This window comes from Meles meles, chromosome 20, assembly GCF_922984935.1.
Source record: "Meles meles chromosome 20, mMelMel3.1 paternal haplotype, whole genome shotgun sequence".
Lineage (NCBI taxonomy): Eukaryota > Metazoa > Chordata > Mammalia > Carnivora > Mustelidae > Meles > Meles meles.
In genome coordinates, this window is record NC_060085.1 from 6,478,765 (window position 1) to 7,055,480 (window position 576,716).

The 576,716-nt window shown below is 41.1% G+C and overlaps 28 protein-coding genes, 1 long non-coding RNA gene and 7 pseudogenes across 44 annotated transcripts in view; 9 read left to right on the forward strand and 27 right to left on the reverse strand.

The window, feature by feature from the left end:
* Positions 1-830: 830 nt before the first annotated feature.
* LOC123932915 (olfactory receptor 7G1-like) lies at positions 831-1,802 on the reverse strand. Its single transcript, XM_045991644.1, has one exon. It carries the CDS (start codon positions 1,782-1,784, stop codon positions 831-833), a length of 954 nt encoding a protein of 317 aa, XP_045847600.1. The 5' UTR covers positions 1,785-1,802.
* Positions 1,803-20,878: 19,076 nt separating this feature from the next.
* LOC123932976 (olfactory receptor 7G2-like) lies at positions 20,879-21,838 on the reverse strand. The gene has a single exon (XM_045991787.1). It carries the CDS (start codon positions 21,815-21,817, stop codon positions 20,879-20,881), a length of 939 nt encoding a protein of 312 aa, XP_045847743.1. The 5' UTR covers positions 21,818-21,838.
* A 9,427-nt stretch (positions 21,839-31,265) lies between these two features.
* On the reverse strand, positions 31,266-32,225 carry LOC123933013 (olfactory receptor 7G1-like). Its single transcript, XM_045991859.1, has one exon. It carries the CDS (start codon positions 32,202-32,204, stop codon positions 31,266-31,268), a length of 939 nt encoding a protein of 312 aa, XP_045847815.1. The 5' UTR covers positions 32,205-32,225.
* A 3,546-nt stretch (positions 32,226-35,771) lies between these two features.
* Positions 35,772-36,698, reverse strand: LOC123932910 (olfactory receptor 7G3). Its single transcript, XM_045991640.1, has one exon. It carries the CDS (start codon positions 36,696-36,698, stop codon positions 35,772-35,774), a length of 927 nt encoding a protein of 308 aa, XP_045847596.1.
* A 16,321-nt stretch (positions 36,699-53,019) lies between these two features.
* On the reverse strand, positions 53,020-468,585 carry ZNF699 (zinc finger protein 699). Its single transcript, XM_045991478.1, has 9 exons — positions 468,065-468,585; positions 463,828-463,880; positions 462,632-462,758; positions 458,742-458,840; positions 457,846-458,029; positions 456,084-457,489; positions 159,897-159,924; positions 53,371-54,049; positions 53,020-53,199 (listed from the first exon to the last, which is right to left on the reverse strand). The coding sequence occupies exons 2-9, from the start codon at positions 463,873-463,875 to the stop codon at positions 53,020-53,022; spliced, it is 2,751 nt and encodes a 916-aa protein (XP_045847434.1). The 5' UTR covers positions 463,876-463,880; positions 468,065-468,585.
* On the forward strand, positions 83,280-83,422 carry LOC123933316 (annotated as a pseudogene).
* LOC123932404 lies at positions 84,771-85,461 on the reverse strand (annotated as a pseudogene).
* LOC123932416 (olfactory receptor 7G3-like) lies at positions 87,900-88,847 on the forward strand. The gene has a single exon (XM_045990548.1). The coding sequence runs from the start codon at positions 87,909-87,911 to the stop codon at positions 88,845-88,847; it is 939 nt and encodes a 312-aa protein (XP_045846504.1). The 5' UTR covers positions 87,900-87,908.
* Positions 96,831-119,024, forward strand: ZNF317 (zinc finger protein 317). 3 transcript variants are annotated; one of them, XM_045990529.1, is made up of 7 exons: positions 96,831-97,018; positions 107,774-107,896; positions 108,586-108,725; positions 109,393-109,519; positions 109,965-110,060; positions 111,354-111,436; positions 112,330-119,024. In XM_045990529.1, the coding sequence occupies exons 2-7, from the start codon at positions 107,866-107,868 to the stop codon at positions 113,647-113,649; spliced, it is 1,797 nt and encodes a 598-aa protein (XP_045846485.1). In that variant the 5' UTR covers positions 96,831-97,018; positions 107,774-107,865; the 3' UTR covers positions 113,650-119,024. The 3 variants fall into 3 exon arrangements, with proteins under 3 accessions (XP_045846485.1, XP_045846487.1, XP_045846488.1); XM_045990531.1 differs by having other exon boundaries at positions 112,333-119,024; XM_045990532.1 differs by lacking the exons at positions 96,831-97,018; positions 109,393-109,519.
* LOC123932399 (olfactory receptor 7G3-like) lies at positions 134,552-135,490 on the reverse strand. Its single transcript, XM_045990534.1, has one exon. It carries the CDS (start codon positions 135,488-135,490, stop codon positions 134,552-134,554), a length of 939 nt encoding a protein of 312 aa, XP_045846490.1.
* On the forward strand, positions 153,093-154,031 carry LOC123932400 (olfactory receptor 7D2). Its single transcript, XM_045990535.1, has one exon. It carries the CDS (start codon positions 153,093-153,095, stop codon positions 154,029-154,031), a length of 939 nt encoding a protein of 312 aa, XP_045846491.1.
* LOC123932414 (olfactory receptor 7D4-like) lies at positions 163,888-168,276 on the forward strand. Of its 2 annotated transcripts, none has more exons than XM_045990546.1 (2): positions 163,888-163,900; positions 167,303-168,276. In XM_045990546.1, exon 2 carries the CDS (start codon positions 167,341-167,343, stop codon positions 168,274-168,276), a length of 936 nt encoding a protein of 311 aa, XP_045846502.1. In that variant the 5' UTR covers positions 163,888-163,900; positions 167,303-167,340. The 2 variants fall into 2 exon arrangements, with proteins under 2 accessions (XP_045846502.1, XP_045846501.1); XM_045990545.1 differs by lacking the exon at positions 163,888-163,900 and adding an exon at positions 164,083-164,134 and having other exon boundaries at positions 167,333-168,276.
* On the reverse strand, positions 180,953-181,939 carry LOC123932408 (olfactory receptor 7E24-like). The gene has a single exon (XM_045990541.1). The coding sequence runs from the start codon at positions 181,880-181,882 to the stop codon at positions 180,953-180,955; it is 930 nt and encodes a 309-aa protein (XP_045846497.1). The 5' UTR covers positions 181,883-181,939.
* Positions 191,001-191,987, reverse strand: LOC123932407 (olfactory receptor 7E24-like). The gene has a single exon (XM_045990540.1). It carries the CDS (start codon positions 191,928-191,930, stop codon positions 191,001-191,003), a length of 930 nt encoding a protein of 309 aa, XP_045846496.1. The 5' UTR covers positions 191,931-191,987.
* On the reverse strand, positions 203,185-204,114 carry LOC123932402 (olfactory receptor 18-like). Its single transcript, XM_045990536.1, has one exon. The coding sequence runs from the start codon at positions 204,112-204,114 to the stop codon at positions 203,185-203,187; it is 930 nt and encodes a 309-aa protein (XP_045846492.1).
* On the forward strand, positions 243,554-244,489 carry LOC123932417 (olfactory receptor 7D4-like). The gene has a single exon (XM_045990549.1). It carries the CDS (start codon positions 243,557-243,559, stop codon positions 244,487-244,489), a length of 933 nt encoding a protein of 310 aa, XP_045846505.1. The 5' UTR covers positions 243,554-243,556.
* Positions 247,919-248,905, reverse strand: LOC123932413 (annotated as a pseudogene).
* LOC123932409 (olfactory receptor 18-like) lies at positions 274,994-275,980 on the reverse strand. Its single transcript, XM_045990542.1, has one exon. The coding sequence runs from the start codon at positions 275,921-275,923 to the stop codon at positions 274,994-274,996; it is 930 nt and encodes a 309-aa protein (XP_045846498.1). The 5' UTR covers positions 275,924-275,980.
* Positions 290,856-291,842, reverse strand: LOC123932412 (olfactory receptor 7E24-like). Its single transcript, XM_045990543.1, has one exon. It carries the CDS (start codon positions 291,783-291,785, stop codon positions 290,856-290,858), a length of 930 nt encoding a protein of 309 aa, XP_045846499.1. The 5' UTR covers positions 291,786-291,842.
* LOC123932411 lies at positions 306,215-307,201 on the reverse strand (annotated as a pseudogene).
* On the reverse strand, positions 323,561-326,300 carry LOC123932406 (olfactory receptor 18-like). Its single transcript, XM_045990539.1, has 2 exons — positions 326,266-326,300; positions 323,561-324,503 (listed from the first exon to the last, which is right to left on the reverse strand). Exon 2 carries the CDS (start codon positions 324,389-324,391, stop codon positions 323,561-323,563), a length of 831 nt encoding a protein of 276 aa, XP_045846495.1. The 5' UTR covers positions 324,392-324,503; positions 326,266-326,300.
* LOC123932415 (olfactory receptor 18-like) lies at positions 340,343-341,317 on the reverse strand. The gene has a single exon (XM_045990547.1). The coding sequence runs from the start codon at positions 341,270-341,272 to the stop codon at positions 340,343-340,345; it is 930 nt and encodes a 309-aa protein (XP_045846503.1). The 5' UTR covers positions 341,273-341,317.
* On the reverse strand, positions 355,267-356,096 carry LOC123932403 (annotated as a pseudogene).
* LOC123932401 lies at positions 368,962-369,895 on the reverse strand (annotated as a pseudogene).
* On the reverse strand, positions 372,232-372,372 carry LOC123932422 (protein PIGBOS1-like). The gene has a single exon (XM_045990552.1). It carries the CDS (start codon positions 372,370-372,372, stop codon positions 372,232-372,234), a length of 141 nt encoding a protein of 46 aa, XP_045846508.1.
* On the reverse strand, positions 383,990-391,430 carry LOC123932418 (olfactory receptor 18-like). Its single transcript, XM_045990550.1, has 2 exons — positions 391,422-391,430; positions 383,990-384,934 (listed from the first exon to the last, which is right to left on the reverse strand). The coding sequence occupies exon 2, from the start codon at positions 384,818-384,820 to the stop codon at positions 383,990-383,992; it is 831 nt and encodes a 276-aa protein (XP_045846506.1). The 5' UTR covers positions 384,821-384,934; positions 391,422-391,430.
* On the reverse strand, positions 403,164-404,150 carry LOC123932405 (olfactory receptor 18-like). The gene has a single exon (XM_045990538.1). It carries the CDS (start codon positions 403,992-403,994, stop codon positions 403,164-403,166), a length of 831 nt encoding a protein of 276 aa, XP_045846494.1. The 5' UTR covers positions 403,995-404,150.
* On the reverse strand, positions 413,327-414,253 carry LOC123932419 (olfactory receptor 18-like). Its single transcript, XM_045990551.1, has one exon. The coding sequence runs from the start codon at positions 414,155-414,157 to the stop codon at positions 413,327-413,329; it is 831 nt and encodes a 276-aa protein (XP_045846507.1). The 5' UTR covers positions 414,158-414,253.
* On the reverse strand, positions 427,948-428,934 carry LOC123932352 (olfactory receptor 18-like). The gene has a single exon (XM_045990374.1). The coding sequence runs from the start codon at positions 428,833-428,835 to the stop codon at positions 427,948-427,950; it is 888 nt and encodes a 295-aa protein (XP_045846330.1). The 5' UTR covers positions 428,836-428,934.
* Positions 435,332-436,434, reverse strand: LOC123932398 (putative gustatory receptor clone PTE01). Its single transcript, XM_045990533.1, has 2 exons — positions 436,403-436,434; positions 435,332-436,292 (listed from the first exon to the last, which is right to left on the reverse strand). The coding sequence occupies exons 1-2, from the start codon at positions 436,432-436,434 to the stop codon at positions 435,332-435,334; spliced, it is 993 nt and encodes a 330-aa protein (XP_045846489.1).
* An 8,793-nt stretch (positions 468,586-477,378) lies between the features above and the next one.
* On the forward strand, positions 477,379-508,716 carry ZNF177 (zinc finger protein 177). Its single transcript, XM_045992162.1, has 9 exons — positions 477,379-478,064; positions 482,347-482,510; positions 482,976-483,064; positions 483,672-483,798; positions 503,993-504,077; positions 504,703-504,829; positions 505,279-505,371; positions 505,869-505,951; positions 506,498-508,716. The coding sequence occupies exons 3-9, from the start codon at positions 483,043-483,045 to the stop codon at positions 507,602-507,604; spliced, it is 1,644 nt and encodes a 547-aa protein (XP_045848118.1). The 5' UTR covers positions 477,379-478,064; positions 482,347-482,510; positions 482,976-483,042; the 3' UTR covers positions 507,605-508,716.
* Positions 508,717-522,070: 13,354 nt separating this feature from the next.
* Positions 522,071-536,218, reverse strand: LOC123933164 (zinc finger protein 501-like). 6 transcript variants are annotated; one of them, XM_045992158.1, is made up of 7 exons: positions 536,172-536,218; positions 529,422-529,469; positions 528,857-528,942; positions 528,133-528,259; positions 527,494-527,574; positions 526,491-526,558; positions 522,071-526,025 (listed from the first exon to the last, which is right to left on the reverse strand). In XM_045992158.1, exons 2-7 carry the CDS (start codon positions 529,444-529,446, stop codon positions 524,757-524,759), a joined length of 1,656 nt encoding a protein of 551 aa, XP_045848114.1. In that variant the 5' UTR covers positions 529,447-529,469; positions 536,172-536,218; the 3' UTR covers positions 522,071-524,756. The 6 variants fall into 6 exon arrangements, with proteins under 6 accessions (XP_045848114.1, XP_045848113.1, XP_045848115.1 ...); XM_045992157.1 differs by lacking the exon at positions 536,172-536,218 and adding an exon at positions 535,878-536,120; XM_045992159.1 differs by lacking the exon at positions 536,172-536,218 and adding an exon at positions 535,878-536,120 and having other exon boundaries at positions 529,422-529,516.
* Positions 536,219-543,158: 6,940 nt separating this feature from the next.
* On the reverse strand, positions 543,159-544,094 carry LOC123932990 (olfactory receptor 7D4-like). Its single transcript, XM_045991811.1, has one exon. The coding sequence runs from the start codon at positions 544,092-544,094 to the stop codon at positions 543,159-543,161; it is 936 nt and encodes a 311-aa protein (XP_045847767.1).
* Positions 544,095-552,402: 8,308 nt separating this feature from the next.
* LOC123933277 lies at positions 552,403-553,487 on the forward strand. Its single transcript, XR_006816535.1, has 3 exons — positions 552,403-552,514; positions 552,698-552,766; positions 552,918-553,487. It is a non-coding gene; the product is annotated as an uncharacterized LOC123933277 (long non-coding RNA).
* A 6,173-nt stretch (positions 553,488-559,660) lies between these two features.
* LOC123932837 lies at positions 559,661-567,036 on the forward strand (annotated as a pseudogene).
* Positions 567,037-571,132: 4,096 nt separating this feature from the next.
* LOC123933071 (zinc finger protein 846-like) overlaps positions 571,133-576,716 on the reverse strand; it is an 11,226-nt gene continuing 5,642 nt past the window's right edge. For 7 of the 8 annotated variants that reach the window (XM_045991981.1, XM_045991979.1, XM_045991983.1 and 4 more), the window contains 2 exons: positions 572,942-573,024; positions 571,133-572,461 (listed from right to left, as the gene is read on the reverse strand). In XM_045991981.1, coding sequence (XP_045847937.1) covers positions 571,343-572,461; positions 572,942-573,024 — 1,202 coding nt within the window. In that variant the 3' untranslated portion in view covers positions 571,133-571,342. Of the gene's footprint in view, positions 572,462-572,941; positions 573,025-573,709; positions 573,784-576,716 lie in introns of those variants that run through there. The other variant, XM_045991986.1, reaches the window with a different exon arrangement.

A 576,716-nucleotide genomic window follows, 5' to 3' on the forward strand; every position in this document is an offset into this window, starting at 1 on the left:
CTGGAAGGGATTATGCTGAGTGAAATAAGTCAAGCAGAGAGAGTCAATTATCATATGGTTTCACTTACTTGTGGAGCATAAGGAATAACACGGAGGACACTGGGAGAAGGAGAGGAGAAGGGAGTTGGGGGAAATCAGAGGGGGAGATGAACCACGAGAGACTGTGGACTCTGAGAAACAAACTGAGGGTTCTGGAGGGGAGGAGGCTGGGGGGATGGGTGAACCTGGTAGTGGGTATTAAGGGCATGTATTGCATGGAGCACTGGGTGTGGTGCATAAACAATGAATTCTGGAACACTGAAAAGAAATTTTTAAAAAATCACTGTGTGAGGTTGAGGAACCAGGTGGTGGGTAATAGGGAGGGAACGTACTGCCTGGAGCGCTGGGTGTGATGCCAAAACAATGAACACTGTTATGCTGTAAATAAACAAATAAAAAAATAAATAAAGTAGAAAAAAATAGTTAAAAAAAAAAGAACACACACACAAAATCACTGTGTTGTATACCTGAAACTAATGTAACATTGTGTGTCAACTACAGCTCAATAAAAAAAACAATCCTGCCAAAAAAATAATGAACTTTAAAAACAGTATAAACAAACAAAACTTAACAGATACATGTGAACACTCCATCCAACAACAGTAGAAAATGCACTCTTCTCCGGAACACATGGCACATTCCCCAGGATAGATTGTATGTTAGGCCACAGAGCAGGCTTCAGTAAATTTAAAAATATTGAAATCATTCCAAGCGTCTTTTCTGATCACCATGGTGTGAAGCTAGAAATCAGTAACTGAAGGACAAATGGAAAATATACAAATATGCGGAAATTAAACAACACACTCCTGAAAAAACAGTGGTATCTTGCCCATGACTTTCCTCAAGGCTCCCTTCATATTCCTGTTCCTCAAGCTGTAGATGAAGGGGTTCATCATTTGAGGGACAACAGTGTACATCACTGAGGCCACCGCAGTGTTTCTGGAAGAGTTAGTGAAAGCAGAACTAATGTATACCCCCAAACCTGTCCCATAAAACAAAGACACAATTGACAGGTGAGACCCACAGGTCGAAAAAGCTTTATACTTTCCACCAGCTGATGGCATTCTCAAAACAGAGGACACTATCTGAGTGTAAGAGAAAATGATTCCACACAGAGGAATACCACCAAATATGCTAGTTGCAAAATATATCAGGATGTTATTGATGAGGGTGTCAGAACATGCAAGCTGGATGACCTGAACAACTTCACAGAAGAAGAGAGGGATTTTGAGGTCTGTGCAGAAGGTCAGTTGCAACACCATCAGACTGTGCACCAGGGCATCCACAATGTTAACGCATAGGGAGAGTAGAACCAGCAGGCCACAGAGGCGGGAGTTCATAATGACTGCATACCTCAGTGGATGACAAATGGCCACATAGCGGTCATAGGCCATTACTGCAAGGAGAAAACTTTCTAAACTAGCAAAAACCAGGACAAAGTAGATCTGTGTGAGGCAGCCAGCATAACTGATGCTCTGATTCTGTGCTTGGATGTTCACCAGCATCTTTGGGACAGTGGTTGTGCTTAAGCAGATGTCAGTAAAGGACAGGTTTGAGAGGAAGAAGTACATGGGGGTGTGGAGGTGGGAGTCAGAGATGACTGCCAGGATGATGAGCAGGTTTCCCAGGATGGTGACCAGGTATATGGACAGAAACAGAATGAAGAGAAAGGGCTTCAGTTCTGGGTCCTCTGTCACTTCCATAAGAAGGAATTCTGAAATCCCTGTTTTGTTTCTGAGTCCCATGTTGTTGATGAACCTGACAGAGAAGGTGGAATGACAGCACAATCAAATGTGTGTTTTCTAGACCAGCAGGAGAAGCATCACCAGAGACAAACACTGTCTTGGGATGGGATGGAGACTAGTCGAGAGGGATAGGAAACAGGTGCCTTTTATATGCATCTTATTCTTTTCCTTTAACAAAAACCTAAAGCTGATACAGCAAAGTGCCATCCATTAATTCCCACAGGGTTAACAGCTGGGCATTTTAAAAATACTGACTATATCATTTTGATTACTTGAAACATTCGGTAATTTTGTAAAGAGAAACAGACTGGGGAGGCAGCTGAAGATTCTTTCTGGATCCCCAGAGACCTCAGAGGCAAGCAACTGAGATAATATGTAAGTAGGTCAAGAACCAAGAATGGGAAGATAAAGTGAACTTTACCAAACATTTCCTGCCCTCTCACCTTCACAAAATTGTAAGTAAACATCAGAGACTTGTCTAATAGTCATCTTATTTTTTAAAAAGGCGGATTTCCACTCATTAAGAAATGGCCCTGGCCATACTAGAGAGTGAGTACATTAGTAAATGGAGGTACTTGAGATTGGTGCAAAGTAGAAGATGTGAAGAGGATGACAGACAGGCAGGTGGACCCTGGACGACTTGATTCTAATCATCTGGTGCATGCACTCTCATCATGACTTCCCCTGGATGAACCTGTAATAAAACACCTGTGCTCATTTCCAAAAATCCATGTAGGTTAGCCAGCTGGCATCACAGTGGAATGATGATTGACATTTCCCCTGAATGTGCCATCTGGGAGATTTGTACTCAGAAAGGGCAGAGGGACTGAATGAGACCTAGGCTCCTGAACAAAAAGGATCTTCTATGGGAGGAGGTCCAATTATGCTACTACTTTTCATGGGAAGGATTACTGAAATAAGTGGTCACAGGCAGACTGCTGTCTCGGTGTCCCTAGAGATTCAATTTCCAAAGCTCCTCATTAGTCAAACAATTTCATTGTCACTGAGATCCCAGGCAAGTGCAAATCCTTCAAGACCAAGAATCTGTGAGGCTCGGAGTATACACCATGTACTTTTCTCCACCTGTGTCTACTCATCTCCATTTCAAATTCTTGGTAAATGTGGACATACCATCCTTCTCTAATTAGATAAGAGTCTTCTCTCCTTAGTTATGGACAAAGATATTGCTATCTTATCAATGACATCAGGAATTCTGATACCTATTTGGGGTGTGAGAGTACAGTGTGCATGTTTATATATATTATGTCTATTTTAATATATCTTATATATATTGTTAGATTATACATATCATATAAATATTTAAAAACATAACTACAAAAATAGCAACATAGCTACATTGTTATAAAAATGCAAACACTCTAAGGTTTATCTCTCTGAGTCTTTAAATGTTTTCTGAACATGAATCTTCACTGTGTATACACAGAGCATATACAGTACACTGTATACAATAGATTCTAATCTATTCTCTCTGACAGTTCTCTGATTAACTCAAACAGACCTGCTACTCCCATTTTAGGTTTTCATAGTCACATATTTTTTTCTTCTTCATGTTTTTATTTAAATTCCAGTCAGTTGGGACACCTGGGTGGCTCAGTAGATTTAATTATCTGGCCTTGGCTCAGGTAATGATCTCAAGGTCCTGGGATCTGGCCCTCCATAGGCTCCCTGTTCAGTGTGGAGTCTGCATCTCCCTCCCCCTCCCCCTGCTCTCGCTCTCTCTTTCTCCTGCTCTCTCTCAAATATATAAATAAATAAAATCTTCTTTAAAAAAATTAATTCCACTCAGTTAACACACAGTGCAATATTGGTTTCAGTAGTAGAATTCAGTGATTCATCACTTACGAAGAACACCCAGTGCTCATCACAAGCGCCCTCCTTAATTCCTATCACCCATCTAGCCCATCTTCTACCCACCTCCCTCCATCAACCCTGGTTTGTTCTCTGTAGTTAAGAGTCACTTACAGTTTGTTTCCTGATCTCTCTCTTTCCCCCCTCCCATATGTTCATCTGCTTTGTTTCTTAAATTCCACATGAGTGAAATCATATGGTATTTGCTAGCTCCATCCACACTGTTGTAAATGGCAAAATGTCATTCTTTTTGGTGGCTGAGTTCACACACACACACACACACACACACACATAGCATATTCTTTATCCACTCATCAGTAGATGGACACGAGCTCTTTCCATAGTTTGTCTATTTTGATAATGCTGCTATAGACATCAGGGTGCATGTGTCCCTTCAAATCAGTATTTTTGTATTCTTTGGGTAAATACCTAGTAGTGAAATTGCTGGATTATAATGTAGTTCTATTTTTAACTTTTTGAGGAACCTCCATACTTTTTCCAGAGTAGCTGTACCTGTTTGCATTCCCCCCAACAGTGTAAGAGGGTTCCCCTTTCTCTGCATCCTCACCTATGTTGTTGATTTTAGCCATTCTGATTGATGTGCACAGTCATCTTTTCTAATTTTGTCACAAGTCTCAAGGTACAGTATTCCTTACTTTAGGGGACTGAGGATTGAAACATTAACATAAAGATGAACATAAAATTTGCCATCTTAACCATTTTTTAAAAAGATTTTATTTATTTATTTGACAGAGAGAGATCACAAGTAGGCAGAGAGGCAAGCAGAGAGAGAGGAAGGGAAGCAGGCTCCATGCTGAGCAAAGAACCCGATGTGGGACTTGATCCCAGGACTCTGGGATCATGACCTGAGCCGAAGGCAGAGGCTTTAACCCACTGAGCCACCCAGGCGCCCCATCTTAACCATTTTTAAGTGTGTGGTTCACTGCGGTGCAACCAATCTCCAGAAGTCTTTATCTGGTACAAATAAAATTCTATGTCATTTCTTCGTGTGTGTGTGTGTGTGTGTGTATGTAGCATGGAATTTCCTTTTTCCCCCCTATTGTTTTATGTTAGTCAGCATGGAATACATCACTGCATCTATGTCATTTCAGTAAGACCAAATCCCCCTGTCTCCTCCAGACCCTAGTAACTACCATTCCATTTTTGGCTTTGTAATTCTGACTCCTCTAGGGACCTCATGTAGAACCATACAGTTTCCTTTTGTGACTGGCTCATTTTACTCATTTTATGCCTGTAACATTCACCCATGTAGTTTCATGGGTCAGGATTTCCTCCCTTTATAAAGAATCATATTCCATTGTGTATATATACCATATTTTATCAAGTGTTCACCACTGCAGACCCCAGTAGTCTGCTCCACAGATGACCCCAAAAGCTTTCTTCACTGAGGAAATGTAAGAGCCAGCTCAGCTGCTACAGACGCCCTGAGTTTTCATCTCCAAGAGTTCTGCAGGGTTTCACATTCAAAGACCAACAGCTTGAGTCCCATTCCATTCCCACTACACAGATGCCTTGGTCCTGAAAGTCAGCGTAGCCACCAAGTACACACTCACAGCTGGTCCTGGCCCCCACAGTTACACATATGCCTGCTGCCAGCCCCATTTCCTGTCCCTGGTCTCCACCTCCATGCAAACCCAGGGCTATCTCTGTCGTGATGCAAATGCATACCATCAGCCCCAGCAACCACAGCTGCGCATACACAGGCAGAAAACCTCAACTCTTATCACTGGCCTCTACCACCATGCACACACATCCATAGCTGACCCCTGCCACTCCCCTGACCCTCACTACCATTCAAGTATTTACAGTTGGCTGTGCCACCACGTAGGAAACTACAGCTAGCACCCACAGCAGGGTGTTTGCACACTGCTAATCCTGACCATCACAACTGCCTGTCCTGGACCCTGATCACTGATTCTGGAGGTGCTGCAAGAGAAAAGAGGCTCATCAAACATGAGGGAAATCCCATAAGGTAATCAGCAGATTTCTCAACAAAAACCCTGAAGGCCAGGAGAGAATGAGATTTTATACGCAATATATTGAAAGAAAACCCTGCTAACAAAGAATGCATTACAAAAAAAAAATACATTACCCAGCAAAGCTGTGACAGAGATATTCACAGAAAAACAAAAGCTGAAGTTCATCACCACTACATCAGCCTTAAAGGAGATTCTAAGTGAATTTTTCAAGTTGAAATAAATGATGTGGGGGCACCTGGGTGGCTAAGTCCATGAAGTTTCTGCCTTCGGTTCAGGTCATGATCCCAGGATCCTAGGATCAAGCCCCACATCCAGCTGCCTGCTCAGTGGGAAGCTGCTTCTCCCTCTCCCTCTGCCGTTACCCCCACTTGTGCTCTCTGTCTCTCTCTATCTCTCTGTCAAATAAATAAAATATTTTTAAAAAATAAAATAAAATAGAGCAAAAAAAATTATATCAATTAGTAACATGAAAACATACTAAAGTATAAAACTCAGTGGTAAAGGCAGTCAAATGCAGAAAAGTCCAATATTTTAATGGTTATAACTCTAGGGTAATGTCTAAAAGAAAAAAATTATTAAATATAACTATACTGCATTCATTTAAGAAATATACAATACAAAAAGATGTAAACTGACACACCAGAAATATAAAATGGGGAAATAAAAGGGTAGAGTTTTCTACATAATCCAAATTAAGTTATTGGCTTAACATAGACTGTTTTATTTTATTTTATTTTATTTTATTTATTAGAGAGAGAGTGCATGCCTAAGCAGGTGAAGCAGCAGGCAGAGGGAGAAGCTGGCTCCCTGCTGAGCAAGGAGCCCAATGTGGGACTCAATCCCAGGGCCATGGAATCAGGACCTGAGCCAAAGACTAACTTAACCAACTGAACCACCCAGGCGCCCCTTAACACAGACTGTTAAAACTGTAAGATGTGTTATGTAAGCCTCATGTTAACCAGAAATCAAAATCCTATAGTAGGGGCGCCTAGGTGGCTCAGTGGATTAAGCCACTGCCTTCGGCTCAGGTCATGATCTCAGGGTCCTGGGATCGAGCCCCACGTCAGGCTCTCTGCTCCGCAGGGAGCCTGCTTCCTCCTCTCTCTCTGCCTGCCTCTCTGCCTAGTTGTGATTTCTCTCTGTTAAATAAATAAAATATTAAAAAAAAAAAAAAGAAAAAAAAATCCTATAGTAGATACCAAAACAAAACAACATCAAAAACAAACAGAAAGGGGTGCCTGGGTGGCTCAGTGGGTTAAAGCCTCTGCCTTCAGCTCAGGTCATGACCCCAGGGTTGTGGGATCAAGCCCTGCATCCGGCTTTCTGCTCAGCGGGGAGCCTGCTTCCCTTCCTCTCTCTCTGCCTGCCTCTCTGCCTACTTGTGATCTCTGTCAAATAAATAAATAAAATCTTAAAAAAAAAAAAAACAGAAAGGGATCAACAAATCACAGAAAAACAATAAATCACAAAAGAAGACAGCAATAGAGAAGAAAGGAGCAAAGGATCTACAAAATACCAAGAAAACAATTAACAAAATGACAATAATAAGAATTTACCTATAAACAATTACTTAAAAGTAAAAGGCACTAAATTCTCTAATCAAAACACATAAAATGACAGTTGTTTTGTTTTGTTCTATTTTTTTTTTTTTTTTTTTTTTTTATTTATTTGTTTGACAGAGAGAGATCACAAGTAGATAGAGAGGCAGGCAGAGAGAGAGAGAGGGAAGCAGGCTCCCCGCCGAGCAGAGAGCCCGACGCGGGACTCGATCCCAGGACCCTGAGATCATGACCCGAGCCGAAGGCAGCGGCTCAACCCACTGAGCCACCTATATGATGCTTACAAGGAATGCACTTCAGCAAGTAAGGACACACATAAATCAAAAGTGGAAATGTAGAAAAAGATACTCCATGCAAATGGAAACCAAAAGAGGGCAGGGGTATCTATACTTATATCATATAAAATAGACTTTAAGTCAAAAACTGTAACAAGGAACAGGGGAACCTAGGAGGCTCAGGCAGCTAAGCATCTGACTCTTGATTTCGACACAGGTCATGATCTCAGGGTCCTGGAGTCCAGCCCCATGTTGGGCTCCCTGCTCAGCAGAGAGTCTGTCTCCCTCCCTCTCCCTCCACCCCACCCCTTGCTTGCACTCTCTTAAATGAGTGAATGAATGAATGAATAAATAAATAAATAAAATCTTTTAAAAATTATAACAAGAGACAAAGACTGATGTATAATACAGGTCATTAGGATATAACAATTATAAATGTATATCTATCCAATATCAGAGTAAATAAACACATTAAACAAATACTAATGGATCTGGAGAGTAACAGACAACAATAAATAATGATAATGGTCCTCACTACCTTACTTTCAACAGTGTCTACACCATCCAGGCTAAAAATGAATACATAAACATTGGATTTTAAGCACAATATACCAAATAGACCTAACAAACACATCCAGAAAACTCCATCTAATAGCAGCTGAACACACATTCTTTTCTAGCATATACAGAACATTATACTGAATGGATCAAATGTTGGGCCACAAAACAAGCCTTAACAAATTTAAGAAGACTGATAACAGTGGTATGAAACAAGAACTCAATAACAGGAGGAAAACTGGAGAATTCACAAATAAGTAGAGACAAAAACAATGTTCTCCTGAAAAACTGATGGATCAAGGAAGAAATTGAAAAGGAAATTAAAAAAAAATCACACAACAGGGATGCCTCCGTGGCTGAGTTGATTAAGCATCTCCCTTCAGCTCAGGTTATGACCCCAAGGTCCTGGGACAGAGGCCCACATCAGACTCACTGCTCAGTGGGGAGTCTGCTTCTCCCTCTGCTTGCTTCTCCTTCTGCCTGTGCTTGCTCTCTCTCTCTCTGACAAAATAATAAATATTTATTTTCCATTTGTGATTTTTTAAAGAATCACACAACAAAGGAAAATAGATTAAAAATCTTCAAATTATAGGGATAAAGGGAATATTCCTCAACTTCGTAAAAGCAATCTATGAAAAACCCACAGTGAATATCATTCTCAGGGGGGGAAATGCTAACAGCCTTCCCTTTGAGATCAGGAACACAACAAGGATGCTCACTCTTGCCACTGTTTTTCAACATAGTACTAGAAGTCCTAGCAACAGCAATCAGACAACAAAAAGAAATAAAAGGTGTTCAAATGGCAATGAAGAAGTTAAACTCTCTCTTCACAGATGACATGATACTTTATATGGAAGACCCAAAGACTTCACCCCCAAACTACTAGAACTCATACAGCAATTCAGTAATGTGGCAGGATATAAAATCAATGTACAGAATTCAGTTGCTTTCTTGTACACTAACAATGAAAAAACAGAAAGGGAAATTAGAGAATCAAGTCCATTTACTATAGCATCAAGAACCATAAGATACCTGGGAATAAACCTAACCAAAGAGGTAAAGGATCTGTACTCAAGGAACTACAGAACACTCATGAAAGAAATTGAAGATGACATAAAGAGATGGAAAAGAAGAATAAACATTATTAAAATGTCTTTATTGCTCAGAGCAATCTACACTTTCAATGCCATCCTGATCAAAATTCCACCAGCATTTTTCAAAGTGTTAGAAAAAACAATCCTAAAATTTGTATGGAAACAGAAAAGACCTCGAATTGCTAAGGAAATGTTGAAAAAGAAAAACAAAGCTGGGGGCATCACACTGCCTGATTTCAAGCTTTCTTACAAAGCTGTGATCACCAAGACAGCATGGTACTGGCACAAAAACAGACACAGAGAGCAGTGGAACAGAGTAGAGAGCCCATATATGGACTCTCAACTCTATGGTAAAATAATCTTTGACAAAGAAGGAAAAAATATCCAGTGGAAAAAAGACAGTCTCTTCAATAAATGGTGCTGGGAAAATTGGACAGCTATATATAGAAGAATGAAACTCAACCATTCTTTTATACACAAAGATAAACTTGAAATGGATAAAAAACCTCAATGAGAGGCAGGAATTGATCAAAATACTAGAGGAGAACACAGTCAGTAACCTCTTCAAAATTGGCCACAGCAACTTCTTTCAAGACATGTCTCCAAAGGCAAAGGAAACAAAAGCAAAAATGAACTTTTGGGACTTCATCAAGATCCAAAGCTTCTGCACAGCAAAGGAAACAGTCAACAAAACAAAAAGGCAACCCACGGAATGGGATAAGATATTTGCAAATTACAATACAGACAAAGGGCTGATATCCAAGATCTATAAAGAACTTCTCAAACTCAACACCCAAAAAACTGATAATCACATAAAAAAATGGGCAGAAGACATGAACAGACACTTCTCCAAGGAAGACATACAAATGGCTGACAGACACATGAAAAAATGTTCATCATCATTAGCCAACAGGGAGAGTCAAATCAAAACCACACTGAGATACCACCTTACACCAGTTAGAATGGCCAAAATTAGCAAGACAGGAAACAACATGTGTTGGAGAGGATGTGGAGAAAGGGGAACCCTCTTTCACTGTTGGTGGGAATGCAAGTTGGTGCAGCCACTTTGGAGAACAGTGTGGAGATTCCTGAAGAAATTAAAAATAGATAGAGCTACCCTATGACCTGCAATTGCACTACTGGGTATTTACCCCAAGATAGAGATGCAGTGAGAAGAAGGGCCATCTGTACCCCCAATGTTCATAGCAGCAATGGCCACAACCGCCAAACTGTGGAAAGAGCCAAGATGCCCTTCAACAGACGAATGGATAAGGAAGATGTGGTCCATATATACAATGGAGTATTATGCCTCCACCAGAAAGGATGAATACCCAACTTTTGTAGCAACATGGACGGGACTGGAAGAAATTATGCTGAGCGAAATAAGTTAAGCAGAGAAAGTCAATTATCATATGTTTTCACTTACTTGTGGAGCATAAGGAATAACATGGAGGACATTAGGAGAAGGAAAGGAAAAGTGAACTGGGGGAAATTGGAGGGGGAAATGAAGCATGAGAGACCATGGACTCTGAGAAACAAACTGAGCATTTTGGAAGGGAGGGGGTGAGGGGATGGGTGATCCTGATGGTGGGTATTAAGGAGGGTACACACTGCATGGAGCACTAGGTGTGGTACATAAACAATGAATCTTGGAACACTGAAAAAATTAAATTAAATTTTTTTAAAAAAGGAAAAAATAAAAAAACAAAGGAAAATAGAAATACAACATGCCAAAAGTAATAGGATGAAGCAAAAGCAGTTCTAGGAGGGTAGTTTATACTGATAAGTGCCTATGGTGAGCAAAAAGAAAAATCCCAAATAAACAACCTAAATTTATACCACAAGGAACAAGAAGAAGAAAAAACTTAGCCAAAAATTAGAAAGAAGAAAAAAAAAACAAAGATCAAAGCAGAAACATTAAACAGAAACTAGAAAGCGAATGGAACAGATACCACCAGAATGGTGATGTAGGACATACAGCCTCCTTGTCCCCCAAGAGAAGTCGAGAATTAGACACATATTCAGGGGCATCTGGGTGGTTCAGTTGGTTAAGCATCTGCCTTGGGCTCAGGTCATGATCTTGGGGTCCTGGGATCTAGCCCTCCACTGGGCTTCTGCTCAGGAGAGTCTGCTTCTCCCTTTCCCTCTGCCCCTCCCCCTGCTCATGTGCTCTCTCTCTCATTTAAATAAAGTCTTTTTTAAAAAAAGAATTAGACAAATATTCAACAAACAAAAACAGTTCTGGGAGAGCTCTGGAGTCCACTTAAGAAATGTTACCAACACAGTGGAAAAAACCTGAGAACAATCACAGAAGAAGAGAAGGAAGACAGCTTCATTTTGCCTACACTACCCTATCCCCCAAGTTGGCATTGTTGTGCACCAAGAGGAACCTCAGCTAGAAAGAGTCCCCTTACCAGGAAACAAAGAGTGGGTTGAGCTATCAGTTTCCAGGCATTTCAGGGCATCACATACCACTTCCTTTCACCCTACCCAGACTAGCAAAGGTGAGACATAATGAGAAGGCAAGGATCAAGGAAGTGGATATGCATCAGGCCTTGTATTCTGTCACTGGTCTACACCACTGAACTCATCTGTAGCCAAATCCTCCAGCTATGCACCTCCATGCTCCAAACAAACCCACATTACTGGGCCCCGCTCCAATATATAAAAATCATAAACATATATGCACCCAACATCACAGCACCTCAATATGTTAAGCAAATACTAACAGACTAAAGGAAAAATAGGCAATACAACAATAGTAGGGACTCCAATGCCCCCACTTTCAACAATGAATAAATAATCCAGAGAGAAAATCAACAAGGAAATAAACTTGAACCATACATCAGGCCAAATGTGCCTATCAGACATATACAGAACGTTCAACTGACAGCCTCAGAATGAATACATATTCTTCTCAAGTTCACATGGAACTTTCTCCAGGATAGATCATATGATGGGTTCCAAAAGAGTCTTGGCAGATTTATAAAAATTGAGATCATACCAAGTATGTTTCCAACCACAATGCTATGAAACTAGAAATTGGTGACGTAAGAAAAGCTGGAAAACTCACAAATATGTGGAAATTAAACAACACAGTCCTGAACAACCAAAAAATACCTTGAAACAAACAAACAAAAAAGAAAGCACAGTGTATCAAAAACTACAGGATGCTACAAAAACAGTTCTAAGGGTGGGGTGTCTGGGTCTGGGGGTTGGGTATCTGCCTTCAGCTCGGGCTCTGATCTTGGAATCCTGGGATCAAGCCCCACATTGGGCTCTCTGCTTGGCTAGAAATCTGCTTCTCCCTTTCACTCTCCCTCTGTGCTTTCCTTTTCTCTCTCACTCTCTCCCTATCTCTATCTCTCACAAATAAATAAAATCTTAAAAAAAACAGGTCTAACAGAAATATTTAGAATGATACTGCATTAAGGAAAAAAAAGAGCTCAAAAAGAACAAACTGAGGTCATACTTAGGAGAAGGAGGTAAACATAAAGAGCAGAAATAAATGAAATAGAGACTAGAAAACTGTATAAAGATTTATTTATTTGAGTCAGAAAAAGAGCAAGTGGGGGAGGGGAAGGGTGAGAGAATCTTCAAGCAGACACCCCACTGAGTGCAGACCTCAACACAGGGCTCAATCTCACAGCCCATGAGATTACAACCTGAGCTGAAACCAAGAGTTGCACACTTAACCCAAGGCTCAATATCATGACTGAGAACATGACATTAGCTGAAACCAAGAATCCAGTGCTTAACCAACTGAGCCACCCAGGTACCCCATGAAAACTATGTAAACAACAACAACAACAAAACTAAGAGCTGGGTTTTTTTAAACTTTATTTTTTCAGTGTTCCAAGATTCATTGTAAGAACTGTTTTTTTTTAAATGATAAAACAAAATTGAGAACTTAGCTAAACCAAGAAAAGAGAGAGAGAGAAGACTCAAAATCAGAAGGGAAAGAGGAAACACTACAACTGATACCAGAGATATATAAAAGATCACAAGAGGCTACTATGAACAATTACATGTCAATAAGCTGGATAATCTAGAAGAAATGGATAACCTAGAAGACTCCTAAAAACATAAAGGAAACCAAGACTGAATCATGAAAAAAAAAATTGAAGAGATGAATAATGAGGAAGGAAACTGAATCTGTAATCAAAAACCTCCCAACACAAAAAAGCTCATGATGACATGGTTTCACTGGTTATTTCTACCAAACATTTAAGGAAGAATTTACACCAATACTCCTCAAATTCTTCCAAAAATTTTTAAGGATGGAAACATTTCCTAAATCATCTCATGAAGCCAGCATTACCCTGACACCAAATCCATATAAAGACATCACAGCAAAATTATGAATGATTATCCCTAATAAAGAGAGATGTAAAAATCATCAAAAAATATTAACAGGGGCGCCTGGGTGGCTCAGTGGGTTGGGTCGCTGCCTTCGGCTCAGGTCATGATCTCAGGGTCCTGGGATCGAGTCCCGCATCGGGCTCTCTGCTCGGCAGCGAGTCTGCTTCCCCCTCTCTCTCTCTGCCTGCCTCTCTGTCTACTTGTGATCTCTCTCTGTCAAGTGAATAAATAAAATCTTAAAAAAAAATTAACAAACTGAATCTAACACCAAATTAAAAGGATAATTTACCATAACCAAAGATATTTATCCAAGAACTCAAGGGTGGTTCAACATACGAAACTAGATCAAGGAAATACATCACATCAATAAACAAAAGGACAGAAAACTCGATTTGATGACGAAAACGATTTTCATAAAATTTAAAACCCATTTATGATAATTTTTTTAAAACTCAGAAAACTAGGGATAGTACAATAATGCCTCTACATTTTAAATGGTTTTTATGAAAAACACATAGCTAACACCATACCTGATACTGAAAGACTGAAAACTTTCTCCCTAACATCAAGGACAAGACAAGGAAGCTGACCTCACCATTGCTGGTCACAACGGAACTGGAAATTCTAGCCAGAGCTACTAGTGAAGAACACCAAATAAAAGTCATTTGATTGGAATGGAGGAAGTAAAACTACCTCTATTCACAGTGACCTGATCCTATACATAGTAAACTCCAAAGAGTTCACCAGAAAGGTACTGAGCAAAGAACTGTTGTGGGATATGTGATCAACACACCAATATCAGTTGTGTTTTTACATACCTGAAAGGAACGACTGAAAGGAATATAATAAAGTTATTCTGGGGGAACCTTGGTGGCTCAGTGGGTTAAGCCTCTGCCTTCAGCTCAGGTCATGATCTCAGGGTCCTGGGATTGAGCCCCACATTGGACTCTGCTCAGTAGGGAGCCTGCTTACAAACCTCTCTCTCTCTCTCTGCCTACCACTCTGCCTACTTGTGATCTGTGTCCAATAAATAAATAAAATCTTTTTCAAAAAGTTATTCTGTTTAAAATAGCATCTAAAACAATGAAACATCTAGAAGTAAGTTTAACCAAGGAGTTAAGAGACTTGTACACTGAAAATTAAACACATATCTGAAATAAATTGAAGAAAACCCAAATAAATGGATCTGGGTCTGGTGATAATGGGTAGAAAGACTTCATTTTTAAGATGACAATCAATACAAAGAAACCTAGAGGGCTGCCTGGGTGGCTCAGTTGGTTGAGCATCTGCCTTCAGCATGGCTCATGATCTCAGGGTCCTGGGATCAAGCCCTCTGCTGGGCTCTCTGCTCAGTGGGAAGCCTACTTCTCCCTCTCCCTCTGTTCTCTCTCAATCTCTCTCTCTAATAAATAAAATCTAAAAGAAAGAAAGAAAGAAAATGAAACCTACAGATTCAATGCAATCCCTCTCAATATTATTTTTGTGCAAAAAGGGACAATGCCTTTCTTCCAGATATGGAAAAACTGATTCTCAGACTCATATGGAATTGCAGGGGGCCCCAATCAGCCCAAACAATTTCATACAAATAAAATTAGAGGACACAGACTTTTTGAGTTCAGAGAGTACAGTTTGGCAGTTCCTCAAATGCTAAACATAGAACTACCATACAACCCAGCAATTCCACTCCTAAGTATATAGCCAAAGAATTCAAATCAGGAACACAAACAGGTATTTATATAACAATGTTCATAGCAGTATTACTGACAATACACAAAATGTGGACATGAACATACATATACAACACACACACACACACACACACACACACACACACACACACAGGATTATGTTTCAGCCATAGAAAGGAATGCAGGTCTGAAGCATGCTAAAACATAGACAAACCTTGAAAACATTATGCTAAGTATAATAAGCCAAATGCAAAAAAGTGTATTTTATGACTTCTATGGAATATCTAGAATAAGAAAAATCACAGAGATAGAAAGCAGGCTAGAGGTTGTCAAGGGTGGGTTCTGTGGCATGAGCAAGTTATTGATAAATGGCTATAGATTTTCTGTTGATGCAATGCTTGCCCAATACTCTTGAGTGTAGTTTTGCCACCGAATTGCACAGGTAAAAATCATGAAATTTGCATAGGGTGTAAGAAAGTGGTCCAGTTTCATTCATTCTCATGTGGCTGTCCAGTTTTCCCAACACCATTTGTTGAAGAGACTATCTTTTTACCATTATTTCCTTTAAAGTTTTTATTTAAATTCCAGTTAGATAACATACAGTGTACTATTAGTTACAGGTGTACAATATAGGGATTCAGCAATTCCATGTATTAACTGGTGCTCAGCACAAGTACCCTCCTTAATCTCCATCAACTACTTAACCCGCCTCCCCCAACTGGCCTCCCCTCTGGTAACCATCACTTTATTCTCTGTAGTTAAGAGTATGTTTCTTGGTTTGCCTCTCTCTCTCTCTCTCTTTTAATCACTTTGCTCATTTGGTTTTTTCTTCTCTTAAATTCCACATATGGGTGAAATCATGTAGTATTTGTCTTTCTCTGATGGACTGACTTTGCTTAGCATTATACTCTGTAGCTCCATCCATGTCATTGCAAATGGCAAGATTCCATTCTTTTTTTATGGTAAGTAATATTCCGATATATGTATGCACTACATCTTCTTTAGCCATTCGTCAATCAATAGATACTTGGGCTATTTCTATAATTTGTCTATTGAAATAAATACTGGGGTGCATGTATCCCTTTGATTTAGTATTTTGCATTCAATTACACTAGTAGTGTAATTGCTGGATCATATGTTTGCTCTATTTTTACCTTTTTGAGAACCTCCATATTGTTTTCCAAAGTTGCTGGACCAGTTTGCATTCCCACCAAAAGTGCGAGAGGGTTCCTTTTTCTCCACATTCTTGAAAACTTACCTGTGGTCTCTCTTGTTGCTGATTTGAGTCAGTCTGACAGGTGTGATGTGGTATCTCATTGTAGTTTTGCTTGTATTTCCTTAGTAAGAGTGATGGTGAGCATCTTTTCATGCGTCTGTTAGCCATCTGCATGTCTTCTTTGGAAAAATGTCTTTTCATGTCTTCTACCCATTTCTTAACTGGATTATTTGTGTTTTGGGTTTTGAGTTTGATAAGTTCTTTATAGATTTTTGGATACTAACCCTTGATGGATACATCATTTGCAAATATATTCTCCTATTCCACAGGTTCCCTTTTAGTTTTGTTGATGGTTTCCTTCACTGTGTATGGTAGAAGTCCTAGCCACAGCCATCAGACAACAAAAAGAAAAGGCATTCAAATCAGCAAGGAAGAAGTAAAACTTTCACTATTTGCAGATGACATGATACTCTATATAGAAAACCCAAAGACTTCACCAAAAAAACTGCTAGAATTGATAAATGAATTCAGTAAAGTGGTAAGATACAAAACCAATGTACAGAAATCTGTTGTATTTTTATAGACCAATAATGAAGCAGCAGGAAGAGAAATTAAGCAATCAATCCCATTTACAATTCCATCCAAAATAGTAAGATACCTAGGAGTAAACTTAACCAAAGAGGTGAAAAACCTGTATTCTGAGAAAAAGAAATTGATGACGACACAAAGAAATGGAAAGACATTCCATGCTCATGGACTGGAAGAACAAGTATTATTAAAATGTCTGTACTCCCCAAAGCAATCTACACATTTATTGCAATTCTTATCAAAATATCCACAGCATTTTTCACAGAGTTAGAACAAAAATTCCTAAAAGTTGTATGGAGCCACAAGAGATTCTGAATAGCCAAAGCAACCTTGAAAGAGAAAAAACAAAAGTAAAGCCAGAGGCATCACAATTCCAGGCTTCAAGTTATATTACAAAGCTGTAGTCATCAAGGCAGTATAGTACTGGCAGAAACACACACACACACAACCATATGATCAATTAAAGCAGGAAAGAATATCCAGTGGGGAAAACACAGTCTATTCAACAAATGGTGTTGGGAAAACTGAACAGCAACATGCAGAATAATTAAATTAGTCCACTCTCTTACATCAAACATAAAAAATAAACTCAAGATTATGAAAAACCTAACTGTGAGACCTGAAACTAGAAAAACCCTAGAGGAAAACACAGGCAGTAACCTCTCTGACATTGGCCATAACAACTTCTTTCTAGATCTGTCTCCTGAGGTGAGGGAAATGAAATCAAAACAAAACAAAACAAACAAAACAAAAATTTATAAAACCTGATTCAGGCCTTGTCAAGTGTATTTTTTTTATTTTTTATTAATTTATTTTCAGTATAACAGAATTCATCGTTTATACACCACACCCAGTGCTCCATGCCATATGTGCCCTCCGTAATTTTTAAAAGATTTTATTTATTTATTTGTCAGAGAGAGAGAGAGAGAGCACAAGCAGGGGGAGCAACAGGCAGAGGCAGAGGGAGAAGCAAGCAGGGAGCCTGATGTCAGACTCATCCCAGGATGGGATCAGGACCTAAGCTGAAGGCAGACACTTAACCAACTGAGCCACACAGGCATCCCCCAAATGTCCTTCTCTCTTTATTTAATTAATTTAATTTAATTTAATTTAATTAAAAAATTCTGAATTCAATTAGCCAACATATAGTATATCATTAGTTTTTGGATTCAGATGCCATGTTTACATATTAGAAGATATATCATTATCCCAAGTGATCTATAGTTTCAGTGTGGGGTCCCTGGGTGGCTCAGTCAGTTAAAAATCTGCCTTCAGCTCAGGTCATGATCCTGGGGTCCTGGGATGGAGTCCTACATCAGCTTCTCTGCTCAGCGGGGAGCCTGCTTCTCCTTCTCCTTCTGCCTCTGCCTCTCCCTCTGCTGGTGCTCATGTTCTCTCTCACTCACTCATACTCCCTCTCTCAAATAAATAAATAAATAAGATCTTTTTTTTTGAAAGTTAGTTTCAGTGCAATTCCAATCCAAATCTCAATTGTATATTTAAGCCTGATGAGCCAGTTCTAAAATTTATGGAAAATGTGAAGGACTAAAAATAAATAAGGCATTCATGAATAAGTATAAAAATGTGGGATTTACTTTACCAGGATATTAAATATTAGAATTTATAAAGCTGTTCAACAATAGACAAACAGACTATTGGAGCAGAACAGAGAGAGAAGTAGATCTATGTGTATTTGAAAACTTAAAGCAAATCAGCAAGTGAAAGAATTAATGTTTGAATAAATGATGCAGAGAGAATTGATTATGTGGTAAAAATAAATTCTAGATGCATTAAGATTTAAAAACTAACGTAAATAGGGGCACTTGAGTGGCTCAGTGGGTTAAAGCCTCTGCCCTCAGCTCAGGTCATGATCCCAGGGTCCTGGGATCGAGCCCCGCATCGAGCCCCGCATCAGGCTCTCTGCTCAGTGGGGAGCCTGCTTCCTCCTCTCTCTGTCTCTGCCTGCCTCTCTGCCTACTTGTCTGTCAAATAAATAAATAAAATCTTTAAAAGAAACAAAACCAACATAAATAAGCTGTGTCAACTATGCTCTAATAAAAAAATTTTGGAGGGGAAGGGAATGAGGGCAAGGAAGAGAGAATTTTTTTTTTTTGAGAGAGAGAGAGAGAGAAAGGGGAGAGAGAGCAGGGTGAGGGAGAGAGAGAATCTCAAGCAGGATCTATATCCAGTAGGAAGCCCAATGGGGGGCTTCATCTCATGACCCAGGATTATGGCCTGAGCCAAAATCAAGAGTGGGATACCTAACTGAGCCACCCAGGTGCCTCCCCAAATAAAAAAAAATTTGAACAGATTTAAATTTGAATAGCAAAATTATGAAACTGTTAGAATCAATATAGAAAGATATCTTAATGACTTGGAGTAGGAAGGATTTATTAAATATGATACAGAAAACACAAACCACAAAGAAAAAAATTAATAAATATAGCTACGTTAAAATTAAGATTTTTTTGTTTGCCAAAGGACAACACAGTGAGTTCAGTAAAAATACAAGGCACAAACTGGGAGAAGACATTTGCAACTGATAAAACTGTTAACAGGTCAGAGGCGCCTGGGTGGCTCAGTGGGTTAAGCCTCTGCCTTCAGCTCAGGTCATCATCTCAGGGTCCTGGGATTGAGCCCCGCATTGGGCTCTCTGCCCGTGGGGAGCCTGATTCCTCCTCTCTCTCTACCTGCTTCTCTGCCTGCTTGTGATCTCTGTCTGTCAAATAAATAAATAAAATCTTTAAAAAAAATAAAAAATGTTCCATCTCATTAGTAGTTAAGGAAATGCACATTAAAACCATATGCAGTATCACGTAACCTCACCCATGTGACTGGTAACCAAAGTGTTGGTGAGAACATGAAGCAAGAGGAACACATATACTGAACACAAAGTTATTTTTTAAATACCCCATGATTCAAAAAATAAAATAAACAACTGAGACTTCATCAAATAAAAACTTCTGCACAGGGAAGGAAACCATCAAAACTAAAAGGCAACCTATGGAATGGGAGAAGATATTTGCAAATGATATATCCGATAAAGGGTTAATATCCAAAATCTATGAAGAACTTATAAAACTCAACACTCCAAAAATGAAATCCAATTAAAAAATGGTCAGAAGACATGAACAGACCTTTTCCCAAAGAAGACATATAGATGGCCACAGATACATGAAAAGATGTTCACCATCACCAATCATCAGGGAAATTACAAACATATTTATTGTTTTGGCATTTTACAATCAGGATTATTTTCTGTTAGTAGATACGACGGCTTTCTCACCAATCAGGATCGAAGGTCTAATGACCATCTCAAACCAATGAGATAATCACACTATAGCAGTTTTGCAGATTATAAAACTGAGTATATTTAATGCTGATGTTGCCCTGCACTGACATAGTTTACCAGTAGTAACGGGTCTCAGGAATTACTGGAGTATGAAAGAACAGTTTCCCCTACATACACACCATGTCATATACTTGGCTTGATTCTAGAGTGCAATTTACATGGCCCTAACCATGAGATCAGGCCGACTCAAGTCTCTGCTATAACCACAGACTTATTTGATCCTTTCCTGACCTATCCAACTTTTCCCACTTCTCTTCTGATGTTTTGGTATCTGTTTGATAACCCTTGCCTTGGGACAGCTTGTGAAGACCCCACCAAAAATATCAGGCTTAGGAATCAGAACTCATTTTCAAAACATCACAGAGCTAGTCAAAGTACAAATCAAGTTTCAACCCAAAGTTAAGATGAACTTACTCATTAAGTTCTCTAGTCATTCTAGAACTTGGAGATGCAAGAATCAGACATTCTGGCTCACCCAGTATTTCTGTTACTTTGATTCATTCTAGAAACCCCTGTCCATTCAGACGACACAGTCACAGAAGAGAAGGTGTTCTATTTATGAGTTTCCTCAAGGCTCCCTTCATGTCCCTGTTTCTCAGGCTGTAGATGAAGGGGTTCATCATTTGAGGGACAACAGTGTACATCATTGAAACCACCGCAGTGTTTCTGGAAGAGTTAGTGAAAGCAGAACTAATGTACACCCCCAAACCTGTCCCATAAAACAAAGACACAATTGACAGGTGAGACCCACAGGTCGAAAAAGCTTTATACTTTCCACCTGCTGATGGCATTCTCAAAACAGAGGACACTATCTGAGTGTAAGAGAAAATGATTCCACACAGAGGAATACCACCAAATATGCTAGTTGCAAAATATATCAGGATGTTATTGATGAGGGTGTCAGAACATGCAAGCTGGATGACCTGAACAACTTCACAGAAGAAGAGAGGGATTTCGAGGTCTGTGCAGAAGGTCAGTTGCAACACCATCAGACAGTGCATCACGGCATCCACAATGATAATGAACAGGGGGAGTAAAACCAGCAGGCCACAGAGGCGGGAGTTCATAATGACTGTGTACCTCAGTGGATTACAAATGGCCACATAGCGGTCATAAGCCATTACTGCAAGAAGACTACTTTCTAAACTTGCAAAAACTAGGATAAAGCAGATCTGGGTGAGGCAGCCTGTGTAACTGATGTGCTGATTCTGTGCTTGGATGTTCACCAGCATCTTTGGGATTGTGGTTGTGCTTAAACAGATGTCATTAATAGACAGATTAGAAAGGAAGAAGTACATGGGGGTGTGGAGGTGGGAGTCAGAGCTGACAGCCAGGATGATGAGCAGGTTTCCCAGGATGGTGACCAGGTACATGGACAGGAACAGGACGAATAGGGGGAACTGCAGTTCTCGATCCTCTGTCACTCTCATGAGGAGGAAATCTGAAACGTATGTATCATTTCTGGGTTCCATATTGTTGATAAATCTGATGGAAAAGATGGAGTCAGTCAAATGTGTGTTTCCTAGAATAAAAGGAGAAGCATCACTAGAGGCAAAAACCATCTTGGGATGGGATGGAGACTAATGGGGAGGAATAAGAGATGACGCCTTCTGTGTGTATATTATTCTGTTTCTTTATGAATAATAAAAACTGGGCGCCTGGGTGGCTCAGTGGGTTAGGCCTCTGCCTTCGGCTCAGGTCATGATCTCGGGGTCCTGGGATCGAGTCCCGCGTCGGGCTCTCAGCTTGGAGGGGAGCCTGCTTCCCCCTCTCTCTCTGCCTGCCTCTCTGCCTACTTGTGATCTCTCTCTGTGTGTCAAATAAATAAATAAAATCTTTTTTTAAAAAAGAATAATAAAAACCTGGGATGCCTACATGGCTCAGTTAAGTGTCTCCCTTCACTCAGGTCATGCTGGGGTCCGAGTCCCACATCAGGCTCCTTGATCAGCAGACGGCCCGCTTCTCCCTCTGTCTGCTTCTCTCCCTGCTGTGCTCTTTCTCTCTCTGACAAATAAATAAATAAAAACCTTTAAAAAATAATAATAACCTGAAGCTTATATTGCAGAGAATCAACAATTGTGAAGTCTGAAGAGGGTTAACAGATAGTCATTTTTTAAAAATTACATTGTTGGGGCACCTGGGTGGCTCAGTAGGTTAAACCTCTGCCTTCGGCTCAGGTCATGATCTCAGGGTCCTGGGATTGAGCCCCACATCGGGCTCTCTGCTCGGCAGGGAGCCTGCTTCCCTCTCACTCTCTCTGCCTGCCTCTCTGCCTACTTGTGATTTCTCTCTGTCAAATAAATAAATAAAATCTTTAAAAAAATTACATTGTTTATGATGCTCTGCTTATTTAAAACATTCAGTAATTTTAGGGGTACCTGGGTGGCTCAGTCAGTTAAGCATCTCACTTCGGCTCAGGTCATGATCTCAGAGTCCTAGGATTGAACCCAATGTCAGGCTTTTCTCTCTCCCTCTCCCTCTTCCCCTTCCCCCTGTTCATGCTCTCTCTCTCTCTCTCCCTCTCTCTCTAATGAATAATATCTTTTTAAAAAAGATTTAAAAAAATAAACTGATATGCAGAATGTGAACAACTTATAATGCTTAATATCTTTTTTTGAAGATTTTATTTATTCATTTGACAGACAGAGATCACAAGTAGGCAGAGAGGCAGGAAGAGAGAGAGAGGAAGGGAAGCAGCTCCCTGCCGAGCAGAGAGCCTGACTCGGGGCTCGATTCCAGGACCCTGAGATCATGACCCGAGCTGAAGGCAGAGGCTTTAACCCACTGAGCCACCCAGGTACCCCTAATGCTTAATATATTGATCAGACTTAGTTGCTATGTGGGTTTGTTCCACTCTAAGAAAATTCATCAATTAGTGTACCTTTCTTTGTGTATGTTACACTTCAATAATAATGTTTACTTCTGAAAAAAAAATAAAACATTTGGTAATTTTATAAAAAGAAACAGATTGGGAAGTCACTTGAAGATTCTCTCGGGGGGCACCTCAGTGGCACAGTCAGTTAAGCATCCAACTCTTGGGTTCAGCTCAAGTCATGAACTCAGGGTCATGAGATCCTGTCCTGCTTTGGATTCCATACTCAGTGGGAGGTCTGCTTGAGATGATCTCTCCCTCTAAAATAAATCAATAAATCTTTAAAAATAAAGAGATTCTGTCTGGATCTCTATAAACTTCAAAGTCAGACAACTGAGATAATACATAGATATGTCAAGAAACAAGTTTTTCCAAACTTCCTGCCCTCTTACCACTACAAGATTATAAGTAAATGTCAGAAAATTTTATAATGGTCATGTTTTTTAAAATTTATTTTTTTAAGATTTTACTCATTTATTTGAGAGAGAGCACAAGCACAGGGAGCAGCAGAGGGAGACAGAAGCAGGCTCTCCACTGAGCATGGAGCCTGATACAGGTTTCAATCCCAGAACTCTGGGATCATGACCTGAGCAGAAGACAGTGAACCATGAGAGACTATGGACTCGGAAAAACAACCTGAGGGTTTTGAAGGGGCAGGGGGTGGGAGGTTGGGGGGGTGGGAGGTTGGGGGAGGCAGGTGGTGGGTATTAAGGAGGGCACGTATTGCATGGAGCACTGGGTGTGGTGCAAAAACAATAAATACTGTTATGCTGAAAAGAAATAAAAAAAAAAAGAAGAAGGCAGATGCTTAACAAATTGAGCCACCCAAGAACCCCAACAGTCGTGTTTTTTAAAAGGCAAATTTGTACTCAAGAAATGGTCCTTGGCAATTCACAGACCTGTACCCCTGGGGATAAAAATACATTATATGTTTATAAAAAAAAATTTGGAAGGGGAGGCGAACCATAAGAGACTATGGACTTTGAAAAACAACCTGAGGGTTTTGAAGGGTCAGGGGTGGGAGGTTGGGGGAACAGGTGGTGGGTAATAGGGAGGGCACGTTTTGCATGGAGCACTGGGTGTTATGCAAAAACAATGAATACTGTTATGCTGAAAAAAAATAAATAAATAATAAAAAAAATTTAAAAAAAAAAAGAAGAAGAAATGGTCCTGGCCATACAAGTGAGTGAAAAGATATTAGTAAATGGAATGATGGCAAAAAGCACAAGGAAACATATGAAGACAAGACAGGTGGGAGGACCATGTGTGACTTGGTTTCAATCATCTGATGTATGTGCTCTTTTCACAGCTGCCCCAGATGAACCTGTAGTAAGACATTTGCTCCTATTTCCAAACACTCAGTAAGGGGTATTAGGTTACCTGGTTGGCATCAGAGTGGAATGATGACTGACATTTCTGATGTACCTTATGGAAGATCTGCTCTCAGGAAGGGCAGAGGAACTGAGTGAGACCCGGGCTCCTGAGCAAGAGGGATTGCCTACGGGAGGAGGCTTAGGTGTGTTACTTACTACTTTTCATGTTGAATGAAGTGGTCACAGCCAGATTGCAATGTCTGTATCCCTAGAGGTTCAATTTCCAAAGCTCCTCATTAACTAAGCAATTTTTTCGTCACAGACATCCCAAGGCAGTGCAAATCCTTAAAGACCAGGACTCTAGAAACAGTAGAATTCAGGGTGGTGCTTTCTTGACCCTACAAGACCAGGTGTACATCATGTACACTTGGGTCTGTTTATCTCCACTTCAAATACTTTGCAAATATAGACAGACACACCATCCTTCTCTAATTGAATTTCAGTCTTCTTTTTTTAGGTATTAATGAAGGGATTTCTATCAAATGAATGACATCAGTAAGTCTGATATCAATTCTAGTTGTGAAAATATAGTTTGTATATATTGATATAAATAATACAGGTAAAAATACAGCTGGGGAACTCTCAAAAGTTTTTCTTCTGGGGGCACCTGGGTGGCTCAGTGGGTTAAGCCTCTGCCTTCAGCTCAGGTCATGATCTCAGGGTCTTGGGATCTAGCCCCATATAGGGCTCTCTGCTCAGCAGGGAGCCTGCTTCCCCCTCTCTCTCTGCCTGTCTCTATGCCTACTTGTGATATCTCTCTCTCTCTCTTTCTCTCTCTGTTAAATAAATAAATAAATATTTTAAAAGAAAGTTTTTCTTCGAAGAATCACTGTTTCCTGAAGCTTAATCTTCACTGTGTATATTTACAAGTATATTTATAATTAGATTCTAATTTATCCTGTGTGACAGTTTTGTCTGTAGTCAAGGCAGACTCTGTTACTTCCTTTTACATATTTGTAACTATTTTTTCTATTTTTTTTCACAGTATTTTCAATGTACATATTTGTTCACTTTAGGGGACTGTGGGTTAAAATTATCTAAGGCACTCATACGAATCAATAAGAAAAACATAAACCCAGTAGAAATACCACAAACATTTATTTAAAAAGAAAGGGAAGCTGAGACCTGAAACCATAAATATCCTAGAAGAGTACAGGCAGTAATTTCTCTGACATCAGCCACAGCAACATTTTCTAGTTATATCTCCTAAGGCAAGGGAAACAAGTGAATCACTGAACATTGTATCAAAAACTAATGATGTATTATACCTTGGCTAACTGAATTTAAATAAATACAAAAAAAGCAACATTAAACTATTGGGACTACATCAAAATGAAAAGTTTCTGCACAGCTAAGGAAATAGTCAACAGAACAAAAAACAGCCTACTGAATGGGAGAAGATACATCTGATAAGGGATTAGTATCCAAAATATGCAAAGAACTTATACAACTCAACCAGAAAAAAAATAATCCAATCAAAAAATGGACAGAGGAGGGGCGCCTGGGTGGCTCGGTGGGTTGGGCCGCTGCCTTCGGCTCGGGTCATGATCTCGGGATCCTGGGATCGAGTCCCGCATCGGGCTCTCTGCTCAGCAGGGAGCCTGCTTCCCTCTCTCTCTCTCTCTGCCTGCCTCTCTATCTACTTGTGATCTCTCTCTGTCAAATAAATAAATAAAATCTTTTAAAAAAATGGACAGAGGAAATGAATAGACATTTCTCCAATGAAGACATACAGATGGACAACAGACAATGAAAAGATGCTCAACATCTGATGATTAGTGATCATCAAGAAAATGCAAATCAAAACCACAATGAGATGTCACCTCACACACATCAGAATGACTAAATTCAAAAATACAAGAAACAGGTGTTGGTAAGGATGTGGAGAAAAAGGAAGCTTCACCTACTGTTGGTGGGAATGCAAGCTGGTGCAGCCACTGTGGAAAGCAATATGGAGATTCATCAAAGAATTAAAAATGGAATTATCATATGGTCCAGTAATCCTACTACTGGGTATTTGCCCAAAGAATCCAAAAATACTCATTCAGAAAGATATATATAGGAGTGCCTGGGTGGCCCAGTGGGTTAAAGCCTCTGCCTTCTGCTCAGATCATGGTCCCAGGGTCCTGGGATCGAGTCCCGCATCAGGCTCTCTGCTCGGCAGGGAGCCTGCTTCCTCCTCTCTCTCTCTGCCTACTTGTGATCTCTCTGTCAAATAAATAAATAAAATCTTAATGTTTATTTTATTTTTATTGTTTATGTTTATTACAGCATTATTTACAATAGCCAGATTATGGAAGCAATCCAAGTGTACATTCATAGATGGATGGATAAATAAGATGTGATATAGGGCACCTGGGTGGCTCAGTAGGTTGGACCCTCTGCCTTCAGCTCAGGTCATGATCCCAGGGCATCGGGTTCTCTGCTCAGCAGGGAGCCAGCTCAGAGAGCCTGCTTCCCCCTCTCTCTGCCTGCCTCTCTGCCTACTTGTGTTCTCTGTCAAATAAGTAAATAAAATCTTTTTAAAAAAATTTTTTAAAAAGAAAATATGGTATATACATATATACAATGGAGTATTTCTCAGTCATAAAAAAGAATGAAACCTTCCCATTTGCAACAACATGGCAAGATTTGTCAGAGAAAGACAAATACCACATGATTTCACTGATAGGTAGAATTTAAGAAACAAAACAAATCATCAAAGAAAAGGAGAGACAGGGCACCGGAGTGGCTCAGTCAGTTAAGCGTCTGCCTTTGGCTCAGGGCATGATCCCAGGATTCTGGGATCAAGTCCCACATCAGGGACTCTGTTCTCCATCTCCCTCTACCTCTCCCCACCCTGCCTGTGCTCTCTTGCTCACTCTCTCTCAAATAAACACATACATAAGATCTTATCTAAAAAAAGAGACCAAAAAAAAAAAAAAACCACACAAAAAAATAGACTCTTACATATAGAGAATAAACTGCTGGTCGCCAGAAGGAAGGTGTGTGGAGGGATGGGTAAAACAGGTGAGAGGGATGAAGGGTACATTTATCATCAGGAGTACTGAGTAATGTATAAAACTGCTGAATCATTCTACTGTATAGCAAAACCAGTATGATACAGTATTAATTATACTTGAATAAAAATGTTTAAATTTTAAAAATGTTTAAATTAAAAATTTATAAATAATAAAAGAAAAGGAAGTTAATATATGAAGATGCCCAGTCACATAACAAGATATGCCAATTAATAAATTATTTTTACTCCTATGAGGTTATCAGTATCCTTGAAAGCATATTGATGTGGTATAGATTATCAGGACTTTCTAATGTGTGTAACTGGCTCTCTTACATCCATCAAGGGACATATATGAGAGTATTCCAACCAGTTATTCACAGTAACAGAAAACTAGTTACAAACAAAATTTCCATCAGTATTGGACAGGATACCTACTTTGAAAACTCACCATGTATCATGTAAAAACACAGAGGACTGAAAATAAATTACTTATTTATATGTCCAACAACATGATTAAATATCAAATACAATAATGAGAAAAACAATTTAGATGAAAATTCATACATCATATTAAACTTCTAACAAGTTTGAAAACAGGCAGATTTATAAATTGAACAGGAACATGTATCAGATGATAAGACAACGATGTTTAATTCTACTGCCAGTTTCATAGGGCAAATATGATCAAATACTTGAAATTTCATAGAATTCAACCCAAAAGAAGAACTTCAAAGAAAATAAGCAAACAAGTCAAAAGTGATTGCACCTAGAATGAGGAGAGGGTGATGTGAGTGGCAGGGTGATGGCATCGTTCTTTTTAACCCCTGGATAACTATAAATGTTCTTATTATGTGACTATTCTGTCAAAACTACAGGTAGATTTTATGCACTGTTTAGTATATACAACATTAAAAAACAAAACTGAAGAAAGATCTGCCATCTTCCTAACTCGGAATACATCCTCCCATAAGGTTTTTACTCTTTTCTTTTTTTTAAAAGATTTTATTTAGTTATTTGAGAGAGAGGTAGAGAGCATGAGTGGAGGGATGCAGAGGGAGAGGGAGAAGCAGGCTTCTGACTGAGCCGGGATTCCAATGCAGGGCTCGATCCCTGGACCCTGGGGTCATGACTTGATCTGAAAATAGACATTTAACTGACTAAGCCACCCAGGCACCCCTCTTTCCATTTCTTTTTTTTTTTTAATTAAAAATGGGTCATGCTTTGAAAAAAAAAATCTCAAATTTAGTTCTGAGTGTAAAAATGAGTGCACAGGGATGCCTGGGTGGCTCAGTCAGTTAAGCCTGCAGGTCAGGTCATGGTCTCAGGGTCCTGAGACTGAGTCCCCCACATGGGGCTCCCAGTTCAGTGGGGAGTCTGCTTCTCCCTCTCCCTTTGCTGCTTCCCCGGCTTGTGCTCTCTTGCTACTAAGCTCTCTCAAATAATTAAATAAAAAAAAAAGACACGCATGCACATCCCTCAAATGTCTCCCCAGAGGTTCAAAGTCAGTCATTCTTGCTGGAGTCAGGGAAACCTCAGTGTGAAGAAGGTCTCAGGTGATTTACCTACGCGGCTGTGCTGTGAGCTTCAATGGAGGAACCTTCACACTACAGACACAACCGTGCCAGGGCAGGGAGCTGTTTCTCAGATGTGGTGCTGAAAATAAAACCATCCCTCAACGCCCAATAACAACAGGTTCTCCAGCAACTCCGATTCTCCAGAGACCGCCACTGTTTACCCCCTCCCAGAAAAGGTGATTCTAACTTATAGACCTGTTTACTGCATTTATGGGGAAAGAAATTCTCCTAATCGTGACAATTTCCCTTTTCTCTACCCTTACACTCAGTATCTCCTTGTCAAACAAACAAACAAACAAACAAAAACATTTCTCCGCAGAATAATTTTGTAATAAAGACACACTTAGGGGCACCTGGGTGGCTCAGTGGGTTAAAGCCTCTGCCTTAGGCTCAGGTCATGATTGCAGGGTCCTGGGATCCAGCCCTGCATTGGGCTCTCTGCTTGGCAAGGAGCCTGCTTACCTTCCTCTCTCTGCCTGCCTCTCTGCCTACTTCTGGTCTCCGTCTGTCAAATAAATAAATAAAATTTTTAAAAAATAAAAACACACAAAATATTTGCATTATAGCCCTAAGACTGCACCCAATCTCTATGACATTAATGATACAATTAATTTTATTCAATTATGTTTCCCCATCAGAGATATGTAGGAAACAGCAATAAAAGCTCAGATACATTCTTTTTTTTTTTTTTTAAAGATTTTATTTATTTGACAGAGAGAGATCACAAGTAGATAGAGAGGCAGGCAGAGAGAGAGAGAGGGAAGCAGGCTCCCTGCTCAGCAGAGAGCCCGATGTGGGACTCGATCCCAGGACCCTGAGATCATGACCTGAGCCGAAGGCAGCAGCTTAACCCACGCTCAGATACATTCTTATAAATAAACCAATGGAGGGCCCCTGGGTGGCTCAGTCCGTTCAACATCTGCCTTCAGTCAGATGCATATAAATATATACACATACATATGTGTGTGTCTGTGTATATACATACATACATATGATGTCTTCTTTATCCATACATGTATATGTATATGTATACATATACACATATATGTGTGTATATATATATACACACAATACAAGCAGACATATAAAATGGAGTATTATTCAGCCATAAAGAGAAATGGAATCTTGCCATTTGTAACAACATGAATGGAGCTAGAGAGTATAATGCTAAGTGAAGTCAGTCAGAGAAAGACAAATACTGTATGATTTAACTTCTATGTGGAATTTAAGAAACAAAACAAAAAGCAAAAGGGGAAAAAAGAGATAGAGGCCACCCACAAAACAGACTCTTTAACTTTAGAGAATAAACTGATGGTTACCAGAGGGGAAGTGGGTGGGTGAAACAGGAGATCAGAATTAAGGAAGGCACTTGTTATGACCACTGAGTGTTGTATGGAAGCGTTGAATCACTACATTGTACACCTGAAACTAACAGAACACTGTGTGTTACCTACCTGGAATTAAAATTAAAACTTGTAAAAAAAGGAACGTAACAATCTTTATTGCTTGTGTCCCTTAGAGCCAGGGTTACTTTCTTTTAGCAGAAACAAAGCTTTTTTCACTAATTAAGATAAATTGTTTCACCATCATCTCAAACTGCTACAGTGTAGTAATTGCTGATAGTGCCTTTGCAGAGACACAGTCTACCAGTGAGACCGCTCTTGTAAATTACCAAATTAGGTGTAAAAGATCCGCTTCTCCCATGTTTCATAGTAGGCTTACTTTTGAAGTGCATGTATGGAATTGGCAGTATTATGTCTCTGTGACTACAGACTTATTTGGATCCTCTCCACAATCCATCCAACTTCTTTACTTTTCTTCTTCCTGGAATATCCCCCCAAAATCACTGTATGCCCTCCCTCAGATTCAGCACTATGGACCTGACCAAAGAAACTGAGCTTGATAATGGAATTCATTTCTGAAACATCACAGAGCTATTCAAAGAACAAATCAAGTTTCAACCCAAAGTTAAGATGAATTTACCCATTAAGTTCTCTAGTCATTCTAGAACTTGGTGATGCAAGAATCAGACATTCTGGCTCACCCAGTATTTCTGTCACTGATTCATTCTAGAAATCCCAGTCCATTCAGACGACACAGTCACAGAAGAGAAGGTGTTCTATTTATGAGTTTCCTCAAGGCTCCCTTCATGTCCCTGTTCCTCAGGCTGTAGATGAAGGGGTTCATCATCTGAGGGACAACAGTGTACATCATTGAAACCACTGCAGTGTTTCTGAAAGAGGTAGTAAGAGCAGAACTAATGTATACCCCAAAAGCTGTCCCATAGAACAAAGATACAACTGACAGGTGAGACCAACAGGTTGAAAAAGCTTTATACTTTCCACCTGCTGATGGCATTCTCAAAACAGAGCACACTATCTGAGTGTAAGAGAAAATGATTCCACACACAGGAATGCCACCAAATATGCTAGTTGCAAAATATATCAGGATGTTATTGATGAGGGTATCAGAACATGCAAGCTTGATGACCTGAACAACTTCACAGAAGAAGAGAGGGATTTCAAGGTCTGTGCAGAAGGTCAGTTGCAACAACATCAGACTGTGCATCAGGGCATCCACAATGCTAATAAACAGGGAGAGAAGTATCAAGAGGCCACAGAGGCGGGAGTTCATAATGACTGTGTACCTCAGTGGATAACAAATGGCCACGTAGCGGTCATAGGCCATTGCTGAAAGAATACAACTATCCAAACTTGCAAAAACCAGGACAAAGCAGACCTGTGTGAGGCAGCCTGTGTAAGTGATGCTCTGGTTCTGTGTTTGGATGTTCATCAGCATCTTTGGGACTGTGGTTGTGCTTAAGCAGATGTCAGTAAAGGACAGGTTGGAGAGGAAGAAGTACATGGGGGTGTGGAGGTGGGAGTCAGAGATGACAGCCAGGATGATGAGCAGGTTTCCTATGACAGTGACCAGGTACACAGACAGGAACAGGCTGAAGACAAGGGGCTGCAGTTCTGGATCCTCTGTCACTTCCAGGAGAAGAAATTCTAAAATGTCTGTTTCATTTCTGGGTTCCATACTGTTGATGAATGTGATGGAAATGATATGGCAACAGACAATGAAATGTCAGCCCCTAGGCAAGCAGCAGGAGTATCACCAAGCACAAGCACCTTGTTGGGAAAGGAAAACATCCAATGGAGAGATGCCTTCTCTGTGCATATTATTTTGTTATTTTGAAAAAAGATCTAAAGTGAATAAAGCAGTGAGTCAAGATTTGTTAATTCTGGAAAGGGTTGGGGAATCATCATTTTTAAAATTAGACTATTCTTTAATTTGGTAACTTCACTAGAAGAAATGGGTAGTGAGACTGTCTGGATCTCCACTCCCTTCTGCAGAGACCTCACAGTATGGCAACAGAGATTAATACAACAGTATGTTAAAAACCCACAACTGGAAGATACAGGGAAACTGCCCAAGCCAACTCCCAGAAACCAGTAGAAAGATTAAGCAAAGGTTATAATAACAATCATCCTATTTGCAAATGCACATGTTCCTGCTGAGAAGGAAAAGTGTCTTTCTCCTTACAGAAAGAAGAAAGAAACTGACAGAATGATAACTATTTGGGGACTGGAGGAAAGGTACAAGGAAACAAATCAAGAAAATAGAAGACAGGCAGGAAGCAAATGGATGTCTTGATTCCACACATATCCTCACAATTTCTGCTGGATAAACTTGTAGTAAAAATATATGCCCTCATTTCCAAACATTAACTAAGGGACATCAGGTTACCTAGGTGACATCACTGTGGAATGATACAGGACATCTCTGTTAGATGCTGGATGATGGAGACTGGTGCTCCACCTGCAGAAAGAGGAAAGGGATGGAGTGAAGCATCAGGCTCCTGGGCAAGAGAGATCATCATCAGGGTGAGGCACAGATATCTATTTCTTTCCTGGGGCAGGGCTGTTGAGCGAGGCTGTCACAATTTATAGTCTCTGTACCTCTGGAGAATCAATATTCAAAGCTCTTCATTAACTGAACAATTATATCTTCATTCTGATCCCAGGGCGGTGCAAATTCTTTTCAGACTAAAGCAGTAGAATTGAGGAATTCAAGATGGTTGATACCCTGATGCAATGAGTCCATCACCACTCATTTCTCCACCTGTTTCTGCTCACATCTTCTATTTCACGTACATTGCAGATGTGGACATGCCCTCCTTTGGCATCTCTATGTAATCAGTGATATCGGGAAGCCTGATGATAATTGTAGGTGTGAAATTATATATTTATATTTCAGCCATTAGAAGGAATGAAATTCTGACAGGTGCTACCACATGGATGAACCCTAAAAACTTATGCTCAGTAAAATGAGCAGATGAAAAAGGACAAATATTGTATAATTTTAGTTTAAGGAGCCTAGAATAGGCACATGAACACTGTTACCAGAGGAGGGAAGAAAGGAATAATTTTTTAGCATCCCAGAATATCTTAACAACTGTAACTGTGCTAATAATATCATGTTCCTATTGGTAGGGTGAGCAAGATCACATCTGGAAATATTTCACTGGAAGTTTATGTGCCCTGCTCTTTCTTTCCTTGTTATAGTGAAAGAACAATTCTGAATTTTCATTGAATCAGTAGCTTGTTTTATTGGCTCATTTTGGAGGTGCTTGAATTTCTTAGTCCTTATCTTTTAGATTGTGCTTATTCTCTTAAAAAATGCTTGATTTCAGCGAAACAGTCAAAAAAAAAACAGTAAGAAATGCCTGACTTTGAGGTGCCTGGGTGGCTCAGTTAAGTGTCCAACTCTTGATTTCTGCTCAGTCATGATGTTGGCTATGGTCGTGAGACTAAGCCCTGTGTGGGTGTCTGGGCTCAGCTGGAGTCTGCCTGAGATTTTCCCTCTCTCTCTGCCCCTCCCCCACTTGTGTGAACACTCACATGCTCTCTCTCTTTCTCTAAAAATAAATAAATCTTAAAGAAAGGCTTAACTTCTCTGAAGTAATTAAAATGTTTTCTTATTTTGTCTTCAGAAATATTTAGTCACTTTGATTCTTGTGTCTAATACTTTGGTACATTGGAATGAATTCTTTTGAGTTTTTATATTGTGGTAAATATGTATAACATTTTAAGGGCCTACTTAGCTAGAGCAATGCCATCCCATTAAACAGTGATTTTGTTGTTTATGCAGTAAAACTTAAACTGACCCTGCCCCCCACCTCAAGGAACTTACTTAAAAGCAAGTCCGGGAAACCAGTCCCAGGTAACAAAGCCCAAATACAAGGGTGGGTCAGGCCAGGTGGAGACATCCAATCAGTGGGGCGCGCATACTGTCTCCCTAGCTACCAAGGAGTATAGGTCCCGCCTTTTGGGTGCCAATTCTGACCAAGGTGATAGGCTAGTTCAAATATCTACTAGGGTAAATTGTAATTCAACTGGTCACTCGTGTGTGACCTAGTATGACTGTGCAGCTTTCTCTGTGTGTTGCAATCTCACTGGCCACCTGTGTGTGGCCAGGCCCAACCACAAGGCCTTTGCTCTATAAAAGTTAGTTGGTAAGGCAGGGAGGGGTCGCCTCTTTGTAAGAGAGGGTCCCGACCGGTCGGTTTGATTCTCGATGCTTGGCGCAAAATGAAGCTTTGATTGACCTTCACTTTGTATCAGTCTCGCTCCTTTAATCACGGACCCATTATTGGGGGACCTAACAAACATAAAATTTACTATTTCAGACATTTTAAATGTACAATGCCATGGCATTAAGAACACTCACAATGTTAGAGGACCATCATCACTATCCATTTCCTGAATATTTTTATCATCCCAAACAGAAACTCTGTACCTATTAAATGATAACTTTTTCTCCAACCAGCTTTCAGAAGGAACCTAACACCTTGCCATACAGCCGATTTCAGACTTCTGACCTTCAGACTGCAACAGAATACATTTGTGTTGTTTTAAGTGGTTAAGTTTGTAACATATTACAATGACAATAGGAAACGAATACACAGCACATAGCTCAATTTGGGCTAATGATAACAACAATGCTTTCTGGATGTCTCCTCAGAAATATTATGGTTCTGTTGCAAGGAAACTCAAGGAGAGGCTATCAGGTTTTGTTTCTGACTTTGAAAGGCCTCTGTGGTGGAGCAGGCATCAGTGACCACCAGGAGAATAGATCTAATAGGAAAATACCATGACGTGGCAGAGTGAAATGCACTCCTCTGGTTCTGTGCCTGGACCTAAGCAATCCCTGAAGTTTTTGTTAGGACAGATCATTGTTTTTATCATTTGACCCTACTGGATTTGAGAATCTTGCCTTATTACAGCTGAAGGCATGCATCCTCACTAACTGAGTTTAAGCTTCTCAAATTTACCCAAAATATAAACTAATATAATCACATCAATTTTATAGACAAGGAAACTGAGTTTAGAGTTGAAATAAATTGTCAAAGGCCACAAAGCTATGTTTTAGTGGAGGTAGGATTCAAACGCAGCTGGTCTGATTTCAAAATTCTTACCCTTAACCATTAGATCTCTGGTTTTATATATTCAAAGTCAGTCAGACTGTCTGGATTACACATTATTTCTCTCTGTCAAATTCCAGCAGTGTAAGCCCAAAGCAGCTGACACATTAATGAAAAGATTAGATTCTAGAGATAAGTTTCCTCAAAGCCCCCATCATGTCCTTGTTCCTCAGACTATAGATAAAGGGATTCATCATGGGGGTGACCACAGTGTACATCACTGATACTATTGCACTCTTCCTCGAGGACTGTGTAGCTGCAGAACTAAGGTAAACCCCAAAACCTGTCCCATAGAACAAGGAAACAACTATTAAGTGTGACCCACAGATGGAAAATGCCTTATACTTTCCACCAGTTGATGGGATTTTCAGGACAGAGGAGACAATTTGAGTGTAAGAGATAATTATCCCAGAGAGAGGAATAACACCCAAAAGGCTGGTCACTAAATACACAAGAATGTTATTGATGAGGATATCGGAACAGGCAAGCTTGAGAATATGAGCTAATTCACAGAAAAAGTGGGGAATTTCCAGGTTTGTGCAGAAGGAAAGCCGCAGCACCATCAAAGTGTGGAGAAGGGCATCCAGAACACTAATAAGGAAGGACAGCAGAACCAGCAGCCTACAGAGTTTGGGGTTCACGATGATATTGTACCTCAGTGGGTGACAGATGGCCACAAATCGATCAAAGGCCATCATGACCAGAATTCCATTTTCCAACCCAGCGAAAGTCAGGACAAAGCAGATTTGGGTGAGGCAACCAGCATAACTGATGGATTTGCTCCGTGTCTGGATGTTCACCAGCATCTTGGGGATCGTTGTGGTGGTAAAACAGATGTCAACCAAAGCCAGATTAGAGAGGAAGAAGTACATGGGGGTGTGCAGGTGGGAGTCATACATAATGGCCAGGATGATGAGTAGGTTCCCAACCACAGAGACCAGATACACAGACAAGAACAGGCAGAATAGGAGGGGCTGTAGCTCTGGATCTTCTGAGAGTCCCAGGAGGAGGAATTCTAGAGTATCTGAGAGGTTTCCGGATTTCATGTTGTTGAAGGGTCTGATAGAAAAGTTGGAAATGACAAGAAAACAAATCTTAAGAGAAACTTTCTTAAACACACCTATCTTTTCTCCTGTTTCCCTCTCTCCCCCTTTTACCCCTCCTTTTCCCGTTTTGTGTTTCCCTCAACACTGCCAGCCATACCATCCTGTCCCAAGTTTTTTTTTTTTCCTATCAACCTTTTGTGAAGTAGAGGTACTTAATAAGAAAATAGGAATGAAATATTGCCCTGTTACGACGGCTGGGTGGTTAAGTGTCTACCTTTCAGCTCAGGTCATGATTCCGAAATCCCAAGATCAAGCCCCAAGTTGGGTTGCCTGCTCAGCGGGGAGTCTGCTTCTCCCTCCCCTCGGGCTCTCCCCCTGTTCCTACTCTCTCTCTCTCAAATAAGTAAGTAAAATTTAAAAAAAAGATGGAAGGAGGAGCAAGAGGACGAGGAGTAGGAGACTAAAATATCATCAGGTCCCAGGAGGTCAGCTAGATAGTAATCAAACCATTTTGAACACCTACAAACTCAACAGGAGATAGAAGAGAAGAAGAGCAGCAATTCTAGGAACAGAAAATCGATCACTTTCTGGAAGGTGGGACATGCAGAGAAGTGAATCCAAAGCAAGGTGAAGAGACCACAGGGGAGAGGCCAGCTCCCAGCAAGAGAAAGAGCAGCAGAGCACAAAACCAGAACTTTTAGAAGTCTGCTCCACTGAGTCCAGAGGCTAAGTGGGGGGTGGAGCCCTCACAGGGACAGGGAGGGGACAATGTGGTCTCAGGACCCACAAGGTTACAGAAGACCAGGGATGTCTGAGGGTGACAGAGCCCCCAGGCATCAGAGTGAGGAAGCCAGCTGTAGAGGCAGAGCCAAGGAGGGCATTCTCAGCTCAGGGTTACCTCAAAAAACCATGATCGAGGCACAGCCAGGTCACTACTCTGTGAGGAGGGACCCCAGAAGTGGCAGATCTAGGTAGACTCACCTTCCTCCTCTGGGGGGAGCAGCACAGGAGCACACAGCAGGAATCTGCTGGGTTTGGAGACTCCAAACAGGACCATGTGCCAGAGACAGAAATGCTCAGTCACAGGCCAGGTGATCTCAGAGCACGGCCGGAGACCAGGGAGATGGGAGAGATTAACTGCTTTTCTCTGAGGGTGTGCTGAGTAGTGGGGCCCTGAGCTCTCAGCTCCAACAGGGCTGGAGACTGGGAGGCCTCCATCTTCATTCCCATCCTCCAAAGCTCTATGGGAATCATTCAGGGAACAAAAGCCCCCAAGAGTGAACCCAAGCAGATCACTTAGCCTGGCCCCTGGCAAGGGTGGTGCAATTCCACCTCCAGTAAAGACATTTAAGAATTACTGCAATAGGCCCCTCCCCCCAGAAAATCAGCAAGAACATCCAGTCAAGACCAAGTTCACGGATCAATGAGAACTGCCTAATTCCAGAGCAAGGGGAAAGCAATGCACAGAATTCATAGCTTTTTTCCCATGATCCTTTAGCCTTTCAAGGTTGAAATTAATTTTTCTTTCCTCTTTCCTATTTTAATTTTTAAGTTATTTTATCTTATCAATACCTTTTTTGTACAAATGTTTAATTTTTAAAATAGAGATCTTTATTTTTTAAATTTTATTTTATTTTTTCTGTGTTCCAAGATTCATTGTTTATGCACCACACCCAGTGCTCCATGCAATACATACCCTCCTTAATACCCAACACCAGGCTCTCCCAATCCCCCACCTCTTTCCCCTCCAAAACCCTCAAATAAGTCAAGCAGAGAGAGTCAATTATCATATGGTTTCACTTACTTGTGGAGCATAAGGAATAACACAGAGAACATTGGGTGAAGGAGAGGAGAAGTGAGTTGGGAGAAATCAGAAGGGTAGATGAACCAGGAGAGTCTGTGGACTCTTATCAATGCCTTTTCAAAAAATCTTTTAAAATTTTCATTGTTATAGTCATATTTTAACCCTCCATTGTATTTAACCTTATTTTTTGACTACATATACAGGTTTTTTTTTCTTTAAAACTTAGGGAAACAATTTCTTCTAATCAAAATATGCCCTAAATCTAGCACATGGCTTTGTTCTAGTCTCCAGCCTGATCACATTCTTTCCTTTTTTTTCTTTTCTTTTTTCAACCAACTTCTTACCTTACCAATTCCTTTTTTAGAATCTTTAAATTTTCATCTTTACAGTCATATTCCATCCCTTCATTGTGTTTACCTTTATTTTTGTATATATATGTTTTTCTTTCTTTAAAATTTTGGGAGGTAGTTTCTTCTAACAGACCAAAATACACACAAAATCAAGTGTGTGGTTCTGTTCTAATTGCTAGTCTAATACATATTTTTTTTCTTTTTTTCTCCCTTTCTTCTCCCCCCAGTTTTGGGTCTCTTCTGATTTGGTTAGTATTTTTCTAGGTTTGTTGCTCCCCTTTTAGTATTTTCTTCTCTCATTTATCTATTCTTATCTGGATAAAATGACAAGGCAGAAAAACTCACCACAAAAAAAAGACAAGAGGCAGTACCAATGGCTAGGGACCTAATCAATACAGATGTTGGTAATTTGTCAGAAACAGAGTTCAGAATGATGATTATCAAGGTGCTATCTGGGCTCAAAAAAAGCATGGAAGATATTAAAGATTCCCTTTCTGGAGAAATAAAATCCTTTTCTGGAGAAATAAAAGAACTAAAATCTAGCCAAGTTGAAATTAAAAAAGCTATTAATGATGTGCAATAAAAAATGGAGGCTCTTACTGCTAGGATAAATGAGGCAGAAGAGAGAATTAGTGATATAGAAGACCAAATGATGAAGAATACAGAAGCTGAGCAAAAGAGAGACAACCACTGGACCATGAGGGGAGAATTCAAGAGATAAGTGATACCATAAGATGACAATATTAGAATAATGGGCAGAAGAAGAAGAAAAGAGAGAGGCAGAAAGTATATTGCAGCAAATTAGAGAAATTTCCCTAATTCGGTGAAGGGAACAAGCATCAAAATCCAGGAGGCACAAGGGACCATCCCTCGAAATCAATAAAAATAGGTCAACACCCTGTTGTCTGATAGTAAAACTTGCAAGTCTTCGTGACAAAGAGAAAATCCTGAAAAAATCTCAGGACAAGAAGTCTGTAACATATAACAGTAGAAATATCAGATTGGCAGCAGACCTATCCACAGAGAGCTGGAAGGCCAGAAAGGACTGGCATGATATATTTAGAGCCCTATAACAAGAAAAATATGCAGCCAAGAATACTATATCCAGCTAGGCTGTCATTGAAAATAGAAGGAGAGATAAAAAGCTTCCAGGATGAACAAAAATTAAAAGAATTTGCAAACACCAAACCAGCCCTAAAGGAAATATTGAAAGGGATTCTCTAAGCAAAGAGAGAGCCTAAAAGTAACAGACCAGAAAGGAACTGAGACAATATACAGTAACAGTCACCTTACAAGCAATACAATGACACTAAATTCATATCTTTAAATAGTTACCCTGAATGTAAATGGGCTAAATGCCCCAATCAAAAGACCTAGGGTATTATGAGATTAAGGGTCATTTATTGTTTGTCTCCCTCCCAATCCCATCTTGTTTCATTTATTCTTCTCCTATCCTCCAACCCCCCATGCTGGGGGCAGGTGGGGTTGGGAGAGGGGGAGGGGGTTATGGACATTGGGGAGGGTATGTGCTATCATGAGTGCTATGAAGTGTGTAAACCTGGTGATTCACAGACCTGTATCCCTGGGGATAAAAATACATTATCTGTTTATAAAAAAAAAAATTGGAAGGGGAGGTGAACCATAAGAGACTATGGACTCTGAAAAACAACCTGAGGGTTTTGAAGGGGCGGGGGTGGGAGGTTGGGGGAACCAGGTGGTGGGTAATAGGGAGGGCATGTATTGCATAGAGCACTGGGTGTTGTGCAAAAACAATGAATACTGTTACACTGAAAAAAATAAATAAATTAAAAAAGATTAAAAAAAAGACCTAGGGTATTAGAATGGATTAAAAAAAAATAAGACCAATCAATATGCTGTCTGCAAGAGACTCATTTTAGACCCAAAGACACCTCCAGATTTAAAGTGAGGGGGTAGAAAACAATTTACCATGCTAATGGACATCAAAAGAAAGCTGGAGTGGCAATCCTTATGTCAGGTAAATTAGATTTTAAGCCAAAGACTATAATAAGAGATGAGGAAAGACACTGTATTATACTTAAAGGGCCTGTCCAACAAGAAGATCTAACAATTTTAAATATCTATGCCCCTAACATGGGAGCAGCCAATTATATAAACCAACTAATAACAAAATCAAAGAAACACATTGACAATCACACAACAATAGTAGGGGACTTTAACATCCTGTCCTCAGTGAAATGGACAGATCATCTAAGCAAAAGATCAATAAGGAAATAAAGGCTCTCAGTAACACACTGGACCAGATGGACATCAAAGATATATTTAGAACAATCCATCCCCAAACAACAGAACACACATTCTTCTCTAGTGCACATGGAACATTCTCCAGAATAAATCACATCCTGGGTCACAAATCAGGTCTCAACTGGTACCAAAAGACTGGGATCATTCCCTGAATATTTTCAGACCACAATGCTCTGAAATTAGAACTCAGTCACAAGAGGAAAGTTGGAAAGAATCCAAATACATGGAGGCTAAAGAGCATCCTTCTAAAGAATGAATGGGTCAACCAGGAAATTAAAGAAGAATTTTAAAAATTCATGGAAACAAATGAAAATGTACACACAACAGTTCAAAATCTTTGGGACACAGCAAAGGCAGTTCTGAGAGGAAAGTGTATAGCAATACAAGCCTTTCTCAAGAAACAAGAAAGGTCTCAAGTACACAACCTAACCCTATGCCTAAAGGAGCTGGAGAAAGAACAGCAAAGAAAGCCTAAACCCAGCAGGAGCAGAGAAATAATAAAGATAAGACCAGAAATCAATGAAATAGAAACCAAAAGAACAGAAGAACAAATCAACAAAACTAGGAGCTGGTTCTCTGAAAAAAATAAAAATATTGATAAACTCCTGTCCAGACTTATCAAAAAGAAAAAAAAGAAAGGACCAAAATCAGTAAAATCATGAAAGAAAGAGAAGAGATCACAACCAACACCAAAGAAATACAAACAATTATAAGAACATATTATGAGCAACTATACACCAGCAAATTTAACAACTGGAAGAAATGGATGCATTCCTAGAGACACATAAACTACCAAAACTGAACCAGGAAGAAATAGAAAACCTGGGGGTGCCTGGGTGGCTCAGCTGCCTTCAGCTTGGGTCCTGGTATCAAGGGTCCTGGGATCAAGCCCTGCTTCAGGCTCCCTGCTCAGCAGAGAAACTGCTTCCTGTCTGCCGCTCTGCCTACTTGTGCTCTCTGTCTAGCAAATGAATAAATAAAATCAAAGAAATAGAGGCACCTGGGTGGCTCAGTGGATTAAGCCTCTGCCTTCAGCTTAGCTCATGATCTCGGGGTCCTGGAACTGAGCTCCATATCAGGCTCTCTGCTTAGCAGGGAGCCTGCTTGCCCCTACCCCTGCCTGTCTCTCTGCCTACTTGTGATCTCTCTCTGTCAAATAAATAAATAAAATCTTAAAACAAAACAAAACAAAACAAAACAACAAAAAAACGACGACCAAGTGAGATTTATTCCTGGGCTGTGAGGTTGGTTCAACATCTGCAAATCAATCAATGTGATGTAATACATTAAAAAAAGAAAGGACAAGAACCATATGATACTCTCAATAGATGCTGAAAAAGCATTTGACAAAGTACAGCATCCTTTCTTGATCAAAATTCTTCAAAGTGTAGGGATGGAGGGTACATAGCTCAATATCATCAAAGCCATCTATGAAAAACCCACAGAGAGTATCATTCTCAACAGGGAAAAACTGAGAACTTTCCCCCTAAGGTCAGGAACATGGCAGGGCTGTCCACTATCACCACTGCTGTTCAACACAGTACTAAAAGTCCTAGCCTTGGCAATCAGACAACAAAACGAAATAAAAGGAACCCAAATCAGCAAAGAAGAAACCAAACTCTCACTCTTTGCAGATGATATGATATTTCATGTGGAAAGCCCAAAGACTCCACTCCAAAACTGCTAGAACTCATAGAGTAATTCAGTGAAGTGTCAGGATATAAAATCAATACATGGAAATCAGCTGCATCTCTATACACTAACAATAAGACAGAAGAGAAATTAAGGAGTCAATCCCATTTACAGTTGCACCCCAAACGATAAGATACCAAGGAATAAACCTACCCAAAGAGGCGAAGAATCTGTACTCAGAAAACTATAAAGTACTCATGAAAGAAACTGAGGAAGACACAAAGAAATGGAAAAATGTTTCATGCTCATGGATTGGAAGAACAAATATTGTGAAAATGTCTATGCTACCTAGAGCAATCTACACATTTAGTGCAATCCCTATTAAAATACCATCAATTTTTTTCAAAGAAATGGAACAAATAATCCTAAAATTTATATAGAATCCGAAAAGACTTTGAATGGCCAGAGGAAAGAGAAAGAGATCAAGCCAAAGTTGGTGGAATCACAGTTTCAGGCTTCAAGCTCTATTACAAAGCAGTCATCATCAAGAAAGTATGGTACTGGCACAAAGACGCACACATAGATCAATGGAACAGAATAGAGAGCCCAGAAATGGACCCTCAACTCTATGGTCAAGTTATCTTCAATAAAGCAGGAAAGAATGTCCAATGGAAAAAAAGACAGTCTCTTTAACAAATAGTGTTGGGAAAATTGGACAGCCACATGCAAAAGAATGAAACTGGACCATTTCCTTACACCACACACAAAAATAGACTCAAAATGGATGAAAGACCTCAATGTGAGACAGGAATCCATCAAAATCCTAGAGGAGAACACAGGCAGCAACCTCTTTGACCTCAGCCACAGCAGCTTCCTCTCAGAACCATCACCAAAGGCAAGGGAAGCAAGAGAAAAAAATGAACTATCGGGACTTCATGAAGCTCAAAAGCTTTTGCACAGCAAAGGAAACAGTCAACAAAACCAAAAGACAACTGACAGAATGGGAGAAGATATTTGCAAATGACATACCAGGTAAAGAGCTAGTATCCAAAGAACTTATCAAACTCAACACCCAAAGAGCAAATAATCCAGTCAAGAAATGGGCAGAGGACAAGAACAGGTATTTCTGCAAAAAAGACATCTAAATGGCCAACAGACACATGAAAAAGTACTTAACATCTCTCGGCATCAGGAAAATACAAATCAAAACCACAGTGAGATACCACCTCACACCAGTCAGAATGGCTAAAATTAACAAGTCAGGAAATGACAGATGTTGGCGAGGATGCGAAGAAAGGGGAACCCTCCTACACTGCTGGTGGGAATGCAAGCTGGTGCAGCCACTCTGGAAAACAGTATGGAGGTTCCTCAGAAAGTTGAAAATAGAGCTATCCGATGACCCAGCAATTGCACTACTTGGTATTTACCCTAAAGATACAAATGTAGTGATCTGAAGGGGCACGTGCACTCGAATGTTTATAGCAGCACTTTCCACAATAGCCAAACTATGGAAAGAACTTAGATGTCCATCAACAGATGAATGGATAGGGGCACCTGGGTGGCTCAGTGGGTTAAACCTCTGCCTTCGGCTCAGGTCATAATCTCAGGGTCCTGGGATCGAGCCCCGCATTGGGCTCTCTGCTCAGCGGAGAGCCTGCTTCCTCCTCTCTCTCTGCCCTCCTCTCTGCCTACTTGTGATCTCTGTATGTCAAATAAATAAATAAAAAATCTTAAAAAAATTAAAAAAAAAACAAAAAACTGATGAATGGATAAAGAAGGTGTGGTGTATATATATACACAATGGAATACTATGCAGCCATCAAAAGAAATGAAATCTTGCCATTTGCAACAACATGGATGGAACTAAGAGTATTATGCTAAGCACAATAAGTCCATCAGAGAAAGACAATGATCCCCCTGATCTGAAGAATTTGAGAGGCAGGGTGGGGGGCTGTTGGCAGTAGGGAGGGAAAAAATAATACAAGATGGGATCAGGAGGGAGACAAACCACAAAAGACTCTTAATCTTGCAAAACAAACTGAAGGTTGCCGGGGGTGGGGGATAGGGATATCGTGGCTGGGTTATGGACATTGGGGAGGGTATGTGCTGTGGTGAGTGCTGTGAAATGTGTAAGGCTGATGATTCACAGACCTGTACACCTGGGGCAAATAATACACTATATGTTAATTTTAAAAATGCCTGTAAGCCAATAACTCTAGAATAAAATTATTGAGGTTGTATTCTAGATCACAGTTTGAGAAAATACAGCCTATGGGCAAGATCCAGTCAATAAAAGCTTATGAGAACATAGCCATTCATTTCTTTATCATCCATGGCAGTTTGTAAGCTACATCTGAGTTGAGTACTTTTGAGAGGCCACATGGCCCACAAAATCTAAAATATTTTCCATCTGGCTCCTTATTGAAACAGTCTGCCTACCTCTAGTCTGGAAGCCTGACTAGATTTAGGTTTAATTTTTTTGCAAATCCTTTTAAGTATTTTCATAAGGACCCACATACTCTCTCGCTTTTTGTAATAATTATCACTTTGATCCATTAATTCATTGGGAGTTACAAAATGCTGACATTTATTGGTTAAAATACTTCAATAAAAAATACTTCAATAAGGAAAAACTTTCCCTAATTATACAAGTGGTCACCTGAGGACTGCATTCTCGCAAGGCCGGATACATCTTGATTCTTGTATTCATCATTTGTTGAAATAATAAAATAGCTTTCAGTATGGCACACAATGTTCATCTTCAGACAATGTGCCATCTGTGGCCATTCCTCAACTTGCCTCCTGAGCTCTCCTGAAACAAGCCTTACAGCTTCAGGTCTCCCGTAAGTTTGGCATGGAAGTTGTTCTATACTCATCAAAGCCTTGGTCTTTTGTCTTCCATGCCTATGTCCCATGCCCGTGCTCCCATGCCCGTAAACACCACATGTGGTGTGTGCTGGCTAACATCAAACCAGAGCTCATCTGCAGGACCTAAGTCAAACTTAGGAAATGCTGCCAGCTCAGAGAGAGGCTTGTATGAATCAGTCATGAGTTAGACACGTGTGCATGTAATTAACAGACACTGGTCACAGTCTGCTCCACAGTCACTCAGGGACACAGGCTGCTGGGGATCCCCCCGTCTTGTAATTGTATCACTTGGAACATGTGGCCTTGCTAGTCATGATTGTGGTGGATTTTAAAATGTTTGCAAATTCCAATTCTTTCCCTTAAGGAGAGAGAACACAAGTAGGCTGGGAAAGTATTTGCTGCAATTTTCTCTCCATTATTTGAAGGCTAATGTCCCTCTCTGAAGCTAGAGTGAAGCACTTCTTTTCTGTAACAGAAGATCAGGAGAATGAGATATAAGGAGTCTTAATACAATAAAATGTTTAAGTGTCATTTTCGTAAGCCTAGACAGTATCTCTTAATTACCTAACCCTGATATCAAGGCCACTGAACACTTGAGCCCCCAGAAAGGCTGGTGGACAGAAAGAAGGAAATCGAAGCAAATACACCAAGGAGCGCCCAGATGGCTCAGTTGGTTGAGCATCTGCCTTCAGCTCAGGTGATGATCTCAGAGTCCTAGGATTGAGCTCCATGTCAGGCTCCTTGTGCTTCTCCCTCTCCCTCTGGCCCTCCACCCCCCATGCTCGCTCGCTCGTTCTCTCTCTCTCTCAAATAAATATTTTAAAAAGAAGCATATACACCTGGGTGATTACACTTTCAGGGTAATGGGGGGACTTACAGTAATAAATGCAAAATGTTTGACAGGGCACATGCAACAGTAACACTTCAGCATGTTTTACCCAATTAGGTCTACGTTCAGGAGAAAAAAATGACAATCAATTTTAGAAGTTCCTTACCTCTTCCTCACTGGTATTTTCCCTTTTCCACTTAACACTCCTAAACCACATAATGATGAGATAAAAGTGGAAAAAAAGATAAAAGAAAGAAAACACGAAAGGAGAGATAATTAATTCCAAAAATATTCAAATATCAGTGGATGTCATTAGGGTCAAACTCTGTGCTTAGAATAATAGCCTGGATAGAAATATTTACCCTTTTGCTTAATACATATCGCATAATGTCTTTCTCTCCCATCATTTTTCCTTTCTTACTGCAGTTTCTGAAGTGAAAATAAACCTCTTTATCCAGTAGCACAGGTCTCTATTTTTGTCTTAACCCTTGTCTTTTATTTCTATAATAGACAATATAAAAATGTTCTTTTTTTAAAGATTTTATTTACTTGAGAGGAAGAGAAAGATCACAAGAAGGCAGGGCGGGGGTGGTTGCCGCTGTGGGCAAAGAGAAAAGCAGACTCCCTGATGGGCAGGGAGCCCGATGAGGAACCTGATCCCAGGACCCCAGGATCATGACCCAAGCCAATGGCAGGTGCTTAACTGATGGAGCACCCCTAAAAATGTTATCTTTTAAAAGTTCTCATCACAAGAAAAAAATGTGTGACCAGGTGTGGTGATGGATGTTACTGAAACTTATTCTGGTAATCATTTTTGCAATATTTACATGTATCAAGTCATTATATTGTACATCTAAAACTATCGCAATGTTACAACTTAATGAAAACAAAGAAAATGTTAGGAGTAACCCATAGATCATACCCTCCTTCCTGATATTCCGGGTTTGGCCACGTCAGCCCCTAGTTCAGAGAAGTCGTCCCACGTGGACCTACCAGGACCAGCTACAAGCATTTCATATACCATCTGGCTTATCCAGATTCCCGAGAAATTTATCATGATGCCCCCAAAAGTGGCAACAGGGGATAGGAATGGGTAGCAATGTCTAAGCCTCTGCCTACTCTCATGAAGGATTTTCTGCAACAGCATCTCAAATACATGACAGAATCACAAGATGTGTACAGTGAGCCCACATAATGTGAGCCCTCTGCTTCACAAACTGAGGCCCTGAGCAGAATTGACTCTCTTCCTGGATAAAGACAAGGGATCATAAAAACCATTTAGGGATAAGGCTTGAACACAGACACTCCTTGGTTTAGTCATGAATCTCCCAACTGTAACATGGATCTGTAACATTAGAAGGTCCCTGAACCTCTCTGAGCAGATTCAATTTTTTAATTTTTTTTAAAGATTTCAATTATTTGTGAGAGAGAGAGAGAGAGAGAGAAAGGTGTATGCACACAGAAGTAGGGCAGCAGCAGGCTGAGAAGCAGACTCCCCACTGAGCAAGGAGTTGGACGCAGGGCTTGATCCCAGGACTCGGTCATGACCTGAGCCGAAGGCGAATGTTTAACTGACTGAGTTATCCAGGTGCTCCAATTTTCTCATTTTAATAATGGGAACTACTATAAAAAATATACAAAGGTATCACAGGAATAAAAAATTAATAAATGAAAAGCACCCAGCACAGTGGGGACTTGCAAAGACTTTTCCTATCACTTTCAGTTTTAGCAGTGGACAGTCCTAATGTCTAGAAGGGAAGCTGAGAGTGAAACAGAGTGAAAGAGGCAAGCAAAGGCACCCCAAGAATATCTTAGGGCTGAAAAGGATGTACTCAAATCCCTACTGGGTGCCCTCAGTATAATGAAATAGAGAAAGGAAATAACCAAAACAAAAACCAAAACAGTATGGGAATACATACATGTTATGGCACAGTCATGGTACACCATGTTATTTAAATATTTTATACTATTTTATCATCCTTAATTTTTTAAATGTTTTAAAAATGCAAAAATCTAAGTATTTACATTACTTCTCACTGTATAAAATTAGACCAAAAATTATTAAAGGAGAAAAGCAATTTATATGATAGGTATAGCATGATGAAATTCATATAATTATAAAATACTCCTTAAAGTAATTGTTTCACATTTTATGTTCAATTTAAGTATCCCAACAAGGACAAAGTGACAATGAAAGGCACCACCAGCTGGCATGACAAAATTTGACATTGTGCCAAGCTTGCCCGTTTTTTTTAATAAAACAATGCAATTTGAAGCCCTGGCATGTTCATACATAATCTCAATACAGATGGAAGGTCGTTTTCCTCTGAGGGTAAACTTGATTCTGAACTTTACATGTGTCATTCCCCTGTAGTATTTCACATGAGTAAGGATGTAGCCACAAACATTCTGTGCTTACGTCACATTATGTTACAAGCTCGTATTTGTTATCATTATTATTCAACTCAACCACCTTTTTTGGCTTTATACTGTATTTTCTGTATTTATTAAGATTGACACAAAAAGATTTATTCATTTTAATATACATTCTCACATCAGTGGGCATTTGGGCTAATTACAATTCTTTTCTATAGCAGAGATTTATCAGACATGTGCACATGTACTAACAGTATTTAACTACCTATGGCAAATATCCACCAATTCCAGACTGGTAATCTCTGGGAAGGGGGGAGGGGAATAGGAACATAACAGAGGATTTGTCCATGCTGATATAGAGTTATTCCCATCTAAAAGCAAAGAAAAGCCTTTGCCTGTGGGATCTGGATCTGACACTCAGTTTAAAATATAATGATAGGGGCGCCTGGGTGGCTCTGTCATTAAGTGTCTGCCTTCGGCTCAGGTCATGATCTCAGGGTCCTGGGACTGAGCCCTGCCTCGGGCTCCCTGTTTGGTGGGAAGCCAGATTCTCCCTCTCCCACTCCCCGTTTGTGTTACCTCTCTGTCACTCTGTCAAATACATAAGATCGTAAAAAAAAAAAATAAAACGATCATATAAAATATATACTACTGTATTTTAAAAAATAGTCTGAAGCTAATATGGCCAAAATGTCAGCATTAATTCTGGAAAGCACTGTGCTATTCTGATGGTTTAAAATATTCTGTATTTTCTTGGGTGCCTGGGTGGTTCAGTTGGTTAAGTGACTGCCTTCAGCTCAGGTCATGATCCCGGAGTCCAGGGATTGAGTCCCACATCCATCTCCCAGGCCCATGGGGAGTCTGCTTCCCCCTCTGATCTTCTCCCTCTTGTACTCTCACTCCCTTTCTCAAACAGATAAAGAAAATCTTTAAAAAATAAAATATTCTGTATTTTCTTTGGGGGTTATCAGAGAAAGACTAGAAAGGCAGACTAATGGGTCTCAACCTTCTCTCTCAAGGTCCTTACAAGTAAGGGGTAAAAAGACAAGACTTGAGCTTTCTGAGGATAAAAGCTGGAATCATATATGAGAAAACTGAGAAGCCAAACTCACCCATCCTAGTCCCATTCTCAGCCCACCAAAATGAGGGAAACCAGTGAATTGTAGAATTATCTGTCCAATTTCTTTTTTTCTTTTTTTAAAGATTTTACTTATTTGACAGGGAAAGAGAGAGAGCACCAACAGAGGGAACGGTAGAGGGAGAAGCAAGCTCCCCACTGAGCAGGGAGCCCAATGCAGTACTCAATCCCAGGACTCTGAGACCATGACCTGAAGTCAGATGCTTAACTGGTTCAGTCAAACCACCCAGAAGCCCCTATCTGTCTAATTTCTGAAGGTGCTAATTCATGTTCAAGTAAGGAGAAATGTCCCTGGAATTTAAAAAGCACAGTGAGAGCAGGAAATGAAAGCTGACCGTGAATTCAATATAGCTTCATCCTACCATTCCTTTACCTCTTAGATGTCCTCCAGATAGGCTGATTTAAAAAAAAAAAAACAGTACATTCAATTTCTCACAGCATTTAGTAGGGCACACCAGATTACCTTGAAGTTACCAATGCGCAATTCACCTTTCCTCTAGATATTGAAGGGCAGAGATGGGAAATCTGTCCCCAGGAAAGGCAGAGGGACCAAGGCAACTGGGATCCAGAGAATGAAGGTTGATCTCAGGAGACTCAGGTGTGTTTCCTGACATGAACATTGCTTTGAGAGGAGGGGTCACAGGTAAACTATAGTCTCTGTTGGCCTGGGAGCTCAATTTCCAAAGCTCCTCATTAGTCAGATATATACTATCATTTCAAATCTTTGAGAACAGCTCATAGATAGGATGCATGAATGACCAGATTTCCTGAACCTGAGAGGACAGGTGTACATAAATTCTTTTCCCATGTTTCCTCTCATCTCCAGACTGGGAATCTCATTCTTGGATTTCTTGGGACTGATCTTAAGAGAACTGATGAACTTCTCATCAGACCAACTCAGAGCTTTCTCTGAGGCAGAGATTATCACTGGAAGAGTAAGAGAAGCAAGGTGGTGTTTAAGTCCCCATAGGGACAGAGACTGGGGATACAGAGCACGTACCATGAGATCATCTCCACAAAGTCACTCTCTCAAATTTTTCTTTAACCAAAAATGCTTTGGGAGTGAGGTAAGTACTATAATAGCAAAGAGTACATGCAAAGAAACTGATTTACTAGTTATGTGGGAAGGCTTTTGGAGGTTGTCTGGAAAACAGACATCAAAACAATCTTAGGGCGCCTGGGTGGCTCAGTGGGTTAAGCCGCTGCCTTCAGCTCAGGTCATGATCTCAGGGTCCTGGGATCGAGTCCCACATCGGGCTCTCTGCTCAGCGGAGAGCCTGCTTCCCTTCCTCTCTCTCTGCCTGCCTCTCTTGTGATTTCTCTATGTCAAATAAATAAATAAAATCTTTAAAAAAAACAATCTTAGAGATCCCACACAAAAAAGTACTAACCAGAAGAAAGCAGGTGACAAATTAATTGCATTAACACTGGGAAACTGAAGGATATACAGGACTCTGTACGAACTTTTCTAATAAGGGCAAAAATGGTTCCAAATGAAAATTTTTAAAAATTTAAAAATTAAAATATGATCCTATGGCATACACATCAAAATGACCAAAATGAAAATGACAATGTAAAATATTACCAAGAGAGCAGACATGCATACTGGAACTACTACTTCCTAAAAATGTGGGGTAGTGTTGAATAAATGTGACCATGTGTATTCCCTAAGACCCAGAAACTGCACTCCTAAAATATATACCTGACAAAAGTATGTACAGCTGTGAACTAAAACATGTACAAGAATGTTCATGGCAGAATTACTTACAAAATACCCTAACTATGGGATTCCTGGGGGGCTCAGTCAGCTGTGCCTCTGCTTTTGGCTCAGCTCATGATCTCAGGGTCCTGGGATTGATCCCCGCATCAACCTCTGCTTAGTGGGGAGTCGGCTTCCCCCTCTCCCTTTTCCCCTGCTTGTGTTCTCTCTCAAATAAGTAAAATATTTTGAAAAATACTCCAACTATAAAAAACCCAAATGTCCACAACAGTTGAATTGCATATTCATAAAATGGGAAGCTATGTATCAATGACAATAAAATCTGCTAAAGAAAGAACACGGATGGGGCGCCTGGGTGGCTCATCCGTGGTTTAAGCTGCTGCCTTCAGCTCAGGTCATGATCTCAGGGTCCTGGGATCGAGTCCCGCGTCAGGCTCTCTGCTTGGCGGGGAGCCTGCTTCCTCCTCTCTCTCTCTCTCTCTCTGCCTGCCTCTCTTCCTACTTGTGATCTCTATCTGTCAAATAAATAAATAAAATCTTTAAAAAAAAAAAAGAAAGAACACGGATGATTCTCACAAAGAGTGTTGAGCAGAATCCAGAGACAATGATAACATATCAGGTAGAACAGGGCATATAACTCTGTAAACATACTAAAACCCATGGAATTTTATACTTCAACATGTAAATTACATCTCAATAAAGCTGCTAAAAAGGCATGATTCTAGGGGCCCCTCACCAGGTCAGTGGAACATGTGACTCTTTATCTCAGGCTGTGAGTTCCTGTACAGATTACTTTAAAAAAAAAAAAAAAACCTTTTAAAAAATACACTGAATCCAGAGTACACGTTATGGTGTCAAGAATTAGGGTGATTAGAGAGTGAGAAGGGAATGACCAGTGTGAGTTAAACAGATAACTTCCATCCTGGTACTCCAGTAGCAATTCAATTTTTTAATTATATACATAAATTTCTAAAAACCTGACATGGGTTATATGGGTGACACATTTGTGAGTAAAACCTCCCTCCCAAAATACATGCACACACACACTGTAAACATGGTGGCTTAAAACATTAGGCATTTATTTTTCTCAACAATTCTTGAAGACACTAAAAAGTTTTTACTTTTAGTATCAATTGGTCATGTACCTAGGAGATGATTAAAGGATTTATCAAAGTCACTGCATAACTTATATTTCTCCTACAGATTTTTAGCGGCCTTTTTCCATTCTTTACATCCAGTTCTCTGCAGTTAGTATCTGCTTATACACCTTCAAGATTCAGAGTTCACTGAAAACTACTGTACATGGACATTACTCGGAGCTTTATCCAGCATGAGTGCTCTCGTGATGCCGCCGAAGGGATGACAGCTTACTGAAAGCATGTCCACACTCATTGCATCGATAGGGCTTCTCTCCAGTATGGACTCTCTTGTGCACAGTAAGATTGCACCTTACGCTAAAGGTTTTCCCACACTGATCACACTCATAGGGTTTCTCTCCAGTGTGAGTTCTTATGTGTATTTTAAGGGACACATGCCTCCTAAAAGCTTTTTCACACTGACTACACTTGAAGGGTTTCTTTTCCCTGGTGTGCTTTTTCATATGCCTCCTATGAGATAAGAGACCACTGAAGGCTTTCCCACATTCCTTACACTCATACTGTTTCATTCTCATGTGAACTTTCTTGTGCAAAGTGAGGAAAGATTTCACTCTGAAGGTTTTCCCACACTGATTACATGCAAAGGGCTTCTCTCCGGTGTGAATTCTCACATGTTCTTTAAGGCATGAGTGATCCCTGAAGGCTTTCCCACAATCAATGCAAGTACACGGTTTCTCTCCAGCATGCATTTTCTTGTGCACATTAAGATTACAGCTCATTCTAAAAGTTCTCCCACACTGATCACACTTGTAAGGTTTTTCTCCAGTATGTATCCGCAGGTGTGTCTTTAGGGCTGATGGACTACTTAAGGCTTTTCCACAGTGGCTACATTCAACAGACTTCTCACCAGTGTGTACTCTCTTATGTCTTGTGAGGTATGAAAGAATGCTGAAGGTTTTCCCACAATCAGTGCAGGCATAGGCCTTCTCTTTGGTATGTATTATCCTGTGCATGATAAGCCTAGAGCTCCTACTGAAGGTTTTGCTGCACTGATCACATTTGTAGGGTTTGTCCCTTGAATGAATTCCTTCATGTTGTCTGAGAAGTGAACTATCTCTGAAGGTTTTTCCACAGTCATGGCATTCATAGGGCTTCTCCCCAGTGTGAATTCTCTTGTGTCGTGTGAGGTAAGAGTTTGAACTGTAGGCTTTCCCACATTGGTTACACTTAAAAGGTTTTTCTCCACTGTGGTTTCTCATGTGCAATGCAATGGATGAGTGGTTCACTAATACTTTACCACACTGGCTACACTGAAAAGATTTCTCCCTAATGCAAGTTTTCTGATGCTTAAGATCGAAGATTGAACTTGAGACTTTCCTAGAGTCAGCGCATTCACAGGATTTCTCTCTTGTATGTGGTCTCTTGGGCACAGCTAAGAAAGAACAACTGATGAAGGTATTTTTATCATTTTTATAGTCATTGGATTTTTCTCCAGAAAGAATGTTCTCATGTGGGTTAAGGTGTAAACAATCTCTGAGGGCTTTCCCAAGATGAAGGTGTTGATGGGGATTCTTGCCAGAATGAATCCTCTGATTCTGAGTAATGCTAGATTTCATGCTCAAGGCAATTTTATTCTGTTTAATGGATCTTCCTCCAAGAGTTTGCTCCTATTGGTTAAAATTAGTTGTGATCACAAGATTTATCACAATCATTATGTTGACTGAGAATCTCCCCCCGACCTGTACTCATAAATTCTGACAGGTTTAAACACACACTTTATTAAAATTAGAGCTTACCTAACATTTTTTAAAGTGAATATACACAGTTCCTATCTGAGTTTATGAGCTTGAATAAGATGAATCTTATACCACATGGCTCTCATCAGGTTCTCTTTAAATTTTAACATATAAATGCTTTGGAGTGAATGTTTTTAATATTTAGTATCTAACATCCATTATGAAAATATTTACTTCAATGATTCTCTGTGACCATTTTTGGAACTAGTAGGTAAGTTTCCTTCAAATTCATGATATTTAGAGAGTTTCCTGTTTTTTATTGGTAAAATGAATGCCTCAAATTGTCCCCTCAGTTCATGTGTTCTTTTTCTATTACATGGAATTCTGGACTTCTAACAAACAGCAAGAAATTCTCATGTGACTCCTACCTTCTTGCCACTGAATGCGTCTTTCTCCAAAATATCTTGCTTATGTTGTGACTGTTTGGTTTTAAGGGGAACCATCCCATCTGAACAAAGTGGGGGAAAGTAAGTTTTTGTCAATATGCTGACAAAAGCAGGCAAAGCCCAAGCCCAATCTGAAAGAAACAGTAAACAACCTTAAGTATGAAATGGTGGGATGACAAGGACCAAAACTAACATCCATGTGGATCTCTTCAAACAGACCCTAAACTTAGGAAGACAACGTGCAAGAAAAAAATGTATTTTGATCAAAAGAATGATATTTACTTGTTTTAGTGTTAATAAGCAAAGGCTATCGTATATTATACATGCAAAATGGGAAGAATTAGTGATTCTAAATGTAAATATTAAAACACAAGGCAGGTCTTTCTTTTAGAGCATAGGAAAATATGAAGGACATAAGGAGAAGGAAGGGGAAAATAAAGGGGAGAAATCAGAGGGGGAGACAAACCATGAGAGACTATGAGCTCCAGGAAAACAAGAGGGGAGCGGGTGGGGGGATGCATGAGCCTGGTGATGGGTATTAAGGAAGGCATGTATTGCATGGAGCACTGGGTGTTATATGCAAACAATGAATCTTAGAACACTGCATCAAAAACTAATGAAGTACTGTATGGTCACTAACATAACATAATAAAAAAAAGTATGAAACAACAGGTTAAATGCCAAAGACTAGGGAATTCTGAAAGTACATGAAGAAGCTCACACCAAATGGTCTCTGCTCTCTACTCAAATTTAGAGGATTTTTTTAAGTCCCCTGTTTGACTCTTCATAATGTACCTCTTCCTTAGCCCCCCCCCCAGATGTGGTACAAAACATTCATTTATGCCCACTGCTCACTTGAACAGATATCTTGGTGATTTCCTGTCCCTGTTTTCATCTCATCTTCTTGTTCCAGCTGGGTGATCAGAGTGGGTTTCCTGAACTGCTTTTCTATAACAGGGAACAATGCATGTGAGAGAACCATGTAGTTTACAAGAAAACAACAGTGGCAACTTTATCTTTGAGGTTCTAAAGATAGACAAGTGTGGCTTTAGGAGTGGCAAAATGATTATGACAAATTTCTAACAGATAAAACAAAAATAAAGCACCTGTGAGATCAGCTTTCATAATAATAGAATGAAGACGCTATTTAATTCATCTCCCCCATTAGAACAACAAATAATGGGCAAAACAAGTAGAATCAATCAATTCAGAGCTCTAGAAATTAACCAAAGACACAGAACAAATGGAAAGTTGTCTATCAAAGAAAAATCACTGAACCTTGGTAAGAGGAAAAAGTCACCAGCCTTGCAGTCAAAAAAGAGACTGGAGCACTGGTAAAATAACCAGCCCCAGAAGAGTTAATATTATTTTTCTAAAATACTTACATTTATTTTTAAAAAGCTGTTGAGCAAGAGTGGTATTTTTTTTAGATTTTTGTACATGCTAATGCATGGCTCAAAAGAAGATCACTGGATTATTATATCCACTTCAGCATACAGTGCAGCTTCCTATGTTGTTTTGAAGCGTAAGGAGGAACATGGAGGACATTGGGAGAAGGAGAGAAGGGAATTGGGGGAAATCAGAAGGGGAGATGAACCGTAAGAGACCGTGGACTCTGAGAAACAAACTGAAGGTTCTGGAGGGGAGGGGATGGGGGGTTGGGTGAGCCTGGTGGTGGGTATTAAGGAGGGCACATATTGCATGGAGCACTGGGTGTGGTGCATAAACAATGAATCTTGGAACACTGAAAAAATAAAGTTTAAAAAAAACGGTATAAAGAAAATCTAGACTCAGAGAGATAAGTAGTTGGAGAGAAGAGGAATATATTAATACTCTTTAAAAATCAGTGTAGATATTCTTTGATAAGGCACCAAAACTCAGTAGAAGTAGAGGTTTCTTTAGGTTATTTGCAACACAGAATCTGAAACCCTATCAACGATTCCTTTGTACTCTTACATTAATATCCACTGTAGCTGTATAGATATAAAACATATATATACATATATATGAGTATAGATAAAGATATATTATTAGTCTAAGCTTGAAGTTCCCTAGAAAATCTATATCCTCAGGTTCTTGTGGCTATTGGATTTTAGCCAGAGCTCAGCTTAGCAGGAAAATAACTCTTATCCCCAAGGCATCACCTTAGGGACTTTGAACAGCTCCAATCAGTTCCTAGGGATCCAGAAATCTGTGCATAAGCCAAGGCTATGTACATGGCCAGAAAAAGAGGGTTAAGTCCCAAGTCACCTAGCTTTGGTTGACTTTTAGACCCTGCCCAGGCAGGCAGTGAAAAATAACTAGTCTTATAAGTTGCCTGAAGCTTAAAGGCATGACTTCTTACATAGATCTACTTGGCATGAGATGAAGTGACATAGGCAAGGTATTTAAGAAAATGATATTAATCATTGTTGGACTACTCAAGTTACAATGACCAGGAAATCAGGCTTAAAAATTAAAATAAGCACTTTTTAATTTTTTTTTTATTTTTTTTATGTTGGCTCTATGCCTGGTGTGGTGCCCAACACACCACAACACAAGTTGTGAGTTTGAACTCACAACCCTAAGATCAAGACCTGAGCTGAGATCAAGAATACGACGTTCAACTGACCAAGCCACCCAAGTGCCCCAAAATAAGCACTTTTTTGAATACACAAACAATGAGGGGCACCTGGGTGGCTCAGTCATTCCCTTCAGCTCAGGTCATGATCCTGGGGTCCTAGGATGGAGCCCCGCATCAGGCTCCCTGCTCGGCAGGAAGCCTGCTTCTCCCTCTCCCACTCCCCCTGCTTGTGTTCCCTCTCTCTCCATTGAATAAATAAATACAATCTTAAAATATATATATACCAACAATGAATCATGGAACATTACATCAAAAACTAATGATGTACTGTATGGTAACTAACATGAATTTTTTTTAAAAGAAAAAGAAAAGAAAAGGTAGGAGAAAACTCTGTGGCTGAACATTACAGGGGATGCAGAATCTGTGGAATTCAGCTAGGAAGGTCACAAAACAAATAAGCACCCACAAGAAAACAACAATGAACCCTGATGGCAAAGGCATCCGATACTAGGGTTGGTAAAATATATTATCTTGAAATGCCATTTTCATGTGTCTGTTACAACAACATGGATGGAACTAGAGGATATTATGCTGAGTGAACTAAGTCAAACAGAGAAAGACAATTATCATATGGTTTCACTTATATGTGGAAATTAGTAAATAGGCCAGTGGATCATAGGGGAATGGAGCAGAAACTTAATGGGAAGAAATCAGAGGGAGAAAAACCACGAGAGACTCAACTATGGGAAACAAACTGAGGGTTGCTTCAGGGAAGGTGGGTGGGGAATGGGTAACTGAGCGATGGGTATTATGGAGGGCACGTAATATGAGGAGCGCTGGGTATTATATTCAACTGATAAATTATTGAACACTACATCTGAAACTAATGATGTACAGCAAGTTGGCTAGTTGAATTTAAATTTAAACAATTTTTAGGGGCACCTGGGTGGCTCAGTCACTAAACATCTGCTTTCAGCTCAGGTCATAGTCCCAGGGTCCTGGGATCAAGCCCCTCATCAGACTCCCTCAACAGGGGAGTCTGCTTCTCCCTCTCCCTCTTCCCCTCCTTGTGTTCCCACTCTCGCTATATTTATCTCTGTCAAATAAATAAATACAATCTTTAAAAAAAATTTTAAGTAAAATCTCATTTTTAAGAACAAACTGAGATACGCAAAGAGATAGGAAAGTATACCACACATACAGGGTTAAGAAAAGCAGCCAACAGAAAACATCCCTTTAAAGGCCATACTTTTCAGTTAGTAAACAAATATTTAAAATCATCTATTATAAGGGCACCTGGTTGGCTCAGTGGGTTAAAGCCTCTGCCTTTAACCCACTGGGATAGAGCCCCACATCAGGCTCTCTTCTCAGCAAGGAGCCTGCTTCCCCCTCTCTCTCTGCGTGCCTCCCTGCCTACTTGTGATCTCTGTCTGTCAAATAAATAAATAAAAATCTTTAAAAATCATCTATTATAAATAGATTTAATGGACAAAGACTGAAAACTGTCCCCCTAAATTTAGGAACAACAACAAAATGATGTCCATTCTTGCCACTTATATTAAAGATTACACTGGAAGTTCTGTCCAGGGCAACTAGGCAAGGAGGAAAGAAATAAAGGTTATCCCATTTGGAAAGAAGAAAAACCATCTCTATTCACAGATGTCATAAACTTATAAATAGAAAATCTGAAATAATCCACACAAAAAACTATTAGGTTGCAAGATAAAAGATCATATACAATCTATCAATTGTAGTTCTATATATAAGCAATTAATACAATGAAAATGAAACCAAGAAAACAACTTCATTGACAATAGCATCAAAAAATGATTAGAGATAAATTTAACACTAAGAAGTTTAAGACTTACAGGTGCCTGGGTGTCTCAATTAAGCATCTGACTCTGGGGGCACTTGGGTGTCTCAGTGGGTTGAACCTCTGCCTTTGGCTCAGGTCATGATCTCAGGGTCCTGGGATTGAGCCCCATATCGGGCTCTCTGCTTGGTGGGGAGCCTGCTTCCCTCTCTCTCTCTGCCTACCTCTCTGCCTACTTGTGATCTCTTTTTCTCTGTCAAATAAATTAAAATATTAAAAAAAAGTATCTGACTCTGGGTTTCAGCTTAGGTCATGGTCTCAGGGTCATGGGATTGAGCCCGGTGTCAGGCTCTGTAATCAAGGTGGAGTCTGCTGGAGACTGTCTCCCTCTTCCTCTGCTCCTCCCCCTATCCATGCACCCCCTGCCAAGTAAACAAATAAAATATTTTTTAAAGTATTTTTAAAAAGCAATTTTTTACAAGATTTTATTTATTTATTTGACAGAGAGAGACCACAGGTAGGCAGAGAGGCAGACAGAGAGAGTGAGAGGGAAGCAGGCTCCCCTGGACCCTGAGATCCCAGGACCCTGAGATCATGACCCGAGCCGAAGGCGGCAGCCCAAACCACTTAGACACTGATAACAGAATTTAAAGACCTCTATGGATAGAAAATACAAAAACAACCAATCAGAGATGAAGAACTCAATAACTAAAAAATAGCAGACCAGAGAAAGCAAAACAGATCATGGAGCTGGAAGATAGGGTAGTGGAAAGAAACCAAGATGAATGGCAAAAAATAAAAAATAAAAAAATGATTAAAATTAAAAGTAGAGTCACAGCTGGCTCAGTTGGTGTAGCAAGTAACTCCTGATCTCAGAGTTAGGAGTTTGAGTCTTACATTGGGTGTAGAGATTACTTAAAAATAAAATCTTAAAAAAAATTGAGAACAGTATGAGGGAACTCAATGATACCATCAAGCATAATAATACTTGCCTTATATGGATCCTAGAAGAAGGGTAAAAAAGGGGCATAAAATTTGAAGAAATAATAAATGAAAACTTCCCTAATCTGGGAAAGGAAACAAATATCCAGATCCAGAAGTCACCCCCAATATAATCAGCCTAAGAAGGTACACACCAAGACACAAACTTATTAAATGGAAAAAAGTGGTGACAGAGAATTTTAAAAGCAGCAAGATTAAAGAAAATAGTTACATATAAGGGAAATCCTGTAAGGCTCTCAGCTGATTTTTCAGCAGAAACTTTGCATGCCAGAAGAAAGTGGTAGGATATATTCAAAGTGCTGGAAGGAAAAAGCCTACAACCAAGAATATTCTCCCTAGCAAAGCTGTCATTCATAATACAAGACAAAGAATTCCTTTGAGTGGAAAGGAAAGGCCATAACCAGAAGTAATAAAACTATAAAAGGAAAAAATTTCACAGATACATTCAAACATAATGAAAGTAGCAGACTAATCACTTATAAAGCCAGCATGGAGGTTAAAGCACAAAAGCAGTAAAATTAATTACATCTATAAAAATCAGTCAAGAGGGGCACCTGGATGGTTCAGTCAGTTAAGCGACTGCCTTCAGCTTAGGTCATGATCTCAGTGTCCTGGGATTGAGCCCCTTATCAGGGTTCCTGGCCAGTGAGGAGTCTGCTTCTCCCTATTCCTATGACCCTCCCTCCCCCTGCTCATAAATCTTCAAAAAAAAAAAATCAGTCAGGGATTCACAAAATCAAAGAATGTAAAGTATGACATCATATACTTAAAAGTGGGGGGGGGTAAAAATTTAGTACTTTTAGAATGGGTTCAAACTTAAGAGACCAACCTAACATAGACTTGCTATATGAATGTGACATTATACATAAGCCGAAGAATGGTAATCACAAGTCAAAAACCTTTCATGGATACCCTTAAAAAAAAAGACAAAGGGATTCAAGCATATCACTAAAGAAAGCCACAAAATCACAACAGAACAGAGGAAGACAAGACAGGAGCAAAGAACTACAAAAGCAATCATGAAACAAGTAACAAAATGGCAGTAAGTACATACCTATCTATAATAACTGTGAATGTAAATGGACTGAATGCTCCAAAAGACAGAGCACTGAATGGATAAAAAAAAAAAAAGCAGGCGCCATCTATATGCTGTCTATAAGACAATCATTTCAGACTTAAAGACACATGCAGACTGAAAGTAAAGGGATGAAAAAACATTTACAGTGCAAACAGAAGTGAAAAGAAAGCTGAATAGCAATACTCACATGGAACAAAACAGACTTTAAAAACAAAGACTGTTACAAGAGACAAGGACAATACATCATCATAAAGGGAACAACCCAACAAGAAGACGTAACAATTGTTAAATATTTATGTGTTCAACTTGGGAGCATCTGAATACATAAACCTCGGCTCGGGTCATGGTCTCGGGGTCCTGGGATCGGGCCCCGCGTCGGGCTCTCTGCTCATCAGGGAGCCTGCTTCCTCCTCTCTCTCTGCCTGCCTCTCTGCCTACTTGTGATCTCTCTCTCTGTCAAATAAATAAATAAAAAATCTTTAAAACAAACAAACAAACACAAAATAAAAAAACAGAGGATATCGTAGTAATACAATTATAGCAGGGGACTTTAACACCCCACTTACATCAATGGATAGATCATCCAGACAGAAAGCCAACACCTGGGTGGCTCAGTTGGTTAAGCACCTGCCTTTGGCTCAAGTCAAGATCCCAGGGTTCTGGGATAAAGTCCCATATCGGGTTCCCCACTCAGTAGGGAGTCAGCTTCTCCCTCTGACCCTCCCCCTTGCTCATGCCCTCTCTCTCCCTTACAAAAATAAAATCTGTTAAAAATTTTAGAAAAAGAAAGTCAACAACCATGGATCTGAATGACACACTGGACCAGATGCATCTAACAGATATTCAGGACATTCCATCCCAAAGCAGCAGAATACACATTCTTTTCAAGCGCACACAAAACATTCTACAGAAGATTATCGTGTTAGGTCATAAGGTCACAAATACAAAAAGCTGAAATCATATCATGCATTTTTTTTAACCATAATGGTATAGAACTAGAAATAAACCACAAGAAAAAAAATCTGGAAGGAATACGAATACATTGAGCTTAAATAACGCATTATTAAACAATGAATGGGTCAACCAGGAAATCAAAGAGGAAGTTTAAAAATACATGGAAAAAACTGAAAATGAAATCACAATTGTCCAAAATCTTCAGCATGCAGCAGAACTTTTCTAAGAGGGAAGATTATAGCAATACAAGTGTATCTCCAGAAGCATGAAAAATACTTCATTTAGGGGCACCTAGGTGGCTCAGTCGGTTAAGCCTCTGCCTTTCGCTCAGGTCGTGATCCCAGTGTCCTGGGATCGAGCCCTGCATCAGGTTCTCTGCTTGGCAGGGAGCCTGCTTCCTCCTCTCTCTCTCTATGCCTGCCTCTCTCCCTACTTGTGATCTCTATCTGTCAAATAAATAAATAAAATCTTTAAAAAAAAATACATCATTTAACTCCACCTAAAGGAGTTACAAAAAGAACAAATCCCAAATCCAGTATAAGGAAGGAAATAATGAAGATTAGAAAATAGATAAAATTAAGACTAAAAAATTATAGGACAGATTAGTGAAACCAGGAATTAGTTCTTTCACAAGATCAACAAAATCATTATCTTTTAAGCCACACTGATCAAAAGAGGGAGGACTCAAAATCATAAATGAAGGAAGATAAATAGCAACCAACACCACAGAAACGATTTTGAGAGAATAAAAAGTAATGTGCCAACAAACTGGACAACCTAGAAGAAATGGATAAATTCCTAGAAACATATAACCTCCCGAAACTGAATCAGGAAGAGAATTTTTGAACAGACCAATTACGAACAATGAAATGGAATCTTTAAGACAAAACAAAAGAAAAAAAAAAAACTCCCAACAAACAAAAGTCAAGGACCAGATGGCTTCACAGGTGAATTCTACCAAACATTTAAAGAAGAGTTAATACCTATTCATCTCTAACTATTCCAAAAAATATATTAGAAAGGAAGATTTCCAAATTCATTCTACAAGGGGCTCCTGGGTACCCAGTCAGTTAAGCATCTGCCTTGGGCTCAGGTCATGATCTCAGGGTGTTGGCAAACGGTGTTGACACAACTGGACAGCAACATGCAGAAGAATGAAACTGGATCACTTTCTTACACCATACACACACAAAAAACCTCAAATGGATTAAAGACCTAAATGTGAAACCTGAAACCATTAAATTCCTAGAAGAGAACATAGGCAGTAATTTCTTTGCCATTAGCTGTAGAAACATTTTTCTATATACAAGTCTTCTGGCAAGGTTAACAAAAGCAACATTAAACTACTGGTACTACAACAAAATAAAAAGGTTTTTCACAGTTAAGGAAACAATCAACAAAAAGACAACTTATTAAATGGGAGAAGATATTTGCAAATAATGTATCAAATCAGAGGTTAATATTCAAAATATATGAACTTATATAACACACACACACACACACACACACACACACACACACAAAGACATTTGGGCCACTGGCTTCGGCTCAGGTCATGATCTCAGGGTCCTGGGATCGAGTCCCGCATCGGGCTCTCTGCTCGGCGGGGAGCCTGCTTCCCTCTCACTCTCTCTGCCTGCCTTTCTGCCTACTTGTATCTCTCTCTGTCAAATAAATAAATAAAATCTTAAAAAAAAAAAAAGTGGTCAGAGGGGGCACCTGGGTGGCTCAGTGGGTTAAACCTCTGCCTTCAGCTCAGGTCATGATTTCAGGGTCCTGGGATCGAGCCCCAAATCGGGCTCTCTGCTCAGCGGGGAGCCTGCTTCCCCTCTGACCCGTCTCTGCCTGCCTCTCTGCCTACTTGTGATCTGTCTCTCTCTGTTAAATAAATCAATAAAATATTTTTTTAAAGTGGTCAGAGGATACGAACAGACATTTTTCCATCCATCCAGATGTCCAACAGACACATGAAAAGATGCACAACATTATTCATCATCACAGAAATGCAATTCAAAACCACAGTGAGCTATCACTTCCCATCTGTCAGAACAGCTAAAATCAGAAACAAGAAATAGTAAGTATTGGCAAGGATGTGGAGAAAAAGGTAAGATGTGGTAACATAACCTGGTGCAGCCACTGTGGAAAACCATATGAGGTTCCTCAAAAAATTTTAAATTAGGATTATCATATGATCCAGCAATTCCACTACTAGGTATTTACTCCAAGAAAATGGTAACACTATTTCAAAAAGTTATCTCCATCCCTTTTCATTGCAGCCTTATTTACAATAGCAAAAATATGGAAGGAATCCAAGTGTCCATTGGCAGATGAATGTATAATAAGATGTGGTGAGTCTATGATGGAATATTATTCAGCCATAAAAAAGAATAAAATCTTGCCATTTGCAACAATATTGATAGATCTAGAGTGTAACGTGAAGTCAGTCAGTTGGAGAAAAAAAGACCATATGATTTCACCCACATATGGACTCAAGAAACAAAACAAACCAACAAAGAAAAAGAGACAAACCAAAAAAACACAAATTCTTAACTATAGCAAACAAAGTATGGACAACAAACCTCCTGAAAAAGGTGAAGGAGATGAAGCATGCGTGTATCTTGATGAGCACGAAGTACTGTATAAAACTGTTGAATCATTCTATTGTACACCTGAGACTAATAAAACACTGTTAATTATACTTTTAAAATTTTAATTAAAAATATATGAAGGGCACCTGGGTGGATCAGTTGGTTGGGCAACTGCCTTCGGCTCAGGTCATCATCCGGGAGTCCTCAGGCTCCCTGCTCAGCAGGGAGTTTGCTTCTCCCACTGACCTCTCTCATGTTCTCTCTCTCTCTCAAATAAATAAATAAACAAACAATTTTTTTAAAAAATAGTAAATTAAAAAAATAAAAATATGGTAACACAAATAAAGACCTCTATGAATGAAATGACATCCCATGTTCATAGATTGGAATAATTAATATTGCTAAGGTGGTAACACTCCCCAGGCTGATCTACAGATTCATGGTGCTTTTATCAAACTCCCACCTACATTCTTGCAGAAATTGACAAACTTAGCCTAAAACTCATACAAAAATGCAAGGGACACAGCATACAAAGCAATCTTGAAAAAGAGAAATGAAGTTGGAACACTCACATTTACCAAATCAAATCTTACTACAAAGCTACAACCGTATCAACAGCATGGTACTGGTATAAGGATAGAAATATAAACCAGTGGCATAGAACTGAGAGTCCAGAAAATCGAAAAGTTGGATTAAAATTAAACTTTTATACCACAAATGATACCACCAAGAAAGTAAAAAGGCAACACAGAGAATGTAGGGAAATATGTGCAAATCACTGATAATGAATCTCTTTCCTGAATACATAAAGAACACTCACAACTCAACAGAAAAAAATGGCAGTCCAATTCTTAAATGGACAAATAATTTTTTTAAACATTTATTTATTTTAGAGAGAGAAAGAACATGCTTGAGTGGGCAGAGGGGCAGAGGAAGAGAGAATCTCAAGCAGACTCCCCACTGAGCACAGACCCCTCTTAAGATTAAGCCCTGAGTCTAACAAGAGTCAGACTCTTCACCGACTGAGCCACCCAGGCATCCCAAATAAGCAAAGGATTTAAATGGACATTTCTCCAAAGAAGATATACAAATGCCCAATAAACAGAAGAAATATTGCTCAATATCATTAATCATTAAGGAAATGCAAATCAAAACCACAATGGGATACCATTTTACAAACATTAGGATAGCTACAAACAAAAAGGCAGTATTAAGTGCTGGCAAGAATGTGGACATTTTGGAACATTTATACACTCCTGGAGAGAATGTAAAATAATAACAGCTAATTTAGAAAACTGCTTGGCAGTTCCTCAAAATGTCAGTTATCAAATGGCCCAGCAATTCCACTCCTAGGCTTATACCCAAGATAAATGAAAATACAGGTCCACACAAAAACTTGCACTGTATGAATGCTCATAGCAGAACTTTATCTGTAGCAGCAAGGGACAAAAATCCAATGTCCATCAGTAAATGGACAGACAAAGTGCTACGTCTATACAACAGAGTATTATTCAGCAATAAGTAAGAATTAAGTACTGATAAATGCTACAACATGAAAAAACCTAGAAAACATTATGCTATGTGAAAGAAACCAGTCACAAAGACCACATGAGGTATGAATCCATTCATATGAATATTCGGAATAAGCAAGTCTACAGAAATGGAAAGTAGATTAGTTGTTGCCAGGGTCTGGAGAAGAAGGAAGAATGAAATGCCCTGTAGGCAGGCCAATGAGAATGTTCTGGAATTAGGGGCGCCTGGGTTGCTCAGTGGTTTAAAGCCTCTGCCTTCACCTCAGGTCATGATCCCAGGATCCTGGGATTGAGCCCCTTGTCAGGTTCTCTGCTTGGCAGGGAGCCTGCTCCCTTCTCTCTCTCTGCCTGCTTGTGATCTCTGTCAAATAAATAAATAAAATCTTAAAAAAAAAAGAATGTTCTGGAATTAGATAATGGTGATGGTGGCACAACTCTGAATACACTAAAAAAAAAAAAAAAAAAAGACACCCAAACATATACAACATATTGCTCTGTGTTCTCTAAATGGCTAAATGGTAGGTGTATTATATCTTAATACAAGCTATTTTTCTTAAGTGTAAAAGTCTACAAAATCCTACAAGAAACCAACAAGAATATTCATATAAACTACAAGGTAACTGGGGCTTATTTACCCCAGAAACCCATGCTCAAACTCAACAAATAAATGGAGGGATTGTCAGCCTTACCCAGAGATGCCAGGTTCCTATAGTTCTCCAGCATCACATCTCTGTACAGTTTTCTCTGACGTGAATTCAACAACACCCATTCCTCTTGGGTAAAGTCCATGGCCACATCCTCGAAGGTTACTGAGTTCTAAAACATCAACATATTTTACCTCCATCAGCAACCAACCCCACAAACATTCTTGGCAAGAGAGTCATGGTGACTTCACTGGGAATGGAAGACTTCTTTCATAATAATTTCAAGATCCTAGAACTCAGTCCTCTTCCCTCTTACTCCTTAAGGATCTCATTCAGTCTCAAGAATTTAAAGCATCTCTCTAACACATGATAAGATGTATCTCTCTACTTCTAGCCTGAGAGTTTTTACAGTCTTACTCTATCTCTAGGATCCAACACAGACATGAACACACTTGCAAGAAAAATACTTGCCAAATAAATACATTTCCGCCCCCCAACAGAATGACCATAAATTTTATATCCTTTTACCTTCTCTAACATCACTAAGTAGAAAAGATGCCTGATAAAATTTGTAAGTAGTAGAGTAGTGGAGTAATTTCTTGGAAATTCCTGAATCACCATCAAGTCTCAAGATAAAAGATAGGCCCTGTGAAAATTAATGAAGGGAAACCTCACTGAAATAAAACCAGCTGGCCAGCAGGGAGAGCTCTCACCCCCTATCACTAGTGGTCATTGCAGACCCACCAGGAAGAGAGACTTTTCAAGGCCCTCCTTACTTTAGCTATTACTTACTACCCCAGAGGAGGAAGAAAGGTTTTCTCCTCATCAGGCAACAGCCCAGGGAATGAAAGACTACCACAACTCAACCAACGGAAAGCCACAATACACCGAATTCCCAACTTATTCAACAGATATTTTGTTTGTAACAGCCTTCCAACTCCCTCTTTCCGCTAGAGAAAAGTCCTCTCCTTAGTTCTCCAGACTTGCCTATAGTTTTGCTGTAGCTTGCTTGTCCCAAATTGTAATTCTCTGCTATTCCTGAATAAACCCATTTCTGCTGGTAAAATCACAGACAACTTTTGTTTCTAGGATTAACACTCTGTGGGATGTTGACAGGAAACACATTCACTCCAGGGAAGAAATGTATTTTAGGAGAAAATTCACCTGTAATGCAGAGTAGATGTTTTCCACCACTGGGATCCTCTCGTGGGCACCAGCAGGGTCTAGAACAAGCAAAGACAGAAGACAGGGTGCCATGAGAGTCTGGGCACATCCATTATTATAACACCCACAAGCCTAGAAATTTCCCAATATCCTCAATCGAGTCATCCATACGTACACACACACCCACAAAGCATATTAATTAGCCAGAGAAACCTGCCCAGCCCCCCAGAGTCAGAAAATAGGGAGCCTTGATATCCATGAGGAATGGATTTAGTCTCCATTTTCTTAGGCATGGAAACTGAAACTCAGAATGGTAGAGTTGTGATCTTTCCCAGCTTTATAGAACAAATGGATGGAATAATGAGGTAATGAGGTGCCACCTCTAAATGTTCTTCCTCTCTCCCCATGATGCACAAATGCCTTCCCTCCAAAATCCCAAAGATGGCTGAATCATATGGGAACAAATTATGGGGCTCCATGGGCTGGTAGAGTTCCACAGCATCTCCTCTCATGTTAACCTCTCCTTCCCAGTCCTCCTCCATGGCTACTCAGCTTTCTTCTTTGCTGCCCTTTCTAAGGGGGAAAGGCCATTTATTTTTAGTGAAGTGCATCTACCCTAGGAACTTACCGACCACAGGAGACAGACGTGTGGCTGCCATTTTGCAAAACTCTTGAGTAAGTCCGCCCAGGATGCTCCTCTTCTTGCTTCTCTGGTCCACCGCAGGCAGGGCTCTGAAATGCAAAGGCATTAACAAGAGAATGTGCAACCTTTCCGTTTCTCCTCTGCACTGAAGACAATTCCATCATAGCCCATCTAGCCTGTGTTCCTTTCAGAATCAAGCAGTCTTTGATCATGGGTCCTTGTTTTTCTTGCCATGGACAACCTCAAAGCAATCTGACAGGCGTTCTTGATCTTCCTCATCCCTAATGTAAACCTACCATATTAACAAACCACACTGTCCATCACTTATCGAAACTGCCAACTGCCATCTCCACTGAGGTACTTCCCTGATTTCTTAACTACAATGGCCCCAAGGCACAGACCTAACTCATTAAGTCATCCGCCCCTGACTCCCACTCTGACTCTCCACCTTGATTCAAGATTCTAGGGCGTAAGCTAGCAAACACCCATACTTTCATATCTCAGTCACATACCTTGAACTTCTCACCTGAGACTCTTGCCCTCTCGAAGACAAAAAGCCAGACCATCCTGCTCTGAACACAGTAGCTACACTCCTACCCTGTTCAGTTTTTAATCTGTACTGTACCTGCTCTCTTCCCTCAAAGTGGCATCCAAGCTGTCCAAACTCCCATTATTTTTTTCTATTTATAATCCCTTATTTCCTTGGCACTACATATAAAATGCCATGGCCCTTTATTTCAATCATGTATTTTCCAAAAACTCAAATTCTGTTCTCTCTCTGGCCTATTATAACACCTGTTCTGGATAACTTCATCCATCTGTCCATCCCAGTTGGGTGATTCATACCTAAGCAGTTATATGGGAAGCACTAAAGTTTTGAGGCCACCAACTCTAAACAGGTCTTCATCGCTAAAAAGCCCCCCAAGTAACTTAATCCCTTAGTTATCTAAAGCTCTTTTCACAACTCCTCCAGGACTTTGAATCTCACATTGTCTCAACTTTCCCTCTTCAACAACGAATGATCTTTTATTTTACTCCACAAACAGTAACAAGGATGAGAAGGAATTTTCCTCTCCTTACCATCATGGTTTCTTTCTCCTTTCATTTTGGAAACAAGGAAGTGTCTTCCTTTCTTTTTTATTTTATTTTTGGGGGGTGCCTGGGTGGCTCAGTCATGAAGCATCTGCCTTCGGCTCAGGTCATAACCCCCAGGGTCTTGGGATAGAGCCGAGTCCGGCTTCCTGCTCAGCAGGAACCCTGCTTCTTCCTCTCCCACTCCCCCTGCTTGTGCTCCCTCTCTATCACTCTCTGTCAAGTAAGTAAGTAAGTAAGTCTTTAAAACATATCAGTACAGGGCTCAAATCCAACCCCCAAATCAAGAGTCACATGCTCTTCCCATGGAGCCAGCCAGGTGCCCTTCTTCCTTCCTATCTAAAGCCAGGATCTCTGACTTTGCAATGCCAGGGTTTCCCATCCTTGACACTACTGACATGTGGGACTGGGTATGTCTTTAGTATGGGGGACCCATATGCTTTGCAGCATCTCTGGATTCTACCCAGTAGCTGTCAGTAGTATCCTCTCCAGCTGCAAAATTAGAACTATCCCCAGATATTGCCAAGTGTCCCCTAGGGGGCAAAACTGCCCCCATTAAGAACTACTGGTCTAATCCCTTCACATCTTCTCTCCGAAGGCTTACTCTATGGTTATTCCTTGGTTTTCTTTTCCATTACCACTGTAAGCACAAAGGGCTAGGGGTCCCCAGAAAAAGTGAGACATAGCTTTCTTGACATAAGAAAAGCCATTTTAGGCCCCAGGCCACCTTGTGATCTATGCCTGACCAGGACTACTTGCCCAAAGCACATTCTTGAATTATCTTTGCAGGATTTAAACTCCTTTGATCAAACACCAGACAAACAGGAGCCTGAGAACTGACAGATGTTGACCCTTGTAGACCTGGTGACTTCCATCAACTAAGACTTGGAGTCTGTCACCTTAAAATGACTTCTGCCCCAATTTCAGGCTGAATTCTCCAATGCGTAAGCCCCTTTGTGAATGTGTATGCACCCTTAGCTTAAACCTTCCCGTTTCGTTGTTGGAGATGGCACTGCTTTGGGAAATATCCCCAAAGTTTCTCCTTTATTTTTTTTTGGAAGTAAAACCTTTTCTTTTCCTCTCCTTTGGCTTCATTGTGTCCTTTGACCTAACACCCACCACGAGGTGAACTCAGTATGGGGAAACACCATCAACTTCTACTTCACCGTATTCACACGTTTAATATTTAAGCATAACATAAACATAATAAATCTCTCCCATCTTGAAACAAATTAATGCCTCGTGTTCCACTTACCCTCTGGTTACTGCTCACTCTCTCTTCTTTACCACCAAACTTCTCAGAAGAGTCGTCTACCCTCCCACTGCTCCCATTCCCTCCCCTCCCTTAATATACTCCAACCTGGCTTGCAGCCCACTATTCCCCTTCACTCCTCTGCCAAGACTGCCCTGGGTTTGAGAGAATTGATGAGAGTTAATCCAGTAAATGCACTTCTGTCTTTGATTAAGTTGGTCCCTCAGAGAAATTCTATTGTCTACTCTCTACTCTAAGTTATTCTCTTCCCCAGGCTTTTGTGACCACACCTTATGGCTCTGCCTACCCTTGTTCACCTCCGCAAGGTCTTCTCCCTTCGCTGACTATCCTCCAGGATCAGTCTTGGCCCCTACTTTTTTTTTTAATCTTTTTTCTTCTTTTTTTTAGAATGATTTTTTTTTACTAATTTATTTTCAGCCTAACAGAATTCATTGTTTATGCACCAGACCCAGGGCTCCATGCCGTATGTGCCCTCCATAATACCCACCACCTTGTTCCCCCAACCTCCCACCCCCCACCCCTTCAAAACCCTCAGACATTTTTTTTTTTCACTTTTTAAAAAATTTCTTTTCAGGGTAACAGTATTCATTGTTTTTGCACCACACCCAATGCTCCATGCAATACGTGCCCTCCCTATTACCCACCACCTGGTTCCCCAACCTCCCACCCTCACCCCTTCAAAACTCTCAGGTTCTTTTTCAGCGTCCATAGTCTCTCATGGTTCACCTCCCCCTCCAATTTCCCTCAACTCCCTTCTCCTCTCCATCTCCCCATGTCCTCCATGTTCTTTGTTATGCTCCACAAATAAGTGAAACCATATGATAATTGACTCTCTCTGCTTTACTTCTTGCCCCATTCTGTGTCTTCCCTATCTATACATCCCCCTGAACTTAATTTTCATCTCTATGCTCGTAACACCCAAATCTCCGGTGAGGGACCTCAAATTAATGCTTAAGACCTATATCCTGCTGCTTTTCAACTACTGTCATCTAAAATTTTCACAGACTCCTCTGAAAGAAATTTTAAAAACTGAACTTATCGGGGCGCCTGGGTGGCTCAGCGGGTTAAAGCCTCTGCCTTCAGCTCAGGTCATGATCCCAGGGTCCTGGGATCGAGCCCCGCATCGGGCTCTCTGCTTGGCTGGGAGCCTTCTTCCTCCTCTCTCTCTCTCTGCCTGCCTCTCTGCCTACTTGTAATCTCTGTCAAATAAATAATAAATCTTTAAAAAAAATAAAAAAAATAAAAACTGAACTTATCTCTTCAAAAAAAAAAAAAATTTGCGCACTTGGTAAGGCATGGGAGTTCCCTGGCTATTCAAAGTGTGCAGAAAGGATTACTGATATCCCACCCTTCATCCCACCCCACAGCTATAACTAACTGAAACAAGATTAACCATTTGACAAGGGCATCTGGCCTCTTTTTGGGCTGCAATCAAAGACCTAAAACAGAATCCTTGATTCCTCTCCCTTTGGCCCAACAGACATTGAAAAATTAAAATATAGGCACACTTTCTCCCCCGCCCCCAAAGATACCCACAGTCACTTGAAACCTGAAACTATTCCCTGATGGGATCCCCCATCCTACCACATAGCAGAAATTGGTTGAAACTCATACTAATCCAAACCATTACACACTTTCTCCCCAACACCCAAATCTTATCATTTAATGATGGTTTCTCCAGAGAAAATCTCCCCCACCACTGAACTCTTGCCCCTTCCCCCCAGCCCCTGCCTCACCTGAATAATTCTTCTTGTTACTTTTTGGTCTCTTTGATCTCATTCACCTTTACGGTGGGGCCCAGAGCCAATATAAAGCTATTCTCCCCTTATTGTCTAACCCTGTTATTCTTTCCATGCAGCCTTTTTCACTATTTGCAATTACGTATTTAGTTCTTTGCTTACTTATATTCTTTCTTTTCCCCTAGACTATAATGTTCAAACGTACAAGAGTGGCCTTTTCTTAGCCACGTCAAGTGCCCAGAATTCCAGGTGAAGAAATGAGTCTCTGAAGAATCCATTGCGCTTTCTATCTGTCCTGACATCCTCACTCATTCCACTTTGAAACCAAGAGTCTGGGAATGCCTGGGTGGCTCAGATTAAGTGCCTGCCTTCAGTTCAGGTCATGATCCCAGAGTCCTGGGATCAAGCCCGGCATCGGGCTCCCTGCTCAGCGAGGATCCTGCTTCTCCATCTGCCTCTACTGCTCCACTTGCTTGCACTCAAAGCACTCTCTCTCCCTCTTCCCCAAATAAATAAAATCCTTTTTAAAAAAATGAAACCAGGAGTCTAGATTGCCATCATTCATTCCTAACACCTACTACTAACCCTTAATCTTCATCACCTCAAACTTGTCCTTCCTGCCCTCCAGCTTTTAGTATGCAACTGGCTCTTCTAAGCTAAACGTCAAAGCAACTGTGGGCCACCCCAGCTCACAATGGCTTCCTACCAGCCTTAGCATTAAATCCTTATCTTGCTTTCAATGTTGGAAATCATACCATCTAGCTCACCTTCCTCCTCTCTTTGTTTTCCGTCCTGTACGGTCTTGCTCAGTTACCAGAACACTCCGAGCTCTTAGCTGCCCCAGGCATTTTGTATAGGAAGAGCAATCCTGCTAAAATGCTCTCCCGTTCGTGGCCCACCACATCCCAGCTAACTGCCTAGCCGTGGTGTCTAAACAGAGTATCTCAATCAGATGTGGAGCCCCCAAATGTGGGGGATGACTGGGTAGAAGCCAACGGCATGGCTGGTGAAAGGATTCAGAGGCAGAACAAAGGAGATGTAAGTTTTCTGAATACACAAGGGACAGCAGGCAGGACAGCAGAGGAGAAGCTGTCTACAGTGAGGCAGTGATGGGGGCTGTTTTTAAAGAGGGAAGTTGGGGTGCCTGGGTGGCTCAGTCAGTTGAGTGCCCAGCTCAATTTCAGCTCCTGTCATGGTCTCAGTGTCCTGAGATGAGCCCCATATCCGGCTCTGCGCTCAGTTCAAGAAGTCTGTTCCAGCTTCTCTCTCTCTCTTTCCCTCTGCCCTTCCCCCCACTCCCACACACTCTAAATTTTAAAAAAATCTCTGTGGGGCACCTGGGTGGCTTAGTCAGTTAAGCATCTGCCTTTGGCTCAGATCACGATCCTGGAGTCCCAGGATGGGAACCCACCTTGGGCTCCTTGCTCAGTGAGGAGTGTGCTTCTCCCTCTGCCCCCCCATAACCTCTCTCCCTGCCCCCCTCTTGCTATATTTCTCTCACAGAATCTTTTTTTTTAAAATCCTTAGAAGGGCAAGGTAAGGAAGTATGGCAACAAATGGCATCTTCCCTTTTCTGGGAACTGTGCCTGGTTATAAATAGCCCATCGATAAGTTAGGGCCTATGGATAATTTGAGGTGGTTTGCCTGATGGGCCTGCCTTCAACCAGGGGGTCACAGTGACCCTTTCTGGGTTCCATTGCTCAAGCCTGTTTGCCTAAAAGCAGCCTCTACACTAGTCATTTCTTAAGACTGTGGCTTTAGAGAAGAATAAATGAAACAAGATGGGATTGGGAGGGAGACAAACCATAAGTGACTCTTAATCTCACAAAACAAACTGAGGGTTGCTGGGGGGAGGGGGGGTTGGGAGAGGGTGGTGGGGTTATGGACATTGGGGAGGGTTTGTGCTATGGTGAGTGCTGTGAAGTGTGTAAACCTGGCGATTCACAGACCTGTACCCCTGGGGATAAAAATACATTTTATGTTTATTAAAAAATAAGAAATAAATAATAAATTAAAAAAGAAAAAGACTGTGGCTTTAACATCCCTCCTTTCGAAAAGCTTTATGAAGCTCAGATCAAATCTTCCTCTGACATCCTCTCATTTACAATATCTCACCAAAAGCTCTCCTTTATCACACTTAACGGCTGGACTGTACAATCCAGAGGACCGGACCCTTCCTAATTTTGTTTGCCATCAAACCTGTGGGACTGAGCTAACAGTAACAAACTTAGCATGGGCAAGAAGTAACTATCTGTGGCCCACACAAGCAACAAAAATGCAAAAACAGGCAACAAAAAGGCAAAAACGCAGCCCAATAACCTTGTAGTGTGAGCACACTAAATGATAAGAATCGCTGACATTTACATTACAATAAAAATAAAAGCAATGAAGTTTATTGAGTTTAAAATAAGGTGAATTCTATCTAAGTAAACAAGGCTTCAAATTCTGTGAGAGACTACTCTTTTTATGACCAAATCCTTAGTATTCAAAATCAAAGTTGATACCTAATTTGCCTATTATATTTTATCTGGCTTGTGGGAAAATAAACATGTATCTCATTAACATTAGGCAAAACTATCTCGTGTAGTCAATTCAACTCTATTAACTTTTTCTAGAATCTCTTGATTTTCGAGCGTTGGGGATTATAATTTTAGTTGAACTCATTTGAAAGGAACGAAGCTGATAAAAGAACTCACAATTAATGGTAATACATTCCCCATCCCGATACCCTGTGAACAAAACCTACCCAACATAAATAACTGAAAAATCACATCTCACAAAACACCCCAATCGCGAAGTGTATTGATGCCCACAGTCAGGAGCAAACACTCTGGGGCACCTAGATGACTCAGTTGGTTAAAATGAGGTCAGGGTCCTGGGGTCCTGGGATTGAGTCCTGCATTGGGCTCCTTGCTCCCTGCTCAGTGAGGAGCATGGTTCTCTCTCTGCCCCTCCCCCCACTCATGCTTTCTCTCTCTCTCTCTCAAGTAAACAAATAAAACCTTTTAAAAAGAAAAAAAAAAGAGCAAACATTCTGGAAATTAAAAATTCTCTTACAAAGGGAAGGGTATAGGGGAACCCCTGCCACAATTACTCACCAAGACACACAGAGATCCGTATGTGAGCAAGGTAAGGGTCTGAGCCAGACGGCTGTTCACAAACTCCTGAGCCACACCACGCTTCCGGTCTGGAGAAGCACACAAGGTCACTGCCTTTACCTAGTAATGCAACTGAAAGGACAAAAGGATTAAAAGACACACCCTGGTCTCCTCAATTAGACTTAAGTAGTGCACTTCGGATAGGGGTATTGATAACCAAAGAGTCTGCCGGGATGACCTTAATTCCACTTACTTGGTATTTTCTAAATATCCAGAAAGATAGGAGGACTCAGAAATCTTGGTAGAGTGATGCCCTGCCTACGAAAGTCTAAATTGCTGCTTCTTTTTGCAGGGTATTTTATTGTTCGCTCATTCATTCATTCATTCATTGAATAAATATTTATTGAGTGCCTACTGTGTACCATGCACGATTCTAAATATCAGGAATGTAGAAGAAACCACACACAATTATACAGAAAAAATCAAGTAAGAAAGCTTCCACAATGACAACTATTTAAAGAGAAGTAAATGGTAAAGGGATAGTGAGTGATTAGTGTAGGTGAAGACATGAACTCTTATTTCCCTAGTTAGCAATTGTGGGCTTTTTTTTTTTATTAAATGAGTTATAATTGACGCAACACAGGCTCCCTTTGAGGAGCTGATGTTGCAGGTGAGAACTTGACAAGACTGATCACAGTTCGTGCTTGACGTAATTTAGGCCAAATTGACAGAGACACCTGGGCCCTAAATTTTCTGTGAACTTATTTCCTTCACATCAGGTCCAGATTCCCCCATGCCTGAAACACATGAACATTCCTACCTCAACTTTCCTGTTAGTGCAATATTTAATGCAGGCTGTTGAGTTTCAAGACACAGTCCTCTTTCCCTTTCCCCAGCGATCAGCTTCTCTGCATATTAAATGTTTGTTCACCCACTCCTCCCCGCTTGTGGCATAAACTTTGCATGTCTTCCTGTTAAGTGTCTGCTGTTGGCTCAGGTCATGATCCCAGAGTCCTGGGATCGAGCCCCACAGCGGGCTCCCTGCTCAGCAGGAAGTCTGCTTCTCCATCTGCCCCTCCCACACACACTCTCTCTCTGTGTCAAATAAAAAATAAATAAATAAAATCTTTTGAAAAGGAAAAAAAAGTCTTTCCATATTAATTTTGAAGTGCCCTTTAAAAAGAAATTTACCAACCTGAATTACAAGCGCCACTATGGGGACTATGTGGGAGAAGACATTTCCAAAGAGAAATGCCAGTACAAAGGTCTTCAGGCATGAACAAGCTTGGAGAGCTGGCAGAAGACAGACTCCCTCTCAAAGGGGAGCCAAGTTCCCTCTGCAGAGCTGACCACTCAGTCCCCTTCCAACTCTACACTCAATGACTCCCCACTAGTGGAGTGCAATCACGGGGGAGAGAATTTACACTACAGAAACCCGCCAATGTCACAAATGAGAACTTTTTACCAACTTCCCAGCAAAACATTGCCTCTTACCACTGGTCTCTTCATTTCCATTATGGGTATAACAATGGCACCTACCTCATAGGTTGAGACAAGTTCTTGGCTCATACCAGTAATACTTAATCGGCTCTTATTTGGGTCATGGTGAGCAAAAACTGGCAAGTCCTTGTTCTCTCAGAGTTCGAGATTACAGCAAAAAGAGGGCTTTATCTGAACAATGGCGGGAATCCTGCATCTCCGTACAGTTGTAGGTGAGTGCCATCAATGACTAGCCACCATGCAGGAGAGCCCCAAATCAAGAACACTTGCCCAGGACCAGAGTCAAGCAGGTGCCGCTAAGGCAAAAATCTGGAGATGCCATCACTAGTGTTTCCACAATAGAATGCAGAAAGCATTTTAAACACTACATATTTTATTTTAAATACTACATATTTTAGTACCTATAAAAAATATATTGCCAACATACACTCACAAAACATTTGCTTAGGAAAAAAAAATGCTTAGGATTGTGGTGAGTTAAACTTTGTCAATTAAGAGTTGCTTTCAAGGGGTGCCTGGGTGGCTCAGTGGGTTAAAGCCTCTGCCTTCGGCTCGGGTCATGATCTCGGGATCCTGGGATCGAGCCCTGCATTGGGCTCTCTGCTCAGCTGGGAGCCTGCTTCCCTTTCTCTCTGCCTGCCTCTCTGCGTACCTGTGATCTCTGTCTGTCAAATAAATAAATAAAATCTTAAAAAAAAAAAAAGAGTTGCTTTCAAGTCAATAAGAGTATCGTCAAGAACCCTGAAGACAATCAGGAATGACTGGGGTTTGGGAAACTGCCTCCTGGAAAGGTGAGGGGTACGTAATGAATGGTAAGCTCCTCTGCTTTTGAGCATCTTCATTAACCCTGGACTGTGAGCTCTAATCCTGGAACAGAGGAGAGGCAGGAGAAGGAAAGGGCAAATGCATTATGCCCTGTCAGGTAATTAGCAAGCCAGCAGTTTCCCGCCTTCTGCTGCAGGATTAGAAGAAGAGAGAACAATCTGGGAGCACCTGGTGGCTCAGTTGGTTAAATATCTGACTTTGGGTCCCCTCATGATGTCAGGGTCCTGGGATTGATCCCCGCATGGGGCTCAGGGATCAGCAGGGAGACTACGTCTCCTTCGCCCTCTGCCCCTCCCCCCACTTGAGCGCCTGCCCGCTCTCTCCCTCTCTCTCTCCAATAAATAAAATCTTTAAAAAAGAAAGAGAGAGAATAATTTGGCTAATGAGGATCTTTGGAAATGAGGCCTCTAGAGACAGAAAAAAATGTAAGTAGACTGCCTGTCCCCTATCAACACAATCTCACACCTACCAGACCAGGGAGGAAGACACCGCGTCACTTAGAGAATTTTCTTGTCCGGAAACTCCACACAAGACCGTCTCCTTGAAATTCTCAAAGGCTAATTTGTCTTCAACATCCACAACCTGGGGAGAAACTCAACTCCTGTGGCCTTCTGTGGGACCATCCTGGAGATACAGAAATCCCCTGTAAGTTCTGGAGAAAAGGGGCCATTTATATTACTATTATTCCCATGTAGGGATAGTCCTAGGTTAAGTAGGAAGTCTAAAGCAGTGGTTGGTTCTCAAAATGTTGTCCCCCGACTAGCAGCCAGGACTGGGTTCATACGTCTACAACATGGACAGTCACAGGGAACCCCACTCTTGGTTTAATGCTTTGCTGTCACAGTCTTGAAGTTTTTTTTTTTTTAAAGATTTTATTTATTTATTTGACAGACAGAGATCACAGGTAGGCAGAGAGGCAGACAGAGAGAGAGGAAGGGAAGCAGGCTCCCTGCTGAGCAGAGAGCCCCATGCGGGGCTCGATCCCAGGACCCTGGGATCATGACCTGAGCTGAAGGCAGAGGCTTTAACCCACTGAGCCACCCAGGCGCCCCACAGTCTTGAAGTTTTTGAACTAGGGGTCCCACATTTTCATTTTGCCCCAGGACCTGAAAATGGTGCAGCTGGTTTCACCTGGAGTATGCTCCTCACCTGGGGAGGTCTTTGAAATACACTTTCTCAGTCCTCACCTAGACATGCTGAAATCTGGGTTGGTGCCCAGCAACCAGTTTTTAAGAAACCCTTCAGGTGAGTTGATGAATGGTCAGATTGGAATAGTTGTCTAAGGGCACTCCCGAGAAGGTCCTGAGTCAGTCTCATAAAGGCACTCCCGATTTTTCATTAACTACTTGGCATATTTCCAAGTCCCCCGACACTAGATTCAAAATTGCTGCTGACTCTGCCGACACCTTTTCCTCACCTGAAGTTTGCAAGAACTGATTCCCGGATTCCAGGCTGCTCCAATGCACCACTTTATCTCCCTGGTAGAACAGGAGGGGACCTTTCTGCTCTATCCCTACATTGCTAGTTTTAAATCCAATCCTTTGAGGAAGGCACTGAAATTCAAGGGAAGGAGACCAGTCTCCCCAGTCTACTTGCCACTTAATGTAGTCAAGAGTCGTAGTAGAATTTTCAAAATGGTCTTCTTCCCTCATAACTCACGGGTGTTGCCCCATAGCTGTTCTCTCTCCTCCTCCTGTTGCTCCTTTATCTTCCTGTCCTTTTCCCCTACACCCTCCAATACGTGCCATTCAAAGGGAGGAATCATGTCAGGATCTTCTCAAGTTCCAGTGATAGTAATATAAATAATATGAGCAAATGAGTAGACACTCAGACATGTACTTTGCTTTTTCCTTCTTATGTGCTTTCCTGGAATGTTGATACTATATTCTCATTTCTATTATGCACATAAAAAATGAAAGCTCTGGATGCCTGTGTGGCTCCATTGGTTAAGCATTTGCCTTTGGCTCAGGTTATGATCCCAGGGTCCTGGAATCGAGTCCTGTGTCAGTCTCCCTGCTTAGCAGGGAGCCTGCTTCTCCCCCTGCTTGTGCTTTCTCTCTGTCTCTCTGGAAAATAAATAAATAAAATCCTTTTTAAAAATATTTATTTATTTATTTGACAGAGAGATCGCAAGTAGGCAGGAAGGCATGCAAAGAGAGAAAGGGGGGAAGCAGGCTCCCCGCTGAGCAGAGAGCCCGATGTGGGATTCAATCCCAGGATCCTGAGATCATGACCTGAGCTGAAGGCAGAGGCTTAACCCACTGAGCCACCCAGGCACCCCTAAAATCCTTTTTTTAAAGGATTTTATTTATTTGACAGAGAGAGAGAGAGATCACGAATAGGCAGAGAGGCAAGCATAGCGAGAGAGGGAGAAGCAGGCTCCCTGTTGAACAGAGAGCCTGCTGTGGGGCTCAATCCCAGGACCCTGAGATCATGACCTGAGCTGAAGGCAGGGGCTTAACCCACTGAGCCACCCAAGCACCCCAATAAATAAAATCTTAAAAGAAAGAAAGAAACAGGGGTGCCTGGGTGGATCAGTTAAGTGCCTTTAGCTCAGGTCATGATCCCAGAGTCCTCGGATCGAGCCCCACATCAGGCTCCCAGCTTGTCAGGAAGCCTGCTTCTCCCTCTCCCACCGCTTGTGTTCCCTCTCTCACTGTGTCTCTTTGTCAAATAAATAAAATATTAGAAAGAAAGAAAGAAAGAAAAGAAAAAGAAAGAAAGAAAGAAAGAAAGAAAGAAAGAAAGAAAGAAAGAAAGACAGACAGACACTAACAAAAGCTCAAGCGTGTTCATGGATTTCCTAATCCGGCTTTGATTGGATTGAATCCAAATGGGCTCATCTGACACCATGCTTTAGAAACTTCTACAGCAATAGTTTCAAAGTGTGGTTCCCGGCCCTCCACCCAGCTGTATCAGCGTCACCTGGGAACGTGTTAGAAATACAAATACTAGGTCCCCACCCCACATCTAGTCAACTGGAAATTCTTGGGTAGGGAAGCGAGATCTGTGTGGGTTTTTTTTTTTTTAATTTTTTTATTTGTTTATTTACAGCATAACAGTGTTCATTGTTTTGGCATCACACCCAGTGCTCCATGCAGTATGTGCCCTCCCTATTACCCACCACCTGGTTTCTCAACCTCCCACCCCCTCCCGCCCCCCCGCCCCCCCCCTTCAAAACCACATCGGGCTCTGCTCAGTGGGGAGCCAGCTTCCTCCTCTCTCTCTCTGCCTACTGTGATCTCTGTCAAATAAATAAATAAATAAAATCTAAAAAAAAAAAGGCTCACCATGTAAGTGTAGTCACCATCTCCCACCATGCAAAGTTATTACAATATTATTGACTATATTCCCTATGCTGTACTCCTCATCCTCATGACGTATTTCTTTTACAAACAGAAGTTTGTACTTCTTAATCTCCTTTGCCTATTTCTTTTTTTTTAATATTTTATTTATTTAGAGAGAGAGTGCCTGGGGGTGTGGGGATGAACAGAGGGAGAGAGAGAATCTCAAGCAGACTCCCTGCTGAGTGCAGAGTCTGACTCGGGCTCAATCCCAGGATCCTGAGATCATAACCTGAGCCAAAACCAAGAGCCGGATGCTTAGCTGACTGTGCCACCCAGGCACTCCTCCCCTTTGCCTATTTCGTCCACCTGCCCCTGGCGTTGTGTTCCCTAAGAACATCCGCGAAGTGTGAGAAACAAGGGGCAACTGATTTCTCAAAGCACCATAAAGGACAGGAGCATAATGAACTAAATGAGATAAAGTTTCTTCAACATTTTGTATTAATTCACTTATTTTTCTAACCATAGTAAAACATACATGACATAAAATGTACCGTTTTAACCATTTTTCAGTGTCCAGTTCAGTAGTTTTAAGTACATTCACAACATTGTACAGCCATCCCCATCATCCATTCCCAGAAATTCTTTTAACTTGCAAAACTGAAACTGTCTCCCGTAAACACTAACTCTCCACCCCCTCTGCCAATTCCATCACCCATCATCCTACTTTCTGTCTCTATAAATGTGATTCCTCTGGGGACCTCACAGAAGTGGGACCATACAGTATTTATCTTTTTTTAAAGATTTTTATTTATATTTAATTGACAGAGAGAGATCACTAGTAGGCAGAGAGGCAGACGGAGAGAGAGGTAGAAGCAGGCTTCCTGCTGAGCAGAGAGCCCAATGTGGGGCTCGATCCCAGGACCCTGAGATCATGACTCGAGCCAAAGGCAGCCGCCTAACCAACTGAGCCACCCAGGTGCCCCCAGTATTTATCTTTCTGAGACTGGCTTATTTCACTTAACATAACGTCCTCAAAGTTCATCCATGTTGTAGCAGGTGTCGGAATGTCGTTCCTTTCCAACCCTGAATAATATCTAATATTCCATTGTATGGATACACCACATTTTGTTTATCCATTCATCAGTGGACACTTGGGTGGCTCCCACATTTTGGCCATTGTGAATAATGCTCCTATGAGCATGGATGAACAAATATAACTTCGAGACCCTAATCTCAATTCTTTTAAGTATATACTCAGATTAGGAATTGCTAAATCATATGGCAATTCTATTTTTTAATATTTTTTAAGAAATCCTTCAACATTTTAACACAGAAGAATTATAAAGACTATTTTGCACATTTTTAAGTTTCCCAAATGTATAACCTCTGTCCACGTTTCTGCAATAGTCACTGTTGAAAACGGTAACAGTCTGTGTGTTGGGAAATCAGGGGGAAAGGGAATATCCTAAACCAAGTTCAACATTTTCTCCTCCATAAAGACTACTACATTGCTTCTTGGCCTTTTGGCTAAGATCAAGTGTAAAGATTAGTGTAACTACTAGACTGTTATTCATAAAAATAACAACATCGGCAATAATTATAGCCAGTATTTCTGGAGTATTCACTATGTCCCTAGCACTGAGACCCTTCCTTGTTTTGTTTTGTTTTTTTTTGTCTAAAAGACAATTCACTGTACACATTTTATTTACAGTTTTGTACACTGTCTTAATATGAATGGGACCGCTTTTCTACTTGAGCCATTTTTTAACCAAAGCAAAATAACCTAAGTAATACAAAGTGTTAAAATACAGCATAAAGATACAAAAACAGACATACTAATTCTAATTAGGAATGTAATTATATGTTACATTTTTTATAATCCACAATTATGTTTAGGAAATCACACAAACATAGATCACTGATTTGAATGAAATGCATAAATTTGTAGCAAAGCTTTGTAGTTACAAAAAAAAAACCAAAAAAATTACCAAAGAATGCACAAAATTAATGTTTATTCCACCTTTGTGTCATATTCCTGGATCCTTCACCAATGTTACATGAGGAAAAAAACAAAAGCAAAACAAATGAAAAACTGAAATCAGAATCACTAATGTTATCAAGTAGGGAAACAAAGAAATTAAAATCTAGCAGCCATCAGCAAGAGTACAGCAAAGACAATGCTGTAAAAAGAAACAAAGAAAATTGCTAGAAAACTGTATGCATCATACTCTTTCAAACCAGGAAAATATGCTCCTGCATACAATGGGACATAAACAAAATTTTTTTCCTGTAAGGTATAGAAACGCAAGTTCTTTTCTGAATATTGTGGATAGGTAAAATGTGTTTGTTTTTTTTTTAAAGATTTTATTTATTTATTTGACAGACAGAGATCACAAGTAGGCAGAGAGGCAGGCAGAGAGAGTGAGAGGGAAGCAGGCTCCCTGCTGAGCAGAGAGCCCGATGCGGGACTCGATCCCAGGACCCTGAGATCATGACCCGAGCCGAAGGCAGCGGCTTAAACCACTGAGCCACCCAGGCTATTACAGAGTGGGCCAGGAACACACTTATGGATTCTGGGGATGATGTGTACTGTAATTCTTTGATTGGGATAGTGGACACTCTAGCCAAAATTAAAAAAAAAAAAATGAACACAGAAGTACAAGCCAAAGGCGAATGAGACTTCTCTTATATCTTAGCAACATTTAGATGGAAATCAAATTTTTTTTAAAGATTTTATTTATTTATTTGACAGACAAAGATCACAAGTAGGCAGAGAGGCAGGCAGAGAGAGAGGAGGAGGAAGCAGGCTCCCTGACAAGCAGAGAGCCTGATGCGGGGCTCGATCCCAGGACCCTGAGATCATGACCTGAGCTGAAGGCAGAGGCTTTAACCCACTGAGCCACCCAGGTGCCCCGGAAATCCAATTTAAATGTAGTCCACTCTGCTTTTGAAGAGGCTTTGGTTCAGCTCCCAAATCTCGATTGCTTGATGCGTCTCCTATGAGAATACTCAGAAGGTGTCTTCTTAAACAACAAACCTATTTTTAGTGGTGGAGCCACTCTTAGTAGCTGTGTCTGCATGGGACTGATAACCAATCACTATCTTTGGAGGAAGATAGTGATTTGGAGGAAGATCTTTCCTCCCTATACCCTCCCTATACATGTAACAGCCTCTCTGTTTTCACATTCAGTAGTCCATATTGCTATCTTATCACCTTTAGCTCTAACGTTAACAACAGCTCCACATACATCATCACTGTAGTCATCAAAAGATTCTCCAATAAGGCACAGCAGTGTCTCTAGCCAAAAGCGATCCAGGTCACGTCGTCTCTGCTGCTTGTTCAATGTAATTAGCCATTGTCCTCGTCGTTTGTTTTTCTCATCTTCCCACATAGGCTCAATACCATCCTTAAAAAGTGCGTAGTCACAGCCAGGCATTAAATTACTAGACAACTGGATGTGGTTGTACAGAGCCCAAAAGTCTTCAACAGTATCAAACTTAGAGATCAGCCGAAGGTTTGCTTGCTAAGTTTTGCTTTTATCATTTTTTAAAAAAACCAGAGTGCCCATCTGTTCTGTAAAGGATGTTTAATATAGTGTTCTGGGTTAGCAACCTCCTGGTTAGATTCTGTTTTCTTCTGTAGGCGGGGGATTAGGAGTAGGGGTGGTTTCTGGTTCCACAGTTGCCATCTTAGATCGATCTGATTGCACAACCACTCCTGAAGGGGGGGTGAGAGGAAAAAAAAACGACCCTTCCTTGTTTAATGCATAGAGCATCTTACTCATTTGAAGGACATAAACGTCCTTTGAACTTCGGTCAGCTTCTCTCTTTATGAACAGACAACTGTCTTCCCACCCCTGCTTCATAAACCATCCTTCGGACTGTGATTCTGTCAAGTGGCCTGGATGTTAGCACTGGCTGGTTCAACAGTTCTCTCCCCCACATAGGCCAGTCAGAGGGCAGAAGAAAAAATGCTCACTTACCCACCCTGGTCTCTCAAGTCTCCATGCATTCCATCCTCCCTGTACTTCTGTTATGAATATGGATCCTTCCTAAGATAGTTTGGTTCCGATTAAAGCAGGAAACGATACAGGTTTGTCAATAATGTATTTGCATACCAGCTCCTAGAATTACTCACTCTTGAAGATTTCTTGACTCAGCGGTGAGGTGGAGGGTGGCTTTTACGAGGTGGCGGCTGCTGGGAGTACATCATTCCATCTGTAATTATTATAGGGGCCACATAATGAAGGGACTTGAATGCCATTGAGGACTTGGTTTCATGGGAATGGCACTGAAGAATCCTGCAATGTTGTGCTGGACCTCTGCTGGCCCCGGTGGGAAGATTGCTCTTGAAAGATGCACAAAATCAAACGCTCTCAAGAGTACTTGGAAGGTGGGGAATAATTACAAAACCATTGCTATTTGGACATATCCTAGGGGGTGGCTACTCAGAAAAAATCGGTCAAAAGAATTATGCTATAGGGTTACCTGTTGGAGCATGCAACCCTTGATCGTGGGTTCGTGGGTTTGAGCCCCACTGGGAGTAGAGATTACTTCAAACTAAAATCTTTTTTTAAAAAAGAATATAGGGGCACCTGGGTGGCTCAGTGGGTTAAAGCCTCCGCTTTTAGCTCAGGTCATGGTCCCAGGATCCTGGGATCAAGCCCCACATTGGGCTCTCTGCTCAGCAAGGAGCCTGCTTCCCACCCCCCAACCTTGCCTCTCTGCCTACTTGTGATCTCTGTCTGCCAAATAAATAAATAAAATCTTAAAAAAAAAAAAGAATATACTAGGGGCATCTGGGTAGCTCAGTGTGTTAAGCCTCTGCCTTCAGCTCAGGTCATGATCCCAGGGTGCTGGGATGAAGCCCCACATTGGGCTCTCTGCTCAGCAGGAAGCCTGCTTTTCCCTCTCCCACTCTCCCTGCTGTGTTCCCTCTCTTGTTCTGTCTCTCTCTGTCAAATAAATAAATGAAATCTTTTTTAAAATTTAAAAATAAAATAAAATCACTCTTCCTCAGATTCTAGACATGACCCATGTATCCGGCTCTAACCTTACTAGCAGAAAGAAGATGAAGGAAAGAAAAGAAAAGAGGGAAGGAAGGAGGGAGGGAAGAAAAAAAGGAAGGAAGAGAGGGAGGGAGAGAAGGGAAAAGAAAAAGAAATACGATTATTAGCGAAAATAACCGGTTGCTCATAAAAAGCATTAGTTATTCTTGTTTTAAGGAACAGACAAGAAATTTCCCTCTGGATGTGACATTTCCTCAATAGACACAAGAGACAGACTTACTCAGCCTTTTCTTAGAATGTCTTATTCTCTCTGTGGGCTTGTGATGACAAATTACAAGTCCTGCAAAAGCAATTCCTTTGAAACAGACAGGTCCCGACACAATGATCTGATGTAATTATAAAATTCAGGATATTTAAAGGAATGGGTTAATAGTGTTATTCCTCACACGGAGGCAGTAGAGAATGTCAGATTTTAATTTCCAGGATTACCTGAGATTTGCAATTATGAGCAGACCCAGTACAGAGTTAACTACACAGTTAAGATTTTCTGAGAAAGTAAAGTTGTCTAACAAGTTTTAATAGTTTGTAGAAACTTAGAATTTAACCCTAGATCTTAAACTGGCATGCAGACATGATAGTTCCTTAAAAAAAAAAAAATAAAACGGCACTTATTTTCATTCTTAATTTTAGCATTAGAAAAATGGGTGATACATAGAAGTCACTCAAAATTTACTTGGTGAGGGAAGAAAGGATAAAGGAACCTGATGAGAAGAATTGTTTAAATATTACAAGATTTTATTTTAAAAAATTTTTTTATTATTTATCTGACAGAGAGAGAGAGAGATCACAAGGAGACAGAGAGACAGGTGGGGGAAGCAGGCTTCCCGCTGAACAGAGAGCCCGTTGTGGGGCTTGACACAGGACTCGATGCAGGACTTGATCCCAGGACCCTGAGATCATGACCTGAAATGAAGGCAGAGGCTTAACCCACTGAGCCACCCAGGTGCCCCTAAAAATTACAAGATTTTAAAGCAATAGATAAAAGACTTCTCTCCAACAAGGGATGCCTGTATGTCTGTTTCACGGTCACTAACTTGTGTCTCTAACTCAGCAGACACATCAGCCACATGGAATCAGAAAACCAGACAGAAGTGTCAGAATTCTTCCTCATGGGACTTTCCGAGGATCCAGAACTGCAACCCCTTCTCTTCGGGCTGTTCCTCTCCATGTACCTGATCACTGTGTTTGGGAACCTGCTCATCATCCTAGCCGTCAGCTCTGACCCCCACCTCCACACCCCCATGTACTTCTTCCTGGCCAACCTGTCTTCTGTCGACATCTGTCTCACCTCCACTATAGTCCCCAAGATGCTGCTGAACATCCAGACGGAGAGCAAAGCCATCACCTACGCAGGCTGCCTTGCTCAGCTGTATTTTTTCATGGTTTTCCTATGTATGGACAATTTACTGCTAACTGTGATGGCTTATGACCGCTATGTGGCCATCTGCCGTCCTCTGTATTACACAGTCATCATGAACCCCCACCTCTGTGGCTTGCTGATTCTTCTCTCCTTGCTCGTGAGCGTTGGGAATGCCCTGCTCCACAGTCTGATGGTCTTGCCACTGTCCTTCTGCACAGACTTGCGAATCCCCCACTTCTTCTGTGAGCTTGCTCAGATCCTCAAGCTTGCCTGTTCTGACACTCTCACCAATAACATTCTGGTGTATTTGGTGACCAGCCTGTTGGGGGTTGGTCCCCTCTCAGGGATAATTTTCTCTTACACTCGAATTGTCTCCTCCATCCTGAGAATCCCATCAACTGGTGGGAAGTTCAAAGCTTTTTCCACCTGTGGGTCTCACCTGTCTGTTGTTTTCTTATTCTATGGGACTTGTTTTGGAGTCTACCTTAGTTCTGCAGCTTCCGTCTCCTCCAGGAGGAGAGCAGTGGCCTCAGTGATGTACATGGTGGTCACGCCCATGATGAACCCCTTCATCTACAGCTTGAGAAACAGGGACATGAAGGGAGCCTTGAGGAAACTCATCTCTGGGACACCTTCCTTTTCATGATTCTGTCATCTGGCTTGGGTATAGGTTTCCGGAAGGACTGAAAGGGAGTGAAATACTGCATATGCTAGAAATCCTGACTCCTAATTGAATTCTAACAAACTAGTTAATCATGACTTTCAAGTCAGATTTTGTATTAAGTCCTACAGTCCCATGTTTTACTACCTGTCATTTATTAACCAACTTAACTCTCTGAGTTCATATCAACATCTATAAAATGGGCAGAGTAATATTACACACTTGATTATTAAATCAATGCTATCATGTTTGAAGCTACATTTCTTTCTTTTTTAAAAATTTTAAAAAGGTTTTATTTATTTACTTGAGAGAGCAAGAGAGTGAGAGAGAGAGCATGGGAGAGGAGAGGGTCAGAGGGAGAAGCAGACTCCCTGCTGAGCAGGGAGCCCAATGCAGGACTCCATCCGGTGACTCCAGGATCATGACCTGAGCCAAAGGCAGTCGCTAACCAGCTGAGCCACCCAGGTGCCCCAAAGCTAAATTTCTGTACTAAGCAGGCTCTATGGAGGAAACAGTGTTTTTTTTTTTTTTTTTTTTTTTTTTTTTTTTTTTTTTTTCCTTTTTATTAATTTTTTCAGCGTAACAGTATTCATTCTTTTTGCACAACACCCAGTGCTCCATGCAAAACGTGCCCTCCCCATCACCCACCACTTGTTCCCCCAACCTCCCACCCCTGACCCTTCAAAACCCTCAGGTTGTTTTTCAGAGTCCATAGTCTCTTATGGTTCGCCTCCCCTCCCCAATGTCCATAGCCCGCTCCCCCTCTCCCAGTCCCACCTCCCCCCAGCAACCCCCAGTTTGTTTTGTGAGATTAAGAGTCATTTATGGTTTGTCTCCCTCCCAATCCCATCTGGAAACAGTGTTTTTAAGCAGAACTTACTTTCTGGGGTGTGTTCTGTGTGCCCTCTGAGAGTGGCATGGGAAGGGAATTTGTACAGATGGAAGTCTGGTTTTTGTCTCTATGGAAAAATATTTGGTGTTTGTCCACAGTTCCCGGCACAGTGTTCTTGGGACTCTCCTGATTGATAAGAGTGTCCTTGGCATGCTAATGAGACAAGTCTCGGCTCTGGGACTCCTAGATAGCCTCGGTTGCCAGAAAGACCAAGAAGTGGTTAGAAGATTGGGACTTTCAGCCCCAGCCTCCATCCTCCAGGTGTTGGAGGTTGAACCACTCTACCAACGACCAAGGATTCTATCAATCCAACCTATGTAATGAAACCTAAAACAAACAAACAAAAAACCTAAAAAGACAGAGTTCAGAGAGCTTCTGGATTGGTGAACAAGAACATACCCATGTTCTAGGAGGGTAGAGAACCCAGGCTGCCCAGGACGGCAGCTCAGGACCCTTCTGGACATGGCCCTACATATCTCTTTATCTGGTTGTTCATTCTCATCCTTTGTAAAGAAAAAAAAAAGGCAGTAATCTAGTAAGTAATCTGTTTTCCTGAATTCTGTGAGCTGCTCTAGGAAACTCATTGAACCTGAGGAGAGGGCCAAGGGAACAACTCTGATTTACAGCCAGTCAGTCAGAAGCATAGGACACAATCTGGACTTGCAACTGGTTTCTCAAGTGGGGCAGCGGCGGTCTTGTGGGACTGAACCCTTAACTCGTGGGATGTGACACTGTATCCAGGTAGATAGTACCAGAACTAAGTTGAATGACAAGACACCCAGCTGGTAGCCAGAAAGAACATGTGTCATTCAGTGTGAGGGAACAAACACGTGCACATTTGGAGGCTAGAGGTATCAGAAGAAGCTCTAAGGGTTGTGTGAGGTTAAAGGAGATGCAGAGAGGGAAGTGAGATTTTCTTTAGACCCACAAAGCCTAAAATATTTACCATATGGTCCATTACAGAAAAAGATTGCCTTCTTGCCCTTTTCTGTCTCTCAGCTAAAACTCAGAGGCCCTTGCTTCTGAATTTTTATAACTAAAATACGACGAACTCCATATAAAAATCCTAGAAGTCTGAACTGCTGTTTCAAATGCAAGTTAACAAACACATGAATAACGATCAGTAACTCCAAGGGAAAATCAAGGTGCACCACAAAATCCTCAGATCCCGTCAGTTTCCTGCATCTGGAAGGAGGATAGGTTTTCAGACATGGCCGCCCAGCATGTAGAGCTCTGGTTCTCGAAGGAGAGACAAGCAGTGATTTTTTTGTGTTTATGCCCCCTGCACCCCCACCTGGGCACTAACCACGTTTGGACCCCAATGTACCTGTAATGGGAGTGGTCTGCGCATTGGGGGATGTTTACCGTCGTCCTTGCTTCCGCCACCAGGTGCCAGGAGCACCCCGCCCAAACTCAGCTATTACATCCAATCACTTCTCATTGAGAACTCCTGCTCAAAATAATAATAATTATTATTATTATTTTATTACTATATAATATAATAATATTATATATATTATTATATATAAAATATAATTATCATTATTTATAATCACTATAATTATATATATAATTAAATATATTATACATAATATATTTAATTAATAATGATTTCATATATAATATATATTTATTATATATTATAATATATAATAACCATATAATTATATAATAATAATTAGAATATTATATATAATATATAATTTAATTATATATTATATTATATTAATATATTTATTATGTAATATAATATATAATATATTATAATGATATTATAATTAAGTATTTATTGTATTATTATATATTATATTATGATTACATTATTATAATTATTATATTAGTAATTATAATTAATTATATTATATATTATAAATAATATATAGTTATTTATATATAAATATTTATATATAATTAATTATATATTACTAACTAATAATTATTAATATAATAATATAAAATATATACATAAAATATATAGTAAATAATATAGAAATATAATAAATAATTATTATATTAGAATAAATTATATTAGAATTAATAGATTAATTTATATTAAATATTATTGTTATTGATATATAATATATTAATATATATTTATTATTGATAATAAATATATAATTATATATGATTTATTTATAATAATTATTTATATTATTATATATTATTATATATTATTATTATTATTCAAAAACAGGTAAGGCATCTGAGAGAAAACCAGTTATTTATGTCTGTTGTTCGAATACCAACATGTAAGGGAGAATGGCAATATTCAACTTCATCTGTGCTGCTGGAAAACCAAGACAGTTAATTCCCCCACCTCCCACCCTTTTGTGTTCCAGAAACTACTTACCACAGAGAGCTCCCTTCCCCCTTTGATTTGGATAAGACTCACTGGTGACCCCCTTGTTTACCCATGACAAAGCCAGACACACACCCTCCAAATTCCCAATTTTTTCCCCCAAGGTTTCTAACTTTCTATGCATGGTCTCAACTGTGTATTTACAGCTTTTCATTTCTCCTTTACCCGTGTGTCTCTCTCTAGGTATGTCTTAAAAAGCAGGAGACTCTACAAATTTCATAGTCACTATTAACAGTAGTAAAGTGGGGGCCACACCACTTCACCCCCCAGTGTTTCTCTTGGGCTTCATTAGCTACCATGGATGATAATTGAGTAATCGTGATACCACTATCAGCTGAGTTATCCATACCCCATTTCCCTCATCACAAAGAGGTCATCCATGAGCTCCTCAAGTATGTAACCAACCCAACCTCGGACCCCTGTAAGAGAGCCTCTTTCTTGAGGCCAATCATGGTACCCCTTACCATTCAGCAAGGCCCAGTAGGATTCAGACGACTCAAGAATAACTTGAGTAGAGCTTAATAAGGCAATATTTACAAAGGTATGGGTGGGGTTTAGGAAAATCACAAGGAGTAGTGTGGTACCCTATGTCTATTAAGAGAAGCCTGCTTTTTCACCATCAATGATGCCTTTTTTTTTTTTAAGTTGGCTCCATGTGGAACCCTATGCAGGGCTTGACCTTGCAACCCTGAGATCAAGATCTGAGCTGAGACCAAGTGTCAGACGCTGAACAGACTGAACCATCCAGGAACCCCAATGATGTCTTTTGATGAGTAGTTTGTTTTGAGCAGTTTCTAATTTTATTTTATTATTATTTTTAAAGATTTTATTTATTTGACAGAAATCACAAGCAGGCAGAGAGGCAGGCAGAGAGAGAGGGGGAAGCAGGCTCCCTGCCAAGCAGAGAGCCCATGTGGGGCTCGATCCCAGGACACTGGAATCATGACCCGAGCAGAAGGCAGAGGCTTTAACCCACTGAGCCACCCAGGCGCCCCGAGCAGTTTCTAATTTTAATGCATTCCAGTTTATCAACTCTTTCTTTTCTTTGCCTCCTACTTAAGAAATATCTTCCTATTACAAGATATGAAGTCATATTTTTCTCTATATTTTTTGTTTCACCTCTCACATTTATTTCTGCATTCATTCAAGAATGACTTTGATTTTTATGGATAGTATGAGAATGGATCCAGCTTTCTGAAAAGATGGTCCCTTGCCCCACTGCACTCGTTGCCATCATACACTAGGTGGCACTGTTCTCTTGCATTGGTTCGGTTTTTACTCCTGCATCAATCCCAAAGGGGGAATTTAAGGCTATTTATGCAAAGTTCGAAATACAGGCAGAACTATTCTATGATGCGTAAGAGAGGGTGAAAAAAAATACTTCCTTCTACCCTTCTAGGTTCTAGGTTGGGGTTTTTTAACAAAAGGCAGATTAACAAGGGAAAACATGCAAATGTATTTAAGTTTTACTTGGCACAGAACCCTTTATTGGAAAATGAAAGCACAAAGTTGTTAACCTAGACCCTTTTTATGCTAGGTTTGATGAAGAGTAGAAAGTAGTGGGAAAATGTGTTAAGGCAATAGGATACGAGTTTAAGAGTAGTAAACTGAGGCAAATTTAGCAATCCCGTTCATTTGGATTCCTCTCTATGTCCCTCCATCTTCAGAGACAAGGATGCTTCTTTCCTTTGGGTATAGAAAGGACATCCATCACATGCCCATCTTACCGCCTGCTTCAGGGGAAGGCAGAGAGTCCTTCCTGAACCTGCCATTTCTCAAATTCCTTCAACTTAACATATTCATTAAGCTAAGATGTCATATTTTAAGGCAGCTGTATTCAGAACACTGTCAGATGTTAAAAGAATTTATAATAGGGTTTTTCTTGGAGGAGGGGTTGTAGTGACCAGGAGAACCATGAAAGAGGCTTCTGGGTTCCTGGTAATTTTTTTTAAAAACCTGGGTAGCAAAAAAATTAAAAAGTAAGAAATACATAAAAACAAAATAAAAAATAAAAAATCTAGGTAGTGATTGCATTGGCACGTACCCTTTCTGAACATTTTGATGATTTGTGCATAGATGTGCTCACTTTTAAAATTTATTCACAGACTCTCTGCATGTTTGTTATACCTCAACAAATAATTTTAAAAAGTCCACTTTATCTCTTTCTGTCTTTTCTAGGTAGTGTGAATGACTAAAAGCCATTTACACAAGTAGGGGAATGTTTACCAGTATAAACTCATCAACCACGAAAATTAATAATAAAAGGAAATCTTGTTAGAATGGAGTCTAGAAGGTGGGGAGATGGGGAGGGGTGTTCTCAGCCCTACAACTGGTTGCCAATTGCAGATAAAACAGGAAGAGAGGTACCTTGCAAGTTAATACCACTTTATTACCCCACCAAGAGGATGAAAGGTTTTCTCCTCTCCTGGCAACAGCCCAGGCAATGAGAGACTGTCACCACTCAGCCAATGAAAAGCCACTATACTTCAATCTACCAATTCATTCCAAAGGACTTTTTATGACAGCCTTCTCAACTTCCTGCTTTCCTTTATCATAGAGCATTCCTCTCCTTTGTTCTGTGGACTCCTTAGCTGTTGGTCCTGAGTTGCGATTCTCTACTATTCCCACATATTTTTTTTTCAGGTAAAAATAACTGGTAGTTTCGTTTTTTAAAAAATATTCTATTTATTTAATTGACAGATAGAGATCATAAGTAGGCAGAGAGGCAGGGCGAGAGAGAGAAAAGAAAGCAGGCTCCCTGCTGAGCAGAGAGCCTGACGTGGGGCTCAGTCCCAGGACCCTGGGATCATGTCCCAAGCCAAAGGCAGAGGCTTTAACCCACTGAGCCACCCAGGCGCCCCTGATAGTTTCATTTTTAATGTTAACATATTTTATCTCATTACAATAATCATATTTTTATATAGAAATACAATATACATGAAGTTTTTCCAACCTCCAGGGTGCTATTCTCCTTAATAATACTTCCCACCGAGAAGTATTGCAGAATTTTCCTACTCTTAATTTTGAAGACTTCAGTGAGTGATATTTTTCCCTTTCATTCATTCCACCAATTAATCCTTGTGAGTTTACTGGGATTCAGCATTGACTAGACGAACTCTGATCCTGACCAAGAATTGTTTACTAATTTTAAATACCTAATTTCTGTTTTATTCCCCCAGGTCCTGCCTGAGTCCTAACTGAATCTTTTCCCTTTTCTCCTCCTCTGTGCTGGCTCCAGATCTTTAAGATGTGATCCTTTCCCCTCTCTGGAGTTTCCCCCAGTTTTGACCCAAGCACCCACTACCCCAGGTCATTCCATTTTTGCTCTCCTCTCTGCAGTGGGCTTGTTCTTTCCCCCTCTTGTTCCTGTTAAGAGTAATCAGAATTACTTACTTTTCCCATTTGAGTATCACAACAATTTAGGAGGTAGCTCATTTCTATAGAAGGGATAGGCTATAGGCAAGATACTGAAGTTGCCTGTCTTGGTGGAGTTGGTATTAGAACTTGTGCTAAGAAGCAGACATGGACGACTCTTGCATTCCTGAGGCTGTGCTCACCTTCCCCTCCCTTGGAAGCAAGGCCTCCTAAACTTCTGGCTAAGGCATTGTAAAAGAGGACCACAAAACACTAACCTGGACTTTTCCAAGCCCCGCCATGACCTCTCTTGACTCAGAAGCAAGGGAAAATTTTTTTTTCTTTTTCCTTTTCTTTCTTTCTTTTTCTTTTTTCTTTTCTTTCTTTCTTTCTTTTCTTTTTTTTTGGCAGTGATCAGGCTCTGGGTTGATGGTCAAGGTAGAACTGAACATTCCACAGTGGATAGATGGGACAAACCAAAGGGTTGAGAGTGTTGTCAAGGTTTTCAGTGGGTAAGTGGAAAGACAGGGTTGCTACTACTTGAGGTAGAGAGGGTGAAGTCAGGAGTTTGATCTGTGGCATTTTAAAAGTATCTATTGGAGGGAGCACCTGGGTGGCTCAGCGGGTTAAAGCCTCTGCCTTGGGCTCGGGTCGTGATCCCAGGGTCCTGGGATCAAGCCCCGCGTAGGGCTCTCTGCTTAGCAGAGAGCGTGCTTCCTCCTCTCTCTCTCTCTGCCTGCCTCTCTGCCTACTTGTAATCTCTATCTGTCAAATAAATAAATCTTTAAAAAAAAAAAAGTATCTATTGGAGCGCCTGGGTGGCTCAGTGGGTTAGGCCTCTGCCTTTGGCTCGGGTCATGGTCCCAAGGTCCTGGGATCGAGCCCCACATCGGGTTCTCTGCTCGGCGGGGAGCCTGCTTCCCCCTCTCTCTGCCTGCCTCTCTGCCTGCCTCTCTGCCTACTTGTGATCTCTCTCTGTCAAATAAATAAAATCTTTTAAAAAAATTAATAAAAGTATCTATTAAATAGCCAAGCAGAGAGAGCAAGTCTCAGACCATCTGGAACCCAGGGTAGACATGTGGATGGAAATTTGAGCCTTGAGTGCATAAACAGTACCTAAAATGGTGAGATTCGCTGCTACCACAGAGAGAATGATAAGACAAAAAGAAACCTGAAAACTGATTCCTGGGATCCTGAAACAATTGGAAGTCGGGAAACGTGGAACGCCAAACCCGCCCCGGGAACCACCGACCTGACCGTCTAAACTCAAGAACTACATTTCCCAGAATCCTTTCCGCGCCATGTTTCCGAGTTGGAGGCCTCTTATGAAGTCCCGCGAGATTTAGAAGGCGGAAGTGAAGCGGAAGCCATTACTCTCAGGAGGGGATTTCAGCTGTACACATGGGCAGGGGAGTGGTCCGTCGCGGCTTCTTCTGTGCTGTTGGGGACTCTGCGCTTCCCCGCCGCAGACCGGACCTGCTCTATGTACTTGGCGTCCCTTCAGCTACAGCCTCCGTGACCTCCACTCCACCCGATTCTGCCCTCAGCCTTGTAAGCTCTGCTTTCCTCACTTAACCCTTAACAACCTCGGTTTTCCGAGAACAGGAAAGGCCCGTAGGCAGAATGGAGTAAATGGGTTCAGGGACCTGGGACGGGAAAGCCAGGCAGCCCGGCGAGGAGTGTGCTTTAGACTCTGATCGGCGGTATGAAACGCTGGTACGCGAGGACTGAAATGTAGGACCCCGGTGTTTATGACAAGGGGAAGGCAGTGGTGATCTGGTTTTATTATTTTTTTAAAGGACTCCTTGGGGTGGGGAAGGAAAAGCCCCACGGAAGTGAATTCAGGACTTGATGGTGCGGTCAGGAATGGGAGACCGCGAGGATAGAAGCAAATAATCCTTGGCTTTGCGGTCCATTTTCTCCCGGCATTAATAAGAGGCACACTGGCTTTATGTAACACTTGTATTGAATGTTAAATTTTGAATTTTTAAAGCTTCTGGTGCACTTATCTATTAGTTTAGTTGACTCGTGTAAACAGTCTATAACTAGTTTTAAAAGTTCATGTCAAAAAAAAAAAAACCACTTCCTTTCAACATTCTGTTAATTTGAGACTTAGTCCATTAATAGTTATTGTGATTACTAATATTTTGCGTTGATTTTTACCGTCTTGCTATTTATCCTTTTAACTTTCAAGTATTTTTTAATTGGAATATAAAACATACGCCAAAAAGGGTACGAAAACACTCATATTCTCTTTTTTTTAATGGTTTAATCGGTTTTTTTTTTAAGATTTTATTTATTTACTTGTCAGAGAGAGAGCAAGAGAGAGCGAGCGAGCACAGGCAGACAGAATGGCAGGCAGAGCAGAGGGAGAAGCAGGCTCCCTGCCGAGCAAGGAGCCCCATGTTCGGCTCCATCCGAGGCCGCTGGGATCATGATCTGAGCTGAAGGCAGGCGCTTAACCAACTGAGCCACCCAGGTGTCCCAGTTTAATCTTTTTTTTTAAGATTTTTTATTTATTTGATAGAGATCACAAGTAGGCAGAGAGGCAGGCAGAGCGAGAGAGGAAGGGAAGCAGGCTCCCCGCTGAGCAGAGAGCCCTATGCGGGGCTTGATCCCAGGACCCTGAGATCATGACCTGAGCGGAAGGCAGAGGCTTTAACCCACTGAACCACCCAGGCGGTTTAATCATTTTTAATGTGATGAGAATAATGGAAATTTATGACCCACTTAGAGTAGAATGGAATAAAAGCACTAACAAAGACATACTATGATGAAGTGTCATAATCAGGGCCGTCAGATTAAAGGATAGTTAATGACGTGGTTAACTAATGTCCAACTAGAGTCCAGAAACCACTTCACACTTGCTGTGCTAGACCACAGCTGCCATTCTTGTTGGGGAATAGGAGTCATTTGTATCAGCCTCTCAAACACATTCTCTTTGCAAAAAATGTATGGAAACACACACACACACACACAGACACACACACACACACTCTCTCTCTCTAAAGCGAATCTGGGGAATAGGAGTCATTTGTATCAGCCTCTCAAACACATTCTCTTTGCAAAAAATGTATGGAAACACACACACACACACACACACACACACTCTCTCTCTCTCTCTCTCTCTCTCTCTCTCTCTCTCTCTCTAAAGCGGATCTACAGACCAGCCAAAAAGAAATGATAAAATCGTTGAACCTGGGTGCTCTTTCCTGCATCCTCCTCTTTCCCCATGATTTCCTTTATGGATTTTACTGCTTACATGTTTTTCAAAAAAAGCATTTCCTAATTTTGGTAATTATTTGTGAGGACTCACATTCTTAAGTATTTTCAGAAATATCCTTTTTTCCATTAATGTAAGTACAGTTTTTAATTTAGAGATTTCTAAGTATCTTGTAGATGAAGTACGTACACTTAGCCATTCTTTTTCAGGCACTTCATGGCTTAAATTTTAGGGTCTGCAAAGTTCTGCATACTGGAGTTTTATTTTCAAGTTGTGTGAAATCTGTATAGGAATTTGGATAGTATTGGCATAATTCTGTTGTATCTTATAATTTATGTCTTTTTATTTATATACTGTAATGCCTTTCAGGAAAGTTTTAAAGGATTTAGAGTGTTGGGGTTTTTTTTTTAAGATTTTTAAAGACTTTATTTATTTATTTGACAGAGATCACAAGTAGGCAGAGAGGCAGGGAGGCAGGCAGGCAGGCAGAGAGAGAGAGAGAGAGAAGGAAGCAGGCTCCCTGCGGAGCAGAGAGCCTGATGTGGGGCTCGATCCGAGGACCCTGGGATCATGACCTGAGCCGAAGGCAGAGGCTTTAATCCACTGAGCCACCCAGGCACCCCTTTTTTAAAGATTTTATTTGAGAAAGGTCATGCATGGAGGGGGCAGATGGCAAGGGAGAAGCAAACTCCCCACTGAGCAGGGCTTAAGCCAGGACCGTGGGATCATTACCTGAGCCGAAGGCAGACCCTTAACCTACTGAGCCACCTAGGTGCTCCCTAGGGCTGTGTTGTGTAAGAGAGAGAGTTTTTTTGTTGTTGGATTTATTCATAGGAACTTTTGTTTTTAGTGTTTTGGATTTTTTTCCCCCAACGCCTTGGTGTATTGAATGTGGGTTAGGTTTTTGTTTGTTTGTTTTTAAAGATTTTATTTATTTATGTGACAGATCACAAGTAGGCAGAGAGAGAGAGGGAAAGAAGCAGGCTCCCCACTGAGCAGAGAACCCTACTCCGGGCTCGATCCCAGGACCCTGAGATCATAACCTGAGCCAAAGGCAGAGACTTTCACCCACTGAGCCACTCAGGTGCCCCTCGGTTAGTTTTTGTGTAGTGTTTTGGAAGTTCTTCAGAGACAGTGTTATCATCTATATAGAATAAATAGATAATTTTTTTTGCTTTCCATTTGCATCGTTATGTTTTATTTACTTACTTTTTTGGACGGGCTGAGGAGTCCTGGTAGCATTGCATGGAGTTTGGATAGGGAACGCTAGCAGTCCTATTTTTTTTTCTGACCTTGAAGAGAATTGACCTTGTTCGCTGGAGGCTCTTTTTTTTTTTTTTTTTTTTTTTTAATAGAGAGAGATCACAAGCAGGCAGAGAGGCAGGCAGAGAGAGGGGGAAGCAGGCTCCCCGCTGAGCAGAGAGCCCGATGTAGGGCTCGATCCTGGGACCCTGAGACCATGACCTGAGCCGAAGGTGGAGGCTTAACCCACTGAGCCACCCAGGTGCCCCTGGAGGCTGTTTTTTTAAGATAGCAAAGGAGGCGCCCTTCTTTTCCTAGTTTAAGAGTTTTTCCTCTTGAATGGTTTAGGTTTTTAACAAGTGATTTTTTTTTTTTTCTTTTGGCATCTACTTTGATATGTTTATCTTGTGTATCTCCAGCTCCGGAAACAATGGCTGGTTTATGGTTGGTGCTTCTGCTGTAGTGCATTGAAGGAATGAGTGAATAATACGCTTTTCTCATTTATCTGATAATGTTGAGAATTAAACCAATTGATTTCTCGGTGATTCACTACATTTGCCTTGAAAAATAATCCTTTTGAGGATTATTAAATTAAAAAGGATTAAAAAATCCTTTTGAGAAGGATAGGCACTATTGTATCATTGTTTTGGCTTCTGTCTGCTAGTTCGTTGGTTATTTGGATCTGTGTGTGAGTAAAATTGGCCCGCAATTTTCCTTTTTTGTGTCAGGTTTATGCCAGCCTCATAAAATGGGGTGGAAATAGTCCCACTGTTTTCTAAACTCTGGAATATTTTGCCTAAGAATAGAATCACTTTTTCCTTAAAAGGGAGCTGTGCCAGAAGAACCATTTGGGTCTGGAGTTTTCTTTGTGGAAATTTTTCGAGCTCTTGATTCAGTTCCTTTAAGGGAACTTAGTGATGTAAGAAGGATGTTAGGGTTTGAAGTTGACAGCCAAGAAAGGATTCTTGAGACGTTTTTGGTGCAAAAAGGTGGTTTTATTAAAGCACCAGGACGGAAAAAAAAATAAAAAATTTAAAAATTTTTTGAAAAAGCACCAAGAGGGGACCCGTGGGTAGGAAGAGCTGCGCTGGGGTCATGAGGAGTGGCCCATTATATACTTTCAAGTTGGGAGGGGATTAGGGATAGCGTAAGTCTCCCAGGTATTTTGGAATCAAGGTTTCCAGGATTGTGAGGTATCTACCTATTGTTAGGAAAAGGTCATTTATTTAGTAAAACCTCAGTCATGAGAGCCTTCAGATGTCCATCAGTGGGTCATAGGCTGGGAGGATGATTGCCATCGTGTATCTTGGGGATAGAGGAGATGAAGGAAGTTTCTGAAGTAATTTTTGTGTGTTAAAGTAGACTTACAGGATCCGGGCAGTTGGGCTAAGATTGACTTTTGCTCATAGCAAAGTGTTAATTAACATCAAGGCAGTCCCTAGAAGAATGTCACTCTGCCTGTTTCAAGGACTTGACAAGAGGCTGTTAAGTAGTAAGAAAATTTAATAATTTTTCTTCTGGTTTTGTTTGCCTCATCAGTAGGGCATCTGAGTTCTTTATTTCATTGTGGTGAGTAAAATACCTTTAGAAATTTATTCCTCCTAGGGGGGGTGCCTGGGTGGCTCAGTGGGTTAAAGCCTCTGACTTCAGCTTGGGTCATGATCCTAGGGTCCTGGAATAGAGCCCCGCGTCGGACTCTATGCTCGGTGGGGAGCCTGCTTTCTCCTCTCTCTCTGCCTGCCTCTCTGCCTACTTGTGATCTCTGTCTGTGAAATAAATAAATAAAATCTTAAAAAAAAAAGAAATTTATTCCGTCTAAGGTTTAAATTGTATAGTCAAAGTTGTTAATAAAGTTCTTACTATATTTTTAGTGTTCATCACATCTGTAATGTAATCCAGTTCTTTCTTTTTATATTTTCCTTGTTTAAAAAATAAATCCTGCCAGAATTTTGTCAGTTTTGTTTTTCTTAGAAAACTTTTGGCTTGATTGAACCACTTCATTGTATGGGTGTTTTCTATTTTATAACTTTCTGTTCTTTATAACCTTCTTCTTTTACTTTTTTGGGATGTTTCTTTCTAGTTTCTAACATTAGACACCTGTCACATTCCAGAGGAATGTCTGACTGTATTTCAGTTCTAAATATTGAATATTAGGACTTCCTTGACATGTGAATTATTTAGGCTTTTTTTTTTTTTTCTCTTAATATCCATTCCTCTGACAATTTTCTGGTTGTCTTTTGGGCGTTGTTTGCTAACCTCATTGTGCTGTTTTCAGAGACATGCCATTTTCTGAGACATGTCGTGGCTGGTTGCATTTTATAGTAGGTGCGGGATATGGTTTCATCTCGTTCAGTCTGCCTGTAGTTATTGAATTGTCTGCTGGAACAGTATTAGTAAGAGCTCTGCTGGTGGCTTTGTCCATTCGCAGAGTTCTGCCCTTTTTTATTTTTTTCATGTGTTTGAGGCTGTGAAAATATATATACAGCTTTTTCTTGAATTATATCTTTGTTCTATAATACCTCAGTTTTCTCTATGAGCCATTCTGCCTTAATCCTTTCTGTCCAATTCTAATATGTTTAAGCAGCTTAAAAAAAAGTGTGTGCCCTGTATATCTTCTTTTTATTTCCATTCTTGTTGTATCTTTGTGTTTTAGATGGCTCTTATAAACAGCATATAACAGGATTGTTTTTAACCCATTTTGAGACTATTTGTATTTTAGTTGAAATATATTTAGTTGTTGAATTTACCCTTTTTCTGTTTTTTTCTTTCCTCTAGCTTTCTTTGATTTAAATATTTTTCTTTCATTTCACCTTTCTCTCTGTATATTTTTAAATAGATTGTATTTATTTATTTGCAAGCAGGGGGTAAGGAGAAAGACAAGCAGACTCCATGCTGAGGGCAGAGCCCGACATGGGGTTTAGTCCCAGGACACTGAGATCATGACCTGAGCTGAAATCTGGAGTCAGTTGCTAAACCAACTGAGCCACTCAGACACCCCTTTCTCCTTTTTGAACTTATTTACATATTATTTACCCTGAAGACGTTGGTCTTAGAAGAGAGGGCAGACATTTCCATCCTTGTTTGTAATAGGAGAGGAAGAGAATATCCAATACCAGTTTGGGGAGGAATTTTGGTAGAACTGGAGACCAGAGGGTTAGAAATACTCCTTTTAACTTTTTTAAAGTAAAGTATAATTTACATTGAAGACAATTTACAGATCTTAGATCCAGTTTGATTAATTTTTTGACGGTTGTGTACATTGTGTAACCACTAACTAAAAAAATTAAATGAAAATATGAAGAATATTTCAGTGGCTGCAGAAAGTTCCTCTTGTTTCAGTCTCTCCATCTCATACTCTTCCATTGAGACAGCCACTTTTTTCTGGTGACCAAAATAAACAAGTTTTGCTAACAGCCTAAATAAGCTTGCCTATTTGTGAGTGTCATATAACTGGAATTAGAGCATTTTTTTTCTGCCTAGTTTCTTTTTTTAAAAAGATTTTATTTATCTGAGAGAGAGAGGGAGAGACAGCACAATGAGGGGCAGAGGGAGATGGAGATTTCTCTCTGAGTAGGGATCCCGATGAGGGGCTAAATCCCAGAACTCTGGGATCATGACCTGAGCTGAAGGAAGAGGCTTAACAACTGAACCAACCGGATGCCCTTGTATCTAGTTTCTTTTTTCTTTTTTTTTCTGAGATTTATTTATTTATTTGAGTGAGAGAGCACGAGAGGGGAGAGGATCAGAGGGAGAAGCAGATTTCCTCTTGAGCAGGGAGCCTGATGCCGGAACTAGATCCTGGGACTCGGGGATCGTGACCTGAGCCGAAGGCAGATGTGTACCCGACTGAGCCCCCCAGGCGCCCTTGTGTCTAGTTTCTGTTGGTAGCATTGTAGGCATTCAGCCGTGTTGCGTGGCTCAGTTTTTGTTCTCAGTATTCCGTTGTACACACCACGATTTCTTTACCCTTTCTGCTGTTGAGGTAGGTTATTCATAGTTTGGGGCTGTTGTGAAATCAGATTGCTGTGAACATTTTTGTATGAGTCTTTGTAACATGTTTTTAAAAATTTATCTTGGGTAAATTTCCTTGAATGGGATGGCTGAGTCAAGTTGGAAGTGTACTTTTTTTTTTTAAGATTTTATTGATTTATTTATTTGACGCACAGAGAGAGAGAGAGAGAGAACAAGTAGGCAGAGCAGCAGGCAGAGGGAGAAGCAGAAGCAGGCTCTCCGCCCAGCAGGGAGCTGGATGTGGGGCTTGATCCCAGGACCCTGAGATCATGACCTGAGCCGAAGGCAGAGGTTTAACCCACTGAGCCACCCAGGCACCCCTGAAAGTGTACTTTTAAGAAACTGGCAAACTGTTGTCCAAAGTGGTTGAACTATTTCAACCCCAGCCGTCCATCTTTCCCAACATTTGATGGCATTTTTTTTAAATTTTTTTTTATTTTTTTTATTCACTTATTTGACAGAGAGAGATCACAAGTAGACAGAGAGGCAGGCAGAGAGAGAGGGAAGCAGGCTCGCTGCTGAGCAGAGAGCCCGATGTGGGACTCGATCCCAGGACCCTGAGATCATGACCTGAGCCGAAGTCAGGGGCCTAACCCACTGAGCCACCCAGGCGCCCTGATGGCATTTTTTTATTTTGGCCATTCCAGTGGATTGAAATCTTATATCTTCAGTTTTGTTTTACATTTATCTGATGACTAATGATGTTGAATACCTCTGTCAAACTTATTATATTGGTCATTCATTAAATTTTGTGAAGTGTCTTGAGCCCTTTTTTTTGAGTTGGATTTTTTTCTAATTTTGTAGAAGGTGTTTATATACTCAGAACATGAACTCTTCATTAAGTCTATGTACTACAAACATTTTTTCCCAACCTGTGGCTTGCCTGTTCATTTTTTTTTTTTAACTGAGGTATAATTGGCATAGCATTATATTAATCTCAGGTGTACAGTGTAATGATTCAATGTTTGTGTATATTGCAAAATGATCAGAATAAGTCTGTAGTGAATATCATCACCATACTTAGTTACAGATTTTTTATCTTGTGATGAGAACTCTCAAGATCAACTCCTAGTGGATTTCCCCCCAATTTTCTTTTTTTTTTTTTTAATATTTTATTTACTTAACAGAGAGAGAGGTCACAAGTAGGCAGAGAGGCAGGCAGAGAGAGAGGGAGAAACAGGCTCCTCACTGAGCAGAGAGCCTGATGCGGGGCTCGATCCCAGGACTCCGAGACCATGACCTGAGCCAAAGGCAGAGGCTTAAACCACTGAGCCACCCAGGTGCCCCTCCCCCCAATTTTCTTAAATTGAAGTAGAGTTAATACACCAGGTTACAGTAGTTTCGGGTATAAAAACCTTATGCTTTGCTCACCGCAAGTGTAGCCACTATTTGTCATCATACAGTGTTACTACAGTACCTTGGACAGCGTTGCGGATGTTGTACCCTTTTCCCTACCTGCTTTCAAATATATACTACAGCATTATTAACTGTAGTCCCATGCTGTACCTTATATCCCCATGACCTACCCATTTTATAACTGGAAATTTGTACCTTTTAACCCCCTTACCCCATCCTCTGCCTCAGGCAGTCACCAGTCTGTTCTCTATATCCATGAGGTTGTTTTCTAGTTTTTCTTTTTCTTGTGTTTTTTGTTTTGTTTTGGTTTTTGTTTTCTGGTATTTCTTAAAGATTCCACATAGAAGTGAAAACATAAGATATTTATATTTCTGTCTTCTTATTCTAAGACTGCTTATTTCACTTTGTTTATGCAGTAGTAATAGAAAATGAAATTCCTTTTTACCCATTGAGTTCTTTCAGTACCATTTATAAGGATGACTCCTTTCCCTCCTGAATCAAGTCGTTCTCTTACTGAAAATAATTTGTGCACGTGTAGATTTGTTTTTAACTCTGTTCTGGTCCGTTGACCTATTTGTTAACTCATTCCAGTAACTCTTCATTACTGTGGTAAACTTAGAAGTATGAATCCTCCAAATTTGTTTTTCTTTCTTAACATTATTCAGCTTCTCTAGATCTTTTGCATTTTGTTATGCATTTATTTATTTATTTATTTTTAAGATTTTATTTATTTATCAGAGAGAGAGCACAAGTAGGGGGAGCTGCAGGCAGAGGGAGGAGCAGGCTCCCCACCGAGCAAGGAAGCTGATGCAGGACTCAATCCCAGGACTCTGGGATCATGACCCGACCTGAAGGCAGACGCTTCACCAACTGAGCTACCCGTGTGTCCCATATTTATTTCCTTTTTATCTCCACCCCCCCCACCCTCATCCCCATGCCGCCCAACCCTGAGATCAAGACTTGAGTTGAAATCAAGAGTCAGATGTTTGACCATCTGTTCCACTCAGCACCCCTGGTGTACATTTTGCCTGTGAGCTTCTAGAGAAAAAGCTTCCTAGGATTTTGATAGGGATTGCATTGTTTTGACCAGTGCACTTAGGGAGAATAAATACTACCTTAATAATAATGACTTGTAGTCTCTGAAAATGATGAGCCTGCTTAGTTATTTAGGCCTTCAGTATTTTTCACCAGTGTTTCACAGTTTTTGTTGTCAAGATCTTAAGCAGCTTTCAACTTATTCCTAGGTATTTTATGTTTTTAGACTACCCTAAATGGCTTTTTTCTTGTATGTTTCATTTCCCACTTCTTTGCTGAGGTATGTTTTTTTAGTTGAGATTACTGTGAAATGAAAATAAGATGATTTGGGGGCATCTGGGTGGCTCAGTGGGTTAAGCCTTTGCCTTTGGTTTGGGTCATGATCTCAGGGTTCTGGGATCAAGTCCCACATTGGTCTCTGCTCAGCAGGAAGCCTGTTCCTCCTCTCTCTCTCTGCCTGCTTCTCTATCTACTTGTGATCTCTCTGTCAAATAAATAAATAAAATGTTTAAAAAAAAATGAGATGATTTGTTGAAAGTAAGAGTACTGATAAGACAGTTTTTGATTCAGGACAAACTGGTAAGCTGTGTACATGGTTTTGGGGCGGTTGTAAGGTCAAATTGCACACGCTTTTCTTGAATGTAGGTGCTCTTTTCCCGACTGAGTTTTGAAAGTTACGGGTTGTATGCAGCAGCATCCTGCCAGGTACCTTCAGAGAGGAGGTAAATGGCTGAAATCGTCCAGGGCCAGTATTTTGGTCTGTAGGTGTTACAGTGGGCAGAGAGTCATAGATGTTATAGATCCATGATGACTTCTGGCTGGGTAGGCGAGGTGGTGAAAAAAGGTGATTTGCTGTCAGGGAACAAGATGGTAGGTGTATGGGTGGCCTGGAATCCTCTCTCAAGTGGGAGTGTTTGGGTGAAGTGTTATAGAGGAGGTTTTGTAGAGAGTAAGATTTCTGAATCAGTATCTGCAACATGAAGCTGATTCCAGTGACGAGAAGGCCTGGTCTGTGGCCAGGGTGGACATGTTGGTGTATGTGTATGGAGTGTGTGGCCAAAAGGCACTGGAGATTTGAACACGTGGTGACAGGTGGACCATCCCATGGCTGCTAGAACCATCTGAAGCCATGGTGAGCCTTGAAGTTGAAAGGAAGAAGAGAAATCTGGAGCCTAGATATTTACAAGTAAGGGAGTCTGACCGAGCTGTGCTTGGGGACAGATTACTTGGGAGAGTAGATCTGAATCTTAACTTGAGGCACATCAGGGACCTTCCCCACATTGCCTGGAGAATTTCCTGAAGATAAAGGCCCGTATTAGATAGAACTTGGCTGCTCCAAAGAGGAGTTGCTGGAAACCAAAAGTCACAGTTGTCCTTTGAGCTTGACAGGCAGAAAGCCTTTGACTGCTCCTAGTAAGTCTTTTTCTCTCTTGCTACAGATGCCTGCTCCAAGAGTCCCGTGACAGCGAGAGGGACGCGTCCTACGGCCAGTGCCCTGTTGTGCAGGCAGATTGACGGTCATCCTCACGGGATGGCAGCCCTTGGTCTGTCTCCCACATGTGGTAAGTTCTGGGTGTGATGAATGGATGCCCTCAGAAGTCAGCTCTCATGGCCCCTGGATTTCACAGAGGTCAGGATTGTGCATAGCCAGAGGGAGGGCTGCCAGAGAGCATGGAGGAGCTGAATAGGGGTAGTAGCAAAGTCTTGGTAGCCTCCCAGTGGCTGCGTCTGATTTGGGGTCTTTGTAAGTTTGGGTGAAGCAGGGATTGTTAGTCGTTGGTTTATAAGGAAGGACTATAATGGGCAACCTTTTATTAGTTTTTATTATTATTATCATTACCAAAAATTTCATTTTTAAGTAATCTCTGCATCCAGTGTGGGGCTCAGACTCACAACCCTGAGATCCAGAGTCACGTGCTCCACCACCTGAGCCATCCAGGCCCCCCGTTACATTTTTTTATCCATTTATTACTGTGATGAATCTGAGCGCAGTAGCGGCTCTACCTCTTAGAGCTTTAATTTCCTCACTCATTGATTGAGCACATATATCACTTTCTTTGTGGCTATGTGAGCCCACCATCCTTTTTCTGTCCTTGAGTGGAGCAGGGCTGCTCTGGCTCGTTACAAGGCATGGCGTGTGTGAAAGAGAGATGGGGATAGGCACTGCACGCCTAGACAGCGGGTATGGGGCAGTTTCCTGATCTCTGAGTGTCAGGGAGGCTCTAATCCTCATGGATCTGCTCTTCTCCAGCTGTGTCCACCCAGGACCTTGCCTGTATCCGTAAGTCGGAACTTCCTTCTCCTTCAGAAGACCATTCCTGTTCGCAGGACGTGGAGCTGTTTGCTTGCAATGGCCTGGAATGCCTTGTGCCGGCTGGTGTTGGTTCTCAGGTAGGAGCTCTCTGGGCCCCTCGGGGTGGGAGAGGCGCTTCCCTAGAATGCCCCCAGCACCACTTGTTCGAGTTCTTTGAGAGCCTCAGCCAGGCTGATGAGTGCCTGATCAGGACACTGGGGAAAAAAGCCCGAGACAGCTACCATGTTCCCTGCGGTACCAGGGACCTGGTCAGGGGAAATGAACTTGTGTAGCGGGTGGTTCTCTCATCAGAGCTCAGAAGGCTCAGGCTGGACATGGAGAGAGCTTTGGTCCCATGTCAGCAGCGTTTGAATTTGAGGAGATGAGGTCATCTCAGGAAGAGTCTTTTTTTTTTTTTTTTTTAAGATTTTATTTATTTATTTGACAGAGAGAGGTCACAAGTAGGCAGAGAGAGGGGGGGAAGCAGGCTCCCCGCCGAGCAGAGAGCCCGATGCGGGGCTCGATCCCAGGACCCTGAGACCATGATGTGAGCTGAAGGCAGAGGCTTAACCCACTGAACCACCCAGGTGCCCCTCATAGGAAGAGTCTTGAGGACTGGCTTCTGGAACACATTTGAGACCCCAGAACCCCATCTGAAAATCCCATGTGTGGAGTCTCTCCTGCCCAGGCTTCAGCCTCAGCCGTCTTTCTGTGAACGCAGATAGGCTGGTTTCTTACTGACCCCAAATGTGTGTGGTGATTCAGGAGTCAGTGACTTTCCAGGATGTTGCTGTGGACTTCACGGAGAAGGAGTGGCCCCTGCTGGATTCTTCTCAGAGAAAACTATACAAAGATGTGATGCTGGAGAACTACAGCAACCTCGCCTCTGTGGGTGAGGCTGCAATCCTTCCTGTGCTTGGGTCGCAGGTGTTTTTGTTCTAAGTGCTTGGTGTGACCCGGGGACTGTGGGGATTTGGAACACAGTTGTGACCAAGCCAACCTGGTGCTGCCCCGCCCCACCCCCAGTGTCTCCTGGTGGTTTTTGAGACCTGTTCGTTCCCTTGACCTTGGACGTTGTCACGTGTGTCTGAGTTTAGACATAGGTTTCTGAGTTAGGAAATCCTCCTTCTTTTGAAGGGCAAAGCAGTGGGTGTTTGTGGTTTTGTGTTTTATGAAAGCCTTTCACTGTGTTCCTTAGAAATTTGGCACCATCATTTTGCTGCTCCTAAGTCAGACTTGTCTGTCTTCAGAACCCTGAAGACTAAAACATGGACCCCAGCATAACGGAGGGGTTGTCCTCTCCACGATCCTCAACATACATCTTTTCCTGTGAGTAGGGTATCAGGTGGGCAAACCCAGCCTCATCTCCCACTTGGAGCAAGAAGAGGAACCCAGGACAGAGGAAAGGACACTTCACCGAGCCACAGCTCCTGGTAAGCAGCGGGCAAACGCAAGTGCTTCTGGGTACCTGCTGTATTCAGTGATGAAATGGAGGAAATGCTTCTCGGTATCTGTTATGTTCAGTGAGGGGATGGAGGGAGAGCCACTAGGAAATGTCACCCAGGGAAATTCGAGCATGATCCCTCCCCATTCGCTCCCAAGTCCTTTGGTCTCACTGTCCTCTCCGGTGTGTGTGCATACGTGTGTATTTCTTTTGTCGCTTCTGCTTATCTACTTACTTTCTGCTGAGATAGAACTGACGTGACACTGTGTTAGTTTCCGGTGTACAATGTAATGATTCAATATTTGTGTGTATTGCAAAGTGATCGCCACAGTACATCTTGTTAACATCCATCACCGCACAATTACAAAAGTATTTTTTCCTTGTGATGAGAACTTTCAGGCTTTACTGTCTTCACAACTTTCAGTGCATTGCAGTGTCTTTAACTGCAGTCACCATGCTGGGTGATACATCCCCAGGACTGATTTCATAACTGGGAGTTTGTACCTTTTATGTCCCTCTTGTCCCCCTTCACACCCATTTTGTCCACCCACCACCTCTGACAACTACCACCAATCTATTCTCTGTATCCATGAGCTCGGTTGTACAGTTTTTTGGGAGAGGAGGGTGGTTTGGTTTTGGTTTCTTAGATTCCACGCTTCGGTGAGATCCGGTATGCCTCTCTTTGTCTAATCTCACTTAGCAGTATGCCCTCCATCCTTGTTGAAAATGGGGAAATTCCCTTTTTTATGGCTGAATAATACTCCATCGTCTGTATATACCACATTTTCTTTACTGTTCCTCTACCAAGGTGCACTTAGATCAGTTCCATTGCCTTGGCTGTTATAAATGATGCTGCTTTGAATGGGGGGGTGTGGATATCTTTTCAGGGTGGTGTTTTTGTTTCCTTTGGGTAAATTACCAGAAGCAAAATTGCTTGGAGTCACCTTTAAATCTGCCATGTCCATATGAGCTTTGTCCCATCCTTTCATACTCAACATTCCTGGTCATACTTTTTCGATTGTCATCAGTTGTCAGTCTTTGAAGAATTTATTCCTTAGGGAATCAGTTTAAATGTCCCGCCGTCACTGGCGGATGTCTCACACAGCCACGGTTCATAGACTTTTTTCCTCACATGGGTGTTTCTCCCCTCTGACATCACCTTTCCTTCTTTAGGGTTAATTTGCAAAGAAATTCCCCCTGTTTTTGTCGCTACCATCTCACCATCTTCTTTCCCCAGCTAATATTTCTCTCTCCGGTTTAATACTTGACCAATTTGTTTCAGATTGGGAGACTCCATCCAAAAATAAATGGTCCATCCTCGTGGAAGATATTTTTGGGAAGGAAACACCCAATGGTGTGACAGTGGTAAGATTTTCTTGGGATAATCCCAGGTCTCCCTTGCTGGGAGAAGACAGGGACAGCCTCAGAAAAGCAGGTCCAGAACCAAGTGAGTAGCCTTCCCTGAGGGGCGGTTGTTTCAGACACTGACTATCACAGCTTTTCGGGGGACATTGTAAACCTAGCCTTAAATTTCTTTAAAAAAAAAAAAACCAACTCTGGGGTGCCTGGGTGGCTCAGTGGGTTAAAGCCTCTGCCTTCGGCTCAGGTCATGATCCCAGGGTCCTGGGATCGAGCCCCACATCGGACTCTCTGCTCCGCAGGGAGCCTGCTTCCTCCTCTCTCTCTGCCTATTTGTGATTTCTGTCAAATAAATAAAATATTAAAAAAAAAATAAAACCAACTCTTTCTGTAACTGTGCCTCAGATAGTAAGTGTTAGGGCTTGATTCAGATTTAAACGTTTAACAAAATATATATGCAAAAAGCTTTGTGAAAGTCTTATCCGTGGAGCCTTAGGGGTGGCGTCCCACCCTTTTTTTTTTTTTTTTTAAAGATTTTATTTATTTATTTGATAGAGATGACAAGTAGGCAGAGGGGCAGGCAGAGAGAGAGGAGGAAGCAGGCTCCCCGCTGAGCAGAGAGCCCGATGCGGGGCTCGATCCCAGGACCCCAGGATCATGACCTGAGCCAAAGGTAGAGGCTTTAACCCACTGAGCCACCCAGGTGCCCCAGCGTCGCGCTTTTTATGTGATCGAGCCCAGAGGGGGCAGGAACAAGGTTTTGGCACTGCAGATCACGACGTCACTCGTCACAGTGACGCGCTTCTGCTTCCATCCGTTCACGTGGGGATGACTAGATGACTCATAGGAACGTGGTGAGTTGTGGGAAGTGCCTCAGTCAGCGTTCCTCTCTTAATTAGCAGGAAGGAACGCATCTTGGAGAGAAGTCCGAGTACGCCCACCTGTTTGAAGTCTTCAGCGTGGGCACTCATCTTACTCAGCAGATGGGAAGGCACGCTGGCAAGAGGCCCTATCACCGCCGGGACTGTGGGGCCGCTTTCAAGAACAGGTCCCATCTCGCCCAGCATGTGAGCATTTACAACGGGAGGAAAATGCACGAGTGTCACCAGTGCCAAAAAGCCTTCACCACAAGCGCGTCCCTCACACGGCACAGGAGAATACACACGGGGGAGAAGCCCTACGAGTGCAGCGCCTGCGGGAAAGCCTTCAACGATCCCTCTGCCCTCCGGAGTCACGCGAGAACTCACCTCACGGAGAAGCCCTTTGACTGCAGTCAGTGTGGAAATGCTTTCCGAACCCTCTCCTCCCTGAAGATACACATGAGAGTTCACACCGGGGAGAGACCTTACAAGTGTGACGAGTGTGGGAAGGCATACGGCAGGAGCTGCCACCTCATTGCCCACAAACGGACGCACACTGGAGAGAGGCCCTACGAATGCCACGACTGTGGGAAAGCTTTCCAGCATCCCTCCCATCTCAAAGAGCACGTCCGGAATCACACCGGCGAGAAGCCCTACGAGTGCACGCAGTGTGGGAAAGCCTTCCGATGGAAGTCGAACTTCAATTTGCACAAGAAGAACCACATGGTCGAGAAAACATACGAATGTAAAGAATGTGGGAAGTCCTTTGGTGATCTCTTGTCGCGGAGGAAACACATGAGAATTCACATTGTAAAGAAGCCCATTGAATGTAGACAGTGTGGGAAAGCATTCCGAAACCAGTCCATCCTTAAGACGCACATGAATTCTCACACGGGAGAGAAACCCTATGGGTGCGATCTGTGTGGGAAGGCCTTCAGCGCCAGCTCAAACCTGACCACACACAGGAAAATCCACACTCAAGAGAGACGCTACGAGTGTGCCGCCTGTGGGAAGGTGTTTGGGGACTACTTATCCCGGAGGAGGCACATGAGCATTCACCTGGTAAAGAAACGTGTCGAATGCAGGCAGTGTGGGAAAGCCTTCAGAAACCAGTCGACCCTCAAGACTCACATGAGAAGTCACACAGGAGAGAAGCCGTACGAGTGCGATCACTGCGGGAAAGCCTTCAGCATCGGCTCCAACCTTAACGTGCACAGGAGGATTCACACTGGGGAGAAGCCCTACGAGTGCCTGGCCTGCGGGAAAGCCTTCAGCGACCATTCGTCCCTCCGGAGTCATGTGAAGACTCACCGGGGAGAGAAGCTCTTCGTGTCATCCGTGTGGAAGAGGCTCCAGTGACGCGTCAGCTTTAAGAGAAGCCACAAGAGCTCAGACTGGGAAGAAGCCTCGTTGGTGTGAGGGAGGCAGGAGCACTTTGATGAGCTCTACTGGACACAGAAGAGGACCTGTAACAGGAGAAACCCAGTTTGTGTCATAGCTGGGGAAGACCTGTTTCTGCTCATCACTGTCGGGTTTGTGAGGACTCACGTTGGGGGCAAAAACAACTTTAAGGAAAATGAGGACTTCAGGGAGAGAAACCGTAGCTTCATACTTAGGGTCAAAATGACTTTAGCACCGCCTGGCACTTTTCGGGGCCTATGAGTAAGCACAGTAGGGAGAATCTGTAAATCCGCTGTCTGGGCAAACCTTTGCTGGTCTCACTTTGTATTCCTCATAAAAGAAATCATACTAAGGAGAAAAACCTGTAAAGTAGGAATGTGCAAAGGTCTACAAGAGGTCAGAAAATGGGCCAGCTGCCTATTTTTGTATGGCTTGCAAGCTAAGAATAGTTCCGTTTTTGTTTTTAAAGATTTTGTTTATTTATTTGACACACACAAGAGATCACAAGTAGGCAGAGAGGCAGGCAGAGAGAGGGGGAGACAGGCTCCCCGCTGAGCAGAGAGCCCGATGCGGGGCTCGATCCCAGGACCCTGAGATCATGACCTGAGCCGAAGGCAGAGGCTTAATCCACTGAGCCACCCAGGCGCAGAGGTTGTTCCATTTTTAAAAGAAGAATGTGTGACAGATAGCACTTGCAACTCACAAAGCCTGAAATGCTTGCTTTCTGGTCCTTTACAGGAAAACATGGCCAGCCTTGGGTCTACAGCAGAAAGTTTCTACCCGGGGGTGATTTTGCTTCTTTGGAGACATTTTAGATTGTTAAAACTGGGGGAGATCCTTCTGGCACACAGTGCACAGGAGTCCCTCCAGCAGAGAATTACGCAGCCCAGAATGTCAGTATTACTGAGGTTGAGAACCTTAGCCTGGGACAGCCCCTCAGTTTTTGTGAAATGTTATTCACGCTAGGAGAGGTTTTTACTTAAAACTTCAAAAATACAATCAGTGTCATTCAGGAAACGTGAGAACCCACACTGTAGACAGTCCCCACTTGGAGATGATTTCAGCCACAGCCCCTCACTTGTGCTTATGAGAATTCCTACCCTGATGGAATTTTCTAGTGACCATGAGATTTCATTTGTCAGTCTTTAATCATGAAAACGGACCCCAGCTCATTAATTTGTAGTCTCTGTTTTTAAGATCACGCTCCTCTAACGCTAATGCTTCATCACAGAAGGTTTGTATATAATATTTTTATTATAATTCCATTCCTGATACATGTTAATTTCCTTCTGGATAACTTACTTGACCAGTGAACTGGTTAGAATTATGTTACATACAGTGTAACGTGGGTATTTTTTAATACCTGTTTATTGTGAGTATCGAATTCAGGTGCATTGGATCACCACACAATGTCTTCCATCCGATGGATCCTCTGGAATGTTCTCGGTCTCCTGTACCCCTGAGAGTGATGTACACCTCTCATTGAGCTCCCAGTGTCTCCTCTTTATGTCAGGAAGATCTAGCTTTTGTCAGATTACTGACATATGCTATTTTTAAAAGCCTCTTATGACTTTTCTGCGGTTAGTACAGTCTTTGTCTCAGAGCCTGGCTATTGACAGATCAGCAGATGTCACTGTGCGGGCTGTGAGAAGAAAGTGCTTGAAAAGGAGTTATCCCTAATTGGATTCTGCTACGTTTTGTTTTGCTGTTTGCCCTGCTGCTCGCCTTGTAAGGAAATCAAATACCTAGTGTTATAGGAGCTGTCTTGGGACCATGAGGATGCAAGCCACAGGCTCCAGAGGAACCTGCAGAAAAGTCAAAATGATCCTGGCCTCCCCAGTAGCTTCTTTGTCTCCACTAGCCATGGATTTGTTATTTCCAGACTTCCTACTACAGGAGAAAAAAAAATAAAACGTTATTGGAGTAAGCAGCTTTGGATATTTCATTGTTTGTCAATTCAATCATTTTTTTGGTCGGGGGAGGGTTCCGCCCCTCCCGGTGGTTGCCGTCTTGGAAGGTTCTGTAACTGCTGTGTGTGGGGATATAACCAGCTTATACTCGGAACCGTTGGAAATGGGGTTTTTTTTTTAACATCTTTAAGCCATGTTTTCAAACTGTATTTCAAGTCTTTGACATACTTAAGTATTTAAGGTCTTGACTTGAAGTGTATCAGTTTTTACAAAAGCCTTGAGAAGCCAATGCCAGCCAGCACTGTCTCCCCGTGGCGGATGGAGAGTCAAAGGCGCAGTCCACGTTGCTTGTCTGAGGTCAGCCCACAAGCCAGTCCTAGTGCTGGTGTTTGAATCCACACTTCCTCTTGTATCGGGCCCCGTTCTGTCTATGCCTCACATCTAGAGCAGTGAATTGGGATTTTTGCCCTCATGGTGCTTACATTCTGCTTAGGGTAAGATGCCTGATAAACAAATGAGTAACTAAATATATCGGATATCAAATGGTGGTACATACAACGAAGGCAAAATTAAGCATGGTGCCAGTGAGGGAGCGCAGGGATGCAGCAGACCTGGCAGGTGGGCAGGGAAAGAGTAGCTCAGCTAAAGAGTTGAGCGTTTGAGCAGAGATATCCGTGAACTCTGAGTGCACCGTATTGTAATCAGGAAGAGCACCCTTGGCGGTTCATGGCCCATGAGAAAGAAAACTCAGCCTGGGACCACCATGCAGTAGCAAAGGAGCCAGTGTGGCTGGAGTGGAAGAAACTTGGGAGTCACAGAAGATGAGGCCAGAGCTGGGTCAGGGTCCCCACCTTGTGGGTTTACTGGAAGGACTTTGCCTTTTATCCTCCACGTGGTAGGAAGTCGATGGAGGGCTTTGATCAGAGGGGTGGTGACTGTCCCAATTTCTGTTTGAATCGCTGCCTTCCAAGTTGACAGACTAAGGAAGGACAAAGTACAAAGAAGCCTGCTAGCAAGCCATTGCAGAATTAAGTTAGAGACACTAGGGGCCAGACTGGTGTTAGCAGGGGAGGTCTGAGAAGCACAGGGATGAATGTAGCTGTAATTTCCACTACCAGACAGCAATCGTTTATTCCCCCGCAGTGTACCTTTCTTCTCACGGACAGGACTTACAGTTGTTCCATTTTCCCCTGTTACGAACATGGCTACTTTAAGAGATGGCGTGCATACTTTGTGGAGCATTGGTGAGTTATCCCAGGAGGGAATTGCTGGTGTGAGGTCTGTGCGTGTGCAGCGTAGCAGTATTGATGCCAAAATCATGTCTACAGTGATTGTGTGTTTGTGTGTGTGTATGTATGTTAACGTTTAAAACAGTTTTGACTGAAAACACAAAAATGCTTAATTCACACACATACAACTTTATTATTATGTGAACAAATCCATGGAATCAGCAGGCAAGAAATAACTACCAGCGTAGCTGGCATCCCTTTGCCTCATGCCCACAATAAACCTTGCTCTACTGTGCACAGGTAACCAGAATTCTGCCCACACCCCGTAGGTTTTTTGTTTTTGTTTTGTTTTGTCTTTGAACTCAATATGGAACCATATCCTATGTGTTCTTCTGTGTCGGTCTGACTTTGCCCATTATTTCTGTGAAATTGATCCTTAGCATTTAGAGTATCTCTAGTGTATTGTGTGTGTGTGCGCGCACGTGTACACACTGAATGTTCCACAATTATTTAAGCAGGTTGTGTTAGTTGACATTTCACTCTTCAGTTGGGGGCTGTTGTGAATAATGCTGCTGCGGACATCAGCGCTTCTGATAGTGCGCAGGTGCATGTATATTTCTCTTGGGTGGATACGCTGGACTGAAATTGCTGGGTCTCACAAGGTGCGTGTGTTCATTTTTGTAAATGACGCCAAATTTCCAAAGTGGTTGTGCAAGGTCGTTTCCCAGCAAGCTATTTTGTAGAGTTGGATAAAATACTAAAGTTGCCTGCCTTTTTCTTACTGTGACTTACGTATTTTATTAGGAGCCTTCTGGATGGGTGTCTTGCAATGCTCTCTCCCACTCTGTGGCTTGTCTCCAGTGTTTTGAAGTGGTGTTGAAATGAGTTCCTAATTTTAATTTTATGGGCAGCACGCTTTGTTCTTGCATGAGAAGTGTTTGCCACCCAGAAGGCAAGAAGACATTCTGTGATTTCTTCTACAAGTTGGTTTTGGCTTTGGTTTGGTTTTTGGCTTTAGTATACACCTGTAGATCTATGTTTAGATCTATAGCATGGGAAATTAATTGTTGTATGTACTGTGTGAGCTGTTAATCTTAGTTTTATTTTTTCCATATCGACCCAGCATTGTTTATACAAAAAGTATATCTTGGCCCTAGGAATTAGAGATGTATCTTTTTCATATATTGAATTCTATATGTATCTGGTCTAATTCTGGGTTTTTTAGTCTACTGATTTGTTTATGTTTCTTGCCACAGTGTTTAAATTATAAGAAGCTTTATAATAAGCTTTACTGTTTGGAATGTCTAGTTCCCCCTCATATTATTCTTTTTCAGTGTCTTCCTAGGTATTCTTGCTTGGCTTTTCTTTTAAGATTATTTTTTTCTTTTAAATACCCTTTATAACCAACGTGGGGCTCAAATTACAACCCCGAGATCAAGAGTCACATGACCAGCTGATTGAACCAGCGAGGCACTCTGTTTCTTATATGCACTTTCCTATTATCTTGTTGAACTCTATAAAATTAGCTTGTTGGTATTTTTATTGTCATTGCTTTGAATTTATAAGTTAACTTGAGGAGAACTAACAATTCTGCACTGTAAAGTCATCTAATCCAAGAACAGAGGGTATCTCTCCATTTGTTCAGGTCTATTTTAGTGTTTGTCTGGAATATTAAAAAGTTTTCCATACACAAGTTTTATACATTCCTGTTACATTTTCTCTAAGTATTTAGTCATTTATTATAAATGAACTTTTCTCCACCATTATGTTTTCTGTTCACAGATTTTGTACATGAAAGCTACTAATTTTGTAACTTGCCAGTGCACTGAATTATTTTTTGAGTTAGTTGTATTACTGGTTTTCTGGGGTTTTCCAGGTACGCTGCCATATCACTTGCAAATTGAAATATCTTGTTTACCAGTTCTGCACCTCTAATTGTTTTTGATTGTCTAATTGCATTGGCTAGTTATCTCTGGTACAGTGACAAATAGTAGCAGAGATAGTGGGCACCCTTGCCTTTTTTCTAGAGGAGGTTCTCCTGTTGTTTTCCTATTAATTAAGATAATGTCTTTTAGAACTAAGGTATTATATTTATTTTATCATATTGAGAAGATATCCTATATTCTTGAATGTTTTGTCACGAATGGGGTTGAATTCTGTCAGTTTTTTTGAACATCTATGAAGAGGATCATGATTCTTCTGACTTAATAAAGTATGTGATATTAATAAATATTTCAATATTCAACAAAACTTGCATTCCTGGAGTGAATTTCGCTTGTTCGTGGTGTATTATTTTCTAAATGTGGTGCCGGATCCTTTTTGCTAGTATTTTGTCTAGAAGTTCTCATTGGTATTAATGTATGACAGTTGGTCTGTACTTTGTACTGTGTCTGGTTAGTTATCAGTATTATACCTGCTTCATGAAAAGTATGGGAATTTTTCCTTCTGAGTGCTTAGGGATAATTTATATGGCATAGGACTATGTGGTTTTGGATGATTTGGTAGAATTCCCTTTGAAACCATCTGAGTCAAGTGCCTTTTAGTGGTATATTTCTTCCGGAATTTTCTTTCATAGAAATTGGTCTTTTTTGAGCTTTCTAACTTGAATGAGTATTGGTAATCTGTATTTTCCTTAGAAATTGTCTATTTCATTTAGTGTGGAGATCAGCAAAGTAGTTAATGATTTTTAAAATGTTTTCTGTTTCTCTTTTTTATATTTACTTGCTCTTTTCCTGGGTCAAGTGAGCTATTGGTTTGTTTGTTTAAAAATGAAATTTTGACTAATTAGACCTATTATTTTTCTGTTTTTTCCTCATTACTTTCTGCTTTTATCTCCACTCCTTCCTTACACTTTGTTTTGGTTTATTTTTTCTTTTTTTTCTTAACCAGCAATTAATTTATTCTTAATCTTTCATTTTATTAAGTGCTTTCTGCACTGAATTTTCCTCCGATTACTGCTTTAAGTTGCATTCCATGGATTCTAGTACGTAGTTTACATCATCACTGTTTCTTTGAAATTCTGTAATTTCAGTTTATACTTCCCTTTTCATTCAGGAGTTAATAAGGGGTTTTTTTTAATTTCCCAGTAGAATAATTTTTTTCACTTTTGTTCATGAATCATAGGTTTATTGAATGTTGAGTTCCTGCAGTTTGAATATAATAAGCTTAGGTAGAGATGTGTTGGGCGGGGGGTGGGGGGGCCTTGTATTAATCCTACTTTGATGATGTCTCAGTTTCCTGGATCTGTTTAGTGTCTGTCACTAATTTGGAAAATTATCATCTGTTATTACTTAAAATATTCTGTTTTTTCCTCTTATTCTCCCCCTACCTTGATATTCCATAACACATACATTATACTTTTTGTAAATTGTCCCATGGTTCTTGAATATTTTGTCTTTCATCCTTTTTTCTTCCCCCTCTTTGTATTTCTGTTTTAGAAGTTTCTATTGAAGCTTCTTCAAGTTCACCAGGTCTTTTCTCAGCCAGGTCCAGTCTGCCACACCCATCAAGGACAGTCTTCACTTCTCTTGCTGTGTTTTTGCTTTCTGGCATTTCCTTTTGATTCTTTTTTTTTTTTAATATTTTATTTATTTGACAGAGAGAAATCACAACTAGGCAGAGAGGCAGGCAGAGAGAGAGGAGGAAGCAGGCTCCCTGCGGAGCAGAGAGCCCGATGTGGGGCTCGATCCCAGGACCCTGGGATCATGACCTGAACCGAAGGCAGAGGCTTTAACCCACTGAGCCAACCAAGCGCCCCTCCTTTTGATTCTTAAGAGTTTTCATTTCTCAGCTTATGTTACTCATTTTTTCTTGCACGTTTGCTTTTTCCATTAGAACACGAAGCATGGGGGTGCCTGGGTGACTCAGTGGGTTAAGCCTCTGCCTTCGGCTCAGGTCATGGTCTCAGGGTCCTGGGATTGAGTCCCGCATCGGGCTCTCTGCTCATTGGGGAACCTGCTTCCCCCTCTCTCTTTGCCTGCCTCTCTGCCTACTTGCGATCTTTCTCTTTGTGTCAAATACATAAAATCTTAAAAACAAAACAAAACACGTAGCATGTTAACTATAGTTATTTTAGATTCCTGGTCTGACCGTTCCAAAATCTGCTATAACTGAATCTGGTTTCAATGCTTGCTTATCTCATGTTAGACTGTACTTTGCCTTTAACATGCCTTGGAGTTTTTGGTTTTTTGTTGTTTTTTATTTTTAAGTTTGACATGATGTGGTAGGTAAGAGGATCAGCAGTAATAGCCCCTCAGTGTGTTTTAGTTTTTCTGGCTAGAGGTTAGCCTGTGTTTATGGGGTGCTGTAGCTATTGTGTGAGAGGCCAGAGTTTCCTCTGGTGTCCCTGTTTCCTTTGGGTTCTAGAGATTCCTTAAATCTGGGCTAAGACTAGCAACTTTTTTAACTAGTCCTCTTCATACAGGAGCCCAAGAAGATCCTTTTCATTCTTCAGTTATAAGCAACAGGGGTTCCTTTTTTTTTGGTTTGTTTTTTTAGCCCATTGCTACTTTTCCGAGTTTAGGATAAAAGCTGATTTTTTTTTTAAGCCTACCAATTATTCCTTGAGAATAAAATAAATAAACACACTTCCTAAAGACAAGTTCCAGCCTTGGGCCTTTGACAATTGTTTTGATTTAATATTTGTCGTAATTGTTTTAAAAAGAGTTTCTCTACTTTATCGAAGAAGCGGCAGATTTGAATACCAGATAAACCTGCTGTCCTCCACACACCACTGTGAGGTTGTCATTTGCCTACCGAAGACACAGCTGAGAAGAGTGCGTACTTGCTGGAAACAAACCATTTATTTGTCAGGTGCTTACACTGCGGTGGATCCGTTTGGCTGACGGTGCATGGCGAAGAGGGGAGCATGGTCATGGGTTTGTGTCCTCCATTCACCTTCCTGGAATCCCTGCACCCTCCCTTTCCACGTGCAGGGCCTCCACGCAGGCGATTGTGTGGGCAGTGGCGGCACTTGGATGTCTGTGAGCAGCGGTGCTCAACGTCCCAAAGGCCCCGGTGAAAGTTTTCCCAGGCTCGTTAGTGAAGAGCAGTCATTGGCATTTGCTGAGGCTGGGGGAAGGAGAAAGGTGTACCCTAGAGGCCAGGCCCAGCAGGAGGAGAGCACTTCCTCTGCATTGATGAAAATGGGGCTGTGTAATTAGGAGCCTTGGGAATCCAGCACAGCTACACGGTCCGTGCAGTCCCGCAATCACATCAATTACAGGAGGAGAAGGAAAACTCAATCCCCAGCGACACCTCAGTGGCCTGGAACTCTTGAATCTCATTGCACGGCCCTGCGGTCGTCAGGACAAACATCATCTCGCACATGATCTCTCTGGAGGGACCTGCTAATTACACGCTTGCCCAGTCTTCTCGTCTTCCTCTAGCCTTCTGTCCTTTGGTTCTTTCCACCAGGAAACAGCTCTACCCTCTCCTGTTTTGGGAACTCCAGTCCAGTCAGGTCACCCTCTAGGGAGCCAGTGAGTATCACTGAAGTGCCTTTCGCTGAATTTAACTTCGAGAAGAGAGGCAGTAAGACCAGGTACCGTCTTCGAGGGAATAGCGGTCTAGAAGGAGAGACATGGGAGTCCAGTAGTGTAGGCAGTTACTCCATTCGGGAAGTCCTGAGGAGGGTGTATTGGCAATCAACGAAAGCCAGATAGGGCTGATGCAAGCTAGATGGTTTACGTATACTGTTCATGATCAGAATTGGAGAAACATACCAGTCTTGGGCGCAAAGGCACAAAAGTCACATTCTTTGACAGGTAACAGGTTCTCTGAAATAGTAGATAAAGGGGGGGAGGAGTCAAGATGGCGGAGAAGTAGCAGCCTGAGACTACATCAGGTAGCAGGAGATCAGCTCGATAGCTTATCTAAACATTGCAAACACCTACAAATCCAACGGGAGAGCGAAGAGAAGAAGAACAGCAACTCTAGAAACAGAAAATCAACCACTTTCTGAAAGGTAGGACTGGCGGAGAAGTGAATCTAAAACGACGGGAAGATAGACCGCGGGGGGAGGGGCCGGCTCCCGGCAAGCGGCGGAGGAACGGAGCACAAAATCAGGACTTTTAAAAGTCTGTTCCACTGAGGGACATTGCTCCAGAGGCTAAACCAGGGTGAAGCCCACGCGGGGTCAGCGTGGCCCCAGGCCCCGCAGGGTCACAGAAGGATCGGGGGTGTAAGAGTGTCGGAGAGCTCGCAGGTATTAGAACGGAGAAGCCGGCTGCAGAGACAGAGCCGAGGACTGAACTCTCAGCTCGGGGTTACCTTGAACTGGTCACGGGCTGGGTGAGCTCGGAGCGCGGCTAGAGGCTGGGGATACGGGAGTGATTGGGTGCTGTCCTCTGGGGGCGCACTGAGGAGTGGGGCCCCAGGCTCTCGGCTCCTCCGGGCCGGAGACTGGGAGGCCGCTATTTTCATTCCCGTCCTCCGGAACTCTACGGAAAGCGTTCAGGGAACAGAAGCTCCCAAAAGCGAACCCGAGCCGATTACTTAGTCCGGCCGCCGGTAAGGGCGGTGCAATCCCGCCTTGGGCAAAGACACTTGAGAGTCACTACAACAGGCCCCTCCCCCAGAAGATCAACAAAATATCCAGGCAGGACGAAGTTCATCTATCAAGGAGAAAGCAGGTTCAATTCCTAAGACAGCAGAGCAATTCCAGAGGAGGAGAAAGCAAAGCACGGAACTCATGGCTTTCTCCCCATGATTCTTTAGTCTTGCAGCTACTTCAATTTTTTTTTCTTTTTTCAATTTTTTTTCTTTTTTCTTTTTTCTTCTTCTGCTAAATTTTTTAAAACTTTTACCCTTTTCTTTTTTAACATTTTTTGACTAGTTCATCTAAATATATATATATTTTTTCTTTCTTTTTTATATTTTTTTTATTTGTTTTATTTTTTAAATTTTTTTCTTTTTTTTTCCTTTTTTTTTTCTTTTTTTTTTTCAGAACCTGTTTTTATCCCCTTTCTCCCCCCCACAATTAGGGGTCTCTTCTGATTTGGTTACAGCGCATTTTTCTGGGGTCTTTGCCACCCTTTTAGTAGTTTATTTGCTCCTTCTTACCCTCTTATCTGGACAAAATGACAAGGCAGAAAAAATCACCACAAACAAAAGAACAAGAGACAGTACCGAAGGCTAGGGACCTAATCAACACAGACATTGGTAATATGTCAGATCAAGAGTTCGGAATGACGATTCTGAACATCCTAGCCGGGCTCGAAAAAGGCATGGAAGATATTAGAGAAACCCTCTCTGGAGATATTAAAGCCCTTTCTGGAGAAATTAAAGAACTAAAATCTAACCAAGTTGAAATAAAAAAAGCTATTAATGAGGTGAAATAAAAAGTGGAGGCTCTCACTGCTAGGATAAATGAGGCAGAAGAAAGAATTAGTGATATAGAAGACCAAATGACAGAGAATAAGGAAGCCGAGCAAAAGAGGGACAAACAGCTACTGGACCATGAGGGGAGAATTCGAGAGATAAGTGACACCATAAGACGAAACAACATTAGAATAATTGGGATTCCAGAAGAAGAAGAAACAGAGAGGGGAGCAGAAGGTCTATTGGAGAGAATCATTGGAGAGAATTTCCCTAATATGGCAAAGGGAACAAGCATCAAAATCCAGGAGATGCAGAGAACCCCCCTCAAAGTCAACAAGAATAGGTCCACACCCCGTCACCTAATAGTAAAATTTACAAGTCTTAGTGACAAAGAGAAAATCCTGAAAGCAGCCCGAGAAAAGAAGTCTGTAACATACAATGGTAAAAATATTAGATTGGCGGCAGACTTATCCACAGAGACCTGGCAGGCCAGAAAGAGCTGGCATGATATATTCAGAGCACTAAACGAGAAAAACATGCAGCCAAGAATACTCTATCCAGCTAGGCTATCATTGAAAATAGAAGGAGAGATCAAAAGCTTCCAGGACAAACAAAAACTGAAAGAATTTGCAAACACCAAACCAGCTCTACAGGAAATATTGAAAGGGGTCCTCTAAGCAAAGAGAGAGCCTAAAAGTAGTAGATCAGAAAGGTACAGAGACAATATACAGTAACAGTCACCTTACAGGCTAATAATGGCACTAAATTCATATCTCTCAATAGTTACCCTGAATGTTAATGGGCTAAATGCCCCAATCAAAAGACACAGGGTATCAGAATGGATAAAAAAACAAAACCCATCAGTATGTTGCCTACAAGAAACTCATTTTAGACGCGAAGACACCTCCAGATTTAAAGTGAGGGGGTGGAAAACAATTTACCATGCTAATGGGCATCAAAAGAAAGCTGGGGTGGCAATCCTTATATCAGATCAATTAGATTTCAAGCCAAAGACTATAATAAGAGATGAGGAAGGACACTATATCCTACTCAAAGGGTCTGTCCAACAAGAAGATCTAACAATTTTAAATATCTATGCCCCTAACGTGGGAGCAGCCAACTATATCAACCAATTAATAACAAAATCAAAGAAACACATCAATAATAATACAATAATAGTAGGGGACTTTAACACTCCCCTTACTGAAATGGACAGATCATCCAAGCCAAAGATCAACAAGGAAATAAAGGCCTTAAATGACACACTGGACCAGATGGACATCACAGATATATTCAGAACATTTCATCCCAAAGCAACAGAATACACATTCTTCTCTAGTGCACATGGAACCTTCTCCAGAATAGATCACATCCTGGGTCACAAATCAGGTCTCAACCGGTATCAAAAGATTAGGATTATTCCCTGCATATTTTCAGACCACAATGCTCTGAAGCTAGAACTCAATCACAAGAGGAAAGCTGGAAAGAACCCAAATACATGGAGACTAAACAGCATCCTTCTAAAGAATGAATGGGTTAACCAGGAAATTAAAGAAGAATTGAAAAAATTCATGGAAACAAATGATAATGAAAACACAACAGTTCAAAATCTGTGGGACACAGCAAAGGCAGTCCTGAGAGGAAAATATATAGTGGTACAAGCCTTTCTCAAGAAACAAGAAAGGTCTCAAGTACACAACCTAACCCTACACGTAAAGGAGCTGGAGAAAGAACAAGAAAGAAACCCTAAACCCAGCAGGAGAAGAGAAATCATAAAGATCAGAGCAGAAATCAATGAAATAGAAACAAAAAAAAAATAGAAAAAATCAATGAAACTAGGAGCTGGTTCTTTGAAAGAATCAATAAGATTGATAAACCCCTGGCCAGACTCATCAAAAAGAAAAGAGAAAGGACCCAAATAAATAAAATCATGAATGAAAGAGGAGAGATCACAACTAACACCAAAGAAATACAGACAATTATAAGAACATACTATGAGCAACTCTACGCCAACAAATTTGACAATCTGGAAGAAATGGATGCATTCTTAGAGACATATAAACTACCACAACTGAACCAGGAAGAAATAGAAAACCTTAACAGGCCCATAACCAGTAAGGAGATTGAAACAGTCATCAAAAATCTCCAAACAAACAAAAGCCCAGGGCCAGACGGCTTCCCAGGGGAATTCTACCAAACATTTAAAGAAGAACTAATTCCTATTCTCCTGAAACTGTTCGAAAAAATAGAAACGGAAGGAAAACTTCCAAACTCATTTTATGAGGCCAGCATCACCTTGATCCCAAAACCAGACAAGGATCCCACCAAAAAAGAGAACTACAGACCAATATCCTTGATGAACACAGACGCAAAAATTCTCACCAAAATACTAGCCAATAGGATTCAACAGTACATTAAAAGGATTATTCACCACGATCAAGTGGGATTTATTCCAGGGCTGCAGGGTTGGTTCAACATCCGCAAATCAATCAATGTGATAGAACACAATAAAAGAAAGAACAAGAACCATATGATACTCTCAATAGATGCTGAAAAAGCATTTGACAAAGTACAGCATCCCTTCCTGATCAAAACTCTTCAAAGTGTAGGGATAGAGGGCACATACCTCAATATTATCAAAGCCATCTATGAAAAACCCACCGCAAATATCATTCTCAATGGAGAAAAACTGAAAGCTTTTCCATTAAGGTCAGGAACACGGCAGGGATGTCCATTATCACCACTGCTATTCAACATAGTATTAGAAGTCCTAGCCTCAGCAATCAGACAACAAAATGAAATTAAAGGCATCCAAATTGGTAAAGAAGAAGTCAAACTAGCACTCTTCGCAGATGATATGATACTATATGTGGAAAACCCAAAAGACTCCACTCCAAAACTGCTAGAACTTGTACAGGAATTCAGTAAAGTGTCAGGATATAAAATCAATGCACAGAAATCAGTTGCATTTCTGTACACCAACAACAAGACTGAAGAAAGAGAAATTAAGGAGTCAATCCCATTTACAATTGTACCCAAAACTATAAGATACCTAGGAATAAACCTAACCAAAGAGACTAAGAATCTATACACAGAAAATTATAAAGTACTCATGAAAGAAATTGAGGAAGACACCAAAAAATGGAAAAATGTTCCATGCTCCTGGATTGGAAGAATAAATATTGTGAAAATGTCTATGCTACCTAAAGCAATCTACACATTTAATGCAATCCCTATCAAAATACCATCCATTTTTTTCAACGAAATGGAACAAATAATCCTCAAATTTATATGGAAGCAGAAAAGACCTCGAATAGCCAAAGGAATATTGAAGAACAAAGCCAAAGTTGGTGGCATCACAATTCCGGACTTCAAGCTCTATTACAAAGCTGTCATCATCAAGACAGCATGGTACTGGCACAAAAACAGACACATAGATCAGTGGAACAGAATAGAGAGCCCAGAAATCGACCCTCAACTCTATGGTCAACTAATCTTCGACAAAGCAGGAAAGAATGTCCAATGGAGAAAATTTTCCCAATGCTGGGAAAATTGGACAGCCACATGCAGAAAAATGAAATTGGACCACTTCCTTACACCACACACGAAAATAGACTCCAAATGGATGAAGGACCTCAATGTGAGAAAGGACTCCATCAAAATCCTTGAGGAGAATGCAGGCAGCAACCTCTTTGACCTCAGCCGTAGCAACATCTTCCTAGGAACAACGGCAAAGGCAAGGGAAGCAAGGGCAAAAATGAACTATTGGGATTTCATCAAGATCAAAAGCTTTTGCACAGCAAAGGAAACAGTTAACAAAACCAAAAGACAACTGACAGAATGGGAGAAGATATTTGCAAACGACATATCAGATAAAGGGCTAGTATCCAAAATCTATAAGGAACTTAGCAAACTCAACACCCAAAGAACAAACAATCCAATCAAGAAATGGGCAGAGGACATGAACAGACATTTCTGCAAAGAAGACATCCAGATGGCCAACAGACACATGAAAAAGTGCTCCAGGTCACTTGGCACCAGGGAAATACAAATCAAAACCACAATGAGATATCACCTCACAGCAGTCAGAATGGCTAAAATTAACAAGTCAGGAAATGACAGATGCTGGAGAGGATGTGGAGAAAGGGGAACCCTCCTCCACTGTTGGTGGGAATGCAAGCTGGTGCAACCACTCTGGAAAACAGCATGGAGGTTCCTCAAAATGTTGAAAATAGAACTACCCTATGACCCAGCAATTGCACTACTGGGTATTTACCCTAAAGATACAAACGTACTGATCCGAAGGGGCACGTGTACCCGAATGTTTATAGCAGCAATGTCTACAATAGCCAGACTATGGAAAGAACCTAGATGTCCATCAACAGATGAATGGATAAAGAAGATGTGGTATATATACACAATGGAATACTATGCAGCCATCAAAAGAAATGAAATCATGCCATTTGCGATGACATGGATGGAACTAGAGCGTATCATGCTTAGTGAAATAAGTCAATCGGAGAAAGACAACTATCATATGATCTCCCTGATATGAGGACATGGAGAAGCAACATGGGGGGATAGGGGGATAGGAGAAGAATAAATGAAACAAGATGGGATTGGGAGGGAGACAAACCATAAATGACTCTTAATCTCACAAAACAAACTGGGGGTTGCTGGGGGGAGGTGGGATTGGGAGAGGGGGAGGGGGCTATGGACATTGGGGATGGTAAGTGCTATCGTGAGTGCTGTGAAGTGTGTAAACCTGGCGATTCACAGACCTGTACCCCTGGGGATAAAAATACATTATATGTTTATTAAAAAAAAAAATTTGGAAGGGGAGGCAAACCATAAGAGACTATGGACTCTGAAAAACAACCTGAGGGTTTTGAAGGGTCAGGGGTGGGAGGCTGGGGGAACAGGTGGTGGGTAATAGGGAGGGCACGTTTTGCATGGAGCACTGGGTGTTGTGCAAAAAGAATGAATACTGTTACGCTGAAAAAATAAAATGGGGGAAAAATAGTAGATAAAGCTGAAGGGGCAACATAGGATAGATTATATAATACACAACATATGCATCAACATTTTCTTAAGATTTTACTTATTTGTCAGAGCACAAGCAGGGAGAAGAAGGCTCCCTACTGAGCAGGGGAGGACTTGATCCCAGGACCCTGGGATCAGGACCTGGGCCAAAGGCAGCCACTGCGCCTGGGTGGCTCAGTGGGTTGGGCCGCTGCCTTCGGCTCGGGTCGTGGTCTCAGGGTCCTGGGATCGAGTCCCGCATCGGGCTCTCTGCTCAGCGGGGAGCCTGCTTCCTCCTCTCTCTCTGCCTGCTTGTGATCTTTCTCTGTCAAATAAATAAATAAATAAATAAATAAATAAAACTGAGCCACTGAGGTATCCCATCTATCAACACTTTTTTTTAAAGATTTTATTTATTTATTGACAGAGATCATAGGCAGAGAAGGAGGCAGAGAGAGTGGGGGAAGCAGGCTCCCTGCTGAGCAGCGAGCCCAATGTGGGGCTTGACTAGGACCTGAGATCATGACCTGAGCCGAAGGCAGAGGCTTTAACCCACTGAGCCACCCAGGCTCCCTCCTCCCCCCATTTGTCAACATTTTATTTATCAGTCTCAAATGTTAATTGGAAGTTGGTGGAAATCCAGTGCTATTTGAGGAAATTTGCTATTTAGAAAGGTAACCTGGGCCCTTTAGGACAATGTATTTATATTTGCTGCATAATAAACTATCCAAAACGGTGGCTTAAAACTACCACCATACGGTTTATTGTTGCTTGACAGTTTGTGCTGTGCTTGGCAAGGCTCCCTCGTGTCTGCCATGGGCTGCCATTTTGGCCAGCACCTTCACTTAAGAGCTCCTCCTCCTACAGTCCAGATAAGGCCTGTACCTGCCCTGCCAGAGCATTCCAGAAGATCAAGGGCCCCCCTGTGCAACTTTTCGGTCAAGTCCCTGTTTGTGTCCTCTTTGCCTGCACCCCATGGACCAGTGCAGTCACATGGCTGGGTCCAGAGTGAAGGTAACCAGCCTCACAGAAGGGGTGTGGGTCCAGCAAAGGAAAGAAATGGTGGCCATTTCTGGAGTCCCCACAGGGCCAAATGAGAGGACACCTGGGTCGCTTAGTCAGTTAAACGTCTGCCTTCAGCTTGGGTCATGATCCCAGGGCTCGGGGGTCGAGTCCTGAGGCCGGGCTCCTTGCTCAACGGGGAGTCTACCTCTCCGCCTTGCTCATTCTCTCCTTCACTCTCTCGCTCTCCCAAATAAATAAAATCTTTTAAAAAGTCCAAATGAGAGAACAGCTTTATAGAGCTATAACTGACATCTAATGAATTGCACACACTTAAAACAATTTAAGTTTTCGCTTACCAAACAAGTTGGTACGTTTTTGCCTGTGTGTCCAGAGCTCACGGTGGAGGTTCTCATGCTCTCTGGTGGAACATGCAGAGAGATCTGAGCAGGCACTTGTCTGAGGTGCCTTAGAGTTACATGTGGCGTACAGGCATGGAAACAAAGTACACTGAAATGGGAGAAAATTCGGCTCACCAGTGAGAAGCTGGTCACCTCAGGAGGCCAAAACACATTCTTTTAGGAGACTGAAAGTCTTTGTACAGCTGCTAAGACCCTGGTAATAAGCAGCTTTTATCTGAAGGGCCTCAAAAATTATAAATCTGGCTAGTTCCCTTAGCTTTTGTGTACTACTGGGGCAGAGTAAATCCTGCAAGCTCTAATCACTGGCTTCATGTTTCTGTGCCTTGACGTCTTAATGTGGGCAAGTGAAAGCCACACTTTCCAGCTAGGTTCTGCCTGAGTCCCTCCATTGCTTTGTGTTTTTAGAGACATTTGAACCTTTATTATATGTCTCTTTTCTGGGCATTGGAAATGATAGGTGTTGTCTATGGATGGCATCCTATCTGATTGGTTAATAGAAGTCCCTTTCCGGTAGAGAAGTATGACTCCATTGGATGACAGTGGCCTTTGATCCTATGTGTTTTCTTTTACTGGCTGTGTCTCCAGTGGTTTACAGTGGGACTTATGGTAAGTTTAGGCAACAGTCCTTCATGGAGTTGGGTTTCCCCACTAGATGGGACAAAAGGGTGAGGTTCCACATCCTTGAGACAAGGCCATAGAGACTCAGCCAACTCTGTCCAAAAGAACCTCTTAGTCCTTCCACTGGTGGGAGAAAGTGCGCCTTATAGGCTATTAGGAATTACTTCCTGCCTCAGACCTAAGGAGGACAGAGCTCCTCCAAGAAAGGAGGTCAGCAGGTGGAGAGATGTCTTTCCCCAAAGGAATCCACTTGGAGCCAGAATTCATAGGAATGTCTCACCTCTGAGATCAGCAGAGGACATTTTCAGATAATATAGTTACAGAGATTACTGTGAATCAGCAGTCCGTGCCGATGCTCCCCACTTTGCAAAGTGGAGATAATGGTAGCATCTGCTTCCTTGAGGCGGTTGTGAAGATGAACTGAGTTAACACATGTAGGTGCCTGGACTGATGGCCAGGCATACTGTGAGCACAAAACGTCAATCTAACAAGTATTTTCTCAGGATGTTCCACACACTTGGTACTGGCGTTCAAGCAGATAATAACAGACAAGTTTCTTTTCCGCTGGGGTTTTGAGACCGCTGAAAGTGTTCATCTGTTTACTCAACGAATGTGCACTGGTGCTTCCGTTCCTGTGGCCTCCGGCATGCAAAGACTCTTGACTAGGGGCCAGTATCCTGGATTCATTCTATTCTGGGACTTAGGAAAACTAGGATCTTCCCCCTTGCTTCATACTTCTTGCATTTTTCCTTTCCTTGACTCCTTTGTTTGATGGCAGACCAGGTGGTTCTCGTCCAGGAGTGATTTTGCTCATGGGCACATTTAGCAGAGTCTGGAGACATTTCTTATCTGTATGACTAGGGTTGGGGAGGACGCCACTAGCATCTAGTGTACAGAGGCCACAGATGCTGCGAAACATCCTACAACACATGGGACAGCCTCCACCACAAGGACCCATCTAGACCCAAATGTCAACAGTCCCCAGGTTGAAAAACTCTGTGGGAGAGTAATAATTTCCGTACTAGGCACTAACTGGGAGACAGAAGACTATCAGATAGTGTTCCAGGCTCATTAGGATGGTCCTGTCCTCTTGGCTTCATCTAATTCTGCCCAGGTCACCAGGGAAGGAGTTTCATGGAAAGGTTGGAAGCTAAGACCTTATTGCACTGAATAAAGTGATTTTGCTTCTGAGGGTTGCCAGGGAGAGGGTGGTAGGGTTAGGGACGTTGGGGAGGGTATGTGCTATGGTGAGTGCTGTGAAGTGTGTAAACCTGGTGATTCACAGACCTGTACCCCTGGGCCTAATAGTACATTATATGTTAATAAAAAAAATAAAAAATTATAAAAAAATAAAATCAAAAAGTGACTGTTTGAGACAGTCAGTTTGTATCATACCCTCAGGCACCTGCTGGGAAGAGTGCATCTCGGCATAGTTTTCCAGGATACAGGATCCTGCCAATAGATCTACCTTTTTGGCAGTAGGTGGGGACTCAAATGAATGGTGTTCATAATTATGGTGCCCGCTACTTTGTGAGGATCTCTATGTAAGACAATTAACACTAGTTTTCTGTAATCACCCCAACAGTTATTTACAGACGAAGAATTTGAGGCTGCTTAGGGATAGTAAATATCTTAGTAAATGGTGAAGTTAGGATTCAGACATTGGAATCTGCCTGAGGCCAAATCTAGTGATCACCAAGAGGGTTCAATGGTCCTCAAATCAATGTAAGACATTTTTTGCTCTCAGTTCAGAAGACTCTACCCATTCTACCCAATCTGGCTCAACCAGTAAAAGGGATGATTTGCCCTCTCAGTTCCCTGTTGTGGGGAGTCTCTATCTGGGGCCATTTCCTGGTCTAATCCTTAAACTCTAGGTTCAGGAAAGTCCTCTCCTGGTCTGTGCAGATCTGGCCTCCAGCATGTGCTCCTGGGGCTGTTCGGAGAGCTCAGCTTTGAACAGGGTCCCTCCCCGAAGTGGCTCCGTTGGTGCTCTGAGTCAGCTCTGGAGAGGCGCTCAGCTCCATCTAATTCACCACAGCCTGTTCAATCCTCTCCAGCCGGTTTTTCCCAACCTGTCCTGCTGGTAGTGGAGATCCTTCCCCTGTGCTGTCCCCCTTGCTCCATGGCAGTATAAGCTATTGTAGTTAATAGGGTTAAAGGGATGGAGACTGTTCACAATCTCTGCACATTTTTATAGCCAATGTAGACTTTGGTGGCCTTCATGGATCATGATGGCTGACACGTACTGAGTGCTTATACCAGACACTGTTCCAAGCACTCTTAAGTGTAACATTTAATCCCCACCAGAACTCTTCAGGAAATGTATTGTCATCCTTATTACAGATAAGGACATAGAGGCGCAGAGACGTAACTTGTATAAGATCACACCATTGTGAATAATGGCAGATTTGAACCCAGAGTCCTCTTGGTCACTGCTCTGCTGCCCTTCAAAATATGGCAAGTGCCATGAAATCTGGACTGGTAGGAAACTGGTGGTCAGCGTAGGCCTCTGAAGAGTTGACAGTTTTGATTTGAAGCCTGATTATGAGAAGGAGTCAGGCATGTGAAGACTTGGCAAAGCATGTACCAGGTGAGGAAGATGGCAAGTAGATAAGTAGATTGCTTCTTACATGGATCAACAAAGGCCAGGATTTTCTTTCCCTTAAAATAGACACCACAATGAGTTTCTTAAAGAAGCTTCTTATTAACATCCCAAGTATAGGTCAGTGGCCACCACGAAAGCAAGATTCAGTATGCAAAATTTTATGGAGTGAGGGAGATCAGTATGAGACTGCCCGGATAGATAACGGTTTCCACACTGAGACCAGGGAGACCCATAGTCCAGCATTCCCGTTGCTAAAAGCCAGAATATAACTGAGAGGGGTAAAGTTGAATCAGTAATGTGAAATGCTTGTCACTCGTAACACCATAACAAGGCCTACCCCATAAAACAAGGAGACAACCAAGAGGTGAGACCCACAGGTGGAAAAGGCTTTATACTTCCCTGCAACTGACGAAATGTCCATTATGCAGGAAATAATTCTATAGTAAAGCACTCCTCAATTTGCTTTCTCCTCCCCTGATGCGTGCTTACAGGAGTCTGTGTCCTGGAAATAGCATATTTTCATGAGAAGTTGAGTTATTGGTTGACCATTCTTTTTCTTGCATGAATGATAAGACTTTTGGTGTGCTGCTTCCAGCTTGTCTTCAGTTTAGGGGATGTTTTTCTTCTAGTAAATTATGAATAGTATTTATGTTTTTTCTTCAGATTACATACTCAGGAACATCAGCTATCAGCACTTTGGATCTCTGTTGTCTGTCCTTAGCTTTGGTTATCTCACTGAGAGTAAACTCCTCTCCTGAAAAGTCTCCTGAGAGCCCTTTTCATGTCCCTGTTCCTCAGACTGTAGATGAAGGGGTTTAGCATGGGGGTGACCACCGTGTACATCACTGAGGCTATTGAGCCCTTTCTGGAGGGATGAGTTGTTCCAGAAGTGAGGTAGACTCCAAGGCCTACCCCATAAAACAAGGAGACAACCAAGAGGTGAGACCCACAGGTGGAAAAGGCTTTATACTTCCCTGCAACTGACGAAATGTCCATTATGCAGGAAATAATTCTATAGTAAGAAAGAAGGATCACAGTCAGGGGAATAACACCCAGCAGGCCAGTTACAAAATACAGCAGGATGTCATTGGCAAGGGTGTCAGAGCAGGCAAGCTTGAGGATCTGAGTATGTTCACAGAAGAAGTGGGGGATTTCTATCTCTTTGCAGAAGGACACCCTCAAAAACATCAAGCTTTGCAACAAAGAATATGTCAGGCAGATTAACCAAGAAAGTAAAAGCAGGAGACCACAAAGGCGAGGGTTCATAATGACTGTATAGCGCAGGGGATGACAGATGGCCACAAAGCGATCATAGGCCATCACCGTCAGTAGCAAATTATCTAGTCCAGCAAAAATCATGAAAAAATACATCTGGATAAGACAACCTTCATATGTGATGGTATTGCTCTGTGTCTGGATGTTCACTAGCATCTTGAGGACAGTGGTGGAAGTGAAACCTATGTCAGTGACAGATAGGTTGGAGAGGAAGAAGTACATGGGTGTGTGGAGGTTGGAGTCAGAGTTGATGGCCAGTATGATGAGAAGGTTCCCAAGCACGGTGACCAGGAACATGGATAGGAACAACCCAAAGAGGAGGGGCTGCAAGTCCATGTCTTCTGAAAGTCCCAGAAGGATGAATTTCAAAACCACTGTTTGGTTCCCAGCTTCCATATGACTTATGGAAATTGCCTGGAAAGAGGCAATGTTAAAACAATGACAAAAGAATGTGCCATTATATTTCAAACTCATGAGGTCTTGTGTCTTACATAAGAGTTGTGATTTCTTTAGTTGACCAAAATCTCTTCAGCAACACCCTCCCCTTCCTGTTTTTATCACTACTACCAGGACCACCTCTTTAAAATGAATGTCCCAGGGCACCCAGTAGGCTTAGTTGGCAGAGCACGGGTCACTTGATCTTGGGGTTATGAGTTCGAGCCCCACATTGAGTGTGGAGATTGCTTAAAAATAAAATCTTAAAAAAATAAAGTAAGGGGCTCCTGGGTGGCTTAGTCGGTTAAGCATCTGCCTTCAGCTCAGTTCATGATCTCAGGGTCCTGGGATTGTGCCCTGCATCAGGGGCAGAGGGTAGGCTCCCTGCTCAGCCCAGCCTGCTTCTCCCTCTGCCTGACACTTTACCTGCTCATTCTCCCTTTCAAATAAAGAAATAAAATCTTTTAAAATTAAACAAAACAAAGCAAAACAAAATAAAAAAATGAATGTCCCACACCATGTGGGGGTCTCCTCTGCATCATCCCCCATGCATGGGTGTTCCAACTCTGCTGTATAATTCCTGTGAGAGGACCACTAGCCTCATGAGCATCTCCACTCTGCCTTGTGTCTGTGGTCTCTTCAAATTCAGGGAAACAGAGAAGAAGGAGATCATCGGGACTTGCAGAATTTAGTAATATTTTTTGCTCTCATGCCACTAAAACCAGTGTGTGCCTGGTATCTTATTAATATCTAGGAACAGCACATTCTCTGCGCTGTTTGGTTCAGATAAGGATGCTATGCAAAGAATTTATAGATAGTTCTTTCATTATTGCAATAATTCCTCCATTGCTGTCCTAACTTGTCCCTCTACCACCATCCTAATGATCAAGGTACCCTAATATGCTTCAATTCCACAGACTACATCAGACACCCTCCCCACCCTCGAACCATACATTCTAATTATACCCTGCAAGTTCATATTGTTGTTCCTTCCATTTCTTTAGGTTAGGACAACTCTGCCTTTTCTATCTCATTTTCATTTCATATCCCAAGCACTTAACACAGTACCTGGTGCTCTCTGTATATTTTCTTTTTTTTTAGATTTTTATTTATTTATTTGACAGACAGAGATCCCAAGTAGGCAGAGAGGCAGACAGAGAGAGAGGAGGAAGCAGGCTCCCCGCGGAGCAGAGAGCCCGATGCAGGGCTCGATCCCAGGACTCCGGGATCATGACCTGAGCTGAAGGCAGAGACCCCAACCCACTGAGCCACCCGGGCGCCCCACTCTCTGTATATTTTGATTGAGTGAGTGACAGAAGAAATTTTCAGGGTGTAGTAAAGATAATTCCGTATCATAAAATCCTCTTACCAGGAAGAGACACCATTTATCAGGAAGGTTTTTCAACTGACTATAAAGGGAATGCAGGCCCTACCTTTTATTTTACCTGTTTAAAAAAAAGAAAAAAAAGGTAAGAAGCCTTAGTTTATGTTTGGATACTAGGTTGCTGTGACAGGCGGGAGTTTCTAGACTCAGAGGTAGTTGTCTTCAATTTTATGTACATTCAAAAAAATGTATACAAAGTTCCTAAGCAGCATAGTGAAAGATTACAAAGAATTAGATCAGTTGTTTAAAGTATATATGATAAATTATGGTTTTTTCAATAATACCAAATGACAGGGTGCCTGGGTAACTCAGTCAGTGGGGCATCTACCTGCAGCTCAGGTTGTGATCCTGGGGTGCCAGGATTGAGCCCCGAAACGGGGCTCAGTGGGGAATCTGCTTCTCCCTCTGCCCCTCATCCTCACGCCACTCATGTTCTCTCTCTCAGGTAAAGAAATAAAATATTTTTAAAAAAATTATACCCTATGACCCTGAAATTGCACTACTGGGTATTTTTTCCCCAAAGATACAGATGTAGTGAAAAGAAGGACCATCTGTACCCCAATGTTCATAGCAGCAATGGCCACAGTCACCAAACTGTGGAAAGAACCAAGATGCCCTTCAACGGATGAATGGATAAGGAAGATGTGGTCCATATACAGGATGGAGTATTATGCCTCCATCAGAAAGGATGAATACCCAACTTTAGTATCAACGTGGATGGGACTGGAAGAGATTATGCTGAGTGAAACAAGTCAAGCAGAGAGAATCAATTATCATGTGGTTTCACTTATTTGTGGAGCATAAGAAATAACACGGAGATCATGGGGAGATAGGAGAAGGGAGTTGGGGGAAACCAGAGGGGGAGATGAACCATGAGAGACTATGGACTCTGTAAAACAACCTGAGGGTTTTGGGGTGTGGTGGGAAGTTGGGTGAGCCTGGTAGGTGGGTATTATGGAGGGCACATATTGCATGGAGCACTGGGTGTGGTGCATAAACAATGAATTCTGGTACACTGAAAAGAAATTTAAAAAATTAAAAAATTACAAAATTAAAAAAATTTTTTTAAATCATCACACATGCAAAAAATAATAATACCAAAGGGTATTAAAAAGCAAATTAAAGTCTGAGAGAGAGAAAAATTATAAGAAAATATAAAAGTGCAGTTTATTATATTAGAAAACTTTTAAAAACAATAAGAACTTATTACCCTCAACACCCAAGAAACACCCCAGTTAAAAAATGGGCAGAAGACATAAATAGATATTTTTCCAAAGAAGACATCCAGATGGCCAACAGACACATGAAAAGATACTCAATGTCACTCATGATCAGGGAAATACAAGTCAAAACTGCAATGAGATACCACCTCACACCTGTCAGAATGACTAAAATCAACAACACAGGAAACACCAGGTGCTGGCAAGAATGTGGAGAAAGGAGACCCTCTTATACTGTTGGTGGGAATGCAAACTGGAGCAGCCAATGTAGAAAACGTTATGGAGGTCCCTCAGAAAGTTAAAAATAGAGCTACCCTATGACCCAGCAGTTGCAACACTGGGTATTTACCCAAAGGATACAAAAATACTGATGCAAAGGGACACATGCCCCCTGATGATTATAGCAGCATTATCAACTAGAGCCAAACTATGGAAAGAGCCCAAATGTCCATTGGCTGATGAATGGTTAAGGAAGATGGTGTATACATACACTGTGATATTCCTCAGCCATAAAAAGAATGAAATCTTGCCATTTGCAACAGCGTGGATAGAGATACAGTATATTACGCCAAGTTGAAAGCCCGAGAAACAAATACCGTATGATTTCACTCATATGTGGAATTTAAGAAACAAAACAGATGAACATGGGGAGGAAGAAAAGAGAGAAGCAAACCATGAAACAGAGTCTTAACTAAGGAGAACAAACTGAGGAGGGTGGGGGATGGGCTAAATGGGTAATGGGCCTTATGGAGGGCACTCGTGATGAGCACTGAGTGTTGTATGTAAATGATGAACCACTAAATTCTACATCTGAAACTAATATTACACTGTATGTTAATGGGGATTTAAGAAAAACTCAAAACTACAAAAGAACTACAAAATAAAAAAATAAAAGCAGTAAGAAAAAACGAAAAGTTTATATCGGCCAAAAAAAGAGTAGGTATGAGATTGTTGATAGCATTGCTGTTTATGGTTCTCCAGAATCACTGCAGAGTCTCCTGTTTGATCACATTATTTAGAATATTGGCATCGGAGTTCTGCTGTTGGAGTAGAATATTTGCCAGGTGTTGCCAAGTTAGAAGTATTGGAAGTATGTTGGAAGTATTACTGTCAGATATAATGTTTATAATAGTGCATATTTCCAAAACCTAAATAGGATAGTTAGGAAACCTTAACCAACATAAAAAAGTGTCCATGGTAGAGTGGAACATAGAAAGAACAGAATGAAATGGGAAGACTAAAGAGACGTTCCCATAGAACAGTGGCCATCCAGAGGTGAACTGTAATGGAAAGAAACTCACCAGAGTGTCCACCTTGCTTTTCCTGAGAGGTAAGAGGATAGGTGCCTATTTTCTTTTTTCCCCCCTCTTTTCTATGTCTTCTTAATTTTCCATAATGAGCATATATTACTTTGTGATTATAAAAAATTATGGAGAAATATATTCATGTATTTGAGCAGATTTCAGGATGGCCCCTTCTTCTCCCTGTTCCCCTGGGCAGGTCAGGAACACAGTAATCCCTGAATAAAAGATAGCATGTGCCATTATGCCAGGTGGAGAGAGGGAATGGAGTTTGGAAGAGGGAAGAAAAGGGAAAGCAGGAGTAAAAGAAACAAAAATCCAGAGATGAAACAAGGGGAAGATGTTATAAAATAAGGATTCTCCAGAAACACAGAACCAACAGATCTGCAATTGGTGTTTACAGGTGGAGCCTGAAGGCCTGAGAACCAAAGCTGCTGGCATGGTTTCCGGTCTGAAAAGCCTGGCAGGCTTGAGTTTTGCAAGGGGGAAAGCCAGCCTGAAGGCAGTCAGGCAGACGGAATGATCTCTTACTCAGCCTTTTTGTTCTCTATCTGCCTGCAGTAGCTCCGATGAGGCCCATGCACATCAGAAAGGGCAATCTTCTTCACCGTGTCTAGGGGTCCGAGTCCAGCTCATGGACAGAAATACCCTCACACACACATATACTCAGAACTGACCAAATATTTCCCATCACTGAAGCGTATGGATTGTATCTGATGATTGCAACTAAAAGGTAACAGCCCACAGAACTAAAACCTCTCCACTGGGCTGCAAGATTAATGAGTCTGATGGTGAACTGGGAGTAACGTTCACCGTCTGCATGGTGAACTGGGAGTAACGTTCACCGTCTGCAGGCCACTGATGGAAGGCGGACGTGTTGATGACTCCAGCAAAGTGCTGGAGATCCTTGCTTTGATTCTGAGTATGTGCTCTCGGTTGTGGTGGTGGTGGTGGGGTGTGCGTGTGGCAGGCATGCAGAATGAAAGATCCGATTTAGGGCCGATTCTTCAGATGTGAGAAGAATATAATTAGCCTAGACAACAAATGCAAATTTGATTGCTTTGGGACTCCACGGATAGTAGGAAGACAAATGAGAGGAACTTTGCCAGTAGGAGCATCTGAGACCTTCCATGTGGTAGGACATGAGGAGTCAGGAATGGGTAAGGATGGATTTGATGCAAAACTTATCCTGAAGATGGGTGTTTAGGGAGAATCTGGCTGTCTTTGGTATCAAAATGGCAACAAAAACTTTCACTAAACACCTTCACTCACCAATGGGGCTTCAATTCAGGCCCTTATAGCTTCTCATATGGGTCACACGTGGACTGGCACCCTCCTTGCCCATTACGCAGGAGAGGTCAGGATGGTTCCCACCTCATCATTGTGCACATCTTTTAAAAGTCTTTCAGCGGCTCAGTATTCTTCCAGGGGAAGGTCCAAACTCCACTCCCTTCATGGTTTGGCCCCTGTCTTCTTGCTCTGGCCTCAACACGGATTCCACCAATCCCCTTCTGTCTTCTGATCCATCATTTGTATTAAGGAGGTAATTACCCAAAACTTTTAAATTACTCAAAAGGATGGCTACATTTCTTTTGAACACTACCTTGAAGTATTGCAGAATGGGCCAACTTAATTCTCCCATTTTTAAAAAAGATTTTGTTTATTTATTTGACAGAGAGAGATATCACAAGTAGTCAGGCAGAGAGGGGGAAGCAGGCTCCCTGCTGATGCGGGGCTCTATCCCAGGACCCTTAGATCATGACCTGAGCCGAAGGCAGAGGCTTAACCCACTGAGCTACCCAGGCACCCCTAATTCTCCCATTTTCGGAGGGAATATCCCTTCATTTGCTTGAGACTTGGACTGTGTGGCATCAGTGCTAACACAGAGGAGATTAATAAACTTCAAGTGATTTTTGTCTAGTAGAGATGCAAAATGTTTCTGTTCAGCTAAGAAGATTACCCCAGAGATTATTGTTCATTGCCCTCTGGGACAATGAATCTATATCTGGTAGAGAAGATAACGCCTAAAGCTACAGGGTTTTAAAAAAAATTTTTTTTAAAGATTTTATTTATTTATTTGAGAGAGAAAGAGAGAGAGAGAAAGAAAGAGAGAGAGAGCATGAGCACACGAGTCAGTGGCAGGGGCAGAAGGAGAGGGAGAAACAGACTCCCTGTTTACAAAGGAGCCCAATATGGGGCTCTGATCCCAGGACCCCTGGATCATGACCTGAGTCAAAGTCAGACACTTAATGGACTGAGCCACCCAGGTGTCCCAATTTTTAAGAATTTAAACGAGGTGCCAGGGCCTCACATCATACATATGGCAATGCCCTATCCCCTTTTTATGAACCCTTTTAAAAAATTATTTATTTCTTTGAGAGAAAGAAAGAACATGAGCAGGGGAAGAGGTGGAGGTAGAGGGAGAAGCTGAGCAGAGAGCTCAATGCGGGGCTTGATCCCAGGACTCTGAACTCATGACCTAAGCTGAAGACAGATGCTTAACTGAGTCACCCAGCTGCCCCCAAAGCTACAGTTTTATTTTCCTGTATTTCTGCATCCAACTTCGAAAACTCATTTATTCCTTTCCTACCTGTATAAATCCCTGTTCAAATGCTCTGCAAACTAGCTTTACTCTCTTGGCTCCCTCATTAATAAATAAGTCTTTGACATATACTCACCATATATTTGTATGAGAGTCACATTTTTATCTATCGGAAAATAAGGCTTTGACATCAGATACTCGACAGTTCTTACAATTCTAGGTACATCCTATGCAATTTCGTAGCTCTGGACCTTTGCATTTACCTCCCCCTGGAGTCTTCTTCCTGCCTATTCCCCTGGAAAAGTCCTATCTCTCCTCCCATGCTCTGTCCTGAAATCTTCATTGACACTCCCCAGGCAGTGCTGACCACTCTCTCTTTGCACCTCCTCTGTGCCTTCTAGACACCGGCCACACATTGAGCAAGCTGCCACTGTGTCTGCATGGATTTGATCCTGAGGATTTCATCTTCTCAGGGAAGCAACACATTGTAGTTTCCTCCTTATATGCAGTACCTAGCTCCGTGTTAGGCACAAGGGAGACAATTCGTACATGTGTAAATTTCCCTCTAGCAAATAAAAGGGAGGGATGCTCAAGTGGGTAGAGACCGAGGGGGAGACCGAGAACTAAGAGGCAGGGAAAGGAGAGCAGAGCTGGAGATGAGTTAAGGACCTAAGTCTCAGTGGGGCTCAGACAGCCCTGTCCAGAGCCAGGGACTTTTTCTTGATCTAGGTGGGCTTTTCCTCTCCGCATCTCTACCTATGTGCCAGTAAAGCATGCGAGTGAAATCTTCCGCCCCCGTCTTACCTCTTTGCCACTGCAGTTTCTGAGCAATGCTGGGGCAGCACAATGGAACCGCTGAAGATTTGGGCTCTATTATATTAGCTTCTCCCAGTGGAAGACAAATAAGGGCAGAGAAGCAGGGACCACTAAGCATGGGGGCCCAGGGCCAGAATGACACCTGGCCTGGCCCAAGGGCATTTCCTTCTGAGGAAGGAGAGGTGAGCCTGAGGTGAAGGGCACAGGAGGATTCTTTGGGGCTGAATTCCCTCCCTTCTCATTAAATAAATTGCTGTTTTGATTGTTTCTGGAGACTCCCCACCCCCTCTCAAGGAACAGAGAGGTGAATTTTCTGCTGTGTCTACACCCTAAGGCACCCAGGTGTCCTGGAATCATTCTTTTAAATGTTTTTTCTAGGACGATCTCATTTATAGAAAGGCCCAAAATGGACAAAGCAAATCTCTGGGATGGATGTCAGAATAACGATGATCTTTGGGGAGTAATGCATATTTCTGGGGTGCTGGTAATGTTCCAGAGCTCAATCTGGTTGGCAGTATGCAAGTATGACCACCAGAGAACATTTCATCAAGCTGTATAAACCTATGATTTGTTTATCCTATCTGCTATGTTTTAACTAAGACATTCACTTGAAAGATTTCTAGGACACATCCTTAGTTCACACATGCCCTCTTAAGCAATAGAATCATTATTCCTAGATGTTATTCCTAGACATTCTTCTTAGATTTCAAGGATAATTTTGATTGCATCCCTTAATAATAACAAGATGCTGTTGATACCAACTAATTTTTGTAACGGGACAACACGTGTAGGTAATTAATAGTAAAATGAACTATTTTCATTTTTACGCCTGGGTGGCTCAGTCAGTTAAGAGTCTAACTGTTGATTTTGGCTCAGGTCGTGATCTCAGGGTCCTGAGATCAAGCCCCACATCCTGGCTTGTCACTCACTGGGGAGTCTGCTTGAGATTCTCTCTCTCTGCTCTCTGTCTCTGAAATAAATAAATATATATATATTTATTTTTTTTAAGATTTTATTTATTTATTTGAGAGAGGGAGAGAGAGAGAGAGATCACATGTAGGCAGAGAGGCAGGCAGAGAGAAGGGGAAGCAGCCTCTCTGCTGAGCAGAAAGCCTGACGCTGGGCTCGATCCCAGGACCCTGAGATTATGACCTGAGCCTAAGGCAGAGGCTCAATCCACTGAGCCACGCAGGCAACCCATAAATATCTTTTTTAAATGAACATGCATCAATTTTAGAAGTCAGACAGCTTCTTATATATATATAAAACATATCATTGTATATTATATATAAGTGTGTGTATGTGTATTATATGGTATATCATACATATTGCACTGGGAATTCCCCACCACTTCACCAAATCGCTCTATTATTTTCCATATTATTTTGCACACACTACATTATATATAGCATTTATAATAAATATAATATATATTAATAATTATATATTAATAAAAAATATATAAAATTACCATTTTAACTACTCTTTGTACACAGCTCAGGGGCATTAGGTACATTTACTTTGTTGTGCAACCATCCCCTCCATCCATCTCCAGAACTTTCTCATCTTTCCAAGCTGAGACTCTGTCCCCATGAGACGATGACCACACCCCCACTCCCTGCCCCACCCCTGGATGCCGCCATCTCCTCTCTGTCTCTGTGAATCTGACTCCCCTAGGAACTTCCCATAAGTAGAGTGATATAGTTTCTGTCCTTTCAGGAGTGCCCTGTTTCACTTAGAACAATGTCTTCAATGTTCATCCATGTCGTAGTGTGTACCAGAACTTCTTCCCTTTTTAGGGTGAATAATATTCCGTGTATGTTTACACCACATTTTGTTCTCCTACGAATCTGAGAGTGGATACTTCAGTTGCTTCCAGCTATTGTCTATGTGGATAAACTTCTGTGAACATGGGTGTATAACCAACAGGTGTTTTAAAGCCTTTTTTTCCCCAGATTTGTTCTTATAACTTTGGTCAGCTACGTGTATTGGTCAGAACCTTACACACAAAATTAAGACAAAGATTTTTTAGATGGATGATAAAACATACTTTTTCAGTTATCAAAACTTTGTTAGGAAGATATCAGGAAAAGACTAAAAAGGATATTTTTAACATAGAAGTTTCAACTGAACAATTGCCCACAGTCTAACGAATATTACACAACAGTTGATTCAAATTTGGAAAAAAATGCACATAATTTTCTTTGAGTCTTGTGGTATAAGAGATCCTGTTCAATTAGTGTTTTGATACATTTTGTCTCAAAGAATTTCTAAATTTATTAAGAAATGTACTCTGTTCATAGCCTAAAAATATGAATTCATGTCATAGGTTTTTTGAAGCTTGCTATTGTGAATTTTTGCTCTCTAAGACTATTTACTAAAAAGGATGAAGAAATTTCCCTGTATAATATTTGAAGTCTTGTAGTTATGGTTCCAAAGGCTATTGGATTATACCACTGAAATTACAAATGCTTGTTAAGTTTTATATATATATATATACATATGGTAGAAAGTTATTTATACTTGACAGGAAATTTCTTCTACCCACTAAAGTTGTGTTAATAATACATTTGACTTTGATTTCATCATTTACTCAATTAATTAAAAATGATACATTTCACTTATAATTAAGAGTGAATAATTTGTAAAATAAATGATGTACTCATTTTTAAACATTTTTAAAGTAGGTTCCATGCCCAACTCATGGCTTGAACTTGCAAACCTGAGATCAGACCTGAGCTGAGATCGAGACTGAGCTGAGATCAATAGTCAATGCTTAACAAACTGAACCACCCAAGTGCCCTTGATTTATTCATTTAAAAACTCATGGCAAAACTTGTTTTTATGGTAAATCATGAAATATCAGTTTAATTTTCTACAATCAACTCGAGTGCTTCCTTGTCATTTAAATATTTTCTCATGTCCAAAATGAAAAAAATACATGGTATTACCCTCCCTCTATTGAGATAATTGTTGACAGATGAAGAGGTCACTTTTCTGCACTCAGGAGGTCAATTTTCTCACTGCTAAGTCACCCCCCACTCCCTATATAAGCAGATTCCTCCCAACCCCTTCACCAAATCACTCTATCTATTATTTTCCATGTCAATAAATCCAAAGGACATTGTTCAGCCTTTACTACTTGACCTAGTGTCATCATTTTACACGGTTCACCCTCCCTCTCTTGAAGCAGGACTTTGTTTATCTACACAACCGTGTTTAATACCATAGAGCCTATGCAGTCACAGTATGGTCACAAGAGATTCACTGAGACAGGTAACATCTTTCTTTCTTCTGTGTTGCTTTGAGACGGGCCCTAAGTACTGTGGCCATGGGGAGATGGGTCTTTGCAAGGACACATTCCTGATGGGGAACCTCTTTCCCTCAAAGGCAAATCCATAGTGATGAAAGCTCTTCCAAAAAACAATAAGCCCATGGGGGCAGAGAGATCCATCTGGCTCCAAAGCTGCCTTCCTAGAAAACAGAAGTAGCACACATGGGTCTGTTCTGCCATTTTCTCATTTCCCCAAAGGAGTTGAATGACTTGAAGAATAGCCCATCAGAGAAACAATTTATTTGTCTCCCCAGGGACTCAAGAAACCATAAATACTTCCCTAGCATCCTCACCCATAGTTCAGTGACACCTGACCAGGAGGAGACCACCCCTGTGCCTCTCACGGATATGTCTTGGTGACAGGTTCTGTCTCCCTGCCATTCTCTGGTATAGAGTCTGTCATCCACATCTAACAGAGGAGAAAGAGGTTGCACAAACATTTCTTTAGACAATGCCAGCCAGTTGAGTCACACTGTCCTAGTGAGTACTGGGTATGAAAAGGAGGATTAAAATCGGTTGGTGGGGGGCACCTGGGTGGCTCAGTGGGTTAAAGCCTCTGCCTTCGGCTCAGGCTCTGCCTTCGGCTCGGATCGTGATCCCAGGGTCCTGGGATCGAGCCCCATATCGGGCTCTCTGCTCTGCAGGGAGCCTGCTTCCTCCTCTCCCTCTGCCTGCCTCTCTGCCTAGTTGTGATTTCTCTCTGTCACATAAATAAAATTAAAAAAAAAATCGGTTGGTGGGGGGATGCCTGGGTGGCTCAGTAGGTTGAGCCTCTGCCTTTGGATCAGGTCATGATCCCAGGGTCCTTGGATCGAGTCCCACGTCGAGGGGGGTCTCTGCTCAGCAAGGAGCCCGCTTTTCCCTCTCTCTCTCTGCCTGCCTCTCTGCCTACTTGTGATCTCTGTCTGTCAAATAAGTAAATAAAATCTTTAAAAAAAATCAGTTGGGGGAAGGAAGTCATAGGATGGATCATGACTCATGGCTGTTTTTTTTTTTTTTAACCTCTGGAATTTATTTCCCTGGTTATTTATGTCTTTTTGGATTCTGCTGTTACTATTTTCTGTCACCGCCAGCTCTAATGGGCCCTCATTCTGGAAATTAGCGACTTCTCAGTGTCACTGGCAGGGGTGTTCCCTCAAGTGGACTCTTAAGAGTTTCTTTCTTTCTTTCTTTTTTTCTTTTGAATAGTAAAGGGCTATATTAAACAAATTTTCTTTCTAAAGGTATATAAAAGCAAAACTGAAGAATTTCTTTTTTTTTTTCAGCGTAACGGTGTTTATTGTTTTTGCACGACATCCCGTGCTCCATGCAATACATGCCCTCCCTATCACCCACCACCTGGTTCCCCCAACCTCCCACCCTCTGCCCCTTCAAAACTCTCAGGTTGTTTTTCAGAGTCCATAGTCTCTCATGGTTCACCTCCCCTTCCAATTTCCCTCAACTCCCTTCTCCTCTCCATCTCCCCATGTCCTCCATGTTATTTGTTATGCTCCACAAATAAGTGAAACCATATGATACTTGACTCTCTCTGCTTGACTTATTTCACTCAGCATAATCTCTTCCAGTCCCGTCCATGTTAAGCGAAAATGAACTTTTGGGACTTCATCAAGATCAAAAGCTTCTTAAGAGTTTCTAGCCCACCTGCTCATGGCTTTCTTGTGCTTCTCTAGTGTGGTAGCTCTCAAATGGGGTTCCTGGAGCAGCCACAGAAGCATCTGCTGGTAGCTTGTTATGAACCATGAGAGACTATGGACTCTGAAAAACAACCAGAGGGTTTTGAAAGGGCGGGGGGTGGGAGGTTGAGGAACCAAGTGATGGGTAATAGGGAGGGCACGTACTGCATGGATCACTGGGTGTGGTGCAAAAACAATGAATACTGTTACGCTGAAAAGAAAACAAGCAAACAAACATAAACCCAAAAAACAAAACAAAACAAAAAAAAGAAATGCATCTTCTGGGGTGCCTGGGTGGCTCAGTGGGTTAAGCCTCTGCCTTCGGCTCAGGTCATGATCTCTGGGTCCTGGGATTGAGCCCCACATCAGGCTCTCTGCTCAGCGGGGAGCCTGCTTCTCCTTCTCTCTCTGCCGGCCTCTCTACCTATTTGTGATCTCTCTCTCTGTCAAATAAATAAATAAAATCTTTTTAAAAAAAAGAAAGAAAGAAAGAAATGCACCTTCCCAGTCCTTGCCCAAGACCTGCTGACAGAAACTCTGGGGGGTGACCCAGAAATCTGTTTTAGCAAGTCCTCTAGGTGATTCTAGTGTGTGCAATAATGAAGGATCTCTGTCCAGATGGATATCTGCTTCTCCACCCCACCACCACCATGACTTGGTTTCTACCAGGTTGTGTACACTCTGTGATTCACGAAATAAGTACTGAACGCTCCGTGCCGGGTGTTATCTATGTTGTGACTGCAATTGTGAATAGGCCTTTCTCTTGTCTTTCGTATGGATTGTTTACAGATCCATAAGAGGTTGATGACACTGATTCGTCCTCATTGTGTTTAGGTTGACTTTCTTCACTGTTGCAGCAGCAATCACAGCAGCAGCTGACAGCGGCCAGATTTGCTTCTGATTTCCTAATACATCGCATTCACTTTTCTGTCTTACAGTATTTCTTCTGAATAATTGGAAACAATGTTAAATATAACAGCAGGCATCATTTCCCTTTCAGCTTTTTGTTTCCTTGGTCTGTTTTTTAGGGTTTAATAACAGACCTTGGATTAACCCTTGCTTTAATATAGCTATTCCTGATCACCTTTTGTCAGTATTCTTGATTCCATGTGAGTAAAATTTTACCCTGTTCCCTTCCCATTGGTAACTGTTAGATTTTATTAAATGTATTTTGATTTGTTTTGAAGCTGTATTATTTTCTGCATCAATTGATTCATGCTCTATGAATCTTTTTCTTTTTCAGTTTGTTGCTTCCATAGTCAATGTGATCAACCTGTTGATTTCTGGTTTGTAATATATGTGATCTTTTTTTTGTATTTTTTTATTTGTTTATTTTCAGCGTAACAGTGTTCATTGTTTTTGCACCACACCCAGTGCTCCATGCAGTACGTGCCCTCCCTATTACCCACCACCTGGTTCCTCAACCTCCCACCCTATGTGATCATTTTTGATTTCAGTCTTTACTCCACTTTCCATGACGTTTGAGTACAAAGCAACGTGGGGGCGGTGGGAATGTGAGGAAAAGTACATTTTGTAACATGCGATCTGAACTTGTGTGGTTTATGATCCAGTGGTGAGAGGGACAGATATTAAAGAATTCCATAAGTAAATGTGAATATGTAGTTATGATTTGTGCAGTGAAGAAAAATGCAGGAGATTATAAAGGCATGGGTTCGGGGACTACACATGGTGGGCAGGGAGGGCTCAGGGAAGGCTCCTCTGAGGAAGTGATGTTTCATCTGAGAAATAAGGACGGGGATGATCATGGGAAAGATGAAGGCATGCAAGAGCCCCAGCAGGGAGGGCAGTACTCCATGGGCATGGCTAGGGGAAGAATCACAGCATTTTTAGAATTCCTAAGAAGGCAGAAGTGTTGGTGCTTCAGGAGGGAAGGGCTGGTGTGGCCCTTACTAAGACTGGGAAGTCAGAAGGAACCAGCATTGACAGGCAAGCATGGAAAGGCTGTTAAAAGATAGAAAAATCTCAGGCCGATCTCCCTTGCGGACACAGAGGCAGACACCCTCAGGTGAAAGCTCTTTCCAAGAGATTTGTGCTGCTCCTGCCTGAGACCTAGAATGTGGTTTCATAGGACCACTTTAGATTAATTCCCCTGGCTGAGGTTTCTAGGGAAGTGTAAATGTGGGCTGGAAATCTGTGAATGGTCACCTCACCTGCTGTGGTCTTAGAAGTTTGACTCTTTCTTGACAACATCTCATGGGTGGGTTTTTTTGTTGTTGTTGGTGGGTTTTTTTTTTTTTTTGAGTGGGCATTGTGTGAAAGTGCTACTTTTTAACTATTAATTTTGAACTCATTTCAGATTGACAGAAAAGTCGGAAGAACAACATACATAGCTCCTATGCATATCCTTGACCAGATCTCCCAAATGTTAAATTTTACGACCTTTACTTTTTCTTCACCCATTTTTCTCTCTTCCTCTTCTTCATATGTGTTTTCAGAACCATTTGCAAGTAAGTCACGCTACATATATGGTATCTCTTTACCTGTAACTCTTTGGTATTCCCTAAAAACAAGGACATTTTCCTCACATAACCACAGTACAATGATCAAAAGCAAGATAGTAACATTGATATAATACCACTATCAAATTAGCAGAATTCATTCCTATTTTGACAATTATCCTAAGGCAAACGAAGGTCCAGGATCATGCATTTCTTGATTGACACGTCTCTTAAACTTCCTTTAATCTGGAACAGTTCTAGACTATCTTTGTATTTGATGACATTGGCATTTTTGAAGGGTGCAGGTCAGAAATTGTGTAGAATGTCCCTCAATTTGGGTTTGTCCGATGCTCCCTAGTCTTTAGATTGAAGTCCTGCATCCTTGGCAGGAATCTCACAGAAGTAACATTGAGTCCTTTCCGGTGCTTCCTACCAGGAGGTACATGACATTGATGTCCCCCCCCCCCTTTTTTTTTAATTTCTTTTCATCGTAACAATACTCATTGTTTTTGCACCACACCCAGTGCTCCATGCAATATGTGCCCTCCCTATTACCCACCACCTGGTTCCCCCAACCTCCCCCGCCTCAGGTTGTTTTTCAGAGTCCATAGTCTCTCATGGTTCACCTATCCTTCCAATTTCCCTCAACTCCATTCTCCTCTCCATCTCCCCATGTCCTCCATGTTATTTGTTATGCTCCACAAATAAGTGAAACCATATGACACTTGACTCTCTCTGCTTGACTTACTTCACTCAGCATAATCTCTTCCAGTCCCGTCCATGTTGCTACAAAAGTTGGGTATTCATCCTTCCTGATGTCCTTTTTTTAAAAAAGAGTTTATTTATTTATTTGACAGACAGAGATCACAAGTAGGCAGAGAGGCAGGCGGAGGCAGGGGTGGGGGGTGGGGGCGGGGGATCAGGCTCCCTGCTGAGCAGAGAGCCTGATGAAGGGCTTGATCCCAGGACCCTGAGGTCATGACCTGAGCCAAAGACAGAGGCTTAACCCACTGAGCCACTCAGGTGCCCCGATGTCCCATTTTGAAGCTCCATGACCATGCAACAGGATTGTTATAAAATGGATGCTTAAGATAGGTGGTTAGGATAAAAACAGAGAGGGAGGCAAACCATAAGGGACTCTTAACTCTAGGAACCAAACTCAGGGTTGCTGGAGGGGAGGTCAGGGGGAGGGGATGGGGTAATTAGTTGATGGGCATTAAGGAGGGTACTTGATGTAATGAGCACCGGGTGTTATATATGCAACTGATGAATCATTAAATCCTACCCCTGAAACTAATAATATAATATAGGCTGAGTAAATTGAATTTAAGTTCAAAAAATTTTTTTAAAGATTTTATTTATTTATTTGACAGAGAGAGATCAGAAGTGGGCAGAGAGGCAGGCAGAGAGAGAGGGGGGGAAGCAGGCTCCCCGCCAAGCAGAGAGCCCAATGCGGGGCTCCATCCCAGGACCCTGAGATCATGACCTGAGCTGAAGGCAGAGGCTTAACCCACTGAGCCACCCAGGCGCCCCTAAATTCAAAAAATTTTTTAAAAGATATGTAATTAAGAATTCTGGACTCCATGCTATAGGATTGCATTTTACTTCTGTTGTTATAAAATGGATTTTTTCCTTTTTTTAAAGATTTTATTTATTTATTCAACAGGCAGAGATCACAAGTAGGCAGAGAGGCAGACAGGGAGAGAGGAAGGTAAGCAGGCTCCCCGCTGAGCAGAGAGCCTGACTTGGGACTCGATTCCAGGACTCTGGGACCATGACCTGAGCTGGAGGTAGAGGCTTTAACACACTGAGCCACCGAGGCACTCCTTGGGTATTTTTTTTTCAGTTTTGGGTTTGTTTGTTTGTTTTTAGTTTTTATTTAAATTCCAGTTAGTTAACATATAGTATAATATTAGTTTCAGGTGTATAATTTAGTGATTCAACACTTTCTCTGTTTTTTTTTTTTTTTTTTTTTTTTAGATTTCATTTATTTGACAGAGAGAGAGAGCAAAAGCAGGGGGAGTGACAGAGGGAGAAGCAAGCTCCCAGGTCAGCAGGGAGCCCAATGCAGGGCTCCAGCCCAGGACCCTGGAATCATGATCTGAGCCAAAGGCAGATGCTTAACTGACTGAGCCACCCAGGTGCCCCTGATTCAACACATTCATTCAACACCTCATGTTCATCACAGCAAATGCACTCCCTAATCCTACTCACCTATTTAACCCAACCCCCTACCAACCCCTCCTCTGGTACCATCAGCTTGTTCTCTATAGTTAAGAGTCTGTTTCTTGGTTTCTGTCTCTCTCTCTCTTTAAGATTTTATTGATTTATTTGAGAGGGAGAAAGAGAGTGAGCATGAGAGTAGGAAGGGCAGAGGGAGAAGGAGCTACCCTCAGCAGGGTAGCCTTACCATGTTGGGCTACCCTGCTGAGTAGGTAGCCCAACATGGAGCTGGATCCCAGGACCCTAAGATCATGATCTGAGCCAAAGGCTGATGCTTAACTGACTGAGCCACCCAGGCACCCTGGTTTTCCTCTCTCTTTCCACTATAATTGTTTGTTTTGTTTCTTAAATTCCACATACAAGTGAAATCATATATTTGTCCTTCTCTGGCTGACTTAGTTTGCTCAAGATAAGTGGATGGCATAAGAGATTCCTTTTTTTTTTCAGATTTCACTTATGAGTGAATTAGGAGACCCAACACTTAGACAAAGTGACTGACTTCATAAAGAACTTGAGTGAAAGGCATGGCCAACATTTTTGTTACACGGAGGTACCAGTTTGCTGCTCATTCATATTGTTCTTGTATCTTCCTTTGTAGCTGTATCAGATACATGGAAGCAAGAAACCGAACAGGAATTTTAGAGTTCATCCTCCTTGGGCTCTCTGACGATCCAGGACTACAGCCCTTCATATTCGGGCTGTTCCTGTCCATGTTCTTAGTCACTGTGCTCGGGAACTTGCTTATCATCCTGGCCATCTGCTCTGACCCCCACCTCCACACCCCCATGTACTTCTTCCTCTCCAACCTGTCCTTGGTCGACATCTGTTTCAGCACCACCATAGTGCCCAAGGTGCTGCTGAACATCCACACAGAGAACAAAGCCATCTCCTACATGGACTGCCTCACGCAGGTCTATTTTTCCATGTTCTTTCCTATCCTGGACACTCTACTCCTGACTGTAATGGCCTATGACCGGTTTGTGGCCATCTGCCACCCCCTGCACTACACGGTCATCATGAATGCCCGCCTTTGTGGCCTGCTGGTTTTTATGACCTGGTTTGTTGGTGTCATGACATCCCTTCTTCACATCTCTCTGATGATGCATCTCAGCTTCTGCAGAGATCTTGAAATTCCACATTTCTTCTGTGAACTGACACAGATTCTCAAGCTGGCCTGCTCTGATACCTTCCTGAACAGCACACTGATATACTTTATGACTGGTGTGCTGGGTGTTTTTCCCCTTGTTGGGATCCTTTTCTCCTACTCACAGATTGCTTCATCCATTAGGAAGATGTCTTCATCAGTGGGGAAGCAAAAAGCGTTTTCCACCTGTGGGTCTCACCTCTCAGTAGTTTCTTTATTTTATGGGACAGGTGTTGGGGTCTACTTCACTTCTGCAGTAACTCATTCCCCCCAGCAAGTCTCTGTGGCTTCAGTGATGTACACTGTGGTCACCCCCATGCTGAACCCTTTCATCTACAGCTTGAGGAACAAGGATGTGAAGGGGGCTTTGGGAAGGCTTCTCAGTAGAGCGACGTCTTGTCTGTGATGGATCACTTGGCCCCAGGACTAAGAAGTTTTATGGATCCCAAGGGAAAAAACTTCGATTCTAAAGTTTACTCTTGAATTTTGCAAACCCTCTTTCCCCTAATCCTGAAGAATCTATGACTGCTCTCTCCTAGTTTCTACACACTTTTAAACAACTAACTTCCACGTAATTTATCTGATGATCTTTCTGCCCTCTCTGCTGTTCGAATAGTATGTCCTCAATCTTCTCTCTTACTTCCTCACAAGTGAGTTCTACCTTGGATTTGGAGAATTTACTTTAGCCTTGTTATCTCAGATGTTGGCAGAGAATGCTAAACTATTGATAATTTACCTTAACTTATTTCTATGTGCTTTGTTGTAGATCTGTGTTGTTCATGTGTATGTATTACCAACAGTGTTTTGGGTTTTTTTAACTGGATAAAATATGATTAAAATACATAGCAAAATACAGTCAGTGTTTCAGTACTTATTATATGGGAAACCTATGTTAACTTCTCTCTACTATCTTATGTGATCTTCCTCAATGGGAATGATTACTGTCTTCATTTTAGAAAACTTTGATTCTAAAGTTTACTCTTGAATTTTGCAAACCCTCTTTCCCCTAATCCTGAAGAATTAGAGTTAAGGAAATTGAGAATCTAAGAGCTTAAAAATCTTTCCCAACATTACAGAGAAACCAAGTGGCAAAACCAGGATTCAAATCCAGAACTCTGACCCTGAGCCCATGTTTTTAGAACAGGCTGCCCAGCTTTTCACATGGATTTCAATGTGTACCATTGAATGGTGAATTTTATTGCTTGGCTGACAATATTTCTGGTTATCCTCTCCTCTTGGATACCCAAAAGAATGGCGTTTTCTTTGTCCCTTGAAGTTAAAGTGGTAATAATATGTTTTGATGTGTCCACTAAAATATGGGTGGAAGTGGTGGGTCCCTTCTAGACTGAAACAGTTGAAGAGTTGGTACATTTTTCTTCATGTTCATTCTTCCCTTGATATAGCTATTATGGATGAAGACATCACAAGATCCAAAGAGTCTAGAAAGCTGGGCAATACGTGGGGGACTCCCCTGGATGGTTGCCCAAGTTGGTAGACACTTTTCAAGAGAAAGAAACAAGATTTTGTTTCATTAAACCAGAATTTGTTCTTTAAATCATTTATTCATTAAATCAAAAATGTTAGTTCTGTTACACACACTGTTGCTGTTTTCAACAATAGGGCCTAACCTATTCTGACTGTTATCTCTCCCAAAGCTGGAAATCCAAATTTGAGCATTTGTCTACTCTGATGATGTTTACTCTGATGATTTCATGCTAAAAGTAAGTCTGAGATCACCTTTTTTCATTCCTTTGTGATCCTTCCACTCTTTATTGAGAACTTTAATTCAATTTCACATTAATCCTTATACACACAAAAATACACATGTACATATATATGTTAATCTGTACATGGCCCCATCCTTAAAAGAGGAGAATTAATTTATTATTGTACTAGAAATGCTCTCTCTCTCTCTCTCTCTCTTTTTTAAGAGAGAGTGGGGGAAGGGACAGAGGGAAAGGGAAAGAGACAGCCTCAAGCTGACTCCATGCCCAGCACATTAGCCCAATGCATGGCTCAGTCTCACAGCCCAAGATCATGACCTGAGCTAAAATCAAGAGTCAGATACTTAACTGACTGAACAACCCAAGTGCCCCCAGAAATGCTCTTTCCATGGAGGGTAAGTTCCTCTGAAGAAGTAATACTTTCTATGGTAGCCTTGGAGTCCTGTATAACTTAAAATAAGACTGGCACTAACCACTTCAGGACTGTAGGAGATATCACATTGTCTAACTGGACCCCTCAAGAGTATTAGTCTAGTTCCCAAAATGGTAATTTGAATAGGGTTTTTAACATATAAAAGTTGAGGGAACTTGGAAGGGGAGATGAATCATGAGAGACTATGAACTCTGAAAAACAACCTGAGGGTTTTGAAGGGGCGGGGGGGGTGGGAGGTTGGGGGAACCAGGTGGTGGGTAATAGGGAGGGCACGTATTGCATGGAGCACTGGGTGTGGTGCAAAAACAATGAATTCTGTTACACTGAAAAGAAATAAAATAAATAAATTAATTAAAATAAAATAAAATCTCATTTCCTTAGTGTCATAATTCACAATACCTTCCAGTATGATATGTGATATCTCTGATAGGACATGATTTGGATTGGGATTTTGCATCATACTATTAATATCTTTGTCTATGTATTGTAAGAAACAAATTTTTCAACAGTTCTTCCTAGAGTTCAGATTTGTCTTTTCATTTCTAAAATGTACTCTACCAACGATATATTTCTGCTCAGTGAGAGGTAGAAATCTATTGTTTCCAAACGAAAAAACAAATTTGTTCTCATACTTTATGTGAGTCCTTTCTTTCCCACTGACTTGTAAAGCCACCTTTTAATTTTCAAATTCTCAAACTGCATTTTCTACCTATTCTGAGGTCAGGCATCTGGTCCAGTTCCAGCTCTGCCATTCGCAAGCTGGTCAGCTTCTCTCTACATCTGTTACTTATCTCTAAAATAAAAATGATAACACATGTAAGGGGGTGCTGTTCATAGTAAATGAATAATGATAAAGACCATGGTGTTTACTGTTTGTTTTGTTAGTAGGTTTTATTGACACTGTTATGTGTTTTTATATTCATATCTGATAGGGCAAGTCTTTGACTGTGGGTGCCATCAGACACTTAGCAGGCCCTTTACAATTGCTATTTAAGTATTTTGATTGGCAAAGAACATGGAGATCAGACTTTAACGGGATATTTTTTAGAGGGAAACGTGAACTATGAGATCATACCTAGGGAGAGAAGAACTCCCACTGTGAGGAAAAACATGATCGCCTTCAAATTTCCCACATGGAATAGAACTGTCATGCACAGTTCCCATTTTATTACAGTTTTCACTCTCCCAATTAGCTAAGCTGTTTAGAAATAAAATAACAAGGGGCATCTGCCTGGCTCAGTCGGTGGAGTATGAGACCCTTGATCTCTGGGTTGTAAGTTCAAGCCTCACACTGGGTGTAGAGATTGCTTAAAAATAAAATCTCCTCTAGGATTCTGATAGATTCCTATCTATCAGAATCTATCAGAATCCTAGAGGAGAACATAGGCACTAACCTCTTCAATATCAGCCACAGCAACTTCTTTCAAGATATGTCTCCAAAGGCAAAGGAAACAAAAGCAAAAATGAACTTTTGGGACTTCATCAAGGTCAAAAGCTTCTGCACAGCAAAAGAAACAGTCAACAAAACAAAAAGGCAACCCACGGAATGGGAGAAGATATTTGCAAATGACAGTACAGACAAAAGGTTGATATCCAGGATCTACAAAGAACTTCTCAAACTCAACACACACAAAACAGATAATCATATCAAAAAAATGGGAAGAAGGTATGAACAGACACTTCTCCAACGAAGACATACAAATGGCTATCAGACACATGAAAAAATGTTCATCATCACTAGCCATCAGGGAGATTCAAATTAAAACAACATTGAGATACCACCTGACACCAGTTAGAACGGCCAAAATTAGCAAGACAGGAAACAACGTGTGCTGGAGAGGATGTGGAGAAAGGGGAACCCTCTTACACTGTTGGTGGGAATGCAAGTTAGTGCAGCCACTTTGGAGAACAGTGTGGAGATTCCTGAAGAAATTAAAAATAGAGCTTCCCTATGACCCAGCAATTGCACTGCTGGGTATTTACCCCAAAGATACAGATGTAGTGAAAAGAAGGGCCATCTGTACCCCAATGTTTATTGCAGCAATGGCTACGGTCGCCAAACTGTGAAAAGAACCAAGATGCCCTTCAACGGATGAATGGATAAGGAAGATGTGGTCCATATACACAATGGAGTATTATGCCTCCATCAGAAAGGATGAACACCCAACTTTTGTAGCAACATGGACAGGACTGGAAGAAATTATGCTGAGCGAAATAAGTCCAGCAGAGAGAGTCAAGTATCATATGGTCTCACTTATTTGTGGAGCATAAGAAATAACATGGAGGACATGGGGAGATGGAGAGGAGAGGGAGTTGAGGGAAACTGGAAAGGGAGATGAACCATGAGAGAGTATGGACTCTGAAAAACAACCAGAGGGTTTTGAAGGGGCAGGGGGGGTGGGAGGTTGAGGAACCAGATGGTGGGTAATAGGGAGGGCACGTACTGCATGGAGCACTGGGTGTGATGCCAAAACAATGAACACTGTTATGCTGTAAATAAACAAATAAATGAATAAAAAACAAATAAAATCTTTAAAAAAAGTAAGTAAGTAACAAAAGGAACATTTATTTATTAGAATCTTTGAGATTTCAACCTTGGATATCCCTGAAAGGTTAGATGTTTCTTGACTGCCCTTTTGCTCCCAGGTCACTGCCCAGGGCAATAAGGATAATATTGTTGTCTTGCTGACCCCAGGTCTGCTTGGATCCCATAACAAACACTATTTCTGGAGTGTACCATCCATCTATACAACGACATTCTTCTCCCCCACTATAATCTGGGGGATCCATTTGGGTTCCCAAAGGAAAGAGGAATGTCTAACATGTGCACCTGAGGTTTTGCTAGCAGTAAGTCCAGGAACAAGGACGTAGTGGCTAAGAGAATCTAGTTAAAAATCCTTAGAGATTTTATATTTGTGACCTTGAAGTGGACTTCAGACTCTAGAGTGAATTAAATAATGATGATGATGATAACAGATGTGCTTATCTTATTTATAAATTTGATGGTTGATGTATCCCATCAACTCTACCCCCTCAGATTATTAACCAGAATCTGAGTTTCACTTCCAAATTTTTTAGGGAAGCAACTGGCCAGGTTGGACCAGACACTACTCTCTGATCCAATTAGCTGTTGTCAGGGGGTAGGCCCACAGAGCAAAATAGGGCCTGAGCACCATCAACAGGCACAGATCTGCTACAATATGAAAGAAATCTGTGGAAAAGGCAGAATAATCCAAGACAAATTTCAGCCCAAAAGAAAGAAGAATGGTCAGACCATTGATGTGCTGTGCCTTAAATGGACTGATGCTGACCTGGACATCCAGAAGCCGATGGTCCATTGGGATAGATCTGAAAGCAATGACTGGTTTGTGATAAAGATCAGAAGGAGGGGATAGATTATCCCCATATGATTATCCCCATATGATATCCCCATATGATAATGGCTTCTGTAATCCTTCTTGATGAATGAATATTAGATTGCTAGTGAAAATATTTGATTTTGTTTTTCTTTGGACATTAATATCATAGGAATATTTTTATTTGGGGGGGCTAATATTTTATTTTTGTTGCTGTTACTTTAAAGCAGACTCTATGTCAACATGGGCCTTCAACTCATGACCCAGAGATCAAGAGTTGTATGCTCTACAGACTGAGCCTGCCAGGCACCCTTCCAGTTTGTTTATTTTAATTAATTAATTTAATGCTAATTATTCAATTAGCATTGCTTTGCCTGTTTCCTGGCAGAATCATCAACTAAATGGGAGCAGGAAACCAAACAGGTGTCTCAGAATTTTCTTCTTGGGACTCTCTTCTTCAGACTATTCTTGTCCATATCCCTGGTCACAATCCTTGAAAACCTACTTATCATTCTCGCCATCAGCTCTGGCTATGACCTCCACTCACCCATGTACTGCATCCTCTTTCACCTGTCTTTCTGATATTTCTTTCAATTCCACCATGGTTCCAGAAATGCTGGTGAACATCCATACAGAGAACAAAGCCATTATGTTTGCAAGCTGTATCACTCAGATGTATTTTTTTCATAGCGTTTGGGTATTTGGACATTTTCCTCCAGACCACAATGGCCTATGACCAGTTTGTGGTCATCTGCCGCCTCTTACACAACATAGTCATTGTATGATCTGTTTTTAGCCAACTTTGGTCTGACTATACACAGTGAGTCTGTACCACATGGTAGGCACTCAAATATTTGTTAAATGAATGAAACCGAATTTGAACCATGTTTTTTAAATAAATGCAGACTAAGAGGTTATATACTCATAGAGGTGGGAAAGAACTTCATGTCATTTATTTCACTTCTTAAAATTTTTAAATAGGAGGATGGATTTCCTTGAGCAAGACTGAATTCCCAGGTTGGATCCACTGATACCAAGGACTGTTTGGGGAAAGATAGATGACTCATTCTGCAAGTACATAATAGAACTTAAACTATACTACAGTTGTCCAGGAAAAAATGTGCCACTTATCTTTACTTTATTCCATTAAAAATTAGTTTTTTAAAAATTGATATACAGTGTTATATTAATCTCAGGTGTGTAATAGAATGATTCAAAAATTCTATACATCACTCAATGATCATCATGATGAATGTACTCTTAATCCCCTCCCCTATTTCACCCCTCTGGCAACCACCAGCTTGTTATCTATATTTAAGAGTCTGGGTTTTTTTGTCTCTTTCTTTCCCTTATTTGTTTTGTTTCTTAAACTCGACATATGAGTGAAATTATATGGTATTTGTTTTTCTCTGACTGATTTAACTTAGCATTATTCCCTCTAGATCTATCCATGTTGTTTTAATGACAATATTTCATTATTTTTTATGGCTCAGTAGTAGAATTACCATATGACTCAGTAATTTCACTACTGGGTATTTACCCAAAGAAATAAAAAACACTGATTCAAAAAGACATGTGTACCCTTATGTTTATTCCAGATTTATTTACAATAGCCAAGATATGGAAGGAATGCAAGTGCCCATCAATAGATGAATGGACAAAGATGTGGTCTATATGTACAATGGAATATTACTCATCCATAAGAAAGAATGAAATTATGCCATTAACCTTTAGCAGCCATTCACATCCTCAATGGAAGCTCATTTCCCCATTAGTATTTACTATGGACTGAAAGTTTCTGTTCCCTCAAAATTCATACATTGAAACTCTAACCCCCAAAAGTGATGACATTAGGAGGTGGAGCCTTGGAAGGTAATTTGGATTAGATGGTCATAAAGATAAACCCCTCAGGAATAGAATTAATATTCTTATGAGAAACACAAGAGAATTTGTTTCTTCTCTCTGCCATGTGTGGATACGATGAGAAGTCAGCCAAGTGCAACCCAGAAAAGGGCTTTAACCGGAACTTGACTTTCCTGGCACCCTACTCTCAGACTTCTAGCCTCCAGAACTGTGAGGAATATTTTTTGTTGTCAAAGCCACCCAGTTTATGATATTTTGTTATAACAGCCCAAACAATGGCATCACTCTTCAAGTAGATGAAAGAATTTGTATAATCCATCCATTTTATGATACAATTTCCCAGATAACCAATATACTTTCTATGCACTCCAATTTGTCCACTTTCCTGTTTATCAAAATTGTTTTAAATAAGGCTTCCATATTTTTTCTTCACAAATTGCATCTACTCCAGGTTTTCCCTATAGTAATTTTGTGATATTAGTAATTTGAGACTTATTATCCTGCTTTAAAATAATTATTATTTATCTTAGGAATAGGTTCAGGTTTCAAATTCAAAAGTTTTCAAAATATTTCATTAAAAAGTTTTGAAAAGATAGACCGTGCAAAATACCTATCTCATCTTTATTTTTCAAAATTTTTTGAAGATTTTATCTATTTATTTATTTGAGAGAGAGAGCATGAATGGGGAAAGAGGTGTGGAGGGAAAAGAGAAGCAGTCTCCCTGGGATCTTGACCTAAGCCAAGGCAGATGCTTAACAGCTTAACCAAGAAGCCATCCAAGTGCCCCCAATCTCATCCCTATTAAGAAAGGAAGAAGAGAGGGAGGGAAAAAGTTGAGTTTGTTGTTGGAAATGTTCAGTTTGATGTGCCTGTAAAATACCCCACAAATAATTTCCACTCGGTAGTGGCATGGCTTGATCTCATGTTCTGTTTTAATGGCCTAAGTGGGAGAGAATTGGGTTACAAAGGAGCCAGTCAGGAAGACAACATTATGCTTGGTTCAGCCTTACTCAAGATCCTTAACTTCTCAGTGTGGCTCCCACTTCCTAAAGACAGTTCTTCCCAAATCCCGATGTTCACCTATCAAAAATAAACTCTCATGGACCCTGTACACATGGCTGTGGGTCACTATCCAAATGGTGATGGGGTGGACAGTAAACTGGGGCTGGGTTGTCAACTTCTCCCTTCAGAATTATGAGGTTATTCTCCAGATTCAGGGAGTGAGGCCTTCTGACAGCTCCTAGCCAGTGGCCCTCTCAAGAGAATTGCCCTCACCTAAAGGAAGCTGACTCACTTACCCAAGATCATACCACTCGATTCTCTTGCTGTGGGCACATACCTGCCTGACAGCCATCTGTACCCACCACTATTTGCTCTGAGGATGCTGCTGACTGCTCCCATGGATTGAACATAATAGGATACCAGTGTGTGCCCAACATCATGCTCAAACAATAACATTCATGACTGGGGTCAATTAACTCCCAAGATGATGACTCCTCTTTCTGCCATGAGGGACCTCAAGTACCAGGCAACGGCATAACTTGAAGTTCTATGGGACTTTTTTCCATGTCTCTGGAAGTGTTACCCTTGTAGGCATCAATAGCTCTAAAGCTGCTGAGGCCAGAGTTGAGGAGACCTGAAGCAAATACTGTCCACTCAGCTCACTGGGCATGACATTAGACATGGCTGCTTCTACTAACAAGCCCTGATTTCTGGACCCACATATCCTACACATCAGTGATACAGCACCTTATGATTGCCATTGATTTAGATTATACATGCATCCTGTGAATTGTGTAGTCAGTATGTGTTGTGTACTCAAATGTCTGCAGTAAATATAATCATACTCTTTGAAATGAAACATGTTCCCTTATTTTCCATTAAACAAAAATTTTGTTACCCATCCATACTTCATGATTTCCCATACAATGTTTTACCTCTATCCCCACCTTCCCTGACAAAATTTATAGATGGTTTATATTGGCATCTGTATATCATTCATTCATCAACCCACTCTACCTGGATTGTTTATGACCCTATCCCTCATGTTAGAGATGAAAAATAGAGCCCTCCCTAGCCTCAATGTCACCAGCAAATGTCAAGGGATATTTTCAGTCCTCATTTGGTTAGTCCTTTTGACAGAACCAAAACTATTAACCACTCTGCTTTTCTTCAGAAAGAACTTCTTTGCCCCCATGGCACTGTAGACACCAAGTGATCTTTGAAATCTTCAGAGACTTCTGAAGAGGTGAACATCATGGAACGTTCACTCCTGGGTTTGGTTCTCAAAAGAGTTCAACGTTCCTTAGGAAAAACCTTTCATTTAAGTCAAACCAAACAGAAAAGACTTTCCCCTTGAAGAAAATATCTTCATCTTGGTCAGCTGTTGTCTACACAGACATAGCATTATCTGAAATTTTTCCATTCTTTCATCTTTCTATCCCAAGGGAATGGAATTGTTCAGAGAGCAGAACACCAGTAGAACAATTTATTTAATGAGGAGCTCTAAGAACTTAACCTTTGAGATGCTAATAACAGATCCCTGCTGCCCATTTCCTACAATTCTCTGTTGTCAGCATAGGGGAAAACCCAAAAGGGCTTCTCCAAGACAGACTACAGAGAAGAGAAAGCTTCAGTGATAACCCTCAGAGAGGGTAGGATCATTGCTTCCCAGTCAGGGCTGGAAGAGTACGAGGGAAAAGGCTGAGAAAGTGGGCACTGAGCTTTATCTGTAAAATAATGAAACAGTCCCATATTTAGTTAGTCAACAAAGCTGAAGTCTCTGTATTTAGAAGTTGCTTTACATGCTACTTAAGTCAGTCTTTTCTAGCTCTTGCTAAGTTTCCTTCTCTGTCTTTCAGAGTCTAGATCCTCTCTCCAGTAAGTTATTTTCCAGTGAGTCTCCTCCTCTTCTCTATTCTTACGCATGAATTGTAGGCTCCTGTTCAATTGCCTGTCCCACTATTTATTCATTAACTACTCACTGAAGATCTATTAAATACAAGGTATTGACTGTTTTGTTCCTCCTCTGATTGGATTTTTCTATTATATCCCCTGACTTACTGATAGCACTTAATAGTTCTGTATTTTTTTGTTTTCCTTTTGTATCCACTATATATCTATAAAAGATGTCATTATTTCTGGCATTTGACACTCAGGCTAATTTCCTTTTCTCATCAATCTCTTTAAATGTTCATGAGAATGTTGAATGATTAAAGATGGAATGGACTGCCTTGGCCTTTTCATGAACACAAATATTTCAGTATTTTAATGTAGAGTATTCCGTTGGCTGCAGTTTTCAACAGCTATTCCTCACTGGGTTAACAAATTGTTCTGGGGTGCCTGGGTGGCTCCCACTGCATTCGGCTGGGGTCATGATCCCAGGGTCCTTGGATGGAGTCTCGCATCAGACTCCTTGCTTGGCAGGGAGCCTGTTTCTCTCTCTGCTTCTGCCTGCCACTCTGCCTGCTTTGTGTGCTCGTGCTCTCTCTCTCTCTCTCTCTCTGACAAGTAAATAAATAAATAAAACTTTTGAAAAAAAAAAGAAAGAAATTGTTCTTAGTTTCCTCCTTAATGAGAAGCTCTACCCTGGCAACTAACTACAGGAATGGCTACTACATTTTCCTTTTTTTTTTTTTTTTAAGATTTTATTTATTTATTTATTTGACACACAGAGAGAGAGAGAGCAAGAGAGGGAATACAAACAGGGGGCGTGGGAAAGGGAGAAACAGGCTTCCCACTGAGCAGTGAGCCCCATGCGGGGGCCATTCCCAGGAACCTGAGATCATGGCCTGAGCCAAAGGCAGACACCTAACTACTAAGCCACCCAGGCACCCCCACCTTTTTAAAAATAATTTTATTTATTTATTTTAGAGAAAGAGAGTGCATAAGAGGGGTTAGCATCAGAGGGAGAACAGAATCCCTACTGACCAGGGAGCCGATGCAGGATTCGATTCTGGGACTCCACTCCAGGATCATGATCTGAGCTGAAGGCAGTCACCTAACCACCTGGGCCAACCAGGCACCCAGCTGCTTCATTTTCCCAAATACATTTTCTATTGTGATTATGGTTATGATTCCTCTTCATCTCCCTTTATTTGTGGTGAGCTGTTTTTGCAAACATCCTAGCATTAAACATCTTTCCATTCCTAGAATAGGTATGACTTGTTCATGATATGTTACTCTCTTAAGTAGGTATGAATGCATTGTGTTTAACCTTAGTATTCTATTTTGTGTTCACATTCAGGTGTACGATGATCTTGAAGATTCCCTTTTTTGCATTGTAGTTGACGCTTTTGGTCTCAGTCTTTATTATACATCTAACATTTGCATGTGTTGAACAACTACTATGTGCGGACACTATGTAAGTCCCTGGGATAACAATGCTGAGCAAAAACAGCCTCCATTTCTGGCCCACAATATATTTATTATATATCTAGATCAAGATAGATAAACATTATACATATAATTATATATGTATATAATATATACATATATAATTATATATGTATATAATATATATAATTATATATGTATATAATATATACATATATTATATTATATTATTATATATATTATATTAATATATATACATATATTATATATATATAATTATGAACATGATAGGAACATTAAGGAATAGTACAGGAAGCTCCCCATGTGCTCCTCACATACTCTGTCCCTCCTGAACCTCACTATCTGCTCTCCATCTCACTGGCTTCTTAAATCCCTTCCATTACCAAGCTCACCCAACTTGGGGAAACTGCAAATTCTATTCTTTCTGCCCAAAATGTGTCCCCTCTCCTTATTTCTCTTAATTAACAACTACCCATCCTTCCTCTAGCAGCTCAAATATTCACATTTCAGAGAAATCTTTTCTACCCACCTTCCTAAGCTAAACGGTCCTCAGTGGTTCTGTTTTCCTTTTAATTAATTAGCATTCTATAGACATTAATAATACTAAAACTTTTTCTATTATCAAGATGTAGGCATTTATTTTCACATCTTAAATTTCCTTTCAGTTTTTAGGGTGATTTGATTTATTGAAGCTTTAAATGTTTTTTATCAAATCAATCTTTTTTGCAATTAACTGCTCTGAATTTTAATGTAACACATCCCCACTTGTGAGCATGAACATACAGTGTACCCTCTCATACATGCTTTGTATTTTATTTTAATGACGTGTGATGATTTGTGATTTTCCCCCCTTCCTATTTATGTAGTCCATAGGCTTTTTCTTCTTTCTTGGAAGAATCCACTTGGCAGGTGGTATCGGAAAGAGGGAAGCACAGGGCCTTCATTAACTAGAAGTGCTACATGGTAGTCGAAAGAGGTAACATATCTGTTGTGTTTATGATGATCAGAATTCCATCTTTGGTGGCTGCCACAGTTTAAGTAGAATATTGATACATGACAGCCATGCAAGACAAAGTTTTTGTAATGGTAAGAACGGAAGCCCACATTTGTTGAGTGTCCTCTGTATGTCACAAGAACCACACTAGAAACATTACATGCATCATCTCATTCAATTCACTCCCCAGGCTTGCAGCGTAGGGAATATTTACGACTCCCATTGTAGAGCTGAGATAGCTGCAGCTACAAGAGATTAGTCTACTTTGTCAGGGTCACACAGAGAACAAGTTGGTAGACCAAACTTTTTACTCCAGAAAGTCTGACTCAGGATCAAAAAAAAAAAAAAAAGATCCCTTTTCCTAAATCACAGTTCTATAATACTATATCTGTGGACAGCTATTTACCAAAAAATGATTTCCATAAATGGAATACATTAATAAAAATAGTTATTTATTGACATCATACTGTGCACAAAAGAATTTTGAATCATTATTAAAAAAAGGTAATAGCAGTAACCACATTTTTAGGGGAGAAAAGACATTTTGAGGTTTAACTATGACATCAGTAGGACACATGAGTTTGCAGAGTGAAGGTTGTTTGAGTTGAAAACCTATCTTAATGATTATGAGAGGGTTATCAGAATAAAGAAAGTTATCAAAGACCTTAAATGTCTTCAATTATTTTGGAAGATCATCTCAATGAAGAAACTGGTTTATACCCACAGATTTGAATAGAAGAATTAGAACCAGTAAGTAGCAGATAAAAAGAGAAAGATTTCTGCCAAGTCAAAGACAGTCTGAATGATTATGCACATTTAGAATGGAAATGGACTACCACTTCAATGAGTGGATCACTGGCATTGGAAGGACTAATGAAGGGTAAAGGATGTCCATGCAAAATGGAATCAAAGGTAAATTCTAGGAGGTGCCAGGTGGCTGTTCATTGACAGTTGCTTTTGTCTCCTTCTCCAGCAAACACACCAGCTACATGGAAGCAGTAAACAAGACAGAAGTATCAGTATTCCTCCTTCTGGGCCTCTCAGAAGATCCAGAACTACAGCCTCTCCTCTTTGGCTTGTTCCTGTCCATGTACCTGGTCACTGTGCTGGGAAACCTGCTCATTATCCTGGCTATCCTCTTTGACCCCCATCTCCACACCCCCATGTACTTCTTCCTCTCCAACCTGTCCCTTGTTGACATCTGTTTCACCTCCACCACCATCCCCAAGATGCTTCTGAACATCCAGGCACACAGCAAAGATATTTCCTATATAGGATGCATCAGTCAGGTGTATTTTTTCATGGTTTTTGCTGGAATGGATGATTTCCTCTTGACGGTGATGGCTTATGACAGGTATGTGGCCATCTGCCACCCCTTGCATTACACTGTCATCATGAACCCACGTCTCTGTGTCCTCCTGGTTCTGATTTGTTGGATCACCATTTTCTGGGTTTCCCTGATTCATATTCTACTGGTAGGGCGGTTGACTTTCTGTCCAGGCACCGAACTTCCACATTTCTTCTGTGAACTGGCTCAGATTCTCAAGGTGGCCTGCTCTGACACCCTCATCAATAACATCTGCTTGTATGTTGCCACTGCCCTGTTGTGCATGTTTCCTCTCACTGGGATCCTCTTCTCTTACTCTCAGATTGTCTCCTCCTTAATGAGGATGACCTCCACTGAGGGCAAGTATAAAGCATTTTCTACTTGTGGGTCTCATCTCTCTGTGGTCTCTTTGTTCTATGGCACAAGCCTGGGGGTCTACCTCACATCTGCTGTGACCCATTCTTCCCAGAGAAGCTCAGTTGCCTCAGTGATGTACACTGTGGTCACCCCCATGCTGAACCCCTTCATCTACAGCCTGAGGAACAAGGATGTGAAGGGAGCCCTGCGAAGGCTCAGCAGAGCAGCTTCATGTCCATGATGGGCCACTTGCCTCAGAAACAAGTGGACATTGGGGACTGCAAAGGAAAATGTGAACTTCAATCTGTCTTATTCTCTTCTCATAGACATGTTTGATTTATCCATTCCCCAAAGCTCCCATGAATTCTCTTTTATTTGTTTTTGTATTAGTCTCTCCTCGGTGAATCCCTCCAAAGAACTTTCTCACTTGTCTTCTCTATATGCTGTCCCTAAAATTCCATGTTTGCCCAGCTTTCTTGTACCATTCTTAAGATTTCTAACTTTAGGCTTAAACTACCTATCCTATTGTGCTGCTGTGGTTGCCCCCAAAATTATCCTCTTAAACACTGAGGTTCTTCATCTTCATTTATTTGTGTGCTTGTTTCCCAACAACAAATGGAATGAAATCATGCCTGATCATACCAAAGTGTTTACCATATCAGACCTGTGCCTCTTTGTTCCTTCACATGTTTGACTTTACGTCATCTTGAAAAAATGTCCTGAAGATATTTCCCCTCATTCACCTGACTTCTCAAAAGAAGAGAGTGAAATTGAGTTGGACTATAACCTGACCAGCTGACACGGAGTTTCTATCCTACTTTTTATATGAACAGTGATGTGATTTGCAACTTCAAAATAAGAATCTAGATTTCCGTGATTATATTCATAGCAATATGCTGCCTAGGAAAACTGAGATGTAGCTTCGTTCCTTGTGAATCTTCCACCTTTCCTTCCTTCCTCTCTTTCCTTCTCTTACTTGACTTTTATTTCTCATATATGCAATTTTAAGATACACCCTCTAAGATTATGCTGAGTGAAATAAGTCAAGTATCATATGGTTTCACTTATTTGTGGAGCATAACAAATGACATGGAGGACATAGGGAGATGGAGAGGAGAGGGGAGTTGAGGGAAATTGGAAGGGGAGATGAACCATGAGAGACTATGGACTCTGAAAAACAACCTGAGGGTTTTGAAGGGGCGGGGGGTGGGAGGTTGGGTGAGCCAGGTGACGGGTATTAAGAAGGGCACATTTTGCATGGAGCACTGGGTGTGGTGCAAAAACAATGAATTCTGTTATGCTGAAAAGAAATTTTAAAAAAAGGATACACCCTCTAAGATCCTAAAATATATGATAATCAATACAATAGAATAAGAGTTATTCTCTCATAAGGTTTAATTTTTTTTCTGGGACTCTCTGGAGGTGTCATCAAGAATGGTATTTACAAACATGTAGAATGTGTTCATAACTTAGCTGATCTGAGGAGAATGTGGATAGAATTGAGTGTTCAGTGAAGGATGGAGTGGCAGATGTTGTCCGCATTTCTCCACATTACCTGGGATCCTCCCTACATGTCCACTGCATGACTGCCAAATGCCAGCCTCGGCCAGCACCAACTTTGCCCAATAGTGGTGGCAAAAATGCCAGGGAATTATGCCCCAACAAAGACAGCCCTTGATAGAGAGTTATGGGGTTTATCATGTATTTCACTAATTTTCTGGAATATTCCTAAGGTTTGTATTTTGTAGCATTTCCCCACAGAAATTCCCCAGAATTTCCCCACAGGATGAAAACTCTCTCATTCCCTGTGGTAGCTGACTTAATATAAAATTAACTGATGTATTTTCTTCCATGTGTCACTTCTCCTTTCCCTTTTACCCATGTTCCATATTCCTTGCTCCTTCCAATAAAGTGCTTGCATGTAAATTCTTGGCTCAGCATCTGCTTCTCTGGAAACCGAGAACAAGAAACTAAGACAAGTGGTAAAGCCCATCATTTCTCAAAACAACATCAGGAAAGGAGAAACTTTTGAGTAAAAAAAGGGAGCTAAGTATTGAGAATATAGTTAGGACTGTAAAATTACTCAAAAATTAAAGTTTGTTAGAGAGAAAAGATGAATTTGATGTGGCTTCAATTCACTTTGATTCCATTAAGTCTAATCCAATGTGAATTTATTTTCTGCTGTGTACACATTGAGGAGGGAACCAAATGATTGCAATACAGAGTGGTGAGCATAATAATATTGGTGTGTCAGATCCTGTTAAAAACAAAGGTAAAAGTTTTCGACCCACTCTGAGGAATTAAAAAAAATTCTTTAAATTTTTATTTAAAAAATATTTTTCTTGGGGCATCTAGGTGGCTCAGTTAAGCATCTGCCTTCAGCTCAGGTCACGATCCCAGAGTCTGGGATCAAAATCTGTATCAGGTTCTCTGATTCCTCTTGGAAGGACCTGATGATTATATTGAGTTGAACCAGATAATTCAGGGTGTATTTCCCATCTCAAGACCCTTAACTTAACAATACTTACAAAGTGCCTTTTGTCATCTAAAGTAACACATTCCCAAATTCTGAAGATTCGTACCTGGACATTTTTCAGAGGCTATTAATCAGCTTACCACAGGAGAAGTGAGATTTAGAATTTGCCTACAATTAGTTGGTAAGGACTTGAGCTGAGAATATGGAACTGTCACAGCACTCCTTGCTGATTTTCAGTGGGCATGATCATCTTATGGTCCTGTCTCACGTAAAGATAAGGTTGCACTAGATGGGTGAACTTAGACAACAGGTGATAGAAGAGAATTCCCTGATTCATCTGAACATAACCAAGCAGAGGCTCAGCTGGACACTGGAACAACTAGACACTGGGGCTCAAATACCATGAGGATTTCCTTTCAGGCTATCAGTTTTGTTTTCTCAAATTGGCCACTTTCCAACAGAGACATGGAGGCTAGCAGCTCTCACAACTCATACCTCACAGCTGTACTATTTAAAAACTGGAATTACTTTGGCTACTCATGTGCCAAAAAGAAGAAAGGAAAGGAAAGGAAGAAGGAAGGAAGGGAGAAAGAAAGGAAGAAAGAAAGAAAGAGAAAGAAAGGAGGGAAGGAAGGAAAGAAGGAAGGAAGAAGGAAAGAAAATGGGAAAAGAAAGAGGGGAAAAATCTGAGGAAATTATTCTGGTCTGTACAAATATGTTCTCTTTCCAACTTGGGCCAATCAACTGTGGTAAGCAAACAATGTTATTAGCAGTCCCTTTAGAACAACATTTATTGTTTCCTGAGTTTTTACTGTGTCCATCATATTTTAGCTTCAACCACTGCAAGGATAAATAGGTACAGGTGTATGGGAAGAATGGGTTGTCCTATTAAAAAGTCTGTTCATAATAAATCGCATTGATTGCCCATTACATTTGTGAGGAAGGTGAATGCACATCTAGGGGTGGAGTGCTCTGGACAGATAGTAATGTCAATGGCAAAGACGTTGAGGTGGGAGTTTCACTGAAGAGGATGTGGCTAGAGTGGAGAATGGGATCATAATGCAAGAGGAAGACAGGTCTCCACAGGGATCATGTGAGTCTTTCCCTAACTTTGAAAAACTTTTGCTTTCATTTGTTCTGAGTGATGTGAGGAGTCATTGCAGGATTTTGGGCAGTTGCGTGACATCATAAGACTTAGGACTTCAAAGGTCATCCTAGCTGCTGGGTTGAGAATGGGTTGCAAGATGTGAGGACGCCTGCTTCAGGCCAACAGCAGCAAGCAGATGAGATACATATAGCTATGGCCAGGGTGGTGCTAATAGAGTAAGTGTTGAGAAGTGGTCCTCAGGGCTATGCTCAGAAGGTAGAACCAAGAGGATATGTTGTTGGTCAGGATATGAGTAGGAGATAAAGAGAGGAGCCAAGATTGGCTCCAGAGTTTGAAGCCTGAACCATGAAAGAGTGGAATTGTATCCGTTGAGATAGGGAGGGATATGGTGAACAAATACAAAAGGAAAGTGGACATCAGAAGTTCAGGTTTTGAAAATTGAGAATGTTGAAATTAAGATATTGCAAATGGATAAATTTTATAGGATTCCGCTTCTATGAGGTACCAAGAGTAGTCAAACTCACAAAGACAGAAACTAGAACAGTGGTTTTCAAGGACTGAAACAAGGGAGGAAATAGGAGGTTAGTGTTTAATGGGTACAAAGCTTCAATTTGGGAAGATGAAGAAACTCTGGAGATGGATGTTGATAATCTTTGCCCAACAGTGTGAATGCAGTCAGTGCAAGTGTGTAGGAATGTGCACTTCAGACGACTAAAATGGTACATCTTCTGTCATGTGAACCTAATCTAACCACAATACAAAACATTAAGCAGCACAAAAAGAAATAGGAAAAAAATGAGATCTATTTTATAATAATATTTTCAATATCATTATTAAAATAATAGGGAATAATTGGGAGCTTTTAGGTAAGTTTTATTTTTTTATTTGTTTATTTACAGCATAAGAGTATTCATTGTTTTTGCACCACACCATTTTAAATTTTTTTTATTTGTTTATTTTCAGCGTAAAAGTATTCATTGTTTTTGCACCACACCCAGTGCTCCATGCAATACGTGCCCTCTCTATTACCCACCACCTGCCTCCCCAACCTCCCACCCCCCACCCCTTCAAAAGCCTCAGGTTGTTTTTCAGAGTCCATAGTCTCTCATGGTTCATCTCCCCTTCCACTTACCCTCAACTCCTTTCTCCACCCATCTCCCCATGTCCTCTCCATGTCCTCCACTTTGTTATGCTCCACAAATAAGTGAAACCATATGATACTTCACTCTCTCTGCTTGACTTATTTCACTCAGCATAATCTCTTCCAGTCCCGTCCATGTTGCTACAAAAGTTGGGAATTCATCCTTTCTGATGGAAGCATAATACTCCATCGTGTATATGGACCACATCTTCCTTAACCATTTGACTGTTGAAGGACATCTTGGTTCTTTCCACAGTTTGGCAGCCGTGGACATTGCTGCAATAAACGTTGGGGTATGGATGGCTCTCCTTTTCACTACATCTGTATCTTTGGGGTAAATACCAGTAGTGCAATTGCAGGGTCATAGGGAAGCTCTATTTTTAATTTCTTCAGGAATCTCCACATTGTTCTCCAAAGTGGCTGCACCAACTTGCATTCCCACCAACAGTGTAAGAGGGTTCCCCTTTCTCCACATCCTCTCCAACACACGTTGTTTCCTGTCTTGCTAATTTTGGCCATGCTAACTGGTGTAAGGTGATATCTCAATGTGGTTTTAATTTGAATCTCCCTGATGGCTAGTGATGATGAGCAATTTTTCATGTGTCTGATAGCCATTTGTATGTCTTCGTTGGAGAAGTGTCTGTTCATATATTTATCCATTTTTTGAAATGATTATCTGTTTTGTGTGTGTTGAGTTTGAGGAGTTCTTTATAGATCTTGGATATCAACCTTTTGTCTGTACCGTCAATTGCAAATATCTTCTCCCATTCCGTGGGTTGCCTCTTTGTTTTGTTGATTGTTTCCTTTGCTGTGCAGAAGCTTTTGATCTTGATGAAGTCCCAAAAGTTCATTTTTGCTTTTGTTTCCTTGGCCTTTGGAGACATATCTTGAAAGAAGTTGCTGTGGCTGATATCAAAGAGGTTACTGCCTATGTTCTCCTCTAGGATTCTGATGGATTCCTGTCTCACGTTGAGGTCTTTTATCCATTTCGAGTTTATCTTTGGGTATGGTGTAAGAGAATGGTCGAGTTTCATTCTTCCACATATAGCTGTCCAGTTTTCCCAGCACCATTTATTGAAGAGACTGTCTTTTTTCCATTGAATATTTTTTCCTGTTTTGTCAAAGATTATTTGACCATAGAGTTGAGGGTCCATATCTGGGCTCTCCACTCTGTTCCACTGGTCTATGTGTCTGTTGTTATGCTAGTACCACGCTGTCTTGGTGATCACAGCTTTGTAGTAAAGCTTGAAATCGGGTAACGTGATGCCACCAGTTTTGTTTTTGTTTTTCAACATTTTCTTAGCAATTTGGGGGTCTCTTCTGATTCCATACAAATTTTAGGATTATTTGCTTCAACTCTTTGAAAAATACCAGTGGAATTTTGATCAGAATGGCATTAAAAGTATAGATTGCTCTAGGCAGTATAGACATTTTAACAATGTTTATTTTTCCGATCCAAAAGCATGGAATGGTCTTCCATCTTTTTGTGTCTTCTTCAATTTCTTTCATGAGTGTTCTGTAGTTCCTCGAGTACAGGTCCTTTACCTCTTTGGTTAGGTTTATTCCCAGGTATCTTAGGGTTCTTGGTGCTATAGTAAATGGAATCGATTCTTTAATTTCCCTTTCTGTGTTTTCATTGTTAGTGTATAAGAAAGCCATTGATTTCTGTACATTGACTTTGTATCCTGCCACATTACTGAATTGCTTTATGAGTTCTAGAAGTTTGGGGGTGGAGTCTTTGGGGTTTTCCATATAAAGAATCATGTCATCTGTGAAGAGAGAGAGTTTGACTTCTTCATGCCAATTTGGATACCTTTTATTGCTCTTTGTTGTCTGATTGCCGTTGCTAGGACTTGTAATACTATGTTGAACAAGAGTGGTGAGAGTGGGCATCCTTGTCGTGATCCTGACCTCAATGGGAAGGCTTTCAGCTTTTTCCCATTGAGGATGATATTTGCTGTGGGTCTTTCATAGATAGATTTTATGAAGTTCAGGAATGTTCCCTCTATACCTATACTTTGAAGCGTTTTCATCAGGAACAGATGCTGGATTTTGTCAAATGCTTTTTCTGCATCAATTGAGAGAACCATGTGGTTCTTCTCTTTTCTCTTATTGATTTGTTCTATCACATTGATTGATTTGCGGATGTTGAACCAACATTGTAACCCAGGGATGATTCCCCCCTGGTCTTGGTGGATAATCTTTTAAATGTGCTGCTGGATCCTGTTTGCTAGGATCTCATTGAGAATCTTAGCATCCATATTCATCAGTGATATTGGTCTGAAATTCTCCTTTTTGGTAGGGTCTTTGCCTGGTTTGAGGATCAGGGTAATGCTGGCTTCATAAAGAGTCTGAAAGTTTTCCTTCTGCTTCAGTATTTTGAAACAGCTTCAGGAGAATTGGTGTTATTTCTTCTTTGAAAGTTTGGTAGAATTTCCCAGGGAATCTGTCAGGTCCTGGGCTCTTGTTTTTGGAGAGGTTTTTGATCACTGCTTCAATCTCATTACTAGATATTGGTCTATTCAGGTTCTCAATTTCTTCCTGGTTTAATTTTGGGAGTTTATAGTTTTCCAGGAATATAGCCATTTCATCTGGGTTGCTTAGCTTATTGGCATGTAACTGTTGGTAATAATTTCTGATGATTGTTTCTATTTCCTTGGTGTTAGTTGTGATCTCTCCCTTTTCATTCCTAATTTTATTGATTTGGGCTTTCTCTCTTTTCTTTTGGATTAGTGTGGCCAATGGTTTTTCGATCTTATTGATTCTTTCAAATAACCAGCTTCTAGTTTCATTGATACATTCTATGTATCTTTTGTTTCTACCTCATTGATCTCTGCTCTAATCTTGATTATTTCCCTTCTTGCGTGTGGAGTTGGTTTGACTTGTTGTTGAGTCTCCAGTTCTTTCAGGTGTAGAGGCAGCTGGTGTAGTCTGGATTTTTCAATGTTTTTGAGGGAGGCTTGGATGGCTATGTATTTCCCCCTTAGAACCACCTTTGCTGTATCCCATAGGTTTTGGACAGAGTTGTCTTCATTCTCCTTGGTTTCCATGAATTGTTTAAGTTCTTCTTTGATCTCCTGGTTGATTCAAGCATTCTTAAGCAAGGAGCTCTTTAGCTTCCAGGTGTTTGAGTTCCTCCTGAACTTTTCCTTGTGATTGTGCTCCAGTTTCAAAGCACTGTGATCTGGAATATGCAGGGAATAATGTCAGTCTTTTGGTATCAGTTAAGTCCTGCTTTGTGACCGAGTATGTGGTCTATTCTGGAGAAGGTCCCATGTGCACTTGAGAAGAATGAGTATTCTGTTGTTTTAGGGTGGGGTGTTCTGTATATGTCTATGTGGTCCATCTGGTCCAATGTGTCATTCAACGCTCTTATTTCTTTATTGATTTTCTGCCTTGTTGATCTGTCTATTATTGAGAGAGGTGTGTTAAGATCTCCTACTATTAATGTATTCATATCAATATGACCCTTTATCTTGATTAATAGTTTTCCTATGTAATTGGGTGCTCCCATATTGGGGGCATAGATATTTACAATTGTTAGATCATCTTGGTGGATAGTCCCTTTAAGAATTATGTAGTGTCCTTCTGTATCTCTGACTACAGTCTTTAGTTTAAAATCTAATTTATCTGATATGAGAATCACTACCCCAGCCTTCTTTTGAGGCCCATTGGCATGAAAGATGCTTCTCCATCCCTTCACTTTCAGTCTGGGTGTATCCTTAGTTTCAAAATGGGTCTCTTGTAGACAACATATGGATGGGTCCTGTCGTTTTATCCAATCTGCAACTCTGTGTCATTTATGGGCGTATTTAGGCCATTCACATTGAGAATGATTATTGATAGATACGTTTTGATTGACATCATGTTACCTTTGAAGTCTTTCTGTCTGTAGATTGTCTCTATATTTCTGTTCAATGATATTCTTAGGATTTTTTTCTCTTTTATAGGACCCCCCTTAATATTTCCTGCAGTGTCAGCTTGGTGGTTGCATAGTCTTTTAAGTCTTGCCAGTCTTGGAAACTCTTTATCTCTCCATCCATTTTGAATGTCAGTCTTGCTGGATAGAGTATTCTTGGCTGCAAGTTCTTCTCATTTAGTACTCTGAATATATTTTGCCAGCCCTTCCTGGCTTTCCAGGTCTCTGTGGACAGGTCTGAGGTTATTCTAATAGGCTTTCCTCTGTATGTAAGGAGCTTCTTTGTCTTAGCTTCTTTCAAGAGGGTCTGTCTAGAATTGTAATTCTTCATTCCAGCTATCAGGTGTCATGAGGACTTTCAAGAATCTAAAATCTTGGGGGGAAACCGTTCTGCCTCTAGTACTTGAATGTTGTTTCCATTCGTGAGATTGGGAAAGTCTTCATAGACAACTTGTTCCACCATATCTTCTAGACTTCTTTTTTTCCTCCCCTTCAGGGATTCCAATAATTCTGATGTTGGAACGTTTCATGGCATCATTTATTTCCCTGATTCTGTTTTCATGGCTTCTGAGCTGTTTGTTCCAGGCTTCCTCCTGACCCTTTCTCTCGATCTGTTTGTCCTCCAGATCACCAATTGTATCCTCTGTCTCAGTTACTGTAGCTTTTAGAGAATTTAGATTGGATTGGAATTCATTGAGAGCATTTTGAACATCATTCCTGGTGGCTTTCAGTTCTGCCCTAACATTGTGAACATCATCCCTGGTGGCTTTCAGTTCTGCCCTAATCAATTCCATTTGGTCATCCATGGCTTTCTCCAACCTAGCTATTGCCTGGATAATTGTTAGCCTGACTTCCCTTTCCGTCATATTGTCTATGTCAATAGCCATTAGCTCTGTTGTAAAAGGCCCATCCTCTGTATTGTTCTGTTGGGCATTCCTCCTCCTAATCATTTTGGTGAGAGATGACTAAATGTTTGCAGCTGACTATATCGACTGTGGTGCAGTCAAGGTGCACCCTGGAACGCTTCTGAGCAATCAGGATTCCCCGCCCAAATGAGAGAAGAAAAAAAAAGAGAGAGAGAGAGAAAGAGACAGGAAAAAAAAAGGGAAGATAAAAGAGAAGGCTCAGCCCAAATGGTCCCCAAGGTAAGATTTATGAAGTATATAAACAAAAACAGACAAACAAAAAGACAGATAAAAGTATATGACAAGAGAAAAAAAATATATATATATGTAAAAGCAAAAAAAAAAAAAAAAAAAGGAAGAAGAACCTCGTCCTAAAAACCCCAAGTATAAGAGTATAAGATTTATATACTGTCAGGACAAACAGAAATACACAGGAACACTGGCAGAAGGAAAAGATGGGAGAGTGGTTACAAATTCTCAGTGTGGGTGAGGACGTTTATTTTGATTCTCCCTGGATGTATCTGGATATCTTTGTTAAAGGAATCAGAGGACATGGGGAGATGGAGAGGAGAGGGAGTTGAGGGAAACTGGAAGGGGAGATGAACCATGAGAGACTATGGACTCTGAAAAACAACCTGAGGGTTTTGAAGGGTGGGGGGATGGGAGGTTGAGGAACCAGGTGGTGGGTCATAGGGAGGGCACATACTGCATGGAGCACTGGGTGTGGTGTAAAAACAATGAACACTGTTACGCTGAAAATAAACAAATAAAAAAATGAAAAAAAATTGGTTTACCTATGGGGTAGCATTGATTGGGGAAAGGGGACTACCTTGAAGTTTAACTCTATATGAATATTAGAAAATAAAAATTAAAAAAGAATAAACTAGACTAAACTAAACTAAAATTTAAGAAAAAATTTTAAAAATAGAATAGCAAAAGAAAAAACACGTAAGTACGTATCAAAACGTTCAGGTTAGAAGGTTATTATGGAATTTGATGTACTGGACATCTCACTGTGATGGTAAATAAGTTAAAAAATGATCTATATAAAAAATGAATCAGAAACAAAAAAAATGAATCAGAATAGTGGGAAGGAGTTAAAAATAAAAGTGTATCTACGAAGTAGTGGTGGTTGTTCTCTTGTTGTCTCTTTTTTTTTTTTTTTTTATCTTTCCTCATTGGTTTTCTGGGGAAGGGGCCTGCCACGTGGGTTTTCAGTCAATGATGTTCCCTGAGTTAAGTCCTCCTGCCCCACCCAAGGTGGTGGGCTCTGAGAAACCATTTTTTTCAGGCTTTTGTTCTCTGGAGTTTTTTACATTTGTTCATTTGTTTTCTCTCACCTTGACAGCTTTTGATGGATTTTGGAGGTTTAGAGGAAAGCAAACTGCACTCCAACCTCCCTCTCAGAGAGAAGCCTCAGTCTGCTCCCCTGTGGGTGCTGCAGAGCATAAAAATTCCCCTTTGTCACTGGCAGAGCAGGTTCCAAGTTGAGGTCCCTGGGGACACAGGAACTCCTGCTTGTACCCAAAACCATGGCAGCGGTGGCTGTCTGGCCAGCTCCAGACTGCCATAGAGGTTCTAAGCAGTGATCCCACACTGAGATTTTCCCGCTGGCCTGGCCTGGGAGTGCCTGGTCTTTCCAGCTTCCAGAGCACCGGGCTGGCACCTGTGCCCACCTCTCCCAGGGAAATGTGTGGGGCACGTGCGTCACAGGCTCTGATAGAATGGCGTGGGTCTAAGAGCGCCATGCTAGTGCTAGTGGGAACCTTTCTCAGGGGAGGGTTGGGGCTCATGTGTCTCAGGCTCTGATAGCGTGGCCCAGTGTTCTGCCATCTGGTGAGGCTCCCAGCCCCTCATGGGAGCCAGACCTCACAGATTCTCAGGCATGCTGGCAGTTCAGGGACCAAGACCTGCTTTCTCTGCCACACTCTCTCTGGCTCAGTGCCAGGGGAGGCTGTCCTGGGTCAGGGGACTTAAGCCCCTGCCCTTAACCACCCCAAATCCCACAATTTCCCCCATGATCCTTTGCTCTTTTTGAGTGCTTTCAAGCAGACTCCAAGCTAATGCTTGTCCCCAGATGCAGGGCACTCTCGTATTGGGGTATTACTTTCCAATCGGTCTCCTCTGGTGGGTCCCTCCCCCTTTTGTTTATCTTCTGATATCAGTCCGATGTTCCCACTCCACGTTACCTGCCCACTGGCATCTTCTGCCCCTGTAGAGATCCAGACGTGTAAAATACTGATCTCAGGCTGATTTCATGCGTGATTGGCGTTCTTTGGTAGGTAATCAGCTCACTTTAGGGTACAGGTTGAAACGGAGCCTCCTCCTACTTCCCTGCCATCTTATCTCCCCTGCATCAAGATATTTGATCAAAGCTAAAGTATTATGGGAAATAGATGTGACAGTGAGACTGGGTGAGAATATATTTTATTTTTTATTTAAATTCAATTAATTAACATATAATGTTTAATTGATTTCAGTATAGAGGTCCTTGAGTTATCAGCCTGATATAAATCTCAAGCTCATTACATCGTATGTCCTCCTGATTGTCCATCAACCAGTTACCCTATACCCTAATCCCTCCCCTCTAGCAACCCTCAGTTTGTTTCTTTTTTTTTTAAGATTTTATTTATTTGAAAGACAGAGGTCAAAAGTAGGCAGAGAAACAGACATGTGAAGAGAGAGGAGGAAGCAGGCTCTCTGCTGAGCAGAGCACCTGACACTGGACTTGATCCCAGGACCCTGGGATCATGACCTGAGCTGAAGGCAGAGTCTTTAACCCACTGAGCCACCCAGGCATCCCAACCCTCAGTTTGTTTCATATCATTAAGAGTCTCTTATGGTTTGTCTCCCTCTCTGATTTCATCTGGTATGGTTTTTCCCCTCTTCTGTGATCCTGTGTTTTGTTTCTTAATTCCCACATATCATATGTAGAGATCATATGATAATTGTCTTTCTCTGACTGACTTATTTCATTTACCAAAACACCCTCTGGTTCCACCCATATATTTGCAAGTGACAAGATTTCATTTTTTCGATGGCTGAGGAGTACTCCAGAGAATATATTTTCAAAGACAGTTTGAATTTCTACAGGATGCCTGTGTCATAGGTTACAAATACAGAAGATTCCACAGGCTTAGTAAGATTCAATCGTGCAGTGATTTTGCCATACATAGAGCCCCAGAATATTCCCTTAATTCCATCAAAGATGTGCCAAGATAAGCAATATTCAGATATGACAAATCAGGAGGAAGAGGAACCATGAGCTACCAAAATTATATGACCAAAGAGGCAGCTTGCCAACTCCATGTTTGGTTCTGCAATCATTTACAATTCACAGACCAAAAAAAAAAAAAAAAAGTTGAAGACTAGACTGTTCTGTTGAGGAGCCTCTGCAAAGCCCTCTTGACATCCGCATTCCTCAGGCTGTCGATGAAGGGGTTCAGCATGGGGGGGACCACAGTGTACATCACCGAGGCCACTGCACCCTTCCTGAGGGAGGAGGAGATGGATGAACTGAGGTACACTCCAAAGGCTGTTCCATAAAACAAGCAAACAACCAAAAGGTGGGAGCTACAAGTAGAAAAGGCTTTGTACTTCCCACCTATGGATGGGACTCTCAGAATGGAAGAAACGATTTGTGTATAAGAACAAAGAATCCCTGAGAGTGGAACACCACCAAAGATGGCAGCAATAAAATACATTAGTATGGTGTGGATGGAGGTATCAGAGCAGGCAAGGTGGAAGAGTTGAGGTGCATCACAGAAGAAATGATGAATTTCCACATTTGTGCAAAAGGTAAGTTGGGACACCATCAAACAATGAATCTGAGAATCCAAAAGACTGCCGAAAAATGACATCAGGACCAACAAGCCACAGAGGCATGGGTTCATGATGACTGAATAGTTCAGCGGGTGACAAATGGCCACAAAACGGTCGTAGGCCATTACAGCCAGGAGCAGATCGTCCAAACACGCAAACAGGAAAAAAAAGGACACCTGAGTTAGGCAGCCTGCATAGGTGATAGACTTGCTGTGTGTTTGAATGTTCACCAGCATCTTGGGGATTGTGGTGGTGCTGAAACCAATGTCAGCCAAGGACAGGCTGGAGAGGAAGAAGTACATGGGCGTGTGGAGGTGGGTGTCAGAGCTGACAGCCAGGATGAGGAGCAGGTTCCCAAGCAAGGTGACCAGGTACATGGACAGAAAAAGCCCAAAAATTATGGGTTCCAGTTCTGGATCATCTGAGAGGCCCAGGAGAAGGAACTCTGAGACAGATGTTAGATTCTGTGGTTCCATGCAGGTGGGACACCTCTCAAAAGAGAAGAGAGTATTGAATAAACAAAACAAGTGTAGAGACACCCAGCTAAATGTGCCTATTTTGGTTCAAGCAATTCGAACTTGCCCAGCATACATCCCATTACCTTCAGCAACATTTCTCAGTTGTAAACTCTTCTTAGAACTCTTTCCTTACTGCTGTCTGAGCTATTTACCTGTTTCCATATATACCCACTATGAAGACATTGAGCCAAAGAATGTTAGAGAAACATACAAATATACAAACATAGAAATACCCAGTTATACTTGGCTTCAGAACTCATATTTGTTGCCAGTAAAAATTGAGTTTTCTTGCTTTTGCTGCATGATCCTGTTCCCCTGCATTTCAGCTGCCCAGACACAAAATTGTCATGAACATGGTAGATACATTTTCCTTTCAATGTTTCCATAATATTAGTACTGATTTGTGCATTCATAAACAGTTATCTTAAAAACTTACTTAATACTATAATAAGAAACATTTTGTTGCTCGAGATATTAATTACCACAATAATATGTTTTAAGTGTCTGTGAAGTGTATCCATCTATTTCAATCACTTCAAAATGGCATAGTATTACCTGAAAGATAAATTTTATTAAATCTTAATTTCTATTACAATATTCACTTTTTAAAAAAAATATTTATTTATTCTGAGAGACACACAGAGAAAGAGAGTACAAGCAGGAGGAGGTAAAGGTAGAGAGAGAACTTTAAGCTGGTTTCACTATGAGCACAGAGCCCAATGTGGGGCTCCATCTCAGGACTCTGAGATCATGACCTGAGCCAAAATCAAGAGTTGGACACTTAACTGACTGAGCCACCCTGGTGTCCCTTATTACAGTATTCCTAATAAAATTCTTGTGCCCACCACCATATTACACAAATGAGAATTTGTATAATATATAGGCATAAAAGATGATAACATTGTGAAAAATCAATATATGTAAAATTTTACTATTAATTATCTGCATTTGTTTTCCTAATAGAAAGTAGAGACAAAATCAACATCATGACTTTATTATCAAGGTATAGAATCAGAAAGGTCCCCGAAGTCTGTGTTCAAGTGGTCTTTCCATGATAAATACACAGGAAAGTACCTATCTTGGATATGGAATAATATTTTTATATCACAGATTTCCAAAATAGGCTGCAAAATGCATTCCTATTCACAGAAAATCTTATGATCTATAATTTTCATGTAGTAAAGGCACTGGTAAACCACATATCCCAAATCCCTAATTCACAGATGAACTCACAGGATCCCAAGACAAGGAATTGTTGATCCTGTTTCTGTTTGCTCACCTGGAACTAAAGCATGTTTGAAAAGAAAGCAACCATTCTACACTGGTGGAGTGCACAGAGCCCTGGGATGGGAATCAGACTGAACATGGAATATATGTCAACATCCCAACCTCTCTGTGCTGTTATCCTCCATCTAGAAATGAAGAGAACATCATCCATATCAAGATACATGTGGCATCTTAAAGAAGTTTGCACCCAATAAATATTCAGTCATGGTTTATAAATCAGAATTGCATTGTTACTGGAATGGTGGGTTTATTGGTGAAGCCCAATCCTAAGAAAGGTTTAATGACTTTTACTCTATTATATATCAGGTAGAAGCCTAAAATGTCCCAGGAAATACACTCAAGAATGCATGGAAATTGGGGTGCCTGGGTGACTCCATTGGTTCTGTCCAACTGTTGATTTTTGCACAGGCTATGATCTCAGGTTTGAGGGATCAAGTCTGGCCCCCACCCCCTCTCCCTCACTAAAAAAAGAGAAAGAAAGAAAGAAATCCTAAAATGTGTCTCAGTTCATGCAATAAGATTTGCCTCCCTTTCTCTTTTTCTCTCTTTTAATTTTCATCTTTATGGAAATCTCCAGTAATGTTAAATGTAGATTCTATTAAGTGGAAAATGATAGGTCTCTTAGAAAATCTGTGGTGTAGATACAGACAAGCACTGTTTTATTTTTCATCTAGATCTATGAAACATCATTAGAAGGAGGCAAAGCACCCAATGCATAGAACCCACATTGTCTAAGCCCCATTTCTGAGAACCAAAGAAGGGTCCATTCAATATTTAACAGAGATCATTTGTGCTCTTGGAGCCTACACTCTGCCAAGCAAATATAAGCTCTGGGAAATCAGAAATGACTGTGATTCAGTTGCTTCCCTCCAAACACTCAGCATCTAACTGCATAAGGACAAAAAAAAAAAAGTTCTCTCAGGATCTAGGGAAAACTGAACCTTCTGATCACAGGATATTTTAGTTGGATAGATGGTGCTTAGCCTTGATAATGACAATAACAACCACAACAATACCTAAAATACCACAACAATACCTAAAATGTACCTTATCCTTACTATATGCATGTAACATATTTAGTCACATGTTCAGTGCTCATCTTAATTCTTGCTCAGTGCAGTTGTATAAACTGACTCAAAGACATTAAGAACTCGCCCAGTGTCATACGGATGAAAGTAGAGCAGGTAAGATTCAAAATTAAGTGGTGGGTCTCTGAGGGGCATGAACTGACTTGTTTGTTCTGTTTCCCTGCACTTCAGAGAGTTTAAGCAGAAGTCCAGAGGTCTTTTCCAAAAATGCTAAGACAATCTTGGGACAGTTTTTTATCTCCTGACTAAGAATGGAATCTAACATCCTGATCCCATATCTCCCTTAGAGATCAAGAGGGCCTAAATTATAGGAATGGGGTAGGAAGTGGAATATGAAGCAAAATCTGAGAGCTGAGGCAAGAAAGAGAGCTGCCCTGAATTGTCATGAGCTGACTCTATGATTTCTACCTTCATCTGAGCCATCCTTTCTACAATTTATGCAGCAGGTGACACTAACTGCTCTCTGGTGTCTTCTAGCATGAACAGCCAAATCAGAAGAGCATAGTGAGCAGAGGTCTTTGCCTGGAGTAACTGGAAAGAGAGGTGAGAATTGGATAGGCAGGAGAGAATACTGTCTGGGTAGCCTGTGAACAGTCTCACTGTCTGCATTCAAACCTGAATTCATCCCCTGTCTACCCAAGGATCTGGAAAACTTAAAAAGCTTCTGCATAGCAAAGGAAGCAATCAACAACACTAAAAGGCAACTATGGAATGGGAGATGATATTTGCAAATGCCATATCTGATAAAGGGTTAGTATCCAAAGTATATGGATACTATGTATCCAAAGTATATGGATACGTATGAAACTCAACAGCCCAAAAACAAATAGTCCAATTAAAACATGAACAGAAGACATGAATAGACAATTTTCCAAACAAGACATACAGACGACCAACATTGCTCATAGTAAGGGATATGCAAGTCCAAACTACAATATGGTATTACTTCACACCTGTCAGAATGGCTAAAATCAACAATACAAGAAACAAGAGTTGGGGGGCGCCTGGGTGGCTCAGTGGGTTAAGCCGCTGCCTTCCGCTCAGGTCATGATCTCAGGGTCCTGGGATCGAGTCCCACGTCGGGCTCTCTGCTCAACAGGGGGCCTGCTTCCCTCTCTCTCTCTCTGCCTGCCTCTCTGTCTACTTGTGATCTCTCTCTGTCAAATAAATAAATAAAATCTTTAAAAAAAAAAAAAAAAAGAAACAAGAGTTGGTGAGGATGTGGAGAAAAAGGAACTCTTGAGTTCTGTTGGGGAGAATGCAAACTGGTACAGCCACTCTGGAAAACAGTATGGAGGTACCTCAGAAAGTTCGAAATAGAACTACCCTATGTTCCAGTAACTACACTACTGGGTATTTAAAACACAAAATAATACTTATCTATGGGGCACCTGAGTGGCTCAATCATTAGGTGTCTGCCTTGTGCTCGGGTCATGTTCTCTGAGTCCCGAGATCAAGTCCTGCCTCAGGCTTCCTGCTCAGCAGGAAGCATGCTTCCCTGTCTCCCACTGCCCCTGCTTGTGTTCCCTCTCTTACTGTCTCTCTCTCTGTCAAATAAATAAATAAAATCTTTTAAAAAGAAAACCACTGTTTCAAAGGGATACATGCACCCTGATGTTCATAGCAGCATTATCAACAACAGTGTTGGGAAACAGCCCAAGTGTCTATCGACTGATGAATGGGAAAGGAAGATGTGGTGTATGTATACAATAGAATACTAGTCAGCCATCAAAAGAATGAGATTTGCAATGGAGCTAGAGAGTATTATACTAAGCAAAACAACTCATTCAGAAAAAGACTAACTACTACCATATGATTTCACTCATATGTAGAATTTAAGGAACAAAACAAACTAGCAAAGGAGGGGGAGAAAGAGAGAGAGAGAGGAAAGCCAAGAAACAGACTCCTAAAAAACTGATGGTTACCAGAGGGGAGGTGGTTGGGGGGATGGGTGAAATAAGTGAAGGGATTAAGGAGGGACTTGTCCTGATGAGTACGGGATGATGTCTGAAGTGTTCACTCAACATATTGTACAACTGAAACTAATAGTACACTGTATGTTAATTTAATGCAATTTATTTTTTTATTATGTTAGTCACCATGCACTATATCACTAGTTTTTGATAAAATGTTTCATGATTCATTAACATATAACACCCAGTGCTCCGTGCAATACATGCCCTCCTTAATACCCACACCCAGGCTATCCCATCTCCCTACTGCCTCCCTTCTAAAACGCTCTGGTTGTTTCCTGGAGTCCACAGTCTCTCATGTTTCCTCTCCCCTCTGATTCCCACCCCCCTTCATATTTCCCTCCCTTCTTCTAACTGGAATTTAAATAAAAACTTTTTTAAAAGGTGAGTTGAACACAAAAATAAATAAATAAAATCAGGAAGTGAAAAAAAATATGCTCCTATCCTTAACTCTGAAATGATGATAATACATGTTGCGGTCTTTCTGGGGTGGTAATGCAGATAAAAGTTTGCAAACTACGTAGAAATTTCATCTCAGTGTCTGGCACATGGAGTCCCAAGATAATGGTTTACAACATTGTGTTTACTGACATCATTTCCATCCTCACCATCATTATCACCTTCTTGATCATTTGGAGGACTGAGGGAATAGTTAAAAAGGACCTCTTTCCTGTTCTGATGGGAAGATGCCCAGGAGAAATCGAACTAGCAAGAGACAAAAATAGAAATCTAAATAAGAGTGCTAGGGTCCCTGCCAGAACCAACAACACTAGGTCTTCATAAGGCTTTGTGCTGAAACTTTGCATTTTGGTCCCCTCCTGTCTGGCTATCCCAACTGTCCCAGTGGTCTGTTGAGGAGGGAACAATGCTCTCCCTGTCCCTCCTGCATTCAGTCACTCCTACTGTACTTCCTACTCACTGGTCTGTACTGTGTCTCTGCTGGAGGAGGATGGAGGATTGCAGAGCTGGCTGCCTCTCCCCTGCCTGGAGCTGGGTGAAGACTGAGGCTTTGTTTCCAGGACTGGCAGGAAGACAGATGCTGGTATCCGTGTACTCAAGCAGACGGCTCTGGGAGGAAGAGACACATGTATGGAGCCCACTGACCTGGGAATGACAACTAAAAGACTGGAAAGCACAGGCTGATTGTTTACAGTTGAGGGCTCAAAGCGCTTCACACATAATTAGCCAGATTGGTCCATGTTGTCCCAATCTCTAAAGACTTGCTATTATTAATTGATTTAGAAAAATGAATGTACTGGGAGAGGTGGTATCTAGACCCCTTCCTCTTCTTCTCAGGAAGAAGCTGACTTCTATTCCTCATTTCTGACTTCCAAGTTATTTACCTCATCGTAAAATTCAGATGCATTTTTTTTCAACTACAGAGAGTAACATATGCCTTATATATCTGTGCAGCCACTGACTTAATCAAGTAATTAAGAGAGAATTAGATCTTCTATACCAAGAATCTTATTGAGGGTGCCTGGGTGGCTCAGTGGGCTAAGCCTCTGCCTTTGGATCAGATCATGATCCCAGGGTCCTGGGATCAAGCCCCACATCTAGCTCTCTGCTCAGTGGGGAACCTGCTTCCTCCTCTCGCTCTCTATGCCTGCCTCTCTGCCTACTTGTGATTTCTGTTTGTCAAATAAATAAAATATTTTTTAAAAAATCTTATTGAATTTCTATTTTCTCAGTTAAAAGATATGTCTCTAAGAAGAACTTTCTGTTTTTCTTTCTATAGTTCTGGTTTGGGGTTTGGAATTTATACATTGGAAAAGTATGTTTTTTCCTGTTTTGACAGACAGCTCAAGTTTTAATTTTTCTGTTCAGTGATGTATGTTATTATATTAGACAATTGTTTATTTTTACATACTTATCTGGTGACTTCATTGCTTGGTTAAATACTTTGGGGGTTCTCAGAGATCTCTACATTCAAAATGTGGATGATCTCAAGGCTTGGCTGGAAGACAAATTCAGAGTTTGATTTCTCATTAACTGATGTGAATAAAACTTCAATATTTACCCAATTAAATTGAGTGTGTAGAAATTGTGTTATTTTTACATACCTATCTGGTGACTTGATTGCTTGCTTAAAAACTTCAGGGGTTCTCAGAGATCTCTACATTCAAAATGTGGATCATCTCAAGGCTTGAGTGGAAGACAAACTCAGAGTTTGATTTCTCATTAATTGATGCGAAGAAAACTTCAGTATTTACCCAAGTAAATTGGGTTTGTAAGAAATTGGGCTTATGTATGTGCATCAATGACAGAGGAAATTTTTAGAAAGCCCAAATGACCAAATGACAGGAGTATAGAGGATTAGAGAAGGAGGTGTGAGTGTTGAGACGTTTTAGAATTCTTGAACAGGAGGAAAATCATATTAAACTGAAGTCACTTGGTAGCAGGAAGAGCCCATCCAATACTAAGTTCATTGTCAGTGAGGTTGGCAGTCTATTTGCTTAGCATAAAGACAGAGCAAATTAAACCAATTGATAGCATTTCCAAAAGCACAGATTGCTACCTCAGAAATTATATGTAGCATTTATAAAGGAAAGACTGTTATGTACAAGGGTTCCTGGATGTGTAGCAGCAGACGGAAGGACCCAAAGATGATTGATCATGACAGAAGAGAAGAAAGCATGGTGACAAAGTGGAATCCTAGTGAAAGGAAAGTTCTCTCCTTAGCTGAGGACATGGTCCTTCCCTATCCTTGAGTAATGAAAATGAAGATAAGAGTTAAATTTATCCATAATGACTTAGGTGAATTAATCTTCAGGCACAATTAGAACCACACAGCCACGGGAAATATCACTACTACTTGAAACCTCAACTGTGTACCCTTGACCAAGAGATATCATTACAATCACCTTTTTATCCTGATCTCACTGGGCAATTGCCCCAATGCATCTCACTCACAATGTAGATTTCTTCCCTATATTATAATTTGTCAGTCAGAGTTCAATCAAGAAAAGAGAAACCACACTTGTTATTTTAATGAAAGTAATTGTAGTATAGATATGATTAAATTCTTTTGTGAAAGGCACAAAAGAAAAAATACGGTACCAGAGCCATAACTGCAAGATACAGTTACAACACCACGGGCAAAGAGGCATGGGGAAAAGATTGGGCATTAGTGCATGTGACCTTTATTACTATTATTAGAAGAATTTAAGAGAAGCCAGATGGAAAATCAAAGCAGTGGCTTAAAGATTCCCAGCCCCTACCACAGCATCATAACTTAAAGTATAGAAGGGAAAGTTTGGGGCAGAAAGCAATAGCTTAATTATCCAGCCCAGTGAACCAGTTATAGGGTGTGGCGGGTAAAGATAGGTAAAAAATATTACCAAGAATATGAGGGGAAAAACCACATTGGCTATTGCTATAGAAAACTCTTTCATATCTCCTCCTTTCTGATCTCCGATCACTTTGAGATGGTCGGGTTTGACCATGAAGAACAAACACATGCAAGTTATTTTTGGATGAAAAGTCTGATGAAATTCAAGAGTCCTCCACCTTGGCTGCACAGTAGACTGGCCTGGGATGCTCTTAAAAAACCGATCAAGTTCTTTTTACTCTCCAGTCCAATTAACTCTTAATTGGTGGCTTTGGGACTCACACATGAGGATTTTTAAAGTGTATCAGATGTTTTAAACATGAAGCCAAGACTGAGAACCAGTGACATACATTTTATCATACCACATGCATCAATAGATTTGATCAAAGCCAAAGTTTTATGGGAAATACACATGACAGTGAGAATGGGTGAGAATATATTTTATTTTTTATTTAAATTCAATTAATTAATATATAATGTTTAATTGATTTAGGGATAGAGGTCCTTGAGTTATCAGCCTGGTATAATTCTCAGAGCTCACTACATCATGTGCCCTCCTGAATGTCCATCTACCAGTTACCCTATACCCTAATCCCTCCCCTCCAGCAACCCTCATTTTGTTTCTTTTTTTTTTTTAAGATTTTATTTATTTGAAAGACAGAGATCAAAAGTAGGCAGAGAAGCAGACATGTTGAGACAGTGGAGGAAGCAGGCTCCCTGCTGAGCAGAGCACCCAACCTGGGGATTGATCCCAGGACAATGGGATCATGACCTGAACCGAAGGCAGAGGCTTTAACCCACTGAGCCACCCAGGCGCTCCAACCCTCAGTTTGTTTCTTATCATTAAGAGTCTCTTATAGTTTGTCTCCCTCTCTGATTTCATCTGGTTTAATTTTTTTCCCCCTTCTATGATCCTGTGTTTTGTTTCTTAATTTCCACATATCAGTGAGATCATATGGTAGTTGTCTTTTCCTGAATATGAAATAAGTCATATTTCATTTACCATAACACCCTCTAGTTCCACCCATATATTTGCAAGTGACAAGATTTCATTTTTTCGATGACTGAGGAGTACTCCAGAGAATATATTTTCAAAGACAGTTTGAATTTCTACAGGATGCCTGTGTCATAGGTTACAAATACAGAAGATTCTACAGGCTTAGTAAGATTCAATTGTGCAGTGATTTTGCCATACATAGAGCCCCAGAATATTCCCTTAATTCCATCAAAGATGTGCCAAGATAAGCAATATTCAGATATGACAAATCAGGAGGAAGAGGAACCATGAGCTACCAAAATTATATGACCAAAGAGGCAGCTTGCCAACTCCATGTTTGGTTTTGCAATCATTTACAATTCACAGACCAAAAAAAAAAAAAAAAAAAAAAAGTTGAAGACTAGACTGTTCTGTTGAGGAGCCTCTGCAAAGCCCTCTTGACGTCCGCATTCCTCAGGCTGTAGATGAAGGGGTTCAGCATGGGGGGGACCACAGTGTACATCACTGAGGCCACTGCACCCTTCCTGAGGGAGGAGGAGATGGATGAACTGAGGTACACTCCAAAGGCTGTTCCATAAAACAAGCAAACAACCAAAAGGTGGGAGCTACAGGTAGAAAAGGCTTTGTACTTCCCACCTGTGGATGGGACTCTCAGAATGGAGGAAACGATTTGTGTATAAGAACAAAGAATCCCTGAGAGTGGAACACCACCAAAGATGGCAGCAATAAAATACATTAGTATGGTGTGGATGGAGGTATCAGAGCAGGCAAGATGGAAGAGTTGAGGTGCATCACAGAAGAAATGATGAATTTCCACATTTGTGCAGAAGATGAGTTGGGATACCATCAAACAATGAATCTGAGAGTTTAAAAGGCTGCCGAAAAATGACATCAGGACCAACAAGCCACAGAGGCATGGGTTCATGATGACTGAATAGTTCAGGGGGTGACAAATGGCCACAAAACGGTCGTAGGCCATTACAGCCAGGAGCAGATCGTCCAAACACGCAAACAGGAAAAAAAAGGACACCTGAGTTAGGCAGCCTGCATAGGTGATAGACTTGCTGTGTGTTTGAATGTTCACCAGCATCTTGGGGATTGTGGTGGTGCTGAAACCAATATCAGCCAAGGACAGGGTGGAGAGGAAGAAGTACATGGGTGTGTGGAGGTGGGAGTCAGAGCTGACGGCCAGGATGATGAGCAGGTTCCCAAGCAAGGTGACCAGGTACATGGACAGAAACAGCCCAGAAAGAATGGGTTCCAGTTCTGGATCATCTGAAAGGCCCAGGAGAAGGAACTCTGAGACAGCTGTTAGATTCTGTGGTTTCATGCAGGTAGGACACCTCTCAAAAGAGAAGAGACTATTGAATAAGCAAAACAAGTGTAGAGACACCCAGCTAAATGTGCCTATTTTGATTCAAGCAATCCGCACTTGTCCAGCGTATATCCCATGACCTTCAGCAAAATTTCTCTATTGTAAACTCTTCCTAGAACTCTTTCCTTACTGCTGTCTGAGCTATTTACCTGTTTCTATATACACCCACTATGAAGACATTGAGCCAAAGAATGTTAGAGAAACATACAAATATACAACATAGAAATACTTCGTTACACATGGCTTCAGAACTCATATTTGTTGCCAGTAAAAATTGAGTTTTCTTGCTTTCCCTGCATGATCCCATTCTCCGGCATTACAGCTTCCCAAACACAAACACTGTCATGAATGTGGTAGATACATTTTCCTTTCAATGTTTCCATAATATTAGTACTGATTTATGCATCCATAGACAGTTATCTTAAAAACTTACTTAATACTATAATAATACATATATTGTTTCCTGAGTTCTCACTTACCACAACAATGTGTTTTAAGTGTCTGTGAAGTATATCCATCTATTTCAAGCACTTCAAAAGCGGCATAGTATTAAAGATGAACTTTATTATCTCTTAATTTCTTATTACAATATTCCCTTTTTTAAAAAGATTTTTATTTATTTATCTGACAGACATAGATCACAAGTAGGCAGAGAGGCAGGCAGAGAGAGGGCAGGGGACAAGCAGGCTCCCTGCTGAGCAGAGAGCCCGATGCGGGGCTCAATACCAGGACCCTGGAATCATGACCTGAGCTGAAGGCAGAGGCTTTAACCCACTGAGCCACCTAGGAAGCCCACAAAATCATTTTCTCCAAAACATCAGATGTACTATATTTTTCATTTATTTACTATGGTTAGCATATGACTATGTGGGATTTATAGGTTATTTTCTTCACAAATTATCCCTTGTTACAATAACATGGAATGTCAATATACTTATTTTGTTTCGGTTTCAAGCATCAGCTTTTTACATATAACTACTATTAGAGCTTTTTTTTTTTTATCCAAATACCATGTTTGTTTCTCAAATGTAATAATAAAACAAATACAATAAAAATCATTTTATTAGAAAAAAATACAAGAAACAAGAGTTGGTGAGGATGTGGAGTAAAAGGAACACTGGTGTTCTGTTAGCGGGAATGCAAATTGGTACAGCCACTCTGCAAAACAGAATGGAGGTTCCTCAGAAAGTTAAAAATAGAACTGCCCTTTGATCCAGTAACTGCACCACTGGGTATTTAAAAGACAAAAAAAAAAAAATACTGATCATTGGGGCACCAGAGTGGCTCAATCACTAGGCATCTGCCTTCTGCTCAGGTCATGATCTCTGAGTCCTGAGATCAAGTCCTGCCTCAGGCTTCCCGCTCAGTAGGAAGCCTGCTTCTCTCTCTCCCACTCTCCCTGCTTCTGTTCCCTCTCTTGCTGTCTCCCCCTCTCTCTGTCAAATAAATAAATAAAATCTAAAAAAAATACTGATTCAAAGGGATACATGCACCCTGATGCTCATAGCAACGTTACCAACAACAGTGTTGTTGGGAAACAGCCCAAGCGTCCATCGACTGATGAATGGGTGAGGAAGATGTGCTGTATGTATACAATAGAATACTAGTCAGCCATCAAAGGAATGAGATTCGCAATGGAGCTAGAGAGTATTATACTAAGCAAAATAAGTCAGTTAGAAAAAGACTAACTACTACCATATGATTTCACTCATATGTGGAATTTAAGAAACAAAACAAACTAGCCAAGGAGGGGGGAAAAAGAGAGAGAGAGGAAAACCAAGAAACAGACTCCTAACAAATTGAAGGTTACTAGAGGGAAAGTGGGTAGGGGGATGGGTGAAATAGGTGAAGGGATTAATGAGGGACTTGTCCTGATGAGCACTGGGTGATGTATGGAAGTGTGGAATCAACATATTGTACAACTGAAACTAATAGTGCACTGTATGTTAACTAACTGGAATTTATTTTTTTTATTATGTTAGTCACCATGCAGTGAGTGTATCAGTAGTATTTGATGCAGTGTTCCATGATTCATTGTTTGCATATAACACCCAGTGCTCCATTCGATACATCCCTTCCTTCATACCCATCGCCAGGATATCCCATTCCCCCATGACCCTACCCTTTAAAACACTCATGTTGTTTCCTGGAGTCCACAGCATCTCATGGTTGTCTACCCTTCTGATTCCCACTCTCCTTCATTTTTGCCTTCCTTCCCCTAACTGGAATTTAAATGAAAACTTTTTTAAAAGGTGAGTTGAATACAAAAATGAATAAATAAAATCAGGAAGAAAAAAAAATATTATGCTCCTATACTTAACTCTGAAATGATGATAATACATGTTGCTGTCTTTCCGGGGTGGTAATGCAGATAAAAGTTTGCAAACTACGTAGAAATTTCATCTCAGTGTCTGGCAGTTGGAGTCCCAAGCTAAAGGTTTGTAACATTGTGTTTACTGATATCATATCCATCATCACCATCATCATCACCTTCATGATCATTTGGAGGACTGAGGGAACAGTTAAAAAGGACCTCTTTCCTGTTCTGATGGGAAGATGCCCAGGAGAAATCGAACTAGCAAGAGACAAAAATAGAAATCTGAATAAGAGTGCTAGGGTCCCTGCCAGAACCAACAACACTAGGTCTTCATAAGGCTTTGCGTTGAATCTTTGCATTTTGGTCCCCTCCTGTCTGGCTATCCCAAATGTCCCAGTGGTCTGCTGAGGAGGGAACAATGCTCTCCCTGTCCCTCCTGTATTCAGTCCCTCCCACTGTACTTCCTACTCACTGGTCTTGTATTGTGTCTCTGCTGGAGGAGGATGGAGGATTGCAGAGCTGGCTGCCTCTCCCCTGCCTGGAGCTGGATGAGGACTGAGGCTTTGTTTCCAGGACTGGCAGGAAGACAGATGCCGGTATCCGTGTCCTCAAGCAGACAGCTCTGGGAGGAGGAGACACATGTATGGAGCCCACTGACCTGGGACTGACAACTAAGAGGCTGGAAAGCACAGGCTGATTGTTTACAGTTGAGAGCTCAAAGCGCTTGGCACATAATTAGTCATATTGGTCCATGTTCTCCCAATCTCTAAGGACTTGCTCTTATTAATTGATGGAGAAAAGTGTATGTACTGGATAGGGGGTGGTATCTAGACACCCTCCTCTTCTCAGAAAGAAGCTGACTTCTATTCCTCATTTCTGACTTCCAAGTTACTTATCTCATCATAAAATTCAGATGCATTTTTTTTTCAACTACAGAGAGCAACATATGACTTATATATATGTTCAGCCACTGACTTAATCAAGTAATTTAGAGACAATTAGGTCTTCTATACCAAGAATCTTATTGAGGGTGCCTGGGTGGCTCAGTGGGCTAAAGCCTCTGCCTTTGGCTCAGGTCATGATCCCACGGTCCTGGGATCAAGCCCCACATCTGGCTCTCTGCTCAGTGGAGAGCCTGCTTCCTCCTCTCTCTCTGCCTGCCTCTCTGCCTACTTGTGATCTCTGTTTGTCAAATAAATAAATAAAATCTTTTTTAAAAATCTTATTGAATTTCTATTTTCTCAGTTAAAATGTATGTCTCTAAGGAGAATTTTCTGGTTTTCTTTCTATAATTCTGGCTTGGGGTTTGGAATGTATATATTGGAGATGTATGTTTTATGCTGTTTTGAGATACAGCTCAGTTTTTAATTTTTCTGTTCAGTGATGTATGTTATTATGTTAGACAATTGTTTGTTTTTACATACTTATCTGGTGACTTGATTGCTTGCTTAAATACATCAGGGGTTCTCAGAGATATCTACATTCAAAATGTAGATGATCTCAAGGCTTGACTGGAAGACAAACTCAGAGTTTGATTTCTCATTAACTGGTGTGAAGAAAAATTCAGTATTTACCCAATTAAATTGCGTGTGTAAGAAACTATGCTTATGTATGTGTGCATCAATGGCTGAGGAAATTCTTAGAGAGCCCAAATGACCAAATGACAGAAGTATAGAGGATTGGAGAAGGTGGTGTGAGTGTTGAGATGTTTTAGAATTCTTGAACAGGAGGAAAATCATATTAAACTGAAGTCACTTGATAGCAGGAAGAGCCCATCCAATACTAAGTTCATTGTCAGTGAGGTTGGCAGCCTATTTGCTTAGTGTAAAGACAGAACAAATTAAACCAGTTATTAGACAGCATTTCAAAAAGCCCAGATTGGTACATCAGAAACTATGTGCAGTGTCTGTAAAGGAAAGACTGGTATGTACATGGGTTCCTGGATGTGTAGCAGAAGATGGAAGGACCCAAAGATGACTGATCATGAGAGAAGAAAGCATGGTAACAAAGCAGAATCCTCATGAGGTGTTTACTAGTGAAAGGAAAGATCTCCTTTACTGAGGACATGGTCCTTTACTAGTCTTGAGTAATGAAAATGAAGATAAGAGTTAAATTTATCCAAAAAGACTTAGGTGACTTAATCTACAGACACAATTAGAACCATACAGTAACTGGAACAATCACCACTCCTTGAAACCTCAACTGTGTACCCTTGACCAAGAGATATCATTACAATCCCCTTTTTATCCTGAGCTCACTCTGCAATCTCCCCATTGCATCTCACTCACAATGTAGATTTATTCCTGATACTATGGTTTATCAGTCAGAGTTAAATCAAGAAAAGAGAAACCACACTTGTTATTTTTTTATTAATTTCTTTTCAGCATAGCAGAATTCATTGTTTATGCACCACCCCCAGAGCCATGCCATACGTGCCCTCCATAATACCTAATAAAGGTAATTTTAGTATAGATATGATTAAATGTCTTTGTGAAAGGCACAAAAGAAAAAATATGGTAACAGAACCATTCCTGCAAGATATAGTGACCACACAGGCAAAGAGGCATGGGGAAAAGGTTGGGCATTAGCACATGTGATCTTTATTACCATTATTAGAAGAATTTAGGGGGAAGCCAGATGGAAAATCAGAGCGGTGGTTTAAAGATTCCGAGCCCCTACCACAGCATCACAACTTAAAGTATAGAAGGGAAAGTTTGGGGCAGAAAGCAATCACGTAATTATCCAGCCCAATGAACCACTTGTAGAGTGTGGCACATAAAGATAGATAAAAAAAAAAAAATACCAAGAATATGAGGGGAAGGGGTGGAGTCAAGATGGCGGGGAAGTAGGAGGAGGCACCGTTTCAACCTGTACCCTAACGTGAGCTGATTACCTACCAAAGAACTCCAACCACCCATGAAATCAGCCTGAGATCAGAATTATATACGTCTGGATCTCTACAGGAGCAGAAGACGCCAGTGGCAGGTAAAGCCAACTGGGAGCATTGGACTGATATCGGAAGATAAACAAAAGGGGGAGGGAGCCACCAGAGGTGACCAATTGGAAAGTAATACCGCAACACGAGAGTGCTCTGCGTCTGGGGACCAGCATTAACTTGGAGTCTGGTTGAAAGCACTCAAAAAACAAAGAGCAAAGGATCACGGGGGGTAATAGTGGGAACCTGGGCAGTTAGGGTCAGGGACCTAAGTCCCCGGACCCAGGACAGCCTCTCCTGGCACTGAGCCAGAGAGAGTGCAGCGGAGAAATCAGGTTTCCGTCCCTGAGCCGCCAGTGCGCCTGAACGCCAGCGTGCCCAAGAACGAGTGGGGTCTGGCTCCAGTGAGGGGCTGGGAGCCTGGCCAGAGGGCAATCCTGAAACGCGCGCATCCCACACCCTCCCTTGGGATAGGTGCTCATAGGCACTAGCCTGGAGCTCTGGCATCCGGAAAAACCAGACATTCCCAGCCCGGGACAGCGGGAAAATCTCAGTGTGCGAACTCTGCTCCGAACCTCTCTGGCAGTCTGGAGCTGCCTAGACAGCCACTGCTGCCCTGGTTTTAGGTGCAACAAGGAGCTCCTGCATCCCCAGGGACAGTGACTCAGAACCGACTCTGCCAGCAGCTTTTGCAAAACATTCTGAGCTTCTCTCTGAGAGGGAGGTAAGGGTGCAGTTTGCTCTCCTCTAAACCTCCAAAAACCATCAAAAGCTGTCAAGGCGAGAGAAAGCAGATGAAAGAACATAAAAACCCCCAGAGAACAAAAGGCTGAAAAAAACAGTTTCCTCAGAGCTCACCCCCTTGAGGGGAGCGGGAGGACCTAACTCAGGGAACATCATTGTCTGAAAACCCATGTGGCAGGCCCTTCCCCCAGAAAACCAACAAGGAAGGAAGAAAAAAAAAAAAGACTACAAGAGAACAACCACCACTACTTCATAAATACAACTTTTATTTTTAACTCTTTACCAATATTCTGGTTCTTTTTTTTTATACATACAGATAATTTTTTAACCTATTTACCACCACACTGAGATGTCCAGTACATCAAATACTTTAATAACCTTCTAACCTGAACTTTTTGATACATACACCCGTGTTTTTCTTTTGCTTTTCTATTTTTTTTATTCTTCTTTAATTTTAACTTAGTTTAGTCTAGTTTATTCTTTTTCAATTTTTATTTTCTACTATACATATAGAGTTAAACTTCAAGGTAATCCCCTTTCCCCAATCAATGCTACCCCTATAGGCAAACCAGTTTCTAATCCCCCTGTAACTTAGGAAAGTTGAGTCCCTTAACAAAAACATCAAGATACCTTCAGGAAGAATCAAAATAACCTTCCTCACCCACACTGAGAATCTATAACCATTCTCCCAATTTTTCCTTCTGTCAGCGTTTCTGTGAATTTGTGTTTGTCCTGATAATATATAAATCTTACCCTTGGGGTTCTTTCTGATGAGGTTCTTCCTTTTTCTTTCTTTCTTTCTTTTTTTTTTTTTTTTGCTTATATATATATTTTTTTCTCTTGTCATATACTTTTATCAGTCTTTTTGTTTGTCTGTTTTTGTTTGTATACTTCACAAATCTTACCTTGTGGCCCATTTGGACTGAGCCTTCTCTTTTATCTTCCCTTTTTTTCCTATCTCTCTCTCTCTCTCTTTTTTTTCCTTTTTTCTTTTCCCTTTTTTTTCTTTCTTCTTCTCTATTTCTTTTTCTTTTCTTTTTTCTCTCATTTGGGTGGGGAATCCTGATTGCACAGAAGCATTCCAGGGTGCACATTGACTGCACCACAATCGGTAAGTCCAGCTGCATCTGTTCAGTCATCTCTTACCAAAATGACTAGGAGGAGGAATACCCAACAGAAGAAAAATACAGAGGATGGGCCTTCTGCAACAGAGCTAATGGCTATCGACATAGACAATATGTCAGAAAAGGAATTCAGACTAACAATTATCCAGGCAATAGCTAGGTTGGAGAAAGCCATGGATGACCAAACAGAATTGATTAGGGCAGAACTGAAAGCCACCAGGGATGATGTTCACAATGTTAGGGCAGAACTGAAAGCCACCAGGGATGATGTTCAAAATGCTCTCAATGAGTTCCAATCCAATCTAAGTTCTCTAAAAGCTAGGGTAACTGAGACAGAGGATAGAATTAGTGATCTGGAGGACAAACAGATAGAGAGAAAGGATCAGGAGGAAGCCTGGAACAAACAGCTCAGAAGCCACGAAAACAGAATCAGGTAAATAAACAATGCCATGAAATGTTCCAACGTCAGAATTATTGGAATCCCTGAAGGGGAGGAAAAAGAAAGAAGTCTAGAAGATATAGTGGAAGAGGTTGTCTATGAAAATTTTCCTAATCTCACGAATGGAAACAACGTTCATGTACTAGAGGCAGAGAGATTTCCTCCCAAGATTTTAGATTCTTGAAAGTCCTCACGACACCTTATAGTTAGAATGAGGAATTATGTTTCAAGAGAGACCCTCTTAAAAGCAGTGAGGACAAAGAAGCTCCTTACATACAGAGGAAAGCCCATTAGAATAACGTCAGACCTTTCCACAGAGACCTGGCAAGCCAGGAAGGGCTGGCAAAATATATTCAGAGTACTAAATGAGAAGAACATGCAACCAAGAATACTCTATCCAGCAAGACTGACATTTAAAATGGATGAAGAGATAAAGAGTTTCCAAGACCAGCAAGGCTTAAAAGACTACGCAACCACCAAGCCGACACTGCACGAAATATTAAGGACGGTCCTAAAAAAGAGAAAAAATCCTAACAATATCATTGAACAGAAATATAGAAACAATCTTACAGACAGAAAGACTTCAAAGGCAACAATGTCAATAAAAACCTATCTCTCAATAATCACTCTCAATGTGAATGGCCTAAATGCACCCATAAAATGACACAGGGTTGCAAATTGGATAAAACGACAGGACCCATCCATATGTTGTCTACAAGAGACCCATTTTGAACCTAAGCATACACCCAGACTGAAAGTGAAGGGATGGAGAAGCATCTTTCATGCCAGTGGGCCTCAAAGGAAGGCCGGGGTAGCGATTCTCATATCAGATAAATTAGATTTTAAACTAAAGACTGTAGTCAGAGATACAGAAGGACACTACATAATTCTTAAAGGGACTATCCGCCAAGACGATCTAACAATTGTGAATATCTATGCCCCAATATGGGAGCACCCAATTACATAGGAAAACTATTAATCAAGATAAAGAGTCATATTGATATGAATACAATAATAGTAGGAGATCTTAATATGCCTCTCTCAGAAATAGACAGATCATCGAAGCAGAAAATTAATAAAGAAATAAGAGCATTGAATGAAACATTGGACCATTTGGACCTCATAGACATATACAGAACATTCCATCCTAAAACAACAGAATACTCATTCTTCTCAAGTGCACATGGAACCTTCTCCAGAATAGACCACATACTGGGTCACAAAGGAGGACTCAACCGATACCAAAAGACTGACATTATTCCCTGCATATTCTCAGATCACAATGCTTTGAAAGCTCAGTCACAAGGAAAAGTTCAGAAGGAACTCAAACACCTGGAAGCTAAAGACCTCCTTGCTTAAGAATGCTTGGATCAACCAGGAGATCAAAGAAGAGCTTAAACAATTCATGGAAACCAAGGAGAATGAAGACACGTTGGTCCAAAACCTATGGGATACTGCAAAGGCGGTCCTAAGGGGGAAATACATAGCCATCCAAGCCACCCTCAAAAACATTGAAAAATCCAGAATACACCAGCTGTCTCTACACCTTAAAGAACTGGAGAATCAACAACAAATCAAACCAACTCCACACGCAAGAAGGGAAATAATCAAGATTAGAGCAGAGATCAATGAGGTAGAAACCAGAGATTCAGTAGAACGTATCAATGAAACTAGAACCTGTTTTTTTGAAAGAATCAATAAGATCAATAAACCATTGGCCACACTAATCCAAAAGAAAAGAGAGAAAGCCCAAATTAATAAAATTATGAATGAAAAGGGAGAGATCACAACTAACACCAAGGAAATAGAAACAATCATCAGAAATTATTACCAACAGTTATATGCCAATAAGCTAAGCAACCTAGATGAAATGGATGCATTCCTGGAAAACTACAAAGTCCCAAAATTGAACCAGGAAGAAATTGACAACCTGAATAGACCGATATCTAGTAACGAGATTGAAGCAGTGATCAAAAACCTCCCCAAAAACAAGAGCCCAGGACCTGACGGATTCCCTGGGGAATTCTACCAAACTTTCAAAGAAGAAATAACACCAATTCTCCTGAAGCTGTTCCAAAAAATTGAAGCAGAAGGAAAACTTCCAGACTCTTTTTATGAAGCCAGCATTACCCTGATCCCCAAACCAGGCAAAGACCCTACCAAAAAGGAGAATTTCAGACCAATATCACTGATGAATATGGATGCAAAGATTCTCAACAAGATCCTAGCAAACAGGATCCAGCAGCACATTAAAAAGATTATGGACCAAGACCTGGTTTCTCTGCCGAATTGTCTCTGGCTCAGTGCCAGGGGAGGCTGTCCTGGGTCAGGAGATTTAAGCCTCTTTCCTTAACCACCACAATTCCCACAATTTCCCCTCATGATCCTTTGCTCTTTTTGAGTGCTTTCAACCAGACTCCAAGTTAATGCTGGTCCCCAGACGCAGGGCGCTCTCGTATTGGGGTATTAGTTTCCAATCAGTCGCCTCTGGTGGCTCCCTCCCCTTTTTCTTTATCTTCCAATATCAGTCCAACATTCCCATGCCGCTTTACCTGCCCACTGGTGTCTTTTGCCCCTGTAGAGGTCCAGATGTGTATAATTCTGATCTCAGGCTGATTTCATGGGTGATCAGAGTTCTTTGGTAGGTAATCAGCTCACTTCAGGGTACAGGTTGAAAGGGCGCCTCCTCCTACTACCCCGCCATCTTGTCTGCCTGCATCAATAGATTTGATCAAACCCAATGTTTTATGGGAAATAGACGTGACAGTGAGACTGGGTGAGAATATATTTTATTTTTTATTTAAATTCAATTAATTAACATATAATGTTTAATTGATTTCAGAATAGAGGTCAGTGAGTTATTAGCCTTATATAATTCTCAGAGTTCATTACATCATGTGCCTTCCTGAATGTCCATCACCCAGTTACCCTAAACCCTAATCCCTCCCCTCTAGCAACCCTCAGTTTGTTTCTTTTTTTTTTTAAGATTTTATTTATTTGACAGACAGAGATCTAAAGTAGGCAGAGAAGCAGAGGGATCATGACCTGAGCCGAAGTCAGAGACTTCAACCCACTGAACCACCCAGGCACCCCAACCCTCAGTTTGTTTCATATCATTAAGAGTCTCTTATGGTTTGTCTCCCTCTCTGATTTCATCTGGTTTTTCCCCCCTCATCTATGATCCTGTGTTTTGTTTCTTAATTTCCACCTATCAGTGAGATCATATGGTAGTTGTCTTTCTCTGACTGAGTTACTTCATTTACCATAACACCCTCTAGTTCCACCCATATATTTGCAAGTGACAAGATTTCATTTTTTCGATGGCTGAGGAGTACTCCAGAGAATATATTTTCAAAGACAGCTTGAATTTCTACAGGATGCCTGTGTCATAGGTTACAAATACAGAAGATTCCACAGGCTTAGTAAGATTCAATTGTGCAGTGATTTTGCCATACATAGAGTCCCAGAATATTCCCTTAATTCCATCAAGGATGTGCCAAGATAAGCAATATTCAGATATGACAAATCAGGAGGAAGAGGAACCATGAGCTACCAAAATTATATGACCAAAGAGGCAGCTTGCCAACTCCATGTTTGGTTCTGCAATCATTTACAATTCACAGACCAAAAAAAAAAAAAAAAGTCGAAGACTAGACTGTTCTGTTGAGGAGTCTCTGCAAAGCCCTCTTGACGTCCCCATTCCTCAGGCTGTAGATGAAGGGGTTCAGCATAGGGGTGACCACAGTGTACATCACTGAGGCCACTGCACCCTTCCCAAAGGAGGAGGAGATCGATGAACTGAGGTACACTCCAATGGCTGTTCCATAAAACAAGCAAACAACCAAAAGGTGGGAGCTACAGGTAGAAAAGGCTTTGTACTTCCCACCTGTGGATGGGATTCTCAGAATGGAGGAAACAATTCGTATATAAGAACAGAGAATCCCTGAGAGGGGAACACCACCAAAGATGGCACCAATAAAATACATTAGTATGGTGTGGATGGAGGTATCAGAGCAGGCAAGGTGGAAGAGTTGAGGTGCATCACAGAAGAAATGATGAATTTCCACATTTGTGCAAAAGGTAAGTTGGGACACCATCAAACAATGAATCTGAGATTCCAAAAGACTGCCGAAAAATGACATCAGGACCAACAAGCGACAGAAGCATGGGTTCATGATGACTGAATAGTTCAATGGGTGACAAATGGCCACAAAACGGTCGTAGGCCATTACAGCCAGGAGCAGATCGTCCAAACACCCAAACAGGAAAAAAAAGGACACTTGAGTTAGGCAGCCTGCATAGGTGATAGACTTGCTGTGTGTTTGAATGTTCACCAGCATCTTGGGGATTGTGGTGGTGCTGAAACCAATGTCAGCCAAGGACAGGCTGGAGAGGAAGAAGTACATGGGCGTGTGGAGGTGGGTGTCAGAGGTGATGGCCAGGATGATGAGCAGGTTCCCAAGCAAGGTGACCAGGTACATGGACAGAAAAAGCCCAAAAAGAATGGGCTCCAGTTCTGGATCATCTGAGAGACCCAGGAGAAGGAACTCTGAGATAGCTGTCAGATTCTGTGTTTCCATGCAAGCTGCGACACCTCTCAAAAGAGAATAAGAGTATTGAATAAACAAAACAAGTGTAGAGACACCCAGCTAAATGTGCCTATTTTGATTCAAGCAATTTACACTTGTCCAGCGTACATCCCATTACCTTCGGCAACATTTCTCAGTTGTAAACTCTTCTTAGAACTCTTTCCTTACTGCTGTCTGGCTATTTCCCTGTTTCTATATATACCCACTATGAAGACATTGAGCCAAAGAATGTTAGAGAAACATACAAATATACAAACATAGAAATACTAGTTATACTTGGCTTCAGAACTAATATTTGTTGCCAGTAAAAATTGAGTTTTCTTGCTTTCTCTGCATGATCCCATACTCCAGAATTTCAGTTGCCCAAACACAAACACTGTCCTGAATGTAGTAGATATATTTTCCTTTCAATGTTTCCATAATATTAGTATTGATTTATGCATCCATAAACAGTTTTCTTAAAAACTTACTTAATACTATAATAATACACATATTGTTTCCTGAGTTCTCACTTACCACAGTAATGTGTTTTAAGTGTCTGTGAAGTATATCCACCTATTTCAAGCACTTCAAAAGTGGCATAGTATTACCTGAAAGATGAACTTTATTATCTCTTAATTTCTTATTACAATATTCCTATTTAAAAAATTATTTATTTATTCTGAGACACACAGAGAAAGAGAGTACAAGCAGAAGGAGGTAGAGGGAGAGAGAGAACCTTAGGCTGTTTTCACACTGAGCACAAAGCCCAATGAGACGCTCAACCTCAGGATTCTGAGATCATGACCTCAGCCAAATCAAGAGTTGGACACTTAACTGACTGAGCCACCCAGGTGTCTCTTCGTACAATCTTTCTAATAAAATTCTTGTGCCCACATCCATATTACACAAATGAGAATTTCTATAATATATAGGCATAAAAGATGATAACATTGTGAAAAATCAATATATGTACAGTTTTACTATTAATTATCCTTTTGTTTTCCTAATAGAACGTATAGACAAAACCAACTTCATGCTTTTATTATCAAGGTATAGAATCAGAAAGATCCCGGAAGTCTGTGTTCCAATGGTCTTTCCATGATAAACCAACAGGAAAATACCTATTGTGGATAAGGAATAATATTTTATATCACAGATTTCCAAAATAGTTTGAGAAATGCATTACTATTCACAGAAAATCTTATGATCTATAATCATGTAGTAAAGGCACCGGTAAACCACTTATCCCAATTCCTTAATTTAAGATGAACTCACAGAATCCTAAGACAAGGAATTGTTGGTCCTGTTTCTGTTCGCTCACCTGGAACTAAAGCATGTTTGAAAAGAAAGCCACCATTCTACACTGGTGGAGTGCACAGAGCCCTGGGATGGGAATCAGACTAAACATGGAGTATATGTCAACATCCCAACCTCTCTGTGCTGTTATCCTCCATCTAGAAATGGGGAGAACATCATCCATATCAAGATACATGTGGGGGCGCCTGGGTGGCTCAGTGGGTTAAAGCCTCTGCCTTCGGCTCGGGTCATGATCCCAGGGTCCTGGGATCGAGCCTCATGTCGGGCTCTTTGCTCAGCAGGGAGCCTGCTTCCTTCCCCTTTCTCTCTCTGCCTGCCTCTCTGCCTACTTGTGATCTCTCTCTGTCAAATAAATAAATAAAATCTTAAAAAAAAAGATACGTGTGGCATCTAAGAGTAGTTTGCACCCAATAAATACTCAGTCATTGTTTGTAAATCAGAATTTGCATTTTTACAGGAACAGTGGGTTTATTGGTGAAACCCAATCCTAAGAAATGTTTAATGACTTTTACTTTATTATATATCAGGTAGAAGCCTATAATGTCCCAGGAAATTCACTCAAGAATGCATGGCAATTGGGGGGCCTAGGTGGCTCCATTGGTTAAGTGTCCAACTCTTGATTTTGGCTCAGGTTATGATCTCAGTTTTGAGGGATCAATTCTGGCCCCCACTGCCTCTCCCTCTTTAAAAAAAAAAGAAAGAAAGAAAGAAAGAAGAAAGAAAAAGAGAGGGTAGAAATGGTAAAATGTGTCTCAGTTAAGTACAGTAAGTTTTGCCTCCCTTTCTCTTTTAATTTTCATCTTTATGGAAATCTCCAGCAATTTTCAAATGAAGAGTCTATTAAGTGGATAATGATAGGTCTCTTAGAAAATCTGTGGCATAGATACAGAGAAGCACTGTTTTATTTTCCATCTAGATTTATGAAACACCACTGGAAGGAAGCAAAGCACCCAATGCATGGAACCCACACTGTCTATGCCCTATTTCTGAGAAGAAAAGAAGGGTCCATTCAATATTTAACAGAGATCACTGGTGCTCTTATAGCCTACACTGTGCCAAGCAAAGTATAAGCACTGGGAAATCAAAAATGACTGTGACTCAGTTGCTTCCCTCCAAACACTCAGTATCTACCTGCATAGGGACCAAAAGAAAGTTCTCTTTGGACCTAGGGAAAACTGAACCTTCTGATCACAGGATATTTTAGTTGGATAGATGGTGCTTAGCCTTGATAATGACAATAACAACAACCACAATACCTAAAATTTACCTTATCCTTACTATATGCATCTAACATATTTAGTCACATGTTAGGTGCTCATCTTAATTCTTGCTCATTGCCGTTGTATAAACTGGCTCAAAGACATTAAGAATGTGCCCAGTGTTATATACTTGAAAGTAGAGCAGATAAGATACAGAATTAAGTGGTGGGTCCCTGTGGTACATGAACTGACTTGTTTGTTCTGGTTTCCTGCACTTCCAAGAGTTTAAGCAGAAGTCCAGAGGTCTTTTCCAAAATTGTTAAGATAATCTTGGAACATTTTTTTATCTCCCAAGAATGGACTCTAATATCCTGATCCCATATCTCCCTTAGAGATTGAGAGCCAAATTATAGAAATGGAGGAGGAAGTGGAATATGAAGCAAAATCTGAGAGCTGAGGGGAGAAAGAGAGCTGCCCTGAATTGTCATGAGCTGACTCTTTATGGTCTCTACCTTCATCTCAGCCATCTTTTCTACAGTTGATGCAGCAGGTGACACTAAGTGCTCTCTGGTGTCTTCTAGCATGAACAGTCAAATGGGAAGAGCGCAGTGAGGGAGGTCTTTGCCTGGAGTAACAGGAAAGAGAGGTGAGACTTGGATAGGCAGGAGAGAATACTGTCCAGGTAGCCTGTGAACAGTCTCACTGCCTGCATTCAAACCTGAATTCAAGCCCTGTCAACCTCAGGATCTGGCAAAATTTAAAAAGCTTCTGCATAGTAAAGGAAGCAATCAACAACACTAAAAGGCAACTATGGAATGGGAGAAGATATTTACAAATGCCATATCTGATAAAGAGTTATTATCCAAAATACACAAAGATCTTATGAAACTCAACACCTCAAAAACAAATAATCCAATAAAACATGAACAGAAGGCATGAATAAATAGTTTTCCAAAGAAGACAGAGAGATGGTCAACATTGCTCATCTTCAGGGAAATGCTAATCAAAACTACAATAAGATATTATTTCACACATGTCAGAGTGACTAAAATCAACAACACAAGAAACAAGAGTTGGTGAAGATGTGGAGAAAAAGGAACTCTCATGTTCTGTTCACGGGAATGCAAACTGGTGCAGCCATTCTGGAAAATAGTATGGAGGTTCCTCAGAATGTTAGAAATAGAACTAGCCTATGATCCAGTAACTGCACTACTGGGTATTTAAAAGACAAAATAATACTGATCCATGGAGTGCCTGAGTGGCTCTATTGTTAGGCATCTGCCTTGTGCTCAGGTCATGATCTCTGAGTCCTGAGATCAAGTCTTGCCTCAGGCTTCCCACTCAGCAGGAAGCCGTCTTCTCTCTCTCCCACTTCCCCTGCTTGTGTTCCCTCTCTTGCTGTCTCTCTCTCTCTCTCTGTGTCAAATAAATAAATAAAATCTTTTTTTTTAAATACTGATTCAAAGGGATACGTGCACCCTGATATTCATAGCAGCATTATCAACAACAGTGTCGATGGGAAACTGTTTGGAAACAGCCCAAGTATCCATCCACTGATGAATGGATAAGGAAGATGTTCTGCATGTATACAATAGAATACTAGTCAACCTTCAAAGGAATGAGATTTGCAATGGAGCTAGAGAGTATTATACTAAGCCAAAGAAGTCAGTCAGAAAAAGACTAACCACTACCATATGATTTCACTCACCATATGATATGTGGAATTTAAGGAACAAAACAAACTGAAACTAATAGTACACCATATGTTAACTAACTGGAATTTATTTTTTTTCTTATGTTAGTCACCATGTAGTACATCACTATTTTTGATGTAATGTCCCATGATTCATTGTTTTCATGTAACACTCACTGCTCCATGTAATACATGCTCTCCTTAATATCTACCACCAGGCAATCCCATCCCCTCACCCCTCCCCTCTAAAACCCTCAGGGTGTTTCCTGGAGTCCATAGTCTCTCATGTTTCCAAACCCCCTTCTTTTTTCCTGTCCTTCTCCTAACTGGAATTTAAATAAAAACTTTTTTAAAAGGTGAGTTGAACACAAAAATAAATAAATAAAATCAGGAAGTTATAAAAAATATTGTGCTCTTATCTTTAACTCGGAAATGATGATAATACATGTTGTTGTCTTTCCACGGTGGTAATGCAGTTAAAAGTTTGCAAACTACGCAGAAATTCATCTCAGTGTCTGGCACTTGGAGTCCCAAACTAAAGGTCTGCAACATTGTGTTTACTGATATCATTTCCTTCATCACCATCATCATCATCTTCATGATCATTTGGAGGACTTAGGGAATAGTTATAAAGGACCTATTTCCTGTTCTGATGGGAGGTACCCAGGAGAAATAGAACTAGCATGAGACAAAAATAGAAATCTAAATAAGAGTGCTAGGGTCCCTGCCAGAACCAACAACACTAGGTCTTCATAAGGCTTTGCGTTGAATCTTTGCATTTTGGTCCCCTCCTGTCTGGCTATCCCAACTGTCCCAGTGGTCTGTTGAGGAGGGAACAATGCTCTCCCTGTCCCTCCTGCATTCAGTCACTCCCACTGTACTTCCTACTCACTGGTCTGTACTATGTCTCTGCTGGAGGAGGATGGAGGATTGCAGAGCTGACTGCCTCTCCCCTGCCTGGAGCTGGGTGAGGACTGAGCCTTTGTTTCCAGGACTGGCAGGAAGACAGATGCCGGTATCCGTGTCCTCAAGCAGACAGCTCTGGGAGGAGGAGACACATGTATGGAGCCCACTGACCTGGGACTGACAACTAAGAGGCTGGAAAGCACAGGCTGATTGTTTACAGTTGAGAGCTCAAAGCGCTTGGCACATAATTAGCCAGATTGGTCCATGTTCTCCCAATCTCTAGGGACTTGCTATTATTAATTGATGGAGAAAAGTGAATGTAATTGGTGGGGGATAGTATCTAGACCCCCTCCTCTTCTCAGGAAGAAGCTGATTTCTATTCCTCATTTCTGACTTCCAAGTTACTTATCTCATTGTAAAATTCAGACACATTTTTTTAACTACAGAGAGCAACATATGACTTTTATATCTGTACAGCCACTGACTTAATCATGTAATTTAGAGAGAATTAGGTCTTCTGTCCAAGGAATCTTATTGAATTACTGTTTCTCTGTTAAAATTTATGCCTCTAAGGAGAACTTTCTGTTTTTCTTTCTATACTCCTGGTTTGGGATTTGGAATTTATGCATTGGAGATGTATGTATTTTGCAGTTTTGAGATACAGCTCGGGCTTTAATTATTCTGTTGAGTGATGTATGTTATTATATTAGACAATTGTTTATTTTTACATACTTACCTGGTGACTTAATCGCTTGCTTAAATACTTCAGGGGTTCTCAGAGATATCTACTTTCAAAATGTGGATGATCTCAAGGCTTGACTGGAAGACAAACTCAGAGTTTGATTTCTCATTACCTGATGTGAATAAAGCTTCTGTATTTACCCCTTTAAATTGGGTGTGTAAGAATCTGCTTATGTATGTGTGAATCAATGGCAGAGGAAATTTTTAGAGAACCCAAATGACCAAATGACAGGCCTATAGAGGATTGGAGAAGGAGGTGTGAGTGTTGAGATGTTTTAAGAATTCTTGAACAGGAGAAAAATCATATTAAACTGAAGTCACTTGATAGCAGGAAGAGCCCATCCAATACTAAGTTCACTGTCAGTGAAGTTGGCAGCCTATTTGGCTTAGTGTAAAGACAGAGCAAATTAAACCAGTTACTAGACAGCATTTCCAAAAGCCGAGATTGGTACCTCAGAAACTATATGTAGCATCTATAAATGAAAGACTGGTATGTACATGGGTTCCTGGATGTGTAGCAGGAGATGGAAGGACCCAAAGATGATTGAATATGAGAGAAGGAAGAAAGCATGGTGACAAAGTAGAATCCTAATGAGGTGGTTTCTAGTGAAAGGAAAGATCTCTCCTTTGCTGAGGACATGGTCCTTCACTATCCTTGAGTAATGAACATGAAGATAAGAGTTAAATTTATCCATAATGACAGAGGTGACTTAATCTATAAGCACAATTATAACCACACATCCACTGGAAATATCACCACCACTTGAAACCTTAAGTGTGTACCCTTGACCAAGAGATATCATTATAATCCCCTTTTTATCCTGAGCTCACTCTGCAATCTCACTCACAATGTAGATTTATTCCCTATAGTATGATTTGTCAGTCAGAATTCAATCAAGAAAAGAGAAACCACACTAGTTATTTTAATGAAGGTAATTTTAGTATAGATATGATTAAATGCTTTTGTGAAAGGTATAAAAGAAAAAATATGGTAAGAGAGCCATAACTGTCCAATATAGTGACAACATCACAGGAAAAGAGCCATGGGGAAAAGACTTGGCATTAGCACATGTGATCTTTATTACCATTATTAGAAGAATTTAAGGAAAAGCCTGATGGAAAATCACAGCAATGGTTTAAACATTCCCAGCCCCTACCACAATATCACAATTTAAAGTACAGAAGGGAAAGTTTGGGGCAGAAAGCAATAGCTTAATTATCCAGCCCAATGAACCAGTGTAGAGTGTGGCAGGTACAGATAGGTAAAAAAATATTACCAAGAATATGAGGGAAAGAACCACATTAGCTATTGTTATAGAAAACTCTTTCATATCTCCTCCTTTCTGATCTCCAATCACTTTGAGATGGTCATGGTTTGACCATGAAGAACACACGCACATGCAAGTTATTTTTGGATGAAAAGTCTGATGAAATTCAAGAGTCCTCCACCTTGGCTGCAATTAGACTGAACTGGGGTGCTGTTAAAAACTGATCAAGTTCTTTTTACTCTCCAATCTTATTAAATCTTAATTGGTGGTGGTGAGACTCAGCCATGAGGATTTTTAAAGTGTATCAGATGTTTCAAATATGAAGCCAAGATTGAGAACCAGTGATATAACATTCTCTCAAACAACCTGCATCAATACATTTGATCAAAGTCAAAGTATTATGGGAAATAGACCTGACAGTGAAAATGGCTGAGAATATATTTCATTGTTTATTTAAATTCAATTAACTAACATAATGTATAATTGATTTTGGAATATAGGTCCATGAGTTATCAGTTTTATATAATTCTCAAAGCTCATTACATCATGTACCCTCCTGAATGTCCATCACCCACTTACCCCATAATCCAACCCCTCCCCTTTAGCAATCCTCAGTTTGTTCCTTATTTTTTTAAAAGATTTTATTTATTTAACAGACAGAGAGAGATCACACAGGTAGGCAGAGAAGCAGACAGAGAGAGAAGAAGAAGCAGGCTCCTGCTGAGCAGAGCACCCGAAGTGGGACTTGATCCCAGGACCCTGGGATCTTGACCTGAGCTGAAGGCAGAGGCTTTAACCCACTGAGCCATCCAGGGGCCCCAACCCTCAGTTTGTTTCTTATCATTAAGAGTCTCTTATGGTTTGTCTCACTCTCTGATTTCATCTGGTTTAATTTTTTTCTTCTCTTCTATGATCCTCTTTTCTGTTTCTTAAATTCCACATATCAGTGAGAACATACAGTGAGTACAGATGGCTCTTCTTTTCACTACATCTGTATCTTTGTGGGAAATACCCAGCAGTGCAATTGCACAGTCATAGGGAAGCTCTATTTTTAATTTCTTGAGGAATCTCCACACTGTTCTCCAAAGTGGCTGCACCAGCTTGCATTCCCACCAACAGTGTAAGAGAGTTCCCCTTTCTCCACATCCTCTCCAACACATGTTGTTTCCTGTCTTGCTAATTAAGGGCCATTCTAAGTGGTGTAAGGTGGTATCTCAATGTGGTTTTAATTTGAATCTCCGTGATGGCTAGTGATGATGAGCATTTTTTCATGAGTCTGATACCCATTTGTATGTCTTCATTGGAAAAGTGTCTGTTCATATCTTCTGCCCATTTTTTGATATGATTATCTGTTTTTGGTGTGTTGAGTTTGAAGAGTTCTTTATAGATCCTGGATATCAACCTTTTGTCTGTACTGTCATTTGCAAATATCTTCTCCCATTCCGTGGGTTGCCTCTTTGTTCTGTTGACTGTTTCCTTTGCTGTGCGGAAGCTTTTGAGCTTGGTGAAGTCCCAAAAGTTCATTTTTGCTTTTGTTTCCTTGGCCTTTGGAGACATATCTTGAAAGAAGTTGCTGTGGCTGATATCAAAGAGGTTACTGCCTATGTTCTCCTCTAGGATTCTGATGGATTCCTGTCTCACGTTGAGGTCTTTTATCCATTTCAAGTTTATCTTGTGTACGGTGTAAGAGAATGGTCGAGTTTCATTCTTCTACATATAGCTGTCCAGTTTTCCCAGCACCATTTATTGAAGAGACTGTCTTTTTTCCATTGAATATTTTTTCCTGTTTTGTCAAAGACTATTTCACCATAGAGTTGAGGGCCCATATCTGGGCTCTCCACTCTGTTCCACTGGTCTATGTGTCTGTTTTTATGCCATTACCACGCTGTCTTGGTGATCACAGCTTTGTAGTAAAGTTTGAAATCGGGTAATGTGATGCCGCCAGTTTTGTTTTTGTTTTTCAACATTTCCTTAGCAATTTGGGGGTCTTTTCTGATTCCATACAAATTTTAGGATTATTTGCTCCAGCTCTTTGAAAAATACTGGTGAAATTTTGATCAGAATGGCATTAAAAGTATAGATTGCTCTAGGCAGTACAGACATTTTAACAATGTTTATTCTTCTGATCCAAGAGCATGGAACGGTCTTCCATCTTTTTGTGTCTTCAATTTCTTTCATGAGTGTTCTGTACTTCCTCGAGTACAGATCCTTTACCTCTTTGATTAGGTTTATTCCCAGGTATCTTAGGGTTCTTGGTGCTATAGTAAATGGAATCGATTCTCTAATTTCCCTTTCTGTATTTTCATTGTTAGTGTATAAGAAAGCAACTGATTTCTGTACACTGACTTTGTATCCTGCCAAAATCCTGAACTGCTTTATGAGTTCTAGAAGTTTGGGGGTGGAGTCTTTGGGGTTTTCCATATAAAGAATCATGTCATTTATGAAGAGAGAGAGTTTGACTTCTTCATGCCCAATTTGGATACCTTTTATTTCTCTTTGTTGCCTGATTGCCATTGCTAGGAATTCTAATACTATGTTGAACAAGAGTGGTGAGAGTGGGCATCCTTTTTGTGTTCCTGATCTCAATGGGAAGGCTGCAAGCTTTTTCCCATTGAGGATGATATTTGCTGTGGGTCTTTTATAGATAGATTTTATGAAGTTCAGGAATGTTCCCTCTATCCCTATACTTTGAAGCATTTTATTCAGGAACAGATGCTGGATTTTGTCAAATGCTTTTTCTGCATCAATTGAGAGGACCATGCAGTTCTTCTCTCTTCTCTTATTGATTTTCTATGACATTGATTGATTTGCGAATGTTGAACCAACCTTGTAACCCAGGGATGAATCCCACCTGATCATGGTGGATAATCATTTTAATGTGTTGCTCGATCCTGTTTGCTAGGATCTTGTTGAGAATCTTAACATCCATATTCTTCAGTGATAATTGTTCTGAAATTCTCCTTTTTGGTAGGGTCTTTGCCTGGTTTGGGGATCAGGGTAATGCTGGCCTCATAAAAAGAGTCTGGAAGGTTTCCTTCTGCTTCAGTTTTTTGGAACATCTTCAGGGGAATTGGTGTTATTTCTTTATGAAAGTTTGGTAGAATTCCCCAGGGAATCGGTCAGGTCCTGAGATCTTGTTTTTTGGGAGGTTTTTGATCACTGCTTCAATCTCGTTACTAGATATCGGTCTATTCAGGTTGTCAATTTCTTCCTGGTTCAATTTGGGAGTTTATAGTTTTCCAGGAATGCATCCATTTCATCTAGGTTGCTTAGCTTATTGGCATATAACTGTTGGTAATAATTTCTGATGATTGTTTCTATTTCCTTGGTGTTAGTTGTGATTTCTCCCTTTTCATTCCTAATTTTATTGATTTGGGCTTTCTCTCTTTTCTTTTGGATTAGTGTGGCCAATGGTTTATTGATCTTATTGATTCTTTCAAAAAAACAGGTTCTAGTTTCATTGATACGTTCTACTGAATCTCTGGTTTCTACCTCATTGATCTCTGCTCTAATCTTGATTATTTCCCTTCTTGCGTGTGGAGTTGGTTTGATTTGTTGTTGATTCTCCAGTTCTTTAAGGTGTAGAGACAGCTGGTGTATTCTGGATTTTTCAATGTTTTTGAGGGTGGCTTGGATGGCTATGTATTTCCCCCTTAGGACCGCCTTTGCAGTATCCCATAGGTTTTGGACCAACGTGTCTTCATTCTCCTTGGTTTCCATGAATTGTTTAAGCTCTTCTTTGATCTCCTGGTTGATCCAAGCATTCTTAAGTAAGGAGTTCTTTAGCTTCCAGGTGTTTGAGTTCCTTCCGAGCTTTTCCTTGTGATTGAGCTCCCATTTCAAAGCATTGTGATCTGAGAATATGCAGGGAATAATGTCAGTCTTTTGGTATCGGTTGAGTCCTCCTTTGTGACCCAGTATGTGGTCTATTCTGGAGAAGGTTCCATGTGCACTTGAAAAGAATGAGTATTCTGTTGTTTTAGGGTGGAATGTTCTGTGTATGTCTATGAGGTCCATCTGGTCCAATGTTTCATTCAATGCTCTTATTTCTTTATTAATTTTCTGCTTTGACGAACTGTCTATTACTGAGAGAGGCATATTAAGATCTCCTCCTATTAATGTATTCATATCAATAGGACTCTTTATCTTGATTAATAGTTTTCCTATGTAATTGGCTGCTCCCATATTGGGGGCATAGATATTTACAATTGTTAGATTATCTTGGTGGACTGTCCCTTTAAGAATTACGTAGTGTCCTTCTGTATCTCTGACTACAGTCTTTAGTTTAAAATCTAATTTATCTGATATGAGAATCACTACCCCGGCCTTCTTTTGAGGCCCATTGGCATGAAAGATGCTTCTCCATCCCTTCACTTTCAGTCTGGGTGTATCCTTAGGTTCAAAATGGGTCTCTTGTAGACAACATATGGATGGGTCCTGTCGTTTTATCCAATCTGCAACTCTGTGTCATTTATGAGCGTATTTAGGCCATTCACATTGAGAGTGATTATTGATAGATACGTTTTGATTGACATTATGTTATCTTTGAATTCTTTCTGTCTGTAGATTGTCTCTATACTTCTGTTCAATGATATTTTTAGAATTTTTTCTCTTTTATAGGACCCCCCTTAATATTTCCTGCAGTGTCGGCTTGGTGGTTGCATAGTCTTTTAAGCCTTGCCAGTCTTGGAAACTCTTTATCTCTCCATCCATTTTGAATGTCAGTCTTGCTGGATAGAGTATTCTTGGCTGCATGTTCTTCTCAGTTAGTACTCTGAATATATTTTGCCAGCCCTTCCTGGCTTACCAGGTCTCTGTGGACAGGTCTGATGTTATTCTAATGGGTTTTCCTCTGTACGTACGGAGCTTCTTTTTCCTAGCTGCTTTTAAGAGGGTCTGTCTTGAATGATAATTCTTCTTTTTAACTATAAGGTGTCACGAGGACTTCGAGAATCAAAATCTTGGGGGGAAACTGCTCTGCCTCTAGTACATGAACGTTGTTTCCATTCGTGAGATTGGGAAAATTTTCATAGACAAATTGTTCCACTGTATCTTCTAGACTTCTTTATTTCTCCTCTTCTTCAGGGATTCCAATAATTCTGACGTTGGAACATTTCATGGCATCATTTATTTCCCTGAATCTGTTTTTGTGGCTTCTGAGCTGTTTGTTCCAGGCTTCCTCCTGATCCTTTCTCTCTATCTGTTTGTCCTCCTGATCACTAATTCTTCTGTCTCAGTTACCCTAGCTTTTAGAGAATTTTGATTAGATTGGAATTCATTGAGAGCATTTTGAACATCATCCCTGGTGGCTTTCAGTTCTGCCCTAATCAATTCTGTTTGGTCATCCATGGCTTTCTCCAGTCTAGCTATTGCCTGGATAATTGTTGGCCTGAATTCCTTTTCCGACATGTTGTCTATGTCGATAGCCATTAGCTCTGTTGAAGAAGGTCCATCCTCTGTATTTTTCTTCTATTGGGCATTCCTCTTCCTAGTCATTTTGGTAGAAGATGACTGAACGGATCAGCTGGATGTATGGTTTGTGGTGCAGTCCAGGTGTACCCTGGAATGCTTCTGTGCAATCAGGATTCCCCACCCAAATGAGAGAAAAAAGAAAAGAAAAAGATATAGAGAAGAAGAAAAAAAGAAAAGAAAAGAGAGAGAGAGAGAGAGAGAGGAAAAGAAGGGAAGATAAAAGAGAAGGCTCAGCCCAAATGGGCCCCAAGGTAAGATTTATGAAGTATACAAACAAAAACAGACAAACAAAAAGACTGATAAAAGTATATGACAAGAGAAAAAAATATATATATAAAAGCAAAAAAAAAGGAAGAACCTCATCAGAAAGAACCCCAAGTATAAGTTTTATATACTATCAGGACAAACACAAATACACAGAAACACTGGTGGAAGGAAAAGATGGGAGAGTGGTTATAAATTCTCAGTGTGGGCGAGGAAGTTTATTTTGATTCTTCCTGGGTGTATCTTGATGTTTTTGTTAAGGGACTCAACTTTCCTAAGATAAAGGGGGATTAAAAATTTGTTTGCCTATAGGGGTAGTATTGATTAGGGACAAGGGATTACCTTGAAGTTTAACTCTATATGTATATTAGAATATAAAAATTAAAAAAAGAATAAACTAGACTAAACTAAGTTAAAAATAAAAAAATTTAAAAAATAGAAAAGCAAAAGAAAAACACGGGTTTATGTATCAAAAAGTTCAGGTTAGAAGGTTATTAAGGGATTTGATGTACTGGACATCTAACTGCAATGTTAAATAGGTTAAAAAATTATCTATATGTATATAAAAAAAGAACCAGAATAGTTTTAAAGAGTTAAAAATAAAAGTTGTATTTATGAAGTAGTGGTGATTGTTCTGTTGTCGTCGTCTTTTTTTTTTTCTTCCTTCCGTGTTGGTTTTCTGGGGGAGGGGCCTGTCACGTGGGTTTTCAGAGAATAATGTTCCCTGAGTTAGGTTCTCCCACCCCCCTCAAGGGGGTGGGCGCTGAGGAAACTGTTTTCTTTCAGGCTTTTGTTCTCTGGAGGTTTTTATGTTCTTTCATCTGTTTTCTCTCGCCTTGACAGCTTTTGATGGTTTTTAGAGGTTTAGAGGAGAGCAAACTGCTCCCAGACCTCCTTCTCAGAGAGAAGCCTCAGAATGCTCTGCAGAGTTGCTGGCAGAGTAGATTCTGAGTCAAGGTCCCTGGGGATGCAGGATTTCCTCCTTGTACCCAAAACCATGGCAGCGGTGGCTGTCTGGGCAGCTCCAGACCGCCAGAGAGGTTCCAAGCAGCGATCGCACACTGAGATTTTCCCACTGGCCTGGGCTGGGAATGCCTGGTTTTTCTGGATGCCAGAGCTCCAGGCTAGCACCTGTGAGCACCTCTCCCAGGAGAAGGTGTGGGACGCGTGCATTTCAGGAATGCCATCTGGCCAGGCTCCCAGCCCCTCATGGAAGCCGAACTCCACGTGTTCTCTGGTGCGCTGGCGGCTCAAGCACACTGGTGGCTCAGGGACCAAGACCTGGTTTCTCCACAGCACTCTCTCTGGCTCAGTGCCAGGGGAGGCTGTCCTGGGTCAGGGGATTTAAGCCCCTGTCCCTAACTGCCCCGATTCCCACAATTTCCCCTTATGATGCTTTGCTCTTTTTTTTTTTTTTTTTTTGAGTGCTTTCAACCAGACTCCAAGCTAATGCTGGTCCCCAGACACAGGGCACTCTCGTATTGTGGTATTACTTTCCAATCAGTCGCCTCTGGTGGCTCCCTCCCCCTTTTGTTTATCTTCTGATATCAGTCCGATGTTCCCACTCCACTTTACTTGCCCACTGACATCTTCTGCTCCTGTAGAGATCCAGACATGTATAGTTCTGATCTCAGGCTGATTTCATGGGTGATCGGAGTTCTTTGGTAGGTAATCAGCTCACTTTAGGGTACAGGTTGAAATGCGCCTCCTCCTACTTCCCAGCCATCTTGACTCTAGATAAAATTTTTAATATTATTCTTCAACTGTTTAGACCAGGGTTTCTCAACCTCAACCAAAAAATGACATTTGGGTCTGTATTGTTTGTCATAGGAGGCTGTTCTGTATATTTTATGATGTTTAACAGCATCCCTGAGCTTTACTCACTAGATGTGAGCACCATGTTGTGATAACCAGAATTTGTTTCAGAGGGGTCAAAATCGGCCAGTTGAGAACACTCGAGTAAAACAATTCCATGAGTGTAGAAGTTGATGGTGTTAGCTTTCAAAGAGATGGGATAACAGAGAAGCAACATTTGGTGGAAGATAAAACATCTTAGAAAGAGGTTGAAGGGCCTGAAGAACACCCCATTGGCACCATTATTTTGGAGGCCAAATGATTGGTCTGGTGATGATCAGTCTGTGCAGATAGTAGTATAAGTCAACTACTTGTAAGGGTGAAAGTTTCCTATTGTGAGAGTCAAGTTAGGTAAGCTAATGCCTAGCTGAATCCTACCCAAACCTTCAGTTCGTGTTACATGGGCCCCACCAGATGTATGTTCTCATTGAACACAATGTTATTCACACCATTAGCCACCAATGTAATTAAATAATTACTTGTATAATTATTTTATTAATTACTACCTCTTTTTTAATATATTATTTATATTCAAGTTAGTTAACATATACTGTATTAGTTTCAGGGGTAGAATTCAGTGATTCAACAGTTGCATATAAGGCCCAGTGCTCATTACATCAAGTGTCCTCCTTAATGCCCTCCACCCAGTTACCCCACCCCTCAATTTGCCTCCCCTCCAGCAACCCTCAGTTTGTTACCTAGAGATTAGGGTCTCTTATGGTTTGCCTCCCTCTCTCTTTCCATCTTATTTTATTTTTCCTTCCCTTCCCCTATGTTCATTTGTTTTGTTTCTTAAGTTCCACATATGAGTTAGATCACATGGGATGTGTCTTTCTCTGACTGACCCATTTGCTTAGCATAATACCCTCTAGTTCCGTCCACATCATTGCAAATGGGAAAATTTCATTTCTTCTGATGACTGAGTAGCATTCCATTATATATATACCACATCTTCTTTATCCTTTCATCTGTCGATGGATATCTGGGCTCTTTCCATAGTTTGGCTATCGTAGACATTGCTACTATAAACATTGGGGTGCATGTGCCCCTCCAAATCACCATGTTTGTACCCTTTGGATAAATACCTACTAGTGCAACTGCTGAGTCCTAAGGTTGATCTATTTTCAACTTTTTGAGGAACCTTCACTGTTTTCCAGAGTGACTGCACCAGTTTGCATTCCCACCAACAGCGCAAGAGGGTTCCCCTTTTTCTGCATCCTCGCCAACATCTGTTGTTTCCTGAGGTATTAATTTCAGCCATTCTGACAGGTATGAGGTGGTATATCATTGTGGTTTTGATTTGGTGGTGGTGAGCATTTTTTCATGTGTCTGTTGGCCATTTGTATGTCTTCTTTGAAGAAATGTCTGTTCCTGTCTTCTGCCCATTTCTTGACTGTATTATTTGTCGTTTGGGTGTTAAGTTTGATAAGTTCTTTATGGAATGTGGATACTAGCTCTTTATCTGATAAGACATTTGCAAATATCTTCTTCCATTCTGTAGGTGGCCTTTTAGTTCTGTTGACTGTTTCCTTTGCTCTGCAGAAGCTTTTTATCTTGATGAAGTCCTGGTAGTTCATTTTTGTTTGCTTCCCTTGCCTCATATGTGTTTAGGAAGAAGTTGCTGTGGCCAAGGACAGAGTTTCTAATTAAAAAAAAAAACCAAAATCTTCTCTTAAATAAAAGTTGTAATTGTAGTAAAAAATACTTTTCTTGCACAATATCCGAGTAAGTCCTCAACATGATACTCTATCAGTCATGAGTAGATTAGTTTGTAATTTCAATTATAAAGGGTATTTTCCTTCATCACCACAATACTAGAGCCAGGATCAACAAATTAATATTGACATATACTACCAACTAATTCTTAGACCCCAGTCAAATTTTGCCAATTGTTTCAAGAATTCCCTTTATAGAAAAAGGATCCATATCAGAATCTTGTGTTGCCTTTAATGTCTTTCAGCCTTCTTTAAGCTGAAATTGTTCCTTGGTCTTTCCTAACTTTATTGACTTTGATTCTTTTTACAGGCCACTTTTTAGGATATCATTCAGTTTGATATCTCGTCATGATTAGATCCAAGGTATGCATATTTGGCAGGAAGGAAGTGATGCTGTAATATATGACTCAGAAAGTTTGAAATACAGTCTGATTCATTAATGATGATGTTCATTTTAATCATTTGATTTAAGGTGGTATCCAGGGGCTTCTAAGAGAAAAGTTCCCTTTTTTAGTTCTGTTCAATAAGTATTTTACGATTATGCTGAGTGAAATAAGTCAAGCAGAGAGAGTCCAGTATCATATGGTTTCACTTATTTGTGGAACATAACAAATAACATGGAGGACAAGGGGAGATGGAGAGGAGAAGGGAGTTGAGGGAAATTGGAAGGGGAGGTGAACCATGAGAGACTATGGACTCTGAAAAACAACCTGAGGGTTTTGAAGGTGCGGGGGGTGGGTGGTTGGGTGTGCAGGTGGTGGGTATTAAGGAGGGCACGTATTGCATGGAGCACTGGATGTGGTGCAAAAACAATGAATACTGTTACGCTGAAAAGAAATTTAAAAAAATTAAAAAAATAAATAGGGGTGCCTAGGTGGCTCAGTGGGTTAAGCCTCTTCCTTCAGCTCACGTCATGATCTCAGGGTCCTGGGATCGAGCCCCACATCGGGCTCTCCCCTTAGCAGGAAGCCTGCTTCCCCGTCTCTCTCTGCCTGCCTCACAGACTACTTGTGATTTCTCTCTGTCGAATAAATAAATCAAATCTTTTAAAAAAATAAATAAAGTGGGAGGTTGAGGAACCAGGTGGTGGGTAATAGGGAGGGCACATACTGCATGGAGCACTGGGTGTGATGCCAAAACAATGAACACTGTTATGCTGTAAATAAACAAATAAAAATAAATAAATAAATAAATAAATAAAGATAAATAAATAAATAAAATATGAAAAGGAAAATATTAGAATGAACTTTATAGAATTGGAATTGAATTAAAGATGTTGATGTAAATTCCTGTTTTTTACTTTACCTAGATAGTCAAAGAACTAGCTATAAATATAAATATCTCTACATATGCATATACACACATGCATATATTTACCAAGTTTGTCCACTGAGAGGGTCTGGGAATAACTACATCCAATAACAATGACACACCAAATGCTCAAATTTTGGTTTCTAAATACCTTTACTAATTTTGGCCATTCTAACTGGTGTCAGGTGGTATCTCAATGTTGTTTTAATTTCAATCTCCCTGATGGCTAGTGATGATGAACATTTTTTCATGTGTCTGATACCCATTTGTATGTCTTCATTGGAAAAGTGTCTGTTCATATTTTCTGCCCATTTTTTGATATGATTATCTGTTTTGTGTGTGTTGAGTTTGAGAAGTTCTTTATAGATCCTGGATATCAACCTTTCGTCTGTACTGTCATTTTCAAATATCTTCTCCCATTCCGTGGGTTGCCTCTTTGTTTTGTTGACTGTTTCCTTTGCTGTGCAGAAGCTTTTGATCTTGAGGAAGTCCCAAAAGTTCATTTTCACTTTTGTTTCCTTTGCCTTTGGAGACATATCTTGAAAGAAGTTGCTGTGGCTGATATCAAAGAGGTGACTGCCTATGTTCTCCTCTAGGATTCTGATGGATTCCTGTCTCACGTTGAGGTCTTTTATCCATTTCGAGTTTATCTTTGTGTACGGTGTAAGAGAATGGTCGAGTTTCATTCCTCTGCATATCGCTGTCCAGTTTTCCCAGCACCATTTATTGAAGAGACTGTCTTTTTTCCACTGTATATTTTTTCCTGTTTTGTCAAAGATTATTTGACCATAGAGTTGAGGGCCCATATCTGGGCTCTCCACTCTGTTCCACTGGTCTATGTGTCTGTTTTTATGCCAGTACCATGCTGTCTTGGTGATCACAGCTTTGTAGTAAAGCTTGAAATTGGGTAACGTGATGCCACCAGTTTTGTTTTTGTTTTTCAACATTTCCTTAGCAATTTGGGGTCTCTTCTGATTCCATACAAATTTTAGGATTATTTGCTCCAGTTCTTTGAAAAATACCGGTGGAATTTTGATCGGAATGGCATTAAAAGTATAGATTGCTCTAGGCAGTATAGACATTTTAACAATGTTTATTCTTCCAATCCAAGAGCATGGAACGGTCTTCCATCGTTTTGTGTCTTCTTCAGTTTCTTTCATGAATAACTTTACTATTAAAAAGAAATAAAATTCCTTGGGGGAAATGGCTGGCTCCAAAACTGGGAGATAAAAAGTTGGAGATGAGCCTGGAGCTAGTTTTTTGTGTCAAAAAGCAAAGAAGGGGCACCTGGGTGGCTCAGTGGGCTAAAGCCTCTGCTTTCGGCTCAGGTCATGATCCCAGGGTCCTGGGATCGAGCCCCACGTCGGGCTCTCTGCTCCGTGGAGAGCCTGCTTCCTCCTCTCTCTCTGCCTAGTTGTGATTTCTCTCTGTCCAATAAATAAAATATTGAAAAAAAAATTTAAAAAAAAAAAAAAAAAGCAAAGAAAATTTCAAATAATGAGAAGACATAAAAGACAGAAAGGCAAAGACATCATTTCGAAGGGGCTACAACTCACCAAATCTGAGATAACTGAAGCATCAAAATTAAAATTAATGACAGTAATAGACTATATCCCATTGAATAAACAAGGAAGTCATGAGTCCATAGTGATGTAAATACATAAACCAGTAAATTAGCAGTTCAAGGAGGAAGAATTTACTTAGTCTCAAAGTACTTCCTTGTAATGACTGCCTCTTAAAAACCTTCAGCTGAGCTTTGAATCTGATCCCTTTCTAATTCTGGGGGGAACTTACACTTCATTTATCTTTTTTTATCCTGTACATTCCAATGTCTGAATGTAATGTTATTATTTATAACATAAATTATAAATAAATTATAATTATAATAACATGGGAATGTTCCACATCCCATTTCGTTCAATGGAAATATAACTCACTCATAGACCTATACTCTCCTTTGGGCATTGCTCCAAACTTCAGATTTGGTCTATACATGCTACTTCTGTTTCCCTCATTGTTCACTGTCTGTTTAACCCACTAATCTAGAAATCTTTCCATCTCCATCACAATTTCTCTCCCTAAGGTCTGCAGAGAACTCAGGTGCCCAGTAAATTCTAAGGGCATATTTCCACTCTTCAAATGCTCGGTTTTTCAGGACCTGTGTCACTAACGACTGCATTCTGTTTCTTGAAATGGAGACATTCTTTCTCACGCATTTCATGTTTGTTACAATGGGATTCTGCAGGTCAACTCTGCTGGGGTTTTTTGTGGGGTTTTTTTGTTTGTTTTTAAGATTTTATTTATTTGAGATAGAGAGTGAGAGCATGAACTGAGAGACAGAGGAAGAGCTAGGAGCTGGCTCCCCACCGAGCAGGGAGCCCTATGCAGGGACTCCTGGCATCATGACCCGACCTGAAGGCAGCCACTCAACGACTGAGCCACTCAGGCACCCTATCTGCTGGGTTCTTTGTAACATTAACACTTCCATCAGGGAGAAACTCCTAACTTTGAAATTAAATCCTGTGAAGAAGGGGAGGCAAGAATTAGGGTAGTATCTTTTTTTTTTTTTTAATCCCAAGAAAATAACGTTGGGTCTGTAATCAAAGGAAAGAGACTGATACAAAGCGAAAGTCAAGTAAAGCTTTATTTTGTGCCGAGCACGGAGAATCAAACCGACCGTACGGGGCTGCCTCTTACAGAGAGGGAAACCCCTCCCTGCCTTACAGACTAACTTTTATAGAGCAGAGGCCATGTGGTTGAGCCTCCGGGCTGGCAATCTGTGGTGACCAGCTGACTAGACCATGTGGTATCCCCATGAGACCAAGTTTCTACTAGGAAGAAATGTACCCTGAACCTAGGGTCACAGGAGAGGCCACTATGAGGGGGTTGAAGGAGCAGGATGAGGAGAAGTGGTACAGGAAATCTGCAACCACGTGGGCCCCAGGGTCTGGGAAGACCAGTCATCCTGTGGTGGAGCTCGCTTTAGGCTGGAGATGTGTATCCACGGGTGGTGCCACAGAAGCTTTGCCATGGTGGGAGTTGTAAGTATAGCTGTATGGGGGCCGGTTCACCTGGACTGTAAGGACTTTGGGTAAAATTCTCGTAGGAGAACCTGGTCCCCAGGATTTAGGGCCTGGAGGAAGTCTCCACCCCAGCTGTTGGAGGCGGGGATGGTTGCATCTGCAAGAGCGGGTAAAAGTGCTCATAGGAGAGTCAGATAGGGCAGATAAGATAGGAGGGGTGGAGGAGAAGCCCGAGGTTGTGATTGAGTGGGAAGGGCCTGCCATCCAAGAGTTCAAAGGGGCTGAGTTTTGATGGTCTGGGAGGAGAGGCCCTGAGCTGGGTGAGTGCTAGTGGGAGAAGAGTTGGCCAAGAGAGGCAAGTTTTGACAGTGAGTTTAGTGAGTTGCTCCTTGAGAAGGTCTTTGGCCCTCTCGACCTTACCAGAGGACTGGGGGTGATAGAAGATATGAAGTTTCCAGGTAATGTTGAGGCTCTCAGAGACTTGTTGTGTGATGCTGGAGATGAAGGCCGGTCCATTGTCTGATTGTAGTATTCAAGGGAGTCCAAATATTGGGATGATGTGCTCAGTGAGAATCGTGGAAACCACGTCTGCTGTTCCCTAGAGATGGGGAAAGCCTCGATCCAGCCTGTGAAGGTGTCCAGGAGAGTTAGTAGCTAACTGAAGGTTTTGTGTAAAGGCATGTGGGTGAAGTCAAGTAGCCAGTCCTTGCCTGGCTGATGCCCGAAGAGCTGATAGGTGGGTCCTGGTCTGCGGAGGCCACCCTGGGCATAGACCACAGAACAGGTTCTGCAGGCCTGGTGTACATCCTTAATGGTCTTTAAGGAGGGGGTAGTGAAAGAGAGGTTGGAGAAATTGGTATAGGGCCTTTGGACTGATGTGGAGAGACTGGTAGATGTCAGTAATGAGGGTGTGGATTAGGTATTCGGAAGAGCAATCTTATCTCAGAAAGAATACCATCCCTTGTCACGTAACCTGTCACCTAATGTTTCGAGGGCCTGAATCTCCCCATCAGTGTATGAGGGACTATGGGGAGTGTTGAGGAATAGGAGGGGGGCTAGTGAGGAGTTTAAGGCCGTTTGTTGGACAATAGAGTTGGCCTTGTTTTCCCTAAAGAGATGGGGTCCTTGGAGGTCTGATGGCTGTGGCAGTGGATGATAACCACCTTGGTAGGGTGATTGAGGGCCTCAAGAAGTTTGGCAATGAGAGACCCATTGATTATGGGGGGTTCCCTTGGTCATGAGGAATCCCCTTTCTTGCCAAAGGACAGAGTGGGTGTGGGTAATAAGGAAAGCATATTTGGAGTCAGTATAGATGGTGACCCATTGGCCCTTAGATAAGTGAAGGACTCTGGTGAGAGCCACGAGTTCTGCCTTTTGAGAAGTAGTCTCGATGGGAAGAGGGGCCGCCTCTATGACCGCATCTAGTGTGACTACCGCATAGGCAGCCCGCCGCTGTCCATCCAGCACTATAAGGGAGCTCCCATCCATGAATAGAGTGCAGTAGGGATCAGGCAGCAGCTGATCTGAAAGTCTTGGATGGGAGGGAGTAAGTTTTTCCAGGAGTTGAGAGCAGGAGTGGTGGTAGATGAGGGTGTTGGCAAGAGGGTGCTGGGACTTAGGCGAGGGGAGACAGTGTGACCTGGGGTTTTTCTATAAACAGCAGGTGGTAGAGCCAAAGATGGAAAGGAGTGAGTTGTGCCAAGAACTTGTGGCTGACCAAGTCTCCCAGTCGATGTGGGGAGAAGACTGTGAGGGGCTGTCGTAAGGTAAGTTTGAGGGCATCCCTTGTAAGAGAAGCGGCTGCTGCTAAGTCCCTGAGGCAGGGCTGCCATCCCTGGGTGGTGATGTTTAGTTGCTAATAGTTGCTAATAGTTGATAGGCCACCACCCGGTAGGTGGGACCAGTCTGATGGGTCAGGAGGCTGGTGGCCAGCCCAGAGCATTCATCAGTGAAAAGGTGAAAAGGCTTTGAAGGGTCAGGCAAGGCAAGACTCAGTCCTGAAATGAGGTGGCTCCTGAGCTGGTCGTCTGATGAAGCCTGGTCGGTTAGAGTTACCTTGGTGTGTCTTTGGCAGCCTGGTATAAGGGCCTGGCCAGAAAGGTGAAATTGGGAATCCAGTGTCTAAAAAAGCCCACCAGTCCTAGGAATGACAGTATGTCCTCTGAGTTCTGAGGAGGTTGTAGGTCTTGTAGGAGGCAGATATGATCTCCTTTGAGGGATTTGGAAGTGGGAGTTAGTAATATTACCAAGTAGGTGACTGAGGCGTACAGAGTTGGGCCTTGGAAGGTGTCACTTGGTATCCCTTGGTGCCCAGGAAATTTAGCAGAGTGCTGGTATCCTCCGGAGAGGAGGGGAGGGAGGGGCTGCAGAGGAGGAGATCATCTACATATTGGAGGAGAGTGCTGGCCACGAGGGTGCACTGTTGGAGGGCTGTGGCCAGGGCCTGACCAAAGATATGGGGGCTATCTCGGAAGCCCTGGGCAGGACCATCCAGGTTAATTGTCCAGAGATATGTGTTTCAGGGTCCTCCCAGGTGAAGGCGAAGAGAAAATAGGAGTCTTGATGGAGGGGGATACTAAAGAATGCATCTTTGAGATCCAGGACTGAGAAGTGGGTAGTGTGTGGGGAACATTGGAAAGGAGGGTATAGGGTTTGGGAACCACTGGATGGAGTGGGACTACTGCCTTGTTGATGACTCTTAGGTCCTATACCAGGTGACAGGCTCCTGAAGGGTCTTTAATAGGAAGGATAAGAATGTTGCATAGAGTTAATGGGAATAAGGAAACAGAATCTGTTTCTGTTTCTCCCTGCTGCGGAAGTGGTCGATGATAGGCTTAAGTCCTCAGAGTAAGTCATTGAGATAGGGAACTGTGGGTGGGATGGAAATGTAGACTTGTCCCTGAGTCATATCTTGGCTGGGGTGTGGTGGGTTGCCACCATAGGTCTGGAAATATCCCATACCTGTGGGTCTATGGAGGGGAGACAGTCCAGGATAGAGGGTGATTCAGTGGGGTGTAGAGGGAGGATGAGGTGAGCAGAAGATGTGGGAGAGGGAGAGAGACATAGGGTGGCTTGAAGTTTATGGAGGATGTCCTTGCCTAACAGAGGGATGGGACAGGAAGGGATGATAAGGAAGGAGTGTGAGAAGAGGAACCCATCCAGGCTGCATGACAATGGGGGTGGGGGAGGGGTGGGTGGCTTTTGGAGTGGAGGAATTACCATCAATTCCCATAACTGCGACTGGGGAGGGAAAGTAGGACCCAAGTAGGAAGGCAGGACAGAATAGGTAGCCCCCATGTCCAACAGGAAGGAGATGGACTTACCCACTACGTGGAGTGTGACCCTGGGCTCAGCGTGGGTGAGAGGGGTGTCCGAGTTCGGGCTCCAGCAATCATCCTCCAGTCCAAGAAGCTGAAAAGCGGGACTTACCATCTCAGGGTCACCCCCACGTGGAGGCACCAGGGATCCCCCGAGCCTGGGGCAGTCCGATTTCCAGTGGCCCATCATGCGACATTGAGGGCATGGCCTAGTAGGCACTTTGGGATTGCGGCATTGATGGGCCCAGTGTCCTTTGGCTCCGCATTTGAAGCAGGTCCCCAGAGGGATATAGTTTCCCCTCTGTTGTCCCCCAGAACCTGCCGGCCCCAGGGCTGCTACCAGGGCTTGGGTCTGCAGTTGGACCTTCTGTCGAAGTCTGGTTTGGTGTTTAAGTTCCGCTGCCTCCTCTCAGCAGTTAAAGACTTTAAATGCCATTTTCACCAGATCAGAAATGGGAGTTTGAGGGAACCTCCTCTGCTTTCTTTAATTTTTTCCAAATGTCGGTGGCTGACTGAGAAATAAAGTGGGTAGCTGAAACAGTCACCCCTGCCAGGGAGGCTGGGTCTAGGCGAGTGTATTGAGTCAGCACCTCAGTAAGTCTGTTTAGAAATATGGCTGGGCTGGAGCTCTGGCAGCAGGAAAAACCAGACATTCCCAGCCCGGGAGAGCGGGAAAATCTCAGTGCGCGATCTCTGCTCAGAACCTCTCTGGCGGTCTGGAGCTGCCTAGACAGGCACTGCTGCCCTGGTTTTGGGCACAACGAGGAGCTCCTGCATCCCCAGGGACAGTGACTCAGAACCGACTCTGCCAGCAGCTTTTGCAAAACAGTCTGAGGCTTCTCTTTGAGAGGGAGGTTGGTGTGCTATTTGCTCTCCTCTAAACCTCCAAAAACCATCAAAAGCTGTCAAGGCGAGAGAAAGCAGATGAAAGAGCATAAAAACCCCCAGAGAACAAAAGGCTGAAAAAAAAAACAGTTTCCTGAAAAAAAAAAGAGCTCATCCCCTTGAGGGGAGTGGGAGGACCTAACTCAGGGAACATCATTGTCTGAAAACCCACGTGGCAGGCCCCTCCCCCAGAAAACCAACCAGGAAGGAAGGAAAGAAAAAAAAAAACTACAAGAGAACAACCACCACTACTTCATAAATACAACTTTTATTTTTAACTCTTTACCAATATTCTGGTTCTTTTTTTTTATACATACAGATAATTTTTTAACCTATTTACCATCACACTGAGATGTCCAGTACATCAAATTCTTTAATAACCTTCTAACCTGAACTTTTTGATACATACACCCGTGTTTTTCTTTTGTTTTTCTATTTTTTTAATTCTTTTTTAATTTTAACTTAGTTTAGTCTAGTTTATTCTTTTTTTAATTTTTATTTTCTACTATACATATAGAGTTAAACTTCAAGGTAATCCCCTTTCCCCAATCAATGCTACCCCTATAGGCAAACCAGTTTCTAATCCCCCTGTAACTTAGGAAAGTTGAGTCCCTTAACAAAAACATCAAGATACCTTCAGGAAGAATCAAAATAACCTTCCTCACCCACACTGAGAATCTATAACCATTCTCCCAATATTTCCTTCTGTCAGTGTTTCTGTGAATTTGTGTCTGTCCTGACAATATATAAATCTTATACTTGGGGTTCTTTCTGAGGAGGTTTTTCCCTTTTTTTTGCTTATATATACATATTTTTTTCTCTTGTCATATACTTTTATCACTCTTTTTGTCTGTCTGTTTTTGTTTGTATACTCCACAAATCTTACCTTGTGGCCCATTTGGGCTGAGCCTTCTCTTGTATCTTCCCTTTTTTTCCTATCTCTCTCTCTCTTTTTTTTCCTTTTTTCTTTCCCCCTTTTTTTTTCTTTCTTCTTCTCTATTTCTTTTTCTTTTCGTTTTTCTCTCATTTGGGTAGGGAATCCTGATTGCACAGAAGTGTTCCAGGGTGCACATTGACTGCACCACAATCGATAAGTCCAGCTGCATCTGTTTAGTCATCTCTTACCAAAATGACTAGGAGGAGGAATACCCAACAGAAGAAAAATACAGAGGATGGGCCTTCTGCAACAGAGCTAATGGCTATCGACATAGACAATATGTCAGAAAAGGAATTCAGACTAACAATTATCCAGGCAATAGCTAGGTTGGAGAAAGCCATGGATGACCAAACAGAATTGATTAGGGCAGAACTGAAAGCCACCAGGGATGATGTTCACAATGTTAGGGCAGAACTGAAAGCCACCAGGGATGATGTTCAAAATGCTCTCAATGAGTTCCAATCCAATCTAAATTCTCTAAAAGCTAGGGTAACTGAGACAGAAGATAGAATTAGTGATCTGGAGGACAAACAGATAGAGAGAAAGGATCAGGAGGAAGCCTGGAACAAACAGCTCAGAAGCCACGAAAACAGAATCAGGGAAATAAACGATGCCATGAAACGTTCCAACGTCAGAATTATTGGAATCCCTGAAGGGGAAGAAAAAGAAAGAAGTCTAGAAGATATAGTGGAAGAAGTTGTCTATGAAAATTTTCCCAATCTCACGAATGGAAACAACGTTCATGTACTAGAGGCAGAAAGATTTCCTCCCAAGATTTTAGATTCTCAAAAGTCCTCATGGCACCTTATCGTTAAAATGGGGAATTATGTTTCAAGAGAGACCCTCTTAAAAGCAGCTAGGACAAAGAAGCTTCTTACATACAGAGGAAAGCCCATTAGAATAACGTCAGACCTTTCCGCAGAGACCTGGAAAGCCAGGAAGGGCTGGCAAAATATATTCAGAGTACTAAATGAGAAGAACATGCAACCAAGAATACTCTATCCAGCAAGACTGACATTTAAAATGGATGGAGAGATAGAGTTTCCAAGACCGGCAAGGCTTAAAAGACTATGCAACCACCAAGCCGACACTGCAGGAAATATTAACGGGGGTCCTATAAAAGAGAAAAAATCCTAAGAATATCATTGAACAGAAATATAGAAACAATCTATAGACAGAAAGACTTCAAAGGCAACACGATGTCAATAAAAACCTATCTCTCAATAATCACTCTCAATGTAAATGGCCTAAATGCGCCCATAAAATGACACAGGGTTGCAGATTGGATAAAACGACAGGACCCATCCATATGTTGTCTACAAGAGACCCATTTTGAACCTAAGCATACACCCAGACTGAAAGTGAAGGGATGGAGAAGCATCTTTCATGCCAAAGGGCCTCAAAAAAGGCCGGAGTAGCGATTCTCATATAAGATAAATTAGATTTTAAACTAAAGACTGTAGTCAGAGATACAGAAGGACACTACATAATTCTTAAAGGTACTATCCGCCAAGACGATCTAACAATTGTGAATATCTATGCCCCCAATACGGGAGCACCCAATTACATAAGAAAACTATTAATCAAGATAAAGAATCATATTGATATGAATACAATAATAGTAGGAGATCTTAATAGGCCTCTCTCAGAAATAGACAGATCATTGAAGCAGAAAATTAATAAAGAAATAAGAGCATTGAATGAAACATTGGACCATTTGGACCTCATAGACATATACAGAACATTCCACCCTAAAACAACAGAATACTCATTCTTCTCAAGTGCACATGGAACCTTCTCCAGAATAGACCACATACTGGGTCACAAAGCAGGACTCAACCAATACCAAAAGACTGACATTCCCTGCATATTCTCAGATCACAATGCTTTGAAACTGGAACTCAATCACAAGGAAAAGTTCAGAAGGAACTCAAACACCTGGAAGCTAAAGACCACCTTGCTTAAGAATGCTTGGATCAACCAAGAGATCAAAGATGAACTTAAACAATTCATGGAAACCAATGAGAATGAAGACACCTCGGTCCAAAACCTATGGGATACAGCAAAGGCGGTTCTAAGGGGGAAATACATAGCCATCCAAGCCTCCCTCAAAAACATTGAAAAATCCAGACTACACCAGCTGTCTCTACACCTTAAAGAACTAGAGAATCAACAGCAAATCAAACCAACTCCACATGCAAGAAGGGAAATAATCAAGATTAGAGCAGAGATCAATGAGGTAGAAACGAGAGATACAGTAGAACGTATCAATGAAACTAGAAGCTGGTTTTTTGAAAGAATCAATAAGATCGATAAACCATTGGCCACACTAATCCAAAAGAAAAGAGAGAAAGCCCAAATTAATAAAATTATGAATGAAAAGGGAGAGATCACAACTAACACCAAGGAAATAGAAACAATCATCAGAAATTATTACCAACAGTTATATGCCAATAAGCTAAGCAACCTAGATGAAATGGATGCATTCCTGGAAAGCTACAAACTCCCAAAATTGAACCAGGAAGAAATTGACAACCTGAATAGACCGATATCTAGCAATGAGATTGAAGCAGTGATCAAAAACCTCCCAAAAAACAAGAGCCCAGGACCTGACGGATTCCCTGGGGAATTCTACCAAACTTTCAAAGAAGAAATAACACCAATTCTCCTGAAGCTGTTCCAAAAAATTGAAGCAGAAGGAAAACTTCCAGACTCTTTTTATGAAGCCAGCATTACCCTGATCCCCAAACCAGGCAAAGACCCTACCAAAAAGGAGAATTTCAGACCAATATCACTGATGAATATGGATGCAAAGATTCTCAACAAGATCCTAGCAAACAGGATCCAGCAGCACATTAAAAAGATTATCCACCATGACCAGGTGGGATTCATCCCTGGGTTGCAAGGTTGGTTCAACATTCGCAAATCAATCAGTGTGATAGAACACATCAATAAGAGAAGAGAGAAGAACCACATGGTCCTCTCAATTGATGCAGAAAAAGCATTTGACAAAATCCACCATCCGTTCCTGATGAAAACGCTTCAAAGTATAGGGATAGAGGGAACATTCCTGAACTTCATAAAATCTATCTATAAAAGACCCACAGCAAATATCATCCTCAATGGGAAAAAGCTTGCAGCCTTCCCGCTGAGATCAGGAACACGACAAGGATGCCCACTCTCACCACTCTTGTTCAACATAGTATTAGAAGTTCTAGCAACGGCAATCAGACAACAAAGAGAAATAAAAGGTATCCAAATTGGCAAGGAAGAAGTCAAACTCTCTCTCTTCGCAGATGACATGATTCTTTATATGGAAAACCCCAAAGACTCCACCCCCTAACTACTAGAACTCATACAGCAATTCAGTAACGTGGCAGGATACAAAGTCAATGTACAGAAATCAGTGGCTTTCTTATACACTAACAATGAAAATACAGAAAGGGAAATTAGAGAGTCGATTCCATTTACTATAGCACCAAGAACCATCAGATACCTGGGAATAAACCTAACCAAAGAAGTAAAGGACCTGTACTCGAGGAACTACAGAACACTCATGAAAGAAACTGAAGAAGACACAAAAAGATGGAAGACTGTTCCATGCTCTTGGATTGGAAGAATAAACATTGTTAAAATGTCTATACTGCCTAGAGCAATCTATACTTTTAATGCCATTCCGATCAAAATTCCACCGGTATTTTTCAAAGAGCTGGAGCAAATAATCCTAAAATTTGTATGGAGTCAGAAGAGACCCCGGATTGCTAAGGAAATGTTGAAAAACAAAAACAAAACTGGCGGCATCACGTTACCTGATTTCAAGCTTTACTACAAAGCTGTGACCACCAAGACAGCGTGGTACTAGCATAACAACAGACACATAGACCAGTGGAACAGAGTGGAGAGCCCAGATATGGACCCTCAACTCTATGGTCAAATAATCTTCGACAAAACAGGAAAAAATATTCAATGGAAAAAAAAAGTCTCTTCAATAAATGGTGCTGGGAAAACTGGACAGCGATATGTAGAAGAATGAAACTCGACCATTCTCTTACACCGTTCACAAAGATAAACTCGAAATGGATAAAAGACCTCAACGTGAGACAGGAATCTATCAGAATCCTAGAGGAGAACATAGGCAGTCACCTCTTCGATATCAGCCACAGCAACTTCTTTCAAGATATGTCTCCAAAGGCCAAGGAAACAAAAGCAAAAATGAACTTTTGGGACTTCATCAAGATCAAAAGCTTCTGCACAGCAAAGGAAACAGTCAACAAAACAAAGAGGCAACCCACGGAATGGGAGAAGATATTTGCAAATGACAGTACAGACAAAAGGTTGATATCCAGGATCTATAAAGAACTCCTCAAACTCAACACACACAAAACAGATAATCATATCAAAAAATGGGCAGAAGATATGAACAGACACTTCTCCAACGAAGACATACAAATGGCTATCAGACACATGAAAAAATGTTCATCATCACTAGCCATCAGGGAGATTCAAATTAAAACCACATTGAGATATCACCCTACACCAGTTAGAATGGCGAAAATTAACAATTCAGGAAACAACGTGTGTTGGAGAGGTTGTGGAGAAAGGGGAAACCTCTTACACTGTTGGTGGGAATGCAAGTTAGTGCAGCCACTTTGGAGAACAGTGTGGAGATTCCTGAAGAAATTAAAAATAGAGCTTCCCTATGACCCTGCAATTGCACTGCTCGGTATTTACCCCAAAGATACAGATGTAGTGAAAAGAAGGGCCATCTGTACCCCAATGTTTATTGCAGCAATGGCCACAGTCGCCAAACTGTGGAAAGAACCAAGATATCCTTCAACGGATGAATGGATAAGGAAGATGTGGTCCATATACACAATGGAGTATTATGCCTCCATCAGAAAGGACGAATACCCAACTTTTGTAGCAACATGGACAGGATTGGAAGAAATTATGCTGACTGAAATAAGTCAAGCAGAGAGAGTCAAGTATCATATGGTCTCACTTATTTGTGGAGCATAACAAATGACATGGAGGACATGGGGAGATGGAGAGGAGAGGGAGTTGAGGGAAACTGGAAGGGGAGATGAACCATGAGAGACTATGGACTCTGAAAAACAACCAGAGGGTTATGAAGGGGCGGGGGTGGGGGGTGGGGGGGGAGGTTGAGGAACCAGGTGGTGGGTAATAGGGAGGGCACGTACTGCATGGAGCACTGGGTGTGATGCCAAAACAATGAACACTGTTATGCTGTAAATAAGCAAATAAAAATAAATAAATAAATTTTTAAAAAAATATGGCTGGGTTTTCATTGGGTTCCTCAATGATTTCCCTAATTTTATCATAATTGACTGCCTTGTTGGAGGCTGCCCGCATGCCACAGTGCAATTAGGCACTGGACCATGCAGTAGGGGTGCCAGTGACCATCTTGGCCATTCAGATAGTCCCATCCAGGTTCTACAGCTGAGACCGCCTGAGCGCCAACGGGCATGGTGGCGTCAGTGAGATGGACCTGATCAGCATGTTTTCAGGCAGCAGCCTGAATGCACTCCTTCTCCTCTGTGGTGAGGGTGGTGGTTTGGGCCACATGTAGGTCATGCCAAGTGAGGTCATAGGCCTGGGCCAGATATTGGAATTCCTTTATATAGTTATTGGGGTTGGCTGAAAAGGAGATGTGAAGGGAGAGTCAGTGGGGGCAATACCAGGATGGGAAGGGGTAAGTTTTTTCAGGAGTTGGGATAGGAATGGGGAGTGGTAGGGGAAGACGAGGGCACCAGTTCAGAAAGCCTGAACATAAGGGACCTTGGCCCATCTGCCTTGGTGTCTGCCAAGGTTATCTAGGTCTGTGAGAATTTGGTAAGAGAAGTGCCTTCCAGAGGCCATTGGGATTGATTGTCTAATTGGTACTGTGGCCATGTGACGGTACAGTAATGTATGAGACGTCGCATCTGCAGGTTCTGGTCCAGTTCCAGGGTCTTAAGGTTAGCCAATAGACACCCTAGGGGTATTTCGGGGTTGAATTTGGATTGGGTGGACCCCATGATTCCTTTCCCGGCATCCAAGGGTTGGAGGAAGGCGTCCCCTCGTCTAACACTGGGTTGCAGAGAGACAGTGTCCACTGCCATGAAATTGGGCTGTCTCCCAATTTGTAGAGTCACAGAGGTCACCTGGTGATGGGTGGGGTCCACCCTGACACAGCTGTGATTAGGACAGGGCTTTCTGGAGAGATGCAGAATTGGAGAAACTCACCACAGCTTCAGAAGTGGCATTCGGAGAGGCAGGTCCAGGTCCGAGTAGGGAGAGGAGAGAGCCTCCTCACCAGGGTGGGGGCTCGATCTCCTCCCATGTTTCTGCACCAAATGTAAGGTTTTACAGGCGAGATACACACGACACCAGGCAAGACAGGCACAAGGCAGGGTTTATTAAAGGCACCCTTGGGCAAGGTTCTGCGACTCAGGAGAGGAGAGTCTGGGAAGTCGTGCCAGGAAGGGGTTGAGTGAGCTTTTATTGGGCCAAGGCCAGGCGGGGCTTCATAACCATATTGGTAAGGTTAGAGGTTGGGGGTTGGAAAGTCCAAAGTGGCTAGTTTCTGTTTCTCCCATAAGTTTCAGTTTACTCAAGGTGACCTGTTCTTGACAGATGTCCTTCTGGCAGGAAAGTCCTGGGTAGGGGGAAGGTGGCGGTCTGGTGGCCATTTTATTGTTCCTCCTGCATTCCCGGGGCTGGCGACCTAACCTATCTAACAACTATTAAAGAATTTGCTACTTCCACCGAAATTGTTCTTTGAAAAACTCATCTGACCCTCTCTCAGGTCATTAGCCAGTGACCTTTTCTTATTATGGTGGCTCATTTACCTTTAACTCAGGGATCTCACACAGTATTAGACCCAAGTTGTTTAGTAAAGATTTGACTAATTAATTCAGTAGTGACACACCTATATTCAAAGCCCCTACCAAAATCTTTCAGATCCACTTACCTGACACCATGACTCTGCCTCTTCAGTATTTTTCCTAAGGACTACCAAAGTGCAGAGGTCATTGGGACTTTCCAGGATTTGTCCTTCAGTGTCTTGGGACAGCATTTCCTCAAATGTCTGGTTAGTTGGCTATTAAACGTAGATTCTCAAGATCCATCATTCCAAGTCCAGGTATATACCCTTGAAAACTGAGGGCAGAAACTCAAATCGATTCTTGCCAAGGTTCATCCCAGCATTAACATTATGGTATGAGCAATAGCTAAAAGATGAAAACAGATGAATGGATAAAAGGAATGGGATATATACATACAATGAAATATTATTCAGCCTTAAAGGGACTGAAATTCTGATATATGTTGCAACATGGATGAATCTCAAAAACATTATGCTAAATGAGATAAGTCAGACACAAAAAGATAACTGCTGAATGATTCCACTTATATGCGGTACCTAGAATAAACAATGTCACAGAGACAGAAACTAGAACAGAGGTTTCCAAGGGTTGGGGTGGTGGGGGGAGGAGGAAGGGGAATTGTTGTTTAATGGAGACAGAGTTTCTGTGTGGGATAATGATAAAGTTCTGTGAATGGTATGTGGTGTGATGATTGTATAATATTGTGAATGTTCTTAATGCTACAGAATTGTACATTTAAAAATGCATAAAATGGTAAATTTCATCATATATATTCTTGTGGACATGTATGTATATCCACAATAATATATATATATATATTAGATATATAATATATATCCACAATAAAAATATTTAAAAAATAAAGTAAAATTGTTGTAATTTTTTTTCATAGTAGATTCTCAGACTCTTTTCCTGGAGATACTGACTGGGTTAGTCTGGAGCAAGGTGGGAAGCTATACATTAACACTAGACCCAGATGATACTTTTGACAAAGCTTACCTTTTGAAACATTGCGCTAGGGAACTGTTCCCAAAAGATTGTCCTAGAGACCACCAAATTTAGAACTTGTGAAAAATCCAAATTATCAGACCCAAACCCAGACCTACTGAGACAGAAACTTGGAGATGAAATCCAGTAATCTTTTTAAATAAGACTCAAGCTCACTTTGGTGCAGGCTACAGTTTGAGAACCATTACCTAGTGACTCCAGGGACCCTTCACCACTCAGCTACCTGCTTAACATGAATACTACAAGTCATTTGTCCCCAAGAGGAGATCTAAGAAAGACTGAAGAGATTCTTCCAAGAGAAAAAGGACCCAGGAGAGAGGAGTCACAGCTGGCCCCACTCTTACTCTCCCAGGGCATAGGAATTGGCAGGTCAGAGACCCTTTCTCCTGTGTAGTCTCTGCCCATGTGGAGTCAAACTGATCAGGGAAAGGAAAATCCATTGATCAATTTGTCTAACAAGCTTCAGAGGGGATTCGGTCCCCAGGGCCACAAAACCTGTAATGTAGTGACTTATAGTCACTAAGGCCCATGTACCACTTTCAAGAGACACAAGCCTTCTCTAGGGGAAATCAGACAGGCCCCGTATTACATACCTGATCTGTATTTCTTCTCTTTTGGGAAACAAAACTTTCTTCACTACCCACCCTCCATGAGAGAACAAGATTCAGGAGAGTTGGCCCCTGTGGTGATCCCACATTGTCAAGCATGCAGAGCCCAGTAAGTGTTGTGGGAAATAGGGAAAAGAGGTGAGGTGTTTGGATAGAAAGGACATTGACAACTGTTAAGCATATGGCAGGGACATCGCATCATATCTGTGCAGAAGGAGCTCTAGTGGCCAGTTGCTTTGGAGGGTGAATGGGTACACTCCTTGTTCAAAGTTGCTGTTCTGAGTGAGTTTTTACTTTGGTTGCATGTTTTTTGGATGGGTGGTTGATGGCGATTATAGGGATGAAGAGGAAGAGACAGAGCACCCACTCTTGGATAACATAGGACTTTCCAGATCCACACTGTAGTGTAGTGATACTGTTACCAGTTGGAGATGTACCAATGGATGCCTTCAGGTACTAATAGATTTTTATCATGAGGTATTGATTTGTTTTCTCCTACCTGGTTCCAAAACTCCAGAGTCTCCACCTTCACTCAGCCTAGACAAATCCTTTCTGAACCCTTCTTTACCACCTTCATTTGTTGGGGAGCACCTCCTGTTTCTTCAAAAGGACTGGTCCTTCTTCTTCTTTCTTCACCGTCATCTGTGGTTCTTATAGAGATTTTTAAGAGTGAAGAGTTCATGTTCCCTGGTTATCCAAGGTTATGGTATATAAAGATGCAGGATGGATAAGTGGGGAAAGAGAAGCACACAGGATGATCCAACATCCAGTACCCCCTTGACATTCTACCTTTTTGCTCTGGGAACATCCTGAGAGACACTGAAACTTGCAAGTCCCCATCTCACAGTTCCTGTGATTGCACTTGGGTATCAAGTCTCATCCTTAAGTAGGGACATGGAATCATTAACAAGATATTGGACTAACTTATTCACCTCTTCTGGCCTTTGTTCCTCTTCCTAAAACAAGTGGCTTCGTCCCTTCAACGTTAATGATGTGATGATTCCCAAGCCTGTTTCCTTTGACCCTAGTTTTGCCTGCCTTAAATCTATCTTTAACTCCAAGCACCAGGGAAAATTGTGATATGGATCATGTTACTCCTTTGTCACAGGCCTTACATGGCCCCTGTCCTTTATCCATTATTTTTTCCAAGGTTCCCAGAGGTGTGGTCCCTGTTCATCTCCAACCTCATTCTTCACTGTTCCCATCTCCCACTTTGTGCTTCAGCAGATTGCTAAGAGCACTCTGTCCCATGATGCTTTTTGCATGTGGACCTTTTTCCTTGCTGCCTTCTGTACCAGATAAGCCCATACTCAATCATCAACCTAGACAGCTCCTTGCCCAGGGATCTCTTCCTCCAGGAATGCCCCCCTGACTCCATCACTTCAGGCTAAATTTGGGGCTCCATTCTGTACTTCACTTTGCAGACTACCTTTATCTTAGCATTTAACTCACTGTATTACAATATCAGGTTTCTGCCTCCATTAATGTCCCTAGGAGGTGAGGTTCCTCAGGACAAAACCACATTATTAATCATTTTATCGCCAACAGCTAACACTTAGCGTATCCCAAAGAAGCCCTTCTTGCTCTGGACACTAGAAATAGAAAACAAACATGTTTTTGGAACATGAATAAAGAGGAAAGTATAAATGACAAGTGGTTGTATCCTCCACCCTTAATTTCTAACCTCTAGCCCTAAGATAAAATGTTTCTGATGTGTGGGAAATTCTTCTTAAGATGAATGCTATTCCTCATTTCCATCACCCATTTGAATCACAATCCAGCCCCTCTAGGAAATGAAATTGTTTTCCTCGATTCTAGTCCAGTTGATGATGTTAATGCACACAACATACTCCAGGAAATAACCAGAATTGTGGGCATTTCCTGTGCACTCTCTGATATACTGCTCAACAGAACAGATCAGAATGCAAGAAAGTAAGCCACACTTACTAGAGGTCAAGGGAATCTTTTACAAACTCTCATACTTTAAAGATGATTCATGATCCTCTCAGCAGAACTCAGCAGAGATCATTGCAAACTGCTCACCCCACCAAGGTTCAGAACAAAGATGTTCATTCATAGTTAAACAATTTGCCTCTGATGTGATCATTTTTATCATTCCAGAGACACTATCTGCTTTGGGGTTTTTGTGAGTTTTCCTTTTTTGAGATAAAATTGGCGTGTAACATTATATTAGCTTCAGGTGTACAACATAATGATTCAATATATTGCGCATATAGGCGTGCCTGCATGGCTCAGTTGGTCAAGAGTCTGCCTTTGGCACAGGTCATGATCCCAAATTTCCTGGGATTGAGCCCCACTTCAGGCTCCCTGCTTGTTGGGAGCCTGCTTCTTTCTCTCCCTCTGGCACTCCCCCTGCCTGTACTCAATCTCTCTCTCTCTCTCTCTCAATCTCTCTGCCAAATAATTAAATAAAATTATAATATAAATAAATATATATATAATATAGCATATATAATATTTGATGAATTACCAAAATAATTCCAGTAAACACTGGCCACCACACAGTTACAAAAAAACTTTTTCTTGTGGAAAACTTTTTAAAGACTTTGTTTATTTATTTGACAGAAAGAGTGAGAGCACAAGTAGGGGGAGTTGTAGGCAGAGGGAGAGAGAGAAGTAGGTTCCCCGCTGAGCAAGGAGCCAGATGCAGGACTTGATTCCATGATCCTGGGATCACGAACTGAGCCAAAGGCAGATGCTTCACTGACTGAGCCAACCACTGAGTAATGAGCACCACTGTGGTTATGACTCAAAATTCTGTTTGTGACCTTAGTAGTATTTTATCTTATGGTACTGATGTTATGATGGTACTGATCTTATGGCAATTATGATACTGAAATAGTTGAAACCTAGATACCTATGTTTTCATTAGAAATTTCACCAATACTTACCTTCACAGATGAAAGATATTTTGTGAAGTGTCAAGCAATAATAATGTCCAGGAAGCGTGTGGCCCTGTCCCTCCCTGCAGGATGTTGATGGTTCCTGGTACACTAAGCATTAAGAATTTGTTCATATGGTTTATCATTTGGTAAGAACATTCTCTTTTTCTTCCTTTCTTTTTTCTTGAAGAGTAAACCTACATTCTACTCATCCTGAAATAGTCTATCCAGATATTTGAGAGACTCTCAAATTTTCTCACCTCTGAGACATATTTATCTGATCGTTTCTTGGGTTCCAGATGAGTTGGATAATCCAGATTAAGTTACTGAGGTTCACTGGACCTCATGTTCCATGTTTGTTTTAGAGTGAGTTTATACCATTTTATCGCTAAGGTCTAACATGGTTCTTAACTTTTTAGATTTGATGATTCTAGATATATAGGATAAATGAGTGTCCCAGAGGCCAGTACAGGGGTTGATGAACATTATTAAATGTTGCATGTAATGAATAACAGAATGTAGGATTCCTAAACTTTGTAAAGTTAAGTCTATTATGCACCATGCTTCACTTCAAGAAATAAAAATAGTAGAGAGATTCTGGAGTCTATCTAGTGCCTATTTCTTTTTTTTTTTATTAATTTTTATTTATTTATTTTATTTGTTTTTTATAAACATATAATGTATTTTTCCATTTTATTTATTTTTTCAGCGTAACAGTATTCATTCTTTTTGCACAACACCCAGTGCTCCATGCAAAACGTGCCCTCCACATTACCCACCACCTGTTCCCCCAACCTCCCACCCCTGACCCCTCAAAACCCTCAGGTTGTTTTTCAGAGTCCATAGTCTCTTATGGTTCGCCTTCCAAATTTTTTTTTTAATAAACATATAATGTATTTTTATCCCCAGGGGTACAGGTCTGTGAATCGCCAGGTTTACACACTTCACAGCACTCACCATAGCACATACCCTCCCCAATGTCCATAACCCCTTTCTCGACCCCCCTTCTCCCCAGCAACCCTCAGTTTGTTTTGTGAGATTAAGAGTCACTTATGGTTTGTCTCCCTCCCGATCTCATCTTGTTTCATTTATTTTTCTCCTACACCCCTAGCCCCCCATGTTATATCTCCACTTCCTCATATCAGGGAGATCATATGATAGTTGTCTTTCTCTGATTGACTTATTTCACTAAGCATGAGACCCTCTAGTTCCATCCACGTCATCGAAAATGGCAAGATTTCATTTCTTTTGATGGCTGTATAGAATTCCATTATGTATATATACCACATCTTCTTTATCCATTCATCTGTTGATGGACATTTAGGTTCTTTCCATAGTTTGGCTATTGTAGACATTGCTGCTATAAACATTCAGGTGCACATGCCCCATTGGATCACTATGTTTGTATCTTTAGTGTAAATACCCAGTAGTGCAATTGCTGGGTCGTAGGGCAGTTCTATTTCCACCTTTTAGAGGAATCTCCAAGCTGTTTTCCAGAGTGGTTGCACCAGCTTGCATTCCCACCAACAGTGTAAGAGGGTTCCCCTTTCTCCACATCCTCACTAGCATCTGTCATTTCCTGACTTGTTAATTCTAGCCATTCTGACTGGGGCGAGGTGATATTTCATTGTCGTTTTGATTTGTAGTTCCCTGATGCCAAGCGATGTGGAGCACTTTTTTTTAATTTTTTTTTCCATTTTATTTATTTTTTTCAGCGTAACAGTATTCATTGTTTTTGCACAACACCCAGTGCTCCATGCAAAACGTGCCCTCCCTATTACCCACCACCTGTTCCCCCAACTTCCCACCTCTGACCCTTCAAAACCCTCAGGTTGTTTTTCAGAGTCCATAGTCTCTTATGGTTCGCCTCCCTTCCCCAATGTCCATAGCCCCCTACCCCTCTCCCAATCCCACCTCCCCCCAGCAACCCCCAGTTTGTTTTGTGAGATTAAGAGTCACTTTTTCATGTGTCTGTTGGCCATCTGGATGTCTTCTTTGCAGTAATATCTGTTCATGTCTTCTCCCCAATTCTTGACTGGATTATTCGTTCTTTGGGGGTTGAGTTTGCTAAATTCTTTATAGATTCTAGTGCCTATTTCATGGTCATTCCCTGCTTCTGTCATCAAGCTGATGAGTTGGCAACATGGAAGCAAGAAATCAAACAAGTGCTTCAGAATTTTTACTCCTGGGATTTTCCCAAGACTCAGTGCCTCAGCCCCTTCTCTTTGGTCTGTTCTTGTCCATGTACCTGGTCACTGTGCTTGGGAACCTGCTCATCATCCTGGCCATCAGCTGTGACTCCCACCTCCACACCCCCATGTACTTTTTCCTCTCCAACTTGTCCTTTGCTGACATAAGTTTCATCTCCACCACGGTCCCTAAGATGCTGATGAACATCCAAACACAGAGCCAATCCATCACCTATGCAGGCTGCATCACCCAGATGTATTTCTTTATGGTTTTTGGAGGTATGGACACTTTTCTCCTCACTGTGATGGCCTATGACCGGTTTGTGGCCATCTGCCACCCCTTGCACTACCTAGTCATCATGAACCCACAGCTCTGTGTCCTCCTGGTGCTCATGTCCTGGTTCATCAGCTTGTCATATTCCCTGACCCAGAGTCTGTTGATACTACGGCTTTCCTTCTGCACCAACTGGGTAATTCCACACTTTTACTGTGAACTTGCTAAGGCCCTCACGCTTGCCTGCTCAGACACATTGGTCAATCATATCCTGCTATATATTGTAACTAGCTTTCTTGGCATCCTTCCCTTCTCTGGGATCCTTTTCTCCTATACCCGAATCACCTCCTCAATCCTGAGAATCCCATCAACTAATGGGAAGTATAAGGCATTTTCTACCTGTGCATCTCACCTGTCTGTGGTGTCTTTATTCTATGGGACAGGCCTTGGTGTGTATCTCAGTTCTGATGCATCTTGCTGGAGGGGCATGATTGCCTCAGTGATGTACACTGTGGTCACCCCAATGCTGAACCCCTTCATCTACAGCCTACGGAACAGGGACATCAAGAGGGCTCTACAAAATGTTTTGGGGAGAACAATCTATAATCAGTGATAAGAATGCTTGTCCTGAGTTTTTGAACTGACAAGAACAGCAGCTGCTGGCTAAAGAAATCCTACCTCTTGATGACATTCAGTTTTACTTCTCACCCATCCTTCATAAGTGACTTTGCTCAGAATTGTTTTGCAAGTCCTTTTTCTGATGTACCTTAACCTCTTATGTTGACTGCTCTGTTATCCTCACTCCTACTCTCCACATTCCTCCTTTTACTTTCCTATTTCTACACCTCAGCTTGGATTTCCAATCCAGCAGCCACTTTAAGTAGCAATTATAGAATACTTTCATGAGGATTATGAAATAGTGCATTTTATCAATAACCATTGCTATTTCCTTTACTAAGCACCTTTGTTGTGCCAGGCTGCAGCAGGTGTCTGGAACTCAGGAGTAAAGTGGAAAAAAAAAAAAAGACAAAAATCTTTGCCCTCATAAAGCATAAATCCAGGATCCCAGGATTTCTCTGATCACATTATAAGTCCAAACAGACTATACACACTGATGGATAAATGATTTATTTGGTTATTAGCAAGGTTGAACTTTTCTCCATATGTTTATTGAGTGCATTTCCAAACAACTCTGAGTTTTGGTTTCAGGGTCCTTAGGATTTTCAGTGGGTGCCTCCCTGCTGCCCCCAGGGAGACATTAAATGAATGAATGTTCCCATTGCTCTTCTCCTTTCCTTGAATTTTCCCATTCCTGAGCTTAGTGTTGGGTTTGTAATTCAAAGAATACTATGGGCCATTTCAACTACCTTGGAACTGTTTTTTTTTCAATTTTCTCAAATAAATGTTATTTGTAACAAGGTGTCCCACACTGAGTTCCTTGTGAAGCAGACAATTAGTCAACAATTAGCGCACAGGATGTTTACCAGGCAGTGCTCCTGGATTCAACAAATGGGCAAGGGCAAATGTGTAGTAAGGAATTTGGCCTCATCTAAAGAGAGATATGGCTTTGTCCCAGCTCCCAGGGATAACTTTTAAACACTTGAAATTTCCTAGTGATCTGGAGTGATTGACTATTCCTGGAGGGCCTCTTAGACCACAAATCATAGTTTATCCTAATAAAATGGCTCAGGATGGGGGTTGGACATGCCAAAGAGACCAGCATGTGATGAAAAGGCTGGAGCTTTGGGAAAAGAGATATCAGCCCAGCCTTAGGAGGGAGGCTGGAAATTGAGCTCAAACATATATGCCATAATTCAACTAATCATATCTACATAGCAAAGTCTCAATAAAAATTTTGGATACTGGAACTCAGATGAACTACCTGGTTGGTAACAGACTTTGAGTCTTGTCACTGATATTGTCCCAGGAAAAGGTAACTGGTGTGAACTCCAAAGAAAGCAGACAACAAAAGGCTTCACATATGGGATGTTCTAGACCTTGTATTATGTGTATCTTCCTTTGGCTGAATCTAATTTGTATCTTTTTGCTATAATAAAACTGCAGTCATAGTGTACTGCTTCTTGACTTCTATGAGTTATTCTAGTTCAACATCAAATCTGAGGCAGTCCTCTCAGTTTGAATCATTCTAGCAAATCATCGAATGTGAAAAAGTTCCCAAATTTCTATTCAACTTGTCTGATGTGAGAGTGGACCTAGAGACCCCTGAACTTGTGGCTGGTGGGAGAGGGGAGGGCAATCTTGTGATTGGCAAATTCTTTGCAACAAGGAAGAACATTGGAAAAAGTCAAGCCAAACTGAAGTCCATCAAAGACCTCCAAAAACCAGCAGTTAGCTCTGGAGGTAAGATGATGTCATAAAGTTGGCTGGAATTATGGCAAAGGGTATAAATGTTTACACCGCCACATCAAAAGTTATCAGATATGGGTTGCCTCAAGAAGGAGGCATGACCTTGCTGAGGCAGATCACTATAGGGATTGATTGCTGAGGGTTGAGAAACACCCAACATTTCAGGGAACATGTCCTTTATTTCTGACAGGAGATCTTTGTTGTTGTTGTTTTTACAATTTTATTTATTTATTTGACAGACAGAGATTACAAGTAGACAGAGAGGCAGGCAGAGAGAAGAGGGGAAGCAGCCTCCCATCTCAGCAGAGAGGCGACATGGGGCTGGATCCCAGGACGCTGGGATCATGACCCCAGATGAAGGCAGAGGCCTTAGTCCTCTGAGCCACCCAGGTGACCCTGTTGTTGTTTTTAATTCTGGAAAAATAACATAAAATTTACCTCCTTAACCACTTTTAAGTGTATAGATCAGTAGTAGTAAGTACATTCACAACCATCACTATCATGTATCTCTAGATCTTTTCTACCTTCCCAAACTGAAACTGTCCCATTAAACACTAATGCTCCTTCTCCCTCCCTCAGCTCCTGGCTCCCACCATTCTACTGTCTTGTCTCTGTGAATTTGACTCCTATAGGCCTCTTAAATAAGTGGAAGTATACAGTATTTGTCCCTTTGTGTCTAGTGATATAATGTAACTGGGGAGAAATGAGATGGAATAGGAAAGACAAGCATCAGGAAAATTAGGATCACCTCTGTTCTGGCAGTTTCTCTCCCATCTATTCCTTGGGAATTGTACACCCCAGTTTTCCTAGGGAAGTTCCAGGAAACTTGATAACTGTTTATTCAAACTCAATATTAATAGTGTCTCATTTCAGCTTCAGAAGGAAATTCAATAGTTATCCTATTCACCCAGAAATCTTATCAAGATGGGGCTCTGGGTGGCCTAGTCAGTTGAGCATCTGATTCTTTATCTCAGCTTGGTCTTGACCTCAGGGTCATGGTTCAAGCACAATGTTGGACTCCATGCTGGGTGTGAAGGCTACTTTTTAAAAAAATCTGATCATGATCATTAAGGCACAATAATGTATTAGATGATTTGGACCTTAAGATAGGATTTAGATTCTCCTAACAAATGGCAGTGGGTAGGGGGCGTGGAATCATGGGAAAATAACAAGACGGGGTACCTGGATGTCTCAGATGTTTACTCTGCCTTTGGCTCCGGTCATGATCTCCAGGTCCTGGGATCAAGTCCCACAATGGGCTCATACCTCAACAGGGAGCCTGCTTCTCCTCTGCCTCTCCCCCTGCTTGGGATGTTTCTCTCAAATGAATAAGTAAAAACATTTTTTTAAAAAGGAAAAAAAAAAGAGAGAGTGAGTTATGATTATTTTGCAATGATAGAAACAAGACTGTTCATGACCAAGAGTCCTGGGCAATGCATAAAGAGAGGAGTACAGATATAAATAATCCTGCAGGGACTATCATTTAAGTGGGGAGTCCAAAATAATCCCCCAGTTCCATTAGAGCTATGCTAACAGGAATAGTTGCATAAGCAAAAAGCAGATATCCATATGGGTATATATACCATGTGGCTGCAGATTCAGAATTTCTTATTGTCGTTGACTTCATACATTTTCCAGTTCTATGAACACAGAAAGATTAAGACAAATGCTGATATTAGACTTTTCTGCTGATCATCCCCCATAGTGCCCTCTTGATTTCCTTGTTCCTCAACCTGTAGATGAAGGGGTTCAGCATAGGGGTGACCACAGTGTACATCACCGAGACCACTGCACCCTTCCTGAGGGAGGAGGAGATAGATGAACTGAGGTACACTCCAAGGCCTGTTCCATAAAACAAGCAAACAACCAACAGGTGGGAGCTACAGGTAGAAAAGTCTTTGTACTTCCCACCTGTGGATGAGACTCGCAGAATGGAGGAAACAATTCATGTATAAGAAAAAAAGATCCCTGAGAGGGGTACATCACCAAAGATGGCACCCATAAAATACATTAGTATTGTGTGGATGGAGGTATCAGAGCAGGCAAGGTGGAAGAGTTGAGGTGCATCACAAAAGAAATGATGAATTTCCACATTTGTGCAGAAGGTGAGTTGAGACACCATCAAACAATGAATCTGAGAGTCCAAAACGCTGCTGAAAAATGACATCAGGACGAAGAAGTCATGGAGGCTTGGGTTCATGATGACTGCATAGTTCAGGGGGTGACAAATGGCCACAAAACGTTCATAGGCCATCACAGCCAGGAGCAGATTGTCCACACACCCAAACAGGAAAAAAAAGGACACCTGAGTTAGGCAGCCTGCATAGGTGATAGACTTGCTGTGTGTTTGAATGTTCACCAGCATCTTGGGGATTGTGGTGGTGCTGAAACCAATGTCAGCCAAGGACAGGTTGGAGAGGAAGAAGTACATGGACGTGTGGAGGTCGGAGTCAGAGTTGACAGCCAAGATGATGAGCAGGATCCCAAGCATGGTGACCCGGTACATGGACAAGAACAGCTTAAAGAGAATGGGCTCCAGTTCTGGATCATCTGAGAGGCCCAGGAGAAGGAACTCTGAGACAGCTGTTAGATTCTGTGGTTCCATGCAATTGGGACACCTCTCAAAAGAGAAGAGAGTATTGAATAAACAAAACAAGTGTAGAGACACCCAGCTAAGTGTGCCTGTTTTGGTTCAAGCAATTCACACTTGCCCAGCATACATCCAACTACCTTCAGAAATATTTCTCAATTGTAAACTCTTCTTAGAACTCTTTCCTTACTGGTGTCTGAGCTATTTACCTATTTGTATATACACCCACTATCAAGACATTGAGCCAAAGAATATTAGAGAAACACACAAATATACAATCATAGAAATACCTAATTTTACTTGGCTTTAGAACTCATATTTGTTGCCAGTAAAAATTGAGTTTTCTTGCCTCCCCTGCATGATCCCATTCCCCTGCATTTCAGCTGCCCAAAGACAAACACTGTCATGAACGTGGTAGATATATTTTCCTTTCAATGTTTCCATAATATTAGTACTGATTTATGCATCCATAAACAGTTTTCTTTAAAACTTACTTAATACTAGAATAATACGGGGCACCTGGGTGGCTCAGTGGGTTAAAGCCTCTGCCTTCGGCTCAGGTCATGATCCCAGGGTCCTGGGATCGAGGCCCACATGGGGCTCTCTGCTCTGCAGGGAGCCTGCTTCCTCCTCTCTCTCTGCCTACCTCTCTGCTTAGTTGTGATTTCTCTCTGTCAAATAAATATTGAAAAAAATACTATAATAATACACTTATTGTTTCCTGAGTTCTCACTTACCACAGTAATGTGTATTAAGTGTATGTGAAGTATATACATCTATTTCTTTTTTCCCCCATTTTATTTATTTTTTTCAGCATAACAGTATTAATTGTTTTTGCACAACACCCAGTGCTCCATGCAAAACGTGCCCTCCCTATTACCCACCACCTGTTCCCCCAACCTCCCACTCCTGACCCTTCAAAACCCTCAGGTTGTTTTTCAGAGTCCATAGTCTCTTATGGTTCGCCTCCCCTCCCCAATGTCCATAGCCCCCTCCCCCTCTCCCAATCCCACCTCCCCCCAGCAACCCCCAGTTTGTTTTGTGAGATTAAGAGTCATTTATGGGGGGGGAGTCAAGATGGCGTGGAAGTAGGAGGAGGCACCATTTCAACCTGTACCCTAAAGTGAGCTGATTACCTACCAAAGAACTCCGATCACCCATGAAATCAACCTGAGATCAGAATTATACACGTCTGGATCTCTACAGGAGCAGAAGACGCCAGTGGCAGGTAAAGCAGACTGGGAACATCCGAAGATAAACAAAAGGGGGAGGGAGCCACCAGAGGTGACCTATCAGAAAGTAACACCCCAACACGAGAGTGCTCTGCATCTGGGGACCAGCATTAACTTGGAGTCTGGTTGAAAGCACTCAAAAAACAAAGAGCAAAGGATCGCGGGGGGGTAATAGTGGGAACCTGGGCGGTTAGGGTCAGGGACCTAAGTCCCCGGACCCAGGACAGCCTCCCCTGGCGCGGAGCCAGAGAGAGTGCGGCGGAGAAATCAGGTCTCCGTCCCTGAGCGGCCACTGCACCTGAACGCCAGCGTGCCCGAGAACGAGTGGGGTCTGGCTCCCGTGAGGGGCTGGGAGCCTGGCCAGACGGCAATCCTGAAACGCGCGCGTCCCACACCCTCCCTTGGGAAAGGTGCTCATAGGCGCTAGCCTGGAGCTCTGGCAGCCAGAAAAACCAGACATTCCCAGCCCGGGACAGCGGGAAAATCTCAGTGCGCGATCTCTGCTCGGAACCTCTCTGGCGGTCTGGAGCTGCCTAGACAGCCACCGCTGCCCTGGTTTTGGGTACAACGAGGAGCTCCTGCATCCCCAGGGACAGTGACTCAGAACCGACTCTGCCAGCAGCTTTTGCAAAACATTCTGAGGCTTCTCTCTGAGAGGGAGGTTGGGGTGCTGTTTGCTCTCCTCTAAACCTCCAAAAACCATCAAAAGCTGTCAAGGCGAGAGAAAGCAGATGAAAGAGCATAAAAACCCCCAGAGAACAAAAGGCTGAAAAAAAAAACAGTTTCCTGAAAAAAAAAAAGAGCTCACCCCCTTGAGGGGAGTGGGAGGACTTAACTCAGGGAACATCATTGTCTGAAAACCCACGTGGCAGGCCCCTCCCCCAGAAAACCAACCAGGAAGGAAGAAAAAAAAAAAAAAAAAGACTACAAGAGAACAATCACCACTACTTCATAAATACAACTTTTATTTTTAACTCTTTACCAATATTCTGGTTCTTTTTAAATTTTTTAACCTATTTTTTATACTTTTTATAATTTTTTAACCTATTTACCATCACACTGAGATGTCCAGTACATCAAATTCTTTAATAACCTTCTAACCTGAACTTTTTGATACATATACCCGTGTTTTTCTTTTGTTTTTCTATTTTTTTAATTCTTTTTAATTTTAACTTAGTTTAGTCTAGTTTATTCTTTTTTAATTTTTATTTTCTACTATACATATAGAGTTAAACTTCAAGGTAATCCCCTTTCCCCAATCAATGCTACCCCTATAGGCAAACCAGTTTCTAATCCCCCTGTAACTTAGGAAAGTTGAGTCCCTTAACAAAAACATCAAGATACCTTCAGGAAGAATCAAAATAACCTTCCTCACCCACACTGAGAATCTATAACCATTCTCCCAATTTTTCCTTCTGTCAGTGTTTCTGTGAATTTGTGTTTGTCCTAATAATATATAAACCTTATACTTGGGGTTCTTTCTGATGAGGTTCTTCCCTTTTTTTTTGCTTATATATACATATTTTTTTCTCTTGTCATATACTTTTATCACTCTTTTTGTCTGTCTGTTTTTGTTTGTATACTCCACAAATCTTACCTTGTGGCCCATTTGGGCTGAGCCTTCTCTTTTATCTTCCCTTTTTTTCCTATCTCTCTCTCTCTTTTTTTTTCCCTTTTTTTTCCTTTTTTTCCCTCTTTTCTTTCCCCTTTTTTTTTCTTTCTTCTTCTCTATTTCTTTTTCTTTTCTTTTTTCTCTCATTTGGGTGGGGAATCCTGATTGCACAGAAGCGTTCCAGGGTGAACATTGACTGCACCACAATCGATAAGTCCAGCTGCATCTGTTTAGTCATCTCTTACCAAAATGACTAGGAGGAGGAATACCCAACAGAAGAAAAATACAGAGGATGGGCCTTCGGCAACAGAGCTAATGGTTATCGACATAGACAATATGTCAGAAAAGGAATTCAGACTAACAATTATCCAGGCAATAGCTAGGTTGGAGAAAGCCATGGATGACCAAACAGAATTGATTAGGGCAGAACTGAAAGCCACCAGGGATGATGTTCACAATGTTAGGGCAGAACTGAAAGCCACCAGGGATGATGTTCAAAATGCTCTCAATGAGTTCCAATCCAATCTAAATTCTCTAAAAGCTAGGGTAACTGAGACAGAAGATAGAATTAGTGATCTGGAGGACAAACAGATAGAGAGAAAGGATCAGGAGGAAGCCTGGAACAAACAGCTCAGAAGCCACGAAAACAGAATCAGGGAAATAAACGATGCCATGAAACGTTCCAACATCAGAATTATTGGAATCCCTGAAGGGGAAGAAAAAGAAAGAAGTCTAGAAGATATAGTGGAAGAAGTTGTCTATGAAAATTTTCCCAATCTCACGAATGGAAACAACGTTCATGTACTAGAGGCAGAAAGATTTCCTCCCAAGATTTTAGATTCTCGAAAGTCCTCACGGCACCTTATCGTTAAAATGGGGAATTATGTTTCAAGAGAGACCCTCTTAAAAGCAGCTAGGACAAAGAAGCGTCTTACATACAGAGGAAAGCCCATTAGAATAACGTCAGACCTTTCCACAGAGACTTGGAAAGCCAGGAAGGGCTGGCAAAATATATTCAGAGTACTAAATGAGAAGAACATGCAACCAAGAACACTCTATCCAGCAAGACTGACATTTAAAATGGAAGGAGAGATAAAGAGTTTCCAAGACCGGCAAGGCTTAAAAGACTATGCAACCACCAAACCGACACTGCAGGAAATATTAAGGGGGGTCCTATAAAAGAGAAAAAATCCTAAGAATATCATTGAACAGAAATATAGAAACAATCTATAGACAGAAAGACGTCAAAGGCAACACGATGTCAATAAAAACCTATCTCTCAATAATCACTCTCAATGTGAATGGCCTAAATGCGCCCATAAAACGACACAGGGTTGCAGATTGGATAAAACGACAGGACCCATCCATATGTTGTCTACAAGAGACCCATTTTGAACCTAAGGATACACCCAGACTGAAAGTGAAGGGATGGAGAAGCATCTTTCATGCCAATGGGCCTCAAAAGAAGGCCGGAGTAGCGATTCTCATATCAGATAAATTAGATTTTAAACTAAAGACTGTAGTCAAAGATACAGAAGGACACTACATAATTCTTAAAGGGACTATCCGACAAGACGATCTAACAATTGTGAATATCTATGCCCCCAATATGGGAGCACCCAGTTACATAAGAAAACTATTAATCAAGATAAAGAGTCATATTGATATGAATACAATAATAGTAGGAGATCTTAATATGCCTCTCTCAGAAATAGACAGATCATCGAGGCAGAAAATTAATAAAGAAATAAGAGCATTGAATGAAACATTGGACCAGATGGACCTCATCGACGTATATAGAACATTCCACCCTAAAACAACAGAATACTCATTCTTCTCAAGTGCACATGGAACCTTCTCCAGAATAGACCACATACTGGGTCACAAAGCAGGACTCAACCGATACCAAAAAACTGACATTATTCCCTGCATATTCTCCGATCACAATGCTTTGAAACTGGAGCTCAATCACAAGGAAAAGTTCAGAAGGAACTCAAACACCTGGAAGCTAAAGACCACCTTGCTTAAGAATGCTTGGATCAACCAGGAGATCAAAGACAAACTTAAACAATTCATGGAAACCAATGAGAATGAAGACACCTCGGTCCAAAACCTATGGGATACAGCAAAGGCGGTTCTAAGGGGGAAATACATAGCCATCCAAGCCTCCCTCAAAAACATTGAAAAATCCAGAATACACCAGCTGTCTCTACACCTTAAAGAACTAGAGAATCAACAGCAAATCAAACAACTCCACATGCAAGAAGGGAAATAATCAAGATTAGAGCAGAGATCAATGAGGTAGAAACGAGAGATACAGTAGAACGTATCAATGAAACTAGAAGCTGGTTTTTTGAGAGAATCAATAAGATCGATAAACCACTGGCCACACTAATCCAAAAGAAAAGAGAGAAAGCCCAAATTAATAAAATTATGAATGAAAAGGGAGAGATCACAAATAACACCAAGGAAATAGAAACAATCATCAGAAATTATTACCAACAGTTATATGCCAATAAGCTAAGCAACCTAGATGAAATGGATGCATTCCTGGAAAGCCACAAACTCCCAAAACTGAACCAGGAAGAAATTGACAACCTGAATAGACCGATATCTAGCAATGAGATTGAAGCAGTGATCAAAAACCTCCCAAAAAACAAGAGCCCAGGACCTGACGGATTCCCTGGGGAATTCTACCAAACTTTCAAAGAAGAAATAACACCAATTCTCCTGAAGCTGTTCCAAAAAATTGAAGCAGAAGGAAAACTTCCAGACTCTTTTTATGAAGCCAGCATTACCCTGATCCCCAAACCAGGCAAAGACCCTACCAAAAAGGAGAATTTCAGACCAATATCACTGATGAATATGGATGCAAAGATTCTCAACAAGATCCTAGCAAACAGGATCCAGCAGCACATTAAAAAGATTATCCACCATGACCAGGTGGGATTCATCCCTGGGTTGCAAGGTTGGTTCAACATTCGCAAATCAATCAGTGTGATAGAACACATCAATAAGAGAAGAGAGAAGAACCACATGGTCCTCTCAATTGATGCAGAAAAAGCATTTGACAAAATCCACCATCCGTTCCTGATGAAAACGCTTCAAAGTATAGGGATAGAGGGAACATTCCTGAACTTCATAAAATCTATCTATGAAAGACCCACAGCAAATATCATCCTCAATGGGAAAAAGTTGAAAGCCTTCCCGTTGAGATCAGGAACACGACAAGGATGCCCACTCTCACCACTCTTGTTCAACATAGTATTAGAAGTTCTAGCAACGGCAATCAGACAACAAAGAGAAATAAAAGGTATCCAAATTGGCAAGGAAGAAGTCAAACTCTCTCTCTTCGCAGATGACATGATTCTTTATATGGAAAACCCCAAAGACTCCACCCCCAAACTACTAGAACTCATACAGCAATTCAGTAACGTGGCAGGATACAAAGTCAATGTACAGAAATCAGTGGCTTTTTTATACACCAACAATGAAAATACAGAAAGGGAAATTAGAGAATCGATTCCATTTACTATAGCACCAAGAACCATAAGATACCTGGGCATAAACCTAACCAAAGAAGTAAAGGACCTATACTCGAGGAACTACAGAACACTCATGAAAGAAATTGAAGAAGACACAAAAAGATGGAACACTGTTCCATGCTCTTGGATTGGAAGAATAAACATTGTTAAAATGTCTATACTGCCTAGAGCAATCTATACTTTTAATGCCATTCCGATCAAAATTCCACCGATATTTTTCAAAGAGCTGGAGCAAATAATCCTAAAATTTGTATGGAGCCAGAAGAGACCCCGAATTGCTAAGGAAATGTTGAAAAACAAAAACAAAACTGACGGCATCACGTTACCCGATTTCAAGCTTTACTACAAAGCTGTGATCACCAAGACAGCGTGGTACTGGCATAAAAACAGACACATAGACCAGTGGAACAGAGTGGAGAGCCCAGATATGGACCCTCAACTCTATGGTCAAATAATCTTCGACAAAACAGGAAAAAATATTCAATGGAAAAAAGACAGTCTCTTCAATAAATGGTGCTGGGAAAACTGGACAGCGATATGTAGAAGAATGAAACTTGACCATTCTCTTACACCGTACACAAAGATAAACTCGAAATGGATAAAAGACCTCAACGTGAGACAGGAATCTATCAGAATCCTGAGAACATAGGCAGTCACCTCTTCGATATCAGCCACAGCAACTTCTTTCAAGATATGTCTCCAAAGGCCAAGGAAACAAAAGCAAAAATGAACTTTTGGGACTTCCTCAAGATCAAAAGCTTCTGCACAGCAAAGGAAACAGTCAACAAAACAAAGAGGGAAACCACGGAATGGGAGAAGATATTTGCAAATGACAGTACAGACAAAGGTTGATATCCAGGATCTATAAAGAACTTCTCAAACTCAACACACACAAAACAGATAATCATATCAAAAAATGGGCAGAAGATATGAACAGACACTTCTCCAACGAAGACATACATATGGCTATCAGACACATGAAAAAATGTTCATCATCACTAGCCATCAGGGAGATTCAAATTAAAACCACATTGAGATACCACCTGACACCAGTTAGAATGGCCAAAATTAGCAAGACAGGAAACAACGTGTGTTGGAGAGGATGTGGAGAAAGAGGAACCCTCTTACACTGTTGGTGGGAATGCAAGTTAGTGCAGCCACTTTGGAGAACAGTGTGGAGATTCCTGAAGAAATTAAAAATAGAGCTTCCCTATGACCCTGCAATTGCACTGCTGGGTATTTACCCCAAAGATACAGATGTAGTGAAAAGAAGGGCCATTTGCACCTCAATGTTTATTGCAGCAATGGCTACGGTCGCCAAACTGTGGAAAGAACCAAGATGCCCTTCAACGGATGAATGGATAAGGAAGATGTGGTCCATATACACAATGGAGTATTATGCCTCCATCAGAAAGGACGAATACCCAACTTTTGTAGCAACATGGACGGGACTGGAAGAAATTATGCTGAGTGAAATAAGTCAAGCAGAGAGAGTCAAGTATCATATGGTCTCACTTATTTGTGGAGCATAACAAATAACATGGAGGACATGGGGAGATGGAGAGGAGAGGGAGTTGAGGGAAACTGGAAGGGGAGATGAACCATGAGAGACTATAGACTCTGAAAAACAACTAGAGGGTTATGAAGAGGCGGCAGGGGGGTGGGGGGGTTGGGAGGTTGAGGGACCAGGTGGTGGGTAATGAGGAGGGCACGTACTGCATGGAGCACTGGGTGTGATGCCAAAACAATGAACACTGTTATGCTGTAAATAAACAAATAAAAAAAAAAAGAGTCATTTATGGTTTGTCTCCCTCCCAATCCCATCTTGTTTCATTTATTCTTCTCCTATCCCCCTAACCCCCCATGTTGCTTCTCCATGTCCTCATATCAGGGAGATCATATGATAGTTGTCTTTCTCCGATTGACTTATTTCACTAAGCATGATACGCTCTAGTTCAATCCACGTCGTCGCAAATGGCAAGATTTCATTTCTTTTGATGGCTGCATAGTATTCCATTGTGTATATATACCACATCTTCTTTATCCATTCATCTGTTGATGGACATCTAGGTTCTTTCCATAATTTGGCTATTGTAGACATTGCTGCTATAAACATTCGGGTACACGTGCCCCTTCGGATCACTACGGCTGTATCTTTAGGTAAATACCCAGTAGTGCAATTGCTGGGTCATAGGGTAGTTCTATTTTCAACATTTTGAGGAACCTCCATGCTGTTTTCCAGAGTGGTTGCACCAGCTTGCATTCCCACCAACAGTGGAGGAGGGTTCCCCTTTCTCCGCATCCTCGCCAGCATCTGTCATTTCCTGACTTGTTAATTTTAGCCATTCTATTTCAATTCAAAATGAGCACTTCAAAGAAGAACTAATTCCTATTCTCTTGAAACTGTTCCAAAAAATAGAAACGGAAGGAAAACTTCCAAACTCATTTTATGAGGCCAGCATCACCTTGATCCCAAAACCAGACAAGGATCCCACCAAAAAAGAGAACTACAGACCAATATCCTTGATGAACACAGATGCAAAAATTCTCGCCAAAATACTAGCCAATAGGATTCAACAGTACATTAAAAGGATTATTCACCACGATCAAGTGGGATTTATTCCAGGGCTGCAGGGTTGGTTCAACATCCGCAAATCAATCAATGTGATACAACACATTAATAAAAGAAAGAACAAGAACCATATGATACTCTCAATAGATGCTGAAAAAGCATTTGACAAAGTACAGCATCCCTTCCTGATCAAAACTCTTCAAAGTGTGGGGATAGAGGGCACATACCTCAATATTATCAAAGCCATTTATGAAAAACCCACCGCAAATATCATTCTCAATGGAGAAAAACTGAAAGCTTTTCCGTTAAGGTCAGGAACACGGCAGGGATGTCCATTATCACCACTGCTATTCAACATAGTACTAGAAGTCCTAGCCTCAGCAATCAGACAACATAAAGAAATTAAAGGCATCCAAATTGGTAAAGAAGAAGTCAAACTATCACTCTTCGCAGATGATATGATACTATATGTGGAAAACCCAAAAGACTCCACTCCAAAACTGCTAGAACTTGTACAGGAATTCAGTAAAGTGTCAGGATATAAAATCAATGCACAGAAATCAGTTGCATTTCTGTACACCAACAACAAGACTGAAGAAAGAGAAATTAAGGAGTCAATCCCATTTACAATTGTACCCAAAACTATAAGATACCTAGGAATAAACCTAACCAAAGAGACTAAGAATCTATACACAGAAAATTATAAAGTATTCATGAAAGAAATTGAGGAAGACACAAAAAAATGGAAAAATGTTCCATGCTCCTGGATTGGAAAAATAAATATTGTGAAAATGTCTATGCTACCTAAAGCAATCTACACATTTAATGCAATCCCTATCAAAATACCATCCATTTTTTTCAAAGAAATGGAACAAATAATCCTAAAATTTATATGGAACCAGAAAAGACCTCGAATAGCCAAAGGAATATTGAAGAACAAAGCCAAAGTTGGTGGCATCACAATTCCGGACTTCAAGCTCTATTACAAAGCTGTCATCATCAAGACAGCATGGTACTGGCACAAAAACAGACACATAGATCAGTGGAACAGAATAGAGAGCCCAGAAATCGACCCTCAACTCTATGGTCAACTAATCTTCGACAAAGCAGGAAAGAATGTCCAATGGAAAAAAGACAGCCTCTTCAATAAATGGTGCTGGGAAAATTGGACAGCCACATGCAGAAAAATGAAATTGGACCACCTCCTTACACCACACACGAAAATAGACTCCAAATGGATGAAGGACCTCAATGTGAGAAAGGAATCCATCAAAATCCTTGAGGAGAATGCAGGCAGCAACCTCTTCGACCTCAGCCGTAGCAACATCTTCCTAGGAACAACGGCAAAGGCAAGGGAAGCAAGGGCAAAAATGAACTATTGGGATTTCATCAAGATCAAAAGCTTTTGCACAGCAAAGGAAACAGTTAACAAAACCAAAAGACAACTGACAGAATGGGAGAAGATATTTGCAAACGACATATCAGATAAAGGGCTAGTATCCAAAATCTATAAGGAACTTAGCAAACTCAACACCCAAAGAACAAACAATCCAATCAAGAAATGGGCAGAGGACATGAACAGACATTTCTGCAAAGAAGACATCCAGATGGCCAACAGACACATGAAAAAGTGCTCCACATCACTCGGCATCAGGGAAATACAAATCAAAACCACAATGAGATATCACCTCACAGCAGTCAGAATGGCTAAAATTAACAAGTCAGGAAATGACAGATGCTGGCGAGGATGTGGAGAAAGGGGAACCCTCCTCCACTGTTGGTGGGAATGCAAGCTGGTGCAACCACTCTGGAAAACAGCATGGAGGTTCCTCAAAATGTTGAAAATAGAACTACCCTATGACCCAGCAATTGCACTACTGGGTATTTACCCTAAAGATACAAACATAGTGATCCGAAGGGGTACGTGTACCCGAATGTTTATAGCAGCAATGTCTACAATAGCCAGACTATGGAAAGAACCTAGATGTCCATCAACAGATGAATGGATAAAGAAGATGTGGTATATATACACAATGGAATACTATGCAGCCATCAAAAGAAATGAAATCTTGCCATTTGCGACGACGTGGATGGAACTAGAGCGTATCATGCTTAGTGAAATAAGTCAATCGGAGAAAGACAACTATCATATGATCTCCCTGATATGAGGACATGGAGAAGCAACATGGGTGGGTAGGGGGATAGGAGAAGAGTAAATGAAACAAGATGGGATTGGGAGGGAGACAAACCATAAATGACTCTTAATCTCACAAAACAAACTGGGGGTTGCTGAGAGGAGGTGGGATTGGGAGAGGGGGAGCGGGCTATGGACATTGGGGAGGGGAGGCGAACCATAAGAGACTATGTACTCTGAAAAACAACCTGAGGGTTTTGAAGGGTCAGGGGTGGGAGGTTGGGGCAACCTGAGGGTTTTGAAGGGTCAGGGGTGGGAGGTTGGGGGAACAGGTGGTGGGTAATGGGGAGGGCACGTTTTGCATGGAGCACTGGGTGTTGTGCAAAAAGAATGAATACTGTTACACTGAAAAAATAAATAAAATGAAAAAAAATGAGCACTTCAAAAATGACATAGTATTACCTGAAAGATGAACTTTATTATCTTAATTTTTTATTACAATATTCCCTTTTTATTTATTTTTTTAAAGATTTTATTTATTTTTTGTTTTGTTTTTTTGTTTTTGTTTTTGGTTTTTTTTGTTTATTTACAGCATAACGGTGTTCATTGTTTTGGCATCACTCCCAGTGCTCCATGCAGTACGTGCCCTCCCTATTACCCACCACCTGGTTCCTCAACTTCCCACCCCTCCCCCCGCCCCTTCAAAACCCTCTGGTGGTTTTTCATAGTCCATAGTCTCTCATGGTTCATCTCCCCTTCCAGTTTCCCTCAACTCCCTCTCCTCTCCATCTCCCCATGTCCTCCATGTTATTTGTTATGCTCCACAAATAAGTGAGACCATATGATACTTGACTCTCTCTGCTTGACTTATTTCGCTCAGCATAATCTCTTCCAGTCCCATCCATGTTGCTACAAAAGTTGGGTATTCGTCCTTTCTGATGGAGGCATAATACTCCATTGTGTATATGGACCACATCTTCCTTATCCATTCATCCATTGAAGGGCATCTTGGTTCTTTCCACAGTTTGGTGACTGTGGCCATTGCTGCAATAAACATTGGGGTACAGATGGCCCTTCTTTTCACTCCATCTGTATCTTTGGGGTAAATACCCAGCAGTGCAATTGCAGGGTCATAGGGAAGCTCTATTCTTAATTTCTTCAGGAATCTCCACACTGTTCTCCAAAGTGGCTGCACTAACTTGCATTCCCACCAACAGTGTAAGAGGGTTCCTCTTTCTCCACATCCTCTCCAACACACGTTGTTTCCTGTCTTGCTAATTTTGGCCATTCTAACTGGTGTCGGGTGGTATCTCAATGTGGTTTTAATTTGAATCTCCCTGATGGCTAGTGATGATGAACATTTTTTCATGTGTCTGATAGCCATTTGTATGTCTTCGTTGGAGAAGTGTCTGTTCATATCTTCTGCCCATTTTTTGATATGATTATCTGTTTTGTGTGTGTTGAGTTTGAGAAGTTCTTTATAGATCCTGGATATCAACCTTTTGTCTGTACTGTCATTTGCAAATATCTTCTCCCATTCCGTGGTTTGCCTTTTTGTTTTGTTGACTGTTTCCTTTGCTGTGCAGAAGCTTTTGATCTTGAGGAAGTCCCAAAAGTTCATTTTTGCTTTTGTTTCCTTGGCCTTTGGAGACATATCTTGAAAGAAGTTGCTGTGGCTGATATCGAAGAGGTGACTGCCTATGTTCTCCTCTAGGATTCTGATAGATTCCTGTCTCACGTTGAGGTCTTTTATCCATTTTGAGTTTATCTTTGTGTACGGTGTAAGAGAATGGTCGAGTTTCATTCTTCTACATATCGCTGTCCAGTTTTCCCAGCACCATTTATTGAAGAGACTGTCTTTTTTCCATTGTATATTTTTTCCTGTTTTGTCGAAGATTATTTGACCATAGAGTTGAGGGTCCATATCTGGGCTCTCTACTCTGTTCCACTGGTCTATGTGTCTGTTTTTATGCCAGTACCACGCTGTCTTGGTGATCATAGCTTTGTAGTAAAGCTTGAAATCGGTAACGTGATGCCGCCAGTTTTGTTTTTGTTTTTCAACATTTCCTTAGCAATTTGGGGTCTCTTCTGATTCCATACAAATTTTAGGATTATTTGCTCCAGCTCTTTGAAAAATACCGGAGGAATTTTGATCGGAATGGAATTGAAAGTATAGATTGCTCTAGGCAGTATAGACATTTTAACAATGTTTATTCTTCCGATCCAAGAGCATGAAATGGTTTTTTATCTTTTTGTGTCTTCTTCAATTTCTTTCATGAGTGTTCTGTAGTTCCTCGAGTACAGGTCCTTTACCTCTTTGGTTAGGTTTATTCCCAGGTATCTTATGGTTCTTGGTGCTATAGTAAATGGAATTGATTCTCTAATTTCCTTGTCTGTGTTTTCATTGTTAGTGTATAGGAAAGCCACTGATCTGTACATTGACTTTGTATCCTGCCACGTTACTGAATTGCTGTATGAGTTCTAGTAGTTTGGGGGTGGAGTCTTTGGGGTTTTCCATATAAAGAATCATGTCATCTGCGAAGAGAGAGAGTTTGACTTCTCCCTTGCCAATTTGGATACCTTTTATTTCTCTTTGCTGTCTGATTGCCGTTGCTAGGACTTGTAATACTATGTTGAACAAGAGTGGTGAGAGTGGGCATCCTTGTCGTGTTCCTGATCTCAACGGGAAGGCTTTCAGCTTTTTCCCATTGAGGATGATATTTGCTGTGGGTCTTTCATAGACAGATTTTATGAAGTTCAGGAATGTTCCCTCTATCCCTATACTTTGAAGCGTTTTCATCAGGAACAGATGCGGGATTTTGTCAAATGTTTTTCTGCATCCATTGAGAGGACCATGTGGTTCTTCTCTCTTCTCTTATTGATTTGTTCTATCACATTGATTGATTTGCGAATGTTGAACCATCCTTGCAACCCTGGGATGACTCCCACCTGGTCATGGTGCATAATCTTTTTAATGTGCTGCTGGATCCTGTTTGCTAGGATCTTGGTGAGAATCTTAGCATCCATATTCATCAGTGATATTGGTCTGAAATTCTCCTTTTTGGTAGGGTCTTCGCCTGGTTTGGGGATCAAAGGATATTTATATATTCTTGAGACACACACAGAGAAAGAGAGTACAAGCAGGAGGAGGTAGAGGGAGAGAGAGAGAACCTTAAGCTTGCTTCACATTGAGCACAGAGCCCAATGTGTGGCTCCATCTCAGGACTCTGAGATCATGACCTCAGCCAAAATCAAGGTTGGACACTTAACTTACTGATCCACCCAGGTGTCCCTTATTACAATATTCCTAATAAAATTCTTGTGCCCACCTCCATATTACACAAACTAAAATCTGTATAATATATAGGATTAAACATGATAACATTGAAAAAATCAATATATATACACTTTTACTATTGATTAACTACAATCCTATTAATTACTATTAATTATCTACAGTGTTATATGGATGAAATTAGAGCAGCTCAGATTCCAAATCAAGCGGTCAGTCTCTGAGGTGCATGAACTGACTTGTTTGTTCTGTTTCCCTGCACTTCAGAGACATTAAGAAGAAGTCCAGAGGTCTTTCCAAAATTGCTAAGATAATCTTGGGACAGTTTTTTATCTCCTGATTAAGAATGGAATCTAACATCCTGACCCTATGTCTCCCTTAGAGATCATGAGGGCCTAAGTTATAGGATTGGGGGAGGAAGTGGAATATGAAGCAAAATCTGAGAGCTGAGGCAAGGAAGAGATCTACCCAGAATTGTCATGAGCTGACTCTTTATCATCTATACCTTCATCTCATCCATCTTTCTTAAGTTGATGCAGCAGGTGATACTAACTGCTTTCTGGTGTCTTCTAGCATGAACAGCCAAATGGGAAGATCGCAGTGAGCAGAGGTCTTTGCCTGGAATAACAGGAAAGAGAGGTGAGACTTGGACAGGCAGGAGAGAATACTGTTTCTGGAAAGCCTGTGAACAGTCTCACTGTCTGCATTCAAACCTGAATTCATCCCCTGTCTACCCCAGGATCTGGAAAAATTTAAAAAGCTTCTGTGTAGCAAAGGAAGCAATCAACAACACTAAAAGGCAACTATGGACTGGGAGATGATATTTGCAAATGCCATATCTGATAAAGGGTTAGTATCCAAAATATGCAAAGAACTTATGAAACTCAACAGCCCAAAACAAATAATCCCTTTAAAACAGGATCAGGGACTATACACCAAGATGATCTAACAATTGTAAATATCTATGCCCCCAATATGGGAGCAGCCAATTACATAAGAAAACTATTAATCAAGATAAAGAATCATATTGATATGAATACATTGATAGTAGGAGATCTTAATAGGCCTCTCTCAGTAATAGACAGATCATCGAAGCAGAAAATTAATAAAGAAATAAGAGCATTGAATGAAACATTGGACCAGATGGACCTCATCGACGTATATAGAACATTCCACCCTAAAACAACAGAATACTCATTCTTCTCAAGTGCACATGGAACCTTCTCCAGAATAGACCACATACTGGGTCACAAATCAGGACTCAACTGATACCAAAAGACTGACATTATTCCCTGCATATTCTCAGATCACAATGCTTTGAAACTGCAGCTCAATCACAAGGAAAAGTTCAGAAGGAACTCAAACACCTGGAAGCTAAAGACCACCTTGCTTAAGAATGCTTGGATCAACAAGGAGATCAAAGAAGAACTTAAACAATTCATGGAAACCAAGGAGAATGAAGACACTTCACTCCAAAACCTATGGGATACAGCAAAGGCGGTTCTAAGGAGGAAATACATAGCCATCCAAGCCTCCCTCAAAAACATTGAAAAATCCAGAATACACCAGCTGTCTCTACACCTTAAAAAACTGGAGAATCAACAACAAATCAAACCAACTCCACACGCAAGAAGGGAAATAATCAAGATTAGAGCAGAGATCAATGAGGTAGAAACCAGAGATACAGTAGAACATATCAATGAAACTAGAAGCTGGTTATTTGAAAGAATCAATAAGATCGATAAACCATTGGCCACACTAATCCAAAAGAAAAGAGTGAAAGCCCAAATTAATAAAATAATGAATGAAAAGGGAGAGATCACAACTAACACCAAGGAAATAGAAACAATCATCATAAATTATTACCAACAGTTATATGCCAGTGAGCTAAGCAACCTAGATGAAATGGATGCATTCCTAGAAAACTATAAACTCCCAAAATTGAACCAGGAAGAAATTGACAACCTGAATAGACTATTATCTAGTAATGAGATTGAAGCAGTGATCAAAAACCTCCCCAAAAACAAGAGCCCAGGACCTGACGGATTCCCTGGGGAATTCTACCAAACTTTCAAAGAAGAAATAACACCACTTCTCCTGAAGCTGTTCCAAAAAATTGAAGCAGAAGGAAAACTTCCAGACTCTTTTTATGAAGCCAGCATTACCCTGATCTTCAAACCAGGCGAAGACCCTACCAAAAAAGAGAATTTCAGACCAATATCACTGATGAATATGGATGCTAAGATTCTCACCAAGATCCTAGCAAACAGGATCCAGCAGCACATTAAAAAGATTATGCACCATGACCAGGTGGGAGTCATCCCAGGGTTGCAAGGATGGTTCAACATTCGCAAATCAATCAATGTGATAGAACAAATCAATAAGAGAAGAGAGAAGAACCACATGGTCCTCTCAATGGATGCAGAAAAACATTTGACAAAATCCCGCATCTGTTCCTGATGAAAACGCTTCAAAGTATAGGGATAGAGGGAACATTCCTGAACTTCATAAAATCTGTCTATGAAAGACCCACAGCAAATATCATCCTCAATGGGAAAAAGCTGAAAGCCTTCCCGTTGAGATCAGGAACACGACAAGGATGCCCACTCTCACCACTCTTGTTCAACATAGTATTACAAGTCCTAGCAACGGCAATCAGACAGCAAAGAGAAATAAAAGGTATCCAAATTGGCAAGGGAGAAGTCAAACTCTCTCTCTTCGCAGATGACATGATTCTTTATATGGAAAACCCCAAAGACTCCACCCCCAAACTACTAGAACTCATACAGCAATTCAGTAACGTGGCAGGATACAAAGTCAATGTACAGATCAGTGGCTTTCCTATACACTAACAATGAAAACACAGACAAGGAAATTAGAGAATCAATTCCATTTACTATAGCACCAAGAACCATAAGATACCTGGGAATAAACCTAACCAAAGAGGTAAAGGACCTGTACTCGAGGAACTACAGAACACTCATGAAAGAAATTGAAGAAGACACAAAAAGATAAAAAACCATTTCATGCTCTTGGATCGGAAGAATAAACATTGTTAAAATGTCTATACTGCCTAGAGCAATCTATACTTTCAATTCCATTCCGATCAAAATTCCTCCGGTATTTTTCAAAGAGCTGGAGCAAATAATCCTAAAATTTGTATGGAATCAGAAGAGACCCCAAATTGCTAAGGAAATGTTGAAAAACAAAAACAAAACTGGCGGCATCACGTTACCGATTTCAAGCTTTACTACAAAGCTATGATCACCAAGACAGCGTGGTACTGGCATAAAAACAGACACATAGACCAGTGGAACAGAGTAGAGAGCCCAGATATGGACCCTCAACTCTATGGTCAAATAATCTTCGACAAAACAGGAAAAAATATACAATGGAAAAAAGACAGTCTCTTCAATAAATGGTGCTGGGAAAACTGGACAGCGATATGTAGAAGAATGAAACTCGACCATTCTCTTACACCGTACACAAAGATAAACTCAAAATGGATAAAAGACCTCAACGTGAGACAGGAATCTATCAGAATCCTAGAGGAGAACATAGGCAGTCACCTCTTCGATATCAGCCACAGCAACTTCTTTCAAGATATGTCTCCAAAGGCCAAGGAAACAAAAGCAAAAATGAACTTTTGGGACTTCCTCAAGATCAAAAGCTTCTGCACAGCAAAGGAAACAGTCAACAAAACAAAAAGGCAAACCACGGAATGGGAGAAGATATTTGCAAATGACAGTACAGACAAAAGGTTGATATCCAGGATCTATAAAGAACTTCTCAAACTCAACACACACAAAACAGATAATCATATCAAAAAATGGGCAGAAGATATGAACAGACACTTCTCCAACGAAGACATACAAATGGCTATCAGACACATGAAAAAATGTTCATCATCACTAGCCATCAGGGAGATTCAAATTAAAACCACATTGAGATATCACCCGACACCAGTTAGAATGGCGAAAATTAACAATTCAGGAAACAACGTGTGTTGGAGAGGTTGTGGAGAAAGGGGAACCCTCTTACACTGTTGGTGGGAATGCAAGCTGGTGCAGCCCCTCTGGAGAACAGTGTGGAGATTCCTCAAGAAATGAAAAATAGAGCTTCCCTATGACCCTGCAATTGCACTGCTGGGTATTTACCCCAAAGATACAGATGGAGTGAAAAGAAGGGCCATCTGTATCCCAATGTTTATAGCTGCAATGGCCACGGTCACCAAACTGTGGAAAGAACCAAGATGCCCTTCAATGGATGAATGGATAAGGAAGATGTGGTCCATATACATGATGGAGTATTATGTCTCCATCAGAAAGGACAAATACCCAACTTTTGTAGCAACATGGACGGGACTGGAAGAGATTATGCTGAGCGAAATAAGTCAAGCAATGAGAGTCAAGTATCATATGGTTTCACTTATTTGTGGAGCATAACAAAGAACACGGTGGACATGGGGAGATGGAGAGGAGAAGGGATTTAAGGGAAACTGGAAGGGGAGATGAACCATGAGAGACTATGGACTCTGAAAAACAACCAGAGGGTTTTGAAGGGGTGGGGGGGGTGGGAGGTTGGGGAACCACGTGGTGGGTAATAGAGAGGGCACGTATTGCATGGAGCACTGGCTGTGGTGCAAAAACAATGAATACTGTTATGCTGAAAAGAAATTTTAAAAAAAAGAAGACATGAATAGATAATTTTCCATAGAAGATATATAGATGGCTAACATTGCTCATCGTCAGGGAAATGCAATCAAAACTACAGTAAGATATTACTTCACACTTGTCAGAATGGCTAAAATCAGCAACACAAAAAACAAGAGTTGATGAGGATGTGGAGAAAAAGATACACTCGTGTTCTGTTGGCAGGAATGCAAACCAGTGCAGCCACTCTGGAAAACTGTATGGAGGTTCCTCAGAAAGTCAAAAATAGAACTAGCCTATGATCCAGGAATTGCACTACTCGGTATTTAAAGACAAAAAAGTACTGATCCATGGGGCACCTGAGTGGTTCAATCATTAGGTTTCTGCCCTGTGCTCAGGTCATGATCTCTGAGTCCTGAGATCAAGTCCTGCCTCAGGCTTCCCACTCAGCAGGAATCCTGCTTCTCTCTTTCCCATTCCCCCAGCTTATATTCCCTCTCTTGCTCTCTCTCTCTCTCTGTCAGATAAATAAATAAAATCTTTCTTAAAAAATACTGACTCAAGGTGTACATGCACCCTGATGTTCATAGCAGCATTATCAACAACAGTGTTGTTGGGAAACTGTTTGGAAACAGCCCAAGTATCCATCGACTAAAGAATGGATAAGGAAGATGTGCTGTATGTATACAATAGAATACTAGTCAGCCAGCAAAGTAATGAGTTTTCCAATGGAGCTAGAGAGTATTATACTAAGCAAAAGAAGTCAGTTAGAAAAAGACTACTACCATATGATTTCACTCACATGGGAATTTAAGAAACAAAACAAACTAGCAAAGGAGGGGTGGAAAAGAGAGAGAGGAAAAACCAAGAAACAGACCCTTAACTATAGAAAACAAACTGATGGTTACCATAGGAGAGGTGGGTGGGAGGATGGGTGAAATGCATGAAGGAATTAAGGAGGGACTTGTCCTGATGAGCACTGGGTGACTATGGATGTCTTGAATCAACATATTGTACAACTGAAACTAACAGTACAATATATGTTAACTAACTGGAATTTATTTTTTTATTATGTTAGTCACACAGCAGTGTATCACTAGTTTTTTTTTTAATTTTTTTTAATTTTTTTATTTGTTTATTTACAGCATAACAGTGTTCATTGTTTTGGCATCATGTATCACTAGTTTTTGATGTAATGTTCCATGATGCGATTGCGTATAACACCCAGTGCTCTGAAAATACATGCCCTCCTTAATACCCACCACCAGGCCATTCCATCCCTCCACCCCCATCCCGTCTAAAACCCTCAGGTTGTTCCTGGTGTTCTGTCCCTCATGGTTGTCTCCCCTCTGATTCCCATGCCCTTCACTTTCCCCTTCCTTCTCCTAACTGGTATCTAAATAAAAACTTTTTTTAAAGCTGAGTTGAACACAAAAATAGATAAATAAAATCAGGAAGTGAAAAAAATATTATGCTCCTATCCTTAACTCTGAAATGGTGATAATACATGTTGCTGTCTCTCAGGGGGTGGTAATGGAGATAAAAGTTTGCAAACTACGTAGAAAATTCATCTCAGTGTCTGGCACATGGAGTCCCAAGCTAAAGGTTTGTAACATTGTGTTAACTGATATCATATCCATCATCACCATCATCATCACCTTCATGATCATTTGGAGGACTGAGGGAACAGTTAAAAAGGACCTCTTTCCTGTTCCGATGGGAAGATGCCCAGGAGAAATAGAACTAGCAAGAGACAAAAATAGAAATCTAAATAAGAGTGCTAGGATCCCTGCCAGAACCAACAACACTAGGTCTTCATAGGGCTTTGCGTTGAAACTTTGCATTTTGGTCCCCTCCTGTCTGGCTATCCCAACTGTCCCAGTGGTCTGCTGAGGAGGGAACAATGCTCTCCCTGTCCCTCCTGCATTCAGTCACTCCCACTATACTTCCCACTCACTGGTCTGTACTGTGTCTCTGCTGGAGGAGGATAGAGGATTGCAGAGCTGGCTGCCTCTCCCCTGCCTGGAGCTGGGTGAGGAGCTTTGTTTCCAGGAGTGGCAGGAAGACAGATGCGGGTATGGGTGTTCTCAAGCAGACAGCTCTGGGAGGAGGAGACACATGTATGGAGCCCCCTGACCTGGGACTGACAACTAAAAGACTGGAAAGCACAGGCTGATTGTTTACAGTTGAGGGCTCAAAGCACTTGGCACATAATTAGCCAGATTGGTCCATGTTCTCCCAATCTCTAAGAACTTGCTATTATTAACTGATGGAGAAAAGTGAATGTACTGGGTGGGGGGTGGTATCTAGACCCTCTCCTCTTCTCAAGAAGCTGACTTCTATTCCTCATTTCTGACTTCCGAGTTACTTATCTCATTGTAAAATTCAGACACATTTTTTTTTTTTTTGGACTACAGAAAGCAACATAACGACTTTTATACCTGTACAGCCACTGACTTAATCAAGTAATTTAGAGAAAATTAGGTCTTCTATAACAGGAATCTTACTGAATTAATGTTTTCTTGGTTAAAGTTTATGTCTCTAAGGAGAAATTTCTGTTTTTCTCTCTATGGTCCTGGTTTGGGGTTTGGAATATATGCATTGGAGATGTATGATTTTTGCTGTTTTGAGATACAGCTCAGGTTTTAATTTTTCTGTCTAATGAGGTGTGTTAAAATTTTAGACAACTGTTTATTTTTACATACTTAACTGGTGACTTGATCGCTTGCTTAAATACTTCAGGGGTTCTCAGAGATCTCTACATTCAAAATGAGGATCATCTCAACGCGTCGCTGGAAGACAAACTCAGAGTTTGATTTCTCATTAATTGATGTGCAGAAAACTTCAGTATTTACCCAATTAAATTGAATGTGTAAGAAATTGTGCTTATGTATGTGTACTTAAATGACAGAGGAAATTTTAGAGAGCCCAAATGACCAAATGACAGGAGTATGATGATTGAAGAAGGAGGTGTGAGTGTTGAGATATTTTAGCATTATTTTTGTTGTTGTTGTTATTTATTTTTTTATTTGTTTATTTTCAGCGTAACAGTGTTCATTGTTTTTGCACCACACCCAGTGCTCCATGCAGTACGTGCCTTCCTATTATCCACCACCTGGTTCCTCAACCTCCCACCCACCCGCCCCTTCAAAACCCTCTGGTTGTTTTTCAGAGTCCATAGTAGGTTCATCTCCCCTTCCAGTTTCCCGCAACTCCCTCTCCTCTCCATCTGCCCATGTCCTCCGTGTTCTTTGTTATGCTCCACAAATAAGTGAGACCATATGATACTTGACTCTCTCTGCTTGACTTATTAAACTCAGCATAATCTCTTCCAGTCCCGTCCATGTTGCTACAAAAGTTGGGTTGTTTTAGCATTCTTAAACAGGAGGAAAATCCTATTAAACTGAAGTTACTACTGAGCTCTAGTGGCCAGTTGCTTCAGAGGGTGAGTGGGTAAACTCTTTGTTCAAAGTTGCTGTTGTGAGTGAGTTTTTATTTTGGTTGCATGTTTTTTGGATGGGTGGTTGATGGCAATTAGAGGGATGAGGAGGAAGAGACAGAACACCTACTCTTGGATACCATAGGACTTTCCAGAACCATACTGTGTAGTGACACTGTTACCAGTTGGAGGTGTACCAATGGATGCCTCCAGGTACTAATAGACTTTTACCATGAGGTATCTATTTGTTTTCTCCTACCTGGTTCCAAAACTCCAGAACCTCCACCTTCACTCAGCCTAGACAAATCCTTTCTGAATCCTTCTTTGCCACCTTCATTTGTTGGAGAACACCTTCCTGTTTCTTCAAAAGGACCTGTCCTTCTTCTTCTTTCTTCACCTTCATCTGTGGTTCTTATAGAGATTTTCAAGAGTGAAGAGCCTGTAAGCCCTGGTATCCAAAGTTATGGTATATAAAGACACAGGGTGGATAAGGGGGGAAGAGAAGCACACAGGATGATCCAACATCCAGTACCCCCTTGACATTCTAATCTTTTGCTCTGGGAACATCCTTGGAGACATTGAAACCCGCAAGTCCCTATCTCACAGTCCCTGTGATTGCACTTGGGTCAGATCTCATCCTTAAGTAGGGACATGGAATCATTAACAAGACATGGGACTAATTTATTCACCTCTTCTGGCATTTGTTCCTCTTCCTAAAACATGTGCTTTGACCCTTCAACATTAATGATGTGATGATTCCCAACCCTGTTTCTTTTGACCCTAGTTTTGCCTGCTTTAAATTTAGGTTTAACTCCAGGCACCAGGGAAAATTGTGATATGGATCATGTTACTCCTTTGTCACAGGCCTTACATGGCCCCTATCCTTTATCCATTATTTTTTCCAAGGTTCCCAGAGGTGTGGTCCCTGTTCATCTCCAACCTCATTCTTCACTGTTCCCATGTCCCAGCTTGTGCTTCAGCAGATTGCTAAGAGCACTCTGTCCCATGCTGCTTTTTGCATATGGACCTTTTCCCTTGCTGCCTTCTGTGCCGGAAAAGCCCATACTCAATCATCAACCTAGACAACTACTTGCCCCGTGATCTCCTCCTCCAGGATTGGCCCCCTGACTCCATCACTTCAGGCTAAATTTGGGGCTCCTTTCTGTACTTCACTTTGCAGACTGCCTTTATCTTAGCATTTAACTCACTGTATTACAATGTCAGGTTTCTGCATCCATTAATGTCCCTGGGAGGTGGGGTTCCTCAGGACAAAACCACATCATTAATCGTTTTATCCCCAACAGCTAACACTTAGCCTATCCCAAAGAAACCCTTCTTGCTCTGGACACTAGAAACAGAATAGAAACAGAAAACAAACATGTATTTGGTACATGAATAAAGGGGAAAGTATAAATGACAACTAGTTGTATCCTCCACCCTTAATTTCTAACCTCTAGCCCTAAGATAAAATGTTTCTGATGTGTGGGAAACTCTTCTTAAGATGGAACTATTCCTCATTTCCATCACCCATTTGAATCACAATACAGCCCCTATAAGAAATGAAATTTGTTTTCCTCGATTCTTATCCAGTTGATGATGTTAATGCACACAACATACTCCAGGAAATAACCAGAATTGTGGGCATTTCCTGTGCACTCTCTGATATACTGCTCAACAGAACAGATCAGAAGGCAAGAAAATAATAACCACTTATTGGAAGTCAAGGGAATCTTTTACAAACTCTGATACTTTAAAATGAGTTATGATCCTTGGCTTAGAATACCTCTCACCAGAACTCAGCAGAGATGATTGCAAACTGCTCACCCCACCGAGGGTCAGATCAAAGATGTTCATTCATAGTTAATCAATTCATAGTTAATCAATATGACAGCAGTCATTGTGTACTGCTTCTTGAGTTCTATGAGTTATTCTAGTTCGTCATCAAATCTGAGGCAGTCCTCTCAGTTTAAATCATTCTAGCAAATTATCAAATGTGAAAAAGTTCCCAAATTTGTTTTCAACTGGTCTGATGTTAGAGTCAACATTGAGACCCCAGAACTTGTGGCTGGTGTGAGAGGGGAGGGCAATCTTGTGATTGGCAAATTCTTTGCAACAAGGAAAAACATTGGAAAATGTCAAGCCAAACTGAAGTCCATCAAAGACCTCCAAAAACCAGTAGGGACCTCTGGAGGTAAGATGATGTCTTAGAGTTGGCTGGAATTAGGGCAAAGGGTACAAATGTTTACACCCCCACATCAAACAGTTATCGGATGTGGCTTGCCTCAAGAAGGAGGCATGACCTTGCTGAGGCAGATCCCTATAGGGGATGATTCCCAGGGTGAGAAACAACCAACATTTGAAGCAACAAGTCCCTTATTTCTGACAGGAGATCTTCATTGTCATTGTTGTTTTGTTTTTAAGATTTTAGTAATTTGACAGACAGAAATTACAAGTAGATAGAGAGGCAGGCAGAGAGAGGAAGGGAAGCAGACTCCCTGCTGAGCAGAGAGCCCAATGTGGGGCGGGATCCCAGGACCCTGGGATCATGACCCAAGCCAAAGGCAGAGGCTTTAACCCACAGAGCCACCTAGGCATCCCTGTTGTTGTTTTTAGTTGTGAAAAAATAACATAAAATTTACCACCTTAACCATTTTTAAGTGTATAGATCAGTAGTAGTAAGTACATTCACAACCATCACTACATCTATCCATAGACCTTTACTACTTTTCCAAACTGAAACTGTCCCATTAAACACTAATGCCCTTTAATGCCATTAAAAACTTCTCCCTCCCCCAGCTCCTGGCTCGCAGCATTCTACTCTCTGTCTCTGTGAATTTGACTACTGCAGGCATCTTATATAAGTGGAAGTATACAGTATTTGTCCCTTTGTGTCTAGTGATATAATATAACTGGGGAGAAATTAGATGGAATAAGAAGGACAATCATCAGGAAAATTAGGATCATCTCTCTTCTGGGGCTCTGGGAGGCCTAGTCAGTTGAGCATCTGATTCTTTTTCTCAGCTTAGGTCTTGATCTCAGGGTTGTGGTTCAAGCCCCATTTTGGACTCCATGCTGGGTGTGAAGACTACTTTAAAAAAATCTGATCAAGATCATTAAGGCACAAAAATGTATTAGATGTTTTGGACCTTAAGGTAGGATTTAGATCCTCCTAACAAATGGTGGCGGGTGGAGGGGCAGAATCATAGGAAAATAACGAGATGGGGTACCTGGGTAGCTCAAATGTTTACTCTGTCTTTGGCTCAGGTCATGATCTCCAGGTCCTAGGATGAAGCCCCAGGTTGGGCTCCCACCTCAATAAGAAGCCTGCTTCTCCCTCTGCTTCTCCCCCTGCTTGGGATGTTTCTCTCAATTGAATAAGTAAAATATTTTTTAAAAAGGAAAAAACAAGACAGAGAGTTATGATTATTTTGCAATGATAGAAATAAGACTGCTCATGACCAAGAATCCTGGGCAATGCATAAAGAAAGTGAGAGGGGTACAGATATGCACATAATCCTGCAGAGACTATGATTTAAGTGTGGAGTCCAAAATAATCCCCCATTTGCTTGAGAGCTATGCTATCAGGAATAGTTGTATAAGCAAAAATCAGAGATCTTGTTGAGGTTGACTTCCTGCATTTTCCAGTTCTATGAACCCAGAAAGATTAAGACAAATGCTGATATTAGACTGTTCTGTGGATCATCCCCCATAGTGCTCTCTTGATGTCCTTGTTCCTCAGGCTGTAGATGTAGGGGTTCAGCATAGGGGTGACCACAGTGTACATCACTGAGGCCACTGCACCCTTCCTGAGGGAGGGGGAGATAGATGAACTGAGGTACACTCCAAGGCCTGTTCCATAAAACAAGCAAACAACCAACAGGTGGGAGCTACAGGTAGAAAAGGCTTTGTACTTCCCACCTGTGGATGGGACTCGCAGAATGGAGGAAACAATTTGTGTATAAGAAAAAAAGATCCCTAAGAGGGGAATACCACCAAAGATGGCACCGATAAAATACATTAGTATGGTGTAGATGGAGGTATCAGAGCAGGCAAGGTGGAAGAGTTGAGGTGCATCACAGAAGAAATGATGAATTTCCACATTTGTGCAGAAGGTGAGTTGGGACACCATCAAACAATGAATCTGAGAGTCCAAAACACTGCCGAAAAATGACATCAGGACCAACAAGCCACAGAGGCATGGGTTCATGATGACTGAATAGTTCAGGGGGTGACAAATGGCCACAAACCGGTCATAGGCCATCACAGCCAGGAGCAGATTGTCCAAACACCCAAACAGGAAAAAAAAGGACACCTGAGTTAGGCAGCCTGCATAGGTGATAGACTTTCTGTGTGTGTGAATGTTCACCAGCATCTTGGGGATTGTGGTGGTGCTGAAACCAATATCAGCCAAGGACAGGTTGGAGAGGAAGAAGTACATGGGGATGTGGAGGTGGGAGTCAGAGCTGACAACCAGGATGATGAGCAGGTTCCCAAGCAAGGTGACCAGGTACATGGACAGGAAAAGCCCAAAGAGAATGGGCTCCAGTTCTGGATCACCTGAGAGGCCCAGGAGAAGGAACTCTGAGACAGCTATTAGATTCTGTGGTTCCATGCAGGTGGGACACCTCTCAAAAGAGAAGAGAGTATTGAATAAGCAAAACAAGTGTAGAGACACCCAGCTAAATGTGCCTATTTTGGTTCAAGCAATTCACACTTGCCCCAGCATACATCCCACTACCTTCAGCAACATTTCTCAACTGTAAACTCTTTTTAGAACTCATTTCTTACTGGTTTCTGAGCTACTTACCTGTTTCTATATATACCCACTATGAAGACATTGAGCCAAAGAATGTTAGAGGAACATACAAATATACAAACATAGTTATACTTGGCTTCAGAACTCATATTTGTTGCCAGTAAAAATTGAGTTTTCTGCTTTCCCTGCATGATCCCATTATCCTGCATTTCAGTTGCCCAAAGACAAACACTGTCTTGAATGTGGTAGATACATTTTCCTTTCAATGTTTCCATAATATTAGTATTGATTTATATATCCATAAACCAAAGTTTTCTTAAAAACGTACTTAATACCCAGTGCTCCATGCAGTACGTGCCCTCCCTATTACCCACCACCTGGTTGCCCTGTGCTCAGGTCATGATCTCTGAGTCCTGAGATCAAGTCTTGCCTCAGGCTTCCCACTCAGCATGAAGCCTGCTTCTCTCTCTCCCACTCCCCCTGCTAGTGTTCCCTCTCTTGCTCTCTCTCTCTCTCTCTCTCTCTGTCAAATAAATTAATAAAATCTTTAAAAATATATACTGATTCAAAGGGATACATACTGGGATGTTCATAGCAGCATTATCAACAACAGTGTTGTTGGGAAACTTTTGGGAAACAGCCTAAGTGTCTATCGACTGATGAATGGATAAGAAAGATGTTGTGTATGCATACAATAGAATAATAGTCAGCCATAAAAGGAATGGGATTTGCAATGGACCTGGAGAGTATTATACTAAGCAAAAGAAGTCAGTCAGAAAAAGACTACTACCATATGATTTCACTCATATGTGGAATTTAAGAAACAAAACAAATTAGCGAAGGAGGGAGCAAAGGGGAGAGAGAGGGGGGGGGGACCAAAAAACAGACTCCTAACTATAGAAAACAAACCGATGGTTATCAGAGGGGGGGTTGGTGGGGGATGGGTGAAATAGATGAAGGGCTTGAGGAGGGACTTGTCCTGATGAGCACTGGGTGATGCATGGAAGTGTTGACTCAATAAATTGTACAACTGAAACTAATAGTACACTATATGTTAACTAACTGCAATTTATTTTTTTATATGTTAGTCCCCATGCAGTACATCACTAGATTTTGATGTAGTGTTCCATGATTCATAGTTTGCATATAACACCCAGTGCTCCATGAAATACATGCCCTCCTTAATATACACGACCAGGCTATCCCTTCCCCCCACCCCCCTCCCCTCTAAAACCCTCAGGTTGTTTCCTGGAGTCCACAGTCTCTCAAGGTTCATCTTGCCTTCTGATTCCCACACCCCTTCATTTTTCCCTCCCTTCTCCTTAACTAAAATTTAAATAAAAACTTTTTTCAAAGGTAAGTTGAACACAAAAATAAATAAATAAAATAAGGAAGTGAAAAAAATATTATGCTTCTATCCTTAACTCTGAAATGATGATAATACATGTTGCTGTCTTTCCGGGATGGTGATGCAGATAAAAGTTTGCAAACTATGTAGAAAATTCATCTCAGTGTCTGGCACATGGAGTCCCAAGCTAAAGGTTTGTAACATTGTGTTTACTGATATCATTTCATCCTCACCATCATCATCACCTTCATGATCATTTGGAGGACTTAGGGAATAGTTAAAAAGGACCTCTTTCCTGTTCTGATGGGAAGATGCCCAGGAGAAATCGAACTAGCAAGAGACAAAAATAGAAATCTAAATAAGAGTGCTAGGATCCCTGCCAGAACCAGCAACACAAGGTCTTCATAGGGCTTTGCGTTGAAACTTTGCATTTTGGTCCCCTCCTGTCTGGCTATCCCAACTGTCCCAGTGGTCTGCTGAGGAGGGAACAATGCTCTCCCTGTCCCTCCTGCATTCAGTCACTCCCACTGTACTTCCTACTCACTGGTGTGTACTGTGTCTCTGCTGGAGGAGGTTGGAGGATTGCAGAGCTGGCTGCCTCTCCCCTGTCTAGAACTGGGTGAGGACTGAGGCTTTGTTTCCAGGACTTGCAGGAAGGCAGATGCTGGTATGGGTGTCCTCAAGCAGAGAGCTCTGGGAGGAGGAGACACATGTATGGAGCCCAGTGACCTGGGACTGACAACTAAAAGGCTGGAGGCAGAGGCTGATTGTTTACAGTTGAGGGCTCAAAGCGCTTGGCACGTAATTAGCCAGATTGGTCCATGTTCTCCCAATCTCTAAGGACTTGCTATTATTAACTGATGGAGAAAAGTGAATGTACTGGGTGGGGGAGTGGTATCTAGACCCCGTCCTCTTCTCAGGAAGAAGTTGACTTCTATTCCTCATTTCTGACTTCCAAGTTACTTATCTCATCATAAAACTCAGATGCCTTTTTCTTCAACTACAGAGAGCAACATATGACTTTTATATCTGTACAGCCACTGACTTAATCAAGTAATTTAGAGAGAATTAGGTCTCCTATACCAGGAATCTTATTGAATTTCTATTTTCTCAGTTAAAATTTATGTCTCTAAGGAGAACATTCTCTTTTTCTTCTATAGTCCTGGTTTGGGGTTTGGAATTTATGCATTGGAGATGTAGGTTTTATGCTGTTTTGAGAGACAGCTCAGGTTTTAATTTCTCTGTTCAGTGATGTGTGTTATTATATTAGACAACTGTCTATTTTTACATACTTATCTGGTGACTTGATCACTTGCTTAAATACTTCAGGGGTTCTCAGATATCTCTACATTCAAAATGTGGATGATCTCAAGGTTTGGCTGGAAGACAAACTCAGAGTTTGATTTCTCATTAATTGATGTGAAGAAAACTTCAGTATTTCTCCAAGTAAATGGGGTGTGTAAGAAATTGGGCTTATGTATGTGTGCATAAATGGCAGAGGAAATTTTTAGAGAGCCCAAATGACCAAATGACAGGAGTCTGATGATTGAAGAAGGAGGTGTGAGTGTTGAGATGTTTTAGAATTCTTGAACAGGAGGAAAATCGTATTAAACTGAAGTCACTTGATAGCAGGAAGAGCCCATCCAATACTAAGTTCATTGTCAATGAAGTTGGCAGGCTATTTGGCTAAGTGTAAAGACAGAGCAAATTAAACCATTTATTAGACAGCATTTCAAAAAGCACAGATTGTTACCTCAGAGACTATGTGTAACATCTATAAAGGAAGACTGGTATGTACATGGGTTCCTGGATGTGTAGCAGAAGACAGAAGGACCCAAAGATGATTGATCATGACAGAAGAGAAGAGAGCATGGTGACAAAGTGGAATCCTAATGAGGGGGTTACTACTTAAAGGAAAGTTCTCTCCTTTGTTGAGGATATGGTCCTTCACTATCCTTGAGTAATGGAAATGAAGATAAGAGTTAAATTTTTCAATAATGACTTAGGTGACTTAATCTACAGGCACAATTAGAACGACACAGTCACTGGAACTATCACCACTACTTGAACCCTCAACTGTGTACCCTTGACCAAGAGATATCATTACAATCCCCTTTTTATCCTGAGCTCACTCTGCAATCTCCCCATCGCATCTCATTCACAATGTAGATTTATTCCCTATATTACGGTTTGTCAGTCAGAGTTCAATCAAGAAAAGAGAAACCACACTTGTTATTTTAAAGAAGGTAACTTTAGTATAGATATGATTAAATGTCTTTGTGAAAGGCACAAAAGAAAAAATATTGTAACAGCAATGATTGCAAGATATAGTGACAACACCATAGGCAAAGAGGGAAAAGATTGGGCATTAGCACATGTGATCTTTATTACCATTATTAGAAGAATTTAAGGAGAAGCCAGATGGACATCAGAGCAGTGGTTTAAAGATTCCCAGCCCCAACCACAGCATCACAACTTAAAGTATAGAAGAGTAAGTTTGGGGCAGAAAGCAATAGCTTAATTATCCAGCCCAATGAACCAGTTGTAGAGTGTGGTGGGTAAAGATAGGTAAGAAAAATATTACCAAGAATATGAGGGAAAAAACCACATTGGCTATTGCTATAGAAAACTCTTTCATATCTCCTCCTTTCTGATCTCCAATCACTTTGAGATGTTCAGGGTTTGACCATAAAGAACAAACACATGCAAGTTATTTTTGGATGAAAAGTCTGATGAAATTCAAGAGTCCTCCACCTTGGCTGCACATCAGACTGACCTGGGGTGCTTTAAAAAATTGATCAAATTTTTTTTACTCTCCCATCCTATTAAATCTTAATTGGTGGTGGGGGGACTCAGGCATGAGGATTTTTAAAGTGTATCAAATATTTTAAAAATGAAGCCAAGATTGAGAACCAGGGACATACATTCTCTCGTACAACCTGCATCAATAGATTTGATCAACCCAAAGTTTTATGGGAAATAGACGTGACAGTGAGAATGGGTGAGAATATAATTCATTTTTAATTTAAATTCAATTAATTAACATATAATGTTTAATTGATTTTGGAATAGAGGTCAGTGAGTTATCAATCTTATGTAATTCTCAGAGCTCATTACATCATGTGCCTCCTGAATGTCCATCACCCAGTTACCCCATACCCCAACCCCTCCACTCCAGCAACTCTCAGTTTGTTTCTTTTTTTTTTTAATGATTTTATTTTTTTGACAGACAGTGATCACAAGTAGGCAGAGCAGCAGACAGAGAGAGAGGAGGAAGTAGGAGGGCTCGATCCCAGGACCCTGGGATCATGACCTGAGCTGAAAGCAGAGGCTTTAATCCACTTAGCCACCCAGCTGCCCCCAACCCTCAGCTTTTTCTTATCTTTAAGAGTCTCTTATGATTTGTCTCCTACTCTGATTTCATCTGGTTTGATTTTTTACCTCTCTTCTTGATCCTCTGTTTGTTACTTAAATTCCACATATCAGTAAGATCATATGATAACTGTCTCTCTCTGACTGACTTATTTCACTTAACATAACACCCTCTAGTTCCACCCATATATTTTCAAGTGACAAGATTTCATTTCTCTGATGGCTGAGTAGTATTCGAGAGAATATATTTTAAAAGACAGTTTGAAAATATCTTCTCCCATTCCGTGAGCTGCCTTTTTGTTTTGTTGACTGTTTCCTTTGCTGTGCAGAAGCTTTTGATCTTGATGAAGTCCCAAAAGTTCATTTTTGCTTTTGTTTCCTTGGCCTTTGGAGACATATCTTGAAAGAAGTTGCTGTGGCTGATATCAAAGAGGTTACTGCCTATGTTCTCCTCTAGGATACTGATAGATTCCTGTCTCACATTGAGGTCTTTTATCCATTTCCAGTTTATCTTTGTGTACTGTGTAAGAGAATGGTCGCGTTTCATTCTTCTACATATAGCTGTCCAATTTTCCCAGCACCATTTATTGAAGAGACTGTCTTTTTTCCATTGAATATTTTTTCCTGTTTTGTCGAAGATTATTTCACCATAGAGTTGAGGGTCCATATCTGGGCTCTCCACTCTATTCCACTGTTCGATATCCAGGATCTATAAAGAACTTCTCAAACTCAACACGCACAAAACAGATAATCATATCAAAAAATGGGCAGAAGATATGAACAGACAATTCTCCAATGAAGACATACAAATGGCTATCAGACACATGAAAAAATGTTCATCATCACTAGCCATCAGGGAGATTCAAATTAAAACCACATTGAGAGGGGGAGTCAAGATGGCGGGGAAGTAGGAGGAGGCACCTTTTCAACCTGTACCCTAAAGTGAGCTGATTACCTACTGAAAACTCCGACCACCCATGAAATCAGCCTGAGATCAGAATTATACACGTCTGGATCTCTACAGGAGCAGAAGACGCCAGTGGCAGGTAAAGCCGACTGGGAGCGTCGGACTGATATCAGAAGATAAACAAAAGGGGGAGGGAGCCACCAGAGGTGACGGATCTGAAAGTAACACCCCAACACGAGAGTGCTCTGCGTCTGGGGACCAGCATTAACTTGAGGTCTGGTTGAAAGCACTCAAAAAAACAAAGAGCAAAGGATTGCAGGGGGTAATAGTGGGAGCCTGAGTGGTTAGGGTCAGGGACCTAAGTCCCCGGACCCAGGACAGCCTCCCCTGGTGCTGAGCCATAGAGAGTGCAGTGGAGAAATCAGGTCTCCGACCCTGAGCCATCAGTCCGCCTGAATGCCAGCGCACCCGAGAACGAGTGAGGTCTGGCTCCCCTGAGGGGCTGGGAGGCCGGCCAGACGGCAATCCTGAAACGCGCGCGTCCCACACCCTCCCTTGAGATAGGTGCTTATAGCCGCTAGCCTGGAGCTCTGGCATCCAGAAAAACCAGACATTCCCAGCCCGGGACAGTGGGAAAATCTCAGTGTGCGATCTCTGCTCGGAACCTCTCTGGCGGTCTGGAGCTGCCTAGACAGCCACTGCTGCCCTGGTTTTGGGTACAACGAGGAGCTCCTGCATCCCCAGGGACAGTGACTCAGAACCAACTCAGCCAGCAGCTCTTCCAAAACATTCTGGGGCTTCTCTCTGAGAGGGAGGTTGGGGTGCAGTTTGCTCTCCTCTAAACCTCCAAAAACCATCAAAAGCTGTCAATTGCTAAGGAAATGTTGAAAAACAAAAACAAAACTGGCGGCATCACGTTACCCGATTTCAAGCTTTACTACAAAGCTGTGATCACCAAGACAGCATGGTACTGGCATAAAAACAGGCACATAGACCAGTGGAACAGAGTGGAGAGCCCAGATATGGACCCTCAACTCTATGGTCAAATAATCTTTGACAAAACAGGAAAAAATATTCAATGGAAAAAAGACAGTCTCTTCAATAAATGGTGCTGGGAAAACTGGACAGCGATATGTAGGAGAATGAAACTCGACCATTCTCTTACACCGTTCACAAAGATAAACTCGAAATGGATAAAAGACCTCAACGTGAGACAGGAATCTATCAGAATCCTAGAGGAGAATATAGGCAGTAACCTCTTCGATATCAGCCACAGCAACTTCTTTCAAGATATGTCTCCAAAGGCCAAGAAAACAAAAGCAAAAATGAACTTTTGGGACTTCATCAAGATCCAAAGCTTCTGCACAGCAAAGGAAACAGTCAACAAAACAAAGAGGCAACCCACGGAATGGGAGAAGATATTTGTAAATGACAGTACAGACAAAAGGTTGATATCCAGGATCTACAAAGAACTTCTCAAACTCAACACACACAAAACAGATAATCATATCAAAAAATGGGCAGAAGATATTAACAGACACTTCTCCAACGAAGACATACAAATGGCTATCAGACACATGAAAAAATGTTCATCATCACTAGCCATCAGGGAGATTCAAATTAAAACAACATTGAGATACCACTTAACACCAGTTAGAATGGCCAAAATTAGCAAGACAGGAAACAACGTGTGCTGGAGAGGATGTGGAGAAAGGGGAACCCTCTTACACTGTTGGTGGGAATGCAAGTTAGTGCAGCCACTTTGGAGAACAGTGTGGAGATTCCTGAAGAAATTAAAAATAGAGCTTCCCTATGACCCTGCAATTGCACTGCTGGGTATTTACCCCAAAGATACAGATGGAGTGAAAAGAAGGGCCATTTGTACCCCAATGTTTATTGCAGCAATGGCTACGGTCGCCAAACTGTGGAAAGAACCAAGATGCCCTTCAACGGATGAATGGATAAGGAAGATGTGGTCCATATACACAATGGAGTATTATGCCTCCATCAGAAAGGACGAATACCCAACTTTTGTAGCAACATGGACAGGACTGGAAGAAATTATGCTGAGCGAAATAAGTCAAGCAGAGAGAGTCAAGTATCATATGGTCTCACTTATTTGTGGAGCATAACAAATAACATGGAGGACATGGGGAGATGGAGAGGAGAGGGAGTTGAGGGAAACTGGAAGGGGAGATGAACCATGAGAGACTATGGACTCTGAAAAACAACCAGAGGGTTATGAAGGGGCGGCAGGAGGGGGAGGGGTGGGGTGGGAGGTTGAGGAACCAGGTGGTGGGTAATAGGGAGGGCACGTACTGCATGGAGCACTGGGTGTGATGCCAAAATAATGAACACTGTTATGCTGTAAATAAGCAAATAAAAATAAATAAATTAAAAAAAAAAAAGCTGTCAAGGCGAGAGAAAGCAGATGAAAGAACATAAAAACCCCCAGAGAACAAAAGGCTGAAAAAAACAGTTTCCTCAGAGCTCACCCCCTTGAGGGGAGCCGGAGGACCTAACTCAGGGAACGTCATTGTCTGAGAACCCACGTGGCAGGCCCCTCCCCCAGAAAACCAACCAGGAAGGAAGAAGAAAAAAAAAAAGACTACAAGAGAACAATCACCACTACTTCACAAATACAACTTTTATTTTTAACTCTTTACCAATATTCTGGTTCTTTTTTTTTATACATACAGATAATTTTTTAACCTATTTACCATCACACTGAGATGTCCAGTACATCAAATTCTTTAATAACCTTCTAACCTGAACTTTTTGATACATACACCCGTATTTTTCTTTTGTTTTTCTATTTTTTAATTATTTTTTAATTTTAACTTAGTTTAGTCTAGTTTATTCTTTTTTAATTTTTATTTTCTACTATACATATAGAGTTAAACTTCAAGGTAATCCCCTTTCCCCAATCAATGCTACCCCTATAGGCAAACCAGTTTCTAATCCCCCTGTAACTTAGGAAAGTTGAGTCCCTTAACAAAAACATCCAGATACCTTCAGGAAGATTCAAAATAACCTTCCTCACCCACACTGAGAATCTATAACCATTCTCCCAATTTTTCTTTCTGTCAATGTTTCTGTGAATTTGTGTTTGTCCTGATAATATATAAACCTTATACTTGGGGTTCTTTCTGATGAGGTTCTTCCCTTTTTTTTTTTTTTTTTGCTTATATATACATATTTTTTTCTCTTGTCATATACTTTTATCACTCTTTTTGTCTGTCTGTTTTTGTTTGTATACTCCACAAATCTTACCTTGTGGCCCATTTGGGCTGAGCCTTCTCTTTTATCTTCCCTTTTTTTCCTAGCTCTCTCTCTCTTTTTTTTTCCTTTTTTCTTTCCCCCTTTTTTTTTCTTTCTTCTTCTCTATTTCTTTTTCTTTTCGTTTTTCTCTCATTTGGGTGGGGAATCCTGATTGCACAGAAGTGTTCCAGGGTGCACATTGACTGCACCACAATCGATAAGTCCAGCTGCATCTGTTTAGTCATCTCTTACCAAAATGACTAGGAGGAGGAATACCCAACAGAAGAAAAATACAGAGGATGGGCCTTGTGCAACAGAGCTAATGGCTATCGACATAGACAATATGTCAGAAAAGGAATTCAGACTAACAATTATCCAGGCAATAGCTAGGTTGGAGAAAGCCATGGATGACCAAACAGAATTGATTAGGGCAGAACTGAAAGCCACCAGGGATGATGTTCACAATGTTAGGGCAGAACTGAAAGCCACCAGGGATGATGTTCAAAATGCTCTCAATGAGTTCCAATCCAATCTAAATTCTCTAAAAGCGAGGGTAACTGAGACAGAGGATAGAATTAGTGATCTGGAGGACAAACAGATAGAGAGAAAGGATCAGGAGGAAGCCTGGAAAAAACAGCTCAGAAGCCACGAAAACAGAATCAGGGAAATAAACGATGCCATGAAACGTTCCAACGTCAGAATTATTGGAATCCCTGAAGGGGAAGAAAAAGAAAGAAGTCTAGAAGATATAGTGGAAGAAGTTGTCTATGAAAATTTTCCCAATCTCACGAATGGAAACAACGTTCATGTACTAGAGGCAGAAATATTTCCTCCCAATATTTTAGATTCTCGAAAGTCCTCACGGCACCTTATCGTTAGAATGGGGAATTTTGTTTCAAGAGAGACCCTCTTAAAAGCAGCTAGGACAAAGAAGCTTCTTACATACAGAGGAAAGCCCATTAGAATAACGTCAGACCTTTCCACAGAGACCTGGAAAGCCAGGAAGGGCTGGCAAAATATATTCAGAGTACTAAATGAGAAGAACATGCAACCAAGAATACTCTATCCAGCAAGACTGACATTTAAAATGGATGGAGAGATAAAGAGTTTCCAAGACCGGCAAGGCTTAAAAGACTATGCAACCACCAAGCCGACACTGCAGGAAATATTAACGGGGGTCCTATAAAAGAGAAAAAATCCTAAGAATATCATTGAACAGAAATATAGAAACAATCTATAGACAGAAAGACTTCAAAGGCAACACGATGTCAATAAAAACCTATCTCTCAATAATCACTCTCAATGTGAATGGCCTAAATGCGCCCATAAAATGACACAGGGTTGCAGATTGGATAAAATGACAGGATCCATCCATATGTTGTCTACAAGAGACCCATTTTGAACCTAAGGATACACCCAGACTGAAAGTGAAGGGATGGAGAAGCATCTTTCATGCCAAAGGGCCTCAAAAGAAGGCCAGGGTAGCGATTCTCATATAAGATAAATTAGATTTTAAACTAAAGACTGTAGTCAGAGATACAGAAGGACACTACATAATTCTTAAAGGGACTATCCACCAAGACGATCTAACAATTGTGAATATCTATGCCCCCAATATGGGAGCACCCAATTACATAAGAAAACTATTAATCAAGATAAAGAGTCATATTGATACGAATACAATAATAGTAGGAGATCTTAATACGCCTCTCTCAGAAATAGACAGATCATCGGAGCAGAAAATTAATAAAGAAATAAGAGCATTGAATGAAACATTGGACCAGATGGACCTCATCGACGTATACAGAACATTCCACCCTAAAACAACAGAATATTCATTCTTCTCAAGTGCACATGGAACCTTCTCCAGAATAGACCACATACTGGGTCACAAAGCAGGACTCAACCAATACCAAAAGACTGACATTATTCCCTGCATATTCTCCGATCACAATGCTTTGAAACTGGAGCTCAATCACAAGGAAAAGTTCAGAAGGAACTCAAACACCTGGAAGCTAAAGATCACCTTGCTTAAGAATGCTTGGATCAACCAGGAGATCAAAGACGAACTTAAACAATTCATGGAAACCAATGAGAATGAAGACACCTCGGTCCAAAACCTATGGGATACAGCAAAGACGGTTCTAAGGGGGAAATACATAGCCATCCAAGCCTCCCTCAAAAACATTGAAAAATCCAGACTACACCAGCTGTCTCTACACCTTAAAGAACTGGAGAATCAACAACAAATCAAACCAACTCCACATGCAAGAAGGGAAATAATCAAGATTAGAGCAGAGATCAATGAGGTAGAAACGAGAGATACAGTAGAACGTATCAATGAAAGTAGAAGCTGGTTTTTTGAAAGAATCAATAAGATCGATAAACCACTGGCCACACTAATCCAAAAGAAAAGAGAGAAAGCCCAAATTAATAAAATTATGAATGAAAAGGGAGAGATCACAAATAACACCAAGGAAATAGAAACAATCATCAGAAATTATTACCAACAGTTATATGCCAATAAGCTAAGCAACCTAGATGAAATGGATGCATTCCTGGAAAGCCACAAACTCCCAAAACTGAACCAGGAAGAAATTGACAACCTGAATAGACCGATATCTAGCAATGAGATTGAAGCAGTGATCAAAAACCTCCCAAAAAACAAGAGCCCAGGACCTGACGGATTCCCTGGGGAATTCTACCAAACTTTCAAAGAAGAAATAACACCAATTCTCCTGAAGCTGTTCCAAAAAATTGAAGCAGAAGGAAAACTTCCAGACTCTTTTTATGAAGCCAGCATTACCCTGATCCCCAAACCAGGCAAAGACCCTACCAAAAAGGAGAATTTCAGACCAATATCACTGATGAATATGGATGCAAAGATTCTCAACAAGATCCTAGCAAACAGGATCCAGCAGCACATTAAAAAGATTATCCACCATGACCAGGTGGGATTCATCCCTGGGTTGCAAGGTTGGTTCAACATTCGCAAATCAATCAGTGTGATAGAACACATCAATAAGAGAAGAGAGAAGAACCACATGGTCCTCTCAATTGATGCAGAAAAAGCATTTGACAAAATCCACCATCCGTTCCTGATGAAAACGCTTCAAAGTATAGGGATAGAGGGAACATTCCTGAACTTCATAAAATCTATCTATGAAAGACCCACAGCAAATATCATCCCCAATGGGAAAAAGCTTGCAGCCTTCCCGTTGAGATCAGGAACACGACAAGGATGCCCACTCTCACCACTCTTGTTCAACATAGTATTAGAAGTTCTAGCAATGGCAATCAGACAACAAAGAGAAATAAAAGGTATCCAAATTGTCAAGGAAGAAGTCAAACTCTCTCTCTTCGCAGATGACATGATTCTTTATATGGAAAACCCCAAAGACTCCACCCCCAAACTACTAGAACTCATACAGCAATTCAGTAACATGGCAGGATACAAAGTCAATGTACAGAAATCAGTGGCTTTCTTATACACCAACAATGAAAATACAGAAAGGGAAATTAGAGAGTTGATTCCATTTACTATAGCACCAAGAACCATCAGATACCTGGGAATAAACCTAACCAAAGAAGTAAAGGACCTGTACTCGAGGAACTACAGAACACTCATGAAATAAATTGAAGAAGACACAAAAAGATGGAAGACTGTTCCATGCTCTTGGATTGGAAGAATAAACATTGTTATAATGTCTATACTGCGTAGAGCAATCTATACTTTTAATGCCATTCCGATCAAAATTCCACCAATATTTTTCAAAGAGCTGGAGCAAATAATCCTAAAATTTGTATGGAGTCAGAAGAGACCCCGAATTGCTAAGGAAATGTTGAAAAACAAAAACAAAACTGGCGGCATCACGTTACCCGATTTCAAGCTTTACTACAAAGCTGTGATCACCAAGACAGCGTGGTACTGGCATAACAACAGACACATAGACCGGTGGAACAGAGTGGAGAGCCCAGATATGGACCCTCAACTCTATGGTCAAATAATCTTCGACAAAACAGGAAAAAATATACAATGGAAAAAAGACAGTCTCTTCAATAAATGGTGCTGGGAAAACTGGACAGTGATATGTAGGAGAATGAAACTCGACCATTCTCTTACACCGTTCACAAAGGTAAACTCGAAATGGATAAAAGACCTCAACATGAGACAGGAATCTATCAGAATCCTAGAGGAGAATATAGGCAGTAACTTCTTCGATATCAGCCACAGCAACTTCTTTCAAGATCTGTCTCCAAAGGCCAAGGAAACAAAAGCAAAAATGAACTTTTGGGACTTCATCAAGATCCAAAGCTTCTGCACAGCAAAGGAAACAGTCAACAAAACAAAGAGGCAACCCACGGAATGGGAGAAGATATTTGCAAATGACAGTACAGACAAAAGGTTGATATCCACGATCTATAAAGAACTTCTCAAACTCAACACACACAAAACAGATAATCATATCAAAAAATGGGCAGAAGATATGAACAGACACTTCTCCAACGAAGACATACAAATGGCTATCAGACACATGAAAAAATGTTCATCATCACTAGCCATCAGGGAGATTCAAATTAAAACAACATTGAGATACCACCTAATACCAGTTAGAATGGCCAAAATTAGCAAGACAGGAAACAGCATGTGTTGGAGAGGATGTGGAGAAAGGGGAACCCTCTTACACTGTTGGTGAGAATGCAAGTTAGTGCAGCCACTTTGGAGAATAGTGTGGAGATTCCTGAAGAAATTAAAAATAGAGCTTCCCTATGACCCTGCAATTGCACTGCTCGGTATTTACCCCAAAGATACAGATGTAGTGAAAAGAAGGGCCATTTGTACCCCAATGTTTATTGCAGCAATGGCTACGGTCGCCAAACTGTGGAAAGAACCAAGATGCCCTTCAACGGATGAATGGATAAGGAAGATGTGGTCCATATACACAATGGAGTATTATGCCTCCATCAGAAAGGACGAATACCCAACTTTTGTAGCAACATGGACGGGACTGGAAGAAATTATGCTGAGCGAAATAAGTCAAGCAGAGAGAGTCGAGCACCTCATTCTTTATCTCAGCTTGGGTCTTGATCTCAGGGTCATGGTTCAAGCCCCATGTTGGACTCCATGCTGGGTGTGAAGCCTACTTTTTAAAAAATCTAATGAAGATCATTAAGACACAAAAATGTATTAGATGTTTTCTACCTTAAGGTAGGTTTTAGGTCCTCCTAACCAATGGCCATGGGTGGGGGCGTGGAATCATACGAAAATAACAAGATGGGGTACCTGCGTGTCTCTGATGTTTACTCTGCCTTTGGCTCAGGTCATGATCTCCAGGTCCTGGGATCAAGCCCCACGATGGGCTTCCATCTCAACAGGGAGCCTGCTTCTCCCTCTGCCTCTCCCCCTGCTTGGGCTGTCTCTCTCAAATGAATAAGTAAAATATTTATTTCACTTTTTTTAAATTTCTTTTCAGTGTAACAGTATTCATTGTTTTTGCACAACACCCAGTGCTCCATGCAATACGTGTCCTCCCCAATACCCACCACCTGGTTTTAAAAAAAGGAAAAAAACAAGAGAGAGAGAGAGAGAGAGTTACGATTATTTTGCAATGATAGAAGTAAGACTGCTCATGACCAAGAGTCCTGGGCAGTGCATAAAGAAAGTGAGAGGGGTACAGATATACATATAATCCTGCAGTGACTATGATTTAAGTGGGGAGTCCAAAATAATTCCCCAATTCCACTAGAGCTATGCTAACAGGAATAGTTGTATAAGCAAAGAGGACAGATCTATAGGGTTATATATACCATGTGGCTGCAGATTCAGAATTTCTTGTTGTTATTGATTTGCTGCATTTTCTGATTCTATGAGCCCAGAATGATTAAGAGAAATATTGATACTAGACTGTTCTGCGGATCGTCGCCCACAGTGCACTCTTGATGTCCTTGTTCCTCAGGCTGTAGATGTAGGGGTTCAGCATAGGGGTGACCACAGTGTACATCACCGAGGCCACTGCACCCTTTCTGAGGGAGGGGGAGATGGATGAACTGAGGTACACTCCAAGGCCTGTTCCATAAAACAAGCAAACAACCAACAGGTGGGAGCTACAGGTAGAAAAGGCTTTGTACTTCCTACCTGTGGATGAGACTCTCAGAATGGAGGAAACAATTCGTGTATAAGAACAAAGGATCCCTAAGAGGGGAACACCACCAAAGATGACACCCATAAAATAAACTATTATGGTGTGGATGGAGGTATCAGAGCAGGCAAGGTGGAAGAGTTGAGGTGCATCACAAAAGAAATGATGAATTTTCACATTTGTGCAAAAGGTAAGTTGGGACACCATCAAACAATGAATCTGAGAATCCAAAAGGCTGCCAAAAAATGACATCAGGACCAACAAGCCACAAAGGTTTGGGTTCATGATGGTTGAATAGTTCAGGGGGTGACAAATGGCCACAAACCGGTCATAGGCCATCACAGCCAGGAGCAGATTGTCCAAACACCCAAACAGGAAAAAAAAGGACACTTGAGTTAGGCAGCCTGCATAGGTGATAGACTTTCTGTGTGTGTGAATGTTTACCAGCATCTTGGGGATTGTGGTGGTGCTGAAACCAATATCAGCCAAGGACAGGTTGGAGAGGAAGAAGTACATGGGGATGTGGAGGTGGGAGTCAGAGCTGACCGCCAGGATGATGAGCAGGTTCCCAAGCATGGTGACCAGATACAAGGACAGGAACAGCCCAAAGAGAATGGGCTCCAGTTCTGGCTCATCTGAGAGGCCCAGGAGAAGGAATTCTGAGACAGCTGTTAGATTCTGTGGTTCCATGCAGCTGGGACACCTCTCAAAAGAGAAGAGAGTATTGAATAAACAAAACAAGTGTAGAGACACCCAGCTAAATGTGCCTATTTTCGTTCAGCCTAATCTCTTCCAGTCCCGTCCGTGTTGCTACAAAAGTTGGGTATTCATCCTTTATGATGGAGGCATAATACTCCATCGTGTATATGGACCACATCTTCCTTATCCATTCATCCATTGAAGGGCATCTCGGTTCTTTCCACAGTTTGGCGACCATGGCCATTGCTGCAATAAACATTGGGGTACAGATGGCTCTTCTTTTTACTACATCTGTATCTTTGGGATAAATACCCAGAAGTGCAATTTCAGGGTCATAAGGAAGCACTATTTTTAATTTCTTGAGGAATCTCCACACTGTTCTCCAAAGTGGTTGCACCAACTTGCATTCCCACCAAGTCAAGCAGAGAGAGTCAAGTATCATATGGTTTCACTTATTTGTGGAGCATAACAAAGAACATGGAGGACATGGGGAGATGGAGAGAAGGGAGTTGTTGGAAATTGGAAGGGGAGATGAACCATGAGAGACTATGGACTCTGAAAAACAACCTGAGGGTTTTCAAGGGGTGGGGGGTGGGAGGTTGGGGAACGAGGTGGAGGGTAATAGAGAGGGCACATATTGCATGGAGCACTGGGTGTGGTGCAAAAACAATGAGTACTGTTATGCTGAAAATAAATAAATAAATTTTTCAAAAATACTCATTCAAGCAGAATTAGAAGACAAAAAAAAAAAAAAAAAGAGCCATAACATGTTTAAAAAGAGGCTGAAGAGTGAGCCAAGGACAAGATCATGAAAGTCTTTGAATGACATATAGGAAAATCCACTCCATGTGAATTATGGTATAATCTGATTTATGTTCTAGATCACTCTGATACCTGTGCAGAGAATGAATTGGAAGAGAACATGCCCCAGCAACTCAGCATGAGGCATGCATTTGGTCATACTGTGATAAAATCTGGTTGAATAAATGCAATTCATGAATCCTAAAAAAAAAAAGTGCCTATTTTGATTCAAGCAATTCGAAACTGCCCAGCGTACATCCCATTACCTTCAGCAACATTTCTCAATTTGTAAACTCTTCTTAGAACTCTTTCCTTACTGCTGTCTAAGCTATTTACCTGTTTCTATATACACCCCTATGAAGACATTGAGCCAAAGAATATTAGAGAGACATACAAATATACAAACATAGAAATATTGAGTTATACTTGGCTTCAGAACTTATATTTGTTGCCAGTAAAAATTGAGTTTTCTTGCTTTCCCTGCATGATCCCATTCCCCAGCATTACAGCTGCCCAATGACAAACACTGTCATGAATGTGGTAGATACATTTTCCCTTCAATGTTTCCATTATATTAGTACTGATTTATGCATCCATAAACAGTTTTCTTAAAAACTTACATAATAGTATAATAATACATATATTGTTTCCTGAGTTCTCACTTACCACAGTAATGTGTTTTAAGTGTCTGTGAAGTGTATACATCTATTTCAAGCACTTCAAAAGTGGCATAGTATTACCTGAAAGATGAACTTTATTATCTCTTAATTTCCTATTACAATATTCCCTTTTTAATAAAGATTTTATTTACTTATTTATTTGACAGACATAGATGACATGTAGGCAGAGAGGCAGGCACAGAGAGGGCAGGGAGAGAGGCGGGCTCCCTGCTGAACAGAGACCCCGATGCAGGGCTCAATCCCAGGACCCTGGAATCATGACCTGAGCTGAAGGCAGAGGCTTTAACCAACTGAGCCACCCAGGCGCCCCCAATATTCCCTTTAAAAAATTATTTATTTATTCTGAGAGACACACAGAGAAAGAGAGTATAAGCAGAAGGAGGTAGAGGGAGAGTAAGAACCTTAAGCTCACTTCACACTGAGCACAGAGCCCAATGTGGAGCTCCATATCAGGACTCTGAGCTCATGCCCTCAGCCAAAATCAAGAATTGGACACTTAACTGACTGAGACACCCAGGTGTCCCTTTTTAGACTATTCCTCCAATAGACCTTCTGCTCCCCTCTCTGTTTCTTCTTCTTCTGGAATCCCAATTATTCTAATGTTGTTTCGTCTTATGGTGTCACTTATCTCTCGAATTCTCCCCTCATGGTCCAGTAGCTGTTTGTCCCTCTTTTGCTCGGCTTCCTTATTCTCTGTCATTTGGTCTTCTATATCACTAATTCTTTCTTCTGCCTCATTTATCCTAGCAGTGAGAGCCTCCATTTTTTATTGTACCTCATTAATAGCTTTTTTGATTTCAACTTGGTTAGATTTTAGTTCTTTAATTTCTCCAGAAAGGGCTTTAATATCTCCAGAGAGGGTTTCTCTAATATCTTCCATGCCTTTTTCAAGCCCGGCTAGAATGTTCAGAATCGTCATTCTGAACTCTTGATCTGACATATTACCAATGTCTGTGTTGATTAGGTCCCTAGCCTTCGGTACTGTCTCTTGTTCTTTTGTTTGTGGTGATTTTTTCCGCCTTGTAATTTTGTCCAGATAAGAGGATATGAAGGAGCAAATAAACTACTAAAAGGGTGGCAAAGACCCCAGAAAAATGCGCTGTAACCAAATCGGAAGAGACCCCTATTTGTGGGGGGGAGAAAGGGGATAAAAACAGGTTCTGAAAAAAAAAGAAAAAAAAAAGAAAAAAATTTAAAAAATAAAACAAATAAAAAAATATAAAAAAGAAAGAAAAAATATATATATTTAGATGAACTAGTCAAAAAACGTTAAAAAAAGAAAAGGGTAAAAGTTTTGAAAAATTTAGCAGAAGAAGAAAAAAGAAAAAAGAAAAAAAAATTGAAAAAAGAAAAAAAAAATTGAAGTAGCCGCAAGACTAAAGAATCATGGGGAGAAAGCCATGAGTTCCGTGCTTTGCTTTCTCCTCCTCTGGAATTGCTCTGCTGTCTTAGGAATTGAACCTGCTTTCTCCTTGATAGATGAACTTCGTCCTGCCTGGATATTTTGTTGATCTTCTGGGGGAGGGGCCTGTTGTCGTGACTCTCAAGTGTCTTTGCCCGAGGCGGGATTGCACCGCCCTTACCGGTGGCCGGGAGGACTAAGTAATCGGCTCGGGTTCGCTTTTGGGAGCTTCTGTTCCCTGAACGCTTTCTGTAGAGTTCCGTAATAACATTCTTGCACCCACCTCCATATTACATAAATGAGAATTTCTATAATATATAGGCATAAAAGGAGGACGTGGTACACATACACAATGGAGTATTATGCCTCCATCAGAAAGGATGAATACCCAACTTTTTTAGCAACATGGATGGGACTGGAAGAGATTATGCTGAGCGAAATAAGTCAAGCAGAGAGAATTAAGTATCATATGGTCTCACTTATTTGTGGAGCATAACAAAGAACACGGAGGACATGGGGCAATGGAGAGGAGAGGGAGTTGAGGGAAACTGGAAGGGGAGATGCACCATGAGAGACTGTGGAGTCTGAAAAGCAACCAGAGGGTTTTGAGGGGGGGGGGGGGTGGGAGGTTGAGGAACCAGGTGGTGGGCAATAGGGAGGGCACGTACTGCATGGAGCACTGGGTGTGGTGCAAAAACAATGAACACTGTTATGCTGAAAATAAACAAATAAAAATAAAAAATATATACATATATAGGCATTAAAGATGATAATATTGTAAAAAAAAATCAATATATGTACAATTTTACTATTAATAATCTACATTTGTTTTCCTAATAGAAAGTATAGACAAAATCAACTTCATGCTTTTATTATCAAGGTATAGAACCAGAAAGATCCCTGAAGTCTGTGTTCCAATGGTCTTTCCATAAATACACAGGAAAGTACCTATCTTGGATAAGGAATAATATTTTTATATCACAGATTTCCAAATAGGCAGCAAAATACAGTACTATTCATAGAAAATATTATGATCTATAATATTCACATAGTAAAGACCCCAGTCAACCACTTATCCCAATTTCCTAATTCACAGATGAACTCACAGAATCCCAAGACAGGGAATTGTTGGTCCTGTTTCTGCTTGCTCATCTGGAACTAAAGCATGTTTGAAAAGAAAGCAACCATTCTACACTGGTGGAGTGCACAGAGCCCTGGGATGGGAATCAGACTAAACATGGAGTATATGTCAACATCCCAACCTCTCTGTGCTGTTATCCTCCATCTAGAAAGGAAGAGAACATCATCCATATCAAGATACATGTGGCATCTAAAAGAAGTTTGCACCCAATAAATATTCAGTCATGGTTTGTAAATCAGAATTTGCATTGTTACTGGAATGGTGGGTTTATTGGTGAAACCCAATCCTAAGAAAGGTTTAATGAGGGATGCCTGAGTGGCTCAGGGTGTTAAGGCCTCCACCTTCAGCTCAGGTCATGATCCCAGGGTCCTGGGGTCGAGTCCCCCATCAGACTCTCTGCTCAGGGGGGAGCCTGCTTCCTCCTCTCTCTCTCTGCCTGCCTCTCAGGCAACTTGTGATCTCTGTCTGTCAAATAAATAAATAAAATATTTTAAAAAAGAAAAGTTTAATGATTTTTACTTTATTATATATCAGAGAGGTAAAATCCATTCATGTCCCAGGAAATTCATTCAAGAATGCATGGAAATTGGGGTGCCAGGGTGACTCCACTGGTTAAATGTCCAACTCTTGGTTTTGTCTCAGGTTATGATCTCAGGTTTGAGGGATCAAGTCTGACCCCCACCATCTCTCTCTCTCTAAAAAGAAAGAACAAAAGAAAGAAAGAAAGAGGAAATCCTAAAATGTGTCTCAGTTCATGCAATAAGATTTGCCTCCCTTTTTCTTTTTCTCTCTTTTAATTTTCATCTTTATGGAAATCTCCAGTAATTTTCAAATGAAGAATCTGTTAAGTGGAAAATGATAGGTCTCTTAGAAAATCTGTGGTGTAGATACAGACAAGCACTGTTTTATTTTTCATCTAGATCTATGAAACATCATTAGAAGGAGGCAAAGCACCCAATGCATAGAACCCACATTGTCTAAGCCCCATTTCTGAGAACCAAAGAAGGGTCCATTCAATATTTAACAGAGATCACTGGTGCTCTTGTAGCCTACACTGTGCCAAGCAAAGTATAAGCTCTGGGAAATCAGAAATGAGTGTGATTCTGTTGCTTCCCTTCAAACACTCAATATCTACCTGCATAAGGACAAAAAAAAAGTTCTCTTAGGATCTAGGGAAAACTGAAACTTCAGATCACAGGATATTTTAGTTGGGTAGATGATGCTTAGCCTTGATAACAACAATAACAACCACAACAATACCTAAATTACCTAATCCTTACTATATGCATCTAACATATTAGGTCACATGTTCAGTGCTCATCTTAATTCTTACTCAGTACAGTTGTAAAAACCGGCTCAAAGATATTAAGAACTTGCCGAGTGTCATGCAGATGAAAGTAGAGCAGATAAGATTCAAAATTAAGTGGTGGGTCTCTGAGGTGCATGAATTGACTTGTTTGTTCTGTTCCCCTGCACTTCAGAGAGTTCAAGCAGAAGTCCAGAGGTCTTTTCCAAAATTGCTAAGATAATCTTGCAGCAGTTTTTTATCCCCTGACTAAGAATGGAATCTAACATCCTGATCCCATATCTCCCTTAGAGATTGAGGGCTTAAATTATAGGAATGGGGGAGGAAGTGGAATATGAAGCAAAATCTGAGAGCTGAGGCAAGAAAGAGAGCTGCCCTGAATTGTCATGAGCTCACTCTCTATGATCTCTACCTTCATCTCAGCCATCTTTTCTACAGTTGATGCAGCAGGTGACACTAACTGCTCGCTGGTGTCTTCTAGCATGAACAGCCAAATGGGAAGAGCACAGAGAGGGGAGGTCTTTGCCTGGAATAACAGGAAAGAGAAGCACGAATTGGATAGGCAGGAGAGAATACTGTCTGGGTAGCCTGTGAACAGTCTCACTGTCTGCATTCAAACCTGAATTCATCCCCTGTCTAACCCAGGATCTGGCAAAACTTAAAAAGCTTCTGCGTAGCAAAGAAAACAATCAACAACACTAAAAGGCAACTATGGAATGGGAGATGATATTTGCAAATTCCGTATCTGATAAAGGGTTAGTATCCAAAATATGTAAAGAACTTATGAAACTCAACAGCCCAAAAACAAATAATCCAATTGAAACATGAACAGAAGACATGAATAGATAATTTTCCAAAGAAGACATAGAGATGGCCAACATTGTTCATCGTCAGAGAAATGCAATCAAAACTACAATAAGATATTACTTCAAACCTGTCAGAGTGGCTAAAATCAACAATACAATAAACAGACAGAGATCACAAGCAGGCAGAGAGACAGGCAGAGAAGGAGGAGGAAGTGGGCTCCCTGCTGGGTGGGGAGCCCAAGGTGGGGCTTTATCCCAAGTCCCTGGGATCAGGACCTGAGCTGAAGGCAGAGGCTTTAACCCTTGAGCCACCCAGGCAGCTCGCAAAATCATTTTCTCCAAAACATCAGATGTACTATCTTTTTCATTTATTTACTATGGTTAGCATATGACTCTGTGGGATTTATAGGTTATTTTCTTCACAAATTATCCTTGTTACAACAACATGGAATGTCAATATACTTATTTTGTTTTGGTTTCAGGCATCAGCTTTTTACATATAACTACTATTAGAGCTTTTTTTTTTACCCATATACCATGTTTCTTTCTCAAATGTAATAATAAAACAAATACAATAAAAATCATTTTATTAGAAAAAAATACAAGAAGCAAGACTTGGTGAGGATGTGGAGAAAAAGGAACACTTGTGTTCTGTTGGCGGGAATGCAAATTGGTACAGCCACTCTGCAAAACAGTATGGAGGTTCCTCAGAAAGTTAAATATAGAACTACTCTATGATCCAGTAAGTGAACTACTGGGTATTTAAAAGACAAAAAGAAATACTGATCGATGGGGCACCTGAGTGATTCAATCTCTAGGCATCTGCCTTGTGCTCAGGTCATGATCTCTGAGTCCTGAGATCAAGTCCTGCCTCAGGCTTCCCGCTCAGCAGGAAGCCTGCTTCTCTCTCTCCCACTCCCTCTGCTTGTGTTCCCTCTCTTACTGTCTCTCTCTCTCTCTCTGTCAAATAAATAAATAAAATCTTTTAAAAAAAAAACTGATTCAAAGGGATACATGCTCCCTGATATTCATGGCAGCATTATCAACAACAGTGTTGTTGGGAAACTGTTGGGGAAAAGCCCAAGTGTCCATCGACTGATGAATGGAGAAGGAAGATGTGCTGTATGTATACAATAGAATACTAGTCAGCCATCAAAGGAATGAGATTTGCAATGGTTCTGGAGAGTATTATACTAAGCAAAAGAAGTCAGTCAGAAAAAGACTACTATCATATGATTTCACTCACATGGGAATTTAAGAAACAAAACAAACTAGCAAAGGAGGGTGGAAAAAAAAGAGAGAGATGGGAAAACCAAGATACAGACTCCTAACAAACCGATGGTTACTAGAGGGAAGGTGGGTAGGGAGATGGGTGAAATAGGTGAACGGATTAAGGAGGGACTTGTCCTGATGAGCTCTGGGTGATGTATGAAAATGTTGAATCAAAATATTGTACAACTGAAACTAATACTGCACTGTATGTTAAGTAACTGGAATTTATTTTTTTATTATGTTAGTCACCATGCAGTGTATCAGTAGTTTTTGATGTAGTGTTCCATGATTCATTGCTTGCATATAACACCCAGTGCTCCATGCAATTCATCCCTACCTTAATACCCATCACCAGGCTATACCATTCCCCCACCACCCTACCCTCTAAAACAGTCATGTTGTTTCCTGGAGTCCACAGCATCTCATGGTTTGTCTCCCCTTCTGATTCCCACCCCCTTCATTTTTGCTTCCCTTCTCCTAACTGGAATATAAATAAAAACTTTTTTCAAAGGCGATTTGAACACAAAAATAAATAAATAAAATCAGGAAGTAATAAAAAATATTGTGCTCTTATCTTTAACTCTGAAATGATCATAATACATGTTACTGTCTTTCTGGGGGTGGTAATGCAGATAAAAGCTTGCAAACTATGTAGAAAATTCATCCCAGTGTCTGGCACTTGGAGTCCCAAACTAAAGGTCTGCAACATTTTGCTTACTGACATCAAGTCCATCATCACCATCATCATCACCTTCATGATCATTTGGAAGACTGAGGGAATAGTTAAAAAGGACCTCTTTCCAGTCCTGATGGGAAGAAGCCCAGGAGAAATAGAACTAGCAAGAGACAAAAATAGAAATGAAAATAAGAGTGCTAGGATCCCTGCCAGAACCAACAACACTAGGTCTTCATAGGGCTTTGTGTTGAAACTTTGCATTTTGGTCCCCTCCTGTCTGGCTATCCCAACTGTCCCAGTGGTCTGCTGAGGAGGGAACAATGCTCTCCCTGTCGCTCCTGCATTCAGTCACTCCCAGTGTACTTCCTACTCACTGGTGTGTACTGTGTCTCTGCTGGAGGAGGTTGGAGGATTGCAGAGCTGGCTGCCTCTCCCCTGCCTGGAGCTGGGTGAGGACTGAGGCTTTGTTTCCAGGAGCGGCAGGAAGACAGATGCTGGTATGGGTGTCCTCAAGCAGAGAGCTCTGAGAGGAGGAGACACATGTATGGAGCCCACTGACCTGGGACTGACACCTAAAAGGCTGGAAAGCACAGACTGATTGTTTACAGTTGAGGGCTCAAAGCGCTTGACACATAATTAGCCAGATTGGCCCATGTTTTCCCAATCTCTCAGGACTTGCTATAATTAATTGATGAAGAAAAGTGAATGTACTGGGTGGGGGGGGGGTGTATCTAGACCCCCTCCTCTTCTCAGGAAGAAGCTGAATTCTATTCCGCATTTCTGACTTCCAAGTTACTTATCTCATTGTAAAATCCAGATGGGTTTCTTTCAAATACAGAAAGCAACATATGACTTTTTTATCTCTACAGCCACTGACTTAATCAAGTAATTTAGAGAGAATTAGGTCTTCTATACCAAGAATCTTATTGAGGGTGCCTAGGTGGCTCAGTGGGCTAAGCTTCTGCCTTCAGCTCAGGTCATGATCCCAGGGTCCTGCAATCAAGCCCCACATCGGGCTCCTGCTCAGTGGGGAGCCTGCTTCCTCCTCTCTCTGCCTGCCTCTCTGCCTACTTGTGATCTCTCTCTCTGTCAAATAAATAAATAAAATCTTTAGAAAATCTTATTAAATTTCTATGTTCTCAGTTTAAATGTATGTCTCTAAGGAGAACATTCTATTTTTCTTTCTATAATCCTGGTTTGGGGTTTGGAATTTATACATTGGGAGATGTATGTTTTTTGCTGAGAGACAGCTCAGGTTTTAATTTCTCTGTTCAGTGATGTATGTCATTATATTAGACAATTGTTTATTTTTACCTGCTTATCTGGTGACTTGATCACTTGCTTAAACACTTCAGGGGTTCTCAGAGATCTCTACATTCAAAATGTGGATGATCTCAAGGTTTGGCTGGAAGACAAACTCAGAGTTTGATTTCTCATTAACTGATGTGAAGAAAACTTCAGTATTTACCCAGTTAAATTGAGTGTGTAAGAAATTGTGCTTATTTATGTGTGCATCAATGGCCAAGGAAATTTTTAGAGAGCCCAAATGACCAAATGACAGGAGTATAGAGGATTGAAGATGGAGGTGTGAGTGTTGAGATGTTTTAGAATTCTTGAACAGGAGGAAAATCGTATTAAACTGAAGTCATTTGAGGGGCGCCTGGGTGGCTCAGTGGTTTAAGCCTCTGCCTTCAGCTCAGGTCATGATCTCAGGGTCCTGGGATTGAGCCCAGCATCGGGCTCTCTGCTCAGCGGGGAGCCTGCTTCCCCCTCTCTCTCTGCCTGCCTCTCTGCCTACTTGTGATCTCTCTCTCTGTCAAATAAATAAATAAATTCTTTAAAAAAATTTTTTTTAAAGTTAAACTGAAGTCATTTGATACCAGGAAGAGCCCATCCAATACAAAGTTCATTGTCAGTGATGTTGGCAGCTTATCTGCTTAGTGTAAAGACAGAGCAAATTAAACCAGTTGTTAGACAGCATTTCAAAAAGCCCAGATTGCTACCTCAGAAATTTAATTTAAAAAATTTCTTTTTTTTTAATTTAAATTTAAAATTTAAAATTTAATTAAAATTTTAAAAAAAAGAAATTATGTGTAGCATTTATAAATGAAAGACTGGTATGTACATGGGTTCCTGGGTGTGTAGCAGAAGATGGAAGGACCCAAAGATGATTGATAATGAGAGAAGAGAAGAAAGCATGGTGACAAAGTGGAATCCTAGTGAGGTGGTTACTAGTGAAAGGAAAGATCTCTCCTTTGCTGAGGACATGGTCCTTCACTATACTTGAGTAATGAAAATGAGAATAAGAGTTAAATTTATCTATAATGACTTAGGTGACTTAATCTACAGGCACAATTAGAACCACAGAGCGACTGGAACTATCACCATTACTTGAAACCTCAATTGTGTACCCTTGCCCAAGAAATATCATTACAATCACTTTTTTATCCTGATCTCACTCTGTAGTCTCCCCATTGCATCTCACTCACAGTGTAGATTTATTCCTGATATTATGGTTTGTCAGTCAGAGTTCAATCAAGAAAAGAGAAACCACACTTGTTATTTTTTTTTAACTGTTCATCACGTCTCTCACGTTTTTTCTGTTTATTTTCAGCATAATAGTGTTCATCGTTTTTTGCACCACACCCAGTGCTCCATGCAGTACGTGCCCTCCCTATTACCCACCACCTGGTTCCTCAACCTCCCACAACCCCCCCCCCCCCCCCGCTGCCCCTTCAAAACCCTCTGGTTGTTTTTCAGAGTCCATAGTCTCTCATGGTTCATCTCCCCTTCCAATTTCCAACAACTCCCTTCTCTCCATCTCCCCATGTCCTCCATGTTATTTGTTATGCTCCACAAATAAGTGAAACCATATGATACTTGACTCTCTCTGCTTGACTTATTTCGCTCAGCATAATCTCTTCCAGTCCTGTCCATGTTGCTACAAAATTTGGGTATTCGTCCTTTCTGGTGGAGGCATAATACTCCATTGTGTATATGGACCACATCTTCCTTATCCATTCATCCGTTGAAGGGCATCTTGGTTCTTTCCACAGTTTGGCGACCGTAGCCATTGCTGCAATAAACATTGGGGTACAGATGGCCCTTCTTTTCACTCCATCTGTATCTTTGGGGTAAATACCCAGCAGTGCAATTGCAGGGTCATAGGGAAGCTCTATTCTTAATTTCTTCAGGAATCTCCACACTGTTCTCCAAAGTGGCTGCACTAACTTGCATTCCCACCAACAGTGTAAGAGGGTTCCCCTTTCTCCACATCCTCTCCAACACATGCTGTTTCCTGTCTTGCTAATTTTGGCCATTCTAACTGGTGTCAGGTGGTATCTCAATGTGGTTTTAATTTGAATCTCCCTGATGGCTAGTGATGATGAACATTTTTTCATATGTCTGATAGCCATTTGTATGTCTTCATTGGAGAAGTGTCTGTTCATATCTTCTGCCCATTTTTTGATATGATTATCTGTTTTGTGTGTGTTGAGTTTGAGAAGTTCTTTATAGATCCTGGATATCAAACTTTTGTCTGTACTGTCATTTGTTATTTTTTTATTAATTTCTTTTCAGCATAGTAGGATTCATTGTTTATGCACCACCCCCAGAGCTCCATGCCATACATGTCCTCCATAATACCTAATAAAGGTAATTTTAGTATAGATATGATTAAATGTCTTTGTGAAAGGCACAAAAGAAAAAAATATGATAACAGAGCCATAACTGCAAAATATAGTGACAACACCACAGGCAAAGAGGCATGGGGAAAAGATTGGGCATAAGCACATGTGATCTTTATTACCATTATTAGAAGAATTTAAGGAGAAGCCAGATGGAAAATCAGAGTGGTGGTTTAAAGATTCCAAGCCCCTACCATAGCATCACAACTTAAAGTATAGAAGGGAAAGTTTGGGGCAGAAAGCAATAGCTTAATTATCCAGCCCAATGAACCAGTTGTAGAGTGTGGCAGGTAAAGATAGGTAAAAAAATATTACCAAGAATATGAGGGAAAAAACAACATTGGCTGTTTCTATAGAAAACTCTTTCATATCTCCTCCTTTCTGATCTCCGATCACTTTGAGATGGTCAGGGTTTGACCATGAAGAACAAACACACATGCAAGTTATTTTTGGATGAAAAGTCTGATGAAATTCAAGAGTCCTCCACCTTGACTGCACATTAGACTGACCTGGGGTGCTATTAAAAAACTGATCAAGTTCTTCTTATTCTCCAGTCCAATTAAATCTCAATTGGTGGCAGTGGGACTCAGGCATGAGGATTTTAAAGTATACCAGATGTTTCAAACATGAAGCCGAGATTGAGAACCAGTGACATACATTCTCTCATACAACCTGCATCAATAGATTTTTTTTCTTTTTTTATTTCTTTTCAGCATTATAGTATTCATTGTTCTTGCACCACACCCAGTGCTCCGTGCAATATGTGCCCTCCCTAATACCCACCACCTGGTTGCCCCAACCTCCCACCCTCCATCCCTTCACACCCTCAGGTTGTTTTTCAGAGTCCATAGTCTCTCATGGCTCACCTCCCCTTCCAATTTCCCTCAACTTCCTTCTCCTATCCATCTCCCCATGTCCTCCATGTTATTTGTTATGCTCCACAAATAAATGAAACCATATGATGAACATTTTTTCATGTGTCTGATAGCAATTTGTATGTCTTCATTGGAGAAGTGTCTGTTCATATCTTCTGCCCATTTTTTGATATGATTATCTGTTTTCCGTGTGTTGAGTTTGAGGAGTTCTTTATAGATCCTGGATATCAACCTTTTGTCTGTACTGTCATCTGCAAATATCTTCTCCCATTCTGTGGGCTGCCTCTTTGTTTTGTTGACTGTTTCCTTTGCTGTGCAGAAGCTTTTGATCTTGATGAAGTCCCAAAAGTTCATTTTTGCTTTTGTTTCCTTTGCCTTTGGAGACAGATCTTGAAAGACTTTGCTGTGACTTATATCAAAGAAGTTACTGCCTATATTCTCCTCTAGGATTCTGATGGATTCCTGTCTCAAATTGAGGTCTTTCATCCATTTCGAGATTATCTTTGTGTACGGTGTAAGAGAATGGTCGAGTTTCATTCTTCTACATATAGCTGTCCAGTTTTTCCATCACCATTTGTTGAAGAAACTGTCTTTCTTCCACTGTATATTTTTTCCTGCTTTGTCAAAGATTATTTGACCATAGAGTGGAGGGTCCATATCTGGGCTCTCTACTCTGTTCCACTGATCTTTGTGTCTTTTTTTAATGCCAGTACCATGTGAAGCCTACTTTTAAAAAATCTGATCAAGATCATTAAGACACAAAAATGTATTAGATGTTTTGGGGCACCTGGGTGGCTCAGTGGGTTAAGCCTCTGCCTTCGGCTCAGGTCATGATCCCGGGGTCCTGGGATCGAGCCCCACATCGGGCTTTCTGCTCAGCAGGGAGCCTGCTTCCCTTCCTCTCTCTCTCTCTGCCTGCTTCTCTGCCTACTTGTGATCTCTATCAAATAAATAAATAAAATCTTTTAAAAATGTATTCGATGTTTTGGACCTTAAGGTAGGATTTAGATCGTCCTAACAAATGGTTGAGGGTGGAGGAGGCAGTTCATAGGAATAACAGTATGGGGTCCATGGGTGGCTCAGATGTTTACTCTGCCTTTGGCTCAGGTCATGATCTCTAGGTCCTGGGATAAAGCCCCAAGATGGGCTCTCACCTCAACAGGGAGCCTGGTTCTCCCTCTGCCTCTCCCCTTGCTTGGAATGTTTCTCTCAATTGAATAAGTAAAATACTTATTTATTTATTTATTTATTTATTTGACAGAGAGAGATCATAAGTAGGCGGAGAGGCAGGCAGAGAGAGTGAGAGGGAAGCAGGCTCCCTGCCGAGCAGAGAGCCCGATGTGGGACTCGATCCCAGGACCCTGAGATCATGACCTGAGCCGAAGGCAGCGGCTTAAACCACTGAGCCACCCAGGCGCCCCAAGTAAAATACTTTTTAAAAGGAAAAAAACAAAAGAGAGAGAGAGCATTATGATTATTTTGCAGTGATAGAAACAAGACTGCTCATGACCAAGTGTCCTGGGTAATGCATAAGGAAAGTGAGAGGGGTACAGATATACACATAATCCTGCAGGGACTTTGATTTAAGTGGGGAGTCCAAAATAATCCCCCAATTCCACTAGAGTCATGCTAACAGGAATAGCTGTATAAACAAAAAGGAGAGATCTATATAGGTATACATGCCATGAGGCTGCAGATTCAGAATTTCTGGTTGTTGTTGACTTCCTGCATTTTCCAGTTCTATGAACCCAGAAAGATTAAGACAAATGCTGATATTAGACTGTTCTGTGGACTGTCCCCTGAAGTGCCCTCTTGATGTCTTTGTTCCTCAGGCTGTAGATGAAGGGGTTCAGCATAGGGGTGACCACAGTGTACATCACCGAGGCCACTGCACCCTTCCTGAGGGAGGAGGAGATCGATGAACTGAGGTACACTCCAATGGCTGTTCCATAAAACAAGCAAACAACCAACAGGTGGGAGCTACAGGTGGAAAAGGCTTTGTACTTCCCACCTGTGGATGGGATTCTCAGAATGGAGGAAACAATTCATGTATAAGAACAAAGGATCCCTGAGAGGGGAACAACACCAAATATGGCACCCATAAAATAAACTAGTATGGTGTGGATGGAGGTATCAGAGCAGGCAAGGTGGAAGAGTTGAGGTGCATCACAAAAGAAATGATGAATTTTCACATTTGTGCAAAAGGTAAGTTGGGATACCATCAAACAATGAATCTGAGAGTCCAAAACACTGCCAAAAAATGACATCAGGACCAACAAGCCACAGAGGCTTGGGTTCATGATGACTGAATAGTTCAGGGGGTGACAAATGGCAACAAACCGGTCATAGGCCATCACAGCCAGGAGCAGATTGTCCAAACACCCAAACAGGAAAAAAAAGGACACCTGAGTTAGGCAGCCTGCATAGGTGATAGACTTTCTGTGTGTGTGAATGTTTACCAGCATCTTGGGGATTGTGGTGGTGCTGAAACCAATATCAGCCAAGGACAGGTTGGAGAGGAAGAAGTACATGGGTGTGTGGAGGTGGGTGTCAGAGCTGACGGCCAGGATGATGAGCAGGTTCCCAATCAAGATGACCAGGTACATGGACAGAAAAATCCCAAAGAGAATGGGCTCTAGTTCTGGATCATCTGAGAGGCCCAGGAGAAGGAACTCTGAGACAGCTGTTACATTCTGTGGTTCCATGCAGCTGGGACACCTCTCAAAAGAGAAGAGAGCATTGAATAAACAAAACAAGTGTAGAGACACCCAGCTAAATGTGCCTATTTTGGTTCAAGCAATTCACACTTGCCCAGCATACATCCCTCTAACTTCAGCAACATTTCTCAATTGTAAACTCTTCTTAGAACTCTTTCCTTATTGCTGTCTGAGCTATTTACCTGTTTCTATATACACCCACTATGAAGACATTGAGCCAAAGAATGTTAGAGAAACATACAAATATACAATCACAGAAATACCTAATTATACTTGGCTTCAGAACTCATATTTGTTGCCAGTAAAAATTGAGTTTTCTTGCCTTCCCTGCATGATCGCATTCCCCTGCATTTCAGCTGCACAAAGACAAACACTGTCATGAATGTGGTAGATACATTTTCCTTTCAATGTTTCCATAATATTAGTATTGGTTTATGCATCCATAAACAGTTATCTTAAAAACTTACATAATAGTATAATTATACATATATTGTTTCCTGAGTTCTCACTTACCACAGCAATGTGTTTTAAGTGTCTGTGAAGTATATCCATCTATTTCAAGCACTTCAAAAGTGGCATAGTATTACCTGAAAGATGAACTTTATTATCTCTTAATATTTTATTACAATATTCCCTTTTTAAAAAAATATTTATTTATTCTGAGAGACACACAGAGAAAGAGAGTACAAGCAGGAGGAGCTACAGGGAGAGAGAGAACTTTAAGCTGGCTTCACACTGAGCACAGAGCCCAATGTGGAGCTCCATATCAGGACTCTGAGATCATGACCTCAGCCAAAATCAAGAGTTGGACACTTAACTGACTGAGCCACCCAGGTGTCCCTTATTACATATTCTTTTTTTTTTTTTAAAGATTTTATTTATTTATTTGACAGAGAGAGATCATAAGTAGGCAGAGAGGCAGACAGAGAGAGTGAGAGGGAAGCAGGCTCCCTGCTGAGCAGAGAGCCCGATGTGGGACTCGATCCCAGGACTCTGAGATCATGACCTGAGCTGAAGGCAGCAGCTTAAACCACTGAGCCACCCAGGCGCCCCCCTTATTACATATTCTTAATAAAATTCTTGTGCCCACCTTTATAGTACACAAACTAGAATTTGTATAATATATAAGCATAAAAGATGATAACATTATAAAAAATCAAATTATATACAATTTTACTATTGATTATCAACATTACTATTAATTATTTATAGTATCATATGGATAAAATTAGAACAGAGAAGATTCAAAATTAAGTGGTGGGTCTCTGAGGTGCATGAACTGACTTGTTTGAACTGTTTCCCTGAACTTCAGAGAGTTTAAGAAGAAGTCCAGAGGTCTTCCAAAATTGCTAAGATAATCTTGGGACAGTTTTTTATCTCCTGACTAGAAATGGAATCTAACATCCTGACCCTATATCTCCCTTAGAGATCATGAGGGCCTAAATTATAAGAATGGGGGAAGAAGTGGAATATGAAGAAAAATCTGAGAGCTGAGGCAAGGAAGAGATCTACCCTGAATTGTCATCTCATTCTTTATGATCTCTACGTTCATCTCAGCCATCTTTCTACAGTTGATGCAGCAGGTGATACTAACTGTTTTCTGGTGTCTTCTAGCATGAACAGCCAAACGGGAAGAATGCAGTGAGCAGAGGTCTTTGCCTGGAGTAACAAGAAAGAGAGGTGAGACTTGGATAGGCAGGAGAGAATACTGTTTCTGGAAAGCCTGTGAACAGTCTCACTGTCTGCATTCAAACCTGAATTCATCCCCTGTCTACCCCAGGATCTGGAAAAATTTAAAAAGCTTCTGTGTAGCAAAGGAAGCAATCAACAACACTAAAAGGCAACTATGGACTGGGAGATGATATTTGCAAATTCCATATCTGATAAAGGGTTAGTATCCAAAATATGCAAAGAACTTATGAAACTCAAGAGCCCAAAACCAAATAATCCCATTAAAACAGGATGAGAAGACATGGGCAAGTATTGCATGGAGCTTTGGGTGTGGTGCAAAAACAATGAATACTGTTATGCTGAAATAAATTTTTTTAAAAAGACATGAATATATAATTTTCCAAAGAAGACATACAGATGGCCAACATTGCTCATTGTCAGGGAAATGCAATCAAAACTACAGTAAAATATTACTTCACACCTGTCAGAATGGCTAAAATGAACAATACAAGAAACAAGAGTTGGTGAGCATGTGGAAAAAAAGAAACACTCATGTTCTGCTGGCAGGAATGCAAACCAGTGCAGCCACTCTGGAAAACTGTATGGAAATTCCTCAGAAAGTCAAAAATAGAACTAGACTATGATCCAGGAACTGCACTACTGGGTATTTAAAAGACAAAAAAAATACTGATCCATGGGGCACCTGAGTGGTTCAATCATTAGGTGTCTGCCTTGTGCTCAGGTCATGATCTCTGAGTCCTGAAATCAAGTCCTGCCTCAGGCTTCCCACTCAGCAGGAAACCTGCTTCTCTCTCTCCCACTCCCCCTGCTTATGTTCCCTCTCTTGCTGTCTCTCTCTCTCTCTCTCTGTCAAATACTGATTCAAGGTGTACATGCACTCTGATGTTCATAGCAGCATTATCAACAACAGTGTTGTTGGGAAACTGTTGGGAAACAGCCCAAGTGTCCATTGACTGATGAATGGATAAGGAAGATGTGGTGTATGCATACAATAGAATACTAGTCAACCTTCAAAGGAATTAGTTTTGCAATGGAGCTAGAGGGTATTATATTAAGCAAAAGAAGTCAGTCAGAAAAAGACTAACTACTACCATATGATTTCACTCACATGGGAATTTAAGAAACAAAACAAACTAGCAAAGGAGGGAGGGGGGAAAGAGAGAGAGGAAAGCCAAGAAACAGACTCTTAACTATAGAAAACAAACTGATGGTTACCAGAGGGGAGGTGGGTGGAAGGATGGGTGAAATAGGTGAAGGAATTAAGGAGGGACTTGTCCTGATGAGCACTTGGTAATGTATGGAAGTGTTGAATCAACATATTGTACAACTGAAACTAACGGTACAATGTATGTTAACTAATTGCAATTTATTTTTTTATTATGTTAGTCACCATGCAGTACATCACTAGTTTTTGATATAATATTCCATGGTTCATTTGTGTATAACACCTAGTGCTCTGAAAATACATGCCCTCCTTAATACTCACCACCTCGTTATTCCATCCTTCCACCCCCCTCCCCTCTAAAACCCTCAGGTTGTTCCTGGAGTCCCATCCCTCATGGTTCATCTCCTCTCTGATTCCCACCACACTTCACTTTTCCCTTCCTTCTCCTAACTAGGATCTAAATAAAGAATTTTTTTAAAGACTTATTTATTTATTTGACAGACAGAGACTACAAGTAGGCAGAGAGGCAGGCAGAGAGAGAGGAGGAAGCAGGCTCCCTGCCGAGCAGAGAGCCCGATGTGGGGCTCGATCCCAGAACCCTGGGATCATGACCTGAGCCGAAGGCAGAGGCATTAACCCACTGAGCCACCCAGGCGCCCCAAAATAAAGACTTTTTTAAAAGCTGAGTTGAAAACAAAAATAAATAAGTAAAATCAGGAAATGAAAAAAATATTATGCTCCTATCCTTAACTCTGAAATGATGATAATATATGTTCCTGTCCTTCCGGGGGTGGTAATGCAGACAAAAGTTTGCAAACTACGTAGAAATTTCATCCCAGTGTCTGGCACTTGGAGTCCCAAGCTAAAGGCTTGCAACATTGTGTTTACTGACATCATTTTCATCCTCACCATGATCATCACCTTCATGATCATTTGCAGGACTTAGGGAACAGTTAAAAAGGACATATTTCCTGTTCTGCTGGGAAGATGCCCAGGAGATTCTATTTAGAACTAGCAAGAGACAAAAATAGAAATCTAAATAAGAGTTCTAGGGTCCTGCAATGCACTGCTGGGTATTTACCCCAAAGATACAGATGTAGTGAAAAGAAGGGCCATTTGTACCCCAATGTTTATTGCAGCAATGGCTACGGTCGCCAAACTGTGGAAAGAACCAAGATGCCCTTCAACGGATGAATGGATAAGGAAGATGTGGTCCATATACACAATGGAGTATTATGCCTCCATCAGAAAGGACGAATACCCAACTTTTGTAGCAACATGGACGGGACTAGAAGAAATTATGCTGAGCGAAATAAGTCAAGCAGAGAGAGTCAAGTATCATATGGTCTCACTTATTTGTGGAGCATAACAAATAACATGGAGGACATGGGGAGATGGAGAGGAGAGGGAGTTGAGGGAAACTGGAAGGGGAGATGAACCATGAGAGACTATGGACTCTGAAAAACAACCAGAGGGTTATGAAGGGGCGGCAGGGGGGGGTGGGGGTGGGAGGTTGAGGAACCAGGTGGTGGGTAATAGGGAGGGCACGTACTGCATGGAGCACTGGGTGTGATGCCAAAACAATGAACACTGTTATGCTGTAAATAAACAAATAAAAATAAATATAAAAAAAATAAAAATAAAAAAAAAGAGTGCTAGGGTCCCTGCCAGAACCAACAACACAAGGTCTTCATAGGGCTTTGTGTTGAAACTTTGCATTTTGGTCCCCTCCTGTCTGGTTATCCCAACTGTCCCAGTGGTCTGCTGAGAAGGGAACAATGCTCTCCCTGTCCCACCTGCATTCAGTCACTCCCACTGTACTTCCTACTCACTGGTGTGTACTGTGTCTCTGCTGGAGGAGGATGGAGGATTGCAGAACTGGCTGCTTCTCCTGTGCCTATAGCTGGGTGAGGAGCTTTGTTTCCAGGAGCAGCAGGAAGGCAGATGCCAGTATGGGTGTCCTCAAGCAGGTGGCTCCGGGAAGAGGAGACACATGTATGGAGCCCACTGACCTGGGACTGACAACTAAAAGGCTGGAAAGCAGAGGCTAATTGTTTATGGTTGAGGACTCAAAGCACTTGGCACATAATTAGCCAGATTGGTTGATGTTGTCCCAGTCTCTAAGGACTTGCTATTATTAACTGATGGAGAAAAGTGAACGTACTGGGTGGGGGGTGGTATATAGACCCCCTCCTCTTCTCAAGAAGAAGCTGACTTCTATTCCTCATTTCTCACTTCTGAGTTACTTAACTCATTGTAAAGTTCAGACACATTTTTTTCAACTACAGAGAGCAACATATGATTTTTATACCTGTACAGCCACTGACTTAATCAAGTAATTTGGAGATAATTAAGTCTTCTATACCGGGAATCTTACTGAATTTCTGTTTTCTCAGTTAAAGTTTATGTCTCTAAGAAGAACTTTCTGTTCTTCTCTCTATGGTCCTGGTTTGGGGTTTGGAATTTATGCATTGGAGATGTATGATTTTTGCTGTTTTCAAGACAGCTCAAGCTTTAATTTTTCTGTCCAATGATGTGTGTTATTATTTTAGACAACTGTTTATTTTTACATACTTATCTGGTGACTTGATCGCTTGCTTAAATACTTCAGGGGTTCTCAGAGATCTCTACATTCAAAATGTGGATCATCTCAAGGCTTGGCTGGAAGACAAACTCAGAGTTTGATTTCTAATTGAGTGATGTGAAGAAAATGTCAGTAATTACCCAATTAAATTGGGTGTGTAAGAAATTGTGCTTATGTATGTGTACCTAAATGACAAAGGAAAATTTTAGAGAGCCCAAATGACCAAATGACAGGAGTATAGAGGATCTGAGAAAGAGGTGTGAGTACTGAGATGTTTTAGAATTCTTGAACAGGAAGAAAATCGTATTAAACTGAAGTCACTATTGAGCTCTAGTGGCCAGTTACTTCAGAGGGTGAGTGGGTACACTCCTTGTTCAAAGTTGCTGTTGTGAGCAAGTTTTTACTTTGGTTGCATGTTATTTGGATGGGTGGTTGATGGCGATTATAGGGATGAGGAGGAAGAGGCAGAGCACCCACTCTTGGATACCACAGGACTTTCCAAAACCACACTGTGCAGTGACACTGTTACCAGTTGGAGGTGTACCAATGGATGCCTCCAGGTACTAATAGACTTTTACCATGAGGTATCGATTTGTTTTCTCCTACCTGGTTCCAAAACTCCAGAGCCTCCACCTTCACTCAGCCTAGACAAATCCTTTCTGAATCCTTCTTTGCCACCTTCATTTGTTGGAGAACACCTCCTGTTTCTTCAAAAGGACCTGTCCTTCTTCTTTCTTCACCCTCATCTGTGATTCTTATAGAGATTTTCAACAGTGAAGAGTCCATGTTCCCTAGTATCCAAGGTTATGGTATATAAAGACGCAGGGTGGATATGGGAGGAAAGAGAATCACACAGCAAGATCCAACATGCAGTCCCCCCTTGACATTCTACCCTTTTGCTCTGGGAACATCCTTGGAGACACTGAAACTCGCAAGTCCCTATCTCATAGTTCCTGTGATTGCACTTGGGTCAGATCTCATCCTTAAGTAGGGACATGGAATCATTAACAAGACATGGGACTAATTTATTCACCACTTCTGGCCTTTGTTCCTCTTCCTAAAACAAGTGGCTTTGTCCCTTCAACATTAATGATGTGATGATTCCCAACCCTGTTTCCTTTGACCCGAGTTTTGCCTGCCTTAAATCTATCTTTACCTCCAGGCACCAGGGAAAATTGTGATATGGATCATGTTACATGTCACAGGCCCTACCTGCCCCCTATCTTTTATCCATTAGTTTTTTCAAGGTTCCCAGAGATGTGGTCCCTGTTCATCTCCAACCTCATTCTTCATTGTTCCCATGTCCCACCTTGTGCTTCAGCAGATTGCTAAGAGCATTCTTAGCAATTGAAAAATCCAGAATACACCAGCTCTCTCTACACCTTAAAGAACTGGAGAATCAACAACAAATCAAACCAACTCCACACACAAGAAGGGAAATAATCAAGATTAGAGCAGAGATCAATGAGGTAGAAACCAGAGATACAGTAGAATATTATCAATGAAACTAGAAGCTGGTTTTTGGAAAGAATCAATAAGATCGATAAACCATTGGCCAGAGTAATCCAAAAGAAAAGAGAGAAAGCCCAAATTAATAAAATTTTGAATGAAAGGGAGAGATCACAACTAACGCCAAGGAAGTAGAAACAATCATCAGAAATTATTACCAACAGTTATATGCCAATAAGCTAAGCAACCTAGATGAAATGGATGCATTCCTGGAAAACTATAAACTCCCAAAACTGAACCAGGAAGAAATTTACAACCTGAGTAGACTAATATCTAGTAATGAGATTGAAGCAGTGATCAAAAACCTCCCCAAGGTTCTTTCCATAGTTTGGCTATTGTAGACATTGCTGCTATAAACATTCGGGTACACGTGCCCCTTCGGATCACTGCGTTTGTATCTTTAGGGTAAATACCCAGTAGGGCAATTGCTGGGTCATAGGGTAGTTCTATTTTCAACATTTTGAGGAACCTCCATGCTGTTTTCCAGAGTGGTTGCACCAACTTGCATTCCCACCAACAGTGGAGGAGGGTTCCCCTTTCTCCGCATCCTCGCCAGCATCTGTCATTTCCTGACTTGTTCATTTTAGTCATTCTGACTGGTGTGACGTGATATATCATAGTGGTTTGTTTTTTTTTTTTTCATTTTATTTATTTTTTCAGTGTAACAGTATTCATTCTTTTCGCACAACACCCAGTGCTCCATGCAAAACGTGCCCTCCCCATTACCCACCACCTATTCCCCCAACCTCCCACCCCTGACCCTTCAAAACCCTCAGGTTGCCACAACCTCCCACCCCTGACCCTTCAAAACCCTCAGGTTGTTTTTCAGAGTACATAGTCTCTTATGGTTCGCCTCCCTCCCCAATGTCCATAGCCCGCTCCCCCTCTCCCAATCCCACCTCCCCCCAGCAACCCCCAGTTTGTTTTGTGAGATTAAGAGTCATTTATGGTTTGTCTCCCTCCCAATCCCATCTTGTTTCATTTACTCTTCTCCTATCCCCCTACCCCCCCCATGTTGCTTCTCCATGTCCTCATATCAGGGAGATCATATGATAGTTGTCTTTCTCCGATTGACTTATTTCACTAAGCATGATACGCTCTAGTTCCATCCACGTCGTCGCAAATGGCATGATTTCATTTCTTTTGATGGCTGCATAGTATTCCATTGTGTATATATACCACATCTTCTTTATCTATCATAGTGGTTTTGATTTGTATTTCCCTCATGCCGAGTGATGTGGAGCACTTTTTCATGTGTCTGTTGGCCATCTGGATGTCTTCTTTGCAGAAATGTCTGTTCATGTCCTCTGCCCATTTCTTGATTGGATTGTTTGTTCTTTGGGTGTTGGGTTTGCTAAGTTCCTTATAAATTTTGGATACTAGCCCTTTATCTGATATGTCGTTTGCAAATATCTTCTCCCATTCTGTCAGCTGTCTTTTGGTTTTGTTAACTGTTTCCTTTGCTGTGCAAAAGATTTTGATCTTGATGAAATCCCAATAGTTCATTTTTGCCCTTGCTTCCCTTGCCTTTGCCGATGTTCCTAGGAAGATGTTGCTGCGGCTGAGGTCGAAGAGGTTTCTGCCTGCATTCTCCTCAAGGATTTTGATGGATTCCTTTCTCACATTGAGGTCCTTCATCCATTTTGAGTCTATTTTCGTGTGTGGTGTAAGGAAGTGGCCCAATTTCATTTTTCTGCATGTCTCTGTCCAATTTTCCCAACACAAACTCAGAGTTTGATTTCTCATTAATGCATGTGAAGAAAACTTCAGTATTTACCCAATTAAATTGCGTGTGTAAGAAATTGTGCTTATGTATGTGTACATCAATGGCAGAGGAAATTTTAGAGAGCCCAAATGACCAAATGACAGGAGTATAGAGGAGGTGTGAGTGTTGAGATGTTTTAGAATTCTTGAACAGGAGGAAAATCACATTAAACTGAAGTCACTTGATAGCAGGAAGAGCCCATCCAATACTAAGTTCATTGTCAGTAAGGTTGGCAGCCTATTTGCTTAGTGTAAAGACAGAGAAAATTAAACCAGTTATTAGACAGCATTTCAAAAAGCCTAGATTGCTACCCTAGAAACCATATGTGGCATCTATAAAGGAAATACTGGTATGTACATGGGTTCCTGGATGTGTAGCAGAAGATGGAAGGACCCAAAGATGATTAATCATGACAGAAGAGAAGAAAGCATGGTGACAAAGTGGAATCCTAATGAGGGGGGTTAGTTGTGAAAGGAAAGATCTTTCCTTTGCTGAGGACATGGTCCTCACTATCTTTGAGTAATGGAAATGAAGATGAGAGTTAAATTTATCCATAATGACTTAGGTGACTTAATCTACAGATGCAATTAGAACCACACAGCCACGGGAAATATCATCACTACTTGAAACCTCAACTGTGTACCCTTGAGCAAGAGATATCATTACAATCACCTTTTTATCCTGAGCTCACTCTGCAATCTCCCCATTGCATCTCACTCACAATGTAGATTTCTTCCCTATATTATGATTTGCCAGTCAGAGTTCAATCAAGAAAAGAGAAACCACACTTGTTATTTTAAAGAGGGTAATTTTAGGGAGATAAGATGGCTGGGAAGTAGTCAGGAAATGACAGATGCTGGAGAGGATGCGGAGAAAGGGGAACCCTCCTCCACTGTTGGTGGGAATGCAAGCTGGTGCAACCACTCTGGAAAACAGCATGGAGGTTCCTCAAAATGTTGAAAATAGAACTACCCTATGACCCAGCAATTGCACTACTGGGTATTTACCCTAAAGACACAAACATAGTGATCCGAAGGGGCACGTGTACCCGAATGTTTATAGCAGCAATGTCTACAATAGCCAAGCTATGGAAAGAACCTAGATGTCCATCAGCAGATGAATGGATAAAGAAGATGTGGTATATATACACAATGGAATACTATGCAGCCATCAAAAGAAATGAAATCTTGCCATTTGCGACGACGTGGATGGAACTAGAGCGTATCATGCTTAGTGAAAGAAGTCAATCAGAGAAAGACAACTATCATATGATCTCCCTGATATGAGGACATGGAGAAGCAACATTGGGGGTTGGGGGATATTAGAAGAATAAATGAAACAAGATGGGATTGGGAGGGAGACAAACCATAAATGACTCTTAATCTCACAAAACAAACTGGGGGTTGCTGAGAGGAGGTGGGATTGGGAGAGGAGGAGGGGGCTATGGACATTGGGGAGGGTATGTGCTATCGTGAGTGCTGTGAAGTGTGTAAACCTGTCGATTCACAGACCTGTACCCCTGGGGATAAAAATACATTATATGTTTATTAAAAAAAAAATTTGGAAGGGGAGGCGAACCATAAGAGACTATGGACTCTGAAAAACAACCTGAGGGTTTTGAAGGGTCGGGGGTGGAAGGTTGGGGGAACAGGTGGTGGGTAATAGGGAGGGCACGTTTTGCATGGAGCACTGGGTGTTGTGCAAAAACAATGAATACTGTTACGCTGAAAAAAATAAATAAAATGGAAAAAAATTTAAAAATACATTAAAAAAGAAGATACTAGAGGAAAGTCCAAGGGAAAAAAAAAAAAGATGGCTGGGAAGTAGGAGGAGGCGCTGTTTCAACTTGTAGCCTAAAGTGAGCTGATTACCTACCAAAGAACTCTGATCACGCATGAAATCAGCCTGAGAGCAGAATTATACATGTCTGAATCTCTACAGGAGCAGAAGACGCCAGTGGCGGGTAAAGCAGAGTGGGAACGTCGGACTGATATCGGAAGATAAACAAAAGGGGGAGGGAGCCACCAGAGGCGACCGATTGGAAAGTAATATCCCAATATGAGAGTGCCCTGCATCTGGGGATCATTATTAACTTGGAGTCTGGTTGAAAGCACTCAAAAAGAGCAAAGGGGGGCGCCTGGGTGGCTCAGTGGATTAAGCCGCTGCCTTCGGCTCAGGTCATGATCTCAGGGTCCTGGGATCGAGCCCCGCATGGGGCTCTCTGCTCCACAGGGAGCCTGCTTCCTCCTCTCTCTCTGCCTGCCTCTCTGCCTACTTGTGATCTCTCTCTGTCAAATAAATAAATAAAGTCTTTAAAAAAAAAAAGAGCAAAGGATCACAGAGGGAAATTGTGGGAATCGGGGCAGTTAGGGACAGGGGCTTAAGCCCCCAGAACCAGGACAGCCTCCCCTGGCACTGAGCCAGTGTGGCTGAGAAACCAGGTCTTGGTCCCTGAGCATCCAGCGAACCCGAGATCGCGTGGGGTCCAGCTCTTGTGAGGGGCTGGGAGTCTCGCCAGACAGCAGAACGCCGGGCCCTACCAGCAGAGCCTGAGACGCGCGCACCCCACACCCTCCCTTAAGAGAGGTGTGGGCAGACACCAGCCCAATGCTCACTCTTAGACCCACGCTGCGCCATGCCATTAGAGACCGAGAAGCTCGCGCCCCACACCCACCCCTGGCAGAGTGCACGCAGGCACCAGCCTGGAGCTCTCAGACCCAGAAAGACCAGGAATTCCCAGCATGGGCCAGTGGGAAAATCTCAGTCAGTGTGGGATCGCTGCTTGGAACCTTTCTGGCGGTCTGGAGCTGCCCAGACAGCCGCCGCTGCCTTGGTTTTGGATACAAGAAGGGGATCCACATCCCCAGGGAGCTCATCTCAGAACCTGCTCTGAGGCCTCTCTCTGAGAGGGTGGTTGGGGTGCAGTTTGCTTTCCTCTAAACCTCCAAAAACCATCAAAAGCTGTTAAGGTGTGATTTTTTTTAAAAAATGAACAAACATAAAAACCTCCAGAGAACAAGCCTGAAAAACCGGTTTCCTCAGAGCCCACCCCCTTGAGGGGGGGCAGGAGGACTTAACTAAGGGAACATCATTGACTGAAAACCCACGTGGCAGGCCCCTCCCCCAGAAAACCAACCAGGAAAGAAGAAAAAAAAAAAAGACAACAAGAGAACAACCATCACTACTTCATAGATACAACTTTTATTTTTAACTCGTTCTCACTATTCTGGTTCATTTTTTTTATATAGATAATTTTTTAACCTATTTACGATCACAGTGGGATGGCCAGTACATCAAATTCCATAATAACCTTCTAACCTGAACTTTTTTTTTTAAGATTTTATTTATCTATTTGAAAGACAGAGATCACACGTGAGCAGAGAGGCAGGCAGAGAGAGAGGAGGAAGCAGGCTCCCCGCTGACAGACAGCCAGATGTGGGGCTCAATCCCAGAACCCTGGGATCATGACCTGAGCCTAAGGCAAAGGCTTTAACCCACTGAGCCACCCAGGCACCACCTAACCTGAACTTTTTGATACAAGCACCCATATTTTTCTTTTGCCGTTTTATTTTTTTTTAAAGCTTTTTTTTTTAAAGATTTTATTTATTTGACAGAGAGAAATCACAAGAGAGGCAGGCAGAGAGAGAGGAAGGGAAGCAGGCTCTCCGCTGAGCAGAGAGCCCGATGCAGGACTCGATCCCAGGATCCCGAGATCATGACCTGAGCCGAAGGCAGCGGCTTAACCCACTGAGCCACCCAGGCGCCCCTGCCATTTTATTTTTTTAATTTTTTTTTAAATTTTAGTTTAGTTTAGTCTAGTTTATTCTTTTTTTATTTTTATTTTCTAATATTCATAAAGAGTTAAACTTCAAGGTAATCCCCTTTCCACAATCAATGCTACCCCTATAGGTAAACCAATTTTTAATCCCCCTTTATCTTAGGAGAGTTGAGTCCTTTAACAAAGATATCAAGGTACATCCAGGAAGAATCAAAATAAACTTCCTCGCCCACACTGAGAACTTATAACCACGATCTCATCTTTTTCTTCTGCCAGTGTTTCTGTGTATTTGTGTTTGTCCTGATAGTATATAAATCTTATACTTGGGGTTCTTTTTGATGAGATTCTTCCTTTTATTTTTTTTTTTTGCTTTTATATATATACATGTATTTTTTTTCCTCTCGTCATATACTTTTATCAGTCTTTTTGTTTGTCTGTTTTTGTCTGTATATCTCATAAATCTTACCTTGGGGCCCATTTGGGCTGAGCCTTCTCTTTTATCTTCCCTTTTTTTCCTGTCTCTCCCTCTCTCTTTTTTTTCTTCTTCTTCTTTTCTTTTCTTTTTCCTTTCTTTTTCCTTTCATTTGGGTGGGGAATCCTGATTGCTCAGAAGCATTCCAGGGTGCACCTTGACTGCACCACAATCGATACATCCAGCTGCATCCGATCAGTCATCTCTCACCAAAAAGACTAGGAGGAGGAATGCCCAAAAGAAGAAAAATAGAGAGGATGGGCCTTCTACAACAGAGCTAATGACTATCGATATAGACAATATGTGGGAAAGGGAAGTCAGGCTAACAATTATCCAGGCAATAGCTAGGTTGCAGAAATCCATGAATGACCAAATGGAATTGATTAGGGCAGAACGGAAAGCCATCAGGGATGATGTTCAAAATGCTCTCAATGAGTTCCAATCTAATCTAAATTCTCTAAAAGCTAGGGTAACTGAGACAGAAGATAGAATTAGTGATCTGAAGGACAAACAAATAGAGAGAAAGGATCAGGAGGAAGCCTGGAACAAACAGCTCAGAAGCCACAAAAACAGAATCAGGGAAATAAATGATGCCATGAAACGTTCCAACGTCAAAATTACTGAAATCCCTGAAGAAGAGGAGAAAGAAAGATGTCTAGAAGGTATAGTGGAAGAAGTTGTCTATGAATATTTTCCCAATCTCACAAATGGAAACAGCATTCATGTACTAGAGGCAGAAAGGTTTCCCCCCAAGATTTTAGATTCTTGAAAGTCCTTGCAACACCTGATAGCTGGAATGAAGAATTACAATTCTAGGCAGACCCTCTTGAAAGCAGCTAGGAAAACGAAGCTCCCTACATACAGAGGAAAGCCCATTAGAATAATGTCAGACCTGTCCACAGAGAACTGGCAAGCCAGGAAGGGCTGGCAAAATATATTCAGAGTACTAAATGTGAAGAACATGCAGCCAAGAATACTCTATCCAGCAAGAGTGACATTGAAAATGGATGGAGAGATAAAGAGTTTCCAAGACCGGCAAGGCTTAAAAGACTATGCAACCACCAAGCAGACACTGCAGGAAATACTAAGGAGGGTTCTATAAAAGAGAAAAAATTCTAAAAATATCATTGAACAGAAGTAGAGAGACAATCTACAGACAGAAAGACTTCAAAGGTAACACGATGTCAATAAAAACGTATCTATCAATAATCACTCTCAATGTGAATGTCCTAAACATGCCCATAAAATGACACAGGGTTGCAGATTGGATAAAACGACAGGACCCATCCATATGTTGTCAACAAGAGACCCATTTTGAACCTAAGTATACACCAGACTGAAAGTGAAAGGGTGAAGGAGCATCTTTCATGCCAATGGGCCTCAAAAGAAGGTCGGGGTAGTGATTCTCATATCAGATAAATTAGATTTTAAACTAAAGACTGTAGTCAGAGATACAGAACAAGGTGGTGGGCCTTAGGGAGGGCACTGTTGCATGGAGCACTGGGTGTGGTACAACAACAATGAACACTGTTATGCTGAGAAGAAAAAAAAGATAAAGTGATATATGTTTTAAAAAAATAGAAAAGAAAATACAGAAAGGGAAATTAGAGAATTGATTCTATTTACTATAGCACCAAGAACCATAAGATACCTGGGAATAAACCTACCAAAGAGGTAAAGAATATGTACTTGAGGAACTACGGAACACTCATGAAAGAAATTGAAGAAGACACAAAAAGATGGAAGACCATTCCATGCTCTTTGATCTGAAGAATAAACATTGTTAAAATGTCTATACTGCATGGAGCAATCTATACTTTCAATGTAATTCCGATCAAAATTCCACCGGTGTCTTTCAAAGAGCTGGAGCAAATAATCCTAAAATGTATGGAATCAGAAGAGACCCCGAATTGCTAAGGAACTGTTGAAAAACAAAAATAAAACTGGCAGCATCATGATACCTGATTTCAAGCTTTACTATAAAGCTGTGATCACCAAGACAGCGTGGTACTGGCATAAAAACAGACACATAGACCAGTGAAACAGAGTAGAGAGCACAGATATGGACCCTCAACTCTATGGTCAAATAATCTTTGACAAAACAGGAAAAAATACACAGTGGACAAAAGACAGTCTCTTCAATAAATGGTGCTGGGAAAATTGGACAGCTATATGTAGAAGATGAAACTCAACCATTCTCTTACACCATACACAAAGATAAACTCAAAATGGATAAACGACCTCAATGTGAGACAGGAATCCATCAGAATCCTAGAGGAGAACATAGGGAGTAACCTCTTTGATATCAGCCACAGAAACTTCTTTCAAGATATGTCTCCAAAGGCAAAGGAAACAAGAGAGAAAATAAAGTTTTGGGACTTCATCAAGATCCAAAGCTTCTGCACAGCAAAGGAAACAGTCAACAAAACAAAAGCAACCCACGGAATGGGCGAAGATATTTGCAAATGACAGTACAGACAAAAGGCTCATATCAAGGATCTATAAAGATCTTCTCAAACTCAAGACACACAAAACAGATAATCATATCAAAAATGGGCAGAAGATTTGAACAGACACTTCTCCAATGAAGACATACAAATGGCTATCAGACACATGAAAAAATGCTCATCATCACTAGCCATCAGGGAGATTCAAATTAAAACCACATTGAGATACCACCTTACACCAGTTAGAATGGCCAAAATTAGCAAGACAGGAAACAGCATGTGTTGGAGAGGATGTGGAGAAAGGGGAACCCTCTTATACTGTTGGTGCAATGCAAGTTGGTGCAATCACTTTGGAGTACAGTGTGGAGATTCCTCAAGAAATTAAAAAGTTTCCCTATGACCCTGCAATTGTACTACTGGGTATTTACCCCAAAGGTAAAGATGTAGTGAAAAGAAGGGCCATCTGTACCCCAGTGTTCATAGCAGCAATGGCCACGGTTGCCAAACTGTGGATAGAAGCAAGATGCCCTCAATGGACGAATGGATAAGGAAGATGTGGTCCATATACACTACAGAATATTATGCGTCCATCAGAAAGGATGAATACCCAACTTTTGTAGCAACATGGATGGGACTGGAAGAGATTATGCTGAGCAAAATAAGTCAAGCAGAGAGAGTCAATTATCATATGGTTTCACTTATTTGTGAAGCATAACAAATAACATGGAGGACATGGGGAGATGGAGAGGAGAAGGAAGTTGAGGGAAATTGGAAGGGGAGGTGAACCATGAGAGACTATGGACTCTGAAAAAGAACCTGAGGGTTTTGAAGGGGTGGGGGTGGGAGGTTGAGGGAACCAGGTGGTGGGTAATAGGGAGGGCACGTATTGCATGGAGCACTTGGTGTGGTGCAAAAACAATGAATTCTGTTACGCTGAAAAGAAATAAAAATAAATAATTTAATCGTGTAGATTAAAAAAAAAAAGTCGAAGACTAGACTGATCTGTTGAGGAGCCTCTGCACAGCCCTCTTGACATCCCCATTCCGCAGGCTGTAGATGAATGGATTAAGCATGGGAACAACCAAAGCATACATTACTGAAGTCACTGCACCCTTTCTGGGAGAATGTGAGACAGCTGAACTGAGATACACACCAAGAGCTGTTCCATAAAACAAGAAAACAACTGACAGGTGAGAGCCACAGGTGGAGAAGGCTTTGTACTTCCCACATGTGGATGGGACTCTCAGAATGGAGGAAACAATTCGTGTATAAGAACAAAAGATTCCTGAGAGTGGAACACCACCAAAAATGGTAACAATAAAATACATTAGTATGGTGTGGATGGAGGTATCAGAGCAGGCAAGGTGGAAGAGTTGAAGTGAATCACAAAAGAAATGATGAATTTCCACCTCTGTGCAGAAGGTAAGTTGGGACACCATCAAAAAATGAATCTGAGAGTCTAAAAGACTGCCAAAAAATGACATCAGGACCAACAAGCCACAGAGGAATGGGTTCATGATGACTGAATATTTCAGGGGGTGACAAATGGCCACAAAACGGTCATAGGCCATCACAGCCAGGAGCAGATTGTCCAAACACCCAAACAGGAAAAAAAAGGACACCTGAGTTAGGCAGCCTGCATAGGTGATAGATTTGCTGTGTGTTTGAATGTTCACTAGCATCTTGGGGATCGTCGTGGTGCTGAAACCAATATCAGCCAAGGACAGGTTGGAGAGGAAGAAGTACATGGGTGTGTGGAGGTGGGAGTCAGAGCTGACAGCCAGGATGATGAGCAGGTTCCCAAGCATGGTGACCAGGTACATGGACAGGAACAGCCCAAAGAGAATGGGCTCCAGTTCTGGATCATCTGAGAGGCCCAGGAGAAGGAACTCTGAGACAGCTGTTAGATTCTGTTGTTCCAGGCAGCTGGGACACCTCTCAAAAGAGAAGAGAGTATTGAATAAACAAAACAAGTGTAGAGACACCCAGCTAAATGCGCCTATTTTGATTCAAGCAATTTGTACTTGCCCGGCGTACATCCCATTACATTCAGCAACATTTCTCAATTGTAAACTCTTCTTAGAACTCTTTCCTTACTGATGTCTGATCTATTTACCTTTTTCTATATATACCCACTATGAAGACATTGAGCCAAAGAATGTTAGAGAAACATACAAATATATAAACCTAGAAATACTGAGTTATACTTGACTTCAGAACTCATATTTGTTTCCAGTAAAATTTGATGTTTCTTGCTTTCCCTGCATGATCCCATTCCCCTGCATTTCAGTTGCCCAAAGACAAACACTGTCATGAATGCAGTTGATGTATTTTCCTTTCAATGTTTCCATAATATTAGTACTGATTTATGCATCCATAAACAGTTTTCTTAAAAACTTACTTAATACTATAATATAATAACACACATATTGTTTCCTGAGTTCTCACTTACCACAAGAATGTTTTAAGTGTCTGTGAAGTATATCCATCTATTTCAAGCACTTCAAATGTGGCATAATATTACCTGAAAGATGAACTTTATTATCTCCTAATTTCTTATTACAATATTCCCTTTTAAAAAATTATTTATTTATTCTGAGAGACACACAGAGAGAGTACAAGCTGGAGGAGGTAGAGGGAGAGAACCTTAAGTTGGCTTCACACTGAGCACAGAGCCCAATGTGGGGCTCCATCTCAGGACTCTGAGACCATGACCTCAGCCAAAATCAAGAGTTGAACACTTAACTGACTGATCCACCCAGGTGTCCCTTATTACAATTTTCCTAATAAAATTATTGTGACCACCTCCGTATTACACAAATGAGAATTTCTATAATATGTAGGCATAAAAGATGATAACATTGTAAAAAAAATCAATATATGTATGATTTTACTATGAATTATCTACATTTGTTTTCCTAATAGAAAGTATAGACAAAATCAACTTGATGCTTTTATTATCAAGGTATAGAATCAGAACGATCCCTGAAGTCAGTGTTCCAATGGCCTTTCCATGAAAAATCCACAGGAGAATACCTATTTTGGATAAGGAATAATATTTTTATATCACAGATTTCAAAAATAGGCTGCAAAATGTCTTACTATTCATAGAAAATCTTATGATCTATAATATTCATGTAGTAAAGGCCCTTGTGAACCACTTATCCCATTTTCCTAATCCTAGGTGAACTCACAGAATCTCAAGAGAAGGAATTGTTGGTCCTGTTTCTGTTTGCTCATCTGGAACTAAAGCACGTTTGAAAAGAAAGGAACCATTCTACACTGGTGGAGTGCACAGAGCCCTGGGATGGGAATCAGACTAAACTTGGAGTTTATGTCAACATCCCAGCCTCTCTGTGCTGTAATGCTCCATCTAGAAATGGGGAGAACATCAACCATATCAAGATACATATGGCCTCTAAAAGTTTGCACCCAATAAATATTCAGTCCTGGTTTGTAAATCAGAATTAAATTGTTATTGGAATGGTGGGTTTATTGGTGAAACCCAATCCTAAGAAAGGTTTAATGAGTTTTACTTTATTATATATCAGGTATAAGCCTATCATGTCCCAGGAAATTCATTCAAGAATGCATGAAAATTGGGGGGCCTGGGTGACTCCGTTGGTTAAGTGTACAGCTCTTGATTTTGGCTCAGGTTATGATCACAGGTTTGAGGATCAAGTATGGCCCCCACCACCTCTCCCTCTCTAAAAAAAAAAAAAAAAGAAAGAAAGAAAGAAGGAAAAGAGAAGGTGGAAATCCTAAAATCTGTCTCAGTTCATGCAGTAAGATTTACCTCCCTTTCTCTTTATCTCTTTTAATTTTTATCTTATGGAAATCTCCAGTAATTTTCAAATGAAAAGTCTATTAAGTGGAAAATGATAGGTCTCTTAGAAAATCTGTGATATAGATAAAGAGAAGCACTGTTTTATTTTTGATCTAGATCTATGAAACATCATTGGAAGGAGGAAAGGCACCCAATGCATGGAAACCACATTGTCTATGCCCTATTCAATATTTAACAGAGATCACTGGTGCTCTCAGAGCCTACACTGTGCCAAGCAAAGTATAAGCTCTGGAAAATCAGAAATGACTGTGATTCAGTTACTTCCAAACACTCAGCATCTACTTGCATAAGGACAAAAAAAAAAAAAATGTTCTCTCAGGAACTAGGGAAAACTAAACCTTCTGATCACAGGATATTTTAGTTGGATAGATGGTGCTTAGCCTTGATAATGACAGTAACAACCACAACAATAACTAACATTTACCTTATCCTTACTATATGCATCTAACATATTTAGTCACATGTTCAGTGCTCATCTTAATTCTTGCTCAGTGCAGTTGTATAAACTGGCTCAAAGACATTAAGAACTCGCCCAGTGTCATACAGATGAAAGTAGAGCAGATAAGATTCAAAATTAAGTGGTGGGTCTCTGAGGTGCATGAACTGACTTGTTGTTCTGTTTCCCTGCACTTCAGAGAGTTTAAGCAGAAGTCCAGAGGTCTTTTCCAAAATGGCTAAGATAATCTTGCAACAGTTTTTTATCTCCTGACTAAGAATGGAATCTAACATCCTGACCCCATATCTCCCTTAGAAATCAAGAGGGCCTAAATTATAGGAAAGGGAGAGGACGTGGAATGTGAAGCAAAATCTGAGAGCTGAGGCAAGAAAGAGAGCTGCCCTGAATTGTCCTGAGCTCACTCTCTATGATCTCTACCTTCATCTCAGCCATCTTTTCCATAGGTGATGCAGCCGGTGACACTAACGGCTCTCTGGTGTCTTTTAGCATGAACAGCCATGTGGGAGGAGTGCACAAGCAGAGGTCTTTACCTGGAGCAACAGGAAAGAGAGGTGAGACTTGGATAGGCAGGAGAGAATACTGTCTGGGTAGCCTGTGAACAGTCTCACTGTCTGCATTCAAGCCTGAATTCATCCCCTGTCTACCCCAGGATCTGGCAAAACTTAAAAAGCTTCTGCGTAGCAAAAGAAGCAATCAACAACACTAAAAGGCACTATGGAATGCGAGACGATATTTGCAAATGCCATATCTGGTAAAGGTTTAGTATCCAAAATATGTAAAGAACTTATGAAACTTAACAGCCCAAAACAAATAATCCAATTAAAACAGGATCAGAAGACATGAATAGATAATTTTCCTAAGAAGACATAGAGATGGCCAACATTGCTCATCGTCAGGGAAATGCAAATCAAAACTACAATAAGATATTACTCCACACCTGTCAGAATGGCTAAAATCAACAATACAAGAAACAAGAGTTGGTGAGGATGTGGAGAAAAAGGAACACTCGTGTTCTGTTGGCAGGAATGCAAACTGGTGCAGCCACTCTGGAAAGCAGTATGGAGGTTCCTCAGAAAGGTAAAACTATAACTACCCTATGATCCAGTAACTGAACTACTGGGTATTTAAAAGACAAAAAAAAGATATTGGTCCATGGGGCACCTGAGTGGCTCAATCATTAGGCATCTGCCTTGTGCTCAGGTCATGATCTCTGAGTCCTGAGATCAAATCCTGCCTCAGGCTTCCTGCTTAGCAGGAAGCCTGCTTCTCTCTCTCCCATTTGCCCTGCTTGTGTTCCCTCTCTTGCTGTCTCTCTCTCTCTCTCTCTCTGACAAATAAATAAGTAAAATCTTTAAAAAAAATACTGATTCAAAGGGATACATGCTCCCTGATATTCATAGCAGCATTGTCAATAACAGTGTTGTTGGGAAACAACCCAAGTGTCCATCGACTGATGAATGGATAAGGAAGATGTGGTGTATGTATACAATAGAAACTAGTCATCCATCAAAGGAATGAGATTTGCAATGGAGCCAGAGAGTATTATATAAGCAAAATAAGTCAGTCAGAAAAAGACTAACTACTACCATATGATTTCACTCATATGTGGAATTTAAGAAACAAAAAAAACTAGCAAAGGAGGGGGGGGAAGAGAGAGAAGAAAACCCAGAAACAGACTCTTAACTATAGAAAACAAACTGATGGTTACCAGAGGGGAGGTGGGCAGGAGGATGGGTGAAATGGGTGAAGGGATTAAGGAGGGACTTGTCCTGATGAGCGTTGGGTGATGTCTGGAAGTGTTGAATCAACATATTGTACAACTGAAACTAACAGTACAATGTATGTTAACTAACTGGAATTTTTTTTATTATGTTAGTCACCAGGCAGTACATCACTAGTTTTTGATGTAATGTTCCATGATTCATTATTTGCATATAACACCCAGTGCTCCGTGCAATACATGTGCTCCTTAATAACTACAACCAGGCTATTCCATCCCTCCATCTCCCTCCCCTCTGAAACCCTTAGGTTGCTTCCTGGAGTCCAGTCCCTCATGGTTCATCTCCCCTCTGATTCCCACACCCCTTCATTTTTGCCTTCCTTCTCCTAACTGGAATTTTTTTAAAAAATTTTTTTAAAGGTGAGTTAAAGGCAAAAATAAATAAATAAGATCAGGAAGTGAAAAAAATATTATGCTCCTATCTTTAACTCTGAAATGATGATAATACATGCTGCTGTCTTTCTGGGGGTGGTAATGCAGAAAAAAGTTTACAAACTACATAGAAAATTCATCTCAGTGTCTGGCACTTGGAGTCCCAAGCTAAAAGTTTGTAACATTGTGTTTACTGACATCGTGTCCATCATCACCATCATCATCACCTTCATGATCATTTGGAGGACTTAGGGAACAGTTAAAAAGGACCTCTTTCATGTTCTGATGGGAAGATGCCCAGGAGAAATAGTACTAGCAAGAGACAAAAATAGAAATCTAAATAAGAGTGCTAGGGTCCCTGCCATAACCAAAAACAGTAGGTCTTCATAGGGCTTTGCCTTGAAACTTTGCATTTGGTCCCCTCCTGTCTGGCTATCCCAACTGTCCCAGTGGTCTGCTGAGGAGGGAACAATGCTCCCCCTTCCCCCTGCATTCAGTCACTCCCACTGTACTTCCTACTCACTGATCTGTCCTGTGTCTCTGCTGGAGGAGGATAGAGGATTGCGGAGCTGGCTGCCTCTCCCCTGCCTGGAGCTGGGTGAGGACTGAGGCTTTGTTTCCAGGACTGGAAGGAAGACAGATGCCAGTATGGATGTCCTCAAGCAGACAGCTCTGGGAGGAGGAGACACATGTATGGAGCCCACTGACCTGGAACCGACAAATAAAAGCTGGAAAGCACAGGCTGATTGTTTACAGTTGAGGGCTCAAAGCGCTTCACACATAATTAGCCAGATTGGTCCATGTTGTCCCAATCTCTAAAGACTTGCTATTATTACTTGATGGAGAAAACTGAATGTACTGGATGGGGTGTGGTATCTAGACACCCTACTCTTTTCTCAGGAAGAAGTTGATTGTATTCCTCATTTCTGACTTCCAAGTTACTTATTGTAAAATTCAGATACATTTTTTTCAACTACAGAGAGCAACATATGACTTTTATATCTGTACAGCCACTGACTTAATCAATCAGGAACAATTAGGTCTTCTATACCAAGAATCTTATTGAGGGTGCCTGGGTGGTTCAGTGGGCTAAGTCTCTGCCTTTGGCTCAGGTCATAATCCCAGGGTCCTGGGATCAAGTCCCACCTAGGGATCTCTGCTCAGTGGAGAGCCTGCTTCCTCCTCTCTCTCTCTCTCTGCCTGCCTCTCTGCCTACTTGTGATCTATATTTGTCAAATAAATAAATAAAATCTTTTTAAAAAATCTTATTGAATTTCTATTTTCTCAGTTAAAAGGTATGGCTCTAAGGAGAACTTTCTGTTTTTCTTTCTATAGTTCTGGTTTGGGGTTTGGAATTTATACATTGGGAGATGTATGTTTTTTGCTGTTTTGAGAGACAGCTCAGGTTTTAATTTTTCTGTTCAGTGATGTATGTTATTATATTAGACAATTGTTTATTTTTACATACTTATCTGGTGACTTGATCGCTTGCTTAAACACTTCAGGGGTTCTCAGAGATCTCTACATTCAAAATGTGGATGATATCAAGGCTTGACTGGAAGACAAACTCAGAGTTTGATTTCTCATTAACTAGTGTGAAGAAAAATTCAGTATTTACCCAATTAAATTGGGTGTGTAAGAAACTGTGCTTATGTATGTGTGCATAAATGGCAGAGGACATTTTTAGAGAGTCCAAATGACCAAATGACAGGAGTATACAGGATTGGAGATGGAGGTGTGAGTGCTGAGATGTTTTAGAATTCTTGAACAGAAGGAAAATCATTAAACTGAAGTCACTTGATAGCAGGAAGAGCCCATCCAATACTAAGTTCATTGTCAGTGAGGTTGGCAGCCTATTTGGCTTAGTGTAAAGACAGAGCAAATTAAACCAATTATTAGACAGCATTTCAAAAAGCCCAGATTGTTACCTCAGAAACTATGTGCAGCATCTATAAAGGAAAGACTGGTATGTACATGGGTTCCTGGATGTGTAGCAGAAGACAGAAGGACCCAAAGATGACTGATCATGAGAGAAGAAAGCATGGTGACAAAGTGGAATCCTAGTGAGGTGGTTACTGGTGAAAGGAAAGATCTCTCCTTTGCTGAGAACATGGTCCTTCGCTATTCTTGAGTAATGAAATGAAGATAAGAGTTAAATTGATCCAAAAAGACTTAGGTGACTTAATCTACAGGCACAATTAGAACCACACAGTCACTGGAAATATCACCACTACACCTCAACTGTATACCCTTGACCAAGAAATACCATTACAATCCCCTTTTTATCCTGAGCTCACTCTGCGATCTCCCCATTGCATTTCACTCACAAAGCAGATTTATTCCCAATATTATGGTTTGTCAGTCAGAGTTCAATCAAGAAAAGAGAAACCACACTTCTTATTTTTTTATTAATTTCTTTTCAGCATAGCAGTATTCATTGTTTATGCACCACACCCAGAGCTCCATGCCATACATGCCCTCCAAAATACCTAATGAAGGTAATTTTAGTATAGATATGATTAAATGTTTTTGTGAAAGGCACAAAAGAAAAAACATGGTAACAGAGCATAACTGCAAGATATAGTGACAACATCACAGGCAAAGAGGCATGGGGAAAAGGTTGGGCATTAGCACATGTGATCTTTATTACCATTATTAGAAAAATTTAAGAAGAAGCCAGATGGAAAATCAGAGAGGGGGTTTAAAGATTCCCAGCCCCTACCACAGCATCACAATTTAAAGTATAGAAGGGAAAGTTTGGGGCAGAAAGCAATAGCTAATTATCCAGCCCAATGAACCAGTTGTAGAGTGTGGCGTGTAAAGATAGGTAAAAAAAATATTACCAAGAATATGAGGGGGAAAACCACATTGGCTATTGCAATAGAAAACTCTTTCATATATCCTCCTTTCTGATCTCCAATCACTTTCAGATGGTCAGGATTTGACCATGAAGAACAAACACACATGCAAGTTATTTTTGGATGAAAAGTCTGATGAAATTCAAGAGTCCTCCACCTTGGCTGCACATTAGACTGACATGGGATGCTGTTAAAAAACTGATCAAGTTCTTTTTACTCTCCAGTCCAATTAAACCTTAATTGGTGGCTGTGGGACTCAGGAATGAGGATTTTAAAGTGTATCAGATGTTTCAAACATGAAGCCAAGATTGATAAAGAGGGACATATATTCTCTCATACAACCTGCATTAATAGATTTTTTCTTTTTTATTTCTTTTCAGCATAACAGTATTCATTGTTTTTGCACCACACCCAGTGCTCCATGCAATACGTGCCTTCCTTAATACCCACCACCCAGTTGCCCCAACCTCCCATCCCCCATCCCTTCAAAACTCTCATGTTGTTTTTCAGAGTCCATAGTCTCTCATGATTCCCCCCCTTCCAATTTCCCTCAACTTCCTTCTCCACATCTCCCAATGTCCTCCATGTTATTTGTTGTGCTCCACAAATAAGTGAAACCATATGATAACTTACTGTCTCTGCTTGACTTATTTCACTCAGCATAATCTCTTCCAGTCCCCTCCATGTTGCTACAAAAGTTGGGTATTCATCCTTTTTGATGGAGGCATAATACTCCATCGTGTGTATGGACAATATCTTCCTTATCCATTGGTCCGTTGAAAGGCATCTGGTTCTTTCTAGAGTTTGGCAACCATGGCCATTGCTGCTAGGAACATTGGGGTAACATGGCCCCCCTTTTCACTACATCTTTATCTTTGGGGTAAATACCTGTAGTGCAATTGCAGGGTCATAGGGAAGCTCTATTTTTCATTTCTTGAGGAATCCCCACACTGTTCTCCAAAGTGGCTGCACTAACTTGCATTCCCACCAACAGTGTAAGAGGATTCCCCTTTCTCCACATCCTCTCCAACACATGTTATTTCCTGTCTTGCTAATTTTGGCCATTCTAGCTGGTGTAAAGTGGTATCAAAATGTGGTTTTAATTTGAATCTCCCTGATGGCTAGTGATGATGAACATTTTTTCATGTGCCTGATAGCCATTTGTATGTCCTCATTGGAGAAGTGTCTGTTCATATCTTCTGCCCATTTTTTGATATGATTATCTGTTTTGTGTGTGTTGAGTTTGAGAAGTTCTTTATAGATCCTGGATATCAACCTTTTGTCTGTACTGTCATTTGCAAATATCTTCTCCCATTCTGTGGGTTGCCTTTTTGTTTTGTTGAATGTTTCCTTTGCTGTGCAGAAGCTTTTGACCTTGATGAAGTCCCAAAAGTTCAGTTTTGCTTTTGTTTCCTTGGCCTTTGGAGACATATCTTGAAAGAATTTGCTGTGGCTGATATCAAAGAGGTTACTGCATATGTTCTCCTCTAGGATTCTGATGGATTCCTGTCTCACGTTGAGGTCTTTTATCCATTTCGAGTTTATCTTTGGGTATGGTGTAAGAGAATGGTCGAGTTTCATTCTTCCATATATAGCTGTCCAGTTTTCCCAGCACCATTTATTGAAGAGACTGTCTTTTTTCCATTGTATATTTTTTCGTGTTTTGTCAAAGATTATTTGACCATAGAGTTGAGGGTCCATATCTGGGCTCTCCACTCTGTTCCACTGGTCTATGTGTCTGTTTTTATGCCAGTACCATGCTGTCTTCGTGATCACAGATTTGTAGTAAAGCTTGAAATCAGGTAATGTGATGCCGCAGGTTTATTTTTGTTTTTCAACATTTCCTTAGCAATTCAGGGTCTCTTCTGATTCCATACAAATTTTAGGATTATTTGCTCCAGCTCTTTGAAAAATATCGGTGGAATTTTGATCGGAATGGCATTAATAGTATAGATTGCTCTAGGCAGTATACATTTTAACAATGTTTATTCTTCAGATCCAAGAGCATGGAATGGTCTTCCATCTTTTTGTGTCTTCTTCAATTTCATGAGTGTTCTGTAGTTCCTCAAGTACAGGTCCTTTACCTCTTTGGTTAGGTTTCTTCCCAGGTATCTTATGGTTCTTAGTGCAATAGTAAATGGAATCGATTCTCTAATTTGCCTTTCTGTATTTTCATTGTTAGTGTATAAGAAAGCCACTGATTTCTCTACATTGACTTTGTATCCTGCCACGTTACTGAATTGCTGTATGAGTTCTAGTAGTTTGGGGGTGGAGTCTTTGGGGTTTTCCATATAAAGAATCAAGTCATCTGTGAAGAGAGAGAGATTGACTTCTTCCTTGCCAATCTGGATACCTTTTGTTTCTCTTTGTTTTCTGATTGCTGTGCTAGGACTTCTAATACTATACTGAACAATAGTGGTGAGAGTGGGCAATCTTGTCATGTTCCTGATCTCAACAGGAAGACTGTGAGATTTTCCCTTTGTGGATGATTTGTTGTGGATTTTTCATGGATAGATTTTATGAAGTTCAGGAATGTGCCCTCTATCCCTATACTTTGAAGTGTTTTAATTAAGAACGGATGCTGGATTTTGTCCATTGCTTTTTCTGCATCAATTGGGAGGACCATGTGGTTCTTCTCCCTTCTCTTATTGATTTGTCCTATCACATTAATTGATTTGCAAATGTTGAACCATCCTTGTAACCCAGGGATGAATCCCACCTGGTCATGGTGGATAATCTTTTTAATGTGCTGCTGGATCCTGTTTGCTAGGATCTTGTTGAGAATCTTAGAATCCATATTCATCAGTGATATTGGTCTGAAATTCTCCTTTTTGGTAGGGTCTTTGCCTGGTTTGGGGATCAGGGTAATGTTGGCTTCATAAAAAGTGTCTGGAAGTTTATATTCTGCTTCAATTTTTTGAAACAGCCCAGGAGAATAGGTATTATTTCTTCCTTTAAAGTTTGATAGAATTCCCCAGGGAATCCGTCATGTCCTGGGCTCTTGGTTTTTGGGAAGTTTTTGATCACTGCTTCAATCTCGTTTCTAGATATCAGTCTATTCTGGTTGTCAATTTCTTCCTGGTTCAATTTTGAGAGTTTATAGTTTTCCAGGAATGCATCCATTTCATCTAGGTTGCTTAGCTTATTGGCATATAACTGTTGGTAATAATTTCTGATGATTGTTTCTACTTCCTTGGTGTTAGTTGTGATCTCTCCCTTTTCATTCATAATTTTATTAATTTGGGCTTTCTCTCTTTTCTTTTGGATTAGTGTGGCCATTGATTTATCGATATTATTGATTCTTTCAAATAACCAGCTTCTCGTCTCATTGATATGTTCTACTGTATCTTTGGTTTCTACCTCATTGATCTCTGCTCTAATCTTGATTATTTCCCTTCTTATGTGTGGAGTTGGTTTGATTTATTGTTGATTTCCAGCTCTTTAAGATGTAGAGACAGCTGGTGTATTCTGGATTTTTCAATTTTTTTGAGGGAGGCTTGGATGGCTATGTATTTCCCCCTTAGGACCGCCTTTGCTGTATCCCATAGGTTTTGGACAGAAGTGTCTTCATTCTCGTTGGTTTCCATAAATTGTTTAAGTTCTTCTTTGATTTCCTGGTTGATCCAAGCATTCTTCAGCAAGTGGTCTTTAGCTTCCAGGTGTTTGAGTTCCTTCTGAACTTTTCCTTGTGATTGAGCTCCAGTTTCAAAGCATTGTGATCGGAGAATATGCAGGGAATAATGTCAGTCTTTTGGTATCAGTTGAGTCCTGATTTGTCACCGAGTATGTGGTCTATTCTGGAGAAGGTTCCATGTGCACTTGAGAAGAATGTGTATTCTGTTGTTTTAGGGTAGAATGTTCTGTATATATCTATGAGGTCCATCTGGTCCAATGTGTCATTCAATGCTCTTGTTTCTTTATTGATTTCCTGCTTCTATGATCTGTCTATTACTGAGAGAGGTGTGTTAAGGTCTCCTTTTATTAATGTATACATATCAATATGACTCTTTATCTGGATTAATAGTTTTCTTATGTAATTGGCTGCTCCCATATTGGGGGTATAGATATTTACAATTGTTAGATCATCTTGGTGGACAGTCCCTTTAAGAATTATGTAGTGTCCTTCTGTGTTTCTGACTACAGTCTTTAGTTTAAAATCTAATTTTTGTGATAAGACAATCACTAACCTGACCTTCTTCTGAGGCCCACTGGCATGAAAGATGCTTCTCCATCCCTTAACTTTGAGTCTGTGTGTATCTTTAGGTTCAAAATGGGTCTCTTGTATACAAAATACGGATGGGTCCTGTCATTTTATCCAATCTGCAACCCTGTGTCATTTTATGAGCGCATTTAGGCCATTCACATTGAGAATGATTATTGATAGATACGTTTTGATTGACATCATGTTACCTTTGAAGTCTTTCTGTCTGTAGGTTGTCTCTATATTTCTGTTCAATGATATTCTTAGGGTTTTTTCTCTTTTATAGAACCCCCCCCTTAGTATTTCCTGCAGTGTCAGCTTGGTGGTTGCATAGTCTTTTAAGCCTTGCAGCTCTTGGAAACTCTTTATCTCTCCATCCATTTTGAATGTCAGTATTGCTGGATAAAGTATTCTTGGCTGCATGTTGTTCTCATTTAGTGTCCTGAATATATCTTGCCAGCCCTTCCTGACTTGCCTGTCTCTGTGGACAAGTCTGACGTTATTCTGATGGGCTTCTCTCTGTCATATGGAGCTTCTTTGTCCTAGCTGCTTCCAAGAGGGTCCTCCTACAATTATATTTCTTCATTCTTACTAATAGGTGTCTCGAGGACTTTCGAGAATCTAAAATCTTGGCGGGAAACCGTTCTGCCTCTAGTACATGAACGTTGTTTCCATTCGTGAGATTGGGAAAAGTTTCATAGACAACGTGTTCCACTATATCTTCTAGACTTCTTTCATGCTCCTCCCCTTCAGGGATTCCAATAATTTTGACGTTGGAACGTTTCATGGCATCATTTATTTCCCTGATTCTGTTTTTGTGGCTTCTGAGCTGTTTGTTCCAGGCTTCCTCCTGATCCTTTCTCTCTGTTTGTTTGTCCTCTAGATCACTAATTCTATCTTCTGTCTCAGTTACCCTAGCTTTTAGAGTATTTAGATTTGATTGGAATTCATTGAGAGCATTTGAATATCACCCCTGGTGGCTTTCAGTTCTGCCCTAACATTGTGAACACCATCCCTGGTGGCTTTCAGTTCTGCCCTAATCAATTCCGTTTGGTCATCCATGGCTTTCTCCAACCTAGCTATTGCCTGGATAATTGTTAGCCTGACTTCCCTTTCCCACATATTGTCTATGTCGATAGCCATTAGCTCTGCTGCAGAAGGCCCATCCTCTCTATTCTTCTGTCGGGCATTCCTCCTCCGAGTCATCTTGGTGAGAGATGACTGAATGTTGTAGCTGGATATATCGACCGTGGTGCAGTCAAGGTGCACCCTGGAATGCTTCTGAGCAATCAGGATTCCCCACCAAACGAGAGAAAAGAAAAAGAATAAGAAAAAAAGAGAGAGACAGGGAAAAGGGGAAGATAAAAGAGAAGGCTCAGCCCAAATGGGCCCCAAGGTAAGATTTATGAGATATACAGACAAAAACAGACAAAAAGACTGATAAAAGTATATGACAAGAGAAAATATATATATAGAGAGAGAGAGAGAAAAGCAAAAAAAAAAAAAAAAAAAGGAAGAACCTCGACAAAAAGAACCCCAAGTATAAGATTTATATACTATCAGGACAAACACAAATGCACAGAAAAACTGGCGGATAAAAAAGATGGGAGAGTGGTTATAAATTCTCAGTGTGGGTGAGGGAGGTTATTTTGATTCTTCCTGGATGTATCTTGATATCTTTGTTAAAGGGCTCAACATTCCTAAGATAAAGGGGATTAAAAATTGGTTTATCTATAGGTGTAGCATTGATTGGGGAAAGGGGACTACCTTGAAGTTTAACTCTATAGGAATATTAGAAAATAAAAATAAAAAAGAATAAACTAGACTAAACTAAACTAAAATCTTTAAAAAATTAAAAAAAATAGAATAGCAAAAGAAAAACACGGGAGTATGTTTCAAAACATTCAGGTTAGATGGTTATTATGGAATTTGATGTACTGGATATCTCACTGTGATGGTAAATAGGTTAAAAATTATCTATATAAAAACAATGAACCCGAATAGTGGGAAGGAGTTAAAAATAAAAGTTGTATCTATGAAGTAGTGGTGGTTGTTCTCTGGTCATCTTTTTTTTTTTTTCTTTCCTGGTTGGTTTTCTGGGGGAGGAGCCTGCTACTTGGGTTTTCGGTCAATGATGTTCCCTGAGTTAAGTCCTCCCGCCCCACCCAAGGTGGTGGGCTCTGAGGAAACCGGTTTTTTCAGGCTTTTGTTCTCTGGAGTTTTTTATGTTTGTTCATTTGTTTTCTCTCACCTTGACAGCTTTTGATGGCTTTTGGAGGTTTAGAGGAAAGCAAACTGCTCCCCTACCTCCTTCTCAGAGAGAAGCCTTGGTCAAGTCCCCTGTGGGTGCTACAGAACATATAAATTCCCCTTTGCCGCTGGCAGAGCAGGTTCCGAGTTGCGGTCCCTGGGGACACAGGATCTCCTGCTTGTATCCAAAACCATGGCAGCGGTGGCTGTCTGGGCAGCTCCAGACTGCCAGAGAGGTTCTAAGCAGCAATCGCACACTGAGATTTTCCCACTGGCCCAGGCTGGGTGCGCCTGGTCTTTCCGGGTCCCAGAGCACCGGGCGGGCACCTGCCCCCACCTCTCCTAGGGGAGGGTTGGGGTGTGTGTGTCTCGTGCTCTGATAGCATGGCGTGGGTCTAAGAGCGCCACGTTAGTGCCTGTGCACACCTCTCTCAGGGGAGGGTTGGGGCACTTGTGTCTCGGGCTCTGATAGCGCAGTCCAGCATTCTGCCATCTGGTGAGTCTCCCAGCTCCTCATGGGAGCCAGACCGCATGGATTCTCGGGCACGCTGGCAGCTCAGGGCAAGACCTGGTTTCTCCACCACACTCTGTCTGGCTCAGTGCCAGGGGAAGCTGTCCTGGGTCAGGGGACTTAAGCACCTGTCCTTAACCACCCCAATTCCCACTATTTCCCCCATGATCCTTTGCTCTTTTTGAGTGTTTTCAACCAGACTCCAAGTTAATGATGGTCCCCAGACGCAGGGCACTCTCGTATTGGAGTATTGCTTTCCAATTGGTCGCCTCCCTCCCCCTTTTGTTTACCTTCCGATATCAGTCCGACATTACCACTCCGCTTTACCTGCCCACTGGCATCTTCTGCCCCTGTAGAGATCCAGACGTGTATAATACTGATCTCAGGCTGATTTCATGTGTGATTGGAGTTCCTTGTTAGGTAATCAGCTCACTTTAGGGTACAGGTTGAAACAGCACCTCCTCCTACTTCCCTGCCATCTTGTCCCCTCTGCATCAATAGATTTGATCAAAGCCAAAGTTTTATGGGAAATAGACGTGACAGTGAGAATGGGTGCGAATATATTTTATTTTTTATTTAAATTCAATTAATTAACATATAATGTTTAATTGATTTCAGAATAGAGGTCCTTGAGTTATCAGCCTGATATAATTCTCAGAGCTCATTGCATCATGTGCCCTCCTGAATGTCCATCACCCAGTTACCCTATACCCTAATCCCTCCCTTTAGCAACCCTGTTTGTTTCTTTTTTTTTTAAGATTTTATTTATTTGACAGACAGAGGTCAAAAGTAGACAGAGAAGCAGACATGTCCAGAGTGAGAAGGAAGCAGTCTCTCTGCTGAGCAGAGCACCCAACATGGGACTTGATCCCAGGACCCTGGGATCATGACCTGAGCTGAAAGCAGAGGTTTTGACCCACTGAGCCACCCAGGCGCCCCAACCCTCAGTTTGTTTCTTATCATTAAGAGTCTCTTATGGTGTGTCTCCCTCTCTGATTTCATCTGGTATGATTTTTCCCCCTCTTCTATGATCCTGTGTTTTGTTTCTTAATTTCCACATATTATATGTAGAGATCATATGATAATTGTCTTTCTCTGACTGACTTATTTCATTTACCATAACACCCTCTAGTTCCACCCATATATTTGAAAGTGACAAGATTTCATTTTTTTGATGACTGAGGAGTACTCCAGAGAATATATTTTAAAAGACAGTTGAATTTCTACAGGATGCCTGCATCGTAGTTGACAAATACAGAAGATTCCACAGGCTTAGTAAGATTCAATTGTGCAGTAATTTTGCTATACATAGAGTCCCAGAATATTCCCTAAATTCCATCAAAGATGTGCCAAGATAAGCAATATTCAGATATGACAAATCAGGAGGAAGAGGAACCATTAGCTACCAAAATTATATGACCAAAGAGGGAGCTTGCCAATTCCATGTTTGGTTCTGCAATCATTTACAATTCACAGACAAAAAAAAAAAAGTGGAAGACTAGACTGTTCTGTTGAGGAGCCTCTGCAAAGCCCTCTTGACGTCCCCATTCCTCAGGCTGTAGATGAAGGGGTTCAGCATAGGGGTGACCACAGTGTACATCACTGAGGCCACTGCACCCTTCCTGAAGGAGGAGGAGATCGATGAACTGAGGTACGCTCCAATGGCTGTTCCATAAAACAAGCAGACAACGAACAGGTGGGAGCTACAGGTAGAAAAGGCTTTGTACTTCCCACCTGTGGATGGGATTCTCAGAATGGAGGAAATAATTCTTGTATAAGAACAAAGAATCCCTGAGAGGGGAACACCACCAAAGATGACACCAATAAAATATATTAGTATGGTGTGGATGGAGGTATCAGAGCAGGCAAGGTGGAAGAGTTGAGGTGCATCACAGAAGAAATGATGAATTTCCACATTTGTGCAGAAGGTGAGTTGGGACACCATCAAACAATGAATCTGAGATTCGAAAACACTGCCGAACAATGACATCAGGACCAACAAGCCACAGAGGCATGGGGTCATGATGACTGAATAGTTCAAGGGGTGACAAATGGCCAAAAACCGGTCATAGGCCATTACAACCAGGAGCAGATCATCCAAACACGCAAACAGGAAAAAAAAGGACACCTGAGTTAGGCAGCCTGCATAGGTGATAGACTTGCTGTGTGTGTGAATGTTCACCAGCATCTTGGGTATTGTGGTGGTGCTGAAACCAATATCAGCCAAGGACAGGCTAGAGAGGAAGAAGTACATGGGCGTGTGGAGGTGGGTGTCAGAGCTGACGGCCAGGATGATGAGCAGGTTCCCAAACAATGTGACCAGGTACATGGACAGAAAAATCCCAAAGAGAATGGGCTCCAGTTCTGGATCATCTGAGAGGCCCAGGAGAAGGAACTCTGAGACAGCTGTTAGATTCTGTGGTTCCATACAGCTGGAACACCTCTCAAAAGAGAAGAGAGTATTGAATAAAAAAACAAGTGTAGAGACACCAAGCTAAATGCGCCCATTTTGATTCAAGCAATTCGGACTTGTCCAGCCTACATCCCATTACCTTCAGCAACATTTCTCAGTTGTAAACTCTTCTTAGAACTCTTTCCTTACTGCTGTCTGAGCTATTTACCTGTTTCCATGTATACCCACTATGAAGACATTGAGCTAAAGAATGTTAGAGAAACATACAAATATACAAACATAGAAATACCCAGTTATACTTGGCTTCAGAACTCATATTTGTTTCCAGTAAAATTTGACGTTTCTTGCTTTTGCTATATGATCCTGTTCCCCTGCATTTCAGCTGCCCAGACACAAAACTGTCATGAACGTGGTAGATACATTTTCCTTTCAATGTTTCCATAATATTAGTACTGATTTATGCACCCATAAACAGTTTTCTTAAAAACTTACTTAATACTATAATAATAATAACACATATAATAAATGTGTATAATAATACACATTTTTTCTTGACATATCACTTACCAAAATAATGTGTGTTAAGTGTCTGTGAAGTATATACATCTATTTCAAGCACTCCTGAAAGACAAAATTTATTACCTCTTAATTTCTTACTACAATATTCCCTTTTAAAAAATTATTTATTTATTCTGAGAGACACACAGAGAAAGAGCGTACAAGCAGGAGAGGGTAGAGGGAGAGAGGGAACTTTAAGTTTGCTTCACAGTGAGCACAGAGTCCAACATGGGGCTCCACCTCAGGATTCTGAGATCATGACCTGAGCCAAAATCAGGTATTGGACACTTAACTGACTGAGACACCCAGGTGTCCCTTATTACAGTATTCCTAATAAAATTCTTGTGCCCACCACCAAATTACACAAATGAGAATTTCCATAATATATAGGCATAAAAGATGATAACATTATGAAAAATCAATATATGTACAATTTTACTATTAATTATCTACACTTGTCTTCCTAATTGAAAGTATAGACAAAATCAACATCATGCCTTTATTATCAAGATATAGAATCAGAAACATCCCCAAAGTCTGTGTTCAAGTGGTCTTTCCATGATAAATACACAGGAAAGTACCTATCTTGGATAAGGAATAATATTTTTATATCACAGATTTCCAAAATAATCTGCAAAATGCATTACTATTCAAAGAAAATCTTATGATCTATAATGTTCATGTAGTAAAGGCCCCTATAAACCACGTATCTCAAATCCCTAATTCACAGATGAACTCACAGAATCCCAAAACAAGGAATTGTTGGGCCTGTGTCTGTTTGCTCATCTGGAACTAAAGCATGCTTGAAAAGAAAGCAACCATTCTACACTGGTGGAGTGCACGGATCCCTGGATGGGAATCAGACTAAACATGGAGTATATGTCAACATCCCAACCTCTCTGTGCTGTTATCCTCCATCTAGAAATGAAGAGAACATCATCCATATCAAGATACATGTGGCATCTTAAAGAAGTTTGCACCCAATAAATACTCAGTCATGGTTTGTAAATCAGAATTGCATTGTTACTGGAATGGTGAGTTTATTGGTGAAGTCCAATCCTAAGAAAGGTTTAATGACTTTTACTTTATTATATATGAGATAGAAGCCTATCATGTCCAGGAAATACACTCAAGAATGCATGGAAATTGGGGTGCCTGGGTGACTCCATTGGTTTAGTGTCCAACTGTTGATTTTCACACAGACTATGATCTCAGGTTTGAGGGATCAAGTCTGGCCCCACCACCTCTCCCTCTCTAAAAAAAGGAAAGAAAGAGAGAAGATGGAAATCCTAAAATGTGTCTCAGTTCATGTAATAAGATTTGACTCCCTTTCTCTTTTTCTCTCTTTTAATTTTCATCTTTATAGAACTCTCCAGTAATGTTTAAATGTAGATTCTATTAAGTGGAAAATGATAGGTCTCTTAGAAAATCTGTGGCATAGATACAGAAAAGCACTGTTTTACTTTTCGTCTAGATCTATGGAACATCATTCTAAGCAAACAAACCACCCAATGCACGGAACCCACAATGTCTGTGCCCCATTTCTGAGAACCAAAGAAAAGTCCATTCAATATTTAACAGAGATCACTGTGCTTTTGGAGCCTACACTGTGCCAAGCAATGTATAAGCTCTGGGAAATCAGAAATGACTGTGATTCAGTAGCTTCCCTCCAAAAACTCAGCATCTACCTGCATAAGGACAAAAAAAAAAAAAGTTCTCTCAGTATCCAGGGAAAACTGAACCTTCTAATCACAGGATATTTTAGTTGGATAGATGGTGCTTAGCCTTGATAATGACAATAACAATCACAACAATACCTAAAATAACACAACAATACCTAAAATATACCTTTTCCTTACTATATGCATCTAACATATTTAGTCACATGTTCAGTGCTCATCTTAATTCTTCCTCATTGCAGTTGTATAAACTGGCTCAAAGATGTTAAGAACTCGCCCAGTGTCATACAGATGAAAGTAGGGCAGATAAGATTCAAAATTAAGTGGTGGGTCTCTGAGGTGCATGAACTGACTTGTTTGTTCTGTTTCCCTGCACTTCAGAGAGTTTAAGCAGAAGTCCAGAGGTCTTTTCCAAATTTGCTAAGATAATCTTGCAACAGTTTTTTATCTCCTGACTAAGAATGGAATCTACCATCCTGACCCCATATCCCCCTTAGAGATCAAGAGGGCCTAAATTATAAGAATGGGGTAGGAAGTGGAATATGAAGCAAAATCTGAGACTGAGGCAGGAAAGAGAGCTTCCCTGAATTGTCATGAGCTGACTCTCTATGATATCTACCTTTATCTCAGCCTGAACTCATCCCCTGTCTACCCCAGGATCTGGCAAAACTTAAAAAGCTTCTGTGTAGCAAAGGAAACAATCAACAACACTAAATGGCAACTATGGAATGGGAGACGATATTTGCAAATGCCATATCTGATAAAGGATTAGTATCCTATATATGTAAAGAACTTATGAAACTCAACAGTCCAAAAACAAATAGTCAAATTAAAACATGAACAGAAGACATGAATAGACAATTTTCCAAACGAGACATACAGACAGCCAACATTGCTCATAGTCAGGGAAATGCAAATGAAAACTACAATAAGATATTACTCCACACCTGTCAGAATGGCTAAAATGAACAATACAAGAAACAAGAGTTGGTGAGGATGTGGAGAAAAAGGAACACTTGAGTTCTGTTGGGAGGAATGCAAACTGGTGCCGCCACTCAGGAAAACAGTATGGAGGTTCCTCAGAAAGTTAGAATTAGAACTACCCTATGATCAGTAACTGCACTACTGGGTATTTAAAACACAAAATAATATAGATCCATGGGGCACCTTAGTGGCTCAATCATTAGGCATCTGCCTTGTGCTCAGGTCATGATCTCTGAATCCTGAAATCAAGTCCTGCCTCAGGCTTTCCGCTCAGAAGGAAGTCTGCTTCCCTGTCTCCCACTGCCCTGCTTGTGTTCCCTCTCTTACTGTCTCTCTCTCTCTCTCTCTCTCTCTCTCTGTCAAATAAATAAATAAAATCTTTTTAAAAGAAAACCACTGATTCAAAGGGATACATGCACCCTGATGTCATAGCAGCATTATCAACAACAGTGTTGTTCGGAAACAGCCCAAGTGTTCATCGACTGATGAATGGGAAGGGAAGATGTGGTGTATGTATACAATAGAATACTAGTCAGCCATCAAGGAATGAGATTTTCAATGGAGCTAGAGAGTATTATACTATGCAAAACAACTCAGTCAGAAAAAGACTAACTACTACCATATGATTTCACTCATATGTGGAATTTAAGGAACAAAACAAACTAGCAAAGGAGGGGGGGAAAGAGAGAGAGAGAGAGGAAAACCAAGAAACAGACTCCTAACAACCTGGTGGTTACCAGAGGGATAGTGGTTGGGAGGATGGGTGAAATAAGTGAAGGGATTAAGGAGGGACTTGTCCTGTTGAGTGTGGGGTGATGTCTGGAAGTGTTCACTCAACATATTGTACAACTGAAACTAATAGTACCCTGTATGTTAATTAAATGCAATTTATTTTTTTATTATGTTAGTCACCATGCAGTATATCACTCGTTTTTGATACAATGTTTCATGATTCATTTGCATATAACACCCAGTGCTCCGTGCAATACATGCCCTCCTTAATACCCACAACCATGCTATCCCATCTTCCTACCACCTCCCTTCTAAAATGCTCAGGTTGTTTCCTGGAGTCCACAGTCTCTCATGTTTCCTCTCCCCTCTGATTCCCACCCCCCCTTCATATTTCCCTCCCTTCTTCTAACTGTAATTTAAATAAAACCTTTTTTAAAAGGTGAGTTGAACACAAAAATAAATAAATAAAATCAGGAAGTGAAAAAAAAAATTATGCTCCTATCCTTAACTCTGAAATGATGATAATACATGTTGCTGTCTTTCCGGGGTGGTAATGCAGATAAAAGTTTGCAAACTATGTAGAAAATTGATCTCAGTGTCTGGAACAGGGAGTCCCAAGCTAAAGGTTTACAACATTGTGTTTACAGACATCATTCCCATCCTTACCATCATCATCACCTTCATGATCATTTGGAGGATTTAGGGAACAGTTAAAAAGGACCTATTTCCTGTTCTGATGGGAAGATGCCTGGAGAAATAGTACTAGCAAGAGACAAAAATAGAAATCTATATAAGAGTGCTAGGGTCCCTGCCAGAACCAACAACACTAGGTCTTTATAGGACTTTGCATTGAAACTTTGCATTTTGGTCCCCTCCTGTCTGGCTATCCCAACTGTCCCAGTGGTCTGCTGAGGAGGGAAAAATGCTCTATTTCCCTGCTGCTGCTGCTGCTGCATTCAGTCACTCCCACTGTACTTCCTACTTACTGGTCTGCACTGTGTCTCTGCTGGAGGAGGATGGAGGATTGCAGAGCTGGCTGCATCTCCCCTGTCTGGAGCTGGGTGAGGACTGAGGCTTTGTTTCCAGGAGTGGCGGGAAGACAGATACCAGTATGGGTGTCCTCAAGCAGACAGCTCCGGGAGGAGGAGACACATGTATGGAGTCCACTGACCTGGGAATGACAACTAAAAGACTGGAAAGCACAGGCTGATTGTTTACAGTTGAGGGCTCAAAGTGCTTCACACATAATTAGCCAGATTGGTCCATGTTGTCCCAATCTCTAAGGACTTGCTATTATTAATTGATGGAGAAAAATGAATGTACTGGGGGGGTGGTATCTAGACCCCCTCCTCTTCTTCTCAGGAAGAAGTTTACTTCTTCTCCTCATTTCTGACTTCCAAGTTACTTATCTCATCGTAAAATTCAGATGCATTTTTTTCAACTACAGAGAGTAACATATGACTTATATATCTGTGCAGCCACTGACTTAATCAAGTAATTTAGAGAGAATTAGGTCTTCTATACCAAGAATCTTATTGAGGGTGCCTGGGTGGTTCAGTGGGCTAAGACTCTGCCTTTGGCTTGGGTCATGAACCCAGGGTCCTGGGATCAAGCCCCACATCGGGCTCTATGCTCAGTGGGGAGCCTGCTTCCTCCTCTCTCTCTCTCTCTCTCTTCCTGCCTCTCTGCCTACTTGTGACCTCTGTTTGTCAAATAAATAAATAAAACCTTTTTTAAAAATCTTATTGAATTTCTATTTTCTCAGTTAAAAGGTATGTCTCTAAGGAGAACTTTCTGTTTTTCTTTCTATAGTTCTGGTTTGGGGTTTGGAATTTATACATTGGGAGATGTATGTTTTTTGCTGTTTTGAGAGACAGCTCAGGTTTTAATTTTTCTGTTCAGTGATGTATGTTATTATATTAGACAATTGTTTATTTTTACATACTTATCTGGTGACTTGATCGCTTGCTTAAACACTTCAGGGGTTCTCAGAGATCTCTACATTCAAAATGTGGATGATATCAAGGCTTGACTGGAAGACAAACTCAGAGTTTGATTTCTCATTAATTGATGTGAAGAAAACTTCAGTATTTACCGAAGTAAATTGGGTGTGTAATAAATTGGGCTTATGTATTAGTGCATCAATGGCCAAGGAAATTTTTAGAGAGCACAAATGACCAAATGAAAGAGTATACAGGATTGGAGAAGGAGGTGTGAGTGTTGAGATGTTTTAGAATTCTTGAACAGGAGAAAAATCGTAGTAAACTGAAGTCACTTGATAGCAGGAAGAGCCCATCCAATACTAAGTTCATTGTCAGTGAGGCTGGCAGTCTATTTGCTTAGCATAAAGACAGAACAATTATCAATCTTATTGATTCTTTCAAAAAACCAGTTTCTAGTTTCATTGATACGTTCTACTGTATCTCTGGTTTCTACCTCATTGACCTCTGCTCTAATCTTGATTATTTCCCTTCTTGCGTGTGGAGGTGGTTTGATTTTTTTGTTGATTCTCCAGTTCTTTAAGGTGTAGAGACAGCTGGTGTATTCTGGATTTTTCAATTTTTTGGAGGGAAGCTTGGATGGCTATGTATTTCCCCCTTAGAACTGCCTTTGCTGTAATGGCCATGGTCGCCAAACTGTGGAAAGAACCAAGATGCCCTTCAATGGACGAATGGATAAGGAAGATGTGGTCCATATACATGATGGAGTATTATGCCTCCATCAGGAAGGATGAATACCCAACTTTTGTAGCAAAATAGATGGGACTGGAAGAGATTATGCTGAACGAAATAAGTCAAGCAGAGAGAGTCAAGTATCATATGGTTTCACTTATTTGTGGAGCATAACAAAGAATATGGAGGACATGGGGAGATGGAGAGGAGAGGGAGTTGAGGGAAATTGGAAGGGGAGATTCACCATGAGAGACTATGGACTCTGAAAAACAACCTGAGGGTTTTGAAGGGGAGGGGGGTGGGAAGTTGGCGAACCAGGTGGAGGGTAATAGGGAGGGCATGTGTTGCATGGAGCACTGTGTGTGGTGCAAAAACAATGAATACTGTTACGCTGAAAATAAATAATAAAATAAATAAAATAAATAAATTCTCAGTGTGGGCGAGGAAGGTTATTTTGATTCTTCCTCGACGTATCTTGATGTCTTTGTTAAAGGACCCAACTTTCCTAAGATAAAGGGGATTAAAAATTGGTTTACCTATATGGGTAGCATTGATTGGGGAAGGGGATTACCTTGAAGTTTAACTCTATATGTATATTAGAAAATAAAATTTAAAAAGAATAAACTAGACTAAACTAAACTAAAATTTAACAAAAAAATTTAAAAAATAGAAAAGCAAAAGAAAAACATGGGTGTATGCAGCAAAAAGTTCAGATTAGAAGGTTATTAAGGAATTTGATGTATTGGATATCTTACTGTGATGGTAAATAGGCTAAAAATTTATCTATATGTATATTAAAAAAATGAACCTGAATAGTGGGAAGGAGTTAAAAATAAAAGTTGTATCTATGAAGTAGTGGTGGTGGATCTCTTGTAGTCTTTTTTTTTTCCTTCCTTCATGGTTGATTTTCTGGGGGAGGGGCCTGCCACGTGGGTTTTCAGTCAATGATGTTCCCTGAGTTAAGTCCTCCCGCCCCCTCAAGGGTGTGGGCTCTGAGGAAACTCTTTATTCAGGCCTTTGTTCTCTGGAGGTCTTTATGTTTGTTCATCTGTTTTCTCTTGCCTTGACAGCTTTTGATGGTTTTTGGAGGTTTAGAGGAGAGCAAACTGCACCCAGATCTCCCTCTCAGAGAGAAGCCTCAGAATACTCTGCAGAGTTCCTGCAGAGTAGGTTCCGAGTCACGGTCCCTGGGGATGCAGGATCTCCTCCTTGTACCCAAAACCACAGCAGCAGCAGCTGTCTGGGCCGCTCCAGACTGCCAGAGAGGTTCCAAACAGCAATCGCACACTGAGATTTTCCCACTGGCCCAGGCTGGGGGTGCCTGGTTTTTCCGGGTCAAAGAACTCCCAGCTAGTGCCTGTGAGCACATCTCCCGGGGAGGGTATGGGGTGCGCTCATCTCAGGCTCTGATCCCTCGGTGGGGGTCTAAGAGCGCCAGGCTAATGTCTGCCTGCACCTCTCTCATGGAGGGTGTGGGGTGCGCGCATCTCAGGAATGCCGTCTGGCGAGGCTCCCAGCCCCTCACTGGAGCTGGACCCCACACGTTCTTGGGCACGCTGGTGGCTCATGCGCGCTGGTGGCTCAGGGACCAAGACTTGGTTTCTCTGCCACATTCTCTCTGGCTCAGTGCCAGGGGAGGCTGTCCTGGGTCAGGGGACTTAGCCCCTGTCCCTAAACCCCTCCCATTCCCACAATTTCCCACTGTGATCCTTTGCTCTTTTTTGAGTGCTTTCAATCAGACTCCAAGTTAATGCTGGTCCCCAGACGCAGGGCACTCTCATATTGGGGTATTACTTTCCAATCAGTCACCTCTGGTGGCTCCCTCCCCCTTTTGTTTATCTTCTGATATCAGTCCGACATTCCCACTCCACTTTACCTGCCCACCAGCGTTTCTGCTCCTGTAGAGATCCAGACGTGTATAATTCTGATCTCAGGTTGATTTCATGGGTGATCGGAATTCTTTGGTAGGTAATCAGCTCACTTTAAGGTACAGGTTGAAACGGTGCCTCCTCCTACTTCCCCACCATCTTGACTCCCCTGGTGATCACATATTCTTTTCAGTTTCTGCCAGTCCTGGAAGCTCTTCATCTCTCTGTCCATTCTGAATGACAGCCTTGCTGGATAAAGTATTCTTGGCTGCATGTTATTTTCATTTAGTTCCCTGAGTATGTCTTGCCAGCCCTTTCTGGCTTTCCAGGTTTTTGTGGACAGATCTGAAGTTATTCTGATGTTCCTCCCTCCATATGTAAGGAACCTCCTCTTGTTACCTATTCTCTGGTTAGATTCTTTGGCTGTAAGATTCTCAAGCTTTGCTATTATATGTCATGGTTTTGATCTATTTTTATTGATTTGGGGTGGGGTCCTCCCTGCCTCTTGGACATGAATGCTTGTTTTCTTCTCTGATTAGGTAGTTCTCAGCTATGATTTACTGAGATATACCTTCTAGTCCTCTCTCTGTCTCCACCTCCTCAGGGATCCAAGCAATTCTGACTTTGGAATGTTCATGACATTGTTGATCTCTCCAGTCTATTTTCATGGGCTTCTACCTGCCTACCCCTCTCTCCTCAGATTCCTTCCTTTCTATCAGCTTATTTCTAGGTTCATTGATTTACTATTCCAGTTTAGACTGCATCTTTTTCATAGAATTTTAAAGTTCAGCCTAATTAGGTCTCATTTCTGCCCTTAGGAATCCTATATTGTCAGTAATGCTTTTTTCAAGTCTACCTATTGTCTTTATGATTGCTATCCTGAATTCTGTCTCTGACATCTTGCTTATATCCATATCTAATTCTGTGGGAGGGGACATTGTCTGTGTTTCTTTTCTTTGTTGAGAGTTCCTTCTCCTTGTCATTCTGTTGAGGAATGGTTGAATGAATGAACAGAGTGCAAAATATCAACCATGGCCCAGGCAATATGCACCCTAGGAAAATTCAGAGTGGTCTGAAGCCACCACTGAAAAAACAAAGCCAAAATGAAACACAAGAATAATACTTAAATAATTATAAAATTAAATTATTTTATTATAAAGTAAATTATTATTATTATAAAGGGGGGAGACATAGAGCTATAATCTCTCAGTGTGGATAAAATAAGGTGTTTCAGTTGTTCCTGATTGTTCTTTGGTCTCTGTGTTAGAGAACACTGTGTCCCCAAAGTATACGAAAAGTAAAACTTGTATATATATAAAGGTAAAATGAATAGGGAAAAAGGACTACAGTAAACCATATATCTATAAAAAATATAGGTGTGAAAAATACAAGTTAAAAAGCTACCATGAAATATAAGTTGGTATTCTAAATGTTTAGTTAAAATGTGAAAGTAAAAAGAAAAGAAAAAATAAGAAAAAGAAAAAGGAAAGGAAAATTTTTTTTTTATTTTTTAAAGATTTTTATTTATTTATTTGACAGCGAGAGAGAGAGAGAGAGAGAGAGAGAGAGAGATCACAAGTAGGCAGAGAGGCAGGCAGAGAGAGAGAGGGAAGCAGGCTCCCTGCCAAGCAGAGAGCCCGATGTGGGACTCGATCCCAGGACCCCCGAGATCATGACCTGAGCCGAAGGCAGCAGCTTAACCCACTGAGCCACCCAGGTGCCCCAGGAAAGGAAAATTTTATCTGAAAAATCAACAAGTTGCAAGGCCTCACATGGAGCTCAATATATAATTTTCCCCTGGCATTGGGATTTTACAGTCTTATGGGATCCATAGGGTTGTTGTCCACCTGTTCTTCCAGCTTGTCATCTGGAGGAGGGGCCTGCCATGCAGTTTCTCAGGTAACCTTGCCTATGAGGAGTTGACCGAGTCCCTATCAGGGGGTTGTGTTCAGTGGAAATCCATCTTCTGTGTGACCTTTGTTCCCTGGGAGCTTTCTACTCCTCTTCAGAGGATCAGAGCAAAAATGGCTACAGTCAAACCTCCATCCCCCAGCAGATAATTCGCAGTTTATTACATTCCCTTTAACAAACCCTCCAGGACAAAGGGTTTCCCCTTCTGCGTGTGCCAGTGAGAACCACAGCTGCCCATGGTGTGTGCCCACAGCACCACAGAGTTATTCCCCAGGGTCTGGGCGTGCCACTGCCCTTTGTGATTTTAAAACTGAGTGCCCTCATGAGGGCACCTGAAGCTAATAGATCATGTATGAGCACCACTCTAAAACAATTTCTGGGCTGTTACCAGTCTGATTGTTTTTGCCTGGATACAGACTCCAGACTTTTTCAGGCTGCCAAGGAGAAGAGTGATTATCAACTGGCCTGGCTTGGTGTTTATAGAGATCTGAACCGAGAGTCCCTTCCTGGGCTCATTGAACATAACTTGCTTCCTGGCTCCAATACTTGGGCTCTCTAATGTTTCAGGGACCCCCTTTCACTCTGCAGATCCTTGTATCCTGACATCACAATGCCTTACTTAGAATTCTGCCTTTTCATTTCCAGAACCCCTTTCAGAGAGGGATGTCTCTCATAAGAACAGAATTCTAAGGGTTCTGATTCTGTGCTCCATTGTGCTCCAGTGTTATATCACTTTCCAGGAGCCAGATTATGGAGGCTCCCTCCCCCTTCTGATTATCTTCCAATATTTCCCTACAGATTCAGGACTCCAGACATCCTAACTTGCCAAAATCAGTTGTTTTCCTGTTTGTAGAGATCCAGATACATATTCTTACATCTCAGGCTGATTTCGTGGGTGTTCAGAATGATTTGGTAAATATTCAGCTAAATTCAGGGGATCATTTGAAACAGAGTCCCCTCCCCTGCTTGTCTGCCCTCTTGCCTCCTATCTCCTACTCTAAATTTTTTGTCTAAATTTCTACATTCCTAGGATTTTATGTGAATGTAAATGTTCATTCTTTTCATTTCTTTACCCTCCAAGTTTCTCTCAAGCTTTCTTTCAACATATTAGATAGGTTATAATGAGTTATAATAAGCATTATGAGTCTTATATGTATACACATATGCACATGAGTGTATTTTCTTGAAACAAATATGTACATGAATATACAAAATTTACACACACACACCCCCTTAGTCTTGAACATTTGTTGGACTCAACAAAGTATTTCTACACATTTCATCTTGCCTTAAATATTGCTTGAAGTTATGTTTATGATTCTATGCCTTCAGAAGAAAATGGAGTCTGAAGGGATTAAACCCTAACAATTGCATAAAAATAGAATTTATTCTTTATCTTCTTGAGTTCTATGGAAATGGAACCAGGCAGTATGTACCCATGATTTTTATTTTTTTTAAAGATTTTATTTATTTATTTGACAGACAGAGATCACAAGTAGGCAGAGAGGCAGGCAGAGAGAGAGAGGAGGAGGAAGCAGGCTTCCTGCTGCACAGAGAGCCTGATGCAGGGCTCAATCCCAAGACCCTGAGATCATGACCTGAGCCGAAGGCAGAGGCGTAACCCACTGAGCCACCCAGGCGCCCCTACCCATGATTTTTAATGACTCTTTCAATTCCTAAAATTATACACTTTATATATGTGTAGTTTATTGCATTTGGCAATGTTCCAACAAAATAAATAGAATTTTAAAATTCTAGTGGTGCATGACTCAGAGTCATATCTGGAGCACAGTTAGCTGAGTCACACCTAACAGGGTGAGATACCTTCTTCCACCTGTGAAGAGACAAAAGTTCACATGTGGATATTAAAACACTGGAAGTAAATTACAACAATTCACATTTGATAAACTCATAAGTAGAAGATTAGCCTATATCTATAAAAGGAATAAAATGACATAAATTGGCTCAAGACAGAAGAACACTACAGCCACACACCTCATGGATGAGCCTTAGAAACACACGTAGAGATCTGCAGCTGAGTAAGGATTCATGCAAAGCCCTGCAGAGATCAAGACAACTCCCTACCCTAGAATTCCCTTCATTAATAAAGACATTATATTGCACCATGTTATTTTAGGATGTTTTGTATGCAGCAATTGCTAACTGATATAATAACCAAATCAGGAAGAACAGAGGACATTTGTAATAATCTGATTCTTTTTATTCTAGGCATTTGTTCTGATACTTGAAGTTATCTTCCATGATTACTCTGTTCTTGAAGTTTATATCATGTAACTGTATTTAAAAAAAAAAAAAACTGAGGCCCCTTGGAGGTAACATGGAATGGTTGGAAGGACATGCATGTGTGCACAAAACTTGTGTCTGTGGATCACATCCTGGACAGGAATCCAAGCTTGCTGGTGAGCTATCCTGTGGTTATGAGGATTATATAATGGATGATACTGATGTTTATTCGCTGTCCCCCCCTTAGAGTTTTATGCCAAATTTCGAATAGCAGGAGATGTTTCATTTAGTGAAATAGAATGAATCATCTTTGTATGTAGCACTGGAAAATTTCAATCAGAAACCAGATAATAATTTAATAAATTTAATAAAATCCAAACCAGTGTTTCATCTTAATGAATACACCTTACAGATGGGCCATGATAATCCATAATTCAATGAATAGATGAAGTGTCTGAGAAAGAAATAATTTGCATAGGAATAAATGTACGCTTTAATATTTTCTTCATCTTCCTTAAAGTCAAGTTTGACTCTAAGGTCATATTATGTCAATCTATTTTTTTCCTTATTTGTCTTTCTGTGTAGATTCCACTTGGAGACATATATTTTACTATCATTTCTCTTGTGAGTGACTATGGGAGTCATGGAGACACTAGCTGTGTAATAGAACAGGATCCTAATTTGTAGAAAAATCCCCATGATCAGCTATAACCACCAGTACATCAAAGTCTGCATTCTGAGGAAGAGCAGTTAAGGTAGTGATATACAATGGAATGATGTTCACAAAAGTGAAGCACAGTGATCTCACATTTTTCAGTTATAAACTTATATAAATAGCTGTGGTGGCCAAGAGTAAATTTTCCATAGGAGTAGTACAACCCATGACTGGTTTTTTTTCAGTAACACAAAAGAAAAAATATCCATTATGATATATTTCATTTGAGAAGAAATTATTCTTGGTGGAACCATCTAGTCCTTTGAAATAAGTGGGAATTTCCAAATATATCACATACAATGTTAGGAATAACTTTGAGAGAGTAAGAAAATGACAAAGGGAAAATCTCCTGGGTATCAAAGATAATACAAAGTTTAATAAAGTAAGTAAATACATTGTATGAGAGGCCAAACAAAAAAGAAATTACAGGAAATAAAGAAAGGAGTTCTACTTCCAAAATCTGCATAAAAAACCCAACCTCTGATTATATGGCTTCAGAACCTGCAATCATGGCAAATTCTTCAGTCCAGGACAATTGTCCCTTTCATCATTGCCATCCCAGAGAATCTAATCAGAGCGCTCTTTATGTCTTTGTTCCTCAGGCTGTAGATGAAAGGGTTCAGCATGGGTGTGACCACCGTGTACATCACCGAGGCTACTGCACTTGCATGGGAGCTCTGGGGAGCAGCAGAGCTAAGGTACACTCCTAGACTTGTACAATAAAATAAGAGGACAACTGAGAGGTGAGATGCACAGGTGGAAAATGCTTTATACTTGCCCTGAGCTGATGAAATCCCACATATGGAAGAAATTATCTTGCAATAAGAGTAAAGGACCCCAGTCAGGGAAACACCACCCAGCAGCACAGCTGCAAAAAACACCATCATGTTATTAAGAAAGGTATTAGAACAGGCAAGTTGGATCATCTGATTGAGTTCACAGAAAAAGTGGGGGATTTTCATGACTGTACAGAAGGACAGCTGCAACACCATTAAGCTTTCTGACAAGGAGTTCAGAATGCTTATGATCCAGCACATCAGAACCAATAGTCCACAGAACTGAGGGTTCATGGTGAGTGTGTAGTGCAGGGGGTGGCAGATGGCCACAAAGCGGTCATAGGACATCACAGTCAGGACAAAGAAATCTAATCCTGCAAAGAGTATGAAAAAAAAACATCTGGCTTAGGCAGCCTTCATAAGTTATCACTTTGTTCTGAGTCTGGATGTTCATCAGCATCTTGGGGACAGTGGTGGAAGTAAAACAGATGTCTACAAAGGACAGGTTGGCAAGGAAGAAATACATGGGGTTGTGGAGGGGGGAGTCAGAGCAGATGACCAGAATGATGAGCAAGTTCCCAAACACAGTGATCAGGTACATGGAGAAGAAAAGCCCAAAAATGAGAGGCTGCAGTTCTGATTTATTTGATAATCCCAAAAGAATCAATCCTGAAATTTGAGAATCATTGCCTGGTCCCATGCAGTGGCTGTGATGACTAGAAAATAGCACAAGAATGTTTAATTTTAACACAATTAGGTACTAGTAACATGGTGGGAATGGTATAATTACAATGACAGTGGGGGGAAAAGCAGGCATACATGAAAACAGATAGAGTGTTATGGGAGCTCAGGAAGACCTAAAAGAGGGTGATGTTTGAAGGATGACCTTAGGGAAATCTGCATGAAAGACATGAGTTTATCTGGGGACTTGTGTGCCCTGCAGGAGAAAGAGCCAGTGCAAAGACCCTGAGGAAGGCCCTTATTTCAGAGGGATATTCAGTACTGAAAATGGAGCCATTATGGTTAGGAGAAGAGCAAGAGGGAGAGTGATGAGAGGTCGTGTTAGGTTGTTGAGGAATGAGACAGTCTCCCCACTGCAGCTGAGACTTCAAGAGACAGGGAGTCCTTCATTCACATGGTGTTGCTTGTACTTTATTAATTTGTTTCCAAGGAATTCTATCAATAGAAATGGATCCCTTTCTGGAGCACCTGAGTGGCTTAGTTGATTAAGCATCTGCCTTTGACATGATCCCAGGGTCCTGGGATGGAGCCCAGGGTAGGGCTTTCTGCTCAGTGGGGAATCTGTTTCCCCCCTTCCTCTGCCCCTGCCCCCCTCATGTTTCTCTCTCTCTCTCTCTCTCTCAAATAATAAATAAATAAAATATTTTTAAGTGGATCCCTTCCTTATTTCTAAGTGTTGGTTAATGTTCTGGCATCCCTATTTCAAGAGTCCCATTTTGGCACACTACAGACTCCTAGGGCCATGTGACTACCAGAGTCTTATCTCCTCCAGCTACAATATTTAGGAAAGAAATGACACTCGTAAAGCTCTCAAATTCAAATTATCATTACCCTAAAGAATACAGAAAAGTACCCAAATTCTAGGTGGTTAGAATCCCATAAACACCAAATGTAATTTGGTGCTCCATTTTATATGACCATTTTGTCCTATATTTAGAGAACTATAAAAATCTAAAAAGAGACAGAGAAAAGGAGGAGGGGAGAGAAAGGTCTAATAAGCCCAGGTGATCCCTGAGAGATTGTGATGGTGAGAAAGTTTCCCTGAGTCTGGCTGCATTCCAACCCCAGATATATGCCCTTGATGCCCAGAATAACTAATAAGGCAGCAAACCTCCCAATTTCTCCAAACGAGAAAAGAGTGATATATTTATGATGTCAACTCACCTTAATGTATGAACATCCTCTAGAAATATGAGTAAAATGAACAAATTTATAATTGACAAAAGGAAATATACAATGTATAAAATTAGTGGTTATTTATCAAGAAGAAATAGTAAAAGACTTTTCTAAATGATATTAAATGCAAAATTTTGGAATCAGTGAATGAATTTTGAATCTTGGATCTACAATATGTTAGCTTTTTGATTGGAAGACAAGCAATTCATTCTAAAATGTTAATATTTTCACCTCCTATTCATCCTCCTAAGGTGGTTTACAGATTGAGCCAATATATGTAAAAAGTTGAGGACAGTTCCTTCTTGTTAGTGTGTGGATGGCTATTCTCTTTGTTCTTTTGTTTTTGTATATGTGTGTGTACACACATGTGGATTTGTGTGTTTGTGTGTGCATATATGCTTGATCATAATGTAAAAGGTATGTTTACTATGGACAGTTAAAAAAAGTTGGAATCTACTGCAGTAAGGGGAGAATAGGTTTAATAGAGAGCTAGTGTCTGCTAATGTGGGGAAAACTGTATGAATGAAGAGTCCATCAGAAGACCAGACTGCAGAGGGAAAAGGCAGTCAGCATGGGTGCTGATGTTACATCAGAGACCAAGGAGCCCATTCTGACTGATCCACTGGCTTCATCATGGGGTCCACCTCAGGCCCCTGATCTAATTGTCATTCTTGTTCCCATGCTCTGTTTATTCGACCACGCTTGTTTTTATGTGACCCAAGAGTGTATGAGGCTGGCTCTTCTCTTACTTTCCTTGCCATCATTTGTTCCTTTGTTATGTTGAGTTTTGGGGTTTGGTCTTTGTTTGACACAAAATCCAATGGGTATGTACTGTTCTGCTTCTCTGTTCCTCGTCCAACATGCAGAAATCTTCCCAGACAATACTCTGCAAAATCTGACAAGTTCCATAACAATCTATTTCATCTCTGTATATGATTTTTCCTTGAAGACCATGTAGCATGTGAACACTTAGTTCCCTGTTACCCATTATAAGCTATGCTGCAAAGGAACAGGGGTCTCACCTGCTTTGTTCACATCTTTATGTTCACAAAGGTGTGCTTTTGTATAGAAACAAGTTTTAAGAAATGGGAATTCATTAAATTGAAAGAATGGTAGGGAAAATAAAATCATGTTAAATATGGTGGATTCAAGTAACTCTTCAACAAAACTGTACAGTATCTAATATTAACATCTTACAGAAAATCTATAAAAGAGAAACAATTACATCAACATGATCTTTAATTCAGGATGAAATGGCTAAAAGCTTGGAAATAAGTGAGTGGAAACATTTTTTTTAATATACAGTGCAGGAAGCAGTAGCACAAGTTATAATTTGACTGTATGTACCCAAAAATGGATTCAATCAAGCTTACAAAAAAGATGGAAGGGATCTTTAGTTGAATACAAAAGAGCATGTTTCATACAATGACAGGGCGTGATTGGTATTTACAGAACATTCCACCCCAAAACAACAGAATACTCATTCTTCTTCAGCACACACGGAACTTGCTCCAGAATAGACCACATACTGGGTCACAAATCAGGGCTCAATCAATACCAAAAGACTGAGAGTATTCCCTGCATATTCTCAGACCACAATGCTTTGAAAGTGGAACTCAACCACAAAAAAAAAGTTTGGAAGGAATTCAAACACTTGGAAACCAAAGACCATCCTGCTCAAGAATGTTTGTATCAGTCAGGAAATCAAGAAAGAACTTAAATAATTCAGGTGATTGGTATTTAAAAAACAGATCTATTTCCAAAATATAAAATGGTAGAAATAATGACAATTAGATATGCAATAAGATGGCAATATGTGTAAAAGGCAATTCTTACTACTAAGGATAGAGAAGACTTTCTTTTTTTATATATAATTTTATTTTTTCAGTGTTCCAAGATTTATTGTTTATGTACCACACCCAGTACTCCATGAAACACGTTCCTCCTTAATACCCACCACCAGGCTCACTCATTCTCCCAAAACCCACCCCTCTAAAACCCTCAGTAGGATGCAGAAGAATTTCAATGTTTAAAAGGAATGAGGGGAACATGATGTGACCAATTGACAGATCGGTCCCACAAAATATGTAGGCTCTCATTTGATCTCATAAATACATCTAAGCACAATAAAAGGATTATGTAGAAAACAGGAAACTTGGTAAAAAAAAAAATACCATTCTTACGGGAAGGGAGGGAAAACTGAAGGGGGGAATCAGAGAGGGAAACAAACCATGAGAGACTATGGACCCTGAGAAACAAACTGAGGGTTCCAGTAGGGAGGGGGCTGAGGGCCTGTGATTGCCGGGTGTTGGCTATTAAGGAGGGCATGTGTTGTGATGAGCACTGGGTGTTATGTGCAACTAATGAATCATGGAACACTACATCAAAAACAATGCCACAGGCCCCTCCCCCAGAAGACAAGCCAAAACAACAAGAGGACAACCACCACAGGGTCCCCATAAAACTGTAAAACCTCAACATCAGGGGAAAGCAATATATTAAGCTCCTGGTATTGCCCCCAAAACTCTATATTTCATAGATACAACTAACTTTCTTTCTTTCTTTCTTTCTTTCTTTCTCTCTCTCTTTCTTTCTTTAATTCATTCTCATGATTTTTGTTCTTTTAATTTTTTTAAACCTACTTACCATTACAGCTAGTGGTTTTAATACAACATATTCCATAATAACTTTTTAACTTGAACATTTTTCATACATATACCTGTGTTTCTTTTTTAAAAAAATATACATATAGGTATAAGCTTCAAGGTAATCCTTTTTCCCAATTCAATACTACCCCTATATGTAAACCAGTTTTAATTTCCCTTTATCTCCAAAAAGTTGAGTCCTTTAACAAAGATAACAAGATACACCCAGGAATAACTGAAATAACCTTCCTTGCCCACATCAAGGGTTTATAACCACCTTCCCATTTTATTCTTCTGTCAGTGTTTCTGTGTATTTGTTTTTGTTTTTGTACTATATAAATCCTATTCTAGAGGTTCATTTTGGCTGGGTTTTCTTTTTTTTTTTTTCCTTGTCTTTTGCTTTTGTTGGTCTTTTTGTTTGCTCGTTTTTGTTTATGTAACTTATAAATCTTACTTTTGGGGCTCATTTTGGCTGGGTTTTCTCTTTTTTCTCCTCTTTCTCTCTCTCTCTTTTTCTTTCTTTTGGTGATGACTTCTGATTGCTCCAAAACTTTCCAGGGTGCACCTTGCCTGGATTGTGGTTGATATATTCAGCTATACATCCCCTCAACCACCTCTCGCCAAAATGACTAGGAGGAGGAACACTCAACAGAGGAAAAATTCAAAGACTGTGCCCTCTGTCACAGAACTACTGGATATGGACATAAACATTATGTCAATAAGGGAATTCGGGATAACAGTTATCCAGGCAATGGCTATGTTGGAGAAAAGCATTAGTGGCAACATAGAATTTCTAAGGGTGGAAGTGAGGGCTGATATGGCATACTAAAAAATGCTATCAATGAGGTCCAATCTAATCTAAATACTCTAACAGCAAGGGTAAATGAGGCAGAAAATTGAATTAATGATCTAGAAGACAAACTGATAGAGTAAAAGGATCAGGAGGAGGCCTGGAACAAGCAGCTTAGAAGCCATGAAAACAGAATTAAGGAAATAAATGACACCATGAAAGGTTCCAACATAAGAATTATTGGGACCCCTGATGGGGCGGAGAGAGGAGATTAGAAGATAGAGTTGAAGAAATTCTGGAGGAAAATTTCCCTAATCTGGGGAATTGAACAAGTGTTTGTGTTCTAGAGGCAGAAAGGACTGCCCCCAATATCAATTATTCTAGAAAGACCTCCAGACACTTAATTGTGAAATTCATGAATCATAATTTCAGACAGGAGATCTTAAGGACAGCTAGGGGGAAGAGATTCCTTACATACAGAGGAAGGACCATCAGAATAATGTCAGACCTGTCCACAGAAACCTGGCAAGCCAGAAAAGGGCTGGCAAGACACATTCAGGGCACTAAATGAGAAAAATTGATGATGTACCAAATGGTGGCTAACAGACCATAATAAAAAATAAATAAAAGAGAATGCAATCACAACACAATAAAAACACACAGATCCCAGTACATGAAAGCAATGTACTTGTAAAACCAATTTGCATATGGGAAGTAAAGGGAAAACAAAGTAAAAAATATATTCAGCCTCCTTAGCAATAAAATAGTTGCCAAGTAATGCTCCTTGAAATATCCCCTCATGTACATTAAGTACATCCCCCCACCCTGCCCCCACCTCCAGTGAATACCAACGGGAGAGATGGCACTGTGAAATGTATTTCTCAAAGTCAGCTGTCACAAGGTAGTATTTACCTCCATGGGCCTGGATCTTTCTTTTTTTTTTTTTTCCTGTATGATTGCTGTTTTATTCTTGCCCTTTTCTGTTACATGGGGTGTACACATCAGGTGGTAAAAGGTACAATACATTCTACAACTGAGCACCACTTTCTGTAACTGAACAGGCAAAGAAATTACATTGAACATCAGCATCTGACAGTATTTTTTTTAGTTTTTTAAAAATTTATTTACTTATTTATTTTCAGCATAACAGTACTCATTGTTTTTGCAACACACCCAGGGCTCCATGCAATACGTGCCCTCTCTATTACCCTCTACCTGGTTCCCCAACCTCCCACCCCCCCCGCCCCTTCAAAACACTCAGGTTGTTTTTCAGAGTCCACAGTCTCTCATGGTTCATCTCCCCCTCCAATTTCCCACAACTCCCTTCTCCTCTCCATCTCCCCATGTCCTCCATGTTCTTTGTTACGCTCCACAAATATTTGACAGTATTTTTTGAAAAAAAAAGTGACTAAAATGGTTTTAAATTGATTAACAATACTAAATCACATCTAATATTTGATACTGCATGATTCAATACAACTATATGATACAATTATATAAAATCTGTTAACATCAAAGAATGCAACCAAGATTAAGACAGCAAACAAAACCTATATAACTTTTTTTTCACAGAAAAATATTCTTGAAGTATGTATGTTACTGCCCATTCTTTTAAAGAAAATGTATTGCAGGGCACCTGCATGGCTCAGTGGGTTAAGCTGCTGCCTTCGGCTCAGGTCATGATCTCAGGGTCCTGGGATCGAGTCCCACATCAGGCTCTCTGCTCAGCAGGGAGCCTGCTTCCCTCTCTCTCTCTCTCTCTCTGTTGCCTTTCTATCTACTTGTGATCTCTCTGTCAAATAAATAAATAAAATCTAAAAAAAAAAAAAAGAAAATGTATTGCAGGCAAAGTTACCAGCCTCCAGAAAAATCACACATAGCATAACTAAGCATATCCCCCCAAAGTGTACAATATGCAAACTTGGAAAATACAAAATTAAAAAAATTGTAAGCAACAGGTGAGCTTCATATTTATAAGAATATGAAAAGAAGTCCTATTTTTAGCACTGTTGAATAAAAAATTATCTTTTGATGCAAAGTTCATGAATTGTCTTCCTGTTGAGACCACACTTGACAAAAACACTGCCTGGATCCTTCTAATAAGTATAGAACAAACTAAATACACCCCATTTGAAAATTTTTAACAAATTCTCTCCCTTGATTGCTCATGCCTCCAAGCCTAAAACTCTGTTTCCCTACTCCCCTTAACTGCAAAACACCTTAAATATGTTCTAATTTCACTGGAAGCCATTTATACTTACCATTCTTACCACTGTCTCATCCAACTGGACTTCCCACCACGTATTATCAACAATGGTCCCTGTTTTTCTGAGTCCAAGGAACACATCTTTTAAAAATATATTAAAAACTTATTTTTAAACTTTGTAGTCAACTCAGCAAACAAACATGCAATCCGCTCTTGACTCTGGGATAAGCCAGTTAAGCTCTCAGGTGACCTCAGGTAAAGGTTTCCAGTTCTGCTCTCTCTGACCTTTTCCTGAAATACCTGCTGAGCTCTGAGACTCACCTGGATGGTGTCTGCCGGATGGAAGTCTATGTGTGGAGGTCCAAATTTGTCCCTGGATGGTTGATGATGGAGAACAAAGCTCTATTCACAGACAGGACAGCAGGAAGGAGTGAAGCATGGGTTCTCCAACCCTAGTTAGGAACCCAAGATTACCAACCATGTCTTGTCCCACACAAGGATGTAACTATGGTAAGGGACTGCAGCAGAGGAGATATTTACAGCTCCCTGTGTCTGCTCATTAGGCACTGCTTCCATTGTTACTACCACATCGGAGCATATTATTTCCCCATGGGCTACTGGTTTGGATGGAAAGGAAATTTTTTCCTGCCAATTCTCTGTTCCTAAGAGACAAGATTAGAAGTCAGGTGAATCCAGTTTTTCTCATTTCTTCTCCAAGATTTTGCCTGCCTTACAGAACACTAATCTTCTTGAATCTTACCCCAATTTTGAGTTCATATTTTCTCCAAATCTAAGACTGAACCTGCTTCACCATGTTTCATGGACCTTTGAAGAATTGTCTTATGGCAGAGAAGATCTCCTGATATCTCTAGAAAATTGCTATTTCCCTCTTCAACAAGAGAGAGGGGTACATTAGTTTGCAATAAACAGATGGTAGTATACCCTTTTCTTTGAGATGTTTCACTAATCATGTATCATGCTAATAAGAGAAATTTAGAGCTGCCATTTAGTGCTTCATTTAAAAAATGTTAACTATGAGATATTTAGATCTTTTCACACACCTTACACTGAGCTTGGACTCCTATGTGGATTGTTTTATTTCATTTTTACAGAAGTTCACTCTGTAATGTCTATAATATAATGAATCTTAACCTACACTTGTACAAGTAGGGCTCAGAAGAGTTAAATGAACTTCCCAGAGTTATGAGCTGAAGGAGGGATGAACTTTGAATGGAACTCCACCAGATATTTCCAGTTCTCATGCTCTAGGTCAGTGGTCCTCAAGCAGGGGCAATTTTTGCCTCCAGAGAACCCTTGATAAGATATGGAGAAATCTTGGTTGTCATAACTAGGGAGGTGCTAGTGGCACCTAGTGGGTTGACTCCAGTGATGCCTTCCCATATCCTACAATGCACAGGATGGCCCCCACCACAAAAAAAATGATCTAGCACAAACGTCAGCAGTGGAGAGGTTGAGAAACACTATTCCACCAGAACTTCTCCAAAATTAATGTGTATTTGAATCACTTGAGGATGCTGATTCAAATATGATTTGGCAAGATGTGGGTGAGGCTCAGAGATCCTGTAATTGCAACTGTTTCCCAGTTGATGCTAATGCCACCCGTCCTGGTCTATGGACCAGTCTTTGAGTACTAAGGCTGTGGTTCAGTATTGAGTCAGGCATAGTTGTTTTTAGAACTTCTATACCAAGGGTCCTAGTGCCCACCTCAGGTCTGACCTTAGGTGGTCACATGATGGACTCAGTAGGTGAGCTTGTGCATGCCCAAGTTTATGCATGCCTCTTGAATATTTCCTTCCTGAGATGTGTGGTGTCATGGGTGGGATGATGCCAGATGGAAGGCATGCATAAGACAAAGTATGGGGAAAGAGTATGGAGCTTCCATGCTTTCTCCAGGTATACCACTCTACCATTCTCCATGTGTTCAGCAGTCTGAAGGCTCACTGAATCATTCTTTTGGGCTTTATGGAAGCTTCGTGATGTAGACACAATTGGTTAAATTATTGGCCATTTGTGGTTAGACTCCATTTCCAGCCCTTTTCCCATCCCAGGAGGTCAAGGCATGGGAACTAAAGTTCCAGTTCTCTAATCACATGGTTGGTCCTCCTGGCAAGTGCACCCTCTCCATAGGTACTTTCCCAAAGTCACCTCATTAACCTGATGAAAAACATCTTTATGGCTCTCATTACTTAGGAAATTCAAAGTTTTAGAAGCCCTATGCCAGAAATGGGGATGAAGACCAAATGTATATTTTTTATTATAAATTGCAATATCATATTTATAAATGTAGTAATGGAAGAAGCCTTGATTGGATTCTGTCAGGATGCTTCCAGTTCTCACTCTGCAACAGTGGTTCTCAACCGATATGATTTTGCTCCTGGAGATATTTGACCATGTCTCAAATGATGTTGCTGAATATTTATAATCCACAAGATAGCATAAATACTTATCCAGCCCCAAGGGTCAACAGTGAGAAGGTGAGAATTATGATTCTAGACCAACATTTCTCTACCTTCACTGTACATAGAAATCGCCAAAGTTCATAGTTAAATGCAAATTCTGATTCATCACCTGTTTGGTGGGCCCAGGGACTCTGCATTTCAACAAGCTCCCAGGTGGTGTTGATACTGCAGGTCCTGGTCTGTGGGGCAGAGTTTGAGAGAAAGGCTCTGTTTCTGAGTTAGAGTGATGTGTAGGTAGTTTTAGGTCTTCTCCACCAGGAAACTTCAGTGTTTGTAATTTTGAAAGAAAAGGTTTTCAGATAACTCTATGAGTTTTGATAAATTCTCTGGTCAAGTCTTTTTTTTAAATTAAGTTCAGTCTGTCAACATATAGTAGTACATCATTAGTTTCTGATGTAGTGTTCAATGACTCATTAATTCCAAATAACACCCAGTGTTTATCTTTTTCAAAATTTTTTAAAATTCTGAAAAGATTTTATTTATTTTACAGAGAGAGAGGGAGAGAGAGAGAGAGACAGCAGGGAAGGAGCAGAGGGAGAGGTAGAGGAAGATAATCTTCAGCAGATTCTGTTCTGAGGACAGAGTTTGATGCAGGACTTGATCCCAGGACCCAAAGATCATAAGCTAAGATGAAATAGTCAGAAGTTCAACCGTCTTAGCCACCCAGGTGATCCTCAAGTCTTTATATAAGGGTGGCATAGAAAAATTTATATTTGAAACAGACTTTGTGACAGGCACAATAAGGGCTTCTGAAAAATGTCTACATCCTAACCCAAAGAACTGCTGAAAACATTTGTTTACCAAGCATGGAGAATTCAGCTAGTATCTGGAATAAAGCTGCTAATCACTGATCTGGATATAATAAGTCAAGCAGAGAGAGTCAATTATCATATGGTTTCACTTGTTTGTGGAGCATAAGAAATAACATGGAGGACACGGGGAGATGGAGAGGGGAAGGGAGTTGGTGGAAATTGGAGGGGGAGAAGAACCATGAGAGACCATGGACTCTGAAAAACAATCTGAGGGTTTTGAAGGGGTGGGGGTGGGAGGCTGGGTGGGCCTGGTGTGGGTATTATGGAGGGCACGTATTGCATGGAGCACTGGGTGTGGTACATAAACAATGAATTCTGGTACACTGAAAAGAAATTTTTTTTAAAAATTTAAAAAAAGAGATTAGCCTGCAATATCCAGATGGGACTAGTGTCATCACAATGGTCTTCTAAATGTGGAAGAGGGAGGAATAAGTATTGGAATCTGAGAGACATTTTGTCTCTGTGCTGTGGGCTTGAAGACAGAAGAAAGGCACAAGACAAGAAAGGCAGGTAGCCACTGAAAAGTGAAATAGGAAAGAGAGTCAGTTCTCCCCTAGAGTGTCCAGAAGGATTGCAGCCCTGCAAACTTCTTACTTGTAGCCCAATGAGATCTATTTCAGGCTTATGACCTTCTAGAAACAGGATAAATCATTGTTTTAAGCCACTCATGTGGTCATTCATTACAACAGGAATTGAATACATTTGATCAGAAAAATATTTTTTCTAGGAATGGAGTTTGAGCCTTTCCACTCATTTAGTGAACTTCTCTTGGGTAAAGGCATTTGGTAGTGAAATTTCACCTTAACTGGAAGTGGAAAATCAGTTTAAGTTTGGAGCTATTCTGCCCCATTACCTGGACAGTGATTTCCCGCTGCATAAATGTAAATGTGGTTTTGAATCTGAGGTCCTTGAAATTTTGAGATAAATAATTCCTTATTAAAATTAAGGTTACTCATTCTACTTTAAATATTTGTGTCAAAATTCTACATTCTTCCTATTTTATGTTGATTCAAATGTTTATTCTTTGTATTTGTGTCCTCTCCCTTTTTTAGATTTTCTTTCAATACAGTAGATGAGATTTAAGTAATTCTCTATATGTCTACATAAATTGTGTGAATGTGTTTATTTTAGAGAAAGATGTATGCAAGCACACACACACGTACATACTCACACTCCTAACCTTGAATGTTTCCTTTGGATTCAACAAAATGTTTCTGTATATTTATTTCAGGAGGCTGAAATGAAGACAGAATTTGTTAAAGTACCTTCCAGACAACCAAGAGAAGGTGAAAGGAGATGCCTCTTTGCACAAAGGTTGTGACCTGAATCACATGACTGGACAGGGATTCAGTCTCTCTGATGAATCATCCTTTGATCCTAAAGATATTTATGGATGATATATAATGGATGACATTGATTTTATTCAATCATTTCCCCTTTTATGGTTATGACAAAATTTAGAAGATGGGAGATATTTAATTAAGAAGGGACAAAATAGTCCTATTTCTATGCAGCAGAGAGAGGAAGATGAGTCAGTAAAACATCATAAACATGCCGACCAATTATTTACCACAAAGGGGGAACCAAATTCTTGTACATGATGCCAAACTGCATACTTCGGTGAGTATGAGTGTTTTATAGCAGCATAAAATAAAATAATCTGCTTAGTAATACAAAGTATAATTTCAATTTTTCTTCATCATGTTTAAGATCTTCCCTGACTCAAAGGCCATATGAAGTTAATTTATTTATTCTAATATGTGTTTCTGTGTAGACTCCACTTGGAGACATGTACTTGGTATTCATTTTGCCCATCACTGCGGTAGGCACCGTGGACACAGCTGAGTGGGAGAACATGATCCCAATAAGGAGATAGGAACTCAGTGACTGACTACCTATAGGACAAACTCTAAGCTTGTCTACATTGTCAGGATGAGCAGTGAGGCAGTGATATACAAAGTTTTGATATACACAAAAGAGAAAAACTGGGATCTCATACTTTCCTTTATTATAAGATTATATAAATGACCATAGTTATCAAACTGGTATTTTTTTCTGTGTGAATAATATGACTCATGACTATTCTTTTTTAAAATAAGAGAAAATTACTTGGGGTGATATATGTTCTTTAAATAGAAAGTATTCTTTTAAAGATTTTTTTATTCATTTATTTGACAGAGGGAAAGAGAGGGAGAGATCGAGTGAGCACAAGGAGGGGGAGCAGCAGACAGAGGGAGAGAGACAAGAAGACTCCCCACCAAGCAGGGAGCCCAACATAGGGCTCATTCCCAGGGCCCTGGGATCATGACTTGAGCCAAAGGAAGATGTTTAACTGACTGAGGCACCCTGGTGACCCAAGGAGAAAGTATTCTTAAGAAATCTGTGATACTCTATGACATAAATGAGAATTTCCAAATATATTTGATCAAGGGTGGAAAAAACGTTGAAAAATATATTATGGACAAAGGGGGAAACTGTCTGTATATCAGATAGAGCAGAAGGTTAATAAAGTGTTACTTAATAATAATAAAGAGTTACTTAAATAAGTTACTTAAATATACAGAGAAGATTAATTCAAACAAATGGAAATTCCAGGAAATAAATAGAAGGAGCCAATTCTACCTCCAAAGTCTGATCAACGAATATCAGTTCCTGGCTCTGAGGCTGTGAACCCTGCAATCATGGGCACTTCCTCAGCCCCAGGATGATTGGCTGTTACATCACTGGAACCCCAATGATTGCTTTCAGAGCCCTCTTTATATCTTTGTTCCTCAGGCTATAGATGAAGGGGTTCAACATAGGTGTGACCCACGGTGTACATCACGGAGACCACTGCACCTGAGTGGGAGCTCTGGGGAGCAGCAGAGCTAAGGTACACACCAAGCATTGTACAATAAAATAAGGAGACAACAGAGAGGTGAGATGCACGGGTGGATAATGCTTTATACTTGCCTTGGGCTGATGATATTCTACATATGGTAGAAACAATCTTAGAATAAGAGTAAAGGATCCCAGCAAAAGGACCACCACACAGCAGGACTGCTGCAAAATACATCACCAAGTTATTAAGAAAGGTGTCAGAACAGGCAAGTTGGATCATCTGATTGAGTTCACAAAAGAAGTGGGGGATTTGGAAATGTTCACAGAAGGAAAGCTGCAACATCATTAAACTATGTAACAAGGAATTCAGGATAGAAATGATCCAGGACACCAGAACCAGCAGGCCACAGAGTCAGGGGTTCATGGTGACCGTGTAGTGCAGGGGCTGGCAGATGGCCACGAACCAGTCATAGGCCATCACACTCAGGAGGAAGATGTCTGCCACAGCAAAGAGTATGAGAAAATAAATCTGCATGAGGTAGTCTGCATAGGGTATGACCTTGCTTTGTATCTGGATGTTCCACAGCATCTTGGGGATGATGGTGGAGGTGAAACAGATGTCAACAAAGGACAGGTTGTCAAGGAAAAAGTACATGGGGGTGTGGAGTTGGGAGTCTGAACTGATGGCCAAGATGATGAGCAGGTTTCCAAACACAGTGATCAGGTACATGGAAAGGAAAAGCCCAAAGATGAGGGGCTACAGTTCTGGGTCCTCAGATAAGCCCAGAAGGTGAAACTCTGAAATTTGTGTTTCATTTCCTGGTTCCATGTGGTAGAGGTGACTTCAAGGACAGAAACAAATAGCATGACTAATTTTTACACAATCTTGTATTACTCTCAGTTTTTAAATGTTACTTTTAAAATTTTATATTCTAGAAATTCACTTTAATATGTTGTGCATAGATATGGTACACTTCAGGGAAACATCTCTACCCCCATAGTTTTGGAATTTTTGTTCTACTTACTTTTTCCCCAAACATACCTTGGGTGTTGTCCACATTTTAGGCATTGTCTAGGCAAGGACTATGGGATGGTAAAGAATAAAAATCCTTAGTATTCACTGATGGAGAAAAAAAATACATTAACAAGTAAGAAAGTTAAAAAGCATTTCAGATGGTGGCAGGTGGTATGAAGAAAATGAAAGCAGGGGTAAGGCATAGAGTGAATAGGGCATGCCATTTTCCTAGGTATGTAAGACATTCTGCAAAGGTGATACTGGAATATAGATCTCAAGTAAGATAGGTGAAGGAATATGGGGGAAGTGTGTGTCCATCAGAGGGAATGGCCAGTGCAAAATCCTCAAAGAAGGTACTTGTTTCCAAGGTTCAAGTCAAAGAAGCAAAGTTAGTGCTGCAAGGGGAATGAGCAGGAGGGAGACTGAGGAGAGATGTCGTCAGACATGCTGAGGAGGAAAGTGGCCTCTCTACCTCTGAACCCTCAAGGCACAGGGATATCCATGTCCACACTGCCTCTCCCACTGCTCCCACTGTATTCATCGTATTGCAAAGGCATCCGATGAATTGAACAAGATCTCCTTCTTAGGGTCCTCTCTTGATTCATTTCTGGCCCCTGTATTGTGTCACCTTGGGAGATATGAGTCCTGGCACCCTTTTGTGGGGACTGCTCACACTCTACAAGTCATACACACAGAGGACACCATGGTCTTCTGGGTTGTGTTATTCCCCTTTCTCAGCCCCGACCATCCTGGTTATGCCAGGAATGGATCCAATGCAAGTAGGCCAGATCAGTGACTTTCCCCTACAAAATGCAGAAATGCCAATTCTTAAGCCTCCTATGGATAAATAATATATTAAAAATATATATTTATGTATATGTGTATATATAAAATTCATTAATTTATTCAGTGCTAATGTCAATTTCACAGAGTGACCGCTACTCATGCTTTTGAAGGTCTTTTGTATTCCTTATCATTAAACTGCTATTATTACAATGTTAGAAAAAGTATGTTGAGATTGTTAAACTCAGTGTGTGGTTCTAATTGGGTGTGATATATATGTACACCCCCCTCAAATTAGCAATGGGATAAACCAACACTTCCCAAAAGGAAAGGTATACAAAACAACAAAAGTTGGAGATTTTTATATCGAGCATAGAAGACTTATTTTACCTGTAACTCCTGCATCATTATTTGCCTGACTCTTTTATATGTGGTCTGATAGGAGATGAGGTTAGTCCCTTTCTCCCTTCTCTTATGTGGCATCTTTTTTTTTTAAATTTGTTTACTTACAGCATAACAGTGTTCATTGTTTTGGCATCACACCCAGTGCTCCATGTAGTACGTGCCCTCCCTATTACCCACCACCTGGTTCCTCAACCTCCCACCCCCCTGCCCCTTTAAAACCCTCTGGTTTTTTTTCAGAGTCCATAGTCTCTCATGGTTCATCTCCCCTTCCGGTTTCCCTCAACTCCCTCTCCTCTCCATCTCCCCATGTCCTCCATGTTATTTGTTATGCTCCACAAATAAGTGAAACCATATGATACTTGACTCTCTCTGCTTGACTTATTTCGCTCAGCATAATCTCTTCCAGTCCCGTCCATGTTGCTACAAAAGTTGGGTATTTATCCTTTCTGATGGAGGCATAATACTCCATCATGTATATGGACCACATCTTCCTTATCCATTCGTCCACTGAGGAGCATCTTGGTTCGTTCCACAGTTTGGCGACCGTGACCATTGCTGCAATAAACATTGGAGTACAGATGGCCCTTCTCTTCACTCCATCTGTATCTTTGGGGTAAATACCCAGCGGTGCAATTGCAGGGTCATAGGGAAGCTCTATTTTTAATTTCTTCAGGAATCTCCACACTGTTCTCCAACGTGGCTGCACTAACTTGCATTCCCACCAGCAGTGTAAGAGGGTTCCCCTTTCTCCACATCCTCTCCAACACACATTGTGTGGCATCTTTTTTTAAAAATTTCTACTGGATTATTTATTTTTTTAATTTTTAATTTATTTTTTAAAAAATTTCTTTTCAGTGTTCCCGATCTACTAGATTATTTATAATCAATGTATAATTTCAATAGATCTTTAAACAATTACAGTTCATCTCCATGTAGTATTAACTTTTCTTCTCTTTTGATTCTTATGCCAATTTCAACTTTTCTTTTAATTCCATCTGATCTTGGTAATATTGTTCCAATATTAGTTGATTAATATACATCCTTCCAGCAATTAGAAGGATGCTAGTAAAAAGCAGTTTCAGAAGAGTCAATCTCCCAAACATTTTTCAACAAATCCCACACAATGCTTTTGTCACACCATGGCTTTTGAAAAATTACAGTCCACATCCAGGAAATATCTTCAGATCTGCTGCACTCAGTGGCAGACACAAATTTCAGAGGTCTTATGTGGCATCTTTTTATTGACCTTCTTGGGCTTTGGGTAATTTTCTATCCTTTGACAAACCCAAGGTGCCCACTCTAATCCTCAAACTGGATTTCATCCAACATGCAAAAGAGGCCCACAGACCATGCTCTATAAGCCTGCCCACACCATGACAATTCTATCATTTTGTACTCAATAATTTGCTTCAGATCTTCTGTCTATGGGCATCATATCATACACACATTTATTTCATTGTGCTGTCCTCACCGTTATGAGACATGAATCAAAAGTGCATGGACTTTACCTTCCTGGCTCACTTTTGTTTTTTTCACCAAGTTTTGTGAATATATGTGCTTAATATAAAAAGACCTAAGAATATAAAAAGTTAGAGAATGAAAAAACTAGGTTAAACTAGGTTTAACTAGGTTAACCAAAACTAGGTTAAAATGTAAAATGAATAGTTTCAAAACACCTGTCCTAGGCCAATTTGTATGAAAAACCAAAATGAACTGAAATGGGATACAAAATAGCAATCATCAATGATATCAGTATGGATTAATAACTAAATTGGAAAAAAAGCCTATATATGAAGAATATAGCATGCAATATTCCTAGAATGTTCTGGCCTATGTCAGATCCTCGATTTTTTTGGTCATATGTGTCAGGAATTAGGTCTCATTGTATAAGGACATTTACCATATGGCAAGGTTGTATTTCTATTTTGTTGGACAAGGTTGAATTGCTAAATAAATATTGGCATAAAAGAATATCTGTTTGGAAGTATCTGAAATCAGTCCCCTCTCAGATCTTACTAAAATTCAGAGGATTATGGCCTTGGTATTACTGTAACCATAGCATATATTAGAACATCAATAAAACTACACACAAAATTGCAGTTGGGCAAAACCACTTAAATATAACAAGAAACTCAGAAGTAAGTAGGTAGACACATTTAAATAAAATGTCAATTTTTTATGGTCAAAATATGTTCCAAAAGTCAATTGAGAAATAAAGCTCTGAAGAAATCATTTAAAAATGCTGACAGTGTTTTAAAAATAAGAGGGAGAAAGAGAATAACATATAGGCATATAATAGTAAAAACCAATGAGAATGGTAATCAAATATATGAAGTTGCCTGAAACTGAGGGATAGTTAAGAACAGCAAGAAACATCTTTATCACCAGCAGCCTGAGGAACAAATTTATAGAGCTGTTATATTCTTCATGGTTGGAAATTTTAAACTGGTGGCTAAGGGGTTGCTGTGAATTTGTTGGTAGAAAAGTAAGTTGTTACAAGATTGAAGTCAGAACCTGAAGACAGCTGTGTTCCAAATACTGATATTTTTTACCTCGTGGTTTCTCTGTCTCTGCGCCATGGACATGCTGGACAGATCCTGCTCTGGGGTGGGGTGCCTTGTAAGGTGTTTAGACACCCTACACTCCATACACCCATCTCCCCTGTGACAGGCAAAGCTTCCTTCAGACAGTGATCAATGACCCTCAGAGGACAGAATCACAATGGATTAGAATCACACATTGAGTTTAACAATCTCAACATATTTTTTCTGGCATTGTAATAATAGCAATTTAACGATAAAGAATATGAAAGACCTTCAAAAGTGCGAGTAGCAGTCACTCTGAGAAACTGACATTAACCCTGAATAAATCAATCAATCAAACAAACAAACACAGGGATCTTTTGCTCTGTGCTAAGTTGAATTGGCTCTCAGGTGATGACTGGCCAATGTTCCTGGCTTCCATTCTCCCTGGCCCTGTCATCCACCATCAGTTGGGGTGTTGGACTCACCTGGCTGGGGTGTCTGACAGGAAGGTATACTGTGGAAGTCTGAATTCCTCCGTAGAGAGCAGATGATAGGGCCAAAAGCTCTGTCCTCATCCAAGGCAGCAGGGATTGAAGCATCAGACACCAGCCAGGATTGGGATTTGGAACAAACAGACAAGGAGCATGCTTTCATATCCAAGGTTGCACAGGCTGAAGGACTGGAGACAAGGAGGTATTTAGAGCTCTTTGTATCCGCTCATTAGTCACAGTGCCCTTTTGTGACTCCAGTCTCTAAGCACATGACTCCCAAGTGGAAAAGTCCTCTGGACGGAAAGGATGTTTTCCTAATGGATCTCAATTTCCAAAAGACAGGGTTAGAGGTCAAGCAAAGCCAGTTTTTGGTAATTTTTAAGTTCCTTTTACTCCCTTTCTCTGAACTTGCCCCCTTTTTGATATATGAGTCTCCTAGCATCTTATCTCAGCTCCAAGTTATAATTTTCTTCAAATCTAAGACCTAGTAACCCACCTGGATTAGATCTCTTTATCATCAAAGAATTAACATGTGGTGTGGACCCAGCCCTGCTGTCTCCAAACAGGGTCTATTCTTTTTTAAGTCAGCGAAGAGGGTTCTGCTGATAATAAACCTTGGCCATCACACACATTGGCTCAAAAAATACATTTGCCATTACAATTAGGCATTACTTTATACAAGTTAAGAGCTATCACAGCTCCTTTGTCATAAAATGGTTGATAGTTCCATAAATTTGTGGAGCGTAACAAAGAACACGGAGGACATGGGGCGATGGAGAGGAGAGGGAGTTGAGGGAAACTGGAGGGGGAGATGAACCATGAGAGACTGTGGACTCTGAAAAACAACCAGAGGGTTTTGAAGGGGCGGGGGGATGGGAGGTTGAGGAACCAGGTAGAGGGTAATAGAGAGGGCACGTATTGCATGGAGCACTGGGTGTGGTGCAAAAACAATGAACACCGTTATGCTGAAAATAAACAAATAAAAAAATGGTTGATAGTTATAACAAATGTTATAACTATCTAAGTGTTTAGACATCTTTTAAGTGTTTAAACATCTAAGTGTTTAGATATTTTTATGTACTATAACATGAGCTTGCATCTCATAGGGATTGTTTGATTTACTTTTATAAACATTTTATTCCCAAGGAAGTACATTTATGTGCTCAAATCTTAATAGTAGACATGGTGCTTGTTGCTAACTAATGATCTGTCCACACTGAATACGTGACTCTATGGTGGGCCTTGAGTGTCATTCTTTCAGGTTGTTTCTAGTTCTCAAGCTCTGTGGCATTTGCTTCAGTCATAAAATAATTTGACCCTGGGGATGTCTGGTGATCTCTGAATGGATGCTTTTGAACACCTACAATCCAAAGGAAAGCACCCCAAAAATGTTATCCTACCACAAATATGAACCATAACACATGAGAAATTCATCAAGAACAGCATCTCTCCAACTTCAATGTGCCTGTGAATCCACACAGGTCCCACTATAAATGCAGAATCTGATCACAGGTCCTGGGAGGCCCAGAGAGTCTACTTTTGTAGCAAACTCTAGGATGATGGTATGTGGACAAGTCTCTGATTAGCAAAGCTGTGATCCTGTTTTAGAGTTAGGTGTGGGGAAATTTAAGAGTTCTGCACCAAATATTGTCATAGCATTGAAATTTTGAGGAAACAAGGTATACACTCCTTCTTCAGGAGTGAATTTGTAAACTCTGTTGATTGCTTTCATAAATGACCAAAATAATGCACTTTTATTTATTTATTTATTTATTTATTTATTCATTTTATTTATTTTTTCAGTGTAACAGTATTCATTCTTTTTGCACAACAGCCAGTGCTCCATGCAAAACGTGCCCTCCCCATTACCCACCACCTGTTCCCCCAACCTCCCACCCCTGACCTTTTTATTTTATTTTTTTTTCAGTTTTTTTTTAATTAATTAATTTATTTTTATTTGCTTATTTACAGCATAACAGTGTTCATTGTTTTGGCATCACACCCAGTGCTCCATGCAGTACGTGCCCTCCCTATTACCCACCACCTGGTTCCTCAACCTCCCACCCCACCCCACCCCCTCCCGCCGCCCCTTCATAACCCTCTGGTTGTTTTTCAGACTCCGTAGTCTCTCATGGTTCATCTCCCCTTCCAGTTTCCCTCAACTCCCTCTCCTCTCCATCTCCCCATGTCCTCCATGTTATTTGTTATGCTCCACAAATAAGTGAGACCATATGATACTTGACTCTCTCTGCTTGACTTATTTCGCTCAGCATAATTTCTTCCAGTCCCGTCCATGTTGCTACAAAAGTTGGGTATTCGTCCTTTCTGATGGAGGGATAATACTCCATTGTGTATATGGACCACATCTTCCTTATCCATTCATCCGTTGAAGGGCATCTTGGTTCTTTCCACAGTTTGGCGACCGTAGCCATTGCTGCAATAAACATTGGGGTACAGATGGCCCTTCTTTTCACTCCATCTGTATCTTTGGGGTAAATACCCAGCAGTGCAATTGCAGGGTCATAGGGAAGCTCTATTTTTAATTTCTTCAGGAATCTCCACACTGTTCTCCAAAGTGGCTGCACTAACTTGCATTCCCACCAACAGTGTAAGAGGTTTCCCCTTTCTCCACATCCTCTCCAGCACATGTTGTTTCCTGTCTTGCTAATTTTGGCCATTCTAACTGGTGTCAGGTGGTATCTCAATGTTGTTTTAATTTGAATCTCCCTGATGGCTAGTGATGATGAACATTTTTTCATGTGTCTGATAGCCATTTGTATGTCTTCGTTGGAGAAGTGTCTATTCATATCTTCTGCCCATTTTTTGATATGATTATCTGTTTTGTGTGTGTTGAGTTTGAGAAGTTCTTTGTAGATCCTGGATATCAACCTTTTGTCTGTACTGTCATTTACAAATATCTTCTCCCATTCTGTGGGTTGCCTCTTTGTTTTGTTGACTGTTTCCTTTGCTGTGCAGAAGCTTTTGATCTTGATGAAGTCCCAAAAGTTCATTTTTGCTTTTGTTTCCTTGGCCTTTGGAGACTTATCTTGAAAGAAGTTGCTGTGGCTGATATCGAAGAGGTTACTGCCTATGTCCTCCTCTAGGATTCTGATAGATTCCTGTCTCACGTTGAGGTCTTTTATCCGTTTCAAGTTTATCTTTGTGAACGGTGTAAGAGAATGGTCGAGTTTCATTCTTCTACATATCGCTGTCCAGTTTTCCCAGCACCATTTATTGAAGAGACTGTCTTTTTTCCATTGAATATTTTTTCCTGTTTTGTCGAAGATTATTTGACCATAGAGTTGAGGGTCCATATCTGGGCTCTCCACTCTGTTCCACTGGTCTATGTGTCTGTTTTTATGCCAGTACCACGCTGTCTTGGTGATCACAGCTTTGTAGTAAAGCTTGAAATCGGGTAACGTGATGCCGCCAGTTTTGTTTTTGTTTTTCAACATTTCCTTAGCAATTCGGGGTCTCTTCTGACTCCATACAAATTTTAGGATTATTTGCTCCAGCTCTTTGAAAAATATCGGTGGAATTTTGATCGGAATGGCATTAAAAGTATAGATTGCTCTAGGCAGTATAGACATTTTAACAATGTTTATTCTTCCAATCCAAGAGCATGGAACAGTCTTCCATCTTTTTGTGTCTTCTTCAATTTCTTTCATGAGTGTTCTGTAGTTCCTCGAGTACAGGTCCTTTACTTCTTTGGTTAGGTTTCTTCCCAGGTATCTTATGGTTCTTGGTGCTATAGTAAATGGAATCGATTCTCTAATTTCCCTTTCTGTATTTTCATTGTTAGTGTATAAGAAAGCCACTGATTTCTGTACATTGACTTTGTATCCTGCCACATTACTGAATTGCTGTATGAGTTCTAGTAGTTTGGGGGTGGAGTCTTTGGGGTTTTCCATATAAAGAATCATGTCATCTGCAAAGAGAGAGAGTTTGACTTCTTCCTTGCCAATTTGGATACCTTTTATTTCTCTTTGTTGTCTGATTGCCGTTGCTAGAACTTCTAATACTATGTTGAACAAGAGTGGTGAGAGTGGGCATCCTTGTCGTGTTCCTGATCTCAACGGGAAGGCTGCAAGCTTTTTCCCATTGAGGATGATATTTGCTGTGGGTCTTTATTTATTTATTTATTTATTTATTTATTTTTATTTTATTTTTTTTCAGTTTTTAAAATTTCTTTTCAGCGTAACAGTACTCATTGTTTTTGCACCACACCCAGTGCTCCATGCAATGTGTGCCCTCCCTATTACCCACCACCTTGTTCCTCCATGTTATTTGTTATGCTCCACAAATAAGTGAAACCATATGATACTTGACTCTCTCTGCTTGACTTATTTCGCTCAGCATAATCTCTTCCAGTCCCGTCCATGTTGCTACAAAAGTTGGGTATTCATCCTTTCTGATGGAGGCATAATACTCCATCATGTATATGGACCACATCTTCCTTATCCATTCGTCCACTGAGGAGCATCTTGGTTCTTTCCACAGTTTGGCGACCGTGGCCATTGCTGCAATAAACATTGGGGTAGAGATGGCTCTCCTTTTCACTACATCTGTATCTTTGGGGTAAATACCCAGCAGTGCAATTGCAGGGTCATAGGGAAGCTCTATTCTTAATTTCTTCAGGAATCTCCACACTGTTCTCCAAAGTGGCTGCACTAACTTGCACTCCCACCAACAGTGTAAGAGGGTTTCCCTTTCTCCACATCCTCTCCAACACACGTTGTTTCCTGTCTTGCTAATTTTGGCCATTCTAACTGGTGTCAGGTGGTATCTCAATGTGGTTTTAATTTGAATCTCCCTGATGGCTAGTGATGATGAGCATTTTTTCATGTGTCTGATAGCCATTTGTATGTCTTCGTTGGAGAAGTGTTTGTTCATATCTTCTGCCCATTTTTTGATATGATTATCTGCTTGGAGATTTTTGATGACTGTTTCAATCTCCTTACTGGTTATGGGTCTGTTCAGGTTTTCTATTTCTTCCTGGTTCAGTTGTAGTAGTTTATTCCTCTAGGAATGCATCCATTTCTTCCAGATTGTCAAATTTGTTGGCGTAGAGTTGCCCACAGTATATTCTTATAATTGTCTGTATTTCTTTGGTGTTAGTTGTGATCTCTCCTCTTTCATTCATGATTTTATTTATTTGGGTCCTTTCTCTTTTCTTTTTGATAAGTCTGGCCAGGGGTTTATCAATCTTATTAATTCTTTCAAAGAACCAGCTCCTAGTTTTGTTGATTTGTTCTATTGTTGTTTTTTGTTGTTGTTGTTTCCGTTTCATTGATTTCTGCTCTGATCTTTATGATTTCTCTTCTCCTCCTGGGTTTAGGGTTTCTTTCTGTTCTTTCTCCAGATCCTTTAGGTTTAGGGTTAGGTTGTGTACTTGAGACCTTTCTTGTTTCTTGAGAAAGGCTTGTACTGCTATATATTTTCCTCTCAGGACTGCCTTTGCTGTGTCCTACAGATTTTGGACCATTGTATTTTCATTATCATTTGTTTCCATGAATTTTTTCAATTCTTCTTTAATTTCCTGGTTGACCCATTAATTCTTTAGAAAGATGCTGTTTAGTCTCCATGGATTTGGGTTCTTTCCAAATTTCCTCTTGTGATTGAGTTCTAGCTTCAGAGTATTGTGGTCTGAAAATATGCAGGGAATGATCCCAATATTTAGATACCAGTTGAAACCTGATTTAGGACTCAGGATGTGATCTATTCTGGAGAATGTTCCATGCGCACTAGAGAAGAATGTGTATTCTGTTGCTTTGGGATGAAATGTTCTGAAAATATCTGTGATGTCCATCTAGTCCAGTGTGTCATTTAAGGCCTTTATTTCCTTGTTGATCTTTACTTGAATGATCTGTCCATTTCAGTGAGGGGAGTGTTAATGTCCCTTACTATTATTGTATTATTGTTGATGTGTCAGGAGTGAAGTGAAAAAAAAAGACAAAAATATTTGCCCTCATAAAGCATAAATCCAGGATCTCAATTTCTCTCATCACATTTTAAGTCCAAACAGACTATATACACTGATGGATAAATCATTTATTTGGTTTACACACTTCACAGCACTCACGATAGCACTTACCCTCCCCAATGTCCATAGCCCCCTCCCCCTCTCCCAATCCCACCTCCCCCCAGCAACCCCCAGTTTGTTTTGTGAGATTAAGAGTCATTTATGGTTTGTCTCCCTCCCAATCCCATCTTGTTTCATTTATTCTTCTCCTATCCCCCTACCCCCCCCCCAGGTTGCTTCTCCATGTCCTCATATCAGGGAGATCATATGATAGTTGTCTTTCTCTGATTGACTTATTTCACTAAGGTCAGGGGTGGAAGGTTGGGGGAACAGGTGGTGGGTAATGGGGAGGGCACGTTTTGCATGGAGCACTGGGTGTTGTGCAAAAAGAATGAATACTGTTACGCTGAAAAAATAAATAAAATGGAAAAAAAATGAAAAAAAAATCATTTATTTGGTTATTAGCAAGGTTGAACTTTTCTCCATATGTTTATTGAGTGCATTTCCAAACAACTCTGAGTTTGGGTTTCCAGAGCCCTTCAGCCTTTCAGTGGGTGCCTCCCTGTTGCCCCTGGGGAGACATTGAATGAATAAATGCTCCTGTTCCTCTTCTCCTTTCATTGAATTTTCCCATTCCTGAGCTTAGTGTTGGGTTTGTAATTCAAAGAATATTATAGGCCATTTCAACTACCTTGGAACTGTTTTTAAATTTTTCTCAAATAAATGTTATTAGTAACAAGGTGTCCGACATGGAATTCCTCGTGAAGCAGACTATTAAACAACGATTAGCACACAGGATGTTTACCAGGCAGTGCTCCTGGAATCAACAACTGGGCAAGGGCAAATGCGTCATAAGGAATTTGGCCTCATCTAAGAGAGATATGGCTTTGTCCCAGCTCCCAGGGGTAACTTTTAGACACTTGAAATTTCCTAGTGATCTGGAGTGATTGACTATTCATGGAGGACCTCATAGGCCACAACTCATAGTTTATGCTAAATAAATGGCTCAGGATGAGGGTTGGCCATGCCAAAGAGACCAGCCAAGTGATGAAAGGCTGGAGCTTTGGGGAAAGAGATATTAGCCCAGTCTTACGAAGGAGGCTGGAAATTGAGCTCAGCCATATAGGCCATAATCAACTAATCATATCTACAAAGCAAAGCCTCAATAAAAATTTTGGACACTGGAACTCAGATGAACTACCTGGTTGGTAACAGTCTTTGAGTATTGTCACAACGAAAGGCTTCACATATGGGATGTTCTAGACCTTGTATTATGTGTTTCTTCCTTTGGCTGAATCTAATTTGTATCTTTTTGCTGTAATAAAACTGTAATCATAGTATACTGCTTCTTGAGTTCTAGGAATTATTCCAGTTCATCATCAAATCTGAGGCAGTCCTCTCAGTTTGAATCATTCTAGCAAATCATCGAATGTGAAACCGTTCCCAAATTTGTATTCAACTGGTCTGATGTGAGAGTGGACCTCGAGACCCCTGAACTTGTGGCTGGGGTGAGAGAGGAGGGCAATCTTGTGGTCTGGCAAATTCTTTGCAACAAGGAAGAACATTGGAAAAAGTTGAGCCAAACTGAAGTCCATCCAAGACCTCCAAAAACCAGCAGGGAGCCTGGAGTTAAGATGATGTCTTAGAGTTGGCTGGAATTAGGGCAAAGGGTACAAAAGTTTACACCCCCCACATAAAACAGTTATCAGATATGGGTTGCCCCAAGAAGGAGGCATGACCTTGCTGAAGCAGATCCCTATAGGGGTTGATTGCTAAGGGTTTAGGAACACCCAACATTTGAAGCAACATGTCCCTTATTTCTAACAGGAGATCTTTGTTGTCATGGTTTTTGTTGTTGTTTTTAAGATTTTATTTATTTATTTGACAGGCAGAGATTACAAGTAGACAGAGAGAGAGGCAGAGAGAAGGGAAGCAGGCTCCCATCTGAGCAGAAAGCCCGATGTGGGGCTGGATCCCAGGACCCTGGGATCATGACCCCAGCCGAAGGCAGAGGCTTTAACCCACTGAGCCATCCAGGTGCCCCTGTTGTTTTTAATTGTGGAAAAATAACATAAAATTTACCACCTTAACCACTTTTAAGCGGATAGGTCAGTAGTAGTAAGTACATTCACAACAATCAGTACCATCTATCTCTAGAACTTTTCTACCTTCCCAAACTGAAACTGTCCCATTAAACACTAATGCCCCTTCTCCCTCCACCAAACTCCTGGTTCCCACCATTCTATTCTCTGTCTCTGTGAATTTGATTACTATAGGCATCTTTTATAAGTGGAAGTATACAGTATTTGTCACTTTGTGTCTAGTGATATAATCTTATATAAATGGAAGTATACAGTAATTGTCACTTTGTGTCTAGTGATAAAATACAACTGGGGAGAAATTAGATGGAATAGGAAGGACAATTAGGATCACCTCTGTTCAGGTAGATTCTCTCCCATCTATTCCTTGGGAATTGTACACCCCAGTTTTCCTAGGGAAGTTCCAGGAAACTTGATAACTATTTATTCAAACTCAATATTAATAGTGTCTCATTTCAGCTTCAGAAGGACATTCAATAGTTACCCTATTCACCCAGAAATCTGGTCAAAATTGGGCTCTGGGAGGCCTAGTCAGTTGAGCATTTGATTCTTCATCTCAGCTTGGGTCTTTTTTTTTTATTTGTTTATTTTCAGCATAACAGTGTTCATTGTTTTTGCACCACACCCAGTGCTCCATGCGATACGTGCCCTCCCTATTACCCATCACCTGGTTCCTCAACCTCCCACCCCCCTGCCCCTTTAAAACCCTCTGGTTGTTTTTCAGAGTCCATAGTCTCTCATGGTTCATCTCCCCTTCCAGTTTCCCTCAACTCCCTTCTCCTCTCCATCTCCCCATGCCCTCCATGTTATTTGTTATGCTCCACAAATAAGTGAAACCATATGGTACTTGAATTTCTCTGCTTGACTTATTTCACTCAGCATAATCTCTTCCAGTCCCGTCCATGTTGCTACAAAAGTTGTTTATTCATTCTTTTTGATAGAGGCATAATATTTTTTAAAAAAACTGATCAAGATCATTACGGCACAAAAATGTATTAGGTGTTTTGGACCTTAACATAGGATTTAGATCCTCCTAACAAATGGCTGTAGGTAGGGGGGCGTGGAATCATAGGAAAATAACAAGATGGGGTACCTGGGTGTCTCGGATGTTTACTCTGCCTTTGGCTCTGGTCATGATCTCCAGGTCCTGGGATAAAGCCCCACAATGGGCTCCCACATCAACAGGAAGCCTGCTTCTCCCTCTGCCTCTCCCCCTGTTGGGCAGTTTCTCTCAAATGAATAAGTAAAAAAAAAATTTGAAGAAGGAACAAAACAAGAGAGAGTAATGATTATTTTGCAATGATAGAAACAAGACTGCTCATGACCAAGAGTCCAGGGCAATGCATAAAGAGAGAGGGGTACAGATATAAATAATCCTGCAGGGACTATGATTTAAGTGGGGAGTCCAAAATAATCCCCCAATTCCATTAGAGCTATACTAACAGGAATAGTTGTATAAGTAAAAAGCAGAGATCCATATACTTATATATACCATGTGGTTGCAGTTCAGAATTTCTTGTTGTTGTTGACTTCCTGCATTTTGCAGTTCTATGAACCCAGAAAGATTAAGACAAATGCTGATATTAGACTGTTCTGCTGATTGTCCCCCACAATGTCCTCTTGATGTCCTTGTTCCTCAGACTGTAGATGAAGGGGTTCAGCATAGGGGTGACCACAGTGTACATCACCGAGGCCACTGCACCCTTCCTGAAGGAGGAGGAGATGGATGAACTGAGGTACACTCCAACACCTGTTCCATAAAACAAGCAAACAACCAACAGGTGGGAGCTACAGGTAGAAAAGGCTTTGTACTTCCTACCTGTGGATGGGACTCTCAGAATGGAGGAAACAATTCGTGTATAAGAACAGAAGATCCCTGAGAGGGGAACACCACCAAAGATGGCACTAATAAAATACATTAGTATGGTGTGGATGGATATATCAGAGCAGGCAAGGTGGAGGAGTTGAGGTACATCACAAAAGAAATGATGAATTTCCACATTTGTGCAGAAGGTGAGTTGGGACACCATCAAACAATGAATCTGAGATTCCAAAAGGCTGCCAAAAAATGACATCAGGACCAACAAGCGACAGAAGCATGGGTTCATGATGACTGCATAGTTCAGGGGGTGACAAATGGCCACAAACCGGTCATAGGCCATCACAGCCAGGAGCAGATTGTCCAAACACCCAAACAGGGAAAAAAAGGACACCTGAGTTAGGCAGCCTGCATAGGTGATAGACTTGCTGTGTGTTTGAATGTTCACCAGCATCTTGGGGATTGTGGTGGTGCTGAAACCAATATCAGCCAAGGACAGGCTGGAGAGGAAGAAGTACATGGGTGTGTGGAGGTGGGTGTCAGAGCTGACGGCCAGGATGATGAGCAAGTTCCCAAGCAAGGTGACCAGGTACATGGACAGGAACAGCCCAAAGAGAATGGGTTCCAGTTCTGGATCATCTGAGAGGCCCAGGAGAAGGAACTCTGAGACAGCTGTTAGATTCTGTTGTTCCAGGCAGCTGGGACACCTCTCAAAAGAGAAGAGAGTATTGAATAAACAAAACAAGTGTAGAGACACCCAGCTAAATGCACCTATTTTGATGCAAGGAATTTGCAATTTCCCAGCATACATCCCATTACCTTCAGCAACATTTCTCAATTGTAAACTCTTCTTATAATTCTTTCCTTACTGCTGTCTCAGTTATTTACCTGTTTCTATATGTACCCACTGTGAAGACATTGAGCCAGAGAATGTTAGAGAAACATACAAATATACAAACATTGAAATACCTAGTTATACTTGACTTCAGAACTCATATTTGTTGCCAGTAAAAACTGAGCTTTCTTGCCTTCACTGCATGATCCCATTCCCCTGCATTTCAGATGCCCCAAGACAAGCACTGTCATGAATGTGGTACCTACATTTTCCTTTCAATGTTTCCATATTATTAGTATTGATTTATGCATCCATAAACAGTTTTCTTAAAAACTTACTTAATACTATAATGATATACATATTGTTTCTGGAGATCTCACTTACCACAATAATGTGTTTTAAGTGTCTGTGAGGTATATACATCTATTTCAAGCACTTCCAAAGTGGCATAGTATTACCTAAAAGATGAACTTTATTATCTCTTAATTTCTTATTACAATATCCCCCTTTTTAAAAAAATATTTATTTATTCTGAGAGACACACAGAGAAAGAGAGTATAAGCAAGAGGAGGTAGAGGGAGAGAGAGAACCTTAAGCTGTCTTCGCACTGAGCACAGAGCCCAATGTGGGACTCCATCTCAGGACTCTGAAATCATGACCTGAGCCAAAATCAAGTGTTGGACACTTAAGTGACTGAGCCACCCAGGTGTCCCTTATTACAGTATTCCTAATAAAATTCTTGTGCCCACCTCCACATTACACAAATGACAATTTGTATAATATATACCATAAAAGATGATAACATTGTAAAAAAATCAATATATGTACAATTTTACTATTAATTATCTACATTTGTTTTCCGAATGGAAAGTATAGACAAAATCAACTTCATGCTTTTATTATCAGGGTATAGAATCAGAAAGATCCCCGAAGTCTGTGTTCCAGTGGTCTTTCCATGATAAATACAAAGGAAGTTGCCTATATGGATAAAGAATAGTATTTTTATATCACAGATTTCCAAAATAGGCTGCAAAATGCTTGACTCCTTATAGAAAATTTATGATCTATAATGTTCATGTAGTAAAGGCCCCTGTAAACTACTTACCGCAACTCCCTAAATCACAGATGAACTCACAGAATCCCAAGACAAGGAATTGTTGGTCCTATTTCTGTTTGCTCATCTGGAACTAAAGCATGTTTGAAAAGAAAGAAAGCATTCTAAACTGGTGGAGTGCACAGAGCCCTGGGATGGGAATCAGACGAAACATGGGGAATATGTCAGCATCCCAACCTCTCTGTGCTGTTATCCTCCATCTAGAAATGGGGAGAACATTATCCATATCAAGATATGTGTGGCCTCTAAAAGAAGTTTCCACCCAATACTCAGTCATGGTTTGTAAATCAGAATTTGCATTGTTACTAGAATGGTGGGTTTATTGGTGAAACCCAATCCTAAGAAAAGTTGAATGAGGGGCGCCTGAGTGGCTCAGTGGGTTAAAGCCTCCACCTTCGGCTTAGGTCATGGTCCGAAGGTTCTGGAATGAGCCCCAGATTGGGCTCTCTCCTCAGTGGGCAACCTGCTTCCAACTCTCTCTCTGCCTGCCTCTCAGCCTACTTGTGATCTCTGTCTGTCAAATAAATAAATCTTTTTAAAAAAAGAAAGGCTTAATTACTTTTACTTTATTATTTATCAGAGAGGTAGAAGCCTATCAAATCCCAAAATTCATTCAAGAATGCATGGAAATTGGAGTGCCTGGGTGACTCCGTAGGTTAAGTGTCCAACTCTTGATTTTGGCTCAGGTTATGATCTCAGGTTTGAGGGATCAAGTCTGGCCCCCACCACCTCTCCATCTCAAGAAAGAAAGAAAGAAAGAAAGAAAGAAAGAAAGAAAGAAAGAAAGAAAGAAAGAAAGAAAGAAAATGAGAGGGTGGAAATCCTAAAATGTGTTTCAGTTCATCCAATAGGTTTTGCTTCCCTTTCTCTTTTTCTCTCTTTAATTTTCATCTTTATGGAAATCTCCAGTAATTTTCAAATGAAGAGTCTATTAAGTGGAAAATGATAGGTCTCTTAGAAAATCTGTAGTGTAGATACAGACAAGCACTGTTTTATTTTTCATCTAGATCTATGAAACAGCATTGAAAGGAAGCAAAGCACCCAATGCATGGAACCCACGGTGTCTATGCCCTGTTTCTGAGAACCAAAGAAGGGTCTATTCAATATTTAACAGAGATCACTGGTGTTCTTGTAGCCTGTACTGTGCCAAGCAAAGTATAAGCTCCGGGAAATCAGAAATGACTGTGATTCAGTTGCTTCCCTCCAAACACTCAGCATCTACCTGCATAAGGACAAAAAAAAAAGTTCTCTCAGGATCTAGGGAAAATTGAACCTTCTGATCACAGGATATTTTAGTTCAATAGATGGTGCTTAGCCTTGACAATGACAGTAACAACCACAACAATACCTAAAATTTACCTTATCCTTACTACATGCATCTAACATATTTAGTCACATGTTCAGTTCTCATCTTAATTCTTGCTCAGTGCAGTTGTAAAAACTGGCTCAAAGACATTAAGAACTCGCCCATTGTCAAACAGATGAAAGTAGAGCAGATAAGATTCAAAATCAAGTGGTGGGTCTCTGAGGTGCATGAACTGACTTGTTTTTTCTGTTTCCCTGCACTGCAGTGTTTAAGCAGAAGTCCAGAGGTCTTTTCCAAAATTGCTAAGATAATCTTGCAACAGTTTTTTATCTCCTGACTAAGAATGGAATCTAACATCCTGACCCCATATCTCTTTTAGAAATTGAGGGCCTAAATTATAGGAATGGGGGAGGAAGTGGAATATGAAGCAAAATCTGAGAGCTGGGGTGAGAAAGAGAGCTGCCCTGAATTGTCATGAGCTCACTCTCTATGATCTCTACCTTCATCTCAGCCATCTTTTCTACAGTTGATGCAGCAGGTGACACTAACTGCTCTCTGGTATCTTCTGGCATGAACAGCCAAATGGGAAAAGCATGGTGAGAGAGAGGTCTTCACCTGGAGTAACAGGAAAGAGAGTTGAGAATTGGATAGGCAGGAAAGAATACTGTCTGGGTAGCCTGTGAACAGTCTCACTGTCTGCATTCAAACCTGAATTCATCCCTGTCTACCCCAGGATCTGGAAAAACTTAAAAAGCTTCTGCGTAGCAAAGGAAGCAATCAACAACACTAAAAGGCAACTATGGAATGGGAGACGATATTTGCAAATACCATAGCTGATAAAGGGTGAGTATCCAAAATATACAAAGAACTTATGAAACTCAACAGCTCAAAAACCAATAATCTAATTAAAACATAATCAGACGACATAAATAGACAATTTTCCAAAGAAGACATACAGATGGCCAACATAGCTCATCATCAGGGAAATGCAAATCAGAACCACAACTAAGATATTACTTCACACCTGTCAGAATGGCTAAAATCAACAACATAAGAAACAAGAGTTGGTGAGGATGTGGAGAAAAAAGGAACACTCGTGTTCTGTTGGCGGGAATGCAAACTGGTGTAGCCACTCTGGAAAACAGTATGGAGGTTCCTCAGAAAGTTAAAAATAGAACTACCCAATAATCCAGTAACTGCACTACTGGATATTTAAAAGACACAGTAATACTGATCCATGGGGCACCTGAGTGGCTCAATCATTAGGCATCTGCCTTCTGCTCAGGTCATGATCTCTGAGTCCTGAGATCAAGTCTTGCCTCAGGCTTCCCACTCAGCACGAAGCCTGCTTCTCTCTCTCCCATTCCCACTGTTTTTGTTCCCTTCTCGCTCTCTCTCTCTCTCTCTCTCTCTCTGTCAAATAAATAAATAAAATCTAAAAAAATACTGATTCAAAGGGATACATGCACCCTGATGTTCATAGCAGCATTATCAACAACAGTGTTGTTAGGAAACAGCCCAAGTGTCCATTGGCTGATGAATGGAGAAGGAAGATGTGCTGTATGTATACAATAGAATACCAGTCAGCCATCAAAGGAATGAGATTTGCAATAGAGCCAGAGAGTATTATACTAAGCAAAAGAAGTCAGTCAGAAAAAGACTACTACCATATGATTTCACTCATATTTGGAGTTTAAGGAACAAAACAAACTAGCAAAGGAGGGGGCAAAAAGAAAGAGAGAGAGAGCAACAGACTCCTAACAAACTGTTGGTTACCAGAGGGGAGGTGGGGGGGGATGGGTGAAATAGGTGAAGGGATTAAGGAGGGACTTGTCCTGATGAGTGCTGGGTGATATACGAAAGTGTTGACACAACATATTGTACAACTGAAACTAATAGTGCACTGTATGTTTACTAACTGCAATTTATTTTTTTTTATTATGGTGGTCACCATGCAGTACATCACTAGGTTTTGATGTAGTATTCCATGATTCATTGTTTGCATATAACACCCAGTGTTCCATGCCATACATCGCTTCCTTCATACCCATCACCAGGCTATCCCATTCCCCCACCACCCTACCCTCTAAAACACTCAGGTTGTTTCCTGGAGTCCACAGTCTCTCATGGTTTTTCTCCCTTTCTGATTCCCACACCCTTTCAATTTTCCCTTCCTTCTCCTAACTGGATTAAAATAAAAACTTTTTTAAAAGTTGAGTTGAACATAAAAATAAATAAATAAAATCAGGAAGTGAAAAAAAGTATTATGCTCCTATGCTTAACTCTGAAATGATGATAATACATGCTGCTGTCTTTCCAGGCTGGTAATGCAGATAAAAATTTGCAAACTATGTAGAAAATTCATCTCAATGTCTGGCACATGGAGTCCCAAGCTAATGGTTTGCAACATTGTCTTTACTGATATCATGTCCTCCTCACCATCATCATCACCTTCATGATCATTTGGAGGACATAGGGAACAGTTACCTATTTCCAGTCCTAATGGGAAGATGCCCAAGAGAAATAGAACTAGCAAGAGACAAAAATAGAAATCTAAATAAGAGTGCTAGGGTCCCTGCCAGAACCAACAACAGTAGGTCTTCATAGGGCTTTGCGTTGAAACTTTTCATTTTGGTCCCCTCCTGTCTGGCTATCCCAACTGTCCCAGTGGACTGATGAGGAGGGAACAATGCTCTCCCTGTCCCTCCTGCATTCAGTCACTCCCTCTGTACTTCCTACTCACTGGTCTGTACTGTGTCTCTGCTGGAGGAGGATGGAGGATTGCAGAGCTGGCTGCCTCTCCCCTGCTGGAGCTGGTGAGATCTGAGGCTTTGTTTCCAGGACTGGCAGGAAGACAGATGCCGGTGTGCGTGTCGTCAAGCAGACGGCTCTGGGAGGAAGAGACACATGTATGGAGCCCACTGACCTGGGACTGACAACTAAAACGCTGGAAAGCACAGGCTGATTGTTTACAGTGGAGGGCTCAAAGCACTTGGCACATAATTAGCCAGATTGGTCCATGTTCTCCCAATCTCTAAGGACTTGCTCTTATTAATTGATGGAGCAAAGTGAATATACTGGGTGGGGGGTGGCATCTAGACCCCCTCCTCTTCTCAGGAAGAAGCTGACTTCTATTCCTCATTTCTGACTTCCAAGTTACTTATCTCATCGTAAAATTCAGACACATTTTTTTTCAACTACAGAAAGCAACATATGACTTTTATACCTGTACAGCCACTGACTTAATCAAATAATTTAGAGATAATTAGGTCTTCTATACCAAAAATCTTATTGAATTTCTATTTTCTCAGTTAAAATTTATGTCTCTAAGGAGAACTTGCTATTTTTCTTTCTATAGTCCTGATTTGGGGTCTGGAATTTATGCACTGGAGATGTAGGTTTTTTGCTGTTTTGAGAGACAGCACAGGTTTTCATTTTTCTGTTCAGTGATGTGTGTTATTATATTAGACAACTGTTTATTTTTCCATAGTTATCTGGTGACTTGATCCCTTGCATACATACTTCGGGGTTCTCAGAGATCTCTATGTTCAAAATGTGGATCATCTCAAGGCTTGACTGGAAGACAAACTCAGAGTTTGATTTCTCATTAACTGATGTGAAGAAAACTTCAGTATTTACCCAATTAAATTGAGTGTGGAAAAAATTGTGCTTATGTATGTGTACATAAATGACAAAGGAAAATTATCAAGAGCACAAATGAGAAGGAGATTTAAGTGTTGAGATGTTTTAGAATTCTCGAACAGGGACACCTGGGTGGCTCAGAGGGTTAAGCCTCTGCCTTTGACTCAGGTCATGATCTCAGGGTCCTGGGATCCAGCACCACATTGGGCTCCCTGCTCAGAGGGGAGCCTGCTTCTCCCTCTATGCCTGCCTCTCTGCCTACTTGTGATCTCTCTCTGTGTCAAATAAACAAATAAAACCTTTAAAAAAAAGAATTCTTGAAGAGGAGGAAAATCCTATTAAACTGAAGTCACTAGTGAGCTCTAGTGGAAAGTTGCTTCAGTGGTAAATGGGTACACTCCCTGTTCAAAGTTGCTGTTGTGAGTGAGTTTTTACTTTTGTTGCATGTTATTTCAGTGGGTGGTTGATGGCGTTGATAGGGTTGAGGCGGAAGAACAGAGCACCCACTCTTGGATACCATAAGACTTTCCAGTACCACACTGTGTAGTTACACTGTTACCAGTTGGAGGTGTACCAATGGATGCCTCCAGGTACTAGTAGACTTTTACCATGAGGTATCCATTTGTTTTCTCCTACCTGGTTCCAAAACTCCAGAGCCTCCACCTTCACTCAGCCTAGACAGAGCCTTTCTGAATCCATCTTTGCCACCTTTATTTCTTGGGGAATACCTCCTGTTTCTTTAAAAGGACCTGTCCTCCTCCTCCTTCTTTCTTCAACCTCATCTATGTTTCTTATAGAGATTTTCAAGAGTGAAGAGTCCATGTTGCCTGCTATCCAAGGCTATGGTATATAAAGATGCAGGGTGAATAAGGGGGAAAGAAAATCACACAGGAAGATCCAACATCCAGTTCCCTCTTCACATTCTCCCCTTGTGCTCTGGGAATATTATGGGAGACACTGAAACTCGAAAGTCCCTATCTCACAGTTTGTGTTATTGCACTTGGGTATCAGGTCTCAACCTTAAGTAGGGACATGGAATCATTAATAAGACATTGGACTAACCTATTCACATCTTCTGGCCTTTGTTCCTCTTCCTGAAACAAGTGGCTTTCTCCCTTCAACATTAATGATGTGATGATTCCCAACCTTATTTTCTTTGACCCTAGTTTTGCCTCCCTTAAACCTGTCTTTAACTCCAGGCACCAGGGAAAATTGTGATATAGGTCATGTTACATGTCACAGGCCTTACATGGCCCCTATCATTTATCCATTATTTTTTTCAAGGTTCCCAGAGACGTGGTCCCTGTTCATCTCCAACCTCATTCTTCACTGTTCCCATGTCCCACTTTGTGCTTCAGCAGATTGCTAAGAGCACTCTGTCCCATGCTGCTTTTTGCATATGGACCTTTTCCCTTGCTGCCTTCTGTGCCAGATAAGCCCATACTCAATCATCAACCTAGACAACCCCTTGCCCAGGGATCTCTTCCTCCAGGAATGCCCCCCTGACTCCATCACGTCAGGCTAAATTGGGGGCTCCATTCTGTACTTCACTTTGCAGACTGCCTTTATCTTAGCATTCAACTCACTGTGTTACAATATCAGGTTTCTGCCTCCATTAATGTCCCTGGGAGGTGGGGTTCCTCAGGACAAAACCAAATCATTAATCATTTTATCCCCAATAGCTAACACTTAGCCTATCCCAAAGAAGCCCTTGTTGCTCTGGATACTAGAAACAGAATAGAAACAGAAAACAAACATGTATTTGGTACATGAATAAAGGGAAAAGTATAAATGACAAGTGGTAGTATCCTCCACCTTTAATTTCTAACCTCTGGTCCTAAGATAAAATGTTTCTGATGTGTGGGAAACTCTTCTTAAGATGAACACTATTCCTCATTTCCATCACCCATTTGAATCACAATCCAGCCCCTATAGGAAATGAAATTGTTTTCCTCAATTCTAATCCAGTTGATGATGTTAATGCACACAACGTACTCCAGGAAATAACCAGAATTGTGGGCATTTCCTGTGCACTCTCTGATATACTGCTCAACAGAACAGATCAGAAGGCAAGAAAGTAAGCCACACTTACTGGAAGTCAAGGGAATGTTTTACAAACCCTCATACTTTAAAGATCAGTCATGATCCTTTGCTTAGAATACCTCTCACCAGAACTCAGCAGAGATGACTGAAAACTGCTCACCCCACTAAGGGTCAGAACAAAGATGTTCATTCATAGTTAATCAATTTGCCTCTGATATGATCATTTTTATCATTCCAAAAACACTCTCTGCTTTGGGGTTTTTGTGAATTTTCTTTTATAGAAATAAAATTGGCATGTAACATTATATTAGTTTCAGGTGTACAACATAATGATTCCATATATTGCACATATATGGGTGCCTCAGCGGCTCGGTTGGTCAAGTGTCTGGTTTCAGCCCTGATCACGATCCCAAGGGTCCTGGGATGAGCCCCACATCAGGCTTCCTGTTTGGTGGGGAGGCTGCTCTTCCTCTCCCTCTGGCACTCCCCCTGCCTGTGCTCAATTGCAATCTCCCTCTCAATCTCTCTCTCAAATAATTAAATAAAATTATAATATATATAAATATATATATAATATAGCACATATAATATTTGATGAATTAACAAAATAATTCCAGTTAACATCTGCCACTACACAGTTACAAAAAAAAAAACTTTTTCTTGTGAAAACTCTTTTAAGACTTCATTTGTTGGGGGGAGTCAAGATGGCGGGGAAGTAGGAGGAGGCACCATTTCAACCTGTACCCTAAAGTGAGCTGATTACCTACCAAAGAACTCCGACCACCCATGAAATCAGCCTGAGATTAGAATTATACACGTCTGGATCTCTACAGGAGCAGAAGACGCCAGTGGCAGGTAAAGCAGACTGCGAACGTCCGACTGATATCGGAAGATAAACAAAAGGGGGAGGGAGCCACCAGAGGTGACCGATCGGAGAGTAACACCCCAACACGAGAGTGCTCTGCGTCTGGGGACCAGCATTAACTTGGAGTCTGGTTGAAAGCACTCAAAAAACAAACAGCAAAGGATCGCGGGGGGTAATAGTGGGAACCTGGGCGGTTAGGGTCAGGGACCTAAGTCCCCGGACCCAAGACAGCCTCCCATGGTGCGGAGCCAGAGAGAGTGTGGCGGAGAAATCAGGTCTCCGTCCCTGAGCCGCCAGTGCACCTGAATGCCAGCGCGCCCGAGAACGAGCGGGGTCTGGCTCCCGTGAGGGGCTGGGAGCCTGACCAGACGGCAATCCTGAAACGCGCGCGTCCCACACCCTCCCTTGGGATAGGTGCTCATAGGCGCTAGCTTGGAGCTCTGGCAGCCGGAAAAACCAGACATTCCCAGCCCGGGACAGCGGGAAAATCTCAGTGTGCGATCTCTGCTCGGAAGCTCTCTGGCGGTCTGGAGCTGCCTAGACAGCCACCGCTGCCCTGGTTTTGGGTACAACGAGGAGCTCCTGCATCCCCAGGGACAGTGACTCAGAACCGACTCTGCCAGCAGCTTTTGCAAAACAGTCCGAGGCTTCTCTCTGAGAGGGAGGTTGGGGTGCTGTTTGCTCTCCTCTAAACCTCCAAAAACCATCAAAAGCTGTCAAGGCGAGAGAAAGCAGATGAAAGAACATAAACACCCCCAGAGAACAAAAGGCTGAAAAAAAAAACAGTTTCCTGAAAAAAAAAAAAAAAAAAGAGCTCACCCCCTTGAGGGGAGCGGGAGGACCTAACTCAGGGAACATCATTGTCTGAAAACCCACGTGGCAGGCCCCTCCCCCAGAAAACCAACCAGGAAGGAAGAAAAAAAAAAAAAAAAGACTACAAGAGAACAATCACCACTACTTCATAAATACAACTTTTATTTTTAACTCTTTACCAATATTCTGGTTCTTTTTTTTTATACATACAGATAATTTTTTAACCTATTTACCACCACACTGAGATGTCCAGTACATCAAATACTTTAATAACCTTCTAATCTGAACTTTTTGATACATACACCCGTGTTTTTCTTTTGCTTTTCTATTTTTTTAGTTCTTTTTTAATTTTAACTTAGTTTAGTCTAGTTTATTCTTTTTTAATTTTTATTTCCTACTATACATATAGAGTTAAACTTCAAGGTAATCCCCTTTCCCCAATCAATGCTACCCCTATAGGCAAACCAGTTTCTAATCCCCCTGTAACTTAGGAAAGTTGAGTCCCTTAACAAAAACATCAAGATACCTTCAGGAAGAATCAAAATAACCTTCCTCACCCACACTGAGAATCTATAACCATTCTCCCAATTTTTCCTTCTGTCAGTGTTTCTGTGAATTTGTGTTTGTCCTGATAATATATAAACCTTATACTTGGGGTTCTTTCGGATGAGGTTCTTCCCTTTTTTTTTTTTGCTTATATATACATATTTTTTTCTCTTGTCATATACTTTTATCACTCTTTTTGTCTGTCTGTTTTTGTTTGTATACTCCACAAATCTTACCTTGTGGCCCATTTGGGCTGAGCCTTCTCTTTTATCTTCCCTTTTTTTCCTATCTCTCTCTTTTTTTTTTCCTTTTTTCTTTCCCCTTTTTTTTTCTTTCTTCTTCTCTATTTCTTTTTCTTTTCGTTTTTCTCTCACTTGGGTGGGGAATCCTGATTGCACAGAAGCGTTCCAGGGTGCACATTGACTGCACCACAATCGATAAGTACAGCTGCATCTCTTTAGTCATCTCTTACCAAAATGACTAGGAGGAGGAATACCCAACAGAAGAAAAATACAGAGGATGGGCCTTCTGCAACAGAGCTAATGGTTATCGACATAGACAATATGTCAGAAAAGGAATTCAGACTAACAATTATCCAGGCAATAGCTAGGTTGGAGAAAGCCATGGATGACCAAACAGAATTGATTAGGGCAGAACTGAAAGCCACCAGGGATGATGTTCACAATGTTAGGGCAGAACTGAAAGCCACCAGGGATGATGTTCAAAATGCTCTCAATGAGTTCCAATCTAATCTAAATTCTCTAAAAGCTAGGGTAACTGAAACAGAGGATAGAATTAGTGATCTGGAGGACAAACAGATAGAGAGAAAGGATCAGGAGGAAGCCTGGAACAAACAGCTCAGAAGCCACGAAAACAGAATCAGGGAAATAAACGATGCCATGAAACGTTCCAACGTCAGAATTATTGGAATCCCTGAAGGGGAAGAAAAAGAAAGAAGTCTAGAAGATATAGTGGAAGAAGTTGTCTATGAAAATTTTCCCAATCTCACGAATGGAAACAACGTTCATGTACTAGAGGCAGAAAGATTTCCTCCCAAGATTTTAGATTCTCGAAAGTCCTCACGGCACCTTATCATTAGAATGGGGAATTTTGTTTCAAGAGAGACCCTCTTAAAAGCAGCTAGGACAAAGAAGCTTCTTACATACAGAGGAAAGCCCATTAGAATAACGTGAGACCTTTCCACAGAGACCTGGAAAGCCAGGAAGGGGTGGCAAAATATATTCAGAGTACTAAATGAGAAGAACATGCAACCAAGAATACTCTATCCAGCAAGACTGACATTTAAAATGGATGGAGAGATAGTTTCCAAGACCGGCAAGGCTTAAAAGACTATGCAACCACCAAGCCGACACTGCAGGAAATATTAACGGGGGTCCTATAAAAGAGAAAAAATCCCAAAAATATCATTGAACAGAAATATAGAAACAATCTACAAACAGAAAGACTTCAAAGGCAACACGATGTCAATAAAAACCTATCTCTCAATAATCACTCTCAATGTGAATGGCCTAAATGCGCCCATAAAATGACACAGGGTTGCATTTTGGATAAAACGACAGGACCCATCCATATGTTGTCTACAAGAGACCCATTTTGAACCTAAGGATACACCCAGACTGAAAGTGAAGGGATGGAGAAGCATCTTTCATGCCAATGGGCTTCAAAAGAAGGCCAGGGTAGCGATTCTCATATCAGATAAATTAGATTTTAAACTAAAGACTGTAGTCAGAGATACAGAAGGACACTACATAATTCTTAAAGGGACTATCCGCCAAGACAATCTAACAATTGTGAATATCTATGCCCCCAATATGGGAGCACCCAATTACATAAGAAAACTATTAATCAAGATAAAGAGTCATATTGATATGAATACAATAATAGTAGGAGATCTTAATATGCCTCTCTCAGAAATAGACAGATCATCGAAGCAGAAAATTAATAAAGAAATAAGAGCATTGAATGAAACATTGGACCAGATGGACCTCATAGACATATACAGAACATTCCACCCTACAACAACAGAATACTCATTCTTCTCAAGTGCACATGGAACCTTCTCCAGAATAGACCACATACTGGGTCACAAAGCAGGACTCAACCGATACCAAAAGACTGACATTATTCCCTGCATATTCTCCGATCACAATGCTTTGAAACTGGAGCTCAATCACAAGGAAAAGTTCAGAAGGAACCCAAACACCTGGAAGCTAAAGACCACCTTGCTTAAGAATGCTTGGATCAACCAGGAGATCAAAGACGAACTTAAACAATTCATGGAAACCAATGAGAATGAAGACACCTCGGTCCAAAACCTATGGGATACAGCAAAGGCGGTTCTAAGGGGGAAATACATAGCCATCCAAGCCTCCCTCAAAAACATTGAAAAATCCAGAATACACCAGCTGTCTCTACACCTTAAAGAACTGGAGAATCAACAACAAATCAAACCAACTCCACATGCAAGAAGGGAAATAATCAAGATTAGAGCAGAGATCAATGAGGTAGAAATGAGAGATACAGTAGAACGTATCAATGAAAGTAGAAGCTGGTTTTTTGAAAGAATCAATAAGATCAATTAACCATTGGCCACACTAATCCAAAAGAAAAGAGAGAAAGCCCAAATTAATAAAATTATGAATGAAAAGGGGGAGATCACAACTAACACCAAGGAAATAAAAACAATCATCAGAAATTATTACCAACAGTTATATGCCAATAAGCTAAGCAACCTAGATGAAATGGATGCATTCCTGGAAAGCTACAAACTCCCAAAACTGAACCAGGAAGAAATTGACAACCTGAATAGACCGATATCTAGCAATGAGATTGAAGCAGTGATCAAAAACCTCCCAAAAAACAAGAGCCCAGGACCTGACGGAATCCCTGGGGAATTCTACCAAACTTTCAAAGAAGAAATAACACCAATTCTCCTGAAGCTGTTCCAAAAAATTGAAGCAGAAGGAAAACTTCCAGACTCTTTTTATGAAGCCAGCATTACCCTGATCCCCAAACCAGGCAAAGACCCTACCAAAAAGGAGAATTTCAGACCAATATCACTGATGAATATGGATGCAAAGATTCTCAACAAGATCCTAGCAAACAGGATCCAGCAGCACATTAAAAAGATTATCCACCATGACCAGGTGGGATTCATCCCTGGGTTGCAAGTTTGGTTCAACATTCGCAAATCAATCAGTGTGATAGAACACATCAATAAGAGAAGAGAGAAGAACCACATGGTCCTCTCAATTGGTGCAGAAAAAGCATTTGACAAAATCCAGCATCGGTTCCTGATGAAAACGCTTCAAAGTATAGGGATAGAGGGAACATTCCTGAACTTCATAAAATCTATCTATGAAAGACCCACAGCAAATATCATCCCCAATGGGAAAAAGCTTGCAGCCTTCCCGTTGAGATCAGGAACACGACAAGGATGCCCACTCTCACCACTCTTGTTCAACATAGTATTAGAAGTTCTAGCAATGGCAATCAGACAACAAAGAGAAATAAAAGGTATCCAAATTGGCAAGAAGAAGTCAAACTCTCTCTCTTCACAGATGGAAAACCCCAAAGACTCCACCCCCAAACTACTAGAACTCATACAGCAATTCAGTAACGTGGCAGGATACAAAGTCAATGTACAGAAATCAGTGGCTTTCTTATACACTAACAATGAAAATACAGAAAGGGAAATTAGAGAATCGATTCCATTTACTATAGCACCAAGAACCATAAGATACCTGGGCATAAACCTAACCAAAGAAGTAAAGGACCTGTACTCGAGGAACTACAGAACACTCATGAAAGAAATTGAAGAAGACACAAAAAGATGGAAGACTGTTCCATGCTCTTGGATTGGAAAAATAAACATTGTTAAAATGTCTATACTGCCTAGAGCAATCTATACTTTTAATGCCATTCCGATCAAAATTCCACAGGTATTTTTCAAAGAGCTGGAGCAAATAATCCTAAAATTTGTATGGAGTCAGAAGAGACCCCAAATTGCTAAGGAAATGTTGAAAAACAAAAACAAAACTGGCGGCATCACGTTACCCGATTTCAAGCTTTACTACAAAGCTGTGATCACCAAGACAGCGTGGTACTGGCATAACAACAGACACATAGACCAGTGGAACAGAGTGGAGAGCCCAGATATGGACCCTCAACTCTATGGTCAAATAATCTTCGACAAAACAGGAAAAAATATTCAATGGAAAAAAGACAGTCTCTTCAATAAATGGTGCTGGGAAAACTGGACAGTGATATGTAGAAGAATGAAACTCGACCATTCTCTTACACCGTACACAAAGATAAACTCGAAATGGATAAAAGACCTCAACGTGAGACAGGAATCTATCAGAATCCTAGAGGAGAACGTAGGCAGTAACCTCTTCGATATCAGCCACAGCAACTTCTTTCAAGATATGTCTCCAAAGGCCAAGGAAACAAAAGCAAAAATGAACTTTTGGGACTTCATCAAGATCCAAAGCTTCTGCACAGCAAAGGAAACAGTCAACAAAACGAAGAGGCAACCCACGGAATGGGAGAAGATATTTGCAAATGACAGTACAGACAAAAGGTTGATATCCAGGATCTATAAAGAACTCCTCAAACTCAACACACACAAAACAGATAATCATATCAAAAAATGGGCAGAAGATATGAACAGACACTTCTCCAACGAAGACATACAAATGGCTATCAGACACATGAAAAAACGTTCATCATCACTAGCCATCAGGGAGATTCAAATTAAAACAACATTGAGATACCACCTAACACCAGTTAGAATGGCCAAAATTAGCAAGACAGGAAACAACGTGTGTTGGAGAGGATGTGGAGAAAGGGGAACCCTCTTACACTGTTGGTGGGAATGCAAGTTAGTGCAGCCACTTTGGAAAACAGTGTGGAGATTCCTGAAGAAATTAAGAATAGAGCTTCCCTATGACCCTGCAATTGCACTGCTGGGTATTTACCCCAAAGATACAGATGTAGTGAAAAGAAGGGCCATCTGTACCCCAATGTTTATTGCAGCAATGGCCACGGTCGCCAAACTGTGGAAAGAACCAAGATGCCCTTCAACGGATGAATGGATAAGGAAGATGTGGTCCATATACACAATGAAGTATTATGCCTCCATCAGAAAGGATGAATACCCAACTTTTGTAGAAACATGGACGGGACTGGAAGAAATTATGCTGAGCGAAATAAGTCCAGCAGAGAGAGTCAAGTATCATATGGTCTCACTTATTTGTGGAGCATAACAAATAACATGGAGGACATGGGGAGATGGAGAGGAGAGGCAGTTGAGGGAAACTGGAACGGGAGATGAACCATAAGAGACTATGGACTCTGAAAAACAACCAGAGGGTTATGAAGGGGCGGTGGGGGGGGGGGGTGGGAGGTTGAGGAACCAGGTGGTGGGTAATAGGGAGGGCACATACTGCATGGAGCACTGGGTGTGATGCCAAAACAATGAACACTGTTATGCTGTAAATAAACAAATAAAAATAAATTAATTAATTAAAAATAAATAAATTAAAAAATTTTGGATACTGGAACTCAGATGAACTACCTGGTTGGTAACAGTCTTTGAGTATTGTCACAGATATTGTCCCAGGAAAAGGTAACAGGTCTGAACTCCATGGAAAGAAGACAACAAAAGCCTTCACATATGGGATGTTTTAGACCTTGTATTATGTGTATCTTTCTTTGGCTGAATCTAATTTGTATCTTTTTGCTATAATAAAACTGCAATCATAGTATACTGCTTCTTGAGTTCTATGAGTTATTCTAGTTCATCATCAAATCTGAGTCAGTCCTCTCTGATTGAATCATTCTAGCAAATTATGGAATGTGAAAAAGTTCCCAAAATTGTATTCAACTGGTCTGATGTTAGAGTCGATCTTGAGACCCCAGAATTGTGGCTGGTGTGAAAGGGGAGGGCAATCTTGTGGTCTGGCAAATTCTTTGCAACAAGGAAGAACACTGGAAAAAGTCAAACCAAACTGATGTCCATCAAAGACATCCAAAAACCAGCAGGGAGCTCTGGAGGTAAGATGATATCATAGAGTTGGCTGGAATTAGGCAAATGGTACAAATGTTTACACTCACACATCAAACAGTTATCAGATGTGGGTTTCCCCAGGAAGGAGGCATGACCTTGCTGAGTTAGATCCCTATAGGGGTTGATTGCTGAGTGTTTAGAAACACCCAACATTTGAAGCAACATGTCCCTTATTTCTGACAGGAGATCTTTGTTGTTGTTGTTGTTGTTGTTGTTGTTCTTTTAAGATTTTATTTATTTATTTGGCATACAGAGATTACAAGTAGACAGAGAGGCAGGCAGGGAGAGGAAGGGAAGCAGGCTCCTTGCTGAGCAGAGAGTCTGATGTGGGGCTGGATCCCAAGACCCTGGGATCATGACATGAGCTGAAGTCAGAGGCTTTAACCCACTGAGCCACCCAGGCACCCCTGTTGTTGTTTTTAATAGTGCAAATTAACATAAAATTTACCACCTAACGATGTTAAGTGTACAGATCAGTAGTAGTAAGTACATTCACAACCATCACTACCATCCATCTCTAGAACTTTTCTACCTTCCCAAACTGAAACTGTCCCATTAAACACTAATGCCCCTTCTCCCTCCCCCAGCTCCTGGCTCCCACCATTCTACCCTCTTCCTCTGTGAATTTGACTACTGCAGGCATCTTATATAAGTGGAAGTATACAGTATTTGTCCCTTTGTGTCTAGTGATATAATATAAATGGGGAGAAATTGGATGGAATAGGAAGGCCAATCATCAGGAAAATTAGCATCAACTCTGTTCTGGTAGTTTCTTCTCCATCTATTCTTGGGAATTGTACACCCCAGTTTTCCTAGGGAAGTTCCAGGAAACTTGACAACTGTTTATTCAAATGCAATATTAATAGTGTCTCATTTCAGAAGGAAATTGAGTAGTTATCCTATTCACACAGAAACTTGATCAAGGTGGGCTCTGGGAGGCCTAGTCAGTTGAACATCTGATTCTTTATCTCAGCTTGGGACTTGATCTCAGGGTCGTGGTTCAAGTCCCATGTTGGACTCCATGATGGGTGTGAAGCCTACTTTTAAAAAATCTGACCAAGATCATTAAAGCACAAAAATATATTAGATGTTTTGGACCTTAAGATAGGATTTAAATCCTCCTAACAAATGGCGGCATGGCGGTGGGGTGGTGGAATCATAGGAAAATAACAAGATGGGGCCCATGGGTGGCTCAGATGATTACTCTGCCTTGGCTCAGGTCATGATCTCCAGGTCCTGGGATCAAGCCCCAAGATGGGCTCCCACCTCAACAGGAAGCCTGCTTCTCCCACTGCCTCTCCCTCTGCATGGGCTGTCTCTCTCAAATGAATAAATAAAATATTTTTTTAAAAAAGGAAAAAAACAAGAGAGAGAGGGTTATGATTATTTTGCAATGATAGAAACAAGACTGCTCATGACCAAGAGTCCTGGACAATGCCTAAAGAAAGTGAGAGGGGTACAGATATACACAGATCCTGTAGGGACTATGATTTAAGTGGGGAGTCCAAAATAATCCCCCAATTCCATTAGAGCTATGCTAACAGGAATAGTTGTATAAGCAAAAAGCAGAGATCCATATAGGTACATATACCATGTGGCTGCAGATTCACAATTTCTTGTTGTTGTTGACTTCCTGCATTTTCCAGTTCTATGAACCCAGAAAGATTAAGACAAATGCTGATATTAGACTGTTCTGCTAATCATCCCCCATAGTGCCCTCTTGATGTCCTTGTTCCTCAGGCTGTAGATGAAGGGGTTCAGCATAGGGGTGACCACAGTGTACATCACCGAGGCCACTGCACCCCTCCTGAGGGAGGAGGAGATGGATGAACTGAGGTACACTCCAACACCTGTTCCATAAAACAAGCAAACAACCAACAGGTGGGAGCTACAGGTAGAAAAGGCTTTGTACTTCCCACCTGTGGATGGGATTCTCAGAATGGAGGAAATAATTTGTGTATAAGAGCAAAGGATCCCTGATAGGGGAACACCACCAAAGATGACACCCATAAAATACATTAGTATGGTGTGGATGGAGGTATCAGAGCAGGCAAGGTGGAAGAGTTGAGGTGCATCACAGAAGAAATGATGAATTTCCACATTTGTGCAGAAGGTAAGTTGGGACACCATCAAACAGTGAATCTGAGAGTCTAAAAGGCTGATGAAAAATGACATCAGGACCAACAAGCGACAGAGGCATGGGTTCATAATGACTGAATAGTTCAGGGGGTGACAAATGGCCACAAAACGGTCATAGGCCATCACACACAGGAGCAGATCGTCCAAACACGCAAACTGGAAAAAAAAGGACACCTGAGTTAGGCAGCCTGCATAGGTGATAGACTTGCTGTGTGTTTGAATGTTCACCAGCATCTTGGGGATTGTGGTGGTGCTGAAACCAATATCAGCCAAGGACAGGTTGGAGAGGAAGAAGTACATGGGCATGTGGAGGTGGGAGTCAGAGCTGACGGCCAGGATGATGAGCAGGTTCCCAAGCATGGTGACCAGGTACATGGACAGGAACAGCCCAAAGAGAATGGGCTCCAGTTCTGGATCATCTGAGAGGCCCAGGAGAAGGAACTCTGAGATAGCTGTTAGATTCTGTGGTTCCAGGCAGCTGGGACAACTCTCAAAAGAGAAGAGAGTATTGAATAAACAAAACAAGTGTAGAGACACCCAGCTAAATGCACCTGTTTTGATGCAAACAATTCGTACTTGCCCAGCATACATCCCATTACCTTCAGCAACATTTCTCAATTGTAAACTCTTCTTAGAACTCTTTCCTTACTGCTGTCTGAGCTATTTACCTGTTTCTATATGTACCCATTATGAAGACATTGAGCCAAAGAATGTTTGAGAAACATACAAATATACAAACATAAAAATACTTAGTTATACTTGGCTTCAGAACTCATATTTGTTGCCAGTAAAAACTGAGTTTTCTTCCATTCCCCACGTGATCCCATTCCCCTGCATTTCAGCTGCACAAAGACAAACACTGTCATGAATTTGGTATATATATTTTGCTTTCAATGTTTCCATAATATTAGTATTGGTTTATGCATCCATAACAGCTTTCTTAAAACCTTACTTAATACTATAAAATACACATATTGTTTCCTGAGTTCTCACTTACCACAGTAATGTGTTTTAAGTGTCTGTGAACTATGTACATCTATTTCAAGCACTTCAAAAGTGGCATAGAATTACCTGAAAGATTAACTTTATTATCTCTTAATTTTATTACAATATTCCCTTTATAAAAAAATATTTATTTATTCTTGAGAGACACTCAGAGAAAGAGAGTACAAGCAGGAGGAGGTAGAGGGAGAGAGAGAACCTTAAGCTGGCTTCACACTTGGCACAGAGCCCAATGTGGGGCTCCATCTCAGGACTCTGAGATCATGACCTCAGCCAAAATCAAGTGTTGGACACTTAACTGACTGAGCCACCCAGCTGTCCGTTATTATAATATTCCTAAAAAATTCTTGTGGCCACCTCCATATTACACAAATGAGAATTTCTATAATATATAGGCATAAAAGATGATAACATTGTAAAAAATCAATACATGTACAATTTTACTATTAATTATCTACATTTGTTTTCCTAATGGAAAGTATAGACAAAATCAACTTCATACTTTTATTATCAAGGTAAACAATCAGAAAGATCCCCGAAGCCTGTGTTCCAGTGGGCCTTCCATGATAAATACACAGGAAAGTACCTATCTTGGATAAGGAACAATATTTTTATATCACATATTTCCAAAATAGGCTGCAAAATACATTACTATTCATAGAAAATCTTATGATCTATAATATTCATGTAGTAAAAGCCCCTGCAAACCACTTATCCCAATTCCCTAAATCACAGATGAACTCACAGAATCCCAAGACAAGGAATTGTTGGTCCTGTTTCTGTTTGCTCATCTGGAACTAAAGCACGTTTGAAAAGAAAGCAACCATTCTACATTGGGGGAGTGCACAGAGCCCTGGGATGGGAATCAGACTAAGCATGGAGTAAATGTCAGCATCCCAACCTCTCTGTGCTGTTATCCTCCATCTAGAAATGGGGAGAACATCACCCATATCAACATACGTGTGATGTCTAAAGAAGTTTGCACCCAATAACTACTCAGTCATGGTTTGTAAATCAGAATTTGCATTGTTACTGGAATGGTGGGTTTATTGGTGAAACCCAATCCTAAGAAAGGTTTAATGACTTCATTTTATTATATATCAGAGAGATAGAAGCCTATCATGTCGCAGGAAATTCATGCAAGAATGCATGGAAATTGGGGAGCCTGGGTGACTCTGTTGGTTAAGTGTCCAACTCTTGATTTTGTCTCAGTTTATGATCTCAGGTTTGAGGATCAAGTCTGGACCCCACTACCTCTCAATCTCTAAAAGAAAGAAAGGAAAGAAAGAAAGAGAGAGAGTGAGAGAGAGAGAAAAGAAAGAAAGAAAGAAGAAAGAAAGAAAGAAAGAAAGAAACAGGGAGGGTTGAAATGGTAAAATGTGTCACAGTTCATGCAGTAAGATTTGCCTCCCTTTCTCTTTTTCTCTCTTTTAATTTTCATCTTTATCAAAATCTCCAGTAATTTTCAAATGAAGATTCTATTAAATGGAAAATGATAGGTCTCTTAGAAAATCTGTAGCATAGATATAGAGAAGCACTGTTTTATTTTTCATCTAGATCTATGAAAGAGCATTGGAAGGAAGCAAAGCACCCAATGCATGGAACCCACGCTATCTCTGTCCCGTTTCTGAGAACCAAAGAAGGGTCCATTCAATATTTAACAGAGATCACTGGTGCTCTTGTAGCCTACACTGTGGCAAGCAAAGTATAAGCTCTGGGAAATCAGAAATGACTGTGATTCAGTTGCTTCCCTCCAAGCACACAGTATCTACCAGCATAAGGACAAAAAAAAATAAAAGCTCTCTCAGGAACTAGGGAAAACTGGACCTTCTGATCACAGGATATTTTAGTTGGATAGATGGTGCTTAGCCTTGATAATGACAATAACAACAACAATACCTAAAATTTACCTTATCCTTACTATATGCATGTAACAAATTTAGTCACATGTTCAGTGCTCATCTTAATTCTTGCTCAGTACAGTTGTATAAACTGGCTCAAGGACAATAAGAACTCGCCCAGTGTCATACAGATGAAAGTAGAGCAGATAAGATTCAAAATTAAGTGGTGGGTCTCTGAGGTGCATGAACTGACTTGTTCCGTTTCCCTGCACTTCAGAGAGTTTAAGCAGAAGTCCAGAGGTCTTTTCCAAAATTGCTAAGATAATCTTGCAACAGTTTTTTATCTGTTGCAACAGATTTTTATCTCCTGACTAAGAATGGAATCTAACATCCTGACCCTATATCTCCCTTAGAGATCATGAGGGCCTAAATTATAAGAATGGGGGAGGAAGTGGAATATGAAGCAAAATCTGAGAGCTGGGGTGAGAAAGAGAGCTGCCCTGGATTGTCATGAGCTGACTCTCTATGATCTCTACCTTCATCTCAGCCATCTTTTCTACAGTCGATGCAGCCGGTGACACTAACGGCTCTCTGGTGTCTTCTAGCATGAACAGCCAAATGGGAAGAGTGCAGCGAGTGGTTGACTTTGCCTGGAGTAACAGGAAAGAGAGGTGAGACTTGGATAGGCAGGAGAGAATACTGTCTGGGTAGCCTGTGAACAGTCTCACTGTCTGCATTCAAACCTGAATTCATCCCCTGTCTACCCCAGGATCTGACATGACTTAAAAAGCTTCTACATAGCAAAGGAAGCAACTATGGAATTGGAGACGATATTTGCAAATGCCATATCAGATAAAGGGTTAGTATCCAAAATATATAAAGAACTTATGACACTCAACAGCCCAAAAACAAATAATCCAATAAAAACATGAACAGAAGTCATGAATATACAATTTTCCAAAGAAGACATACAGATGGCCAACATTGCTCATCGTCAGGGAAATACAAATCAATACTACAATAAGATATTACTTCACACCTGTCAGAGTGGCTAAAATCAACAATATAAGAAACAAGATTTGGTGAGGATGTGGAGAAAAAGGAACACTCGTGTTCTGTTGACAGGAATGCAAACTGGTTCAGCCACTCTGGAAAAGGGCATGGAAGTTCCTCAGAAAGTTAAAAATAGAACTACCCTATGATACAGTAACTGCACTACTAGGTATTTACAAAACACAAAAATATTGATCCATGGGGCACCTGGGTGGCTCAATAATTAAGCACCTGCCTTTTGCTCAGGTCATGATCTCTGAGTCCTGAGATCAAGTCCTACATCAGGCTTCCTGCTAAGCAGGAAGCTTCTCTGCTTCTCTCTCTCCCATTCTCCCTGCTTGTATTCCATCTCTTGCTGTTTCTCTCTGTCAAATAAATAAATAAAATTTAAAAAAAAATACTGATTCAAAGGGATACACGCACCCTGATGTTCACAGCACCATTATCAACAACAGTGTTGTTTGGAAACAGCCCAAGTGTCCATCGACTGATGAATGGAGAAGGAAGATGTGCTGTATGTATACAATAGAATACTAGTCAGCCATCAAAGGAATGAGATTTGCAATGGAGCTAGAGAGTATTATACTAAGCAAAAGAAGTCAGTCAGAAAATGACTACTACCATATGATTTCACTCATATGTGGAATTTAAGAACTAAAACAAACTAGCAAAGGAGGGAGAAAAAAGAGAGAGAGAGAGGAAAAAGAAGAAACAGACTCCTAACAAACTGATGGTTACCAGAGGGGAGGTGGTTGGGGGGATGGGTGAAATAGGTGAAGGGATTAAGGAGGGACTTGTCCTGATGAGCGCTGGGTGATATATGGAAGTGTGGAATCAACATATTGTACAACTGAAACTAATAGTGCACTGTATGTTAACTAACTGGAATTTATTTTTTTAATTATGTTAGTCACCATGCAGTACATCACTAGTTTTTGATGTAGTGTTCCATGATTCATTGTTTGCATATAACACCCACTGCTCCATGCAATACATCCCTTCCTTCATACCCATCACCAGGCTATACCATTCCCCCACCACCCTACCCTCTAAAACCCTGAGGTTCTTTCCTGGAGTCCACAGCTTCTCATGGTTCATCTCCGCTTCTGATTCCCACCCCCTTCATTTTTGCCTCCCTTCTCCTAACTGGAATTTAAATAAAAAATTTTTTAAAAGGTGATTTGAACACAAAAATATATAAATAAGATCAGGAAGTGAAAAAAAAATATTATGCTCCTATCCTTAAATCTGAAACGATGATAAAACATTCTGCTGTCTTTCTGGGGGTGGTAATGTAGATAAAATTTTACAAACTACATAGAAAATTCATCTCAGTGTCTGGCACTTGGAGTCCCAAGCTAAAGGTTTGTAACATTGTGTTTACTGACATCATGTCCATTATCACCATCATCATCACCTTCATGATCATTTGGAGGACTTAGGGAACAGTTAAAAGGACCTATTTCCAGTCCTGATGGGAAGATGCCCAGGAGAAATAGAACTAGCATGAGACAAAAATAGAAATCTAAATAAGAGTGCTAGGGTCCCTGCCAGAACCAACAACACTAGGTCTTTATAGGGCTTTGTGTTGAAACTTTGCATTTTGGTTCCCTCCTGTCTGGCTATCCCAACTGTCCCAGTGGTCTGCTGAGGAGGGAACAATGCTCTCCCTGTCCCTCCTGCATTCAGTCACTCCCACTGTACTTCCTACTCACTGGTCTGTACTGTGTCTCTGCTGGAGGAGGATGGAGGATTGCAGAGCTGGCTGCCTCTTTCCTGCCTGGAGCTGGTGAGGACTGAGGCTTTGTTTCCAGGACTGGCAGGAAGGCAGATGCCGGTATGGGTGTCCTCAAGCAGACAGCTCTGGGAGGAGGAGACACATGTATGGAGTCCACTGACCTGGGACTGACAACTAAAAGGCTGGAAAGCACAGGCTGATTGTTTACAGTTGAGAGCTCAAAGCGCTTGGCACATAATTAGCCAGATTGGTCCATGTTCTCCCAATCTCTAAGGACTTGCTATTATTAATTGATAGAGAAAAGTGAATGTACTGGGTGGGGGGTAGTATCTAGACCCGTCCTTTTCTCAGGAAGAAGCTGACTTCTATTCCTCATTTCTGACTTCTGAGTTACTTATCTCATCATAAAATTCAGACACATTTTTTTCAACTACAGAAAGCAACATATGACTTTTATATCTGTACAGCCACTGGCTTAATCATGTAATTTAGACAGAATTACATCTTGTATACCAAGAATCTTATTGATTTTCTATTTTCTCAGTTAAAATTTATGTCTCTAAGGAGAACTTTCTATTTTTCTTTCTACAGTCTGGTTTGGGGTTTGGAATTTGTACTTTGGAGATGTATATATTTTGCTGTTTTGAGGGACATCTCAGGTTTTAATTTCTCTATTCAGTGATGTGTGTTATTATGTTAGACAACTGTTTATTTTTACATACTTATCTGGTGACTTGATCGCTTGCTTAAATACTTCAGGGGTTCTCAGAGATCTCTACATTCAAAATGTGGATGATCTCAAGGCTTGACTGGAAGACAAACTCAGAGTTTGATTTCTCATTAACTGATGTGAAGAAAACTTCAGTATTTACCCAATTAAATTGAGTGTGTAAGAAACTGTGCTTATGTATGTGAGCATAAATGGCATAGGAAAATTTTAGAGAGCCCAAATGACCAAATGACAGGAATATAGAGGATTGGAGAAGGAGGTTTGAGTGTTGAGATGTTTTAGAATTCATGAACAGGAGGAAAATTGTATTAAACTGAAGTCACTTGATAGCAGGAAGAGCCCATCCAATACTAAGTTCATTATCAGTGAAGTTGGCAGCCTATTTGGCTTAGTGTAAAGACAGAGCAAATTAAACCAGTTATTAGAAAGCTATTCCAAAAGCCCAGAATGCTACCTCAGAAACTACATGTAGCATCTATAAAAGCAAAACTGGTATGTACATGGGTTCCTGGATGTGTAGCAGGAGACAGAAGGACCCAAAGATGAATGATCATGAGAGAAGAGAAGAAAGCATGGTGACAAAGTGGAATCCTTGTGAGGTGGTTACTAGTGAAAGGAAAGATCTCTCCTTTGCTGAGGACATGGTCCTTCACTATCCTTGAGAAATGAAAATGAGGATAAGAGTTAAATTTATCCATGATGACTTAAGTGACTTAATCTAAAGGCACAATTAGAACCACACAAGCCACTGGAAATATCACTACTACTTGAAACCTCAACTGTGTACCGTTGACCAAGATATATCATTACAATCACCTTTTTTTAAGATTTTATTTAGTTATTTGACACAGAGAGAGAGAGATCACAAGGACGCAGAGAGGCAGGCAGAGAGAGAGGAAAGCAGTCTTCCTGCTGTACAGAGAGCCCGACGCGGGGCTTGATCCCAGGATCCTGAGATCATGACCTGAGCCAAAGGCAGAGGCTTAACCTTCTGAGCCACCCAGGTACCCCTACAATCACCTTTTTATCCTGAACTAACTCTGCCATCTCCCCATTGCATCTCACTCACAATGTAGATTTATTCCCTGTATTATGATTGTCAGTCAGAGTTCAATCAAGAAAAGAGAAACCACACTAGTCATTTTAATGAAAGTAATTATAGCATACATGTGATTAAATGCTTTGTGATAGGCACAAAAGAAAAAATATGGTAACAGAGCCATAACTGTCCAATATAGTGACAACATCACAGGCAAAGAGGCATGGGAAAAGACTGAGCATTAGCGCATGTAATCTTTATTACCATTATTAGAAGAATTTAAGTAGAAGCCGGATAGAGAATCAGAGCAGTGGTTTAAAGATTCCCAGCCCCTACCACAGCATCACAACTTAAAGTATAGATGGGTAAGTTTGGAACAGAAAATAATAGCTTAATTTTCCAGCCCAATGAACCAGTTGTAGAGTGTGGCCAGTAAAGATAAGTTAAAAAATATTACCAAGAATATGAGGGGAAAAAACACATTGGCTATTGTTATAGAAAACTCTTTCATATCTCCTCCTTTCTGATCTCTGATCACTTTGAGATGTTCAGGGTTTGACCATGAAGAACAAACACATGCAAGTTATTTTTGAATGAAAGTTCTGACAAAATTCAAGACTCCTCCACCTTGGCTACACATTAGATTGGCCTGGGGTGCTGTTAAAAAACTGATCAAGTGTGGAGAAAGGGGAACCCTACTACATTGTTGGTGGGAATGCAAGCTGGTGCAACCACTCTGGAAAACAGCACGGAGCTTCCTCAAAAAGTTGAAAATAGAGCTACCTTACAACCCAACAATTGCACTACTGAGTATTTACCTAAAGATACAAACATAGTGATCCGAAGGTTTATAGAAGCAATGTCCACAATAGCCAAACTATGGAAAGAACGAAGATGTCCATCAACAGATGAATGGATAAAGAAGATGTGGTATATATACAATGGAATACTATGCAGCCATCAAAAGAAATGAAATCTTGTCATTTGCGATGATGTGGATGGATCTAGAGGGTATTGTGCTTAGCAATTAAGTCAATCGGAGAAAGACAACTATCATATGATCTCTCTGATATGAGGAAGTGGGGATGCAACAGATGGGGTGGGGTTGGGGAGTAGGAAAAGAATAAATGAAACAAGATGGGATCAGGAGGGAGACAAACCATAAGAGACTCTTAATTTCACAAAACAAACTGTGGGGGGCCGGGGGGAGGGGGATAGGGAGAGAGTGGTGGGGTTATGGACATGGGGGAGGGTATGTGCTATGGTGAATGCTGTGAAGTGTGTAAACCTGGTGATTCACAGACCTGTACCCCTGGGCTAATAATACATTATATGTTTATAAAAAATAAAAAAAATTTTTAAAACCTATCAAGTTCTTTTTATTCTCCAGTCCAATTAAATCTTAATTGGTTGTGGTGGGACTCAGGCATGAGGATTTTAAAGTGTACCAGGTGTTTCAAATATGAAGTCAAGATTGAGAACCAGTGACATACATTCTTTCATACAACCTGCATCAATAGATTTGATCAAAGCCAAGGTTTTATGGGAAATAGACATGACAGTGAAAACAGGTGAGAGAATATTTTATTTTTATTTAAATTCAATTAATTAACATATAATGTATAATTTATTTCAGAGATAGAGGTCAATGAGTTATCAGTCTTATGTAATTCTCAGTGCTCATTACGTCACGTGCCCTACTGAATGTCCATCACCCAGTTATCCCATACCCCAACCCCTCCCCTCCAGCAACCCTCAGTTTGTTTCTTATCATTAGGAGTCTCTTACGGTTTGTCTCCTTCTCTGATTTCATCTTGTTTTATTTTTTCCTCCTTTCTATGATACTCTGTTTTGTTTCTTAAATTCCACATATCAGTGAGATCATATGATAATTGTCTTTCTCTGAATGACGTATTTTGCTTAACATAATACCCTCTAGTTTCACCCATATTGTTGCAAGTGGCAAGATTTCATTTTTTTGATGGCTGAGTAGTATTCCAGAGAATATATTTTAAAAGACAGTTTGAATTTCTACAGGATACCTGGGTCATAGGTTACAAATACAGAAGATTTCACAGGTTAATAAGATTCAATTGTGCAGTGATTTTGCCATACTTAGAGTCCCAGAATATTCCCTTAATTCCATCAAAGATGTGCCAAGATAAGCAATATTTAGATATGAGGAATCAGGAGGAATGGGAACCATGAGCTACCAAAATTATATGACCAAAGAGGCATGCTTGCCAATTCCATATGTTTGGTTTTGCAATTATTTATAATTAACAGACAAAAAAACGTTGAAGACTAGACTGTTCTGTTGAGGAGCCTCTGCAAAGCCCTCTTGACATCCCTGTTCTGCAGGCTGTAAATGAAGGGATTCAGCATGGGAACAACTAAAGCATACATTACTGAGGCCACTGCATCCTTCCTGAAAGAATGTGAGACAGCTGAACTGAGGTACACCCCAAGACCTGTTCCATAAAATAAGCAAACAACTGACAGGTGAGAGCCACAGGTAGAGAAGGCTTTGTACTTCCCACCTGTGGATGGGACTCTCAGAATGGAGGAAACAATTCGTGTATAAGAGAAAAGGATCCCTGAGACTGGAATACCACCAAAGATGGCACCAATAAAATACAGGAATATTTTATTGGTAGAAGTACCATTACAGGAAAGTCTGAGGAGCTGAGGAATGTCACAGAAGAAATGAGGAATTTCCACATTTATGCAAAAGGTAAGTTGTGACATCATGAGGCAGTGAAGCTGAGAGTCCAGAAGGCTGATCAAAAAAGACACCAGAATGAGCAGGCTACAGAGGCGGGGATTCATGATGACTGGGTAGTGTAAAGGATAACAAATAGCTACAAACCGATCATAGGCCATCATGGTTAAGAGTACACTGTCCAAACATCCAAAAAGAATAAAAAAAGACAACTGAACCAGGCAGCCCATATGAGAGATGACTCTGTTGTGAGTGTTAATGTCCAAAATCACCTTTGGGACCGTGGTAGAAGTGAAACCGATGTCAGCCAGGGACAGGATGGAGAGGAACAAGTACATGGGGGTGTGAAGATGGGAGTCAGAGCTGACGGCCAGGATGATCAGTAGATTCCCTAGCATGGTGACCAGATACATGGACAGGAACAGGCTGAAGATTACAGGCTGCAGTTCTGGATCATCTGAGAACCCCAGAAGGAGGAATTCCAAGACACCTGTTAGATTCTGGGGTTCCACATAGCAGAGACAGCTTTTGGGAAATAAATGAGAGTTTATTTTTTTAAGATTTTACTTATTTATTCAAGAGAAAGAGAAAGAAAGCACAAGAGGCAGGAGGGTCAGAGGGAGAAGTAGAGTCCACCCTGAGCAGGGAACCCAACAAGGGACTCTATCCTGGGACTCCAGGATCATGACCTGAGCCAAAGGTAGTCGCTTAAACAGCTGAGCCACCTGGGCACCCAAAATGAAATTTTAAGTAAAGGAAACAAGTATACAGATACCCATCAGTGTGTCTATACTTTGGATTCAAGCAATTCATAAATGAAGTGTTAACACTTGAGGGAAATCTAGCAAAATTTCTCAGTGGTGGCAACACATTCTTCCTAGAACTCTTTTCTCATTGTCTTTGCTCCATCCACCTGTTTCAATGTGCATCCACCGCGGAAAGACTGGGCTAGAGAAATAAGAAGGGCAAAGATACTTAGCGATTTAAAAATCCATAAACACATTAACATGTGAGTCCCCTCCTTTGAAGGAAATAAAAGTAATAAGAAATATATTTCTCATGATCTCCCTGATATGAGGAAGTGGAGATGCAACATGGGGAGTTTGGGGGGTAGGAAAAGAATAAATGAAACAAGATGGGATCAGGAGGGAGACAAACCATAAGAGACTCTTAATCTCACAAAACAAACTGAGGGTGGGGGGGAGCGGTAGGGAGAGGGTGGTGGGGTTATGGACATTAGGGAGGGTATGTGCTATGGTGAGTGCAACCTGGTGATTCACAGATCTGTACCCCTGGGGCTAATAATACATTATATGTTAATTTAAAAAATAAAAAAATTTTAAAAAGAAATATACTTCTTCCTTAAAAGGTGTTCTATTAAAGGACACTATTAAGCAGCCAGAAGTATTTTATTTTACTTAAATGCAGAGAAATTAATTATCTTGATTTGAACAATTTAAAATCCTATAAGATCTATGTAACACCAACTGTTTGACCCATTTTTTGTGTGTGATATTTGATTGCTAACAGAGTTTAAGGCATAATGCTCTCTTAACCCCATCTGCTCAACATCTGGGCTAGATGATAAGAAAGCCTGGGTCCTCCAGCTGTAAGACAAGCAAGTTCTGGGGATGTGACGTATAGCATGGTAACTATAGTTAATAATACTGTCTTTCATATTTGAAAGCTGCTAAGAGTAGATCTTAAAAGATCTCATTACAAGAAAAAAATTTTTGCAGCTATGTATGGTGATGGATGTTAACTGGATTTGTGATGATCATTTTGCAATATGTATAAATTCTGAATCATTATGTTGTACACTGAAACTAATATAATTATATGTCAATTATATCTCCATTCAAAGAAAAAAGCAAGGAAGCAAACAAGTCTGGATTCTTCCTCCTTTGGTGACATTGAGACATTAAACCTCACAAGCATTTCAGATCAATGTAGAAGGCCTGCAATGCTCTCTCTAGACAGGGAGGTCTTCATACAAGGAATAAAACTTTTTATACCCTCTAGTATGTGTGGCATTATCAGCCCCAATATCCAAGCCAAATTTTGAATAGAAACCCATCGCATTTCTGCAGAGTGTTCTATTTGATGCAGTGAGTGGGGCATGAGACAATGACCACCACCATACGAGGTGTTTCTTCTCTTGCTCTGGCTTACTCACTGTATCTTCTGCCTGATGGCAAGCATGAAGCCTGCACTTTCAATGGGGCTGCACTGTGATGAATTTCTTAAGCCCTTCCAATCCTTTCTTATAGATCTAAATGACCTAATTTGGAAATTTCAATAATTACTTGGCTGTTAGAGACAAGAAATGGGATTGGGTCTTTTCTTAATGTGGCCCTGGGTCTTGTGTCTTGGCCCAAACCTATCCATATGTCTTCAAATGAAGCTGTAATGGACACTGGAGTCAGGGAAAGGCTTTTACCCTAATTGGTTGTGTGTTTCAACCAAGCATTGCCCTCTAAGGGTGTTCAGGGGAAACACTGTGCAAGATCTAGGTCCATTAGGTGGTTGTTCATGAAACAATGTCATTGGGAGGGAAAGAGAGGGAAAAGCGGAGTGAGAAAAAGAGGGAGGAAAGGAGAAGGAGAAAAGCAGTCATTGTGTGTCTTGCTGAGGTCTGCATTCCTAAAAATAGGCTGGGACCGCTGAGCGAAATAAGTCAAGCAGAGAGAGTCAAGTATCATATGGTCTCACTTATTTGTGGAGCATAACAAATAACACAGAGGGCATGGGGAGATGGAGAGGAGAGGGAGTTGAGGGAAGTGGAAGGGGAGATGAACCATGAGAGACTATGGACTCTGAAAAACAACCAGAGGGTTTTGAAGGGGTGGGGGGCGAGGGGGGGGGGAGGTTGAGGAACCAGGTGGTGGGTAATAGGGAGGGCACGTACTGCATGGAGCACTGTGTGTGATGCCAAAACAATGAACACTATTATGCTGTAAATAAACAAATAAATGAATTAAAAAAATACAAAAAAAATAAATAAACAAATCTTTAAAAAAAAAATAGACTGGGACCTTTCAATACCTCTGCTGCTCCAGTTGCCCACAGTTTTGCTGCCACAAAGATCCAGATCCCCAGGCTTATAGGGAGAAACATACGTAGTATCTCAGTATTACAGTAAAGGGGTTAATTCAAACCTTAAGCACAGGGTATATAAACCCTAAGAAACAATCACCATCATGGAGGACATCCCTCACCCTGAAGATCTGGCTTGAGGCTCTCTGGAGAAAGAAATTTACAAATATGAGCAGGATAGAGAGGACCTCCCTTGAAATATATCCGGAGATACAAAATCAAGAAATGGGAAAAAATTTTAAGAGAAAGAACAACACTTGCATATGGGTAAGGAAACAAAAAACTGAAACAGAGGTAGACAATTTGACCCAGCTGAAAGTCTGAAATGTACTAGAATTTAAAGAACAAAAAATATAAAGTGCTTTTGCATCTCTTCAACATCAGTTCTGAATTAACTTTAATATCTACTGAAATGCACCAATTGGCAAACCTCCATGTTCTCAATCACTACTGGGGGTTGAATTACAGTAATAGGTGGGGATGTCCTGTAGAATCTTGGGGAGGTTCTTGAACACAAGAACAGAGAACATATATGTCCTCATCTTCACCACTGAAACTATTACCTTGCCCTCAAAGACCACACACAGTGGGCGTGAATACTGACCTAATGAGTAATAAATTAAAATTGAATTAAGTCTTTGGTACTGTATATGTAAAACCCACCCAGTTTTTCACTTCTCGTGTTTCTCCTTTACTTTTACACAGAATACTTCATTTCTGAAACTCCTGGTCAGCAAATGTGTGGGGCTTTCCCGCCACACTAAGCAGTTGTCTACATTAGCTGAATGTCCTACAATTTAACTCAATTCTGACACTACCTGCCTGCAACAACAAATCCCACAGGATATCTCACAAGACTGCTCCCACCCCACTTCAGACGCCAATCACAAGTAGTAGGTTCTTCATGCTCTAGCCAACTTCTGTCCAATTTGGCTACAAAACTGAGGGTTCCTCTGGCCCCTTCTTCAGGGTTTGATTAATTTGATTTGTCAGTCTGGAAGGGTGTTTGGAGGGAAACCACTGAATCTCATTCATCAGTCATACTGGACATCTTTGGAAGAAACGAAAGCTCAGACAGGAAAGCCCCCAGTGTATAGAAGCCACATGGACTACACTGGGTTCCTGTGAACTAAAAAAAGGTAATCAATGTGGGGTGTGTGTGTGTGTGTGTGTGTATACATATATATGTATATATATGCATGCATACATATGCAAAGCTGAAACTTTATATATATTTATATATAATTTATATATAAGTATGTAAAGTTTCAGCTCAGAATATATAATATATAACTAATATATATAAACAGATACATATTAGTTGCTTGCACTGTGCCAACCACAGTGTAAGTACTGAGAAATCAGAAATGAATGAGGCTGTTATTTCCCTGCTGACATTCTGTCTGGAGAGACCTAGAAAGATAAAGGAAAGGTAGGTTGCATATTGGTTGCTTTGGGGTTTTTTTTTAAATATTTTATTTAAATAAATAAAATATTTTTTATTTAAAATAAAAAATTTTACTATACCAAATTTTACTACACTACCCCCCAAATATTATAATTTCACTAGTGCACAAAATTGAGATATTTTACATTCTTTTCTGTACATCTTCAAAATCTGGCATTTTCTACTGACAGAACATCTCAATTTGGACCTCCCACATTTCAGGGGCTCATTAGCTACATGAAACTAAATTGTATGGAAAGACAGTGCCTGCACCCAGTGCCTTGTGAATAGAGTCTTGCTACTCAAATCCAAACCTGACTTCACCCCCTTTTTACTCCAGGACCTGGTAAAAATTAAATAAGAATGCTGTCTTCTTTTCCTCAACAGTGCACTCTACCTTGGGGGTGATTATGCAAATGAAAATTAAAAAGCTACATAGCACAAAGCTCAGAGCCCAGCTGAGGAAACCCTTAATAAAGTCTTATATCATGGTTTACTCTCCTCATCACCATCATGATCACCATCTCATCATATTCACCATCATTTTCTAGTGCTTAGGGCACAGTTTGGAGAGATCCATCTCCTGCTGTCATGTGAGTGATGCATATGGAAGCTAGAAATGGTGTTGTTGGAGGAGAGCAGGATTCTGAATGAGAGTTCTGAAATCCCCAGCAGGAAAAAGAACATAAACCTCATGGGTCTCTGAGCTGAAACTTTGCATATTGCTGCCCTCCATCTGGCCAGCCCCAACTCATCTAGCTGATGAGGAAGCAGTTCCAGGCTGTCCCTCTTCCATCCACCATCTCCCTGGAAACTCACTGTCTGTGCTGTACCTCTGCTGGGTCATGACTAGGAATTCAGATCCACCCTGCTTTCCTGCCTGGTGAATGATGATGGCTGAAGCTTTGTCTTCAAGAGTGGCAAGAAGACAGACTCAGGCATGAATCCTGTTATGCAGATGATGATTCTGGGAAGAGAAGACAGTATGCAGCCTAATAGTGCTTTTAACCAGGAAGGCTGGAGGCACTGGTTATTTATTTGTTCCTGTACGACCTTGAGAGCTCAATGCACAGAGCTCATAATTAGCAAAATCGGTGGATGTTATCCCAATCTCTAAGGACTTCCTAATAACAGAAGACGAAAAGAGAAAAGTGAATGTATTTAAAAGGGTCTGGGCCCTTTCTCTTCTCAGGAGAAAGCTCATCTGTACACTTGCTTCTGACTTCCAACTTCAAGGATCTTAACACAAAGTAGAGTCCCTTTTTGTTTTCAGTTTAATATAAGACTTTTTGACTTTGAAGCCTGCAAATCCATTATGTCAATCATATAAATTAGGGAGAATTCAGTCTTCTATAACAAGAATCAGAAACTATTTCCATCTTCTGTGTTAAGATTTATGTTTCTAGAAGGAACTTCCTATTTCCCTTTTTTTAGTTTTTTCCCCTTATTTAAATGACAGCCCAAGTCCTAGTTTTTCTTTCATTGATGTATGTATATATTTAGAATATTATTAATTTTTATATGTTTATTTATAACTTGCTACTTCTCTTTTTTGTAATTTTATTTCATTTTTTGTTTCAGTGTTCTAGGATTCATTGTTTATGCGCCACACCCAGTGCTCCTTGCAATACATGCCCTCCTTAGTATCCACTACCAGGCTTATCTATCCCCCCATCCCCCTCCCCTCCAAAACCCTCAGTTTATTTCTCAGAGTCCACAGTCTCTCATGGTTCATCTCCCCCTCCAATTTCCCCCAACTCACTTCTCTCCATCTCCCAATGTCCTCCGTGTTATTCCTTATGCTCCACAAATAAGTGAAACCATATAATTGACTCTCTCTGCTTGACTTATTTCACTCAGCATAGTCTCTTCCAGTCCCATCCATGTTGATACAAAAGTTGGGTATTCATCCTTTCTGATGGGGGCATCATACTCCATTGTATATATGGACCATATCTTCTTTATCTATTCTTCAGTTGAAAGGCATCTTGGTTCTTTCCACAGTTTGGCGACTTTGGCCATTGCTGCTATGAACACTGGGATACAGATGGTCCTTCTTTTCATTGCATCTGTATCTTTAGGGTAAATACACAGTAGTGCAATTGCAGGGTCATAAGGAAGCTCTATTCTTAATTTCTTCAGGAATCTCCACACGTTTTCCAAAGTGGCTGCATCAACTTGCATTCCCACCAACAGTGTAAGAGGGTTCCCCTTTCTCCACATCTTCTCCAACACACGTTGGTTCCTGTCTTGTTAATTCTGGCCATTCTAACTGGTGTAAGGTGGTATTTCAATGTGGTTTTGATTTGAATCTCCCTGATGGCTAATGATGGTGAACATTTTTTCATGTGTCTGTTAGCCATTTGTATGTCTTCTTTGGAGAAGTGTCTGTTCATATCTTCTGCCCATTTTTTGACATGATTATCTATTTTTTGAGTGTTGAGTTTGAGGAGTTCTTTATAGATCTTGGATATCAGCCCACTGTCTATACTGTCATTTGCGAATATCTTTTCCCATTCCGTGGGTTGCCTCTTTGTTTTGTTGACTGTTTCCTTTGCTGTGCAGAAGCTTTTGATCTTGTTGAAGTCCCAAAAGCCCATTTTTGCTTTTGTTACTTTGCCTTCGGAGACATGTCTTGAAAGAAGTTGCTGTGGCCAGTGTTGAAAAGGTTATTGCCTATGTTCTCCTCTAGGACTTTGATGGATTCCTGCCTCACATTGAGATCTTTGATCCATTCCAAGATTATCTTTGTGTATGGTGTACGAGAATGGTCAAGTTTCATTCTTCTATACCTAGCTGCCCAATTTTCCCAGCACGATTTATTGACGAGACTGTCTTTTTTCCACTGTATATTTTTCCTGCTTTGTCGAAGATTATTTGAGTGGCATAAATATAGGAGATGGAAGTCATTGGGAGCATTAAAATCTGCCCACCATACCACCCTTGCCCTTTATCAGGACATTGATCTCTAAATACCACAAGACTCTGGAGGTGTCTCTCTGCTTACCAACATGGTCTACAACACATCACACTAAAAGGCTCTCAACAAAATTCCACTACAGAAGATCTAACATGTAGGCAGAAATTGCCTCTGATTTGGCATTTCTGCAGATTCCACAATGTTGATTTAGGACATGTAGTCAGAAGAAGCATATGCAGTCTCTCTTCTACCACCAGAGTCCCTACCTTGACATTACACCAAGTTATAGCCATTCTATGCTGAAATTCAACAAATGTCTCTAGTGGTTTATGATTTCTGTAAATCGAGAAGAATTCATTTTTCCCAGAATGTATTTTGTTTATATTACTTTGTGTTCACAAATCCTAATGTTTAGATAAATGTGATTTAGGCCTGTGGACTTTTTTCTGGTTGACAAAATAAATTATATGCAAATGATGTTCCCTTGCAGCCTGCCACATCCTAGCTATGTGGTTCTCCTGGCTCAGATGACTCTTTTTTTTTTATTTTAAGTTTTTTAATTAACATATAATGTATTATTTGCCCCAAGGGTACAGGTCTGTGAATCATCGGGCTTACACACTTCACAGCATTCACCATAGCACATACCCTCCCCAGTGTCCATCACCCAACCACCCTCTCCATACCCCCATCCCCCTGGCAACCCTCAGTTTGTTTTGTAAGATTAGGAGTCTCTTATGGTTTTTCTCCCTCCCAATCCCATCTTGTGTCATTTTTTCCTTCCCTTCCCCCCAAATCTCCCACTCTGCCTTTCAAATTCCACATATCAGGGTCAGAGGACTCTTGATGAGTAATTCAGGATTTATCTGTCATTATCTGATGCAAAGAAAGATCAGTTAAACCAAGATGGTGAAGAAGGCAACCCCAGCTTCTGTCCTCCTACAGAGATCAATAATTAGTTATCCATACACAAAAACAGTTCTGAAAGAACTCAGAAGTCTACTTAAGAAACTTTCAGCAAACAAAATACCTGAAAATAGCCACATAAAAGGGAAGGAAGAACAGCTTCATTTTGCCTGCCTCATTCCATGCCCCCAGTGACCACTGCTCAGCACCAAGAGGGAACTCCCCAGCTAGAAGAATTCCCCTCAACAGGAAAGGGAGAGTAGGGCAAGCGACCCTCTGGTCCAACCTTTCAGTGCACTGCACAGGGGACTTGTGTGCACATATAATCACAGCTAGAAGCAAGGAAGAAGTGTAAGGACTACCAATATCAGCCACAAGTGGGTACCAACATAAAATATAAGAGACATAAAAATAGAGAAACCAATGGTACAGAGTTAAGGGCCCAGAAATAAACCCTTGCATATACAATCAACTAATATCTGACAAGAGAGCCAATAATACTCAATGGGGAAAGGATATTCTTTTCAAAAAAAATAGTGTTAGGAAAACTAGATTACCACATGTAGAAGAATGAAATTAGACCCTTATCTTATACTACTCACAAAAATGAACTTGAAATGGGTTAAATACTTAAACATAAAATCTGAAAACATAAAACTCCTAGAAGAAAACATACAGGGAAACTCCTTCACATTGGTCTGGCAGCAATTTCCTGGATAGGACACTAAAAGCAAAAGCAACAGAAGCAAAAATAAAGAAGTGAGACTACATCAAACTAAAAATCTTCTGTATAGCAAAAGAAACAACAGAATGAAGAAGCAACCACAGAATGGGAGAATGGGAGGACATATTTGGAAATCGTATACCTGGAAAGAACTTAATATGCAAAATATATAAAGAACACACTACTCAACAGCAAAAAAAAAAAAAAAATTAAAAATGGGCAGAGGAGCTAAGTAAGCAGTATATTTTCCAAAGCAGACTAACAAATGACCAATAGATACCTGAAATGTGTTTGACATCATTCATCATCAGGGAAATGCAAAGCAAAAAAAACAATGAAATATCAATTCATACTTGTTCAAATGACTATCTTCAAAGACACGTATAACAAATGTTGACAAGGATGTGGAGAAAAGGGAACCCTTGTGCACTGTTATAGGAATGTACATCAGTATGAACATGGTGGAAAACAGCATATAGCTGTCTCAAAATATTAAAAATAGAACTACAATATGATCCAGCAATCTCACTTCTTGACATATATCCAAAGGAAATGAAAACAGGATGTCAAAGGGTTATCTGTGCTCCCTTGTTCATTGAAGCATTATTCACATTATCCAGAATACAAAAATAACCTGTGTCCATCAACAAAGGAATGAATGAAGATGTGACATATATACCTACACACAATGGAATATTATTCAGCTATAAGAAAGAAGCAAATTCTGCCATTTGCAACAGAGATGGATGTTAAGGGCACTGTGCTAAGTGAAATAAGTCAGAGAAAGACAAATATTGCATGATAGCTCTTATATGTGGAATCTGAAGCAGCCAAACTCATAGAAACAAAAAGTAAAAAAGTGGTTCCCTTGGCAGGGGGAGCAGAGTAGGGATATGTTGGTTAAAGGGTACAAACTTCCAAATATAAGATAGGTAAGTTCTGGGGATCTAATATACAGCACGATGATTGTAGTTAACAATACTGTGTTATATATTTAAAAGTTGCTAAGAAAGTAGATCTTTGGGGCATCTGGGTGGCTCAGTGGGTTAAGCCTCTGCCTTTGGCTCAGGTCATGATCCCAGGGTCCTGGGATTGAACCCCGCATTGGGGTCTCTGCTCAGCGGGGAGCCTGCTTTCTCCCTCTCTCTCTGCCTGCCTCTCTGCCTACTTGTGATCTCTGTCTGTCAGATAAATAAATAAAAAATTTAAAAAAAAAAGAAAGTAGATCTTTAATGTTCTCACCACAAAAAAGAAATGGCAATTATGTGGCATAATGGAAGTGTTAGCTAACTCTATGGTAGTAATCACCTTGCAATATATTAGGGTACCAAATTGACACATTGTACATCTTAAGCTTACACAATGTTGCCTATCAAATATTTTCAATAAAGTTGAAATATAAATATATCAACCACAGGGTAGATGATGATGATGACGTATCTATATTTACTTGGTTCTCACTATGTGCACATTGTCTTTTTTTTAAAGATTTTATTTGCTTATTTGACAGAGAGAGAGATCAAAAGTAGGCAGAGAGGCAGGCAGAGAGAGAGGAGGAAGCAGGCTCCCCACTGAGGGACTCGATCCCAGGACCCTGAGATCATGACCTGAGCTGAAGGCAGAGGCTTTAACCCACTGAGTCACCCAGGCGCCCATGCACATTGTCTTTTTAATCCTAGAATGCTTTCAGCTAAATATCATTTAAAGTGAAGGATTAGAGGCAAAAAAATTTATAAAAAATATATCCCAGAACACTCAGGTAATAAGTTAGAAGAGCTGATTTTGCAAATCAAATTTTGGCCTACAAAGCCTATATATTCAAACCATACACTGGCCTGTTAATATATTGATTATGACAGTTTGCCCTTATTGATCTCTTACTACATGCTAAATCATGTTATGTTCAGCACATTTAATATATCTTCTTAACTAGCCTTTCATTTAAGAGCTCTTGTTGTCATAACTCTATAGATGAGAAATCTAAATAGAAAAATGTTATGTATCATACTCAAAGCCACACATCAGGTTACTTATAAATTACTGGGATGCTTATTTAAATTAACTTCCTTAATGTTATAATAGGATTTACCATTTGATAGGAAACTACCATCTGATTGAACCCTGGCATAATTATTTACAATTACTGCATGGCCTTGGAAGATAAGCTCTATTGCACCTAATTTGCTGCTTAGAATTCTGAGGCTCAGAAAGAAACTTTGAGTTGCTAAAATTTTCAAATTTTTGAGCCCATATTTGGGCAGTGGAGTATTTTCCTATCTCACATTATTTTCTACTATCTCTGTTTCCTATTCTAATCAAGAATTGTAACACCACATCCAGGGGGCTGTGTGAATCTTCCAGTCTTTTCCTAGGCACTCTTCCAAATCCAAATCTGGAAACAAACAAACAAAAACCAAAGTGCTATCTCTGGATAGAGTCTACCATTTGACATCAAATGGCAACATTACTTTCCCGCTTAACAAGGTTCTTTGGCTATCACTTAGGGTTGCATAAATGGATATGCAAATATAGAAATGTAGTAATTTTTATTGGATGGTAACTTCCCCCTAACTGTTTGGCTTCATCATCTGTCAATTTCATGCCTTTCTCCAATATTGAAGCTCTGTACCAATGTAGTTGGTAGGTGATTTACCTCAGAGGTAAAAGGCAGGGTAAATTAAACTAGTTGTTGAACAGGTTTTCAGAGAACCAAGATTACAACCAAGAAACTATATATGACATTTCTAAAGAAAGATGGATACTCATGTTGAAGAACCAAATGGAGGTGTCTGGGTGCCTCAGTTGGTTAAGCATCTGTCTTCAGTTCAGGTCATGTGATTGAGCCCCATGTCAGGCTCCCTCCCTGAGTAGGGAGCCTGCTTTTCCCTCTCCCTCTGTCTAACCCCTTGCTTATGCTCTCTCTCTCTCTCTCTCTCAAATAAATAAATAAAATAAAAGAAGAAGAAGAAGAAAGAAGGAGGAGGAGAAGAAGAAGGAGAAGAAGAAAGAAAAGAAAGAAGGAGGAGGAGGAGGAGGAGAAAAGGAGGAGGAGGAGGAGGAAAAGGAAAAGGAGGAAGAGGAGGTGGAGTTGGAGGAGAAGGAGTTGGAGGAGGAGGAGGAAGAAGAAGAAGAAGAACCAAATGGAGCCCAAAGACTGATTTACCAATGACAGAAGACAAGGAAGCATGGTAAAAAAGTGAAGTCCTAAACAAGCCATTACTACAGAAAGAAAAGAACTCATCTTTGTTGACAATATAAACCTTTGCTGCTGAGGATTTTTTTAAATGAAGACAAAGCACTATTTATTTATGATGAAATTTGTGACTTAGTAATCCTCAGGTATCATTAGAGTCACCCATCTACTGGAAATATGGTACTAGCACTTAGATCTCAGTTGTACACTCCTAACAAAGATATATCTTTAAAACCACCTTTATTTTATGAGCTTATTTTGCAATGTTCCAACTGCACACAACTAATAACACACCTTTCTCCTCATGGTATAATTTAACATTCAGGGCTCGGTCAAGAAAAAAGATATCAGGGGCACCTGGATGGCTCCATTGTTTAAATGTCTGACTCTTGCTTTCAGCTCAGGTCATGATCTCAGGATCATAGGATCGAGCCCCCATTTGGGCTCCATTCTCAATATGGTCTGCTTAAGATTCTCTCTGTCTCCCTCTGCCCCTCCCCCCACTCACATTCTTTCTCTCTTTCTCTCTCAAATAAATAAATAGAAAAAAGAATTCAAGCTAATTATTTTAATAAAGAGAATTGAGTGTAGGTAGTTGGTTAAATATCTACTGCAGGACAAAGCAAAAAGTGGAACAATGTGGTGAAAAACAAGAAGCTAGTAAATACCAAGGGCCTAGGGGTTTAAAGGAGTAGTGAACTTTACTTAATTTTAGAGTAGAAAGACATTTGCTGACCATTATTAAAAATACGTAACATCTCTTAACTATAGAAAACAAACTGAGGATTACTGGAAGGGAGATGAGTAGGGGGATGGGTTAATGGGTGATGGGTATTAAGAAGGGCACTTATGATGAGCATGGGGTGTTGTATATAAGTAATGAATCACTAAATTCTACACCTGAAACTAATATTCCACTGTATATTAACTAACTGGAATTTAAGTAAAAATTCAAGGAAAGAAAGAAAATATATATATATATGTAACAAGAAAGAGGGAAAATAAAGCAGTGATTTCAAGAGACTTACCCTAGTATTACAAAATAAGTATAGAAAAATGAATTTGGAGCAGAGAGACTTAACCAGCACAAATGAAAAGTTTATAGTATTGGAGGACAATGTATTTGAAGAAAACATTTGAAAAAAAAAAAAAACATTGCCTGGAACTACAATAATTTTTTTCACAACTTGCCCTTTCGAGCTTGATCTCTCTAGGAACTCACATCTAAACCATCTTGGGTGTTTTTTTAAAATCCTCATACCTAGACACACACCTATCCAACTAAGTCAGAATCTCTGGTGATAAGACTCAGTCATCATTATTTATAAGACTCCTCAGGAGAGTCTAACAAAATTCATGGTTGAGGACCAATAAACAGCATCCTTAGACATTACCTAAATAAACAGCTTTGACAGATGCAAGATTTGTATAGAAAATAGATAGGAACCATGGAAAAGGATACAAATTTTAAGTATATGAAGAGACTTGTAGGGGCACTTAGGTGGCTCAGTTGGTGGAGCATCCAACTCTTGGATTTGGCTCAGGTCATAGTCTCAGGATCATGGGATAGAGCCCTGTGACAGGCTCCAGGCTCAGTGGGGAGTCTGCTTGATGTTCTCTCTCTCTCCCTCTACCTATGCCCCTCCTCCCTTCTCAAATAAACAAACAAATCTTTAAAAAGAGAGAGAGAGAGTTCTACATTTCACCTGGTTACCAGGGTCATTGAGGAGAACCTCTCATGCATTTGTTAAGGCATCCCAGAATACTCCTGCAACCCAATTAAAAACAAATTTTGAAAAGTAATATTCATATGTGAAACATGAAGGGGAATGGGAACCATAAGACTGAAAAAATAATGTTTGGTTTTGCTGATTTTTTTCAACCCATACTTCAAAAAGGATTGTGCACATACTGAGATTAGCCTGTTCTTCTGAGGAGCCTCCATAGGGCACTCTTGATATCCCTGTTCCTCAGGCTGTAAATGAAGGGGTTCAGCATGGGAGTGACTACGGTGTACACAACAGAGGCCACCATATCCTTCCTGGGGGAAGGCAACAACGCTGATCCAAGGTACACTCCAATAGCAGTTCCATAAAATAAGCAAACAACTGACAGGTGAGAGCCACAGGTGGAGAAGACTTTGTACTTCCCACCTATGGATGGGACTCTCAGAATGGAAGAAACAATTTTATAGTAAGAGAAAAAGATCCCTGAAATAGGGAGAAAACCAGAGATGGCACCAACAAAATACATGATTATGTTATTGGTGAAAGTGTCAGAACATGCAAGGTTCAGGAGTTGAGAAGGGTCACAGAAAAAATTAGAAATTTTCATATCCTTGAAGCAGGTAAGTTGTAACACAATCAAATTGTGCAACTGGGAGTCCAAAAAGCTAACAAAAAAAGACAACAAAACTAAAAAGCCACAGAGGCAGGGGTTCATTATGACTGAGTAGTGTAGAGGGTGACAGATGGCCACAAACCGGTCATATGCCATCGCAGTCAGAAGCATACCATCCATACATCCAAAAAGGATCAAAAAAGACATCTGGGTCAGGCAACCCATATAAGAGATGACTCTGCTCTGAGTTTGAATGTCCATAATCATCTTGGGGATTGTGGTAGAAGTGAAACCAATGTCAGCCAAGGACAGGTTGGAGAGGAAGAAGTACATGGGGGTGTGGAGGTGGGGGTCAGAGAGGACAGCCAGGATGATGAGTAGGTTACCAAGTATGGTGACCAGGTACATGGACAGGAACAGCCCAAAGAGAAGGGGCTGCAGTTCTGGATCATCTGAGAGTCCCATGAGGAAGAATTCTGAAACACTTGTTAGATTTTGTTGTTCTATGTAGCTTGGACACCTTCTGAAAAAGAAAAGAGGGTTGGAAAAATGAAACAAATGGGCATCCAGAACTGGGTCCCTATTGTGTATTCAAGCAATTCACAAATAAATTATTCACACTTGTGGTCATACACCCTAGTGCCTTCAGTGGTATTTCTCAGTGTGACACATCCTATTTCTTAGAACTCATTTCCCCATTGGTTTCTTCATTATTCACCTCTCTCCATACACATTTACCCTAGAGAAACTCTCCTGAAAGGTATCAGAGAACCAAGAACTGAGATTTTTTAAATTTTTGATGCCTCCTCTGTGCCAAAGTATAGGCACAGAATCTGGGGATTCAGAAATAAATGAGACTCAGTTGTTTCCCTCCGTATACTAAAGATGTACTTGTATAAACAAAGGTGGGAAGTCCTGTGAAAGCTGTAGGAAAATCATAATTTCAGGTCACTAGATATTTAAGTCTAATGACATGAGAATTAGTTTTATCATTCTTAGTAATAAAATATCTAAAATTTAATTTGCCCTTGGGGGCACCTAAGTGGCTCAGTTGATTAAGTATCTGCCTTTGGCTCAGGTCATGATCTCAAGATCCAGCCCCGCCTGGGTCTCCCTACTCAGCAGGGAGTTTGCTTCTCCATCTCCCTCTGCCCCTCCCCCTGCTTGTGCTCACTCACTCTCTCTCTCTCTGTCTCAAATAAATAAAATCTTTAAAAATTTTAATATGCTCTACTTTATGCATTCATCACATATTTATTGCATGGAAGGCATCCATTTTGATCCGTATTCAGTTGAGGGGTGCCTGAGTGGCTCTGTATATTAAAGCCTCTGTCTTCAGCTCAGATTATGATCCCAGGGTCCTGGGATGGAGTCCAGAGTCCTGGCATTGAGCGCCGCATCAGGCTCTCTGCTCAGCTCAGGGAGCCTGCTTCCCCCTCTCTCTCCCTGCCTGCCTCTCTGCCTACTTGTGATCTATGTCTGTCAAATAAATAAAATCTTTTTTCAAAAATCCTTATTCAGTTGAGCTGTATCAACTAGGAATCAACTTAGATGATAGCCCTAATTCTCAGAGATACCAGGAACTTGCCCCATAGCACACTAATAATAAGTGGAGCAGACAAGTTTCAAAATTAAATTGTCATTCTCTGAGTCTCATGAACTTCCTTGCTTCCAGAATTTCTGAAAGTTTTAAGCAGAGGTACAGAGGTTTTAATTACAGGCACATTTGAGATACATTTTTAACCCTATTTGGTTTCCTGAGTAGAAATGGACCTTTTGTGTCTCCTTTTGTGACTGAGTAGGCTGATTATAAGAATGGAGGAGGGGGGCGCCTGGGTGGCTCAATCAGTTAAGCATCTGCCTCTGGCTGAGGATGATCCTGAGTCCTGGGACAGAGCCCCACGTTGGGCTTCCTACTCAGTGAGGAGCCTGCTTTTCCCTCTCCCTCTGCTCCCCTGATCCTGCTCTCTTTCTCTTACTAGCTCTCAATCTCAAATAAATAAATAAAATATTTTAAAGAAAGGTTGGAGGAGGAGGTGAACAGTTGAAGCAAAATCCAGGAACAGGGATGAGAGAGAGATCTCCCTAAATAATCATGTGCCAACTCTGTATGATCACTGCCTATGATTTCAGCCATTCTTCCTATAGTTGATGCAGGAAGTACTATCTACTGCTATCCAACAGTGGTCTGCCAGAAACCCCTAGAGGGAGTGACATAACCATTTTGGGTGGCAGGGGAGAAGACTAGTCTGATGCCAGATTCAAACATGGCAGATTCAAACATTCAACCCTTTCTAAGTCATGACCTGGCACAAGTTCCATAAAATGCTACACTCTTTTCATTTTATGTAAAATAATAATAATGTGTGCACTTACAATTTGGGATAGATCATGCAGATGAAATCAAACGAGCTAAGTAAAACACATACCTCAGAGCCTGACATTTAGGAAACCCTCGATAAAAGTGCATTGTGTTGTAGATAATGGTCAGTGTCATCCTTCTCCTTCCAGTCATCATAATCTCACTTTATGATCATTTGTAGTAGCTTAGGGAAAAGGTTAAAGAGGTCCATGTGTGGTTGTGGTAGGGGAGATGCCAACCAGACCAGAAGTAGTGAGAGTGGAAGCATAACTCTTCATGAGAGTTCTCACAACCCCACCAGAACCAAGAAAACAAATTTCACAGGGCTCTCATCTGGAAATTTGAAACTGTTGCCCTCCCATCCGTCTACCTGGTATCATCATGTTTGTGTCGTTGAAGAGGAAAAACATGCTCCTGACAGTCCCTCTTCCAATCACTGTCTCCCTCAGAACTTACCGGGCTGTGATGCATCTCTGTTGGAACATGACCAAGGAGTACTGATCGCCTGTCTGGTGTGTGATGAAGGCTCAGGATCCCTCCTCAGGACTGGCAGGAAGGCAGACTTGGCTGAGACCTTCTGATGCAGATGCTCACAAAGGGAGGAGACACAGGTAAGGAGCTACTGTATTAGAACCTTCAAGCTAAAACCTGGAGGCAACTGCCAATTATTTACAATTGTATGACTTGAGAGGCTCAATGCACAAAGCACACAATTAGCTAGTTGGTCCATGTTGTCCCAGTTGCTGAGGACTTGATAATGGCTGTGTGTGTGTGTGTGTGTGTGTGTGTGTGTGCATTTTTAAGGATTTTATCTGTTTATTGAGAGAGAGAGAGAGATAGCAGTGGGAGGGGCTGAGGGAGGCAGAGAGAATCTCAAGCAAACTCCACACTGAGCCTGGAGCCTGACATGGGGCTCCATCCCATGACCCTGAGATCACAACCTGAGTCAAAGCCAGGAATCAGACACCCAATCTACTGAGCCACTCAGATGCCCCAGGACTTACTAATGTTAATAGAAGAGGAAGGGGAAACAAGTGAATGTTTTGGGAAGGGTCTGGGTTCTTCCCCTCCTCAGGAAGAAATTCAGCCGTATTCCTTGCTTCTTCCTTCCAAGTTGTAGAATCGTAACACAAAATGCAGACTCTTTTTTTCTTTATTCTTTTTCTTTTTTTTAGATGGCTTTTTTTAAGATTTTATTTACTTTATTTGACACAGAGGGAGAAATTACAAGTAGGCAGAGAGGCAGGCAGAGAGAGAGGGGGAAGCAGGCTCTCTGCTGAGCGGAGAACCCAATGCGGGACTTGATCTGAGGACCCTGAGATCATGACCTGAGCCGAAGGCAGAGGCTTAACCCACTGAGCCACCCAGGCGCCCTTTTTTAGGTGTTTAGTAGAAATTTATTAATTGCTTTATATACGCACTAATGCTATATATAATCATACAGTTTTTAAAATAGCAAGAATTGTTACAGAACCCTACATTTATGACATCATTGGGGAGCAAGGATTAATTTCCATATTTTTTAATGAAAGTCTCATTCTCAAAACTTTCATTAAAAAGTTTGTTAAAATTATCATTTAAAAAGTATCAAATATTTGACATACTTGATGTGTCAAATGTCAACTTTCCCCTTTTCTTTTTTAACTCCATGTTTAAACTCCACTGTTTAAAGTCTACAAGTATATATGATATATCAAAACTAAGGAATTTATTTAGTTATTTCACACAGTTGTGTCAAGATGGTCTACCTTTAGTTTGCCTTGGATGTGTTTTATAAAGCCTAGATAATAAACCGTCTGAACTATTGTTTTTCAGCTTCTATAAATGAGTGTACTTCGGGTTCCAATTTTATATTATGAACTGCACGTGAGAGGGAGGAAGATGATCTGTAAGGACACTTCTTATCCAAAAGTCTATTACTATAGAGAGAGTTATCACTATATTGGGTTGCCATTTATAAAGAATATTAAAGAAATAGAGAATATTAAATAGAGAAATAGGGAATATTAAAGAACAAATTATTTAGAAATAGAGTATTAAAGAACAAATTATTGCTCTAATGAAATAATGCTTGTACATTTCAGACTTTTTTTCAATTGAATCATTTGGTGTGTGATTTTGATATCTGTAAAACAATTGTATGAATCATGAAGTTGGACAGAATTAGGTCTTCTATACAAAGAATGTGACACCATTTCCATTTTCTCAGTTAATATTTGCTCTAAGGATAACTTTCTATTTTCATTTCTTCAGTTCTTGCTTGGGTTGGCATTTTATATTTTGGAGATTCACGGGTTATTTTTAAGATTTTATTTAAATTCAAGTTAGTTAATTTATAGTATAGTATTAGTTTCAGAGATAGAGTTTAGTGATTCATCAACTGCATCCGACACCCAGTGTTCATTACAAGTGTCCTTCTTAATGCCCATCACCCAAATACCCTGTCCCCCACCACCCCTCCAGCAACCCTCAGTTTGTTCCCTATAGTTAAGAGTCTCTTATGGCTTGCCCCACTCTCTGTTTTTATCTTATTTTATATGTCCTTCCCTTCCCTTATGTTCATCTGTTTTGTTTATTTTTTGGCTAACTTGAATCGGACTTCAGTTCTGTTTTTCTCTAATTGGATTACACTAGTATTAGAAAACTATTGATTTTCACATATTTTTGGTAACTGATACTTAAATACTTCAGAGAGCCTCTCATAACAATGCAGTCAAGGTGTTGGCCAGGGCTGTAATCATCCCAAGGCTCAATTGGCAGAAGTCCACTTACAATCTCACTCATGGGGCTGTTGGTAGAATTCACATGTTTGCAGGTTATTAGCCAGAGAATTTCCTCAGTTCCTTGATATGTGGACCCTTGATGGGGCAGCTTATAACATGGCAATTGAGTTCCATCAACCTGAGCAACGCAGAGAGCAAGAGAGAGGCGACAGCAGGAAGAAAGCTGCCTCCTCCTCGCCTCTCTATTCCTGGAAGTGATGTCCCAGCATTTCTTCCACGTTCTCATTGTTGGAAACAAGTCACTGTGTCTATTTCACTTTCAGTAAGAGGGACATACAGAAGAGCAAGAAAACCAGGAGTTGGGGAACACTGGGAGCCTCTCAGGTACTGCCCCACCACACAAGTTTCATCCTCTATGAGAACTTTGTGCTTCAAGCACTTCAAGACTCGTGTCATATCTGTCTGCTTTCCAACATAGTCCCGAATTTGTCACACAGCAAAAATTCCTAGACAAATTGGAAAATGGGTAGAACTTTCTCTCCATTGGGAATTTCAGCAGATCCCACTTTACTGCTTCTGGTGACACAGGCTCAAGTAGACTCCCTGGTTTCTGTTGTACCAGGAGAGCCCCACCACCACTGGTAAGCCAATTCGTAACCATTCCATTCCCAAATTTAACAAATGTCCCCAGTGGTTGTGATTTCTGCTAACTAGAAAGGACTCAACTCGCTCCCGAGTATATTTTCTTAGACTTCTGTGGGGTTCTCAGCCCATGAAAACAAACAAACTATGGTTTTGGTTTATCTGTTTTTGTTAGTAGATAAACAGAGATGTGGATAGTTGTACGTGGTAACTTTCTAAGTCCTATCTATGCATCTTTCCTGACAACATGGATGGACCTATGGGCTATGACGTTACATGAAATGTGTCAGTCAGAAAAAAACAAATATCATACGATTTCACACATACATCGAATTTAAGAAACAAAAAAAATGAACAAAGAAAAAAAAGAGACAAACAAAAAAACAGACTTTTAAAAACAGAGAACAGATTGGTGATTGCTGGAGGAGAGATGGGTGGAGGGATAGGTGAAATAGTTAAAGGGGATTAAGAGTCCACTCCTCTTGGGGTGCCTGGGAGGCTCAGTCAGTTAAGTGTCTGCCTTTGGCTCAGCTCATGATCTTGGGGTCCTGGGATCACCTCAAGTTGGGCTCCCCACTGAGTGGGTAGTCTGATTCTCCCTCTACCTCTGCCCCTCCCCTCTCCATGTGTGTTTCTCTCTCTCTCTCTCTCTCTTTCTCTCTCAAATAAATAAATAAATAAAGTCTTCGAAAAGAGTACACCTATCTTGATGAGCACTGAGAAATGTATAGAACAGTTGAATCATATTGTAGCCCCGAAACTAATAAAACACTATATTTAATTGTACTTGAAGTAAACAAATAAATACAAGTTTGAGAACCAGTGACATACCTCCATCCACATAACCTGCACAAACCAATTGGATAAATAAGTGATTTGTATGGAAAATACACAAGAACTGTGGGAAATATGTGAATTTTGAAATACAGAAGGAAAATTGCTCATCTTTCTGGGATGCTTGGGTAGCCAATGATAAAGCACAGAGCCTCCATAGGTACAATGAGATCTAGTCATGCAGGGATTACGATATACAAGGTACCCCAGAATACTCCCTCAGTCCCATTTAAGACATAGGGAAGAAAGGAATTTTCAGAAGTTAAGTGAGGAGAGAGATGAAAGCCATATGACAACTACAAAAATGATGTGGTGAGAGAGGTAGGATTCCCAGGTCTAGGTGCTTAGTTTTGCTGCGCTTTCCAACCTACACTCCAAATGGATGGCACGGGTGCTGCGATCAGATGGTTTTGCTGAAGAGCCTCCACATGGCCCTTTTGATGTCCCTGTTCCTCAGGCTGTAGATGAAAGGGTTCAGCATGGGGGTGACCACAGTATACACCACCGAGGCCACTGCACCCTTCCTGGGAGAACGTGAGACAGCTGAACTGAGGTACACTCCAAGGCCTGTTCCATAAAACAAGCAAACAACTGACAGGTGGGAGCCACAGGTGGAGAAGGCTTTGTGCTGCCCACCTGTGGATGGGACTCTCAGAATGGAGGAGACAATTTTACAGTAAGAGAAAAGGATACCTGAGATAGGGAGAAAGCCAGAGATGGCACCAACAAAATACATGACGATGTTGTTGGTGAAAGTGTCAGAACAGGCAAGGTTCAGGAGCTGAGAAGGGTCACAGAAGAAATGAGAAACTTCCACATCCTTGAAATAGGTGAGTTGCAACACAACTGAATTGTGCATCTGGGAGACCAACAGGCTGATGAAAAAAGATGTCAAAACCAACAGGCCACAGAGGCGGGGGTTCATGATGACCAAGTAGCGCAGGGGGTGACAGATGGCCACGAATCGGTCGTACGCCATCACAGCCAGGAGGAGACTATCCAAACACCCAAAAAGCATAAAAAAAGACATCTGAGTCAGGCAACCCATATAGGAGATGGCTGTGCTCTGAGTTTGGATATCCACGATCATCTTGGGGATTGTGGTAGAAGTGAAACCAATGTCAGCCAAGGACAGGTTGGAGAGGAAGAAGTACATGGGGGTGTGGAGGTGGGAGTCAGAGCAGACAGCCAGGATGATGAGCAGGTTCCCAAGCAAGGTGACCAGGTACATGAACAGGAACAGCCCAAAGAGAAGGCGCTGCAGTTCTGGATCATCCGAGAGTCCCGTGAGGAAGAATTCTGAGACACGTGTTAGATTTTGTGGTTCTATGTAGCTTGGACACCTTCTGAAAAAGAAAAGAAGGTTGGGGAGGGAACATATTGCATGGAGCACTGGGTGTGGTGCAAAAACAATGAATACTGTAACGCTGAAAAGAAATTTTTTAAAAAGCGGAAAAAAAAAAAGAAAAGAGGGTTGGAAAAGTGGGTCAAGTGAATGGGCATCCAGTACTGTGTCCCCATTGTGTATTCGAGCAATTCACAAGTAAAATATTCATATATGGGGCCATACATTCCAGTGTCTTCAGCAATCTTTCTGTGTCTCAGATCTAATTTTCTTAGAACTATTTCCTCGTTGATTTCTGTGTTATTCACGTATCTCTATACATGCTTTAAAAACACTCAACTGAAGAACGTTAGAGGAGCATAAACATTTGGAGATAATTGATAAATCCATCATTGCCATAAAATACTCTTAAAGAATCATACTGAATAGGAAACATTCTTCTCCCTTTAAGGAAAAAAAATCATTCTAATTAAAGGACACTTAGAAACAGCCTTATTTTATTCAAATAAGTGCAAGAAATTCCCTTTAGAATATTGATAAGCTGTATAATTGCTAGAACTACATTATTGACACTCTAAATTAAAATGTTTATAATCAGAAAGATTTTTTTAATGTGTTAATTATCTTCAGGGGTTTTCATCAGTCTCTGGTTTTTGACATCTCTCCATGGAAATACGTGCTCACTCAAATACGTGGGTTGTCTTTTTAAAGTCTTTTTAAATATAACTCTTAACCATGGCCTGATAGACTTCAAATTTTGATGAGTATGTTTGGGTTAAATGCACAAAATCATGCAGTATCACTGACCCCATAGATGGCATTAGTGTACAATGCAGCTCTGAGTCATTAAACAATAATTAATTTGTAAAAAATACTTTCTTCCTATCTCTCATCTTTTGCAGGATTAAATATCAACCTTACACAATCTCAGGGAAATTGACACTTGTGTTTGACACCGCTCTTTGGGGTTTTTTTGGTCTCTATTTTGCAGTAGTTTGGTATTGGTAAGAGGGCTTATATGTGTTTCTAAACCCAGACATTTGGAAGTGCTCTGCCTTCATGAAATCCAATTCTCTTATTTATAATCAAGGAATTTAGGACCATACAAGGCCCCCAGAACCAGGTCTGAAATCTAGCCTTCTTATGCTTCCTTAACTTCAATGTTTACTGAAACAAGGAGAATTCTCCTTAATTCATTCTTTTAAAAATTAATTCCATTTAAGAGTCTGGGATTTTTTTGTTTATCTTTTTTTGTTTGTTCATTTCTTTTGTTTCTTAAATTCCACATATGAGTGAAATCATATGGTATTTGTCTTTCTCTGACTTATTTCACTTAGCATGATACCCTCTAGGTCCATCATGTTGCTGAAAATAAAGAAATAAGTAAATACATAAATAAACAATAAAATCAATTCTGCTTAAATACAATATTTTTTTAAGATTTTCTTTTGAAGCAATCTCCACACCCAACCAAACCCATGACCCTGAGATCAAGAGTCGCACGCTCCACTGACTAAACGAGCCAGCCAACCCTAAATACAACTATTTTTAAATAAATTCCCTGAAGGCAACTCTGATATTCATTTCTCTTGACAGGTTACACTATGGTTTAATTGAGAGAAAAATCCAAAGAGAAAAGTACAAAGACTAACATAACAAACACCTGGAGAGCTTCCACATTGGTAAAATGGTAATAACAACTGAACTTACCTTGTTGGGTTGTTTGAAGAAATTAAATAAAACATAAAATGCTCAGACCTGTGGTTCTCAATCCTAATTGATTATTATACTTACCCGTTAATATTCTAACATGTACTGATGTCCTGTCCACTGCCTAGAGCCAATTAAATGATAATCTCTACATGCACGATTCTTGGTGGTGCTAACGTACAGCAGGGTCAAGAACAATGCTTTAAGATATTGCCAGGCACCTAGAATATGGTCAGTGAATATTGCCTATTATTACTATAATGAATACCCAATATCTATATTAAAATATAAGCATTTACTAATATTTGCTGCCAAACTCATATTTTATGGAGATTTTAAATATCACTGATAAAATTTTAGCTTTCTTTAAATCCCTGCATGAGCTCATTGCCCTGCACATCTGTCCACCAAAGCAACCACTGTCATTAATTAGGTGGGTATATTTTCTTTGGGCATTTCCATGATGTTATTATTTATGTATTTACAAAGAGTTTTCTTGAAAATTTACCTAAATAGTATGTTACTAGGCACACTGCATATAAAGTGTCCTTACTTACTACATTGTGTTTAAATCTAGATAATAACACTTTAAGTGATACATAGTATTAACTGAGAAATTAACTTCATTTTGTTTATCGATTCCTTATTTCAACAACCCTATGAAGATCCTTTTGCCTTTCTGCATATTACACAAGTAAGAATTTCTATATGACAGCTGCATGGAGGATATTGTGTTATAAAAATCAATGCAAATTCAATGACAGTACAGACAAAAGGTTGATATCCAGGATCTATAAAGAACTCCTCAAATTCAACACACACAAAACAGATAATCATATCAAAAAATGGGCAGAAGATATGAACAGACACTTCTCCAATGAAGACATACAAATGGCTATCAGACACATGAAAAAATGCTCATCATCACTAGCCATCAGGGAGATTCAAATTAAAACCACATTAGATACCACCTTACACCAGTCAGAATGGCCAAAATTAGCAAGACAGGAAACAACGTGTGTTGGAGAAGATGTGGAGAAAGGGGAACCCTCTTACACTGTTGGTGGGAATGCAAGTTGGTGCAGCCAACAGTGTGGAGATTCCTCAAGAAATTAAAAATAGAGCTTCCCTATAACCCTGCAATTGCACTGCTGGGTATTTACCCCAAAGATACAGATGGAGTGAAAAGAAGGGCCATCTGTACCCCAATGTTTTTAGCAGCAATGGTCACGGTCGCCAAACTGTGGAAAGAACCAAGATGCCCTTCAACGGATGAATGGATAAGGAAGATGTGGTCCATATACACAATGGAGTATTATGCCTCCATCAGAAAGGATGAATACCCAACTTTTGTAACAACATGGACGGGACTGGAAGTGATAATGCTGAGTGAAATAAGTCAAGCAGAGAGAGTCAAGTATCATATGGTTTCACTTATTTGTGGAGCATAACAAAGAACATGGAGGACATGGGGAGATGGAGAGGAGAAGGAAGTTGAGGGAAATTGGAAGGGAAGATGAACCATGAGAGACTATGGACTCTGAAAAACAACCTGAGGGTTTTGAAGGGGCGGAGGTTGGGAGGTTAGGGAACCAGATGGAGGGTAATAGAGAGGGCACGTATTGCATGGAGGACTGGGTGTGGTGCAAAAACAATGAGTACTGTTATGCTGAAAATAAATTAATAAATTTTAAAAAATCAATGCAAGTTCAATTTCACTATTTATTGCCTATATTTGTTTTCCCAGAAAAATTAGTTGCTATCAACTGCATGCTATTATTAAAGTAAACAATCAGAAATATTTCTCAAGCATTTAGTTACAATCATTCTGTGATAGCTCCATATAAAAATTCACATCTTACGTAGAATATTTCCATATCTCAGATTTTCAAACTCGGCTGTAAAGTGCATTACTGTTGCTAGGAAATCCTATAATGCACCATTTTGCTGCCATAAGGGCTCCTGAAAATCACTGGCCCAGTATCCTAATCCACAGGAAGATGTGTAAATCCCTCGGCCTGTGTGTGCTAGCCTCGTGCCTCTGGAAATCGAAAGATAAGTCATCTCCAGAGATGCGTGGCATCTAAGGGAAGTGGAACTTAATATTTGGTCATTGTTTTGTAACCAGAATTAATTTTTTTTCCTTTTTTTAAGATTTTATTTATTTATTTGAGGGAGAGAGCGCACATGCAAACACTCACACACAAGCAGGGGAAGGGGCAGAGAAGGGGAAAAGCAGACTCGCTCATCCCAGGACGCTGGAATCAGGACCTGAGCCCAAGGCAGATGCTTAACCGACTGAGCCCCCCCACACACCTATGAAACCAGAATTTGAATCTGTATTGTAACTATGGGCTTACTGATGAAATGCAATTCTAAGAAGTCTTAATAACCTTTTATTGTGTTATATGGCAGAGAATCTGGAGGCTCTCTTGTCTCAGGTCACTAGAAATCCTAAAAAGTGTTTAAACCGGGGGCCTGGGTGGCTCAGTGGGTTAAAGCCTCTGCCTTCAGCTCAGGTCATGATCCCAGGGTCCTGGGATCGTGCCCCACGTCGGGCTCTCTGCTCCATGGGGAGCCTGCTTCCTCCTCTCTCTCTGCCTGCCTCTCTGCCTAGTTGTGATTTCTCTCTGTCAAATAAAATATTTTAAAAAAAAAGAACTACGCTTAAAAAAAAAAAGTGTTTAAACCTACAGAGTTAACTTTATCTTCCCCTTCTCATTCTGCCTTTTCTTTTTCATACTTACAAAAAGCACTGTGATGATTTTTGAACAACTGAATGTTGCAGATTCTATTAAATAGAAAATAATAGAGAGGGGCCTGGTGGCTCAATTGGTTAAGCATCCAATTTTTGATCCCAGACTCGGATCTTGATTTCAAGCTTGTGTTGGGTAACATGCTGGGCGTGGAAACTGCTTTAAAAAAACAAAACAAAAAAAAAAGATCCTATTGAATGTTTATGACATAGATACAAACAAGCGCTATTTTATCTTTTTTTTTAAGATTTTATTTATTTATTTTACAGAGACTGACAGCAAGAGAGGGAACACAAGCAGGGGGAGGGGAAAGCGGGCTTCCCACTCAGCAGGGAGCCAGAAGCCGGCCTCAATCCCAGGGCCCTGGGATCATGACCTGAGCCAAAGGCAGCTGCTTCATGACTGAGCCCCCCAGGTTCCCCCAAGTGCTATTTTATCTTATCTCTTATCACTAAAATGAATGAAGGCACTGGCAGGAAAAGACCAGTGTGTGCAAGCCATATTGACTATCCTTTGTTCCTGTGACTCAGAGAAAGTCCTACTCAATATTTAATATATTTGGGGGATTTGTTGTTGTTGTTGCCTACTCTGTACCAAAGATGATACAAGATCTGGGGAAACAGAAATGAATGTGATTCAGTCATTTCCTTCCAAGCACTCAATATTTAACTTGTATAGGGGTAAAAATTGTCAGGAAGCCATTGAAAACCAATCAGATCACGGGATATTTTGGTTGAAGGACGTAGAGGTTGGTATTAACAATATTAATTAATATTATCAATAATAATATCTAAAATTTTTGCCCTTACTGTATGCATCCGTCATGTTTTTAACCACATTGGTAGTATTCATATCTACTTAGTCCTTACTTAGTGGAGTGGTATCGACTAAGAATCAAGTTAGATGACAGTTTGGAGGCTCAGAGATACCAAGAACTTGCTGCCACTTATTCCATAATAAGAAGATAGGACTTAAAATTATATCATGGATCTGAGGCACATGCAGCTAACTTCTTTTTTTTTTAAGATTTTATTTATTTATTTGACAGAGAGAGACCACAAGTAGGCAGAGAGGCAGGCAGAGAGAGTGAGAGGGAAGCAGGCTCCCTTCAGAGCAGAGAGCCAGACGCGGGACTTGATCCCAGGACCCTGAGATCATGACCTGAGCCGAAGGCAGCGGCTTAAACCACTGAGCCACCCAGGCGTCCCACAGCTAACTTCTTTACTCTGTTAAAATTCAGAAATTTTAAAGCAGAGATCTAGAGGTCTTAACCAATAGCACATCTATTGTACATCTTTGAATAGTTTCTGGTTTCCTGAGTGTGGGTGGAACCGGAGACATTGACATTGTGTCTCCCTCTGAAATGGAGAAGCACTAACTTGTAAGAATGGAGGAGGAAGCGGACAGCTGAGGCAGAATCCAGGAGCAGGGGCGCTCATGAGAAATCTACCCTAAACTGTCATGAGCCAGGTCTTTCTACGAACCCGTGCCAGCAATCTTCAGCCATCCTTCCTATAGTTGATGCACCAACAGCTCACCACTGTGGTTTACCAGTAACCTCCACAGAGAAGAGCACCGTGAGCAGAGAGTGCATGGATGGAATGACCAGAGAAGTGAAATGGTTGTTTGCATCGGAAAGGGAGAATACCGGCCCGGTGCATTGTGCCTGGAGTCAGACTCTTTGATTCAAACCTGGCTTCATCCCATTCTATCCCATGACCTGGGACAAGTTATATTAAAAGGCTATAATCCTCTCCTCCTCTGTAAAAGAACAATAATGTGTACCCATGTATTTTAGGGGTGTCTAGGCAGATGAAAAGAAACAGTCTACATAAAGCACTTATTTCAGAGCTTAGGATTGGAATCCTTAGTAAAGGTTCATGATGTCATATATCTGGTAATTTGGTATCATTCCCCTGCTCGTCTTCATCATCACTTCCATGGTCATTTTGCAGCTTAAGGGACAGTTTAGAGGGACTTATTTTCTGCTGTGGTGAGGGAGATTCCTACAGGAGTTAGAACCAGTGTGGGAGGAAACTTGAACTCTGAATGACAATTCTCAGATTCCCACCAGAACCAAGAATATAAACCTCACAGGCTTCTGAGCTCAACCTGCATATCAGTGCCCTTCCATACAGCTACACCAACTCTCCTGCTTACGTCATCCTGATGACGAAGAGACAACGCTCCCCCAGTTTTTTCTGTATCCAGTATCTCCAACATCACTCACTGGACTGTGGGTCCTCTACGATGGGGCATGACAAAGGGATGATGGTCCATCATTCTTCTTATGCCTGTGAGTAGTGAAGATTTGGGCTCTGTTCTCAGGATGGGTTGGAAGACAGAGTCAGGTGTGGAACCCTTGGTGTATAAGCGACTCAGGGAAGAGAAGATGCACATACAGAGCCAACTGTGCTCACACGGGCCACTGAAAGTTTGCAGGGCACAAGCCGATTATTTACAGTTGTGTGGACTTGAAAGCTCAATGCACAGAGCTCATAATTAACCAAATTGATCTGTGTTCTCTTCCAATCTCTGAGGGCTTGTTAATATTAATGGACCAGGATCAGAAGAAAAGTAAATGTCCTTTGTAGGGTCTGAGGCTTTCCACTTCTCAGGAGGAGTAGTACCTGTGCTTCTTCTGACTTTCAAGTTTCATACATCTTAATAAAAAACCCAGACTTAAATTTTAAGTTAACATACATAAACATGTGAGTTTATCAGTCATCAAATGATTAAGCAATTTAGGGAGAATTAGGACTTCTAAATCAAGAATCTGGTATTATTTTCAAGTATTTTTTGGCTGAGATTAACATTTAGATCAATGGGGCGCCTGGGTGGCTCAGTGGATTAAGCCGCTGCCTTCAGCTCAGGTCATGATCTCGGGGTCCTGGGATCGAGCCCCGCATCAGGCTCTCTGCTCCGCAGGGAGCCTGCTTCCTCTTCTCTCTCTTCCTGCCTCTCTGCCTACTTGTGATCTCTCTCTGTCAAATAAATAAATAAAATCTTAAAAAAAAAAACTGTTTGAAACATTTAGATCAATGGATTTTGAGTAAAGCACATTACCCTCTATAACGTAGGTGGGCCTTAACCAATCAGTTGAAGACATAATAGAACAAAGAATGACCTCCCAGAGAAAGCAGGAATCTTGCCATCAGACTGTCTTTGGACATGAATTGCAATTCTTCCTGTGTTTCCTGTCTGCTTAGCCTACTTTGCAACATTTGGACTTAGCAAGCCACCATAATCATGTGAACCAATTTCTTAAATCTCTATATAAATATACACATATCTTGTTAGGTCTGTTTCTCTAGAGAACCCTAATACATTAATATTGCTTTGCTATCTCATTTAACATTCTTTGACCAGGTGACACTTTCGTTTTCCTCATCAAACTCCAAAATTTAGAATGAGTGCTACTAATTGAGGGGAAAGCCTCAATGGAAATATGCCAGGAAAGTCCACAATAGCTGTTTAGGGGTGGTGCTAATATCCTTGATATAAGAGTGGCATCCCAGATAATAGAAAGGGTATAGGATTTAAAGACACAATTCCATCTGATCTCAGCAACAATTTAAGACCAGTGGCACATCAGGGCACTTCAGTTCCTCATCAGCGAAAAAACAGCCTGTGGAATGGGAGAAAACATTTGCAAACCACACGTCCAATAATTAGCTAAATCTCAAAAATGTAAAAGAAACTTCAATAACCCAATGGTAAACAAACAAACAACTAATAGCCTGATTTTTTAAAATGGGTTAAGGACTTAAACAGACATTTTTGCAAAAGAAATACACAAATAGCTAACAAGTACATGAAAAGGCGATCAGTATCACTATTCATCATAGAAATGCAAATCATATATATACAAAAGTGTATGTATACTATTATTGTGTATATATACTGCTACACTTGCATAGTATATTCTACTATGTATCTAGTATATGACATATCTATTCGGCCTGAAAAAAGAAGGAAATTCTGTCATTTGAAACAACATATGGTTTGTAAATGTTTTCTCCCATTTCATAACCTTAAGGATATTATGCTAAGTGAAATAAGCCAATCACAGAATGACAAATAATGCATGATTCCAGTTATGTTCAGAGTCAGAGTAGAATGGTGGCAGGAGGGGGAAATGGAGAGTTCCTCATCATAGGGCATGAAGTTTCAGTCAAGCAAAACGAGTAAGTTCTAGAGATGTGCAACATTGTACCTAAAGTCAATAGTAATATATGAACACTTCAAAATTTGTTAGAAAAAGGGATCCTGGGTGGCTCAGTGGGTTAAGGCCTCTTTCTTTGGCTCCGGTCATGATCCCAGGGTGCTGGGATCAAGCCCCACATAGAGCTCTCTGCTCAGTGTGGAGACTGCTTCCTCCTCCCTCCCTCTGCCTGCCTCTTTGCCTACTTGTGATCTCTGTCAAATAAATAAATAAAATCTTAAAAAAAAAACTTGTTAGAAGAGTAGAGCTCAGGGCGCCTGTGTGGCCCAATGGATTGGGTCTCTGCCTTCAGCTCAGGTCACCGTCCTGAGGTCCTGGGATGGAGCCCTGCATTGGGCTTTCTGCTCAGTGGGGAGCCTGCTTCCCTTCCTCTCTCTTTGCCTGCCTCTCTGCCTACTTGTGATCTGTCAGGTAAATAAATTTTTTTTAAAAAGGAGGAGTAGAGCTCATATTAAATGTTCTGAGACCCACAATATTAACTGAGAAAATGGGAATACTCCCAGATTCTTGATATAGAAGTCCTAATTCTCCCTAAATTGCTCAATCATTTGAATGCATTTGCTGACTGATTAAACTCACATGTTTGCTAACTTAAAAATTAAGGGATTATTTAATGTTAAACAGAGATGTTTTTGTTTTTATTTGTGTTGCCTTTTCTGTGCCAAGGATAGTATAGGCTCTGGGAAATCAGAAATGAGTGAGATTCAGTATTTCCCTCCACTCAGTATTTGTGTAAGGACAAAATAAAATGTCCTGTTCAAAGATCTAGGGAAATTGTGCCTTCAGATCACAGGATATTTTAATCAAATAGTATGAGACAAGCCTATTAATAATATATGAAATCTATTTTGTACTTTCTGTGTACATTCACCACATACACAGTTTCCACTACACTGTTTAATCTTTGCAATTAGAATAAAGAAGGAAGACAGCGTAAGGAAAATGTAGGAGCAGGGACAAGAGAGACCTATAACTGGCTGAGCCTTCTATGATCCATATCTTGATCTCATCTGTCATCCTATTAGTCTATTACTATAGTCTAGCTGGTGCAAGGGGTACCCATGACTCCCCACAGAGGGCTACTGGAAACCTCCAAAGTGACCTGGCAGGTAAAATGACAGACTGGGTTGGTAGGAGGTAGGTGGCTAGATGACCTGTGTCTGGAGTCTGGATGTGAGGATTCAAACCTGAATTCATACCCATTTTACCCCATGACTGAATACAAGTCATATTTAAATGCTGCGCTCGCTTATTCATCTGTAAAATGATGATTATGTGCAGTCCTCTTCCTTGGGGGGGTGGGGGGGCGGGGTATGCAGATGAAATGAAGCAAGCTACACAGAACGCTTAGCTCTGAGCCTGTCATGTAGGAAGCCAGTGAAATTTAATGATCTCATGCTTACTGTCTTCAATGGCATACTCTGGGACAGTTCAGAGACTGGTCTCCCGCCATTGTAGAGCTAGAACCAGTGTGGGAGGAAAGCAGAGTTCTGAATGAGTCCGTAGACTCTCACTAGAATCAAGAACGTAAACTTTACAGCGCTTGGAGTGAAAACTTTGCACACCCTACCATGTGTGTAACCCAAAGGTCCTGCTTGCCTGACAATAAGGAAACAATGCTCCCCCAGGCCCTCCTCCATCCAGTTTCCCATGGCCCTCACTGGCTGCCCTGTGGCTTTGGTGGTGCATGACCAAGGAGGAAGGGGGCTGCCCCTCCCCTGCTTGGTGAGCAACAATGGCTGAGGCTCTGTTCCCAGGACTGGCAGAAAGACAGACTCGGGCCAGGCTTCCTGGTGGAGATCACTACTCTGGGAGGAGACAGGTATGAAACCCACTTGACAGGGACTGACAGCCTGAAAGGCTGGAGACGTAGGCTGATTATGGAATTGTGGCCTGGAGACATGAAAGCAGAGTTGGTAATTAGCTGAACTGGCCCATGAACTCCACCCCCTGAAGACTTCGCCATCTTGGAGAACCATAGGAGGAAAAAGTGTCCTTGGTCTTACTCAATGACTTCTGAGTGTCCCCTCCTCCCAAAAGGAAGTTCATTTGGCTTCCTCTAGGCACATACCCACAAGGGAGGCTCTTTCTGTAAAGATTATTTCCACTTAAAAATTCTATTGCAATTTTGATTTATTGAGATAGCATTGATGATGAAATAGTATCAGGAATATTGGCATCCTTATCATTTCCCATGCTAGAAGCTGAAAATGCCTCTGTATTTGTACATTTATATGTCTACAAGGAAAGCTTCATAATTTTTTTTTTTTTTTGTAAGATTTTATTATTTGAGAGAGACAGCGCAAGTGGGGTGAGGGGCAAGGGGAGAAGCAGTCTCTTGGCTGAGCAGGGAACCTGGATACAGAGCTCAATCCCAGGTCTCCGGGATCATGACCCAAGCTGAAGGCAGACATTTAACTGACTGAGCCAACCAGGCACCCCATACTTTTCTTAATACAAATATTCCTAATTCCTTACAGAGGTTGTTCCTTGGTAACTTTTTTCTTTGCTAATTTGAGTGACATCATTGGTCTCATTTGTTGTTAATTTATATTGTCATATTAGAAAACAATGAAATTGTGTATTTCCATTATCTAGCACTCCTCTTTATTGTTTCTAGTTGTATTACTTGAGTAGAATTATTTTATCTGAAATTGCATGTCATTGTGAAGAGGAAACACACTGTGGCTATAAAGTGTTTCAAATAGTGCCTGACATAATCACTCAATAAATCTTTTTGTCAAATCAAGCTATCAATATTTATATAATTCTAACAATGTGCCCTATGTCTGCAAAGAGAAAGCAATCTTAATCTTTCATACTTTATTGGCTGGATTCTCTTTTTCCCTTGCAACCACACTCCCTACTCCCTCTATGATATAGGGAGCCATAGGATAAGGATGGTTGAGAAGATACGGTGCTGCCTAAAAGATGCCAAGTGGGGATTACACCAGAATGCTGCCCACAGCCCCACCTAACCCCAGCAGTTCCCCATTCAAACGCACCCAATCCTGCCTGTCCTGACTCTTCAGGATTCTTGGACCCCTGGGGGCAGTAGAGTGTAGTATTTTCTGGGGGCACCTGGTTGGCTCAGTTGGTTAAATGCCTAGCTTTAGCTCAGGTCATTATCCCAGGGTCCTGGGATCGAGTCCCACATCAGGCTCTCTGCTCGGTGGGGAGCCTGCAATTCCCTCTGCCTACCTGCCCCCTCTCTCTCTCACACACACACAAATAAATAAAATCTTAAGAAAAAAAAAAAGCCTGGGTTCTGGATTCAGGCATAGTTCTACCACACACTGTGTAATTCTGGCAAGTACTTGAGCTCATTTGTGAATCTATTTTACCATGTGTATTATATTGATAATAAGTACCTGCCTTATAAAATTTTTGTGCTGATCAAATAATACACGGAAGTTGAGACAGTGAATGACACAGAGTAAAAGCTCATTAAATGTTAAATTTTTTTAAACCTCTTCTCTTTACATAAAACTAAGCCAGCCCTCTTCTCTTCAAATCATCCCTGAATCAAATCTTCGTCCTCTAAACTCTCCCCCAGTCTGAAAACTTGTGGCAGTGAAGGAAGTGTTTCTGCTCCTGCAGAAAGGATATGATCCCTGCCCCCAGCCTGGCCCCTCCACTAGCACCTCCTATGTCCACCCGATGGTACAGACTTTGATTTATGGCCAATGCCGATAATACTAAACACAAAAACTTGTTTCTTATTCCTTGCCTAATTTTTTAAAAGATTTATTTATTTGACAGAAAGAGATTATAAGTAGGCAGAGAGGCAGGCAGAGAGAGGAGGAAGCAGACTCCCCTCCAAGCAGAGAGCCCAACGCAGGGCGAGATCCCAGGATCATGAGATCATGACCTGAGCCAAAGGCAGAGGCCTCAACCCATTGAGCCACCCGGGCGCCCCTCCTTGCCTATTTTTTATATGTCCCAATATATTAGCCTTAAAATATATTTAAAATTAAGGGCACCTGGGTGGCTCAGTCAGTTAAGAGGCTGCCTTGGGCTCAGGTCATGATCCTGGTGTTCTGGGATCGAGCCCCACACTGGGCTCCCTGCTCAGCAGAGAGGCTGCTTCTCCCTCTCCCTGCCACTCTCCTTACTTGTGCTCTCTCTCTCTCTGTCAAATAAATAACTTAAATTTTAAAAATAAATTTAAGACTGAGGAAAGCAACAGAAAAGCAACTATTAGTAAACTGAATCCAGCAGTGTGTAAAAGCAATCACACACACCATGGCTGGAGATGGATTCCAGAAGTGCAAGGCGGGTCCATTATCTGAAAATCAGGGGGATCCACCAGATCAACAGGCTGTGATCATTATCAATTGATGCACAGAAGCCATTTGACAAAATCCAGAATCTACATTCATGATTTTTTTAAACTCTGCAAACTAGGAGAGGGGGACTTACTTGATGGAAAGCACCTCCAGAAAACCCACTGTTCACAGCTTAGCAATAAAAAAGAACACAGCTTCGCACAATAACTTGAATGTATCTCAAGGGGATTATGCTGAGTGAAAAAAAAAGTCTGTCTCCAGGAGGTTACATACTGTATGGTCTCATTTACATAACATTCTTGAAAAAAACAAAATTATAGGGGTGACTGGGTGGCTCAGGCGGTTGAGCATCTGCCTTCAGCTCAGGTCGTGATCCCAGGGTCCTGGGATCGAGTCCTGTGTTGGCTTCCCTCCTCAGCAGGGAGCCTGCTTCTCCCTCTCCGGCTCTCCGCCGCTCGTGCTATCAGGTGAATGAATAAAATCTTTTAAAAAACAAACAAAAAGAAATCATACAGATGGAGAACATACTGGTAGTTGTTAGGGCTGGTGATGGAGAGGCTTGGGTCTGAATACCAAGCGGCTAAAGAGGTTTTTTTAAGATTTTATTTTTTATTTATTTGAGAGAGAGAGAAAGAGAGTGAGCACCAGCAGGGGACGGGGCAGAGGGAGAGGCAGACTCCCCGCTGAGCAGAGAGCGTGACTCGGGGCTCCATCCCAGGATCGTGGGATCGTGACCTGAGCTGAAGGCAGACGCTTAGTCAACTGAACCATCCAGGTGCCCAGGAGTTCTTTTGTGTGATGGAACAGTTCTGTATCCTGATTATGGTAGTAGACCCATTCATCTACACGGTTCAAACTGCAAAGAAATACACACACACACACACACACACACACACACACACACACACCTCAAACTGGCAAAATTTGAATAAGCTCTTGGATGTCCACTAGGGAAAACCGAGTAATGGATACATGGAATTTCCCCATACGTATTTTTTCACAGGTTACTGTGAATCTATAATTATTTCATAAAAAAGAATTTAAACACACACACACAGACACCAAACTCAGGATCAGAATTAAGTGACTTTTCTGAGGTAGAGTTGGAAAGTGGATACCATCAGGTGTCTTTACTCCCAGGCCAGTTTTCTTTCCATTCCACCACAGAAGCCCCATGGCCTTAAGGTAACAGGCACATAAACAGTATTTTTCTGCATATATCTCAGACATATTGGTATTGATAATGTTAATGGGAGAAATTTCTGACTGGATAGGTTTATAAGCAGACTGGCCATAGCAGGAGATGGGCAGTGATACAAGCATCTACCTCGAATAGGTAGAATTAAATTAAACCCAAGTAGAAGGGAATAAAACCAGAAATTAAAGAATCAGAAAGCAGAATAAAGTTGGCTGTTTGAAAAAAATTAATATATCTAAATCTCTAACAGGATGAAGAAAAAGAAGAGCACATACATATCACCAATATCAGAAATGAAAAGGGGATATAATGACAGTTTTCAGACATTGAAAAGAATTATAGGATATTATCAACAAAATTTATGCCAACACGTTTGAAAAGTTATGGAATGGACGGATACAATTTAGCAGAACTAACACAAGAACAAATTAGAAAACTGACTAATCTTTTTTCTCTTTACATCTGGTGTAACTCACCAACGAAACTATCTTACAAAAGATTTCTGTGAAGAAAACCCAGAAGACAGATTCGCTGGTGAACTGTTCCAAGCAGATAAGCACTAACTGGTTTAAATTTTATAGATAGTCTTCCAGAACAGTTTCCAACTCCTTTTATGCTTTTATGGGGCCATATAAATTTGACATAAAACACAGACAAGTACTTTTAAGGAAATTACAAGACAAACCTCTAATTAACAGACACAAAAATAATTTTTGTAACTCTGTATACAGAATCTAGCAAAATGAGAAGGCTAATAAGCCAATATATACCATGTCCAAGTGTAGTTTATTCCAGAAGGACATGTTCTACCATCTAAAAATCAAGGAATGTAATTATTCACATTAAGAAACTGAAGGGATTTTTAAGACAATGACACACACAGAGAAGGCACTGGTAAAATATTCACACACAATAAAAAAAAAAAACTTGGCAAATTGGGGATAAAATAATTCTTTTCATTATTAAAAGTACTCTATGAAAAACTTGCAGCTATTATTATATTTATGAAATATGGAACATTTTCCCCTAAGATCAGGAACAGGGTAAAGATGTTCATATTCATCATTTCTATTCATCACTGTTAAGGAATGAGGCAAAAAAAGTTAAAAATTTAGAAATCAAGTAAGACTTTCTTTTGTTATCGACAGAATTGTACACAGAAAATCCAAAATAATCCACAAACTATTTGAATATAATTCAAGTAATAATGATTTAATTTATAAATGTCACTGGGTAAAAAGATCAATGTACAAAAAGAAATTGTAATTCATGCTAGCTGAAAAATCAAAAAGGAAATAAATAAAAATATTTACAAAGCAAAACATACCACATACCTAGAAATAAATTAAAGAGATTCAAGACCTCTACAATTAAGCTAAAAAACACTGTTAAGACAAATTAAAGACAACCCAGGTAAATGGATGATTACATTACATTTAATTGGAAGACTCAATATTGTAAAGATGTCAATTTCATTCAGGTTATGGTATCAAGTCAATGTAATTCCCAGCATACTCTCAGCATATCTGTGAACTGATAAGGAAATTCTAAAACTAATGTAAAAACAAATGAGGAATAGAGAAGGCAAGACAATCTTAAAGAATAAAAATGCTAGGGGTGCCTGGGTGGCTCAGCAGGTTAAAGCCTCCGCCTTCGGCTCAGGTCATGATCCCAGGGTCCTGGGATCGAGCCCCGCACTGGGCTCTCTGCTTGGCAGGGAGCCTGCTTCCCTTCCTCTCTCTCTGCCTGCCTCTCTGCCTACTTGTGATCTCTGTCAAATAAATAAATAAAATCTTTAAAAAAAAATGCTGTTAAGTCTCTCACAACCAGATTTCTAAATGTACTGCAAAGCAACATAAAGGTTGAGAAGCCATCTTTAGCATTCTAAAGATACAGTAACAGATGGCATCTGACCTTTCCCAGGGCCTGCTGAGTTACCAGACTTCAGTTCCCTCCTGTTGCTAAGACCCCAGTAAGCACAACAAGCTAGTTGACAGTATTACCCCCACTTACCCCCTGCTGCCTCCTCCCCTCTCCGTACATCACAACGGTCAGGACTCTGATTGGGTCGGTGCAAACTCTACTCTGATTTGGGGATGAGCATGCGAGCCAGACCTGAACAAATCAGAGTTATTACATTCCTCTGGCCACAGTGATTCGATAACAAGTGAGCCTATCAGATTCTATTATAATGATCACACTGGAGTTGTTCTTTTCTGCCTGAGACCTCAACCTAGAGAAAAAGCAGCCTGGATCTTCTGGGACCCACAACAGAAAGAGCCTGCCACGAAGAACAGCTAAATGCAAGAAGATGCACAGCCAAGACACGGACAGAATTCATCCAGGTAACAGCTTTTTAGGCCTAGGAGCCCAGCCATCCCTGAAGCTAGTTATACCCAAGGACTTCTCAATAATCAAACCAATAAATTCCCTTTATAACTCATACCAATGAAAAGAGTGAAAAGACAAGCCAGAGTCAGTCACCTAATGCAGTGTATGTATATATAATATACGTAAGTTATAAATATATATGATATATAACACATGGTTTATAAATGTACGTGTATGTAACTAGACACAGAAACACACATATATACAATAAAGGACAAGTAAGTACAAGGAAACCCTTCACATAAAATAAGAACCAAAAAGGAGTAAAATGCTTCAACAGGGTGCCCTCATAAAAGATATCAAACGGGGGCGCCTGGGTGGCTCAGTCAGTTAAACCACTGCCTTTGGCTCAGGTCACGACCTCAGAGTCCTGGGATGGAGCCCCGCATGGGGATCCCCGCTCAGCGGGGAGCCTGCTACTCCTTCTCCCTCTGCCCCTCCCCCCACCTGTGCTTTCTCTCTCAATTGAATAAATAAAATCTCAAAAAAAAATTTTTTAAGATATCCAAATTAGCCAATAAGCACATAAAAAGTATTTACCATCACTACGTGTCATGTAACTGCAAACTAAAACCAAAGCAGGATATTACCACGTCCTCTGCTAGATGCCTAAGATTAGAAAGGGCTGTCCAACTACGTAGAACGACTGGAATTTGCATGCATTGCTTTTAGGATGAGAGATGGAAGCCACCTTTTCGAAAAACAGGAATACTTATTGAAACGAAACCTACAGCCTACCCTACGAGCCAGGGATCTCATTCCTACAAACAAAACATACACCAACAGAAGTAAGTGTAAGCCAGCAAAAAGAGCAATTAAGGACAAAGACAACTATCATATGATCTCCCTGATATGAGAAAATGGAGATGCAACATGAGGGGTTTTGGGGGTACGAAGGGAGGGAGACAAACCATAAGAGACTCTTAATCTCACAGGGCAAACTGAGGGTTGCCAGGGGGAGGGGGGTAAGGAGAGGGTGGTGGGGTTATGGACATTGGGGAGGGTGTGGGTTATGGTGAGTGCTGTGAAGTGTGTAAACCTGGTGATTCACAGACCTGTACCCCTGGGGCTAATAATACATTACATGTTTATTAAATTTTTTTTAATTTAAGTATTAAAAAAAAGAGCAATTAAAAGGCAAACCAGACATCATGCTGAGAAAAGAAGCCAAACACGTAATCGTACGTATTGTGTTTAAGCACTCAGATAAAGACCAAGAGGATCAAGAAGAAACAAACCTAATAAACTGAATAAAAGTCAAACTGTGGTTTCCTCTGTGGGACAGTTATTGAGAAGGCAGATAAATAAGCTTTCTTGAATCCTGGGAACCTCTGTTTATCGGGGTGAGTACGTAAGTGAAATTTCATCAAGCTGTACACTAAAGATTAGCGCAGGTCGTGCGTGTTAGTGTATTTCTGCTTTACTAAAACAGCAGAAAATGATAAGGGATAAAGGGGAAATACGACGGGAAGGACAAAGTGCAGCTAGATGTACTGAAGAAGCACAAACCAGTTAGTTTTCATCTTTCCCAAGTAAAAGAGCAGAAAAATCTGTCAGAAGGTGTCAAATGTAAATCTTCCTCTACTAGGGCACATGGGTGGCTCAGTGGGTTAAGCGTCTGCTTTCAGCTCAGGTCATGATCCCAGGGTCCTGGGATCGAGCCCCACATCGGGATCTCTGCTCAGCAGGGAGCCTGCTTCCCTTCCTCTCTCTCTGCCTGCCTACTTGTGATCTCTATCTGTCAAATAAATAAATAAAATCTTTAAAAAAAAAATCTTCCTCCACTAAAACAGGATGATGCCCAGTACCTAATTTTCCTTACTGTCCCCAGCCCTTCTTGCTGGAGATGCCAGAGGACTTGCAGAGACATCTGTGCCCTGCAGCGGAGTGACGCAATGGGACTGCACAACACAGATAACAATCCAATCCTGCTCTGAACTCCGGCCCCTCTATAGAGCCGGAACTTGGCAGGGAACCTAAGAAGCTGTGTCTGACCGTGACGGGGGAACTTACGGAGAGGTCTACGGAGCTGCTGCCTCTGACGTTACTGAGGTTAAAGCATTTAATGTTCTGTTTCAAGCCAGTATTGACTGGTGAAAATGAGCTGGACACAGAAGCCCACCAGGCCCCATGTGTGTCTCCATCTTGTGGCCCCACAAATGAAGGATAATAGCTTCTTCCCGTTGCCTTCCAATTCTCATGCAAACTCTGTTTCAAACAACTCTAACCTGGGACTGGATAAGGAAATGATTCTGAGAAATGGAGTCCCAAGCATGTCCACTCTAACATACACAAACCAGCTCAACCAACTTTACTTCTAGCTTTCTTGTCACAAGGTCCCTTTTTAAACTCAAAACACTGGGTCCAATTCCCAGTCACTAACGAGGACAAAGAACAAAATACAAAAACAACGTATTAGATACGACTCTCTTTCGAGATCTTTGCACTTATTAATTTGTTGAAAAGACTTATTAGACAGGAAAAGGTTTTAATAGTAAAATCTGATAACCTCAAAAACTTCAGGTTCTTTTAGTTTAAAAAAAAAAAAAAGAAAGAAAGAGAAAAAAAAATATTGGGTAGGCAATTTCCAGTATCTCCCATATTAGATCGAAATGAAATTACCAATCACAAGAAAAAAAATCACAAAAGAAATTACAAATACCAAAGTGTTGATACCATTATGACTGCATACCTGGGGAACAATAAGCATTAACTAGATATTAATTTTTTTTAAAAAAGACCACTCCTGCCTGATGAAAAACACCTTAAACCCCCTGTGGGTCCAAAAGATTCTGTAACATGAAGAACATTTACATCTCGGCTGAAATAAAGGTACCTGTAATAAAATGTGGTTAGAGCTAAAAAGTTATTAGAGGAAAATTTATCACCTGAAATAATTCATATCAGAAAACAGAAACTGACTATCAGTGAGCCAGCAGCCCACTTTACAAGTGAGGTCCTGATCTGTGCTTCTCTCGTGAATTTTCTCATACACCGGAAGTGACCTTCACAAAGGCATTCCCACAGGGCGTAGGGACGCGGGTTTCTCTCAGCTGTGAGTTCTCAAGTTATCAAACAGATAAGCAACACTTTTTTGCTCTCTTACATTCATGGTGCATCCCACAACGTTCCAGCTATGCTACAAGGTGAAAACGCCTTGCAGACGTTCCCACATTTCTTACCATTTATACATTTTCCCTAGTGTGAGTTTTCACATGCCTTCGAAAGTAGGCAGGACACACGAAGGCTTTCCCACATTCCTTACATTCATATGGTTTCTCTCCAGTGTGGCTTCTTACGTGTCTTCGAAAGGATGAGGGACAACTGAAGGCCTTCCCACATTCCAGACATTCGAAGGGCTTCTCTCCCGTGTGCATCCTCGCGTGGACGGTAAGGTATGAAGAATGGCGAAAGGCTTTCCCACATTCCTTACATTCATACGGTTTCTCCCCAGTATGTGTTCTCATGTGGATCCTCAGAGCTGAGGGATAAATAAAGGCTTTGCCACATTTCTTACATTCATAAGGTTTCTCTCCAGTGTGAGTTCGTATATGTACCGTCAGGTGGGAGGAACTAATAAAGGCTTTCCCACATTCTTTACACTCGTAAGGCTTCTCTCCAGTGTGAGTTCTTAAGTGTTCAGTGAGGGAGGAGGAACGGCTGAAGGCCTTCCCACATTCCTTACATTCATATTGTATCTTCCCAGTGTGGTCTCTCACGTGTGCTCTGAAGGATGAGGGACAACTAAAGGCTTTTCCACATTCCTTACATTCATAGGGTTTCTCCCTACTTTGATTTTTCACGTGCGTATTAAGGGAAGTGGGAAGATAGAAGGCTTTTCCACATTCCAGACATTCATAGGGTTTCTCTCCAGTGTGTTTTCTCATATGGATACTTAAGGAGGAGGGACAGTTGTAGGCTTTCCCACATTCCTTACATTTATAGGGTTTCTCGCCTGTGTGTGTTCTGACATGTACAGTGAGTTTTGAGGATTCACTGAAGGCCTTCCCACACTCTTTACACTCGTAAGGCTTCTCTCCAGTGTGAATTCGTATATGTATTATGAGGTGAGAGGAAGAACTAAAGGCCTTCCCACATTCCTTACATTCATATGGCTTGTCTCCACTGTGAATTCTTTTATGTTTGGAGAGTGAGGAGGAACAACTAAACGCCTTCCCACATTCCCTACATTCATAAGGCTTATCTCCACTGTGAATCCTTTTGTGTTCTGTCAGGGACGAAGAACAGCTAAAGGTTTTTCCACATTCCTTACATTCAAAGTTCATCTTTCCAGTGTGAATCTTCAGGTGTGCCCTAAAGAAGGAAGAACAACTGAAGGCTTTTGTACATTCTTTACATTCATAGGGTTTCCCTTCGGTGGGATTTTTCACATGCTTCTTAAAACAAGCAAGAAAATGGAAAGCTTTCCCACATTCTTTACACTGATAGGGTTTGCTTCCAGTGTGAGACCTGATGTGATTCTTAAGGGACAAATGATCCATGAAGGCCTTTTTACACTCACGGCATTCGTAGGACTTTACTTCAGTAGTTCTCTTGAGTATATTAAGATGTGAAATTTGGCTCAACGCTTGTCCACACCAATTCTCTTCATTGCATTCATAGATGTTCTCCACAACTGGACTTCTTTTAAAAATAAAAGCACATTATTAGTAACAAATAAACTTTTATCATTTTCAGTGACTATGTACATTTTCTGCCTTGTCAAGTTACAAGTTCAAAGTTCTCACAGAAGGATCTACAATACCCAATATTATCACTGAAGTTTTCCTGACATACAATTTTTCTGATAATTGCTTACAACTGAACTCTGTGTCAAACATTAAAGATCGCAATGTCTTTTTTGGAAAAAAAAAATCTTGAAAAAATTCTTTATGAAATCGCAATTTTTGACCAAGTTCTAGGTAAACATTTTTTAAGTTTTATAACATTTTAAGAGTCTCTCCTGAGGCATTACTTTTTCTTTTATGAATGGCACTCACCTCAAATGTCTCTCATGGTTTTTGTTTTGATAACAAATACCCTGGTATTCCCAGTTTTTGGGTAAAATGGATGAGCGAGAATCATTCCTTTTGAATCTCACTATTTTCTGTTCACTGGATATTTCCTGTCCATAAATATCTTGTGGAGCTATTGATTCACTGGGTTTAAGCTGAATCTCAAAACCTGAAACAAAAAAGTACAGGCACCTATAAGCAAAGGACTTCTGGCAATGTGGCTGTTTCAGCACTTTGGTAATATACAGAAGGGTCAAAACAGTAAGCAAGAAATTATTCCGTGGGGGCGCCTGGGTGGCTCAGTGGGTTAAAGCCGCTGCCTTCGGCTCAGGTCATGATCTCAGGGTCCTGGGACTGAGCCCCACATCCCTGCTTAGCAGGGAGCCTGCTTCCTTTCCTCTCTCTCTGCCTACCTGTGATCTCTGTCAAGTAAATAAATAAAATCTTTTTAAAAAAAAAGAAATTATTCCGTGAAGACCGAGACTGACAGTGACATAAGTAAGGTATTATTAGGAAAACAAGGGGGACTTGGCTGGCTCAATTGGAAGAGCATGCAACTCTTGATCTTGGGGCCATGAGCTTGAACCCCACATGGAGTACAGACATTGCTTAAGTAAATAAAACTTTAAAAGGAAAACAAAATAAAAAGGAACCAGTTCCTTCCTAAAGTGCACATGACCATATACTAACTTACAAGAGAAATACAGGCGGTATTTCAAGAACAAGGGAAGGGTGAGAATACTGCTAACAGTCAAAATAGTATTCCAAGATAGCGGGAATATCAGACTCCTCAAACAAAACAAAGTTTTGCTTTGCTTTTATTTGATTTTTCCAAACCTAATATTCCCCCAACCAGGAGAGTTTTTCCCAAGGACCCTTGCCTTCCTGGTGCTCTCCCTGGACAGGTCCTCCTTCCACTGTCTCCAGGTCCTCCTCTTGTTTCCACTGGGAGATCAGATGTGGTGTGTGTAGTGGATACCCTGTTAATGCAGAAAGGCTTATCATGAGGGAAAACAATGATGATCCATAAACATTTCCATGAGACGGGGTCAAAATTTTGCTCTCCTGACATTGTAATGATGGGAAAGAGCGAACTGAATTTCTACATAATGTCAAAAGATTTTCTTTTACACCAGGGGCAGGGTGGGGGAGTAGACAATGACAAAGACAATGACACAGCCTCTGATTTCGAGAACTGATGGGACACTCATTATCTAAACTTCAATATTAGAAGCTCATGTGATACAGCCAGGACATTCTGTTCTCCTGTTGTACATTAGTAATCTCACAGAATACCAGCCTTAAACAAGGTTACTCTGAGAACATGATCATTTTTTTTTAAGATTTTATTTCTTTATTTGACAAAGAGAGAGAGAGCAAGAGAGGAAACACAAGCAGGGGGAGTGGGAGAGGGAGAAGCGGGCTTCCTGCTGAGCTGGGAGCCCGATATGGGGCTTGATCCCAGGATCCTGGGATCATGACCTGAGCTGAAGACAGATGCTTAACCGCTAGGCCACCCAGGAGCCCCTAGACCATGATAAAATTAAACAAATTAAGGCCACTACATAATTTAATCTAAGGATGACTCACCCAAAAAAGTCACTATGCCCCCAACAAAATACTTAATAATAAAATGTCTATCTATTTGGGCAGCATCCAATCTAAAGTGACCACCTGTGGACTGGGCTGAGCAGTGTCCCTTGAAAATTTATGGCCAAACAGAGCCATGAAACAGAATAGAGAGTCCAGAAATAGACCTACATATGGTCAGCTGATATTTGACAAAGGAGCAAAGGCAGTATGTGGAGAAGATAGTCTTTTCAACAGAGACTGAAACAAGCCATTAACATGCAAGAAAATGAATCTAGACACAGACTTTTATATTCTTCACAAAGCCAACTCAAAATGGGGATAGCTGGGTGGTTCAGTAGGTTAAGCATCTGCCTTCGGCTCAGGTAATGATCCCGGGGGCCTGGGATCGAGTCCCATATCAGGTTCCTTGCTCAGCAGGGAGCCAGTTTCTCCCTCTACCTGCTGCACCCCCTGTTTGCACACACGCCCTCTCTGACATATAAATAAAATCTTTAAAAAAAAAAAAAACTCAAAATGGATCAAAGAGCTAAATGTAAAATGCAAAACTCTGAAACTCCTCACAGAAAACATCATATGAAAAGATATCCCAACATGTCATCAGGAAAATACAAATGAAAACAGTGAGAAAGCGCCACACCTTAGATCACCTATGAGAACAGCTAAAATCCAGAGCACCGACAGCAACAAATGCTGGCAAGGCAGGGGAACAGGAGCTCTCATTCACCGCTGCAGGGAACGTGAAATGGCCCAGCACTTGGGAAGACAGTCTGGCAGCTTCTTACAAAACTAATCTTACCATATGATCAGCAATCACAGTCCTTGGAATTTACCCAAAGGAGCTGAAAACACGCCCACACGAAAACCTGCACACGCATGTTTACTGCAGCTTTATTCACAGCTGCCCAAACTTAGAAACGATTAAGATGTCCTTCAGTGGGTGAATGAATCAAGCCGCCTTACACCCAGACAATAAAATATTACTCAGAACGAGAAAGAAAAGAATTATCAAGCCATGAAAAGACACGAAAGCAGCATAAATGCACATTAGTAAGTGAAAGAAGCCACGGGGGGAAAAAATCTATATAGTATATGACTCCAACTACAAGACATCCTAAAAAAGCCAAAACTATGGGAAGAGTAAAAAGATTGGTGGCTGCCACAGGTTAGTGGGGAAGGAGATGAAATGACACGGCAAAGGGGACTTTGAGGCAGTGAAATTCCTCGATAGTCTAACGATGAAGATATACCATCACATCTTTGTCCAAAGCGCAGGACGTACTCTGGGTTGGATGATGGACTCGGGGTGACGATGATGATGAGTCAGCTCAGGCTCATCACCTGTAACAAATGTACCACTCTGGCAGCAGATGTGGATAGTGGAAGAGGCTGTACCTGGGCGGGAGGAGGGTGTCCAGGAGAAGTCCCTGTATCTACCCCTCACTTCTGCTCTGAATCTACAACTGCTCTAAAAAAAAGTAAGTGTATCGAAACAAAATAGCCTGTCCCTTCTTGAAACCTCAGAATGTTATTTTATTTAGAAATAATGTATCTTATCTGGAAATACGTAGCTATAATCAAGTAAAGATGCAGTTATACAGGATTAGGGTCAGTCTTTTTTTTTTTTTTTTTTTTTAAGATTTTATTTATTTATTCGACAGAGAGAGATCACAAGTAGGCAGAGAGGCAGACAGAGAGAGTGAGAGGGAAGCAGGCTCACCACTGAGCAGAAAGCCCAATGCGGGACTCGATCCCAGGACCCTGAGATCATGACCCGAGCCGAAGGCAGCAGCCTAAACCACTGAGCCACCCAGGCGCCCCTAGGGTCAGTCTTAAATCCACTGAGCAGTGTCCTTTAAAGGAGGGGCACAGAGACAGAGGGAAGAGGGCCATGTGAAGATAAAGGCAAAGATCAGAATGATCCACTGCATGGGGTGCCTGCCTGGCTCATTCAGTACAGCATGCAACTCCTGATCTCAGGATTGTGGGTTCCCCACAATTGGGTGTAGAGATCACTTAAAAATAAAATCTTAAGGGGCGCCTGTGTGGCTCAGTGGGTTAAAGCCTCTGCCTTCTGCTCAGGTCATGATCTCAGGGTCCTGGGATCGAGCCCCACATCAGGCTCTCTGCTCAGCAAGTAGTCTGCTTCCTCCTCTCTCTCTGCCTGACTCTCTGCCTACTTGTGATCTCTGTCAAATGAATAAATAAAATCTTAAAAAAATAAAATAAAATAAAATAAGATCTTTTTTAAAAAAAGAAAGAAAATGATATTGCTGCAAACCAAGAAATGCCAACAATTGCTGGCAACCACCAGAAGCTAGGGAGAGACCAGGAAAGACTTCTGCCATAGAGCCTTCAAAAGGAGCATGGCCCTACTGACACCCAGATTTTGTACTTCCAGTCTCCAGAAATGTGAAAAAATAAGTTTCTGCTGTTTTTAGCCACAGTTTGGGGTACTTTGTTATGAAAGGCTAGGAAACCAATACAGCCTGCTTCTAAGACCCATCCCCAAATCACTCACCCAAAGTACAAACCCAATAATATGTACTTTTTAACACCTTCATTCTGAAACATACCACAGCTCCCCATGTCATGTGTTCTCTCTCTCTCTGCACTGAGTAATAACCCCCCTTGTTTACAGGTATGTTTCTGAGTAAAGAGCATTGATGTCAGTAAAATTCTCTTAAGGACCTAAACCACAAACCTCCCTAAGGCCCAAAGTGATCCCTGAAGTCTGTGCCTGCACTTTTAACAATTAATAAGCCTCAAGACTTTTAACCAAAAGAAAAATTAAAAGTCAGGGACGCCTGGGTGGCTCAGTCGGTCAGACATCCGCCTTCGGCTCAGGTCATGATCCCAGGGTCCTGGGATGGAGTCCCACATCTGGCTCCCAGCTCAGCAGGGAGACTGCTGCTCTCCCTGCTTGTGCTCACTCGCTCTTTCTCTCTCTCTGACAAATAAGTAAATAAAATCTTAAAAAAAGAAAAGAAAAAGAAAAGGCAGTTCACTATACACGTTTATTTTCATGGGGAAGCCATTAGACTCTAAGTTCTTTGGGGCCTGTGTTAATGTCGGTCTTATTTACCAATTCATTCCAATTCCTCAGCCTAAATCCTGGAACAAGATCAATTAGTGAAATTATTTTCTAAGCAATTAAATGAAGGAATGTTGCCATTCTTACCGAGTGAGGCCAAGTTCTGAAAGTTTTCCAGCATCACATCTCTGTAGAGGCTCCTCTGAGCGAGATCCAGCAGAGCCCACTCCTCCTGGGTGAAGTCCACGGCCACATCCTCAAAGACCACGGAGTCCTAAAACATCCCAAATATATTCCTTTCAGAAAGGTGCCTACTCTCCCCACGTGTGCAAGAAGACTGATGAGGTTGCTAACACTAGGGAACTGAGAATCAATTCATAGGAAGTTCTGAAGATTTTATGGTCTCCCAACATGTACCCTAGAGTTCAGACACCAGATCTTTCTCTTTCTACCCATTACATCCTTCCTAACTGACCCCATCCTGTCTCATGGATCTAACCGCACTTCTAAAACACCAAATTTATCTCTCACACAGTTTGATGGTGACCAATTCCAGTCTTCTAGTGATCCAAGACAGTCCAGAGCCAATAGCAGAAATGACAGAAATGCGGGGCACCTGGGTGGCTCAGTGGGTTAAAGCCTCTGCCTTCAGCTAAGGTCATGATCCCAGGGTCCTAGGATCGAGCCCCGCATCGGGCTCTCTGCTCAGCAGGGAGCCTGCTTCCTCCTCTCTCTCTCTGCCTGCCTCTCCGCCTACTTGTGATTTCTGTCTTTCAAATAAATAAATAAAATCTTAAAAAAAAAAAAGAAAGAAATGACAGAAATGCTCTAGAGATGAGATAATTTCCACACTGACACAAACAATTTCACCTGCTTCCTTCTTTCCCACCACAGCAATCAGCACAACATAAAAGACTGGGCCAAATCCAAGTGAGATTTAAATGCATAAAAATACACTGAGGAACAGTGGTTTTTTTTTTTTTTTTCTTCCCACAAACCTAAGGCCCAGAAGCCTTGCAGAAATGCAACTTGCAACTCAGGCCCACAGCTGGCTTGTACTCTAGGCCAGGGGTCAGCAAACCACAGCATATGGGCTAAATCCAGCCTACTACTTGCTTGTGTAAGTAAAGTTTTATTGGAACACAATAAAGCATTTGTTTATGTACTGCCTGTGGCTGCTTTCAAACTAAATTATTCACGGTTTCTAGAGCCTTCAATGCCTAAGATACTTACAATGTGGCCCCACAGAGAAATAGATTGCTGACCACTGCCCTAAACAATTAGGAGGTCAAGGACTTGGTGGAATGGAAAATGCTTTTGGAGAATCATTAGCTTCTACCTACCTGTGTCATATTTTTCTGTAACTCAGCAGCTCTTCTTTCTTCTTCCATGTTCCCTTCATGAAGAAAGTCAGAGCACTGAGAGGTTAGAGCTAGGGCAGGAGAAAGAAAACACGAGAATCCAGGTCTCCCCACAATTTCCACAACTCATGAGCCTGGATGCTACAGCACATCCGTTATGAGGGGCCACTTCCCTCAGAACACACACACACACACACACACACACACACACACACACACGTATAAAGCATATGCCCAAGACACCTAACCAAATACACACTGATCTTTCAAGGAGGTGGAGTAATCTTACCTCCAATAGAGCTTTAAAAAAAAAAAAACAAAAAACAATGCTGGGGTCCCTGCTAATTAAAAAGAAAAAAAAAGGTTAAAATGGCTAAAAGTCCCATGTTCTAAGTTAACTGAAATCTAAAAAAGTTGAGCTGTCAGTTTTCCCATGATAACGGAAAACAAAAAACAGCAGACAATGCTTACCACCATAAAAATACACGCTGTGTCAAATCCCAAAAAGCACTTATAGCTGTGACTTCTAAGGGCTCCACTCCCAGTATTTATTTCTTCTGCACCACCGGCAGGCTAACAGGAATTACTGCTCAGCCCCCGACCACTGGACCCTCCCCTTCATGGGCTGCAGAGCCTCTGAAACTTGACTTTTGCGAAAAAGCGCCAATGGACCAAACTCCACACATAGGAGGCAGAGAAGACTGCCATGCTGTGACTCTCGTGCTGACCTGTGCCTACACAGAAGAACAGAGCAAAAACACTGGAAGTGAAGTTAGCAACATGTCATCTCTGACCGTGGCCTGTGCAGTTCCAGTACATAAATGTTTTTAATCTTTTTTTTTATATTTTATTTATTCATTTGACACAGAGAGAGATCACAAGTAGGCAAGGAGGCAGGCAGAAAGAGAGGAGGAAGCAGGCTCTCCACGGAGCAGAGAGCCTGATATGGGGCTGGATCCCAGGACCCAGGGATCATGACCTGAGCTGAAGGCAGAGACTTTAACCCACTGAGCCACCCAGGCGCCCCTCTAGTACATAAATTTAAAATAACAAAAACACAACCGTTTTTCCCACGCAGTGGATCCAGTAGGACATTTTTTTAAAAAGATTTTATTTATTTATTTGTCAGAGAGGCAGAGAGAGAGCACAAGCAGGCAGAGGCAGAGGGAGAAGCAGGTTCCCAGCTGAGTATGGAGCCCATCCTGGGCTGGATCCCAGGACCTTGGTATCATGACCCAAGCCGAAGGCAGCCGATTAACCAACTGAGCATCCCAGGCGTCCCCCAGCAGTACATTTTAAAACTGATAAAAATCACAACATCCTTTAGTAAATTAATAACGTGCCATTTGAACAACCGTGATGTGAGAATGATCTTGCAAAGAGCTTTTCTTTTGGAGAAGCTCTGCAAATCAGGTATTATTACAACAGGTTATACCTGAGAAATCTGAGAATCAATTAACCATACACTCAATGTTACCCAGTCAGAAAGCTGCTAAGGTGTATGTAACACAGGATGTATCACATAGATGGGTGTGTGAATGCAGGCCTGTCTGGCTTCAGAGCCTAAACTCCCAATGAGTCTATTTCTGAACATATGCCCTACAGTTTAGTTGTTAGTAAGGCCGTTATAACTAACATGATGAGAATCTAGTCTAGAACGCTGCTGTGCACTATGGAGAGTAGACAGATGAAGTATTCTATTTACATGTCTTATCTTGGGGCGCCTGGGTGGCTCAGTTGGTTAAGTGTCCAACTCTTGAATTCAGCTCAGGTCACTATCTCAGGCTCGTGGGAACAATCCCTGCATCAGGCTCTGTGCTCAGTGCAAAGTCTATTTGTCCCTCTCCCTCTGCTCCTCTCTCTCTCTCTCTTTGGAGAGAGATAAATAAATAAATAAATAAAATCTTTAAAATAAATAAATGTTTTATCTTCAAGCTCCTCTTGACTAAGCCCCCTTTTTGGGCAAGGAAGCTTCCCTTAAGGCCCTTACCTCTTGCTCCTTCATTTCATATTTACTTAGGTAGTATTTACCCCAATCCTACTACATACAGTCACAGGGGATATAGCATGGAACAAAACAGAAAAATTGTGAAGGACATGGACGTTATATCATGGGGGGGCAGTAAATGAACAAGATATAAAAGGTGTGGTTATGATACATAATAATGCAGCATATTACAGGAATAAAGAGGTACACACACTTTTATTTTTAGCCAGTTAGGAATACTTTTGTGGCAGGGAAGAAGCAGAAAATTAAAAGAAGTGTTTCAGATAACACTGGAAATCCACAGTTGGTGTGGTACATATATTCACGTAGTTATGTGAATATCATCAACTCCCAGAGAAAATAAAATCAGTATGAGTAGGCTAATCGTTAACTTAAAGGATGGAAAAAGAACAGCATAAAGGTTTAGGAAAATGAAAGTAGGACAAAACTAATGTTTTAAAAAATAAAAAGAATCATAAAAATGAACAATGTGCCCTTGAATACTAATGAAATCAACAAAGCTTTAGCAATCTTAACAGATTATGAATGAGTCATAATCACAGATGTTGAAGAAAGAATACAACAAAAAAGCTAACAGAATATATATGAAAACGTACAGATAATGAATGAATTTCTAGAGAGAAGTACAACTTTCTGGCAATGATCTAAAATAAATACAAAGGGCGCCTGGGTGGCTCAGTGGGTTAAGCCTCTGCTTTCGGCTCAGGTCATGATCTCAGGGTCCTGGGATCGAGCCCTGCATTGGACTCTCTGCCTGGCAGGGAGCCTGCTTCCTCCTCTCTCTCTCTGCCTGCCTCTGCCTACTTGTGATTTCTGTCACATAAATAAAATAAAATCTTAAAAAATAAAATAAAATAAATACAAAACTTAATTACATCCAATGCTAAAAGGGGGAAAAAAAAACCCCACAGTAGTTTAAAAAATGCTTACAAAGGAAATATGAATTACAAATTGTTTCACAGGCAAGTTCAGCAAATAAGTAAAGGATTCATAATTTCATTGTAGGGGTGGAAAATACTGTTCTCCTGAGTGTTTCCAAGCCAAAAAAAGTACAACTCAAAACAAAACAGGAGGGAGCCTGGGTGGTTTGGCTCAGGTCACCATCTCAGGTCCTGGGACTGATTCCTGCATTGGGCTCCTTGCCCACTGGGGAGTCTGCTTCTCCCTCTCCCTCTGCCCAATCTGACTTCCCCTATCCTCCACTCATGCTCTCTTTCTCACTCACTCTCTCTGTCAAATAAATAAATAAATAAAATCTTAAAAACAGGAAAGATCTCATTCACACATATGAATGCAAAATAATATAAAAGTATTAGTACAGTCAAGAACTGGATAGAGTATAATTATAAACCGAGTTCATTTCCTCCTAGTAATGAAAGTGGTTGAAAATGAATCCTCAATTAATATAATCATCACATTAATAGAAAAAGATCATATGACTCTTCCCCTTAGATACAAAATAGTGACCTATGTATATCCATATCCATTGCTGATCATTTAACCCACTAGAACTAGAGAAGAGTAGCTTTAATTAGGAAAAATAATTATCTATAACACCTACAGCAAACATCTTTTTTTTTTTTTAAAGGAGGCTCGTGCCCAGTGTGGAGCCTAGCAGAGCTTGAATTCACAACCCTGAGATTAAGACCTGAACTGAGACCAAAAGACTATTGCTGGGGTCACCTGGGTAGCTCAGTTGGTTAAGCGCGGGACTTGATTTTGGTTCAAGTCTTGAACTCAGGGCTCTGAGATCTGGCCCCAGGGGCCGGGTGGGGCTCCCCCTACCCTCAGTGGGGAGTCTGCTTAAGATTCTCTTTCTCTCTCTCTCTTCCCTCACTGTCTCTTAAAAAATTTTTTTAAAAAAGAAAAAAAAAAAGTCGGACACTTAACTGAGCCATCCAGGTGCCCCACAAACATCCTATTTAAATGCTGAAATGATAGAGTAATTCCCTCTGGGATCAGGAACAAGGCAAGGATGCAAGTTATATGCTATTCTAGTACTGACTGTCCACTGATAGACACCAGCAAACACACTAAAGAAATAAGAAAGCAAGGTACAGGAATAAAAGAGAAAACGCTACAAATGGCACATGATCTCATTCTCGGTGTGAAATTCAAAATCACCTACAGATAAATGATTAAAATTTATGGCTGCGTTCGACGATGAAGGGGGTTACAGAGATACTAAGTAATCAGTTCACGTTTATGTACCTGAATAAAATGTATCAAACTGATGCCCACAGGCAAGGTAAAATTCACGGATGAAAGATCTGCACCAGGAGGGGAGACTGGAACGGAGTGGAGGCAAACGTCACCCCGCGCTCACGGAACACGCCGAAATCCACTGACCGTACAGACGAGGTGGAGGCGCTCGTCCCCGTGACCGAATGGCAGGGATGCTTTTACTTTCCGAAAAGACAGCAGAGGATGCTTTGGAAGGCCGACTACAGAGGAGGGTGGTTCGCTAACTCTAGCCTGCAGCCGACTCCCCCCGCTGCTAGACGCAGCCCACAGCTCCTGATTCAGAGTTTGGAACCAGCCGCGGCAGAGGGGAGCCCCCGGTGCTGGGTTCCGGCAGAGGCAAGAGGCACGGCCAGAGCGGCCGTCCGCCCAGTGCGGACCTCTCCCCCTCCCGCAGGCCGGACCTGGAACTGGCCAGACCGAGTCCGGAAGGACGCGGCGAACCAGGGCAAAAAACTACCCCAGAAGCGAGAGGGGCCCCGTGAAGCTATGGCCGCCAGCTCGCGCACGCGCATGAGCGCATTTCTGCTTCCGGTTTCTGAGCCGCGCACAACGTAAGGGGCGTGGCCTAGTGAGCTGAGCTATAAAGATTACGAAGCAGGGGGCGGAGCAGGGGGCGAGGCAGGGGGCGGGGCAGGGGGCAATGACTGGAGGAGGTTGCTGGCAGCTGGGAGTGCAAGAGAAATGCTAGTTTCTTCTCGCAGAGAGACCAGTTTGGGCCCTGAGGCCGGATCAGCGCAGGACTTGGGGTTGGACGGGACTCCCAGGGGCCTCCGGTCAGTGGCGGGGTTTGGTTGTTTAGGCTTGTGGGGCGGAGCTGGAGCGAAACAGCGCCTAGGAGCGTGGCTTAGTTGAGTATTCCGAACGGCAGGCTTTAGGGTGGGACCAGTGCGAGGGGCGGGACTTGGTTGAAAATTCTTGGGGAGCTAAGGTCTAGGAAGTGGCCGAGGTGATTAAGGCTAGAGGCGGATATAGGGTTAGGGCCTCCCATCCCGGCTCCGGAGTCAGAAAACTGGACACTCATCAATTGCATTTATACGCTTCTCCACGATATTGTACACAGGACACAATACTTAGAACTTTGAGCTTATACCAATTCCTAGGATCTCCCATTCATTCTGTCCTCTCATTAGGTCTTTAGTTTTCCTTTTCATTGTTTTATCAATTACTGCTCTTGCAGAGAAAGGCAGTTGATGGAGGTCCCTTTACGTGGAAACCTTGCTCTCGGTAATACTTGTCAGTCCGTTATGTTGACTTTCCATATAAATAACATTTTCTGCTCTTATTAACTCATTTAATTTTCTTTTTCTTGTGTGTGCAGGGCATCTCAAGTTGTCATAAAGTCGGAAAGAAATCGAGCATTCTTGTCTTTGTCAGTAATGATTATCAAGAATCCTAGGTAAGCTAGGTTGTGTTCTTTATCAAGTTAATGAAGTCCCTTCTAAAATCTGGTTTTATGAAGATGTTTTATCAGTTTTTGATCAGTGTCATCAAATGTGTATGCATCTACTGAATTGGTAATGTAATTTCGCTCCTTTAACTTTCTTTATGATATCATAGCTGTATAAAATATTTAATTCTGCATAACTCAATAAATCTGTACCTTTTAAAAATTGGTTTCTCGGTTTCCTAGCTTGCTTTTATAGAAGTCTTCACAAATCTAGAGTATAAAAGTATTTTCCTAATTTTCTTCCACATTTTATTATTTTTAAAACTTTTCGATCTTTACTCTTCCAGGAATGCGTTTTGGCATGTAGTGTGAGGTGGACGTTTGTTACGCTAATAAGCTGGACTCTGTACATTGGCCCCTAGGTTTACTTTTTCACTATAGGCTAAAACCCAGTAACTCAGAAGCCCAGAGCCAAACTCAAACTCAAATTTGTGCATATCCAAAATGGCCCAAACAAGCACATTTTTAGCTATTCAGAGCCTCCCAGCTTTACATACTCTGTGAAACCATCACCCCGCATCTACTGAACACTGGTAAAATAGAGACTTGTGATTAGAAGACACTGAGCTGTTGTGGCCTGTCAGAGCTCTCTGACCACTCCATTCTGATGAGCACGCTCCCTCCCAAAGGCCGTTCTGCCTCAGGGGTTCCCTTGCTCTCTTCCCTTCTGGATGGTGGCTCCCGAGCCATAAGCCCTTGGATGGTCCCATGGCTGGGACTTTCCCTCCCATGCAACTCTGTCCAAGTGCCACCCTGTCGAAGGAAAAACAGCAGTGGATTTAAGGTGGTAAAACATTTTTTTTTTCAGTACTATTGCAGCACAGAAAAAGAGACCTCGATATAGAACCAAGTTCAAATTCCAAATACCCCATGGGCAAATGAACTTATAGCCAAGGGGCATGTTGGAAGTTGATGGATGGAAAATTACTAAGGGGAAACATCGGAGAGTAAGAGGGGTTCCTGGATTCCTAAATCAACCTAACAGGACTCTTGCTGAAGGCAGGCCAGATGATTGGATATCCCCTGAGGGATGAGGAACCTGAGTAGATATCAAGGATGATCAGATATAGAGGATGGGAAATTCTGGCCTAACTGACTTGCTAAAATTAGACAATACAGAGAAGTCCAAAAGTCAAGACCTAGTGACAGGGGAGTTCAGGAGAGCCTGAGCAGAGTTTGGTGAAGAAGAGAGTCTTTGTCAACCCAGTAAAGCTCATTGGATGTTACAGCTTCTTGTGGTCCTAGTTTTTTCCTAGATCTGCCTCCAAATCTCTCAGATTCCCTACAGGTGATTAGGATGGGACTGAGGTAATCAGGAAAGAGGTATAGGAACCACACACGCGATACGGCAATCAATCAGCAAAGCTATACTGGACAACCTCAAGTGGCTGAAACTCTAAAACGCCTCTGTTGTCTGTTTGGTGTTGCTCTGTGTTGTTTTATTCTGTAAAGTTTTTGTGATCTCCCGCTATGTCTCATTAGCCTCACCAAGTGGTGGTGCAGCTGAAGCAGGCAGGCTGGTCCAAGGACTCGGAAGAGGGTCCCACGGGACCTGCCTAGAGGGTTCGTGGCTTCTCGAAGGACAGAAATCACACGCAAGCCAGAGAAAGTGAAAGCAGAGTTTACTGAATAGTGTGAGTGACAGAAAATAACAAACGGAGTGTGTGGGAGACTTGAAAAGGAAAAGTTAATGAGTCTTGTCCTTGCTTGGTTGGGGTTAGGGGTTGATATTGGAAAGGGGTCCAGAGTACATGTCTCTTGAGGGGACCAGGATGAGGTCCATTCAAAGGTAAGTGTCAGGTGAACAATAGGTATCATGGCAATAGGTAGGGGTATTGACGCCAGTAACAGCAGAGGCTTCTTCAAAGCGAATGTCCTGGAATGTGTTTGGGCTCTGGCTCTTCTTAGGTGTGATCAGGGGTTTGGGGCCTAGGACAAAACTCAGAGAATGATCAACTTCCTTGCATCCCCTTTGAAGTGGGAACATGGCTTTTTTGGCTTATTCAAAGGTAAAAATATTAAACATGAGTAAATGGGGCCTAACAGCAAAATGGCAGAGATAGAGCCAATCTAAAGTGGAGTTAGGGGCGCCTGGGTGGCTCAGTCAGTTAACCTCTGCCTTCGGCTCAGGTCATGATCCCAGAGTCCCAGGATTGAACCCCTCACCAGGTTCCCCATTCAGTGGGGAGTCTCCATCTCTTTCTGCCCCTTGCCCCACTCATGCTCACTCTCTCCCTCTCTTTCTCTCAAATAAATATATGGGCACCTGGGTGGCTCAGTTGGTTAAGTGACTGACTTCCGCTCAGGTCATGATCCTGGAGTCCTGGGATCGAGCCCCTCATGAGGCTGTCTGCTCAGCGGGGAGCCTGCTTCCCCCTTTCTCTCTCTCTGCCTGTCTCTCTGCCTACTTGTGATCTGTCTGTCAAATAAATAAATAAATATATATATATTTTTTAAAAAATTTTAAATAGTAAAATGGAGTCCCTTCAGCTTCCCTACCTCCTGGGTATTTCAGTGAACCCACACCACTGGAACTGACTTTTGCCGTCAGAGATATAGCTTCCTGGGGAAAGAGGTCAGCCTGCCTTCCTGGTCCCCACTAAGCAGCTGTTGGGGCTTGTAGGATTTATGGGTCCAAATAGGAAAAGGGGAGGAATATCCACCTCTGGAGCAGGGGCGGCCTGTACCTGACCCATCATGGGCTATAGCAAGAAGAGGTCCTCATGACCAGGCTGGTGTTTTGGGGTACTCTGAGATGATGATGTCCATGTCCCTGGGGATTGCTACAACAGGTTAATAAGCCCATTAAGGCCGAGATGGCAGGTCTCCTAAGCCCAACTAACAGGCTTTAGCTGTAGTCCTCCCTCAGATCTCTTGTCAAGGATGTCAAGGGTGGCATTCCAGTCCCTCCCCAAAGGAACATCGAGACCCCCAATTCTTGGGCCCAGCCAGCTAAAACACTACTTAAAGTAACCAAAATCAAAGAAGTTTATATCCTGGCCCTTCCAAGGACCCCAATGATGGTGGCTATTTTACTGGAGGGATGTTCTAGACCATGAGATGGGTGTTGGATCCTAGTTAACTACAGCTTCTCATCAGGATGCCACCCAGAGGAGGAAAGAGCCCAGACTTCTGGGAGAGATGAGACATGACAGAGTGCAGGATCCTGGGGGAAAAAGGACTAGTCCCCTTTGCTGGAAAAAAAAAAAATAAAGGGAAAAAAAAAGTACAGTATCACCACTGTAATAACTGAGGTGATTTATCCTCTGCTTTGCCAGTGACCTTCCAAAAAGTAGTAAAAGACAAAAAAGGCAAAGGGGAAGGCAAAAAAAAAAAAAAAAAAAAAAAGGAAGGGCTGACTCCTAAGAAATACTTCCTAGGAAATACACAGCTTCTCTATCTTTAAGGACCCAAACCCAAGAAAGCAGTACCTCTCCCCGACCGCAGGAAATGAATGCCTTGGGAGGAGGATTAACAATGATCAGCTTAACTAGTAAAATTGGCCCACTTTTGCTAAAAGATGATTCTGTCCTGGTTGTTCCTCCCAGACAGTCCCTTTTCCCATTGTTGGAATGGGACCTGCTGAGCCAACCTCATGAAACAAGCCAAGAACTTTTGCTATTGGTGGGCACCAGCCTTTCAGAACGACTTAACTGTCACTTACCAGTGGAGATGTCAGTATGCCCCAGGAGCCACTGACTGAGGAAAGACAGTGAAGGAGTCTGGCCCAGCCCTGATAACTTAGTGAAAGAAGGGACACCAATTCCTGCCATTTCACCTTCCAGTTCCTGGTACAGCCTGTGCTTAAAACCACTAAGCATAAATGAAGCTGACCATAGACTATAGTGAAACGTGATTATTCCCTTCATTAGAGCACCTCTACCAGATATCACTGCCTTAATGAATGACATTTGAACCAAAGTTATAAATTTGGCTAATAATATGTTCTACTCAACAAAAGTTTCACAGGGGAGGAAGGCATTCTCACCCACTGCCCACATGCTGTGCTCTCTCTCTCTCTCGCTCTCTCTCTCTCTTTTTTAAGATTTTATTTATTTGATAGAGAAAGAGATAGAGCATGAGCAGGGGTCCTACCTGGGGAGAGGGAGAGCAGACTCTCCACTTAGCAGGGAACCTGATGCGGGGCTCGATCCCAAGACCCCAAGATCATGACCTGAGTTTAAGGCAGATGCTTAACCAACTGAGCCACCCAGACCCACCCACGCTGTGCTCTCTTAAAGGCACTGTGGAACAAACTTGGACTTGCTCCCAGTACCCAGGAGTAGAACGAATCCCCTCAGACTAAATAGATAACGCCAGCCACAAATGACCATCAGCTTTAACCTGTGCTCTGTGACTGTGACTCTTCCCCATAGCTGAAGAGCCCAATCTAGACCGCAGCTTAACATATATTCTGCATTTCTCTTCTGAAGGGGCAGGAAAAAGCCCCTTATCTCATCAGAACCTAGGAGGCAATGAGAAATTGTCTTCTGACCGTTTCCCAGGGGAGGTGAGTGGGAGATGGCCTCATAGCAGCTCCTTCCAGGCCTCCCATCCTCTCATGTTCTGGGAGACTCACAAGGCATTCAGCCAACATTCAGACTGGCCGCAAGTCAAGCCTTTGCCTGCATGGCCTATGTGGATAGATACAAAGTCTCAGAGCCACCGCTGTCATTTCTCTACAGCTCTGGCCCCTGATTTTTCATGTATCTAGCTAAGAATTCTTTTTAGATTTTTTTTTTTGGTGGTAGACTGAATAAAGGCCCTGCCAAAGATGTCCATGTCCTAATCCCCAGAACCTGTGAGTGTATTACTTTGTATGCCAAAGGGGACTGTGCAGGTACAGCTAAATTAGGGTTCTTGAAATGGGGTAATTATTGAGGTGGGCCCAATATAATCACAGAGATCTTTATAAGCAAAAGAGGGAGGCAGTAGGGTCAGAGTCAGGAAGAAATGTGAGAATGGAAGCAGTGACCAGAGTGATTTATGGTCATGAGCCAAGGAATGGAGACAGCCTCTAGAAGCTAGAAAGGTGAGTAAATGAATTCTCCCCTACAGTCTCCAGAAGAAACACAGCCCTGTGGACACACTGAATTTGGCCCAGTGAGACCCATTTCAAATGTCTGACCTTCACAACTATGAGATAATAATTTTGTTTTAGGCTACTGAGTTTCCGGTAACTTGTTACAGCGGTAATAGGAGGCTAACACGGATACTGTAATTAATTGTGTTCATAGGGGCTTAAACCAAAATTGATTGTTCCTTTTTTTTAAGATTGTATTTATGTATTTATTTGAGAGAGAGTGAGGAGGAGGAGGGAGAGGGAGAGAGAATCTGAAGCAGACTCTGTCCTGAGTGCATAGCTCGATACGAGGCTTGATCCCAGGGTGGTGAGATCATGACCTGAGCCAAAAACCAAGAGTCAGACACTTAACTGACTGAGCCACCCAGGTGCTCCCAATTCTGTTCTTTTCCGGAACTGCAGACAAGACCGACCAGGACCATGAGTCCCATAGCATGATGAGGGCTACATGGAGGATATACTTCAGCCAGGCTCCCCATGCAGAGCCAAGCCAATTAAATCATTAAACTGGGTGCAGCGAGAGGTATTGGCAGCTGAACATAACCTGCTTCAGCTAGCCAGCAGGAAGTCTGGAGTAACACAGTTGTTCATGACCACTCATGCTGAAGTGTTTAGAACACTGTCATCATATGTGGGGAATGTACAAAATGGGCCAATAATAATAGGATGAAGCCAAAGGGAATCATACGAGTGTCCAGAAGGTTAATTTTGTTCCATTAATTCATGTTCAGTATCAAGGGAGGCTGCTTTTCCCTGGAGGTTCTTCGAAGTGGCTAAATGTGAGCATCCATTTCAGAGGTTACCTTGGGGCTTGGAGAGAAAGTTTATGGATTGAGACTTCTTTAGAGTTTTGCTGTGTCATTACAAATTCAACATGCTCGTTTTACTGCAGACAAATTCACACTTTCCTATCTCCAGAGATCTTGGAGACCAAAACATTGGCCAGATCTCATAAAAATATTTGTTTCCCTACAGAGTTTCTGTTTGGGATGATGAGAAAGTTTTGGAAATGGACAGTGGGGATGGTTGGACAACTTGGTAAATGTATTGAAAGCCACTGAGTTGTACACTTAAAGATGGCTGAGGAAGTAAGTTTAAATTTTACCGCAGTTTTTAAAAACATTTGTTGTCCATCATTATCTTATCTCATTGGGTGCATTTTTTCTCTGAGCAGTGTTTTAGCTACACACACTTTCTGATTTCCCAGGAGGAGCAAAGGAAGAGCTGAGGAAAGTGTATAAAGGTTTATTTGGGAATAGCAGAGAACTGCAATTTGGGACAGGCAACCTATAGCAAAAACCATATGCTAGTCCAACAAAAGAGAGGAACATTATTTTATGGAGAAGGAGAAAGTTGGGAGGGGTTGTTTTGAACAAGAGGCCATTGGAGAAAAAAAAGAATTCGGGATGATGATAGTTTCTCATTGACTGAGCTGCTGGATAAGTCTATTTCTCACAGGAAATGCAATGTATATCTTCTGTTGGGGACTGTAATTTCCTATTGAGGATTCTTCTGTTGGGGAGTGTATAATTGACAATTCTTACAGTGATTAAGGAGTGGTACCCTATGAGAGCTTCCCAGCTGCATTTTAGTAAGGTTTTCTCTTCCCACGTGACAAAGTTTCTGAGAATAAATTACAATTCTAGCAGAACAGCAGGTTCACTACCTAGTTCTTGACATATCCCTTGGGAAGCAAATCCCTCAAGCCGGGAAGAATGATAGCAATTCATAGTTCCCTCCCCTTTCACCAAAAAACAATTCAGAGGATTCCTAAGACTTATTGTAGACTGTCCATTTCCAACTTAATGGAATTATCCGCCTCCTTCTATGACATGACTTTAATGACATCCCTGAAGTTCTGCCATGGCTAATACAGAGAATTCTCCCACCCTGGGTCTCCCATGTTATAAATGAATGGTTTTCTTTTTTCTTGGTACCTGAAAGGGATGGCCAAACTCTTGGACTTTTAACTCAAAATCATAGTGGATATCAGAGGCCCATTAGGCATACCAGTTGCTCTCCTGACCCAGTAAAGAAGACAGTAGCTCAGCCGCTCATCTAGACATCTAGACAAGCCATCTTTTTTTAAAAAAAAAAAAAAAAGATTGTATTAATTTGATAGAGAGAGAGAGCCCCCAAGCAGGTGGAGCAGCAGAGGGAGAAGGAGAAGCAGACTCCCCGTTGAGCAGGGAGCCGGATGTGGGTGGGACTCAATCCCTAGACCCAGAGATCAGGACCTGAGCAGCAGGCAGCCGCTTAACGCTGAGCCACCCAGGCGCCCCCAAGCCATCTTATTTAAATTTAGGGTCACCTCTTCACCTCCAGTGAGGTGCTCTTACAACGTTATCTCCCTCTTGCCTCAGGTGCAATTTGCAGCTCCCTTCCCTGGTAAGGGGAACCACAGACAGGAGGCTGAACTATATTGAAAAGAATGAATCATGGAGAGTGAATTTATGTGGCCATAGGAAAAGCTCAAGTGCAGCTATGCAACGATTGTATTCATTATCTCCACGGGGGAACATGCAACAACAGCTGCGCAATGAAGAGTGTGATGCGTTCACGTACGCACCAAGATTTGAAAGCAAATGTTATTCAGTTAAGACGCGTAAGAGCACTGGGCCGGGGAGGAAAGTAAACCGCTCGTTACCCAGCAGCCCGCTACGTTCCTGCTTCCCGCCAGGCCCCGCCCCTTGCGCTGTTCGCGGAGACCGGAAGAGCGCATGCGTAGGACGGCGGCCATGTTGGCCGCGCGCCACTCCCGCGTATGAGGGAAAGTCGTCGGCTCTCAGCGCCCGCCCTCTTGAGCGCCTACGCGGGAAAGGAGGATCCCAAGAGGGAGGCGCGGTATTGAGGGTCGCTACTTCCGAGAGCCCCGACCGGCTGGGCCGCCAGGGCGGCAACCGTAGCCCCAGAGAGAGGCGTGTCGGGTAGGCCTTACCTGGCCGCGGCCACTCCGGCTCCGGCGCCCCGCCCCCCGCGCCCGGCAGCCTGCGGTTGCGTTTCCTGCGGGCGGGCGCGCGGTGCGCGTGTGGGTATCGGTGATGGCAGTTCGGTAAGTTCTCCGCTGGAGAGAGGGACCTCTGCAGGTTCTGAGGGAGCACGCGTGTGGGACACAAAATGCAGGCGTGAAGAGATTCGCCCAAGTACGTCAGCGCCCGGAGCTTCGAGTGCAGGAGCCCCTAAGCGGCAGCGGGAGGCGGGCCGGTTGCCGTTAGCTGGAACTGAATTGAGCCCCAGTACGAGGAGTGTGGACAGGTGGGTTTTTCTTTCGGCGGTTCATCTGGAAATTCGTCCTTAAATCTGTGGCGGCAGTAAAACGAGCATCCGTGGAACCTTCATCCGCGTTCACTCCTGGCTGAGATTTTGTCTCCCGTCCTGGGTGTTGTTGTGATGAACCGATCAACGGCAACGGCAGACGTTCGCGCCACCGCTTCGCGGTAAGCGTGCATCAGGACAGCCCTCTGCGAAAGACGGCGCTCCACTGCCGGGCCAAGGAAGTAGAATTTCTCCATTTTTCCCGAAAGTGCCTATTAAAGTTGCCTGCATTTTTTTTTAAAGATTTTATTTATTTATTTGACAGAGATCACAGGTAGATAGAGAGGCAGGCAGAGAGAGAGAAAGGGAAGCAGGCTCCCCGCCGAGCAGAGAGCCCGATGCGGGACTCGATCCCAGGACCTGAGATCATGACCTGAGCCGAAGGCAGCGGCTCAACCCACTGAGCCACCCAGGCGCCCTGCCTGCATTTTTTTTTAAAAAAGTTAATTTTGGTTCTTGAACGTTCCCGGAGAGTTTTATTGTAAAACGTTGGCTTCCAATATGAGGTTGTTTTCCTGTGATTTCATATACTTATTTTCTTTTAAAGATTTTATTTGTCGGAGAGCGCAGGCAGGGGCAGCCGCAGGCTGAGGGAGATGCAGGCTCCCCACTGAGCAAAGAGCCTTATGTAGGAGTTGATCCCAAGACTCTGGGCTCATGACCCGAGCAGGAGGCAGAGGCTTAACCGACTGAGCCACCTAGGGGGTCCCTTCCTAGGATTTCATTTAATTGTTTCTTGTAAAGTTGACTTGGGTCTAGAACAGTACCGTCTAATACATATATATAGTGAGGTACAGATGTAATTTTTTTTTTCATTTTATTTATTTTTTTCAGTGTAACAGTATTCATTCTTTTTGCACAACACCCAGTGCTCCATGCAAAACGTGCCCTCCCCATTACCCACCACCTGTTCCCCAACCTCCCACCCCTGACCCTTCAAAACCCTCAGGTTGCCCCAACCTCCCAGATGTAATTTTTTTAAATTTTTTTAGTTGAGTAGCCAACTAAGAACAGTTTGAAGCTGTGAAACTATTTTTAGTGTGTTTAATCAACTTATCCAATTATCAATATAAATTTATAATGAAATTAATGACTCATGAGGTTAATAGAGAACTATTAATGAGAAATTTTACATTTCTTTTCTTTTGTAATAAGTTGCTGGAACCCGGTGTGTAAGTGGATCTCACTGTGGATGCTGAGTTTTCACTGGAAACTCGCCATCTGTATTTAGCTCTCACTGTTTGGCTGTAGAAAAAGATCTCCAAATCCAGATTGTTCAAACATACTGAAAAGTTTTTTTGATACCTGAATCAATTTTATTTCTAAATTCTAATTAATTAAAATAAATTAAGAATGTAGTCCCTCAGTCACACTAGCCACATTGCATGTTCTCAGTACCCAAAGAACCAGCCAGTGCCTGCCTGGTTAGACTGCAAATTTAGACACTTGAATGTTTCTGTATACTTTGTATTGTAGTTCATCGGGAAGCAGGGAAGTGCAAGTTGTCCCATTGTTTATTAGGAATGAGAAGCATTTAGTCAAGGTGCACTTCTCTCATAGTCACAAATTTTTTTGAGGTAATCCTTGGGTGATATTGGCAGCAGGGGAATCTGTTTCCTAACAGCCTTTCATCCAAAGGTTTCACCTCGCTTGTCAGTCTTTGCCTCAATCTGTTTTTACGTGGGAGGGGGCAGGTTACAGAATCCTATTTTTCCTAATTCTGTCATTCCTTCTCCAATCTTTAACTATTAGCGGCTTTCTTTCCCCACCTCCCCTCTCCTCTACTTTTTTTTTTTTTTTTTTGGAGTATCACAATATATTCTTGGACTTTTCTTTCATTCACTATTATTTTGACACTCAAACTGTCCCAAATTTGCCCGAGGGTAGTCCTTTTGAATCCTTTGTTCCTTCAACATGAATCCTTTTAGTCTTTAAACCCTGTTAGTCTTTAAGTGTAAGATAAATCCCCAGTTCACTTTGTCCTTTTTTTTTTTTTTAAAGACTTATTTATTTGGGAAAGAGAACACAAGCAAGGAAGAGGGGCAGAGGGAGAGAAGCATGTGGAATAGGATGTTGAATGGAAGACAGTAGACAAATTAATGCATGTCATGATTTTATATGAAGTTCAAAAACAGGCAAAATTATAGTGTTAGAAGTCAGAATAATACTTCCATTTGGTGAGGAGAAAGGAATAATTTTAGATGAGGCATATGAGTGCTTAGGGGTGGAGAAATTCATGATAATGTACTGTACACTTGTAACTCTACACTTGTTCGAATAATTCAACAAAATGTTTGAAAAATGAACTCAACTATAATTTCCAGATGTTTGAAATGATCAACAAAATGAACATAAAGCATAAGTTAAAAAAAATAATATAAATAAGGAAGTAATTTTTAAAAGGCAACTTTTAAGGGAAAACTAAGAGGTGTGAGTTTTTTTAGAAAAAAAGATAAACTTTGGGCAAAGTCTGATTTAGCATTCTACCTACTCAACATTTTATACCCTCTGGTAAGACTTAGGGGATTGGTCAGATCGCTTACATGAGTGTTTCTTAGCTGCCAGTGAAGTAGAGCAGTATCTGAAATATATGCTGAGTTTATTTTGTTTACCATGGAATTGTTCTAGTGCTTTGGATCAAAAGTTAACTATCACTTTTTAGGCAAATCAGATGTCGGTTTTTCAGGAGCCTTTTGAAATGGTTGTTTTTCTATTCTGTCTTTATCTTTTGCAGAGGTAGTACTGACTTTGCCAAGAAAAATCCTTGGGTGTATCTCTGTGTGTGTTGGGGAAGGCAGAGGATAATATTCCTTATCTGTTCGTATTTTTCCCCTACCACCGAACACCAACTAATAGGATATGGATTTATTGTTTAGTATCTGCTTGGACCTCTGGAATGTGGAAAAATGTAAGGTATTCGGGATTTTCTGTTAGTTCATTGAGCTCTCCTCAGTGCCAAGTGTACTATGTAGCAAAGGGAAGGACCTTCATAAAAATTTGCTTAATGAATGAAGGCAAAAGCCGATATAAGGACTTGAAGGAAGGCAACTGGGCCTATGTGATTTCGCCAGCTGGAGGAGCTCCAAGATGTCTGAATTAAACAGTTTGTGCTAGGGATCCTCAAGACCTCCCTAGTGCTCAGCAATGCAGTAGGACTGAAAAGACTCATGCTGTTAAACCCAGCATGACAGTTTATAGAATATAGATCAGAATCAGCAGAGGGATGAGACATGTGGGATTAATTCCAGAACAAACCAGGCACAAACATCCAAGTGTCTTTCCCCAGCGCAGTCAAATGGGCATTGCTCAATATTCCTAATTATAATGTGTAACATCCCATATGAAATATGGCAACCAAGGAAGCTCACACAGTACATTAGATTATTCAGTTGTACTGCTATAACAAAAAATATTTTAGATTGGGTGGCTGACAACAGAAATTTCTCACAGTTTTGGAGACTGGGAAAATCAGGATCAAAATGGCAGCACAATGGTGTCAGGTGAGGATCTACTTATTGGTTAATAGAAGGCAGTCTTCTCACTGTGTTATCACATGGCAGAAGGAGCAAGGTAGGTCTCTGAGGTCTCATAAAGGCACTCATCCCATAATTGCCTCTCAAAGGCCCCATCTCCAGAAACCATCACATCGGGGATTAGGTTTCAATGTACAAGAGGCAGGGAGGTACAGACATTCAGTCTATAGTCCCTGAGTTTTGGTGTCCAGGTTTTTATTGTGGGTCAGTCCTGTAGACATGTACCCCCAGCATGACTGACTGCAGCCACTTGAGCTGCAGCCGGAATTCAGACTGTTAGAACATTGCCCAGAGCCTCAGGCATAAAACAGATGTTCACCATAAATCACATTGTTAGCATAAACTATTGGTCCGACTGGCAGACGAAAACATTATCAGGCAGGGTATTCCATGGACTCGGGTTGTCTCCCACAGCCCCACCAAGAGTAGGTCTGAAGACAGGTTTTCTCAGGAAAGTGCAGGATTTGAGCACCCAGACCTGCTGAGTTAATCATTTATTGCACACCATTTCATAATCGTTGTCTGGGTATGTTGGCACATAACAATAAGCTCGGGAGTTCAGGCTTTTGATATAGAGTAACCTGTATTCAGGCTACTGGTCTTCCTAATTGGTGATCTTGGGCCAGTGACTGCTTCTGTCTCAGTGTAGGTTGCCTCAACTGTGGAATGACAGTAATGATAACTGTGTTGATAATCATATGAGCTACCACTGCTTCTGGCACGTGATAGGTACTCAGTAAATGACGATTATTATTTGTATTCATGTGGTAAACTCTACAATTTTTAATGGCTTTCACATAATGTAATTTCATTTTCTACAGAGAGCTAATAAATGATGCCTCATGACAGCTGAGTAATGCTTCTTTCTTAGAGACTGATGTTGTGTGGCAAGGTTCCACTGCTGCTTACTAAAGAAGAATTGAGATTGACCTCTAAGCTCAGACACTGTCTTAAAGGACTTTGAGAACAAAAAGGGTTCAGGCAGATTTTACTGTCATACCTACAGGATGCCACCTGTTGATCTTTTCTCTTGTGGTAAGTCCTTATTGAGGCTCCTGCCAGAGACTGTTTTACCGGGCCTATAAACAACCTGTCTTGTGGTCAGGGTCTAAGCAATCCTGTTTCTATGCTGTCTAGGAGAGAGGCTTGAGTAGATAAGAACATCCTGATGTCTATATCCTGAGATTTGAAAAGCAGGGGTGAGGATGGGTATTTTTGTGGGAGAGGGTCTGCTTAATCCCATGATGAGATTCATTATTGTTGGCCAAAGAAAACAACAGCTTTACCTCTCTGAACTTTAAATTTCTTTTTCCGTAAAGTGGAATTATTAAACTCTCCTTCCAAAGCTCAGAAACCTTTTTCTGATTTCAGATGAGGCAGGCTGCTTGGGTATTTCATGCCAACAGCATTTGTGTCAATTTAGAATCTGTGGAGTAGCTTCTAGCCTGAGTGGGAATTTGGGGGAGCCTAGGTTCTCAGGTTTTATTTCTTCTCCCCAAGGTCACCTTTCTCAAGACTCTTTCTGTCTTCGTGAGGAGCAGTCAGAAGGGGAAAGGATAAGGACCAGATGTCTAACAAATTTTTCTCGGGTAAGTAGGAAATTTATTCTTTTATAAAAGTACATGCTTCTTCCTGCCAGGTAGATATGTTTTCTTGTAGTGCAACAGTTTCTTTATGTATACAGGGCCTGTCGAGGGACTGAGTACCCAGTTAAATTTCCTCAGGTTTTAGGATTTTTTTATGCGGTTGACAGAAGACATAGGGAAATGATACTGTTACCCCACTGTTTACTAATTCAGTCCAACTGCCCTCCACACTGATTGTGTGCTCTCAGTGTGCTATGATACATTGTGAGGGAGTGGACATGTGTTTCTCAGAATGTGTGCTGTTGCTAGAGGAATGATTCATTTATTTGCCAGCATTTATGGTGTCTGTAATGTACTCAGTCAGTTGGGAAGAATAGAAAGTGTACAGTGTATTTGTGGTGAGATACATTCAGCTGGGTGAAAGAGGTGCTCTTAAAGTTACATGACTGGATGAGGTCCCCAGTGAGTATGTGTGGATAGGAGAAGCCGTGGGAGAGATGATGGGAGAACATGGAACACTGTCTAAGCTTTGGGTCTCCCATTCTCTTTCTCCAGTGAACATGGGTTTAGATGGCGTCTACCTGATGCTGGGATGTTTGTGATGGTTTAGGACCCAGGGACCTTGGAGGATGTGGCTGTGGAATTCACCCAGGAGGAGTGGACTTTGCTGGATCAAACCCAGAGAGGGCTGTGCAGAGATGTGATGCTGGAGAACTACAACAGCCTGACTGCAATAGGTAAGGTTGGGGCCAGGCCCTCATTTAGCTTTGTCTGGAACAAATCTTTTTTTAAGTGACTGTATTCTAGATTCTGTGCTGACTCATGGGAGTGCAATGGTAAAAAGCAGATATTGTTTCTGTTCTTTTTTTTTTTTTTTTTAAAGATTTTTATTTATTTACTTGACAGACAGAGATCACAAGTAGGCAGAGAGGCAGGCAGAGAGAGTGAGAGGGAAGCAGGCTCCCTGCTGAGCAGAGAGCCCGATGTGGGACTCGATCCCAGGACCCCGAGATCATGACCTGAGCCGAAGGCAGCGGCTTAAACCACTGAGCCACCCAGGCGCCCCTGTTTCTGTTCTTGTAGATCTTATCGTGACGTGACTTCCTCTTGAAAATGAAAATTTGTTTGTTGCTCTGGTTTTATTTTCTGTATGGATTGAAAGGCTTAGGACTTCAAAAATGTTTCCGAATACAAGTTTGAGCCTGGGTTTCAGGGGAAAGATCAGCACCCCTTTTGGTGAACAGTGAGAGAGTATGTGTTTGCATTTTAGTTTCATTTGAAAGTTTTTTGGTCTGAAAAACAAAGAAAGTTTATTGGTTTGAAAAGTTTGTCACAAACATTTTATTGTTTCTCAAGTTATACCTGACAGTATTTGGTATCCCTAGAGAGCAGAATCTTGGTCTTGACATGGATTTGTCATCCCTTGCATGTTCTTCTATCAAGCTGTTTTCTCTGAGAGCCAGGTACCATATGTGCAGACCAGGTCTGATCCTTCAGGTGGAGCAAAAAGGAGAGCAGAGGATAGTAGGAAGGGTTCTGCAAGGTAAAGGAAAAGGGAGAGATGATTTCTTTATGAAAAATAGCAGGAGTCCATGAGACCTGCGGTCTATTTGGAAACGTTAAATAGGAAGCTTTTGAAGATGGATTTTTCCTGAGAATGCTGGTCCCTTTGATTTTTGTGGTTCCTTGGGTACTTTAGACTTCTCTTTAACTTTTCGTCCACTTTTCTGAAACTTCCTTTTGGCCTGACAGATCTATTTTGCATTTAGCTCTTTATTCATTTCCTTTCATTCTTTGCTTTCCTGGTTACACTGCTTTCTTTTCACCATTAGTCTCAACATTTATAGAATCATTTCTTAGAAAAGCACCTACCAACTTCACCAGCACCTTATTGTTGCCAAACTCTTAATATAGTCAGAATTCTCAATCTCTGTATATTCATTTCTTTTTATTTTATATTTTAAGTCAATCTTCAAAAGTAAGTAGACAACATTGGCCTCTTTTTTTTTTTAACTTTCCTTCCATCATTTATTTCTCCAAGACCTTAATGTTTTTTTTTTTAATCTTATTTCAGATTGGGAGATTTGTCTTAATACCAAATGGTCAGCACCTCAGCAGAATATTTTGCAGGGGAAAACACCCAATGTGGTAGAAATGGTAAGATCGACAGTGTGTAATTCCTTGCCTTCCACACCAGTGGAAGATTGGAAATTCCATAAGATAGAAAAGCAACATGATAAGCATAACAGACGTTTGGGGCTAGTGTTACTCATCCCAAAAGAAACTTTTTTCTTACAGGTTTCTGAGCCTTACGAATTTGACAAACCCTTTAAATACATAATTGAGATAAAGTTTTGGATAAGTAATTTCATCTCAGTCGATTACCAGCTAAACTCTGTAAGAATCCTTGTGAAAGTAAAGACTACAACAGAACTTTTTAGCAGAATGGTCACTTCATTCTGCTTGAAAGCACTGAGGTCTGGAACCATGCATTGCATGCAGTGAAAATGGAAGAAAAAAATACAAAAACTTCAGTCATACTCATTTATTTACTGTGTAGTATAACAGAATTCAAGGCAGTGGGGAGGATCTCTGAATGTAATAAAGCTGGAGAACTTTTATAAGTCATGACTGATCTCTTCATCAACAGGAGAGAAGCCATATTGGAGAGGAATTGTTTATTTTTCACCATTGGGAAGAAGCCTTGAGTGAACACTCCTTTAAGATTTATAGAGTACTCACATTAGAAAGAAAACTTGTGAGTGCAACCAGTGTGTAAAAGCATTCACAAAGAACTCTGCCCTTAATCTACACAATAAAACCCATAATGGAGAAAAACCTCCTAAGTGTAAGCAGTGTGAAACAGTTTTCAGCCAAAATCCATATCTGGTCACAAGAAGACTTACACTCAAACCCTTTAAATCCACGGACTGTGGGAAAGGCATTCCTTCTTCCTTACACCTTAGAGAATGTTTAAGAATTCATAGTGGAGAAAGGCCACATACCCTTAAAGAATGTAGGAAAGCTTTTTCTCATTCTACAAGCCTTTTTGTACATACGCAAATGAACAATAGAAAAAAGTCTTAAAAATCTTAATGTGGGAAAACCTTTATTTGATCTTGTCTTATTCATCATTTAAGAACTCAGAGTGAACTGATGCCTACGGAATGTAAGAAATTTGAGAAAGCCTTTCCTTGTTCCCCAAACCTTGCTTAAATTATACAACTTCATATGAGAAACACTGTGTTTTCAAGGAGTGTAGTAAAGAGTTTACTTGTTTCCCAAAACTTAATATTCACATGTGAGTTCATGCTGGAGCAAACCCATATGAGTGTAGTAAATAACCTGAAAACCTTCACCGATTCTGCAGGTCTTATAAAACACAAAATAACTCACACTGGCAAGAAGCCTTATGTTTGTAAGGAAGGTCGGAAAGCCTTTAGTAACTCATCTTGCTTTAAAAGTCACATGCAAACTCTAAAACCCTGTAATGGTAAGCAGTGTGGGAAAGCCTTTATTTGATCCTCATTTCTTATTCAACATTTAGGAACTCACAGTGTAGAAAGACCTTTTGAATGTAAGGAAATAATGGGAAAGTATAGAAAGACCTGAATGTAAGGAAATATGGGAAATCCTTTAGATGTTCCTCATACTTTAGTCAACATAACACATACTGGAGAGAAGCCTTACGTAAAAAATGTGAGAGAGCCTTCACTGTTTCATCAGGCTTTATAGTACACATGAGAACTCACACTGGTGGATGACCTTTTGAATGTAAGGACTGTGGGAAACCCTTTACTCAGTCTACATACTTTTTTTTTTAAGATTTTATTTATTATTTGTTAGAACACAAGGAGAGAGAACAACAGGCAGAGGGAGGAGCAGACTCCCCGCTGAGCAAGGAGACTGATGCAGGACTGGATCCCAGGACTCTGGGATCATGACTTGAGCTGAAGGCAGATACTTAGCCAACTCAGCCACCCATGTGTCTCTCAGTCCACATATCTTATTCAACATTTAAGAACTCACAGTGGAGAAAAGCCATACATAGATGAGGAATGTGGGAAAACCTTTACTACTACATGCCTTACTGAATGTATAATATTTCCCTCTTGAGAGAAGTTTGTGCTTGCAAAGAATATGGGCAAATCTTTAATACTTTCTCTTAGAAAGCACAGACTAATTCACAGTGAAGGTAACCTTATTAATGAGGAATGTAGGAAACCTTTAGCTCTGCCTTATACTTTACTATTCAGCTGTGATTTCACAGGTATGAAAGATCTTATAAATGTAAAATGTGTTGGATTTTTAAAAAAAATTTTAATCCCCCACTTCGGGAAACTATGAAAGCACACATTAAGAGAGATCCCATGAGTGAAAGGGTTATAGAAAAGCCTTTGATTGTTCTTTGTTATTAGGAAACATAATTTACACTGGAGAGGAACTGTAAATTGTAATTGTAGGGAATGTGGAAAAGACTATGCCAATTTATGTTACATAATAAGTCACATTGGAGAGATTCTTTGTGAATGTAAAAACTGTTTTCAGTAAATATCTTACATATATTTATAAAAATTGAAGTCCTAAAGGGTTTTTTTAAGTGAAAAACCTTTGTGGGACACCTGGGTGGCTCAGTCAGTTAAGTGTCTGCCTTTGGCTCAGGTCATGATCTCAGGGTCCTGGGATCAAAAGTCCCGTATCAGGCTCTCTCCTCAGCGAGGAGCCTGGGTCTCCCTCTTCCTGCTGCTCCCCCTGCTTGTGTGCTCTCTCTCTCAGATAAATAAATGAAATCTTTTTAAAAATTGTTTTGTTACAGAAGATTTTTGAATAAAACCTAAAAGTGTTAAAAGATTTGGGAAAGTTTTAGAGTGCAAATCTTCAGTTATTGCATACAGAAAAATTCATGCTGGAAAAGAAAATCCATTGTTTAAAATGAGTTGTCTGTGTATGTGTGTATCTTTTCTCAAAGTAGACCAGTAGTTTTAAAGACCAATGATGTTGAACATCTTTTCACATACTTGTCATCCATTTATCTTTGGTGAAATGTATGTTCAAATATTTTTTTTTCTTGTTAGAGGGTTTATTATGGTATAATTGCCATGCAGTAGACTACATATTTTAAGTGTATGACTTAAGTTTTGATGTATACACACATCCATGAAATTAATCACTAGCAATGAACAAATAGAATTTGAAATTGCAAACACAATAGTATTTATATTAGCACAACAAAATATATGCATCGTCTATGTGGGGAAAACTACAAAACTCTCATGAATTAAATCAAAGAACCAAATAAATGGAGAGAGGTTTAATGTTCATGGATAGGCTCTGTATGGTCAAGATGTTAGTTCTTCCCAACCTGACTAATTGATTCAGTCCAATCAAAATTCCAGCAATTTATTTTGTGGATATTGACAAACTGATTCTTACGTTTATATGGAGATGCAAAGATGCAGAATAGACAACACAATATTGAAGGAGAACAAAGTTGGCGGTCTGAAACTACCTGGCTTCAGGACTTAATAGAAACCTACATCAAGTCAGCTGGTGTTGGTAAATGAATAGACAGATTGATGGAACAGAAGAGATTGCTGAGAAATAGGCCCACATAAGTAGTCAGCTTATCTTTGACAGAGGAACAAAGGCAGTGGAATGGAGTAAAGATAATTCTTTCCAACAAATGAGACTGGAACTATTAGACATACCCATACAAAAGAATGAATCTAGACACTGAACACTCTTCATAAAAACATAAAACTGAAGGCTTGATCCATAAATTGATAATCTGGACTTCATTAAAATTAAAAACTTGGGCTCTGTGAAAGACCTTGTAAAGAGAATGAGAAGACAAGCACAGGTTGGGAGAAAATCTTTGCAGAAGACACATTTGGATAAAGGACCATTATCCAGAATATACAAGCAACTCTTAAAACTCAGCAGTAAGAAATAGCCTATCAAAAGTGGGCCAAAGACCTTAACAGATACTCCTCCACAGAAGATGTACAATGGCAAATAAGCATTTATGAAAAGATGCTCCGCATCATATCAGAAAAGTACAAGTCAGAATGAGATACCACCACATATCTGAGAATGCCCTAGATCTGGAACACTGACAGCACCAAATGCTGCTTTGCTGGTGGGAATACAAAATTGTACAGCTGCTTTGGAATAGTTTGGTGGTTTCTTATGGAATTAAACATACTCTTACCAGATGATCCAGTATCCAGAGTCCTTGGTATTTAGCCAAAGAAGTTGAAACTTATGTTCATTCAGAAACCAACACATGCATGGTGTTTCAGGGGTTTTTCTTTTTTTGCACATGAATGTTTATAGCAGTTTTATTCCTCATTGCAAAACGTAGGTGAATGAATGTCTTCAGTAGGTAAATGAATAAACTGATGCATCCAGACAATGGAATATCCAGCAGTTAAAAGGAATGAGCTAACAGGCCTTGAAAAGACTTGGAAGTACCTGAAGTGCATATTACTAAATGAAAGAAGCCCATATGGAAGGGTTATGTACTGTGTGATTCCAACTCTGTGACATCCTGAAACAGGCAGAACTATGGAGATCAGTGGTGGTTGGTTTGGGGGAGGGGCGGCTTAGGGTATGAATAGGCAAAGCACAAGGAATTTTGAAGGCAGTGAAATACCTTGTATGATAACTATAATGGTGAGTATGTCATTCTATATTTGTCCAGACCTTAGAATGCACAACACAAGTGAACCCTGAGGGACTATGGGTGATGATAATGTGTTCATCAGTTGTAACAAATTTACCACTCTGGTGTGAAATGTTAGTAATGGTGAGGTTATCCATGTGTGGGGGCGGGAGTATATGGGAAGTCTCTACCTTGCTGTTCCATTGTGAACCTAAAGCTGTTAGGGGGAAAAAACTGTTAAAGTGAATAGAGACCTTTGAATCTCCAAACTTTGGGCAGGGAGCAAGATGAAATAGGTCTAAAAAACCAGTCCATTAAAAATACAGTCCTATGGGAAAGCAGGTATGGTTCAGGTAGCAGAACTCCACAGAGAATCACTCCTATGATGTAGTACTGCTCCTTAAGAAAGGAATAGACAAGATGTTCCTGTCTTTCAGAATTGCTGTGGATCATTGGCTGCATTCCTCCTACTCCTTCCTTTTTTAATGATAAGCAGCAGCATTTTATTTTTTTAAAGGTTGTTTAGTTGTTTGTTTTTTTTAATAATCTGTATACTCAGTGTAGGGTTTGAACTCAAAACCCTGAGATGAAGAGTCACATGCTCTTGTGACTGAGCCAGCCAGGCATCCCCCCGCCCCTTTCTTAACATGAATGTCTGATTATCCTTTTCTCTTCTAACAATTACATACATATATATTGCATGTGGGGGGAGTAAATGACTTGTCTCTTTACGTCTCTTTACTTCACAAATCTTCAAATCAAGAGGGACATACTCAGACCAAACCCAAGCATTGGACCTGATTTAGATGTTAAGTTTTAGGCATAGAGCTTGAGTCTGATACTATGGGCACAAGATTTTGGCATGGTTTTCATAGGCAGTGACTACTTGTGTATATGGAAGACAAATAATTCTTGGCAGGCTGTGATGATTTTAAAACAGAGCCCCAAAATTCTTTGACACTGTTCCCTCCCCTTGAACCTGGGCCTACTTTTGACCTTTTCTGAGAGGAGTAAATATAAATGGTGCCATTTAATTTCCCAATCTAGGTCATAAAAGGCCATGCAGTTCTCTCCTGGTTATCTTGGCATCTTCCTCTGCTGGGACACTCCCAGTTGGTATGCTTCCCTTGGAAACAAGCAGTCATTCTTTGACATGCCAGGGCTAACTGGAGATGATGCTCTTAATGGTCAGCTGCTGTTCTCAGCCCTCTAGCTATTTCAAGGAAGGCAACCAGATGCATGTGTGAGTCTACAGATAACTCTAGGCCTTTGTCTTTGGAGTCACCTTGAGCTGTGTGATTTTTCCCAGGTAAGGCCCTGGTCTTTGTAGGGCAGAGATAATCCATTCATTCCCTTTGTATCTTGTCCAAATTCCTAACTCATGATCTGTGAAAATAATAAAATGATGGGGAGTCCACACCAGCAGTTTTCAAATTTTTTTATCTTGGGACTCTTGTATACTCTTTAAAATTGAGCATACAAAACATTGTATCTTTTGAGTATTTGACATGTTAGAATTTAAGAGAGATTTTTCAAATATTTATGATTCATTTCATAATATACATATTTATGAAAAATAACTATGAAATGAAAGCCAAAAAAATGTGAGAAGTGAGAGTCTCTTCTTGACCAAACTTTAGTAAGTCTCCTGAACCTTTTCCTAGGTCTATCGGTACTCTTATTAAATCCAGTTTTAACAAGAGCCCTGCTAAGTCAGTTTAGCAAGCTTTCCCTTATCCTCTGTCCTTCAGGTGATTTCTGATCCCCCCAGCCTGTCTTCAGCAAAGATTCTGTTAGGTCAGTTAGCCAGAATCCCTAAACCCTCTTGTTTCCTCTTAGTAATTTTCCATCCACTGACCCCTGTTCTGCTCCTTGGCTGTAAGTTCCCACTTACCATGCTGTATTTGAGCTTGAGCCCATTCTCCCCCACTGTAAAGTCTTGTTGCAGTGATCCCCGTACCTATCGCCATGGCTGAAAAAAGTCTACCTCACTGTCTTTAACAGGTGTCACAAAGTATTTTTTTTTCCTTTCCAGATGAGTGACAAGCTTGGTCAAAAGATTATTTTGTCTAGCTTAATTGATGAGAGCTGGAGTCTCATAGGTGCTTCTGCATTGTTTTTTGCCTTAAGTTATTTTAGATGAAGTATATATAGAAAATTTGGCTTCAGTGAGATACATAGGTAGAAAAGAGAAGAATTTTCAGATAATTTTGACTCTTTGATATCCTGCCAAATTCAACTAATAGTAGTTTCTTAAAGATTTAGTTGCACCGTGAAGTATGAAATTCTGAGTGAACTCTTCCTAGTTTGTTATATTAAAATCCATTGGGTTTTTGTTGTTTTTTTTTTTTTTGCACATTGGATATTTTACCCATACGTGATTTTGTGCCTTCATGTGTCACTTGTATAGGAGATAGTTCACTACATTTATAGATATTTTTCAAATGGTGACTTACTCTCCAGCAAGCATCATGCACTAATATAATTTGATCATAGCAGAAAGGTTTGTAAATGTTGACAAACTGCCAACATTATGGTTGCAGATGTATACATTTTCCAGATTTTTTTCTCATGCCTCAAAGGCATTTTTAAGGAAAGTTGGATTTTTTGTTTATCATGAGTATATGTCAACGAAGAATACAGTGTTTGTAGCACTTGATGCCACTGCCTTGATTTCTGCCAAGGAGCCAACACTTTATCCACCATTACTTTCATATCATCAGTATAAATGTTAACATGATGAAATGGTAAATAATAGAACTGTTATAATAATAGTTTTGGCCTCACAGACTACCTGAAAGTGTTTTGCGGTCTCAGTCTGGCAACCACATTTTGAGAACTGCTGTTAATATATCACTATGTTTGGGATGATTTGTTACACAGCAATAGTGATCATAACAGACTTACTCTCTTTTTTTCTTTTTTATGATTAGTCTCTTCAATGGTCTAGACAGTTAACTTGGAAAATTCCAGGGTCCCATTGTGCTTCAGAATTTGGCTTGCTTTTTGCCCAGGTAGAGCTTGGGTGTTAAGGGTTCAGACTGGAGCCTGACTGCCAGAGTGTGGGTCCTGCCCTTGTTGCTTTTGAGCTATGTGTTTAGGGTACTTCCCTTAGCCTCTCCTAAGCCTCATTTCCATTTGCTAAATGAGATCATTAATAAGGGAAATGATTTGTTACCAGATGTCAGTGGAAACTTTCTAACAGTCATGCCCTCGCAAGGGCTGGTGAGAGCTCCCCATTATTTTGCGCTTACTGTATGCTGTGAAATGCCCTGAAGGCTTTCCGTGGACTGAGAGTCATTTCATCTTCATTACAACTCTGAGCAGCCACTGTTCTTATTCTACTTATGTGATTTATGTGACATGAAATATGCACCATCATTTCTGGTGGATTCTAGCTCAGTGTTTTCAGTTTAAAGCATCCAGTTTTTTGAGCTAACAGAGGAACCCTAGCCACTGACTCCAGGCTTTCTGGTCTCATCGAGATTAACAGCAGCCAAATTCTGTTCCTCTGGATTCTGTCTTACAAGTGGCCAGATTTTCAGAATTACTGTGTTCCCCTCGGTAGAGAACTCATAGTTCAATAGAACACAGATATCTCCACACAGAAACCCATTGTTGATGTTGCATCTGACCCAGAACTGCCAGCAGAACTGAATCTGCCCCCTTGCTCTCAAAATGTGGCCATCTGCTAATTGTAAAGAATGTGAGGGGCGCCTGGGTGGCTCAGTGGGTTAAGCCGCTGCCTTCGGCTCAGGTCATGATCTCAGGGTCCTGGGATCGAGTCCCGCATCGGGCTCTCTGCTCAGCGGGGAGCCTGCTTCCCTCTCTCTCTCTCTCTGCCTGCCTCTCTGCCTTGTTGTGATTTCTCTCTGTCAAAAAATAAAAAATAAAATCTTTAAAAAAAAAAAAAGAATGTGAAACATACATTCAGGCAAAAGTGATAGCAGATAGTCATAGGCTGGGCCTTGATAGGAGTGAAAACTAGCCCATGGTTTTGCAGCTAAGACTGAATAATTTTTTATGAGTTTTCTGAATAATTTTAATTTTTATCTCATTTTCAATTCTCCCATTTCTTTTCCCTCTCTTGTTGTGGAAATTACACAGGCAATTTCATCCTTCCAATTGTACGTGCACATTGTGTACAGTCTTAAGCATCAGATATTCTGGAATATCAGCATGATAATAATTAAGCACATGACTTTATTATTAAGCCACTTACTCTGCAGATCCGAAAAATGAACATGAAAACCCCCGTGGCTGGCACCAGAGACCTTTTAAATCACAGTAAAATCATACCAGGATAAGGCTGACCTTTTTTGCTTCTCATTTTGCTTTTTAGTAATCATTCTACAAATTCAGTCACAAATAGAAGGGATATTTCCTTTTCTCCACTGTTTCGGCACCTGTAACAGTACAAGTGGTTTAATTTCAGATTGTCACAGTTATATGTGTTGGTTTTCAGGAATTTCAAAAAAAAATGCAAAATTAATAATTGTTTAAACTGAGTCCGACCTCAGTGGAGACTTGTTTTGGTTAGGAAGGTAGGAGGGGCAGTGACCTCACGGGTGAATCCATAATGGCTTAGAAGTGAGGTTTGTGCCCCTTTTCCTTTGTCGCTCAGTCCCTTTTTCAGTTTTTGGGAGCTCCTCCTTTTCCCCTTGGAGAGATCGTATAGCGTCAAGGACGGCTCTGAGATCAAGAGCAAATTGCTCCACTCTACGTTGCCCCTTTACTCTCTTTTAATCCCTGCACCTAAAGTGGGGCGCAAACTCACCATCCCAGATCAAGTGTGGCTTGCCCTACGGACTGAGCCAGCCAGGAGTTCCCCCCTTCTTTATTAAAGGAAGACAGCCCCCCCCCCCCCCCTTGTTGTCCTTTTACCTTGCAGCGCCTCGGCCACATTTCCCAGCCCCTGCCTCCCCGCACAGCAGCGCCCCAGGGTGGGTCAGTGGGAAGTCGCGGTCTCTGAGGGCGCCGGGCACAGCCTGAGGCCAAAAGCGAAAGTGGGCCTGGCCGGAGCCCTTTTCCGGGGCTGTTGCAGAAGCTTGAGTCGCCTTTTTGGTCCATTGGGGGTCCCTATCCCCTGGCTGTAGCCCAGGTGTGGGTCTGCGGGTTGGAGTCGGCTGTGCGGTATTGGGGAGAGGTCAAGGGGACGGTTTCCAGCGCCAGCAGCTTCGAGGCCACAGCACTTCTTCCGGGCCTCGTGTTGCCCCTCCTCACGGGGGGGCTCTGGGCCATCCCTGCCTTTCCTACCTGGGTCTTGACCCCCTTCCATTTGTGGCCACTCGGGACATCGGGCCCGAGAGGAGGCGGGTGGGGTTGCAGTCAGGGCGTGCTGGCGAGGACTTCAACCCATCCCCCATACTCTCTTTAAAGTTCTCCCCCAAATTAAGAGTTATTTTTCCTCAAGAAAATGCTTTTTTCTGTGTCTCATTTTCTGCATTAACGGCATTACCTTGAAATACTTACCACAAAGATCTTCCCTTCCCCCCTCCAACCCCCGACCTGGCTTGGGCTTGTGCAGATGCATCTAAGTCCACTGTGGACGGATGATTGAACTGCGCCCCTCTCTATGGGGTTGTGCATGTTTCTTCCCATTTCTGCGCCAGGGCCGGTATTTAGAAATAAAGTTGTGGGGTCATGTATAGTATGTCAGTGGTATTGCCAACCACCCTGGTCCATGGGGCTTGGTCTGTTTTGAACCTTCAGAGTATTTATTTTCAATCCAGCAAGCTGCAGGCCTCTCTTGTTTTCAGATAACTTACCTGTAGATTCTTGGATGTTTACGTAATAACGGTCATGTCGTCTGTGAGTAATGACAGGTTTATTCTTTCTCTGTAATCTTACAACCTGTTATGTCTCCCTATCCTTGTTCCCCCAACCCCATTCCGCATTTCTCCCTAACCCTCCCTGATACACAACACTGGCTAAGACTTCAAACTAGACTGGAGGAGCCACCACTGTCTTTCTCCATGTCTCAAAGGCCCTCAGCTTATCACTAGGAAGTTAGTTGTTTGGGGGGTGGGGGGTGGACAACCCCATCCCAGTACCCTGAGATCATGACCAGAGCGGAAGTCTAGAGTGGGATGCTCAACCAACTGAGCCATGCAGGCACCCCTTGAATTGTGTTTTTTTTATAGAGTTGGTTAAGATTATTTTTAAGTTCTGTGAGATGTTGACTGTTGCAAAACACTTTTTACTGTGTCACAGAGATGATCACAGTTTTCTTTGATCTATGAATAAGACATATTAATTGATTTTCTGTTAAGCATCTCTGATATTCCTGGAATAAACACAACTTGGTTGTGATGTATTAATGTAGTTTATTGATGTATTTGGTTTGAACTTTAGGTTATTTATATCTGTTCATTAATGGGAGTTGCCTATCATTCAGTATTTTTACTATGGCTGTGTAATGCTTAGTGTCAACATTATACCGAAGAATATTCTTCTTCCCTTTAATACCCTTAGTCAAGGTAATCCCTTTGAGTAAGGCAAACTGTTTTGTAAAATTTTTTAAAAAGAGGTGTATCCATCTCCTCCTCCTCTCTCCCTTGTGGTAATTGTATAAGGTATTGTAACAGAATAATGAGAATGCAAACATGACATTTTGCATAATTCTGGAGTTTTGCATGATGCCTAAATTTCTAAATAAAACCTTCTATATATATAACTCTTGCTTTATAGATTTATAAGTTATTACCTCTGCTAATGTTTAGTAATATACAAATATGTGATGTAACTAGAGCCTTCATGAGTGTGTCTGATTCCTGGAAAATTTTGAGGCCAATTGGATTTCTCTCCTCTTCAAATGGCAGAACCAACTTACACAACCCAAGCCTAGTGGGGTTTTTTGTGTGGTGAAATTTAAATGCCTAGCTCTTCATTTGTTTTATATTTTGTTTTGTTTAAGATATCTGTCCAGGCAGTAAGTTATTGAGGGTGGGGGAAGCCAGAAATCTCTCTGGGGAGGTCAGCAATAGCCCCAATTATTTCAAGTTTTTCTGCATTTTTTTACTGTGATGAAAAATATATATAACATAAGGGGGCGCCTGGGTGGCTCAGTTGTTTGGGTGTTGTTTGGGTGTCTGACTCTTGATTGTTGACTCAGATCTTGATCTCAGAGTTGTGAGTTCAGGCTCCGCCTTGGGTACCATGCTGCATGTGGAGCCTACTTTAAAACACATACATATATACACATACACACGTGTGTATACACCTGTGTGTTTGCATGTGTGTATAGTCACACGTGTATCACATGTTATACGCGTGTGTTATATACATATATGAAAACAAAATTTGCCATTATAAGCATTTTAAACATATAATTCAGTGACATTAACCACATTCACAGTGTTGTATAGCCCTCACCGCCTGGTTCATTTTTTGTAATTTTAATACTACTTGGTTTGTTTATTTCTGTAGAGCCATTTTTTATAAATTTATGTCTCAAGAGATAATTGATGGGTTTCCTGTGAGTTTTGAGCTTGATTGGCATAAATTAATCATAATATTGTATATGTTTAATCTCTGTAGCATCTATAATTGTATGGGGGGGTGTTTCTTAATTTCCCTTGAGCTTCCTCCCTTCTTGAATAATCTTGCATGATTTCTTCCTATTTTGTCAATTTCAAAGGACCAAAATATTCTTAAGATTTATTTATTTACGTTAGAGAATGCACACGGGAGGGTCAAAGACAGAGAGTGAGAGAATCTCAAGCATACTCTGTGCTCAGTGTGGAGCCGCAGGCAGGGCACAGTCTCACGACCCTGAGATCATAGTCTGAGCTGAAACCAAGAGTTGTTGGCTGCTTAATCAACTGTACCACCCAGGCACCCCTACTTTTTGTTTTCTAGTTCTTCATTTCTTCCCCTATCTTTTCTTCCTTTAACTTTTCTTCTTTTGGGATTTTTTTTGTCTAAATTCTTTTTTTTTTTTAAAGATTTATTTATTTGACAGAGATTACAAGTAGGCAGAGAGGCAGGCAGAGAGAGAGAGAGGAGGAAGCAGGCTCCCAGCCAAGCAGAGAGCCCGATGCGGGGCTCGATCCCAGGACCCTGGAATCATGACCTGAGCTAAAGGCAGAGGCTTTAACCCGCTGAGCCACCCAGGCGCCCTTTTGTCTAAATTCTTTAACCAGAAACTTAGATTAATTTTTAATTTCATTTTTCTCTAATGTAAATATATAAAGCATACTTTTTTTTTCAAAGACCTACTTTAGTTGTAGCTTACACGGTTTGGTAGTTAGAATTGTTTGGTAACTATAGTATTACATAATTTCAAATTCCAGTTTAATTTATTAATTATATATTTTATTCATGAGTTACTCATAAAGATGATGTTCTCTAAACTCCAGATGTATGGCTTTTAATATTAGATCAAACCATAGGAACCTGCTAAGTTTCCACCACTTTTTTATCTACAGAAATGGGAGTGTTGGGGCTCCTGAGTAGCTCAGTTGGTTTAGCATCTGCCTTTGGCTCAGGTCATGATCCCAGGGTCCTGAGATCAAGCCCCACATTGGGCTCCTTGCTCAGTGGGGAACCTGTTTCTCCCTTTCCCTCTACCTGCCACTCGCCCTGCTTTTTGCTCACTTGTTCTCACTCGCTCTCTGTCAGATAAATAAAATCTTTTTTAAAAAATGTCAGTGTCATGGCTCAACATAATAGTTTTCTCTTTTAACTGAATTTCATTTGGGTCAAGGAACATATCTGTATATAAATCCCTCAAAAGCTTTAAAACTAGTGCTCACATTGCAGCACATAGACTAAAATTGAACGCTTTAAGACTAGCTGTATACTATCGGAAGAGCTGGGTTTGTAAATACTCCACATGTGCTTGAAAAAAATTATGTGTATTCTCCGTTTATTGCGTGTACTGTTGGTAAGTGTTTTAGGTGAAGCCTGTTCATTTTACTATTCAAATCTTTACATCCTCTTGTTTTCCCCGCTGACCTCTACATCACTGACAGGAGTATGTTAAAGTCTTTGACATTGACAGTGATTTGTCTATTTCTCCTTTAATTCTCTTAGCTTTTATGAAACTGTGAGTCTGCACAACTTCAGAATCTTTATATCTTCCCAGCGAATTGAACCTCTTAGCCTAATGTAGTTGTCTTCATAATGCCTTTTGTTTTAAAATGTGTGAAATCAGAGGCACTTGGGTGACTCAGTCAGTTAAGCATCCAACCCTTGGTTTCAGCTCAGGTGTTGATCTCATGTTTTTTAATTCAAGCCCCATGTTGGGCTCCATATTGGGCATGGAGCCTATGTTTTGGGTTTTGTTTTTTTTTTTAAGTGTGAAATCAAACAATTTTGGTTAATATTTGTCTGGTGTATCATTTTTATTTTTAAGATTCAGTCTGGTTTCTTTTTTAAAGACTTTATTTATTTTATTTGTCAGAGAGAGAAGCAGGCTCCCCGCTGAGCAAGGAGCCCGACTTGGGACTCTATCCCAGGACCCTGGAATCATGATCTGCACCGAAGGCAGCGGCTTAACTGACTGAACCACCCAGGTGTCCCATCAGTCTTTCTGTTTTTGTTTTTGTTTTTTAAGATTTTATTTATTTATTAGAGAGAGAGCCCAAGCAGGGGGAGGGGCAGAGGGAAAGGGAGAAGCAGGCTCCCCATTGAACAGAGAGCCCAGTGTAGAGCTGGATCCCAGGAGTCTGGGATCATGACCTCAGCCAAAGGCAGACATGTAACTGACTGAGCTCTTGTTTTGGTTTAAATGCATCTCGTGAAAGCACATAGAGCTGGAATTCATCTTAATCTAACATGTCAATCTTTGCTTTTAAACTGTAGAGTTTAATCCATTTACCTGTATATTAATTGTGATTATTGACATCAGTATTTTCTACTGTCTTGCCTTGTGCTTTTTACTTTACCTGCTTTTTTTGTTTCTTTTCCCTGCTTATTTACTTTTGGAATAATTGAGGGCTTGGGGTTTTTTATTCCATTTTTTTCTTCTAGGCTGTGAGTTAAACCTGTGAGTCCATTCATTTAGTGGTCACCCTAGTATCTTACCAGGCACACTTAAAAGTCAGAAGCTAATCAACATCTCTGTTCCGTTCTTCAAGAATACAAGTAGCATAAAACTGCAATCACTTCCCTCCAAATTTGTGTGTTTTTATTATTCAGTACTAGGATTCTAGCTTGCTTTTCCTTCTCACAAATTAGACTGTTATTACCATTTTATATGATCAAGCTTCCTTTAGTTCTACCCATTTGATTTTTGTTCACTCTACTTTTTTAACATTTCAGTTGCACAAACTCCCATTTCCTGGAATACTGAGAATTTAGTGATCTTTTGATGGGTAAACTCTCTCAGGTCTTTACTTAAAAATGTCTTTATTTTATCCTTTTAAATTTTTAAGCTTTTCATAGGGAAATTTCAAGCACACATAAGAATAGAATAGTGTAGTGAATCTTTATGTCATCAACACTCAACTTTGACAATTATCAATATTTTACCAATCTTGGATCATCATAGCCTGACTGTTTAATACACTATCCACATAATGGCTATTTAAATTTAAATTAAAATCTCAGTAACACTGGCTTCATTTCAAGGGCTCAACAGCCATATGTGACTGGTGGCTCCTGTATTATTGAGGTAATAGTGTTGGGATAGCGCTAGTAGCGTATCCACCTGCCCTTTTTTTTTTTCTGGAGGGTTTTTTTTCTAGCACATTCTAGATATCACATCTTTTCATCAGTAAATACTTAAGTATGAATCCGTAGCTGGTACAAACCACCACAGCATTTTCTCACCTGGCAGACTCCAGAGTTCCCTGATTATCTCCAGAATATCTTTTCACAGTTGGTTTGTTCAAGTCAGGATCCTATCAGAGCTCCCACATTGTTTTTTGAGGTATAGATCTTTTTTTTTTAAGATTTTATTTGTTTATTTGACAGAGATCACAAGTAGGGAGAGAGGAAGGGAAGCGGGGCTCCCTGCTGAGGGGGGCGGGGGGGGGGGGGGGGGGGGGAGTGGGCCTGGATCCCAGGACCCTGAGATTATGACCTGAGCCTAAGGCAGAGGCTTAACCCGCTGAGCCACCCAGGCACCCTGAGGTATAGATCTCTTAAGTACCTGTTTCATCTCCTCCCTTTTTCCTTTTTTTGTTAATCAACTGACTAATTGGAGATACTAAGTCATTTGTCTTTAAAGTGTTCTGCATTGTAGATTTGGCTGATTGCTGCATCCTGGTGTTTACCGTGTTTATCTCTGTATTTCCTATTGAAAGTCTTTAGAAGCTTGACTAGACCGGAAGTTTTTAGCATTATCACAATATCTTATTACACCCCTCTAAATGAACAGTATTTCTTTGTATTTTCAATGGTCTTCAGCCAAACAAATTGGGCCACACGTGTGGTTCCACAAGCTGGGTTTATCACTCCTTGCAGCAAGGCAGAATGCATGGCATTGTGCACTGTAGGCCCGTCAGAGGATGTGGGCTTGTGCCTCGTGCTCTCGGGGGAGGGTTCTGGGTTAGATGACAGGAAGTGAGAACAATTCTGATTGGGTTTGTCAGTAAAGGTTATCTAGAAGGAAGGAAAACTACCCCAAGGGCGAAGCTGTAATTGATAAAGAAGCAGTAGTGGCTCCTGTTGGCCAGAAAGGGGGGATGTTTGGTCATTTGGGCCTAGATAATGTTTATGTATTGTTTGTGTTCAGACATGATTATGGAAGGGCCTTGGTTTTGTTTTAGTATGTCGTGGTCACGGTGTGGCGCCATGTGCTGGCCGGGAGAATGCTCAGTCCTAACTGACAGTACCAGGGCAGCTCCTGGATGTTGGGCTGCTTTTCTCTTTACCAGTATCATCTAATACCCAGTCTGTGTTCTGTTCCCCCGAAATGTCTCAAATTGTGTTTTTTGCAATTGGTGTTGTCTGAATTGAAATCGAAGGCCCATGCACTGCAGCGGGCTGTTGTGTCTCTTAACCAGTCTCTGATGGTAGCAGTTTTCTCTCTCTGTAGCCCAGACTGGGTTTGGCTGTTTATATCTTCATGATGTCATTTTTTAATTTTTTTTTTTTATTTACTTGAGAGAGAAAGAGAGAGAGAGAACACAAGCAGGGGAGCAGCAGGCAGAGGGAGAAGCAGGCTCTACACTGAGCACAGAGCCCAACATGGGGCTCAATCCCAGGACTCCAGGATTATGACCTGAGCTGAAGGCAGACACTTAACCAACCAACTGAGCCACTCAGGAGCCCCTTCATGATGTCATTTTAACATGTCCCTCAGTCCTTCCCCTTTCCTCTTTTTATAAACTGCGAATTATGTGAAAAGATTTGTCAGGGTTTTTTTGGCAAAAATACTTCACAGATGGTACTGTTTCTTCTTACATCATATCAGAACTTCTGCGATCAGACCCCTACTTTGTGATGTTAAGATTTATCATTGGGTTCCAGTGTCAGCTTGATCCTCCCTTTATAAAGTTCTCCAGGGGCACCTGGGTGGCTCAGTGGGTTAAAGCCTGTGCCTTCGGCTCAGGCCATGATCCTAGGGTCCTGGGATGGAGCCCCACATCGGGCTCTCTGCTCATCAGGGAGCCTGCTTCCCTTCTTCTCTCTCTCTCTCTGCCTGCATCTCTTCTACTTGTGATCTCTGTCAAATAAATAAAATCTTTTAAAAGAAAAAGTTCTCCAGCTTGTTTATACAGTCTTCATTTATCCCCTGGTTAATAAGAGTCCTTATTAATGACAAAAGGAGAAAACGATTACTTCATACAAGAAGCTGTGGCATGCCACCTTAACCACATGATTAAAGTTAACACCAATAACGATACAGACTGGGTCATATGCTTCCTAAAGTGGCTCACCGAGAAGGACACACATCAGTTATGTAATCCTTCATCCAAAAAAGAACTATCTGAGTCTAATCATGAGAAAACAATCAGACAAGCCAGAATTGAAGTGGAGTCTGTCAGACATCGGACCTGGACTCTTCATATCTTGAAAGATGAAAGGCTGAGGAACAGGTCCAGATCAAAGAAGAGTAAAGAACCATGGTTTGAGGGCATGGTCCCGTATGGGAAATTTACAAAGTGATTGCTTTAAAGGACATTATTGGGCCAGTTAGTGAAATGTTGCATGTGGAGTGTTAAATCCATGTTAAATAGTCCTGATTTTGCTCGTTGTGGTTACATTGGAGAATCTCCAAGTTCCAGCGTCACTCTGAAGTATAGAGGAGGAAAGGGTCATGACATCTGCTGTTTCCCCTCGAATAGACTCTTCTTAACATTCTTGCTGAAACAGAGAGGGAACGCGGGGTAGAGAGAGAAAGCAAACTTTAATGGTGAAGATTCTGTGGAAGTTCATATTCACACCATTATTTTCTTTCAGTTTGAAAGTTTTTTCAAAATTGAAAGTCAAATAAACATCCCCATTTACTTTTCACCTAATAACTTAGTAGCTGGTGGTTGTCATTGCCATGATCCGTTAATGTACTAATGCTTTAGAAATGGTGACTTTCTGACTCTAGCGTTTTCTTTGTGATAAGCAGAACTTCTTATAAAGCTTGTATGATTCTTCTGTAAAGAAGAACTTTGCCTCATCACAACAGTTTGGCAGTCATAAATATTGTTCACAAAAGAGAGCGATATATGTTTGATTCTTTCCTTTTAGAATTTTCAGAATTATGAGTCGACAGCCTGGCCTCCTCCAATACTGAGCATTAGGGTTGTTGTTTTTTTTCTTAAATATCATTATGAACTCGTGATTTTGTTTTAGATTTCATGATTTCAACACATTGCAGTCATTATTTTGTAAACTGTTCCATCTTAAGCCAAGGAGTGCTCTTTTTAAAAATTTCCTCCTTTGTCTTTTTGACACAACCCTGTTAGCCTTTGTTGGGTTTCTTGCTTTCTGCTATATGATGTTCCGTTCTCACCTTGAACGTTTCATGTTCTATACTGGACTCAGCTGTTTCTCAAATTAGCCTTGGTTTCTTTCATGGGCAAATGACATTTAGAGGCATGGGGGTATCAGGAAGTCTCATTGCTCCTCACAGTGCCTATTGACTCTAGACATTTTTAGTAGTTCAGTCTAGAAAAAAAAGTTTAAGAGCTAAAAATAAATACTGTATTCCTGATTCCTTGTTGTTCTAGGATACAGAGGTAAAATCCCAACAGGGAACTGTACTGTGGGTTTGTGTGTGTGTGTGTGTGTGCCCTCTGAAGCTAGTATGTGGAAGCTTCTAGGGTGAAAGTGTTGAATATCTGTCCATCCTAGACTCTGGTGGCTTCTTTCTTCTCTAGGTCTGCTTGCTTAGAATCCTGTCTGGTAAGGAGGAGACATACAAGAGGAAGAATGGCTGCAGGATTTCTGACAACCTGGTCACAGGTATAGAGGAAGTTATTCTTTTTCCAAAAAACATTGCTGTTCCCAAAGGATACATCTCTCGCCCCTGACCTACAGTTTCAATTGAGCTGGCCTCAGTCTTCCCCACTTCTCTGGGCCTGTTAGATAAAGAATGCCATAGGGAAGGCTTCTATTACTACATCATTTGTTAATTTCTTTTTTTTTTTTCCAAGATCTTCCTCCAAGTTGAGTATTAGTTCCATATTCTGCTAGGTGCTATGCATCACAAGAGAGATTTTTCACTAGGAAAATCATTCATTTTCCAAGTATTTCTCAAACTGCCATACAGTCAATCTGTACTCAGTCTTGACTAAGACTGGAAGAGTCCTCACAACCTAGTGGTGGAAAGAGCAGGTCAACAATATATTAGACAGGGTGCTTAAAGCATGAGTCTGGATGAGATGGTCCAGGCAGGGAGAGCGAAAGAGGAGAGTTCCAAGAACTGAGCCTCGGGTCTCAGTTAATGAGATAATGGGAGGCCTCTGAAGCACCTGCGAGCCTGCTGTGCGCTAGTCTCTTTGCCCGGTGCTGGCAGCCTCTCCCTCATTCTTTTGCTACGTTGTTAGAGATGGGCCTTGCCTGAGCCACAATGCATGTGATGTTTCAGGATTCAGTGACCTTCGAGGAGGTGGCAGTGGACTTCTCCCAGGAGGAGTGGGCGCTGTTGGACCCCGCTCAGAAAACCCTGTACAGAGACGTGATGCTGGAGAACTACAGGAACCTGGCCTCCGTGGGTGAGATTGGCCTCATTCCTTCATTCTCGCATTTCTTCATGCAGCAGATGGTCCTTCCTCACATACTATGTTCCAGGATATATGAAAAGAATGACAGTACATGGTAAACACAAAATGAATAGCTTCTGCCCTTATGGGGCAGTCTCGTGGCTTTCCATAAAAGCACATTGATTTCATTTTCATTGTTATTGTAAAATTTAGGTGATTTACAGTATGTTTCTGCTCTTGGGCTTGGATTTCGAGGGTTAGTTCCCTGTGGATAGGGCATATGTAGGTGTCTGTTTTGGGGACCTTGTAAAAGAGCTCAGATCTGATTCTTTGGTCACTCCTGAAGTTTTACTTACCTGTCTTCAGAATCCCTTAATATCCAAGTATGGGAACCAGTTTTGTGGACAGATTTCTTGTGTCCTTCACAGTTCCCCTCCTCATGTGTCTTTCTCCGTGAGCAGGACACCCTCTCTGTAAACCCAGTCTGAGCACAGAGGTGGAGCAGGAAGTGCTGGGGACAGAGGAGGGACCAATTCTCCGAGGTGCCTGTACAGGTGAGCCCCAAGCAGAAAGGAGTCGTTATGTGGAGGAGACTTGGTGAGGAATGGTCCATTTGGGACTGTCAGTTTGTGGAAGAACGAGGCCATTATGTGAGCTTTCCGTCTTTCATCATCTTGTTATTCATTCGAGTTTTCATGTGGTCTCCAAGAAAAAGCTGTTTTAATTCCTCTTTAAATTTGACATTTCCTTGAATACGTTTTGTTCCATTTTCCCTACTTTGCTTTCCAGATAATACGCTCTCCTATTATTTCAAACCTCCAGAATCCTTTCTAAATGAAATACTTCCCATTTCCATTGCTTGTTCCTATCATTAGCATCTTCTCCCAGAGCCAAGTTCCTAGAACAGGTCCTCTGGTCACAGGTTATATCTTCTCTTTCACATTTCCTTTCCATATTTAGTGTTCCTGAAAACAATTCATAGGGTGCCCACCTCCTTTTTTCTGTTATCCCTACTTTTTATCCCAGTAGTTACAAAAATTTTCCATTTCAGATTGGGATATTCAACTGAAATCAAAAGATGGGATTCCTCTGAAGAGTGCTCCTGGGGAAAAAACTTGCAATCGCATAAAAACGGTGAGATTCACCAAGAATGATTTCTGATTTTTTTTGCAGTAGGAGAAGTCTTTGAATGCTATTGAGTTAAAGCACCAGCTTCCAAATGAGGCGAGACAGTGAAGCAGGTAGCATTCACTCACCAGAAAGCTGTCTCAGGAACGTCTTCCTGAATCTCCTAAAATTAGAGAGATCTCTAAACCAAGCTCAATACTTGCTGCCCCACAGAGAATACCAAAAAGTAAACATTTATTTAAATGTGATTCCATTGTTAAGTATTTAATACATGGTTAATTCATTCTTCACTGATTATTGGCAAAATTCTGTATTTAGGATGCCCTTTGTTAGGAATGATGGAGTCCTGGGTTAGAGCATTCAGTTGATTCAACTTGAAGGAACTAATAGGGCAAAAAAAAAAAAAAAAAATCACATACATGCACTGAAAATAGTAAAAATGTCGGTCATAATCATGTACTTCCTATGTATGGCAGAATCCACACAGAAGAGAATTCCCACGAGTGTAAAGAAAGTGAGAAAGTCTTTAGTTACCACTTACTTGTTCTGCAGGCACCAACTCAACCTGGCAAGAAACCCTTGGAATTTGATCGTTGTGGAAAGTTCTTCAGAAAGAACTATCACTTTATATGTACAAGACATTGTGAGGGAGAGAAATACTTCAATTATAAAGAATATGGGAAAGACCTTGACCACCCCTCAACTCTTAACAGTCATGTAAGTACTCACAGTGGAGAGAAAACTTGTGAATTTAATGATTGTGGCAAAGCTTTCCATCAAGAGGCATCCCTTAGGAAATGCTTAAGGACTCTCACAGGAGAGAAATCTCATCCGTGTAATCAGTGTCTTAGGTCCTTCAGCTTACACCCTTCCTTTTCAGTACGTGTGCAAATGCCTACTGGAGAGGAATTCTGTGAATGCCATGATCATGGAGCAAGAGCCTCTCTGGGTGTCCGCAAAACAATGTGTACCGTGGAGGAAAGCTCAGAATGTAAGGAGCACGGAAAAGCATTTACCAGCTCCTCGTCCCTTCAGAAATGTGTGAGACCTCATGCCAGAGAGAAGCCTTATGAATGTGGTGACTGTGGGAAAGCCTTCATTTTTCAATCTTCCCTTAAAAAGCACGTGCGATCTCACACGGGAGAGAAACCGTATGAGTGTAATCACTGCGGAAAATCCTTCAGCCAGAGCTCTCATCTTAATGTGCACAAAAGGACTCACACTGGAGAGAAACCCTATGACTGTAAGGAATGTGGCAAGGCTTTCACTGTTCCTTCATCCCTTCAGAAGCATATGAGAACCCACACTGGAGAGAAGCCCTACGAATGCAGTGACTGTGGGAAAGCCTTCATTGATCAGTCATCCCTTAAGAAACACACACGGTCTCACACTGGAGAGAAACCTTACGAGTGTAGTCAGTGTGGAAAATCCTTCAGCACAGGCTCTTACCTCATCGTGCACAAGAGAACTCATACTGGAGAGAAAACCTATGAGTGTAAAGAATGTGGGAAGGCCTTTAGGAATTCCTCGTGCCTAAGGGTACACGTGAGAACTCACACAGGAGAGAAGCCCTATCAATGCATTCAGTGTGGAAAGGCATTCAGCACCAGCACTAACCTTATAATGCACAAGCGAATACATACTGGGCAGAAAGTATGAGTGAAATGACTACAGGAAAGCCTTTATTGGGCCTCTACTCCTCATTCCTCATTTTAGAACTCACAGAAGAGAGCAGCCCTGCTGTGACCAATGTAGAAAGCCCAGGCTCAATTCTTGACTTACGCTATACTGGGAACAATCTTACAAATGTTATCGTTCTGTGATTGTCTTTATCAGTGAGTGCCTCATCCTGAAAGTGTGACAGCTTGTTAACTGATGAGTATTAAAGGTTATATGGCACTCTAAATGCTCCTTAATCTATACCACAAAATTTTGATAAATAATGTTTTCACCATAATTTAGTACTAAATGTGGTCCAATCCTCATCAAGATGTCTTGGACCTGTAGGTTATTTAGAAATGGATTTTTAATGTGCAGGCTCTGCATATTTTAGTTTTTTTTATAGATTTCTAATTTAATTGGATTATACACAGATGAGTGGTCTTTATGATGTAGATTCTGTATGACATTGTTTCAAACAAAATTATTGGAGACTTGCTGTGTGGCCCAATGTGTCAGATACAGTGAGTAGCCCCAGATCCATTCCTCCTTCCCTTTCCTAAAGTAACAAAACTATAGTTGTATTCAAGTTGGCAGTATGAGCAATTTTTTAAGGAACTCTCTCAACTTACATTGCTGCTCTGAGCCTCCATAAGCTCTTGGTTCTGGTCAGTGAGAAATAGGCAGAGGTCACTACTCCTGGGTTCTAAAGAAGCTGTGGTAATGGGAGTATCTCAGTTGGCATCTTCTCTCCACCATTTGCCCTGTGTCTCCTCTCTTTTTCTTTCCTAGAAAATAGACCAAGAGGATGATAGTCAGAGGCTAGTGATTATACCACAGGAATATACAGTATCATTTGGCTGTACCAACCGCAGGTTGCTTATTTCTGGGCTTCATCTAACACAAGAAAAATAAACTCCTAACTGATGTAAACCACTCTGGAGGGAGCTTCTGTTTCAAGGGATTTCAGTTCTGAGAATATCTCCTATGTGGTCAAGTTTTATGAATCGTTTAAATATGGTTGGAAACAATGCCTATTCTGTAATTATTCAGTATAATCGGTGTGTCTGATATATGAATCTTTTGTTTTTAAAATTATTATTACAAACCTCTCCTCATTTGTCCTTTATTGAGAGACGTATGTTAAATGTGTCACTATCACTGTGGGTAGTCAGATTGTTTGTTGTTTTTTTTTAATTCTGTCTTATTTGAGGCACTGTAGCTAGATGCATACAAATGTGGTCATTTTATATTTCTTTTTTTAAGATTTTATTGTTATTCATTTATTAGAGAGCACGCACAAGGAGGGTGAGGGCCAGGGGGAGAAGTAGGGTCTCTGCTGAGCTGGGAGCCCAATGCAGGGCTCAATCCTGGAATCATGACCTGAGTCGAAGGCAGATGCTTAACAGCCTGAGCCACTCAGGTGCCCCTCATTTTATATTTCTGGTCAATTGTCCTTTCATTCTTTTTTTTTTAAGGTTTATTTATTTATTTGAGGGAGAGAGATAGAGAGAAAACATGAACAGTGGGGAGAGGGAGAAGCAGACTCTCCACTGAGCGGGGAACCTGATGTGGGGCTCAATCCCAAGACCCTGGGATTATGACCTAAGCAGAAGGCAGACACTTAACCAACTGAGCCACCCAGGCACCCCTGTCCTTTCATTCTTATATACTGCCTACTGTTCTTCCCTAATAATGTTTTAATTCACTTGGTATAAATGCAAACGATTGATTTAGCCGATAACATTTTCTCCTTACCAGTATGTGAGGACAACCAGAAACGACTTACCTCTCCTCAGCACTGTGGAGTGGTGTCCCTGCAACACCAAGGGGGATCTCCTCAGCCACTGCATCTCCTGTGGGGGCCAAAGAGATCAGGAGGTCCCCAGCAGCCTTCCCTGCCAAAGACAGCAGCAGCTGTCCCATATGTCCCTGTTGTTCCTCGATTTGCTTGTGTTGTGATTTGTTCCCCTGCCTACCTGGTGGGAGATGAGATCCATGTTTCATGAAAAAGGGAAAAGGGTAAGAACATTTTTCCCCGCTCCCCTTAAAATACCTCGGGAGGTTTCTTAACCCAAACCCATTTGTAAATCTCCGGGTCAATGTACGTGGGCTCTCGAGTGCCACTGCCTATCAACATGTAAGAGCATCTTCTTGAAAACCAAATGTTACAAAATTGGGATTCCCCCTTATTGCTCTCTTGGAGAAAGACCCCAGTTCCTCTGAGGTTGAAAGGGACAGTCTAGAAAGGGAGGCCACTGCGAATAGCAAAGGTCCACTCAGGACCATCAGGAGCTTATAGGTAAATACATAAAGAAAAAAAATAGGGAAAGGTGAGAGACCAAAAGAAAAAAAGTATAGCGGCAGGAGCTTTATGTGGCTACAAGTAATCCCTCCCTTCCCAAAGCACAGGAACTTCAAATCTTCTGTACCAAGCAACTGTCAGGTCTAGAAACATATAGTCTTCACTTGCTTACTCATTTCAAAATGATAATGAAAAATAAACACGTAGACACAGGGGAGAAAATAAAAGGTAAAGTAAATTATGTACATTTCCAACATTTAATATAGATGTATATATGTAAATTATACATACTACACACAACTAAAGATCCATAATTTGAATCAATTGAAAACCTAGTTTATATATTAAAGTTTATATGTTAAAAACTTAATATAAGTTTTATATGTAATTACATATGCAACAAATATGTAACAAAGTTTATATATTAAAGAATTTATATAGCAAAAAGATAAAAGGGTCACTGAGGCTTTTGCACCTCCACAATGTAAGTTCTAAATTAAATATAACATTGCTAAAATACACTAATTGACAAGGCTTCATAAATTGTTATCAATACTAGGGCTCAAATTTTAGCTATGCTTGGGGACCCCACTAACTTTAAATATTTCTCCTATAATCAAAAAAATAATTAAAATAGAGGAAAATAGGCGTACCCCACTGTAATTGTAGTAATGTCTGAAGTTCCCATAAGTATTGTAACCATTACCCGAAAAGTATCGCATCTTAATCATCAGTGCCCTGACAGTGATGAAAAATAAATTTAAATTAAGGTCTTTGGCTTTATTCCTTGATAAAACGTGATTCTGTGGACACGTGGTTAAAAAATTAATATGGCTCAATAGGTGTTAAAACTGGCTTTCAAGGTTTAAAACTTATTAAATGGGGCGCCTGGGTGGCTCAGTTGGCTACGCCAAAATGTGCCTTTGGCTTGGGTCATGATCCCAGGGTCCTGGGATCAAGTCTCGCATCAGGCTCCCAGCTCGGCGGGGAGTCTGCTTCTTCCTGACCTTCTCCCCTCTCATGTTCTCTCTCTCAAATAAAATCTTTAAAAAATAATAAAACTTATTATATAAGCACAACAGAGATGCTTATCTCTACTGCTTCTCCACTTAATAATCCAATTTTGCCTATCTCAAAAATTAAGAATAAATAACTATATCTTATCTTTTGCTACTAACTGAGTAAAGAGCAGTCAAGAGGTCCTGGCCTATGCAAATGACACTGCCAGCCATATGTGATGAAGCACTGGAATGTTACTTCTTTCCATCTCTTACTTTATAAAAAAACAAATGGACCAAAGATCAACCTAATTAAGACGAAACTGCAAAATTCCCAGAAGAAAGCATAGGAGGAAAGCTTATTGACATTGAATTTGGCAATGGTTTCTTAGATGTGATGCCAAAAACACTTGCAATCAAAGAAAAAAAATAGATAAATTGTAGTTTATCAAAATTAAGATCTTTCGTACTTCAGAGGTCCATCATCAACATTTAAATACTTTTGTACTCCAAAGAACACATCAAGAAAGAACACATCAAGAAACTGAAATATTTTCAACCACTATCCGTGGAGTGGTAGAAAATATTTGCAATTATATATGCAAAAAGCAACTTCTATACAGAATATATAAATAACTCTTAATAAACAATGAAAAGACAAATAATCCAGGTTTAAAATAGGCAAGAGATTTGAAGAGACATTTCTCCAAGGACATAACAAATAGCAACAAATACATGAAAAGTTACCACTAGTCATCAACATCACTGGTAGAAAAATGACCCACATCACAAGGAGATATCACTTCTTACCATTTAGGATAGCTAATATAAAAAAAAAAAATTAACAAGTGACATTGGGAAATAACTCATATACTGATGGGTAAAATATAGAATGGTGCAGCCACTTTGGAAAACAGTCTGATAGTACTTCAAAATGTCAAATATATTTGACCCAGCAATTCCAGTCCTAGGTAGTTACCTATTAATTTCGTGTGTCTGCTACACTGTGTCATGAAATACCTAGATATCTCATTAATGTCATTTTTGGTAGTGCCTGTTGGCACGTTCCAGGAGTTTCACATTTAAATCAATAGACGAAGCATAGCATATCACCCTCTCCAACATGGACGGATACCATCCAAAGGGATTTAGGGCCTGAATAGACCAAAGCAGAGGACGACTGTATTCTCTTTTTCTGTGTGATCATTGAACTGGGATAGTGATCTTCTGCTCTTGGTGTTCCTCTTGGGCTTTGAGACCGTGACTGAAATCTACATTGTGGGCAGTCTGGCTCTCCAGTGTTTGAAAGGCACCACTTACTTTCATGGCTCTCTCAACTGGGGATGGTAGATTGAGAGATTTCTCAGCCTTCATAGTTATATAAGTAGTTCCTTATATAAAAGTCATGTGTGTGTATAATAAGTACATATAATGTATATTGTGTCCATTGTATGTGTGTATATAATAGATCTTTCTGAGCTCACCATAAATTTCAGGGATATATGTTCTATTTCTCTGGGGAATTCTAATACAATACCCAGGATAAATTAAAATATGTCTGCAGACACACAAAAATATGTGAATGTTCAGAGCAGCAGTACTCATAATAACCACAAAGTGTAAACAACCCAAATGTGCATCAGTTGATAAATATGTTAATAACATGTAGTATATCCATACAAAGGAATATCATTCAGCAATTAAAAATGATACATACTACAACACATATGAACCTTGAAAACATGCTAAGTGAAAAGAAGCTATTGGCAAAGGATTTTATGATTTCATTTACATGAAATGTCCAGAAAAGGAAAATCTTTAGAGTCAGAAAATACATTCATGGGGTGCCTGGGTGGCTCAGTGGGTTAAGCTTCTGCCTTCCGCTCAGGTTATGATCTCAGGATCCTGGATCAAGTCCCGCATCGGGCTCTCTGCTCAGCAGGGAGCCTGCTTCCCTTCCTCTCTCTGCCTGCCTCTCTGCCTACTTGTGATCTCTGTCAGATAAATAAATAAAATCTTTAAAAAAAAAATACATTCAAAAAAAAAATAGATTCATGGTTACCTACACACTAAGGAAGAAAGTGGGATGATAGCCAAAGGAATGGTTCTTTTGGAGTGACAAAAAAGTTCTAAAAATTGTGCTAGTTGCACAACTCTAGAATTTAATTTTAAAAAAAATTGAATGTTTAAGTTTCAAATGCACAAATTGTAGGTTATGTGAATTATAGGTCAATAAAGCTATTCCAAAAAAAAAAATCATGGCATAGGTGTATCATTAGAAGCATAAAAAAATAATTCTTATCTCTGAAGCACCTAGAGCAGTAAGGTGCAACCCCTTATATTTTTACCACTAAATATTAGAACTAAATATTAAGCTATTGTAACACAAAAAGGCATATGGGCATTACTATTACTGGCACAGAAGAGTCTAGAGACTTATACCAGCAATATAGTAATTTATTTAATTAAGATGGAATTTCACATGACTAGGTCAAGAAAAGTTTTCTGGTAAGTGGTACCACAACTGGCCATGTTTTCTGTAGGAAATAAAATAACCAGATCCACTACCCCACACCACCTGGCGAAATAAACTCCAGGAGGATTAAAAATTCAAATGTCGTTAATAGGGGCGCCTGGGAGGCTCAGTCGGTTAAGCGGCTGCCTTCAGCTCCCATGATACCAGTGTCCTGGGGTTGAGCCCAGCAGGGGCTCCCTTCTCACCTGGGAACCTGCTTCTCCCTCATCCTCCGTCCTGCTCCCTGTTCCTTCTCTCCCTCTCTCGCTCACTTAAATAAATCTTTAAAAAAATAATGTCTTTAATAAATGTGAGGAACAAATTCAGTATACAGTTTGGACATTTAAAGGCAAGAAACAAATTATTTGGGGGTCTCTGGGAGGCTCAGTCGGTTAGACGGCTGCCTTCAGCTCCTGTCGTGGTCTCAGGGTCCTGGGATTGAGCCCCATGTCAGGCTCCCTGCTCACAGCGGAGTCTGCTTCTCCCTCTGTGCTTCTCCGTGCTCATTCTCTCTCTCAAATAGTATCTTAAAATATTTTTTTAAAAACATTATTTGGCTACATACATATAGTATTCTGTACAGCAACACACGAAACAACCTAGCAAAATAGTTATAGATATATAAGACACATTTGATAATGCACATGAACAATTCTTAATGTTTTATTAAAATCAGGGTTTAAACATCTTTATTAACTCCATAAAGGTCATCCACTGGAAACCACAGCAACCACAGAGAACATGATTACTGGAGAAACTTCAGATGTATTCCTGAGAAGTGAAGAATGTCCGGTATCAATTGTATTTCAAAAAATAAAAATAGTTATTATGGGGGGAAGAGATTTGCAGAAAATGTCATTACATCGAAAATCTAAAGGAATCACTGGAGTTCAGCATGGTGCCCAAAGACCTAAAGAAGGGACTGACTGGAGGAGCTAGACCACTTTAAGGACCGGCAAGACGTTACATAGGGGAGAATCCTTGTAAGAGGTCCAGGCACAAGGGGAGGGGCAGGCAGTGCTCCCGTGCTTGTTGTGGGGTCTGCGCTCCAGCACACTCGCCCAGCTTAAACATTACGCAGTATGTTTACGAGAGGCACTGGGTCTATTCGGACCTGCGGCCACGCCCTCAAGGGTAAGCCCCGCCTACGGCGCTGGTCCTAACTTCCGCCTAGTGTCCGGATCCGGTTCCGTCCCCGCCCCGGGGCCTCGCCCAGCCCTGCCCACCCACACCCAGACGGGAGGAAACCAACGCTCTCCCGCCTGAGGTGGTCCGACGGGGAGGACTGCAGCCCGCGGGGGCACGCCCCTTCCGGCCTCACGCGGGAAGCGGAAGTGAGATCACGCGGGCGCCGGGGTCTTTTCCGCCGCTGGTCTGGTTTCGCTTTGGCTGTGAGGGCGCGCCTGCGGGCTTCTGGAGGCTGGCCCGAGGGAGAGGGGAGGGATTGGAAAGTGGCCGTTAGAGGACAAGTGTCGCCGGCCTCCCAGGTGCCTGCTTAAAGAGACCTGGCCCGTGGGGAGCCTGGCGGGCTCATTGAGTGGAGCGAGCCACTCTTGATCTTGGGGTGGTGAGTTCAAGCCTTACCTTGGGTGTAGGGATGATTCAACAAACAAACAATTTTTAAAAAGAAAAGAAGAGACCTGGCGCGCACCGCTGCCTTCCGCTGGGGTGTCCTCGGGAGTAGCTGGACCGGGAAAGATAAGGGCGCTTCGGGGGTCGGCTCATACACTGCTTCCCTCTTCAGGAGCCTGCGAAGCAACTTCTGTTACTTTTCTGCCGGGGGGAAAGAGCTTCATCCGTTGAGTTGGCAGAGTCTGGCCGTGTCCTCGCGTCCTCACGGACCACGCGGTTCCGGCGCACTCGGGTGAGCACTGTGGGGGCAGCTGGTTCCTACGGGCCTGTTTTCGTGTTGGATGCAAAGGAGTGTTTGACCTGACGGTTTGACTTTATTTTTGCGCGTTCTTTGCTTTCGACACATTACGTTCACGTAGGAAGTTAATATGCTTTTTTTTTTAAGATTTTATTTATTTATTTGACAGAGATCACTAGTAGGCAGAGAGGCAGGCAGAGAGAGAGGGGGGAAGCCTCTCTGCCTACTTGTGATCTCTCTCTAATCTTTTTTTTTAAAGTTGGACATAAAATATAGACTGTTAAAAAAACAAACATAAAGGAAGTCTATGGCAAAATGAAGAAACATAAAGGCAAATTAAATAAAAAATGGAACAAATTCAAAATATGAAATGGCGGTTGTCTGAAAAGACACACAAAATGCACACACGTGGAGCAAAGTGTGGCATGGACTTGCCCCTCTCACGGCAAGGGGAAGCACACATCTCTTCAATTGGAGGTTCCAACCAACACCTGTGGGAGCTTCAGCACTTTACCATATTCTTTTTTTTTTTTTTTTTTTTTTTTTTTTTTTTAAATATTTTATTTATTTGACAGAGAGAAATCACAACCAAGTAGAGAGGCAGGCAGAGAGAGAGGAGGAAGCAGGCTCCCTGCGGAGCAGAGAGCCCGATGCGGGGCTCGATCCCAGGACCCTGAGATCATGACCTGAGACGAAGGCAGAGGCTTTAACCCACTGAGCCACCCAGGCGCCCCTTTACCATATTCTGAGTTATTTTGTAAAAACTTTGGCATTCCTTTCCTAATCTTTTTAGGTTAAATATGAAAGAGCTAATGATTCTTTTTCTCCATGGTCGTGCCCAGAAACCAACAGAATTTGTGTGGGGTGTGTATATAGGACACCCTTTGTTTCCCCCCCACCTGTTTATTTTCCCATGTCACTTACGAATAGATAGGTCAGTTACTACTTTATTGTCTATGTTCTACAATAGGAATGTTGGATCTTTGATGTCTAGGACATTTTCTCTATATGTAACTGTTCTCATGAGTATCTGCCACAGACATAACTTACTATTTACTGAACAGAAGAAAGGAATAAATCCTCAATAAGAATTGAAATGAAGACGCTTCAAGCTTCACCATCCAAGGAGGCAAGCTCAATAGTATTGACAGAAAAAAAATTCTTTTTTTCCTTTATATACTCAGCAACAGCCTCGACCAGTGCTGTCCAGTAAATGTATGTGTAGACTATGTATATAATTATTTTCAGTATCTACAATGAACAAAAATGAAAAAGTTAATATTATTTTGAAGAATATTTTACTTTATTATATAAAGTAGTTACTACAGTATGCAGTCAGTACCAAAAATTTAGATACTTTGCATTATTTTCTTCATTCAAAGTTAAAAATTCATTGGACACTAAATTTTAACAGATACATTTGATTTGTGTTTAGATTACAGTTGAATGAATAGATTCCTACTTAAAATCTTTTTTAAGGAAAGGTGGGGAAGGGTGCTTGGCTGGCTCAGCGGGTAGAGCATGTGATTCTTGATCTCAGGGTTGTGAGTTTGAGCCCCATGTTGGGTGTAGAGATGACTTAAAAATAAAATCGTTAAAAGAAACAGATTCAAAAAAAAAAAAAAAAAAGAAACAGATTCAGGGGCACCTGGATGGCTCAGTGGATTAAGCCACTGCCTTCCGCTCGGGTCATGATCTCAGGGTCCTGGGATTGAGCCCTGCATCGGGCTCTCTGCTCCGCAGGGAGCCTGCTTCCTCCTCTCTCTCTGCCTCTCTCTCTGCCTACCTCTCTGCCTACTTGTGATCTCTCTCTCTGTCAAATAAATAAGTAAAATTTTAAAAAAGAAAAGAAAAGAAACAGATTCAGATATACAAATTTTTCCACGTATGTGTGAGCTCAAAACTCTAGTGAGACATCTGATATGTAACAGTCCTCAGTTATTGGCAGTTGATATTAATAATCTTTTGTACAGGGGCACCTGGGTGGCTCAGTGGGTTAAAGCCTCTGCTTTCGGCTCAGGTCATGATCCCAGCCAGGGTCCTGGGATCGAGCCCCACGTCAGGCTCTCTGCTCCGTGGAGAGCCTGCTTCCTCCTCTCTCTCTGCCTGCCTCTCTGCCTAGTTGTGATTTCTCTCTGTCGAATAAATAAATAATCTTTTGTACACCATCCTGTTATAGTAGTTTTCATGCATGTTATCTGCACAGAAATAGTAATTGATCCTGCTGAATCATTACTAATCAATATTTTGATTAATTAATAAATTAACTAATAAATAAAATCTTTAAAAATAAATAAATAAAAAATAAAAGCTCTTGTCCAGTTTTCTTCTTGCAGCAAACTGCTGAGAGAAGAGATACCTGTAAGCACTGATCAATTTATAAACCAAGGAATGCACACTTTGAGCCTCATCATATCAAGCACCTGCCAAAATAGCATGCAGTCACCATTATGAAATGCAAATAATGAGATTATTTAGTATTCTCTCATTCTGACAGGCTGTACTTTGTGAGAAAATTCAACAGAGCTCATTGTGGCTCTGGTCCTTTAGGAAGCTGTGGAAACAGGTCTACCTATAAGGAAATGTATGTATCTGGTAGATAGAGCATATCATTTTTATTGAAGGATCAACTTTTTTTTTTTTTACCTGAGAAGAACCTGTTAAACACTCAGTCTTCATCTTTTCTGCCTCTATCCTTGTTTCAAGAAAGAAGAACATGTCCTTAGAAGGAAAACCTAGGAGAAAAGAAGACTGAATACCAGAGATGACTGTAATTGCCACATTTACCTGATTGGAATTCATTCCATTCTAGCTTGAAATTCCCAAATATCTCTCTGCATTCAAGTTAATCCACACGAACAGACGCTGCTTCCATACAGTGCCACAGTGGTTCTTGCTCTGTAGCCAGAGAAGGGCATCATGAGCCATACTGCCCTTGAAGAGAATCATGGTGTATAATTTCACAGAGTCGTTTTTTTCACCAACTCCTAACATCATTACTAAATTGTTGGGGCACATGGGTGGCTCAGTGGGGTAAGCCTCTGCCTTCGGCCCAGGTCATGGTCTTGGGGTCCTGGGATCAAGCCCACGCATCAGCGTCTCTGCCCAGGGAGTCTGCTTCCCCCTATCTCTCTGCCTACTTGTGTGTGCGTGCGCGCTCTCTCTTTCTCTCTTAAATAAATAAGTAAATAAAAATTAAAAAAAAAAAATAAATTGTTGACATAGCGAAACTCTTCAAATCTATTGTACTGGTTTTTGGCATGTTTAATTTTGTAACAAATTCAAATGAACCTCACTATTTTTAACTCCTTTAACCTACATGTATTTCTATAATTTCTTGTATTTGTTCTTCTCTCTTATTTTCAAACAAAGTGCAGCATAAAACCAAATACTCAATAATTTGGCAGAATATTTTGAGAAAAAAAATCCAATAGGATAGAAACACTAAAATCACTTAAGTTTATAAAGTGGTATTTTTTTATTCCCCATACTTGGAAAAGAATGAGCATTTCCTTAGCTAGACTGTTAGCACAAATGATAGATATTTGAGATAAGGGACATTTTCCAAAGACAAAACAATTTTTCTTGTGAGATATTCTCAGTGTGATGAATTTAGGGATATACTAAATCTACCTTGAAACTTTTTCGTCACTGCACAATTCCAACAAGTATTCATTCCCACATATATAAATGGATGTTGAGTTTTTAAAACAATTCCCTGAAACAGGGACGCCTAGGTGGCTCATTCAGTTAAGCATCGGCCTTCTACTCAGGTCATGATCCCAGAGTCCTGGATCAAGTCCCACATCCGCCTCTCTGCTCAGCAGGGAGCCTGCTTCCCCTCCTCTCTCTCTGCCTGCCTCTCTGCCTACTTGTGATCTTTGTCTCTCTGTCAAATAAATAAAATCTTAAAAAAAAAATTCATACTGGAGAAAACCCTTATAAATGTAAGGAATGTGGGAAAACCTTCATTAGTTCTTTTTCTCTTAGTAAACATAAAACATTGCACTCTGGAGAAGTACTTTGTAAGGAATGTAGAAAACCCTTCCAAAATTATTCATGTTTTAATAATCCCAATTGAAGGGCGCTTTGATGGCTCAGTGGGTTAAACCTCTGCCTTCAGCTCAGGTCATGATCTCAGGGTCCTGAGATGGAGCCCTGCACTGGGCCCTCTGCTCAGCGGGGAGCCTGCTTCCCTGCCCACCCCCCCCCCCCACCATCCCCGCCTGCCTCTCTGCCTACTTGTGATCTCTGTCAAATAAAATCTTTTTTTAAAATCCCATTTGAATTCAAACTGGATTAAAACCCTGTGGATATGGGGCGCCTGGGTGGCTCAGTGGGTTAAGCCGCCGCCTTCGGCTCGGGTCATGATCTCAGGGTCCTGGGATCAAGTCCCGCGTCGGGCTCTCTGCTCAGCAGGGCCTGCTTCCCCTCCTCTCTCTGCCTGCCTCTGTTCCTACTTGTGATCTCTGTCAAATAAATAAAATCTTTAAAAAAAAAAAAAAACCCTATGGATATAAAGAATGTGGGAGGGCGCCTCGTTGGCTCAGTTGTTTGGGTGTCTGACTCTTGGTTTTGGCTCAGGTCGTGATCTCATGAGTCTTGGGATTGAGCCCCTCATCGGGCTCTGCACTCAGCTGGGAGTCTGCTTGGGAATTCTCTCCCCCATACCTCCACACCCTGCTCCTGCACAAATCCTTTGATTTTTATGTAGGCAAAGAAGCATTTTTAAAAACTGTAACGGGGCGCCTGGGTGGCTCAGTGGGTTAAGCCGCTGCCTTCGGCTCAGGTCATGATCTCGGGGTCCTGGGATCAAGTCCCGCATGGGGCTCTCTGCTCAGCGGGGAGCCTGCTTCCCTCTCTCTCTCTGCCTGCCTCTCTATCTACTTGTGATCTGTCTCTGTCAAATAAATGTTTAAAAAAAAAAAAGAGTTGTTTAAAAACTGTAACTGGATGGGTGCCTGGGTGGCACAGTTAGTTGGCCATTCAGCTCTTGGTCTCAGCTCAGGTCCTGATCTCAGGGTCGTGGGATTGAGCTCTCAGTTGGGCTCTGCACTCAGCATAGTCTGCTTGGGACTCTCTCCCTCTGCTCCTCCAGCCCACATGTGGGCTCTCTCTTAAATAAATTTAAAAAAATAAAAGTTGTATCTGGATTTCCTAACTTGCTTTAAAAAGTCCCAACTCTCAATTATATATGCATTTTATAGTTTACTTCTTAAATATAATCCGTTTAAAAACACCAATTTCTTTAATCCTCATAGGATATATTTTAACATACGGGGTGTAGTGGAGCCAATCCCTCTTTCCCCCAGAAAAGATGGCCAATTGATTCAGTACCAATCAAATTATTTTGACCTACAGATACAAAACTCCGATTTTATTAAACAATAAACTCCTGCACTAGTATTGCATTTACTTATGCTCTCATCTGTTTTGATTATAGTAGTGTTGTAAAAGTCTTAATATTTCGTGGTAAATCTAAGGTTGGGAATATTACATTTACCACAGCAGGTGCTCAGCTTAAGGTCTTCCGTTGATGATACCGTGTTTGCCTAATTGTTGTGATCGTTGCCGCTTTGTATCTGTACCTTTGCATTATCACTCTTCCAGTCTTTAAAGTCACGTCAGTACAGAAAAGCCCTTCATCTGTCAGCTCAACTTGGGCTACTTAATGGTCTGCTGGCCATGTCTGCGGGCAACTGGGCTTGTCATTTGTGTCTCTGTAATTAAACAAATGTCTCTTTCAGACTGTATAGACTGTTTTCATGGATAAAAACGATCTCCTGTGAGGTCTCTGGGGTGATGGGTTTTGCTTCTGGAATCATAGTCAAGTGGGATTGAGACCAGACTGGCTGCTGCCAGCTCTGCATTGAGTCTGTGGTACGCAATCCTGTTACCAAAGCAACTGACTTTGTCTTCACCCTGGTCAGAAGAGACATCACTCAAGACCTTAGTCAGTAGGGCTGACACTAGGACAAGGTATCAATTCAGGATCCAAAGATAGCAGTAGTATTTCTGGTTATGTGGATAGGTAGGGCTCCTAACACATCACCTGGCAGGCATAAATGGCCTCAAACTGCAACTGAAAGGGATTGGAGCCAAGTCACAAGGCTAACTTAGGGTCCACATCCATGACCCAAATTCTGCAGGCCTGCCTCAGAGGACACTGAAGGGTGAGACTTCTGGGTGGGCAGGATTCCTCCTACATTGTGGCTCAGTATCTGGAGCTGGGTTGTGGTCTGCTTCAAGATCGGCAGGGAGACCAAAGTGAGCAGGCTCACCTCCAGGAACCAGTTGGACACAAGTCCTTCTGGATTCCTTTGTGGTCTAGACTGTTAAGGGCCAATATTAAAATATTTCTCTAAAAACTAACAAGAATCATCAATTACATTATGGAATTAAAGATATTATCAGAAATCTCATAATCTCCACTTGTCACTTTTTTATTGTGTTTAAATACATGTAACAAAATTAACCATTTTAAACACTTAGGTGTACAGTTCTATTCAGTTGGCATCAAGTACATTCGTTTTTGTGCAACCATTACCACTATCCATTTCCAGATGTTTTCATATTCCCAAACAAATACTCTATCCATGAAACATTCACTTTTTTTGTTCTTTCCTCCACCAGTCATGCACTGATAAAGTAGTTTCCACCTGGGTCTTGTTGGCAATAATGGAAAATAAAAGTGCAATTAAACAAAGATAATAAAGGAAAGGGGGAATGAAAGAAAGAGGACAGAAGGCAAAGAACGAGGCAATATATCAGATATGTCTTTGTGTCCAGGGTAGAATCCATTGCAATCACAAACTTTTATGAAAAATGGGGTAAATAGAAAGTATCTCCAAGAATTCCATCAAATAATATACATAAAACAGCAGTTTTTATATGGCAAGTGCTTCAACTACAACTGTAGTACCCTTTTCATTCCACTTATATGAAAAAAACACCAAAGTAAATGAATGCAAATATCAACATTTCAGAGGATGATTTTTGAGAAAACCATGCCACGTTTGATGTGGTGCTTCATATCTAATGTTGGACATCTGAGGAACGGCGACAGGAAATCTGACCAAGACAGAAATTTGGTGCTCTAATTAGGGAAGAAAGGTAACAAAGTAGTTACTGAAGAGGTTGTTGAGAAACAAAGACAAATAGAAGCAAGTCATAGGTGCTTTGGGAATAGAGTAAAATAAATATATCCATTATGGGAGAATAATAACCAGAAAACTTAAATTCACAATATTTGCATTTGGGGCCCTCAATGTCCTCTTGGTTCTGAGCCCGGCATCCCATCATGGACCATCATCTCTCCCAGGCAGAGAACCCAGGACCCCATCACATCCTTGTTGCCCAGGCTGGATGAAGGAGTTCAGCATGGGTGTGACAGTGCGTGTCACTGAGGTAATCAAGCTTCTCCGGTTAGAATGGCTCCAGCAGAACTGAGCTAGACTGCCACAGGCTTCTCCCACAGGAAGAGGAGATGATGGAGTAGTGAGACCCACAGGTGGAAAATGCTTCATGCTTCTTATTTCCCCATATAAAAGACATTAAGGGGGAGACAACCAGAGAGTATGAAAAGAGGATCCTGGTGAGACAGAAGTCAGCTACCATCGTTACGGGAACACACAGATGTTACTGATGAGGGTATCAGATTGTTGGAATTAGGACTTGTGCGTTTTGAGATAACATCCCTTAAGGCCAGTGTATTATATACTGCAATACACACAATGCAGTTAGGACTATACCCATACTCAGATGATTTCATATCCCAATCTCAACCAAACACGAACATACAGGAATGTACCCATGTCACTTCTTTTTAAGTAGGCTCCATGCCCTGCCTGGAGCGCGATGCAGGGCTTGAATTTACAACCCTGAGATTAAGACCTGAGCTGAAATTAACAGTTGGACATTTAACTAACTGAACCCCCAGGTCACATCTGATCAGGAATTATCATTAAACCTGATGGGTTGGAGTGTATTCCACTGATCTGATTAAGCTACAAGGGAAGTGACAGTAAGCTGCTGTAGCCTCCAAGGCCACCCATGACACAACTAAAGGCTGCTCAAGTATTACAAGCATATGAATGTGTTAACTCAAAATTAAACCAAGGTTCTGATAGATTCTGTGTCTCTGCCCAAAGGCCACTTGCAGGAACTGCCAGTGGGACATCAAGTATAACAAGAGTATCAGGACCTGTCCTATTCACGAGGTTTCCCACCTCACAGCATCTGAAGTGGTGTAGACGAATCAGCACATCACATGCCAAGTGCAGCTGTTTCTGAGCACAAAGGACCTAACTGTTCTGCCAGGCTGTGGTGATTTGGGAACAAAGAGAACATCCTGTTAACAGCCTCTCCGTGTTCTGCCCGAGGTTAAAGTATTTTCTAACCTAATACTAGGTGTGCTGCTCTCTTTCAAGAGCTATGAGATCAGGGTGTATAACCTCACTGTTAATTCTTAAGTCTTTCCTAACCCAGAAAGAGCAGGTGTGAGAGAGAACATTTTCAGGAAATTAGAGACCTCTGTCCTTCCCCTTCACGAGCATGACGCACTGTAGATGGGACTATGAGCAGGAACTGATTCACACGCTCACCATCTTCACGGTATTAGACAAGGTCGGTGTAACTAGAGGATCCAGGTGGCCTACATAGCGGTAAGTCTAACGGTGGTAGTCCCATGTGGGGCCAGGCTGCAAACCAGGTCTAGAAACTAGACTGGACTAGCACTGCCTTCAAGGGCAGAAAGCCAGACCATTCCCACAAATGGTCAGGGCAGAGTGGCGCACGTTGAAAATAGATCCATGAAGCCAGCCTATAAACGAGGCCCATACAGCTCTTACATTGAACTTCACTGTGTTCCTCCAACACGGTTTGTGAGACACTGACTGCTTTCCCACATTGCTTAACCTCACAGGCATCTAACTAGTGAGTTCTTTCATGTATTCAACAGGACACCTGTAGACCTTTCCACATTCCTCGTATTCATAGTTTCCCTCCAACGTGGGTGTTTTGTTTTTTGAAATGCACTGGAATAACAGACCTTGTCACTCTTATTACATACGTAAGTCTTCAATCTGTTGTGCGTTTTAAGGTGTTAAGTCATGACTGCGACGTGAAGCTTTTCTCACATTCCTTACGTTTAAGGGGTTGCTCTCTCGTATCAATTTTTACACGTTGAGTTTGGCTTGAAGTGAAGGCTTTTCCTCAGTGTTTACATTCATAGGGTTTATCTCCAGTGTGACTTCAAATGTGGAAGTAGTGAAGGCTTTCCCACAGTCCGTAACAGTCACAGGGTCACTCTCTACTTTGAATCTGTATAAGTTTATGAAGGTTGGAAGACCAAGTGAAGCTTGTCCAGTATTCATTACATTAACAGGGTTTCTATCCAGTGTGAATACTTAAATGTCAAATCAGGAGAGCACTAGTGAAAGCCCACAGTACTTAAGTTCATAGGATTACTCTCTAGAGTGATTTCTCAAATGGCTATTAAAATACAAGAAAGTCCTAAAGGCTTCCCCGCATTCGCCACATTGAAAGGGTTTCTCTCCAGTATGAGGTCTCAAACGTTCCTTAAGATATGAGGGATTACTGAAGGCTTTCTCACATTCACCACATTCAAAGGGCTTCTCTCCACTGTGAGTTCGTAGATGCTTTTTAAGGACTGAGGGCCAAACAAAAGCTTTCCCACATTCCTTACATTGATAGGGTTTCTCTCCACTGTGAATTCTCAAATGTACGCTAAGTCGTGAGGAATTAGTAAAGGCTTTCCCACACTCCTTACATTTATAGGGCTTCTCTCCAGTGTGAATTCTCAAATGTTCATTAAGAATTGAGGAACTACTGAGGGCTTTCCCACATTCTTTACATTTATAGGGCTTCTCACCACTGTGAGTTTGAACATGTTTCCGAAGGACTGACAGCCAAGCGAAGTGTTTCCCACATTCCTTACATTTATAAGGCTTCTCTCCAGTGTGAATTCTCAAATGTTCATTAAGAACCGAAGAACGACTGACGGCTTTTCCACATTCCTTACATTTATAGGGCTTCTCACCACTGTGAGTACGAACATGTTTACGAAGGAGTGAGGGCCACTGGAAGTGTTTCCCACATTCTTTACATCGATAGGGTTTCTCTCCAGTGTGAATTCTCAAATGCACATAAAGGCGTGAGGATGTAGTGAAGGCTTTCCTACATTCACTGCATTCAAAGGGTTTTCTTTCACCGTGAAGTCGAATGATACGATTATCGAGGCACTTGGAATCTGCGTAAGACTTCCCACACTGTTTACCTTCATGGGGTTCGTGAGCAGCCTGTGTCTGCACAGGCTCGTTTTGGCCTGCTGAGAAAACTGAAGCTTTTATAAATTGCTTCCATTCACTGAAATCTCTTCCATTGTGAGTTCTCCTATGTGCCTGAAAGTGTGAGCGACTAATGAACGTTTTCCCACAGTCACTGCATTCAAAAGTCTTTTCTGCCACGCTGGTTCTCTCATACGCTGCATGTGGAGTCCGCCTGTAGACTTTACCACACTGATTCAACTCAGAAAGATTCTCTCTAGCAGAGTTTTTCTTTTGCAGATTAGGGAGGCCACTGCGATACTGATTACACTCAAAACTGTTCCCTCTATTTTGAGTTCTCACGTGTGTCTTAAGGTTTAAATGTTTATTCAAGACTTTTCCACCTTGCTCACAGTCAGAGAGTTCTGCTCCATGGCGGTTCCTTTCCTGTTGATGGAAGGGATGAAAGATGACGACAGGATTTTCAGACTGATGATAAATTTCAACCTTATAATGCAAGAAACATGATGATGATAAGACTCTTAGCATTTTCATTACATAAATACAGTTCCTGTTGATTTCTTTCAAGTTAAACCAGGGAACCTGTCTGCCAAAAACTGATGCCATCTACTCTTAAGATCATTCTATTAAAATTTCACGAAAATGTTTAAAAAGACTCAATGACAAGTTACATATCTGGGAATGTGTACCTGTGGCACCTAGAGAGCAACAATTTTCAAGACAGATTTGGATTATAAATGCCAAGTCGTCATATTCAGAGTATCTCCGAATTACTCTGTCTTTGGTGAATGCCATTTGTTTCGGGTATCTCACACCTGCACTGAATTCTATAACAGGAAGACCAATCTGTTTTGAATGTGGAATATAAAAAATGTCACTTATCAATCTTACTTTTGTTTTTCCTCCAAAAAAATCCTGGTGAGATGCTGACCCTTTCGTTTGAGGCTGTGTTTCCCATTCTGAAGTAAAACAAAACACAAATTTAAATATTTGCAGGAAAAAAATCATAGGCTAAACAATTTTCTTTCTCTTTTTTTTTTCTTTAAGATTTTATTTATTTGGGCGCCTGGGTGACTCAGTCGGTTAAGTGTCTGCCTTTGGCTCAGGTCACCATTCCAGAGTCCTGGGATCAAGTCCCATGTCAGGCTCTCTGCTCAGCAGGGAGGCTGCTTCTCCTTCTCCCTCTGCCTGCAGTTCCCCCCTGCTTATGCCCTCTCTCTGCCAAATAAATAAAATCTTAAAAAAAAAAAAATTTTATTTATTTGACAGAGAGAGAAACAGCAAGAGAGAGAATACAAGCAGGGGAAATGGAAGAGGGAGAAGCAGGCTTCCTGCTGAGCAGGGAGCGCTATGTGGGGCTCAATCCCAGGACCCTGGGATTATGATATGAGCCAAAAGCAAATGCTTAATGGCTGTGCCATCCAGGCACCACTAAACAATTTTAAATTAAGACTCAATTTCCTTTATTTTCATATTAAAAATGGTGAAATAACAAGAAAAAAGGTTCACCTGTTTGTTTATGGGGAAAATATGACAATAAGTGTGTAGGGACAGACTTCAGTGGTTTACTAAAAAATAATTTTCTGAAAATCAAACATGATGTCAAACAATAGCAAAATATTATCAAGGTAATATATTACCAAGTAGACATGTGAAAAATACCTGGACAAGGAGGATACACCAAAATGATAAACTTCAAGAAGAATCAGAACAGGTCATTTGCAAGATCATAGGAATTTTAAGTAAAAGACTGAAGGAACCTGAACATATCCCAAAACATCAGAGGTAAATGGTTTCATCCCTCTGAGACCAATGTATCTTAAAATTTTACACATTAAAGTTGCAAAGATGCCATCCTTCAGCTTGACCAGTTAGGCCTGTTAACAGCACTCACCTTGGAAAACTCCCTTCTCCACTGTCCTCAGCTCTTCTTGTTCCAACCAAGCGATCAGCTTTGGTTTCGACAGTTGATATTCTGTCCACAGGAAAAGGTACATTAACAGGAGAGACTCATACAAGAGAAGACAAAGCCTCCAATGAATCCAGAACGATATTTCTAATGAAAGCCATGAAATTATCCCCAAAGGACCAAAAGAGGCAAATACTCCCCTTCTGTGACAAAAGATAAGTTATCTCTTGACACCTGAAAGCCAAACTTGAATGTATATAAGTATTTACAGAGCATAAAGATACTCAAATAGGAAATTAAGATGATGAAAGATCTTCGTTCTGATGGGGAAACCACTAGAGGAGTGGTCCTCAAACGCTGGAGTGCATCACAATCAGCAGGATGGCTTATTGAAACACAGAAGATGGGGCGACAACCCCAGCTTTATAATTCAGAATGTCAAAAGTGGCGTCTAAGAATGTAAATTCCAAACAGAGGGCCACATTTATAGAACATGCATTGCAGACGATAACCTGTTAGTGCAGGGACTATGTATCTCTTTTCTCCAATTATGTTCAGAGGGCATCACCAAGGCTGGAAACACAGTAAGTACATGACACACATCTGGAATGCTGGCAGACTTACCTACTGCGACCAGGTTCTGGTAGTTCTCCAGCATCACATTTCTGTACAGGTTTCTCTGAGTAAGGTCCAGTAATAGCCACTCCTCCTGGGAGAAGTCCACTGCCACATCCTCGAAGGTCACTGCAATCTAAACCATCACACCCATGTTGGCTTGCGACAAGAAACATCTCCACCAACGTTCACGGGAGAATGAGGACGGAGATTCGATACCTATGCCTGGTTATGAGATTTCTCTTCATCCTCCCACAGTTCTATGGTCCTAGGTCCTCTTCTTCCCGTCTAAACTCACTCACTGCTCATCTCCACTCTTATGGCTTTAATGGCACCTTTTAATCTTATCTCAGAAAAACCAGAGTAGGAGTTCTTATTTCCCTCCATTGCAGTAGACTTCTAAGCACACTAAAGATCCTTGATAAACAGCAGAGAATGACTAAATTCATTGAAAAAGATACACCCTCCTTACGATGTCAGAACACATAGCAAGGTGGAAATACGTACCTGTTATCCATGAGGTTCATAGGTGATTAGTGAAATACTAAGATTATTTTCAGAGTAATCCCTTTTCAATATGAGTTTCCACTTCCAGGGAAAAAGCAACTGGGGATTCAGTCCTTGTGTGGGGTTTATTTGCTTTAGGAAGCTCAGAACACAGATGTGCCTAGAAGGAATGTATCCACCTAGTGGATATAAGTATGGTATTCTGTTGATTGATATGCTTTATTACCTGTTGATAATTTTTCAGCCAGACAGCCACCATCCTTTCTGCCTCTGTTTTTTCCTCAGGCAGATAAAAAGGATCTCTAGAAAGATCTGGGAGGAAAAAAAAAAAATGCAGCATGACCAGAATCACCTACCTGAAAAATCATTCCGTCCTAGTTTGAGATTTCCATATATTCCTGTACACTCAAGAAATCTCACAGAGATATACACTACTGCCATAAAATATCAGAGTAGCCCTCCCTCACCCAGAGCCATAAAAGGGACATGCTAGACGTACCACCCACGAAGAAAGGGGTCATCACCTTATTTTACAGGTATGGAAACCCAATCCCTGGGAAATCCAATTCTTTATTTGCCCAAGACAGTAAAACTCATCAATGGGATTATGCAGCACCAAGTCTCAAAGCACACACATCAGGAAGCTGACTTAGGTAACAGCATTCTCTGGCCTATTTCAGCTCTTTCTAAGTGAACCAGCAGCCTGACTGCCTAGGCCCAGAACCAGGCCCTATACTGTGTAGGGGTTACCTTTAAGACTCATCTGAAAATGAGAATCAACAATGACTTACCATGGGTCAGATCAATGGCTGCCATCCTGGGAGAGTGATGAAATTTGCCTGATGAGAAATTTGATGCCAAGATCACTTCAGTGCAACTTAAAAATCTGAGTAAATATGGCAGTCTTCATTACTCTTGGCACAATGTTACCCAGAGTACCTTTCATTCATATCAATCATCAATCAGTAAGCATTACTAATCCATTATCAAACATCATACATTAGCTCTCTCTCAGTAGAGGATATACGGGAAATTCACTAAAAATGTTATAATCTTTGGCATGAAAGTCAGTAATAGCTATTACCATTTCCTTACAACGGACATATGACAGATATCTGTCTTACTAGGAGCTGTATGTGTATCAGCTCACCTAACTGTTGTAACAACCCTTTACAGTAGATATCATCTGCCCTATTTAATAGCTAATAAAGCTACATTCACAGAACACTAATCACTGGTCCAATACTATTCAATTAAGGAAAGAAAAAGAGATCCACAATTGAATGCAGACGGGCGTCTCTCAAATGTTCGAGATCCTGAGGTTCTTATTCCCCAATATGAGCAGACGTCATTCTAGACCTGCCTTGTCCATTCGGGTAGCCAGCAGCCACATGTGCCATTGAGTACTTGATATGCCGTTAGTAAAACGGGATTTTAGATTTTATTTATTTTTAATTAAATTTTAAACTTTCGCAGGTTTATTAGAAAACTTAAATGTTTCCATAAACTTAAATACATCTTTCTCAACTGTATTTATTACATGAGCCAAACACATAAAATACATCTGACGAAAATTTTGTGTCCAGTGAATTCTGAATACTTAGTATGATGAGAAGAATTTAAAATACCTCAATTCTTATACAGGGTTCCATGCTGAAATATATTCAGTAGATGGGATAAAGTATATTATTACATAAGATTTCCTTCTTTTTTGTTTATTGCAGTTACAGAAAAGCTTTAATCATATACTTGGCCTACACATTATATTTCCATTCACCAGGACTGGCCTAGAATACTGCTGGATATTATGAAGAGGAGAAAAATGAAGTGTTTAATTTGGTAACACCCTTAAGCTTCACTTCATGGAGCTGAGAGTGGCTTGGAGCCCTGCACCTCCTTTTAATTTATCTAATAGGCTTATTCCTTCCTTCTTTCTACAAATAATTAAGAAATTGTGTCCTGTCCTAGGCATTATGCAGAAAACGGTAAAATATACAGAAAATGTCCTGGGGCTTAATGGCCCATTATTCCCAAGGGACAAGATATTCAGTTATTAATGGACACATCCGTTTGTTGGTGCTTATGAAACAAAAACTCAAATGGATGAAAAAATAAAGAGTATCTTATATACAAATACAAATGTATACACAAATATTTTGGTTTGCTTCTTGGGTAATATGACAGAAAAAGGGAAGGCTGTTCTAAATAGGATCCAAAATTTTAAGAAAAATAATGCTGGAAGGATTTTAGAAAACTCAGAAGGCTCTTCAAGTATTCAACAGCCTCAGGAGGGTCTTAATTGAGGCTCAAAGCAATCAAAGTTTGCCCACTGCCCCTTGCCCTGGCAAAGGAGCAATGCCAAATCAGCCTGTCCTTCACACTGACTTTAGGAGTTTTTCACAGAACTTCCTTATCATTACAACTTCTGTTTTTCACCAAGCTTTTATTTTATTTTTATTCCTTTCTTAATAAGGCTTCCTTCTATCTTTTAACCTGATACAGTTTAAAGGACAACTCCTGTGTTGAACATTATTGACTCTCTTTAATAAACTGAACAGAGAACGGCAGCCCAAATGCTATCTACAGAGTAGATGAGATGTGGGGGTTGATTTCATCAAGTCTTTGTCTGGAGCCAGATGCTGAGCTCCTTGAAAGACACTCAGCTGCATTATGAGCGCTACGGCTCACTCGGAAGATGCACACAGAAGCACTTGCCTTGGGAATCCAAGTGAATGCTAGGCTTAGCTGTTACCTCAGTAATGATTACAAAGACTGTGGTGAGAGACAGAGTCTTATGACTAGAGTTGCACAGAAAATGGCATGCTCATATTTACTAAGACAAGCTCAAATCAAGGTCTGATAACCACAAAGCCTCAAGACAGCTCTTAAAAAGGACATTTTTTGTGGCCATAGGACTGACACTGCTGAAAATCAAACATGAAACTTAACTGCACAGGCAAAATTACAACCACAATTAGAGTGTCTATATCAACTAGTTGTTCACGTGAAAATTAGGGCATTGATACCGGAAGAATGAGATTTGAAATGAATGGGGACATTGAGTCAGATCAAGATGAAAGTCACAATCTCAAATCCACAAGACACCAACTCTCCCTCATCAGGAAGTCTCCTGCCCTTTGGTTTCTGAAATGAGCTTTCCTCTGCTTAAAAATACAGAAGAACTCTCACTTGGGGCAGAAGTCTTAGAAGGAAATGCTCCTTCTCTTCAAGATCCACCCAAACTACCTGCTACTGCCTCTAGTGGCATAATGAATTCATAGTCCAGGGTAACAGGGAAACAAGTCAGAGCAAGATAAAACAGCCTGTACAACAAAATAGTTCCAATTAGGATAATATGTAGAAGAAACCGGAGTACCCTAACAGGGAATAAACTATAGCATGCCAGACCCGTAAGTGTGGAATGTAACAATAAACTGGGCCAAATTCATCGACATGGGGGCACTTACTATAATGACAGTCTGGGTTTAATATATACTACCTCACAGATGCGGGGAAAGCTCTCACAGCTTACTTGCTTGGATGCTACCATAGACTCAATGGTGACCTACAGTAGCAAGTTCACATGTCAGAAATTCCGCCACAAAATGTAAAGGGGCACTGGATCTATCCTGTGTGATACACAGCCCCACCCCCCACTCCACACTGAGGGAACAGAAGAGTCTCCACAAGGGTACGGAGAAACAGGGTAAGTAGATGGCCTCCATCCTAGAAGCCTCCGTGGTTATTCTCCATGATAGGTGAGGTACGACTGTAGGTGCTATACGATCACTGAGTTCCCTGATTTCAGTGGGGACGATGAGAAGCCAGAGTGGCAGAAACCAAGTGGGCGGCACTTAATTGCCAAAGACAAAGTAGGCATGGGAACCATCAAGAGCAGTGGGAATGAAACAGGAATCAGAGTGCTCTGGCTGCAGAAATCGCTGGCAGTGGCTAACTGATCCCAGCCTAATTGGTCCCTTGCAATGAAATAGATACGCAGCCTATTCTAGCAGAGCTCAACAAACCTGCTCTACCAGTCCATACTGTACATTGCAGGCACAGCAGGCCAAATACTGTCTGTGCTATATAAACGCAAGTCTGTCTCTGTGGTTTCAAAGAAGCCATAGAAAATATGTAAACCATGGTTTACATGGTTTACGCCTGGGTGGCTCAGTGGGTTAAAGCCTCTGCCTTCAGCTCAGGTCATGATCCCAGGATCCTGGCATCAAGCCCTGCATCAGGCTCCCTTGCTCAGCGGGGAGTCTGCTTCTCCCTTTCCCTCTGCCTGCTTCTCCCTCTGCCTGTGCTCTATGTCAAATAAATGAGTAAAATATTTTTTAAAAAATGTAAACCAATGAGTACAGTTAAGTTTGTCTAAAGCTGTATTTACAAAAACTGGTGGAGGCCAGATTTGGCCCAAGGTCCAGTTTGCAACCTATGTACTAGAATTTTATTTGATGTCTGTAACTAGAAACCTCAAGTACAGTAACCAAAACTCAGATTTGACTGACCACAGTGGAAAATCACAGCCGCCTACCCAACTTCAAGACACAGGCCATATCACAAACTTGGGACTCCTTCGGCAAAGGAAGGATCTTGCATCATCACCACTAGTCACACTATAAACCTTCCTACAGGCTCTTCATAAAAGGATGTACAGTCATTTACAAGTGACTATGCATGGGGGAGAAGGAAATATTCAGACAGTCTCTAAGAGGACAATAATTCCTGAGGATCCAAAATATCATTCTGGCACACCACCAAAGCAGAGACTTAAGAGGTGATTTTTTTTCTTAAAAAATCTTAACCTTCAGTGAATGCAGACTGGACCCAGCTGCAGCAAGCCCCCACCCTGTGTTTATTTCTTTCCCTAAAACCTAAATATATAATTGGAATTTTTGGCAACTCGCAGAATTTCCTTATCTCTGACCCATAGGGTAAGGACCATTATGGTAGGAAAAGCTGAAAGGAGTATCCTGAAATTCCCCACCACTGGCCAATATAATCCAGAAACAATACCAACACTGCAGGAGGAAATACAAAGATTAATGCTTCAAAAAAATTAGTTCATCTATATCCTTCTCGTTTTCACTAATGCACAAGTTATTACAGGATAACTTTACAATTTAGTCTTTAGGTAACTGATTTTCATGAGATTGTAACTAAATTTGAGCAGTAGTTAATAAGGACTGTGAGGGAGATAAAATACTTGATGTACATTATAACTCCTTTTTTTTTTAAGACTTTATTTATTTATTTATTTGACACAGAGAGAGAGATCACAAGTAGGCAGAGAGGCAGGCGGGGGGCGGGGGGAAGCAGGCTCCGTGCTGAGCACAGAGCACAATGCAGGGCTCTATCCCAGGACACTGAGATCATGACCTGAGCCAAAAGCAAAGGCTTAACTCACTGAGCCACCCAGGCGCCCCACATTATAACTCCTTTATGCAGCATAATATGAAGTACATATCACCCACAAGATAGTCTGTGAAAGATCTTTTGAAGCTTCTGGACCTGAACAGCTGGCAAACTAAAAAACACAGGGCTGTTTCTAGAAATCAGGTTTTATTGGAACAAAACCATATCCATTTATTTACTAAGGTTTATGGTTGCTTGTGCACTACCAAGGCAGAGCTGAGTAATTCCCGGCCTTACGGCCAACAAATCGTAATGTAGTCACTGAAAGAGGACTGCATCTACCTCCATTTTGGCCCCAAACTTTCTAATTGATTAAGGTCGTGTTTCCAGCTCATCACCTAACTCAGGCAAAAGTCCAAAAGGGCAAAGCATCTCTGATGGGAACTGAAACTTCCTGCTCAAGCTTAAAGGACTGCTCTGAGCTAGCAGAGCCCATGTGACTGACTCCAAGGCAATGACGGCCCTGATCTTTGCTCACTTGCAGGTACGCACTGACCTCTGTCCCACATGCACCTTATAAAAAACTGGAAGTATTTTCAGAACTTTGACAACCTTCTGAGACACTAGGTCCCTCTCTTCCTGGTATTGGCCTCACTGATATATATTTCTACCTTGTTTCACCACCACTCATTTCTCTGTCTTTGATTTTGTCAGCGACCAGTGGCCGAACTTGGTCTGTTTTAGAGCCCCAGAGACAGGTGCTCTTGCAACCCTGAGCCCCCCGGTGACATTACTACCTTGGCCTTTCCTGACACAAAGTTTACCAACCTCCATATCGGACCGAATTACCATATTACAAAATTACAAGATGAAGAAAACATTTAAACACATCATGGAAATAAAATCACAAATATCAAAAGTATGAGTTTCTCAAAGAACATGTGACTCTTCCAAGTCAGTATTACGAAGAAACAATAGCTCTGCTTTAGCTTAAAAGAGACTAAGAGTAAACATATATATTGTCATACATAAACGTTGACTGAGTCATAGATCAAAAAATATTCAAAAACATATTTTGAGACAATGTATAGGATTTTAGTTTTCACAGAGCACATATCAGTTAACATTTTAAATTTTCTTGGGTGAAATCAATGTATTATTGTTTTAGTAGCAAAATGTCCTTATCCTTAGGAGATACATTACCAGTATTTTTTTTTCACTTTTTTGGAAAGGTTTTATTTATTTATTTGACAAAGAGAGAGCGAGCACAAACAGGGGGAGTAGCAGGCAGAGGGAGAAGCAGACTCCCTGCTCTGTGGGGCTCCATCCCAGGACCCCGGGATCATGACCTGAACCGAAGGCAGACGCTTAACCAACTGAGCCACCCAGTCGCCAACATTACCGAGTATTTAAAGGTCAGGTATCACGCCTGCAATTTACTTCCTTTTTACTCTCAATACATGTCGTTATCCAGAGAGCGCAACCATGCAAAAATGCGAAAATGGGCGAACCTACTTCGACCGCATTCAGAGCAGTAGTATTTACGTCTCCTTTAGGTTAAGATCTTTGGAAACAAAAATGTCGGGAAAATACACGTCCTGTAATTGTGAAATTCAATTACTTAAAAGTGGGGTAATAAAGCCTCCGTTCTTTTCTCCAGGGGTCCCCTAGTTTGAAACCTGGTGGGGACGGACGGGTTCAGGAGGGAAGGATGCTAAGGTCGGTGAAAACCGCTCCTCTGTAGTACAGAGACTTGTGCACGCGTGTATCACTAGCTTCTGAAATACGCCCACTCGTGACGTCCGAGAAAGCACAGTACCTTCCGACTAAGACACGGTGTGTCCAAAATAAAGGACGAGCGTGACAAAGCCAACTTTCCCAATGCTCACCAGTCAGGTCCCGAGGAGGCGGAGTCTGGGTCACTCCCAACAGCTGAAATTCTTTACCTCCTTGAGAAAAGTCACATAGGTTGCCTGCGCAGTGGATACAAAAGACCCCACGGAGGCGGCCTCACAGCAGGTCCACAGCGGCTCCGGGCGGGAACCGCCGGCCTCAGCGGCCCCTTGGCCGATCTAGGCGGATGCGCACCGCGCGGCCCGGCCCTTCAGCAGGCCCATCCGCGACCCTGACTAAACCCCTCCCTGCATTCCCTCCTCCTCCACTCCCCTTCACGCCACCCTTACCACAGCCAGCCCACAGCTGACCACTACCACCTCCAAGCGCTGAACGCGGTCCAGAGAAGGCAGCCGGAAGAGAACCCCGCGGGCGTGTGACGCCACTTCCGCTTCCTGTCGGGAGTGCGAGGGGCGGGGCTTCCACTGAGACCGCCTAACTGTGGCTCCCTCATTCGCGGGCTGAATGGCGGGCTGGGCTGCGGCTAGGTTTGAGGCCGGGATGCGGCCGGGAGGCCACGGCGGGGCTGGAACCAGGTACCTGGGCGCGGCTGCGGGCGGACGGCGGGACCCGTGCGCGGGGTGGGCCGGGGTGGCGTGGGGCGAGCCCCAGCTGCAGTTTGCGCGGTGGGAGGACACACCTGGACAAACCCAACGGCCTGCTCAGTGGAAGGTTTCGTTCCTCCCTCCCCGCAGTTCCTAGAGCCTGTAAAGTCGTCGCTCCGTATCGATAAGCCCGAGAATCCAGCGGTCCATCCCGTTTTTAGGCCTTTATTTTGAGTGTTATTGGGTGGCGTTTTTGCAGTAAGTAGAGATATTTTTAAACACGATTGGGTGATCCCATCTATTCAGGACTTAGGGGAGGGAAGTGGGGGCGTAATGGACGAAGCATGTGAAGAAGATTAAGAAGTACAGTCTTCCGGTTGTAAAATAAGTAAGACAGGAGATGTCAGGGACCCGCATATGGAATATAGTCAATGTAACATTTCACCATTCTTTGTATGGTGACAGCTGTTAACAAGACTTATTGTGGTGACCATTTCACGACGTGTATATATGTCAAATCACTGTGTGCTCCTGAAACTAATCAATTATTGTATGTCAGTTCATCAATAAAAAGAGAAACGTCTTGTCCTTGCGCATCATCGAATGTGTTTTATGCATCGACTGAATTGTTAACCTCTGTTGCTGTGTTAATGTTTCACCTTTAATTGTACAAATATTTAATTGTTCTTTAACGTCACCAAAAATGCCAAATTTATTAGTTTAAATCAACGTTATGGAAGTTAAAGAAAATAATTAATTTGTCTCATGGACGGGAAGGTGACTTATTAATTCATTCGTTTCCAAGCCCCATCTAGCAGTCACTAGGGTTAAAGGTGAGTCAGCTGATTGCTTGAAATCTAATGAACTTTAAGGTCTTCAGTTTGTCCTGTTGAATGTTAACAGTATTGACATAATAAATCCCTTCAGATAAATGTGAATTTATATGTTTGCAATATTCTAGCATACTTGAAAAGCCGTTTTCACAGTTATCACAGGCATGAGGAAGAATTTTAGTATGTTCAATACAACATGGCTGTTAGCATTCATATTAAGTCTACTCTGAAAACCACATACTTGACATACAAAGAAGTTTTTATATTTGTCAAAGGGAATTTTGTAGGCGCGTGGATAGCTCAGTCAAACATCGAACTCTTGATTTGGGTCTGTGCCTTTGAAGGAGCAAACACTTCCTTCGGTCTTTAGAAGCTGCTTTCACTCCATAAAGACCTCCTGCTGGTTCTCAGGCCTGGTGGTTTGCTTCTAGGATCATAGTTGAGTTGGGTTGGAGCCATGCTCCTGGATCTGTAACAGTCTGTGGTTGAAAATCCTGTTCCTGGGCAGTCAACCTTGTCCCGTCCCTGGGTAGACAGGACGGCCTCCAGGATCTTGGGCAGTAGTAGGGCTGGCCCTCGGATGAGGATTCTCGTCAGGATCCACAGGTGGCAGAACTGTTTTCCTAGTTGTGTGGAAAAGTACGGCTCTCTCACCACACGTGCATGAATGGCCCCGTAACACAGCTGAGAGGGGCTGGAGCCGTGCCACAGAATTGCGTTAGGGTCCACATGCACGACTGAGTTCTGTAGGCCTGCCTCAGTGGCCACTGATGGACGAGTCTCCCCTTGGCTCTCTGGGTGGGCATGATTCTTCCTACAGCGGGACTCAGTGTTTGGAGCTGGGTTGTGGGCTGCTTCAAGATCTGCAGTCAGACCAGGCCAGCAGGTTTGCCTCCAGAGTCACAGATGGACACATGTCCTTCTGGATTCTTATGTGTGGAAGACCACCGATCAGAGAGACGAGTTGCATCACAGGCTGGCTGCTCATAGTCCGCATCTCAGAGTGAGGTCAGCAGCCTGTTAACCTGAAAGGTATGGGTGGATGCGTCTCCTTCTGGGGGCTGAGGGATGGTGCCAAGGCCAAATGGGGCTGGAGCCAAGTCCACATGAGGATATGACTGTTTGCAGGTGTGTGGTTGGGGCTATGTTTAGCCGACCACCTGGGCATAGGTCTGCCCTCTCAAAATGTCCCTCCTTGTTCTTGAGCTCCGCTGGGGCTTTGTAATCTTATACCTGAATACCAAAACTCCCACTAATGGTGGAGGTCTCTAGAATTTGGAAAGAGCAAGTAAATAGATTTGGATCCTCAAGCACCTCCAGAAAGAAAGTAGCCCTGCTGATGCATTTTAGACTTCTGACTTCCAGAAGCGTAAAATAATAAATTTGTGCCACTTTAAGCCACTAGACTTATGGCAGTATGCTATAGCTTCAATAGGAAATTAGTATATCTCTCTTCCAAAGTCTTCCCATATTACTGCCACTGGTTAGGTCAGGTCCCCATCATCTTTTCCCCTGTTACTTCAGCAGGCTCCTAAATGTCCCTGTACCTCCAGTTTCTCCCACTCAGAGCAACCCTAGAGTCTTTGTAATACACCTGTGGTTACAGCACGGCCCTAGTGTTCCATTGCTTTCAAAAGCCTTAATACATCAAGTTAGATTCTCTCTCTTTTTTGAGCAGAGGTGGGGAGGAGAGGGGAAGACAGAGGGAGACACGCTCAAGCAGGCTCCTTTCCCCGTGCAGTCAGTTCAGGGCTTGATCTCACAACCCTGAGATCATGACCTGAGCCGAAGTTAAGAGTCAGATCCCTAACCAACTGAACCACCCAGGCATCCTTCAAATTGGATTCTTAATAGTCTGTCATCCATCTACATATCTAGGTATATTTCTTTTTTTTTTTTTTTGAAGATTTTATTTATTTATTTGGCAGACAGATTACAAGTAGGCAAGAGAGGCAGGCAGGGAGAGAGAGGAGGAAGCAGTTTCTCCTGGGAGCAGAGACCCAGGACCCTGGGATCATGATGTGAGCCGAAAGCAGAGGCTTTAACCCACTGAGCCACCCAGGTGCCCCTCCAGGTTTATTTCTAATATTATCTCTAATAACTCAGTCAACAATTCCATATATCATCCTGAAATGCCTTAGTCTTGAATTTTCCATGTTTATGTGTATGTGGTTCCTTTCTCCTCTAGTTCCAGCTCCTCTCTGCTTCCTACGCAAACCATTCTTCAGTTAAATTTCTACTGATTATTTGTTACTCAGTGCTCAAGTCTATTATCCCATTAGAAGTTTTTGATGAGGGGCGCCTGGGTGGCTCAGTGGGTTAAGCCTCTGCCTTCGGCTCAGGTCATGATCCCAGGGTCCTGGGATTGAGCCCCACATTAGGCTCTCTGCTCAGCGGGGAGCCTGCTTCCTCCTCTCTCTCTCTCTGCCTGCCTCTCTGCCTACTTGTGATCTCTGTCTGTCAGATAAATAAATAAAAATCTTTTTAAAAAAAGTTTTTGATGAGCAGCACCTGGATGGCTCAGTCATTAGGCGTCTGCCTTCAGCTTAGGTCATGATCCCAGGGTCCTAGGATTGATGGGGCTCCCTGCTCAGTGGGAAGCCTGCTTCTCCCTCTGCCACTCTCCTTGCTTGTGTATATCCACTCTCCTCTCTCGCTGTCTCTCTCTCCCCGTCAATTAAATGAATAAATAAAAATCTTTTTTTAAAAGTTTTTGGGGGGTGCCTGGGTGGCTCAGTGGGTTAAGCCTCTGCCTTCGGCTCAGGTCATGATCCCAGAGTCCTGGGATCCAGTCTGGCATCGGGCTCTCTGCTCAGCAGGGAGCCTGCTTCCTCCTCTCTCTCTGCCTACTTGTGATCTCTCTCTGTCAAATAAATAAGTAAAATCTTAAAAAAAAAAAGTTTTTGGGGCGCCTGGATGGCTCGGTGGGTTAAGCCTCTGCCTTTGGCTCAGGTCATGATCTTGGGGTCCTGGGATCAAGCCCCACATCGGGCTCTCTGCTCAGCAGGAAGCCTGTTTCCCCCTCCTCTCTGCCTGCCTCCCTACCTACTAGTGATCTCTCTCTGTGTGTCAAATAAATAAATAAAATCTTTTTCAAAAGTTTTTGATGAATCCCAAGTGTTGGTGATGTGGAAAATGTGGAACCATCATTCATTGCTCAAGGGAATGTATGTAAAAATGTAAAATATTGGAGCCACTTTGAAAAAACAGTTTAGCAGGTTTTTAAAAATGGAACATCAGTTTTCCATGTGACTCAGTAATTACACCATGAGTTACCTACCCCAAAGAAATGAAAACACATGTCAACACAGAGACACACATGCAAATGTTCATAACAGAATTATTCATCATAACCCCAAACTGGAATATCCAAGTGTCTACCAGCTGATAAATGAATAAACAAGTAGAAGTATATTTATATGTTTGAGTATTATTCTGCAATTATAAGAAACAAAATACTGATATAAGTTTTCCACATAGATAACCCTCAAAAATAATTATGCTAAGTGAAAGAAGTGAGAATCAAAAGACCATATATTGTATGATTACATTCACATAAAATATCTAGAGAAAGCCAATTTATAGAGACAGGAAGCAGATAAGGTGTTACCTAAGACTGAGGTGGGAGTGGACAGTAACTGCAACTGGAGACAAGGGAACTTTTGGAGTGATAGAAATGTTCTAAAATTGCATTGTGGTAATGGGCACATAATTCTATAAGTTTACTAAAATTACTGAATTTACATTTTGAATGGATTTTATGGTTTACAAATTATATCTCAATAATTTCTTTAAATAACTGTTTTTTCTCTGGAATTACTTGAGTCGAAAACTTTTACCTTTCTTTTCAGCAGGTTCTGTTACACACCAACATTATTACACTCACAATTCTGTATTGCAATCATATTTTCCTCTTTGGTACCCTCTTCAATTTGTACACACAGGCAATAATTAAACATTGCTTGAAACTTAATGGACTGAAAATGAATTTAAGCCACCCCATATTGCTGAAATATTATGCCTTTTTTTTTCAGTAATTTGAAGATCTAATTATATATGGAATACTTGTTTTTTGTTCAGGTTGGTTTTGTCCCATAAGTTATTAGTTCCATCCCTGATAATTGTTTTAATACCCATCACAATCTTTACTACATCACTTCATTTGGGTTCCTCAGAAGAAGACACGGAGCCAGTGATTCATTGGCACGCACATTACGGAAGAAGCAAGGAAGAAGGACATGGGTTAGGGAGGGGGGAGTGAAACAGGGAAGAAAGTACATCCAATAAAATGTGCCCTAAGTCAGCTCCCACAGCAATTGAACAGTTTTTATCCTGTGGGGAAATATTGGAAAGTGGTGCAAAATGGAAATATGAGAATTATCCCAGCTAATTGATGATGAAGACGGTATACTTCACACCTCTCCATCAAGAGCTGTCCTTGGGCTCCAGGAGCTCAGTCGGTTAAGCAGCTGCCTTCAACTTGGGTTATGATCCCAGATCCTGGGATCGAGCCCCGCATCAAGCTCCCTGCTTGACAGAGAGCCTGCTTCTCCCTCTCCCTCTGCCTGCCACTTGTGCTCCCCACCTCTCTCTCTATCAAATAAATAAATTAAATATTTTAAAAAGAGAGAGAGAGAGCTATCCTTGGTGGGCATAATTCCCTGTTACTTCTTACCCCGTGCACCTGTTGCTGAACATTGATTGGCGGGTTGGTATGCAATGGAGAAAGTGAAAGGATCCCTGCAAATGGTGGAGAAATGCTGACAAATACACTCCTCACTGCAGACTCATTTCTATCAAAATTCTTTTTTTTTTTTTTACTATTTGTTAAAGAGTTGTGTTTTTTTTATTTGACAGAGTGCACAAGTGGGGGAGCAGCAGGCAGAGGGAGAGGGAGAAGCAGGCTCCCCACTGAGCAGAGAGCCTGACATGAGAAGTAAAGGTCCAATAGAACAAAGAATATGTAGAGGGAAAGAAGGAAGAGGAAGAAGACAAATAGGAGGCAATATCTCAGTGATATGCAATGCACTATAATACCCACAAACCTGAACAAATGAGGGGCACCTAGGTGTCCTAGTTAAGTGTCTGCTATCGTCTCGGGTCATGATCCCAGGGTCCAAGGACTGAGTCCCGCATTGAGCTCCTTGCTCAGCAGAGAGCTTGCTTCTTCCTCTCCCTCTGCCTGCCACTCCCCTGCTTGTGTGCTCTCACACTCTCTCCAAATGAGTAAAATCTTAAAAAAAAAAAAAAACCTGAACAAACAAGGTTTCAAATCAACATTCCCACTGTTGAAGTTGAAAATGAGACCAGTGTTTTCAGGAACACTATGGTAGCAAACTTAGGAGTGTGAGCTCAGAGTCAGGTTTCCACACCCCGATCCCAATCTTTTTTAAAAAGAGAGAAAATATCTTAAGGAAATGTCAAGATACATAAATTTACAGGTGTAGAGCAATAAGTACAGTCTCGATATGGCAAGCACTTTGGTTATGACTACTGTATGATTTCCAGTCCATTTCTTCCAGGTTAAAACAAACATACAACCAAGTTAAGGTGAAGGATATCAGCATTCCAGAGGACAATTTGGGGAGTAAACCATGCTAGCACTTGATATAAGTACTTCACATGTAATACCGAAAATCTCAGGAATGGCTGTGCAAAAGCTGACCAAAGAATATTTATAGACTCCAAATAGGGAAGAAAAAGGAGAAAAAATTATTGAGGAGGTTGTTAAGGAGAAACTCACACAAAAACAAAACCTAACAAAAGCAAACTTGTGAGTACTTTAGGAGTAGAAGAAGTGAAGCCTGTCTTTTAGGAGAGGAAAGAAACCCAGATTTACGTGCACAATATTTGCCTTTGGAGCCCACAATGTCCCCTTGGTTCTGAGACCAGCGGTTCATCACGGACAAAGGGCTCCTTGATTGTGGAGTCTTCCTAGGACCCCCTTCACGTCCTTATTCCTCAGGCTGTAGATGAAGGGATTCAGCATGGGGGTGACCACAGTGTACATCACTGAGCCAATTGAGCTCTGTGAAGAATGAGTTGCAGAGGAACTGAAATAGAGCCCCAGGCTTGTCCCATAGTACAAGGAGACCACAGAGAGGTGAGACCCACAGGTTGAAAATGCTTTATATTTTCCTGCTGCAGAGGATACTCTCATTAAAGAGGAGACAATCAGAGAGTATGAAAAGAGGATCCCAATAAGAGGAAACATACCCAGTATGGCAGTGGACACATATAAAAAGATGTTATTGATGAGGGTGTCAGAGCAAGCCACCTTGAGACTCTGAACCACTTCACAGAAGAAATGTGGAATTTCTGTGCCTGGGCAGAAGGTCAGCTGCCTCATCAGTAGGACCTGAATCAGGGAGACCCAGAAAATGATGACCCAACACACCAGAACCAGCAGGCCGCAGAGTCGGGGGTTCATGATGACTGTGTAGTGCAGGGGGTGGCAGATAGCCACAAACCGGTCGTAGGCCATCACAGTCAGGAGGAAACCATCCATTCCAGCAAAAATCATAAAAAAATACACCTGAATGAGGCATCCAGTGTAGGAGATGTCTTTGCTTTGTGCCTCGATGTTTACCAGCATCTTTGGGACGGTAGTGGAGATGAAACAGATGTCAACAGAAGACAGGTTGGAGAGGAAGAAGTACATGGGTGTGTGGAGATGGGAGTCAGAGAGGACAGCCAGAATGATGAGCATGTTTCCCAGCACAGTGACCAGGTACATGAACAGAAACAAGCCAAAGAGGAGGGGCTGCAGCTCTAGGTCATCTGAGAGGCCCTGGAGGAAGAATTCGGATCCTCTGGTATGGTTTCCTGCTTCCATGTAGCCGATGTGCCTGTTAGAGCAGGAGTTGAAAGCAATATTCAGTGAATAGCCAACCAGCACAGCAGTCAGTCATCATATTTCTAATACCACCATTAGGTGGACATCCTTCACCCTCCATTAGTCCTTCCAAAGGCAATGATTCATTCACTCACCCAAATGGTAGCTCATTTTCAATCTAAATGTACTTAGGTATCCGTTCAAAAATTTAGACATCTCTATTTTTTTAATTTAAATATTTTTAAATTTAAATTTTTTTAAATTTCCTACTCACTGGTCTAATTCTATTTGAGGCCATGGACATAAGCCAATTTCTTCTGTGATATGATCATTCAAAAGAAGTGAAGACAACAAATGTCTTCTTTGATAATCTCCATTATTCAGATATCTCTATACTAGTTATACAATGTGGATTCTCAACTCAAATAGCCTTACTTTGATGAGGTGGTGTTGCCTATCAATGCGACAGTTAACTATCTGTTATTATTATATGTCTTATTATTTTTCATTCTAAATATGCAGTTACTGCTATTAACTTCTTTGTGAGGATTCAGAATGCTCTTGTACACAGTAGGATGGCAATAAATGATGGCTGTTTTTGTCAATCCCTTTGGTAGACAAATATCCCCAGATTCAGTATAGAGCTGTGATTCCAAATATGGGATCTTGGGTCAGTCTTTCTAGAACAGAAATTTGGTCTACCAATGTACTCTCTGTGTGTGACCCGGAGAAAGTTAATCTCATAGCTGCAGATAGTGTACCTCTACAATAGGAGTGGTAAGTATTCCCTACACTGTAAGCCTGGTTAGTGAATTAAATGAGATGATGCATGTTATGTTTCTACTGTAGTTCTTGTGACATTCTGTGGACACTTGGAAAATGTGAGCTTCTGCCCTTACCGTCACAATAAATCTGTCTTGTATAGCTATCACTTATCAATATTAAACTGAGACATCCATCAAAGATGGAATTCTGATCATTATAAACACAATAGGTCTGGTAACTCTTGTGACCACCTTCAAGCACTTCTCATTCATGAATACCCTATACCTCCCTCTTTCAGACACTACTTGCCAGGTGGATTTCTCTAAGAACAGAGAAGAGCAGGTGGACTACATAGATAAGAGGGTGAAACAGAAGCACACAACCACTAAAGTAAAATACAAAGTTTGGGAGTGTGTGCTCCTGTGTGCCCACTCCAGAGCAGGTGTCTGTTGTATTAAAAATCAGCACTTCCGGGGACGCCTGGGTGGCTCAGTGGTTTAAGCCTCTGCCTTCAGCTCAGGTCATGCTCTCAGGGTCCTGGGATCGAGCCCCGCATCGGGCTCTCTGCTCAGCAGGGAGCCTGCTTCCCCCTCTCTCTCTGCCTGCCTCTCTGCCTACTTGTGATCTCTCTCTCTGTCAAATAAATAAATAAATTCTTAAAAAAAAAATCAGCACTTCCGTTGCTGATTTTGACATGTCTGGTAGATTTGATTTAAAATATTCAAAAACTTCTATAAAGGAAATCATCCTTAAAAAATTAAAAGGCAAATTTTACATGAAAATAAATGTTTACATTATTCATGACAAAAAGGAGGTCCTTGTTATTCCTAATGTCTAGAGATTGCAATTAATTAAAGAGAAAAAATTACTGAAAACCAATTTAGTCTGAGGAGGTACATGGAAAAGTCTTTTCTGAAATAGGTACACTTGAGCTGCAAGAGGAAGGATGGGTAATGGTTAATCAAGGGAAATAAGAGCACGTACTTCAGGTCCTGAGAACAGAATTTGCACTTTCTCCATGGTTGGGTCAGCTCAATAATGGAAGGGATTTGAGAGGCCAGTGAGACGGAGAGCAGACAGTGAAGTTCAGGAGGGACAGAGTATGTGAGGAGCACACAGGGAGCTTCCTGTACTATTCCTTAATGTGCCTCTCACATTGGTGATTTTATCTTTATTTGTGGGCCAGAGGTTGTGACTTTTTTTGTTCTCCGTTGTCTTTTTAAAGATTTACATGGTGCCTGCACATACTAGGTGTTCCACACATGACATGTTAGGTGTATAATAAAGATTGAGACCAAAAGCTTCCACCATAACATAAGAAAGGAATCTTCAAGCTCATCATATGACTAAATGTAGACAAAAACAACAACAACAACAACTTGGAATAGTAAAGTTAAATACAATGCAGTCATGCCTATTTAAGAAGAGTAGTATATCCTAAACAAGCAAAACAAGTATTTTAGGAATGGAAAGTTCATTAATGCTACGATGTTTGCTAAATGTCTGCATCACAAAGATAGAGAAATGAAGAGGAACATAGCCATAATCACAATGGAAAAAATATTTGAGAAAATGTAATAGTCGTTCCTGTGCTTAGTTGCCTGGAAAGAGTCTCTTACTACAGGAAGGAACTTTGGTCAGTTTCTTAACACAGTAAAGAATAGCTGTTTAAAACTGCAGCCAAGGGGCACCTGGCTGGCTCAGTCAGTAGACCATGCAACTCTTGATCTCTGGGTTGTGAGTTTGAGTCCTATGCTCAGCACAGAGGTCACGTTAAAAAAAAAAAAAGAAGAACTGCAGCCAACAGGGTATTCTACATTAATACACTAAGTTATTTCTCTTAAATTTTTGAGCAGGTCAAGACAATCTGCTCCAACTCAATCACTCCATATTCTCGTGAATATTTATAGAGATTAGTGAGATAGGAAATTGATATTAGCCTGAATACCAAATGTCAGAAATGATTGCATTATTTGTAGATATATTGTGGACACTAAAGGAAAACAATGACAATACAGAACTATTAAGTGTGACCAAACACTTAAGACAAATCTGCCAGCAGCAACAGTAAATATAATTTTAAAAAATCTAATCACTTGAGGAATAAAGAGGACAACATATCATGCATAACACACACTGAGTGAATAGTTAATAATAAGTGATGGGACCGGAAACAGAACAGGAACTAGAATTCATGGGACAGGAAACGGAACAGGAACTAGAATTCATGGGAAATAATAAAGATGAGACGCACTGGAAAATAACTTACTGAAGAGTGTCTAGATTCTGAAAGAGAAGGAAACAGAACAAGAGCTGGGGAAGGCTGGTTTAAGTAGCAAGTAAAGCACCTTCGTACTACAGGGACTTCAGCTTTGTAGACTGACTAAATATGGCACTGTACCTAACTCATTACTCTAGAGATAAACTCAGTGCCCAATTTCTCACCCTTTTCCCCCCTACTCCTCCAGCCCTGACTGGGAAGCAATGATCCTACCCTCTCTGATGATTATCATGGAAACTTTCTCTTCTCATCAGTCTGTCCCAGGAGACCCCATTTGGGTTTTCCCCTAAGCTGCCCTCAGAGAATTACAGGAAAGGGAGAACGGACATATTATTATCATAGTGGCTGAATTCTCAAAGGTCCTCATTGAATAAATTGTTCTTCTGACTTTCCTCACTGCAAACAATTCAGCTACCCTGGGATACAAAGATGAAAGAATGGCAAATTTTCAGTCATGTCTGGGTAGGCAACAGTGGGCAAAGATGAAGGTATATTCTCAAAAAAATTTCTTTTTTCTTTGGTTTGACTTAAAGTGAGAAAATATCCTCTAAGAAACATTTAATTTCTACAAGAACCAAAACCAGGAATCAACTTTGTGGAATACCCATTTCTTGAAGAATCTTTGGAGATTTCAAAGATCACTTAGTCCACAGTGTCATGGAGGCAAAGAGGTCCTTTCTGAAGAAAAGCAGAGTGGTTAATAGTTTTGGTTCTGTTGAAAGGACTAACCAAATGAGGACTGAAAATATCCCTTGACATTTGCTGGTGAGATGGAGGCCTTTGTTGATATTAGAGAGGGCTCCATTTTTTACCTCTAACATAAGGGAGAGGGACATAAACAATCCAGGTAGAGTGGGTTGATGAGTGAGTATTGAGGAAACAGAAAATGCCAATATAAACCACCTCTAAAGTTTGTCACGGAATGTGAGGATAGAGGTAAAACTATGCAGATGAAAAATGGGGAGTATGGTTAGTTTTTAAAAATTTGTTTAATGGGAAATATGCAACAGGCTTAATTCCCAAAAGTATGATGACATTTAGAGCAGACATTTGTATACAGTAGATATTCTTGCTACACAATTCACAGGATGCATATACACTCTAAGTCGGTGACAATCATAATGTTCCCTAACTCAAATATATGGGATATGTGGGTCCAGAAATTAAGACTTGTTAGAAGCAGCCCTGTCTAGAGGCGCCTGGGTGGCTCAGTGGGTTAAAGCCTCTGCCTTCAGCTCAGGTCATGATCCCAGGGTACTGGGATCAAGCCCCACGTTGGGCTCTCTGCTCAGCAGGGAGCCTGCTTCCCTTCCTCTCTCTCTGCCTGCCTCTCTGCCGGCTTGTATCTCTGTCTGTCAAATAAATAATAAAATCTTTAAAAAAAAGAAGAAGAAGAAGAAGCAGCAGCCCTGTCTAATGTCATGCCCAGTGAGCCAATTGGGCAGTATTTGCTTCAGGTCTCTTCAAGTCTGGCCTCAGCAGCCTTAGAGCTCTTGACACCTCCAAGGTTAGCACTTCCAGAAAGGTGGCCAAGGTCCTATTGAAGTTTTCCAGCTGTGTGGAATTTGAGGTCCGCCAAGCCAGAAGGAGGAGACACCATTTTGGCAGGGTTAATTGACCGTCGTCATGAATGTTATGGTGTGAGCATGGCAGTGGGCATGCACTGGTATCCACCTGTGACCAGTCAGTGGATGGGAGCAGCCCAGCAGGATTCTCACAGCAAAGACAGTGGTGGATACAGATGACTGTCAGGCAGGTATGCTCCCGCAGCAGGAGATCTGAGTGGGTGAGTGAGTCAGCTTCCTTTAGCTGCTGGCAATTCGCCAAGAGGGTTAAAGCCTGTAGGCTGTCAGATGGCTCTTTTCCCTGAACCTGGAGAATTAAGCCCTTAATTTTGAAGGGAGAAATGGGTGACCCAACACAGGGTTTACTACAGTCCAACCCATTAGCAATTGGTACAGTGTCCGTATAAGTTTATTTGTGATATAGAAGAGTCAGTAGTTGGGAAGAGCTGTCCTTAGGAAGTGGGAGCCAACAGTGAGAACCAAAGGACTGTAGGATCACTGACAATATTGACTACAGCCTTAAACCTCCTTTTTGCTCGTGTTCCAATGATGACCTCTCTTGGGGCTACCTGTTTTGGGCCCCTTGTAGTCTAATATAGCCAAGGCCAGGATGGGGGTAGGCTTGCTTTGGTCCTCTATAAATTTGTTCAAGATAACATAGTTTCTCCCCTTCGTGGCACACAGAATGCACCACAAAATCTAATTAAATGTTAGCTGTCAGTTGTGTGCATGTGAAACCTTTGATTTCCCTACAGTTCCCCCTGGAAAAAAAGCAGGGGCATCCTCTCGATCTATAAAATTTGTGGAGTAAGTTCTGGACTTTGCAAAGAATAGCTGTGCAGCACCTGGATTGTCATCCAGCTAATGCCCCCCTGTAAGATGCCCTGAGTAAAATCCCTATATAAATTGTATAGAGTCGGGCACCTGGGTGGCTCAGTTAGTTAAGCATCTGTCTTTGGCTCAGGTTATGATCCTCCGGTACTGGGATCAAGTCGTGCATCAGGTCCCTGCTTAGTGGGGAACCTGCTTCTGACTCTGCCTGCTGCTGCCTGTGCTTGTGCTGTGACAAATAAAAATATTTTTTAACAAAACAAACAAACATGAATCTCAGGCTCATGAGTTCAAGCTCCACCTTGGGCATAGAGCATACATTTAAAAAAAGGCAACAACTACACTCCTAATACCCACAAAGTGGAAACAACCCAAATATTAATCAACTGATAAATAAAATGTAATATACTCATACAATGGAATATTATTCACCAAGAAAAAACATGATGAGGGTGCATGGATGGCTCAGTTGGGTTAAGCTGCTAACTCCTGATTTTGGCTCAGGTCATGATCTTAGAGTCCTGGGATTAAGCTGAGCCAGGCTCTGTGCTCAGGGAGTCTGCTTGAGATTCTCTCTCCCCCTTGCCCTCTGCCACTCCCCCACTCAAGTGTGCTCTCCCCCCCCCCTCTCTCTCTCACACACACACAAATAAAATCTTTTTTAAAATGATATATACTACAAAGCATATGAACCTTGAAAAGCATACTAAGTGAAAAAAATCATTGACAAAAAAATTGTATGGTTTCATTTCCATGAAATGACTATACAAGCTGACAGAGAAGGAAAATAGATTTGGGGGTGCTTAGATGTTGATGGAGGAAGAAAATAAAGGTTGGACAGCCACGGGTGCTTGCAGAGTGATGCAAAGGTTCTTTTTTTGTTTTGTTTTGTTTTTTGGGTTTTTTTTTGTTTTTGTTTTTGTTTTTTTGATGCAAAGGTTCTAACATGTAACGCTTGCACCCCTCTATGACATACTAAAAAACATGGATCAGTATGGTTTTAAAAGAATAAATCATATGGTATCTGAATTATATTTCAGTAATAGCTGTTGCAAAACACATACAAAAGGGAAAATCAATAATAGCTGCATAAGTAAATTCATAAAAAATTTTGTCTCTGAAGAACCTTGAGCAGAAAGATGTAATAACCATTAGCTGCTATATTTTTACCACTCAATGCTAAAACATAGTATAAAATTATTTTTAAAAGAGAGGGTATGATATGGTATGATAGGGTATGATATGACCCTAAGTCTAGAAACTGATACAGGTGCATATAGAGCAATTCACTGTTTAATGAAAGTGGAATTTCAAATCAGGATGTCAAGGATAGCTTATCAGATCATTCTACAGAAGACAATGTTTCTGGAGAAAAGGCAAAAATGGATCCACTCTCCCACATCACATGATAAATTGCATTCTTGGAGGATAAGCATTATAATGTCATTAAAACATACATTAAGAAAGAAAACAGAAAACATGTATGTAATCTATAATTTGAAGAGAATTTTTCAAGGCAATGTAAAAACAGATTTTTTTTTCAAACGATTCCTTTTCTACATGAAAATGAAGTATTTTATAGAGAAACAGATGAAACATGAACATAGCAAAACAGTTATGAATTCAAGGGGTGAGTAAGACACATTTGATAACGCACATAAACCAGTATCAGTAATGTGCTAATAAACCAGGATCTAAAAGGACCTTTATGAATTCCACCATGACCACCTACTGAAATCTACATCACCCAACAGTGGTAGGAACTTTAGAACCATTGCTGAATAACTGAAAATGCCTGTTATAGGTGCTGTTCCACAACTTAGAAGGGGAAGCCCTGGACTGTATGAAACATTTGAAAAATAAAAAAATTGAAGCCAATGCAAGTGTATATAAAGGAATTTACTACATAACAAGAGTGGAATTCAGATCAGTATGTCACGGATAGCTTATCAATAGGTACTACTAGAGTATGGTTTATTTATGAAGGAAAAGGAAAAATGAGGGGACCTGAGTGGTTCAGTGGGTTAATCCTTTGCCTTCAGCTCAGGTCATGATCTCAGGGTCCTGGGATCGAGCCCCACATCGGGCTCTCTGCTGGGCAGGGAGCCTGCTCCTCCCTCTCTCTCTGCCACCTCTCTGTCTACTTGTGATCTCTCTCTCTCTCTCTCTCTCTCTCTCTGTCAAACAAATAAAATCTTTTTAAAAAAGAAAGAAAGAAAAAGAAAAGGGGAAAACGGAGCGACTATTCCACACCGCTATCCCACAAAACTACATTCTTAAAATGTCACTAAAAACAATGCATTTAGGAGAAAATTAGGAAATCTGTTGGAATCTAGAGTTTGAAAAGAATTTTTAGGGTAAGGCGGGAATCCTCAAAATTATTTGTTAAGAAAGCATCCTCTGTGGGGCGCCTGGGTGGCTCAGTGGGTTAAAGCCTGTGCCTTCAGCTCAGGTCATGATCCTAGGGTCCTGGGATCGAGCCCCGCATTGGGATCTCTGCTCAGAAGGGAGCCTGCTTCCTCCTCTCTCCCTCTCTGCGTACTTGTGATCTCTGTCTGTCAAATAAAATCTTTTAAAAAAGAAAAAAAGAAGCAAGCAAGCATCCTCTCCTCGTTCCAACCTTGCCCTCCTGACTTACAAACACAGCACAGGCCTGGCTCGAGCCCCACCTAGTCTCTCGGGTCTGTCCCTGCCCTCTGCCCCCAGGAGGGCCCAACTCCAGGACCCTCAGCACCCACTGGATGGGAAACTGCGGGTTCCCAGCAAGAAGCGGTCCAACCGACCCAGGTCCTAGTTGGAGCCCCGCCCCTGAGAGGAGAGGCAGGAAGCGGAAGTGGCGTCATTGGCGCGCGGTGGTATTGGCCAGGTTGCTCGGCGTCTCCCCGGGCAGCTTACGTTTGTCGTCGTGGGGCTGGGCCTGTGTTCCGCGAGGCTGTGTGGAAAGGAGGCGCGAGTGTGAGGAGGGAGTTAAAACACAGGTGCGACCCAGTCTCCAAGCGGCGTCTTTAGTGGGGCGGGGTCCTTGAGCTCGTGCCCTTCGCGGTCGCTGGTGCCCGCACTGGCCGGGCGGGGAGGTGCGGTAAGGGCGCGCCTGCGGAGTGTTTTCGACCACGGTGCCTCCGGGTTCAGATCCTCAAGTAACCATTACGACACTTTTCCAGGAGGAAGCGAATTTCCCCCGAGCCAGGCAGGTTGTTCGCACCCGGCGCCCTGGGCTCCTGGACCTTCTGGTGAGCACTGGGGGAGCCTTGGTTCAACGGGCCTTTCCTCTACTCACAGGCAAGAGAAGGTTTCTTGCTAGCGCTTGGCCTTGGGATTGCCTGTTTTCTTTTTCTTTTCTCTTTATTTTTTTCTTTTAGATTTTATGTATTTCTTTGACAGAGAAAGAGCACAAGGAGGGGGAGCGGCAGGCAGAGGGGAAGCAGGCGCCCCGCTGAGCTGGGAGCCCAAGATCCCAGGACTCTGGGAACATGACCTGAGCAGAAGGCAGATGTTTAAGGACTGAGCCACTCAGGCGCCCCCTGTTTTTCTTTTTGAACGTTACCTATAGGTAGAAAGAAAAGACTTCAAGGGTGTGTATGTATCTTTATATAAGGACGGACACGTATGGGCCACAAGTCATTCTTCTCAATGAAAGCAAGAATACTCGCTGCCTCATGCTCTGAATGTCCTGGTTCCGTGCATCCCCCACAAGCCATCAGAAGAAGGGCCTCCAGGAGAAAAAGGTGGAGGCCTTATGGCACTAGTTCCAGAATAACTGACTTTACCTTTAACGGGATGTTTGGACTAAGTGTGGTTTATCCCCTCAAATTTTCTTCTGTGGAATTTGAAACTTGGAACAAAATTTGACCATCCAGTACAATGAATGTTCATTATAGTAGTTTCACCCATTTTTAACATTTTGCATGCATGCTCTCTGGGGATAACTGAATCCATTTTATGGTGAACTCCGAGCATAAGTTGAAAATAAAATGCATACATTAAACTTGACCTTTATTTTATTTTTTATTATTAACATATAATGTATTATTTGTTTCAGGGGTACATGTATGTGATTCATCAGTCTTTTTTTAAAGATTTTATTTATTTATTAGAGAGTGAGAGGACATGAGAGGAGCGAAGGTTAGAGGGAGGAGCAGATGCCCCACGAAGCTGGGAAGCCTGTGTGGGACTCTATCCCCGGACTCTGGGATCATGACCTGAGCCAAAAGCAGTGGCTTAACCAACTGAGCCACCCAGGAACCACCCCCTGTTTTAAGATATGATTCATCAGTCTTAACACAATACACAGTGCTCATCACAATACATACCCCCCCAGTGTCCATCACCCAGCCACCCCATCCCTCCCATCCCCCTCCCCACTCTTTTATGGTTTGTCTCCCTTCTTATTTCATTTTTTGCTCTCTTCCCCTATGATCCTCTGCCTTGTTTCTCAAATTCCACATATCAGTGAGATCATATGATAATTATCTTTCTCTAATTAACTTATTTCCCTCAGCATAATGCCCGCTAGTTCCATCCATGTCATTGCAAATGGCATGATTTTGTTTTTTTTAAGGCTGCATAATATTCTGCTGTATATATATATATATATATATATATATATATATATATATATATATACCATATCTTCATCCATTTTTTTAACATCTTAATTTTATTTTTTTAGCATTCCAAGATTCATTGTTTATGCACCACACCCCCTAACTACACTTTATTTTTTTTAGTTTTTTTTTTTGTTTATTTCTTTTCAGTGTAACAGTATTCATTGTTTTTGCACAACACCCAGTGCTCCATGCAATACGTGCCCTCCCTATTACCCACCACCTGGTTCCCCCAACCTCCCACCCACCGCCCCTTCAAAACCCTCTGGCTGTTTTTCAGAGTCCATAGTCTCTCATGGTTCATCTCCCCTTCCAGTTTCCCTCAACTCCCTCTCCTCTCCATCTCCCCATGTCCACCGTGTTCTTTGTTATGCTCCACAAATAAGTGAGACCATATGATACTTGACTCTCTCTGCTTGACTTATTTCACTCAGCATAATCTCTTCCAGTCCCATCCATGTTGCTACAAAAGTTGGGTATTCATCCTTTCTGATGGAGGCATAATACTCCATTGTGTATATGGACCACATCTTCTTTTCCATTCGACCGTTAAAGGGCATCTTGGTTCTTTCTACAGTTTGGCGACCATGGCCGTTGCTGCTATAAACATTGGGGTACGATGGCCCTTCTTTTCACTACATCTGTATCTTTGGGGTAAATACCCAGTAGTGCAATTGCAGGGTCATAGGGAAGCTCTATTTTTTTTTAAGATTTTATTTATTTATTTGACAGAGAGAGAGAGATCACAAGTAGGCAGGGAGAGAGAGAGGAGGAAACAGGCTCCCTGCCGAGCAGAGAGCCCGTTGCGGGGCTTGATCCCAAGACCCTGAGATCATGACCTGAGCCGAAGGCAGCGGCCCAATCCACTGAGCCACCCAGGCGCCCCGGGAAGCTCTATTTTTAATTTCTTGAGGAATCTCCACACTGTTCTCCAAAGTGGCTGCACCAACTTGCATTCCCACCAACAGCGGAAGAGGGTTCCCCTTTCTCCACATCCTCTCCAACACATCTTGTTTCCTGTCTTGCTAGTTTTGGCCATTCTAACCGGTATAAGTTTCTTTTTTAAAATCTTTTGTATCTATAGGAGATGATGGATGTTAACTAAACTTACTGTGGAATTAATTTCACTATATATGTAGGTCAAATCATACTGCTGTATAGCTTAAACTTATACATTGCTGTATGTCAATTATATCTCAATCAAATTTGAAAAAATAAAACATACACCTTTAAGTGCAAAAAAAAAAATCCAAACTTGCATCAACAGAAAAAAGGTAGAATAAATTTGGTACATTTATTTCATGGAACACAGCACTACAAAGAAAAGCAATGGTTTATATGAGTGTATTAGTTTTTCTATTCTTGCCACAAATTTAGTGGCTTAAAACAATACTCACTTATTACTTCACAGTATCTGTAGGGCGGAAGTGTTGGCATGGCTTAGCCTTTTCTCTGTTCAGGGTTTCACAAGGCACACACCAGGGTATGGGCCAAGCTGCATTCTTATCTGGAGGCTCAAATAGTAAATGACGTGCTTCCACTTTCCCTCCAGTTGTTGGCAGAATTAATTTATTGTGGCTGCAGAATTCTTGATGGACTTCTAAATCAAAGCCAGGAACAGAGAGAGGAAGGGAGAGTTAGAGAAAGGCTTTGAATCTCTGATCTCTAGTTCCTTTTTGAAGGAGCCCACTTGATGAGGTCAGACTATCTCCAAGATACACTCCCTTTTGATTAGCCTACATGCAACTGATTATGGACTTCATGTGTGCAAATGTCTTTATATATTTTGTCTACTAGTACAAGAGTGATAGCTCCTCACATCTCCCATTCTCTTGATTAGAAGGAAGTTGTATATCCCACCCACACACCATTGAAGGAGATTAAACAAAGGCATATACGAGGGTAGGTGTCATAAGGACCATCTCAAAATTCTGCCTACTACGCAAGTACATGCAATGACATGGATGAATTTCATAAACACATGCTGTAAAAGAAACCAGACAGAAAAGAATGCACACTATATTGGTTCAGGTGAAAGAAAAATATAAAACCAGGCAAAATTAGTACTGGTTTTGGAAAACATGAAATAAGCATAATTTATCTACACTGCCCCCCCTGAATGAAGGTATAAAGCTTGGACACAATGCCTGGAGCAGCTATTTGAGGAATCAAAAAAATAAATATTTGCAGGTAGACTGATGAAAAAGACCAGATTTCAGTGCATCACTAAATGGGCAGCAAATGGGTGGCTCAGTGGGTTGGGCCGCTGCCTTCGGCTCGGGTCGTGGTCTCGGGGTCCTGGGGTCGAGTCCCGCATCGGGCTCTCCGCTTGGCGGAGAGCCTGCTTCCCTCTCTCTCTCTCTGCCTGCCTCTCTGTCTACTTGTGATCTCTCTCTGTCAAATAAATAAATTAAATCTTTAAAAAAAATCATGTTCAGTTAGCCAACATACAGTACATCATTAGTTTTTGATGTAGTGTTCAACAATTCATTAATTGCATATAACACCCAGTGCTCATCACAACACATGCCCTCTTTAATGCCCATAACCCACCTACCCCATCCCCTCACATGCCCTCCCTACTTCCGTAATCCTGTTTTTTTCCTGGAGTCCAGAGTCTCTCATGGTTTGTCTCCCTCTCTGATTTCTTCCCATTCAGTTTTCCCTCCCACCCCCTATGGTCCTCTGTGCTATTCTTTATGTTCCACATATGAGTAAAACCATATGATAATTGTCTTTCTCTGCTTGAGCAAATTTATTCTGTTATGATTTATTTGAGAGGGGCCCCTAGGTGGTTCAGTGGGTTAAGCCTCTGGTTATGATTCCAGGGTCCTGGGATTGAGGCCCACATCAGGTTCTCTGTTCAATCGGGAGCCTGCTTCCCCCTCTCTCTCTGCCTGCCTCTCTGCCTACTTGCGATCTCTGTCAAATAAATAAAAATCTTTGAAGAAAAAAAAGATTTATTTGAGAGAGAGCATGAACAGACAGAAGAGAGAGAAGCAGGTTCCTTCATGAGCAGGGAGCCCAGTGCAGGGCTTGATCCTAGGATTTGGATCATGACCTGAGCCCAAGGCAGACAGTTAACAGAATGAGCCACCAGGTGAGCAGGCAGCAAATTTACCAGGTTATCCCCCTCTGGGATAAACTGTACCAGACTCAATGCAGTTGAAAATCCAATGTAGGTATCAGCAACAACAGAGATTATTCCAAAAGGTGCCCTTTGGTCTTGGCACAAGCAGTAGGTAGGCAGCCTCTCAGTGCTCAGTGAGAGAGATAAATACCAGTTTTTTGCTTTCCACATATATTTATCTCCAATCTTTAAGAGATCTTCTGGTAGCAGTGAGATACATCATTGGCCTCAAGAACTGGAATGTAAAATAGATGACCCTCTAAGTAGACTGGCTTCTAGGTAGAGACACAAATAAAACTGCACACATTGTAAAATTCACATTGAAACCACAACCCACAGAATGCTCAGTGAAACTGGTGAGCTGAACCCAAGTTGGCCAGTTGCCTGGTAAAAGAAAAATACCTGTATTCTCTACAGGATTTTAAGACCCAGAGTGTGTCATAACATCGTATTTTAAATGTCCAGAATATAATCCCAAGCTAGACATTACATGAGAAACATGGCTTCAGGGGCGGTGTGACAATACTGTGGTATAAGTACATGACAGTAAGGTTTTGTTTTTGTTTTAAAGATTTATTATTTGAAAGCGAGAGAGAGCAGGGGAAGGAGCAGAGGGACAGAGAATCCCAAGCAGACTCCACTCTCCAAAGTGGGGCTCATTCTCACCACCCTGAGATCATGACCTGAACCTAAACCAAGAATCAGATTCTTAAACGACGGAGCCACCCACGTGCTCCCATGAGAGTACATTTTTTAAATTGTAAGTGCTTGAGATTGTGAAAATTAGTAACGGGAAATGTCACTAAAAAGGAGTCAGGAGGCTTCAGCCGGGAGAGTTCTCACACCCTACTGAGACAGAGAACTTGAGAACAAGCCCCTAGATACCCTGGGCACTTCCTGCTGGCTGTTATCCCTTTTCTTGCTGAGCCAAGCAGAGACCAAGAAGCAAGCCCAGACTGATTCAGCCTAGTCCAAGACAGACACCAAATTTGACCTCTCACAGACTTCTTCCCTTATTATAATGCTAAAAATCACACCCAGAGATGGAGTCTTAATATGTAAAAGAAACATGCCATGTATGAAGAAGCATTTTCTGTCAACTGTGCCTGTGTATCCAATTCCCTGTATTTCCCCACCCCTACAAGCTTAGACATCTCTCCTCTCCCACCTCGAGTCCTTTAAAACTTTATTGGGCCATTATTCAGAGAGTCAGTTGGACACTCTAGCCATGACTCGGTCTCCCTTGAGCTCCAGCCATTACCCCAATAAAGCTATGCCTGTTTGTACACTTTGGGTCCCGCCTTGTTTCTACCATTGCTGAGTCCAAGGACCTGAGTCCAGTAATAATACCACTCATGGTCAGTTGCAGACCCAACAGGATACTATTGCACATGGATGCTATTCTTCTACTTCAGCAGAAGAAACGCTTTCCTTATCCCCCAAAAAACAGCTCCCCCAATGAAAAGCCACCACACTTCAAATTCCCAGCTTACAACAGGGATTTGGGGGTCATAATAACCTTTAAAACTTCACTATTTTCTCCTTTTAAAAAGTGCCTCTCCTTTATTCCCCAGACTTGCCTTCAGTTTTGCTGCAGATTGTTTGTCCTGGATGGCAGTTCTCTTTTACTCTAAAATAAACTCATCTTTGAATGGTCAAATAATAGACAGTGTCTATTTTTAAAGTTAACAACATTGAGTTTTTGATTGCTGAGGCATCTAATTCAAAGACATCCACGTTGGGGCACCTGGGTGGCTCAGTTGGTTAGGCATCTGACTCTTGATTTGGGGTCAGGTCATGATCCTCAGGGTTGTGAAACTGAGGTTGTGCACTGGGTGTGGAGCCAGCTTAAGATTCTCTCTCTCTCCCTTTCCCTCTGTCCCTCCCTCCACCTCCATGCTCTCTCACTCACTCTCTCTCTCTCTCAAAAAAAAAAAATCCATCTTGAGTAAACATATTGCCAGCTGCACAACTAAAGAGCCAAGCTATCTCACCTATGAAGTTCCCCTTTCAGAAAGCCCTGGGTGATCGAGATACTGACGACTTGAGTGACTCTCTTATTATGTTTTAAATTCACCGATCAAGAGTGAATCCAAGGGGGTGGCAGGGGTAGTCAATCCATGACCTAGACACCCCACTCCTGACACCAGTACAGACAGAGTCCCAGGGGTATGCACACATGCTCATCCTCTCCCTCCCCCTCTTCCCTTGACCCACCTTGCTATGTATCCCTGGGCATGCCTGTACCCTCCAGGACCTTGTTTTTGTTTTTGTTTTTGTTTTTGTTTTTTGAAAGTTCCCTGATGGTTGTTGCTGAAGTACACCTTGCAATCATAATAAGAACCACAAGGGCTGGTCCAACTACAACATTGAATCCAGCTGGGGGGATGATGCAGGGCTCCCAACAAGTGATACAGGCCCAAGTGAGTGCCCCTAGGCATTTCTAGCTGAGAGCATCGTCATCAATAGGCTGAGACTGACACAGCAATGCACTCGCTCAAGAACACTAGAAGACTGAACGGCACTTACTAAGATTAAATAAGTCATACGCAATGACATTTTAAGAGAACATGTATTTGTATGCGAACATTCTAAATAAGATATGAGCAAAACTAATCTATCTGGGACACAAACGAATAATGCTCTATAACCAGGTTCATTCCAGGATTGCAGAGTGGGTTATATTCAGATACTGTCTCAACACATTTGATTAATAGAGTGGAAAGGAAACTGAATTATTGCAAGGGAAGATGAAAAAAAATCACCTGATAAAACTTAGCACTCATTTCTCATTTTAGGGACATTTGGGTGGCTCAGTCAATTGAGCATCTTCCTTCAGCTTGGGTCATGATCCCAGGGTGCTGGGATCGAGCCCATATCAGGCTCATGGGGGAGTCTGCTTCTCCTTCTGCCTACTGTTTCTCCTGCTTGTGTGCTCTCTGACAAATAAATAAGTAAATAGGGATAGAGCCCTATATCGGACTCTTTGCTCAGTGGGGAGCCTATGTCCCCCTCTCTCTGTCTCTACCTGCCTCTTTGCCTACTTGTGCTCTCTGTCAAGTAAATAAAGTCTTTAATAAATAAATAAATAAAATAAAATAAAATACCAGTATCTAGGGCACCTGGGTGGCTCAGTCAGTTCAGAGTCTGTCTTCCACTCAGCTCATGATCCCAGGACACTGGGACTGAGCCCCATATGGGGCTCCCTGCTCAGTATGAAGCCTACTTCTCCCTCTCTCTCTGCCCCTCTCCCTGGTTGTGTTCCCTTTCTGTCTCTCTCTGTCAAATAAATAAATAAAATCTTTAAAATATCAGAATACAGGATACATTCAGAAAATTTTAAAAGGCAATTCTTTAGGTCCAAGTTATGTTTTCCTAGAATAACAAGGTTTGCTGTAACATTGGAAATTCAATGAATTCACCACATTTTTTAAAGAGTACTTTTATTCATTTAGTCAAATATTCAGTTTTAAGGACTTGAATTAGATCATGGGAGAAATTCACCATTTCAGAGCAATCAGAGAAAAGCACATAATAAACTGAGAGGTCACTCATGAGAAAGCCTCCCTAAACTATGAAAGGTAGGAAAAAACTTTAACCTTATCAAATTTACAACACCAGTAAAGCAAATGGTAAAGATGCAGTGTGTAGCGCATTGATATTAACAAGAGGTATGCTTGGGCGCCTGGGTGGCTCAGTGGGTTACGCCGCTGCCTTCGGCTCAGGTCATGATCTCAGGGTCCTGGGATCGAGTCCCGCATCGGGCTCTCTGCTCAGCGGCAAGCCTGCTTTCCTCTCTCTCTGCCTGCCTCTCTGTCTACTTGTGCTCTCTCTCTGTCAAATAAATAAATAAAGAATCTTTAAAAAAAAAAAAACAAAAAACAAGAGGTATGCTTATTTTACAGCTGCTAGTCATTATTTTACTAGAGATTTTATTTATTCAGGAAAGCAAGAAAAGGATACAACTGTTCTAAAGACTGAAACAAAAATAAAACTGTTATTATTTTAAATATGATTGCCTATGTGAGAACCCCAAAAGAGTACATAAATATAAGAATTTTAGATAAAATTTAGCAAGCCTGCTAGATAAATTTCGATATATGAAAACCACCTGCATTTTGTATAGTGACAATCAGGAAATTTAAATCAAAATATATAAGATATATGTGTAATAAAATTATAATAAGAAAATTGTAAGTGCTTAAGAATGAATCTAATATCCTCCAGAGCTTTTGTGGGGAGAAAAGTGTAAAATATTGAACCTCTTTGAAGAAGACTTAAATAAACAGGGAGAATCATCTTGGTCTTGGATTGGAAAATCCAATACAAAAAACACCGCAGTTCTAAAAATGATTGATTCAGCAAATGTGTAATCAAAAGTAGACCAAGTAATTTTGGAGAACCAAAAATAAAAAAAAATCATGATACAAAAATATAAATGGATCTCCCACAACTTACTGAGTATAAAAAGAAAAATGGGAACAGCACAACGCAAGGAACAGATCTTTGCATCTCCCAATTAAACTGGCCATCTGGGACCCATCCGGTACGTATAAGTTTTAGTGAATGCCTTCTCCGAGAGCACAAAATTATGTATTTTAAGAAATGAAATGTGTGCCTTGGTTACTATTAGTAATGTCAATAACTTCAAAGGGAAAAAGGAGTGTCCTGACAAAACCATGTATTGGGGCCTCAGTATATATATCAGAAATATGTAATTTGGGTGCTGTGAGGCAAGAGATTCCCAGAGCTGTTGACACTGAAGGGGATAATTTTTAGATGATGGCCCAGCAGTCCATAATAACCATGAAGATGGGGGCATTCATTGGCCAGGGCAGCCAGAGCCAAAATGACTGACTGCCTGAAATTTGGCCAAGCGTAACGTTTCCTGGGGTCCTATTTTGATTAGCAACATTTCACTGTGCTCCATCACATAGGATGGTTAGCTGTGCAATTCACTGAGTCCTTGAACACCCACTGCTGTTTACTCAGTTAATCCCAGAGGGTCCCCCAGGTAGCCAAGGGATAGATGGATGGATGGTTGGATTTATTTACCTATTATGTACTTATTTTCAGCCTTAAGAGAAGGCAAAATTGGGGGCACCCTGGGTGGCTCAGTTGGTTAAGCAGCCAACTCTTGATTTCGGCTCAGGTCATGATCTTGGGGTCACGAGATTTAGCTGCACATCTGCTCCTGCTGGGCATAGAGCCTGCTGAAGATTCTCCCTCTCCCACTGCCCCTCCCCTGACTCAGGAGCACAATCGGACTCTTTCAAAAAAGAAAAACAAAGTCAAAAGTCAAAAAAAAGTCACAAAAGTCAAAACTGTGTTATTTAACTTTGACCCAATGGAGATGATCACCGCTTTACTAATGGAGTTTATATAATAAGTTTTAATCCTTGGTGACCCTGTTTTAACTTACATTGGGCCATATTAATTGTTTTAACAAAGGATTCATAGGGGCTTATTTTATCAAGAAAACTTGTGCCAACAAATTACCTTCACTTAAATTTATAATTGTTGTCATAGATATATACTCAAGATGATATATCTTAGGGTAACAGGTATACTAGGATTATGGGAATTCATTATTTTTAAAAGATTTTATTTGACAGGGAGAGCAAGAGAACACAAGCAGGGAGAGCAGCAGAGGGAGAGGGAGAAGCAGGCTCGCCACTGAGCAGGGAACCCAATGCAGGGCTGAATCCCAGGACCCTGGGATCATGACCTGAGCCAAAGGCAGATGCTTAAGTGACTGAGCTACCCAGGCATCCCAGGACTATAGGAAATTTAGGTAAGCCTACAGTTAAAGAAAGGCATACATATTTATTCTCTATTTTATTTTTAATTACTTTTTTAAAAGATTTTATTTATTTGCGAGAGAATGAGAGAGACAGAGCGTGAGGGGGGGAGGGTCAGAGGGAGAAGCAGACTCCCCACCGAGCAGGGAGCCCAATGCAGGACTTGATTCCAGGACTCCAGGATCATGACCTGAGCCAAAGGCAGTCGCCAACCAACTGAGCCACCCAGGCGCCCTTAATTACTTTTTTTTTTTTTTTAAGTAGGCGCAGTGCAGGGCTTGAACTCACAACCCTGAGATCAAGTGTCATATGCTCAAACCAACAGAACCACCCAGGCACCCCTATTTTTAATTATTTTTAAAAATTATAGTGGATATCATGTTTAAATATGGTGCGATCCCCAGGTATAACTATATTTGAGACACAGTATGAAGTCTGCGAAGCTTTTTCAATGAGTACATTTTAGCAAATGTTAATGCAGAAGTTATGTTGAAGAGGCACAAAAGCCAATCAATGCCCCTTTTACCTTTTTCTTCCATAACTTTTTTTAGTATATAAATGTTATCACATAGTTGTTATGCATATGATTATTACATGTTTAGTTATCTAAGTTTTTAGGATATGAAATTTTAACATACAAATTTTGGAATTCTAATTGGATCTAATTATGGGAATTAAATTATATAATTTCAATTCTATATTTAAAAATTATGTATACATGTTTTTTATTTAGCTATCTTTTATTTTCTCTCCCGGCATCCACAGCTTTCTTGTTTTAAAATTAGCAAATAGGGGCGCCTGAGTGGCTCAGTGGGTTAAAGCCTCTGCCTTCAGCTCAGGTCCTGATCCCGGGATCCTGGGATCGAGCCCCACATTGGGCTCTCTGCTTGGTGGGGAGCCTGCTTCCTCCTCTCTCTCTGCCTGCCTCTCTGCCTACTTGTGATCTCTGTCTTTCAAATAAATAAACAAAATCTTTTAAAAAAATAAATTAAAAAAAATAAGATCAGCAAATAATGTAACAATAGCACTATGGTATCTATACCTGGCATTTGCTGGGTGACTAAAATTTAAAGTTCTCTTTTTGGGGGCTGGGAGTACTTCCCAAAAAAAGCTGCAGTCCTTACTTTTTTTAAAATTTACTTAGTCTCCTGTCTGACCTCGATTGTTTCCCTAAAAAAAAAAAAAAAAAGATGAAGAAGTATTTACCTGATAAGCTCCTGGTAGTCCCAAGTAGCCCCTCCTATGAGCATCCACTTCTCTTTCTAGGATATCCCTATCAAATTTAGAGGGGCTGTGGTTTAAATCCAAGAGTAATATAATGGCAGAATCCTGATTTTGCGATAATTTGATTTTTAGGAGGATGCTTTTAACATGCTGATAGGCAGCGGCATTCGAGAATGCCCAAATACACTGACCAGGAAACCAACAACTTCATATGAGCTGAGAAACCTCCTCAAAAGTCTTAGGGAAGCAAAAACAAAATATTCCTTCCTTCTGTTCTTTCTCGTTACACACTGAGCAACTAGTTTCCATGGATGGGATCTTCTTTAACTCACTAGGTCAGAGAACAAAGAACAAAGCAAGTATCAACATAGGGATTTCCCCTTAAAGCAGTATTTAAATTTTTGGAAGCAAGGATTATTCATAGGATGGACCCCCTCCACCTAACTACTGAAGAATGAGAGGGGCCTGTCCAAATTTCAAATCAAACGGATGAGTGTTTCCGAAGGGTCACAATTCCCAAGAACATTCAATGACAGCTTTTAATGGCCTGTCCGTGGAACACAATTCACCCTAGACTTATTGGTCCATCAAAGTAGATTTCTCACAAAGAAGGAACAGCACCTGGGACTCAATGTGTGGCTCCTAAGCCCTCCATGGTGGCCCTTGGTGTGCTCTAATGGTGTTGGCAGGCCAGTCTATCAGTCTCAGCACCCTCGCAGTAGTCTTGAGGATAACCATCCTGTGCTTCCCACTTTTCAGAAAGGCTTCACCGTGCCCCTTTTAGTATATGCCAATTATCCCTAGATGCTTCCATGACTTCTCATCCAGTAGGACACTTCATTAATAAACTGTTGATTGGGGACCTCTCATACAGCCAATCATAGTAACTATATACAACAAGAATCTGGGGTCAATCTCTTGCCACAATTTAGATTGGAAAACCACAGACCATGCAGACACTGCACAAGGCAGTTATGGTTAAAGTTCAAGCGCACCACTGCTGGGTTTTACCCCAAAGATACAGATGGAGTGACAAGAAGGGCATCCGTACCCCAATGTTCATAGCAGCAATGGCCACGGTCGCCAAACTGTGGAAAGAACCAAGATGCCCTTCAACGGACGAATGGATAAGGAAGATGTGGTCCATATACACGATGGAGTATTATGCCTCCATCAGAAAGGATGAATACCCAACTTTTGTAGCAACATGGATGGGACTGGAAGAGATTATGCTGAGCGAAATAAGTCAAGCAGAGAAAGTCAATTATCATATGGTTTCACTTATTTGTGGAGCATAACAAAGAACATGGAGGACATGAGGAGATGGAGAGGAGAAGGGAGTTGAGGGAAATTGGAAGGGGAGATGAACCATGAGAGACTATGGACTCTGAAAAACAACCAGAGGGTTTTGAAGGGGGGGGATGGGAGGTTGAGGAACCTATTACCCAACCTATTACCAACCAGATTGGGTAATAGGGAGGGCACGTACTGCATGGAGCACTGGGTGTGGTGCAAAAACAATGAACACTGTTACGCTGAAAAAAAAAAAAAAGTTCAAGTGCACCAGTAGCCAGTAGTACCCTCAGGCAGAACCTGCTCTTTGGCATAGATAGTAAGCCAAGAGCAGTCCAGAGGCATCCCCCCCACCAGAGTCACCTGTGCCAACGGATTTGTGCTGGGGTCCCAAATTATAAAGGTAACCAGATGATAACACCAATAGGTTAATGCCACTGAAAGTTTATTACTTAAGTTCCAAGAGAAGGGGGCACACCAGGTAATGCGGGATCAATAAGGAAGCACCAGGTCAGTCAGGAGACAGAAAACAGGAATGAGGGAAAAGCACAGGTCAGAGCTGTGTTGGGGCTTCTTCAGGAAAGGCAAAACAGAGCAAGGTAAAGCTAAATATTGTGTAGTTTGAATAATTCCAGTGGGCTCAGGATCACAGTTGTCTGCTACCTAGCCCTAGGTTGATTTAGGGCAGGAGAAATACTGGATTGTGTGAGAGTTAAGATAAAGGAGGTGGTCGGACTATGGGCCCTGGAGTGACTGGTTTGCATATGAATCATATGTAAGCTTCCAAAGAAGTTACTTACTGTCTTTAAAAGTTAGCTAGTCCGGCCTTTGTCTGGAGGCAGCCATCCCCTGAAAGGCAAGCCAAGAGGGGCACGTACCAGTACATCCAGGCGCTATGGAGGAGGAAGCAGTCCAATGTAATCATGCGCCTTCTTCTCCGGGTGAGCTGCTGGCAGTACCCCAGCTCTGTGCACTTCACAGGGCCCTCCACCCAACCCGGCCCCATAAAGCACGCAGACTGGGGTACAAGGCCGAGCAAGTTTGTCATATATTGGCTTCACGTGTGTGGTGTAGTGGCTACAGATACCCAGTTCCTAAGGGTGCCGCCTACGGCAAGTCTGTCCATCATGGCGTTAACCAGCTAAAGCTTACCCAACGTCTTCAGTCTGCTGCAGAGGAACAAGCTGGATGCCACTGGGGCTCTGAGAGTCTTGAATTCTTATTGGGTTGGTGAAGACTGCACATACAAATTCTTTGAGGTTATCCTCATTGATCCATTCCATAAAGCTATCAGAAGAAATCCTGAGACCTAGTGGATCACTAAACCAGTCCACAAGCACAAGGAAGTGGGAAAGCTGAAGGGTTACAAGTTCCACCACATTATTAGTGGTTCTCACCAGGCAGCACAGAGAGGGCACAATATTATCCAGCCCCACTGTTACTGCTAATATAGTAATGTCTGTAAAATTCTTACCTATTAAACAATTTAGGTCAAAAACTAAAACCTAGGTTTCATTTATTAGGTCAAATTTAGGTCAAAAAACAACCACCTAGTGCTGGGAGGGGCAGTGTCTCCAGGCAGCAAGAACCCAAAGACGTTAAAGCAATATAATACACAAAAAATCAAAAGCATGATTAGTACAGTGGTCAAGCTCATGTCCGAACACAATGGTCTTTCCTCTTGGACGGAGGCTGATGACGCGAGATGGAAGAGATTCACATGAGTAGTGAGGGAACCTTCCATTTCTTTATCTGGAGGGTGGATACCTGTGGACACACTAGTTTGTAGTTTATTAGCAACATGTAGGCACTTTCACACTACTTTCTGTATGTATGCTAGAATTACAAAATCTAAGGGTGGGGAAAAAAGGGACGCCTGGGTGGCTCAGTCAGTCAAGCATCTGACTTCGCCTCAGATCGTGATCTCAGGTCCTGGGACCAAGCTCCACGTTGGGCTCTGCACTCAGCAGAAAGTCTACTTGTCCCTCTTCCTCTCCTTCTGCCTCTCTTCCATTCATGTGCTCTCTCAAATATTTCTTTTAGCAGAATGGAAAAAAAAAATCACAGGACAGCATTAAAATAATATAGTAGAGGTGGGGTACCTGGCTGGCTCAGTCAGGACAGCATACAATTCTTGATCTTGGGGTCTTGAGTTCAAGCCCCTCACTGGGAAGTAGAGTTCACTTTTAAAAAAAAAAAAAATTATTTTTTAAATTTCTTTTCAGTTCACTTTAAAAAAAAAAAAGGAGGTGGGGGTCTTGGTGGCTCTGTCAGTTAAGCATCTGCCTTCAGCTCATGACCTCAGGGTCCTGGGATGGAGCCCTACATTGGACTCTCTGCTCAGCAGGGAGTCTGCTTCTCCCTCTCATTCTCCCTCTGTGCTCTCTCTCAAACAAATAAATAAAATCTTAAAAAAAAAAAGTAGTAGGAGGAGATAAAGCAGAAGAGCCAGAGAGATGGTAGCATGAGGACAGACATTGCTGGCTTTTAAGAAGGAAAAAAGATCCAGGAAAAAGGGAAAGCAGAAGGCCATCTAGAAACTGGAGAACAGATTCACCCCTAGAGCCTCCAGGAAGGAATACAGTCCTATTAACATCTTGATTTTAGTTCCCTGAAACCCATTTCAGAGTTCTGAACTCCAAAACTGTTAAGGTAGTAAAATTTTAGTTGTCTTCTGACATTGTTTGGTAGTTTGTTAGAGCAGCAGTAGTAAACTAATAATACAATGTAAAGCTAGAATATTAAGGTATAGATTTTGAGGGTATAAGAGAAGTATCTATATTTAGGATAGAATGGGTAGCGTAGAATAGGATGGACAAAGTATATACTAATTTCTCAGAAAGCTATACCAAGATGACCTTAGCACACCCTGTTCTATAAAGCCAGCTTTTGAAAAAGGTCCCCAGTAACTTTTATGATTAAATCCCAACCTCATTCAACTCACCCAAATCAGCATTTGGTGGGGCCGATCAGTCACTGCTCCTTGCCTTGGATTCACGGACATCAGTCTTAATTCTATTCCTATTTCATGGGCCACTACTTTTCATTTCATTCGTTACCTCCTATATGAGTCCAACTGCCACAGTCCCAGGGCTTGCCAATTCTCAGATGAAATGATCTAACTGAATGGTTTTAAGGGCCATCTATACATTGATGATTCTGAAATACAAGTGCTCAGCCTGGTAAGCTTTTTTCATGTACCAAGAAGTCTGTATATAAGCAGTCCAGTGACTGGTGCGATACTACAAACAGAAGCATCTGTTTCTCAGGCATACCCTATTAGTCTGTAGTTTTTATCCTCACAGTACACAATGTATAAGAGCAATCCTTGAAGAGAAAAAGCCATTGGAGACTGTCCCCTTTTTTTTTTTTAAAGATTTTATTTATTTATTTGACAGAGAGATCACAAGTAGGCAGAGAGGCAGGCAGAGAGAGAGGAGGAAGCAGGCTCCCTGCAGAGCAGAGAGCCCGATGCGGGGCTCGATCCCAGAACCCTGAGATCATGACCTGAGCCGAAGGCAGCGGCTTAATCCACTGAGCCACCCAGGCGCCCCTGGAGACTGTCCCTTTTTTAACAGCTTTCCCAGAGTCCACACTGATGACTTCTGCCTACTTCTTATTAGCCAGGACTATGAATTATAGTCTTCTCATAAATCCAAGGAAATCTGAGAAGTAGGAATGATTTTTTTTTTATTATGTGCCTGGAGATAACCTGGATTCTATCTATAAGGGACAGGAATATTGAGATGACTGAATACTACTTGCCATACAAAGCCAGAATTTTCCTATAATCAAATACCACAAAGAGCTTCATTTTATGAGCCACTTGCAAATACACTAGAAAGCATTATCTAAAAACATTATAAAATGCTCTTACATTGTGAGGGCACCTGGGTGGCTCAGTCAGTTGAGTGTCCAACTCTTGTTTTCAGCTCAGGTCAAGATCTCATGGGTCATGAGATTCAGCTCTGCATGGGACTCTGTACTGAGCAGAGAGTCCACTTCAAAGATTCTCTCCCTCTGTCCCTGCCCCAGCTGATGTGCACACACTCTCTAAATATATATATATATACACACACACACACACAATTTTTTTTTTTTTAATGCTCTTACAGGGGCGCCTGGGTGGCTCAGTCAGTTAAGTGTCTGCCTTCGGCTCAGGTCATGTCATGAGACTGAGGCCTGCATCGGGTTCCCTGCTCAGTGGGGACCCTGCTTCTCCCTCTCCCTGCTGCTTCCCCTGCCTATGCTCTCTCTCTGTGTCAAATAAATAAAATCTTTTATAACAATGCTCTTACGTTGCCAAATAAATTTCCAGGTATTTCATATAATTCAATGAAGACATATATACAGGGAAGTCTTTAGATATGAACCATAATGAAAACACCATTATATCAAATGAGTATACCACTGCAGAAATTACTTAAGAGTATCTTTAAAAGCAACTAAAACTTTGTAATACAAAACCACCACAAAAATTAAGGTGCCAGCTGCTTTCCTGGAGAATGAGACACACAGAAAGGCGACTGCATTTATGTCATTTATTTCACTCTGACCTCCAGGAAGAACGTATACACTAAGGAAGAGCAGTACCTGAAGGCTTCCCCAAAGTCCTCTCATCCATCCTTCATTCCTCCAGTGAGTATTCTTTGAGTCTCTTAACGGATGTGTATTTACCAAAAATCATTCCATTTTTACACTCATTCAGCTTCTTTACAGGGTGGGTTTTCACACGTAGAGTAAAATGTGTAAGATTGATACACCACTTCCCATGTACCCTACAACCGCTATTTCTCTCCAGTGTGGATTATTTTTACTGAAGGTCAAAGCCAAAAAGTAAACACACACACACACACACACACACACACACAGGCATGCCCATTATTTCTAATAGTCGTAACATTTTCTGCCTCTGTGAGATTACCAAAGAATGTCAACGTATGGGGCTGTTTTCCCACGTATCTTACCATCATAAGGTTTCTCTTCACTGTGTGTTGTGACTTACTCATTAACACCTGAACAGCCTTCAACATTTCTTACATTCACGAGTCTCCCTGCACATGAAGCCATCAAGAGTTTCTAAAAGCTTTCCTGAAGCTTTCCCGTATTTCTTGCATGTATAGGAATCTCTCCAGTTTGGTTTTTTTTTTTAATGTTGAATTCTTACGATACAAGAAACAACTGTAGGTCTTCCTGGGTCCTTTACATTTGTAGGGTTTTATATCCGTATGAAGTCTCATGTGGCTATTAAGGCCTTGGCACTAAGGTTTTACCACATTCCTGACATACAGATGATTTATCCCTACTAGTATGAGTTATTACGTGCTTTCAAAGCCCGCTGTCATATTTTAAGGCTATACCTCATTCTTACCTTCTCATCACTTTTACAGTCATTTCTTATTTATAAGTAATCTCTATGCACAACATGGAGCTCAAACTCGCAACCCTGAGATCAAGACTCGCCTGCTCCACCAACTGAGCCAGCCAGGCACCTCTGACTTTTACGGTAATTTTAGATATGTAAAATTAATGTCAGACAACAAAAAGGTTCTCCCACATACTTTATAACTAGAAGGTTCTCTCAAGTGTGAGTTCTTACACATTCTGTAAAGTATGAACAATTACTGCTCTCCCATATACCTTATATGCATGCAAATTCTGCCCCAGGATGTTCCTATCATGCAAGGATGAAAAATGAGTAAAGCTTTCTCACACATTCTTTACTTCCATAAGGTGCTTTTTATCCAGATGAGTTTAGATGTGAATACTAAGGTCTGAAGAACATTTACAGGTTTTTCCACATGCCTTAGTTCTTAAATGTTTAGCAAGTGCCGAAGATTGGGTGAAGGTTTTCCCACAGTCCTTACATTTGTACGGTTTCTCTCCAGTGTGAGTTCGCATGTGAATATTAAGGCATGTGGAGTACCTAAAGGCTTTCCCACATTCTTTACATTTGTACGGTTTTTCACCAGTATGCATTCGCATGTGCATATTAAGATTCGTAGAACGAGCAAAACCTTTCCCACATTCTTTACATGCGTAGGCCTTCTCTCCAGTGTGAGTTCTTAAGTGTGTGGTAAGGCCTGAAGACTGAGTGAAAGCTTTCCCACACTGCTTGCATTTGTATGGCTTCTCGCCAGTGTGTGTCCTGACATGCTGACCGAGCATTGAAGAGTTATTAAAGGCTTTCCCACATTCCTTACATACATAGGGTTTCTCTCCGGTGTGTGTTCGCACGTGTAAGACAAGTCCTGAGGAGCGAGTGAAAGTTTTCCTGCACTCCTTACATAAATATGGCTTTTCTCCACTGTGAATTCTTACGTGTTTTGTAAGGTATGAAGAGTGAATAAAAGCTTTTCCACATTCCTTACATTCATACGGTTTTTCTCCAGTGTGAATTTGCATGTGTAAAACAAGTCCTGTGGATCGAGTAAAGGCTTTCCCACACTCCATGCATACATAGGGCTTGTTTCCACTGTGAATTCGTCTATGATCTGTAAGGGATGAGGAATGAGTGAAGACCTTCCCACATTCTTCACATTCATACGGTTTTTCTCTAGTGCAGTGTCTCCTGCGTGCCGAAGTTCTCTGACGCTCTTTGCATTCGCACACGTTCCCTCGTGTCTGAGTTTTCTTGTGCTCAGTAAGATCTGAAAGCAGACCAAAGGCTTTATCATGCTGGACACTCTCAGAAGTTTTCTCCCCAATGGGGATTTCCTTGAGCAGAGTACAAATAAAGTTCTTTTTAAAGGCTTTTCCATTCTGATCACCCTTAGAAGTTTTCTGTCTACTGTGAGTCATAAATGAGTGTCCACTAAACGCTCTTCCCCACAAGTCAGAGCCATATCGTTTCGCTCCAGCATTGCTTCTCTCCTGTTGATTAAGGTTTAAATGATAACTAAAGACTTATTCACACCCACTTTAACAGAATTTCTCCCCCATCACAACTTTCATGCATTGGAAACGTCATCATAATTGAAGTGTTTTTTTCCATTTCAGTGTACAGAGTTCCTGCCCTGTTTTTGAGTTATTTTAAGTCAAATAAACAGACTCTGAGGGTACACTCTACTTTCACAGAGTATCTTCTGGTAATTACTCATACTAAATCATTTAAAACTTAATCCCTGTGCATCAAAAACTGGACATTTGAGTATATTTACATGGATCTCTGAGGAGAAACGGGTTTGAAGTAGGTTTACAGCGCCCCTCCCCCCCAAAATTCTTGACATTCAAAGAAATCTCTTCACAGATTCTGCTTTCTTTGGGTAAATGACATTTATTTCGTATCATTTGCATCAATTCTGTACTTCTGGTCCAGGTGTGGAAGAAAGGAATTACTTTTGGAGATCTTACCAACTGTATTCCATTTGATGTTTTTTCCAAAGAAATATCCTGAAGGGATGTGAAACCTTTAGTTTTGAGCCACCAATCCAACTCTGAAAAAAAGTGGAAAATTTTGTTTTGGAGAAAAATCCTGGGATAAAGTTGTTTAAAAGCACACAGCACAGAGAAGGACAGCACAAAATACGGTGGAGCAGCAAACTCCAGGACTCCTTCCCACCAGAAACAAATAAAAAGCTTACAAAAACTATCAAAATCAACTATTACAGAACTTGGGAATCTAGTCAAAAACTCCCAACTGCCAAGCGAACACTTATGGAAATAAGCAGCAGCTACAGTTCACCAAGAGAGCGCTGAGGCATTTTAATGACCCACCTACCATCCCCACTCCTCAGATCAGCTGCAGCCATGCAGACAACAGGACGCAGCCCTGAGAAAGTTACAAGTGCTGAAAGGAGCACTACGGACTTCGTTCTCGGAGAACTGCCACTGTGTGTTCCCATCTGTCTGGCAGCTTCAAGTATCATGGCTGCAAGGCTGTGCCTTTATATCATCCAACTCAGAGTGGTCCCAGGAGCAAGGCAGCATCAGACAACTACTGATCAAAGTATCTGAAGGCAAAATATTGCCTACAGCAGCCCAAGGAAAGAGAAAGCATTTGGGACAAACAAAAGACAGCCTGAAAAGCCTCAGAAGGAACAGACTGGAAATGTTGATATGTGTGTAAATAGGGCTTTGAAAAGCTCAGGTGTTTACCAGTGAATCAAGAAGTTCACTCACCCTGGAGGCTGGAGAGGAACCAAAGCTTTCACCTCTCGCTGACCTTCAGCATCCACTCCACCAGGAATGGAAAGCTAAGAAAGAGTTGTACATGGCCTAGCTAAACACTGAAGGAGTAGCCCAACACATAGCCAATCAGCAAAAACTAAAAGAATATTTTTAGTTTTCTTTTCTTGGTTCCAGTTATTTAAGGAATTTCTGTCACTCTAAGATGACCACTAAATTAACAGAACACGGATTTCAGGGACTGCACTAAAAAGAATGCAGAACATACAAAAATAATTTATAAAAACCACTAAACAAACACCAACAATACACAACAAGCAGGAACAACAAACCCAGGGAGGGGCTGAATCAGATTTTCAACTGTCACATTATGAGGTCTAAAATTTACACTTCTAACTAAAATATATGAGGTATGCAAAGGAACAATAAAAAAATTAATACAAATTGTTCCTGGAAGCCAAGGCATTGATTGGACTAATAACTTTAAATAATTTGTTTCAACACACCCAAAGAGCTAACAGAAACCACGGACAAAGAACTAAGGAAACTAGAAGAATTAGGATTCAATTAAGAGACTGTCAAATAAGAGACAGAAATTACAAAAAAGAACCAAATAAAATTCTGGAGCCGAGAAATACAGTATCAGAAATGTGTTGAAAAAGTGCTCCACATCACTCGGCATCAGGGAAATACAAATCAAAACCACAATGAGATATCACCTCACACCAGTCAAAATGGCTAAAATTAACAAGTCAGGAAACGACAGGTGTTGGCGAGGATGCAGAGAAAGGGGAACCCTGCCATACTGCTGGTGGGAATGCAAGCTGGTGCAGCCACTCTGGAAAACAGCATGGAGGTTCCTCAAAAAGTTGAAAACAGAACTACCCTATGACCCAGCAATCGCACTACTCGGTATTTACCCTAAAGATACAAATGTAGTGATCCAAAGGGGCATATGCACCCAAATATTTATAGCAGCAATGTCCCCGATAGCCAAACTATGGAAAGAACCTAGATGTCCATCAACAGACGAATGGATAAAGAAGATGTGATACACACACACACACACAGGAATACTATGCAGCCATCAAAAGAAATGAAATCTTGCCATTTGCAACAACGTGGATGGAACTAGAGGGTATTATGTTGAGCAAAGTAAGTCAATCAGAGAAAGACAATTATCATATGATCTCCCTGATATGAGGAATTTGAGAGGCAGGGTGGGGAGTTTGGGGGGTAGAGAAGAAAAAAATGAAACAAGATGGGATTGGGAGGGAGACAAACCATAAGAGACTCTTAATCTTACAAAACAAACTGGGGGTGGGTGGGGGGTAGGGGGATATGGAGAGGGTGGTTGGGTTATGGACATTGGGGAGGGTATGTGATATGGTGAGTACTGTGAAATGTGTAAGCCTGACAATTCACAGACCTGTACCCCTGGGGCAAATAATACATTATATGTTAATAAAAATAATTAAAAATAAATAAATGGCAAAAATAAAAAACCAGAAATGTGTCATACAGGCAAAAGGATAGACATATAAACGAAAAGAACAAATAATCCATAAGAAAAATCCATACATTTAGAATAAATATATTCTCAACAAGTGTGCCTTGACCATTCAATGGGGGAAAGAACAGTCTCTTCAATACACAGTGCTAGGGTAACTGGATATTTCTATGCAGAAGAATCAAACTGGACCCCTACTTCACACCATATATACCAATTCACTCAAAATGGATCAAAACCCTAATGTAAAGGCTAAATGTGTAAAGCCCTTAGAAGAAAACAAGGGGGTAAATCTTTAGAACCTCAGATTTGATACTGTCCAATATTTCTGCTCTTAGATATGACATCAAAAGCACCAAAGAGAAGAAAAGATAAACTGAACCCCACTGCAATTAAAAACGTACATCAAAGAACACTATCCAAAAAGCAAAATGACAACCCCCAAAATGGGAGAAAATATCTGCACATCATCCATGTGACATAGATCCACTATTAGAATACAGAAAGAACTATGCTTCGGGGCGCCCGGGTGGCTCAGTGGGTTAAAGCCTCTGCCTTCGGCTCAGGTCATGATCCCAGGGTTCAGGAATCAAGCCCCTCGTTGGGCTCTCTGCTGAGCAGGGAGCCTGCTTCCTCCTCTTTCTCTCTGCCTGTCTCTCTGCCTACTTGTGATCTCTGTCTGTCAAATAAATAAATAAAATTTTTAAAAAAAGAACTCCTATGCTTCAACAACAACAAAACAAACAACCCAAGGTAAAAAATGGGCAAAGAACTTGAATCGGCCTTTCGCCAAAGACACAGAAAATGGTCAACAAGCACACAAAAAGACATCCAACATCATTTGTTTTAGGGAAATGCAAATCAAAACTACAGTAAGATACCACTTCATACCTGCTAGGGTGGTTACTATTAAAAAAAAAAGAATCCTCCTCTCTCTCTGCCTGCCTCTCTGCCTACTTGTGATCTCTCTGTCAAATAAATAAATAAAATCTTAAAAAAAAAAAGTTTATTAAAAAAAAAGGGGGGGGCGCCTGGGTGGCTCAGTGGATTAAGCCGCTGCCTTCGGCTCAGGTCATGATCTCAGGGTCCTGGGATCGAGCCCCGCATCGGGCTCTCTACTCCGCGGGGAGACTGCTTCCTCCTCTCTCTCTGCCTGCCTCTCTGCCTACTTGTGATCTCTCTCTGTCAAATAAATAAATAAAATCTTAAAAAAAAAAGTTTATTAAAAAAAAGAAGAGGGAGGGCGAGAGGAAGAAAGGAAGGGGAAGTGATGGCAAGGATGTGAAGTAACTTCTGCGCTGCTGGAGGAAATATAAGATGGTACAGCTTCTGTAAAACAGTTTGGTAATCCTTAACAAGTTAAACATAAAATGACCATATACCCCACAATTCTATTTCTAGGTAATTTAAGTAATAGTCATGAAACTGAATTCTGTATGATTCTGTTTGATAGGCACAAAAGAGACAAATCTATACATTAAAAAGTCGATT

Coding starts and splice junctions, on each gene's coding strand:
- LOC123932419 (XM_045990551.1), bottom strand. CDS start 414,157: ATGTATCTGGTCACCATGCTAGGGAATCTACTGATCATCCTGGCCGTC.
- LOC123932409 (XM_045990542.1), bottom strand. CDS start 275,923: ATGGAACCACAGAATCTAATAGCTGTCTCAGAGTTCCTTCTCCTGGGC.
- LOC123933013 (XM_045991859.1), bottom strand. CDS start 32,204: ATGGAACCCAGAAATGAAACAGACATTTTAGAATTTCTTCTCCTGGAA.
- LOC123932407 (XM_045990540.1), bottom strand. CDS start 191,930: ATGAAACCACAGAATCTAACAGCTGTCTCAGAGTTCCTTCTCCTGGGC.
- LOC123932414 (XM_045990546.1), top strand. CDS start 167,341: ATGGAAGCAGTAAACAAGACAGAAGTATCAGTATTCCTCCTTCTGGGC.
- ZNF317 (XM_045990529.1), top strand. CDS start 107,866: ATGGCAGCCCTTGGTCTGTCTCCCACATGTG. Junction 107,897..108,585: donor TGGTCTGTCTCCCACATGTG/GTAAGTTCTGGG, acceptor GCTCTTCTCCAG/CTGTGTCCACCCAGGACCTT. Junction 111,437..112,329: donor CACCCAATGGTGTGACAGTG/GTAAGATTTTCT, acceptor TCTCTTAATTAG/CAGGAAGGAACGCATCTTGG.
- LOC123932976 (XM_045991787.1), bottom strand. CDS start 21,817: ATGGAACCCAGAAATGATACATACGTTTCAGATTTCCTCCTCATGAGA.
- LOC123932402 (XM_045990536.1), bottom strand. CDS start 204,114: ATGGAAACACAGAATCTGACAGCTATCTCAGAGTTCCTTCTCCTGGGT.
- LOC123932422 (XM_045990552.1), bottom strand. CDS start 372,372: ATGTTTGGGAGATTGACTCTTCTGAAACTGCTTTTTACTAGCATCCTT.
- LOC123932416 (XM_045990548.1), top strand. CDS start 87,909: ATGGAATCAGAAAACCAGACAGAAGTGTCAGAATTCTTCCTCATGGGA.
- LOC123932990 (XM_045991811.1), bottom strand. CDS start 544,094: ATGGAAGCAGGAAACCATACCAGAGGATCCGAATTCTTCCTCCAGGGC.
- LOC123932915 (XM_045991644.1), bottom strand. CDS start 1,784: ATGGGACTCAGAAACAAAACAGGGATTTCAGAATTCCTTCTTATGGAA.
- LOC123933164 (XM_045992156.1), bottom strand. CDS start 528,970: ATGCTGCATTTTTTTTTTTTCCTCCCAGATCTTTCTAGAGATCCTTTT. Junction 528,260..528,856: donor GGCTGAAAAATTATCAACAG/GTAATAAAGCAT, acceptor GTGATGGTTTAG/ATTGCAGTGACCTTCGAGGA. Junction 526,026..526,490: donor TTTTTGGAGGAAAAACAAAA/GTAAGATTGATA, acceptor TTCCATCAACAG/GAAAGGAACCGCCATGGAGC.
- LOC123932400 (XM_045990535.1), top strand. CDS start 153,093: ATGGAAGCAAGAAACCGAACAGGAATTTTAGAGTTCATCCTCCTTGGG.
- ZNF177 (XM_045992162.1), top strand. CDS start 483,043: ATGTCTAACAAATTTTTCTCGG. Junction 483,065..483,671: donor GTCTAACAAATTTTTCTCGG/GTAAGTAGGAAA, acceptor GTGATGGTTTAG/GACCCAGGGACCTTGGAGGA. Junction 504,830..505,278: donor CAGGAACCTGGCCTCCGTGG/GTGAGATTGGCC, acceptor CTCCGTGAGCAG/GACACCCTCTCTGTAAACCC.
- LOC123932399 (XM_045990534.1), bottom strand. CDS start 135,490: ATGGAAGCTGGGAACCAAACAGTGGTTTTGAAATTCATCCTTCTGGGA.
- LOC123932352 (XM_045990374.1), bottom strand. CDS start 428,835: ATGGGACTCTCAGATGATCCAGAACTGCAGCCCCTTCTCTTTGGGCTG.
- LOC123932910 (XM_045991640.1), bottom strand. CDS start 36,698: ATGAAATCCGGAAACCTCTCAGATACTCTAGAATTCCTCCTCCTGGGA.
- LOC123932405 (XM_045990538.1), bottom strand. CDS start 403,994: ATGTACCTGGTCACCATGCTTGGGAACCTGCTCATCATCCTGGCCGTC.
- LOC123932417 (XM_045990549.1), top strand. CDS start 243,557: ATGGAAGCAAGAAATCAAACAAGTGCTTCAGAATTTTTACTCCTGGGA.
- LOC123932398 (XM_045990533.1), bottom strand. CDS start 436,434: ATGCCCATTCACTTGACCCACTTTTCCAACCC. Junction 436,293..436,402: donor TTGACCCACTTTTCCAACCC/TCTTTTCTTTTT, acceptor CCTCCCCAACCT/TCTTTTCTTTTTCAGAAGGT.
- LOC123932418 (XM_045990550.1), bottom strand. CDS start 384,820: ATGTACCTGGTCACCTTGCTTGGGAACTTGCTCATCATCCTGGCCGTC.
- LOC123932406 (XM_045990539.1), bottom strand. CDS start 324,391: ATGTACCTGGTCACCATGCTTGGGAACCTGCTCATCATCCTGGCTGTC.
- LOC123932412 (XM_045990543.1), bottom strand. CDS start 291,785: ATGGAACCACAGAATCTAACAGCTGTCTCAGAATTCCTTCTCCTGGGC.
- LOC123932408 (XM_045990541.1), bottom strand. CDS start 181,882: ATGGAACCACAGAATCTAACATCTGTCTCAGAGTTCCTTCTCCTGGGC.
- LOC123932415 (XM_045990547.1), bottom strand. CDS start 341,272: ATGGAACCACAGAATCTAACAGCTGTCTCAGAGTTCCTTCTCCTGGGC.
- ZNF699 (XM_045991478.1), bottom strand. CDS start 463,875: ATGGAAGAAGAAAGAAGAGCTGCTGAGTTACAGAAAAATATGACACAG. Junction 458,841..462,631: donor TCAGAACTTGGCCTCACTCG/GTAAGAATGGCA, acceptor CTGCATTAACAG/GGTATCCACTACACACACCA. Junction 159,925..456,083: donor ATGTGGGAAAGCCTTCGTGT/GTCCTGCCTACT, acceptor GGCTAAAAACAG/ATCATACAATGACTATGTTG.